Source organism: Lycorma delicatula, chromosome 3 (assembly GCF_047948215.1).
Source record: "Lycorma delicatula isolate Av1 chromosome 3, ASM4794821v1, whole genome shotgun sequence".
NCBI classification, from domain to species: domain Eukaryota; kingdom Metazoa; phylum Arthropoda; class Insecta; order Hemiptera; family Fulgoridae; genus Lycorma; species Lycorma delicatula.
The window spans coordinates 196,880,171-197,456,886 of record NC_134457.1 but is presented as its reverse complement, the minus strand read 5'-3'; the positions used below and the strand labels follow the sequence as shown (position 1 = coordinate 197,456,886).

At 30.2% G+C, this 576,716-nt stretch overlaps 2 protein-coding genes across 5 annotated transcripts; both read left to right on the top strand.

Annotated features, from left to right (window-relative positions):
- The first annotated feature begins 125,595 nt into the window (after positions 1–125,595).
- Positions 125,596–431,542, top strand: LOC142321280 (uncharacterized). Its single transcript, XM_075359277.1, has 17 exons — positions 125,596–125,709; positions 126,294–126,554; positions 146,895–147,025; positions 203,986–204,032; positions 218,589–218,689; positions 312,137–312,259; positions 331,036–331,092; positions 400,269–400,438; positions 407,790–407,996; positions 409,999–410,083; positions 417,689–417,766; positions 419,401–419,542; positions 422,682–422,830; positions 425,077–425,271; positions 425,470–425,620; positions 427,412–427,668; positions 431,309–431,542. The coding sequence occupies exons 1-17, from the start codon at positions 125,596–125,598 to the stop codon at positions 431,540–431,542; spliced, it is 2,502 nt and encodes an 833-aa protein (XP_075215392.1).
- A 50,651-nt stretch (positions 431,543–482,193) lies between these two features.
- Positions 482,194–508,736, top strand: LOC142322343 (uncharacterized). 4 transcript variants are annotated; one of them, XM_075361318.1, is made up of 6 exons: positions 482,194–482,352; positions 485,146–485,292; positions 485,503–485,643; positions 488,173–488,388; positions 505,120–505,233; positions 508,137–508,736. In XM_075361318.1, exons 2-6 carry the CDS (start codon positions 485,149–485,151, stop codon positions 508,161–508,163), a joined length of 642 nt encoding a protein of 213 aa, XP_075217433.1. In that variant the 5' UTR covers positions 482,194–482,352; positions 485,146–485,148; the 3' UTR covers positions 508,164–508,736. The 4 variants fall into 4 exon arrangements, with proteins under 4 accessions (XP_075217433.1, XP_075217432.1, XP_075217430.1 ...); XM_075361317.1 differs by having other exon boundaries at positions 488,173–488,683; XM_075361315.1 differs by lacking the exons at positions 505,120–505,233; positions 508,137–508,736 and having other exon boundaries at positions 482,195–482,352; positions 488,173–490,034.
- Positions 508,737–576,716: the final 67,980 nt, after the last annotated feature.

The following is a 576,716-nucleotide window of genomic DNA, read 5'->3' as shown; positions in this document are numbered from 1 at the left end:
TTTATAATAGCTTTGTTGTTTTTGTAAGTGATGGGCTCAGAGTCGGAAATCATTCAAAAGTAGCACTTATCTTACGTTAAATTGATCAATCCCATTTTCTAGTCTGAATTGGTTTTGGATTATTTAAGGAATGTGTTTTTAGATTTCATTTATTATTTAAAAAAATCAATTTTTAAATTTAATTATTTTTTTATTATTCATTTGATTTCTTAGTAATAATAATTGCTAACTTATTTTGCGGATTGTGTCGTTTTGGGTCTTGCATTTGGAGTTTTTCGGGTCAGACTTAGGTTGAGGCTTAGTATTTTTCAAATACTAAATATAGCTACCATTAATTAGTAAATTATCGCTTGAAGAGGATCCTCTTTTTTTCTGTTTAGCCTCCGGAACCACCGTAAGGTATCACTTCAGAGGATGATATGTATGAATGTAAATGAAGTGTGATCTTGTATAGTTCCAGGTTGACCATTCCTGAGCTGTGTGGTTAATTGAAACCCAACCACCAAAGAACACCGGTATCCACTATCTAGTATTCAAATTCATATAAAAGTAAAGTAAAGTGCTTTTACTAGGATTTGATTAAAAATCCCGCTATGTCATAGCTTGCATTCTTAAAAAATTCTGGAAAAGGTCGGGTTTACATTATGAAGATAAAACTCGGTTTATAAAAATTATCTATTACCGAATCATTTTTTATTTATTTTAAAACATATTATAAGGTTAAATTTACCTTATTCGTTCAATTCAAATGGATTTTTTATTCTTTTATTTTGCTTACCGAACTTTTTCAACTGCTTTTGAAGTGTTCGATAAAACTGTTCTTTATAAGAAGTTTTATCCTTAAGGGTTATTTCTTTGGAGTTATTCATATCTGTAAAACTTTATGCAATAATTTTAACGCCCATTATTAATTTTTTTCTTTCTTTTTTAACTTTTTTCACGCCAAAAATTATGTTGATACTCTTATAATATTTATGTTTGTAACTTTAATCTATTATAATGTTAATGCTTTTAAATTTTTATTTTTAGACTTTTTTGTTGTATAATTTCTGTTCGAGTAAACATTTTTTTGCGTGCAATTTTTGCGTGCAAAATTACGTATTAGCTGGAAATATAAATATCTCATAAATCTGTTAGATGTAGATTTTAATTCAGTTAAAATTATGTAGTCACTTCTAGAAGAAACTGAGCCGAATTTAAAAAATTAATCTTTGAACAATTTTTTTAGGCCAGACTGAGATGCAAATATAATCAGATGAAGTAAAACTCTGATATCAGAGTAGGTATGTTGAAAGTAATTTCTTCTTAACTAAAAGCAAGTTCTTAATAGTTTCATACATTTGCAACCTTTTTCATAATGTTCGTCACTAATGTTATGAATTTACCTTTCGTTGTTTGCTTTCTGTTCATCATGTACATGAGGATTGTTCTGAGAAATATATTTCTTAAATGAATCTTAAAATATTTTGGCGAAAGATTTTTTCTTTTTCTGTTTAGCTTCCGGAACCATCGTAAGGTATTACTTCAGAGGATGAGTGAGGATAATATGTATGAATTTAAATGAAGAAGTGTATTCTTGCACAGTCTCAGGTCGACCATTCCTGATATGTATGGTTAATTGAAATCCTATCACCAAAGAGCATCAGTATCCACGATCTAGTAGTCAAATCCATATAAAAGTAACTGTCTGCTAGGATTTGAACCTTAGAACTCTCGACTTCAAAATCAGCCGATTTGCGATGACGAGTTCACCACTAGACCAACCCGGCGGGTTTGGTGAAAGATCTAGAGACCTTTAAGATTTCGAGTCTTTTGAGATCAAAGTGGTTATAAAAAAATGTTTATTGTATGGCTGCTGTTACATTAGTAGGTAGCGTCATCTTGCTGAAACTAAATTTCTCGTAATTTTTTCCTACTTATTAATTCTTCGCCCAGAAGTGCACTAAACTATTTGATTGTATGAATGTTTAGTGGAATAACCCTAATGGTTGAAAGCGATCTTACATGAGTTACAGACACTCCTAAAAACGACATAACTATTATAAAAAGTATCTAGCCTTCCATGTCCGGCTTATTGGTGAAAATTTGAAGTAAAATGTTTCTCATTGCCTTTTTCACGTAATCGAATGAAAAACCCTTGTATTTCTGCCTAAGCTCTTTGAAAATCTGGTGATATTTAGTATTAAAAGTAGCACACAACATTCACTATTAACAGGGAAGTGTATAGTGAATGTCGTTATTTTCAATCTTCTATGAATATGAAAGATATTGATGATCCCATTATCAATACTAATACCCATTACAAGAAGTACATATAAATATAACTCAAATGAAATATTTTGATAATTTTTATTCGTATAAAGTGGTCATTCATTTTATGACTTACTTGATGGACAGAGTGTAGTAATAATCTATTAATACAAGTATAAACTATACTTTTGTACTGTGTACAGCAAAAAATATTTATAAGTAAGCTAAATATTTTTATGAAATTACTGTCTGAAATTAAACAGAATTATAATAAATTTTAATTGCGGAAAGAATTTTTGCTATTTTTGAAAATATTTAATTGCTGTATTGTAGAATACTCGGTTTCTTAATGAGTTCAATGTTTCGAGAAAAGAGTAATATAATACCCTACACAGCGACTGTTTTACCTCGTGCAAACAAGCTTTTCTATTCATCGTACGTACTGTACGTGTGTTTGAAGCTTAATAACGTTTCACTAGATTAACCTATTTTAATGATATTGGATACATGACTCGTCTATTGAACATTTAGTTGGTAAAAGTGTACGGTCAGTATGTAGAGTAGATTGTCTCTTTGGGGCCAGTTTTATCAAAATGTTGCATACCATAACCCCACTTTATATTAAACTCAGTACATGCGTACATACTTCTGACCTTTAAAAAAAAATTTGCCCCCAAGTTCTCCCCCTTTCCAAAAAACTGAAGTAACCTACATTTTTATTTGTTGCAAATTTCTTAAAAAAATTTAAAAGTCTTTCTAAGCATAGTAGCAGTGCAAGTGGCCCAAAAAAAGTTACTTTGGGGACAACACTGGAAATAGCAGAGCCTATCAAAGTTTAAAAATATCGATTTTTTTAATTATCGGTTTAAAATATATCGATTTTTAAATTTTTTAACCTTTTTACCTATGACGGTGGGGAGACGATATATGCGTTTGGGGTAAGAGGTTGTGAATGTCTGTTACCATTTTTCTCAAAACCTACCGGACTGATTTCGATGAGGTTTCTTGCATTTTATGGTACTATCTCAGAGCAAGTTGTTAGGTTAGTTTTACGGTTATAAGCCGCCAGAGGGCGCTGCAGTAGATATATTTCTTCAAAACGGCTTTTGAATGTTTCTAAGTCTTTCAAACTCCAGCAAGCTACATTATTGTGTGATTATTAAATTATTTGCGCTGGTCAAGTATACTAAATTTTCATCATCAGTCTATAAACGTCCCACTGTTGGTCACAGGCCTACTAATCTTTAAAAAGTAATAAATAAAAATAAAATTAAAAATCTTAAAAACCCTACGACGAGAAAACTTTAAAAACGTGAAATAATTAAACTGTAGTTTAACCTTATAATCCTCTGCGATATTGCTTTTAAAACAATAAAATTTAAGATTTTCATTGACCGTTGTGCGTGACCCATAGACTGCATAGATAAGCTTTAGTTAGGCTAGGTTGCTCTCAAACATTGGATCGCGAGCATCGAAAGAAGGCTGTGTTCTCACGTGATCATTGGAACACTTCTCTACGGCGTTCAGGCGTGGAAGAGGGCCATGGCCGTGGGGCGCAACAGTAAAATCGTAGAGGGGTACAGCGCCGTATGGCCCTCAAGGTGGCATCAGCATATGCCTCGGTGTCGACTGAGGTGGTGCTGGTAATCACGGGAGAGCCACCTCTTCAGCAGCTGGCAGAGGCTCGAGTGTTGGGCCACCGGGAAGTTCCCAAGTGGGACATACATGCGGCCCTGTTCCGAGCTTGGCAAGCTAGGTGGGATGCGTCTACCATGGACATGTGGACGCACTGCCTTATCGCGGATCTAAAGCCGTGGGCCAGTCGGAGGTTCGGTGAGCTGAACTACTGGCTCACGCAATTCCTGACCGGCCAAGGGGTCTTCCGCGCTTACCTGTGTGATAGGAGGAGGGCGGATGACCCGTACTTCCCGTACTGCGGCGACCCGGATACCCCAGAACACGTGTTGTTCTGGTGAACGCAGTGGGATGATTACCGTCTAGCTTGCTCGGCGATTACAGGACCACTCAGCGTGAAGAACATCATCGCCACCATGTTGCGGAGCCCGAAGAGTTTTGATACCATTGCAGGGTTCGTGGCGAGGGTTCTTCAGGAAAAGGATCGGGGCACTCGGGGATGAGGGTCAGCCCTCTGGAGCTACCGTTCGCACGTGCTTGCACGAGCGGGCGGTAGCGATGAGGCACGGGGACTCTCGCATCCCGAAGCGAAAAAGACCGAGTCCCGGCGGAGATGCTCCATTCGGGGTGTCCCCGTTAGAGGCATTGGCATACCGAGTCCCGGCTCCCGGAGAGGGGACCCAGGGACGGCACATCCGGGCCTGGTAGATCCTACTCTGAGGGTTTGAGTGGGCGGAGACGTGGAGGCCCGTTAGAGTAAAGGACACTCCCCTGGATTGTGTAATACTTAACTGCAGGATCCGGCTCGAGGAGAAGAAGAAAATAAAAAAACATAAGCTTTAGTTATCGTCGTACTCACATTCGACGGTTAATCAAAATGTTAAATTTTATTGTCTTAAAAACAATATCACAATGTCGCAGAGGATTATAAGGTAAAAATATAGTTGTTTTATTATATCATGTTTTTTAAGGTTTTTTCGTCGCGGGTTTTTTAAATTTTTTATTTCCTGTACCATTATTTTTTCTGTTTATAACAATAAATAACTAATACCAGTAAAGTATAACAACTTTGTTATCAGATTTTTTTTTTAAATATTCGCTAAAATTTAACTTATTTTGAATCATGTTAACTACTTACTTTGGCCGTTCGGATTGAGTCAGTGGCATTGGTTTCAGTATAATCGGCTTGCAGAAACATAATTGGTTTACTTCCTTTTGTCCATGTTCATTTTCCTCCGTTTTCTGGGATTAACCGAGTGAGATTTAGCGGGAAGTTTACGTCTAAATGCCCTTTCTGTCGTTAATTTACAAGATGGGATGTTGTATGGCAATGGAAGTTGTACCGTGCTAAGTATGACATGTTCAACCGGGAATCGAACCTGCAAGTCGGGATGAATTTCAACTTTGTTTATTAGTAAAATTATATTTCCTTATTTTATTTATATTTGTAATATTTTACTGAGAATTATTAAAATTAGCTAATTTTTTTTTTTTTTTATGAAAGTGAATAGAAATTTATAATTTGGCTCGTCTGATTATTTATTATTGTAATACTGATAAATTTTGTAATGCAATTTATCTTAGTAGATGAATGAATGCAAGAAGTTTAACAGTAGAGGAGATATAACCTGAAATTTACACCGAAGAGGTTTTAGTAATTAGTTTGTGTGTGTCTGTGTGAAGAGACTGAGAAATGATGTACGGTAGATAATTTTGGATTAATGAAAATGGTAAGGTATTAAGACGCAGATTATAGAGGTTGTATGATGTAGCTTACTGATATATTACGCTTGGTTAATTGTTTTATTTCGCCACCCGCTTAATGAGCTTTGTAAAGAAGTAAAATATAATGGATATTATTTTTTTTTTTTTAAAGTATGATTTTTTTTCATATCGTAGTCGAATAAATGACTTTTTCTTTATTTTTATCTTTATTACCGATTTGCCTGTTTTGTACATCTTTATTGTATTTTGTGTCACGAATAAGAAATTATGTAACTAGGATCGGTTTAGCATTTTTACTTTCCTGGTATCATAGTTCTAAACTTACGCTGTAAGAAGGAAAGTAATGTAATCAGTCAAATAATTTGGTATGATTTTCTTTTCATTTCTCGAAGTTTCATGTCCCAGGGACAAGAAAATGGGGATTAATGTTCGTGCGTATGTATACACATGTTTTTGCGTGTTTGAAGCTTCACTAGATTTACCGTTTTTGATGAAATTTTGTACAGTGGCTCGTGTATGTGCAGCAATTTATCGATAAAGTTTTTCGGTCAATATCTTCAGGGAGTGGAATTGATAGCTTCTTTAGGGTAAAGTTTCTCGAAATTTTTTAAACATAAGTCCACTTAAATTATGCTCAGTGCATGCGTACATTGTTTATTTTTCTATGTAAAAAAAAGTTATCCTCAAATTTTCCTCTTTCCTCAAAAATCGAAAAAAGCTATATTTTAATTAATTGCACATTTTTTAACCTTCGTTGTACGAAGTAAAGAAAGTATTGCGATCGCCAAAAATTTCGGTTATCAGATTTCAACGGAAATATCCATTTTGACCATCCCTGAATCCATTTTGACTAGTTTAGGCGTGACGTCTGTACGTACGTATCTCGCATAACTCAAAAACGATAAGGCGTATATTGTTAAAATTTTGGATTTAGGATTGTTGTAACATTTAGTTGGGCACCTCTTCTGTTGAATGGAATGGACTGGACCAAAAGGGTCCAAAAAAGCCCAACATCCAAAAAAATTGGATTTTGGACTTCATCGTAACTGCTGTAATAAGCCCTCATTAAGAGCTTTTCAACGATATAAAACAAGTGGTACTTATTTTCATTCCTTCCAGAGTTATAGCCAGATGAAATTTTAATTAATGAAATATTTGGATCTTGCAAGGGGAAGGCACATCGGTTCGAATCCGACTTCATATAAATATTTTTTTTAACTTTTATTTTTTAAATTTAAATATATTGATTTATTAATAATTATTAACCTCTGACAGTAAAAAAAATGTTTACAGTAAATAATAATTCAATAATAACAATAAAAAATATATATATATTAAAAAAAATCAGAATTTATTAGTGAAATAAAATTTTATATACTTTTCATTTTAGCTCAAAAATTTTTACATCTCTACAAATTTTATAATTATTAATAAATCAATATATTTAAATTAAAAAAAAAAATAAAGTTAAAGAAAAATATATCTACTTGAAGTCGGATTCGAACCGTTGAAACGGAATTGAACGCAAGGGAGCGGAAGTTAATTATCTATCTACCAATCACAGAACATGTCCCTTGCTGCTGTGCCTTGTCTTTCTTTTATCGGTCGGATAATTATTTATTTAATGGCAGTTATAGATTTTTATGTTTCGTTTATGGACGGAGTTGGTTTTTGCGTTCCTGTCTTTTAGACCAATGCGAAATAATTAACCGAAGCTGATCGTGGGACACTAGCCGCATACGAGCCTCGTACTCCCGGCGTAATTCCCCTTTCCGTCCGCTGATGTTCTTTTGGTGCTAGCGCCTTTTGGACTAACAGGAATACGCCTTTCGGGACCCTAGTGTTTGGAGGAAGGAAGCAATGCTCTTCCTTCTCCGGAGGGATTTGCATGTGCTGACTGAAGTAAAATTGTAAGTTAGGAACGGAAGGTGGGTAATTGGTAAGAAGTTAGGGGTCTTCTTCATTCTGGTTGTCATTCGTGCTACACTCGACTGAGCTGGTTCGGCCGAACATCAGTTCGTGGTGCCAGAAGCGATGTGTCCATGGTTACGAATCCGACACGTTCTCACTTACACCGCTTAACTGCTTGAGCGACGTGAAACAAAATTAATATATAAACTGATATAAAATGCTGATACGACACCACAAAAAAAGTGATGCAATGTGGTGTCCACCACAATGCAATTCTGTAACTGTCCACTTTATATTAAAATATTGGAGGATCGTATCTCACTTTTAAATGAAATGCAGCAAAAATGTGTATATTTAATAGGCGTACAAGGAAGTCATGTGGTGTTCACATTAGATTTTTCTTGTTTATGTTTTCCTAAGGATAGTAGTAGTGCAAGTATCCCCAAAAAATACAGTAGGCAACATTGGAAACGGGAAGCTGATCAAATGTCGAATTTTTTTGAAATTATAATTTTTTTTTTTGGTTCATTTTAAGTTTAAATAATAACATAATTATAATAATAATGATGTTACAATAGAATTTCATCATAATTTACGACCCGCCTCGAAAAATAATTTTTTTCATAATTTTCTATTGGTTGTAGATTTTTTGGTGTAGCTTTAATCAGTTTCTTTCATTTAACATACTAATGTAGAACAATCAAATGATTTTCTTAGAATTTTAATTTTTGTGGTGGGATTTTGTGATCTTTGAGGTAAGTTTGAAGTCCATTTTTGTTTTTATCTGAAAGATAACTTTCTAACATTTTTGAATATAATTTCTGGCATATGACCACCACGACCAACTTTGATGAACCGGATTCGATCAGTCCAATTTTAAATCACTTTTTCAAGTAATTGGGTACGTATTTCGTTAATTACCCGAGTTATGTTTACTTCCAAACCGTCAATTGTTGCTGGTTTATCAGCATAAACGAGAGATTTCACATACTACCAAAGAAAATAATCCACTGACGTTAGATCACATGGTCTTGGAAGCCAATTCACTGGACCATTTCGTAAAATAATTTTAACGCTAAATTGTTGTTTTAATAAATCGATTGTTCTGGTTGCAGTATGAGATGTGGCACCATCCTGTTGAAACCAAAACTGTTGCAGGTCAATTTCATGCAAATTTGGAAAGAAATAATCACTGATCATTGATCTGTAACGATCACCATTGACAGTAACATGTGCTCCGGCCTCATTTTTAAAGAAATAAGGAACTCCGATCCTTACAGCATATAATCCACACCATATAGTGCATTCTTCAGGATGCAGTAGAGACTCGTAAATTTCCTGAGGATTGGTATTACTCCGTATACGGTAATTGTGCTTGTTGACATAACCAGTTAACCAGAAATGAGCTTCGTCACTGAACAAAAAGTTTTCGATAAAAAAGCGGGTCGGTTTCCAATTGATTTAGGCACCATTCACCAAACAAACGGCGCTTATTATGGTCTTGAGGCTTCAGTTCTTGCAACAGTTGCATCTTGTATGGGTGTAAATGAAGATCTTTACGTAAAAGTTTGAATGTAGTGGATGGACATAGTCCAAGTTGTTGAGAACGGCGACGAATAGACACTTTCGGATCTTCTTCGACACTATCACTGACAGCACCGATATTTTCGTCTGTATGTACAGATCTTTGTCTTGTTGGTTTTTCATTGAGTAGAGTAAATGTTTTTCGAAATTTATCAATACTTCGGCGAATAAGTTGCTCTGATGGACGATTATGTGCACCATAAAAATTGCGTAGTGTTCTGTACGTTTGGCGAACAGAACATTGATTTTGGAAATATATTTCCACAATTTGTAAACGTTGTTCCGGTGTGAGTATTTCATCATCATTTGCCAATGCTCACTGATCTGAAACGACAAAACAAAATGTCATCAAAACAAGAGACAGCTACTTCTGAAAAGTACTATCACACTAAAAAAAAAACAAAAAAAAAACAAACAATTGTGACAACAATTAAAAGTAACAAAATTGTGACAATTTTACAACTAATATTCATCACAAACAACCCCCCTCACTAAAAACAAAATACGTACCGTTTTTGATGCATCATTAATTTTCCTCTCAAAAGAATATAACCAATGCCTGGAAAGTATTACACATATGTTGTCGGCATTTTTATCTGAATATCGCATTCTACGTATATTTATTGCATCATGTTTCCTAATTTTTGGTTATTTCTTTTATCTCATCTTATGGTTTAAAATATACCAGTATTTGCTATCCTTTTGTAACCAGGTACATTGCATCATGTGTTTTGAGAAAATGTTTCTATTAGTATTTGACGATTTAAGTGTAATCGAATAGAATTTAAAATTTCTGATTGCTAAACTTTTTGTCGCAATATATATTGATGATAAACAGCAAATAACTCATTAGCATTCTTCATCTGTAAATGACCGGGATCTATTGATAACTTTTGACTGGAAACAAGAGAGTAACCTAACCTATTTACTAATGTTTAGAGGTTAAATGTTGGAACGGCAGGTGTTATTTGCTGGTACGTAGTTCATCTCTGTTTTATGGTATTGAATATAAAGTGTGTATCTTGTTACAGGCTAAAAAGTCAATCTCTTCTAATCTGCGTGGCTTAACGTTTAAGAAAAAAAATTATAATCCTACGAAAAAAATATTCACCGTTATGGCCAGTTGGCTAGATTTATCAGGAATGTTTGATGTTCAGAGGTGTTTCCTACGTTACGCTCTTCCCTTCAAGGCTATAGATAAATATTTGTTCACCCAAGAATTTCATACAGATAATTTATTTTTAAATTTTACTGTTAATCAATGCAAACATCTTTTCTGTTGGTTTCATTCTGAAAGACAGACAATGCGGTTCTGTTCTATGAACTGAAGTTCAGCATTGTGTTCTGTGTATTCTGTAAGCCGCTTTTCTTCTTATAATTAGAGAACACAATTCGATTATTATAGTGAGGTTTGTAACGAAATTGTTTACATTTCCTGTAGTGTCTTTTAATTTGTTACTAAGTTAGATTTTACCTTGTTTAGATGTTAATTTAATTGTTACGTCCCTTTACAAAACTAGATGAATTGATTGTTCTACATCTTTTATATCGGATTCAAACGTATGTAATTATATTTGCTTTGCTTTTAGGAATTCGAAGTATGTTAAAAATAAAGAGAAGAAGAAAAAATCTGTAATTGGTTACTAAAGGAATAGTGTTCACGGGTAAATAGCTTTTTCTTATAAAGACTTACTGCTCTTTTCAGTCTTTTGTAAAAGGAAAAAAGTTTACATCAAAGTTTAACTAGAGAAAAACTTAATGAAAATAAAAAATCTGATGTGGAAACCACATGACTTCCTTGTACGCCTATTAAATTATATAAACACATTTTTTTTTGAAATGAAAGTACATAAAATTTTATTTCATTAATAACTTCTCATATTTTTTATTATTATTATAGAATTATTGTTTATTGTAAAAGTTTTTTTTTTACAATCAGTGGTTAATAAGAGGTTAATAATCAATATATTAAAATTAAAAAAATGAGATGAAGTCGGATTTGAACCGATGTGCGATCCAAATATTTTATTAATTAAAATGTTGTTTGACTATAACTGTGGAACCAATAAAAATAAGTACCACTTATGATATATCGTTGAAAAGCTTTCAATGAGGCTTATTACTGCAGTTAAGAAAAAGTCCAAAATCCAGATTTTTTGGACACTTTTGGTTCAGTTGATTGGAATCAAAAGGGGAGGTGCACAACTAGATGTTATAACTGTCCTAAATCCAAAATTTCAATATCCTGCAACTAATGTTTTTGAGTTATGCGAGATACATACATACTTACAGACGTCACGCCAAAACAAGTCAAAATGGGTTCAGGGATTGCCAAAATAGATATTTCCGTAGAAATCTGAAAACCGAAATTTTTCGCGATCACAATACTTCCTTTATTTCGTAAGAGGAAGTAAAAACTAAACTTAAAAAACTTGGTTTTTAAAAAATTTTTTAAATTACTAATGCGTCTCCCTATGAACATTTTAAGCTTAGACTTAATGTACATAATTATTTTTAAGCTTAATGAATGATTGTGTTCTAATTTTACTTATTGTTATATAGAGGTTTAATTTTCATAATAAAATTAAAATCATTAGGTTTTTTTTCAGGGCATTAGTGAGTTTTAATGCTTTATGCCGGTTTTTCGTATTGGTCAATTTAATTCACTATCGAAGCCCCGAGGGTTTCTGCCTGGGAATATTGCATTAATGAATTGAAAATTCGTTTATACTTTTTATACCTAACCGCCGTTCGATATTGCTTCAGAGGATGAGATAAATGGTTTGTAGCGTGTGTGAAAATGCCATGCCTGACCGGAATTCGAACACGGGACCTTACTTTTGGGTTGCTTTTCTTTAAATCATATTTTTCTTTTCATGTTTGTCCACAAATCTTTCATCCTTAATTTAATATACTTCCTGACACTGCCGAACGATGAAATTTTGCACAGTTACTAAGATCGGGTGACAATTTAATATTCCACCATTATTTTAGCAAACATCTCCCCGAACAGGGGTAAATTAAGGGTGTGGGTGTAAAAGATTGCAAAATCTGGAAAACGGCTATGAGTGTTTCAATATTTGATGTAATCTTTTGAAATCCAAATTAATCTACTAATTAAACTCAAGCAATGTGTGATAATAATTTTATTGAAGTATGACCAAAAAGTTTAAAGCAAGTTTTTCCAAATTTTGAAAAAGTTTTGTAATTTCCGTAGAATAATTTAAATTTTTCTGATATTATTCTTAAACCTTTTTTAAATAATATATATCTATATATATATATATTTTAATATAAAAATAGATAATTAAATAGATTTATATCAAAATTGATTTAAATTAAGATTAAATGAAGACATCGTCATCTAGTATAACCTTAATATTGTAAAATGAATTTTAATAGAAAACCTTTCAGAGAAGATGTTGGTGAGTCGAGTTGAAGAACCTTCTCTTTCTGAAGGGTGCATTTATTGGATGGGATATTCGCTTTTTGGGGGTGAAATTCCTCAAGAAGGACAGTAATTTATTTGTAAAGAACCTTCTCTTAATTGAATTCACCGGAGCGGTATACATGCTCAATAAAAGTGCCACTGGGTTTAAAAGACTTTAGTTACTATAAATTCTTTTTTAATGTGGCACACACACACACACACACACTGTGTGTGTGTGTGTGTGTGTGTGTGTGTGTGTGTGTGTGTGTGAATGTATTTTTGAAAGTACTATGTTTGATCTTCACTTACGTCAATAAAAATTACATTTACTGCTTATATATGTATATATATATATTTTTTTCCCCATTTCTATCCTATCTAAAAAAAATATTTTCTCGTGGTTATTCAGTTTTGATAAGGTTAAGGGTCTGCGTTTTATGTCTCAGTGATTACAAATTTAAAACTCAAAAACCGTTAACCGTTTGTTGCCTTTTAACCTTTTATTCCCGACCCCTTCTTCCGTTATTCACTGCGTGTAATTTAAAAAAGAGAAGCTAATTAAAAAATTGCTCTCCTGTACACTATTCATGTATTAAATAAGTTGAGCGTATAACATTTCCAGTCGTTTCTTTTTTACGACCCGGTTTCTCTCTTTACATACATTCGTTTGTACGCGCGCGTGAGTGTAGGAGAAAGGGTAGGTGTTTAAAATTTAGTACGTACAGAATATTTACATTAAACATTACAAAAGTAAAGTAATATACTTTAGTTATATAATTTATCATGTTTTACTGCAATGATAATATATTACAGTCATCTCTACCGGCTTAAAATATGTTTAGTGTTGGTAGCGACCGTGTTATCATCTCTTAAATATTTTGCATAATGACTTGTACGCTTACCTGTAGCTGGAATATTTTGTACCTGATGAAAGTTACCTGTGTATTTTAATTTTTTTTTCACACTCAAAACATAGTTTGTTGCTTACAGCTATGACGTATTTCAATGTAAAAGAGAGAAATGTTTATTTCGTTAACACAAAATATGCTCGTTATAGATGTTTCTGAAATTTATTTTCTTATCGTTTATTTATTTTACTTATAATTGTGCATTTCTCTGAAGAGTAGTCTGATATAAAATATTTAAGCCGTAATAAATACTTAGAACTAGAATTCATAAATAGATTAATTGTAACGTAAGTAAAAAGTCATTTTCAATTTAAGTAAAATTATAATTGGTTGTTCACTTGTTTCCCCTGTTGAGTTCAGGTATGTATAATAATCCATCGATTTACAACAGAAAATAATAAATTAATTTATTGTTTTTATTCAATGGTCGCTTCCAAACTAGCAGCCCGGTTATCAGGTAGTGACACGCGTCATCAATAGGCGTAGCCGGTGCGAATTCATCTCCCCCCCCCCCCCTCCGGTCGTATTACATATAGAATGTCTTATGTAAGATAGACTGAGAGGGTTATGCGTTTGAAGAAAAATTGGAGACCGCATATATCTTGTTAAAATAAAATCAATTCCTACGTCTATGATATCCAAACAAAATGTCTTATGTTATGAAAGTGCCTGCAACATAATTATATAATTAATTCTGGTGCACATATGATGACTTATTGAACGAAAATCTTCCCAAGCTAAAATACGCATCATATTTTCTATAAAAAATTTTTTTTATTATTTTTTTCTTTGGTTTTTTGGGACGCACAATGAAGATTCTTTATTAGCGTCCGGAAGTTTATGTAATTAGTTAAGTGATACAGTTAATGTTATGATAATTCTAATACTAATAACGTACTAATGTATTAAGTGAAAAGCTTATCCATGTCAAAGAACGCAGCCAGTTTGTAATAAAAATAATAATAGAGAAAAGGTTGTATTTCGTATATAAAAATAAACTAAAAAGGTTAATATTTGTACATGTAGCCTTCAAATAAACGAAGTTTGATTAATGTTTGTTCTTAATTTTGGCCTCGGCCCATACTGAGGGACAGTAGCACCAGTCATCGTTACTTTCTTGAGTGTTATAATGATTACTATACGTATTTTAAAGTATACAAAATGAAAATGTGTCTTGTAGGGATGAATATCATCTGTATTTCTCTTGGTTTGGCATATTGTGTATTAATAACTGCGTACTTAGCTTTGTGAAGGAAAAACCGGATGACCAGTTTCTTCACGTCTTTTAGAAAAGTCCACCCTTAGATTCATGTTATTGAGAAGTGTTATGCCACTTTATTAGTGATTTGAGACTTACTCGTATGTCAGATAATCTAGTGGGAACCATTCAAATAAACAGATCGGTTGATAAAAGTATAGTAGTAAAGACAAATTTGTCTCCAACTTGATTAATATATATATATATATATGTGTGTGTGTGTGTGTGTGTGTGTGTGTGAATTTGTTATGTAAATCTAATTTACTTCTTTCTCTCAAGTTACGTGACTACTATCGAATGATTGAGGTAAGAATCAGGTCAGCTGATTCTTCTGATTTAAAAGAAATTCATTTAAAACTAAATCTCTAAATTAAGAATTTTTTTTAAATAAACATTACTTCGAGTAATGTATGGACAAGATTAATGAATATTTGTTTATTTAGTTCATTTTATTTTATTAGAATTTGCAAGTTTACGTACTGAAACTGAATTTGCGGGAAAAGAAAATATTACATTTTATGTTTTATCTCGAGCTATTTGACGGGAAATGTAACCTAAATATCGTGCATTTGTTATTATTAAAAGTGCTTTTTAACATTTAAAACGAATGATTTTTTATTCTATTTGTGTTGTAAAATAGATGGAGATGGAAATTCAAAAACGACTTCACAAAAACAGCTTAGAACAAATTGTAGCAACGTTAGCAATACGTCTAGGCCAAGTGTCGATGTATTATTTAGCCTATGTAATGCAAATTAATTCTACTTCTCTGTTTTTCCTCCCCTTTCATTTCCTGTGTTATATATTCAGAAATCAGAATTTCATTGTTAGAAACATTTCGTACTTGTTGTAAGTTACTTAAAATTCAAAATTTAAATTTTACATTTGTGATAATTTATGTACTATGTTAATTTTTAGATATAGTCATTGTTATTTAAATGATAGTTTTCAAGTAAAAACAATGTCGTTTTAATAATCTTTTATTTGTTTACAGTGATTTATTACTGCAGATTATTTGTTTAAAAAAAAATTGTTGTTTTTACTTTGAAGTATATAAATAAAAATTTCTATGATTTCAATTTAATTTTTTTTTAAGAAGACAACTAAAATATGTTATTTTTTTATTTAATAGTAAAATATATTTTCTGTCTATAAGAGAATAAAATTATTATAATCTTATTTTGATGAAATAATTAAAAATAATGAATAGACTCTACACACACGCATCAGATTTAACTAACCACTGTGACTCGCTGCATAAACGCGTATGAAAAATACTCTATTACAAAGTCAATATAACCTCAAATTAATTAATCACACCTTTTTTTTTCTTGTTTAACCTCCGGTACCACCGTTAGGTATTGCTTCAGACGATGAGATGAATGATTTGTAGCGTGTGTGAAAATGCCATGCCTGACAACCGGGATTCGAACCCGGGACCTCCGGGGAAAGGCCGAGACACGCCATGAAAGCCGGCACCTTGCGATCGGAAACAATACATCAGATTGAGGTGTTTGTTGTCGATCTTAAATTGATTGTAATTCAAGTACGAGTCGACCAAACTTCAGATACACTACTAGAACGTATCTAAATTTCAATAAAATTGATGTAAAAGTTTTGGATATTTTTGACCCAAAAATTCTACACGTAGGCATATATATATATATATATACAACTTACCAAATTGATGCACCGAAATACAGAAATATACATTAAATAAGATGAACTTACCTATTTTCATATTTTAGAAAAACGTTTTCATGAAAACCCACATCTTCAGTTGTGATTATTTTATTTTAAATTGTTCGTATTAAACTACATTCCAGACTTAAATAAATTCAAATTTATCAAAAATATACAATTTTGTTTAAGTATAACAATGGCTAACCAAGTTACATGTTGCTTTTAATCCTACTTCTACATTTATTTAATTTTTACTAAATTTGACCTCATATTTTATATATATAGTTATTAACTTTTAATATTTAGTTTTTAAATATTTAATTTTCTTAAATTATATTTCAGAAAAAAACTTTTAATTTTTAAAAAATTAAAAAAATATATTTTTGTTAAATTTAAACGTATTTATTTATGTATGGAATGTTGTTTGATACGAACAGCTTAAATTAAAATAATCGCAACTTAAGATGAGTGTTTCCACGAACACGTTTTTGTAAGATATGAAATAAGGTAAGTGTCATCTTACTTAATGTTTATTTATGTCCTTAGGTGGATCAATTTGGTTTATAATTTGTATATTAGTACAGAGGAGTATAAGAATTAACTGTAGAAAAATTAGTATATATATATATATATAAATAAATAAAAGGAAATTAATTTAAAGTAAATGGTATTTTCATGCCATTTTCGTACCTCAGTACGTAAAATGAAAATTCGATTTCACCCTCAATCCCACCATACAATCAAAAAATAACTTATAGTTATTAATAATAACCTATAAGTTAGGTTAGGTTATTATTAATAACCTAATAACTAGAGGCAGGCATTAATAGTTAAGATCTAGCCGGCTTATAAAAGGACACCCCCGGATTGTGTTATGCTTCACTGAGGAATCCGATCCGGTGGAGAGGGGGAATAAAATAACCTAATAACTATATATTAGGTTATATGTTATAATATGATATGTTACTGGTCTTGACATTTTGACACTAAGGAACCCAAAAAATCGGATGGAAATTTTCCGGATGTTCATATGTGCACGCGCGCGCGTTTGTGTTCGGTTTCTCAAACCTTATATCTTTAGAACTGTTGGACAAATATTGACCCAACATGGTCAGATTACTTATGTATATGGGGCATTTATGCCATTAAATTTTCAACTTAAAAGATCAAGACGGTGAGGCTCAAGAGTAAGGCCCCTCGCTGTATCTCGATATTTCGCCTAATTAAGGTCTTGTTCTTCTTAAGCATATTTTTTAGCAATTAAAAAATAATGTTTGCAAAAATTTTTTTTTCTAAATCGCATCCTCACCCCTAAAAAATTCTCAAAACTAATGACTACGTGAGTTAAGTGAGTATACGGCATCAATAGTACCTCCTGTCACCCCAAGGAGCGCTGACATACAGCTGTACAAAAAATATTATATTCAAATAAAATGATAAATATTTTTAATTAAGTTGTGTGTATATGTAGGTGTAAGCCGTGCATCAGAAAAATCCGCTGACGGGAAAGTCCTACAACTATGTTTTGTCACCTTTTTTTTTACTCTATCTTAGTTTATAATATATTTTAGTTTATAACACTTTTTGTTTACTTATGTTTTTTTAGAAGATTGAATCATGAGAGTCATAATAATATATGAATCTCATAATAAAATATATAATATTATTCTCATAATAAAATATGAGATACTTTTCTTGTAAAGAAATGCTAAATTAGACTTCAGAACGTTCCGAATGAAAGACGAAGTCGTCACCATATCTAAAGGATGGTGGACTTTCATTAAAAAATAAAATATAAAATTTGATTAAAATTAAAATGAAATCCACATTACTCAAATTAAGTAAAAAGAACCATCACATAAGGTGGAGAATTTTTTTTTTTGTTTAACCTCTGGGCACCACCGTTAGGTATTACTTCAGAGGATGAGATCAATGATTTGTAGCGTGTGTGAAAATGCTATGCCTGAGTGGGATTCAAACCCGGGACCTCCGGATGAAAGGCGGAGACGCTACCACTCGCGCTACGGAGGCCGGAATGGGGAAGAATTTTAAAACGTTATTTCGTAACGCGAAGGATACGCTACTATTTCATATTATATTTGAAATTATCGTAATATATGCATATTAGTTGCTTAAGGATAATCTGCATTTAATTCAGTAAAGTTTTCTCATTAAATTTCTGTTGATATATATAAATTATGTTTAATTCATTTTCATTCAGATTGGTTTGTATAAAGTGTTTTCATGTTTAATGAAAAGCGCTTTGATGAGTATGTTTTATAGTTTGCGGTTTTTGTGTTTATGGTCCCATTTTAGAGTTGTTAAATATTAATTTATTATTAGATTACTTTTTTATCTTTTTTATAAAATTAATAGTGGACGTAATTTACTCGTATTTAAATAACTACAATAAAAAAAGAGAAAAAAGGAGATTCTGAATTGTAGCCTTATGTTTAGTTTAGGTACATTCAAGCCCTACTTTTAATTAATGCCTCGAATTTTTTGATGTTTTTTTATGTATTTTGTTAAGAAAATTACTCTCTGATTCTGTGGTAAGTTTCTAAATGATAAATTAGTGGTTGTTTACTTTAAAAGGATTTAAAAAAAATAAAAGTACATGTTTTACGTATTTGAAGATATTTCACGTATTTGCTAATGTCGATGACATTGCTTAGTATTGGATTATTGTAGTGTAATCATTTACAAGTTGATTTCATCCTGATATTCCGTGATTTTTCAAATGTAAAATTATTGGAAAATTTTCGTTTTAAGTAAATCGTAGATTTAAGATTTTCAAAAAAGCTTATAGCTTTAAGCCATGAAAATTTAAGTATATAAACCTAAGGTAAAGAATAATACACATTATAATAATGTAGAAAGTTTGAATATATTCACGCTCGGTAGTAGACCATTTGTCTGTCTGTTGCATTCCTTATTTTATTTTTATTACTTTTTTTTTGTTATTTTGTTTGTGTTTTTCATACAAAAGAAAGGCATTCTTATATTAAATGAAATTTAATTAAAAATTTTGAAATTAAATGTCCTTTAAAAGGAAAATAGATATTAAAAAAAACCTATTCAATTCTTTAAATTTCCTCTTCTGTTAGTCTAAAACAATACGGCTTTGTGTGATATTGGTTATCGTGTACGAAATTCCGGTTTGCCGTCGACTTCTGCGGTTAAAATTTAAGATTGAAAAAGTGTATTCTTTTATTTTTAATGAGCATTTTAAAATTTAGTGTTGTTTGTAATTATTTGTTTATTTCATCTTAGATTTTATTATTTTTCAACTTTTTTAGTTCCTTGTACGAAGTAAAGATAGTATTGCGATCGCGAAAAATTTAGGTTTTCAGATTTCAACGGAAATATTCATTTTGACGATCCTTGAATCCATTTTGACTAGTTTCGGCGTGACATCTGTACCTACGTATTTATCTCGCATAACTCAAAAGCGATTAGTCGCAGGATGTTAAAATTTTGGATTTAAGACTGTTGTAACATCTAGTTGTGTACCTCCCCTTTTGATTGACTGGACTTTTGATGACTGGACTAAAAGTGTCCAAAAAGCCTCAAAATCCAAATTTTTTGGATTTTGGTATTTTTTCTTAATTGCAGTAATAAGCCCTCATTGAGAGCTTTTCAACGATATATCTATATAGTAGTACGTATTTTCATTGGTTCCAGAGTTATAACGAAATAAAATTTTAAATAATGAACTATTTGGATCTTACAAGGAGAAGGCACATCGGTTCAAATCTGACTTCATTCCCTTTTTTTTTTAACTTTTTTTTAATTTAAATATATTGATTTATTAATAATTATTAACTTCTTGATTATAAAAAAAAATTATAATAAATAATAATTCAATAATAATAAAATATATATATATATATATATATATATATATATATATATATATAAATATCGGAGATTATTAATGAAATAAAATTTTATGTACTTTTCATTTTAAAAAATGTGTATATATAATTTAATGGGCGTACAAGGAAGTTATGTGGTGTCTACATTAGTTTTTTTTTTTGCTGGTGAAAATTGATTTTGTTTTGCCTTATTAATTAATTACTTTTATTTTCACAGCATCATAGTTACAGAGTAAGCTGCAAGAAAGAAATAATATAATCAGTCAAAAAAAAGAATCAGGGCTTTTTGCATTTCTCGATGTTTCATGACCCAAGGACCCAAAGAATAAAAAAAAAAGTGGGGGATAATGTTCTTGCGTACGTACGTACGTACTTACTTTCCTGTGTTGGCGTGTTTGAAGCTTAATAACGTTTGACTGGATAAACCGATTTTGATGAAATTTGGCACAGATACTTGTGTAGATGAGACAGTTTAATGGTTAAAATGTGTAGTCAGAATTTTCTCAAAATTGGAAACATTATTTCATTTTATATTAAGCTTAGTGTATGCGTATATCCTTGTTACCATTTTGTTAAAAATCTCCGAAATTGCTCACAAATTCTGTCTTCCCCAAAAATTGAAGAAACTAACTTTTCATTCATTGTTTATTTTTTAACCTAATTTTTTTTTTCTACCTAATCAAAGTAGTAGTGCAAGTGGTCCAAAAAGTACTTTGCGGACAATATAGGGAAAGGAAAATCTATCAAAGTTTAAAAATTCGATTTTTTGAATTTTTTAAACTGTTTTCAAGTATCATAATTTTTTTCACTTATGTGAATAAATAACCAATAGCAGGAAAGTATAAAAACTTTTTTGTCAGATTTTTTTATTAAAAAAGATTTATACTATATTATTTGTTTAATAAAATATTTTCAATTCTTACCGAAAAACAGTTTTTTTTTTCTTCTAAAAAGCCGTTACTTCTTGATATTAATAACTGCTGATTGTAAAAGATTTATTTGAGTTAGTAATTTATTGAAAAACCATTTTTATGTAAACGTTTTTCTACTTTAGTCGTGATAAATCAAATTCTTATTTTATTTTTCTATTGTAATTATTGTTCATATATGTTAGGTAAAATGTAAATTTATTCATTTTTAACCAAACATCAGTTATTTCTTTTTATATTTGCGTTCAACCGCAGAAATCTTTGCATTTGAATCGGGACGTAGAGTTAACGCAGAGAGTTTTGGTGATGGAGAACGCATTACCATACCGTTGCCTTTCATGTGTCATGGCTCTACATACACACACACACATACACACACACACACACACACCCTTCCTATCGTCCCAAAGACCTTTTGTAAGTTTATTTCGAACTTTGGCTAGCCTCCAGTTAAGTCGTTTTACATTTCCTTTTTTTTCTATCTTATGTATACATAAAATTTTATTTTATTTAATAAAAAAAAAATCTGGGCCTTTTATTAAAATGTTTAATAGTTGTTATCTGCTAATTATTATTATTATTAAAGATAGTTCTGGAAATTGTTTATCGATTGAATTGTTTAGTTAAAATGAATTTTAAATTTCCAGTTGGTCAGTATTTATGCTGAAAATAGATGATATCGTTTTATTATGTTTTATTACATTACCGAGCTTGATAAATCGAGATTTTGTTACGTAAAAAATAATTGAAGAAACCGGTATCAACAGGGCTTAAATTACAATTTGGAAACTTTTTTTCAGCGTGTTAAAATGGGAATTTTTATTTAAATGCCGTGATATTTTATTGAAAATATTTTATATAAAAGATATAAAAATTACAAGATAAAATATTAAGAAATATTTTATTTTTCATGTTGATATGCAGTAGTTATTATTTATATCTGTATATATATATATATATATATATATATATATATTTAAACGACTACCTAAGAAGGAGTGTATTGTATTTAGGGTGTATGTATGTTTGTTTGTTCCACCGTAGAAGCTCAACGGCTGAACCGATTTAGATATATGACCCCGCGTTGGAATCCTTACGTTACCGGGAGTGTCAAAGGATATATGAATATATACATATATGTTTAAATAAATTAAAAAAAATCTGATGTGGACAACCACATGACTTCCTTGTACGCCTATTAAATTAATATACACATTATTTTTTTAAACGAAAATTACGTAACATTTTATTTCATTAATAACTTCTGAAATATTTTCATATATATATATTTTATTGTTATTATTCAATTATTATTTATGGTAATTATTTTTAAAAAAATGCAAAATACAAGGAATTACAAGGAAGTCATGTGATGTCCACATCAGATTTATTAAATTTATTTAAACATATATCAGAGGTTAATAATTATTAATAAATCAATATATTTAAATTAAGAAAAATGTAAAAAAAGAAGATGAAGTCGGATTTAAACCGATGTGCCTTCCCCTTGTAAGATCAAAATATCTCATTAATTAAAATTTTATTTGGCTATAACTCTGGAACCAATGAAAATAAGTATCACTTATATCGTTGAAAAGCTTTCATTGAGACCTTCTTACTGCAGTTAAGAAACATCCAAAATCCAAATTGTTTTGATTTTGGTTTTTTTTGGTTCAGTCGATTGCAATCAAAAGGGGAAATGTATAACTAGATGGTACAACAGTCCTAAATCCAAAATTTCAACATTCTACGGCTAATCGTTTTCGAGTTATGTGAGATACATACGTGCATTCGTACCTACGTACGTACAGACGTCACGCCGAAACTACTGGTAATGGATTCAGGGATGGTCAAAATAGATATTTCCGTTGAACTCCGAAAAACGAAAGTTTTCGCGATCACAATACTTCTTTTATCTCGTACAAGAAAGTAAAAATTGATAATTGTTAATAGTAACATTTCTGCTTCCAACCGAAGATTTTAAATAGGACAAAATAATTCAATCAGGTTTAGATCAGGGTGGTACGGCAGCAGTCTTGGCATGGTGTGCCCGTTTTCTGTCAGCAACTTACCTACCTATTTGAAATTTTTTTGCCTCGGTGATGAAGTTGTACCAATTCATTTTTCAACATGTATTGTGAAAATGGTATTTTCATTTTTGTCTATAATTCTTTCATTACAGCTTTTGTACATGATAAAATAATAGTTTTGTTAATTTCTTTGTTATGATAAGAAGCATTATCCATTACAACACTTTTAGGTGGTAAATTTGGAATTAATTTTTCTTTAAACCACTGTTTATAATTATCAAAATTTATATTATTATGATAATTACCGGTGGTCTGATTTGGTTTATACATTAATGATGCATTTGGAACAAAACTATCTATACTTCCTGCGTGGATTATAATTAGTCTCTGGCCCTTTGATATAGAAGCAGTAAAATCTTCAGGTGAGTTGTGAAGCCAGTTTTTTGGTCGGTATGGTTACTATGAATGTAAATCTCGTCAGTGTAAATAATACGTTTATTTTTCTCGGCGGTGTCGTTGTAAATGAGTTAAGTATTGTATGCGTTTTAATTGTATGTCGTGTGTTTCGATTAAAATTTTACGGTTAGTTTTTGTTTTTACCCAATTAAATGCCAGTTCTTTCAAAATTTTATTAAAACTAGTTTTTCTCTCTGAAAATTAATAGATTCTCCTAAAATCGGTACAGATTTTTAAAAATCTACAATCTTTTGTTCAACGTAAAAATGATGTACTGTACGTCTGACTACGCATTTGTCAAAGTCGTCAATGTCTGTTATTCGTTTTGGTACGTTGTATTTTTTACCTGGAGTACTATAAGATGTATTTATGATTTCACCAATTTCTGTCGAGTCTTTTATTATTCTACTAATGGATCGTTTTAAAATACCAGTGGATTGTGACACGCGTTTACGAACTTTGTTTACATCTAAATCTTCCGACGTCTGCTTCTTTCTTCATAAGCTCATACACATTTACCACTATTTCTTTAGTTTGACTATGAAGAGTTTTATGGAGTATGGTTAATTTTTTAGGGGGCATCTTTACAATTTCATATAAATAGAACGTTTATGTTATAAAATACACTATATAAAATACGCAGTATTAACGCAATATAAATACCCAATATAAACACCATTACTCGGTAATTCGTGTCTCACTTCTTGTGCTGACTGTACAAACACTGACTTTGACAGCATGAATCCAGTTACGGAATGAAATGAGCACGCGCTACTATTGCTAACTCTAACGAACGCCTTAAAATAAACTGTCCATAGTCTCACGCCGAGTATCTGTCTAAAATTAAATTGCCAAAAAGGGAACAGCCGAACTCTATTTATGGTTATGTTCTATTCCTTTAAAAGAATGTATTCACTTGTTAGAAATCCCTTTTTCAAATGCTTTTAATGAGATAATCCTTCAGACTAGTTGAAAAGCAATTGTATTTTTCAATTTGTATCTTACCTTCGAACATTGTATTTTGTTCAAATATCTGTAATTCAAATAATATTCGAATGAACTTTTTTTTTTAATATAAAATGTAAGTTATTATTCTGAAGATTTATGATACAAAAATTTTCGTGGAATGATGCGTAAAGATTTCAAATTAAGCACATTAATTATTAATTACCCTTATGCATGTAGTTCAACATTTATCGTGGAATTTACTTCCTAAATTCCTAACTATGTTTAATAGGGTTGAACATAAATGAATGGCATATTTTCGAATTGACTTAGAGCATTAAAATATCCAAAAAATCTTTTTTTTAGCTGCTTTTACCTTCTTTCAAAATCCACTTCTTTTTACTCAACTAAAATTGGACATGATATTCATGTGTTTATCTGTCCTGAGGTAGAATCCACAACCGTGGTCATTCTTGTTCTCAGTTTCCAGTTAACTTCTCCTATTTTCTTTAAATTGATTGTTTTTTTTCTGTGTTATCATATTCCTATGATATGTCGATATTTAGTCAATTTTTTAATGAGACGTCTAAAGGAGAAATTTTGGATTTATAATAAAATAAGTACATGAAATACAACCCAGTGGTGAACGCGTCTTCCTAAATCAGTTGATTTGGAAGTCGGGAGTTTCAGCGTTCAAGTTCTAGTAAAGGCAGTTATTTTTACATGGATTTGAATACTAGATTGTTGATGCCGGTGTTCTTTGGTGGTCGGGTTTCAATTAACCACTCAACTCACGAATGGTAGAACTGAGAATGTACAAGACTACACTTCATTTACACTCATACATATCATCCTCATTCATCCTATGAAGTATTATCTGAAAGGTAATTACCGGAGGCTAAACAGGAAAAGAAAGGAAAGTACATGGAAGACAGTTAACTAAAACATATAATGTTGGATGTAATAGATTTCTTGAGATTAAACGATTAGATTCGAGCATAAAAGAATAAAGAAATCATTAAACCAGTTACATTACTATAATTTATTATCAGATCACTATTTCCTTTGTACCACGTTTCGTCTCTTCACAGTCTTATACTCCCAAAATAATGTTTATTTATGATATTTTTATATCAGATCGTTATAATTTAATAACAGATTTAAAATTTAATTTAAGATTTATAATCTTTTCAGGCCCTTCATTTTTTGGAACCTTCTAGTACTGTTTTAATAATTTTTTCTTATTTCTTTCATGATATCTCTTTCCAGTTAGCTTATTTATTAAGATTACGCTTCTGTTCTTGTTCATTATTTTTATAACGGCTTCATTTTTCATTTTGTTCATTTAATTTTCTCCGATCTCATCCAAGCCCAAATTTCTAATAATAACTCCTGACTTTTATTTTTCCGTTTTACTTAATCTCCATATTTCATATCTTTTTTTCATTTTAGTTTCATTTTTTCATTTCAAATACAAATGTATTTTTCAAATATAACAAATAACAATACGCTGTATTACAGAATACTATTTAACATCGCTATAAAATAATAACTAATACGCTTCTTCAAGATTACTTTTATCGCATTGCATAATAAATATTTCTTACTAGGCTTATTAAATATTGCATTAATCGTTTTTGTTTTTATTACGTTTTCACTTTTGAATTCTTCTCTTAATTTGATAATTTATTAACTGTATTTTTTTACTTGTACAATTTTTCCTTCTTTTGTTTAGGCATTTTGCCCTCTTTTTTTTTTTATTTTCGTAATTTTTTTTTAACGTATATAATTTTTATAAAATTCCGTATACGAATTTTTTAACGTATTTTTTCGTGTTACATTTTGTATATGTATATTTTATTCCTTCAAATTTCTTCCTTTTATACAACATATTTAATTTTCTTTTATAATTGTCATCCACCACACTAGTATATGGTACAATAAAAATGGAAAAAAATTATAAAAAGGATATTTGGTTAATGAATTATGTTAATTACGATATATATATAAATGTAACACGCCTCCGCGAGCGTATGTTTGTCTACATATAGTAATGCAATTCCCTAACTTGTTCTGAAGTAAGGATTCGGTTTGTTTTTAGCTTTTAAATGTACATAAATTACGGTCGAGTGCTGTGAAAATTAATTTCCTTTGGGACGATACGTATTACTCTACTGTTGTATTGTATTGTATTGGTCGTATGTATATATGTATGTTGTACAGTATTTTACAAGTAGTACTAGTAGTTCTGTTTGCTTTGCAAATTACACAACACATATATTACATAGCTTATACCTGACCTAACCTGATATCTGATACCGCCGATTGTAATACAAGTCTTAGTTACATACATTTCTTCTTGTTTTTCGACGGATCAGCTACATTTATTATTTTGATCTGTTATATAAGTTGTTTTTATATGAATTATTTTCGTTCTTTATTATTCCTATATTTCATGTAATATCTATGTCGTCCAAACCTGTCCTACTTTGTCATTTGTCCACCATCTATATATTCTACTGTTTTTTTTATTTTTTTCTACAAAATTAAATAAGATTTTTATAGCCGTTCTACATCCAAAATAATACACAGTTTTTGTATTAAATCTTACCAGTTGTGTTTGTATTATATAATATTATTATTTTTATTAGCTGTTTAAAATCTTTAAATATTATTATTTATTAAATTCTTAAAATCCTTTAAATTTTCAGAATTTTTACTTCACTATTTTTATATTGGAAAACAGTCTCCATTGAATACATTATTAGGATTAAAACTACAGTTCTTATGAAATTTATTTTTCAAATGACATGTATATTGCATTGGTATTTTTTGAATTAACAAATTTATTTTTTTTTAAATAGTTTTAATCGTATGGAAATCTGAAAAACGTTGAAGATTGTATTTGATTTTAAATAACCATAACAAAGTAAAGTGTGTATAGCAATCTGATAAATTATATTTGAGTTAAGACTCAAATATAATAGACCCACCAGTACTAAGGTACTGGTTGGTCTGAAGTTGAGCAATAAATTAACTAGGTTTTAAATTTAACCTCATTCGATGAAATTAAAAATTATCTGGAAGCCTTGTCCGTAAATTTTGTACTTTCAAGTTAATTTTGCTGGTTTTATAATGTTTTTAAAATCTCTACATATTTTTTTACTTGTACGAAATACAAGGAAGTATTGTAATCGCGAAAAATTTTGGTTTTCTGATTTCAATGGAAATATCCATTTTGACCGTCCCTGAATTCATTTTGACTAGTTTCGGCGTGACGTTGTACGTACGTATATGTATCTCGCATAACTCAAACTCAAAATCGATTAACCGTAGAATGTTGAATTTTTGGATCTAATACTGTTGTGTACCTCCCCTTTTCATTACAATGGACTGGGCCAAAAAGCCTAAAATCCAAAACATTTGGATTTTGGACTTTTTCTTAACTGCAATAATCAGCCCTCATTGAGCGCTTTTCAACGATATGTCAAAAGTTGTACTTATTTTCATTGGTTCCAGAGTTATAGCCAAATAAAATTTTTATTATAAATATCTGTAAACAATAATCACACTATTTCTACATAATTATATAAGTTTTTTTCTTCTAATAAAATAAAACTTAAATTTGAAGAAAAATTACTTGAACATGTGCATGCACGAAAAAATTGGTTTTGCGTTTTTAAGAATACTTAAAGAAATCAATTTCATGATTAATTATTTTTTTTTTTTATAGCATGTTAAAAATAGTAATATTGCACGTATTAGGGTGAATATATTTTAAATCCGTTGGGAAATTGCTGTTGAACCCATTTTATGTAATCAATCCGGAGAAGAGACATAAATAATATTGCACAAAAGAACTAAAGAAACTGTTATTTCTTCCACCTTACAGGCTTACCCGGAGCTCCATTTGTCTATCGGGGATCATTCGTTTGGTCAGAAGAGTAGTTGCGGGGGGGATAGGGAGAGGAATAGAGAGATAGAACGGGTCGAATAAAGAGGGAGAATAACGCGTACGTGACTAGCACAATAAAACTCCGTGATAGACGGGGTGAAAAATTATCCTGCATAAACCCCGGGCAGGCCGGGAAGGCCGGCTTCAGGGATCCTGTCACAGACCGGTGACAAATTTATACACCTTCTCTGACAATATCGACAAATTTCAAACAAATAGACATTTCTTTGCGGCACGCGCCCTATTTCACACAACTGATAAAACTTCCTGGAAATATTTAACGAAGATTCATTTTCTTTTTTTATTTTTGATTGTTGTACCTTTCTGAAGTATTTCTATACTTCCATTATATTATACTGCATACGTAGCATTTTAAGTATTTCACACAATGTGGACAGTTCTTTTTTTTTCTCTTTGAAAAGAAATCTAAGTATCAGAAAAATATCAAATTAATAATCTCTAATATAATAAGCACGTTTACGATATTACCTGAGGACATATTATTTTATTTGTGATATTTTTATGCGAAGAATAATTTTCTTCCGATTTAACCAAAAAAAATTGTTATTTTAAAACGCCTTTTGTTTTGGATGGGTTTGTTATTCAGTTTTCAATGGGTTTCAATGTTTTTTAGAAGTTGAACGTTAAATTTATTTAACTGTTCAAGCAGTTGAGGATTGAGTAATTCAGGTTCACCATTTAGTTTTAAATTAGGTCAAACTAATTGGGGAAGCGTAATTGATAATTTTTTTAAGTTTCCTTTTGAAGAAATATAATTACTATGTAAGTAGTGGTAACAATAAATAAGTAGTACCCTAAATTAGTATTAAATTAAGAAAAGAAATATTATTATTGGACGTTGGTGGGAAATGAAAAACTATGTTTCTAGCGTTTCTAATTTTTTTATAATTCTAATATAGAATAAACTTTTAACTTGTTAAATTTTTCCCTAAGCGATTATTATTTGATTGAAATTGTTTATTGCTTGATACTGATTGAAAATTTTTATTGTATTGTGTTAAAAAATAATTTTTTACATTGTAATAATATTTATGCTGTACTTCAGTTACCATTGCAGGGTTCTTCAGGGAAGGATCGGGTGGTTCGGAGATGATGGACAGCCCTCTGCGGAGCTGCCGTTCGCACGTGCTTGCACGAGTGGGCGGTAGCGATGAGACACGGGGACTCTTGCATTCCCGAGCGAAAAAGACCGAGTCCCGGTGGGGATGCCCCACTCGGGGTGTCCGCGTTAGAGGTATTGGCATAAAGACCGAGTCCCGGCTCCCGGAGTGGGGACCCAGGAACGGCATAGCCGCGCCTGGTGGATTTGGGCTCTGGGGGTTTGCGGCGGGCACAAAGTGAGATCAACCGGCGGGCCGAAACGTGGAGGCCCGTTAGAGTAAAGGATACCCCCTTGGGCTGTGCAATACTTAACTACAGAATCTGGCCCGGTGGAGAAGAAAAATTAAAAAAACAGCTGTACTTCAGTGATAAAGGGTATTAACTACTTCCATTTTGTCATTTATATTTTTGTTAAAAATATATCTGAATGATAAGTTGAAAACTTGAAAAAATTTTAGAATTCCTAATTTATGGGGGTATGTTTTGAGTACAGTCCCTAATTTGATTCATCTCTTAATGCAAAAGAATGGAAAAACAAATTGAGTCTAGTTGAAATGGTCAAAAGTTAAAATGAAAAAAAAATTTTAAACTTTGAGGTATGAAGTATTTTTACGAGTAAATATTTTTCTCAAAACAACCTCTCTAAGTTATTTTTTCTAATTGTATTAATCCTTTTGGCCAATTTCTGGGTTGCTAGTATGTTTTTCTGGTCAGTTGGTCTATTATTCTATTTTATAGTTGTTTCATCTATGATTATTATTTCATTTTTCTCGTTGAAATACATGCAAGAGCATATCCGAAGTCGTAATAATAAAGAAATAAATGTTGATAAATTAAGAAATATACAAGTAAAATTTTTATTAGTGTTAGTGATATAGCACCTCCACCAACCCTCTGCTGAACCATCTGAATTTTTCATTTATCTAATAGAATCAATTCCCTTGATACACAAGCTGTCACGCTAACTTTTATGACTGTAGGTTAAATCATTTCTGAGATATAAAATCACCAAACAAGGAACGGCTTACATACAGACATGTGCCCATATACAGACGCAAATACGTCATAAATATTTAACATTGGGGACCAAGCTGAATCCAACCATTTTTGGATTCAGGAGACTTAAAAATATCGATTAATTTAAAACTCCAGTATGGTTTATATTTTTGTTATTAGCAATGTACTAGCTGTCCTGTTTAAAATGTATAACAGCAGGAAAATATCGTTTTATTGTGTCGATGATTCTTCTAGATCATATTCCAGATAGAAAAGGATATATAAATTAGTTTAAACTTATTAAGTTATATATAGGTTTTATTATCATATAAATTTTAATTTCATTTTTTAGGTATATTTATAGCAAACCACTCATACAGAACTAATCCAAATTATTTATTTACTTTTAACAATAAATTATTTTTGTATTCGTAAAGCATACGACATCATTTTGTAAGGAGATAATTTTTGTTGGAAGCTTCAGCCAGTTTTAGTTTGGCTTTTCTGGAGGAAAAATAAAGTACTCCCATCCTGTTTGTACTACCATACCATACCCCTTTGAAATCCCAAAACAGTGAAGCACAATAAGGAGGAATCTTCATCAATTCTTTTGTGAGGGTTAATTTGTCTCGTCGGTACCTTTTTGAGTTGTAATTTTTTTTTTACTATCTACTATTCACCACTTTCAATTGCTTTAATCTTCTGTTCCCTGAATTTTGTTAAGATTTTGGCTGTTTACCTGCTGCTGAATTCATGCTAAAAATTTCAACTCATATACTGTTTACTTATTCTTATGGTTTGATTCGATCGGCTTAGAGACCATTTTAGAGAATTCTGTATCCTGGTTAGTGTGGTGGTACAAACGTCCAACGTTTGAATTGTGATCTTTATCAGGTAAAACTAGGTTCTTCATCCTTACACCTACTATTTTTCTAACGGAAGTTTTTTTTTCAGATATATATTTATATACAAAGATAGTTTGCACAGATATATTACGTTACTGTTAATTTTTGTTATTTTATCATAAAATACGTTTAAAAATTATTATTTTATAAAAACTTGCTTTACCTTCTATTTAAATCTAAATTAAGAATATTTATATGTTTTTTTTAATTATTAATAAAATATTGTTTTCAATATTTTAAGTTGAAATTCATTTTTTTTTTAAATCATGTAGTGGTACTTACGTTTATTACAAATTATTCCCGGTATGAAATTATTAAAAAAGATAAAATTTCAGTTCTGCACAATTATATTTTATTTTTAGGGGGAAAAAATAAACCTTTTTACGTGGTGTAAATCGTACTCTTTTAAGGGATTATATTATTGATTTTTTTTAAATTTATTTATTATTTTTGCATCATACTGATACACTCGTACGTACCTTTTTAATCCTTTTTTAATTAATTGTTGTATAATAAACAAACAAGTTATGGATAAATAATAGTACAGTAATTCAAGCGTATTTTTGTTTAGAACCAATTTACTGTTAATATATTCCAGAATCAGAATAAAAGTGGATCATTTTACAATATATAAATAATGATATTCCATCTGTTCTGTCATTCCTGCTTTTATTTTATTTTTTTTGTAGGCCACAATATTTTTCACTGTTTTTATCTTTATTTATTTATTATATTACGCTTTTACAAATGTTATATATTATAATATATATTTATTATTATTGTTTCATTAGATTTTTTCTGTATTCGTAATTTTTCGAATTGTAGAATTCGTTTATAATTATTTTTTCAGATTTGATATTTATTCGGTTCAGTTATCTGTTGTTTATTTATTTTATTAATTTAGGGGAATAAACTTTACCAACCCTTTCTTTTGCTGCAGTTTTTTATTATTGACTTTTTGAGCTCAATTAATTCCAAAAAAATATAAATTATTGTTTAAAATATTGTGTATATATGAATGCGTGGGTCTCTTTACACGGCTTATTTTCTCCAGACATTAATAATTTCCAACCGTGAAACTTTATATGTTAACCTAATTAGTGTGTAGAGATTTAATTTTATTAATTTTTTTAAAAAATCATGCGAAATGAGGAAATATAAATGCTGTTAAATCCTAAAGAGGTTTGGGCTTGTAAAATTTGTTAAAAAGTATTCCCCTGCCAAAAAAATTGAATTTTACTTATTTTTTCTGTTATGTCGGTTGAACCACGAATTGATATTTATATTATTGTTTTCTAATTAGATATTTCACTTCTGATTGTAGTCAATATATGCGAGTATTTTTCATTGTTTCTCACAGAAGAGGCTGTATGAACTTGTTACTCTACATTAACTTCTTGGTTTATTCTTATGATTGTGAAGTATATAAAGCATCTGAGGTATTTTTTTTTTTAGATATTTCATGTTCATTATTTAATAGTCAGTATTCTAAAATTTCAGTTGAGGGACTGAAATTCCCGTGGAAATGCGAGGATATGGCATTCTGATATGCAAATTGTTAAATTAGGTATAGAAATAGACAACGGAGTATTATTTTATTCCTCGTATCATTAGCATTGAATTTTATGCTTGTTATTCTTGAGCATAGCTGTTCCGTTTCCAAAGTATTCTATGTCAGTTAACATAGAACTCTGATTGTACCGATATGATGTCTAATATACATACATGATATGTTATCGAGATGGGAATTATTTTCAAACTTTATTATGATGTTAGATGGTAAATTAGTAAATTTTCTTAAAGTATAAACATTTTATGTGAAAATAATATTATTTCACACTTGAGTTTCCAGGTTATTTATTACTTCGAATTTTTTTATTATATTTCTTCGAGTTAGTGTGGTTGTAAGGTTAAAAATTTTTAAATAATGTTAACGTTGTCACTTGGAAGAACCTACTTTATACTCTTTCTTATACTGTGAAAGTTTCAGCTGTTTCTTTGCCAAATGTTTTGTATTTACGATAATAATTATTTTATTTACGTAGTTTTCTGTTTAAAGAGTAATTATTTTTTTGAAATTATATTTCAAAAGATTCTTTTTAACTAGATAATTTTAAATGTTTTTGTTATATTAATTTTTTTATTTATTCAATTCCTTATTTTAAGATTTTTTTAATTTTTAGTCTCTTTATTGATTTCATTATTTCAGTATTGTTGATGAATTTTTTTTGGGCCGTAATTTATTTTTTCTAATGATAGAAAACTTTTATTAATGAATCATCTTCGTTGAACAGGAATTTAAGTTTGTTTTATACATATATATATAAAATAAATGAGCGATTGACGTATTTTGTTGGGTTTTAAAAGTTGTTAAACGTATCAAGCTGTGCTGTGCAGTTATTAAGCCGGTATGAGCAAGTGAGTTCAGAATGAAGAAGATAATTTCAGTGTAAGTTAGGTGGTGGAAAATATAAGGCTAGAGTTGTGCTGCTAGACATAAACTATAAAGTCAGTTATTGCTCTGTAGAGTAGGGAGGATTAGCTTCGGAGAAGACCCAATTAGGGGTGGGAACGTGCGGGGAATACAGGGACTCTTTCAGAGATTACAAATCACCAGGAGGTAGCTGTACCTATAACTCTATCTCTGCAAGACAAAGTCCAAGTTAATTTGCACGTCGCAGGCGTAAGTGAAACACACGGTGATTCGACTCGGGAAAGTTAGGAACACTTTTCACTTGAAAAATGACTAAGGATTAATAAGAAAAGATAAGTTTTCCGATTCAATATGAATCTTTGTTTCGGTCCGGTGCGCGTTATTCCAATTTATCTCAACTTGATGATTCGCTAAAGAAATAGTACCGTTCGTTGTCGCTTATGCACATATCATTTGCATAAATTATGGTGTTCCGTATCCAGTGTTTAAAAGTTTTAATTCGTAAAGTTATAGTGCTTCGTGAATCATCAGAGAAGGAAAATATGCTTGAATATATTACCCGGTAAATATCTCTAATTTTCACATTTATCGTTTGAATTAATAAAAAAGATTACTTTCATTTAAAATGCAAATACAGTCCTTTATAATCTCTTTGTAACTAATTTTATCATAAAATAATGATCTTACGTATAAGTTATACAGTATTTCTAATTATAATAGTGGTAATCATTAACAAAAATCGATAACGGCTTTGTTTGACTTTCTCAGCAAATGAATTACTAAATCTAGAATTACTCTTATCTACTGATTTAGTCTATTTCAGTTGTTTACATTTTTTCTCCGTAATTCAAAATGAAATGGCAATAATGCCGTGTATTATATAAATTCTGTATATTTTACATTGAACGAAAAACAACAAATTTGGGGAAGTTATAGAAAAATCGATTGAAAGCTTTGTTTTTAAATGTGGGAAGAATTTTATAAAACAATTATTTTAAAAGTGAATTAAAAATAAAAAACAATTTTTTTTGTACTCTTGAAAAAAAAATTACGTGTAAAATTTTCATTAAGCCCTCATACGTACGTGGTATGATCCCTTAATACTCTTTACCTCCTCAACACGTTGAATTCCCGAATCCAAACTTTTATACTATCGATACCGTACGCTGACATATATATCAACATACAAAATTTGAAGAATTTTAGATCCATCCAATTTATTAATCCAGATAGACGTTAACCCCATAAAAAAAATAAAGAAAAATAAAAAAATATATTTATTTTTTAACTCCGAGACCACCGTTAGGTATTTGCTTCAGAGGATGAGATGAATGACAATTTTTGTAGCGTGTGAAAATGCCATGTCTGACCGAGATTCGAAGCCGGGATCTCCGGATGAAAACCGAAGGCGCCACAGAGGCCGGCAAAAAAAGTGGCATTCGTGGTGGAAGTAAAGCGTCTCGGCCTTTCATCCAGATGCCTCGGGTTCGAATCCTGGTCACACATGGCATTTTCAAAAAAAAGATGTTTTGGTTGATTGGCCATACAATATATATGGTATTAAAAAAAAGAATTCACTGGTTTTTATTTTCTCAACTACATAATTGGGGAATTAAAATCTTTCCTCAGATTTTCTTATTTTTCGTTATTTTATAAATCCCGATTAAAAAAACCCAAATTCTAATTTTGTTTAAAAAAAATTTTGAATATATGTTTTTTGATTAGATACGTTTTATCTACTATCATGAATTTTAATTTTTTTATTGCAGATTATAATAAAAAACAAATAATATAATATAAAACATTTTAATCATATCAAGATGTGATCTGATCTTGAAGTTAAAAGTTTTGCAATATTATGTTGAATACAATATTCTGTTATGATTCAGAATTAGTTTTTTCATTGATTCAAGTATTTGATTTAACCTAAGTGATGAAATGAAAGGTATAGGCATACATTGTTAGATCATATAATTTAGTTTGTTTCACAGGTTTTGGAACTGTAATAAGTTATTACAATAAATAATGGTTCCTTGGACAACAACTTTAAACATTTTGTAACCCAGAAATTTAGTTGGACTGTAATTTCCTTTAATTATAAACATTGGCATTACTTATAACTTTCAATACCTAAAGAACTATATTTACTTAGTAAGTTATTTTACTCTAAGAAAACTTTTATTTGAATTTTAATTTTTTAGGTATCTATTACTTTTTTTAGGTTAATAATTGTTTTTATTTTGTTTTTTTTTCAGGTAAGCACGTTAAAAATTCAAATGATCTGTGAGTATTTTTATGATTCAATTTATTAGTTCGTTTTCTTAAAAATAAATTTAATACTTTATGCATTAAGTACAATGGACGTCCCATTTTATACGCAACCTGTGTTTATATCTACGTGTTATAATTATTACCTTTAAGTTTCACTCTCTGAATAAAAGGAAGTATACTCTAATTCATTATTTCTTGACAGTAAGGGGTACATTAATTTTATTTGACACAATGTAATTTTTTTACGGTTGTAAGACGTGAAAAAAGATCTGAGATAAAAGTGGGTTAAGTCTGATTGACTTTCTCCGAGTAATAGTGTTTATTATATATGAAATGTTACTTTTAATGATGCATTCATTGAGCTTAATATATTGATTTTCAGTAACAATATATTCGGATAATCGAACAAGGTAACGTAAAAACCTGTTCATTCATCACAATTCTTTATATGCCTGGCATAACATGCTTGTTTTAACCATTTTTATGAAGTGGCTTTTGTATTGCGTCTAGTTACACAAAATCTTTTAATCAATAAAAACAAAATTGAACACAAGATTTATTAGGAAAATTAGATATTAAAAACGGCATAATCTTATGTATATATATGTTAGGTATATGTATTTTGTTTATTTATTTTCAATTATTGGCGTTTGAGTCATTGAAAAATACTCTGGCGTATATCCTTAGTTAAAACCTGAGTTGCCAGTTTCAGTACATTGTTATTAATTCAGTGAAATTTTTAATTTCACTAAAGTTATTGAAGTTTAGTTATTAAATAATTAAAATCTAAATTATAAACATTATCTAAATTATTATGTTTTTAATAAATTTCTGTTAAAATATTTATACACTCATATTTTTATCGAGCTAATAAATTTAAACTTTTTTACTAAATATGTGTCATAATTTAATACGCGGATATAAAATAGTCATAATGCAGAATATGTTATGTAATATTTTCCAGCTTTAATGCATGAGTTCCAGTCTAGCAAATTGTAATCCAATAAACATTTATAAGTCCTACGATATATATGTTTATTGAAATGATTGTATGAACAGTTAATGAACAATATTTTCAAGGAGATATAAGTATGATTTGTATATGTAGTCGAAATGTTACTCACTCTATTTATTCTACAAATAATTATTATATTTTAAACATGAATACGTAATAAAATCTATCAACTTTGCTTCAGGGATATTCAACTTTCCAATAAATTTATATATATATTTTGAATAATATCATAAATAAAAATATTTTATATTTACTAGTAGAGATGAACTTTCATAATATTAAAAATAAATAGTTTATAGTTTTATTATTTATATACATTTATTTTTATTCATAGCTAATTTTTCCTTTACTGCGTATTCCAATCTCGAATGTGCACTAGTGGGGGTACTACCACTATGTACATTAAAGGAAATAAGTCGATGCTAGATCCTAGTCGTGAATTGTATCTAAGATCAGCTTATTTATTGTAACCACCATTCATTACCATAAATTGTTAATTCAGTATTCTGATAATAGTTCTGAATAAATAGTATGAAATACTGTTTACTTATTTGCAATTATTGACGTTAGAGCCGTTGGAAAATTGAATCGCATATATCCGTACGTAAAATCAGAATTGCCAGTTTCACTATAATGTTATTCAATAAAATATAATATATTCATTGTTACACCTGTATTGAATAGTTAAAATCTAAATCTTAATATACGGTATTTTACTCTATATTTTATTCCTTTGAAATGTTTGCACATGCGAAAGATAGTAATACTACTGAGATGCAGTAGTTTGAGACAAATAGGGGGAGATAAATTCATTATAAGATACTGGCGAAGTCTACATTTGTGCTCAGTTGCAAGTTGTTTAAATGCTGCTTCATGAAATTATTAGTATAATACACTGTTGGTCTTTGCTTTTATTTTTACTAGCTGCAGGGCCTGCCTACGGCACGCCTCCGTAACTAGGCCCTCCGGGCGGGTTGCCCTAGCGGATTATTAGGTATCCAAAACTGATTACCTCTTGTATAGAAATATTTTTTTTTTTTGAATGATGAAAATTTATATAACGAAAGTTAAATTAGAAATTTAACTCTAGAAATTGATATTATCGAATCAGGATTTTCCGCTAGTGATCGGTACATTCCGGTACTAAGCTAAGAGAGACGCACACACAGACACACATACAAATTCCGTTTAGTAGGTTAGCATTCGTTCACTTAGTTTTGAGTTACAAACCCACTGAGTTGGTCTAGTGGGTTCCCAAATCAGCTGATTTGGAAGTCGAGAGTTCCGGCGTTCAAGTTCTAGTAAAGTCAGTTATTTTTACACGGATTTGAATACTACATCGTAGATACGGTTGTTCTTTGGTGGTTGGGTTTCAATTAACCACCCATTTCAGGAATGGTCGAACTGAGACTGTACAAGACTACACTTCATTTACAATTATACATATCAGCCTCATTTATCCTCTGAAGTATTATCTGAACGGTAATTACCGGAGGCTAAACAGCAAAAGAAAGTTTTGAGTTATAAAACATAAATAGCCTTAACGAATAAAAATCTGTTTATTTTCACGATTAAATTTTTCTTTTTCGTCTACATGCCGTTTAGAATTCTTTGTTATGAGTTACTTATCACCACTTTTTATATTTAGAAACTTATCAGTGGTAAATTGAAACATTATTCTGTAGATTTAAAGAGTTACATAAAAATATCACCCCAATTTTTATTAATCGTATGTTGTATTCCTTGTCACTAGAGCTATTTTCTTACATTATATTACACTACTTGCATTCATACATCATCCTCATTCATCCTCTAAAGTAATATAGCGGGTGGCGTATAGCTGTGCACATTGCATGCGAGAGAGATAGATAGGTCGGGTGGATAGTCAAACATCTCATATAGCTCCGTATACTTACATAGTATGCAGTACATTGCCAGAGTTTTTCAGGATACTTAATAGCGTGGTAAGCCAGCCGTCAACCCATGTGCACAGCAATACACCAGCCTCTATACCTTACGGTAGTTGCGGAGGCTTAACAGAAAAAGAATAGATATATTCGTTAGCTTTTTTTTCAGTACTTTTGAAATTGAAGTTGTATATCTTTGGTGAACATGTTGATAGCAGTTTAGATCAAAATTTCGTAATGAAATCTATAAAAAGTATTATTTTCTTATAGTTAATCAATCATAAGATAAAACAGATGGTGGGTAATCGTCATACATCAATCGAACTACATCATAATTGAAAAAAATCTTTAAATTTATTTTAATTAGGAGTCAAAATGAAACAGTTATTATTCTATAGATACTTTATATAGAATTAAATTGATTGTAATCATAAGGTAACGTTTAAATGGGTCGAGGGAAAAAATTAAATTTTTACGCAGAATAAACGGTATTTTTTTATCTGCGTGTTGTCGAGGCTTGATCGAAAGTCAAATATTAAACTATTTGTTGCATTGAATTCTATAGATATTGTTGTTGATCTTCGAGGAGGAGTGATAGCGTTTCTACTTTTCATCTGGAGTTACTGGGTTCAAATCCCAGTCACGCATAGCATTTTTCACGCCCTAAAAAATTCATTATTATCAATCAGCAGGTATCAGCATGTTGTTAATGTAAATAAATCGAATTCGTTATTTAGTTATACTTTTTATATACCATAATCAAACTGCTTACACAACCTTGTATAAAACAAATGTCATTCCCGGAAAGGATTTTTTTTTGTAAAATAAAAGTAACCTGTAATCAGGCTAATTAGGGTAAGTTAGAAAGGTTTTTCTTTGGCTTGATTACTAAATCGATTGAATGTGTTGTTAAATATTCCACGCTCAACGAAATTCATATGACATTCTGTTCTGTAGTTGATAGATTCACTTATGTTCATTTCAGGAACTCGCCGTATAATGAATGTCTTTTCTCTCTGTGAAAGCAGTTCTGATTGATACCTTATCTTAACTACTTTACAGGCCATGGGATGAATACTTAAAGCGACAAATTAATGTGAATCAATGGTTGCACTCAGTAGTGGAACAGCGTTATCCTTGTTTCTAAAAAGCATACGATTCTGTTACTGATATACTCGTATTCTTTTAAAATTGCCTAATTATTTAGATTCAAAATTAGTCTTCTTAATTATTAAACTGAATTGACTAGTTTTCTGTGGTAGCATAGTATTTGTGAGAATTTGAACTACTATTTGCTTCATTGTTACGCATTATTTACGTTGAAATTACCGCTTTAATTTCAGGTTTTTAATTATTTTATATCACGATGGAATTTAATCATGTTATATTTTTCTATCCGTTCTTTTATTAATGAGTAGTGAAACCTGTTTTATTATTCTAGGCATTTTAATTTATTGTTCAGATATTATGTTGAAATTCAATAACATTTTCTTGTTTTCTTTTCGAAATTTCTATTTTATTGTATTTTTTCTTTTTTTAATAATTTCGCATTTTGAAATGTTACAATTGTTTTCTTTGTGAAAAAGTTAATTATAATTTGACAATTTTATTCAACTTTTTAGGATTATGTCATCTTCATGTTGTATTTTATGATGTAAAACTCCTCATTGTTTAAATTTAATTCTCTATTATTCTTAATATTATTTAATGTATTTAAAACTTATGGTTTCATTCCACACATTAAGTTATAAAAATATTATTAATAACTTAGTTTTTATATAATCATAAAAAAAAACCGAAGCTTTTTTTCAAGTTTGAAAGGACATAACTAGCTTGAAAGTAACGCCTAAGGGACAGTTTATTCCCGGTTCCAAATGGTACGACATTTTTATTCCCTAAAATCCCACCCTCTAATCTATCTTACCGTACTACCCTTCCTCCCGACTTGCCAAAGCTCTAACGCATTGCTCTATATCACTTGTAACTGGCTGTTTTAAACTGTGACTATGCAGTCCCCTAGGCCGTTAGTCTCACCAAATTGGGAGTTTTATGCCTGAAACCACTGTCTTCACAGGAAGTCCCTTTTATACAATGTTTAGACAAATAGGTTTACCATCAAAGATTTACAACAATGATAAAAAAGTTCTAATGATCATTTTGTTTGTTTTTTATCTTTATATTTTTTTTCAATAAATAAAGTCTACTCATTTTCTGATTCATTGGTTTTTCATAATCAATTTTCTTGTAATTATTATGGTTTTTATGATAACTAACAAATAGCTATGTTTAAATTAAGTTAGGTTTCTGAATTTTTGCTTTGAGGAATATCAATCTAAAATCTTAACGGAGTTTTTAAAAAGTATTGAAGTAGTTTAAAAAATGATTCTGTACCAAAAAAGAAATTTGCTTCAAGAAGTAAATAGTGTTGAATTTATAATAAAAAATTTGTCTATTTCCAAAAATCGTCAAAGGATTAATATATTTTCAAACTAAATTCAAGACAGGTATAATAAATGTTATTCTATATTCTTCTATATTCTTCTGTCGCCGATTTTGACCACTTTGGATCTCGTGAAATAACTTTGCGATTTCTTTTTCTTTTATCTCTTTTTTCACTATACTTTCAATAGAATGTTTTTTTCTTTTTTCTGATTTTGTGTTCTTGGTTTTTTCATTTTTACGTTTTACAAACCCTTAAATTTCTTAATCTTTCCTCTAAAAGCTTTTCTTTCCTTCCTTTTTTTAATGCCCATTTTTTATACTTCTTTTTTAAGTTTCTTTTATCCGTATGTTGACTGTTTTGGGATTAGAGTTGACATCTTCAAATATTTTCTTTGGTGATCTGTTCTCAGCGTCTAAAATATTACTTTTCTTTTTCTAATTATGTTATTCCTATATTATATTTAAATAATTATTAATCATGTTTAAGTTTTGCAAAACAGTTAATAATCTTTTGGAATTTTTAAAAGATTTTTTTTTGTGAAACAGTATTTCAATACCTATTACGAGCGTTTCGGAGTGACCTGAAAGTTGATAAATTTTCTTTCTAATGATTGGATGGTTTATAAATGAATCTATGTGCAGATATATATTACTTTAATTAATTCCTTGTTTCTGTTTCGACTATCATCTATTTACTGCATTCTAATTAAATAATATACCCCGAGTTTAGCAAACGTTTATTGTAACAACTACATGTACAAGTTATCCTTACTGACATGATATGCAACTGTGAATGGTTTCTGAATTAAAACCGTACAGTTGTTTTGAAACCTTTTGGATTATCATGCTACTTATTTTTCATAATTAAAGAATCTTTGGCTGTAATTATTTTCTTATTTCAACATTATATTTTTCGTTTTGGAATAATATTCATGATTTTTTCCATTTTGGAAGGAAAATTTTCACTTTTTTGGAGGAAATTATATCTTAAGATAACCACTTTAATTTGTTAATTTAAATTTGGAATTTTTTTTGGGCAGTAAAATGTAATTAAAAATTATTTTTTAACAAAATTAAATAACTTTTTTAATTTTATTGTTGATCGGTGTACAAAATTTTATTATACTTTTATATACTTAATGTTTTTCTGAAGGTAAAATTTAAATGTTTACTCATATTAAATATTGCCATTTCATATATTTTATGCTGCTTCTAGTTCAAGCACGTAGAGGTGCGTATATTTGAGCACTGTAGTATTGTCCTTCAGTTTCTGTTACTAGCTTATAAATTAAGTAACTTAACTGTAAGTAAGGGTAGATACAGAAAGCTTGTGTGGTAACAGTTTCGCCCTTTCGTAATTAAATAAAGTCTGTATGCTACATCGAAACGGCTCTAGTTCCCGAAACTTTTGAGTCAATCTACCTCTTTGCCCGTGTCTTCGTTCCAACTGCGTCGTTTCCTTACTCTAGTATATTTTAGAGTCTTCATTTAATGAATTCTTGTGAGATTTTTGTACATACTGCATTCCTGTAATAATTTTATTAGTATATATTGTATCGACTTTAACATATTTTACGGCATTCTATGAGTTTATTAGTGATTACCAATTAATGTATAATGAATTAATGTATAAAATTCTGGTGAATAATTTAAATAAGGTAATGAATAGCATTAAGTTATTACTAAATAATTTATTACTTATGGATATGAATTTTTCCAAATCTCTTTCTCGTTTCTTGTAAATTTATCAGTCAAAAATATTTTTAAAATTATACGTTTATGTAAAATTAATTGTGTTTATTTTAATAAATAATTATTTACCTTATGTTAAAGTATTAGTCGTTTTAATTGGGCTTGGTGAATAAAATTCGCTTAGAATGGAAACCTACTACTACCATAAATAAAATTATAAACTATTGATATAAACAAACTCAAAACATATCTGGTAGAAGAAAATGGGAGATAATTCTAGGGAAGATATATCTGTTAAACTTTAACTGAACATTTTTGTTTCAGCTTAAATCTATTAATTATTTACTATTCTATTAATCTATTTACTAAAGTGATCAAGTCAACCCATAAGAAATAATCCTTAAAACCATGGATCATTTAATTTTAAGTGATTTTTATCATTAAAAGAGATAATATCTCAAAAAAAATTAAAACAAGAAACTTTTAACACTTACATAAAACATAATATAAAAATCTAAACTTATTAAATAAATGAATAATCAGACTAGTACTCTTTTTCTGTTTAGTCTCCGGAACCAACGTCAGGTATTACTTCACAGGATAAGTGAGGATGATATATATGAGTGTAAATGAAATGTAATTTTGTATAGCATCAAGTCGACCACTCCTGAAATATGTGGTTAATTGAAATCCAACCACCAAAGAACACCGGTATCCATTATCTAGTATTCAAATCCGTATAAAAGTAACTGCCTTTACCAGGATTTGAAGCTTTTAAAATTTTCGACTTTGAAATCAGCTCATTTGCGATGACGAGTTTAACCACTAAAGTTTAACCACATCCCGGTAAGTCAATCATTAGTTCTGAGTACTATGAAAACAAATTGGATAAGTGTGTTTAAAACGCTAAAAAATATGATCTTGTATTAATGAAGTTATAAATAATAACGCCATTAAAAATAAAGATATTGATATAAATGCCAATAATTTAAATAACCAGTCAAATCTGGAGATCTTGGTGGCCACAAGCCTCGACCGATAACACGATTACCAAAGAATTCCTCAACGAAATCAGAAGTTGAACCTGCGTAGTGCGATGCCGCACCGTCATGTTGTAGCCAGCAGTGTCTGTCTTCCTCTTCCAAGAGTGCGATGAACTGAAATAAAATATCCTAATATCGTTCTGCATTAATAGTGTACTCGAAAAAAATAGGACCGATTATTTTCTTCCGCGATATCGCGCACCACACGCCCAACTTCTGCGGGTGTAATTGTTTTTCGTGATAAACGTGGGGATTTTCAGCGCTCCAAATTCTACTGTTTTGGCTGTTTACGTAGCCATCCAAATGAAACCGTGCTTCATCTGTGAAAAATAACGAATCCATAACAATTTTTTCCCTCACGCAGAAATCGACGGAACCGTTGACAATATTGTATCCGTTTTACTTTGTCGGGCTCAAGAAGTTGATGAACCGTTTGAATGCGATAAGGTCGTAATTGTAATTGTTTGGTCGCCCGATGAACAGTTGATTTAGACAAATTAATTTCAGCAGACAAACGTCTGATCGATTTATTTGACGAGGCGAGTAATCGGTCTTTGATTTCAGTGACTGTATCTGTATTCAACACTGACGCAGATCTTTTGTGTTCCTTGTTATTAACAGAACCGGTCTCTCTAAATTTTGCGGCTAACCTTAATACTGATGTTTTGTTAGGAGCCGGTTTATCTGGGTACTTATGGCGAAACAAATCTTGCACTGCAACCACTGATTTCGTACTGAAGTACGACTCAACAATGAAAACACGTTCATCTAGCGAAAACACCATCTTGTCTCTAGCAATACACTGAACGTTATGATTGCATTGTTGTTACTATCGGTAGTGTTCTACTGCGTCGCCGCGATGTTCAGATGTTGGACGAGTCCATTTCAGTAACGAGTAGGGGAGTAAGCTTGACTTGAAATTTCATGGATGAGTGATTGATGGGTTGCGTTTTATATAGGACACCCTGTACTTAAATATAAAAAAACATATAAAGAGAATTGTTTTTTCTTTCGTTCTGTTACCACATCTGATATAAATGTAGTGATCCACAGATTAAAAAAACGCTAGTCTAGGTATTAAACATTTCACATTAAAAGAAATAATCTCATTTATTATAAAACCATTTTTATCATTAATACATGTTTAGAAAATCATTTAACTCCAGTCGGTTGTTATTAGTAGATAGAGCCCTACGTTTTGGTAAAACTATGTATTTCAAACGTCTGTGTATTTTTGATCCAAACTTACCGAAACAGGCTAAGTTATCTTAATCTTACTAAGAAAATATGCATGTAAATGAGGTTGCATAAATTCAAGGGGAATTTTTTCACTTAACAACTTACGGGCGTCTTAAAAATGTTGCTAAAATGTATGGTGAACTGATTCTTGATTTTGATGTCACAGATTCATATTTACGATTAAGAAATAACTCATTGAATGTTTTTTTTTATGTTTAACACCTTTTTTATTGTAATGAATAATACATTGATAAATATAAATTGTTAGTAATAATCTTATATATAGTATTGCGGCTTATTGATTCAAAAAACTCATAACATTATGTTTACTCTGTGAAATCTGATTTCGAATAAGGCCGGCCTCTGTGGCGCGAGTGGTCTCTGCCTTTCATCCGAAGGTCCCAGGTTCAAATCCCGGGTCAGGCATGGCATTCTCACACACGCTACAAGTGATTCATCTCATCCTCCGAAGTAATATCTAACGGTGGACCTGGAGGTTAAAAAAAAAAAAGTCTCAGCTGGTGACTGAATTGTAACAACTTCATATATTAAAGAGTTAGAAGAACGCAGTTCATTTAATTAATAAAGAAGAAATGATTTAATCTGAACATACTGTGTAAACGTATTGTCATCAGGAGCAACCCTGTATGCAAACTTTCAGAAGCGGAAGTGATTCAAAATTCGACTGAAAGGTTCCGTACCATGAATCTCTCTTACATAGTCCAAGAGCGAGTTAATATAAAGTGAAAAAATACACCCAATTCACCGATATTTAACCAAAATATGTTTTTACTTTTCTGTTGCTTTCTTCAATACCCAAACATAGTCTGCTGTGTCACATCCACTAAAATACAGTGATATTAAACCCTACAAGTTAAACACTCTATTTATCACAGATTAAATGGTTATATAGCCAGATAACTATGTCATATTCGTGTGGCTATATACTAAGCATCATTACTCTTAGAGAAAGGAACTTTGAATGGACCACTTGTTCCTTAGGTGCGTTAAATGCGTCACGTATAAGGACGATTGGGATAGATAATTTAAAACTGCATATTAATTTACAGGTTTTATCAAGAATCAATACATTACATGAGCTTGGACTCAGTAGGAGAGGCAGTCGCTTAAAATTAGTCGTCTCCTACATGATACTACGTATTACGAATTCACTTGTCCGTTAATTCTAATCTCTTCGTACCTTTACTTGCATTTCCTTGTACGATCAAATTATCTAGTTTTATTTTATTTTATCTTTTACCAAGTTCTCTTTTTATAAAATTCTGTCACAAAATCTCATCACAACATATCCTTTTTAACTGGGTATTTAAAAATGTTATTTTCCGATTTTCTAATGGTAATGTTTTGTTGTCATAAAACACTACATTTTTTATTCTAGTGATAACGGATAATTTTTTTTCATTCATACTCTCTTGGTTTATGTTTAGTAGTTTTTCTACCTAATTTAAAATTTCTGTAATTTTTGGTGTATGGATAATACATTGTACCCTCATTGTACATCCTGATTGTTACCCTTTTTCTAACAGGTTATTACCATAAATTTTCTATCGCAACTGCCATCTTATAAAAATTAAATCCCGAAAGAAATTCCTTTTTACGTGCAATACCTCAAGAACGCTTTTGAATTTTTTTAGAAGTCATTTTTTGGGATGGAAATTTACGTTCAAATCTTACCTATCTTTAGTGTTAAAAAGGAAGTCCTGGGAACCTACCAGGATTATAAAAATCAAACCTACACGTGATGGTTACATTTTTATACACCGTAGAGTTAAAATATCACTAACTTATGCTTCTACGTATTCCTACCTTAAAACGTTTCTTTACAAACTAAATCTTGAATTGCGCCCGATTCATGAACTATATTTTCCATGTTACTTGGTATTTTAAGGTGATTTTATTGCGTCTAAATAGTAACCTTTTTTTAAGTTAAATAAGAATAGATTTTAAAAGGTTCAACATGTACACTATACAGGCTGTCCCGGGAGGATTTTTTTGCTAAACTTCATAAGCGTATTTCTTTCATTAAAATAATGAAAATAGTTCATATAAACTTGGGCCCGAAAACGCATCGTTAGGGAGTAACGGCTAGTGAAAAATTTAGCCCCAGTATCTGCTTCTCTGCTGAAATTAAGCCCTACTGAAATTCTGGGAAGGTAAATTAAGGGACAGATTTAGTGATTTCTTAACGTTTTTGACCTGAAAAGTTTTAAGAAATGGCTTTCAGAACTACATTATTTTCTACGGAATAGATTGTAATAAACGCTTCTCGGAGCCCCTGCCGCCCACCCCCAGAAGCTGGCCTCCCTTGATCACCCGTCATCGAACTCCAAGCCTCCATAGATTCGCATCAACTCAGCCTGCCGTCGCCTCTCTTCATTGGCCTGATGCGATCATAGTCGAGACACTCTCCCACTTGCTGCTATTGCTGAATATTACCTCGATTATATTGTTGGCCCCCTCCACACCCTGACCCTCGAGCACTACGCGGAAGTTGCGCCATCTAGGGCAAAAAAATACTACATGTTCTGCTGTATCCAGTCCGCCGCAATCGTGACAGTGACTTGCATGGCATCTGCCCATCCTGTACAGGTAGTCTCGAAAACAATCAAGTCCAGACAGGAACTGGGTGAATTCGTAGCCTGTATTACCATGCTTTCGCTCCACCCAGTTCCTGACGTCTCGTATGAGCTCATAGGTCCACCTTCCTTTGTCCGTGAAGTTTTTTAGCTTTGGCGTAAAATAACTTTGTTAAATTTCAATAAACAAATAAAACTTATTTTCTTAATTCTGAGAAAATTGATGTAAATTATCTACCAACAACATCTCACAACAGCAATTTAGTTGTACTTTCACGTAAAATAACAGAAAAATTACACTAATACGTATTTGGCTGCCTGTAGTATTATTATTTTATTTCTTAATTATTATTGGATTAATTACCCGCTAGGGGCGCTGTAATGGTGTACAATAGTAGTAGTCTATATTTAATCTCCCAGGAAGCAAAGCTCTAAAAAGAAAATTTCCAAACAATGTTGCGGTTATGATTCAGATTCTTGCTTCAGTGTGCTGCATTTGTTATTTAGAAAAATGGCATTTTCTATTAGAAAATAATTGTGATACAGTTCTGAGACCCTTTTTTGGGGTTTTTTTTGTCAAAAACCATAAGAAATCACTAAATTCGCCCCTTAAATTTACCGTCCCAGAATTTCAGTAGAGGAGCACATATCGGGGCGAAATTTTTCACTAATTGTAACTCGCAAAGGAAGTGTTTTCGGATCAGTGTTTAAATGAACTTTATTCATTATTTTAATGAGAGGAATACGGCTTTGAAGTTTAGCAGAATCCTCCTGGGACACTCTGTATATTATATACTATAATTTAATTCATCTAACTACACCCTTTTTAATAATTAAACCAATAATTTAGAAAATTAATATTACTAATATCAAAGTTAAAAAAAAGATATTAATATCAAGTTCGCTGAAAGGGAAATATTATCAGGTTAAGTAAAAAAAAAAAAACTTTCGAACAATAAGTGAGAAATTCTCACTGTGGAAATATCGAGAAGTTATCTTATCTTTTAGGTTATTTTTTGTGTCCGGATATTTTGAGATTTTTTTAATATTTTTATTTAATATTTCATAAGAATTCTCTCCTCTAAAATTCTACAAGTCACCTTTACATATTTTCAATTTTTTTCGTTTTTAATTTTTCTTGATTTTTTTTAAGATTACTTATTATTGTATAATTTCTTTTACAATGGCTCTTATATTATTCAATATAGTTCATAAACTATTTTTTCTCTCCACTGATTAACACTTTGAAATCTGAAATCTATGACTATTGGAACAACAATTTATTTTTATCTTTTTTAATTCTTTCTGTACTTCTGAGTTCCAACATCATTTTTAATCATCCATTACCTATATAACCCTCAAACATTTTTCTTTTTTTCTGCCTAGATGAATTATTTCATTCGAAATGGAAAATTCATGTTTTCCTCGTTAATACCTTATGACATTTTCAAAAAAAAACATAAAGCACGTTTTAAGCTCGACTTCGTCTGTGTGTGCTACCATCAATTTATACAATTATATATTTGTATCTTATTTAAGAATATATTATGAAACTTAATTGTGCAAAAAATATTTATAGTTGCCGAGAAATAGGAAATACAGTGCATCGTTTTACTTTACTGGTATCACATCTCTAGAGCTATGCTGCAAGTATGATAATCATTCCAAAAATTGGTATGGGTTTTTGCATTTCCTGACGTTCCATGACCAAGGACCCACGAAATACAAAAAAAAGTGGGGCTAATGATCGTATATACGTGTGTACATGTGTTACGTGTTTGAAGCTTACAACTTTTGACTGGATAAACAGATTTTGATGAAATTTGGCACAGAGACTCCTGTGTATGGGATAATTTGTTGGTAGTGATCATCTCCAGGGGATAAGGTCCCCATTGGAGATCAATTTTCTCAAAGATTTTGCTTGCATAACCCTACATTATATTAAGTTCAGTAAATGTATACATGCTTATCTAACCATTTTTTTTTTTTAATTTCCCCCAAATTTTTCCCCTTTCCAATAAATCAAAAAAGCTATCTTTTTATTTATTGTATATTTTTAAACGATTTTTTTATGTCTTTCTAAGCGGCAAAATAAATACTTCAGGGGCAATATTTTATTAAACCTTACTGGTTCTGTTTTATGGATGTGGCGATCTTCTGTTTACCTGGAGATGTCTTTCATGAATTCTTCATTTGTATTTGTGTGGTTTTACTAGGGCATACCTGCCTATAAATCTGCCAGTGATGATTCTGTTTCTTAATAGATTTAGCTTTAAAACTACACTTGTAAAAAACGTGTTTTTTTTTTTGTTTTTTTAATAAAAGCTTATTTGGGGCTGATGCTCTTATTGGGAATTTTGATTGCTGAAAGTGGTACTTGAAGAGTGCTTAACAAATATACGTATTTTTTATCTGTTAGTAGAAATCTCAGAATTATTTGTGAAATTTTTCTTTTATATTTTTTTCAACTTTTCACTATTCATGAAAATGAAATGTTTTGATCAGTAAATGTATAAACGTACTAAGGTGTAAAACCAGTGGTTTTTTCTTTTAATTCAACTTATTTCTAGATCCTTTATCGGTCTTTGTGCTGTGAATTTTTCTGCTGGTCCCTTCTACTCTATTTATTTTATAAATCTGTCCTTTACTGAGATGAATTTGTCATATTATGACACATTTAATCGTTTATTGCGCTATAATTTTTAAATGTGTATTTTTACGCGCTATTTTTTTTTAATGATTTCACGTATTTTTTTATTTTATTTTTTTTAACTTGAATAAGTTTGTAAAAAATCATTAAAATAATTTTAGATGTTATTGCAAACGATGCCACCACGGTTTTCCCCAAAGCTCATCGGAGTGAAAATGTAAAAGGACTTCCTTTGAAATACTTTTTCCTTTATTTTTTTCTTTATTACTTTCTCAGTGAATTTCAAGCAGACAGCTCTGTGGTCTTATAATTTTTTAGCTTTTGAAATTATTAAAATAATGATTTAATGGTAAATGAGGTCGTACCAAAGGTGCTTCCTACAGGGTTTTCTTTTATTATTGCTTTCTATGAATCTTGAAAAATTTATTTCTTTTTTTATTTATCATAATTATACTACACCGTTCTACGACTGAAAAATTGTATGTCTTAATGAATAAAGTTTTTTTTTTTTTTAAATTGGAATTTCAGTTTTTTTTTGGTTTATTATTTTTTTTCATTCCACTTAGAATATTAGATTAATTAATTAATGCCCTAGTTTTTAAACTTCTTATCCAGGAAATTAAAAATCAAACTAGTTTTTTTATATTTATATTTCTTACAAAAATTGTATTTATAAATTAAGTTAAATTTCAGTATATAGTTAAAAGTTAAGTAACATCTATTTCTCATTCTTCTTTTAATGATGGATATAAACTCCCTTGAACATGAATCAGATGTTTTGTTTTATGTTGACGTCGACATTTGTTTATTACTTTCTTCTTTTCTATCTGTTTTTTTACTTTCTTGTTATTTTCCACGCTAATTATCATAATGGTTCTTTTCATCGTTATTATTTTTTCATAACAGAAACCAGTACATATTTTTCGTAGTGGTGTCTGTGTTACTTTTTTTTTAATCACTAGCAGATAAATGGAATATTTTTGTTTACTATTTCTTTTTTAAAGATACGAAATGAATTATTTTTTTGGAGTAAAATAAGACTTTTAAATAATGTTATTACCTACCGTAAATAAAAAATAATCAGTATTTATTAATTTTTGATTTTCTTAAGTTAAATTACGTGATTCCTCTCTAACAGATTTTTTATTTATTAACCTCAATAAAAGGAATCAATTTAGTTGTAGGATTTTATTGCTATTTATTTACCTAAATTGATGTATGAATAAAAGTGCGCGAATTAAATACAGTAATTTGCTACATTACAGCAAGTTTTGTTATCAGTTTTTGTCGTAAAATGAACGTAGACAAAGTGGGTGTAATCTAAGTTCACTCCTTTTAACCTTTACAGGAATACCTATTTTCAAGAAAAATCCTTTACAGCCCCAGGTTTACTCAAGAAAGTGAAGAGGGAATGAGTGGTTTCTATTGTGTTTTTCTATCAGATATCGACTCCACCTAGATAAATGTAGGTATTGTCGACCATCATTCACATCAGGAAAAATAAATTTTTGTGAATCTTTTAGGTGCTTTAGATGTGGTGAGCCATTAGATAGACGAATGTGTTGTGTAAAATATAAAACAATTTGCCTCTTTCTCTTGTGAAATAATTTATCATTCACGATGATTATACTCCTTAAGGAAACTCTTAAATCTGTAATTTTTATTAAAATAGTAATTAATTGTGGTAGATTAAAATTACAATGAATGGTAGTAATATTTTTTTTAAATATTAATCAATAATTTAAACCGTCTTCGTAAATAAAAACCGGTACACAACTTCATCCGTATCTATCTTTTTTCGATGCATTTCCACATAAAATTAGTGGAAGATATTTTATGTATATATTTATATATTTTTTCCTTTTTTTTTTAAGAAAAATAGTTACATAGACGATGTGAAAATACTTTACATTTGTTTGTTATCATTTTTGCATAGTACTGGATTGTTATCGAATAATATTTAACTTGAAGTCGGTATATATTCAAAGTATTTTCACGCAATTAATCTTTACTTAGGGGATCATATAATTAAACTAGGAGATGAAATGTTGCCGGCCTCCGTGGCGCGAGTGGTAGCGTCTCGGCCTTGGAGGTCCCGGGTTCGAATTTCCGTCAGGCATGGCATTTTCACACACGCTACAAATCATTCATCTCATCCTCTGAAGTAATACCTAATTGTGGTTCCGGAGGTTAAACAAACTAAAAAAAAGATATGAAATTTAATAGAGTTATATACCGTCAGCTCATGCTCGGTAGTGGTTACTTAGCTGCTTCTGTACTTTTAATTTCTGTTATATTTTTATCAAAACCTGTTAAAAACACAGGTTGTGATTAACTGCTGGTCGCGTTTTTCTTATTTACTATACCGGTAATAGAAATCGAAAAAAAATTGTATTTAAATAGATTTAGATAGATAACTTTGAAAAATTGCGCTAAGAATTAAAAATAATACTGTTTGATTCTTTAAGTTTTTTGATCTTTTAAATCTGTTGCCAGTTTAAGTGTTAGTTTGTTGTGGACAGGTTTATCTTTTTAATTTGGGGCTGACTTCTAAAAGGAGAAAATATAGTATTTTTCCCCTTTTTATTGGATTTTTTATGGCTTTCTTTTTAAGCTTATTTTACTTCTTACTGTTTTTATGACGGAAAATAATAATATAAAAAAATATCCCAATAACATACAGATAAAATACATATACGGTATGTTGGTATAGTATTATACGTATATATATATATATATGTATATATACATATGTATATGTATATGTATACTAGCATCTCCATCGCGGCTTCGCACGCGCTATATAATTATTTGCGTGTACCGTAGCGGTCAATTTTTATTTTATTTTTTTTAGCCAAATAACCGGACCCAGGTGCAGCCAGTCGCGTCGCACATACAGTAACAGTGGGAGTGGCTGTGTTGGTTGAGCCGCCGCGCTGTACAGCGTCGCACTCCTTCAAAAAATCGAAATTAAAAAAACTGCGAAAATAGTTTTTAGGTATTTATCTGAAGAATATTTGCAAGCTTATATTTAGTGAATATCTCATATAGTATACTCGGAAATGGGAAAAATTTGCATTCATTATTCAAAAGTTTTTACCTTTTTTTTTACCCCCTTTCGAGGTCGAATTTCAAAGACCTCTTTCCCCTATAAAGGTAGAAATTAGAAATCTCTGTAGATGTGTTTTTAGATATTTACATGAAGATTAAACACACCAGAAATCAAATTTATATATTCTATTCTTACCGAGGAATTAAAAAAATAGTCGAGTCTCAAAAAATAATCAAAAATCCATTTTAACTCCTTAAACTCGGGATTTCAAAAAATCTGGAAATTGTTTTGTGTATATTCAAATGAAGATTACACTCACCAAAAAAGTTTTTTATCTTCATTTGTTATAGAGAAATTCAAATATAGTAAATTTCATTGTTACTCCATTTTAACCCTTTGAACTCGGAATTTCAAAACTCCTTTGGTGTGCTCTTACACCGTAAGAAGAACGTGGATACAAATTTTCATCAATTTATCTTTAATAGTTTTTGCTGGGGGTTGATTATGCCCAGTGTATGATAACAGTGTGATACAGTGAGTGATATAAGTCACTCACAACATGTTTTTTATATACATACACACACACACACACACACACACACACACACACACACACACACATATATATATATATATATATATATATATATATTCTCGTTGCGGCTTCGCCCACGCTGAATGGTTAGTTGCGTTTCCCGTCGCAGTCAGAGAGGATATTTAGCCGGTCACGTTTCGCTCGCCCTTCCAACTAGCGAGTGGGCTGTGCTCCTTGGCTCTGCTGTGTTCATTAAACTCATGCTTTTGAGAATAATAATTATAAATAAAAGTTAAAGCCTATTCAATTTATAAAATTTATCAGTGTATTGTAATTTCTTCAGAGCAACAATTTGGTCAGTTCTGGACTCGAAACTTTAAGTGATCTAAAAATGTGGGTTTCAAAACACTCGGCCTCCTCGTAAAAATATTAGTTATAAATGGTTACGCGTACCTCGTACGATTATAAATGTATTTTTCCTGGTTCATAGCGTTACCCGACAAAACCATCCTGACCCCGATGCGAATGCCACAAGTGGCATTCCCATCGGTGTACTACTTGCTGTATAATGAACTCAAAACAAAAACACATCTCACAAAGTCTTAAGCAAGACTGAACATACCTAACTAAACAAAGTAATTGAATTACTTACCCATAGAAGGTAAAAGTGAGTTCAACATACAACACGAAACATAAAAATACTATACGGAAAAATAACAACACAGTAATATTGAAACAAAACAAAGCACAATAACAACAAGAAAAACATAATTTTTAAAACAAAACCTCAACAATAACAGAATACAAGAGAAATCCAAGCAGAGCTATAGATCCCCTCAGCAATCATTTCCTTTGCTAAGTACGCTGTAAAACTCTCCGTTATTGCCCATTCGGTCTGGCTCCTCCAGTTTACACGGGATCCAACGCCGACCCAATAAGATCAAGCCGACAGATGGTCTCCGTGCGCATTAACTCGTACTTCAAGCACCCATAAAGGACGTGGTAGGTATCGTCCAATTGTCCACACTGAGGAAACTTCACAGAATCTACCAGGCCGAATTTCTGTAGTCTGTCCTTAAAACCACCATGACCGGAAATAAATTGCATCACATATTTATTAGGGTGTATCCAAGAGGCATCCCGCAAATCAAGAACATTTGGAGAGATATCAGGCGTATATCGCCCATCATCTGTCTCATCCCATCTGGCCTGCCACAAGGCATTGCCATGTTGTTCAACTTCTCGAAATTTATCCTGACAAAGTTACCTGATAAACACCAGTAGGAGGTGACCAAACTTCGTTTTTCTTTTTTTTTTGTAATTTTTGAATTACTCTTTATTTAGTCGAATAATCGGAGGTAGGTACAACCAGTCGCTTCGCATATACAGTAATAATCGCAGTGGATGTGTTGGTTGAGGTGCACGTCGCACCCCTACAATCGAAATTCAAAAAACCCGAAAATGGTTTTTAAATATTTATCTGTAGAGTATTTGCAAGCCCCATTCTAGTGAATATCTCGTTTAGTGTAGTCGAAAATGGAGAAAATTTGCAATCATTGTCAAATTGTTTTTGCCTTTCTTCACCCCTTACAAAACGAATTTCGAAAATTCTAGTAATTGTTTTTTAGATATTCATGTGAATATTATACACATCAAAAATCAAGTTGATATCATTTTTTATCGACAAATTATAAAAATAGTAAATTTCATTGTTACTCAATTTTAACCTTTTAAACCTGGTATTTCAAAAAACTCCTTTCATAGTGCGCACTTGCACCGTTAAGAAGAACTTATATACAAAATTTCATTAATATATCTTCTATAAGTTTTGCTGGGCGTTGTTTATGAATCGCTTATAACATATTGATTTATAAACATACTAGTCTTCCCGTCGCGGCTTTGCTCGCGCTGTATGGTTGGTTACTTGTGTTTCCCGTCGCAAGTAACGAAATAAATTAATTTTCATCAATTTACCTTCAGTAGTTTTTGCTGGGCGTTGATGAATCTGTCAGTCAGTCAGAACAAGTTGCTTTATAGATACAGATATATTGACAGTTACAAAGGAAATCAAGGGAGGAAGTGAAAGAGAATGAATGAGAAAAAAAGGTGTTGCAGATCGCTCAGTTTTTCAGATTTATTTTTTTTATTAAGGTATAATGAGTGGATATATGTCTGTTACATGTAACAATAATTGATAAAAAAATAGACTGAGATTAAATTAAGAGAATAGCTGTTATAAAGAGAAATGTTACTCATACTACTGAAAATTACTTTATAGACGATTTAATATTATGTTTTACCCTTTTCCTATCAAAGTCTCTAAAGTCACGGATTTTATATTTCCGTATAAAATCCTTTTTGTTGAAACAGATAACATAATCCAATGTTGTAGAGTTTTTTTTTTTATTTTGGCAAACGAAAAAGTACATCATTACATTGTACTAAATGTTTTTCTTTTTATCTTTAAATATTTTATTCCTTTTATTTTATAATTATGAAAATTATTTTATGAGTTAAAAGAATTAAACTAAAAAATATGATATGACACCACATAACTTGCTTGTACGTTTATTAAATTACATATACACATTTTTTTAAAATGAAAAGTACATAAAATTCTATTTCATTAATAACTTTTGATATTTTTTCATATTTTTTTTTATTCAAATATTTAAAACAATCTAGTAATATCTAAATATTTCATTCATTAAACTTTTATTTGGCTAAACTGTGGAACCGATGAAAATAAGTACCACTTAACATATATCGTTGAAAATTTTTCAATGAAGGCTTATTACTGCAGTTAAGAAAAAGTGCAAAATCCAAATTTTTTTTGATTTTGGGCTTTTTTGGACACTTTTGGTCACGTCGATTGCAGTCAAAATGGGAGGCGCACAACTAGATGTTATAACAGTCCTAAATGCAAAATTTCAAAACCATACGGCCAATCGTTTTTAAGTTATGCGAGATAAATACGTACGTACAGATGTCACGGCTAAACTAGTCAAAAAATGTATTCAGGGATGGTCAAAATGGATATTTCCGTTGAAATTTGAAAACCGAAATTTTTCGCGATTACGATACTTTCTTTACTTCGTACAAGAAAGTAAAATACATGCAACATTTAAACATTTTCCTTCCTATCTTTTTTCTTTTTCATCATCAGAAACAGTTTTTAAAATTTAATAAAAGTAATTTAAAGATTAAGTAATTTCCTCTTGATGTTACTTAATGAAAATTATGAATAAGTTTTATTTTTATCAATTTTTTTGTAAATTATTTTCATTGTTATTATTTTTTTATCGGCCTGAATTTTTTTCAAAGCATTACCAATTAAAGTTTATTAATAAATAACTTTTTTATCAATTTTATTCGTAGTCTTTTAATTGTTAAGAAACGGAAAGAAGTTAGTACAGGTTCTATTGTTGAGATATTCATTGATGGATGTGTTAATAGTTCTAATCTGTATTTCGAAAATGTAAAAAAGTTCATTTTCTTCCGCGATATTAAATGTTTTTTTTTTTTATTTTATTTATTTTTTTCATGATAGCTAATTATTTGTAAATTTATTGGTTTTTATGTTCAGTGTTGTCCGTTACAATACCGGTCAAAATATTCTTGGTTTAAAATCTCTTTAACTTTATTTAAAAAATTTCAATTAAATTGATGAAGCCTTCTCAGTCAATGAAGTATTAACATGCTTAATTACTTTGCCAGAAATTTTGCTCTAAAGTTTTTTAATTTTTTTAAAATTTAGTTCAAATTCTCTTCATTGTAAACCGATCATTAAAAACTGGTGATTCTGCTAAATCAATCTGGATATCCTCTAATGCATCTTTGGTTTTACACGGAGTAACATAAGTACATCGGAATTATTTTCGTCTTTAATTGCCTGTTTCCCCTACTGAATAGAATCAAATTATTTAAGACATTATATTAATTTATTACATTAAACTATCTTCCCCATTTTTGCTATGAATAACATTTATAAGTTATCTGTAATACAGGTAAACTAATCGAGTTTCTTTGAAAGTAATGCTCTTTCCTTCTAGCCGACCAAATCATGAATAACCTGTAAACTTAACTTTACATTAATTTCCGATAATATTATTTTTTTTTTCTCAAACACATCTTAAAACCTTTTATTAAATTATAAAAATAATTAAAAATTATAAAGATAATGAAAGTACATTCCCAACAGATGTCAGTCTATGATATTTGATGTTTTTGGAAACACAGCCTACGGTATTGCTAATACAGTCGACCATTTTTATCATTGTTAAACCTTTCAGGTTCAAGTGGGATCGGCAATTTTTTTTCGAGGTTTACTGTCCCTATAACTATTAGTTCAATGAATTTGAAATGATTAAATATGGTTATATCAGTTCAAAATACACATTAAAACTATTTTTAAAATACATAATTTCTATGTGTATAAATTCTGATTCAATAAGCTGTTGTTAATAACTATTTTAACGGCCTTCTTGTTGTTAAATTTAATTTATATCAACTTGTATTAATTTTTAAAAACTTAATTCAACTGTTTCTTACTAAGTTTGAAATCTTTTATTCTAAATCTGTTTTGTTTTCTTCAATCATTTTTACAGCTACTGCCGGGTCTTTGTGTGTGGGTGAGCGCGCGCGCGCTCGCAGGCAAATGCTATTACTGTTACCGGCTTGCCGGGGCTGACGTAGCTGCAGATTTAGTGCAATGTTAGTGTATTCTTTAACGTACTCAGGCCGACCATTCCTGAGATGTGTGGTTAATTGAAAACCAACTATCAAAGAACACCGTTCTCCACAGTTTAGCATTCAGTCCATATAAAAGGAACTTCCTTTACAAGGACTGAAACCTAAGAACTCTCCACTGCAGTTAAACATTAGTTAAAAATCTACACCTATTTTTGTTTAGATCTTCATAAATTCAGAATATTAATAATAGTGTAGAGTAATTAATATTTTAAGAACTGTAATAATAATAATAATAATAAAAACGTAATAGATAAGCTGTTATCACGAAATAGCTGCACTTGTTATAAAATATTGTTTACCTTATTAAATACTTTTGATTATATTTATAAAATAATATTTGTGTACAAAATATTCAACATAAAAATGTTAAAGTTAATAATATAGTGGTAATAAATAACAACAGTGAATAATGTGATTTTTTTTTAACTTTGTGTTGCCGCATGAAATATGCACCCTGCAAACAGTTATGATACTCAGTAAATGCTGATCATTCTGTCGAGCAAGAACTGAGCTACTCTCGTGATTCCACAAGAAAAAAATAAATTATACATGAAAAGTAAACGTCTTCATTAAAATATGGATAGATATATGTTTATTTATTTATTATATTCCTGACATCTTTCAATTTGTTAGCATCTGTTCGTAAAATATTCCATTGCCTAAAAAGTGAAAAAAATTGTGAAATTGGCGTAAAAAGTAAACTAAAACTAATATTAAAGTAATATTGAGTTTTTTTTTTTATTTTTAATTGAACTTCTTAGAACTATTTTGCAAATTTGTTGAAGTACTCATAAAATTTAACCTATTTTTTCTGTTTATTTTATATAAATATATATTTTTGTAAGAAGATATTGTAGTCTCATAAATTGTTAAAACTTATTCCGCATCTTTTATAAGTTTTAAACTTTTTTTATTCTTTCAGTTAGGTAGCTATATAAGAACAAAGAAAGTTTCTAAATTTAAATAATGCTTTTATTTTATTGCATTATTAATGAATGCAATATTGGAGTTGTTTTTGTGGTAAGTCGGTCGAAGCCGAGAGTTGGATGCCTCCTAGTGAAAATTCAAGTAGCTTTTTTTTATTCTTTACTTAATCTAATTTTGAAAATATATTTTCTACGAAGTGGCACTGTTGAATATTTTAAAGTATATTTCTACCACTTCAAAAAGATTAACGATCGTTGATTTTATTAATATATTTTTTATTTTATTGCATTTGTTTTTTTTTTTGTATCATCTTGAATTCTTAGTTTTTAACCGTTAATAAAAACAGTAATACTATATATCGATAAAAATATAAATATATGGATTTTATTTATTTCATTTTCATATATTTATCTTTTTCTCGCAAGTTTAATTTAATATTATAAAAAGTTTTTTATAATAATTTTGGTATAAAATTAATTAATTTAATTTTGATTTTTTTTTTAATACAAGAAATAAAACCATTTGTTAGATCTTTAAATGATAAAACCTTTGCCAGTAATATCTTCATTTCATTTATTACTACCAGGAAGTGACGGGCTTATGTAGTTAATTGATTATCTAAAAGGAAAGAAACCGGTTGAATGAACACAGTCTTTATTCACTGTCTCTATCAGCAACTCTTAAGTCTGACAGAAGGTAAACGATCGGTAATGTAGGAAGCATCCCCGACTAATAAAAATTAATATATAGCATTAAACTTTTGAATTGTGTACATTAATTGGCAAAAAAAAAATTAATAAATTTAAAAAAATAGATTATTTCAGACTTTAACGGACATGATCAATTATTTCTATAACGGAATTTTTCATTTTAAAACCAACAATAATCAACTGGCTTACTACAAATGGTCAAGGTTAACCTGAAATTTTGTGTTTAGGTATACAGTTTGCTTGGCTGTTACGTATTGCGTGTAGAATTCAGCGCCCTCTAAATATGACGTAGTAGTGTCGTGAACACCTAGTAACCAGTTACCACTAATTTCAGAATCCTAATTTTATTATTGATGTTGAAATTCGAAATTTAGTCTCGATTAAGAAATATTTTAATATTCCTTGAACAATTTATTGTTTAATGACACATTTTTTCTGTAAAACCGAAATCTTTTCAATTGTTACTGTTATTTTGTTTTTTGTTTTACTTTGTTGTTTTTATTTTTGTAGTACAAGGAAGTATTGTAATCGCGAAAAATTTTGGTTTTCAGATTTCAATAGAAATATCCATTTGACCATCCCTTAATCAATTTTGACTAGTTTCGGCGTGACGTCTGTACGTACGTATGTACGTATGTATCTCGCATAACTTAAAAACGATTAGACGTAGAATGTTGAAAATTTGGATTCGGGACTGCTGTAACATCTAGTTGTGCGCCTCCCTTTTGATTGCAATCGACTGGACCTAAAGTGTCCAAAAAAGACTTTTTCTTAACTGCAGTAATAAGTCCTCATTCAGAGCTTTTCAACGATATTTTATAAGAGGTACTTATTTTCATTGGTTCCAGAGTTATAGCCAAATAAAAGTTTAACTATGAAATATTTGGATCTTACAAGGAGAAGGCACATCGGTTCAAATCCGACTTCATTCCCTTTTTTTTTAACTTTTTTAAAATTTAAATATATTGATTTATTAATAATTATTAACCTGATTGTAAAAAAAAATAAATATAATAATTAATATTCAATAATAAAACTATATGAAAAAAAAGAAGTTATTAATGAAATAAAATTTTATGTACTTTTAAAAATGTGTATATGTGATTTAATAGGCGTACAAGGAAGTCATGGGATGTCCACATCAGATTTTTTTCTATTGTCTTTGTAACGCAACACTTTTTTAAACTAATTAAAATCTGAATTTAATTATAATTTGTTGTTTATTTCTGTAAGAATATGTTAAATTGATTTGTTTTGCAGCTTTCAGTAAGGTTAAAAAATGGATACTGATTCACGCAAAAAAATAAAACTTCACTTCGAAATAATAAATTTCATATATTTATCCTTGGATTCAGTAACACAAGTTTTAGTCAGAATGCAGAGTATTGATGTCGCCTTTGATTACTTTAACTTTATTTTTACAGGGGTAATGAAAAGTCACCAGAGAATAGGACAGCATACTTTCTACATTTGCGCCGTAGATCATCTCCACAATTTTGTGGGAGGTGGAAATACTCAACTAAACTATTACCGTTTATTTTTTCTTTTCATCTTAAATTCAGTTTTAATGAAAAATTAAAAAGAAGAAACTCTTAAATTTTTGTAAAGTAGTATTTTTACCCATGACGGGATGAAGACGGTATATGCATGTTAAGGATAAGAGGTGAGTGTGTGTGTTTGTCTGTTACCATTTTCCTCAAAAACTACTAAACCGATTTCGATGCGGTTTTTTTAATTACATAGGTATCACTTCAGAGCAGGTTCTTACCTATGTTTTACGATCATAAGCCACCAGAAGGCAGCCCACCGTGCTTGTCTAGTTGTTTCCTCTTCATCGCAAATCAACTGATTTCGAAGTAGAGAGTTTTAAGGTTCAAATCCTAGTAAATGCAGTTACTTTTATACGAATTTGAATACTAGATCATGGATACTAGTGTTCTTTGGTGGTTGGGTTTTAATTAACCACACATTTCAGGAATGGTCGACCTGAGATTGTAAACTTCATTTACGTTCATACATATCATCTTCATTCATCCTCTGAGGTAATATCTTACGGTGGTTCCGGAGGCTAAACAGAAAAAGAAAGAAAGGTCACCAGAAGGCCCTGCTGTTTCTCTAAAACGGCTGGACCGATTTTGATGCGGTTTTTTGCATTACATAGGTATTACCTCAGAGCAGGTTCTTAGATTAGTTTTACGGTTATAAACCGCCAGGGGATGCTTCGGTAGATACGTTTCTTCAAAACGGCTTCGTGGGTTTTTTACAATTTTTAATTTTATCACTTTTTACCTCTCAAATCATCAACCTGATCAAACCTTTCTTTCTTAACAAACGCATCCTTAATTAAGAACAATTATTAATTTAAAATGTCAAATGTATCTGACAAGTTAAAAATGTTAAACAGACATAAAAATTTTTGTTTTTTTATACAAACTGTTCAAAACATATATACTTTCTTTTGTACATTTATTTATATAAATATTTTTCCAGGTGCAGTTTAAATAAGTAGTTTAAAATAACTTTGAAACATGGTACATAACACTGAACCAGATCAAACGTTACGAATATTTCTGTCAAGAAGAAAGGTTTCAGGCGAAAGTTATTTAGTTATGATTTTTACCTTATTTTTAGGACAATTTTATCGTTAAGTTTTTTAAATCTCTTAATTTTAACTAAATTTAATAAATGTTACTACTTTTTAATAAGTTATAAACTTATTAATTCATTAATGTAGAATTTATCTCCTCTAAGTTTATTTTTAATAAGCTGTTTTTTTTGGCTTGTTCAAGAAATGTTTATTTATGTATTATAGTTAAACTCCTACTTCATGCAAATTGAGTTGCTTGCTTACGCATACACTCACACATACACACAGATACAAAATGTGTGTGTTAACACTGGCTTATATTCGCGTTCTACTGAATTCGTTCAATTCAAAATTATTTAAAGAAAGCATAATTTTAATAAAATGTATTTGTTAATAAAGGATATTATTCTGTTTGAATATGAAAGTAAAAAAAAAAACTTCTGGTATCCTTGAGATAACATTTTAAAATGTCAAATAAACTAAAAATTATGATTTGTATGAAAAACGTTTTCTAAAGAAAAACAAATATAATTGATAACTGGATAAATTAAAAGAATATAATAATTGGACGGAAAATAATTAATATAATCTCTTGCTTTTGTTGTTAAAAACTCATTACATTATATCCGGTTCACCTGACATGTAAGTTTTTATTAGATAGTACGTTATTGTTTATTTCTTTTTTTTAATATAAGAATTCTGAAAAAAAAACTCACAAGTAAACTTAAGACGTATTGTTTTATATTGTGTAAGTTATCTTGAATAGAATTCCTGTATTTCGTTACATTCTGTAACATTAATTTACTGAACTATTGATTACAGTTAGTATAGGCCATATATAGGACGTAATATAGACTATGTATGTACGCATTACTTTAAGATACGAGCCTTACACCGTTAGATACTATAATCATTTTGTGTTTACGTGTGTGTTTATATACTTATGTTTACAGTGTCGTCCGTGTTCTAATATGGCAAATAGGTTTACTGCCTTTCCACCTAATGGCCTTACCGCCTTCCTTGTATGTAAACAGCACTAATGAAACGTACATTATATATATATATATATAGTTCCTCTATAGGTATGTATATATATATATAACTGTGGAGTATGGTATCCGTGTATTGGGTAGTCGGTTACATTATACCAATCACTAGCGCTGATACCGGACATTATTGTCACTATACAATAATATATACGTTTGAGGGTTATTCCTTCTGTGTTTAGCTTCTGTATATTAATATTGTATATGACTTTAATCCACCTGGTTGATATTCAAATTAGTACACCTTGTTTGAATGTATAGTACTGTTGTTAATATTACACAGTAGATATATATTGTTAATACATGCATATTCTATATCATTGATTGGATCAGGATTGATTACGTTGGTTTTGATTATTTACTCTTTGGTTTATTTACTTACCTTTGAATAGCCGGTCTCATCTTTGTTTGTTTAGTATTTAGTTAAATTAACAAAGATACCAATGTTAAATTAAATCTTAATTTTTTACTATTATTGTTTTAATTAAAAAAAAAAAAAATGTTTATTTATATAATATACCAGTAATTGCTTACGCGAGCGAGACTTTATGTAGATTAAATCAGAAAAATAGGACTGAACCTTTGCTTAAAGTTCAATTAGTTATGCAGGATTCTTAGAATCTGCATAAACAAAAAATATAAACACGAAAATCAGTACAGATTATTGGGTAATAAATTTCTGTACAAAACTTGGAATCCTTAATTGATACTATGAAAAAGAAGCGAATTTCTTTCTGTGCACACTCGTTAAGATTACCACAGGATAGGATTACTAAGAGAATTATCGATCAATTTTGGTCTTTAAAAAATCCGCCATTATGGATCAAAGAAATTAAAGAAGACATGCAAGAATTAAATTTGACTTACGAAGATTTACTTAATAAATCCGAAAAATTAAAATTTGTTATTAAAGATCCGAATACCAACTTTAAAGAAAGAACTTTAATTATACAAAAAGGGTTTATTCAGAAGAGGATCGTAAAACAAGATCATTAAGAATGACTAAATATTGGGAGAAAGTAAAAGCTAAGAACTTAGCCAAAAGATCGGCAAAAAAGACTTGAATTATCTGACTAAAGTGGTTCTTTGCGGCCTTAAAAGTAAAAAAAAAAAAAAAATCTACTTTTACAAGAATTTTTTGGATTTTAAGAAAAATTATAAAATAATTTTTTATCCATTTTATTTTAATTTCGGTCCGTACAAAAAAAAAAAGATTAATTCTATTACAGATCCTTTTCGCGGCGTAACATCTGTGTGGTTTAAGATTCTATGATTGTCATGCTTTATATCCATTTTAAACCAAAGACTTTTTAATACTTCTACAATTACTCAGCAAAGACTCGTTTTTTTTTTATGTATGGTTTAGTTCCTTAGATTATTACTGTGGAATAATATTACTTTTCCCTTCGTTTTTATCTGATATAATTAATACAATTTAAGGTTCCTGGAATTAATAAAGTACCTTTGAATATTATTTCTTGCTTATTTGATTTTTAATAGCTTATGAATTCAGATAATTTAATCCACCTTTCAAAAAAATTTACTTTATTTTTTCTTAATACTTTTTGTTGACGTGATTAGCTTTAATTAAATGTACGAGTAATTCATTATTTTTTCTCTTATTTAAACTTTTTAAATAATAAAAGTTCATAATGATGCCCGCAGGTTAATGAAATTCTCATCTGCTTAAACTTTATTCTTTCTTTTTCCTGTTTAGCCTCCAGGAATTACCGTGCAGGTATTACTTCAGAGTATGAATGAGGATGATATGTACGAATATAAATGAATTGTAGTCTTGTACAGTCTCAGATCGACCATTCCTGAAATGTGAAGTTAATTGAAAGCCAACCACCAAAGAACACCGGTATCCACGATCTAATATTCAAATTCGTATAAAAGTAAGTGCCTTTACTAGGACTTGAACGCTGGAACTCTCGACTTCCAAATCAACCTGTTCGGGAAAACGCGTTCACCACTATAACCCAGTGGGTTATGTGCTTAACTGATATACTTTAAATTAAGTTTTGCGAACTTGGCACCGTTTGGTATAATAACTATTATATATAATATTAAGAGCAACTTACCAAAATTCAAATTCGACTTCCTCGAGCGCTTTCGTCTATTCTGCCATCTTCAGGACGAGTATAATTATGGTTGAAATATATAAAATTATAAAACTTACTTAATTAAATTTTATATATATATATATATATATATATATATATATATAACAATTGATCGTCATTTTGTTAAAGTTAGTCAAAAGTTAAAATTTTAAGTCAAAGTGACTACGTCCGCATTGTAATAGTTTGACAGTTATTAACAAATTTTTATGAATTTCACTAATTCATAACAATTGTGAAACTATTAATATACGCACATAGTCAGTTGACTTAAAATTTTAACTTTAGACGAATTTTAAAATAATGAAGATCATTTGTTTTATATATATATATATAATTTAATTGTGTAAGTTTTATCCTTTTATATTTTTAATCATAATTATACTCCTCTTGAAGATGGCAGCTGAAAGCGCTCGAGAAAGTGAAATTGGAATTGTTGTAAGCTGTTCATAAAATGATATATAATAGTTATTATACCAGACAGTGCCATGTTCGAAAAACTTAATTTAAAGTATATCAGTTAAGCACATCAACCCACTGGGTTTGTCTAGTGGTGAACGCGTCTTGCCGAACAGGTTGATTTGGGAGTCGAGAGTTCCAGCGTTGAAGTTCTAGTAAAGGCACTTACTTTTATACGAATTTGAATATTAGATAGTGGATACCGGTGTTCTTTGGTGGTTGGCTTTCAATTAACCACACATCTCAGAAATGGTCGACCTGAGACTGCACAAGACTACAGTTCATTTATACTCGTACATATCATCCTCGGGAGTAATACCTGAACGGTAATTCCTGGAGGCTAAGCAGGAAAATGAAAGAAGAAAGTTAAAGTACATCCGTTTTTCATTAACCTGCGGGCATTATTATGAACTTTTATTATTCAAAAACTTTAATTTTGTGTAGTTAGCCGTCATTTATAATTTATTTTAAGAATAAATTAGCGTTCAAACGATTCATAGGTGATTATAGTAGTATTACATTCTTTAATAAAGCGTATGAAATTATGTGTTGTAAAAGGTTTTTTATCCGATCTAAACTCTGAATAACATAAAATAAATTTTTGTTATTACAGGATTATCTTTCTCTTCATAAGGTTTTCATAGTTTATTAAATGCATACGAACGAGTTAAAAGTTTCTATGTTCAGTTAATCCAGCCACCTGTTGACAGTGTAACTGTTAAAACTGTTGCGTGGCAATAATGTGCTCTGCTGTAAACAATTCTCATTCTAGAGTACTACCGTCCTTTATGACAACTTTTTAATGCCTTTAACTTTTGTACGTTAAGAAATGAGTGTATGATTATATTACTGTCGTATGTGAGGATTAGGTGTTGTTTTAATTTTAGTATCACGTATTTATTATGTTTTTTACTATCTTGTTTTTTACGAAGAAATAAAAAAAATTGTTATTTTTTTTATTTTAAAATCTAGAATAGTCATATGAAATTTTTAAGATATTTATTATTTTAGAAATTTTATTCTTTATTACTGTTATTTTAAGACTACATATTTGAATCGTATTAATATTTTCAGATGTAAGTTATTTTATTTACAGAGTAAAGTTTTTTCTTTGCCAACAGTTGTAAGAAGAAGAAAGGGGTCTTTTCTGTTTTTTCCTAGCAATGTTTTTTTTTTTTTTACATTACGTTCGTATTATGTTAATCAGTGGGCATTAGGAAGTATTTGAAGAGAGATTATAAATATAATATAACCAAATTTACCCTGCGCTCGCTAACCTTGAGTAACAAGCGTAAGTTATGTTTTGTCAGATTATATTTGTAATTAGAAGCATAATGCTTACATTGGAGCACTCTCATATTCATTTGGAAGACCCGTGTTTGAATCTGATCGACGAGTACAAATAAAAAAGTAGGTAAGCGAACGTAGGTTAACTGTGGTTAGATGATATTTATAATTTCTTTGAAAATACCTTCAAATACCCACTGATTTGGAAGAAAAATATAAAATAATAAGTAACGTAAAAAAAAAATATTATGGGGGAAACAAAAAAGACCCGAAAAGTATAGAAATCATGCCAAAAATACTTATCAGAAGTTTAGCTATTTTAAACTCGTAAGTTCATGAAAAATTGAAATAGAAGAAAAGAGGAGGAAAATGAAGTTCATCCGCGTAAGCGTTGCTTGTATACGTTTTTACTTTTACTTATTTTTATAACGTGGATTTGGCTGTACAAAAATCATTAAATTTGGTATGGTGTATTTTCAACTTTTTTCTTTTACCTCCGGGACCACCGTCGGGTATTGCTTCAGAGGATCAGATGAATGATTTGTAAGTGTGAAAATGCCATGCCTGACCGGGATTAGAACCTGAGACATCCGGATGAAAGGCCGAGACGCCTTCAATTGCCGGCCACGGAAGCCGGCAAACTTCTGTATTTAATCCGATTAAGATTTACAGTCTGCTGTCAAAGAGTGGGGAGATAGAGGTAAGACCAAGAATCATATCTCGGTTGAGACTGGGGACGTAATAAAATTTTCACTCGTATGAATTTTAAACTATTTTTAAAAGATTAGAATTTCATTTTATATAATTTTCTCAAACGATAACCGGATTAAAAGAAAACCATTATGTTTACCAACACCGCTGTTGTATTTTCTACCATGGAATTAATTATAAAATAAGTTTTAGGTATAACTTCAAGCATTTTAACTTAAAGTTATTAAATATAAATACGTTTTACATACTGATCTCATTTTCGTTATTCACTTTTTTCATTAAACCTTCGTCTGAGCATATATATATATATTTTAGTATGATATATATAGTTTTTTATTACTTGAGCTTTTAATGTATATAGAAAGCCAACCTTCTTTTAAAACAAATAAAATCCTGTAACAGTACAGTGGAATGTAATTAAAACCATAAATCTGACGTGATTCAGTGTACAGATATGAGCATTATGTCAGCGGACTAGATTTTTAATTTTCTCTGGTTTGCATATTTTACTCATTTCTAATAGAGGAAACACAGTTTCCCTCCCACACCTTTGAACTTGATTGTTATAATATATCAGTCTGATTAATAGATGCATAAATATTAGTTTTTTAATTTAAATATGCTTAATTTTCTCATTTAAAACATATTTTTAAATTTAAATTATAACTATCTCTTCGCTAACAATTTAACTTAAACGTATAGATTGATCTTTATTAATGCATTTGTTAATTTGGAAGCAAATTATACTAGAAAAATTTCAAGTTTTATTTTTATGCCTACAGTTTATTTTATCGTTAACACGTTACTCATAATAAGTAAAAAAAAAACTTTGTTTCTTTTGTAAGGAAATATTTTAAAATCTATATCGAGGTATTATTTTACAAGACCAGTGGCGGCTTGTAGCTAAAATTAGTGGGGGTTGCTGCTTCAGAAAACTTTTTCTGGGCCTTTTTAAGGCCATGGTTAAAGTTTTCTGTAAAATAAAAGAACCGAAAAAAATTAATCAAATAGAATAGTTGGAAATAAGATGATAATCTAATTCTACACTTTATCACTTTAAAGAATATGGTACACGGTTTTTAAGCACATTGTGCTTAAAACCCGTATTCGGTTTAACCGTATACATAAAATGTCAATACAGATAATATTTTTTAGTATTATTTGATACTAACTTAAAATATCCGCTTAAAAACACTATAGTCCAATTGTGCTGAATTTAAATGTCTATGTACACAGAAACAATTGCATAATTAATTTTTACTGATCACCTTCTCTTTCGCCCTTCCAGCGAGTTTTTGGACAGATTTGGCAACCAAAAATGAGACCTTGCTTTGCGCCATCTTTTGATCACTACAGAAAAAACAATAAACCACTTTCATTTTCTTTCCATCGACTAAACTAGAAAAGGGAACGAACAAGGAACGTTCCATACACACGCGGAGTAAAAAAAAACTACTTTCCACTAGCATGCCAGGGTCGGCACTGCAGGAGCGACAGTGCATTCTATCCTTCGTATGCAGCTTTCTTTGTGCGCACGCGCACAACAGCCAAACACCACGCCACTGGAACTGTGAAGCGCACAGTTTCATACAAAGATTTTTGTATCTTTATCATAAACTGGGGAATGGCTATTGATATTAAGTTTAAGGATTATAAACTTTCTTTCTTCATTCTTTCTTCTTTCTTTATACAAGTATAAAGAAAAAAGGACTCTTTATAATAAATGTTATCGATAATATCAAGTGGAAATAGGGGGTGCTGCAGTTCCACCGTGCCTATACGCGAGCTGCCATTGTACAAGACAATTGTTTACATCATTAATTAACCCTTTAACGGTTCTTTATTTTAGCGATAAATCATACTATTATGCTCTTATGCTCTCATATTATTATCCTCTTCACTAAACCTTTATCATTTTACCCATTTTTTGCGTATTTTTAATCCATGCAATGAAATATGACAAATGAAACTAATCTAAGTACCTATTTATGTACTTGTACATGTAAATCACAATTACTATCTGAATCGATATAAGCTAAATCATTTAAAAGTTCATTTACATCGCTATCATTTACACGTGATGAACAAGCCGTGTTGTACTAATAAATATCACTTGCAATATCGAATTGTCATATCAATATTGTAAAATACTAGTAAGTAATTTAAATAATAACACGAAAGATCTTTTACTCAAATAAAAAATTAAGTTAGATTACATTAAACAATCTGTTATTTCTTATCTACGTTCGGTCACATTCACAGATAAATACAGTTGAAAATAAAAATATGATCGAAAATTCCACGAAAATAATAGTAAAATAATGAAAACAATAAAAGAAAACAATAAGTAACACAAAGAAATAATAAAACTAACATGAACTTAACTTACGGAACGGCCTAAACATCGAAGCCAATTCTTGGAAGCAGTGATTCAGAACGATACGAAACAAGACATATGGAATGGAGAACCGATATCCAACTAGCGCTTTATCGTTAAATTCGAATAAAAATGGAACTAGACTCACACTTGTTGCAGTAACTTGTCAAAAAACAGATTAAAACAGGTCAAATCATAATGACGAATTATTTCTTTTCAATCACTTTTCAGAAGAAAAGTTAACGACGATGTATTACGTCAAGAACAGTTTTTGTAAAGGTAGTTAGGCGACGAATAATTATTCAAAAACCGGTGAGGGGGTAATTTAAAACTGCAATTATACTAGGGCTAAAAACGAATTCAAGTGGTCACCACTATAACTAAAAATTTCAACTGAAAAGTGTATTTATTGCTCGTTTTTTTACGTAAGGAATTTTTGTTATGCTGTTATTATTGTCGTAAGAGGAAATTAATGAATGTTTTTTTTTTTTTTTTTTTTTTTTTTTTTTAAGACTAGGATGTACAAAATGGTGAAGAGAAAAATTTATTTTGACTTTATTCTATTGCGCTTTTGTATTTTTTTACTGATATTTTTCTTTCGTTCTTCAACGAACCATTCATCATTCATACTATTGCGCATCAGCTCGATGAAATGCAGTTGATATTCAACTTATGATTTTTTCATCTTCATGATATTGTCTGTATCTCTCTTGAATTGCCTGTAAATATCATTACTCTTAGAGAAAGCAACTTTGATTGATGCCTCTTATATCTTTAATAGCTGTAGGACGAAAACCAATATATTTTATTTGTTCTCTATTCAGTAGCCGATTTCAAACTATATATTAGCAAATACACTGTGTTTTGAATGCGCTTTACTTTTTATATCTATTGTATATTTTTTTTGTTTTCTTGTATTCATATGATGTTTTATTTGCGGGCGTAATTAACAAATACATTATCTAGATTGAATAAAATACTATATTTCCGTAACAACAGAGGTGGAAACACTTATACGTACAATACTAGCCTCAACAAAAGGGTTCGACTATTTTCTAATAATAAAAAAAAAAAATTAATAAATAAAAAAAAGATTAATTATGTGAGCTTAAAAAAAAATTTATTTTAAAAAGTAATTAAATAATTTATTACTGTAAAAGGTTTCAGTATCTATGGAAATTTTAATTAGGAAATTGAAATTGATGTATAAGTGGCATTACCTTCTTCTTACGTCATTTTCTATTACATATTATTCTATCCTTTCTTTATTATATATGAATTTTCTCGAGTGTACTCTTGCATCTTTTGAAAGTTAATGACCCAAAGTGACTTGACTTCGTTAACTGACTTTTTTTTTATATTCACTGTTATTAATTATTATGTCAAAAGAGGGTTAAAAATACTGCCTACTTGCAATATTTTTACCCTCTTCCCGGTATCATACTTTACCTTTTTGACTTATTTCGAATGTAAGGTTGGGTGTATGAATAATAACGCGCCTCTTACTTTTATTCCATTGTGGTTTATATATTCAATGTATGCATGCATTGTGTGTATGTATGTGTGTTTGTACTTGTGCGTAGTATGTGAAAGTTGAAACTTATACTATACATCACACCTCTTTACTAAAGAAATAAATGCAGATGTGGTTTTCTATTATTTAAATATACATTTTATTTATTAAAACAACAATAAAGTATTTTAATCATTTTCTTTTTAATTTTAACATTAAATTGTTTAATTTAAAAGTATTTAAAGAAAATAATAAGATATTTTAAAAAATTAATATTTTTAAAATAATTTTAAAAAAGTAATAAAGCTTATTAAGCTAATTTCTAAGCTTTTTTCTAAAATTTTTATTAAATGTTTCGAAAATTGTAAGAAATACCATTTAAACATTGGAAACCCTTTCCAATTTAAAAAAGCCAATTTTTAAAGGGATGATCCAATAAAATTTAGAATTACAAACCAATTAGTTTAATTAGCCATATTGTTAAAATAATGGAGAAAATAATAAAAGTCAGATTAATTAAATACTTAAACAGATATCTAATATCTGACTAACCGATTCAAATTTCAGCCTAATAAAAATTTTGATGATATCATAGTTTCATTAACACTGTCGTTAATTATCTAAATAATGGTGATAAGCCTTTGACCGTGTTTTTAGATCTTGCTAAGATGGGTGGTACGGAGCTCCCCGATGATGACATAGGGGGCCCTCGACGTGTACATGGGGGGACGCAGATCTGTGAAGGCCAAGTGAAATGCATGTCTGAATCAGGTATAAAAGGGACGAGAAGGGTAGCTTCCCCGCGGAGAAAAATTCTGATCACCGGTAGAGGTGATTAGTATGTTTTCGAGGAGGCACGAGAGATCCCGATGGGATGTCCGAGTTCGGACGAGCTAGGGAGGGCAGACTGCGCTGCCACGACACCCTGAGGCGACTGTTTATTTTAGCGTGGGCTGGTCGTCTTGGGGGAGATTAAAAAAAAAATGTCTTTGATAAGGTCCCTCACAATATATTACTGGGTAAATTAGGAAAAATAGGTATTACAGGAGTAGCAAATTTCTCTTAAGTGCTTATTCTAATTGAAGTTAGATGTAGAAAAACTTTTTGTGTGAAACCTTCGGTGTTAGAGGAAGGCCGGGGATCGCGCTTCTGCAAATCGGTTAATTTGATAATTGAGGGTCGCAGTTGGTATAGTAGGTGGTCCTGGTTGGAAGCGGGCATACGAAGGCGGTTGTAAGTTGTGTAAATACAGTGATGGAAATGTCTGCTGAAGCATTTGCTACGATGGCATTCTGTCAGAGGTCAAACTGATGACTGTGTTGTGTTACCTAGTTTAGAGGGTCTAAAAGACGACCTCCGGTAAAGCCCATAAGGGCTACGAACGGAGGGGTGATGTGGCGACCGGGATCGTCACAAGGCGGTGTCTTCCCCTGCGGGGTCAGGATGTTGCAAATGTCTTATTTTAAAATTATCTTGATAATAGAATACAAACGTTTATAACAGTTAATAAACCATAACACGCTTATTTAATTAGTTATTGGGAAGTGATAAAACAATACTAATAAAAAATAAACTGTATCTGGCTATTCGTACTTTCAAAAATCAGAATTTATTAACTGTCAAACGGATTTAGTTAAAGTAATTAAATATTTATATAATTAGAAGTCAAAATTAAATTTAGATCCAGGATTAATCAGGTTTTATAAATTTAGAGAAACTGCTAGATCTAGATGTGAGGCTGTCTATTCAAAACTTACCATTTTTTGTATGCAATTGGACTACATAAGTTCCAAATTAATCACGGTCCTTCCGGAAACATTATTCAATGAGATTAATGGAAATTAAATACTAAACATTATGGACGATTTGGGGCAGAGCAAACGTATTTTTTGAGATTTATTTTTTTAAATAGATGTAATATTATCTTACTATTTTTGTCAATTTATACGATTTTTTTGTTTTGATAACGGTGTAACTTGATTACTCTGATTTATTAGAACATTTCTGACTGTGACTAGCTGCCAGCGTTGAAGATTTTCTTCTGCTGGCAGCTTCAATACTATGTTTATTTGCATTAATTAATATTCTAAGCTTAAAATTTGTGTAATAAATCGTATGTATAATTTTAATCGTATAATATAATTTTAAACAAGTTTATACATATTGATAGCATAATTCTGTTTTAATTATTCGCTTAAAAAAATTGTTTTTTATTTTCTTGTACGAAGTAAAGGAAGTACTAGTTTCGATGTGACGTCTGTACATATGTACCTATGTATCTCGCATTACTCAAAAACGATTAGCCGTAGGATCCTGAAATTTTGGATTTAGGAGTGTTGTAACATCTAGTTGTGCACCTCCCCTTTTGATTGCAATCGATTTGACCAAAAAAACCCAAACTCCAAAGAGTTTTTCTTACTGCAGTAATAAGCCCTCATTGAGAGCTTTGCAAACTACATAAGTAGTACTTATTTTCATTGGTTCCAGAGTTATATAGCCAAATAAAATTTTAAGTAATGAAATATTTAGATCTTACAAGGGGAAGGCACATGGTTCGAATCAGACTTCATCTACTTTTTTTTTTTTAATTTAAATATATTTATTTATTAATAATTATTAACCTCTTATTGTAAAAAAGAGTTTTACGATAAATAATAATTCAATAATAATAAAAATAAAAAAAATATTAGAAGTTATTAATGAAATATAATTTTATGTACTTTTGATTTAAAAATAAAAATTGTATATGAATTTAATAGGCGTACAAGGAAGTTATGTGGTGTCGACATCAGAATTTTTATTTTTACTTTTCGGTCTAGCGCTATATCAGTGCTTATAACTTCAGAAAGGTAATTATTGTAATCGGTCCAATTTGGGCGCCTACGGTTTTCAGCGGATCTTTACGATTTGACGTCTAAGCAATCCAAAAAACTGGATAAAATATTTCAGACGTTCGTATGTATGTGTGTTCGGTGTCGCATCCTAAATCACCTTGTACCTTAAGAACTACTCGACCGATTTTGACCAAACTTGGTCACATTACTTCCATATATCGGCCATTGATGCCATTAAAATTTTTAACGTAAAAGATCAAGGGGTGAGACTGTAGGGCAATGTCACCCTCAGTATCTCAATATTTCCCCTAATAAAAGTCATATATTTCTTAGGAACATTTAACAAACAAAAATTCCAATAATTTTTTTTTGCACTATCACATCCCCATCTCAAAAAATATTCTATATAAACTAGTGGCTAAAAGGGTATAGTGCCTCATTAGTATCCCCTCTCACTACAAGGAGCGCTAATGCAGCACTGATGTACAATTGCTGTAGTTTTTTTTTTTTGTAGCCTCCGGAACCAGTGTATAATACATCAGAGAATGAATGAGTATGGTATGTATGAATGTAAATGAAATGTGTTGTACAGTCTCAGGTCGACCGTTTCTGAGATGTGTGGTTAATTGAAACCCGACCACCAAAAAACACCGGTATCCACGATCTAGTATTTAAAACTATGTAAAAATAACTGGCTTTACTAGGATTTGAACCGTAGAACATTCGACTTCGATATCAGCTGTAGTTATCTGCTGTGTTGTGAAGTCACATGTGAGCAATAGAATTAAATAAATAAATAATATTTAGAGTGTAAAAAATCTTATGTGGGCACCACATAACGTCCTTGCACACTTATTAAATAATACACAATTTTTTTTTTTAATGAAAAAGTACATTACATTTTTTGTATTAATAACATTTGATACTTTTTTTTATTATTGAATTATTATTTGAAGTAAAACTTTTTTACTATCATAGGTTAATAATTATTAATAAATCAATATAATTGAATTAAAAAAAAGGAGATAAGTCTGATTCGAACCGATGTGCCATCCTCTATTAATTAACATCCATATATTTCATTAATTAAAATTTCATTAGCTATAACTCTGGAACCAATAAAAATAAGTACAACTTATGACATATTGTTGAAAAGCTCTCAATTGGTTGTTAAGAAAAAGTCCAAAATTCAAATGTTTTTGGATTTTGGGTTTTTTGGACACTTTTGGATCAGTCGATTGCAATTAAAAAGGAAGGTGCACAACTAGATTTACAACAGTCCTAAATCCAAAATTTCAACATGCAGTCAAAATGGATTCAGGGATTATGAAAATTAATATTTCCGCTGAGATCTGAAAACCGAAATGTTTCGCGATCACAATAGTCCTTTACTTCGTGCAAGGAAGTAAAAAGTATTTAAAGTGGCCATTAGTACCACCACACATACCCACGCGAATGAAATACGGTGTGCTTGCGTGCTTTAGTTAGAATATTTGGCTAAAAAAAAATACTATTTTAAATAAAATAATAAATATTTTAAATTAAGTTTTGTGTGTATGTCTGTGTAAGCCGTGTGACGGGAAAATCCTACAATTGGGTTGTCAGCTTTTTTTGTTAAGTAATACGACATTGAAATAAAAACAATTTAATTATCCTAATTAAATAATAAATTTATATATAAATTAGAGTGTTTGTTCCTTGAATTATATTATGTAATGAAATAATCACTGGACCGATATAAGTGATTTTTTTTGCAACTGTATTTATTGAACTTTGAAGAAGGCCTTAGGGGTAAATTTAACAAGTTGGCTTATCTCCTTTATTAGATGAAAAATAGAACTTTTAATAACAGTATCTTATTTTTCAGCGTATTAAATATTTAAAATTAGTAATTCTAGTTTTAAAATTAAAAATAATTTTTAAATAATAGCATTTTATACTTCACGTGATTTACGTTTTTTTTAAATTCAGAAGACATTATTAATTTTCTTCAATTTTTCCGCTAATAAAAATCGTATTACTCGTTCTTTAAGTTATTTAAAATTTAATAAAAGATTGTATTTTTCATTCTTTGTGCAGTTAGGCGCGTGATCTGCTTTTTGTAGCGAACGCTATCTATAAACTGAATCAATAATTCATTTTCTATATGTTAAAAATCCATTCTACCTCTTGTAACTTTTGCGTTAACAATAAATTGAGGCAAAAGCCTGTTATATTAATTTGTGCTCGTTATCTACGTTATTATTTAGCTAATTTTTTCTTCAGGATCTCTTATAAACAAAGAAACTTAGGTAAAATTTGCAGCCGATTAGCCAAACAACATTACGCGATTGAAATCTTAGCAGTAGGAACAATATCTATAGTTAAAAGTATTTGTTAGCCGGTTGATTTCTCTTAATGAAGAATAAATTTTTAGCATAAATTATAAAAAAGGAAAAAGAAAGAAAACTCGCTTCCCTTTAATTAAATCTTGTTTTATTACTTTCCTGGCATCATAGCTGTAGAATTATGCTACAAAAAGAAAAATATGGTAAAATATCGGTTTTTTGCATTTCTCGACGTTTCATGACCCAGGGACCCCAAAAAACAAAAAAATGTGGGAGTACGTACGCGTGTGTTAGTGGTTTTGAGTCTAAATAATGTTTGGCTATCGAATTGATAAAAGTTGGCACACAGACTATTGTATATGGTTCAATTTGTTGGTAAAAGTTGGGGGTCAATTTTCTTAAAATTTTGCGAACACAACCTCACTTTATATCAAGCTCAGTACATGCGTTCATGCTTATCTTACCATTTTAAAACTACTTTTGCCTCCAAATTCTCCCCTTCCCAAAAATTCTAAAGAAGCTATCTTTTAATTTATTACAGGGTGACGCAGGAAATGATCCAACGTTTCGTTTTGTTAAAAAATATTTACTTGAATTGTAATACAGAAAAGTAAAATACAGCGTTTTTACTATGTACCTGGAGATTATGATCTGCTTATCACATTTTCAATATGACCACCACCACCTCTAGCAACTTCTTTAACACGAACTCCTATGTTGTTAATAACTCGGTGACATATCTTCGGTTATCTCGTTTCACGCCTCAAAGATCAGCACTCCCAGTTTCATCACTATTCCAGGATGTTTAGGAAAAATCTTTTCCTTTAGAAATCCCCAAACAAAATAATCACGCGAATTCAAATCAGGACTGTTCGGGGGCCAGTTTTGTCCACACACAAAACGATTAGAAATCGGTTGAAATGACATTTCCGTTAAACGTTTCAGAAAGTCTAAATAATATTAGCTGTGTGTAGTTTAGCTTCATACTGTATGAACCACTCATTTTGTAATTGAAACCCTTTTGCAAAAATCTGAGAAACAAATTATTACCCAGGGTGTTTAGATAATATTCACTGTTTACTCTCTATTCAAAAAAGAATGGCCTATTACCCCATGACTTGAGATAGTGGATCATACCACCGTAATTCTTAGAGCATGATGCACATTTTCATGAAGCAAGTATTGATTTTCGGAAACCAAAAATTCTTATTATGTTTATTAACAACCCCGTCTAGGTGAAAATGTGCCTCATCTGAAAACCAAAGATTCTTCAGCAATACGTCTTGGTTTGCAGTCCATTGAGCGAATGCCATTCTTTCATTTTTATTGTAAACCGTTAATTTAGGCAACATTGTAATGTGTGCGAATAAAAATGCAAATCAGTATTTAAAATTCGCTGCACAGATCGTTTAGAAATCTCAAGTTGTGCTGCTGCTTTTCTTGTTGATTTTTCCGGTCTCCTCAGCAGCGCTGCTCTGACAGCTTCGACATTCTGTGAAGAACAAATATTGCCGTTCGCGCTTACTCTCATACTGTACCTATTAAATTTTTCGTAAAGTCTACGTTTTGTTGTATATTCAACCACCGAATTTGAAAATCTGCACGAAATCAAGTAAGCACTAAACTTTTCTCTTCATTAAAAACAACACAATGTTTACGTGCTGTTCAACATTCAGTTTTCCTCTGCCAGCCATCTTGGAAAGAGACACAAACAGTACACTCGTAAAGAGAAGAAACTTTGATTCACGAAATGCTGTCGCTTCTGCCAACGTAAAACACATTAATATTTTATTAACCTATACAGTTACTGCAAAAACAAATGTTTGATCATTTCATGCGCCACTCTGGATGTATTTTTTTAACCAAGTTATTTATATCTTCCTATTAGTTATAATCTTCGTAATAGTAATGCAAGTGGCCTAAAAAAATGTTTGAGTGCAATATTGCGGATTTGGTAGCTAATCAAAACTTTAAAATATCGATTTTTTTACCTTTTTTCATGTAACTCCGTTATTTAAAAATAAATAACCTAATATCAAGCAAGCACAAAACTTCATTGTCAGCTTTTCTTTTAGTAGGGGTCATTTTAGTCAAATAATGGGAATAAATTTTTAAAGAAACTTCTGTGGAAGTTTCCTGTTTAATTTTAATTGTGAAACCTTTCTTTGATTAAATCATTAAAAATATTTTTTTTTCTTACTGAGAATGCATTATTTTAGCAAATAATTTTTAATTTTGAAAATTAAGCCAAATAGTGTTATAATAACTTTCATTGAAATTTTATAGAAATTTTTAATGGTTGTTCTTATCCCGAAATTGTAGGAATAGCTTTTGTAATGTACTAGCTGAGGGATGTTCTTTAACAACATTTTTCGGGGGGGGATAAGAATTGAAACAAATAAAACGCAAAAAATTTTCGTGTAACCTTTTTTTTTTAAATTATGAAAGTTCCTTTCTTAGCAAAACATAAGAGCTGGTTTCCGGAGAAATAGTTCAGCTTCAGCTTTTATAAAATACTGAAATTATACATGGGCTGTTTTACGTTTGCGTATAGTATAAGTTTTAAATTTATTATTTATACAAAAAAGTGATTAAAAATGTTGTGATAAGCGAAATATATATATATATATATATATATATATATATATATATATATATATATTATTTTGGTTTGAAACTTAATTTCATTTTTGAAGCTTTAATTGTGTTCATTAGATATTACGACAGAGATTTATATAAAAAAAAAAGAATGAAAGCAAGGTAATGAAATATGACGGCAGGGATGATTGTGAATTAATATTAAAGAAAGAAACATTTGAGGAATTGTATAGTGTTCTGTTACTTAGACAGTAAAATTAAGTAGGTTTGAAAGACGTAAAGAAGACAACTAAAGCAGATTAACATAAATCTATAGAAAACAAAACATAAGTTTACCAAATATATATTTAGTTAATTAATTAAAATATATATTTACGAATTAAAAAAAAACGTCTTTTTGAAATGTACTTTTATTTAATTTTATACTTTATAGCAACGAAACAAAGACAATATGAAAACAAAAATATAAAAAGAACTAGTATGAATTTTTTATTTAGTCTTCAGGCTTTTCAAAAATTCGGTTGTTTATTAAAAGAAAGAATTGTAGGGGTTAAAATGTATTTTAAAAAACTAGAAAGATATATTTACAGAGATTTAAAACTATGTAAATGTTATGGCGATAGGCGATAGGAAGTAGTGTAAATACTCTGATGAAAATGTCTTCCGAGGCATTTGCATCGGTGACGTCCTGATAGAGACCAAACTAATCACTGTGATGTGTTAAATAAATTTAGAGCGTCTTAAAGACGACCTCCGATAAAGCCCATCAGGGCTTTGAACGGAGGCTGTGGTATGGCGACCGGGATTGTCACAAGGCGGGTATCTTCCTCTGCGGGAGTCAGGATGTAGTTTTGATGAAGAGGGGTTTATTTTCTACAAAATAAAAAATGAGAATCATCAAAATCAATTATCTAGTAAAATGTTAAACATTTTTAAATCAATGTATTAGTAAATTTGAATTCCATTAATAGAGATTGAATTTATTTTGTGGGTATAATCCATGAAATTAAAAAAAAAAAACTTGATTTTTTTTATAGCTGATGTATGGATGTAATAGATTGATATGGTTAAAGATGTAGGTCTTTTTGAACATGGAATTTTTATATCGTTTCTTTTAAACTTATCTACCTCAAAAAAAAAAACAAAAAAAACAGTACGATACAGAATATCAATAAAATCGTTATATTATTATTTAAGAAAAATATTATATCGAAAATTTTCTCGCTTTAATTTTTTATCTAAGAATAAAATAAATATTTTAGTATGTAAAATAGGATGAGCAACATAAAACCGAACCCATAACGTAACCGCTGCAGAATCGGTAGGTTATGTTGGAATGAAATTTTATGAATGACAGGTAAATTAAATAGGAAAAACGTAAAACGTAATTTAAATGTTACATTTATTATCGTATTGCTACAAAAGATGTTCAAAATGACCCACCCTGGGCATCAATGCACTTTTGTACTCGACTGATCATGTTGAGAGTCGTCTAACGCAAAACGTTGTTGTCAATTGCGTTGATGACTCGTTGAATGTTCACTTTCAGTTCATCAATATTCTGGGGATTAGATGCATAAACTCTCTCCTTTAAGTAGCCCCACAGGATAAAATTGCAAGAAGACAACTCTGGGGAACGTGGAGGCCACCGTCGTCTGCTGACAACTCGTTCATTTGTGAAAGGTGCGTGAACGTGATTAAATGAAACGTTTGATGTGCGACAGGTTACTCCGTCTTGTTGGAAGAATCTATATTCTTTTTCATTATCAGTTAATTGCGCATAGAATTCTTCGAAAATTGTGAGGTAAACTTGTGTATTGACAGTCCGGTCAAAAAATATTGGTCCCACTATACGATTACCGGACACGGCACACCAAACACCAATTTTCTCATCGTGAAGTGAACGCTCGAATATCTCGTGAGGGTTTCTCACCATTCAGTAACTGGTGTTCTGCGAATTAACATAGCCGGATAAATGAAACCATGCCTTGCCTGACATGAAATACGACATCGGGTCATTCTATTCACCAACAATGTTTTCAAGAAGCCGGTTGCTGTAATCAGGTCGTTTCGGTTCATCTGTCTCGTTCAGTTGTTGTACAGTTGTAACGCAGTACGGTTTCAGTTTTAATTCACGAAGAATTTTACGACAAGATTTGTATTTAACACCAGATTGTTGGGATAACTTGCGTAGTGATTTTTTTGGACTGGCAGTAATTCTCGTTTTAATATCGGCAATGGCCTGTGGAGTCCTAACAGAAGGTTGCCTATTTCGTTTTGCATTTGAAACCGAACTTGTTGTACGCCATTTTATAATTAAATCGTAAGTGCTGCTCTTCGCTGGGATGCAGGAATTCTGAATTTTTTCTACGAATACTTGACGTGATTTATCAAACAATCCAGTACGAATTTAGGCCTCAACTGTAACTATTCTTTCCTGGATTGAATAAGGCATTTTATAGAAACATTTCTGCACTCACAATACTGCACTACAACAAAACTTATACGCACGGACACACAAACGGCAGCAACAATCAGTAGTAACATATATGTCCACTAGTCGCGCTAATTGTGTGAGAGTCTTTCATAAATAGTGTTGGGTAGCGGTTTCATTATGAGTTCGGTTTTATGTTACTCACCTGTACATAATAATGTGTTATATAAACCATTTCAGAAATGCGTATGTATGCTATTCTACTGGTAAAACAAGGAATTTTCCCATTACTATTTGCCTGGTTGAAAAAGGGAAACCGTGGGAAAACCTTAATTGTTATCACAAAATGCACAGTTATAATATTAAAAATTGATGTGATTGAAAGTCCATATTAGCTATTTAAAATATAAACGCATGAAATAATATTTAAGTAAATCATGGAGGTACTAAATATATAACATGAAAATAATCAAAATTCGGAAGGCTCTAATGAGAATTATTTGGGGATATATTTGTTTGATGTACATGTTAAGTGAAATGCAGAAAATTTTGTATTTGTTAGTTGTTTAATTAGTATTAATTACAAATTAATTGTCAAAGTAACATTGTTTCTATAATAAAAAATTAGTTATTTTATTCAATTTCATTTAAATTGGTTAAAATTTTTTAGATAGTTCGATAATTAATTAAAAATTATCTATTAGTTGGGGTATAATATACGTACGAAATTTTGTTAGGTAGTTGGAATTTAAACACAGTTTGGCTGAATTTTACAAGTTATTAGCAGAGTTAAATGAGCTTTGAATTTATTATTCTGACAAAAACGATAGCGTGTATTACTAGTTGCTTCAGTCTCTTTTCTATCGAAAAATGAATTGCTTAAACCGTTTATTGCACATAGCTGGTTTATAAGATTTATTTTCGAGTTGAATTCAATAAATGGAATAAGTGTACTTTGTTAAACTGTATCAATTTATTTCCTAACGTAAATAAGTATTTATTGGCTTAAGTAAAAGCTTTCATTTTTTACTCGATTACACTAGAAAGAATGTAATGTAATAGGTTTGGCGATGTTTTTTATCCTACTATAACTCATTAATTTTTCTGAATAGTACTTTTTTTTCAATGAATAATTAGCTTTGTGATATAATGGGTATCATTTTATATCGGTTTAAATTATTCCTTTTGCTATTATTTTAAAGAAGGTTAATTTTAAGACCAAATATGTTGCTTATTTATAAAACTGAATGTAAAGTTTAAAGTTTATTGTCGATAAATATAATATAAATAATAGACTAAACATAACAAAACGTACAATAAAATTTTTTCTATATTTGGGGCCAGTAAGGGTCATTCTGGTTCATTAATTCACTATTTATCTTTTGCTGTGTTTACGTACTAAGTAGCTTAAATACCTTTGTAAAAGTGCCCTTTAATTGTTAAATTGGAATATTCATTCTATATAAATAAATAAACATAAATTTATAACAAATTAAATATAGCATAATTTATTTGATAAATAAGCAAACAATAAAATTAAAATACTTTTAAATAAATTCAATATAATAGCTGCATTTAAAACAAACAATAACCAAATTACCAAAAAACAAAATAAAATCATAAAAAACAAAATAAAGTAAATAACATATACAAAATTAATTACAAGTGATGAAAGTTTATCGGCCGAATAACAAAACCTATTAATATTAGATTTAAAGAACATCTACCCGTTATAACAACAAAAAAACCTTTGAATACCTTTTGACTATTTTATAAGTAAACCTCCAGGATATTTTATAGATTCCATAGCAGGAACTCATGCATACACATAATAAAATACATATTTTAAATCATGTTTATTTTATTTAATATATTGAATGTTCGTTACATATTTATCAGTTGGTATAATTTTTGTATAGGTCCTTTTTTTAACTATCGGTGTGCTGCTTTATTATTACGTGATTAGGAACAGAACGGAACGCAAGGGTAGCGGGAATTTTTTATTGTCTTCCTACTAATCGCAGAACTTGGACAATGTCCCTTGCTGCTGTGTCTTTCTTTTATCGGTCATGTTATTAGTCAGTTAGTGGCGGTTATAGATTTTCATGTTTTATTTATGGACGGATTTGGTTTTAGCGTTCCTGTCCTTTAAGCAAATACGAAATGATTTGCCGGGGCTGTTCGTGGGAGACTAAGCCTATATGAGCCTCCCACGAGCTGAAGGGGAAATACGCCGTACTGCCCCATCAGTCCGTTTGCTGAATCCCTTTCGGTACTAGCGCCTTTTGGGCTAACAGGAATACGCCTACCGGGACCCTAGTTTTTGGAGGAAGCAATACGCTCCCTTCTCCGGAGGAAGTCGCATCTACTGGCTGAAGTAAAATTGTAAGCTAGGAAAGGAAGGTTGGTAGTTCATAAGGAGAAATTAGGGAACTTCTTCTTCATTCTGGCTGCCCTTCGTGCTCCTGCTCTGCTGGGCTCGGTAGGCCGGACTCCAGTCCGTGGCGGTGGGTCGCGTTGTAGTTCTTCGTTCTTCTTTTTCTTCTTCGTCTTCCTCTGTGTTCTTCTTTCTTCTTTGGCTTGCCTTTTCGTATTCCGGTTGCAATTTAATTACAAACCGCTAATCTATATTTCAGGGCCACGGGAATAATATCCCGTGGCCCTGAAAAGGGTAGAACGGGGGAAAGTGCAAGCCTCATCATTCTTTCGGATGGTGGCTGCTAGGCTCGTCGCTTCTGCTCGCTCTTCATCTTGATGAGGTGAAAAGGAAATGAGGAACTTACAATGCGGTTTAGTTTTCCGTTCGCGGGTAGGGAGCGGCAATCGGCCGCTCCCAATTTTTAAGTTCGTCGGTCAAGAAGAAAATTTTTTCTTTCACAAAAAAAAATTATTTCAAAATCTTCCAGACACACATGCGTCCGGGAAGAGGTTGGGGGGACTGCGTGACTGCCGTCAATTGTCTGCGCCAACTGTGAAAACCAGAAACAGACAAAAACAGAAACAAACAGATATTTCCCTAATTTAGAGGGAGGCACCTTATACGTGTAGTAATATCCGACATATAGCATACAAATGATGACAAACCAAAGGTATACTGATATTATTAGACATGATGATGGGGATACTAACTTATAATGGCCTTTTCGGGGCCAAGTTCGATCGAGGTTGCTTTGTCGCGGACGATTTTTCTTCGTAAGACAGCAACCCAAAGTCGGACGCCGACTGCAACTCTGAAAAAAAAACTCGCATCTTTCGCAAACATTTGTGTCCTCGCTCGCGGCTTATGAAACACAGCAAATCCAATATCGATTGATACTGATAATGGCCCTTTTTAGAGCCGGGATGTGGTCCAAGTTCACTCTTAAATCGCTGACCACAATGCGGCCACACACGATTGATACTTATTGATGATGGACTTTTTTCAGTGCCAAACTTGAGTCGAGGTTCATTTCTTAAGTCTACTGGGCAACCCCCGACTGTCGTGATTCTGTACCGCATTACGTGAATAAAGTTATCAAAGACAGGGGATTAGCGAAAACTAAACTTATAAATATAACTGTAGTACAGAAAAACATTTAATCGACGGTAATTGTTTTTTTAGCGAATTGATAAAAGTACTGCAAATCGCCTGTTCAGTTTTTGGTCAAGGTCGCAGACACATCGTTGTTCGAGAAACCACAATTGTGCCGATTTCGCAAGAACGGGCTAGGGTTTGTCGACTAATCAGTGAATGGTGTTACAAACAACATAACCTAAGGTTGTTTATTATTATAATTCTGACTTGTGTGGGAATGCCGATGTCAGCTGTTTGTCAGTCAGTTCTCTGTGTGCGTTGGGTGTGTTAGCTTCGATGCTGTGTGTACATTGTTCTCTTTGTTGTCAATAAATCGTCGCGTCAAGCTCTCTACATGATTTAAGTTATCTAAAGACTTTATTTAATTTTTACTTTCTGCTCACGGCTGTTTCTGTATTGTCGGAAAAGCTAGAATTAGATTATCTTTTAAGTGAAATGTTGTGCTCAGTAAGACTGGTCGTGCTATGTGTTTTCGTACTGTAAGTTAATTATGTGTTTGAATTCCTGTTTTTTTATTTTTTTTTTATTTTGTGAATGTAATGTTTATTCCAATTATTCTCAGTTAAGTCTTCTGTTCTTAATAACACAAATTTTATTTACCATATTGTTTTCCTTTATTACAGTTGATGCAAAAACTCTTCTTGCGTTTCTGGTATAATTGTAAATTAAATAAACTTTAAACAATGTTGATGTGCTGTTTGATTTTTTTTCTCTCTTTCGTAATTCCTACCCAGTCCAGACCATCAGATCCTCTATTTTCTAAAATGACGTCCATAACATTTTCTAAACCACTCTTAGGAACATAATAAGTTGCATAACTACAAATTATTAAAGAAACATTTTCTGTAATATATTTTCTGTGAAAGAATAACGGAAAAGGGTCTATTAGGATACGAAATGAACAAGTTTTAAACGAATTGGGAGAATAGTTTGTGCCAGAATCTTATAAAAAGAAGAATAAGATGAAACATGCAAGTGTGGTATTAATCGACTATACCTACAAAGTGAGTCTATTTCTAGAAATGTAGAAGGAACGTTTGTAATAGTAGACAAAGATTGGAATATATGAAATCGGTAATTGATTTAATATGCATAATTAGTTTAAGAGTTTGGAAGGGAATAGAAAAAATGGAGAATTTCATGATAGCTGCCGAATAAGTATGCTGAATAAGTATAGCTGCCGCAATATCTTGAAGCTTGGACCCTCACGACAGCTAGTACGGTGCCTGTTATCCAATCTAAAAACATTCAGTTTAGTTAGATTTATGTCAAGTATTTTGACATAAAAAGAATTTTTTGGCATATTTTTAAAGTTTATTAAAATAACTTATTCACAACAAGTTTAGTGTTAGTAGAAAAACGCTAAATGATAAATTTATTGAAATTATATTTGTCTGACAGAAATAAACGTAGTTTAAGAGTATAATCTATCGTGATTTTATTTACAGTAAAAATAAAACTCGGGCAAACTAAGTATTATTACTCAGGAAATGAGTAACTTTCTTAGAATCACATCAAGAAACAATATAGCTATATTGTTTGCTAATTGTTTACAATTAATCTTGACATAACATATGTATGTTATATATAATTAAATCAAATTAAATTTAAAAATGTAATAATGTTCAAAATATTTTAAATCATTGTGGTGATTAAAATTTAAAAAATTGTGTTCTGCGATCTAATACTAACACCACAATACATCTTACAAAGTCTTATTCGCGGTTAGGTAATGAAGAAAATGTTATGCTGAAAGAATAGTAGAATAATTCGAATTGCGACTGTCACTGTCATGGCACCAAGCATTAAGATTGGTTGCGCTACCTGTACTAAAGATTAAAAAAAAAATTATTATTACTGCCTGCTGAACAGAAGCCTGAACACTTTGGGATGAGGGCCTTTTTGTTATTTAACTTCTTTTTTTAAATATACATATACAGGGTTATCATAAAATAATGGCGCGGTTTTGAACATGGTTTAAATTAAAACAGAATTACTTACAGTTTATGTTTTTTATTTTTCAAATTTGTCGTCTCAAACATTTTTTTTACATAATTAATAAATTTCAATATGTGCGCCCTTAGTCGCTCGCCAAATTTCCAAACGATACCAACTTCTCTCCAAACATTAGTTAACATTTCTTCGTTAATGGTTGTCATTGCTTCATTAATCCTGTTTTTTAAGCGGTTTAGGTGGCGAATCTTATGTATATAAACAACGCTTTTGATGTACCCCCACAAGAAAAAATCGCAAGGTGTCAGGTCTGGACTCCTTGGAGGCCAAAGTACGGGTCCTTGCCGGTCTATCCATCGATCTCCAAATTTTTCGTTCAAAGCGTCCGTGACCGATGCATTGAAGTGCGGGGGAGCACCATCTTGTTGGAAATGAAGTCGATGAATGTTTTCGAGTTCATCCAGCTGAGAAAGCAATAATCGGTTAACACGTCAAGACACACAACTCCATTAATTGTTTTTTCAGCGAATAAGAAAGGTCCTATTACACGATTTTTCATCACACCACACCAAACATTAACTTTAGGCGAATCGCGTTGTTTCTCAATAATTGCGTGTGGGTTTTCAGAGCTCCATATTCGAGAATTGTGTCTGTTAACACATCCATTCACGTGGAATGTAGCTTCGTCTGTAAAAATTAAATCATCTAAAAACGATTCGTTTTCACTTATTCTGTCTAACATTTCAACAGCGAAATTGTAACGTTTTACACCATCATTGGGTTTCAATTCCTGCAGTATCTGGATTTTATAAGCGTGTAATTTCAGTTATTTATGTAAAAAGTTGTGAAGTGTTGATTTTGGAATACCTAATTCGACGGGGATGGACTTCCCAGGACTTCTAATTGCCGATTGTCTAATTAGTTCAACCGTTTCGTCTGGTACACTTGGTCTGCCGGTTGATTTCTGTTTCTTAACTGATCCAGTTTCTTCGAATCGTTTGAACCAACGTGTTATGTTATTTTTGTGCGGTGGATCTCTTCCGAATTCACGTCGAAACGCACGTTGAACTAAAATTACGGATTTTAATTCAGCCATCAATAAAACACACTTTGCTTTATCTTTATCCGAGAACGTAGTAACTCACTAAACTCACCGCAACAACAATACAAGAACTGACCCGTTGTGGTTACAATTGCTGATAAACAAACTTTTGGGTTGGAGGCTTTCAGGGATACCAATATAACATGTAGAAATTTCCCTACAATCTTCCTATGAATTACTGAAACCGCACCTTTCTTTTATGATAACTCTGTATTTTAAATACACGATTAATATATATATTTGTGTGTGTGTGTGTGTGTATGTATGCGTGCTTGTTTAATTTAATATGTTGAATGTTCGTTCGTTACATTTATATCATCCTTACATTATTATCGATCGGTATAATTTTTGTATATGTTTTTTTTTTGTCTCTGTGTTTTATTATTTCGTGATTAAAGTTATACACTCCGTGTAAATTGTTACATCAATGTCTCTCCTTTTTAATATCCTTCTGTTTCTTATTTTCTATTCACTAGTTGATGCTCATTTGAGAGATGTTTTTATAGTATAGGGTGCATACAAAATATATAATTAAAAGCAAAGGTTTTCCCGGAGCTTGTTTCGTGGCAGCGAGCGGATCGACGCAACATCTCGCTCGCTTCTGTGCCGGTTGAATACATATCCGCCCTCGCTATTCTTATTTCCATAAAATCCCTTCGGGTGAATATTTTTTTAAAGTTCAAAAAGAGTGTCTAGGACCGGCCGAATTAAAAATGCAAACGCTTCTATTGTGATTGAAGTTAGAGATGTTGTCTTGTCTGTAACATTTCACATCATCAACCGACCCTTGAAATAGGTCGAGGGCAATGAACGCGCGGATTACTAGCGAAGTTAACGACCCACTCAGAATTTGGACCCACCTTCCTAATTGGGGCAGCTTAATGAGGACTTCGTGATCTTCTTTGTTAGTAACCACCTCATGACCTATTTCGTTGAGACCCTGTGTCGGATATAACCGAACTTTGCGGTCTGTTGACTCTTTACGACGATGCGTCGTCTCGTTTGTTTCTTAATTTTGGATGCATGACGGTATTATGTAATCCCTTCTTTTTAAAAAAAAAAAAAACTTGTTTCCGAATCGTGTGTGAAATGTATTATATTCTAAAGGATCTCCCTTAACAGTAAATTTACATAGTAATAGCTTATAATAACCCTTCCTTTTCTTAAACGGTATTTATTTCTGAATTCATTTTCATAAAAAGAAAAGAAAATCTTTTTCTCATTTCATTTTTACTGCTGCATATTTTATTTTAGTAAAAATTATTTTTTTTTAATTTCAAATTAAGCTCTGTAAAACTTATAGTAATAGTAATAAAAAAAAAAGAAATAATAATAGTGTAAGGCTGCTCTGAAACAATAATAACATGAATTGCTAAAGTAATAATTTACGGTAAAGACAAAACCAATAGAATTAACTTAATCATTTTACTTATTTCTTAACGCATACAGTTGGCCGATTACAATTTCTGAACTTTTTTCAGATGATAGATGAATAAAAGCAATAACTTCGTGTGTCAAAAAAAAATTTTGTGAAATCTGCTGTAAAAGTTACAAAACGATACTATTTGAATTATTTAAATTTCAGCTTATGAAATCGAAGGGAAATTAAAGAGAACTACGAACAAATTATTAACTCAAATAAATTAACTCAAACAAATTATTAATTTAGCGGTGACTTCAAAAAATTAAAATTTAAAGAAATGAGAAATTCCTTTCTTGTAAGATTTTTTAGTCAGTTTAATTTTACTTTCCCGTCTAGTGCTATTGCATAACTATAGCTGTAAAAGGGAAAGTATAGGTCTAATTTAGATATATGCGGTTTTCACCGGATCTTAACATTTTGATACGTAAGGAACCGAAAAACTGGATGGAAATTTTCCGGATTTTCGTATGTGTGTGGGTTCGGTCTTGCATTCTTTGTATCTCCAGAACTACTGGACCGATTTTGAACAAACTTGTCAGAATACTTGTATATATTGATGCCATTAAATTTTCAAATTAAAAGGTCAAGAGAGTTGAGGCTGTAGAGGAAGGTCAAACTCAGTATCTCGAGATTTCGTCTAATTAAGATCTCGTTTTTCTTAGGAAAATTTGTTAACAATTAAAAAATACTAATATTTCCAAAAAAAATATTTTTTTCAAAATCGCACTTCTATCCCAATAATTGTTCTAAACTAGTGGCTAGCTGGTATACTGCGTCAATAGTACCCCTTGCGCTAGTGTAGTACTGACTTACAGTTGTACAGAAAATATTATATTTAAATAAAAAACATCCAACAGGCCTCTATGGTTGCCTATAAATTTAAATTAAAACTTTCTCAACTCTTTTACCTTGTCTTACCGCATTATCTTGAAGGACGTTTCTGTAAGGTAAGATGTAATGATGAGTTATCGAAATTCTTTGACATTAGGTCGGGTGTCCCTCAGGGCGCTGTACTAGGTCCATTGTTATATTCCATATTCATGGAGGACCTTTCAGCCTTGGAAGATTACATCGTCGCCATGTCACATTCCCCATGCGAAAGAGTGACTGTCCCAGAGTGTACATGGATGGTGTCTTGTTCCCACAAACGGAGAGTGTGCGGTATCTAGGACTTCACCTAGATCGGTGTTTGACCTGGAAATGTCACGTGAGAATGAAAAGAAAACAACCAAACACGAAAAATAGGGAATTGCATTGGCTGCTACGGAGAAACTCACGCCTCAGATTGTCCAATAAAGTTCTGATTTACATGGTTATCCTAAGACCAATCTGGACTTATAGCGTGAAGTTGTGGGGGTACAACAGGTAATAGTAACATAGGTATCATACAACACTTCCAAAACAAAGTAACGAGGGCAATTCCAGAGGTACCATGGTACATACGGAATTATGAAATTCATGAATATCTAGAGCTTCCGACGGTTCGTGAGGTTGTGAGACAGCGAAGTGTTAAATACCAGCAACGACTTGAAAATCACGTCACCAATTTAGCAGTCAATCTGCTTGATAACAGTAGGGACGTCCGAAGGTTGTTGAAACGTCTCCGTGTGCTTAAGTTAGGGGCTACTGCATGACAGTTTGATAAATGACAATGCTAAATCTAGGGATATTATTCTCTTGTTAAGGTTTTTCCTGTATTATAAAACTGTTATTTTTCTTTGGTTTTTTTTGTTTATTAATATTTTGTTTTTATGGACTATGAAGTATTGGCAGAAATATATCTCTAATGGACTTTAAGATTACTGCTTACTGGTAACTATTATTATGGATTGACTTATTATTGGAGTTCCTTAAGAACCTCTTACGAAACGAATTACTTATGGTTCCACTTAAGGAGCCGGTTGTAAATATACTGGTTGTTGAACAAAAAACATTTAAATAAAAAGATAAATATTTTTAATTAAGTCGTGTGTTGTAAGTCGTGCATTGGAAGAAAGCCGCGTGACATGTAAGTCCTACAACTGTGTTGTCAGCTTTTTTTCTTAAATTTATTTACCCTTGTTTTATTTTTATTTAAAATACAGGTAACTCTCCTAATATCGCTTATTGTATGGAAAGAGCCGTTTGTAAGAAACTTTTAAAGTAGAAAATCTTAAAAATAATAAAATAAAATAATCATGTTCGGCCCACCCAACATGAGCCAATTCGATTATTTCGAATCCATAATAAAAGTAATTTTTTTTACGCTAAATTTTTTATTATTTTGCTTGAATTTTTATGATATAGTAATTTAATATCTGAATAAGATCAGGTTAGATATCATAATTACTTTACCAAATTCCTAAAGTGATCCGTAATAACAACAAAAAAATAAATGAAAAGATCTCCCAATTGTTTATTTCTGCATAGTATTATTTTGTAACGTCTTTGCTACATATTTTATGTGGGACAAAGTATGTTGATGGTAAAAAAAATAACTTCCTGTTCAAAAAAAAAAATCATCAAAATCGGTCCTCTCGTGAAGAGAATTGAACATAAAAAAAAGATTGAATTTATATTCTTCGGATTTTTTGGAATCGCTTAGTAATAAAAAGAAAGTGATGATCAGATCAGGATTCATTAGTTGGTCTTTGAAGATTTTCCTTGACTAGTTTCATTAGCAGTTCACTGCAAAGAGTAAAATTCCTGTCAAGAACAAAATTCAGATACAATCTAAAATATTCTTTTCTCCCCCTTTCAAATATATCTAAATAATTTTTTCGGTTAAGATTATCTTTTATGTAGAGCAGCTTATCGAAAATACCAGATTACTAATGTAAATGTAAGTTCTTCATGAATGTAATGCTTTACAGGAATCCAATTCTTTTATAAGTAAACAATAGAAATACTGTTTCATAATATTACTCTCTCTTTATCAGCAAATTTTAATGTGAATTTTAATATGATTACAATTTAATGTATTTAATTTAAATGCTTATTGTTGTAAGGATAAAAAAAGAATCTAATTTCTTTTACTTCAGTTTTATTAATGTACCCATATTATACTAAAATAAAAACCTTTTTAGGTATATTTATGGTAAAATATAATTAAATGGATCATATTACAATAAAATATAATGAAAACTAGAAAATTCGTTAGTGATAAGAAGCACACGATAAGAAAAATGAAGTTTTAAAATTGCTACGCCCGTTGGGAAATGCTACGAAGTTAATTTTCTTCATTGTGTCTCTCTTTCTTTAAATTACTTAAACTACCTTTTATTACCGCAATTTTTCCGTCCAACTTACTCTCAATTCGTTTATTGGACTTCATCTTTAATACATTTTCTATTCTGAATTTAATTAGTTTGTGAAATTTAAATTAAAAAAAATAATAAATAGCCGCTTACTATTTTAATTAAGTTATAGGATTTCGTGTTTATTACATAGCTCTTTTTTTCTTCCTTAGACTTTTTATTTAATTTTTATGTAGTATGTAATAACACATTTTATATTAAATATTTTATTATGAAATATTTTAAGGATTTATTTTTGGCGTGGATCATCAGTCGCTTGATCGGTTTATTACGCCGTGGTTATTATTAGCTTTATATATTGTAACTATTTTCTTCCCTTACGTTACAACTTTCATCCTTTTTTTAAATTATCTTTAGGTCCTTTTTATATGATCTCAATTAATCTAGTTCTTTAATTCTCGTGTGCGTTCCCAGTTAATTTAAAAGTCGGATTAACCTTCTTAAATTTTTAATACTTTTCCAAAATATTGGTTTCAAAAGTTCTTCATTGTTAGCTTTCTTTTTCTCATTTTTCTTCGTTTCTATATAAAAACTCTATATTCAATACAAATATTTAAAAAAATATTTTTTTAAAACAAATGTCTATTCAAACTGTAGGAAATGATTATAGGTTAGTTCTAACTGAAGAATTAGTAAAACGATGTTGTACTTTTTAATCTGTGTAAGGGAAAAATTGAAAGATATTTAAAAGTAAAATAACCAAGGCAAATAATAAATTTTAAGATCCGCCGATGACAATTTTGTTTTGGTGGAAACAAAAAATAAATCAGAAAGAAATTCAATTTATTCGATATGGATTTATTCCTAAGAGAAAGATTTATATTAAAACTAAATAAAATTAAAATAAAAATAATTAAATTTTAAAAAAAAGGAGGATAATGAATAATTGTTTAATGAAAAAGTTAAAATTATTCTACAAATATTTTTTGTATTATTAAATGTTGGTGATAACCCTTTTTTTAAAAAAAAAACTTGTGAAATTTTGGGTAGATTATTTTTGGTATTCAAATCCGTTTGTTACTTTTACACGGATTTGGTCAACCCCTTAAGAAGGGGTTGACCTTCTTAAGGGGGTGGCGGCTCAGGGGTTGTAACTCAAATATTATAAATGGTAACGCCCTTTGTGTGATATAGATGATTTTAAAGGTCCCTTTAAGACAATAAAAATGGTATAAAATAAAAAGCAGTTACAGTGACTGTCCCCAAAATGACGGCGGTGTCCGTGGCGCGAGTGGTAGCGTGTCGGCCTTTCATCCGGAGGTCCCGGGTTAAAATCCCGGTCAGGCATGGCATTTTCCCACGCTACAAAAATTTTCATTCATCTCATCCTTTGAAGTAATACATAACGGTGGTCCCGGAGGTTAAAAAAAAAATGGCGGCGGGATAAAGTTTGGATTTTGAAAATTACTAAATTTAGTAAGTTCAAGTAAAAATAAATTAAACTGAATTAAATTCAAATGTTTGGAACTGTATGTACAAATGTTTGGAAATGTATGCCACGTTTGGAATATGTAAAACAAATTGTTAGGGATATAGGATGTAGGGGGTATACTGAAATGAAACGACTAGCACTAGATAGGGAATCTTGGAGAGCTGCATCAAACCAGTTAAATGACTGAAGACAAAAAAAAAAATTCAAATTTAATCTAACAATTAAAATTTATCTTGAAAAATTTTTTAATGCAAAAGATTATTTTATTCTGATATGAGTAAATAAATATAAATATTGTCACCTAATCATCCTGATTAGCTGATCGTTAATGGTCTCTCATCATAACTGCTATGATTTCATTGTTGTTTGATATTACATTTAGATTGTTTCATTACTACACTGTTAATTTCTTATGAGAATTTATTTTAATCGGTTGGCTAATTGATTTTGTCTATCTTTACCGCATTTGTAAGCCTTTTATGTTATTTATATCTTTTTTTAATTATCTTTTTACTGAAATAATTTTTTCTGTGCTAGTTGTTAACATTGCTGCCATGTCACTTAGAGAAGAGGAGAGGATCACACGTTTAATGATAAGGGGCTTTGGTGATAGATTTAGGTCGTATAATAAAGTTTGTGAATGCATTTAATATTAGTAAAACTTAAAGTTTGAAAACATTTAATATTTAACCCTATTTCTAAAGGCACAGTCTTAAAAAGCCATTAAACGATTTGAAGAGTCAGGGAGCATTAATAATGGGGGAAAACCAGGGTGTCCTAAATCTGCAACAAATAATTACAAATCGTTAGAGATTATGCAAGAATTTATTGAGAACACTCATTCCTCGATTCGAACAGCAGCAGCTCGGGAAAATAATATTAGCCAAAGTTCAGTGATTTGACCATTAAAAAGTGAAAATTTCAAACCCTTCAAAATTCATCTGGTGCAAGAACAGAATAAAAATGACTACGATCGAAACTTGAGTTTTGCGAATTATGATGAAGAGTATTTGTGCAGATCCTAATTTATTAAACAACATAGGTTTTAGCGATGGGCAGTTTAAATCGCTATAATTCGATATTGGACTGATATTAATCAACACTGGTATCGTGAGGCACATTCACAGTATCCAGTAAAAGTAAATGTGCAGGCAGGTATATTTGGTAGACGATTGATAATATTTATTGATGGAAATTTAAACGCAGTGAAATATGAGGCTTTGCTTCTCGACCATATCATTTCAAACATTCTAAGCGTTGTTGACCCCAACTTCCAAAACGTTTGGTTTCCACAACATATTTCCCCGCCTCATTTTGGTTTTCAGATACGTGAAATTTTAAGTGCATTTTTTCTTGAAAGATGGATTGGCCGAAGAGGTCAAATAGTATTGCCAGCGAGATCTCTCTACTTGTCTCCATCTGATAACTTTCTATGGGGCCACTTAAAAAGTTTTTTTTTTTATCTTAATAAGCCCCAAGATTTAAATGGTTTATAAAATAGAATTCGAGAATCGGCACAAAATATCACTAGGGAAACATTGAATAATGCAGTAACATCCTTTTACAACCGACTGGCACACTGTCAGACAACAGAAGGACATTTCGAACATTTATTAAAATGAAATTTAAGTAAATAAGCAAACTTTATGCTTAATAATATTTTTTTTAAATAAACTTTTTCGATGATATTCAATAATCAAATGTTTATAAATTTATTTATTTTCGATAGCAGTTCCTTAAATTATCAGGGTAATTTTTTTTGAAAATCCAAAATTTATCCCGCCGCCATTTTGTGTACAGACATCGTACAAAATATTTATTTATATCATTTTTCCTATCGTAAAAAGATCTTTAAAATGATAAATGAATTTTTAAATGGTCTTTAAAATGACAAAGGTTGTTACTGTTTAAAATATGTGACCCCAAACAAGGGGTTGAAACTCTATTTCTCGTCAAAAGGTAAAGTAATAGACGGATACCTTATCTTGAAAGTTATAGTATTCTATCTGGAACGGTTTTAAGGTTGTTGAGGGGTTACCATAATTTTGACTCGCTCTGTTATTACATTGACTATAAGCTTTGTAATTTTAACTAAATTAATAGTGCGATATGAATAATAATGCATCAACTTTTTGTTACAATTACCTTCGCGCTTGATATAATATATCAGATACTTTTGTTAAGAATTTAAAAAACTAAAACTTGTCGCTGGTGATAACTTTCTATGACTATTAACTAAAGTGTTTATTTATACAGTCTAGTTGCGCACATAGCTTTGTGAATGCTTTCGTTAGTAATAATTAATTCTAACAGTATTTTTTGTAACGCTCTGATACTATGTTAATACATTCATAATACGAGTAAAAACAATTTCATAAATTCTGTTTGCTAACTAGGTTAATATTATTACTTCGACTTTGTTTGATAATTATTGATTTATTTTTATAACTTTAAATTAATAAGGAGGTCTTTACATTATATTTCAGAATATTGTGAAAAGAATTTTTAATAACTTTAATTTATATTTTAAAATAACTTTTGTTGTTTCCAAGAAAAATGTTTTCGTATTACGTACTGTTCATAGCATGAAAATGCTCTGTTATAAATAATAATTTTTTGCTTATTATTGTTATTCCTATTGAAATAGTATTTATAGTATTTGTTTTTCTGTTTAGTTAGCCAAAATGGTTTTATAATTTGCATATTAATAGATTTACTTGGAAATGTATTTTAAAAGTTTTAAAATTTTTTGGGTAAAATATTGCATTGAAACACACAGCGTTGCGTGTTCATATTTTAATTTTCCTGTGGTTGCGTCTTTTTCTCTTATTGTCTTTTAATAGATCTTGTTCTTTTTTTTTTTTAATGTTATTCTTTTATTATTATTTTTCTAGTTTTTGTGTTTTTTCTAGTTTTTTTTTGCGTCATTATTATTAATATCATTATCATTATATTTTATTCCTTTCCTTAATCCATATTGTTCCATAAAAACTTTAGTTTAATCATTTTGTAACAGGTAAAATATATTTTATTTTAAAATAAGTACTTAGTTTCGTAAATAAATGTTTTAAGTTTCATTACATCTAAAAGCGACGTATTGCCAACTTAATGAAATAAAAACGTTTTGAATAGTAATTTTTTACTATTATTTTACTTAACACGTGATACGAATTCAGGATTCATACGTATTAAAGATGATGTGTATGTATCATTTCCTATCTTCAATTTTAGCAAAATTGCGACTGGTATTTTAAGAAATAATAAAATTAAAAATTTTAAAAACCCACGAAGCCGTTTTGAAAGATATCTACTACAGCACCCCCCTAGCGGCTTATAGCCGTAAAACTAATCTAAGAACCTGATCCGAGGTGGTGAGGTGGTACCTATGTAATGAAAAAGAAAGTATCGAAATCGGTTCAGTAATTTTTGGAGAAAATGGTAACAGGAATACACACAAACACACACACACAACATACCTCTTACCCCAAACGCATATATATATACCTTCTCCGTTCCGTCGTAGGTAAAAATAGTTAACATTTTTTTTAAATGAAAGGTACGAAATTTTATTTTATTAACTTCTGTTTTTTCATATTTTTTCTTTATCGCTATTTTTCAATTATTATTTATCGTAAATTTTTTTTTTTCAATTAGAATTTAATACTTATTAATAAATCAATATATTTAAATTAAAGTTAAAAAAGAAAACAAAGGAGATGAAGTCTGATTCGAACCTATGTGCCTTCCCTTGTAAGATCCAAATATTTCATTAATTAAAATTTTGTATGGCTATAAGTCTGGAACCAATGAAAATAAGTACCATTTATGATATATCGTCCAAAAGTTCTCAATGAGGCTTATTACTGAAGTTAAAAAAAGTCCGAAATCCAAATTTTTGAATTTTTTGGACTTTTCTGATTCAGTCGATCGCTATAAAAAGGGGAGGTGCACAATCCACCTACAGCAGTCCTAAATCCAAAATTTCAACATCTTACGGTTAATCGTTTTTGAGTTATGCGAGATACATATGTACGTACGTACATATGTACAGACGTCACGCCGAAACTAATCAAAATGAATTCAGGGATGGTCAAAATGAATATGTCCGTTGAAATCTGAGAACTGAAATTTTTCGCGATCAATTTACTTCCTTTAATTCGTACAAGGAAGTAAAAATGTAACATCTTATCCGGCAATTGGTTAAACCCTAAAATTTAATTCCTCTACTATGGTGAGTGACAAATTTATCATTTGGGGAAATATCATATCGTGTTGTTTAATTATTCTCTTCCTAAATGAAACTAACATAACAACAAACTAACATAATATTTAACATATTCTTATGTTAAAATAGTTAATATTTGAAAAGATTGCACCCTAATCTGTCGTGAAGTATCATAAAATGGGATTAATTAAAATTTATCATCATTATATATTATTTACTCTTAGTCAAGTCCTTTGGACCATATCGTCTATAATTTCTTACTCTTTCCCGGGTTTTCTTTTTGCATCTTTCATTGATATTTCTATCACTGTTCAGTATAATCAGTCCTTTATAATCAGTCAGTTATAATCAGTTTTTTTCCTCTCATGGTATGCCCGAGCCAGGTTTTTCGTATTTTAAATTGTTCGAATTAATTTAATTTTTCTTCTTCACTGTTTTCATTATTTCTTTATTTTTCACTTTGTGTATCCGTTGAATCATTTCCAATTTCCTCCATACCTAAATTTCAAATGCTTCCAGGCATGCTTTTTCTTTTTTTCTTAGTGTTGATGTTCACAACCATTCAGAAAATAACTCCAAACTTAACAATTCACAAGATGCTTGTGAACAAAGGATTTATTGTACCCAACTACATTACATCGGTCACGACACTAAATTTTGTGATTATACCAGTACGTTCATTTGTTCCTGACATATTAAATAGAATAGAGGACAACAAACGCGCGCGCATACACACACATAAAATATTTATACTTAATGAATTGAACTGTAGTTTTATTTTTTTCATTTTTGAACTCGGTGGGCGCAAAAGATTCAGAGAACCGGCTACAAACTATTTGGACTCGTTTCAGTATTTTCTTATATTATATTATTAGTCGACTCTTTCTAAAAAGTAACAAAATAAAAATTAAATGAATTTGATATTTATTTCCATTTTTTTTATAATAAATGATTTAAAAAAGGGATATTTATGATTAATTCTGGGCTCCTTTAGATAACATTCTAAGGTATCTTGTTTCTTAATACCAAAGAGAACAGTTTTCGATGTAAAAAGTAAAATCAGAAAAGATGTGCTGTACCAATTAAAAAGTTATATTTTAACTAAATTGAATAGTTATACTTCTGTATTCCTTTAATAAATTAGTTTTTTGAAGTAAAAGCTAGGTCAAGGATCAATTAATGATTTCATAAAGTAGTTATTGATAACCGATCTCCGTGGTTGAATATTAGTGTCTCAGTCTTTCATCTAGATGATCCCGGGTTCGAATCCAAGTCAGAATTATTATTTTCATACCATTTTCCCTGGTTAAAGTATTGCAATTATAAAGTGAATTAATTATCTAAAAGAACATATTTTAAAACAAATTTTTTACTTCCTTATACGAAGTAAAGGAAGTATTGTGATCACGAAAAATTTCGGTTTCTGATTTCAACGGAAATATCCATTTTGGCCATCCTTAATCAATTTTTACTAGTTTCGGCGTGTCGTCTGTACGTACGTATATATCTCGCATAAATCTAAGACGATTAGACGTAGGATGTTGAAATTTTGGATTTAGGATTGATTTAACATCTAGTTGTGCACCTCCTCTTTTGATTGCAATCGACTGGACCAAAAGTGTCCAAAAAAGCCCGAAATCCAATTTCGGGAATTTTTCTTAACTGCAGTAATAAGCCCTCATTGAGACCTTTTCAACGACATATCATAAGTAGTACTTATAGATATTGGTTCCAGAGTTATAGCCAAATAAAATTTTAATTAATGAAATATTTGTATCTTACATGGGGAAGGCTTAGATCGGGTCGAATCAGACTTCATCTCCTTTTTTTGTTTAACTTTTTTTTAAATTTAAATGCATTGATTTATTAATAATTATTAACCTCTGATTGTAAAAAAAAATGTACAATAAATAATAATTCAATAATAACAATAAAAATAAAAATAAATAAAAAAATATCAGAAATTATTATATTATATAAAAGTTTAGGTACTTTTCATTAAAAAAAAAAAAATGTGATGTGAAATTTAACAGGCGTACAAGGAGTTCATGTAGTGTCCACATCAGATTTTTATAATAATAATTAAAATTAAATTAAACTACAATATTTTAAGATACTCAGGATAGTTGTGGTATTTTCAGAAGTTTTAATGAAAATTGTATATATCGAAACTATTTTCCTTATCTTGAATTAAAATTTGGTAAACTCAGCTTACTCAGGTTTTTTTTTAATTCAGGCGGCTTATTAATCAAAATTAACTTTATTAATACAATTTAAACGTTAAGTTATCAATAACAACTTTAGTAACTTATGAAAAAAGGCCTAATGATTCATAAAATTAACACAGCGTATAGCTGTGTATAATTATTTTAATTTACGTCAACTTTGTTTGTTAGTTTTGGTTTTAATTTTTATGCACATTTTAAAAAAGTAATAAATTTATCGATTAATAATCTTATTATTATTACTTTTAAAAATTATATTAAATTAAAATAAGTTGTTCTATAAAAAAATACGTTTTAAAAAATTGAATACCATAACCTGTTTAACTTTGTCGTAATCCATTCATGTCACATTGTTTACTTTGCCCTTGCAATTTTTTTTTCATGTGGTGGTGGGTATACGAAATTCTATTAATATTAAAATTAGATGCCTGTTATCTTGATTTTAATCGAGTTAAAATGTTTAAGAAACCAAAAGCGGATTAGGGTTTTTAAACTAAGCTCTCTGATCTGATGTGCTTTTGGTTTTTCTGACAGAATATCCCTTCCCTAAATCAGCCTAATAAATTTAATTTATTTTTTTCAGTAGACTGAATTGTTTTCTTTTTTATATAAAAAAAAAGATGGCTTGTAATCCGATGCTAAGTAACCAGTATTTTTAGATGCTTAAAGAAAGTGAAATTATATTGTCATTTCTTTTTCTTTTGTTATATATAATAGTCGTTTAGTTCTTTTTCTTTTTCGTAGTAACAATTATTTACCCATCATTTGTTTTATTCTTTGTTTCTTTTTGTTGTTATTATTTGTTTTTATTTCTTCCTATCCATCTTATGTACGAATCTTTTTTGCTGTTATTATTCTTTAACTCTAGCAATTAAAATTATATTTTTCTTCCTGTATACGATTCATTTTTCATTTAGTTAATGAGTTATTTTTTTTTAGGAAATAAGCGTACTAAAGAACATGTTTGTTACTGAGCTTCATTACAGTCTAGTTCAGATTTATTGGAAATTAGAAGTCCAAAAAAAATTTGTATATGTAATTAAATAGGCGTACAAGGAAGTCATGTGGTGTCCACATCAATTTGTTAGAATTTTGATTTTACGAGATAAATTTATGTTTTATAGATTTTTTGGCCGTTTTTATATTCTTCATTACATCTAATTATTCAAGTAGCTCTAAATAACATTTAAAGGAACCATAATACGGGTATTTCTATTTATTTAGTTCTACTTGATATGCAGGTAATAATGTACAGTAATTACGAGGCATGTTTTTAAGGTAAGTACCGTTTTGAAATTTAAAAAAGTACTCTATTTTTAACAATTTTATTTTTACGTGAAAGTCTGTACTTTATTCTACTTTTCTACATAATTGCTATCATTATTAAGGCACTTGTTATATCGTGCAAGCAGCTTTGAACACAGTCATCATAGAGGTCTGCTGCCTGACTTAATAACCACTGCAACACGGTCGCTTTGACACTATCATCGTCGATAATTTACGCGTTCGGTCACAATTTCATAGACAACACTTCTTGAAACTTGAGGAAACTCTTCATAAATCGTAAAGCGTCTGTTCTCTCTCACTTTTTCGTCAACTTTCTGCACCAAATCTTCAGTAATGACAGAAGGTCGTCCATTCCGTTCCTCATCATGAACATTCTGGCGGTCATATTTAAAAGTTCAGTTTCGTACCATTCCATAGCTCATAATGTTCTCTCTATACTTTTCACTGATCTGACAATGAATTTTAGCCGCTTTCATGTCTTTAGCACTAAGAAAACGAATCACACCACGTATTTCACAGTCGGCAGGATTCTCGATCAGCGGAGGCATTTTAAATACTCACAGAAAAACGTAAACACAGTCGAATATTTCCGTAATGGTATCTGTAGCTTGCCAACAGATGCGGGTACACAGTGCGCATGTGTGGAGTGCCGACCGCAGCGTAGCAGCGGCGGAATTTCAAAACGGTACTTACTTATAAAAATGCCCCGTATTTTAAAATCAGTATCATCACATCTGATTTACTATCTGATAATTTAACCGCAAATTTCAACCGCTGAGATGAGGATGATATGTAGGACATAGAAATGAGGTGTAGTCTTGTACAATCTTGGCCGATTATTCCTGAGACATGTGGTTAATTGAACACCAACTATCAAATCCACTGTCTTGTATCCAAATCTGGCTTGGTATCCTCTGTATTCAAATCCGTATAAAAGTTACCAACTTTTACTAGGATTTTAACCTCAAAAGTATATGTAATTATAATAATAATATAATTTTGTATTTAATTAATATAATATATATAATTATTATAATTATATAGTTGAAAATCATTCATGATTACTTGTTTTATTACTATCTTCATCAATTCCTCTTATTTTTACAAACATGACTTATAAACATGATATTTATCTGAGATACTTTTCAAAATTATGCCTTGATATTCCATCTCGTCTTAAATTTCTTTTTCTGTTTTTTCGTTCATTTTACTTCCGATCGTCATATTATTGTACTTTATAGATTCTGATTGATTTCTTCCATGAAGATTTAGATTTTTAGTTTTTTTTTTATATTTCATAGTATATTAATAATGAATTTTATTTTTTGCAATGGTTTTAAAATTTTATAAAATAGATTTTTTTTTAGGAAATCTTTTGTCTACTTATATATATACAGAATGATTCAGGAAGAAATGAGAATAATTTTGGAAATAATTTTAGACCTTGAAATGAGGAAAAAGGTTTATAAAAACATATGTTTGAAAACGTTTTGTTATCATAAAGTTATGGTTAGCAAAGAATTACGTACGGATATTTGTTCCTCCAGTGAAATGAAAGCATACTGACATCTTTAAGGCGTTATAATATGGTTAACTTGATGGTTTTTTTATGTTTTTTGACCTGAAAAATCGAATAAAACAGGTTCCAGAACTGTACCTTCCATATTTTCCACGATATCCAATGAAAACAGAAACATTCGGTCATGAAAAACACGTTTTTTTTTTGTAAATATAATAATTTTACTGATTAATAAATTCGTAAATTTTGTTATTAAAAATTGTAGAGAAAAAAATTAATTATGAGAAAATTGTTGTAGTAAAGCGTATAAAAAAGAAAAAAATATCAACTTATTTATTAAACATAAAATAGAAAAAACAACAGAAAAGTGTTAAGAATTAAAAAAATTAAAAACAGCTGTTTTTAGTACAATAAATTCAGACCTGTAAAAATTAGGTCAGAAGCACTAACTAGTATGATTCGAAATTAATTTGCATACTACTAATTATCGTCATAAAATTGTGGTAACGTGTTAAAATACGTTAGACGGTATAGTTGTTTTTGTATTTGTTGTACACTTACATTTTTCCAACTGAATCTGAATTAAAAAAAGAGAAATTTCGTTTTGAATTCTCTTATTTGAAAAATTCCGTGTCTCTTCACTCGTGCAGAATATGCTGATATGAATTTTGTGATGGTTGTGCTACTCCAGCTACGGTGAAAGAATACCGATAAAGGTGTGTGGGCCAGTGAGAAGTAGAATTTGTAGAATTTTTAATAATCTTCGTGAGAATGGTACACTTCTCAGCGCTCATGTATCATCTGAACGTCAACCGGTACATAGTAATGAAAGGGAAAAGGTAGTACCGTTTAGTCCTATAACGAGCACGCGAAGAATTTTTACACGACTCAACATTCCAAAAAGTACAGTATAGAGGACAGTACATGCTCGCGGACTGCGTCCTTTTATTTCCTGAGTTCAACACTTCTAGCTTAGTGACCATGCCAGACGATTGCAGTTTTGTTAGTTGTATAACAATAAATACCACTTAATTACGTTCATTCTATTACCGATGTATTTCGGTAATTTTTTACCTGTAGTGGCATAAACATCACACGGAATTCACATCAGAGACCTGAACAAAAATCACATGCCACAGTTGAATCAAATTTCCAGCGACGATTTTCGGTGAACGTTTGGTGTTGCATCATCTACAACCAATTTAAAGGCTCTTTCGTACTAGAACAACATGTAACAAGAAGAAGTAATTTGTAATTTTTAAATGAATTATATCCAGTGCTTAAAATTTTTTATTGACGAAACGAATTGAAATTTAATATCAACTTGAAGGAGCACAAACACATTGCATGAATGAAATAGTACAATTCTTAGATGAAACATTTACTGGTAAATGGATTGAACGTAGGGACGGGTAAATTGGCCACCTAGATCACCGGACCTTACTTCTTTAGATTACTGTTTATGGTGATGGATGAAATGCGAGGTATAGAAACAAAAAGTAGTTCACTTGATCGCACGCATTCTCAATCCTGCTGCCTCGTCAAGAAACTCAAAGATATCGTTAGTTTGGCGTGAGAAAATGTAACGAAAAAGAGTTGAAAAATGCAACTATATCTGTTGTGGAATTTTCGAACATTTATTGTAAATTAATACAGTATAAACCACAGTGAATATTAAAAAAGAAAAAAAAGGATTTTATTCTTTCAAAGGTAAAATTTATTGTACCTAAAAACAGCCTGTTTAATTTTTACAAATTCATTGTGTTTTTCTGTTAAGTTTTGATCTGTTTTGTTTTTAATAAAAAAGTTGATTTTTTTGGTTTTTATAGAATTTATGTCATCAATTTTCAGAAATGAATTCTCCACAAGTTTTAATTATAATATTTACGGATTTATTAGTCACTTAACAAAGTTATGGTACTTAAAACCTAAAAAATATGTTTTTCGTTACCGAATTTCTCTGTTGGATATCATGAAAACTACGGGATACACAATTCTAGGATCTGTTTTATTCGACTTTTCAGGTAAAAAAAAAAACGGATGTGGACACCACATAACTTTCCTTATTAAATTACATATGTACATTTTTTATTTTTTTTTTTTTTAATGAAAAGTGCATAAAATTTTATTTCGCTGATAACTTTCTAATTTTTTTTTAATATTATTGAATTATTTATTATTGATTGTACAATTTTTTTTACAATTAGAGGTTAATAATTATTAATAAATAAATATATTTAGATTAAAAAAAGTTAAAAAAAGGAGGTGAAGCCGGATTTGAACCGTAGTGCTTTCCCCTTGCAAGATGAAATATTTCATTAATTCCAATTTTATTTGGCTATAACTCTGGACTCAATTAAGATAATTACAACTTATGATATATCGTTGTAATGCTGTCAATGAGGACTTGTTACTGCAGTTAAGAAAAAGTCAAAAGTCCAAATTTTTTGAATTTTGGGTCGTTTTAGACACTTTTGGTCCAGTTGATTGCAATCAAGAGGGGAGTTCACAACTAGATGTTACAACAGTCCCAAATCCAAAATTTCAACATCCTACGGTTAATCGTTTTTGAGTTACGCGAGATACATACGTACGTACGTACAGATGTCACCCCGTTACTAGTGAAAATGGATTCAGGAATGGTTAAAATGGATATTTCCGTTGAAATCTGAAAACTGTTATTTTTCGCGATCATAATACTTCCTTTACTTCGTACAAGGAAGTAAAAACACAAGAAGCATAAGAATAATTTCCGTATGACCTGATTTCACAGGGAGAACTGAAATTCGATCGTAAAATTTCTCCAGCCGTAACTTGATAACAAAACCTTTTGGGATGTATTTTATATGAACTTTTTTTCTTATTTAAACTCTGGAATCATTTTCCAAATTATTTCTCCTTCCTCCTGAATCACTGTTTAGATTAGAATATATTTTTTAATTTCTTTAATAAGTAATTTTGTAAAGTATAAACTAACTCAAAGATCAGTTCATAATTTCATAAAGCTATTTTTGATAGCCAATCTCCGTGGCCGAATAGTAGTGTTTTTGTCTTTTATCCGGGAGATCCCGGGTTCGAATCTAGATCAGGCTTATCATTTCATTAAGGAAAATTTCTAAAAATCATCACTTAGAAATATGTATTTTATTAATAATAAAAATGAGTGTAGAAATTTATATATTTATTTATTAAGGTATATTTTGACGAAAAATCAATAACTGCAATTAATGAAAGATAAATTATTTTTGTCCATGCATTTGTTAATCTTTTAAAGGTAAGATAAAATAGTATTGACTTTTTAGTTGTTTTTCCTTTTTTTTCTTTACATTGAATCAAACAGCGATATTTATTTTATCGTTTTTCTTGTCAATAATTCTCTTTTATTGCATATCAGACTTGGCCTTTTTTCGAATCTGATTTGAATCTTTGAAATTTTGTAAAATCAGTATTTCATCTGTCTTTTATCGCGAACTTTTGAAAAAATACTTACTTTAGTCTTGAATTTTCTAAAAAAAAATTAAAGTTTTATTTATAATAACATATATAATGATTAAACCGTACCTTCAGTTTTCTTCAAATTCGAAAATGAGTCGTTAGAAACTATCTGTGGAAATTATATTGAATAAAATTTAAATAATATAAAGATCTTTTTTGCTTAATCAGCTTATTTGTCATAGTATCCGGCTCACTGCTAAACGAATTATTATTTGATTGATGATCCTCGTCTTTAGCAACATGATATAATGATAATAATCTCTTATTAATCCTTAATGTAGATTCTTTCTCGCAGTATTTTTTTCTTAATTTTAAGATTTCTTTTATTAAAGCTATTGTGATTTTGGAACAGTGTTCTTTTTATTTATTTAAATATTTTTTTTTAAATGTATAGATATACTCTAAAAGTAAATCCATTAAATATATATATTTAACTCCTAATTAGTCTGGAGTAAGAATAAAAATCACGATGGACGTACGTTTGTAGCAATGAGACTAGTCTGTGAGTGAATAAATTTCTCCCTATTGTTTTCTCACTTAATATTTTCATTGTTTGTTCTTGTACTGTTGTGATCTGTTATGTACACATACAGTATATTACATTAATCTTATATATAAAGCCGAAAGTTTGTTCTCGCATCACGCGAGAACCAACCGACCGATTACTTTCAAATTTGCTACGTTAGTGTTATTTCGGGGAAGGTTTTAAGCCGTAGATCGAAGTCTCCTTGAAGGTGAAGTTGTAAATTAAAGATATTCATTAAAGAAAAAAAATTAATTTATTATTATATTTATCTCCCCAAGACAACTCAAATAGTTATGGAGTGTTCCTCGTAAAAAGTCTGTGTATTACTATAACATAGTTACTACTATCTTGCCTTTTATAATTTAATTTCTTTTTCAGGTTTTTATAAAGTCTGAATACCTTAATTGTTATTTATCAGTATTATTCTCACAACCATGAGGGTAACAAACAATGCGAAGGGCTAAGGGGTAGAGCCCTTTGACTAGACAGTCGGGCGAGTAAAGCGAGCGTTAAACGTAATTATGACTTCTAGTCATTCTTATACCGGTCTAAATAATGAAAAATTTTTAACTATTCTTTACTAGTGGTTTATTCACTTAACAGTACTGTTGTCGCCTTCTTAACTTAATTTTTGTTCATAGAGGATGCCGTTTTCCAAGATCTTAATAAATTTCTTAATTTTTTGTATTTATATTAACTATTTAACGTAAATAAAAAGTAATATATTTAATTGATAAAAACTCTTATACTTGGTTTTTTTAAGAAAACTGTTAAAAAATTTTTTTATTAAAATTTAAAACGTTGTTAAAACTTATCATATTCATGAAATATAGACTACTACTATACGTCACACGTTTAAAGAAGAGATTAATGTTTGAGTAGGCATTGATACAGAATTGCCAACTCGCCATATAATAGCACAAAACAGACTCAGCATAGAGGGTGAATGAGAAGAAATAAGTCGACAAACGTACAAGGTTTTTATACAAATATATAAACAAAAAAAATAAATATTGCCTTAGAAAGATGTTACATGCTTCGTAGACATTATGAGTGCACATTTATTTCTTCTCTCGTAGTTTCGTAGCAGTATACTTATTGGAGAATCACTATGATAACGAAATTCATATCTACCAGTAGAGGGATGATATCTTTCTACCTCCACTACGTTCAAATAGATAAATGTCAATCATATTTTTGGAATAGATAGAATGTAGACGATGTTTACTCGTATTGAATAATAATGTATGTCTTATTGAACATTTTAATGAAGAGAGAAAAAATGATGCTGTTCTGAATGAAAGATTGTTACTTAATAGTCACTATAAGATTTTATTTTCTCTTAATATTAGAAAATGACTTTCCCCTTGTTTTTTCCAAATTATTTAAATTTATTCCGTTTATAATTAATAATATTTTGTTCTCGTATTTTAGTATGTCGCAAAATTAATTGTTCATTTGTAAAATAATTTTTCTGTTGAATGTGGATATAATATATTGATTCGAATACATAAGTAATATTATATTTTCGAATGCGATTTTTCAATAAAATCTGGTAATTATGTTATATTATATTGTTTGTTAACAATTAACTATAAACAAAAAATAATATTAAATTGTTTTTTCCTTTTTCTCTTCGGTTTTTGTTAGGTGTTTGAATACAGTTATAAGCATCTTCCGTCGCGGCTTGCCTGCACCAGCAACGTTTGTCGAAAATCTCCAGCAAAACAAAAATTATGCCTCCCATCAACTTACTCTTAGGGAGTACGATCAATCGGTTATCATGAATTCGATGGATCGTGGTGTATTCATCCCGCACAAACAGATTTGTATCGTGGAAAAGTTTACCAAGAGGACCATTTTTACGAATAAATCAAAGTAGTTGTTGTTAATTTAACGGAAATTTAAAAGTTGAATGAGCAGTCCTACCACCAGCGAGGAACGTCGCAGCGATGTCTGACGATGCTACACCGGGAACCAAGCTACCTGTCGATCAAACATATACGATAAGTAGTTAATGAGAAAGCTTATCCCAGTACCTCCAGGAGCGTCTAAAGAAAATACTATTTTCTGTCACTGTGGATATCGTGAGCGATGGAATTATGTTTGGCGCCGATCTGGTACTAATCTAGAAAGATTAATAGTTATGTACTCTTGAAGCTCGTCGATATTAAAACGATTTCGGAACATTGTATAATAGGGGGTTTCATTTTCTTGCTTCATTACGAATTCGTAATTGTGTGTGTTGCTTTATATCAGCTATGGAGGATGCACAGATTACAGTTTATTTAAAAGAAGAAATAGTGGTTTTTAAAGGGATGTTTTGATTATAGATTGTCACTAAGTTTCACTCTCCATAAAAAAGGATGATAACTGGGTTTGTTTGTTGTATGTACTTACATTTTTATTTTAGCTGCTATTGGCGCAGTGCGGACCAATGGTGGTGCGCCGGACGGCTGCGCGCAGCACACAAACGATTCATTCGTTCGAGCGATTTATACTTCTTGATACGAACGATTTATCTAAAATGTTTTGGGGATAAAAAAGGAAAACATTGGGTGTTTACGCCGTTTAGCGTAAAGTCGTTTTATTCCAATGAATACAAGGTTATGGTGTTAGCTCATTTCTATCCCGCATTATTTCATTGCTGTTTAATCTTAATGTATATATTAGGCTTAGTGCTTTTGTATTCTCAACCAATTTCAATTCTGATGTCATTTCTTCAACTTGCGTATTCAGAATTATTTTTGTTATGTCTTCGGTCTCGAATTCCAACACGTTCTCTCTAATCGTTCTTATACTAACACGGAAACACTACTCTTGTTGCCAACACACACTCTCTCCTGTTCACTGCCTAGCTGTGGCTTCCCCCTCCTTTCACTCACGCCATCTTTTCGGCAGAGTTGATCAGACATTCACAATGTAAACACGTCTGTAAGTTTCGCTCTCAAGATTTGTGTTAATTTTATAATCACCTCCATACTCGCATGCATGATGCGGTATTCCTGTGTCAAAAATATTTTCTAGTTCTACTCGTCAGTTTTTCGTGATTTCACAGTTTTTCTATGTTCATCCAGCCTCGTTTCTTCGTTAAGTTATTCTTCAAATTCACTATATTACGTTTCTCCTGAAAGTGCTTCAATTACTACAAACTGCCATTTCTATCGACGTCGAATCTTCTCGAATCGCAGATTACATTTACCTCGATCCAGAATCTCCAACCGCGTTGCTACATATCTACTACGTGTTAGTCTAACTCTACACCACGTCTCACCCCTGCGTTCCTGATACACCACGGCGGACTACGCCCAGGAATTACTGTATATATTCATTTACCTTCATTCACGAGTTCGTCGTTTACTAATATTTGTGTGCTACAGGCAAGTTTAATTTTCATTGTTTATTACGTATAAACAGTTATTTTATCAGTAAAAATTTGTGGAACATTCAGTTCATCGTACCTTATGCATTTTCACTTTCAAGTGTAGTTTACAAAACCATTTACTCACTTAAGTACAGTCACGACAGGTTACTTACATAAGGTGGTGTCATTGTTCAGCTGCAACCTATTTCACGTGCTTTATTAATTTCAATTCTGTAGTTATGATAATTAACTCTCTACAATTTAATCTTATATTTTGTTAATCACCGAGATTAATCCATTTCTATTCATGAACTGTGTTCATTACTGCTCTAAAATTAACCTAAAACAATTTGTTTCTGATGTTTTAGGACTTTGTAATTTATATTTTTCAAGAAAGCTTACTAGCAAAGGAACTCTATTTATATGTTTATTAATTATTGTAATTAACTCCTTTTGTACTATAATATTATTGTGGCCTTTTTCTACGTTAAACTAGAATTTAGAGTCAATATTACTCACTCTTATAGTATCCCACAGCTGGATTCCGTAGATCTAAATCGGCTTCAGGATTGTTGTGAACAACTGCTTGTTGGATAATGATAATTGTGATCCCCTGCCCCTCCTAGCAACCAGTATATCCCCTGAGTTTAATGTTGTTTCCAGTTTCTCTCCATGTCAGATCCGGATGCTGCCCCAGGTATTGCAATCTGTTATCTTGCGGGTTGAAAACACCATTCATTCGAACTCGCGGGCAGTTACTCTCTCCTCATCGCAAACGTAAAATATGTGGACAAAGAAATCACATTGATAATACGTAAACACATAAATATTTTTCACCAAGACTTACAACTTGTCTTTAATTTTAATTAAACCTTTATTGAAAATATCTCTATTGAAAAATATCTTTGGAGGGGCTTGCTTAAAGAAAGGAACATGAGAATTTAGCGGCTCGCCAACTAGCGACACAAATGAGAAGTGCAGCACCGTAACGAATTATTTATACGTTATAATAAATAGCGATGGAAGCCTTGGACACTCCGCTCTACATAGTGAAGTTACTGTTAAAATCTTGTAGCGATTAATTTAGCCGTTTTTTGATGTTTGCTTACATAAATACAAACGTTTCCTCTTTATACAGTAGAGAGATTTAGCAGTGACTAAGGCCGATTAATTGTCAATGTTTAAAACTTTAGCGCATGTTGTTTACGTATACGATTGCTTTTTATAAGCTATTTAGTTTGGCAAATTCTCCAAGTAGATTAAATAAAACTTTTTTCTATATTTTGAGTTAATCTAATCATTAACATAAACATTAATTTCAATCATTATTTATCTTAATTTTTTGATAAAAGTATTTACGTATTATTTATAGTAAGTGATAAGTAAGTCTTTATTAACGTTTAATCCATTTACGATTTGTATGAATAGGAAATGTAACGTGTAGTTTTTTTTTAATTTGTTCAGATAATCATGTTATTTGTTTATTTTTACCTAATATAAAAGAAGTATAAATAGGCTTGCATACGTAAAACCGGCGTAGCTTGTTACCGGTATCGTTAATTTATTTAAATTGTACACAACCTTCTGAAGGGAAGATTTTCTATCCTGTTTTTCCTGTACAAAGTTCTTTTTATTTATGCAATACAAACACATGCACCCGTAATACTACTGCTCTACCAGGTGGACATCTTATTATCGTGTGTACATAACGGGGCAAATGTAAACAGCCTCGACGGTTGTGGTGGAATTTAAGAAGCGGCTTCTGAACAAAGAACCATTGTGCTTCATGGAATAGCACACATTGTCTGAACGTAATTGCCGTCGTCTTATTTCAAAGGCCGTAATCTTGGTATCAAAACCATGTGTTGTGTCGCTTTGCTTTTACTTTATCTATCTCTCACTCTCTTTCACTCTGTTTGCTGACGCCTACGGCTCTCAATGACCCATTCGATATTTAGATAAAAGAGATGTTCCTTCCTTTCTGACTTTTTGCTGCAATAATATTTTCTTTTCTCTATTTTATTTTTATAAAAGTGTTTGTGTTTTCATTTTATTCTATGCGCTTGAAAGATTTTTAACTTGTCTCTTGCCTCTAGGTTTATAATACTATCTTTATTGGTTCTAAAATTTAATCACAAATTTCCTTAGGTATTTATTATTATTGTATTATGAATTAATGCACGATATACAATAATATTATTATTGTATATCGTGCATTAATTCATTTTAGCGTAAATTGTACTAATTCATAATTTAAATTATTTGTAGTGCGAATATAGTACTACTCTTATAGTACGAGAATACTTATCTATGAGGAATCAGAGACTTGTCACGATACGATACAATTTGTGTTACAATTAATTCCCTTGCTGAGTGGAGCCACTCCTTTCCCGGATGAATTGCATTTTTTTTTGCTTTATACTATCTCCCAAAGTCATTCTTATAATCGTAAAACATGTATAGCATCTGATATACAAGTGGAATTATTCAGAGTTGTTTCTTTGAGAGAAATTGTAATCATTATGTAGCAAATATTGCGGTGAACACAGTGAATGTTAATTGTACATCAGTGGGCTTGGCATGCTCATATGCAATATGTAGTCGGCTCGGTAAAGAAAGCGATGGGAATCCACTTCATTCCTCATTCTCATTAGTAAGCCTAGATGCTTGTTATTCTAAAGAATGTCTGTGTCATTAAGTTAATTTGTTTTATGACAGGTCGATTATAACCTGGTGTAGTGGTGAACGCGTCTTCCCAATTCAGCTGATTTTGTAGTCGAGAGTTCCAGCGTTCACGTCCTTGTAAAGTCAGTTATTTTTATACGGATTTGAATACTAGATCGTGGATACCGGTGTTCTTTGGTGGTTGGGTTTCAATTAACCACACATCTCAGGTGTGGTCGAACTGAGACTGTACAAGTCTACACATCATTTACACTCATACATATCATACTTATTATTCTCTTAAGTAAAATATGAAAGGTAATTACCGGAGGCTAAAAAAAGCAAAAAGAAAGAAAGGTCGACCATAACCAACCCACCGGGTTGGTTTAGTGGTGAACTCATCGCAGATCAGCTGATTTCGAAGTCGAGAGTTCTAAGGTTCAAATCCTAGTAAAGACAATTATTTTTATACGGATTTGAGTGCTATATCGTGGATACCGGTGTTCTTTGATCGTTGGGAATTCAATTAACCACACATCTTAAGAATGTTCGATCTGTGACTGTGCAACACTACATTTCATATATATTACATTCATATATATCATCCTCTGAAGTAATACCTAACCGTGGTTTGGATCCTAAACAGAAAAAAAAAGAAGGTCGATTATAACCGTCACTGTTATGGGATCAGGAAATTTTAATAATTTAAATTAATAAAAAAAAAAAAAAATAATAAGTTATAAATTAAGTTGTTAACTAGGGTTAGAATTTTCGTAAATTATTCTTTTATATTGCTGTATTTAGTATTAATAGTTTATTGCTTGTTAAAAATATGTATTTTTTTAAAAATTACATTCTAAATTTTTTTTTTCAAATTACCATCGAGTTTAGTTTTACCTATATAATTTTATAATAAAATATCTAATATTAACAAAACAATAAATTTAATAAGTCGTTTTAAAAGTAATTGTATATAAATAAAAAAAAAAAAAAAAAAAAAAACATCTAAAGTAACTTATAAACGTAAGTTTTGAATGAGAAATATTGTTAAATGCAGTAAATACTATAGAGACAATTTAAAAAGGGAAATAAATTGCTGGTCGTTGTGGTAAGTTTTATTCTATTTATTTTCTGTTAATTGATATTGTAATTTAAAGTTTATTTTACTGTTGTAGCTGCTTTACATAGTAACGAATTAATTGGTCTTTTAACAAACACTAATTTGTAATAACTTATTCAAAATAAATTGGATGTTCAAAATTAATATGCATCTTTAATCATATTTTACTTTCAGTTTACAATTTTACATTTATATGTTATATTTTATGAAAATTATTTGTATTTTTAATATTCAGTGATGTAAAAACAATTAATTCGATCATATTTTGTTTATTTACTTGTCAATTATTAGTTTCCCGGCGATTTTACTTAGCTAGAATAGCTGTATTTTAAGGGGAAAGTATGGTGATCATGTCAAAAATGGAGTATCAGGTTTTTTGTTAATCTACATTTTAGAGTCCAAATAATTCATCTAGACGAAAAAAAATAAATGTAAGTAAAGTGTTGCACTGCTTATGGTCTTACATCTAGGATATGCCAAACCGACTTTCTTCAAATTTGACTCAAAAATATTTTTATTTATGGGACATTGATAATATTAATGTTTTTTTTTCTTTTTTTTAGGAGGGGTATCGCGAGAAAACCAATTCAGATTTTTCTCAGAGGCAGCTTAGAGAAAATTTTATGAAAGAAAGTTGTTATCTACAATGCATATATAAACAAACCAAAAAAAACGTTTTTCAAAAAATGTATTCTTTCTTCTTAAAATTGAAATAAGTTTAAATTTATTGAAATTGAAATAAGTGTTTTCTTCATTTGTTTTATCTCCCTTCGGTTTAAATAATTTTCAAAAATGTTTTGAAAATTTATAATTCACATATACAGTTATCAAGAAATCTCTACATTTTTTTAAAATTATAGATACCGAATCTAAAATGTTGAAAACTTTTTTGACAATTTTATTTTTTTATTTTAGCCTTTAGTGAAGGAGGTATTAAATTTTGACAAAACTATATTTAACCAAATTTGTTAAGTCTAACCTCTAAAAATATATATTCCGTGTTTTTGTTTCTTCTCTTAACTCTTAGTAATTTACTAAAGAAATTTCAAATTGTTTAAACCATTATTTATTAGTTTGAAGAATTATTTAATAGTATAATTAGTTTTCGTTGTATCTTATTAATTTTTACCACTGTTATATTAAGTCGCTCTTGGACTATGTATGTGAGATGGACTATATATGGGAGATTCATGGTACGGAACCTTTCAGTCGAATTTTGAAGCAACTTCCGCTTATCCATTCGCTCTGCAATTTTGTATACAAGTTTACTCCTGATGACAACACATTTTAGCAACATTTTCAAGTCGCTCAGATACGTTAATTGTTTGTTTGTTTAACCTCTTGGACCACCGTTAGGTATTACTTCAGAGGATGAGACGAATGATTTGTAGCGTGTGTGTAAATGCCATGCGTGATCGGGATTCGAACCCGGAACCTCCGCTAGCTGATAACACAGTTCATTCAAGAATCGTGTACAAATAATGATAATGTTACTCTTTTGTTAACGGTTTTTGATCATACGCATATTTACATATTTAAATATTTCAGTCTGTGATAGAAATATTTACTTGAAAAATAGTCTTTTTATAATTCTAATAGCCTAACGGTAAAAAATCTGTTATTCTTATATTTACTTGTTTACCTTTGAACAACAATATGGCGCACTCATAACGTTTTTAGATTTCCCAGGTCATAATTTATTTTCTTATTATACAAACTGTTAACGAACATTTTGAAAATGAAAATTTCTTAATAAAATTAAATTACAGTTATAGAAATTTACACTTCACTGTTTTTTTCTTTTCAGATAAAATTTAGGAATGATTTATTACAAGTAGCCTTTTGAAAAAAAAATTATGTTTAATCTCTACTTCGGAATAACTCTACTTTTACGCCTTTGAACGATTTCATTATGTTATAGAAAATTTTACTATTATACTCTTATCTGCGTTATTGGAAATTGGAGGCCTAAAAACTTCGAAAGATCGCTCAAACCTGTGCGCTAGTGCAGCTGAAAAGTATAAAACTTATGAAAACTAAAACGTGGAAAATAAAAATATATTAAATTTTTAAAAAAAAATCATTCTTATATTAAATGCAAAGATTTGTACTTTGACATCAGCATCCCACTCTGAAGAATATTCATTACGCATATAAAAAAACTGGCAAAAACATGAAATTTTTAATTGAAGTTATGACTTTTACATATCACCATCAAAGGTTGTCGTCAAATTCATTCTGAGATACCGTCCAAAAATTTTTTTTGCCTTTTAATGCGTTTAATTTAAGAGTGATGTTTTAACATTTTTTTTACATATTTTTTATTACATTACTTTATTAATGAGATAAAATAAACCTACTTAAGTAATTCTATTGCACTTTTTTAACTTTAAAATGAATGAAATTGTGAATTATTGAATCTAGAATAATAATGAAATAATAAAGAAAAATTTACTACAGTTTTTGTCACAGAAGAAAAAGCTTTTACTTTAAGAGATATATCTTTAGTAACCAGTTACAGTAATGGAGAAAATTTAGTTTTATATCGTATTAGAACCTTTTCTGTTTTTAATAATTTTTTTTATTTGATTTTACTTGTTTTCATTTATCGATTGTTTTCCTCGTATTGCAGTTTCAACGTACTATAACTTCTTCAGATATTGTATAAAAAATTAATGATTTTATAATTACGTTGCTCAGTGTTTTGCATTTAAGACCGGTGAAGAACTTTTTTCCGGTTAGTACTCTATTTATGTACTTTATTATTACATTAAATATAATAGTTTAAGAGAAATTATGAAAAAAATCTTCTCAAAATTTGGGTTAGTAAATTTTAAAAATATGTATAAAACATCTGTTCCGTATGCAAATACTTTCGTAATTTTTTTCTTTTTAATGTGAATATAATTGTTTATTTAAGAAATTAAACGCCCTTCTTTAAAATATAACATCCACTCAAAAGTATAAGTTTAAAAAAAATGAATTGATACTATTTATTCCAAACTATCAAACACTGAATTTATAATTTTTTTATTATAGATTCGTGAGATGTAAAACAAATAAAAACTATCGTGTACACAGATAACATAAATATATTCACGTATAAAATTTTTTAACTATGATTTCAATATTTTTTAAACCCCAAAATGTCTAAATAAATTAGAATCTGTTGGGATAATTTTTCGAGCAGGTAACATATGTTAACTTTCCATGTTATTTAACACATGAAATTTTTTATTAAAGATTCTCTTAGGTATACTAACAGAATACGCGCCGGCCTCCGAGGCGTGAATGATAGCGTCTCTGCCTTTCATCCGGATATCCCGGGTTCGAATCCCGGTCAGATATGGCAATTTTCAATCGCTAGAAAATTGCCATTTCATCTGTTCCTCTTTAAGTAATACGTAACGGTGATTCTGGAGGTTATAAAAAGATGTACTGTATATCATTAAACCAAAATTTAACTTAGCATGACTACGGAACAAATAGTGCGGTAAGCATTGTCCGTGCGAAGCTTGATATAAACCATCTAATATTATGTTTTTAAAAGACATGAAATATTTTACCTTAATTTTGTTTTTCGTTTTATTTGAAATCGTCTACTTGTTTAGTTAAAGCCATTAATTACTTTCAGATAACGGTCATATCTAACGTGTACTCAAGTAAGTAACATGGAAAAAATAAAGAAATACGAAGATTTCTCGGCTTTTTTCCAAGTTTAGGTCGAGTCTTTTTTACTTATTGTTTGTTCTAGTTTTTAAATGTCTTTATCCATTAATTTAACTTTTATTATTATCATCATCATCATCATCATCATTTTTTTCTACATCAATTAAATTTCAGTGCAGCTTAGTATACACAGACATTTAATTAATGTGTTGTGTACTTTTATCAACTAAAACCATTAATGTTCATATCTTAGTTTTATTCCTTTTACAAGAACGAAAATTAATGTTTTATTTTTAACCTACTTCATAAATGGAGGAGGTTGTTAATTTGTTTATGTTGGGTTTTTTCAAGTCTTATTCATTCCTAAATGGATCGATTTTCTTTTTGTCGTGGAATTTCCTGTTGTGGCACTGTTGTAAAATTCTTCCCAAAATCTTTTATGAAAGATTTTTTAAATGGAAAATTACATTGCCTACATATAACATTTGAATTCTTTTTTATCTTTATTCGTCAACATTATTTAGTATTAGCTAAATAACTGTTATATCGTAATTAACACATAGCTTGACATCATGATAATATTCGAAAAAAGATTGTTACGGAAGGAAGGGTAAAAAGAAATATTCATTCCCGCATTCCAGAAAGCCTTTATTCACGAAAATATTTTAATACATTTTTTCTTCAACCTGTCTTCGTTTGTTGTTTTTTACATTCAATTAATCTCTAATAATTCGATACCATTTTCTGAATCCATCACCTTTGCGTGTTTATTCTTACTCAGTTTCAGTATGCTTATCGTTTTTCTTAGTATTTGCTACTTATATTACTTCTCTTATAAAATCTCCTTTCCTGCCTTAATTTTTCCTTTTTACTTCCTTGTCCGAAGTAAAGGAAGTATAGTGATCGCGAAAAACTCCGGTTTTCAAATTTAAATAGAAATATCCATTTTGACCATCCCTGAATCCTTTTTTACTAGTTTCGGCGTGACGTCTGTAGGTACATATCTCGCAAAACTCAAAAATAATTAGCCGTAGGATAGTGAAATTTTAAATTTAGGACTGTTGTACCATCTAGTTGTGCACGTCCCCTTTTGATTGCAATTGACAACCAAAAAAGCCCAAAATTCAAAAGAATTTGGATTTTGGCCTTTTTCTTAACTGGAGTAATAAGCCCTCATCGACAGTTTTTCAAAGATGTATTATTTTCATTGGTTCCAGAATTATAGCCAAATAAAATTTTAATTAATGAAATATTTGGATAGTACAAGGGGTAGGCATATCAGTTCGGATTGACCTCATTTCCTTTTTTAACTTTTTTTAATTTAAATATATTGATTTATTAATAATTATTATTTTCTGACTGTAAAAAAAATGTGTATATGTAATTTAATAGGCGTAAAGGAAGTCACTTGGAGTCCACACCGGATTTTTTTAATGTAATTTATTCGTTTTAAATTCCTCCTGGATAAGTTCTGTAATGTACGAGTATATTTTGGTAGGAAGCGAAGGGACTACTATGGATAGAAGTTTCTTCAATTCATTTCTCTGCATTTTTATTTTTAACTTATTTCAGATTTCTGCCTTTCCAAATCTTACAAACGATATTTCGTTTTATAAAAGTTTTTCTAAAAATTGTATTTATAAACTGAAAAGTAAAAGATTATACTTTGTTTATTCTTCTTTAAATTTTAACATTTAGAAGTCTGCGAATTTATAAAAATATTAATTAATTAATAATTTGATCCCTAATAAAAAAAATAAAATTTTCTTTGAAGACTTCCAAAAATATTTTTTTCAATTTTTCAATGTAGTAAGTCAGTTTTTAAAAATGCTGGCCTCTGTGGCGCGAGTGGCAACGTCACAGCCATTCACCCGGAAGTCCTGGGTCTGAATGTCAGGCATCTCATTTTTCATATGCTACAAATTTCCATTCGGGCTAAATGATCACAGCAGTCGATACTCACACATCTCATTAAAAAAAGAGAAGTTTTAAAAAAATAACTTTATATTTTTTGTATTATCGTTTTTTTTTTTAGCTTTAATTTTTATGGAAATTATTGTTGGTGTAAGTTAGTTGATATTTGACGAAACATTAAATTGACATCAGTTAAAGTTTCAACGCTGTGATACCCCTATCAGTCGCTACTAAGTTAACATTCGATTTTCTCTTTCCACTTTCATGTTTGCTCCAACTTACATTGTTTCATTCTGTAAAGTCTTCTACATACTTCCATTCATTAGCTTTATAAGTTCGATTAAGGTTCATATTCGATGAAAATAGAATTTTGACATCCTAGACCGAAGTTGTTCTACAGCAGTTAAAGTATAGTATATCAAACTACGTACCATCACAGAATATCATCACACTAAAAGCTCTTGTACGAGTACAGTATTAGGTATTAAGATAGGCCGATGGCGGTATCGTCTGTAACTTTATGCTATTAAAGTTGAGGAACTCCAGTTGTTAGCAAAGAACATCTCTTTTGTAGCTGTGGTGCTTTTCCTTCCGCTCGTGTTTGTGTTTCCTTCATACTCCAGCAGACTTGTATAACATTGCACATTTAATATTACTGATCTGTCTGCATACTGATAGTATCTTTGATGAAAATAATTTTAAAATTACCATTTTAAGTCAAACAATCGTATAGAACTTTTTTTTTTAGTTGTATCTTAATTTTATTTTTCTTCTCTTAATCTACGTAAAAGAAAATTGAAAGTTAACTTTCGTTTGCATATATTTATTTTTCACATTTAACGGTATGAAACACTGTTAAGATAAAATCAGATTAAAGATTAAAAAAAAGTTAATGAGTTTTATAGTTAGTTAATCAGTTTGCTGGATTGCAACCACGTACCCAATCTTAAATGAGTAGAATTGCGACAACTTGTCGTTGCACAATGCCGCCATTTAACTTTCCTGTCGCTTAATGAAAGAAACATTTCATTATCCTGTTCGCATAACTAGGATTATGTAAAGTGCCTTTTCACTTAAAAAAACGAATAGCGTGTTATTTATCGGGCACCTCACGGATTAAGTCAATAAAACCCATTTCAGATGAAAATTACGAATAGTGACAAGCACAGAAACCCGCAGTACACGATTTAAATATTTGAACTGCACCGACTAGTTGATATAACTAAGATAAGATGAGATAAGTTGAAACATAATTACTACATTGACAAATGGGATAAATATTAGCAATTTAATATTATATATTATTATTAATCCATAAATAATTTACATAACGATATTATGATTCAGAAAATATTAATTAAAGAATGTGTGTGCGCTTTCGAAGATCTAAAATCGGAATATATTGTTCTGTGAGAATGCATTTAGTCGTTTGAAACATTTCGATTAAATTTATTCTCTGAGTAAACTACCTCATGTTTGTCCAAGAGAATTAGACTAAGTCCATTCCTTCGTTTTGTTTGTTGATAAAATTGTTTGTAAGGATGGGTTACTACCGTTATTATTTTCGTTGTTACTAGTTTAATCATATTACGTCACTTGTCAAATTACATCTCGAGCTTCTACATCTCTCTGTACGATGATCTAAACACACTTGCGTATTCTTACCAGCATAGCAGTAAAATTTTAATTATTGTAAATAAAGTTTGTTTGTAAATTGAAGATTATATTGCATTTAGCCAATTTATTCGGTCGTATAAATTAATTGCGCATACAACAGTGAAAAACAAACAATAAGAGCGATTCTTATATTTCAGTAGTCCTACTTTAACTGAATTAGGCCATTATTACATTTAATTTTAAATAACGAATTTAATCAAATCAGTTAATTTAACTAATTAACGAACCTTGCTGTTCTCGTTTTGTTATCTGAAATTCATCTTTTTAACAGTTTAAAAAATTTTCTGCAAATATTTTAAAAATCGTTGACTTTATTTATGACTTATACAACTTTAACATTTTTTTGTAGTTTCAGAGAATTTTTATATTTTCTCTATATAGCGTTTCTATCAAAATTAGCAGTTTTTCTCCATCTTGTCTTGAGAGACTTGGTTTTATTTTTTAGGAAGCCGTAACGCATGAATAACCTTCTATTCGAGAATTACTTTGTAATCAGATCGATAACAAATTCCGGTTACGTAAGCGATTATTCTTTCAGTGTTAAATGTTAAAGCATTGAATTTTCTTATATTTTCATTTTGTAGAGATTTACAATTTTTTTTTTTTCATTCCTCGATGAACATTTATGCGCTCTTTGTGCGAAACGTTGGTGATGTTTTGAACGTTTTCTTCTGTAGGGCCAGTAGAAGACACAGCCTAATAATCACACGTTATGCGGAACACACGCAAAACCTCATTTAAAAAATTGTCTAAAAACGGGTTATACGAGAAGTTTTCTCTTAAAGACCGTTTCACTGCAAAAAAAATCTATTCTTAAATCTAATTTATTCTCTTCTATTAATCTATTCTGTATTAAGACATTTATCGTAGCGATATGTCGGCTTCAATTTACCCTCGTCGTATTCTTCTACCGCCAATACATTTATCCACTGATTAACAGCATTTTTAAGTTCATCGTCACCCGCGAATTGTCTACCGCTGAAAAATTCTTTCAATTTCACAAACAAATGGTAATCAGAAGGAGCTATGTCCGGATTGTACGGTGGGAGATTGTAAATTCCCCCTCCAAATGTTCTCAGTAAATCACATGTCGGACCTGCAATATGTGGACGTGCATTATTGTTCAGCAGGTCAGCCGCCCACGTCGCCGATTTTGAATGGCTCGCCGTAACTTAGTAACTTAGTAGGCTTCTGCATTTATAATCGTTCTACGCGGTATAAAATCAATCAGCAGTATGCCAAACCGACATCAAAAGACTGTGGCCATCAGTTTGCGTCTAAATGGCTGTGTCTTGACCTTTGTCGGTCTGATCGGTGATTGAGGATGATGCCATACACTGGACTACCGTTTTCTCTCTGGTGTATAATACGAAATCCATGTTTCATCGCCGGTGACAATTGAATTAAGGAACTCATCACCTTTTTCTGTGTAGCGCATCAAAAATTCCAAAGCAGATCCCGTTCGGATTTTTTTTTGTGACGTTCCGTTAAGACGTGCAGCACCCAACGTGCACAAACCTTTCTGAAGCCTAAATGGTCATGAACAATGCAACCGATATCAGCTCTTAAATAATCGGGAAAAAGAAGGGTCAGGTTGGAAATCGTTGAGCGACGATCTTTTCTGATTCAACAATCAGACGCGTTTGACGCATCATCGACGCGTTTCAACAAATCCTCGGTGATTATGGAGGGTCTCCCTGAACGTTCTTCATCATGCACATTAAATCTGTTATTTCTAAACCTTCCATACCATTTTCGGATTTCCTTTCATTCATTACATTATCACCGTACACAGCAACCAACTACTTATGAATTTCAGCCGGCTTAACTTTTGATGATTTAAAAAACGTATGACTACACTTATTTCACAGTCGGCGGCAGTATCGATTTTTCCTATTCATTTTATAAAGTAATAACTCACACGTAATCAGATATTACAACCCGACACCTTACTGACAACAATGCAATATGTACATTACTAGCCGTGGCTATGAACAACAAAGGTTCGCCAAATTCGAGGAGAGAAATTTCCCAGCGATCTTTACTTTAGAGATATCCGTCGTAATATATGAGGAACAGATGGCAAGCTCTATAGGAATATTAATGGGTTGAAATGAAGTTGTCAGTGGTTTTGGTTCAGTAAAATCATAACAAAATACGCTCTGTTTACTTTTACTACGATTACCATTGGTTATAATTATGAAATACTCAATAAGATATACAGTTTGCTTTTTGCAGGGTAGATAAAAAACCATCGCTTTGGAATCGCTTGCTAGAACTCGAAAAACAATCTTCAGAGTTATTATGAAAATGGTTTTTCTTTCGATATTACTAGTGTCCAACCCATTCTAACTATATACATTAAACACAAACAGAACGACTAAATGATTTTTCGGCAGTAAATTAAGTTTTGATAAATTAAATTGGTGAAGAGTTATGATTGAGAAGAAAAATTTTCAGAACATGTGTCTTATTTACTTTAAATGAAGAAAAAATACAAAATTTACAAAACACCGTAGATTTCCGAAAGAACAATAGAAGTTATGTACTCGATATAAATATTTGTTTTCAGATATACTTACGTAATTTTCATTATTTTGTTAATTATATGATTTATTTTAATTTTATGATTATTAATTTTTGGTTCTTATATTTTTCTTTCACAGGAAGGTGAACGTGGATATTTAGAAGGTCTAGCATCACGATACGCTGATTTATATAATACGCATTATAGAGATGTACTTGAACACCTAGAAGAACTTAGAAGACGAGAATGGGCTGAATTATCGCCTAGAATAAGAGTATTGGGTTTAACTCCAACCACACCACCCGGTCCTGCTCCTTCAACCCCTTTAACAAGGGTAGCTCCTTCAACTGGGCTTACCACCTCGCAATCACAACCTATTTACGTCCCCGGAAAATATTCGGTAAGTAATTAATTTTTTCTCCTTAATTTTTGTAATTAATATAAATTAATGAATTAATTTGATTTTTATTTTATCAGTGGCAATCCTTGTTGACAACTTTGTTACTTGTTGTGCTTGTTTTAATACAGTTTTTCCTTTTTTTTCTATCATCAAACATATTTTACCGTTTTCATTATTATTTTAATATCAAAAATGCCAGTAATGCTTCCTTTTCATCCAATCATATTTTTTTCCAGTGCTGTTTTGACACTTAATTATTTTAAATCATCTGGCTAATAAAATCTTTTCTCGCCAACAAATAGCATATTTAAATGCAAATAAATCCCTAATATTTTGATTTGTTCATTCTAACATACTAGATTTCATCCTAAAAAGGTGAAGGGGCATTTTTTTTTTACCTTCGGATCCACTGTTAGACATTTTTCAGAGGATGAGATGAATGATTTTTTTCACTTTGTAACTTAGCAACTAGACGGTAACACAGCGAGTTGAAAATGTTGATAAAGTGTGTTGTCATCAGGAACAACCCTGATGCAAAATTTCTGAGCGAATGGATAAACGGAAGTGCTTAAAAATTCGACTGAAAGGTTCTGTACCATGAATCTCACATACGTAGTCCAAGAGCGAGTTAATAAAAGAGTGGTAATAAAAAAAAAATAATAATAATAAGATGAAAATTGATGTAAATTGTTTATTAAAGTTCCTGTTAGCATGCAAGTATTATTACACCGATCGAAATAACTCATTTAGGGGGGGGGGAATAAGTTACCTGGACTTTTTTATAAGTGGAAATGATAAAGGGAGTCTATAGTAAACGTAAAAAAAATAAATCCGTGAGCGGCGGAGGTGGGGAGTTGAAAAGGGGTGAAAAATGGTATTATTGCGATTTCCGCCGAAAGTTAAACGTCAAAAAAATTTGTGGTTATTTAAGACAGAAAGTTATACTTTCACCAAGTTTCGGCAAAATTTAATTATTTCTGCGGAAATGAAAAAGAAAAAACGAAAAAAAGAAAAGATTTTGGGCATTTATTTCCGGAAATTTTGAGGTTATGTTTTTTAAAAACTTACCTCTAAAAAAGGTGTTGATTTTTCCATGATCTACAACTTTTGTATTGGGAAAATTTTTTTTTCAACCCCCAAATCACCCCTCCGCCACCTCCGCTCATTCCGTTATTTTATTTACGTTTATTATAAGACCCTTTACCATTTCCACTTATAAAAGTGGAGGTAACAATTTTTTTTTTGTAATTGTAATTTGGTTGGATTATATTTATTATTTTTATAAAAAATGATTACTTCTGAAGTTGCTGTTTATTGAACGAACGGTAACTATATTTCGTTTTTGTTTAAAATTTAGAATAATAAAAGCGATATTGGAAATAAAACTATTATTTTCATAGTAAAACTGTACTTTTTTCTCCTTTTTTTTAGCAATTTTAGTGGATTGTGCAACAATTTAACGACGTATTTTTAAAATACATCTATCCATTTATACAAAGGTATAAAATATAGTAAAGCGTAGAAAAGAAATATAATTGTTCCTTTTGATTTTTTCCTTAAGAAAAAGTGTTATGTTGAACGAGGGGATAAAAGGTACAGGAAAGAAAGAGACAGAGAGAGAAAAAGAGCGCGAATAAAGCAGAAGTAAGTGTATTTAACAACTAAATGGTGAATTTTTAGTTTTTTTTTTTTTTTTTTTTTTTGTAAAATGTGCTGTTTAATAGATATGGCTCCATAAAAGGTTTCTTTTTCTCTGCTTTTATCAAAGCTCTTTAAAAAATGAATGACAATGTTCCATTTCATTTTTTTTCTTTCTTTTACTTTTTTTTATATAATTTCATGTAAAATGTTTTATTTTGTTAACATAAATGTTTAAATAAAGTATTATATTGATAATGTATAAATACTGTTTAATGTTATAACTGTTTTTTTTTCTAGTAACACTAAAGAATAGTTCATACATTTATGAAGTACAGTTATGTTATTATTATTTATAAAGCGGTAGTAATGTTATTCGTAAACCAAATCCCCGAATTCCAGGGCCATTGAATTAATAGAAATAATCCGTGTTATTTTACAGAACGCTGGCCTTCTTATGTTCATTCAATATTTATGAAAACCAGTCAATATTTTACTTTCTTAACATCATAGCTCTAGAGCTATGCTGCAAGAAGGAAAGATTTTTTTACCGATTACCGTACGGTAATCGGCAAAAACATTTGGTATTTAATTTTTTTTGCATTTTAGCCGTTTTATGACCCAGTTTGTTCGTAAAGGTTTGGGGATCAATATCCCCAGGGGATGGAGTAGATAGTTGTTGATTTGGGGTCAATTTTCTCAACATTTTCAAACGTAATTCAGATGTATGTTTAGTTTAATACATGCAGTCATGCTTATGTTATCTTTCTTTTTTTTTAAATTTCCCCAAAATTCTTCCCTTCCCCAAAATTCAATTTTTTTTAATCATTATTATTGATTATTAATAATTATTGTTATAGATTTTTTGTTGTTGAATTTTTAAACATTTCGTGTATCATTATTGTTACCACTCTTATATTAACTCGCTCTTGGACTATGTAGTGGGATTCATGGTACGGAACTTTTTAGTTGAATTTTGAAGCGCTTACGCTTATCCATTAGCTCTGAAATTTTGCATACTGATTTGACAACATATTTTAACAACATCTACAAGTCGTTAAGATTCTCCAAGTTACTAAGTGAAACAAATGCCCGTTGAATTCATGCAACCTCGTTTACATGCATATTTTCTAAGTGTAAGATAACTTAGCCTGTTTCGGTAAGTTTGGATCTAAAATTTTCCCACGTTTGAAACATAATTTTACTAAGACGTAAGACTCTACCTACTATAACAACCAACTGGAGCTAAATGATAACACGCTATTAGTTTTATAAATAAGTGAAATTCATATTAGAGTATACAGTTGCTACTACAAATTCTGTACAGTAGCAACCGAAGTGTTGGGAATCGCAAATATCTCGAAAACGGTCGGTCGTAGCTCTCTGAAATTTTTTTTATCTCCTCGACGATACCCATCCGCTCCCATCGGTACCCCGCGGATGATAGTATTTTCAAGTGCCCTCGGGGCGTCGTTCGGAAATGGAGTGACACTGTAATATATCGGCAACCACCCGTCCGATTTTCACGATTCAAACGGCGTATGTATCAGCAAGTCAAGCGGTAATTGTTTAACGCATCGGTTACACGCTTGATCGATCGGATCTTGGTTATCCGGAAATGAAATCGTTTAGCCCTATGCTTTGATTGCATTCACCCACCGTAAAACGTACCTATCCGATCTTTCGCTAATTACGCTTAAACATGTGGGCTAGCGCAGATGTAAATTATAAACTTATGAAGACTAAAAAGTAGAAAATAAAAATATATGTAAAAAATATTTTTAAAACACCACTCTTATTAAATTAAATGCACCAAAAGTAAAAACTAATTTTACGTCGGTATCTGAGAATGGATTTGACAACAAGCTTTGCTGGTGATATATAAGATTATGTGAAAGTCGTAGCTTAACATTAAAAATTTTATGTTTTTGCCAAGTTTTTCCTTCCTATGTGTAATGAACGGCCTAAACAGTGAGTGCTTAAGTTGAAGTACAAATCTTTGCTCCCCACTCTGTGTAGGCCATTCATCATGCATATGAAAAAAATGATAAAACATCAAGTTTTTAATTTGAAGACTTTCACATCATCTTACATATCACCATCAAAGCTTGTTGTCAAATCAATTCTCAGATACCGTCCTAAAACTATTTTTTACCTTTCAATGCATTTAATTTAAGAGTAGTGTTTTAAAGATTTTTTACATATTTCTTATTTTTCTTAAACAATTTTTTATGAATAACCAATACCAGTAAAGTATAAAAATTTTGTCGTCAGCTTTTTTTTTTTTAAATAAGTAACCGTCACTGAATTAGAAAGGTCTAGCAGCAAGGGACATAAGTCAAGGCCCTGCAATACATGGGGATGGGATTAGTGCATTCTCCGATAGAATGCGTTCCGTTCTCTTTCAATTGTATCTTAATATGATTTATTCAATAAATTTAACTTACCTATTTATCAACCGGTAGAATTATACGTTTCTTCCGTAACTCTACTAATCTTTTAGATCAGCAGCAAATACTTCAATTTTCAGTGGGTTTAGTAAATTTGTTTTTACTTTTTCGTTGCTATGAAAGTTGGCTCTACTACGTTATAATTTATTGAGAGACTCAAACAAAACAAAAGTTTTTTCGTATAAGGTCTAGACGACATGGTTAGTTGTATTCGCACCTCTCATCAGTTTTTAAACGGATTTACGAGGTGTGTGAGAAAAGTAATGAGACTGATTTTTTACTTACCAGTGTTTTTATTATTTTCAAACAATATTACTCCCTTCAAAGTAGTTCCCTTGGGCAGCTATACACCGGCGGAGTCGTTGTTCTCACTCCTGGTAGCAGCGCTGGAAAGCTTCAACTGGTAGGGCTTTTAACTGGTCGGTCACAGTCTTTTGAATATGCTCCAGAATTCGAAAATGACGTCCTTTTAAGACATGTTTCAATTTCGAGAAAAGTAAAAAGTCACAAGGACTCAAATCAGGTGAATAAGGGTTGAGGAACCGTAGGAATGCATTTTGAGGTCAAAAATTCCTGATGGAAATGGCCGTGTGACACGGGGCATTGTCATGATGAGGCATCCACTTGTCTGCAGTGTCTGGTCTCACGCGAATCACTCTTTTTCTGAGCCTTTCAAGGACACCTTTGTAAAACTCTTGGTTGACAGTTTGTCCTGGAGGAACAAATTCTTTATTCACGATGTCCGTACTATCAAAAAAAGCAAATCAGCATGGTTTTGATCTTTGATTCGCTCATTCGATATTTTTTCGATCGAGGAGTGACGGAGTGTGTCACTCAGCTTTGCCGGTTTGTTTCAGAATCGTACTCAAATATCCAGGATCATCACCTGTGATCACACGATTGAAAAATTCTTGGTCATTGTCAATCCTCTCAAAAAGATCAACGCACACGTTTCTTCGATTATCCTTCTGTTTCGTTTTGAGGTTTTTTGGCACCAATTTCGTCGCACGTTCAAATCGTCTGTCAAAATTTGATGTGATTTGAAAGTGTTTAAATTTAACTGTTCACTCATCATTATTATTGTTAAACGGCGGTCTGATCTCACAAGAACCTTCACACGCTGAACGTTTTCGTCAGATTTTGAAGTTGAAGGTCTCCCTGAGCGAGGTTGATCTTCAACGTGTTCTCGGCCTTCCAAAAATGATTTGTGCCTGCGGAAAACTTGTGCTCTTGATAAGCAATGTTCCCTGTATGCCTATTTCATCTTTTCAAAGTTCAGATTCGCGGATTCCCTAAGTTTAACACAAAACTTGATTGCACATCGTTGCTCTAAATTCCGATGCTCATTTTCGTAACACACAATAAAAACACAACTTCACTGTTGGCGCTGTCAAAAATAATGTGTTGGCTGAACGGAGTTGAAGCTCGTACTGAGCTTGTGGAAGAGATGAACAAACCGGTCTAGCACAGACCGGTAGACACAGCGTTGCCAGATCGCTCGCAGTATTACCAATCTCATTACGTTTCTCACACACCGTAATTCTGAAAATTACTCCTCTTCTTTGTAATTTTTTCCTTATTTTATACTGCAACACACTTTACTTTATTTTCAAAAAATCTAATTTTGGTACATCTGTAGTACGATTGTACGTATAAAACGGCAAAAAATTTGACGTATAAGATTACTTTAGCGACTAATGTTTGGGTATTGAATGAATCTTCTCTTCACATTAGAAATAATACCTCCAATCTATGTTCTGCCGTTATGATTCCGACTAAAATATAGCGGATTCAGATCTGATCACATGTCAGTATTCCTTCCAGAAATCCGTGTTGTTTAACCAAATATTGTTGTTTGAATTCCTTACAAATACAAATGCGATGTCTCATTATCAACAATCCACCTGGTACAAGTTTTACAGCATGTAATGAATAATTTAGTGAACTCTACCGTTTACATAAGAAATTTCTGCAATTCGTTTCTTCTATAACTGGCTTGGCTTCTTAAACTTTCATCAACGTGAGAAGAGCTAGATTTGAAACTTCAGTTGATCGATTCTCACGTTGATTATTGAAACTTTTTTCAATCCGTTTGTAAAGGTTTTCGTGTGTCATAAAACTATTTTCGTATTGCTTGAACATGTAAAAATATTTTCAAATTATTTCCTTACGATAAAAAAAAATAAAATCAATAATTGATCTATTCCTACTGAATAATAGAAATATATAATTTCAATTAATAAGGCACTACAGATCCAAATTCCCACGTTGGCGTTTGTTTTGTTAACGAACGTTATCTTTGATAAAATATTTTGACATATGACAGATATGATTAAATAAATATTAGTCCTCTAAATCGTGTTGAATTAAATAGAAATTACATGAAATTCAGGCAGATGTACCGTAAATCTAAATAAGTACATTTCAAACATCAATTTCATATGTTCAGTCAGTTTATAAAAATAATATCACGTTTTCCTAAAATATTTCAAGCTTATCAAAATAATTTGATGTTAGAGTAATATATTTCAACATTTTGAATCAGAAATGACGTATGTGATTAAATATATGGTCTACCAATGTATGACAGAACCTATAAATATGGTCATTGATTTAAAATTACATTGTGTAATGAACCATAGTTTTTATAATTATATGTTGTCATTTAAAATCCATTTGATTTTATTATTACGGATGGTTTATTTTAATTTAGTTTATGATTTTACTACGTTGCAGTTTTCCTTATTCATATTCTATCCTCTGATGATAAAATACACAGAGAGCAGCATGATTGAAACAATTGTGTAGTTAAACGTGGTTGAAGTACAATGAAGTGGTGAAAAGCGAAGCACAGCTCTAGAAAGGATTCACTTGATTTTTAGGAGCGTCACGAAGTTGACAAAAGATGACATCGAACAACTTATTGTTTAGGCCTACGACAGAAAATCGATTTGTAACACAAAACATGTAAATTATTACAACTGGAGATGGGCTTTTCCCAATTTATGTTATACGTTCTGATGTCGTTTTTAATTTTCTGTGGTACAAAATAGTACGTGTTCAATCGCATCTTCTTGTATTGAAATTTCCTGTTGGATATCATTTCAGAAGAAGAAAGGTTGTGATATTGTTCGTCTCTCTCTCTCTCTCTCACTCTCTGATCACATACTTCATATATCTACGCGTTTTTTAAATTTATTTACTAATCTGTACATTATGGAAGGAGGACTTATTACAGTAATAACTACCTTCAGTTATTATTATGCTATTATTATTAATAAAAATACCTAATTAATGAAAAAGGTTGAATGTTTGATTCTTTTTTCAAAGATTGGCTTAAAACTGTTTGGTCCAAAAATTTAGGTCTTATTAATACAGCGATCCATTTTAAAATTAGTTGCATTCAGGGATTAGGTTTATTTGGCCGAAAATGTAAAATCGGAAGTAAAAGAAAAAAAAGGAATTTAGTTATAAATAACTGTTGGTAAGACTTCGCAGTTTTGGATGTAGTTGTAAACAAGCATTTTAAAGATAATCTTAAAAAAATTATAATTGTTGGATGCAAATCAACAGTCATCAACTAATTCCTATTGGGAGAATTAAAAAATTCTGCCGTGAGCTTATTATGTGATGGATTCATGAACTTACCCACCGGGTTGGTCTGTTGGTGAACACGTCTTTCCAAATCAGCTGATTTGGAAGTCGAGAGTTTCAGCGTTCAAGTCCTAGTAAAGGCTGTTACTTTTATACGGATTTGAATACTAGATCGTGAATACTGGTTTTCTTTGGTGGTTGGGTTTCAGTTAACCACACATCTCAGGAATGGTCAAACTGAAACTGTACAAGACTATACTTCACTTATACTCATACATTTTATCCTCTTAAGTAATACCTGAATAATTCCCGGAGGCTAAAATGAAAAAGAAAGGATTCATGTAACTCGATAACCGAATAGCATTGGGTAAGGGTTTAAAAGATGTTGCATTAGCAAAATATTAGATGGAACTAAAGATGATATTTTATGGGAGGAATAATAAAATAATGAAACATTTTATTTACATGTAAGTCACAAAAGTGTACATTTGTTGTGAATAAATTTTTAATGCAATTTGTTTTTTATGAAGTGTAGAAAAACAATATAAATGTAAAAATTGGAATCATTTTTTTTTTTGAAAATATTTTTTCTAAAAATCTTGTACACAATTTTACTTTTTTTTCTATTATGATGCTCTTTAGATATAAAATTTAACCACGTATGTGCAATACTATTAAATATTATAATAAAATATTATATAATAGTATAATAAAAATTATACCAGGGATATCTCTAAAGGAAAGACCGCTGGGAAATTTCTCTCCTTAAGGTTGGCAAACTTGTGTCGTTCATGGCCACTCTAGCAATGTACATACTGAATTGTTTTCTGTAAGTTGTCGCGTTGTAGTACCTTTCATTTCTTGTGAGTTATTACGTTATAAAATGAATGGGAAAAACGATGTTGCCGCTGACTGTAAAATACGTGGTCATAAGTCGTCAAAACGTTAAGCCGGCTGAAATTCATAGGCAGTTGGTTACTGTGTACGGTGATAATGTAATTAATGAAAGAAACGTCCGAAAATGGTTTGAAAGGTTTGGAAATAACAGATTTAATGTGCACGATGAAGAAGGTTCGGGGATGCCCTCAATAATCACCGAGGACTTGTTGAAATGCGTCGATGATGAAATCATAAAAGATCTTTGCTCAGCGATTTCCGACCTGGCCCTTCTTTTTCCGGGTGTTTCAAGAGCTGTTGTCGGTCACATTGCTCATGACCATTTAGGCTTCAGAAAGGTTTGTGCACGTCGGGTGTCGCACATCTTAACGGAACGTCACAAAAATTTCCGAACGGGATCTGCTTTGGAATTTTTGATGCGCTACACAGAAAAAGGTGATGAGTTCTTTAATTTAATTGTTACCGGCGATGAAACATGAATTTCGTATTACACACCAGAGAGAAAATGGCAGTCAAGTGTATGGCAGTCATTCTCATTCACCGACCAGACCGTCAAAGGTCAAGCCACAGCCATTTGGATGCAGACTGATGGCCACAGTCTTTTGGGATCGGTTTGGCACTGCTGATCGATTTCATGCCACGTAGAATGACTATAAATGCAGAAGCCTACTGTGAAACTCTACGTAAGTTACGGCGCGCTATTCAAAATCGGCGACGTGGGCGGCTGACCGACGATGTCTTCCTGCTGCACGATAATGCACGTCCACATGTTGCGGGTCCGACACGTGATTTACTGAGAACATTTGAATGGGGAATTTACGATCATATAGTCCGTACTTATCTCCTGATTACAATTTTTTGGGGGAAATTGACAGAATTTTTGAATGGTAGGCAATTCGTGGGTGACGATTAACTTAAAAATACTGTTAATCAATGGCTAAATGTATTGGTGGCAGAAGAATACGACGATGGTATATTTAAGCTGGTGTATCGCTACGATAAATAGCTTAATTCATGTCGCAATTATATAGAGAATTAGTATAAGGTATTTAGTTTAAGAGAAATTAAAAATATTTATAAAGTTTTCAGAATAAATTTTTTTACAATTTAACTGTTTACTTAGAGATAATTTCTTTAGAGATGATTACTTTAGAGATAATTTCTCGTATATCGTATCATGTAATATGTATAATAATTTTCGAAATTTATTTCTTATTAATGGTAAACTTTTATTTGGTGGGAAAATTCTACCAACTTTATTTCTTGGAAATTAATTTCAAAAATGAGGGGTCGGTGTACATTCGAGCAAATACGGTGGTAACTCAGTTTTCGAATTTGACTAGTCGTAAGCTTGTAGAAACGTAACAAGCTAATTTAATTAATTAGCAAAAACCAATTCTGACCATAAATAAAACATGAAAATCTGTAACCATTAAATAAATAAATAATAATGACCCGACCGATAAAAGAAAGACGCAGCAGCAAGGGACATTTGTCCAGGTTTTGCGATTAGTAGGGAGATAAAAATAAAACGCCGTTACCTTGCGTTCCGTTCCGTTCCGTAATTAATTGTTTTCTGCCAGTTAGTTTGACTTTACGTTTATCCTCAGCCGATCAGTTTTAGACCCATTGTCGTTTCTGCATTATTATTTAGGATTATATAGTAATTAATTATACAAAATTATTATTTTTATACATATATATTCATAATATGCATTAAATGATGAAATATTTCTGTGTAATAATAAATTGAATTATTCTTATATCTGAAATGTTATTATTGTTGCGACCGATTGCATAATCTGAGGTAGTGACCGATCTATCAAGCCAGATAATCACTGTTTTGTAATATCAATTATCATAATTGAAGTGTCAATTAATATAATCAGTTAATAAATTAATCTCCCTTTTAAAAAAATCATTGATACCCGTATAAGACATTGAAGGAATATATTGATGTATTAAGGTATTTCAAAGATTAAAAAACCATTCTTTCAATTTATTTTAAATTTAAAAAAACTATGTTTCAAATTTTTTTTCATTATAATCAGTAAGAAATCTTTCATAAAGTAGGTAACTTAAGATAGAATTTTTTTCCGATGAGATTTTACTGAATTTTGAACATTATCTGATAAAACCTATTGAATGTAGGGAAATTTACCAGTTTATGATTTAAGATGATTATAAAATATATCTTACAAGGGAACTTTGTTTTTGTCACAAGTAGGTATGCCAAATAACGTCACTGGAAATTATCCACATTTGAATTTTAAATATGATTATAATTGCCGTAAACCTTTTGCGGGTAAATTAAGATTATATTAAAATTAAATTCTTCCATTTACAGTTATTTTGTGGCGATCCTGGGAACTACTACTTTAATATGTTTGGTTGACATAATAAATGAAAATGGATGCAGACTAACTTAGAGATATAAGTGGACGACCGGAGATTAAAAAAAAAATTTCTCTGAGACTTGAAAGTAATGATCATTAACTGAATATATAGGTACCTCCTAATAAATATTTTAGAGCACCAGCACCGATTTACATGTGTATTTCAAATGTATTAATAAATAAATTTGATAACTATGTGCTATTTATTGCATTATGCAATTTTAAATTCATTTGCTTTGATTTTTATTATTACCATCAATTTGTGATGATTTTTAAAAAATATTTTATTATTTTCCTTTGTTACGATTTTTTTATTTTCATCTTACATTCTAATAGAATACAAGATATAAGAATAAGTGTGACTAGAACCTACATTTCTTAGATAAAATTTATTTCTATATTTCTAAAATTATGTAATATTTATTAAATTTTACTTACACTGATAAATCATACATAAAATGAAAACAACTCAAATAATTCCTGTAAGTGTCAAATGTGAGTACGATTCATCACATGGCACACATCCAGCGGATACGATTGTTCATCACATACTACAGTCAACAAGTCTGGAGTAGTTGATGCGAGACCTGGTTCAAACCTTTGCCTCAAGTCGGGTATGTCAGCCGGTAACGGTGGATCATACACTTGATCCTTTATAAACCCCCCGAAGAAAAAAATCTCACGGAGTCAGATCGGAGGAACATGAAGGCCACGGCAAAGAAGCCCTGTCATCTGGTCCACGGTGACCGATCCAGCGGTCGGGGAGAATTTCATTCAACCATTAACTTACAGCGTTACGCCAGGGAGAAGGGCACCATCATGTTGCCAAATAAAATTCTGTGGTTCTTATTGCAGTCGAGGAAAGAATCATAGTTGTAGCATATCATGATAGTTCGTTCCAGTTACACTTGCTTCCGTGGAAAAGAACGAACTGTAAACTTGCCGTCGGGATACGGCACAAAAAACATTCAGTGTCGGGGAGTCTGGTTCACATTGCAACATTTCGTGAGGATTTTCTGATCCCCAGATACGCACATTATGAGTGTTTCCTTTTCCATTAACATAAAATGTTGATTCGTCACTGAATACTACACAATAAAGAAAGTTCTTATCGTCACGATGCATTATTTCATTTGCGAAGCTAACACGCAAACCATAATCTGTAGGCTTTAGATCTTGTAACAGCTGTAAACGAGCGTTTTTTAGTGGAAGGTACAGGAAATATTTTATGAAATTGCGCCACTGATCTCTGTATAACTTGATAGCGGATTCTTATGGCCTAAAATACAATTAAGATTATATTTGTACACGATTATGTGCACGATTATATTCGTCATGGTAGGGATGTTTATTTTACTCGGATAACCAAAATAAATTGTCATTTATCTCATCCTCTGAAGTAGTACTTAACGGTGGTCCCCGAAGATTTAAAAAAAAAAGAACGGTCTTTTTCTCAACACAAACAGAAATTTACGGACAGTTGTGGAAGATTTATATAGAGATCCCTGTTCAAAATAGAAAATCGGAACACTTCTACTACATCGGTTTAAAACGTGGTTTTATCCCTACTTTTACACTTACCTCTGCGCATGCGTCGTTTCATTTTATTTAGTTCTACCGCTCATTTAGTGGTGCTAGTTTACGCTTCAAATGTTAACAATTCCAATGCATGGGATCTCTCTCCAGTTATATAGAGATATGTGGCTTGCGCACAGCGAAAACTGTTTGAGGTTGCTCTTTCATTTCATATATAATTACGGCATATTATAATAGGTGAAACTTGAGAAATATTACATAGATTTAAAACCCCGATATTCATTTTGAAACATACGGTTTCTGTAATTTAAAGTATTGTATAATAAATGAATTTGACTGCGTCAATTTGATATCATCAATTCTTAATACTTTAACAGACTTTGGTTGTACTCGTTAAAGATACAGAATGTAATCAAAAAAAGCTGTATGATATTTAATGTCCATTATTTACATACTTTACTCATCGTTACTTATTTTTTAGTTTCTGTTTATAACCTCTAAATCTTTTCACTGTTAGTTCTGTAATTGAATTGAATTTTTGTAAATCACAAGTTAGTTGAAAGTTTCTAACCTATTAACAAGCTGGACAGACTGTAAAGAATTTGGTTGAGTTACTATCTAACGTTGGAGGGCATCTTACCTCGAAGAGGAGGCTGTACACGCATGTGGTGAACTCAATTATTATTTATGGTGCGCCAGTGTGGAAGAGAGCTATGGCTATAGGGCGTAACAGAAGACTGTAGAAGAGAGTACAGCGCTGGCTTTTAAGGTGGCGTAGGCATACGCCTCTGTCTGTCTCGACTGAGGCGGTGCTGGTGGTGACTGGTATACCGCCACTACAACAGCTGGTGGCGGCTCGTACGCAAATTTATCATGGTGTGTCTAATAACAATGCCAACATAACTGTCTACCGGGATTGAAAAGCCAGATGGGATGCATCCACGAAAGGGAGGTAGACGCATCGTTTGATCGCGCACATTGAGCCGTGGGCCGAGAGGAAGTTTGGCGAACTGGGATTGTGGCCGACACAATTTCTGACCGGCCATGAGGTATTTCGTTCATACCTGTGTGGACGAAGAAGAGCGAGACCCCTTCTGCCCCTACTGTTGAGAGTTAGACACGCCGGAACACGTGATATTCCAGGGCCCGCGGTGGGACGAGGAACGCCGCGACTGTACTGCCGTAACTGGGCATTTCGAGGTGGGGACCATCGTTGGAACGATGTTACGAACTTCGGTGAACTTCGACAATGTGACGGATTTTGTGTCGAAAATACTGCAACTGAAATAGATGGAAGCGAGGGGGTGAGGGACAGCTTCGTACGAAACTGCCGTTCGCCCGTGCTTACACGGGTGGACTCTTGTGATGAAGTGCGGGGACTCTTGAGCCGCTGAGCTAAAAGACTGAGTCCTGGCGGGGCCTTCCCTCCGGGGGTGTCCCCATTAGAGGCGAAGCACAAGGACCGAGTCCCGGTTGATGGGTGATGGAGCCCGGAAGCAGCATTTCCCTCGTCTGGCGACTAGAGGCAAAGGCATCTCCCGGAATCGTGTTCATGCTTAACTGGGGGTCTGGTTCCGGGAGGTAGGGGTAAAAAAAGAAAAACCTATTAACAAACTCCTAATAATCTGTTTTGTTAGCCTTAATTGAGTTTTTTTTTAATCTAAATTAAAGAAATGTAAGTTCATATAATTCAAGAGTGAATTTATTAGCCACTGCCATTGTATTTTTTTTAATTTAAATTTTTTAACGGTTTCAGTGTGTAAATTCCCCTTTACAGATTATTAACATTTACATTTTACATACGATCCAAATAATTAGTGTTTAACATATTTTTAATGATTATTTTTTTATTAAGAGCTACATTCCGGTTGTGAAAGGGTATTGAATCTTTTTATTAAAGTCGGAATCCGAAATATTTGCTGTTGACAATAACGAAATTTAAGTTTGATATTATTAGTTTTAAAATTGTTAATAAAAAAACTCGCCGCGTATAAGATCAGGCTGGTATTACAATATACCAGCCTGATAATATTATAATATCGTATTTTGGCTAAGAGAATTTCAATGACTTTCGTTATATATAAATAATATTATTGTCTCTATAATATTCTAATAATATATTAAACCTCACATTGTGTGTGTGTGATCGCGCGCGCGTGTGTAAATATCTGTGTGTATATATATATATATATATATATATATATATATATATATATGAGGGTCTCGCTTCTTGTGAACGGATTTTTTCTTAATAACAAAATGATTAAATTTTAAAACTCTTAAGTATAGATGTACTATCTCGGTTACTGAAACCAAAAAATTATTATTTTTTGTTCATATGTTTCATAAAATAATTCCATTTTGAAGAAGCAGATATCTTTGCAAGTGATATTACTCAAATGAAAACCTAAAAAAGGGAAAAGCACTTTAAACTGATATAATCTTTTAATTAATATATATTGCTGCTAAGGTGGAATTAAGTTTACTATATATATTATATTATTAATAAAGATAACATACCACTTAAGTTATTAATAATAAATTAATATATCATTTTTTTCATACTTTTATCATAGTTGAATTTTTTGTTTTAAATACTTATGAGTTGATTTAAGTACGTTTTATTTTAAGTTACTTTCTGTAGTTGCTTTTTAAAAAATTATCAGACTGAAAAAGATTAACTTTTTTATATTTAATCCTTTTTTTATAATAATACAATAGTTTTTCGTATTAGAATTTAGCGTTACAAGTCATTTAAATCATTTTCTTTTTCCCTAACGGGTTTCTTAATCTCTTTAGTAGTATCATATGTCAAAAAATAACACTCATATTTTTAATCTTTTGCGTTCCGTGAATTCAGAAGTCCTAAAATCCTGGGTTAAAACTCTGTATTTAAGTAAGCGAGTGTGTGCGCGCACACGTGTGTAAGTATGTATATGTATGCACCTGAGATAAAGCTTTATTCCTAGGAATTCATTGTTAAACAATCATGAAACTTCTTTTTTTTTACCGTGTAACCTTTGAATTATGCGGCTGGTAGCTGTATCATAATTAGGGTCATTATGAAACTTACCGGTTTGGTCTACTGGTAAATATTAAAGTTAGTAAATAAAATAACTTGTTTATTTAATGATTTACGCATTATTATGCTTGGCAATTTATTTTATTATTATTTTTTTTTTTTGGTATTAGCTTACATTTATCTCCAACCTATAAATTAAAACCAGTCATATTTATAAATTAATAGGTAGATAGACTAATAGGTAAACCTACCAAGTTGGTCTAGTGATTAAATTCGTCATCGCAAATCAGCTGATTTCGAAGTCGAAAGTTCTAATGTTCAAATTCTAGTAAATGCAGTTACTTTTATTCGGATTTGAATATTAGATCGTAGATACCGGTGTTCTTTGGTGGGTGAGTTTTGAGTTTTTTTCACCACATTTCTCAGGAACGGTCGACCTGAGACTGTACAAGACTACACTTCATTTACATTCTTACATATCAACCTCATTCATCCTCTGAAATGATACCTTACGGTGGTTCCGGAGACTAAACAGAAAAAGAAAAGTAAAGGGTCATTATGAAAGATTTTCATTTTGGTGCAGGTGTTCAACCAATCAAAAACCTACTTTTTTCAACCATTGACCAATCAAAAGCGGATATTATTTAAATGTATCAGCTGTTTTCTTACTTTGATTTTAATCCAATTTAGTAGTTAGCAAACAGAGGTTAATTTGAAAGTACACTAATAGGTTACTAAGTTTCTTTATTATACTAGGTTTTTCGAATATTATAGTAGGTATTCTATTATACTAGGTTTTTTTTTAAGACCATAATGGATCACTTTAGTTCATTTTTTTTCGCAAGTTCTTTCTTTTCTTGTTGATTTGTTGTTTTTCAGCTTTTCTTTTTTGCCAGTAATTTCTAAGGGTTTCAGATCTTCTTGCCCTTTCTTGTTCACACTACACCCTGCTTATTGTTTTCTTGGGTTTTGATAGGAAACTTGTTTCTTTATTTTTTAATTTCTCATAGTTTCCGGTTTTCGTTTTTAGGTTTTCATGGGTTGTCTAATTCCTCCATGTCCTTCTGTACTTCGTATAACCAGTTCGGTCTGCTTTTCTTGTTCCGGAAAGGGTCGATTATCCGTCTGATAAGTCTGGTCTCTTCCATTCTGAAAATATGTCCTAGAAAGGAAATTCTCTTCTTTCTAAATTTATTAGTTATCGGAATGATCGTTTTGTAAATCTCTTCGTTTGTAATAATTCTCCAAATCCCGTCTTTTTTAATGTTTTTCCCGATGCATTGTCGTAGATTCTGTGTTTCAATCTTTTCCAGTTTGTCGGTAAACCTTGTCTGGTACGGTCCAAATATGGTTTCGCATCCGTAAAGTATTTTTGGTTGGATAACTGAGTTATAATGTCTTATTTTTGTGTTTATGGACATGCATTTTTTGTTATAGATGTTTTGTGTTTTTATCGTGGCTTTGATGAGTTTATTCTTTCATTCCAGTTTGGATTTTCTTGGAGGTTGTGTGTGATGTTTTCCCCCAGATATTTAAAGTGTTCTACTAGTTCTATGTCATTATTGTTTATTTTTACTTTGCTTATGCATAATAGGTCTCTCACCATAATTTTTCCTGCAATCTCTTCCAGTGTTGACAGTTGGTATCTGGCCTCTTCTATATTTTGGGCTAGTAGGGTTAAATCGTCCGCAAAGCCTAGGCAATTTACTGAGATATCTTTTCTTATTTTAACGTTATCTTTATTTAATTTTTTCCAATCCCGTATTATAAATTCAAGGGCACAGTTGAATAAAAGCGGTGACTGTCCATCTCCTAGTCTCAGTCATGTTTTGATGTCGAATGGATCAGATATTTCTCCCCTGAATTTAACCTTGGATTTGGTATCCGTTAGTGTTAGGTTTAATATACTAAGTTTATTTATTAGTTATGTTGGATTCTGAGGAAGAAATGTCTTTAACACCGATCAGTATTAAAGAAAAGGCAGAACTTACGACTTATTACCACAGATATGTATTGTTTATTGTATTTTCTTAAAAAAAAAAAAAAAAATACTCCATAAAAAAATATATTCTATCATTGATTTAAATCAATCCCAATATTTTCTAAACCGTAGAAAAACTACGACACGTACCTCTCGATGATGGCCATTAATGCGCTCTTGAGAAGTTAACGATCCTCGCCAAAGCTCGTGACGTAACTTACTTTGCATTTCTTCATTAATGGCTATAGTTATTATAACTATAGCCATTAATGAAGAAATTTAATAAAAAAAATTATTTTTAGCTAGCTAAAATTATTTTTTTCTAGCTCCTTGCATAATGCACTTTTATGCAATGATTTATTTTGTCTTCAGTCATTTGACTAGTTTGATTCATCTCTCCAAGATTCCCTATCTAGTTTTAGTAGTTTCATTTCTGTATACCCCCTACATCCTACATCCCTAACAATTTGTTTTACATATTTCAAACGTTGCCTGCTTGCACAATTTTTCCCTTCTACCTGTCCCTCCAATATTAAAGCGACTATTCCAGGAAATCAATGATTAATGGATTAATATTATTGAATTTTAATAAATAGTTAATGAGATCGTTTTATATATGGATGGGTTTGAAATTTATGAATATTTTACTCGTGAATGTTAGCTTACCAGAAATAGTATCTTGGGTTATACTTCGAATATAATACTACAAAACAATATTTAAAAAAACTATCAGAATTCCGACCCTTAAATTACGATTTTTAATTTTTTTTTTTCAACTTAAAGAGTTGATTATATTGAATTTTCCGTTGAAGGGAAGATTTATCAGGGTTGGAACTATTTTTAAACTTTCTTATATAAGATGAGTATATGATTAATTTGTGCTAAATCTTATTACATTTTACGTGTTTTAATACAAGAAATATGGTCTTTTTAAACATATTTCTTTTGATAACAGAATAAGAAGGTCAAGGTCTTAAGCATAATAATAAAAGATTTTAATTAATTTTTTAACTTGGGAAATACTCAGTGTAAATTAGAGAATATTTTGCAAAATCTCTTGCCAGATTTTTCGATACTTTTACGTAAATTTATTAAAATTTAAAACGCAATTTAATAATAATGGTTTTTTAGTTTTTTTTTTTTTTAATTTTAAAATGACATTCTACGTACCAAATTTCGTTTTATATCCGTTTTATCCTTTTAGTCCCTTCGTGTTTTTTTTTCTTTTGTTAATCAAATTAGCTTTGAACATTATTTGATATATGTATAATTTCAGTACCATCTTTATTTGTGAGGTTGAGTTCATTACATTATATGAAGTTTCCTTTAATGGTGAAGCCAAACTCTAGAAAGTGATTCTACTTAACGCACTGTCCATTGAACAAATACAAATATGTCCATTGAACGTATGTCCGAAAACGCATATTTTTCTGTCTGTCCGCCATTTTCTGTTTATCAAGAACGGTTGGAGACAACCCAGTAAAATTTTATATTTATGTGAAACTAACAAACATTTTTTAGTAGGAAAAAATAACGATACTCTTCGTTAACAAATTTCAAAATAGCGGTCGTTTCAATTTTTAAATCTTAAATATTTTAGGAATTATAGATTTATCAATTGTGTTGTATTATAAAAATTGTGAAGCATTTTTTTTTTGTGAACAAAACGACACCTTAGTCGTAAAAATTCAACGACAAACAACAGATTTATCGCAAAAACTTGGCCTAAACCTATATGACGGCCATCTTGTTTTTTTTTATTATCGTGATTTATTACTGTGGTTACTGATTTAAATTGCTAATTTTAGTACCGGAAAAATGAAGAAGAAACAAATTTGATTTAGTTATCAAGTAAGTCACGATAAAAAACAAGATGGCCGCCTTATCGGTTTAGCCCTACTTTCTGCAATAACTCTGTTTTTTGACGTCGGATTTTTACAACTAAGGTATCGGTTGGTATGTTCTCAAAGAAATGCTTCATAATTTTTTGTACACAGTTTGATAAATCTAATAATTCCTGAGATATTTAAGATTGAAAAATTGAATTGATCGCCATTTTGATTGAAATTTGTCAACGAAGAGTATAGCTATTTTTTTCCTATTGAAAAATGTTATTTTAAAATATAGTACAAAATTTTTTGGCGTTATCTTTAACTGTTCTTGAAAAATATTTAAAAAAAAAAAAACATAAATGGCGGACAGACAGAAAATATGCCTTTTCGGACCTATGTTTACTAGACATATTTTCTTCAGTACGTTAAGTAGAATCACTTCGTAGAGTTTGGCCTACATTATATATGATCATGAGAGCGAATTTTATACAAGGCAAAAGCGCTCAGTATCATTTTAATAAAATATACTTGTAATTTATTAATGGATGGGTGGTTTTGAATAAACTAATGTATTTGTACGTTTATGAGAAAAAACTTGTGATTGTCACAAATATTTCATCTTCTGCATACTTTATGGCTTTCTTACAGTCGTAATAGACTACCTTGTATTTGCTCAATTTACTAAATTACAATCTTTATATATCACATCTGTATTCTAATCATTTTTATTTTCTACGTTCTTAAACTAAAATAATTTACGGAACGATTTATCTTCAATTTATTGATAACAACGGTTTATATATCGATCGGTTGGAATATATCCAATTATAATTAATTATTTGATGTTTTGTTCATAATTATTTTCTATTTTCTGTTATGTATACTACTTAACTTTGGATTTGTAATTTTTACTGCTTTATGGAATATGTAAAAAAAAATATTTTTTTCTTTTTTAGACAATAATACAATTTTCTTTCTTTTTTTCATTTTTCAGCCATCGAGTTGTTTAAGTGATAAAGAAGAAGATGAAATCTATGGATTTGCTGGTTACGGTGTGTACGGCAAACAAATGTTACAACGGCACCAAGCTAAACTAGTCATAACACCTAGACACAACTACCAAAAGTAAGTGTTTAGTTTTCTTTTTTGTTGTTAATGTTTTTATTTCTTGTTGTAACTTTTAACTATTTTATTTAAGTACGAGGGTTATTTTTGAAGTAAAAATAGTTTACTCCGCTAAAGTTCATTAGTAGCTATTTGAAATGTATGGAAAAAATACGATGAATCAGACGATTGTATGAAAATGTTGTCGGTTATTTTACAAAGGAAGAAAAATCGCGCATAATGAAGCATGAAAATCTGTCTCGTATTGAAAAATGCTGCTGACATTCGACAAAAGAGAAGAAAATCACAACTGATGATAAGCTTAGTATGTCTGCAAAACTCAAAAAAGGTTACTACTTCTCGTTGTGTCGGACCGTTGGCATGTACTTCTCAATAAAGGAATGAGTCTGTTCAACGATAATTCTTGTCCTATCGCTACTCAAAATATGGCAGAATTGGTTCAAATGTTCGAGATATTGGACTGTCTGCTGTTCAGTATGGTCATCTGACTTTCATCTTTTTCTGAAATAAAAAAAGCAAATGAGCGGAAAATGCATACAGATCGATGATTACGTCCACCGTACGTCACCGACCAGTTCTAAAGAAAATACCAGAATTTTTATATTAGGTGACAATCAATCTTGTCTCCCGATCTCAGACATGTTTCGATTTCCACAGGGAAAAGATGAAAAATCAAAAGATAAATATTAAAAATTAAAAAACACGACTGCCAAAAAAAAGAGCTCTTAATATAGGATAAAGAGCAATGTTTGATTAAAGAGGTGACTATTTTGTATATAATATTTTTATGTAGGACAACTTTTTTCAAACTCTTTAAATTAATTTAAACACACACACACACACACACACACACACACACACACACACACACATACACACACACACACACACACACATATATATATATATATATATATATATATATATATATATATATATATATATATATGAGTATATATATATATATATTCTATAAAATGTCGACATTCTCCAGTTATCAACCATCTGATCATTTATTTGTATCCTTATCGTTCAACCATGCAGTTAATACATTCTTTATATCTTGACTGGTCCTTTCAATTTACAAAATGCTGAAAATTTCATTAAATTTTTTAATAAATGCGTTAAATTTGATTAATCGCCTCCATTGTTGGAGAATAAAATATATAATTTGTACATTTAACGTTAATTAGATGAGATTAGCGAGCGAAGCAAGCGTCGTACGTTTTGTTTGGCTTAAATTTAAATTTCCTTTTTTTTACGTGGGTTTCTCGTAATCTATTTACCTTAGAGATTGATATCGAGCGATATTTTTTTAATTTATAGTTATCGTTTCGACCTTCACCAGAGCTTATCTGTGTTTGTCGACATATACCCGCGAAGATCCGAATGTATAATAATTTATATAATATTTCGGTCTTTCACTGACGTATTTGGTATGTGTCGACATTCTCTAATTTCGGTCTTTCACGGTAACATATACATATTTATATATCGTATATACTCCCGGTGGTAACGTAAGGAATCCAACGCGAGGTTTATACATCTAAATCGGTTCAGCCGTTGAGCTGCAACAGTGTAACATATGTATATTCATACATCCTAAATACATAATACTCCTTTTTGGGCAGTTGTGTAATATTTCTCCCTCTTTTTGTCTGTTTAGCCTCCGGAATCACGTAAGGTACAGAGGATGAATGAGGATGATATGTATGAATGTAAATGAAGTGTAGTCTTGTACAGACTCAGTTTGAATATTCCTGAGATGTGGGGTTAATTGAAACCCAACCACCAAAGAACACCGGTATCCAAGAACTATTATTCAAACCCGTATAAAAGTAACTACCTTTATTAGGATTTGAACCTTAGAACTCTCGACTTGATGCAGCTGATTTACGTAGACCACTAGACCAGCTCGCCGAGCTAGTCTAGTAGACTATCTATCTATCTAGTAGTAGACTATTCACTAGACCAGCCCGGTGGGCTAGTCGTGTATTATTTAAAGATATTTTATTCTACAAAAGAAAATTTTGAAATTACAATAAATAAAGTGTATGTCGAAACGAATTTTACTTTAAATAATGACCCCTGCAATTATAAATTATTTAAAAATCTAAATTGGAATTTTTTGGTGAAATTATTATTATTTATTAATTAATTAATTATTATTTATTAATTATTAATTATTATTTATTATTTATTAATTAATTAATTTTTTTTAGGATTTTAATATGATGTCAAAGCCCTTTTACGTGATTTATTGATCTGCAAAAAAAAAACCTTTCCATTAATAGATATTCTAATCAAGATAATATGATCGAATAAATTCACATTATCCAAGAAAAATTTTATAAAGACAATTTAGTAAGGAAGTTACAATTTTCTTTTTACTATTAAATAGTGATGGATGGATTACTGAAAGTTAAATCATTTAAACTGGCATTCTTAAAGTAAAGTTAAAAACGATGTGTTTTATTTATTTTCAAGAACTTGCAAAAGTTCATTTATCAACAAAAGACAATCAATCCATAACAAAATTTAAAATGATTCCGAGTTACGTACTATTCTTATTGATAATTCAAGTTTAGACTAACTGATTCAAGTTTAAAACTTCTGGAAAAATAAACATTTACTCCTTACACCGTGACCGATAAGGTTGCTGATGCTGCAAAAGGTTTTATCACAGTAATTTTTATTATAACCCATGGTATTTTCTGAAACAATACTAGACTTACATACGTATATTAACATATTTTTTACCTACATTTTTGACGTTGAAATCACAATAAATCTGCATTAAATTTATCTGACGTCACCAAAACGAAAAATAATAATTTTATAGATTGAAGAATTAGATTCATTGTAATTTTAGAATGGTTTGATAATAATTTAGGGTATTTTGTTTGACGAAATGATAGGTATCACAAAATTAATTTCCATTATTATAGTTGAAATTTGGGAAATTGATGTGCCTCCATAAACGTGGGTTTTATTGTATTATTTTATACTGGAAGTATCTACCAAAAATGGGAATTACGTTAGCCGGATAAAAATTAATAATTTTTTGTTTATTTTGTTTTCCTTTACTTCATACAAGGAAGTACTGCGATCGCAAAAAATTTCGGTTTTCAGATTTCTAATAAAAATAAAATTTTATGTACTTTTCATTTTAAAAAAGTGTTGTACCAGGAAGTCTTACGGTATCCACATCAGATTTATTTTTAGTACAATAATCTTTTTAATCGATTCGTACAGTACGTACTTTAAAAAAATAATTATTGTTCTCATACGTTTCTTATGTGTTTAATCTTAAAAAAAAATTTGGTTGTAAGAGTTGATAAAATAACTGCAGTTAAATTGACAATATATCTTTGTAAATTAATATTTTTTTTTTTTAAGAAGAGTGAGAAATCATAAGTTTTGTCAATCACCCTACAGTGTGATTGGCTGAACAGTGTTAATACTTCACACAATATTGGGAAGGAACTCTGAGCCGGTTCTTTACTCTTTACTATCTGTTGTAAAACGGTTTGATGTATCGTATATATGAGAGGTATACGTAAAATCGTTTGTTAAGTAATGCAGTGCAGTGTATGCTTCCATTGTATAATAATAATGATTCCTCTCTAGTCTTCTGAGAAATTGTGGACGGGGTGGATGCCCACTATCTGTTAAGGTCTGAGCTATCCTTTGATATGATTATTTGTTATATGTCGCAGTTCACCAAAGGGTAGTTAGGCTATCTGCTGGATACAAAGGACGCCTTCGTTACCACCATTTACTTCTTTCCTACCCGTCCATTGGTGCTAAAGATTTAAGGAATTTTCTGAGTGCATCCTGAGTTTTGTGTGATCTGAAAAGAGCTGCTTGGCCTGTAGATCTATCCGAGAATTCTTTTGTACTCAAATTAAGAATTAAGTTTGATGTCTTACTTGCGATAATGATTAAATACATTATCGTGGATTGTTTGAATTCATTTCCATTATTTGGTTCTGAATAAATTGTAACTGCAGTTACAAAAATAATTACATAATTTTATTTGGATCAAATTGTTTAATAAATAAAAAAAATATTTTTATTTCTAAATAAATCCTTTGGAAAAAATGTAAACTATTTTCAATATTATATAACGTAAAAAAAGACACCTTGTTTTTACTTCCTTGTACGAAGTAAAGGAAGTATTGTGATCGCGAAAAATGTCGATTTTCATGTTTCAACGGAAATGTCAATTTTGAACATACCTGAATCCATTTTGACTAGTTTCGGAGTGACTTCTGTACGTACGTACATATGTATCTCGCATAACTCAAAAACGATTAGCCATAGGGTGTTGAAATTTTGGATTTAGGACTGTTGTAACATCTAGTTCTGCACCTCCCGTTTTTATCACAATCGACTGGACCAAAAGTGTCCAGAAAAAGCCCGATATCCAAAGAAAAATTGGATTTTGGATTTTTTTTTAAACTGTTATAATAAGCCCTCGTTGAGAGCTTTTCAACGATATATCATAAATGGGACTTACTTTCATTGGTTCCAAGGTTATAGCAAACTAAAATTTTAATTAATGTAATATCTGGATTTTACAAGGGGAAGACATATCGGTTCGAATCCGACTTAATATACATACATATTTTATTTATTTAAATATATTGATTTATTTATAATTATTAACCTCTGATTGTAAAAAAAAAATTAACAATAAATAATATTTATTATTTAACTAATAAGTTATTAGTGAAATAAAAGTTTACGTACTTATCATTTTAATTCAAACATATTTATAATAAGAGGTTAATAATTATTAATAAATCAATATATTTAAATTAAACAAAAACAGTTATGTATATGAAGTCAAATTCGAACCGACGTGTGCATGGTTACGGATCTGGCACGTTCTCACTTACACGACATATCTACTTGTTAATAAAAAGAAATATTTTAGCAATTGTGAATATTTAATAAACATGGACAGTTTATTAAAGAACTGGAGGATCATATCTCACTTTCAAATGAAATAAGTTTAAGTGAAGTGCAGCAATAAATGTGTATGTGTAATTTAATAGGCGTACAAGGAAGTAATGTGGTGTCCACATCAGATTTTTTTTTGTAATTGAATTAACCTTATTTTAATGAGACAATGAGATTTAAACAGTTAAAACTCCTGGCATATAGATTTCTAAATTGTGGAGCTCCCTACATAAATATAGAATACATAAACAAAACCGAACTGGTTTGTAATAATATATTGTTTTAAAAATTGTTAAGGTAATTGTTGATTTTAATTCTGCGAAAATTGGTTATCCGTTAAAGTATAATTAAATATAATTAAAATCTTAATTTTCTAATGATATGATGAATTAAATTAAAACAAAAAAAATTATAACGAGTTTTGTGTCTTTCTAGTCTATAAATCGGATAAGTTTTTAAATTGGAATTATTAATTTTATAAATTTATGGAACTTATTTCTGTACTTTTTTTATTTACCTTATTTACAGTATTATCTGATTAGTTTGTAAGGTGAACAGTTATAAATTTATAAAGTTACATGCGAAACCGATGCATATATGCCACCACAGTAGGTAAGTTTTTCTAAGTTTCACTACACTCAAATAATTTTATCTTTTTATACTTCTTTTCATTGTATTTTTTTGTAGTTAGGGATGTGGAAACGATATAAGCGTGACTTGACAACTCTTCAAAATTTCAAACTTTTTCCTATTGTTATAAGTTCTTTTATAGAATAATCTGCGCTAGTGTGATAAGTATTTTTTATACTTGGAAAAAAAATATTTAAAGGATATTTTTTTAGTAATGTTTTCGTTTTGAGAATAAAACTGTAATATTTCACATTTTCTGTAATAATCTTTATAAATTATTTTATATGTAATTTTTTTTTGCAATGAGTGATTTTTTTTATTGGATTACCATAAATTATTTTAAAAACTTCTTGCGTAATTCTACCCAATAAGATTGACTTACCAGATATTTTTTTTTGTTTACTTTTGAAAAATATCAACTCATTCTAATCTAAAATTTTACAAAAAAACCTTTGATATATAACAAATAGTTACATTACAAAAACGTACTACAATCAAAAATAAATAAAAATAACAATATTGCTAAGAATAGATACCGCAGATAAAGAAACGTAAACGTTCCAACTTGTAGCGTCATAATTAACTACACTTCTAACTGGCCCCGCTCAAATTTTTTCGATCTTAAATAGAGCGTAATTCAAGAACAACTCAATCCATTTTCATCAAGACTCCGGCGGGGATGACCCATTCGAGGTGTTCCCGTTAGAGGCATTGGCGTAAAGACCGAGTCCCGGCTCCCGGAGTAGGGACCCAGGAACGGCATAGCCGGACCTGGTGGATCTGGTCTGGGGGTTTGAGGCGGGCGCAAAGTGAGATCCGATCGGCGGGCCGAGACGTGGAGGCCCGTTAGAGTAAAGGACACTCCCCTGGGGTGTGTAATACGTAACAGCAGGATCCGGTCCGGGGGAGAAGAAGAAAAAGAGAAAAACCAATCTTCATCAAAATTTCACTTGCACAACTTTAGGTACATTACTACGACATATCTAAATTTCAGTGAAATTAACGTAAGAGTTTTGGAAGTTTTCGAGCTTGAAAATTTTATACATAGTCCTATAAATAAATCTATGTATATAAAATAATTTATCGTGTGTCATTCATAATCAACGCCCAGCAAAAAATATTTAAGATAAATCGATGAAAATTTGGGTACACGTTCTTCTTACATTGTAAGTGTACACTAAGCAAAACCTGTTTGAAACTGAAAATGAAAATTCCTTTTGATTACGATCGACTGGACCAAAAGTGTCCAAAAAAACCCAAAATCCATTTTTTTTTTTGGATTTTGGAATATTCTTAACTGCAGTAATAAGCCCTTAATGAGAGATTTTCAACGATACGTCATAAGTTGTATTTATTTTCATTGGTTCCTGAGTTATAGCCAAATAAAATTTAATTACTTAATTATTTTGATCTTACAAGGGAAAGGCACATCGGTTCGAATCCTACTTCATCTCCTTTTTTTTTAACTTTTTTTTTTTAATTTTAATATATTGATTTATTAATAAAGAAAAATTAACCGCTTATTGTAAAAAAATTACGATAAATAATAATTCAATAATAACTATAAAAAAAATCAGAAGTTATTAATGAAATAAATTTTTATTTACTTTTCATTTTAAAAAAAATTTGTGATTTAATAGGCGTACAAGGAAGTCATGTGGTGTTCACCTCAGATTTTTAAGTAAAATTAAAAAAATACACCAAGAATATTACTGAATTTTAAACTCATTTCAAGTGTTGAAACTTACGAATAGTATATTTTTCTTTGTAGAGAAAAAATAATTTTTTACATTTGATCATAAATTTTTACTTTGAAATCGTAAATTTATATTTTTTATAGATTGCAATTGAGAAGATATTATAGGTTAAAATATAATTCCTACAGGATTTTTTATTTTACTCCAAGAAAGGAGTTATATAAGTTCCGTTTAGTCCAAAAAAAAATTCCAAAACTCATAGCCATAATATTCTGTAGATTGCGAGCGTATATTTAGAATGATTCTATTAAACGTTTGAAAAAAAATGAAGGTTAAAAATATTAAGCGGGTTCTAAATCTCAAAGATGATTGGAAAAAATTTTAATTGTGACGCTTTTTTTAGAATCTTAAAAATGACATAATCTGATATATCCTCAGATATAATACCACTGAAAAAAATTAGTAAAAAACATCATAAAAGTACTCCACGCGTAAAATAAATTATAAATTTATACATTTATTTTTTAGATTTCTATATCTTTTGACTTTTTCAGTCTATATCTTTTGGATTCAAATTTTTTGTAATTTATTTATTTCTTAGCTGCTTTTTATCAGAGTGAAAGTATTTATAACCCCTACTGGACGATTTGGCAACATTAGTCTATCCACCTCATCCTTAAAAATAGGAGTTCTATTAATATTTTTACTAATCTACCCAATTAATTTTTTTTATAATTTTCCGTATGTGTGCGTTGCAATTTGTTAAAATAGTGAACAATAAGCAAAACCCCACCCCCGAACCAAATAAGATGAGAATGATATATACGACATGTAAATTATATGTAGTCTTGTACAAACTCAGGCCGACCATTCCTGAGATGTGTCGTTAAAAATGTAACCCCAACCACTAAAATACACCTATATCAACTGTTTAATATTCAAATCCATGTAATAGCAACTAACCTTTTACTACGATTCGAACCTGAGAATCTTCGACTACGAAAATCAACTGTTAAACATTTGCAACTACGAGTTTTACCACTAGACCAGGCCGGTGGGTTGCCCTGTCAATTTTATTGTTTTTTCCCCTATTATTCCTTTAGTTGAGAAGACCAGTTTTATTGGGTAATTTTCTAATTTATCAGCATGTTGGTTAGTTGTAAACCTCATCGGTAAAAAAATAGAGTATGATCATTAAACAATTGTTTTTTTTTTCAATCAATTTAATTAATATTTCTCTTTTTTTGAATTTTTTTTTTTTTGAAAGATAGTATAATAAAAAATAAAATCTTCATTATAAAAGTAGAGAATGAATATTGAAATTTAAAAAAATAATTTTTTTGTTCCAAATATCACGGAGATTATCATTAAGAGTATTTTTAACTGTTTTTTATGCAAGCATAATACAGGATTGTATTTTAGTTTTTAGTAGTTTAATGAAATTTTTTTGTACCTTTTAATAATAATAAAATAAACAGGGATATAATAGTAATAATAATTTTAAATATATCTGAGGGAACTTAAATAATTTTTAACTATTAAAATTATGAATATTAATTATCAACATATTGTGTCCAGTTTCCTAATATTTTTATTAATAATACATGTTTAAAATTTATTTATTAGAATGCAATATTTGAAGGAAATTACCGTAAATTAGAAATTAGGATTGTTTTCAATAGTGTAAAGTATACTTAATTTATTACTTATAGTATTACTTAATTTATAGATTTTTTTTTATTTTTAATTTTTATGGTAATCCCCCCCAACACGGAATATTCTATAAGGGATACCTAATTTCTCATACCAAATTTATTTTTTTGTACAGAATGTTGAAGTAATTTAAGTCTGAGATGTATTTCTAAGATACGGTTTTATGGAAATCAAAATTTGAGAAATAAATTATTATTATTATGATTTAAAAAGAAAAACAAATTAATTTTTTATATTTCCTTTTTAGATTTTCTTTGTTTAACATTTACATATTTCTTCTTATTTTATTCTACCTGAGTTTTTATGTTTTTTAACATGTTATAACTTGAACTTAATCGGCGTAATTTTTTTGTTTTTACAAAACGACGGGGTTTTTTGTGGTAAGTATTAAGAAAACTTATTAAAATATTTGAAAAAAATTATTACTTCTACAATAGGTATTTGGATATCATTTGACAATTACATTAGATACAGAACTTTACAAGCTTACAATTTATTATTATTATTATTATTATTATTATTATTATTATTATTATTGTTATTTTATTTAAATGTTCATTTCATGTTTCTCTTTGTCTGTTAATGCTCTTATAAAATATTGCTATCTTTATTATTCTTATCTACAAATATAATTGATCCATTTTGAATTCAGTGGCATTAACTACCTGTCAATTTAAATACCGATTTGATTGTAATTTGTAAATCTGTAGAGACTTTGATGAATCTGACATTAAATCGGTTATATCTTGCCGCAAATGCTTTTACTGCTAACGGTGGCTCTATAGGCCTCACCTATATAATATGTATCGAGTACATGTATTTACGTTAGTGTGTGTATGTCTATGTAGAGATGTACCTGTGTGTGTATGTTGTTTGTGTGCGCGCGTTGGTCGTGATGCAAAGCTGACAATTAATCAGAGCCAGCTAACTCATCAATACGCTTCTATTATCTCAGTATTAGATGGAAATTGGTATGCGTCCGGTACAGTCGAGGCTGTATTACACGGGTCACTATACATACGCGGCTCTCTCTCTTTCACTCTCTACATATATATAAAACAAGAATATATGTAGTGTTTGTGAGTGCATGTATGTGTGTCAATACATTATAAACAAACCTATTGAAATTATTTTAGCTTATTGTTCCCAGGTATTGTTCTATTGGTTTGTTGTGTTGGGATTAACTTTTATTTATGTATTTATAATTTAAATAAACAGTCCTAGAATGTCGGATATGAAATATAAATCAAATCCTAAATACATAAGTTCTACGCATAACTTCCAAACCGTAGGAATTTATGTGCAGGAAATCCTTGAAAAAAATAGTCTCTAGAAAATGTGCAAAAATAATTCCTAGTATTTAAAAAATCGTTTAAAGATATTTATTTTTATTTTCTCTAAATAATCTTTTTTTTGTGAAACGCTGACTATTTAGAGTGTAAATACAGAAAAAAATTATGAGAAGAGGCTGAGGTCCCAAAAACGTTTCAAGATTTCACTACTAAATTTTTGTGCACGCATGTATTAAATGCTACATCCGTAATATTTGTAGCTGGCATTAAATGCATGACATCATTTCATTCTCGAAAACAGAAATTAATTCTAAATAATAATAATAATAAGCACCTTACTAAACTAACAAAAATATAAAGTGATCTCGCGTTAACTTTTTCACTGATTTTATTATAAACTAGGAAAAATACTCGAAAATGTTACGTGGTTTATGTTTCATTACACATGATTTTGTTAAATGTTTTTATCAACTGTAATTAATAACTTTCATAAATTTAGCGTACTAACAAGAAGAAGTTTTACAACGAAAGCTTCAAAATCCTAAAAATTTAACAGTTCCATGAATTGTGATTTTTTAACACAGCTCTAATCCCAATGATTTCCTTCTTTACCTCCAAAACACAAATATAATTTTAGATAAATCGTTGGAATACCAAATCGTGGATACCGATGTTCTTTGGTGGTAGGGCTTCAATTAACCACACATCTCAGGAATGGTCGACCTTACACTGTACAAGACTACTTTTCATTTACATCCCATACACATCATCTTCATCATCCTCTAAAGTAATACTTTTCGGTGGTTCCGGAGGCTAAAACAGAAAAAAAGAAAAGATAAATTGTTCGTATAAAGGAGTATAAATCGTTCGAACGAATGAATCGTTCGTGAGCTGCGCGTATTTGCTCAGCTGCCCGGCGCGCCATCTTGTCCGTTCTGCGCCAATAGCAGCTAAAATAAACACGTGAGCACATACATCAAACAAACAAACCTACGTACCATGATTTTTTTATAGGAAGTGACACTGCGCACAGAAATATTTTTTACATTTAATATTACTTCCCTTGCTAAGTTGAAACAGCAAACGTATTATTTTATAACAAAACGTAATATTAATATGTTGTGTTACATAATATGTCTGTTTTTTAAGGTCGTTTTGCATGTAAACTAACGTTACGAGAGGCATTATTCAGAGTTTCTTTTTCTGCGAATTATGATGTTAAACTATATAATTTCTGTGGTGAACAGAGAGAGTATGTAGGGCTGAATATCGCTTCCATTTTAGTGCACTTGGCATATTACTATATAACCGTATTACTGTATAACCGTTTTTTGATTCCGCTAAAAAAGCAGTAAGAAACCACTTCAATCCCCACTTAACTAAATAAGCCTGACCTGAAATTGATGTTATTATTAAAGACTAGCATATCATTTTTTGGATTGGCCGAGGACTTATATCAGGTAGCGTACAATTACATAATAACAATAACAACTCAAGAAACAGTTAAAAATATTCAAAATTTTGAAACTTTTCGTTGTAAAAGTTCTTGCTGTTAGTACGCTAAATACATGAACTTTATTTAGTTACATTCGACAAAAACATTTAAGAAAATCATGTGTAATGAAACATAAACCATGTATTATTTTCGCGGTGGGCCTGAGGCCCACCTTTTTTCTAGTATTTATTCATTTCTATTATGTGATTTACTAACAATAAATATCATATATGTATTATTTTCATTTACCTGGTAAATGTAAATACCTTATCGTAGACAGTCGATCGTAATTCAGCTGTAATTTTACTGTTATACTTTATCATAATAATACACAAAAATATATTTATTATTAATACCTTTATTTATATTTTTGTTAACAATTAATTGATTCTATTTTAATTATGTTTAATTTAATAATAATTATATTCCATTAATATTATTTTTTTCCTTTACTTAATTTTTGTAATAATTTTTTTTAAAATTTATATTCAGTCTGTTATATTTTTATGTATAATTTATTAGAGTTTTTTCATAATAATATTTCGATTCATATCCTAGTATTTTACGAATCCTTACAGCTTGCACCATTTGACGGAATACATACGGAAAAATAGATGGTTCAGTTTTTCTTAATGAGATAAGGGTAAAACTTGTGTTTTACTCATCATTGTGCTTTACGTTGTAAAGCCAAAATAAGTTGGCTTACTGTCGGAGAAGAATAAAAATGGCGGATTCTTTTTACGTGAGGAGAAAATTGTAAAATCATGTAAAACGTGACAATTAATGGTTATTTAATAGTGAAAATATCTTTTATATAAAGAAAACTGCAAAACAAAGCGGTATTACCATTTATCATGTTAATATATGTTATTTAGCGAACGAAAAGTCGCGACATTTCATAAGAAGCTTACCGTTACTATGATTAACACCCGTTTATCTTTTTCTTGTTTTTTTCACTCTTGTTTTTGGCGGAAATTCACTTGATTTACAAACGGAAGTCTTGATTTGTACATTTTATTAATTAAAATAAAAGCAAAAACAATTATTTCGCATTGTTTATAATTGTTTTTGGAAAGATAGTATAGTTTTAAATTTAAAAAAAATCGTTTTAATGTAATTGACGTACTATGTAGTAAACACTTAACACCAACATCTCCCTTCTTTTTCCTGATTATTGCGTGTTAGCAAATAAGTAAAGGAACACGCACTTTGTTCCTTCCACTTAACGTGATTGATTTATAAGTTAGAGCCTTTAATTCAAATTCATCGAGTAGTGTAATTTAGATTACTCGATCTGTCATTAAGACGAATAAATTCTGTTATTATGTGTTTCGTGTATACCTTTTATTTACTTATTTTTTTTTTAAAACGTATATTTATACTCAACATATGTTATTTGATGTGAATAAGATTAAAACGAAAGTAAGTAATTTTTCCTACGCTATAGTAGAAGTAATTTCTATTTTAAAATTAATTTGATATGACATATTTTTATACATTCAGATATAATTATTGCCTTAAAAATATGTGTGTATTCTATAAAAGTTACTTAGTATATCTTTTCGCCCGTTCAGCTGTTTTAACAGATAATTCATGAAAGATTCATATGATTATCACGATATTTTTTGTACTGTTTAACTGCAGTATAACATAGAATTTTTCTAACATATTATAAAACACCTGTGTATTTCGAGGGTGTAATGGACTTTTCAGCTACGCAGCCGACCATGGTTAGTAGAACGCCTCACCCACTTACCTAAAAATAGTTTTATTTATAAATTCCTTACAAGTGTAATTTTTTTTTATTGGTAATTAATTTTTTGTGTTACACTTGAATATATATATGTATATGTATATATATATTTAATACTTTTATTTATAGTCGCATCAACAATTAAATTCATTAGCGACTTAGTTTAATTGTACCGGTAAATTTGTAGTGTTGAAAAAACTCAGGTCAACTACTCCTGAGACGTGTGGTTAATTGAAACCCAACCACCAAATAACATCGGTATCCACGATCTAGCATTCAAATCCTACCTTTTTTCGAATTTTAACCTGAGAACTTCGACTTCAAAATCAGCTCATTTACGACGACGAGTACCACTAGACCAACCCGGTGGGTTATGAATATTTTAATTTTACTTTTGATTGTCAAAACGCTTTCGAATTACATATTTATTTATTTATTGTTCTGCCTTTTATTAGGCGATTTGGTTTGCCTGGCATTTCTCCCACCACGACCCCATTCGTTCGCCCTAAAGCGTAAAACTGAATGTCCGTACCACAAACGGCTACTGTTCCTCAAAACGGTTTAGCGACCAATACTCTAATTAGCTCCTAGAGCTTACCTAACTGCGTGAGCGGAATAAGCTTGGTGCCCTACACCACTCGCTTGCGTGTCCCACCGCTCACTAGTCATGTATTACTAAAATTTGTAGACGCACTCCGTCTACATACTAAAATAAATGACCTGTCAATAAATTAAAATTTATTCCGTCAAGGACAGCAATTTGCTGCCACGCCTAGGTCGCTGAATGCCAGCAAGTACCTGTCCACCACATTATAGTGCTTGGAGCTATATTTGACTGATGGCCAGCCATTTCTGGAGGGTAGCTTTCTACGGCTAGCGGCAGGGGTCTTATATCCCTTAAACTACTGATGCCGGTTGAACAAAGCAACGGCATCGAGGAACTCCCACACGGTCCGACAATGCGGTTCATGCCATGTTGTCTTGTCGCTTATGAATGGCCAATTTTTCCTTTGACCTCTAAGTTCCAAGGTGGTTGATTTCTGGCCCCCCCAAGAGCTGGCCAGTCGAACATCATGTGGTCGTTCGACTGGAGCTCCCCGCAGACACACTGCTCATCAGCTGCCAGGTGGAACCGCCTTATTAGACGATGACAAATACGTTCACCACTCTCATGTATTCAGAACTTAGACTGGAATTTGATGAAAGGGAGGACAAACCACTGCTACTTTATTCGCAGTGCCATCAAAATAAGAATATATATATATATATAAATGGATATTAGTTTTCACTTTTTGATACTCTTAGTACAGTTGGATATAATCGAATAATTTTTATTGTATAACTCATTTCGTCACTTTTAAATTCTGTCAAATAAAACAATGTGATATTTCCAAAAATGATTGATTGGTAATATGATAGTTGAAATACATTTAATCTATAATAATCTATATAACGTATACGTTTCTATACCATTCATCCAATTACGATGAAACTTTGGGGAGTTGTTATGCGCATTCTCGCGAAGGTTTCTGAATTAGTTTGGATCCGCTAGGTGGCTCTGGGGTCGAGATATTTCGAAAAAAATTATTTATGATCCGATTTCGCTCATATTCAGAATATATATTAGTTAGGTGAAAATAAATATTTTTGCCAAAAATGGACTCGCTAGGTAACGCTGGAGTTAAAATATTTAGAAAAATTGTATTTATGGGCCGATTTGGCTCATATTTAGAATATATATTAGTTACGTGAAAAGAAACATTTTTTGCAAAAACTATACCCGCTAGGTGTAGCCGGTGTCGAGATATTTACGAAACAAACAAATATATAAATACACTTTCTTCTTCTAAATTATATATATATATATATATATATATATATATATATAAACAATGTTCGTTCGTGTTTGTGTCCCCTATAGCCTAAAAAACTACTGGGCCGATTCACGCGCTGGTTTTTGAAAAATGGTCCGTGTTGTACGGAGAAGGTTTAAAGGTATTGAAATCCTCGATCTGATCAATAGAAAGAAAGTTAGGGTCATTTTGAACCGAATACTGTGTTTAGAGAGTAGATTGAATAAAATCCGATAGGTAGTGCTGTTTTGACAATCGGATTTATTTACATTTTGACTTTTGTAAAGTGAAAGATTAAATTTTGTGCAGTTCCGTAATGTTTTATAAGTTTCTTAATGTTCAGTATTAATTGTGGTGACTTTTCAGCCATATCTCTTTTCGTTAAAAAGTTATTTTCCACCTACTGCTGTGTTTAAAGAGTGGTTTGAATTAAATCCGGTAGGTAGGGCTGTTGTTTTGGCTATTGGATTTATTTACATTCTAACTTTTATAAAGTGAAAGGTTTTTTTTTAACCCGGGACCACCGTTATGTATCGCTTCAGAGGTTGAGATGAATGATTTGTAGCTTGTTTAAAATTACCTGTACGGGATTCGAACCTGGGACCTCCGGATAAAAGACCGTAACTTTACCACTCGCGCCAGGGAGGCCGGCAAAGTGAAGGGTTAAATTTTGAGAAGTTCCGTAATGTTCAGTTTTTTAATTTTTTTATCAAATTTTCAATTGTGTTCATTTAATCTAGATATATATATATATATATATATATATATATATATATATATATATATATATTCAAATCTAGCAATAGCGAAGCATTGCCGGGTCTGCTATTGTTTAATGTGTAAGAGTCCTTCATTTTATTGTGTGTTCTTTTTTTCATTGGACAATTAAAATGAATTTCAATTGTAATTTATGTTATGATATGAATGTTTTTATTGATTAAGAATAAAAAAGGATGACGGATCCATCTAATATTCGTAACGCTTAAAAAACACCGGAGTTTAATTTTTCAAGCTACAACGTAATTTGAACGCATTTTTTTCCTTAAAACTTACGTTAACGTAATTTTTTTTTATTTTGTAATGAAATATAAAAACATCGTATGTAACTGTTTTTTCTTTATTATCGTGTATTTAATTTTAAGATGTAATGTTATATTGAAATGTTTTTATTAAGTATTTTTGATTGTTTATGCAACTGTATATTTTCTTTTAAATTGCTCTCTCACTCTCTCTCTCTCTCTCTCTCTCTCTCTCTCTCTCTCTCTCTCTCTCTCTCTGTGTGTGTGTGTGTGTGTGTGTGTGTGTGTGTGTGTGTGTGTGTGTGTGTGTGTGTGTGTGTGTGTGTGTGCACGCGCGCGCGCGTGGGTGTAGCAGGAAAGAATGTATATGTGTTTGTTTGTTCTCACTCTAGATTCTAAACATAAAATTCTTTTAATTTAGTTAACTAGTGTCTGTTGTATAGTTTTTACTAAATTATGCAGTATCTCTCTTGTAGTATAATACGGTTTAAAATTTTTCTTTTTATATTAGTCTGTGAATTCTTTTATACAAATGAGAATGTACAATTAACTTACCAAGATAATTGAAATAAGTGTGTTTTTTATTAATGCATTAAGTAAATTGAAAAAAAAAAACATTTATGAGTTTTTTCTTTAAATTTAAATTTTGTACTGGTTTTATACAGATTTATCATCTAATTTTTATGTGTTTAGTTAAAAAAAGAAAAATAAACTTTAGCAAAAATTATTATTTTTTTATATCTCAGATGTTTGATTCCTTATAATGAATTCTTGCGTTAATTTTCTAAATTTATTTTCGAGTAAACTAGTTCTTTGAAGATTGTAGAGTAGACCTTTGTGTGTACTCTGTATATTGCAACTCCATTTACGCTTTGATAAGTATTACGTAAAGTAGCCAAAATCATTTTCTTCTTGTTTCTATATTTTGTAAACCGTCCAATGCACCAAATGAATTTTTGTAATTTAAGCGGTTGCTAAAAATATAAGTCGTCAAGTTGTTTTCAACGCAATGATATATATACTCGTTGAACTGAGTTGCATACTTTTTTTTTTAATTTCCTAATCTTCTTAGCCATTATTGTTACCTTTCAATCCTGCCAAATAAAATAATTTGGTATGGAACAACTACGCTACCATTTCCTATCAAGATTGGAAATACATGGTTTATACACCATGTATTTATATATATATATATATATATATATGTACTATTTTTGTCCTAGTTAAACGGGAAGAAAAGTTAATACCAGAATACTAAAATCGGTAGAGTTTCTGTTAACAGGGTTATTTTATTGTATCGGATTAAAAAAAAACCTTTATTTACAAAGTATTATATGTTTGTAGACTCTGTAAGATATAAAGTATGCCGTATTTATTCGTTTAATACGGTTTCCTACGATTAGGTAGCACAAAATAGATAAATATAATTTTTTTAAATAATGAAAGATTTTACATTAATTTATTAATAAAGACAACAGTCATGCATAAAAAAAGACTTAAACTATCTATAATATTTATCAGAGAAATTGAATTTTTTTCGGGAGAGAGGAGACGAGCAGTAGGCTTTACCCGATGGGCATTTTAACCTTAAGGTTTATTGTTCTACTGAATATACCAATACAGAGTTGATCAGGAGCTCTGATGGGATTATCAAAAATCTACTTACTGTTCAGGTCTTGGTACTCTCAGCATGGAGAATTTATAACAAGATATCAGACATGTCTCTACAGAACCACTATTGAGGAAGAAGTTTTCATGACTAAGAAAATTTGATAGAGGATATATGCTACGGGATAGATTTGGGTAAAATTATTTTCTTTCCCAGAATTCAACTGGAAAATATAAAATTAATAATTTGCTTACTAATTATATAATTTTTTATAATTTTAATAAAAGTTTAATTTTAATATACCAACGTTTTACGGTGCTATGCAGGTTATTTGATATGCCGCACTTCATAAAACTGTCAAACAGTTAATTCTATATATATTTCAAGCTAATTTCAACCACAGGAAATTTAAATTGATCAAATGTTTTAGTTTTATATACATTAAAAAAATGTTGTACTGATATATTTCTTCCTCTGAAGTTAAAATTGTTGCACCCGAGTAAGTTCCGGAATCAATCTCGACTTGTTATCTATCTCTTGCTCAGTGGGGTGAAGAGAAGCCTTCACCGTAGGGGATAATCTATTCTCGCCACCCTTTACGATAGTCTACTGGTCGTAACGGAAGTTGTCTTTCTTCCTTAGAAACGTCTTTTTCTTCACATAGGCTATAATAAAATTAATTCACATAGGCTGGTTATAGATAGATTCCTCAGAATGTGACCAGATATATTACTTAAATTCATTGATTAAAATAGGAAGCACCGGAATGGAAAGATTAAGAGCTTCAATGGAATAATCTTCAATCGGTGTTTGTTACAGTATAAACAGAGGAGATACAGCCTGGGCTGCATGAAGTTCCTGAGAATGATTATGAGATTTTTTGATGTTGATGTTTTATCATAGATCGTCTGTAATCGTTAAGGTAATGGCGCCTAACCTACTATGTGGCCGGCCTCTGTGGCGCGGGTGATAGCGCCTCGGCCTTTCATCCGGAGGTCCTGGGTTCGAATCCCGGTCAGGCATGTTATTTTCACACACGCTACTTGTCTTTCATCTCATCCTCTGAAGCAATACCTAACGGTAGACCTGGAGGTTAAAAAAAAACAAAAAAAAAACGTAGGTATGTGGATTTACGCATATATGTGTGTATGTTAACTTTTTCATTATATCTCAGATAATTCATCTGATGAAGTATACTCATATATTTGGATTGATAGATATCGATTTAGATATTGATATAGGTATATTAATTTTAAATCGGTTGACTTAACTTAAAAAAAAAAAAAAAAAAATTGATATGGATACCGCATGACTTCCTTGTACGTTTATTAAATTACATATACAAATTTAAAAAAAAATGGAAAGTACATAAAATTTTATTTCATTAATAACTTCTGATTTTTTCATATTTTTTTTTTTTTATTATTATTGAATTATTATTTATCGTAATTTTTTGTTACAATTAGAGATTATATTATTAAATCAATATATTTAAATTAAAAAAAAAAGGAAAAGAACTCTGATTCGAACCGATGTGCCTTCCCCTTGTAAGATCCAAATATGTCATTAATTAAAATATCGTTTGGCTACAATTCTGAAACCAATGAAAATAAGTACCACTTATGATATATCGTTGAAAAGATCTCAATGAGGGCTTATTACTACAACTGGGCTTACTATTTTTAATATTTTGGGCACTTTTGTTTCAATCGATTGCAATCAAAAGGGAAGGTGCACAACTAGATATTTTACAACAGTCCTAAATCCAAAATTTCAACATTTTATGGCTAATCGTTTTTAGTTATGCGATACATACTTATATAAATTAACAATTTGAAGTTAAGGGTAGCTTCAAATTGTACGTACAATTAAAAAAAAAAGAAGTAAAATCGTACGTACGTACTGACGTCACGCCGAAACTAGTCAAAATGAATTCAAAATGGTCAAAATGGATATTTCCATTGAAATCTGAAAACCGAAATTTTTCGCGATCACTTCCTTTACTTTGTACAAGGAAGTAATAATATATAAAAAAAATCTCTTTTTAAAAATTTAATTTTAACTTGCAATAAAAATTATAGTTTTATTTATTTTTACAGTTTTAAAATATAGAAATGAAATATTTTACTGTTCCTATCAAAGTGAGACCTGTGATGAGAATGTTTTTTTTTCGATTATTAAAAGGCTTTATGTGTATATATATATTTTTTAATAATTTTTCTTATTTTTTTTTTTATTTCATTTACATTTATTTTATTTACATTTTAGGTGTTTCAATTATATCTTATTAGTCCGTAAAATATCTTATTGTTAGTCTGTTAAATATTAATAAGTCTTTAAAATGATTAATCTTTTTGTAAAATGATATAAAACTTTATTTATTATTTTTCTTTTAAATAATAAATCGTAAGGGTGAAAATAGTTTTCAAATTTTATGTTTAGAGAAACGCGTTAAATTTAACTTGTAGTGTTATTGCCGTGATAGTCCAACATCGTTCAGTTTTTTCCGACAACAGTTCTTTCTTTAAATAATAGTTTTTTATCAATGCAATATATTTTTTAAGCAAAAGATAGTAGTCGCTTTTAAATTGTAAAGTAAAACAAGATTTGTTGTATATTCAACGGGTTATGTAACGAAAATTGCAAATCGACTTTCATTCCAGTAATTTACAAAAATAAATTTCAGCTGGTGCAAATAGAAGGACGATTTTGTCTACCATACATAACTTTTATGGTCTGATATTTCACCTAAACTGGGTATAGCACACATTTAACGTGCTGTTGCATATTTAACTCGTTGCACTGGTTGGTTTGGATTAGGGAAATAAAATGAATATTTCCTGTATAAATTTATTTGAATTATTTATCTGTTGTTACAGATTCGGGAAAAAATAACAGATGTATCATTTTTATTGTGGTGTTTCGTGTCGGTAAATAATATTAATTGTCCTTTTTAATTAACTATTCTTATTTTCACAGCAATAGACTAATGCCTGGATATTTTGTTCTACTTGAATAAAATTCGGTTAGTATACTGTTTGACAAAACAAACTGTTTAATCGTTTGTTTGAAGAACTAACCTTGTTTATAATCTGACGTCAAATCTACTCACTATAATGAACTATTGCATATTCTTTTTTTTCTTCTGCGTGATATCTTTCATTATTATTTAGTACAGGGAATTTGTCATCAAAATAGGCTGTATTTGAAAATCCTTACCTACCGATTGATCTTTTGTCCATGCGTTAGGGGTGATGAGTGAAGCTTAACTCCAGATTTTTTAACATCCCCCTCCTATAGATTTTTGAAAAACTCAAAAAGTTTTGAAAGCGTTTTTCTCTGAATCTATGCATTTTAGAGAAAAGTTCTTCAAACAAAAAATGTAGAGGACATTCTCCTCTACAATTAATGTCTTTGAAGTTATGCCTTATAATTTGAAATTGAAATACTAGGTGGCGCTGAAGTTGTAAAAAACGTTTTAAACGAGTAGACCAGTTTCGAAAGCGTGCCCAATTCACACCATATTCACACTTTCACAAGCTACAGCTCCAAAACGGTAAGTCGCACAAGAAAATTGTTTCAATAAAAGTTGTCTGTTTTTTTGAGATTAACAATTTTTCCAAATGCAATACAGACGAAAAACAATTTTTTCCGGTGAAAAAACACGTTTTTTACAACTTCAGCGCCACCTAGTATTTCAATTTCAAATTATACGGCATAACTTCAAAGACATTAATTGTAGAGGAGAATGTCCTCTACATTTTTTGTTTGAAAAACCTTTCTCTAAAATGCATAGATTCAGAGAAAAACGCATTTCAAAAACTTTTTGAGTTTTCCAAAAATCTATTGGAGGGGATGTTAAAAAGCTGGAGTTAAGCTTCACTCATCATCCCTAACATATGGAAAAAACATCAATCGGTAGGTAAGGATTTTCAAATAAAAATACAAATTGGCTGTACTAATTCAGATGTTTTTAATTCAATTACGGATTTATTACCTGCTATTTTTGTTATTTTGGAAACACCACTTATTAAATATATTATGAATAATTTATTTAATTTTTACACGAAGAATGTTACCCTATTTATTCTAGAATCTGTTTGCTATTTATAAAGCATGTACTGTTGTTGTTATGGAATGAATAATTATAATTTGAACAGTTGGGATGTTTAGGGTATTGTCAATAATCTGCTATCCTGTGCACAGCCTGTATATTGCCGATCGCAAAAAAATTGTCTTTCATTTTATAAATTCGAAATTTTTGATGTCAAATCATATTTCTTCCTAATAATTTACACTTTCTATAAATACGTACTATACGTAATAAGTATAAGTACGTGCTTTCTATAAGTACGTACTAAGATAAATTTAATAACTGATAGTCATATATGTTTTAGTAGTTGACGGGGTGCTCCTACCCATTTTAGTGATATTTGATAAGTGGGCGGTGGAATACGCAAGCAAGTGGTACATGGCACCACGCTTTTAGGTTAGCTCTAGGAGCTAGTTAGGACATTAGTTGCTAAACTGTTTCGAGGCTCAGTAGCCGTTCGTGGCACAGACATTCGGCCTTTTGCTTTAGGGCGAACGAATGGGGTGGTGGCGGGAGAAATGCTAAGCAAACCAAGTACGTACTATAAATAGTACTTAAAAGTACTACTTAAATACTTAAAGTACTTTGTATATGTAATTTATACTTCTCTAAGTACGTTTATTTTAGTCCGGTGTATAATTTAACTGCATTATCAAAAAACCTTCCAATTCCCAGGTTAATTTTGTCCGTTCACCTAACCTAGACTGGATTTTACTGTAATTTATATTAATTAAATGCCTACATATTATGTGCATTTTTCTTCATTTCTACTGCCCGATGAGGAATTTTATTTATCAAACGAAAATATTTAATTAAAAAAATAATGTTTCATTATGTCAATAAACCCCCTGACTCTTGTATTACAAAGTTTGGTATATTAAAAATTACACGATTTCTTATTAGAAGTATAATACGTCGGCTTACACATCACCGAATTATGCAGTAAATTCAATTTTTATTAAAATTGTTAGAGATATAAATTGATAATTTTTCGCTGTATTTGATCGATTGAAGATTTTTAATATGTTAGATAAATTGTGAAAAGCGGAAAATATATAATTCACATTATGCCAGATATATTAAGAATTATTGCATGAAAAACATTATCTCTACAAAGCAATTATTAAATTAAAATCGAAACGAGAAAAACGCTTAAGAGAAGTTAAAAAATAAAAATCTACTGCTAATTGTACATTTCGATTTTAAAGAATTATCAACCCCCATTCACTCAAGAACTATAAAGAAAATATTAATAAACAAATGAAAAAGATAAATAAATTAATTATACAGAAGGTTTGTTATCTGAATTTGATAAATAATTACGATAAAAAGGTTACGGAACACGATAGAAAAGTATTTTTAGAGGTATTCGTAAACTAATTTAAATTCTCTACTCGGACTGACAGGTCTGGGTAGTGCTAAAATAACGGAGTCAAAAAAACAAACACTTTATATTAAAAAGCTAAGTGAAATTCTACCTTTTCTTCTTGACCCACCGATCTCTGATTAATTCATGCGAGTGAACTTCTATCTACCGCCTTCCCACCCAGTTACCATCCTTCAGTATTGATAGCGTTGTGAATTCATCAAATGATTACTTATGTAAGAACAGATTATCTGCTTGAATTATGGAGTAAGAGGGAATAAACAGAGAGAGAACGTCTGGATGAGTACCGTTAGTTGTGATGTTACGGAATTTTCTTCTACAAGAACCATCGGTGAGGGTAAACGGTTGTAGCCGTTCAATCTGCTTCTGCGTTGATTCTTTAATATTGCGCACACTAGCTGTTTATTACTCTGGCTCTTCCGATTTGTTGTAAGTCGAGATGGCCAGTACGAATGAATATTAAGTGGTTTGTTTGTACTGTATTTTCACTTTCAGCTTGGATTGTTCGAAGAAATGCGGTTAACATTTGTTTCTATTATCTATATACTAAAAAAAAAATTGGTAAACAAACTAAAAAAGATTAGATTTCCAAAAATTACTCAATAACTAATTTAGTTTTCAGTCTTCTTTGGGGTCTTAAAACACTTATTTCAGACTACACATTAGCATGCACAGACTACGGTCACTCAATTATGTGAGGAGTTTTAAAGGAACAACATAATGAAAGCCTTACCTCAATGGTATTCAAATCGAGATATCTCAGCAGCTAATTAAGATACTGAATTCATGTAAATCTTAAAACATTCACCACATCAAGTCCCATCAAACGAGCCTCGCCGATCACTCAATTCCTAAAGACGTTTGAGGGGACGTTAATTAAATTAACCAATAGCAAAACGCGTGTATAAGCTCTAAGATTGGTATAACGAAGTGAGATAAGACATAGCAGCTGTATCAGTGTTACAATGTATGTACATATGATAATTAGACAATTTCCTATACGGTTAGTAATTTACCTGACCGTCAACAAGGCGCAAAGACAAACTCTGGATCGAGTAAGAATCTACTTGCCTGAACCAGTTTTTAGTCGCGGACAATATTATTTTACGTTGCCCTGTCATGCGCAGAATCTTTTAAAAATGTAGTGGAGATGAAGCCTAAAGGGTCAAATCACAGCCAGTTTTGTCTAAAAGGAAGTCTTTTGAACCACAAAGTAAATTATTTAATACAACTTAATTTGTTTCCTGATGCTGCAGAGCAGCAAGTATCTCCTCTTTATTATTATTATTATTATTATTTTTATTTGTAAACACAGATAAAAATGTTTTTATTAATTTATAATAAGTTTTATGTTTATTTATTATTATTATTTTTATATCGTTTATTTATTTCATTTTTATTTTGTTTAAATTTACTTTTACTATACTTCATTTTTTCTTAGATCTGTTATTGTTAACAAACTGAACTCATGGAGGTAGAGCCAGGTTATATAGAAAATAATTCATTCCCAATAACACATTCTAGTTATTTACTTGCATGTTGTGTATGTTATAGCCATTTGTATAATAAATTTTACGGTGTTAGCTCTAGCCCCGGAATGTAAGTATTAAGTGCAGTTCAGAACATTGCGCATTTTTTTACTCATAGAAAACGTTTTACGTCTTCAGTACGTATACGTCCGGAAAGAACTAAAGATAAATAAGACTTAATTCCTCTGTCACTACGTATGATTAACAAACGAAATGAACGTTTTATCTTTGGGATTTTATTAACAAATATTATTTTAATATTCGTTGTTTCAGTGAATCTGAATTTTAAAGTGTAATACCGTTTAAAGGATTTACAAGGAGCCTTGTTAATTTTGTGAACATTTTTCAGTAAAAGAAACTTATCTCTGTTTTACCTATACTGGTCAAAGTCGTTCTTTTTTTTACATGACTCCAAATTACAAACAGCCATTAGAAAAATAAGATCTTCTTTATTAATCATATATATAATATATATATATATATATATATATATATATATATATATATATATATATATACAAAAAATTCAGTAAGTTACGTGACACGATTAATAATGCAAGTATCATTTATATATATAGGCTTAGTTTGTGTATATGCTATTATATATTTACCACGTATCTCTTTTGTGAGAAATTATTCAGGTAAGTTATTCTATAACTCTTTTAGAATGGTACGGTGAAGATTATAGATGAATGAGTAAAAAGTTATGCTTTTACAGACTTGGAATATTTTATTTTAGTGTTGCTAGAAAGAAATGATACCTGGTTATTTTAATTTAATGTTTTCTTATTCGATAGAAGTGTGGTAAAAATTGTGTTCTGGGACGTTAGATCCTTTTTTTACTGAATTCGTAAGTGAAAAAAAAATATATCAAATGCGAAAAAAAAATTTATATACATATTTTAAAAATAAGTTATACTTTAGTAAATTGAGTGTAATAATTTAAAACAGATAATATTTGTAGCGCTTACTATTTGCTACTCAGTAAAGGTACGTATCATCGTTTTAATTTCAGAATGTTGTACAAACTAAGCTGAAGCAGTCAAAATTTGTTGGGCAGAATGCCAGTTAAGCCTGTATAACTGAAGTTCGATGACATACATCCTCCGATGATATGTGATGCTTTAATTATTCAACAGTGGTGATTTTAATTTAATTTCCATTTTACAGTTATAGATGTCTTTTATAATTTATAATCGTTTAATTGATTTAAAATGATTGTTATTAGAATTATTACTCATCCGGTCTACCTTTTTATTGTAATTAATTTAACACAATCTGACAAGGCGTATTGTTAATTTTTTTTAATCTTTTTTTAATTTTTACGTTTTATTGATAACGTTATAAGTAATATATAATTCTAATTAATTAATTTGTCAAATGTATGGTAAGACGATAACTAAAATTATGTATTTTTTAGTAAAAAATAAAAAAAAAATATTTATACACCAAACGATAAAAATGCTGATCAAGGAGTTAAAATATTATATTTTTAAATATATATATATTTTTACGGAAAAATTTATCTAAAAAAATATAAATAGATAATTGATATGTGTAAGACCTAAAATCTTTTATGCCATTTTAATCGAAGTACAGAATCTAGAGAAAAAAATTTCAAACCTTAATAGTTTTTCCGAAAAAAAGAGTAAAAATAATTTTTTCCCGAAATTGATATCTTCTATAGCCAAGCTGGTGTAACGTACGAGTATTTATTTGTATTTCACAAATTCCAAGTAACGAAGATTGACCAATTTAGTAATGCTATTAGAAATAAGTTAATTTCCACCCTAACGATTGAAAAATTGATCAAATTATTAAAATCAGACGATAAATTTTTTTTCAAATTATAATTTAAATAAATTAATTGAAATAAAAAGTAGAAAAGAAACGAGTATTTATATATAAACTGCGGATTTCGTAATATATTTAATTTTTTGTAAATTTATTTTTCAGTTTCCGTAAATTAATTTTTTACATGTATCTTAAATATATTTAGGAGATAACTTCTTTGGCTATTATAAAATTAAAAAGAAAAAATTTGGTGATTGTCTCAAATATAACAGCCCCAAGATTATATCATATTTTTGAATTCTACAGAGCATGAACGTTAAAATTAAAAAAAAACCAGATGTGGATACACATGACTTCTTTTTACGCCTATTAAATTGCACATACACATTGTTTTTAAATGAAAAATACGTAAAATTTTATTTCATTAATAACTTCTGATATTTTTTTATTTTTTTTTAATTGAATTATTATTCATCGTACATTTTTTCAGAGGTTAATAAATATATATATTTAAATTTTTAAAAAAAGTTAAAAAAAGGAGCTGAAGTCTGATTCGAACCGATGTGCCTTCTCCTTGTAAGATCCAAATATTTCATTATTTAAAATTTTATTTGGCTATAACTCTGGAACAATGAAAGTAAGTACCACTTATGATAAATCGTTGAAAAGATCTCAATGTGGGCTTATTACTGCAGTTAAGACAAAATCAAAAATCAAAATGTTTTGGATTTTGGGCTTTTTTGGACACTTTTGGTCCCGTCGATTGCAATCAAAAGGTGAGGTGCACAACTAGATGTTATAACAGACCTAAATTCAAAATTTCAATATCCTACGGCTAATTTTTCAGTTATGCGAGATATATACGTACTGACGTCACGCCGAAACTAGTGAAAATGGATGCAGGGATAGTCAAAATGGATATTTCCGTTAAAATCCGAAAACCGAAATTTTTCGCAATTGCAATACTTCGTACAAGGAAGTAAAAATAACTAATATGAAATATTTTTTCAATTTCGAAAATATGTTTTCGACATTATGTTTTTGAAAATTAGAGTCCTGTTATCATTGGATTTTTTAATTATTAAAATATTAACTAAAATTAATTTCTTTAAAATATTAAAAAAAAATCAATTTTATTATTAAATTTGGGGGCTTCTCCATTAGTGTAGGGGAATTAAGTTATTTTAGTGACTTTATTAACAAAATACGTTTTGAGCATTACAAATTTGAAATTTAAAATTCTTTATTCATTTTGGGTCTCATACTCGAAAGGAAACATTCGGGTAAAGTTAATCTTTAAGAAAATAATTCCTAAGTGGTAATAATACATTTATTAAAAAAATAAAATCTTTTAAAATTGTTTAAAAAATACATACTTTTATATGTAAATAAAAGTTGTAATTTTCTAGGAAGGGCTAGGCTAGAAATAACTTTTGGCTAGTTTTTTTTCAAAAATACTAAACAGTAAGAACTCTTTTGAAAATTAAGATTTTTACATTTTAAATGCAACGAGTACCTTGCGAGCTCAATTTAAAATAAATTGTGAACAATTTTTTTTATTTACAATTTTTTATTTTACAATTTAAAATAAATTGTGAACAATTTTTTTTAAATTTAACAATTATTTTTTTTACCACATATTATTGGAGTGGATTGGACAAAATAAATTACAGTGCTTTTCCGAAGCAATATATAGCTAAAGAAAAGCCATTTTTTTTTAAAAATAGGTGAATATTAAATAAAAAGTTATTGTAATTTTGATTTTAAAAAAATGTTGATTAAAAAGGTTTTTGTAATTTTGAAAGTAAAATGTTTACTAAAGTGCGCTAATAAAGATAATTGTATTTAAAATTGTATTTAGGTCAAAACCCCCACGTTTTTTGCCAATTTTTACAAAAGATGAATACATTCTTTACCGTCAAAGGTAGTATCTATCTACCAAGTTTGAAGAAATTCGGTCCTCCGGGTTCAGAGTTATAAGACCAAACACAGGCCAATATACATAAGTACGTACTTAGATAAATATATACATATGTATACGCACAAATGTCCGTCTAACAAAAATAAATATTTTGGACTTGGGAGTATTGGAATAAAGTTTATTTTCGCAGATTATTTCCACTTTATTTTAATTTTTTGTAATTGTCTTCTAAAGTCACAAGGCTGAAAAAAACAATTTTTTTTACATTTTTCGACCAATCTACATATTATCCCGTATAGCATATGTCTCTATGACGAGAAATTAAAAATGTAATGAAAAATGTATAGGCTTTGTAGGATTGGACAGATAGTCCACAATTGAATTACCAGATACGAGATTCATCTGTGAAATATATATGATACATATATCTTATCTTACGATCTCTGTGTTGTGTCTATCACACAGCAGACAGCCACATACTATTACTACCGGCAGCATCCGTTGCCCAGCAGGGTTTCCGTACAGAGAGAAGACGAACCCGCCGGCCGCTACAGCTAATGGTGATATACCCAATCAGATGAATTAATATGTCAAGCCCCATCAAATGAGTCCACACGGACTTCGATCATTCAATTGCTAAAGACCTTTGAGGGGACGTTAATTAAATTAACCAGTAACAAAACGCGTGTATATGCTCTAAGACTGGTTTAACGAAGTGAGAAAAAAACATAGCAACTGTATTAATGTTACAATGTATGTACATATGATATAATTAGACAATTTCATCTGATATAAGGCAGCCGCACCGGAAGTTTTAAGGGTAAACGCTGCGTGATCAAACGTTTACACGTAAACCGGACACCACACTACCAGGATACTCGAACAGGGGTTAGCCTGTCTTGCTCGGATAGGTTAGGCTCACTTATCTGCCCACTCATATTGGCGAGGTTTCCCTCGTGGTGCTTGATGAGACCGCCGGGTTTCTCACATAATACCCTACTACACATCAGAAAGGAAACCAACTCTGTTGCTCCAGTCCGACAGGCAGGAAGGAAACTCCCTGAGAAGCTAAACCGATAGTTCCATAGGGAGTACGCCATACCGTGCAGCGTACACCATGATCAAAGCAGGGGTTAGCTTTCGCTCACGTACTGTTTTTTTTTTGTCTCGAACCATCGTAAGATATTAGGATGTTCTGTATGAGTTTAAATAAAGTTTAGTCTTGTACAATCTTAGGTCAACCATTCCTGACCCAACGGGTTGGTCTAGTCGTGAACTCGATATTGCAAATCGCTGATTTCAAAGTCGGGAGTTCTAAGGTTCAAATCCTAGTAAATGCAGTTACTTTTATACGGATCTGAACACTAGATCGTGGATACCGATGTTCTTTGGTGGTTGGGTTTCAATTAACCACACGTATCAGGAACGGTCGACGGGAGACTGAACAAGACTACACTTCATATACATTCATATATATATATATTTATATATATATATATATATATATATATATATATAGATCCTCTGAAGTAATATGTTACGGTGGTTCCGAAGGATAAAAAGAAAAAAGAGAGAGAGGTCGACCATTCCTGAGATGTGTGGTTAATTGAAATCTAACCACCAAAGAACACCGGTACCTACGTTCTATTATTCAAATCTGTATATGAATAAATTGCCTTTTCTAGGATTTGAACCTTAGAACTCTTGACTTCGAAATCAGTTGATTTGCCATGACGAGTCCACCACTACACTAGCCCGGTAGGTTTCGCTCACGTACCTGCTTATTTATATTGGTTCTCACATTAGAATCAAATTTGATTGAAGGTTTAATTATGCTTGTAGTGCTGCTGAGCAACTAAATTACCAAAGATACCCAGAAATCAATTGCTATTTTTCTGGGTCTTTCTAATGATATATAATAGTAAAGACAGTTTTCTTATATTCAGGATTAAATTTACGTTGCAGATAAGCGGTCAAAAGTTGTTCAATCGGTGATTTTCACGAACATGTATCTGGACTTTGTCATACCTGATATTAATAGCTGCTATGTTTAAATTATCCATAATAACCCTTCATAAGAGCACCTCTCTTGACAGAAAGATTAGTATCTCCTATTGGGCGAGTTAATATTTATTTAATACCTAAATACAAAAGAAATCTAGTAATATTGAAAGGATAATTTTATGATTTTCAGTATTATTATTATTATTTGGTAAGACTTATGCTATGTGTAAATTCGAGAAATGTTCACTGTTGCCAACTTTTGTGAGATTGATACAGAAAGAAACTGTTACAAGAATATACATTTTCCTTAATTCAAATGTTATTCATGTTGTTATATACTTTTTCTTTAACGTTTTGATAACATTATCCCTGATGTGTATTCAATTTTTTAAATTTATAAAAAAAGAACAATAAATCTATTTTTATTAAATAAAAAATATATTACTTTTTTAATATATTTATATTTCCGTTGTGTTTATTTCTGTAACGATAAATTTCTGTAATTTTCGGAGAAAATGTAGACGAACATTACTTGGGATTAAATGGATGATATTGAATTTCGTTGTTTTGCTTTGATTAGTTAAATAATGGCTTATATTTTAACCTAGATATGGATTGTTACGAACAATGTATATTGGTTGTAGAATTTTACAAACTGTATTCACAAAGGTTATTAGGAAATTCATTAATGAGAATTCTCTTTATTGTCACATTGATACAAACCCACGTAAGTCTAGTTACTGTACTGTAGATGCCTTTCCCACGTTACTATAGTCTGGTTAATAAAAGAAGATATTTGAGTATATGTTAAAATTTAAAATTTTGTTAACCCTTAAAAATGTTATTCACTATCGAAAAAAATCTAAGCCTGATTTTTTTTTTTAGTATATTATTTTAAGAAACTGTTTAAACAAAAAGAATTGTAAGATTTACCTGTCCATAAAATCCGTGAAACACGGTTTTTGCTCTAAAATATGTAGTAAAATATATTACTTTCATCAGTTTTTATGTAATTTTGCTAAAATGCAGTAGTGATTATGAAAATGGATTTTTTCCTTCTTCGGTGATTAGATAATTTTTTGATAATAGTAAGTCATTTTATAACGAAATTAAAAATTGTGGTCATTCATAAAATTATAATCAATTCATCAAGAAGCTATGAAATAGTAATTCCCTTTAGAATTCAAAGTAAGCATCAGCATTGTAAATACACTTCTGTAAATTATTTGGTACATTATCAAAAGCTTTTAATAAAAATTCGTGGGATAGTGCGTTCGAAAATTCACAAATTCTTTCCTCAAGTTCATCAAGAGTTCCTGGATAAATCTGTAAACTTCTTCTTTGGCCCAACTGACAAAAAAAGTCATAAGGTGTCAGATTAGGGCATCTAACAGGCCACTCTGTTTTTTCGATGTCGGACTAAGGACTCCACCTTCCTGGAAACCGAATATGCAGCCAGTCGTGAACAACAAGAGCAAAGTGTGAAGTTGCACTGTCCTGCATAAATAGGAGCTCTGCAGTATTATCCCGTTGAGTAATATAGACAAGACAGAGTTTATAAGCATATCCAAGTAGCGTTCATCTTTCGTTGTGTTACGTAAAAGATAAGGACCTACCATATTGGTCGATGTCATTCCACAGTACACTGTTACTTTTGAAAGTGACTACATTTTTCCGCAGAAGCACCTGGATCAACCTACTCTATTATTAACATTTATGCCTGTTAACAAACCTCCAACATAAAAATTGCTTAATAAGGTTTTATCAAGAGATTTAGGATTCGTAAATCTTCCTTTCATCCTAACATGATTTCTGAAAACTCCATAGGTGGTCGCAGTCCACGGAAAAGAATTATTGGACGTAATGAGGCTTACAGGGATGGAAATTTAAATCTTTATTTAAAACGGTATAATGGTATAGCGTGTTCCCCCTCTTTCTCTGTACGCCTGATGGTTGGACTTTGTAGGGCTTCTTTCAAACATATCCCGCACGTGGTATTATTTTCTTCAGACCTTAAAGTTGATGGTCGACTAGAACGTGGTAAATCCATTACAGGACTTGTAGTCATTAATGTTCGGTATTAGGTTCTAATGGTTTTTGAATTAAGTGTTGTATTTCTTCCATTATCAGCTCTACATTAATGCTAGGCTTGAATCACCGATTTTCATACTTCGTACCTTGCTGCGATTTTTACTTGTTCTTCTTTGCTAAGAAATGGAACCATTCTTATTACCTCTGACATAAATGGCAAGAATTAAACTTTCTGTATGTTAAATTATCCTTAAAATGACGTTCCAACATTACATATTATCAACTTCAGATTAGCTATTGACTTTGTTTATTATAGATTTATTTACAGGGGTATTTGTATACATTTTGAACAATGGTTTGTTTGATATCGTAATATAAATTAATTATATCATCGTTGTTTATTATTATTATTCATATTTGTTTTTAATATAGAATTGTGTTCTTTAAATTAAGTTAAATTTGTTTTGATTCAACATTATAATTAGTCATCAATCGATGAGTAACTAAACACTGGGTGTTTTTTCAGCGTTGTTGACTTAGTTATTCCATTGATGTGTATATAATTTCCTTATATGAAATAAACATTGTGTTCGGCCAGTTGTATTTGATAAAATATGGATTAGTTTTTTAATTATTTGACAAAACATTAATTATACAACAAAAAATCTTGTAAATATCAATTCAATTTTCATACAAAATTCACTTTAAACTTTATTTACACTCATACATATCATCCCCATTCATCCTGTGAAGTATTACCTGAAAGGTAATTACCAGAGGCTAAACAGGAAAAAGAAAAAGAAAAGAAAGATGGAAAGAGTGCAATAATAACCTATTAATAATACAAATATAAACTATTCGTTTTTGTGTTGTATACTGTAAAAATATTTATATGTACGCTAAATATTTTTAAAGAAATTATTACCTGTAATTACACAAAATGATAATAGATTTTACTTGTGGAAAGATTTTTTGCTGTTTTTCTTTTTGAAAATAAATTAACACGTTGTATTCCAGAATATTCGGTTTCTAAATAAGTCTAATGTTACGAGAAAAGAGTAATAAAAATATAATGCTCTGCACGGGGACTGTCTGCCTAGTACAAGCATGCTTTTATATTCATCGTACACACTGTACCAAAGCAACTGAAAATAAATAAGGCAACATGCTTAATAATCCATTTATCTCTTATTGTTAGCTACTTAACATAGCGTGATATCTATTTTAAATAAAAAATATCAGGCTTATTTAAATAAAAGAATTCAATTATCCAGGTACTGATTAAGAATAAAAAAATAATAATAAAAGAAAAACGATTACATCAAATTACGTATTAACGGACTTAAAAAAAAAAACGTAAAAAAAGACAACAAACTAAAGTTGCATGTAATTACTGTTAAATTTATATTACTCTAACAAGCAGTATAACAATGTGCGATACTAAACTGAAATTAAATAAATATTTCACTTTAACTGTACAGGAAATGACAAATTAAGGCACCTAAATTACAGTATAAAACAGTAATTACTTTCGAAAAAATAAATAATTGTAATAAACAGAACAATTAATTAAGAATAATAATTATTTAATTAAAATTAATATAAAAAAAACAACTATAAATTAAAATATTTCTATTACAGTTAGATAAAATATAAAAAAATAATATTATTTATTACGAAAAATATTAAAATGAACATAAATTAGACGATAAAGAATTAATTTAAACAAGTGATAGAATTAAAAATTTTAAAAACCACAGAGCCGTTTTGAAGAAACATATCAACTGCAGCGCCCCCGGGCGGCTTATAACCGTAAAACAAATTTAAGAACCTGCTCTTAAGAACCGTATCAAAATCGGCCCAGCCGTTTTAGTGAAACACATCTACTGCAGCGCCCCTTGGTGGCCTATAACCGTAAAACATGTCTACGAACCTGCTTTGAAGTGACACTTATGTAATGCAAAAAACTGCATCGAAATCGGTCCAGTAGTTTTTAAGGAAAATTGTAACACGCAAACACACACACAAAAGCTCTTCCCCAAACGCATAAACAGTCTCTGTTCCGTCGTGGGTAACCATATAATAATGATTGAAATCTACACAACTGATACAGCAATAAAAATCTAAGTAGTGTTTACATAGAATAAATGTTACAGTACAAAATTTAATTCCCACTAACATAAAGAATATAACTAATACACAACAGATTGTGATATGATATACGTCACCCTTTCCGATTTCATCTTGAAACCTTTTAATAGATATATCTATAATCTGGATTGTAAAAGAATACACCTGAGTTTGAATTGATATATAATATAGTTATAATTACAAGAAAAAAAAAATCAGATTAAAATAGCAAGAAACTTTGTCGTAGAAAACTGCGGGAAAACATGATTTTTCGCTAATTTTTGAAGTGATATGAACTTCCACATAACAATTCTAAAAAATATGACAAAACAAGGACTATTACCTTCACTACCATTAATTTCATTATCATTATTTTATTATCATTAATCTTTTATTGATCGAAATAATTTTTCGATGGTAATAAACTTTTTTTTACTTACTTTTCTTTAACTCACAATGTTTTTTTTTTCATGTTGTCCTCAAATATTGCATCCTTAATTTAAAATACTTCCTGTTATTGCCGATGGATGAAATTTTGCACAGTTACTAAGGTCGGGGTACAATACAATATTCCATCATTACTTTTGCAAACATCCTTCGGTACTGGGTAAATTAAGGGTGCGGTTGAAAAAAAATGCAAAATCTGAAAAACGGCTATACGGTGTTTTTGGGAACCCAGATGACAAATCCGACAGCCGTTTGACAAAAAAAAAATAACAAAAACTTGGTACGGGAGTTTTCGTGGTTTCGAATTTGTCAAGATTTCGTCATCACACACACACACGCGCGCGCGCGCGCGCACGCACACAAACACACACACACACACATATATATATATATATATATACAGATGGTTTTTGGCGGGCAGTATGTTGAGTCACAGATCCTTAATTAATAATTTAATTAAGTAAATGAAATAAAAACCTCGCTATGCAAAAACGTCACTATTTAGTTACTTTGTATAGTAAATGTTTGATTGAAAATTTGTTTCATATTTTATAAATATATTAGGAATTTCAATATATGAAGATATCTTTTGAAATCCAAATTAACCTGCAAATTAAACTAATGAAATGTATGATAATAATTTGATTAAAGTATGACTAAAAAGTATAAAGCAAGTTTTTAAAGATTTTGAAACATTTTTGTAATTTAATTAATTTAAAACCTCGGTTCCTAAACTGGGATGGGTGATATAAAAGAATGAAATTTGTTTAATAACTTTTAATAATTAATGTTGTGCAACTTAGCCCGTACACATACACTAAGCGCGTGTAAATACACAACTATTTATTCTACAATATCTTTCTTTTTCCTCTTTAGCCTCCGGTAATTACCTTTCAGATAATACTTCAGAGGATGAATGAGAATGATAGGTATGAGGTGTAAATGAAGTGTAGTCTTGTACAATCTCAGTTCGACCATTCCTGAGATGTGTGGTTAATTGAAACCCAACCACCAAAGAACACCGGTATCCACGACCTAGCATTCAAATCTATGTAAAAATAACTGACTTTACAAGGACTTGAGGAATGGAAGCACTATTTCCATCTAGTAAATCATAAAATGAATGACCACTTTATAAGAATAAAGGTTATCAAAATACTTAATTTTCGTTATATTTATATGCGTTTATTGCAATGGGTGGTATTGATAATGCTTATTTAATAAACATGATGGTGATGATGTAAACATTATAATTATGATAAACATAATGATGATGTTTATAGTAATAAATATGATCATTAAATAATGTGCCTATACCCTAAAATATTAATAGTTTAGTCAATTTATCCTAGAATAGCTAAGTAATTTTTTTCGCATTGTTGACTAATATTCAATACCCTTGTTTACTTTTCATTTTTAATAAATTGATTTAGTTCAATTCTTGGCGTGTCCCGGTCCGAATGGTGTAGTTATTCCTTCTGAAATGTATGGTGCGTTAGTTAATATATGATGTGAATTAATGAAATCGTATGTTTTTTGCGTGAATTTTTTTTTTCGCAGTGGCAGAATTTAAATCCATAGTTAATAATAAAAATCTTTGAAACCAAGCTCATGCAGTATTTAATAAAGTATACGATTTTATTAAGAAACGAACTATAAAGTAAGGAAAATTAAATGACAAACATTTAATACACATTCAGAGATGTGAAGAAAGAACCGCTGCAGCTTGTGGAATTTCAAGATCACAAATTCAAAAACTCCAAAAAGATAAGTAAGATCTTAAATCTAAATTGCAAACGGGCTCATCAGCACACCAAAAAAAGTTTAAACAACGTTGAAAATCAGTTAGTGGTTAAGCAGTTCTGATCAAGGCGATGTAAGACGAACAGTTAACGAGTTTCACTCAATTATAATTATTATTAAATCAATTTATTTGTTAAAAAAAAGAAGGGAGATGAAATCTGATTCGAACCGATGTGCCTTCCCCTTAAAATATTTAGTCTAAAGTAAAAAAATCTGATGTGGAAACTACATGACTGTCTTCCTTATACGCCTATTAAATTGTATATACTCATTTTTTGCTGCATTTCATTTAAACTTATTTCATCTGAAAGTGAGATACGATTCTCCAATTATTTAATAAAGTGGAGAGTTACACAAGTGCTAAAATATTAGTTTTTATTAACTTCAAATATTTATACAATTATGAATTCAAAAATCTTACCTGAAGTATTAGTATAGAGTAAAAGTCCCTTTATACTCTTTAAATAAATGTAAGTCTTATATCTATCAAATATTATGTTTTTTTTTAAATTATTATGATGTAACTCTGTACAAAATGAAAACAAAAACAATAATCAGATTTTTCACCAAATTTGATGTGAACACCACACGACTTACTTGTACGCCTATTAAATTACATATACATATTTTTTTAATATGAAAAGTACATAAAATTTTATTTCATTCACGTCTGATATTTTTTCATATCTTTTTAAATTATTATTGTTACTATTGAATTATTATTTATTGTACATTCTTTTTACAATCAGGGGTTAATAATTAATAAATCAATACATTTAAATTAAAAAAAAAAAAAAAAAAAGAAGGGAGATGAAATCTGATTCGAACTGATGTGCCTTCTCCTTGTAAGATTCAAATATTTCATTAATTAAACTTTTATTTGGTTATAACATTTTTCTTTTTTTGGGGGCTGGAGGAACCCCATTTACGGACGCCTAAGCAGTGTCGGACTCGCTAACAGGTTCTGCCAGTTATAACCAAGGGCGTATTTACACCTGCGCACTACCGACTAAACCTCCACCCCTGGCTTCCCACTTCCTGGGACTTCTTAAAAAAACATTTCATCGGAAGAAGGGGGATTCGCCCACACACACACACACACACACACACACACACACACACACACACACACACACACACACACACACACACACACACACACACACACACACACACACACACACACACAGTCATAACAATCCAACAATTTCGCACACCACACAAACTACACTACTGGAAGCAACACATACAGCACGTCAAATACATACACCGACAACGACAACACACAAGAAACTGCTGAAAACAGGACAAGCCACTAACATCCACAACACCCACGCGTTACAAACCCACACAGCCGTCAAGACAGAAATCTTAAATAGTCACACCACTTACCAGTAGCTACCATCAGACGCACGAGCAGAGTGTCTCCGGCCTCATCGCACCCAGGCAACCCCCGCACGTACTGGTGCCCCCTAGGCACACAGCCGAGGACCTGTCCACACCCGTGCCACCGGCGCCATTCTCCTCTGCGGGACTCTTATAATTGGAGTTTCCTCATGACCGTGCTGACAAACCTTTCCACCGTCTACCACTGTGCCTCACCTTGTAATAGGACTCGTAGGGTATCTTCAGGGCGAAACATGTGTTCACGACTCAGGTTGCCGAACATCGCTCTACGCTCTATGGCGAATCGCGGTCACAAAAAGAAAATATGTTGGAAGGTCTCTTCCACCTTGCACCCCGGACAATTTTCAGACTGATCGAGCCCGAATCTGTACAAATAAGACCTGAATCCCCATGCCCCGCCAGGAATTCCGTTAACTCAAAATTCAGCGTGCCATGGGTCCTCCGGGATCAACCCCTGATGTTCCGAATAAGGCGGTGGGTCCACCTACCCTTCGTGGCCCGATCCTACCGCTCCTGCCATGTTTGTGCAATCTTTTCTTGTAGTTCTTCAGCAGAACGCTTCCTTTCCACTGATGGGAATGTTCTCAGTTCCCTAGTTCTCCTACGCCGCATTATCAAATCTACAGGCGGAAATCCAGCAATCACCTCAACCGCCTCCCTGGACGCCGTCCTATAAGCGGCCATTTAGCTATAACTCTGGAATCATTGAAAATAAGTACCACTTATGATATATCGCTGAAAAGCTTTTAATGAGGTCTGATTACTGAAGTTAAGAAAAAGTTCAAAATCCAATTTCTTTTATTTATTTTGGACTTTTTTGGACACTTTTCGTCCAGTCGATTGCAGTCAAATGGTGAGGTGCACAAGTAGATGTTACAACAGTCCTAAATAAAAAATTTCAACATCCTAAGGTTAATCATTTTTGAGTTATGAGATACATACATAAGTACGTCACTCCGAAACTAGTCGAATGGATTCAAGGATGGATATTCGTTGAAATCCGAAAACCGAAATTTTTCGCGATCACAATTCCTCCTTTACTTTGTACAAGGAAGTAACAAAGTAATGTAAATATTCATTTAGTAAAAATCTGTTACATAGATTATATCCTAGATTCATTTATTTATTTTATAATTTGATCTTATTTTACAGTATCTGTTGCTTACAAATTTTCATAACTAATTCATTTGTTATTGTACGTATTCGTGAAATTATTCTCTGCTAATACATCTGTGTTATCGTGATTGACACCTAGCATTAATAATTTGCTGAATAATAAAAAATTATTAATTTGTATTAATAAATAAATCTATGCTGTCATAAATAATAAATAAATAGAAGAAATATTACATTTAATTCGTAATTATTTCCTATTTTAAATTTCTAATCAACGCTGGAATTTTACTGTTTAAAATTGTTATTACATTATAATTTAAAATCACTATTCTTGTTAATAATGTTATTATTTTATTATTAATTTTATTGATATTTATTGTTACCAATTTCTAGACCATTATTATCGTTGTATTAAATCCGGTTAGTTATTCTTGTTTCCTGTTATTATAAGCAATTACGGTACAATTATTATAGAAACGTTATTTCACTGACGGGTTTAAATGTGTTACCTTATTGCAATGGATGCATTAGTTATTATTTATTTTACATTAGAGTTTAATATATTTTCTATTATAATATGTTTTTAATTGATATTATAACTACGCGAGACATTATAATTACAGCGTTATATTTAATTAATGAAATTCATTTGTAAAATAGATTACTTTTGAGCAAGCGAACTTGTGATAATTTCATTATTATCATTAATTGTTGAACTTACTTCTGGAAACACACACATACTACGCAGATCATTTTTGTCCGGCTGACGATTTCAAAAATAGCCTGCGCGTCGTATATAGATTTTATGGTTTCACATTGGTGATGATGATGTCATCAAGAACTACAGCTGGAAGCGTAGTTCCGTAGCGAACTACGTTTCTGTAGCTGGAAGCGTAGTTTCCGATAAGAAATGCCGCTTATAAAAAACAAATGGCTCGGTATGCTGACAATACTTTCGGATGGAAAAAATTACTCCCGAATGTAATTTTTAAAAGAAAATATCTACTGAAAGGTGAAAAATTTCAATCCGATGTTGTCGTACGAGCCCAAGCAAAGAGATTGATGAATAATTGATTAGTACTGGACCGGATTAAATGTTTCTGGGAATTTCGATCAAAGGTTTTATTACGAAAACTTCCCGTACTTGTAATGGATAGTTTTAGCGGTCATGCGACTGATGATGTAAAGAGAAGACTGGTTGCTGGGAAAGATTATTCATTATTCATGGAATAGATGGTGACATCTATTCTTCAACTTCCTACATATCTTTAAACTACCATTTAAAATCACACTCTGTAAACACTGTACGTACTGAATAATCAGTGTGATATACGAGACCACATAATCTAGTAAAATTAAGAAATCGTCTTTGATACAGTTTTTTGAGTGGATTATTGCGGCTTGGTCAGAAATACCGGATGGTTTGATTATAAAATCATTTTAAAAATGTTTTATTTCGAACGATCTCGACGGAAGTGCGGACGATTATTTGTGGTTAAGCGATTATGAAGATAATTGCAATTCTGTGGATGACTGAAGGAGCACTGATAACAGTAATTAAAGTAAATACTTACTGTATTTCTGTGCTTTTACCTAAATATTTACAGTATAGGCTGATTTACCGATATGTAAATAACAAATACTGTTAAAAGTTTAGTCTTCTATTGTGATTTTGTTAATAAAATGCAAAAAAAATCAATATCTATTTAATGTTTCTTAATTTTCCAAACCTGAGTGCGCATGATATTAAACTTCATCGTATATGCTGTAAGAGGAAAGTGGATTTGTATAAACCAGTTTTAAATTCAAAATAATCTTAAAAAACGAAGCTTGCTTTATGATAAATTTTAATTCTTTTTCCCCCTCCCCCTGCTCCTTTTGGTTTATTCTTGATGTATGAGACGTGGAAGCCTTCTCTAAATGTTTTACCAGATGTGCAAGTAGTTAACAATCTTCAACAATCTCTGTGCTAGTATCAGGCTTTTGAATACATCCTCATTGAGAACTTATCTCTCCAAGAAATGGTCGCACGATTTACATTAAAAAGACCTCAATTCTTTTTAATGATATTTTTTATAAAATCAAAGACTCATTATCATTCAGAATTATCGGAAAAGTATACCATTCAATAATTCATTGTAATAATGTGTTATAAACAATGTTATAAACTTAAATTTATAGTTCGGTTGGATAGAATATTTCTCATTTGCACAAAATTCAGATTTGCTTTTTCTATTCGATTCTTTATCTCTTGTGAGCGATATCAATTGTCATATAAATGGTATTCCAAGTACGTAAAACTCGTATTTGTCCAAGAGGAATGTTATTGTTGAAAAGGCCGTAATCACGGTTCCTATATTTTAATTGTATAACCACTCATATTTTTCACTCTCATAGCAATTACAATTTTTGTAAGCTATCAGCCACCTAATATGTTACACGCGTATCTTAAATTATTTATGACATCATCTATTCTTTTTCCCTCTGAAACATAATTCAAAGACGTTTTATAAATCTCTTCCCGATAAATATTGAAAGATATAGGAGATAAAATACAACCCTGTGGAACATCTCTCAAGCGAGCATCATCAAATTTATCACCTTTTATCCGAACATTTTCTTTCTGGTTCCAATATAGATTTGTTATAAAACCAAGATCTTCATTCTCTTTTCGCGTTGTTCATAATGCCAATACTTTATCATTTAACAATCAATAATTGTTACGAAATAGTCACAAAATAGACGTTTGACAATGGAGACACCTCGTTCTGATAACCGTTGCCTCGTCAGTAATGTATGCCTTAATTGTGTTAGTTAACATGAATTTTTAATGTAGCTAAGCTCTGTTATAAATTGTATATATTTTCCCATTTATCTGAAGTTTAAAAAATCATAATAACTTTTTAAATGTCGTGATTTTTTTTGTTACGCAATTATTTTATCTTCGGTACTCAAACTTTTCTATCGAAACTCTGAATGGAGTTAAACAAGTTTCTTAATTTTACTGTATATATATATATTTAATTCTTTTTCTTTTAATTCACTCGACTTAATGGCTATGTTAATCGGACAAAAAAAAGATGCCTTTAACTTTGTAACAGTTAATCTTTTCTTATTATTCTTGCCAATTCGAACATTTTTAATATTAAAGTTACGAAAAGTTTATTAATATATAATAAATGAAGAAATTTTTTTGTTCATTTTGATTATTTGAATAAAAGATTCTATAATAAAATTTTAAAGAAGAGGCTGCTTAAAATTCTTTTCGGAAAAAAACTAGGTACCTCTAATGCTAACTAGCGTTTCGATTGTTAAATAATTATAATCAATTCATACAGGATATTAGCAAATTTAAAATATATATACATTAATATGATATAGTAAATGTAACACCAAACACAGTTACATAAACATTTAATAAACTACTTTCAAGGAGCCACCGGGTTGGTCTAGTGGTGAACGCGTCTTGCCAAATCAGCTGATTTGGAAGTCGAGAGTTCCAGCGTTCAAGTCCTAGTAAAGCCAGCTATTTTTACACGGACTTGAATACTAGATCGTGGATACCGGTATTCTTTGGTGGTTGTGTTTTCAATTAACCACACATCTCAGAAATGGTCGAACTGAGACTGTACAAGACTACACTTCATTTACACCTCATACCCATCATCCTCATTCATCCTCTGAAGTATTATCTGAACGGTAGTGTTACCGGAGGCTAAACAGGAAAAGAAAAAAAACTACTTCCAAGAGTTAACATCCGCGAACAACTCGCATCGTCAGTTGGTGATTAATAATTTATATATTAATATAATACATTAGTATGATTATATCAACACACTGTAAACTATGATAATAAAATATTTAAATTTTAAGGAAATATAGAATTCCACAAAGAAACATGTTCTATTGGTGAAAGTAAGATTCATGTTAACAGTAGGTCTGGAAACGCTTTGTTTTTGAGTTACGGTTAGCGAAAGATTTTGCCCGGATTTCAGCTCTTCTAGTAAAAAGAAGCCCTATTATAATTTCTGGGATTCAAATTAAGGAGCAAATTTGTCGGTTTTTTATACAATTTTAGCTGCAAAATAGGATAAAACAGGTCCAGAACTGTAACATCAGTCATTTTTAAGATATCCGACGTAAAACACAAAATTAGATGTGTGGAAAAAACAAATTTTTTTTAGGTTTGTAGTAAAATATCTTTGTTAAATGACTAATAAATACAGAAGATTTAGTAAAAAAAACTTTTAGAGAATTTAATTCTGAGAAAATTAATGTAAATATAGTTAATAAAAAGTAAATAATTTTTAAAAATCGTTTTTTTCTGAAACAAAGCAGACGAGAAATAGGCAGAAAATCGTATTATTATTTCTATACCCAATAAACATTATTTTTAATGTAGCAAAACCAAAAAATAAAATACATGAAATGATAAATGGTAACAGAATTTCAAACCTCAGTTAAAGTAATTGTTTTAAATTCCCTCCTTCATAATGTACACAGCATTCTGCCCGACGTAAAATATTTCCGTTGGCTTCCGTATCATTTCAGGATCGTTTCTATCTAATGCAATAGCATTTAGTATTTTAATGAGTAACTCTTCTTTAATATTAACGTTTTGTTAGTATACTATCGTTTTTATAAGCCCACAAATGAAGTAATCTAGTGATCGTTAAATCAGGTGGATCGTGGTGCCCAATCTCACGTCCAATCAGTTTAAGAAATTAACATTCAAGTGATTTCTAGCTGATAAAGAAAATTGTGGCGTTGCACCATCGTGCTGGAAAATCACGATTTTCTGTATGTTTTGATTCAATAAAAAACCGTTTTTTAAAAGTTTTTATCTTCTGAATTTACATTAATTTTCTCACAATTAAATTCTTTACAAGTTTTGTTCATAATCTTCTGTATTTATTAGTCGTTTAACAAAGCTGTTATACTACTAACCTAAAAAAAACAATTGTTTTTCGACACCGAATTTTCTGTCGTCCATCAAATATCTTACTTAAAAAAAACCTGGCGTTACAGTTCTGGGACCTGTTTTATCCTATTTACCAGCTCAAATTACATAAGAAACCACCAACTTTATTCCTTAGTTTGGATCCCAAAAATTACAGGAAACTCGTTATTACAAAAGCCCTATTTATTAGAAGAGGCTTCTTTTTATTAAAAGAGCTGAAATCTGTCTATTTCTGTCGTAACTCGAAAACAAACCGTTTCCAGATTATTTGTATATGAACTTTTTTCATTATTTTAATCAATAGAAAATGTCTTGAAAGTTTCTCTATTTCTTTGTGCGATACTCTGTATAAACTGTGACTATAATAGTACAATTTTATTCTAATTTCTACTGATTTATTACTGGGGATGATAATAATAGTTTAACTATTGAAATAAGCATCTGGTATTAAATTTTTTTTATTTTGTAATCGTTTACCGAGTGTTTTCTTTTTACGATTATTTTTTATACCAGTATATCGCAATCCTTTCTTTGAATTAAATGTGTACAGTGTTTAAAAATAATCACCTATTGCTACAGTTACGAAGTAGTATTTGAAATTAAAGACTGCTTTTTTTTTATAGGATCTGTCTATTGCGTTTGCTTGTAGGATATTTAGAAATACTTTAGTATGCATCATTGTATTAGTGTGTAGATTGTATAAATGTAACAGGATGTACTTTGGCAGCGTATTTATAATGTTCTGACTTATAAATTACTGGCATTAATAATGTAGTGCTTACAAACCATTTTAAAAAGTTAAACTGACATTTCTGATAAAACTTACATTACCTTTTAAAAATGTTGTCTCGATTCATTAATTGCACAAATGCAACTGCACAATGAACAGTACTTCCTTTCTGGGTCGGGTGTTCTCCAAAATTTATAAAGTATTGTTTTCAAGAATACTAGTAGAAGAAACAGTGGAAAAAAGAGAACAATATAGATTATACAGAGTGTTTCTAAAATGGTGGGCTGGCTATCCTTTTTTCGGATTCTACTTGTAAAACTAAACAAAAACTATCCTTAGGAAAAATGGCAATTTCTCCTTCGTTCTCCCCTTGTTCGCCATCTTTTCTTTTTATATCAAGTTCAGATGAACGAATCACATTAATATTTAGTTAGCGTCTTGGCAATAAAGTTTTAAAATTCGCAAAAAAATCAGGACTTAAATATCTTCGCTAATTACAAAATGAGGGCCATGTTTATTTTTCAATCCGTTATATCTCTATAAATATTATTTTTATCAAAATTTATGTTATTGATAAAATATTAAGCCATTAATTTTGAACAATAAGACATTTTATTTTTTTAAATCGGTTAACAATTAGCCGAGTTATGGCAGAAAATTGATGTAATTATGGGTCTGTTTTCATATCTACCACTTTACGTTCAATTCGATGACATTAATTGTTTTTATTTATTGTTAATTCTAGTACTGTAAACTAGAATGAAATTAAGTAACAATTTTCTCACAATAGACCTAATAATTAGTACACAAAATTACAACATCAATTTTCTTCCATAATTCGACTATTTCTTAACCGATTTAAAAAAAAAATAAAATGTCATTTTGTTGAAAATAAAAGGCATAATATTTTAGTATATAAATTTTGATAAAACTAATATTTATGGAGATACAACGATTGAAAAATAAACATGGCCGCCATTTTGTAATTTGCGAAGGAATTTAAGGCCTGATTTTTTGCTAATTTTAAAACTTTATTATAAAGACGCTTACCAAATATTAATGTGATTCATCTATCCGAACTTGAGATATAAATTTTTATAAAAAATAACAAAATGGCGGACTGTGGGAGAACGAAGGAGAAATTGTCATTTTTCCTAAGGATATTTTTTGTTTAGTTTTACTAGTAGAATCCGAAAAAGTATAGCCAGCTCACCATTTTAGAAACACTACATAAAACTTACAGCTACCCCCGGCTGATTACACTTACTTGAGTCCATCGACGATTATTTGTTTGATCTTCGGTCTCGCAGCTTTGGATGCTGTTTGAAATTCCAGATTTTTGATTCGAGAAAATTGAGATTGCGAATTTTTTTGTAGCTTATATATTTCTCTATATAAAAGAGAAGAAAATAGAAAAACTGCATCGAACTCTGTGCAGTAGTATTCGCTGAATAAAGAAATTTAAATGTTTTAAAAACTGATAAATTTTTCAAAATTACATCACTTCATGTTTTAAAAAAATTAACGTATGATAATTTTTATCATGGTATGGTATTTTATATAAGCTATATTTTTATTATAAAAAAATTATCGAAATCGGTGCAGTAGTTTTTGCGTGATGGAGTAACAAACAAACTTTCAGATTTATCCAAGGTGTATGAAATGTAATAATGTACTGTTTAAAGATGAAATTCGATTTTTTCTAATTTGAATTATTTTATTCAATTTATCTTACAATATTTAGTGCAGAATTAAATTTTTTACAAGTTTTGTTTAAAATTTGAATGAGTTTATTACTCATTTAACCGTACGTTATTACTCATTTATTGTACATCAAACATAAAACATTCCTTTTGGCACGCCGGAAGGTGGAGGTAGATTTCACCGGTGCTAAGTATGGTATAAAAACGATTTCCACCTTAAAGTTAAGAAAAACTTCACATTAACTCAATACAGCAATGATTGCATATGAAAAAAGTTTCACATGTTTAGCATACGACAAGCCCCATCTTACAATTCCAGCAAAATGTTGGTCATCTCTTGCCATAAGGGTTGGTCATATCAAAAATGTTTTCAGACAAAAGTTTTAGGTAATGTTTAGAGGACTAATGACCACTTTAAACCGATTCGATACTTTGCCTATTAAGGGAGTATGATTTTTTTTTTCTTCAAAACTCCATTTTTTCAACCTTCTGGGCCAATGTTTGATATCAAAAAACTTTACTCAGATAAGTTTTAAGCCCTTATCCAAAAACTAGTAGAAACTTTAAACGAATTATATTTTACGTAATAAGAAAGTTATAGCGATATTTTTTTTTGTTTTGGTCATCCCTTGCCGTAAAGGTTGGTCATATCAAAAATATCTAAGACAGATATCAAAAATAAGTAAGACAAACGTTTTAGATAATGTTTAGAGGACTAATGACCACTTTAAACCGATTTGATACTGCGCCTATTAAGGGAAGTATGATGTTTTTTGTCTTCAAAATCCCACTTTTTTTCCACCCCCTGGGTCAATGGTTGGTGATATCAAAAAACTTTACTGACATAAGTTTTAGGCCTATCCAAGAATAGTAGGAACTGTAAAAGTATTCGATATTTTACTTAATAAGAAAGTTATAGCGGTATTTTGTTTTTTGGAAAAAGCCCCTTCATTTCTAGCCCCGTGACCGATTTTGGCCGTTAACGATTTCGACCGAGATTTTGGGACGAGTTATTTTTAAGGAAAAATTTTAATGTGATTGGCGTAAAATTACGGCAGTTATCGTGTTCACAAGAAAGTGAAATATATAATATAAATAAATGTATATGTAAACTTTTGAGCTGACAGTGATTTTGTGGTCGGAGGGATATGAGATGTAAAGATATGTCGAAATTTGCCGGAAGTCAAATCATGGTACCCATTACAATAGGTAGCTTTCTTATGAAATCTACTTAAAAACAGAGTGTTTTATCCCAATTTATTGGTTTTCACCCCGGATTTCTTAAAAACTACTGCAAATACAGTTCTGGAAAAAAATTACATTTTTCAGCTCCAAAACTATAAGAAATCACTAATTTTGTTTCTTACTTAACGTCCTAAAAATTTCATTACGATCTCATTTCACCGGGGTAGCTGAAATCCCAGCGAAATCCTTCAGTAGTTGTAAACCGCAAACTAAAAATTTTAGGACTTATGTTTATATGAACTTTTTCCATTATTTTCACGAATAGAATATGTTATGAAAGTCCCGGGAGAACTTTGTGATACCCTCTTTATACGTGTTTAATATGATGTAAAGGGAACAAATAAAAAAGGAATTTACTGGGAAAGAGGCTGAATCATTATTTAATTGATTTAATACTATTCTCCATATCTGTCTGTATTGTAATAATTTTATTTTGAATTAAAATAAAAGTATTTGGACTTCATCCTACATCCTTAGTTATCCTTTTTTATGTTTTTGAATTCCTATGTTCCTACAAAATTTGAATTCTTACAAAACCCTACCAGTGAAAAAGTAAACCTGGATATGTTAATGTATGGCCCGAAACCAACCCATTTCTTATTTTTAGAAAATTCCGAATAAATTTTTCTTTTATCAATTTTATTTTAAAACTTCTGTATTTTGTTCTTTGTCAGTTCATATATTCTATAACACTACATGTCACATGAATTCTTCTTCTTTCTGGTTTTTTATTTTATTCACGTGTCGTTCTCAAAACACGCCGTATCATACCAATATTTTTAAAAATTAATGGATCTTTATCTGATTCTATTAAATTTTATTTTTCATTATGAAAATTTTCCTTGTCTGTTCTATATTCTTTCTTTTCCTTCGTCCATTTTTTGTAAGTTTATTCTCTAAAGAACTTCAACTAATTACTTATTATTATGGTGCTATTCTTCCTTATTACGTAGTACCGCTGTTTTATTTTAAGAAAAAATTTATTTCCGATTAATAGATGCATGCCGTTCTGTATTTCTTCCATCACGTCGGTGTCATGTAAAAGAAAAAAGTCATCAGCGAATTTTATTTAACACCTTTATATTTTATTTTCTTGGTTTGTTTCTACGTTCCATTTGGTTATTTTTTAATAATTTGATTACTTATTTTTCATACATATTGAATAGCAATGAAAACAGACTGTATTTTTTATCTTCATCCTCACTGAATAATAGCTTGCTTTTTCATATCCTACTCTTGCTTTAGCTGTAAAATTCATGTTAGAATTAGTAATAAAATTAACGTAAATAGTTAACTATAGTAAGTTTTTCTTTCTGTATATTTAAATTAAGGTTTCCCTTAAAACCGTATTAGGATTTTCAAATGCAGTGCTTGTAGTTTTGCTTTTATTTAGCTTGATATTGTAAACAGTTCTAAGAAGTACTATGATCATTGTACTTATGCTCTTCCTAAAAGTGAACTAGTATTCATGTAGCTAGCGCGCTTTTCACCATACAATCTGTTTTCCTGTAAATATTTGTGCTTTTATTGTACAAATATGAACAAAATTCGAAAAAAGTGTCAATAAAAATTTAGAGAATAGTGGTATCGGATAAAGCCAGGCGACGTGATAACAGCATAAAAAAATTAAATGCAGTTAATTTTTCAACAGGTGAAATCTAATAAAAATAAATATTTTTTAAATATTGTTAAAAATCACGATTGACTGAATTAAGTTGCGTGGTTAGTAACCCATAAAAGAGTTTGAAATAGAAAGGGATAGAGAAGATAAATATAGAGAGCAAGTAACAGCGAGTGAGGGGTAAATCGTTTATTGTACATTTACAAAATTTATCAATGTTAACTTGACTGAGGTATCAAAAAAAAAAAAAAAAATAATAAGAAAAGATATCTGTTACAAAACGTACTCCTTTCAAAAGACAGTTTTCAGAGTGCGACAGTTGAAATCGGTGGAGAGGATACGTAAGGAGGAAGCTGAATAAAACCGAAATAGGATGAGAGAAGATTATAGAGTCTGATAAGACACACAGAGGAGCCAGCTCTCAGCCCCAAAGGATATTTGGGAAGCTCTTGGCAGCGATTCAAGAAACGCCACAGCCTTACAACTACGGATAGAAGTTAGTGGTATGGGTTTTAAATACATAAAAGACGTGTTAAGTTCAAACATACTACGTAATCTGACAACAACGTTCTAAGATACAATTATTAACTCTGTTTACAACTAAAAAAAAAAAAAAAAAAAGATAAAATGGAAAACTTATCTATTACTGTATTATAATAAAAATGTTCTTCTGAAGTTTTAAATACGTTATCAAATTATCAAGAAATGATAAAAATATATTTTTCTTTTTTTGAAAAAGAAAGTTCTCTTTCCTTTAAATTATAAAATAATGGACTGCAAAAAATCTATAAAACGTTCAGTTTATTAATATTATTTAAAGACTGGATCTTCAGTTAATGGTTAACTTGCTCCTGTGTGAATTAACTATTATTATATTTAACCTTTTTTCTTATTATTTTCTTACATTCTGCCTACAGTGACTCATTTAAATTCTATTTAAAACTATTATTGAAAAAGTACAGGTTAATTCTAATTAAAAATAACTGTGGTTAAATACGGTTTTTTTAAAAAAAAATTCGTTACTTAAAACTGATGAACTGAATGTAAAACTAATCTATTTAAATGTACACGTAAGTGTAATTACATTTCTTTTTTTATCGGTGTGCATGTTACTTTTTTTTTAATTTGTCGATTTCGTTTTGTAATCTTATTGACCAAAATTGGTTCTTTAATTTAAAAATTCTTGTTTCTCTGTTTATTAGTTTTTATGCTAATAGCCACTGATCCGATTTAAATCAGATCTTTACATTTGAAAAGATTGATTTTATATATATATATTCAAGCTTTTGTGTGTGTGTGTGTGTGTGTGTGTGTGTGTGTGTGTGTGTGTGTGTGTGTGTATACAGAAAGGAAATGGTGGAACGTGTTAAGGATTTCAAAAATATATGTGAAGAATATTTATTGAAATTTGTAGCTCGATATTTTTCTTGTGATGAAAATTAGTATTTTTTTTCGTATTTCCCATTTTATAAAAAAAACTCTTAAAATCAAAGATTAAAACTATATTTTACAGAATCTTTTATCTGATTTTTTTTTTTAATTTTGAGCATGGTTTTTCCCTTTAGCATTGAAAAATACTTTTTCAATTTTTGTCTGTTGTTTATTTATAATGATAATGCATTTTGTACCGTATGAAAAAATACCGTGCCTGATCAGGACAAGATCCTGAAACCTCCGAGTAAAAGGTGGCCAAGCAATCTGTTCATCACATCCAGTCCAGCAATTTGGGAATGTGTTGTTGTGAGATTCGCGCATTAATAAACCTCAATATGGCAACGCTCCATCTTGTTGGAATATGATTTCGGGTTGTAACTGTTCAAGCTGATGGTAAGCAAATCCTTCCAACATGTCCACATAGATATTCACGTTAACTGCAGTTTTTTCAAAGAAGAAAGGTCGAATCATACACACGATCGTGAAGCAGTCCGCTTCAAACATTAATTTTTGGGATATCTCTAATACAGTCAAATGTAACATGTGGGTTCTGTGATGCCCATATTCGAACCCCCCTATTCTGATTGTTCACCTTTCCAGACACGTGAAATATAGCCTAAGCTGAGAACATAACCTTTTAAGGTAACAATCATTTTCAATTCTTTTAATCATTTCCACAGCAAATTCCTTTCTTTCAATGTGATGATATGGTGTAATGTGCTGCAATATTTGTAATTTATAAACGCAATTTTAATCGTTTCTTCAAAACATTGTGATTGGTAGATCGCGGAAGATTTAACTCGCATGTTGTACTCTGATTTGACTTCCCAGGGCTACGAAAAGGAATGATCTCCATTTTTCATCTTACGTTCTATGCCTACCTGCACCTTTCTTATTTTCAATACTGCCAGTTTCTTTAAATTTATCATACCACGAACACGTACTTGTCCTGGAGGGTGGCTCTAATTTATAAAGAGTTCTAAAATTACGTCTAATTTGTGTGTCTGAGTTTGTTTTAATAAACCACTCTACGCGTTGTACGTTCATCTGTGGATCACGGCGACTGTATGCGGTTACGTTGTAATCACAGCACTATCTAGTACATGCCGAGAGAAACTTTATGAGTTGCCTGTTAAAGAGAGCCCAACCACTCATTAATAGGATTATAACTTTTTTTTTCTAATAAGACATCAAAGTTCAGTTAATTCTCGGAAACCCGGTAAAATGAAGAAAAAAGGATTAATTTTTTTTTTTATGAATATTTTTATTATTTTAATCCCCATTAGAAGTATCGAGATAATTCTAATCGGACATATTGACCGTCCCTCTAAAGTATAAATTTGCAAAGTTTTATTAAAATTTGTTCAGTAGTCTTTTCGTGATGCGCGTATAGGGATTACCCTAGTTAACATTTTATTATACGTATAGATTTATGAAATAAATAGATCTTATAAAAAAATTACAAATTATTTCACAGAAAAAATATGGTTGCTTAGAAATTTCTGATGTGCCAGAATATTTATTAATAACAAACATATAGCCATAAGTAACAAAAATAATTTAGATCTGCTTGAAATAGTGAAAGTAATGTACAAAATTATGTTATATTTAAAAATTTTTAAATTAATGGGTGGCCTGATAGAATCAAAAGTAAAGTGAATAGAAAGAAGTCAATAGTAAATTAGTAGAGAATATTGTAGTTACTGTAAAATATTATTAATATTTAAAATATATATTTTTAATGCTGGTAAATTCTAACGCAATAATTGCGGTAATTTTTATATATTTTTTATTTAAAACGAATGCTGCATTCTCTAATATGCAGGTTTGTACATAAACGAATTCCTCTTAAAAGAGGGGAACATCAGTTTTTTTTTTTTTTTTACCGATGGTTGAATCTATATGTACGAAGAGCTTGAAGAGGTGGGTATTTTACGGTTCTGATCAAAGAGCTTTCGTTTTCATTTTTTCCTTTTTCAAATGTGGTCCATCTGTATTATCTAGACGTATCATTGGAAATTGAAAACTTTTTTTTAATTATTTAGTGAATGCATAGTTATAAAATATTAAAAAAATATTTAGTTACAATAAATAATATGAAATATAATTTTTAGTAATTGTTAAAAATAATATAAATAAAAATAATAAACAAATAAATTAATTATTAAAAATAAAATTTAAATGTCTTTTGCATCTAAATTATATGTTGATTCATAACGATTATTTATTACGATTATTATGTTGATTTGTATTAGCAGTATTGTATATATTTAGCAACGGATCATTAGTTACTATACTCGTATCTTATGAATTCAGCTGCTGAGTTAAAGCAGTATATACAATGCAAGGTTTCACAACAGGAAGGTAACTAACATTAGTTAAATGCTTCAGGATATTTATAGAGGTTGTCTATCCGCTCGTGGTCTCTCGTATTAGTCAATTTATTTTTTCCAATTTTTTGAATGAGAGATGGATTAAATATTACCAGTTAATTAATAGCAGCGAGTGATTTGTAAAAAGTAACCGACGGTACCATGGGTGAGGAGCGACGTGCGGAGAATAGACGTCTAATAGAACAGACCACGAACGGTTAGAGAACTTTTACCGGTCTTTATTATTGCTGTGACATATGTAAAGCACCTCAGGTACTAATCAGAATTTCTTTCTCTGAGTTAACATTGTATATTATATAGACAGCCAATCCTTTCGATGAATAGAGTGAAGGTGTAACACCTGTAGTCCTGAGTGGTACATTCATTCGGTAGGATTGGCATGCTGATATGCAACTCGGTCATTTGGCTCAGTAAAGAAGGGAATCGCGTCAAACATCACTTTCCCTAATAAACCTGTCATGAGATGTTTATTATTCTTGAAAATAGCTATTTTATGTTCAGTGATGGCTTTTGATTTTAGCGCAAGCTATACGGTTCTGATATTTCACAAAATAAATGACAAAAATTTTTACAACTTAAATGTAAGATATTTTGGCTGTCATTACTTTTTAATATTGTTACTAGCTGCAGTAGTAGGCCCTCCGGGCGGATTCCCCTGGCGTACGGCGTCTCGGAATGGGATTATTATTAGGTGTCCAAAGTTGATTACCTCTTGTGTAAAAATATTTTTTTTGAATGATAAATTGATATAACGAAAATTAAATTAGAAATTTAACTCTAGAAATTGATACTAACTAATCGGGATTTTCCGCTAGTGATCGGTACATTCCCGTGTCTATTTTTTGGTTATACTTCATTATTTTATGAAGAAAAACAATCTCGTAAATAAAAAAAGTATATATTATTATTATACATTTCGTATATTTATCGATATATAATAGTATAACAAGTGTACACCTGACACCACGAGACATGTACTAACGAATCGGGATTTTCCGCTAGTGATTGGTACATTCCGGTGCTAAGCTAAGGGGGACGGACACACACACAGACACACATACAAATGTCCTTTAGTAGGGTAGGATATACAGCCTTACGGTGGTTCCGGAAGCTGAACAGAAAAAAGAGACAGCTTTACAGCCTTTATGATAATGCAGTTTAGTAAATTAATACGAGTTTTATCAGAGAGTTTTCATGAACTTCATTACCTGCAATAATTTCCATAATTATTTTTTTTAAGAATTCATCTTGGAACACGTTATTTCTGATATCTCTTCTTCCTTCTTCAGAAAGTTCATCTCTTTTTGTTCTTGGGTTTTGGCGATTCTTGGGACCTTTTATTTTCAAATTTAATATTCTCTTAAAATATCTTCATTTCTTTTAGGTCTTCTTAGACTTGAGTGAACGATTTTCCTTTAGTATTTTTACTTTGAAAGTAAAAATTTCTTTTCTACTGTTATTCATTCTAAATAAATGGGAGTAAAATGCAGTTCGTCTTTTCCTTATCGTGTCTGACAGTTTTTCAATTTTAATGTAAAATTTATTATTTGGAATTAATTTTACCTGATTTTTTAAAATTTAGAACTTGAAAGTTTTATTTTATAATTTTCCTTTCTTTTTTTTCTAGAATTTTCAGTAGATCTTGGTTGCACAGTCCTAGGGTTTCTACCGCATAGAGTCTTTCTGGATTTATCACAGTTTTATAGCGTCAAAATTTTGAGTTCCATGGAGGTCTACTGTTTACTTCTTTTTTGAACCAATTTTACTGATATTTATCAAATGACATTCAACCTTATAGTTTCCAATCTTTATTTTGTTTATTACGGGCGAAAATAACATCAGTATTTTCAAGGAAAGCAATTCTTGACTGATGCCGTTGATTCTTCAGGTGCTTTCTGTGCTTTATTACCATAAAAAAAACTAGAACAATGATGTAAAGTAGTTAATTAATATACCGCCTTTTTACTTTCACCAAGATTTGCCAAATATTTACGAACCCTTGCTCCATTATCTGATAGTAAAACCAGAATTTCCTCATTATAAAAGCGTTTGAAAAAATGCGTAGCATAAAGTTGTACATCTATCTTTATCATTAGTTTCTATATGGGCACCATTTTCAATTAATATAGATGTAATTTCCATTGTAATATTTTCTCACCGTATAATATAGTATACATTATGAAGCTTCATAATGTATATGAATTCAGTATATGAGAAGCGTTTGATAATTTTTTTTAACAAAATATTTTTCGAGGTTCTCCTAAGTTGACCATACACAAGGATCTTTTTAATACCATAAAATCATGATTTGTTAAACCGTTTAAATATGAATTCGTTTCATCGGTTATTATTATTTTTAATACATTTTTCCCGGTAAGCCATTTTTTTTCTTGTTGGGAAACAAAATTATTACGAATAATTATCATATTAATAAAAAAAAACAACAAAATGAACAAAAAAAGGACCTTAATTTTTTTATAGGTTTAAGTATAAGTAGTAATATTAACCGGTTTCTTTCATGTATGCTGCTTATACTTGAAACTAATTTTTATGAAAAGAAAAGAACAAATATGAATAGAATTAGAACAATTACGAATAGCTTTTAACTGATATAATCATACGATATTTTTTGTGCTCTATTTGTTAATTACTTCATCACATCAGTGTGAAATAAAGGTTTGTCTAAAAAAAAAACTTTTTCGAAATCGTAATATTCTGTGCTGGTACTTAGTATATATATATAAAACAGAATGGCATCCAGCATCCAACCCTCAAACTGTTTTTATGCACCACTTCAACCTTCTGTTTCGAGGGCAATTCGTACATTTTTTTTCTGTTGTAACGTTCATAGAGAAAATTCATGATGGTTGGGTGGTCCGTGTAGTAAAGGAAGTCTTTTATGTACTGTAGTAGGAGGTATGATAGTACATTTTGTTTCCTGTTTATCCTGAATCCTCCCCAATCTTTCCCTGAGTAATACAGTCATTTTCATTACATAAATGAGACGGGTAATGTTGTATTTGATTAAAGTGGTTTCTTTTTTTGGGATATTCATGAGATTATTAATTATTGGAGGATATATACATAGAGAAATATTATTTTTATCGGCAACTTTTTTAGGGTAATTTTTTTCATTTGAGCCTGTATAAAATTAATTTATATTGTTTTTTTTTTTTGTTTCAGTTGTCTAAGCCCAAGGTCGGCGTATTTCTACGAATTTCCACCAAATGGTAAGTTAAGACTTTTTTTGTATATAGTCTAAGTATTTTTTTTTTTTTTTTTTTTTTAGTTTTTTCTGTTAACTATAGGATAGAATAAATATATATCATTTATCAACCCATACTATTTCGTAAAAAAAACTTTTGTACATATGTAGCACATGTGGAAAATATGCTACTTATTTACAAATTTAATTTTCCCTTCTAAACATCTAAACACGGACTTACAAAGATTCATAAATATATTTTTACTTAGAAAATAAAACGCCTTACAGTAATACAGTTGTGCAGAAAACAATGCAGATACTAATGGAATTAATTGACTTAGCTTATTACTGGATTAAATATCCCAACGGTTGATAAAAATGTAAGAATTAAATAAATTAATTGTTTCTTCTCATTGACTGTATCGGAGATTTGTTTTTTCTTCATTTGTCTTCCCCTTCTTTATTTTTCCCCCTTTTGCTACTCTTTCTGACGTTTTTGTTATATCATCATTTATCATCCTTGGTGAGGATTCAATCCGTAGCATATATATAGAGCCGGTGTTGGATGGGTGGGATTTCTACGTTAGGATTTTTTACTTCCCTTATTTTGTAAGAAAAATGTATTTTCAATATTTATGTAAATATGAGGTGAAATTTATACGTTCTGTAGAGTGATAATAAATCCTTAAGGACCATCGACTAATAGTAATCGCTTTTATATATTCTTATTAGTTGAATAAGCAAATATTCAAGGATTTTATTTATTAGTATTTGGGATAAAGATTTCGATTGCAAGTTGCATTTTAGCGATAATGTGTTACAAAAATAAAAAAATATTTAAAAATAGGAGACCGCATCTAGTTTTTCGTTATTATTATTTTTTGTTTATTTTGGAGTTCAATCGCAATAATATTTGTGTTTTTATAAAACGTTTTATAATAGTTTCACTATTATGTGAAATAATAGTGTTATTATTATTTAAGGAAGTGTTACTAATAGTTAAGGAAGTATTGTGATCGTGAAAAAGTTTGGTCTTCAGATTTCATCTCTTTTTTAATTTAAACAATTTTTTTGTACTTCCTTGTAAGAAGTAAAGGAACTATTGTGAATGCGAAACATTTCGGTTTTCATATTTCAACGGAAATATCCATTTTGACGGTCCCTGAATCCATTTTGATTAGTTTCGGTGTGATGTCTATACGTACGTACGTATGTATGTAGTATGTTTCTCGCATAACTCAAAAACGATTAGCCATAGGATGTTGAAATTTTGGATTTAGCACTGTTGTAACATCTAGTTGTGCACCTCCCTTTTTGACTGCAAATAAAAATTAAAGTTAAAATTTTAATTAATGAAATATTTGGATCTTAAAGGGAAGGATCATCGGTTCGAATTAAACTTCATCTCCTTTTGTTTTTTTTTAACTTTTTTTATTTATTTTTTTAACTTTTCTTTTTTTTAATTTAAATATATTGATTTAATAATTATTAACCCGTGATTGTAGAAAACGTTTTACAATAAGTAATTCTGTGATAATAAAAAAAATATGAAAAAAAATTTGTGAAATAAAATTAGAAGTAAAATAAAATGAAAATAATAAATTTGGTGAAACATCTTATTATTTAATATTAATTGAAAATTATAATTTAGAATCGTATTATTTTTGGATTTTCTTAGCAGATTCTTATAAAAATTGTATATTTATTTTTTTTAAATAATTTTATTTAATTACTTTACAAAAAAATAAAATACATTTTAGAATTGTATTCAATTTAAAGTGACGGTTGAACATTTTTTTTCACGTGCGTAATATGCGCAAGATTTCTGGTATGTCGTATAAATAAAAGTTAATAATAATTAAACTATTCCGTTTATTGAACTCAGTATACTGGTTACAAATATTAATTTTGACCTTGTGGTGTAGAAAAATCAGTTTTTATCATTAGATTATTTGGTAAACAGTTTCTTTAAAGAGTAATCAAGGGACTTTTACTCTAACCTAATATTTCAGGTAAGATTGTTGAATTAATAATTTTATAAATATTTGATGTTAATAACGAATATTTAACAAATATTTAATGATTATAAATATAATCGTTAAATATATTGACAAATATATATTATGAATATTTTGACATATATTTATTTATCGAATATTTGTTAACTGTGTTACTGTTCACTTTTATTAAAGAATTGGAGGTTGTTATCTCACTTTCAAATGAAATAAGTTTTAATGAAGTGTAATGAAGTATGATCAGTAAAATTAAGTCCTAAGCCAAAAATCGGCGCAGAATGTCAGACAGAATTGATTGAAGCCAGTTCTCGTTCATTCATATTTCAATCATAATTAATAAAGTTACATTTTCTAAAAAAGATTTCAGAAAATTTTGTGTAAATGACTTTACCCATCGGGTAATGACTTTAATAGAGGATCTAGTAGTTAATACTACGTCACAAATTAGTTTAACAGCTGATTTTCGAGTTACAAAATTCTGTGGTTTAAATCCTAGTAAAAGTTAGTTTACTTTTATACGGCTTTTAATACTAGACAATGGATACTGGTATAATTTAGTGGTTGGGGTTCACTTAACCACACAATTCAGAAATGTCGGTCTGAGTGTAGTAGAAGATTACATACACCTCATCTATATGTCATACATATCATCCTCATTCCAAATGTCCTTGTGGGGGGGGGGGGGGTTTGCTTCAGTAACTGAAGCAATTATTCACTAGCTGAACAGATTGCAACGTGTACATTAAGAAAGAATATAAATATAAATGACGTTAACTTTGAAAAACATTCCGTTGTAGGTTTTTATTTTTACTATATTTTTTGGCTTGATAATATCGCCACATAAACTTGAAACTTGTGCGTGGTATATTAAAATTGAATCTTGTAGCCTGTGAAAAATGTCATCATGACCGGGATTCGAACCCGGTTTCTCTAGATGAAAGGCTGAAACGCTACCACTCCGCCTTGGAGAAAGGGGGATTATATTACTTAATTTATTGCAATATCTATGTTTGTATTTAATGGGAGCATTAAATTTCCCATTATTCGTATTACATTTTCACTGTATTAATTATGTATTAATAATAGCTTTTTGCATTCATTAAACGGGCAAATGTACGCTTTAAAGTTGTTTTTAAAATAAATAATATTGTTAATAATATTTTAATTAATTACTTAATTTGAATTATTTTTTATTTTTTTTATATAAGTTTAATTATTTTATTTTAATTAATATTATTTTAATAATAAATACTATTTTGCTTTTTATCTATTTAACTACTTGCAATATTATTATAATTTTTGTGTATAAATTACGCTGTAGTCGTTTGTTTGTCCTTTTTGTTTGTTTTCTCCTTGTATAACTTGAAAATATCTTGTATGAAAATAAATAACAATTATTTTTGTAAAGGATAAAAGGTCGAGAGAATCTTGTTGTAGCATATCCTTATAAAAATGTTTCTCTTTTATTTAGTTACATGATTTCACGGAATCCTGTTGCCGACGTAATCTGTTGTTAGTAACGTTCATACCACACCTTTTGGAATAAATTTGTATTATATATTGTTGTGAGTATAACAACGAAGAATCTTATAATGAACTTTATTTACAAGATAAGAGTATGGAATTCTGTATAATACACTAGTATATATAAATATATTTATACAAACATAATGTGAAACGTAATGTATATTTGTTGCAAAACAAAACGTACGAGTCAGTATTATTATTTTAAATATTACTAATTATATGCATATTTTATCTAATTTCACGTATATGCATGTATTTAGATGCATAGCGCTCGCACAAATACACTCGTACGCAAAAGTTACGATGAAAACTTGATAGTACAGGAAAATAACAGTTCATTATTAATTACGTAGCGCGACTACCTTATGCGTAAAAATCGTTAAAATTCTTACTTGCTTTGTACTTCTATATTTTAGTATTCTTCTTACAGTAAAAGTATAAACTTATGTGCTTCGCAGTGAAGAAAAATCTACAATCCTACCTTTTATAAAATGTGTTTTTTGTTGTTTAATTTTAAAAAAAACAACAAATTAATGTTTACATTGTTTCTTTTCAACTTCACACCGTAAAGACGAAAATAAATACCGTGATAATATTTTCCTATAAAAATGTTTTAATTCATTAAGTAGTATTGTTCATATTATGTATTCGAAAGAAAGAGAGGGTGTAGCCTTAAGTACTCAGCCTAAAAACCTTTTTATTCACTTCTTACCTTCTGAGTTCTTCTAACCCAGTTTTTTACGTTTATTAAGAAATTAAATCTGGCCTATCAAAATCTTTGTCAAGGTGATAATTAAAACAAAATTACGGTCAATCTTTTTTATTAAGCATATCAAGGTTTTTGGATTAAATAACTCATAAATTACAGAATTTATATTTTGTATATTTGCATAAAGAAGGTAAGATAGAAGATAAAATAAAACAGTAAATTTTTTATCGGGTTCTTTAATAAGAACCTTTGAAAACATTTTTAAAGGTCATATTCTCTAAATCTTATTTCCTGTCAAGTTTATTCGGGTTTTTTCTGTTATTCGCATACGAAGGAATTCATTGTACCTTCCAAAAACTAGGGCCCCATCACGCGCATATTCCTACTGGATCGAAAGGCCTTGAGTGGACGGAGTAAACTGCCTCGGGGATAAAGGCGCAGATATCTTCCTAATCACTCAAGGAATAACGTAAGTTAAAAACATTTCAAAACCTGATCTACAAAATACCGGAACGCAGTTGCCAACTCCGTCCTTCTTAAAACAAAAACAAATTTATAACGGCGATTAACATTTAAATACACGTTCGGTAATAAAAATAACCAATAGCAAAGAAATGATGTTCAGATTCTGTGCTTAGTAGGGGAATAAGTATCCCCTGATATCCTTGCGTTCAGTTCCGTTCCGTTATGCGCCCTACAACTCTATTTTTTATACATTATTAATAAATTATTGTTTTCTCTTCCCATAAATCGTGTCACCCATAACAACAGTTTTACAGCGTGCTGTTACACTACAACTAACGAAACATTACCTTACCTTCACAAAGAAACTTACAATAGTAAAATATTAACAAAAAGCAAACTTTTACTTGCCATTTTGTAATTAGGTAATCCAAAAGCAGACTTGCCGTACGGATAAAAGTAATCTATAAAATTATTTTTGAAGACTATGCTACAAACTTAACCCACACATTTAACATATTCTGCACACTTAACTAATTTAAAATAAATATTACTTTGAATAACGTAACATTATTATGCAGGTATATTAATTTTTGCGCACAGAACAAGATATTAACATGGAGTACAAATAGATAATACCATCCGCGATATCTTATCTGTAAGCCGTATAGGCCAACACAGGTAACAATTTTACAAAATTTATTTTTGACGTTATTAGTAACTTAATGTTATGTTTCAAACGATATTATGTCATAATTTTACATAAACCAGCGAAAACTAACAAAAACGTCTGGGGCGAATAACAGAAAAGAGGTTTATTAATATATTAAGGTGTTTTTATTAAAACATTTTCCTCCTTTCAAAGAGGATAACGCACAACACGTGCGTTACTAATAATTCCAGAATTGATAAATTTTTATTCGTAATTTACTAACAAGTAAATATTTTCTACTAACAAGTAATATTTTCTGTTACCTTTTGTAGTTTATTATTTTTTGTATTTTTCCTTGTGACTGTTAAGGAAGATTATTGTTCTTGATAATGACTATAATTCAGGTGTATCACCTGATTATTTCTGGTGTTATATCACTTAATTATTTCTGATATCCTAACCTTAGACTGTCCCTATTAGACAAAAAATAACAGTACGTTATATAATATTATCGTGTTATAATATTAAATAAAAAATTGGTTTGTGTGGAACTACGTTTCGCACGAGATTTGAGCGTGACAACATCTTGCAAAGACCGACAATGTCGCGGGCGCAAAGCGCCCGCGATATTCGTCGACCTTTGATTGTAAAGTCGCAAAAAAAAAAATTGCTATCCTTATGAAGTAAACACATGTTTTTTTAGAAATTGGCGTTGGGCTAGATGAAAATGCCAATTAATTAAATTCATCCATGATTTGGATGTTTTAAAAAATTACTTGTTTAAACAAACAAATTGAATCGAAGTGATTGTTTAATTAGCTAATGAAACACATTAATATTCCATTTTTCATTTCATTTAATAATAATAATAATAATTAATATTAATAATTTTTGCAAGTTTAAATTGAAAAAAAAATTATGAACAATTTGTTATAGAAATAAACTTTAATCAAATCAATGTTGATAAAGTGTCAATTTAAAACGATGAAATTGAAATCATAAATCAAATTCATCGAAATTTTCCTGAAGTCGAATCATAGTACCCATTACAGTAGGTAGCTTTCTTATGAAATCTACCGAAAAAAGATTGTACCGCGGCGGAGTAATTGTATCATTTTTTATTTATTATTTGATTAAAAAGTAGAAAAAATGTATAACGACCTGAAGGAAAATATTCCCAGAAAACTTCGTATGAAATAGCATAAATGTATGCTTTCTTTATGATGAATTTCTTTATGAATTTATGATGTAGTCTAATTGATTTATTAAACCATGATTATTATGCGGTTTATTTATTTTTAGAATAACTTAATTTTCTAGAATTTGGAAAAATTATGTAGAATTGGATATTTGAACCAAATTGAAAAATTTTACACTTGCATAGAATCTTGAGGATTTCCTTATTATAGTTGTTAAGTTTTTCATTTTTTTTTTAATCTTCCAGTAGAAAAGTTTTTAACACTGTCTAGTTTATGGTGAATTATTCCGTTTTCCATTTATTGTACTTCCTTTTTTAAGAGTAATTTACGTTTTTATGGGGTACTAAATAAGTTCATTTACTGTTACACTTGTATGTCTGAAATTTCGCTTCATCGTATTCTCCCCGTTAAAGATAACCATTATCTAAGGTATCGTTTACGTTACTTTTATTTATCTATTATTTAAAATAGTTTATATTAATTTATGTATGATTTAATTGTCTCCATTATACCTGTTTTGTATTTTATATTTTAATTAAAAATAAAAATTCCCGTAATAGGTTTATTTTTAATTATGACACTGTTTCCCTTAATTAAGCAATTAGTTTGCAGAAATTTGAAATTATAATTGATTTCAACTATTATTCTGGTGGAATAATTTTAGTAGTTGATGTTATAGAGTTTTAAAAGGTACATATCTTAATAATAAACTTTCCGTATTCAACCTTCCTAAATTAGTTAGATACCGAAATTTAGTCAAACTTTTATTCAGAGATAATTAAAAATACAACGAAGCCACATTTTTCGTTAATTGCTCTTAAGATTTAAAAAAGCGTTTGACTATACGAATAAGTATATGAAGTAAAATCACTTATTCATCACAGTAACTAGGAATTGAGTATTCTAGAAAATTAGAATTTTTCATTTGAGTTTCATATTGATAAAAAATGCTTTATAATAATTTTTATCGTCTAGTTTAAAAGTCCAACTTCGTTGATCGTTTTCACTACCGACTCATTTGCAAAGCACTTCACAGAGGGAGGCTTAGACTTGTTTCGATCTACGATATCTATTCTTGAATGAATTTTCCTGATAGTCATTTTTGTCATCTTATAGTTGAATAGGCAACTTTCTTTACAATGGGAAAACGAAATAAACACTGTAGGTTTCAGATACAAGTAAAATACTACTTTAAATAAACAACAAATTATCACAATATGAATTGTTCGATGCAGTAGTTATAAATTATGTAAAAGATGCGTGATTATTCGTTTTGTTTGTAGTATTTATTATATGTTTATGTATATACTAGCGGACCCACCGCGGTTTCGCCTGCCTATATGGTTGCCTGCGTTTCTAGTCGCGGTCAGGGGATGTCTAACCAGTGGTCTCTACTCCTTGGACCTCTCTGTGTTCATTAAACTCTTGCTTGTGAGAGTAATAATGATAAATAAAAATTAAATCCTCTTCAATTTATAAAAAATACCAGTGTATTCTGAGCAACAGTTTGAGCCATACAGGACCCAAAATTTTGAGTGATCTAAGAATGTTGGATTCGAAACAGTCGGTCTTCATCTTAAAAATATTAGTTATAATTGGTTACCCGTACTTCGTACGAGTAAAAATGTATTTTTCCCGGTTCATAGTGTTACCCGACAAACATCGTAAGAGATGACCGTACTTCGTTTCTCATTATTTTAAAAGATTTTTTAATTACTTTTACGTTTTTTAGTCAAATAACCGCAAGCAGGTGCAGCCAGCCGCATGTACAGTAATAGTGTTGATTGATTCGCCGTGCCGTAAATTGTCGCACCCCTTAAAAGATCGAAATTCAAAAAATCCAAAAATGGTTTTTAGTTATTTATCTATAGAAAATTTGCAAACCCAATCTTGTGAATATCTCGCTTAGTATAATTGGAAATAAAAAAAATTTGCAATCATAGTTCAAATATTTTTACTTTCTTCACCTTTTTTAAGGTCGAATTAAAAAAAATCCTGAAATTAGTTTTTAAATATTTACATGAAAATTACACACGCCAAAAATCAAGTTGATAACTTCATTTTACCTAGATATTAGAAAAAAAAATTGTAAACTTCATTTTTACTCCATTTTAATCCCTTTCAAACTCGGAATTTCAAAAGATCTTTTCGTAGTGTGCACTTATAACGTAAGAAGATCATGTATACCAATTTTCATCAATTTATCTTCATTAGTTTTTGCTGGGCGTTGATAAATCAATCAGTCAGTCACGACAAGTTGTGTTATAGGTACAGATATATATATATATGAAAAGAATACTTGTACTAAAGATCACGTTTCTTTGTTTACCATTTCAATCTCTAACGGTCAAAAGTTAATTGAATTTTTTTAACAGGTCTTATCCCCAAAAAGCTACCCTTCTTATAACAATAGCCAAGAGCGTCCATCTTTTGTGTGTTCCTTTATAAAAATATTCTAAATTAACCAATTCTAAAATTAGTAAAAAATAAAAAAGGGGAAAAATAACCTACGGGTATTTTTACTTATTTATTTTTTTACTAATATGTACATTATTTTATTACCTACCTGAAATTCTCATCGTTTTTTTTTTCATTATCATTTATTACAGTTAGTAGAAGTTTATAATAACCTGGTAAAAACTCCTAGAAATGTTGGTTTTGGTTTTATATTTTCTTTAACGTAGTCCTTAAAATGTTTATCTAGCAGTGCTAAAAAGGGAAACTAATTTATTAAATTTCTAAAAAAATCACTTAAATAATTAAATTAATATTATTTCTCCGCCAAAATATTTCGCTGAAATGCTTCATCATCTAATAACCACAAAAATACAATTTTACAGAGTGGCAAAAATTTAGTTAGTAAATTTTCCCGGTTAAAAATTCAGAATATATTTACTAGGTGGATTACTTGGCGTTGCTCGGGCCTTGCGAAGAGTACAGTAAAGAAGCTTCATTTAAATATTTCTATTTCTTTTGTTTATATAAGAGGAGAAGGGGATTTAGTAGATGGCATTTCGACAACTGATTTATTTATCCGAAAGCTTTTACTGTATTTCTTGACGGTACACTATGGTTTTTTGTCAATCTGGAGCACAGGAAAATAAATTATTTGGCGTCCCATCTCTTGAGCAAGCTACACATAATTGGCCGTGCAAAAAATATAGACTTTCCGAGTTAATTCCTGCTCCACAAAGTTATTTGCCCTTTGCTTTTTTGATTCTCATAGCGAATGCAAGCCGAATGGGAAACTGCAATCATTTGAACTCAAAAGGCATGTTTATGTTACTGGATATCAAAGAAATGCGAGGGATAAATACGTCTTCTCCTGCGGCATTTCCTGTGATTATCGTGGCTTCTATTACGTCAGGCAACAGATCTTTACGATGAATCTGTTCCGTTGCACAGTTTTGACGAATCGATGTTACGTAATAAATGATAAATACGTAATAGAATAGAATTGGTGCGGGAAGGAATGCGTCGGATACAAAGGTGTCACTAACATTAAGCGATTAAGACCGACAATAAGGTGGAAAACTGGTGATAAGGCAATAGCAAATGATGTGGTGACACACTCACAGTGGGGTAAATCCCGTTGTCTCTGTGCGTCCATATTCACACATGTGTATTTATATAGAACCTTAATATTATTAACAACTTCCAACTTAACAACTTTGGACAGTTTTTTCCACCGTTAGAATTTGTCGCATACAATTAAAAATGATCACATATCAATTTCTGCTGCTGTAGTTTTTTTTTATATGTTTAATGTTTGATTATTAGCGGGATAAATAACAAAAACAGTTATGCACCAATTTTCAACTTTGGTTGTTGATACCTTCGGAACTAAGAAGCCGAGAAAATAGCATTTTATAGCAAATTTGATGAACTTTCTGAAAATCACTTCTTTGGTTGATTTATTCACAGTTTTCGAAATATTCACGAAAAACTGCAAAACTGCGCGTTAAAAATTTGTTTAAGTGGTAGAAAAGGGTGGTATTGGAACTTTTTACAAAACGAAATGTAGTAAAGTTAAATGTTTTTTACAAAATGAAATGTAGATAACAATTTTCCTCAATTTTGGAACTGTTAGTTTGCAAAATTTCGTCACGAACGGAATTAAGCTGTAGATCTATATAAAAGACAAAACGGACACACAAACATTCTTCTTTATATTGTTATTTTATATATGCTGTGCTTCATATCGGCGGGCGCGAAGCTGCGTTCAAGACTGGAAATGCGAATCGCGGACGCGGTTTAGTTGAGAACGCGTTCCAAAATAATTTAGTAACATAATATCATAACAACAAGGATGATGGAAATAAGGTTATGTATTTTCTGTATTTACCATAACTTTTCTTTCTATTACTTTCTGTATTTGTTATAACAATTAGTCATAAACCTATTAGTCGAGCTTTTAGATAACGAGAAGAGACTTAAATTCAACCTGTTTCTGGAACATACACACGAAAGACGTAGAAAAATCGAAGACGATAACGAAGAATACGAAACTAAAGAGACAAACTTTAAAACCGAATTATTAGTAGTCAACACCGATATAGATAAAGTTCTAGATAAGACATTCTATAAAATAATTGAAAAGAGAATTTCTATCTAAAGGAAGCGGGTGGTATTGAACATACGCATTCTATTAGTCCGCATATATAAATACTTTTCCTTACGTGGTTCGACGTACATTGATTTATCTAAGGTAATTAAAGATTAAAAAGCTTCTATTAACGTTCGAAATAATGACAACTACTCTTTCAAATGGGTTACACTATCTAAACATATAATTGGTCGATATCCTCAAGGGTAAATGAGCGTTTTGGAAGATAAATAAGACTTTAGCATGATAAAATGTCCAGCTGTAATCAAATACGTCGTAAAGTTTGAGCAAATTAAGGACAAATCTGTAAATTTATATACATTAAAGAAAAACAGTGAAATCAAGCCACTAAAGGTTTTTGATGTCGAAAAAGCGGATCACTACTATTTCCTGTACATTAAGAATGAAACGACACATCACCGTTACGTATCCGATTTCTCACGTCGGATCCGAACGCAGTTAACGGAAAATGAACACAATATAGAAATATGTAAACGGTGCTTTAAAATATGTAAATCTTCTTCCAAAAAGTCGCTGATTGTGAAAGGAAAATGCAGGCTCACCTCCGATGCTGTACGTTCAATGAAGCGGTTCACTGTATCGTGCCAAAACCCGACAAACATGTCAAGTCGTCGGTGTTAAAGTTCAAAAATCACCAGAACATGGGTTCCAATCGTTGGGTACGTTGATTTCGAGTTCATAGTAGTAAAAGCAGTTACTTTTATACGGATTTGAATACTAGATCGAGGATGCCGGTCTTCTTTGGTGTTTGGGTTTCAGTTAATCACACATCTCAGGAATGGTCGACCTGAGACTGTACAAAACTACACTTCATTTACAATCATACATATCATCCTCATTCATCCTCTGAAATAATACCTTACGGTGGTTCCGGAGGCTAAAACAGAAAAAAAACAGTAAAAAAAAAGAGACTGTATACTAAGTAATCGTATGTCATCTTCCTCAATTAACACAACACCCTGAACAGTATCAGAGCCTAGAGTTATAGTCTGTACTTTGTGTCTCATGACTCTGTTGATAAAGTAGGTATTGCCTGAAACGCCGTTGATGTACAGAGGTGTTATGATGCTGCTCAACACTTTGTATGGCAAATATTCAATATAACGTCAAAAGTGGCAGACAAACTGAAACGTAACAAAAGAATAATATTTACATCTGAAGATGACTCGAGATACAACACAATCAAGAGGTCTGAGATGGTATAAAGAAATTTGGTAATGATCCGATAAATTAAAAATTTACAATGAAAAACAGACCACTGCCACCTCTCCGGAAAGTACAGAGCTGCACTATGTGGCGGTTTCCACCTGTGTAGAAGAAAACAAACCAGTATACCGATATTTATTCATATTATCGCCGGTTACGACCCACACTTCATTGGAACGTGGTTACGACAGTCAAAAGATTATTGTTATTGGAAAGTCAACCGAGAAATTTTTAACAATTAGTTCAACAATCACCGACAACATGAAAGTAAATATATCGAAACGTTCTAGTTTGTGGTGACCGGGATAGATAAACTTGTCTCTGACCTCTCCGAAGACTTTTAAGTATATGGGGAAAACCTTTCGCGAGCACCAATCGCTGGTTACCAGAAAAGGCGTTTTCCCGTATGATTACGTTGACTCATAGGACAAGCTTGATGAAACGACCCTACCGTCTAAAGATAAATTTTGCAGCTAACGTAACTGATAAAGAGAAACTAACTGATATTACTGATAAGTCTGTATGCATGCAATGGCTGTTTGGCAACAGTTTGGCTGCAAAACATTGGATTTCTTGTTGCTAACCGACGTGTCTTCGAAAACTTTTACTTGACAGTAAATCAAGACTTGACAGTCTTGACTTGGCAAACTATGTATTCGTGCCGGTATTGGCATTTGATGCAATACTTTACGAAACGGAGGTCGAGCTAGAACTGCAACGTAATGTCGACTTGTACCATGTTTATTAAGTCAGGCATCAGAGGTGGAATAACTACTTGCGTTCGGAAACACAGAGTGAGTAATTACTCATACCACCCAAAGACCTACGATCCAAATAAGCCACGTAAATACAAGTACATCAATAATGACGCAAACAAATTGTACAGCTGGGACATGAGTCGCCGCCTTCCACAATCCAAACATAAGTGGGTAAATGAAAGGTACCATCTCAAATCCTTAGATGGAAACATCCAGATGATGTGTGTTAATCGGCTACATGAAAGTACTATAGATGCTAAGGAATGAATGCGGTCAGTCAGTTACAGTGTGTTAATATGAAATATATAAATGTCATCATCGGTAAACAATACCACATCACTCTTCATTCGTTATTTTAAGAGATATTCAGCTGCGCAATTATTATCGTCCTGTACGCTACCAGTTGTGAACATCAGTTGGAATCGATCAGAAACTATCAGAAACTGTTGAGGCTCTATCGAAAACGAGTTCGACGTGGTATTACTGTAGAAGACAAATAAAAGTAACACAAATACGGTTTGATCGTGTTGTGTTGTGGCAATTGCAATGATCTTGAATTGCGCGCGAACCGCCATGGGCTTTTTGGGGTTTGTTATTATTACACTGTAGCAGTTGCGTTGAACAGGCCTTTGAAAATTTTTTTCTTTTTTCAGTGGACGTGGCAGTTTCGTTGGAACATGCCTTTGAAAGAAGGTTTTTGTTTTGGGGGAACTTGGCAGTTGCGTTGAACATGCCTTTGTAGTCTCAGTTTCTAGTTCATAATTAAAATTAAAAAAAAAAAAAAAATACTTTGGAAGAAATGTTATTTAAATTACTTATAAATAATTAACGTTTCTTAAAAATCCTTTTTTTGAAATTATCGTCCTTTGCAATTATAATAACTTTTTCGTTAGAAAATAATCATTGATGGTTTCGTTCTGCATGAAGAAGCATTATTTCTTAAAAATATTTAAGCAGTTATTTACTCCAATTGGCTTTCATTATTAGGACTATTATTTAATTATTTACTTTCATATATATATATATATATATATATATATATATATATATATATATGTGTGTGTGTGTGTGTGTGTGTGTGTGTGTATTTTTGTTTTTGTTTTTTTAATGTGTATGTGTTTAATGAGCGAGTAAATTCGAAGGAAAACAGTATTTTATTCGAAGGAGGGTGGCCCCTTGTAGATAGATATTAATATGGTTGTATAAATAAGTAGTAGATAACTACTTCACTTAACATTTTTATTAGAAAGCGTATGCTAAGTTATTTTGATTTGACTTACGTCAGGAGGCCTAAACAGTTATAATTATGGTATTAAAAAAAATAACAATAATCATCCTATCTGTTTAGTTATTTTTCAATATTTGTGAATTTATTTCTTTTTTATTCTTATTATCAAGTATTAAGTTAGTTTTTTGAATGTTACAGAGAGAGCGGGAAAGAAGAGGACAAGTTTTTCACGATTTCTTAGGCATCTTAAAACTCATCGAAAAGATAAATCAAATTCTCCTCGACATCCTTCTTCTAGAGTAAGTACTTTTTTCGTTCATTAATTTATTTATATTGTAAAAAATGGTAATAAAAAATTACTTTTCATTTAAGCTGGAAAACAAGTAAACGCTTATAAACCATTTTAATTAAAATTTAAATCTAGATAGTCATTTCAATTGATGAAAATCGTTAATAGATATTGAAAAAATCGTATATGCGAATGTAAATCAAAAATTTAAATAAATAAACGAAAAAAAAGTAGAAGTAATAATAAATATTAACTGACAAATTAATAATATTTTTTAAAAAAATCAGAAAAGAGTATTTATAACAGTTTTTAAAATAAAGAGTTTTAACACCAATTGGAATTCAAATAATAATACATCAACTCGACCTGTCCACCACCATCTAATAATTGCTCTTATTTTCGGCAAGATAAAAATTTATCATAAGATAGTATGAACGTGAAACTAATCAAATCGATATCCTCCATCGTGAGCAAAATTTAAGATAGAAGATAACCGTAATATACTTATGGAAGAAAAGTTTCAAGAAACACAAAGTTTAAATTAAGTCTATTAGGCATCGGTTCCCTTAATGGTATTATATGAAGTTTAAGCGAAATTATTAAAATTTTGTTGAACATTTTCTGATCTTTATTTATTTTGTATTTTTAAGTAGATTTCATAAGAAAGTTAGCTATTGCTATGGGCACTATGATTTGACTTCTGGAAAATTTCGACATATCTTGCTTTTCACATCCCCCAGACCCCAAAACCACCGTCAGTTCAAAAGTTTATATATATATATATATTTATATCACTTTCTTGTGGACACGATAACTGCCGTAATATTGCGCCAATCACTTTCAAATCGATACATAAAATATAATGACCCAAAATCTCGTTCGAATTCATTAATGGGTAAAATCGGACCATAGGGATGAAAATGGGGGGGGGGGCTTTTTTGAAAAAACAAAATATCGCTATAACTTTCTTATTAAGTAAAATATCGAATTCGTTTAAAGTTCCTACTATTCTTAGAATAAGGGGATAAAACGTATTTAAGTAAGGTTTTTGATATCACCAACCACTGGCCCAGGGGATGGAAAAGTGGGGTTTTGAGGACTTCATACCTCCCTTAATAGACACAATGTCGAATCGGTTTTACGTGGTCGTTAGTCCTCTAAACATTACCTAAAACTTTTGTCTGAAACAAGTTTTGATATGACCAACCCTTACGGCAAGGGATAACCAAAATGTTGCTGGAATTTTATGTTGGGGCATGTCGTATGCTAAACATGTGAAATTTTTTTTCACAATCGACCATCGTCGTATTGAGTATTGAAGTTTTTCTTAACTCTTAGGTGGACATTTTTTTATCCTCTACTTCGGACTAATGAAATCTACCTCCTCCTCCTTCCGGCGCGCCGAAAGAGATTTTTTTTAACTTTCATTTCTGTTTGACTAATTTTGTTACCAATTTTGAGGTCAGATTGAATTTTAGGTTAATTTCTGGGTTTTCTTTACATTTATAGTGAGTTGTGCATCGTTATTACAGTTTAAAATCTTACTTTTTGATTGTTTTCCTCTCTGTACACTAAATTCCATTTATCGTCTTTACTAATAAAATTATATATGCACGCTCTTTTGACAGTTATAATTTTATTTTTAACGTTCCCAAGAGTAGAGACCAATTTTCTAGACGTACCATGGTACATTAGAATTGTGATTTAAAAACAGAATTAGTTTGTTGTTTACGAAGGGGTTTCTTCAGTTTTCAAATTTTCTTGTTTATCAGGTTAATTTGATACTATTTTTATTACATTTGTTCTTTTAGATAATTTTAACGTATTAAAATTATCAAGTATATCAATTAAATTTACACTTACCAACAATTTAAAAAGAGTAAATCCTGGTACTTTCGGAGCTGTTACTTCATCTCAGGGATTTCCAGCGATGTTAATTTAAATTCAAATCAATAATCGTTTTTTAAAATTAACTGTTATGTTTATAATAGTCGGTCGTCAAGAATAAAATTAATTCGTACGTCAATAAGACAGTAACGTCATGTTAACGACTAACTATTATAAACATAACAGTTTAACTTTAAAAACGATTATTGATTTGAATTTAAATTAACATCCCTGGAAATCCCTGAAGATGGAGTAACAGTAAAGCACTTGGATTTGCACTTTTTAAATTGTTGGTAAGTGGAAATTTAATTTATGCAACTGTATTAATATCGACGGTGTCAAATGCTTAGTAAATTAAAATTATCAAAATAATAGTTAAAAATATTTTAATTTCAAATAACTAAATATTTTAATAATTATATAAAAAATAAAATGATAAATATAAATAAAAAAAAATAATAAAAATATTTTAATAACTATATTAAATTATTGCAAATAATCTAACAAAACTATTGCAGTCGCTATTCTTCATCCGATTTTTGCTTAGCTTCCCTTTGTCAACAAGTTTCCACTTGAATCTTTAGCATTCATTTTGAGAGTCATTATTCTAAATGACTAGTAGACGTGTATACCACGATCAGATGGTATTAGGTATAAATTAAAACGTGTAAACCTTAACTAACGGTGAAATTTTTTAAATTCATTAATAATATTGCTGAATCCCTTTGTAAAGCATAATGGAACATACTAACAGGTTTACCCATCTGTAATAAATTATTTTTACAGGACTTTTCCGGAGTCATGTTTAATTACATTAGAATTGAAAATGTAATCAAGCATTTGCATGGTTTTTTTTTAAATTGCATGTGTAAAAGTTTGGTTAGATTTTTTTCTTAATTTGTAATTGTATCTAGTTTATTAGTTTTATATAAAATATAAATTTGAAAATGAATTTGCGTTGTTCGTCTTTTTTTTTTTTGTTAAATTGATTTTTAGTGACTATAAAAAAACCGGAAACAGATCATAATTATCATAACTAAACCTTTAGATAGACACAAAGTACTTAATTAATTAGTTAAAAATTAAAAAGAGTTTTAAATAATAATGAATTGGGAAAAATTATTCTTTTTCACGTTTAACATTTTTATTTTATTTTGCTTAATGCATTGTTTTTTTATTCTTTTTTTTGTGTTATAGTCGTTGTTACAGAAAAGTTGTGACAATTTTATTTGTAAACTTTAATGGAAAGAATAAATTTAAAATCAATAGAATATATCCTTTAGAAAGACTAAAATAAATGTATAAGTTTTTAAAGAAGTAGATTTGAAAAGAATGCTTTGATGCGAAAGAGGGCAGTAGCTTTGATAGCAGCTTGGAAGAATAAACGACGCGAATCTCCCGTTCTCTTCCATTTCTTTTTTAAATAATAACTTTTGAATCTAATATTTATTTTCGATTAGTGTCAGATCTAAAGCAGTAAATGGAAATGATTGCTTTAGCTTAATTGAAATCTTTTTCAATCTGCTTGCCAGTTAGTTATAATTTGTTTTCTTTTATATAATATAAACACCGATTTGATTTCATTTTGTTAATTTTCTTTTTGTATTTTTTCTTCTGTCAAACAAGCTGTTTGTAACATAAATAACTTGAAAATAATAATAATAAAAATAAAAATTATAAAACTACTCTTTATTTTTGTTCATAGAGTTGTTTTTCGAAACATATTTAAGAAAAAAAATTGTACAATAAAATGTTTCCTTTAATATTTATTTCTTCACCGTACGTGTTATTCTAAGTTTTTAACCCTTTTTTTGTTTCTCTTACTGAATGCTAATTATAAATGTTAAAAAAAATCAGCTGTTTTTTAATCCAAACAAACGTCAAAATTTTAACAACTTTTAATTTGGGGTCGATTTTCACTACTTCATATTTTAGGAATAAAAGAGAATTTTTCTTTTGGATAATCGTTTAAAAATGTGATTTTAAGTTGGTTTTTTTTTAGATTTACTATTATTTAAAATATGGGAAACCCTACAAAAAACGATTCTCATATGAAGAAAAATATTCGTTAATGAGAAATGCGCAAAAAGCGAAAAACTTATGTTGATAAAAATACGAAAAGGAATTGAGAAAAGTATTAAAAATGTATAACCGTTCGTGAATCATCCGGAGGTCTCGGGTTCGAATACCGGGGAGGCATGGAATTTTCACACGCTACAAAAATTGTCATTCATTTCATCCTCTGAAGTAATACCAAACGGTGTTCTGGAGGTAAAAAAAAAAAATACCATTCGTGAGTTAAGAAGTTCTTTTACTATAAATTGTTTTTATTAATGTCTTCTGGAATATCAGGCTGTAATCGAGTGTATTATTATCGTATAATTAAACAAATAATAATGACGAAAAAGAAATCAAAATAATTTCAAATGGTTCAGTTATTTTTAATCGTTTTTTCTATTAAGCTTATTTGGAAAAATTTAACGGTACGGTAAGAAAAATTTCCTCTTCTAAGTAAAAAAGAAATGAATTGAATACATGATTGTGAGAATTATACAAAAAGATACGGGCCGATTTGAGAATAAAATAAAAAAAAACCTAAATCTCAAAAAAATAATTTAAAAAAATAAAAATGTGTTGGATGTTTTTATAGCTTTGAGTTTTTGTGTGCTATATTGTTTTTATTTCTGTATATATATTTTTATAAGGTATAGTTACAAATAATGTTTATTAAAACGGTTTTGAAGCTTCATCTCTTAGGATATTAATTTTTATAGCTCAGTTTAAAGAATACATGTGAAGATTTACAGGAAATTAATTAAAATCGAATATCCTTAAAGTTATGTAAACAAATCATTTGAAAGAAATAACTTTTGGCGGAAACGGTTTGTCTAAGATTTTATTATTGACTTACTGTTGTGTTATGAAAATGCAATGGTCGATTAGTTCGATATAATAATTTTTTTTATCACGTACATAGCTTTCTTATTGCTGCAATGATTATACTGATTGATTCACGAAGAATGTACTAAAATTTCAGTACATTTTGTTCTGTTGGTGAAAATAAAGAAAAACATACAACAGATTCTGAAAAGCTTCGTTAGCGATTGTCAGTTACAGAAAGATCTTGCCTTGATTTCTGCACCTTTGGGAAAATTAAGCTAGACTGTAATTCTTGCGATCCAAATTCACCCGAATCTTTTGTTTTTACCCCATATTTCTCGAAGATTACTAAAAATACAGTTCTTATATTTTTTTTTTTCAGTAAAATTTCATATAAAATTACGAAATTACTCTTTAATTTGCAGTCTAGCTTAATTTTACCGAAGACACAGAAATCAAGACGAAATCTTTCTGCAGCCTACAACTAAAGAAGCTTTTCGGAACTATGTTTATATGAACGTTTTCTTTATTTTTACCAGTAGAAAATGCCCTGAAAGTTTGAACATGTTCCTGTTGGTTTTTTTAGAGTGATTCGTAAATCACTCTGTATTTTGAAAAAATAAATTTCCTTCATAATTTTTTTAGACCGAAATTTACAAAACAGTTGCATCTTAACTAGCTTTAACTTTAATAATTAAAATTTAATAGTATTAAAGGAGTTATTAGATTGACGTAATTTCTCCTAAAATTAAGTTTCAAAATTCCTAAAAAAAACCGTAGAAAAAAATGTTATTTTATCAGCATAATTTATAAATGGAATTTAATAGTTTTTAGGTATGAAGATTTCATTCAAAACCTCATTTATCAACTAAAACGTTGGTCCCGGAAACAAGTACTGAAAAAAAAATCCCTGGAAGAGGTTTTGTATCTCGCTTCCTTAACTGTCTTTATGGTTCTCTGTGTTTTTTGAATAAAAATTTGTGACCTTCTTTATTTTTATGTTTAGCCTCCGGAACCACCGTAAGATACTACTTCAGAGGATAAATGAGGATGATATGTATGAATGTAAATTAAGTGTAGTCTTGTACAGTCTCAGGTCGACCGTTCCTGATATGTGTAGTTAATTGAAACCCAAACACCAAAGAAGACCGGTATCCACGATGTAATATTCAAATCCGTATAAAAATAATTGTCTTTACTAGGATTTGAACCTTAGAACTCTCGACTTCGAAATCAACTGATTTGCGATGACGAGTTCACCAGTAGATCTACCCGATTGGTGTCTTTAAACCTGGATTTCTCGAAAATTGCTAAAAATAGAGTTCTGGGACCAATTTTTTTCAATTCGTCAGGTCAGATATATTATAAAAACCACTAAATTTACCTCCTAATTTGGGTCTCAAAAATTACATTCTGGTTTAATTTTAATGGAGGCGCAGAAATCAGAGCGAAATCTTTCGCCTGGCGACACTCGCTAACGAAGCGTTAACACCAACCCAGTGGGTTAAATTTATGACCCATTAATTATTATTAAGATTAAGATATTAACATTTTGGTTTGTTTATTCATTTATTGTTCACTAATTGAACAGATTGCAACTTACACTTAAGTGAAAAAAATTATTTATACATTAAAAAAAAGAATAAGGATTTTACATATAAAAATGCGATTATTTTAATTTTTAAATTGATAAAATCTAGGTAATTATCCTAAAATAATAATTTTTATGTTAAAATATTAATAAACATTTCAAACATTATATTATTGATACCTGGTATACTTAAACATCATTCCAAACAACCGAGTTACAATAAACTAAGTTAACAAGTTAAAAATTAAGATATTTTGTTGGTATTAGTAACGTAAATAAAAATTATTTAAAAGAAGCTTGTGTGTAATCTTTAAGAAAGCATGCATAGGTATTAGCTTCTGTGTATTTTTTTAGTGATAATTTTATTTCAGATTTGTTAATTATTTTAAGTAATTGACTTTTTATTATTATTAATTTTTCTTTAAAAGACACATCTGTAGTGAAAATGATATTGAACAATTGTATTTGACTGAACAAAGTTTATTTAAAAGAAAATTTAAAAAGTTTTTATTTAAAAAAAAAATTGCATTGTAATTCTACTGAAGCTATTCATCTTAATTAATTAGACTAAAACTTTTTGTTTAAACTTTTAAAAATCTTAATTTTGTTAACAAAGATGCTGATGACGATGATAATAATAAACTTGGTTTTCTTGAAACTTTCAAATTATCAACTTTCTTTTTTTTTCATTTTTTTTTAACTGAATTTCGTTTAACTAAATGGCTATTAATTAGTTTAAGAGTTAATTTTTTTTAAAATTATTATTCATTTTGTTGATGTTGATATTGTAACTTAATTATATTGTAAAACTTCGTGGACAAAAAAGTTTTTGAGTATATATATTTTTTTAAATAATATAATAAAATACATGAGAAAAATATTGTTAAAATATAATCTTACCTGTATTTTAATAACTTGGAAAGTAGTTCATAAAGCTCCGCTTTAAAATAGCGAGGTTTATCTTTGTAATTAATTTCGGTTGTCAGTTAGTTGTAGTTTCCACGTAGAATATAGAATAAAACAATATTTTTCCTTACATGGCATTCCAGAAAACGAGTTTGAGAAACCTTTTTCCCAAACAACATAAGAGATAAGTCATCCTAACTCAGCTGAGGATTGCACACACAAATCTAACCCGTGCTCATCTATTCGGCTCTCCTCAGCAGAACTGTGAGGCGTGGAATGTAAAATGGTTCGTAAACCACTTATAGATTGCCTAATGTTCGGGTTTTTTCCTCTTGTTTAGCCTCCGGGAATTACCGTTCAGGTATTACTTTAGAGGATGATATGTATGAGTGTAAATGAAGTGTAGTCTTGTACAGTCTCAGTTTGACCATTCCTGAGATGCATGGTTAATTGAAACCCAGCCAAGGGTATTCTCGATCTAGTATTCAAATCCGTATAAAAGTAACCTTTTATAGTCCTGCCTTTACTAGGACTTGAACGCTGGAACTTTCGACTTCCAAATCAGCTAACAATGTTTCGGGTCTATTCGACAACAATTAAACCTGGGTTTAGATGTGGAGTGCTTACTAAACCAGTAGGGATACATAAAAAGACTTGCGGTTTCTCTCTAATAGTGGGATGAAGAACTTAATTTTAACGGTTTTGCTTATTCTTATTTGGATTTATTATTCTTTTTCTAGTTTGTGTTTGGTATTTACTGTTTAATTATTTAAGATCATGTAGTTTTATTTAAGTCGTTAAGTCGTTAATGACTGTAGTCGGTTGATGCGACTATAAATAAACGGTTAAAATATGTTTACCTTTTTAAAAATAATGTTTTATTATACCAGAGATTTAAAATCTGTAAAATTATTTGAACATGTAAGGATTTAATATAATACTTGATATATAAGATCGAAAATGAGATATAGATTTACTGATATATCTTTCACCTGATTATTTATTTCATAATATTTTGATAATCATGTATAAAAATATTTTTTCAGAGTATGAAAATTTTCTTTCATATTATAAATTCACATTTTTATACTGAATTAATATCCAGAATGAAAGAAACAAATTCTCGTCATCTTTTTGTTGTACGTTTAGTACTTCTATTATATAATATACTAAGGGATTTTTGACGCAAATTTAATTTCCTTTCTCCTCCAAAAATCAATGATCCTTCCTCTCATTTCTGAGAGCTGGTGACCTGATTCATCTCCCACTGACAATTTTTCCGCCATAGCTCACGGTTCTCTGCCATTCGAATTAACGTTTCTCCAGTCGCCTCTTCAGTTTGGTCCAGCCATCTTTTCGATGGTCTTCCAGGGGACCTTCTGTCTCTATTTTTCCCTATATGACTAACTTCTTAAGATTTTCACTGGTCCTACGGACTATGTAGCCGAAAAAGCGGAGGGTCCGCTGGAAGCATATTGCCAACAACCTCCCGTAGTGCGGACAACCTCCTTTGTATACCCAGCTTATTTATAATCGAGTTGTTTGGTCTCTTTTCTATCCGTCTAACGCAGAGCATTCTTCTGTAGGCCCGCATTTGGAATGCACCTTAATGTGATCTATTTTAAGTAAAGAATAAAGAATATATTGATGTAAAACAAAAATTATGTATGTAATTAGATCACTATTTTCTTTTATGATGATTAAACGCCGAAAAAAAAATCTTTATTCCTAAGATTATAAATATATTTTATTTCAAGGAATATTAAATAATTTTAAAAATAGTTTTGTTTAAGCCGTTCAGTGATTAATATGTGATAAAAATACCAACTAAAAAACGAAGAACACCTAATTTCTACACGGCTTAGTTATCATATTTGAACTATATTAATACTTACTTTTAATTGAAGAAAAATGCTTATAACAGAGTTTTTATACTTTCTTGGCATTGGTTATTGCTTCATAGTGGAAAAATAGTGATATATGAAAATTAATCAAAAAAAGTTTAAAAAAATTCCAAAAAAATCTATATTTTTAAACTTTGATCGACTCTCCTACCCACTAAGTATTTCTTTTGATCCACTTGCACTACAACCATGCTCTGGATGACATTTAAAAAAATATGCAATATATAAAAAGATTTTTCCGATTATTGGGGAAGAGAGAGAATTTGGGGGCAATTTTTTTTCAAAATAGTAAGATAAGCATGTACACGTGTACTGATGTAAAGCCTAATATTGCTGAGTTGAACCTTTATATCACATAAGTGAGTTTTTGCTGGATCCTTAGCCTTGTGGGAATCCCAGGTAATGAACGTGCAACCCCACCGGGTTGGTATAGTGGTGAACGCGTCTTCCCAAATCAGCTGATTTAGCAATCGAGAGTTTCAGCGTTCAAGTACTAGTAAAGTCAGTTATTTTTACATGGATCTGTGTACTAGATCGTGGATACCGGTGTTCTTTGATGGTTGGGTTTCAATTAACCACACATCTCAGGAATGGTCGAACTGAGATTGTACAAGACTAAATTTCATTTACACTCATACATATCATCCTCATTCATTCTCTAAAGTATTATCTGAACGGTAATTACCGGAGGCTAAACGGGAAAAAGAAAGAAGGGTAATGAACGTGCGGGTTCCGTTGCTAAAGACACGTGCAGTCAACCGTCTTTTACCACTCGTATTTCTACTACCGATTTTATTAATTCTGTTTAACACACTGTTCGAGGAAAGTGCCAAGGTTACTGGACTGCTATAGTAGATAATAAACTCCTATACATCAAGGATAATGTGCTGCCATGGAGCTTTTCAATCAGGAATAACTGTCGAGGAGGTTGTTCTCTGCCGTTTAAGAATAAGACATACTAATCTTACTCATGGACACCTAATGAATTAGACCGATGCACATGTTTGTGTTCGCTGCGACTGCCAACTAACAATACACCACATCCTTGTGGACTGCTTTTGTTATGCGGCATTGCATTGGAAATTTAGATTAGGAGCAACATCCGAGATATTCCAGGAAACAATATGAGGATGTTATTGAATATCTTGTTTCTTAAAGCCGAACGTCTGTATTCGATTGTTTAATAATTATTGTAATATGTTTTTTGGCATTTTATAATGTGTTTTACTTTTTCTTGTTTTTCCTGAGTTGTTGTGCGGTTTGTTTGTTAATTTTTTTTTTAGTTTTCTGTTATTTGATTTATATATCCGTTATATTTTGCGGATGTTGTTATAGAATTTGTTTATTTATTGTAAAATCATTGCTTCCGGCCGCTAATAACGAACCTTCAATGTGCGCCCCAAAAAAAACAAAATATATATATATATAAAGTGGGGTTAGGTTTGCAAAAATTTGATCAAATTAATCCAAAGAAACTATCTACTCCACCCCGTGGAGATATTGACCCCAAACCTTTACCAACAAATTGACCCATATACACGAGTCTGTACAAAATTTCATCAAAATCAGTTTATTCAGTCAAAAGTTAACACGCCAACACACGTACATTATGTATGCATGTACGTACAAACGAATATTACCCCTACTTTTTTTGTTTTTCTGAGGTCCCTGGATTGTCAAGAAGTGTAAAAAAAACTCATACCCCATTTTTTGACTGATTACCATACTTTCCTTTTGCATGTCAGGAAAATAAAATTTACTTACTATTTATCATATTTTGGTTTTACCTCCTGTGGAAATCCGACTGTACAATATATATATTTCAGTTGAATACTACCTGCGTACAAATACTCGGAATGTTTGTCATGAAAAAGTCTGAGACTGTTCTCAGATAGCTGTTTAGTAGCGAACAAAATCCAAAATATTGTAGCGCAAACTTAAGCCGGTTAATGATCACTAATGTGGTAAGGTACTGCCTTTACCCAGGCCTAATTTGTGACATTCTCATCCACCATCTGGATGGGCTTTGCATAATCCTTTTGGATGGCTACGTTAGTTTAATTTTTACGTTCTCTCTGTGGGTACATTTTGTCTTTCCCACTTACCATCTTTTTCCCTAATTCTTTATTCCTTCTTTCTCGAGGGAACCTATAAATTTTAATTAAATGCCTACTGGGTTTGTGTTAATGTATTAACCTGCAGAATTAGGTTTTGTTGGATCAAGTTTGCTTAAGGAGATGGCTTCCAATCCGGATACTGTAAAAAAGTCCAATCCGGGGGCTTAGATATTTATCGGATAAAGCCGGACCAATCCCGGCGAATACATTTTATATATATATATATATATTCTCTTTTTTTAGTACGAAAACATTTAATAAACAGAGATTTAAGGGGAATGGTGTCAACGATATTTAAACAAAGTTAATTCCATTTTGTGGTTTTATACCCGCATTGAAAATTTCTAATAAAAGGATCATTTAACTGTTTTATTATTTAACTCATATATTTGTTGTGTATAGATGTATACAGTTTTGAAATTCAATGTATTTCAAACCGAATTGAGGAATCGGTTTAGCATACTTTACTAGTTTAATTTGTCGTCTGAAAGCTGTTTGATTGTGTTCAAATATTGAATATACAACATAATGCATGTAGCATCTTCTGTAGTAATTACAGTCGTAGACGATTAATGTATGTATGTTTGCTTGGTAATCTGTGTCGCAAAATTTATAAATCGTACATTTTGATAGTAGATGTTTAATGAAGATGTCAAGCTTAAACGTAACAACTTACTTCTCTCACTCTTTCTGTAGCTCTCTCCCACTCCTTGCGCGAGCGCACGCGCGTGTGTGAAATAGTCTCTCTACTGGACTCCCATTTTCACGCTGTTAATAATAATAGCTTGTTTATCGCTTTACCCTCATTTATAATTTATCATCGACTTGTTTAGATTTTCTTCTTTTGATTATTGTCATCTTTTACGATCGAACACTGCTTATCTTTTTCGTTGATTGTAACGATTTTCTTTTTTTTTTGGTGTGACTTATTTTTTTGTTTGAGACTATTTTAACTAATTACAGGTAAATATATTCGGCTGTAAGTATAATATACTATAATATACATACATACATATGAGTTGTTTAGGCTGAGAAAATAATCCAGTGTATCTCTAGTGACCAAGGAATGCGTTTTTTTCCTTAACACTACTACCGTTCCCAGGATTTTTATATCATTGTAAGGCATCATTGTAAAGAGGTTTTAGTCAGATTTTTTTCTCCTATAGTACTAATTTTCAGTATATGGCAAACAGAATTTCTCTATGTTCAGCGGAATATGTCTCGTAGAGCTGAATATGATTTTAATTTCAGTTGAATCGGAATGGTAATTTGTCCATATCTTTCGGGTTTATAAATAACTAGCAGACCCGGCAATGCTTCGCTATTGCTAGATTTGAGTATATATATGTAAATTAAATGAATACAATTGAAAGTTTGGTTTTTTTTTGTCTTCAGTCATTTGACTGGTGTGATGCAGCTCTCCAAGATTCCCTATCTAGTTTCATTCATTATACCCTCTACATCCTACATCCCTAACAATTTGTTTTACATATTCCAAACATGGCCTGCCTACACAATTTTTTCCTTCTACCTGTCCTTCCAATATCAAAGCGACTATTCCAGGATGCCTTAGTATGTGGCCTATAAGTCTGTCTCTTCTTTTAACTATATTTTTCCAAATGCTTCTTTGTTCATCTATTTGTCGCAATACCTCTTCATTAGTCACTTTATCCACCCATCTGATTTTTAACATTCTCCTATAGCACCACATTTCAAAAGCTTCTGATCTTTTCTTCTCAGATACTCCGATTGTCCAAGTTTCACTTCCATATAAAGCGACACTCCAAACATATACTTTCAAAAATCTTTTCCTGACATTTAAATTAATTTATGATGTAAACAAATTATATTTCTTACTGAAGGCTCTTTTAGCTTGTGCTATTCGGCATTTTATATCGCTCCTGCTTCGTCCATCTTCAGTAATTCTACTTCTCAAATAACAAAATTCTTCTACCTCCATAATCTTTTCTCCTCCTATTTTCACATTCAGTGGTCCATCTTTGTTATTTCTACTACATTTCATTACTTTTGTTTGGTCCATCTTTGTTATTTCTACTACATTTCATTACTTTTGTTTCGTTCTTGTTTATTTTCATGTGATAGTTCTTGCGTAGGACTTCATCTATGCCGTTCATTGTTTCTTCTAAACCCTTTTTACTCTCGGCTAGAATTACTATATCATCAGAATATCGTAGCATCTTTATCTTTTCACCTTGTACTGTTACTCCGAATCTAAATTGTTCTTTAACATCATTAACTGCTAGTTCCATGTAAAGATTAAAAAGTAACGGAGATAGGGAACATCCTTGTCGGACTCCCTTTCTTATTACGGCTTCTTTCTTATGTTCTTCAATTGTTACTGTTGCTGTTTGGTTCCTGTACGTGTTAGCAATTGTTCTTCTATCTCTGTATTTGAACCCTAACTTTTTTAAAATGCTGAACATTTTATTCCAGTCTACGTTATCGAATGCCTTATCTAGGTCTATAAACGCCAAGTATGTTGGTTTGTTTCTCTTTAATCTTCCTTCTACTATTAATCTGAGGCCAAATTGATCTGAGGCCAAATTGCTTCCCTTGTCTCTATACTTTTCCTGAAACCAAATTGATCTTCTCCTAACACTTCTTCCACTCTCCTCTCAATTCTTCTGTATAGAATTCTAGTTAAGATTTTTGATGCATGACTAGTTAAACTAATTGTTCTGTATTCTTCACATTTATCTGCCCCTGCTTTCTTTGGTATCATGACTATAACACTTTTTTTGAAGTCTGACTGAAATGCCCCTTTTTCATAAATATTACACACCAGTTTGTATAATCTATCAATCGCTTCCTCACCTGCACGGCGCAGTAATTCTACAGGTATTCCGTCTATTCCAGGAGCCTTTCTGACATTTAAATCTTTTAATGCTCTCTTAAATTCAGTTCTCAGTATTGTTTCTCCCATTTCATCCTCCTCAACTTCCTCTTCTTCCTCTATAACACCATTTTCTAATTCATTTCCTCCGTATAACTCTTCAATATATTCCACCCATCTATCGACTTTACCTTTCGTATTATATATTGGTGTACCATCTTTGTTTAACACATTATTAGATTTTAATTTATGTACCCCAAAAGTTTCCTTAACTTTCCTGTATGCGCCGTCTATTTTACCGATGCTCATTTCTCTTTCCACTTCTGAACACTGAAAGTTTGGTAAAACATTAAAAAGATTAACATTACGGAACTTCTTAAAATTTAACCTTTCACTTTATCTCTTTTTCCCTATTTCCCTTCTTCCCTTTCAACTTTTTTCTCTTTTTACCTTTTCCCTTATTTCCCTTTTCCCTTCTTCTCTTTACCCTTATTTCCCTTTTCCCTTCTTCTCTTTTTCCCTATTTCCCTTTTCCTTTTTCCCTATTTCCCTTTTCCTTTTTCCCTATTTCCCTTTTCTTTTTTCTTTTCCCCATTTCCCCTCTTTCCTTTTAAATCGGACCAGTAGCGTAAATCGGTCTAGTAGTTTTTTAGTCTATAGCGGACACACATACGAAAATTGCCTTTTATATCTATAGAAGAAGAAAGTCTGTATATTTCTTTCCTTGTTTCGTAAATATCTCGACATTGGCGCCACCTAGCTGGTATAGTTTTTGAAAAAATTTATCTTTTCGCATAACTAATATTTATTCTGAATATGAGCCAGATCGGTCCATAAATAATTTTTCCAAATATCTCAACTCCAGCGCCACCTAGCGGGTTCATTTTTTGTAAAAATATTTATTTTCACGTAACTAATATATATTTTAAATATGACACAAATCCGACCATAAATGCAATTTTCTCCAAATATTTCAACCCCATCGCCATCTAGCGGGTCCATTTTTTTGTAGAGTTATTTCTTTCCATGTAAGTAACACATATTGTGAATATGAGCCAAATCGGGCCATAAATACAATTTTTCAAAATATCTCAACCACAGCGCCACCTAGCGGATCCAAATTAATTCAGAAACCTTTGTGGGCGTGCGCACAACAACTTACAAAGTTTCATCGCAATCGGATGAACGGTTTAGGAAGGCATAAGAGACATACAGACAGACAAACATTCATTTTTATATATGTAGATGTTACAGGAAATTATTTCACACATTTGTTTCTTTAATGATACTTCCAGAGGGTACTTTATATTCATTGCATCCTGAAAATGAAGGTCTTGTTTTCAGGAGGGAAGTATATCTCATATCGGACTACCTACACGGTACGTTTTTGTTATGTAACAGTCGTTTAAAATAAGCTTTAATTTCTTATATTAATGATTTAGTGAGTACTAAAAAAGATTTATAATAATAATAACGAGTTTATTAAAGTAAACGTATAATACATTTATCTCAAAAAAAAAAAAAAACTTATAAAAAGATTTAGTAAAAAAACTGAACGAATAAAAAACATCATAATTCATAACAGTGTTCTTCTGCAGAGTTAGCTTACTTTATAAAACAATATGTCGTAATCACGATGAACGTAATCAAGCTATTTTCTAAAATATTATTCAAAGTAAACATTACTATATTAAATAATTTTTAAATATAATTGTGCATATTTTAACTTTTCTAAATCCGTTTAACCATTACATTGTTCGATAAGCAGCTCAGAAATCGGCCGAGTAATTAGTTTACAGTGAGTGTTTAAAAAATTGTTAGAGAACAAATGGAAATTTCACGTAAAGGTTTTCGTTGGATGATTTTTTGCAATTTTAGTAAGGACCTAACTCAACAACAATGGCTCAAATCGCTTCGTGCAACTTCTGGTAATTAATCACCATCAGAAAAATAGTGATTCATTTGTTTGCCGAACTTCGTCATGCTCGTGCTTCCGTCAGCGAAGAATTTCTTGAAGGTCGACCAAAATCGGTTGTTATTCCAAAAAACATCGATACTCTGCGCCGCCTGATTAAAAAAGATCGGCATATGACTTACTGTGAAATAGACATCTTGTTCCAAGATGAACCGAATCCAACAAAAATGGTTCGATCGCGAAACACTTTCTTCGGTTTTACTGGTCATATAACAACCATTGATTTAAAGGATCGAAAAATACAGTTAATGCTGAAAATAGTATACAACAATTTATGTGCTAGAAGTCATCGATGAAAGCAGAAAAAAAAACAACCGAAAGCTTCGTATAATTCTTCATCATGACAATGTCAGCTCTCACACAGCACCTCGAACAATTGATTATTTCACGAAGAAAAATATTGAATTAATGTCTCATTGCCGGAACTCATCTTATTTATCACCAACGACCTCTTTTTGTTTCCGAATGTCAAAAAATGCGTGAACAGCAATTTTCATCACCTCAAGAAGCTGTTGAATCCTTCCAAAACCATGTTTTTGAGTACCAGATTTGAAAAATTGTTTGGAATATTGGTTCGAACGCATGCAAAAGTGTGTAAATCTTAAAGGAAAATATTTAAGAAACAATAAAACTATTTGTAGTAAAAATGTTTTTTTCTTACATTGTTTTTGTAAAACCCTAAAAGGCGGCCCTTGTGGTTAATAGACCTTTTTTATTATTAACTTTTTTGATTACTTTGTAGTTTATCAGAAATAAATGAACAATTCAATTAAATTTTATGCGTTCGTTGTAACCTATCAGAATTATGTTTATTGATATTAGATTATTAGCTTTATTAATGAAAAACTATATTTTAGTATTAATTTGTCTATAGTTAAAAACGGGTACATTAATATGTTATCCGTTATTGTTTTAGGGAAATTGAACTTTATGGTATTAAATATGAATAATGTAATTAATTAAGATTAATTTTATAGTGTTATCCTTTTATTAATCAATAGCAATTACTATTTAAACATAGTTTCTGCTTTTATGATTGGTATTTACAAATTTCAAAATTAGGTCATTTAACGCTTAGCTGTTTTATTTTATTCAAATGTTAAATAAGTATTGACTGTATATTTACTTCGGCATTAATATTTACGGTTTAATAATCCAAATTGGTTTTTACGTTGTAGAAATATTCATCTCTAATTTTCATCTTTTATTTCGTAGTATTATGTTAATTAATCCGTTTCGGATTATCCCAAAGCATATCCATAATATATGCGTGTAGATTATCCGTAATGTACCTTCTAATAACCTAATTGCATGTTGCATTAACTATTTCAGTTTTTTGTAAACGTTCATGTTAGATGTATACTTTCATATTGTTTACTTTCATATTTTTAAGTATTCTTTAACCCTAGAATCGGCAACTGTGAAAAATTCGGCAGTTTTATTTCTGTTCATGTATCTTTACCTATTCTTTATTATTAGTTTTGTCTCGTGATCGAGGCTCGATCAGGATATTGAGAGATTGACAAATGAAAATGTTTATATAATTACAATTTATTAGTTAAAGACAAGACAAATCAATAATAATGACAATAGTAATAATAATAACACAATAAAAAAAAATCTCAATAATAATTAGAATAATGGCAACATCCCAACAATAATTAGAATAATGGCAACATCCCAACCCCGTAGGAGAAGACACCCTATTGATGTTCCGGTCACCCCCCCGCCCCCGTTCGTTGCCCTGTTGGGCTTTAACGGGAGTCGTCTATCGCCCTCTGACTTTTTACATCTCATAGTAATAAGCTTGGCCTCGTTGGGATGCCACCGATGTAAATGCCTCGGTAGACATTTGCATCGGTGATTTAATAACTCGGCTTATTGCTTTCGTTGTAGGGAATAATGGCAACAGTTAACAGTTGAAGAATTGAATTAATGGCAATAACAGTTGAACATGTGGAGCCTGCTCAGTGCTGATGGGTGTCTGTGGGAAACAGCCCCGCCCAGGCGGGGTGGAAGGCTCCGGCGTCCCACTATCAATGATTGGACGGGAACTCCTTCGCAGCACCTCTGTGGGAGGGAATATAAGACCGTAGTTCCGGTGGGGGATCCCCTTGGGGGTTTCCCATTAGAGGCAGAGCATTAAGATCGGTGAGGGGACCTCTTTGGGGTCCTCTCATTAGAAGCGTGGCATGTATTGCAAGATCGAGTCCTGGCTAGGGGGGACCTTGTGTTCTGCCGAGGTACGAGGTAATTTGAGGAGAAGAACCCCCCCCCCCGGAGCTAGTTATGCGTAGATGCTGTTCCGGCACTGAGGAGTGGGGTAAATGAAGGTGAAAAAAATTCAATAACAAGCAAATAATCATAAATGTCAATAATAATAATAATAAATAGAGATTACATGCAAAACAGAATTTTTAAAGTAATCGTCAGAATTTATTCAGAGCTAGAAAAATAATGAAAACCAGAATTCAGTCCCACTGACAAAATACATAGCATGACCGCTAGTCTTAACAGTTTTAACCAATAGTCTTGTATTAACAATAACATTACAATATATAAGACAAGTATAAAGTTCTTTTACTGCAAATACCTTTGCTGTTCAAAAATAAAACTACCTAACCATTTATGAATGAAATCTAGTACATTATCTCTTTCACTTATATTTATACTCCTACCTTTTTTACCTGCCGAACCGGACCCAACTCGAAGCGTGAGAACGATCATAACCTTGGTCCGGTAACTCTTCTCGTGGAACGAACATCTATTTAGTGTGTCAGTGGGCAGTATTACAAAAGACGCTTGTTAAAGGGACCTTTACTAATAGGGTTCCTTTTAATCCCTTTCTGGATTCCTCCCGTTATTATATTTTCAACTACTTTCATCTTAATTGATAGGAATCCGTTACTCAGGTCCGCTATACCGATTTTTTGCAGAATTAGTAGTCGTGATTGGACACACTATTATCGTTGTTTCTATATTTCTGCTATTGTTTTACTAAGTTATAATAATTAATTTGTTCTTCATTCCGTGTTTAGAAATATCATTGTATTTACGTTTTACTAAATGAGTTTCGTTTATTTTTTCAATTTTTATTTGTAATATGTGTAATCAGTTTTAATTATTAAACAAATATAATTTGCGTTTATATTTCTGAAATTTAGTGGTTGTGAAATTGATAATTAAGATTATTCTTATATTACCGAAGATATAAACATGGAAAATGTCTCGAATTTTGTTTTGAATATTATATCTGATTGGATTTCTCTTGATTTATTGGACAGTAGAAATAGTTTTTCTGTTGATAATATTAAAAATTATGCCGTCATTGATTAAACTTGTATTTAGGTAATGCCATTGGAAAATAAGATTAATTTTGTTTTTAGCACAAAGAGTGTTGGTGTTAGATACACCTTAAGATGTTGGTGTTAGATACATCTTAAGATGCAGCAAACCACCTATTTGCATCCACCTGTTAAATGCACTAGAATTTTTCCTGTAGCGTAAGAAATTTTTTTAACTTTTTACCAAATAATTATAATATTCTCTATTAAATCGCAATTTTTTTGCACTCTGTGATGGAGCTGAGGAGTGGGAGGGTGTAAGCATTGATCTTGCTCCCTAAAGCGGACCGGAGCAGAGAGTAATAAGGTATATTTTCGTTAGAGGCTTATTAAATCTGTGAATCTGTTTATAGATTTTTAAGTAAATCAAGAGGACTTTGAATAAATTGAATTGTAAGACAAAATTGTCGTTGTTGCGATCAACACCTGTTTTGTCGGTATGAGGATAATATTTTTGGTGCTCAAAAGAATTAATCAACTAATGATGTGAGTGCATAGTGTAACTGAAGTTAGATGTAGGAAGAAATTTTGTGTGAAACCTTAGATGTTAGGGGAAGGTGTGGGGGTCGCGCTCGGCGAATCGGTTAATTTAATAGTTGAGGGTTGTTGTAAGTTATGGTAGGTGGTTGTGGTTAAAAAAGGCCACACGATGATGGTAGTTTATGTAAATACACTGATGAAAATGTATGCCAAGGCCTTTTAATCGGTGGGATCCTGACAGAGGCCAAACTGATGACTGTATTGTGTTATGAAATTTAGAAGATCTAAAAGACCACCTCCAGTATAAGTACTTCAGGGCTAAAAACGGATGGGGGGTAGTGTGGTAGTTAGAATCGTCACTAGGCGGGTTCTTCCCTTACGGGAGTCAAAATGTATCGGGTAATCCAAATGTGATATATACTAACTAAATAAAAGCATCTGGATTCTACTCGTATGAAGAAAAAATTGGAGTTTAGTGTGGTAAATGAAGTAAGCGGATCATTTATTCAGTTTTTCTTGATTGTTGTTGCTAATTAAATCCTTTCATCGGTCAATTAAATGTGGAAGAACTTAATAGAGCATACTTCCAGTATGATGGAGGAACGGGGCACACCACTTATGTTTCCCTAAATTTGCTACATTGACGTTTTCGGGAAAGTTTCATTTCAAAGCACATCTGGTCACCGAGATCCTCCCCCTTAAATCTTACACCCATAGGCTTTTATTTACAGAATTTATGGAGCTGGGAAAGAATGTATACACAAGATCGATCTTCATTTGTATCCTCATCTCATGAACTGAAATACAACATAATTGAATTTGTAAATACGATCACTCCTTTAGTGTTTCTGTGTGTATTTTTACACTTATTAAAATGTGTTTATATTTGCCTGGAGGAAATTGGCGGCCATATTGAGCATCTCTTACAATGAAAATTCATTGTAATAAGTATTATTCCTCTTTCTATAATTTTTATCTAAATATAATAAATTATTATCTATCAAAACTATTGGATACTTATTAAACATCGGGTGTTCTAAATTTTCATTTGGGGTTCCTGTTTATTTCACTGTTTTTATTTTTGTAATTATAATTGTTGAATTTTAATATAAAGTCTGACGTTTTGTTTTCGCCTCTTTTCATTTTTTGTATTTTAAATTTCTTAATTTTTATTGGGTCTGATATTATGTTTATATAGTTGTTAGTAAAAAGTCAGCGTCAAAATAATATATTGAATATAATATTACTAACTTATGTTTACAATAAAAGTAACTTATTTTAGTTAAAAAAATACTGAAAAATTAACAAATCTACCTATTATCGTATTTTAATTATATTTAAAAAAATATCTCTATGATAATAATTTAATGATTACTTGGATTTGATGTTAAAAATATCGTCCTGGGACGTTTCATAAGATCAGGTCCGGCGAATTGGTAGTAAATTCAATTTTTTCTCCCTCTTGAAATTCCAATATCTTGTACGGGAAGGAAAAGGTTTGAGGTAACCAAGGCGTTAAAGAAGGAAAGTTGGCGTGCAGACTTCACCCAGCTTTTCAGTGTGCAGTGAAGTACTATTAACTTCTTAAGATCTACTAAACTTGGCATCTCATACTGAGTACTTCAACGTTCGTTGATTTCACTTCGACACCGAGTTGAAATTTATTCATATAGCATAATTTTTTTTTTCATTACCATCCGCATTAAATTATTAAAATATATTCTACTTTATTATATTATTAAATACTTTTTTGTATAAAATTATTATTGTTACTTTAATCACTGGATAACTGAGTGATTTTCAATATAGTAAGTTTTTTATATTTTAAGTAAGATATGAAAAAACCATTGTTACTTTAAAATATTAGATTTTTAATTTCTTGTTTTTTTTACGCCGGAGTAGGCATCTTATTTAATTTCTTTTGTGCAAACTTCCTTATTTAAATATTTTAAATAAACGTAAGTAAATATATTTATTTTTCTCTCTCTCTCTCTGTATATCTGTATTTCCGCTCGCGTTTGTAAATAAATTTCTTTTAAATACACAGAAAAACTTTTAAAACAGGTTCTGTTTTTTAAATAAAGAAAACAGAACGTCTGTAAACTCTTTGTTTTCCTTATTTTTTTGAAAATCTTTTTCTGTATAATTATTAAAAAATATACTTTATTCTTATTTTATATGACAGAAAGTTGTGAGAATATGAATTAAACAAATAAAACTACCGGTTGGACTAAAATTTAGTGTAATTATTAAAAAGAAAACAGTTAAACATCTTCCAAAACGCTTCTTCACTAGAGACATATCTTTTGGATAACATATAAATTTCAATTCTTTAGAGTTTTCTGTAACTTATTCTATATATTTTCAGCATAATGAAAGCCATTCTTATTGCTGTTTTAGGGCTCTTTACTAATAGTCTCCACAAGTTGTTTATATTTTAAAGCGCAAATAATTCTAGTCCTAACTGTCGTGGAGTATTTCCAGTGCCCCAGAATTTTCAAATATTTATTCAGTTTATGCAAATGTTAACGGGTTGTTGATTGAGAAGAATTAAGAAATATAGCAAATGATTCTTCATGGACAGCAATTGTCTTTTTATTCTTTTCCCACAAACCCTGAAGAATAAAAATTTATTCTTGTTTTGTACTTAACAACCATTGAATAGTATTTATGTCAGCTGATTATTACTAAATGTAAAACCAAAATTACTCACTTGTTGCATAATTTAAATATGCTTATAGGGTAGGGGAAACTGACTATTAGTCCATCGTATTGAATTTCTTTTTTTTTTATAAGAATTGTATTATTATAATTTTAACAATCAATTTTTTTTATAAAATAAATATAATGTTTTAATCTCAATAAAAAATCTGATGTGGACACCACATGACTTCTTTGTATGCCTATTAAATTACATATACACTTTTTTTTAAATGAAAAGCACATAAAATTTTGTTTCATTATTAACTTCTGATATTTTTTTCTTTTTCTATAGTTATTTTTGAATTATTATTTGTCGTAAAAAATTCTTTACAATCAGAGGTTAATAATTATTAATAAATCAATATATTTAAATTTAAAAAAAAGTTAAAAAAAGGAAATGAAGCCGGATTCAAACCGACGCGCCTTCCCCCTTGTAAAATCCAAATATTTCATTAATTAAAATTTTATTTGACTATAACTCTGGAACCAATAAAAATAAGTACCACTTATGATAGAAATATCATAAAACGTTCTGGATTAGGGCTTATTACTGCAGTTAAGAAAAAGTCCAAAATCCAATCTTTTTTTGGATTTTGAGCTTTCTTGTACAATTTTGGTCCAGTCGATTGTAATCAACAGGGGAGTTACTCCGATTGATATAAATCTTGTTGCAATCGACGCAGTTGCTTTTTGCGTTGGTACCGTGATGTTAAAAAAATTTTAGACACAAAATCAGTCTGAAAATTGAAAGACGACTTTTTTCGTCGTCCGGCGGGTAGGTAGGAATAATGGGAATCCTGATATTCTGTATTTATGCGTCACGTTGCATGTTGTTATAAGGTCTTCTGCAGGGCAGGTAATGTAAATTTCTGAATAATGTGATTTATGAATAATAATTTAATTCTTGGATTTGATATTAAAAATATCATCCTGGAAAGTTTCATAAGATAAAGTCCGGCGAATTGGTGGTAAATTCAATTTTTTCTCCCTCTTGAAATTCCAATATCTTGTAGGGGAAGGAAAATGTTTGAGGTAACCAAGGCGTTAAAGAAGGAAAGTGCTACCTTGTTCTACGAGATATGTAGTGCCGTTAAAGATCATAAAAAATCGAGATATCTTGTCTTAAACCTTTCAGACCCAAATATAAATATATATATATATATTATCAGCATTGATAGGGACATTGGGAATCTTGTAATTCTATATTCGTGCATCACGTTACGTAGTTTTAATGTCGCGTCGGTTCTAATTTTTTTTTTAAGTAACTGTACCAAAAGTGTTAAAAAAAGCCCGAAATCCAAAGATGTGGATTTTGGATTTTTTCTTAACTGCAGTAGTAAGCCTTCATTGAGAGTTTTTTAATGATATATCATAAGTAGTACTTATTTTCATGGTTCCAGAGTTATAGCCAAATAAATTTTAATTGAAGAAATATTTGGATCTTGCAAGCGGAAGGCACAGCGGTTCGAATCCAACTTCATCTCCTTTTTTTTTGACTTTTTTTTAATTTAAATATTGTTTTATGAATAATTATTAATCTTTGATTGTAAAAAAAGTTTTACAAGAAATAATAATTCAATAACAAAACGAGAAAGTTATTTATGAAAAAAATTTTAAGTACTTTTTTATTTAAAAAAAAATGTGTATATTTAATAGGCGTTCCAGGTAGTCATATGGTGTACACATCAGATTTTTTTTTAATATTATATTATAATAAAATTACAATACTTGGTTTTCGAAATGCCAAAATTCCATATTTTGTTCTATTTTTTAAAAATAAAATTATATTTTTTAATCTTTTATTTATTTTCAGTTGACTCTTTTTATCAATTGTTTTTTATAGAATGAAATTCATGAATAAATTCTTTAAAATTTTATTCTTGACAATTTATTTACAAAATATATACGGAAAATAATGGAGGTAAAGTTTTGGGACGAATTTTTTATTTAATTTTTTTAAGGATAAAGACAAATTGTCCCAATTTTAACTAAATTTGAACTAAATTTTTGTGATGAATCCAAAAGAGTAAAGAAATTGGGCCATCATATTACATTTTCACTGCTAATATTTTGGCCTGTGTATATTTAGATTTCCCCCCCCAAAAAAAAATTGCTTTAAAATTTTGGATCTAAATAGTTCTGCGAATTTGTTTTGCTATTTCGTAAGTATCAATAGGCGTACAAAGAACCCAATGTGCCGTGATTATATTTTAGTGCCACAAATATTTCACTTTTTCACTTCCTTTGAACTGCAAGCTTGGTTCCACGTATTAGTTCAATTAAATGGAACAAAACATCGGGTAGATTTTATTTAATACAAAATATTTTAATTTTTTTTATCTACACGACCAGGGTAAATTTAACCGCGTGAATTAATTAGCGTTTGCTTCCTGCTGTTTCTATACGTGTCTGGTCTACTTCACTAAGACCGGCGTGCGCTTCTTTCAGTCACGTTTCAGTTTGTACTTGATCCGTAATGTGTGTATTGGTTTTTCTCTCTCCCAATAGCGGTAGTCTTATAATCTTATAAATTTAACTAACACGTATAAATAGCTTCAAATTTTCATTTTCCGATCTTTATTCGTATTAATATGATTAAAGTGATGACGTTACCTCGGAGTTATCTTGGAGTACATCTATTGGATGCCCAGAATGATTCAAGAAAAAACAAATTTTTGCAATAAATATATTTGTTTGTATCCTATTACTTTCAAAAAAATCAAATGAAAACTTTCTGAAAATTTATAAGGATTTTATTCTGGTCAACTTTCGTTCTCGAAAAAAGAAACCATAAGATTAATGAATGTTAGAAAAACTATTTTATAAGATTAAATCTTTTTTGCAGTAACTGTTTTACATATACATTTTTTTAATGAATACAGAAGTCATTTCGGTGTATAATTCCATATAATTAAAGATATATTTGAATGATTTACATCACATTAGTAAAAAATTGAAATCAATTAAGTGAGTTCTATTAAAAAAAAATCATAATAATTTTTAAAAAGATTAGTAAAATCTTGCGAGTGGTAACGTAATTAATTAATCAGCAGGTGGTAAGTTATATAACTATTTAGTTTACTAACCTGCAGGGTTACGAAGTGTTAATTATTATTTGTTGCTTTATAGGTCTAAAGTTTTGCATGCGTGATTTAAACTTAGTTACATTAGTGAATCAATCAATCTAGAATAGAGTTAGTTGTTAAAATTTTTTTTACAATGAAATTTACAGTGAGTTTAGTATAATAGTACGTCCTGATTTGTCTCAACGATGAATCTGTGATAAAATATGAAAGGTTCTAGCGAGATTGATGGGAGTGAAAACTGTGATTTGATTGTGATAGGCTAAAGAATTTTAATATCTTAGCGCAATCAGTTTTCTGTCGTGGATTGTGATTTAGCGATGTTTAATTAATTTATTAGCTGAAGGAAAAATTTGCCGTGAAGGCGAACAATATCTGGGGGAATCAGATAATTAAGAAAGTAGGATTTTTCTGGTTCCCGCAATGGGATGATTACCGCCTAGCTTGCTCGACGATTACCTGACCGCTCAGCGCGGAGAACATCATCGCCACAATGTTATGCGGAGCCCCAAGAGCTTTGATACCATTGCAGGGTTCGTGGCGATGGTTCTTCAGGAGAAGGCTCGGGGATGAGCGACAGCCCTCTGCGAATCTACCGCACGTGCTTGCACGCGAGGGCGGTAGCGATGAGGCACTGGAACTCTCGCGCCCCCCACCAAGCGAAAAAGACCGAGTCCCGACGGGGATGCCCCACTCGGGGTATCCCCTTTAAAGGCATTGGCATAAAGACCGAGTCCGGGCTTCCGGAGTGGAGACCCAGGATCGGGATTGGCGGGCCTGGTGCATCCTACTCTGGGCGTTTGAGGCGGACGCAAAGTGAGATCCGACCGGCGGGCCGAGACGTGGACGCTCGTTAGAGTAAAAGACACTCCCCTGGGCTGTGTAATACTTAATTGCAGGATCCGGCCCGGGGGAGAAGAAGAAGAAAAAAATAAAGTAGGATGTATTAAATATAATAAAGTTAACCATTAACGCATCAAACAAAATGGAAGGAGAGAGACATCAAATCACTAATAAGCAGGATGACTTATTAATAACATCATATGATTATCTGCCCTGAGGAAGGTCCTTCTACCATGTGTCTTTGATATCTATTACCAGTTTAATTTTTTACTTCCTGATAGCTCCCACTTCGTGTTAGATCTTATACTTTTTACCCTTTTCCGGCTGCTGTTTTTTTTACCGTCAATGATTCTTCTAATACTGTTTTAATCAATCCTTCTCCTCTGATGATATATCCAGCCAGTTGTTTTTCCGTGTCTGAATTGTTTTTAGTGAGATGCGTTTATAGCTCTCATTTATTCTCTCTGTCTACCCGGGTCATTTTTCCAGTTTCCTCGACATCTACATCTCAAATTACAACTAATCTTTTTTTAATCCTTTTTTTAAGTATCCTTATTCTATATCCAATTAGAAGAAATCTACTCTTTAATTAATTCTTCACTAGATTTTATTTTAAGTTTAACTTTTTAATGTACTTTATATAGTAACAGTCTCTTTCTGTAAAATTTTTCCCTAGACATTATTATTCTATTTTTTATTTCACTTTATCACAGGGCTGATCTAACAGTTAACTCGTCATCGTAAATCGGCTGACATTCGAAGTCAAGAGTTCTAAGGTTCAAATCCTAAAAGTAAAGGAAGTTACTTTTATACGGATTTGAATACTAGATCGTGGAAACCGGTGTTCTTTGGTTTTCAAAATTAACCACACTTCTCAGGAGTGGTCGACCTGAGACTGTACAAGATTACATTTCATTCGCATTCATACATATCATTCTCATTCATCCTTTGAAGTAATACTTTACGGGTGGTTTCGGAGGCTAAACAGAAGAAGAAGAAGAAGAGAAAGAGTGTTTTTCAATGACTTATAGCCCTCAAAAAAAAAAAAAAATTAATGATGGTATATTATGTTTGACAACATCACACTTGCGTACATTTATTTGGTTTACACCCATTTTTATTGCATCTTGTAACAAATTTGGAATATTAATCAAAATTATTTTATTATTATTTTATCGACGTTAGTAATTTATGAAAGCAAGAAAACTCAAAATCCAGAAGGACAAATTAATTAAGCAGACGAAATGTCGATATTCTAAGGTAATATATATATTTTTTTTAAATTTATGTAAATTTCTTTCATGATGAATAGTTTCTTATTTAAAATCATTTAAAAAATACTTAATGTTTTGGAAAATATATTTTTAAATTATCTTTTCGGCTATATAATTTGCTAAAGAAAATGTTAAGCCTGTTACCAAATTTTTATTTAAAAATCCAACGGGATTATTAATAGCTATTCACCACCCCTATCAGAAAAGGAAAAAAATGCAGTTAGGTAAATGGAAAATTGGAAGATTGATTATCTTCATATATCCTGACAACTCAATTTACTTTGTAGAAAGAAATAAAACTTTATTAGAAAACTTATAACCCATCTATAAATTTCATCTTCTGCTCTTCTACTGTTCACAGTATTTATAGTATTTGTGATCTTTCAGAAACGCATAAATCATAAGTTTCTTTTTCATTCTATTTTTCTATTTATATTTTATCACTTTTTCATCAAATGTATATTTTGACAGGAAACAAATGTAACACATTTCTATGACACCTAAAAAAGTATCGTATTCGTTTTATTTTCTTTAATATTTTTATTAGTATTTTTCTTATGAAAATATATTAGTGTCCTAGTGTGTGTGGGGCCAGTAATTTTATAACTATTTCCAGATTTTGTTTTATTTATAAATATTTCTATGTTTATTAACACTCACGCATCAAATGGGCAATAAATTTATGATAAAGAAAGAGGTGAATTTCAATAATATCACATACGTTATTTTTTCTGATGTATTGTTAATAGAAATTATCGTATTATTCGTAATTTTTTACAATAATAATTAATTTTTATTTTTAAAAATATAGAGTTTTTAATTAATGAAAAATATCTAACTGTACAGAAGTAACCGTATTTGTTTATATCTATCAGAATACTATTTATAGAAATTATCAATTTCTAAACAACAAAAAACTTTTTGCCTCAAAATTTGGTTATTTACAATCGGTACCGAGAAACGAATCACAAGTAAATCGTATTATAAGACACACATGATGAGGGCTTTCCAACGAACACCCTTAATAAAACGGACATACCCATAAAGATATAAATAAGGTACTTTTGCATAAGCACTATAACCACTTTCGCACTGAATGAAATCACATATGTACAAGAGTTCATAAAGTTCTAATAAAAGACAAATAGAAATATTTATAACATCATTAAACAGTGGACAAATAAATAGCAATATAACGAGCTCATGGAGATAAATGGAAATAGGCTAGGCTTCGTAACCCACCGGGTTGGTCTAGCGGTTAAACTCGTCATCGCAAATCAGCTGATTTCGAAGTCGAGAGTTATAAGGTTCAAATCCTAGTAAAGGCAAAATTACTTTTGTGCAGATTTGAATACTAAATCGTGGATACCGGTGTTCTTTAGTGGTTGGGTTTCAATTAACAACACATCTCAGAAATGTTCGTCCTGTGATTGCACAAGACTACACTCATACATATCATCCACATTCATCCTCTGAAGTAATCCTGACTGTGATTCCGGAGGCTAAACGGAAAAAGAAAAAAAAGCTAGGCTCCTCATCAAGGCTTGAAAGATCACATACTGTGTATGTGATATTGAACCGGTTTAAGTCACTCAAATTACCCCCAAGTCCAGTACATTTAGTCGCCAAACATCCTCGCTGTTATCTAGGAGATTAACTGCTAGAAAGTTCACATGATTGTTTAACCGCTGTCTACAATTTCAACCGAACCGATTGACCTCTTCGCGAACATAAGGTAATTCTAGGTAGTTGTGAATCTCTTCGTTCCGTGCCAACCATGATGCCTTTGCAATGGATATCGCTATCTTATTCTGGAAATGTTGTTTCATTTCGATTTTACTGAAGCTCGTCGTATCCCATAGCTGTACGTCATACGTCCAAATCGGTTTTAAAATCACCTTTTACATTAAAAGTTTGTTGGACAGCGACAAGTATAAATTTCTGCCTAAAAACCAGTAAAGCTTCTTATATCTCGTGTTTAACTGTTTTATATTTTCTCTTGCATGGTACTTGCTCGTCGAACGACGATTAATGTAGAGCCCATGGACTGCGTACCGTACGCAGTCAGAGTACCCGGGTCCAACTACATAGTAGGACCCGGGGACAGTCCACCTCTTCTCATCGCAAACATTATATGACTCGATTTATTCTGATTCACCTTTATTCCCCATTTTGTTAACCATACGCCGATCAAATTTAATACCGATTATAGCTTCGTTGAGGCCAACTATGGATCTTCATCGACAGCCAGGACAACGAGGCGATGGTGATATGATCCCGAACCGGAAGGATATTTTAAAAGCAGTATTTTCGGACGCTAAGTTACTTTTGATTTGTCCCCAAATTAACTCAATCGGGTTGAGTACATAATGATAGGGAGGTAATAATCGAAGCACGGTTTTTCTACTAGATCTTCCTAACCCATCAGTTTTGTACACAATAAAATTACTTTTCATTGGTGAAACTTTTTGCAATAATTGGACCTTAAGTTCATCCTTTTCAAAAATCATTCCTTTTGAACTAACCGGCATTTTGATATTATTCTTTTTCCAAGTCAAGGCTGAAATGTTTTTCTTTTTACACGAATAATAAAGGGGGCCTCTTAGACAATAACCGAATTATCTTCCAGAGGAGGTAACACATCGCTAAACCATCTCTCAGTAAATAAAATTCGCATCCTTTTTTACGAATCGCGTTTTTAACAAAATCGTCAACTTTTTCTTCATTTGACCTGCGGAGTTTTTTTTTTAAATTGTAATTCGTTAGTAGATTCATACTCGCTAATCACGTTGTACACTGAATTAGCACAACTTCCATTTATGTTACCTTATAATTTATTAACGAAATCCGAAATTAACGCCGTTGGACTACTCTGTAATTCGCTTTTGTAAGCATTTATTAAAATATGTATTTTTCCACACGATCTAAGGGCATTTGTCGCGGCCTTTTTTCGGAGGGGATATCAATTATCGTGTATATTATCAGCTGAATCGGTATCAGACATGATATAAAAATAATGGTATAACTCAAATCGTACAAACTTAAAAAAGTTCTATTATATAACTTTAAATAACATTAGAGTAAATAAATAACAGAAACACAAAAATTGAACACGAGAACAAAAGAGTGATCTTATGAAAAGATCAAGGGTTTTAATACAACTAAAAAGACATTACGTTATAGAAACTTTTGATTTCATTGACTATGACAAATTTATTATACTGTAACGACCAGTGATTATAGTGTTTTATATAAATATGGCCGCATTGTGAATCGTCACTGATACAAGGGACGTTACTCGCAGAATTATGACGAACTCACTCACACAAACGCAACGTTTGTTTATTCTTCACTCTACAAGCTAACTGAATACAATATAGATCAGGAATAATTCATTTTTATATTAGGTAGATTATGGAAAAAAATGTAAGATAATTTAGAGGAAATATATTATTTTATTTATTTCGGTTGTAGAAGGATATTGATCTTTGGTTTTTTAAGCATATGCCGCTGAATACAATTTAATTATATACATAATGATTCAATCGCGCCTATTTCAATCTTTTTATTTGGTAAAGAGTAGTTGCAAGATCTGTCATATAGCTCACTGTACCGTAGAAAACCTGCATTTAATAGAGAAATTATCATGACTCTACAGATAATTTCGAAATTTGATTTAAACATAACATACTGCAATATAAATTTAGCTTAAAGTAATTGTATAATGCGGTGAAATTTGTTAGTTATCGCAAATAATGATCGAATTACAATCTCATGAGGTAGTATTGTCTCTGCTATAGGACTGTCTTGTCAGTTTAGAACTCCCTTCATCGTTGCTCAATTTCATTAATGTTTACAACACCACCAAACCTTGAGAGAGTTGTAATTGGTTTCAGAAAGTTAGAGCTAACTATTATCTCTTTATCATCAGTTATTCTAATTGATCGAAATTTCATTTTATGAGCCGACATTATTAATTGATTATGTACTGCATGACGTCTATAATCCGAACTTGTTTTATCTCGATTAATCATCGTACATTATAGATAAATAAATTAAATTAGTCATGGGATGGGTTTTATTTTTAGAAATTTTCGTTAGGAAATGAACATTACTTAATTTTAGTTAATAATGAGGTTGCAATTTTATTATATTATAATATTGGAACTCCATTAGAGGTGGGTGGTTTATCAATTAATATGAATTATATTCTGATATGAATGTTACCAGATTTTCATTACATAAATTAATTTAAAAAAAAGATAATTTTTTTTTTGTCTAACTTTTATCGATAAAATTAATAATCGGTTAATCTTTCTGGTTTCATTAGTACTGCACCCAATTTGTTTTATTTTTGCTTTTGTTTTCCAAAAATGTCATTTATAGAAACCGGATTATATGCAACATAAAAAGCTTGAAATATGCATGAAAAATGCTTAAAATATGCATGAAAAGTGTCAAAATCAGCATACAATTAGTAAGTAGTTGAATAACAGGTCGATAAATTCGATAATTAACAATTATTTAACTTTTTTTTTAATTTTTGTAAACATAAACAATCAGAGGTACTGTTCCGTGGCTGCAGACTCTAAGAGCCGTGCAGCTAATATGATTGGCTGGTTACAACGTAAGATTTCATTTATTAACAAGGTACCCTAGTGAAAAATATTGTAAATATAGCGAAAATATGCATCATCACTAGATTTTAAGGAAAATATGCAATAACCGGTGAGAATGGTAAGTATTATATGCAAATGCATATAATTCGGTCTCTAGTCATTTATATTTTTACTGTATGTATGCTCTGATTTTGTCTTTGATGGAAATGAAAATGTTGGTGAGATTTCTCTATAATTTATTTGAAACACTTGTGGTTGGTCATTTACACTTTCTTGTAATCAAGATTTCCTAAACTACATTTATCTGTTCCTTTGTGCGTTCGATGCATCTAAGTAAACCTTTTATCGTAGGGTGTTTTAAACGTAGAATCTTATTCTCCCTATTCCGTAAGGAGGTCATTACTGGATTAACAAGGACCAAGGACGCATGCTTCCCTAATTCTCTAGAATCTCTACAATTAAAGAAAATCTATATTTAGCGCCTCTGGATTAATTTAAATTTAAATCTAGAGATAATTAATAAAAATTAAGAACTTTATACAAACCTATATTTGTTCGTGTTGTTTGAATAAAACAGTTTATCCGTTATATTTGAACAGTTTTTTTTTTTATTTTCTAAATCCTAGGGAAAGAAGAGTGATTTGTACTGCAGATGTCCCGAGGGCCTTTTTTAATTAGAAAAGATAAAATTCTATTTGAATGTTGTAATAATTGTTATTTTGTGATAATAAAAATGAAATAACCTGATTAATAATGATGTTTGATTTCTTCAAAAAAGAAAAATATCAATTGTGATAAGCGGTCTGATTCCTCTTTAATTATTCTTTCAGTAAGGGTCATCTGAGTGCCTGCCAATTAACATGGAATAAAAACTAGCAAAATTAATGCATAAAATATTGATTTCTGTCTGCAGTTCTAATAATAATACTGCCTTTATTGAATAGATTGTGTACAATGTTAAATAAAAATTCCTAAAATTTCCAACAACAAAATACATTCTTTTTAAACCGCATACGATATTCACAAAAGAATTAAATATAGTTGTCATCTTGAAATAGGAATCAAAAATTAATCCTTTAAATACTGAATAGCATCCGTCACTTTAACATCGTAGAATTAAAAACAATTTTACTTAGGAATTTAGATAATTTAACAATTAACTTAAGAAGAAGGAAAAGTTAAATTATTTATATACATTTATTAAGAAAATGGACAAACTCTTTTTCGCTTTTCAGACTATCAAACTAATACAAGTGTACTTACAATAAAAGTTTAAAATCTTCTAATTTTTTCCATTTGTGTTCTACTTTTATAAGGGTAGCTTCAAAGTTCTTCTTAGAAAATATCTTTAAATAAGTTCTACTTACACCGAACTTTTTGCAAATAACAGAAGGAAATTATTAATGTTGATTAAAAAGTTATTCCCTCCATATGTGGTTTGGTATTTCTCAATGTTTTGAGATACCCTTAATCCGAAAATATTTACTTGTAATGTAGGTTACAAAATTTTTTTTTTATAATGCTGTGTGCGTGTGCGCGCGCGCTTGTTGTATTAGGCTTTACACCTCAGAAATATATAGGCATAAAAGTTACGTGAAATTTGTAATTTACGTATTAGAGATTGGTCCTATTAAATTTTGAAGAAAAAATCAGATGAAAGGATGGGAAAATATTTAGAAAATTTTATGTATCGAAGGAGGTTAATAATTAATAAACATTTTACTCCTGTTTTTTTTTTTTTTTTTTTTGAATATAATTTAAGATTAATACTCTTATTATTGGAAATTTTTCGTAAAAATTTCATAAAAGCATTTTCACCCTTAAAAATACTTTTTCCCATTTAATTATGTTCTCTAAACGAACCGTAATCAGAATGAAAAATATTCAAGCTTTGTCAAATAGTTAGGGTTTAATGATTCTGACGTACGAATTTCAAGATTATTTACCTCTAAATGAGATACAACCTTTCATAAAATGTGTTCTTTAAGTTGAAGGTTTTTTAAATTTTCTGTCACTTGGTTCAAAAGTAATAAGCCCTCTATTTTTAAAAACAGGGATTGAATACATTTTTTTGGTTTTATTATTTCCAAAAATGACTTGAGGTAAATCGTACTTTTTTTAATGTTAAAAAAAATTATTATTATTAATTTGCGCTATGCGTTGCCGATTAAGCTGTTTCTAACTACGTTTTAAGATACTGTTGCACATGATTTAATTATGATGTCTAAATGGTTTAATAAATTATACAAATAATCTTATAACTATTATTGATATTATATTGTTTTAGCTAAGGTAACATGACAATAAATATATATATATATGTATGTATTTATTGTCATATCTGTATATATATATATATATATATATATATATATATATATATATACAGAGTGATTCCAAATTGCACGGCAATCACGGAAGATAATGCTATAGCCAAAAATAATAAAAACGTTTATATAAACGTAGGTCAGAAAACAGTTCGTTAACGAGTTTCGGCTCGCGAAACATTTAGCCCTGCTTACTGATCCCTCTGTGAAATTAAACTGTACTAAAATTCTTGGGGTTCAAATCGAGGGTAAATTTGGTTCTTCCTTTGGTTTTTAATTTAAAAAATTGAATAAAAATGGTCCCACACGTGTACCTCACTTAGGTTTTAAGAAAAATGGGGTAAAACACGAAAACCTTTTGTCGGAAAATACACTTTTTTTAGTTTGGAATAAAATAATTTTGTTAATTTACCAATTAACAAATAAAAATTTCTAGTTAACTTTGTAGAAATTTTAATTCTAAGAAAATTGATGTAAATAACGTCTATTGACCCCTAGATTTGTATCTCAAGAATTTTAGTCCGGTTTAATCTCAGAAAGAGAGCAGAAAGCAGGACTAAATGTTTCAAGAGCCGAAACTCGCTAACAAACCTTTTTCTGATCTATGTTGATAAAAATATTTTTCATATTTTTGACTGCAGAATATCTCCCGATAAATTACTGTTTATTTTGGTATATTTATATATATTATTATTAAAGAAATACAACTTTCATCCTTTAAAATTGAGGCAAGGAGTGAATTAGATATGTACGAGTAATTGCAGAAAGTTCAACAGTATCGTTCCAGTTTAGTTTTTATAATTTGTATTAATTTAGGCAAAAACTCTTACTCAGATCTTCTCAAAAACACTGATTTTTTGTTATTTTGTTTCCTTTTGTAAAAAAAGTTGCAACTTATTCTAATCTAAAATTATACAAATAAAGAACGACTCAACCAATCTTTATATAATTTTCATATGCACAACTTCAGATGCACTACTATAGCATATCTAATTTTAATGAAATTGATCGTAGTTTTAGAAAATTTCGAGTCACAAAATTGTATGCAATGGTCAATAAATGAATAAATATATAATGTATATATATATAGGAAATCCAATTTAATTGAACTAATTAAAGTGGATTTTCATACTCCTCGTACCTCAGAACGTAAAGAAAATTAATTTTCACCTCTCCCACCATGCGATCGAAAGTAGTACCATAATTTTCTTCGAAAAGTCGGTAAAAAACGCTGTCCATAACATTTATTTTTATTTATGACTGTTCATTTAATCTCTAACTTTCCTGTTCGTATAGTAAAGAATAATAGGCTTATAAAAAAGTATTGTAATGGATCAGAATTTTATATCCGGTGTTTTTGGTTGAATTTATCATCGTCTTATTGTTCCCTTACTTCAAAAATACGTACAAATAAAAGAAGAAGCTATCGTTATGATGTTTAATTATGAAATTACTCGTGTATATGAGATATTAATGAAATTAAAATTTTATGAAAATCGGAGAAGGAGATGGAATATTCTCCCTTAAACTCATCGTATTAGAATTAAATACATCTGGAATCGCAACAAAATTTCCCGCTTTTTTAGAGTAATTAATGAACAGTTTCGTATTGGTATTGTTTGCACCATGTTAAAAGATTCAGTAATTAGTCATTTTTCATTCTTTAATTAAAAAAATTTCAATATTAGTATTATATACAGTGAATACTACCCTAAAAATTAATCTTTTCTGTAGGGGATTCTTATAAAAATAAGTCGTCTTACCAATTTCCCTTTATTTATCTAATTTATTTTATGTATTAGTTTTATTTTTCCTTTTTTTTTATTTGGAATAATTTTATTAGATTAATATAAATAAATTTAGTATTTACTTTTTTTGTTTTAATTTAAGGATTTTTTAACTTATTTTTAGGAAATTACTTATCAGTGTTTTATTGTTATGAGTTTAATCTGTAATAAAGAGAACTATTCTCTGAATTTAAAATAAAAATTTAGTTGTTAAGGATACCGTTTTAAAGTAGAATTGACTTTGTATTTTAGAGATTACATAAAAAAAGATGTATGTAATAATTAAGAGTTTTAACACAAATTAGATGTCTAAAATACACATTTTTAATCTTTTAAATATTTTGTTTTAAAACCATTTGTAGTGTCGTTCAGTTAGAAATTTATTTTTGTATTAACAGTGTGATTTTGTTTTTATTTCAATCCTTTTTTTTAACAGATGGCTGTGTTTACTGTTGCAGCAACTCTGTTGTTCAATGGCAGATTAATCTAATCCACTTTCTGTTATTTTAGTTTTTCTAAGCTTTAAATAAGAGTTGTTTCGTTCTACTAAAAAATAAATAAACTGAGAAAAATCCGTTATCATATGTATTTATATATATATATATGTGTGTATATGTACACACAGAGTGTTTCGAAAGTGGTGGGCTGGCTATACTTTTTCAGATTCTACTTGTAAAAATAACCAAAAAATATCCTTAGGAAAATTGGCAATTTCTCCTTCGTTCTCCCCCTGTCACCTACTTTGTTATTCTTATATAAAAATTTATATTTCAAGTTCGGATAAACAAATCAGATTAATATTTGATTAGCGTCTTAGTAATAAACTTTTCAAGTTATAAAAAAATCAGGACTTAAATATCTTCGCAAATTAAAAATGGCGGACATGTTTATTTTCCAATCCGTTATATCTCCATAAATATTAATTTAATCAAAACTTATGTTATTTTCTAAAATATTAAGCCTTTTATTTTGAACAAAAAAACTTTTATTTTTTAAAATCGGTTAACAAATAGCCGAGTTATGGCAGAAAATTGATGTAATTTTGTGTCTGATTTCATGTCCACTTTACGTTCAATTATTTTTATTATATATGTTTTTAAATTTTATTTATTTTTTTTATTTATTTTAATTATTTTTATTTATTGTTAATTCTAGTACTGTAAATTAGTATCAAATTAAGTAATAAATTTTCTAACAATAATAGACCCAATAATTATGACAAAAGAACTTTGTTACATTAATTTTACATTTTTGGTAATGTAATGAGTTTTAAAACCTCATTTTAAAAAATGTTTATTTTTTTATAAATTGGATAGATATATTATTTTCAACAAAGGATGACATTTATGGTTTTATCTTTTTCAAAATATAACGTTACGGAAAGAAAAATTCAGTTTTGGAATCAGACGAAGTTGATTTTGCGCAATACCGATAAACTAACTTATTGGTTTATTATCCGTGCTGTAATTATAATGAACATTAAAATCCTAAAAACCCTGAAAATTTCTAGCTTCGTGAATGTTTTTTAGAATTTTTACCATTAAAAATATACTATCTGATAAAACCTATCAGAGAAAATTTGTTTTCTAATTATAATCACAAATTTTCTACATATCATTTGACATTAATCCTAAAATTGCGGTTTTTAAAGTGTACGGATCTGTCTATACAAAACTTGAGAATTTTCGTCCACAGTGTACGTAGAACACAGTGTTTTATATAAATATCTTCTTTCTTTTTTTTTCTTATTAGAATTCTAATGTTTATATTACTTGTAGTAATCTAAATGGCAATTCATTTAATGGATATTGCGTATTCGTATATAACTCTTCACACTTCACAAGAATATTCCTTACACTTACAAGATGTATATCTAGCTTCCAATAACTAGATAGTAGTAGACGTACCCAACGTTCGGCAGGTATCTTATTGAATGTTTTTACAAAATTTATTTTATTAATTTAAATTTATTTATTTATACAGCTTTTTCTAAATTTAATTACTTTTACATAGTTCATATGTACTTATTTCTTATTATTCCTAATGTGTACGTTGCAATCTGTTCAACTAGTGAACAGTACCCCTCCCCCTATGACCCAATAAGATAAGGATGATATGTACATGTAAATGATGTGTAGTTTTGTACAGATTCAAGCCGACCATTTCCGAGATGTGTGGTTAATTGAACCCCAACCACTAAAGTACACCGATATCCATTCATGTTTAGCATTCAAATCTGCATAAAAGTGACTTAATTGTACTTTTACTAAGATTTGAACTTTTGAAAAGTTGTCCCAAATTAAAGCCAACTACTACCACCCTAATTTACTACCAAATTAAAAACAAAAAGGAATTTAAAAAACCAATTAGAAATATATTTGTTAATTTTTTATACGGGTTATTCTAAATAAAAATTATATTTTTAAAAATAAATTATTTTATTTTTTATTTGTACGAAGTAAAGGAAGTATTGTGATCGAGAAATATATCGGTTTTCAGATTTCAATGGAAATAACCATTTTGACTAGTTTCGGCGTGACGTCTGTACGTACGTACGTATCACGCATAACTCAAAAACGATTAGTCTTAGGATGTTGAAATTTTGGATTTAGAATTGTTTTAACATCTAGTTGTGCACCTACCTTTTTGATTTCAATCGACTGGACCAAAAGTGTATAAAAAGCCCAACATAGCAATCAAAAATTGGATTTTGGACTTTTTCTTAACTGCAGTAGTAAGCCCTTATTGAGAGCTTTTCAACAACTGGAAATTATTCTCATCGGTTCCAGAGTTACAGCCAAATAAAATTTTAATTAATGAAATATTTGGATCTTACAAGGGGAATAATGAATATCGGTTTGAATCAGACTTCATCTCTTTTTTTTGTAATTTTTTTTTCCTTATTTAAATATATTGCTTTATTAATAATTATTAACCAATTGATGATTGTGAATTGATGAATTAACAATAAATAATAATTCAATAATAAAAAAAAGAAATGAAAAAATATCAGAAGTTATTAATGAAATAAATTTTATGTACTTTTCATTTTAAAAAAATAATGTGTATATGTAATTTAATAGGCGTATAAGGGAGTCACGTGATGTCCACATCAGATTATTTTAAATCTAAAATTTAGATACTTGAACAAAAGAAAAACCTGCCCTTAAAAAAAAACGTTCGTAATTAACGCGAATGCGAAAGACCTGAATAGTGATACAAAAAATAAATAAATGTAAAAAAAGACGATATAAAGGGGCTAACCCAGCTACCGATGAACGGTAAGACTCTTGAGTGCATCATTATGTATTTTTGCCTCCAATTTTTTTTTTTTAACTTAAGTTTGGTTACTAATTTTGTTTGAATTTCAGACTCTTCGACTTCGAAAATCAGCGTTTAAACAAGTGATTTGCGACGAAAAGTTTGCCACTAGATTAGCCCGGTGGCCTATACGTACTTAATAATATAGTTTTCATTATAAATATAATGTAAATACACAATATTTGAATGATAGATCTAGGTTAAACCATGGGGTTGGTCTAATGGTGAACATGTCTTCGCAAATTAGCTGATTTCGAATTCGAGAGTTCTAAAGTTCAAATCCTAGTAAAGGCAGTTAATTTTTTACGGATTTGAATACTAGATCGTGGATGCCGGCATTCTTTGGTGGTTGGGTTTCAATTTACCACACATTTCAGGAATGGTCGATCTGAGACTGTACAAAACTACACTTCATTTACATTCATACATTCATTCTCTGCCGTATCTCTGAATTCTCAAATATGATGTATGAATAATTCTTTTAAGGATTTGTAGAGTTATGTTAAACCGTATTTTAATACAACGTTACATTTCATTATTGGTAATACGGTAATTTACGCTGTAAAAACAGCAAATTCTTGTAAAACCTAGTTGCTTAGTAAACAACCTACTTTTTAAAATTAATTTTTTTTTACCACTCTGGTAGCATTTTACTAAAATATCATTTTAGTCCATGTTGTTTTAAGGATCCAAACGATCCCGTAAAATATTCGTTACGAAATGAAGTTTGCATATTATACGTGTGTTCAACGTATAATAATGACTGTCCATAATGTTGGACGATTTAAAAATTCCTAAATCAAGTTGAAAGTTTCCCGGATCATAAACGATCTTTTGATAAATTAGTGATAAAAGTATTACATTTTTATCTCGACACATTGTGTTTGTTTGCTGTTTTAAAATTGACATTTCCTAAATAAAGTTGACTTTGAAACAAAAGCCCGGGACTTTTTCCTTTAAATGTATAAAATTTTGCGGTTTTTACGAAGAAATTTAGGTAATTTTTTTATAATTTACTAACCATTTTCTTTCAAGCTTGTCTCATCTACCATCTTAAATTACTTTATTATTTTATTAATATTTAGTGATCTTTACTAATCTTTATATTTTATAACATTTTTTTTATATTTTTATATCTTACTTTCGGTAATTATTTTTATATTTCTTAGATGTTATAGTACGTTTTAATATATATATTTTTTTTTTCAAAAATATTTTCTTCTTATTTTTAGTGAAATATATTAAAGCGGTAGATAACAATTATAAATTTTACTACACGTATGATGTTTGCTTTTAATGACTTGTTAAGTAAAACATAATACTAGTATTGCTATAACGTGTAAAGGTCACTTACAGATGTATTATTAAATGGATTCTGCTGTTTCTGACATTGACGTTAAAGTCAAAAGGACTATATTATATAAATATCTGTTAAGTTGTTCCGTTTCACGATGTTGAAAATATATTTAACTCGACTATACGTTGTTAAACTCTGTAAATATTTATTTCAGTTTTACAAAATTGACAGATTTTAATTTCCTGGAATTTATTTTAATTATAGTATTTTAAAAAGTTAAATTTTTACTTTGTAAGTTTAGTAATTTTTTTGTAATTATTTTTGTTATTTAAGTTGTCTTTTTTTTCATTTTAATTCAAGAAATGGAATCTATTATTGTAGGTATTTGATCTTCCTGGAAAGTATACGTGAGACGCGAATCTTGTCTAGGTTTTAGCCAATTATCGAGATCGATTTTTTGATATTATCGATTAAACGCTAGTAACAAGAGTGCATTGTTTATATGGCGTTCAACGTAATAAAAACTATTTTTTTCATTTAGTGAAACTGAGTCCAGTAGTGAACAGAACAAGATTGTCTGTTGTTCTAGTTATAACTAGTTTTGTCATTGTGTTAATGATTGTCTGCTATTTATTGTTATTTTCTTGTAATGGCATAGGCTACTAAGGCCATTATCCATGATGATTCCCTAGTAACCAAGTTTCAATCAGGTAATATTAAGTTGCGGTGATTAGATTTTTTTACAATTTTATAATGATAAAAAATGGAATTTCTTTAAATTAGTTAAGTTTTTAAAGAAATAAAAAAATAATTCTGGGATAATTTGGAAGTTCCTTTTGTTTCTCGGTGGATAGTCCGTAATATATTATTGTTTGTCTTTTCTTGCATCAATTTATTTCAAACGATTTGTTATAAAAATTTGTAAAAACAACACCAAACGAAATCTCAAACAAATAAATAACATTAATTCAAAATCGATCTGGTGTTATACTCGTATACATTTTTTTACGCAATATTTGTGTAATATTTACTTCTTAAGCATAATATATATATATATATATATATATATATATATATAATTGAATAAATAAGCATAATTTAACTTTTTTTGTCCTCAGTCATTTGACTGGTTTGATGCAGCTCTCCAAGATTCCCTATCTAATGCTAGTCGTTTTATTTCCTGCATTTCCCTACATCCTACATCCCTATCAATTTGTTTTCCATATTTCAAACGTTGCCTGCCTGCACAATTTTTCCCATCTACCTGTCCCTTCAATATCAAACCGATTATTTCAGGACGCCGTAAGATGTGGCTTATAAATTAGTCTCTTCTTTTAGTTAGATTTTTCTAAATGCTTCTTTCTTCAACAATTTGCTGCTAACCCTCTTCATTTGTCAATTTATCCATCCATCTGATTATTAACATTCCTTTCTTCTCAGGTACTACGATCGTCCAAGTTTCAGTTCCATATAAAGCTACGCTCCAAACATGTACTTTCAAAAACGTTTTCCTGATGTTTGAATTAATTTTTGATCTAAGCAAATTATATTTTTGATTGAAAGCAAGTTTCGTCTGTGCTGTTCGGAATTTGACATCGCTCCTGCTTCGTCCATTTTTAGTAATTTTACTTCCCAAATAACAAAATCTTTCTACCTCCATAGTCTTTTCTCGTCCTATTTTTATATTCAGATGTCCCTCTACTTCACTTCTACTACATTTCATTACTTTAGTTTAACTTTACAATTATTAAATGTTATACGAGTTACTTTGAAAGTACTGGACCATTTTTTTTCAAGCACCTTTCGAAGCTAAAGTAGATGTACCTTCTCAGTAGAGTTGTGATTGGCATTGTTGTTAATGCCCGTTTTCAAAACGTTAAGAAACCTGTTAAGTATGTAAGCGAACAATATATTCGATTTAAATTCAACTACTTCGTATAATGTGTGGTGATTTATTTTGTCAACGTGTTTATTCTTATAATTTTCATATTTTTCAAGGGGTGTTGAGATTGTTTGTTTTTGGAAAAACCAATGCAAAGAATTTTTACTACGCAGAAAATTTGATACTTACCGACGCTGCTGATTATTTGTTTAAATACCCAATTTATTTCTTTTGAACAATATAGATCTGCTCTTTAAAGATTAAATTTCTCGAACGAAAAGAATAAAATAAGAATAAGTTTCCTTATCATAATGACGTAAATTCAATTTGGTATCTGTATCTAATATATTGCAGCCGTGTACATAGATTTAGTTCTCTGCGTTTATCGTGAAAGAAGAAGTTTAATTTCACTACCGACGTTTAACATGAATGTTTAGAATTTTCCGACTAACGTACACAATGCCATAGAGTTCCTGCAACTCCGTGGAATTCTACCGGAGACCAGGACATGTTGAAAATCAATATGCGTGTCGGTACATGGTTGAAAAATTCGAACCTCAGCTTTGTGAATGTCAAGTTTTCTATATAGTTTGGCGTTCGAAATATGAAGTGTTGCTCGGTGTTACTGTGAATCGGGTGTGGGTCCGAATACAGTAGTTGACTAAAATAATTTCATTAAAGAAGTGCGTTTCGACTATATTGAACTACACAGACAAGATAAAATCGGGGTAAATGGTACGGTCGTCGAAATCTTTAAAACGCAGATCTCCAGGCTAAAAAATCATGCTGTTACCCACAACAGTGAGTTTCCGGCGGCATTTATCGTAAAAAAAGCGAGTGTTTCGTTGTGAGAGTACTGTTAAATTGATTCAAACCCTGCAGAACCCTATCAAAGACAACAATGACGGGAGCATACTGTATTCAAATTCCTGGCCTGCGTACCGACATTACACTGTGAATCATAAATACCACTTTGTTGATCCTTGCAGCGGTGCTCGTACTCAAACCGTTGAACGTTAGTGAGAGCCGTTGAAATGGCGGAATAAAAATTCCTAAGGGAATTCCCGGGCACAACGTGATATCCTACTTCGCCGAATTCATATATGGAGTCCCATGATAGGGAACGAGAACCTGTTCCAGAAAATACTCGATAAAATTAGGGACACCAAGTCACCGAATAGCAGTCAGTAAGTAAATTTTCCGTGATCTTTAAGTTGAAATTGTTTATAGCACGAAAATTAATTATAAATAAAGAAATTTATTCGAAAAAGCCACCGATTTGAAAGCAACAAGTTGTGGCTCCGGTATTTGAAAAAAGCACCGAAAAGTGTTATGTTGCGGTTAATTTGTTCTCTTTCAATGAAGTGATTTGCAAAATTTAATTTTTTGGCCCACAGTGCCGTTTCGTTATCCGTTGAACAATAATACAGCTAGCACAAATTATTAAGTTGAAAAAAAAATCTTAATACTGTTTTACCTGTAAAAGAGTAATACATTGTTTAACAGTTGAATTGTTTTTAATTAAACAGTTTATTGAAACAAAGTAATGATCATTTTAATTTAGGATAAAATTTGGTGTTTAAGGTGTACTTAAAGCTAAAATCAAAGTTAATTAAAATGAATAATTATGCATTCAGTACCTATTAGGTTAAGTTAGGTGTTATTTTTAAACCAAGAAAAAATACTACTACAGAATGCAGAGAAAGGAATCAATTTTCTAATTAAAGCCGTTGTTAGGACAGTATTTTAATGAAGAACTTTTGGATTAAGTTAGGTTAAAATTAAAATAAATTCCAATTTCAAACAGAAATGATTTGTTTATAAAAGAGCTTCTCCAGTTACACGAATAATTAATTGGAACAGAGAGTAATTAAATTATTTACTATTCAGAAAACAGATCGGAATAAAAATTAAAAATGTATATATTTCATTGTTAAAATATAATTCTGTGTTTTTTAATTTACTTTATTAATCATCATTATATTATACTTAAATACTTGTAAGAATACAATTGAATGCAGTTTGTCTTTTATTTTTTACTTCTGCTTAATTTTATTTTTTATATATAAAGTTATCCATTCCTCTTCTTTTTTTTACTATACCAACTCCCCTCCCGAGGTCGGACCCGCTATCAAGCATTCCACAGCCCCGGGATGTCTTTAAGCTTGCCGATAGAATCTTGCTGTTTGACTGGCTGCCTGTAACCCCTCAGGTGGGATTACTAGGTCCGGCTATGTCGTCACTGCTCCCCTATCCCAGGAGCTGAGATTGGGCCTTGATGCCTTTGCCTCTAGCTAAGACATCCAACAGGAGGTGTCCGTAACTGCGGTCTTTTAACGCTCAGGGGTTCGGGAGTCCCGTTACCTCATAGCCACCGCCTACCTGCGCATTCGTAGGCGAGCAGAAGCAGCAGCAGAAAAAGTTCCTTGAGGCAATCCCTCACTTGTTGTTCCGTAAGTGCTGGGAGTCTTCGTCCCAGTCGACCAGCGACTATGTTGTACCCCTTGCTCAGGGATCTGCATCAATGTCTGCACAGAGCTTCCTCCAGCAGTCGTCTTTCGTCTTCCGAATGGTCATTTTGTACTCGCTTCGCGCCCTGGAATACTCCTGATGTGCACGTATCTTCTTGTCCGTGTCTGTTCCTCGATTTTCCCGTTGGTAAACTCGCCGTAACAACAAAACCCTCTTTCTCATTTTGTCCAATTCAGCATCCCACCATTACACGTGGCGTATCCCCGATCCCTGTGCTGTCACCCTCAACAAAGCGCATTCCTCCTTAACAATGTAAAGAAGTTACATTGGTGTGGTCAGATCAGCCACTCGGTTCCGGAGATTATGAGCGAACCGCACAATTAGGCCCACGTCGTGATTAGCCGCGGTTGAGTAGCACGGCTCATCCGCAACTGTTTCTCATAAGCAGTATACAGATGGTCGGACAAAGTTTCCTTGTCGAATATCCTCCAATTAGTGCACCTACTTGCTTATTCTGCCTTCACGAAGGCAACATCCAACACTGAAGTGGATCCTCTACGCTCAAATGTCGCCGCTTGCCCATTCACGCAGATCATCGCTAGGCCATTATTCCGGTCACTGAGGTACTGCCCCCTTATGTCGCTCACCTCTCCGAAAAGACAGGGGACCTGGAGTTGAAGTACGCGATTGGTAGATCTTTGCCACATAACCTGTCGACTTGTTCGCAAAGATCATCCAGGAACGACACAAAGGCGTCCATTCCCGAATTGGGGGAGTGGTGCATAGGAGCATGAGAATATTACCGTTCACCCAAGTCCGCCCACACAAAGCCATCCGCTGTCCGCAACCAGAATCCCTGGTACCTGGTCGGTCATCAACGTCTTTCATATACACGAGAGTCCGCCTAGTGCTCCTAGATGTAACTGAATCCTGCAGATCTGGTGCTCGAACTCACAGGACCGCCGGCAATTCTTCTGCTTTACCAGTTCCTGGAAGGCGCATACATAACTCTTCAGAAGCCCCTTTGCGCATGGATAGTACCTCACCCGCCTCTTCTTGAGTCCCGTTTCTTGACTGCTTTCATGAGATCCTGACTCCCTGCCGCCCGTATCCTGACAACTTCGCTGACACCAACAGCCCAAGTGGCCCTTGAAATGCCTGGTGTCCGCCAGTAGGTTTTGCAAGGGGGATATAGACTCTTACCGGCTCATTTCGACTACGACAGACGAAGGCCAACAAATTTCTATATTCTATACTATGCCACTATGAAGACTGGCGATGGTACCTCCAAGTTTATCGCTCGTATGGCAATCAATACTGTAGTCAGCACAGCTTCCTCACTCCCTACTGACTCATAGCACACAGTGAATTTGCTCCGTCGTGATAAGGAGACATCTCTGCCCATTATAGAGGACTCATCCTTTACAACATCCCCCCACCCTTATTTCCTTAAAGCGTGAGGATGTGTCTGCTGAGCTTCAGTCGCCAGCCGTCGTGAAAGTAAACTGTTTCTCCTGCACTCCGGTAATTTCCCGATGTTGGCCGACTCTCCCGACGGCCTCCGAATGCCATTTCCTGGCCGCTAGCCTCACTAGGTCTACGTCATTCAGAGTTTCCTCAAGTACACGCTTGAGGTCGCGACGAAGTTTATATATATATATATATATACACACAAACGTATAGGCCTATGTATAAAATTTTGTTGCTTGAAAATCTCCAAAACTACTAAATTCATTTCATTGAAATTCAGATATGATGTAACAGTATACCTGAAGTTGTACGTATGAAAATTTGATGAAGATTTGTCGAGTCATTCTTGAGTTACGCTTAATTTAAGGTTGAAAAAATTTTAACGGGACAAGTTTGAAGCTTAGTTAATTATGATGCTGCAAGTTGGAATGTGGAAACAAAATAAAATAATGAAAAGTTTCTCTTCTTCTAAACTGTGCAAGACTTTTTAAAAATTGCATTTAATTTTCAATTGCGTGATCTTAAGTATATTATTTAATTCATTGAATGAATGCAGTAAACAATTTTTCATTGAAAATTTTATTAAGTCATACCGCTTGGTAACATTAGCTTTGAATTATTAGATAGCCTGCTTTTATAATGCAAATTTTCATTTCTTACAATTTTAAATAATTTTAGATGAAATTGCTTGAGTCATGAATGTGAATTTCAAGAATTTAAATAATCTAGACAATTACACCAAAATTATAGACTTTGTTGACTTTTTTATGTGGAGAAATGAAGTTGCAAAAAAATTATATTGCAAATAAAAGGAGGTCATATTCCTGCTTTTCTTTTTATTTTTTAACCCATATAAGTAAAACCACGTATTGGATATTATTAGTTTTTGTATTCTACTTCTCCAGTGCTTTTGAGATAACAGTTTCATTTTACGAATCAATAAAAAAAAATTATATTTTATTTAACGGTAATAGGTATTTGATAGTTTTTCTTTGTAAAAAAAAAAGGTAATTGACTTGACACAGTTTTTAGTAGTTTTTTTCTCGGCATCTGTTACTTTGTGTTTAGTTTATTAAACTGTAATTTTATTAAAAATTGTAGATACTAAACTTATGATTGTTTTGCGATTATTTATCACGTACGTGCGCTGGATTAATTAGTTTTGTTATTTTGTTTTGCCATAAAATAGAAGTATTGTTTAGATATTAAATTTATCATTATTTATATTATTTTATGAAAATATTTCATTTTAAGTACAATTAATTTACAATTTTTTTTTAATGTATTTACCATTTTTCTCAAGTTATTTTGTTATTTTACCATATTATAAGATATGCGGTATAAAAATTTGTATCGTGTAAAAAAAATGCCAAGCCTAACCGGATTCGAACCCCAACTCTTTCATATGGAAGATAGAAACACTACCAATTATCCACGTATTCGGTTAATCTGCGTAACGTATCTTTATTTATATTTAATATCGGTAAAATTTTATTTGTTGGCTGACATTTATGTATTTAACAATTTTGTAATCATTATTAAATTTACTCGGAAACACGTACGAACTTATTGTACACCTTGTAATTTTATCTTAGAGAAAATTAAGAGCTCCGGTCTTATTATCAGATTGGAACATTGCTATTTGGACTTATTGGTTAACTCTGTTAGCAATTAACAAAGTCAATAGGTATATTTACATGGAAATTCTCATCACCAGATTATACGATTTATGTATCGCTTTTACAGGACTCCGCATTTACAGTTCTTGACCTATACTCATAGAAACCAAGTGACAGCAAAGGTATAATGGGAAAGTACAATCAATAAAAAAAAAAATACATACGTGCCAAAATACGAGTGATTAAAAAAGGACTTCACAAATTTAAAAGCATATAAAAATTTACTTAGATAACTTACAGATTCGGTTGAGGTCTCATTTCATAGCAAAATACATCACATTTTGATTCATTTGTTCACTAGTTCCGAATTTGGTCAACGTAGTTGTTAAAAATAGATACATTTACCGGTGGGGAGTGTGCTCGCTGTGTGTTTTGGTTTTAGCGATGAGTCAGGGTTTCACATCTTCGGCAAGATGAATACTCCTCATAACTATTAAATATGGAGTAGCGAAAAACCTCATGAAATTTTGCAGCACGTTCGTGATAACCCTAACATAAATGGTTTTTGTTCCCTAAGCAAACAAAGATTGTACGGGCTTGCCTTTTTCCAAAAGGCAACCGTTTATCTAGACATGCTTCAAAATTTTCTAATCCCTCAGTAAGACAACGATGATAACCAAAATGAACGCCATAACTGGTAGCAAGACGGGGCACCATCTTAATACAGCCTAGAACTCCAAAATTTTCTTGATTCTCGATTCCCAGGTCGGTGGATTGGTCGTGAAGGTACAATTGCATGATCACCGCGCTCCTCAGATTTGACCCCGCTAGATTTTTTCTTGTTAGGTTTCATTAAAGATCGGGTTTATATATCATCTTTGCCTGCTGATCTTGTTGAGGTAATATATCGATTTAATGCCGCAGCTGCAGAGGTAACGCCCGACTTCTAGCTACTAGCTGGAATGAAATCGACTTCAAGTGGGATGTACGTGTATGTCGTATTACAAATGAAAGCCTACTATTGAAATGAAATAAGATATTATGTACTTTTCATTTAAAAAAAAAAAAAAAATGGGTAAATGTAATTTAATAGGCGTATAAGAAATAGGGGGACACCCATAAGGGTGTCCATATCAATTTTTTTTTTTTCAACAAACGTGAATCATAAAAGTTTAAAATGATTGAAAAATGAATTGTATAACTTGTCGGCATAGCCGGGAAAGTTATGCAATGGCTTTTTTTCAGTTTTTCAAAACGTACTGTTTTTTCGCATTTTAAAAATGTATTTCTGAATTAAATAGCTACTACTTGAAAAATAACCATTATCATTGATCAATAAACATTAAAATTAGGCGAAGACAATGGGAGAAGTATTTTTATTAGACAGAATTGGTTATTTTTATATTTTTTTGTGGATTTTAAACCGATGTAAATTCAATTTACGTTAATAAGTAATCATGGGTAAAATTTTTCTTTTAATTTTACTTCTGTTTTTGAAGAGAAATAATTCAATAATAAAATAAACTGCCAAGGTTGACTGATATACGATTGGGAAACTATCGCAAGATCATCTTTTGTACTTTTGTTATAAAGCATCCAACTTGTACGGAAAGATATAACGAAAAGTAATTTTTAATAAACATTTATACAGTTCGTAAAGAAATGGATGAACCTTTTTGTTTTCTTGTATCAAACAAACCAAAAACTCTAGCATTTTTTCAATTTAAAAAAATTTAATTTCTTGCTTATTTAATTTTTAATTTAAGAGAAAACTGTAATCAGTTATGCTGATCTCCGTGGCGGAATGATAGCGTCTCTGCCTTTCATCCGAAGATCTTGGATTTGAATCCCGGTCAGGCTATTTTTCATACGCTACAAAATCTGCATTTTCATACACCCACGTACAAGCTTTGAGCTTATATGTTGAACTAATAATTAATTCATCAAGCAAGAAAGAATTATCTTGGGAAAATAAGAGAACTTGAATGAAGTGTATAAAATATACGGTTGTATCATATATTGTTTGTGGAAAATAATTTACGATTTACTTGTTAAATATTTTATTGTGTAACCTTGCTGTGTGATATATTTAGTTTATCATGTATTTATAAGTTTCCAGTATAACAACGGGACGTAATTTTACCCTTATACTATAAAAACATTTTCAAATAAATGTATGTCAGCAAGTTGTTTATAAGAATTTCTGTCTGCTCGGAAATGGGTCATTCAGTTATATACCGATTTACTGTGATTATGATTTTCTAATAAATAATATTGTAATAAATACAGTATCATATTAAATAAAATATTATTGCTAAATTATATATTTAATTAATTTTGTGTAATCATCAGTCATTCTACTGATATAATATTTCCCACTCGTTTTACTCGTATATTATATACTACTTCCTTATCTATTTTATAGATCTGTTTTTATTTTTTACTCATTCCTATATTTTCATTTAATATTAAAATATGAATTTCTTAATACCCATCAACGTAATTAATTGTTTTATTTATTAACTAGCTCCTCGTCGCAGCTTCGCCCGCGCTATATGGTTACTTGCGTTTCCCGTAGCGGTCAATCGTTTTATTTTTTGTTTATTAGTCTAGTAACCGGAGGCAAGTGCAGCCAGTCACACATACAGTAACAGTGGCAGTGTGGTTCAGCCACATACCTTAAAAAAAACTCGAAAATGCTTTTTAAATATCTATCTGAAGAGTATTTGCAAGCCCAAATCTACTGAGCATCTCGTTTACTATACTCGGAATTGGGAAAATTTAAAATATTGTTCAAAAAATATTTTTACCTTTCTCTATCCATTTCCTTTCAAGTTTGAATTTCAAAAATCTAGAAATTGATTTATTGACATGATGATTACACTCACCAAAAATCTCGTTGATTTTTTCATTTGTTATTTAATTTGAGAAATTAAAAATAACAGTTTCCAAAGAAGAATTCAAAAATCAATTTTAACCCCTGAAATTCGGAATAAGATTAAAAAATCTATAAATTGGTTTTTAGATATTCATTTCAGTCAGTTCAAACCCAGCTCACAAGGTGATAGACACTCACAGTTCACAATTCATTAAAGTTTCTGCTTCAACCGGCAAATTACCACTACTACATTGTATATATATTTATTTATATATATACATATTTTTTAGAGATTTTTCGAGATGAAATATATCCAAAAACCTTCCAATTTTAAATTATACCAATAAACATTTAAAAAAATTAGTAGCGATAGATCGGGGTAGTTTTTACCGAACAAAAAACCCTCTTCCACTTTACAATAATAGTATAGACAGATTATTTTATTTAATGTAAATTTAATTTTATTGTTATGTAATATTATTCATTCGATTGTTTCGAATCATTCAGTTCAAACCCTGTTCACAGTTTATTAATTCAATTCGTTAAAGATTTTGATTCAACCGGCAAACCTTCACTACTACATATATATGTTTTTCGGGGTGGAATGTATCCAAAAACTTTCTCAGTTATCTCAAGAAACATGGGTAAAAATTTACTAGCGATAGATCGGGTAGTTTATTTGTTTATTCCTAACAAAAAAATTCCTGTTTCTCTTTATATAATATTATAAATTAAATAGATGTTTAATAAAATTTGATAATCTAAACAGTAATTTATTTTTTATGTAGCGGTGTGTATGCACATAAAATTATAATTATTAATTTAAAATTTAATTAATGCATTAATAATTGTAATTTATTATTAGTATGTATGTAAATTAATTAAATAAATATTATGATCCTAGCAACTGAAAAAGCAAATTCATTTTTTCTCTTTAAAGAACTCTTATTATTTAATATTTCTATCGATATAGATTAATTTTTTATATAACTCGTGTTTTGCACCTCGAAATTTATTCATTATAGCTTGTATGAATATTAGTATGTAAAAGTGAAAGAATAATAGAGTTATTACTGTATATTTCATATACGTTCTTTTTTGCTTTATTAATGTATACATCAGTACATTTGTATTAGAAATAATCATTTATATTAGAAATTATATCGAAGTGAAAAATACAGAGGATTTGTATCTTTTCATATGTCCTCAAAGGTAACAGAATTGTATAAAAAGCGAGCATTGGTTCTTTTTTAACGTTTGAAGTCAATATTAGTCTTTCATAAGCTTTAAATGAAGTACGTGATATGATACTGAGACCCCTACTGTTGCTTTTCCTATTTTTATTTTCTTTTTTTCACCCTCTTTTTATTTTGATAAAGTACTCATATGTTTCCCGGCTAGCAATTTTTTTTCTTTTATTTTGTTTATATTATTCTGATATTACATTTTTATTTTTAAAAGAAAAAAACTTGTATAATCTCATTTTAATTTTATATCTGAGTAATAGGGGTAATCGATCTGTTTTCTGATATAGGAATAAAAACAAACAATACTTTTACGAGCATATTTTGTACTCGTTTAAATTATATATAAGGTGGACTTATCATATATATATACATCTAAAGGAAGAGAGTCGAGTTTAGTTAGTTTATCAAATCAAGAGTAAGTTAATTGTATTTTACATTAAATCAATTCTTTCGTTATAAGTATGTGTACATAGATAATTCACTATACTTGATTAAATAGTTGTGTGTTTTATAGTATTTATTTCTTTGTCTCCTCTGAGAAGAGCTCAAAGAACTTCTGGAAGAAACTTCTGAACCGATTTTCATTTATAAAAACCTTAAACTATTTTTTTAACGCCTAGAATTGATGTTGAAAAAAAAATGGATTGATGAAACCCATCAATGGGTTGTATTCATGGGTTGTATTAAATAAACGAAATTATACATTATTAGGTGTTTATACATTTTTACATTTCAAATTTAAACTTCCCGTCCTTTAACTTTTATATTTTTCTATATAATGTCTGATAATCTCACGGATGATTCACCAATCCTTGCTTGTAATCCAAAATGTTGTTTGATGTTGGGCATAAATTTCTTTAACTGACAGTAAATTTCAGGAATCTGGATACAAAATCCTTTGTTTTTAAATTACTTAAATTTTTGTTTTATATACAGTTAAAATAAGTTTTTCTACTTGAGAGTTTCTTGATCCGCTAATTTCACAAGCCTGAAAAATTTGGGTTGTGGAATGCTTTTTTAACTTTTGGTAATTGAATCCTATGTATTTTTTAGCGGTGAATCCGAAAACACCCCTAATTTTGTTTCTGTCATATCAGGATTTTTCACAAATCGCAAATTTCAAAATTTGTAAAATGTTGAAAAATTGTGAAAATATGATACTATAAAATAGATATAAACGTATCTTTTTTATAGTTAATTCACTTTTTTGGCTTATACTATGCATTCTTATAGCTAAACAGTTTTGTGGTATGAAGAGGGAGGCGGATGTGGTTGGGTTGAAGATGACGAGACGGTGGGAGAGTTGGCTTTCCATTGCTCAGTGAATCCTTGGAGTCGACAGCTTGGCTGACAGGTTGTGACAAGACTTAACAAGATGTAAGTTGTTTATTGACAGCTATCCGCGCCACTCATCTACCGTGCAGCTACTATCAGTGCTGTTTCAACCATCAGCTTGCATAAATGGAGTATTTTTCCGTCCTCCGTAATCAAACGCGTTTTTGTCCGTGGAAAGTATATTTTCAGGCCATAAAGGAAACTTTTCGTTTTCGAATTGGCTTCAAGAAGCTGCAAAAATTCTACAGATTCTTTTTGTTACATCTAAGGTGAGTTAAGTGGTGGAAAGGAAAAAAGAAATTCAGTATAACAAGTTTCGTTCGACAAGTGTACCTCACGTATTTCGGAGTGAAAAAGGAAATCAAGACAAGACGTGGGGCCCCCCATAAGTTTGCTACACATGTGTTAAAGGACTTAGATGGTGGTCAAAGGATGAACAAGAAGCGTTCAAATTTGGAGTTCCAATGTTTCAATGAGAGCCATGAAATCACACCAATGATTACTTTTGTTCGACTGGTGTTCACGGTTTTAATTTGAGGAGTAAAAAAAGAATCGTCTATCTAAATATGCTATCCGCTTTATGTCCTCATGGTCCAAACATACCAGTGCCATTCCACCAGAAAATTTACCTGAAATAGACGGTTCCACAAGTGATTTAAATCAAGAAAACATCGAGGAGTACGAACCCGAAGATAGCTGTGCACCAGAGCTTTATTCATAGTCTGAACTAAACGATTTGGTTCGAGACTTACATCTGTCAAAGAAAATTCAGAATTGTTCGGTTTGAGGCTTAAAGAGAAGAACCTGCTAGCAGCTGGCATCTCATTTTCCTGGTTCAGATATAGAGAAAAGGATTTACTTCCATATTTTCCGAAGAAGGAGAGTCTTCTGCACTGAAGTACGTGGAATTTTGACTCGATTTAACATTAGAACCGATTGGGGAGACTGTTCATAAATTCGTCCAAAAGAATCCTCAAAGTTGTCCTTCAAAATGGGAATACTTAACCAGCTTTTTTATTTTATCTCGCCGATTATCTATTATTCCACTTATACTGAAACATTTTTTTTTTTTTATAATTTGTCTTATGTTTATTATTTTTGTTCCAGCTGGTTTGAATTAAAATTTATTAAATAAATTATCATTTCGCTCTGTACAATTAAACAATATTGTTAGTAAACAAGAGTTTATTACAACTGAATTAGGTTTATTTATACTATTAATTATTTTTATTAAATTTTTTAATATTAGGATTTATTTTACTGCTAATATACAACGTTTTATGTTTCTTTTTTCCTTTCTATTTATGATAATTTATTTAGTTTTGGATTATCATTTGTTATTTCATAATTATATTATTATTTCTCTTTTTATTGATAACATTATTACATTCAATATATTACTCTTATCTCTTAACAATTTAATTCGAGTAATATAAATTTTATTTGCATAGAAATGACATTTTACGTCGTCGTTTTACTACAATAATGATGCAATAATATCATGTTACTGAGTAATAAAGATTTTATTATTCTTCAAATTGTGTATTCAACGAAATACTAACGTATCTATCCACAGGCAAAGTAGTGTATATATGTATGTATAAATGTGTGTTTGTGTGTGTGTGTGTGTTTGTGTGTGTGTGTATGTGCATTTTTATCGGATTGTTAATACAGATATAGTCAATCTTAGAATAATATTATTGTTTTAGTACTAGAGAATAGACATAATGAGTACATTGAATTATGTTATATTATTTTTTTTACTGAAATCAATTTAATCAACGGTAGTACAAGAGGCACCAGTTTAATTCTGAGGGGCTAATTAAAGTGTTTAATAATGCAGTTTTTTACATTTATCTTATTACATTATTAAAAACTTTATTGATCTATTTGTTACGCATTAAAGGATTAGGTTCAATATATTTTCGAACTGTTATTTTTTTGATATTAATCAACTTAAGAAAAAAACAAAACGTTTAATTAATATCTATTTAAATAAAAACGTAAATGTTTGTTTGTTCAAAATCTTAAATCTCCGGAAGTTCTTCACCTTTGAAATTTTGACACAACGTTGCATTCGAATACGAGCCTGTTATTATATACCTAAGACGTAACACCTGCGACAGGTAAAAACATGCTTTTTTTGCCAAACAGCGCTATCTATTGGACATAAAAGCAACACACGCTGTACTAAATATTTTACGATTCCATTTCAATGTTTCCGATATGTTTGTCCGCTGTAGACTAAAAAACTACTGAACCGATATACGCGCGGGGAAAAAGTAGAAAGGGAAAATCGGAAAAGGTTAAAGGGAAAAAGGGGAAAATGGAAAAAATAAAAAAGGGGAAAACGGGGAAAAGGAAACCCGTGAAAAGGAAGTGGAAAGGGGAAAAAATAAAAGGGAAAGGGGAAATGTAAATAATGGAAAGATAAATGGTGGAAGGACGGGGAAGGGGAAATGGGGAAAGGGAATGTGGTAATAATGGAAAAATGAAAGGAAGAAAGGGGAAAAAGAGAAAGGTTAAATTTTGCCTGAAATGTACTGTTAAATGTACTGAAATCTAGCAAGAGCGAAGCACTGCCGGGTCTGCTAGTTAAAAATAAATTTATTAAATATTTATGGTGAACAATAACCATTCAAATCAGCAAACATATTTAATTGCCAATTTAAATGCTCTTCATAAAAATATACTTTCCGTTACGGCCGTTTGACGTAGCATTAGTTAGGGAATAAGTCTTGTCAAAGTTTCAAAAAAAAAAAATTAACGAGTGCTTTGGTGCGTGGACACATGACGGAAGCGAAGCTTCTTACGCAATATTATTTGAATTATTAATGGTGTAAAATAACGTATACGCATATACACAAATGATACAATTTTTTATTAATAAGAAATATGAACAAATATTCATTATAAAAAATATTTATTCACGTAAAACAATTAAAAATTTAAACATAACACTGAAGTTTAATCATTATTATAAAATGGAGCGCGTGTTTTCTATGCTATATGGTACAGCTGTATTGCTGTGTATCATACGCGGTAGGCATAGTAGAGGAATCAGGTAGCGCGTAACGCTTTTTCGTGGTGCTCGTTTTTTCTCAGTTGTATCCCCAACCCGAAACTTGCGTTAAGTAGCTTCGCTTCAAAAGTTACCTAGTAATATCTGTTTTACAAGCTAAATCTAATCCGGATTGATATAAATGAGAATCATAGCGGGATAAAAATTCTCATAAGCGTTATCCAGAACCGTTTAAATCAAAAGCATAGTCAGGCAGAACAATTTAATAATATGTTTTGCAAAACATATTATTAAATTATACGGCATAAATATGGAGGTGATACATGGTGTTCAACATATCGAGACGGAAAAAAAGATCATCTTTCTTTAGCACAAATGATATGAAGAGGATATGCAGAGAAATACATTTGGTTAAGAATAAAAGGCGGAATTTAAATAATTTATGAAACAAGCACGTATTGTACAGAAGATTATGTTTCTGAATATTAGTAGGATACCTCTTACTTTCTTTCAAAAGATCATTGTTCGAATGGCGATCTACTGGATGATCTAAAACGATGAGTTCATGAATTCAATAATGGCAGTGGGAATGAGGTACTTCTTAAGGGAGAAGTCATATTTTAAGGGCGGAGCACTATCTTCTTTAATCGGAGTAAACCAAGAAAGTAAAAGTAAATTCGTTTGAGATTCTGTAATAAAATTTTACTAGTTAAGTTGAAATAATAAAAATACGTTTTTAAAGAAAAATTGCATGTACTGTATAAAGTTTTTTTTTTATATTTCTTTTGATCACCATAGATCGAATGAAATGAATCTGTGCTAAATAGTTTTATCAAACCAGTCAAATGATTAAAAATTTTTTAAAATTTACTTATTATTATGTACCCAGAAAGCTTTATTATCTATTATTGTACAAGGTAAACTAGATAAATATTGTTGTCGATTTAAATGCGTCTTAAGAAACGTTTCTTCATTTACGGCTATTTGACATAAGGTTTTTGTTGTAATTCAACTCTTTCAACTGTTATCGTGTTGTAACTTCTGGTTGCTGCGGTTCCACGCAACCATCAGTCAGGTTGAACATTTTTCCATAAATCTGGACTAATAATTTCTTAACTGTAAATGGTTTACAGCAGTTTTTCTTGATTGGCACTTGTAAATCACCGTCGTCCTCATATTTTTTAAATTAAAATATGCAGGCTTTATTATATGATATTTATGTTTTCCTTTCTCTAAAATTTCTTGTTTTGGACATTTTATAATTATTATTTCGAATCACTCGGGTCGCGCGGTCGTAAAAGTGACTGTTTTCCTCTTTAGTAGTATATAATAATTTCAATTTTCTCACTCCAAAGTTCTTTGTTTAATAACTTATACTCCGAGATATGAACGAATGAAACTTACGCACGGACTTGAAACGTAAAAATATTAAAATAAAATTAATGAGCAATTTCACAGGAGACTAGATAAATACAACAGGTAAGTCGTTCGACAGTCTCACCTCTTTATATTTCTGTCATCTGAACTTATTAATTTTATAAACTTCTAGCGCTACACTGATCAAGAAGGAAATCAAATGTTGCAGTTATCAAATTGAATCAGTTTTTAATCAAGTTAGAGAAACTTTATCTACAAAATAAAAAGCGACTCGTAGAAATGCATTTTAAGAAGTAATGCTTCACGCATATCTCATTTCTTGGTTTTTATAAACGGGCTAACCACTGATTGTAATATAGAGTTAATTCGTAGTCGGGGGTTTTTTTTAGTAAATTTTTGAATGCTGTCTTTTTGTTGCGTATATATATTTTATTCGGGAATTTTTTAGATTTGTTCAAACAATAATGAAAGTAATTTTGTTTTTGTTACTTTTATTTGGCTTTTAGGTTCATTAATAGTAAATGGTTACTAAAATATTTAGATTAATGAAATGTTGAACTGCTAATAGTTTACTACGTAACATTTATATCGGTCGTTTATAAAAATGTGATCAGTACAGAGAGAGGTCGCACATTCTTCGAACTCTATAAATGTTTGGTACAGATATAACAGAGTCTAGCAACTGTATTGACTAGTAGCAACAGTTCGGTAGCGCTAACGGTAGACGTAGTACGGTGGATAGTGGAGTGTAGTGCTTGTTAACGATTTATTGCCGGGTCGCGCGGTTTATGTGTTCTTCCTGCTACTTTCCCAAGGGAGCAGTGACAACGCTTTCTATACCGATTTAAATCGAAGTAACAAATCAGTAGGAAAAGGATCAGTGGGAATTAAAGGAAAAGTTCTATCACTATCCTTTTTTTTATTAAAGTAATTTTTTCAAATATCCAAAACTTTTTTCCTGTACTTCATATACTTCTCGTAATACCGTAATAACGAAAATTGATGCTTTGTATAGAGTTAAACATTTATCAGGATATATTCCTTTACTGGACAAAAGTCATTTGATCATTAATAATTTCCGCTCTTATTGCTCTGCTGACCGTATATTTAATTTACTATTATTATTATTATTTTTTTTTTATAATTCTTTTGTTTAGTATCTATTTTTTTCTTTTTTATTGTAGACTAATGGTGTTTTTTTCTGATTTTATTCTACACAAAAATATTTTCTATCAGATAAATAAAGTTATTTTCTATATTTTTGTGTTACGATATTGTATCTGTGCTTCTTTAATCAATCTCTTAATAGGTTTTGCTGTTTTACAATTGTGAGATAAGTTTGTGATAGTTTTTTGCACAATTTATAGGCACCGTGCTAAAATCTTTAGTTACATAAACATTTGAAGGAAATTTATTATAAAATTAAAACATATTCTGTCATACTTAAACTTTCATTCGATCATTTTCCTTCTGCATAGTTATATTTTTATTTCAACTTAAGACATTTTTTTCTACATACGATTCTATGCCTAAACTTATTTATGTTGTGCTCATGTTTTTTGCAAACCTTTTATATATTAGATCTCAACGAAAGAGATGTGATGAACAAAATGTATCGCAACTTACTTTTTAAATATTATTTTTTAATAGTCTTTCCTAATTTACTGAATTCAACCTGGTAGAATTCGTTGTAGGATAAAAACAATATGTATCGTATTAAAATAGGATCTCTATCAAAAAACAGGGAACTTTGACTTTTGGTGTTTTCGATTGAAAATAAATTGAGTAACAATGTGGGTTACTTGGTCGATTTTTTTTTCTATAGAGATCCCATTTTAATAAAAGACATATTGTTTTTATCCTGCAACGAATTCTACAAGGTTGAATTCAGCAAGTTAGGAAAGACTTTTAAATATTAATATTCAAAAAGTAAGTTGCGATACATTTTGTCATCACATTTCTTTCGTTGAGATCTAATATATAAATGGTTTGAAAAAAATCGGGTGGGGCTGTGTCGGGGCGCTCGGCTGTTGGTTTAACGTGAAACGTTACAGATCTTGGATGAAATTCCTCCGTGCTACAGACCGACCACCTTATCTGTATGGGAGAACCACCATCGTATTTTTTTGAACAAAACTGAGTCTCCAATGGAAGATTTTTAGTTCCTTCATTTGGCCAACTCTATAGATAAATTGGTCGGTCTGTATGTCAGCGAGTCACTTTTAGTATATTGGATTGAAATAAAAACGAGACATTGACTGCGTACTAAATTTAATTTTAACATAAAACAGACACTAAATGGTACATGATATTTATTTCGACTAATATTTGACGACAATTTTGTTCAACATTGGTCTGTGATATGAGAAGTAACGGCATAAGGCATAATAAGCAGCAATAGAGGTTCTCACGCCGTCGACGTCGTTCACTGAGCCGTGCCAGCTTTGCGACATTCCCGAAACAGTGTCGTTCGCTCGGCACCGGACATTGGGGTATCTATGCGTGGCCCATAACCTCCACTTTCCAACGATAGGCGTAATTTATATTTCCGGCTGGCTTTTGCGCGGACTGAGGCTGACGTATTGAATTTTTATACTTTTTTGCATGTTTACTTTAATTTTTTACACAAAAATATTGCCCAAAATACACTTATTATTACTTAAATCGATCTATATCGACAAACTCTAAACATAAACACACGAATCACCGCGCTATCACGTTTAAGTCGTGATCTACACTGAGTAGAAATGCGCGAGAGCGCCAGTTTTGGCCGATTTGCGCTGTGAAATTTGCTTTGATGAAATTTTGTGTGTGTGTTCAAGGGGATTCGAGAATTATTTAGATTCACAATTTGGTCCACTGCATAATGTTTTTTTAATTAATTTTTTATTTATAAGTAGTTGTTGATTTTGGAATGTTTTACATTGGATCCGGCAGACTGCACTACCATCGCAGTATCAAATATTCAATAATATTCTATTTTAATTTTAGTTTGTCCCGACAGTTGGTGCTGCGATCAAATTGAGAAAAATATTTCGTAATTTTGTGTTATTATTGTGTAACAAAAATCGCGAGAAAACAGTTTTTTAATAAATAAGAGGCTAATAAATCAGATGGAAATGTAAACAAAGGAAAACCAATCAGATCAATGCAAGATGGCCGCTGTCAAACACAACGACCAATCACAAAGAGCCCGTATGGCCGTTGCCAATGTAAACAAAATCACAACTGATTAAGTAACAAGTAGGCAGCACTGCGATCGCGTTTAAAATTGTGCGCGTATTGAGAAATATTATATTATTATTTATTGAAATAACGTTTTAAAGTGTAATTAAAAAATATACATTGTGCAAATTTGTAAGGTACAGTATTGAAGTGAAAATGTTTTTTTAATTTATTTATGTGTTGTTGATCTTCGGATGGTTAAGGTTCACAATTGGGTCCGGTAGTCAGCGTGTGGGTCCGGTAGGCAGAGCTGCGATCGCGTTTTAGAAGTTTTTTTTTAATTTTTGGTTTCATCAGTCAAACCCGGTAGTTGTTGCTGCGATCGGATTCTAGGAATTTTTTTTATTTTGTTGCTTTTTCGCATATCAGTTACTTGCGTCGTAGCTTAGTGTTGTTCTTACATTAAAACTCGTATTTAGAGAATAGTTTGAATTAAATCCGATAGGGAGTGCTGTTCTGACAATTGGATTTATTTACATTATGAATTGTATAAAGTTAAAGGTGAAATTTTATAAGGTTCCGAAATGTTTTGTAAGTTTCTTAATGTTCAGTATTAATTGTAATGATTTTGCAGCCACAACACTTTTCGTTAAAAAATTATTTTCCACCAAATACTGTGATTAGAGAGTGGTGTGAATTAAATCCGATAGGTAGTGCTGTTGTTTGCCGTTTGGAATTATTTACATTCTGACTTTTATAAAGTGAAAGGTTAAATTTTGTTAAATTGCTAATGTTCAGTTTTTTAAGGTTTTATGAAACTTTCAATTGTTGTCATTTAATCTGTATGTATAGTCAGATCTAGCAATAGCGAAGCATTGCCGAGTTTGCTAGAATTGCGCGCTTATTGAGAATATTATATTATATTATTATTTATTGAAATAACGTTTTAAAGTTTAATTTAAAAAATGTACATTGTGCAAATTTGTAAGGTGCAGTATTGAAGTGAGTATTTTACATGATTTTACATGATTTTTCATGAATTTTAATGATGTGTACACGTGCATTCAATAACAATCAACTTAACCTACAAATTTAAATTGTCAGTTCTCATTTGATTCTATGCAACTTATGAAGTATTGAACGGCTCTTTGAAAATAAAAATATAAGTTTGTAAAATAAATTATAACATTTATAAAATGGAATTTATAATGTTTTAGCTGATTAATTTTATAAAAGGTTTTCTAAAATTATTTTTAATTTACAATTATCTAAAATTTGGTAAAATAGATGTTAAAATAAAGAATGAGAAAAATGATAAAAATTTCTACTAAAATTTTAACTACGTTGCTTTTTTATAGTGCTTTAATTTTTTATTAATTGATTAATTAAGCTGTTACATGGTTATAAAACATCCAAATTATTAAATTTAAAAAAAAAAATATGTAGGAGGTACTTTTTTAGAATGATGTTAAGTGAAATTAGTAGTAATGTGAATGAAAATTTATTAATTACACTAATTATTAATTTTACGACGTTTCAAGTTTTTAATTCAATTTTCATCGGACATCTCAATATTTAGTGAAAATAAATATTAACCATACTTACATAACACATAATTAATCAATAAACCCATTACAATAATACAACAATCACAAACTGATAATATCATACTAATAGTCATTTTAATGAAATTTAGAACACATTCCTGCTAATTTTAACTTAAGTTACTTATATTTATGTAATGAAATGTATTAGAAATAACAAAGATGGACCTATGAATGTGAAAATAGGAGGAGAAAATATTATGGAGGTAGAAGAATTTTGTTATTTGGGAAGTAGAATTACTAAAGATGGACGAAGCAGGAGCGATATAAAATTCCGAATAGCACAAGCGAAACGAGCCTTCAGTCAGAAATATAATTTGTTTACATCAAAAATTAATTTAAATGTCAGGAAAAAATTTTTGAAAGTATATGTTTGGAGTGCCGCTTTATATGGAAGTGAAGCTTGGACGATCGGAGTATCTGAGAAGAAAAGATTAGAAGCTTTTGAAATGTGGTGCTATAGGAGAATGTTAAAAATCAGATGGGTGGATAAAGTGACAAATGAAGAGGTATTGCGGCAAATAGATGAAGAAAGAAGCATTTGGAAAAATATAGTTAAAAGAAGAGACAGACTTATAGGCCACATACTAAGGCATCCTGGAATAGTCGCTTTAATATTGGAAGGAGAGGTAGAAGGAAAAAATTGTGAAGGCAGGCCACGTTTGGAATATGTAAAACAAATTGTTAGGGATGTAGGATGTAGGGGGTATACTGAAATGAAACGACTAGCACTAGATAGGGAATCTTGGAGAGCTGCATCAAACCAGTCAAATGACTGAAGACAAAAAAAAAAAATATTTATGTGTGCATATATTACAGAATAATGCCGCGTCAGGACAACGTCTGTCGGGTCCGCTAGTATATATATATATATATTTATATATATGCTTATGTATAAATTTTGAAGCTCAGAAATCTTCAAACTACTACTTTGTTTCATTGAAATTTAGATATGAGTGTTAAAATAGGATTTGATGTAAATTGATTGAGTCGTTCTTGACCGATCAGAATTAGCTGATCTCGGTCGGACCACTTCTGAAGTCGGAATATTTTTATAGTAGTTACTGTGGGCTTTAATTGCGCTCCAATAAAAAAACAGAAATTGTAATCGAGAAACTTTTTTGCGCTTAAGATTAAATTTTTATTCAAAATTCTTAAACACAATCATTCTTAAATACATCGTTCTTATTTATTCAATAAAATGAATTTGACGGTAAAGAAGGTGTCGAAAAACCCTGTTTTAATAATTTGATAGAGGCCGCCTCTCTGTTAAGTTGTCATACATATTTCCGAGAGGAAGCGCTAGCGACGCTCCTCGTTATGAAATTTGTTACTCAATAAACATAATTCAGATCTACTTATTTACTTTTTGAAGTACTCTTTCATTTTTCCGATAAACAAATATAATTTTTAAGAATTCTTTATATATATATATACATATAAGTATATTTGTGAAATCAATTTGAAGTTCCACCTTGAATATTTGATGTGAAAAAATAAATGAATAAGTGTCTGATACCATCCCACGGGTTGGTCTAGTGGTTAACTCGTCATCACAGATCAGCTGATTTCGAAGTCGAGAGTTCTAAGATTGAAATCATAAAAAAGGTAGTATTTAATTTTAAACGGATTTTGAATACTAGATCGTGGATACCGGTGTTCTTTGGTAGTTGGGTTTCAATTAACTACACATCTTAGGAATAGTCAACCTGAGACTGTACAAGACTACACATAATTTACATTCATACATATCATCCTCTGAACTAATACCTTACGGTGGTTCCAGAGGCTAAACAGAAAAAAAAAGAATTTGATACCGTATTAAAGTTTTGTCCTTAACGTGATTTTAATGTTTGGAGTACTTATAAAATATAAACTGAAAATTTAGATCTCCTTTTTTCAGATACACTCCCACTAATTTCAATTGAAAACAAAACCAAAAAATGAATTTCTTAAAATTCGGTTTTTAAGAACTGCCCAAATTTTTGGTCATTTGTAACATGTTACAAATATATTTAGGAACTCAGGAAACTGTAATTATTTTATATCGCCTCTTTTAGAGGGGGGGAGGAGGGTTATGAGAGAAATCCTAATTTATCTTAAGAAATGATAGATTTACTTTTACAAATAAATTCTAGAATCTACCACTGTCATTATATTGCGAAAATATACTACGGGTATTATGAAAATCATCCTTAATCCAGTTTCATGGAAAGTTTAAAGAGAAAACTCAAGATGTGTTTCCATAACATGTTTACGTAATCATTTGTGCTGAATTTATACTTTATCACAAAAGATTTAGAAGATAAACGGGAAGATTATGGAAAATAACTTTATTTCCGTTTAAACCTTCTAGACGTGAACTAAAATTCCTAGACAAAGTAAATATTACTTTGAATATGTTGTTGATGTAAAATTCCTTACAGATTTCAATGTTGAATTTTCACTGAAATTTAATTTTCTCGTTTTAAAATATCGACTTGTACTGTTTTTCATCCTCTTAGATGTCAATAAAGAAAAACCTCTTTCCTAGTGGTAGGTTGCAATCTTACTGTTAGGAATATCCCTGCCAAAGTTAAAGGTTTTCAGCTCTTCCTGTTAATCTAAATCATTAAAGATTTTTAATCAAAATTATTATTACTTATTTCGTAAAAAGTTCATTAAGAATATTTTGCTAAATTCCAGTTACCTAATTATTACGAAAAGTTTGAAAATTAATAATGAGTGAATCAGTTCAGGTTTTCCCAGTTTGTACGAGTACGTAAAGATTTTTATTTCTTTTTAATGGAAATTTCACATTTATTTTTATAGGATTTATCGTCATATAATGTTCATGTATTTAAAATTTTAACTCGTTTATAAAAATAAAATATCTTTAATTGCTTTTATTGTAGCTTTTATAATGTAGGTTATGGATTGTACGACGTGTTTTTATCGATTTAATAGCCATAAAAACTATAAAGTAAACATCTTTAATTTCCTGATATCTCATAAATGAGATTAGTCATTTATTTATTTATTATTTTTATAACTCTTATTATTTACTTTATACGGACTTGTATTTTCTTTGTATTAAAAATATTTATTTTATGGCTTTTATAGAATTGATACTTCGTTATCAGAATCTCTTACTTAGTTTAATATTTCTCTATTAACCGTTAACCGATTAACCGCCAATCGTGCGTAAACAAACCTTTTCATAAACATTTTTTGTTATTAATCTCTAAAATTTTTCTCACGTTGTACAATTTTTCTTTATTTTTCTTAGGTGCTGTAATCACAAAAAAAATTATGTATTATACGTTTTTAATTAGCGAGTTTATTTACATAGAACTTACTGTATTTTGCGAGATCGCGTAATACATTCGTTTTCAAAGTGGGCAGTGGAGGCCTTCAGGGAAGGCCGACATAAAATTGAGGGCGTTCAGGTGGTCTAGGAAGGCGATGGCTGATTGAAAAAATAGGCAAAAATTATGTTTTCCTGATATTTCAAACTAAAATTAAATACCTCCTACTATAGTACAAAAAATTAAAGGGATACGTATATTTTATAATAAAAAAATGATTAGTTAGAAAAACAATTTATAGAACTGACAACCATCGAAAAAATAAAAATAAAATTCAAAAATGACTACAAAGAGTTTTGGCTGTAAAAGCCAGTCTCGCAACTGTACCGTAGACTATGGTCGATTGTTCAACGATTTCTGATAGCATTCCCATCTCATATTTGTCTGAACGTGGATTTATTACTGTAGCAACGTTGCGAACCAGAAAGATAAATCAGCTGCATGTTACCGAATGCGAATGCCACGAATGACATTCCCATCGGTGTACTACTATTTAAAGAACTCAAAACAAAACACATCTTACCGAGTCTTAAGTAAGACTAAAAACACCTAACTAAACAAAGGAATTGAACTACCTACCCGTAGTAGGTAAAAGTGATTTCATACACAACACGAAACACAAAAATCAATGGCATATATGCATTTTTAAATATGAAAAGACACAGCCGGAAAGAAAAAGACACCGTGATTGCTCAGCCATTAATGATAGCAGAATATACTAAAAGTATGGGTGGCGTTGATTCCTATGACAGCGGTATTGGAAATTAGAATTCAAGTGCGTAGAGAATGGTAGTGGCTATTTCATATAAATACTATCGATTTTATTAAAATACATTCACGGAAAAGATACAGACTTGCAAATAACGGTAAAATCAGTCAAATTGATTTTAAGTCTTCTCATTAATTATCACTGATAAAAGAGTGAAGAAATTGGAAGGGAAAAATTGTGTAGGCAGGCCACGTTTGGAATATGTAAAACAAATTGTTGGGGATGTAGAATGTAGAGGGTATACTAAAATGAAACGACTAGCACTAGATAGGGAATCTTGGAGAGCTGCATCAAACCAGTCAAATGACTGAAGACAAAAAAATAAAATAGGTGCATTGCCCATTCCTCTTGACAATTCGCAAAAGACATTACCATTGCCTGTCCACAGCTGCTTATTCAGAATATCTCTCTATTTGCAACTAACTACATGTATGGTGACCGTTTCCCTATTCATAATCTTGTTTTTGCTCTTTTTCATTGTTGAAAGTATTGTATTTGTCATTATACGGAGTTTCAACAACCATCATAGGTACAAGAAGTCCGAGTGAGAGGGACAAGTCATAGTCGCTTTTTTTAGAGACAAGTAATTCTGAATGTATATTCTGTCCCTGTGGTGGAATAATTAAGATGTTCCTTGTAGGATTGAGTATTATCTGGATTTCAGTGAGCTAAGCAAGTAACTATATATATATATATATATATATATATATATATATATATATATATATATATATATATATATATATATATAATTTTATTAAGTACACTACGAATACTATTCATATTTATTGTTATTTTTTATAATTAATTTTATAATTTTTGTTTATCCATAAGTGTCATCTTTGAATGATTATTTAATGAATAGAAGATTTAATATATATTTTATAGATTTATCCAATATATATATATCAGAAAATTATTAATTTTTTTTTATGAAGGTTTGTCCCTAGTATAATAAGATATGTGCTATAAGCTTCGATCGACCTAGCACAGTTACAATAAAGCCCGCATACCAGGCGTTCTATCGTAAAAGCCAGTTTCATCAGCTTCGCTTTCTTAATTACAGTCTACCCACATCCAGCCAAAATTAAATTTGTCTCAATATTTTTTTTTCTTTTTTTTTTCTTGTATAGACCTTTCCAGATGAGTAGAACTGAGCAGATCGCTGATGAACAAACAAGCAACCTAATTAAAGCTGACTCTTCCCTTCTTCATATAATTTGGAATATCGTACGGTGTATTTCTTTCATTATTTCGATCTATATCTGTTTTTCTTTTAGAATTTAATTTATAGGAAATTTATTTATAGTTTTTTTTATATTATTTACTTAAAAGTAATATACGTGTTAGTTAAACAACAGTTGACATAATAATAATAATTATCATTGTGTTTATTCGTAACTTATATAAGCGTCCTTATATTAGAATTAATATTTCTTTGTTCTTTTATATTCAAAAGCATTCAAGCGAATAAATTTAACAAAATAATATACGAATGAATTTCCCTTGATTTAGTGTGGTTAAAGGTGAAATCTTTTTTCAGTTCAAATATTCGTTCTTTGTTTGTTTTTTTTTGTTTTATATTTAGATTATTTTAGCTCTTACTTTGCTTGATCTCTGAAAAACATAAAATCGTGTTTGATAACAAAAAAGAAAAAAGAAAGAACAAGAAAGTAACTGAGTAGAAACTCTTTGTTTTTGTTATATAATACAGGCCTTAAAATTTTTTTCAACATCTGTTACTGATATAAGATGGAAATTTCTTATTGATTTTTCCAATATTACTGTAGGTTTACGATTATTTTAATTCTAGAGTATCTAGTTTAACTAGATATCTTGAATGATTTAGTCAAATAATTTAAATTATTTGTTATATATTTAGATATAAACAACATATATGCATAAACATATTATATATATATATATATATATATATATATATATATATATATATATGTGTGTGTGTGTGTGTGTGTGTGTGTGTGTGTGTGTGTGTGTGTGTGTGTGTGTGTGTGTGTGTGTGTGTGTGTGTGTGTGTGTGTGTGTGTGTGTGTGTGTGTGTGTGTGTGTATTTGTTTGTACTCCTGCAAAAATGATTTTATGATTCACTTATGGGTCATTTAAATCAAATCTAGATTATATTACTGGAAATTCTGTTGGGAATAGGTCTTAAATGGATTATAAAAACAAAAAAATAGATAAAAAAAGGCCACTTGTTAAAAATTAAATATTTTTAAGCATAATTTTAATATTTGTTTTTATAATACTCCTCGTACATTCTCTATATGCTACAAGTATCAGGTATTTCTGAAACTTATAGCATATATAGTATACTGAACTTACCTGTTTCAAAAAGACACTGAAATGTTTTTAATGTCCGTAAAACCGTTAAACAACTTCTTTCAGAATGTTTTCGTCAGTTACCATTTTATGCTCTTTATTCTCTTCAGTTTTTATAATAAATATTTTTACTTCATCTTCGATTTATATATATGTGTTGTCTATTTTTATTTTAAGATCAGTTATAAGATTGAAACTAGGAAAATTATTTCGTAGTTTCATTTTTTATATATTATTTATTAATAAAAATATATACGGCATTACACTGAACTAAGCTCGAGTCATCTTGTACCAAAAAGAGGTGAAGTTAAAGTAAAAAGGTTTTGTAATGAAGCTTAATCTTCTTTAATAAACAACGTAAAATGAAGTACGTAATATCTTAAGTTTCGAAGCTTGGAATTAATTATTAAAAGGTAACTTATCTTGATGAAAACAATTATAAGTGAAATTACTTAGGCTTTTCAATTACAGTTTCCAAAGAATATTATATCATGATGTTTTTTGTATTCTTTGTGTTATTTTCAGGTATTAGAACCTCTAGACGTAGTTAACAAATTATTAGATTCATATAAATAGAATAAATCTAAATATTTTTCACAACAAAAGTCATTCAACATTTATTAGAATTTAATATTGTTAATGCGTTATTCAACATTTCATTTCAATACTGTAAGAAAATTGGAAAAAAAAAACATAGTTTCTTGTGGCGATCTAAATTTATTTTAAACACCTTCCCAATAATGAAAAGTCGTCCTTAAGTATGACAAGTATCCCATGCCAGTATTAGTAAGTAATGTGAAAAGTGAAATCGTTTCCAATTGTCTTCATAACTCTGCCAAATGTGTGGTTCCGTATCAGCATTTCACACCTACTGAAACGCAAGGGATACATAGCCCTAAAAGAGTTATCATTCTGTTTACCTATTGTCCGACTGTATTAACTTCCTTACCAACAGAGAAAACAATCCTTAACCGATGCCTCTTGTATTTTAGATGTTTTACATGAGTTATTGCCGTAAGAAAGATTGCAACAAACAGTTTAAAGGAACAGATTAATATACTTTTTTTTCTGCAGTGTAACAATTAGTTATATAGACTGCTTCAACTCAGCAGAGGGTTGGTTTTTTAAATACAGAATCAAAATCGGATTGTTAATTTTGTTAAAAATGTACAAGGCATTCAAGAGTTGTAAGTTACAACATACATATTTAGAACCAGGCAAACAATCATTAATGTGTTATAGATAATCATGTATAAATTTTGTAGCTTGTTCTCCGTTGGATTTATATAGTAAATTATATATTGAGAAATATAAGAGTGCGCGCGCGCGCGTGTCTGTGTGTGTGTGTGTTGCATATAATATATTTTTATATGTTAGCATTATTTTTTAATGTTTCTTATAGTTATTATCAACCATGCATTAAAACGTTAACGTTTCGCTTACAATCTTAAGTTTTCAGGTATAGGGAGAAAGAGTTGTGTAGTTTATCTGACATGAGTTTAATGCAATCCAGATATGAGTTCATTATTTTGTACGATTACTTGCTACTCGTATTTACAACTAATCGATAAGAGTTGATGTTTTTAACATTTAATTTAATAAATTTTACATATATATTTGTATGCATACTCCCAACCATTATTGTGTGTGTGTGTGTGTGTGTGTGTGTGTGTGTGTGTGTGTGTGTGTGTGTGTGTTTGTTTGTGCGTGCGTGCGCGCGCGTGCGCGCGCACGCACGCATGTTTAATAAAGCACGCACGCGAATATGTTTAATAAAGCAACTTGAAATCCACTAAAAACAGCTCTTAAATTAAAATATGGTTTAAAAATTAAAATTCATTGTTTTTATATATATATATATTTTTATATAAAATGCTTTTAAAAAATTTTTATTAAACTTTTCCATCATCTCAACTTAACTTTTCTCAGTTATTAATTTTTTCCCTACTTCCAAAATATATATATACGTAAAAATATCTTGTGTGTAATACAAGAAAAATGAAGCTTTTGACTCTACTTGTTAAAACGGGATTACTGTTTTTTTTTAAATAAGTATTAATCTATTTTCAAATATAATATATATATATATATATATGCATTTCCTTCCTAACAGCTTCTTATTTTATTTTTAAAAATTATTCATTTAAATCGTAATTTGTTTCCAATATTTTTATGAATGTTTTCATTCAACGTTCTTTTTTAGTTAATGCTTTGTGTTTATACATGTATGCGAGTGTAAATTCGATTGATGATCAACAACGTATTTGAAAAATTTATATCATTTTTTTGCCTCTTGAGTCTTATTTTTTTCAAGTATACTCATAGCTTCGAATATATATATACAAAATACGATATTTACACTTAATTTACAGTATGAGAATATATATACAAAATCAATGGTATTTTTTCATATTCAGTTAAATAATGCATTGTTAAAATAAAATATATATATATTTTTTTTATTAAATTCAAAAATAAATTTTAATCTACTTTTAAACACTTACGGCTTTTTTCTTTTAAATAACATATTGATATAGTAAATTTCAACCAGTATTTTACTGATTTAGAAAAAAATTTTCAACGTTGTTGTGAATTCGTTTTATTATTTTAATGTCCTGAAGCTCTTTAATCAGAATTTTTAGAATACAACAAAAATATGGCTTATTGGTTGAGTTGTTGCTAATGGATTAATATTTCTTTTGAATTTCATAAATTAAAAGAAATTATTCAATTTATTAATAAAATTGTTCAGTGTATGTATGATTTTTTCTATTTATGAAGTGTATAATGTAATTAGTGAACAGAGATGTTTTGGCTGAAATCTGCAAAACAAATTTAGCTTTACATTTTCGGCTTTATAATGTAGAATACGTAAGGGAAACAGTTTGAATGGGTAAAAAGGTTAGCATCCGACTTTTTTGTGCATTTCTCTTTATTTTCCCTTGGTTTGAAAATGAATAAAACCGATGTGGACACCACATAACTTCCTTGTACGCATATTAAATTACATATACATATTTGTAAAAGTACATAAAATTTTATTTCATTAATAACTTCTGATATATTTCATATATTTGGTTATTATTGAAATATTTTTTTTTGTAAACGTATTTTACAATCAGAGGTTGATAATTATTAATAAATCAATATATTTAAATTAAAAAAAAAGGAGATGAAATCTGATTTGAACCGATGTGCCTTTCCCTTGTAAGATTCATATATTGCATTAATTAACATATTATTTGGCTACAACTCTGGAACCAATGAAAATAAGTACCGCTTATCATATATCGTTGAAAAGCTCTCAATGAGGGTTTGTTACTGCAGTTAATATAAAGTCCAAAATCCAAATGCTCCAGTCGATTGCAATCAAAAGGGGAGGTGCACAACTAGATGTTGTAAATCCAAACCTTCAGCATCCTACGTTTTTGTGTTATGCGAGCTACATACGTATGTACAGACATTACAACGAAACTAGTGAAAATGGATTCAGGGATGGTCAAAATGGATATTTCCGTTAAAATCTGAAAACCGAAATTCTTTTGCGATCACAATACTACCTTTACTTCGTACAAGAAACTAAAAAACAATCTAAGGTGTTGTTTTATTCGTGTGGATGATTGTACAAGCGTTTATTTTGCATTGTATTTCTGAAATTATTTATGTAAGATCATGAAAATTTGTGTAGAGATTCTTGTATGTCGAACAGTAAGTAATTTTTATGAAAATTCGATGGGAGAGTTTCTTTTGACTGTTACCTCGAGATTTAGAGAGAAATCTAAGGGGGAAATTTTGAAGTTCGGGAACGTTTAACGTTTAGTGTAAAAAGCTTTTTTAATCTCATTAAAAAAATAAAATATACAAATTCCAAATGTTAAGTTTTTGTTATATTAAAGCTTTTCTTATAAAAAGAATTGTTAAACTTCTTTATTGTGATAAAACTTTTTATACGTGTAAGGATTTGACTTCTCCTGTATAAAATTCATCTTAGAAATTGTATGAAGATAAAGAGTTCCTTTTGTCATTAGTCAAGTGATTGTTTAATACTTCTTTTGACTATTTTCTGTTATGAGATCATCTTTTAATATCAAAATATTTTTACTTACTAGATCCTTTCTTTCTTTTTCCTGTTTAGCCCGGTAACTACCGTTTAGATAATACTTCAGAGGATGAATGAGGATGATATGTATGAGTGTGAATGAAGTGTAGTCTCGTACATTCTTAGTTCGAGCATACCTGAGATGTGTGATTAATTGAAACCCAACCACCAAATAACACCGGTATCCACGATCTAGTATTCAAGTCCGTGTAAAAATAGCTGGCTTTACTAGGACTTGAACGCTGGAACTCTCGACTTCCAAATCAGCTGATTTGGGAAGAGGCGTTCACCACTAGACCAACCCGGTGGGTTTACTTACTAGATCCTAAATTATCTGAATGAAATATTCTCATGTTTATTTTCTGTTACGTTTCTTTTTCTCAAAAACTCAATCATTGTTTCGTTCGTACGTTACCAGTAAACGTATCATGGTTTTTTTTTTTTTTACATAACTACGTGAATCTCCTTAATATCCAATTTCCTTTTATTCTTTTTCAAAGATTTTATTGCTAAGTTCTTTATTCTTATTAAATTTGAAACTGAAATTTTCTCCGAACAATGAATCCATTCAATATAGTATTACTTTTAATTTCATTTGTTTTCGTTAGAAGAAAAAAAAATTGTTCCCAGGTTAAGTTCAATCAGAAATTATCTGGGTTCTTTGACACGAAGTCGGGAGTTCCTCAGGGCTCTGTTCTGGAGTCGATTTTCACATCAGATCTTACTGCTCCGGATTACGTCACTGTTGCATCATTTGTAGAGACACGAAATCATAGCTGATGTTGAAGATCCGAATAGAGCCTCTGCTAAACTACGATCAGAGTTAGACGAGGTGCATGGCTGACGAAATGGAAAAGTACTGTGAATCAGAAAAAATCGAGCCATATGGTGAGAAGGGGTGATTGTCCACGGGTCCATCTGAATGGCGTTTACATTCTTCACACGTATCGGTTACGATACATTGGTCTACAATTGGATCGTCGCCCTACGTGGAAGGGCCACGTGGTAGAAAAGAGGAAAAAGCTTAACATCAAGTACAGGGAACTAAACTTGTTGCTGGGCAAAAACTCACAGTTATTGTTATCTAATAATTTGTTGATCGACAGAGTTATCCTTAAACCTATCGGGACGTATAGGATCCAGCTCTGGGGTACAACAAATAACAGCAATATGAAATAATTCAAAGATTCCAAAATAAATTGGAGAGGACCATAGCAGAGGCACCGTGGTTTTTTAGTGATAGAGAAATTATCCAGGATTACCGGATAATCCGTTTTGAGATCCAAAAATTTAGCTCACGGTACAAACATAGGTTTGATAAACATGTACGTTATTTGGCAGTAAATCTATTGGACAACAGCGATTACATCAGGCGACTAAAACGTTGCCATGTGATGGTCCTGGGAGATGTAACCAGAGGATTGACCGGGAGAAGGAACCTAGGGATGGGAACGCAGGATGAGTATGTCACTATAGTGAACGTCACATTGATAGTCTACAAATTAACAGCTATTTCTGTTATCGACAAATATTTGTTTTATTTATAGTATTGCTTTCATGTATTTGATATTGATGACATTGTTATTTTTATTCTTTTCGACCTGTGATTTATTTCTAGTATTATGTTAATATTGAACTTTACTTGCACCACGTATAAAAATGCTTTTTCTTTTATATGAGGTGTTGAACTTAGTATGCTATAATGAGGGGTTTCGTCGGGACCTTTTCTTCACGTGATTGTCATTAATCAAATTTATTTATGGTACCCTGTGAGATACTGATTGTAAATACTAACAGATATTCAAAGAATGAAAATAATTTTTTTTTTATGACTTATTACTCTATTTTCTCAAATAGTTCCCCACAATTCAATCATTTTTTCTTTAAGTTAAAAGTTAAATAATTCACGTTCTTCTTTTATTAAACATTTAGTGTATATTTTTACTTCCTTATACGAAGTAAATTATCGCGAAAAATTTCGGTTTTCAGATTTCAACTGAATATCGATTTTAATCATCCCTGAATCCATTTTGACTAGTTCGGCGAGATGTCTGTACATACGTATGTGCGTATGTATCTCGCATAACTTAAAAACGATTAGCCTCAGGCTGTTGAAATTTTGGATTTAGGACTGTTGTAACTTCTAGTTGTGCACCTCTCCTTTTGATTGCAATCGATTGGACCAAAAGTGTCCAAAAAAAACCCAGAAACCAAAAATTTGGATTTTGGACTTTTTCTTAACTGCAATAAGTTATTGAGAGCTTTTCAATGATATATCATAAGTGGTACTTATTTTCATCGGTTCTACAGTTATAGCCAAATAAAATTTTAATTGATGAAATATTTGCTTCTTACAAGCGGAAGGCATATCGGTTTAAATCCGACTTCATCTCCTGTTTTTTAACTTTTTTTTATTTAAATATATTGATTTATTAATAATTATTAACCTCTGATTGTAAAAAAAGTGTTACAGTAATTAATAATTCAATTATAAAAATAAAAAAATAAAAAAATATCAGAACTGATTAATGAAACAAAATTTTATGTATTTTTCATTTTAAAGAAATGTGTGTATGTAATTTAATAGGCATTCAAGGAAGTCATGTGGTTTCCACATCAGATTTTTTAAATCTGAATTTTCTTAAATTTATTTAATTTTAGTCCACATTCCATATTTTAAATGCTTTATATAAATCTATGACTTACATGAGGATAACATTATTCATACTATTTTTTGAGATTACTAAAGTATCTTAGGTGTTTAGTATAAAATAAAAATAAAATTTCGTGAAGAACAAATGGTTACTATCTTCTTTTTTTATAATTTCCTTCTTCTGTTAAAAGGAAGATGTATTCTTGTATTTTTTTTCTTGTTTTTGTGTGAGTTACTTTATGCACGCGCGCTCGCGTGAAGAAAACGTGGTCAAGTTTTTATCGTTTGTTGAATGAAAATTTCAACTATCGATCATGCAGCACAATTTCAATATTTTACTAGGGTATTATTTGTACCTAATATATATCAATTTAACTTAGACGTGAGTTAAAAATTCAACAACAAAAAAACCGAAGAATTGTAATAAATTAGTGATATGGCTTTTAACATTATTTTTTATTATAATTCTTTTATTATAATTTATCAAATTAATTTTTTTCAGTTATTTACAAAGTTAATGAAAAAGAATCGTAATATTTTTAAATATGTATTGTATTTTACGATAACATACAATTTAAATTAAAACAGTTGGTTAACATCGCCAGAAATGTAAATATGTTATATTATTTTGAAATATTATTTATCTCTTGACGTAATTTATAATACTGAAAATTCAATCCCATTCACCAGTACACTACTGAATTTGTACCATTTGTTCAAGGATTATATGTATGTTTATATATATATATATATATATATATATATATATATATATATATATGTATTAAAATGATTCAGCATCGTTAATGAAATGTAAACATGATTACAACTTAATCGGGTAAGTCTTTCATCATGTCTTCTGTACAGATGGGGGTAGCTATTTTGAATGCTTTTTTCTTTTTAATAATTACCAATTACTTATTGTTTATACCAATTAGTATTTTATTAATAATACATATTTATTACATAAATGTACGACAACGTTTAATAAATTAAAATTAACTAAAGACTTCAAATAAAATATTGTAATAAATACTGAAATAGAATTTTATTAAAAATACAGTACTGTAAATTTTACCTTTATATTTTGATTAGTTAGAAAAAATGAATATCTATACTAGTAAAATAGTGCTTTCAATACAATTAATTTTTTTTTTAAATCTGATGTGGACACTACATGACTTCGTTGTACCTATTAAATACATATACGCATTTTTTTTTTTTTTTTTTTTTAATGAAAGTTATTTCATTATTAACTTCTGATATCTTTTCATATTTTTTTTTTGTACTGTTATTGAATTATTATTTATCGAAATCTTTTTTACAATAATAGGTTAATAATTATTAATAAATCAATATATTTAAATAAAAAAGTAGATGTCTGATTTGAACCGATGTACCTTCCCTTTATAGATCCAAATATTTCATTAATTGGAATTTTATTTAGCTATAACTCTAGAACCAATGAAAATAAATACCATTTATGATATATCGTTAACAAGCTCTCAATGAGGGCTTATTATTTCAGTTAAGAAAGTCCAAAATCCAATTTTTTTTTATTTTGGGATTTTCTGGACCCTTTTGGTCCAGTCGATTGCAATCAAAAGGCAGTAGATTGTAAATCAAAAGTGTACAACTAGATGTTACAACAGTCCTAAATCCAAAATTTCAACGTCCTGCGGCAAATGGTTTTTGAGTTATGCGAGTTATATATACGTTCGTACAGACGTCACGCCGAAACTAGTCAAAATGTATTCAGGGATTGTCAAATGGATATTTCAGTTGAAATCTGAAAACCGAAATTTTTCGCAATCACAATACTTCCTTTACGTCGTATAAGTAAGTAAAAATATTCAGGCATCAAAATAATGGTGGTCATATATAATTAAAAAGAATTTTACTTAAGTTTGCTGTAAGTATAATAAAACCTACTCTAATAATTATTGAAATAAGATACTAAAATGAGTCGGTCAATAATTGTTTATAAAATGTAAAGTTTATTACTAGACCATATTTGATTGTTAACAAATTACGTTTTTATTTTCTATTTATATATTAATTTCCTGGAATTATAGCTCTATAGGTATGCTGCAAGAAGAAAAGTATGGTCAGTCAAAAAATGCGGTATGGGTTTTATCTGCATTTCTCTTCGTTTCATTACCAAGGATCCCAAAAAAAGAAAAAAAAGTGGGGGTAATAATCATACTTACGTATGTAAGTATGAAAAGTATAAAAGTATGAAGTATAAAAGTGTATTGGCTTGTGTGAAGCTTAACATTTGATTGGATAAACCAATTTTTTATGACATTTGGTACAGAGACCCATGAATATGGGGTAATTTGTTGGTAAACGTTTACGATCAATATCTCCAGGAAGTGGGGTGAACAGTATTGTTTGGGGTCGATTTTCTCATAATTTCTCAAACATAACTCTACTTTATATTAAGATCAGTGCATGTCTATCTTACTGTTAAAAAAAAATTTCCCTCAAATTTTCCCCTTCCCAAGAATCGAAAAAAACTATCTTTTTTAAATTTATTGCATATTTTTAACAGATTTAAAAAAAAAATAATATCATCCCAATTTATAATAGTGGTGCAAATGGTTCAAAGAAAATACTTTAGGGCAATATTGGGGGTGGGAAAGCCAACATAGCATTATTTTTTCCAAGATATAATAATAAATAACCAATATCAGGAAAGTATAACAATTATGTTGTCAACAATTTTTTTAAAATTAATTTCTTAATATTTGCTGATGATGAATATTTCACAATCGAAATGTGCTTCTATACATATAGAGAATTATTTTTTTTAAACGGTACTTGAACTTATGTTATTTTAATATTAAAAAAATAGCTATACTTTTTTTACACTTCCAATTATTTAAATACAGTTACATTTTGTGCTAAAATAAGTTAAGTTGAAGAGAGAAAGTAAATTCTAAGGAAAAAATCTTAATATTAATTTATTTGAAATATAATAGAATTATTAGAATAATAATATTTTGTTTTTTTCTATGATTATGATTAAAGTTACATATACGCAAAATTATTACACCCAATTAAAATAAAATGTTTTACTTAATTTTTAAAATAAACCTTAATTTAAAAAATCTTTTCCATCTTTTGTATCTTTTACACAAGTTGTTGGTTTTTTTTTATTCTTTAAATGTAGACTTCTGTACAGGACGGCCTTTTGTTTATTGAAATAATCAACCTTATGTTATATTTTCCATGCATTTCGCACGTGCGGGTCTTGAACTTGGCTGGTTTTACATAAGTTTCTTTTCTCTTTTTTTTTAGGGAGTATTAAGATTTCTTATTGTGCGTATTATTATTATTCTAACAGCTTTTTTGTTTTCAAATTTTTTTTCATAGTACTAATGGAGGAATACCTGCATTTATCTAAACAATAGGACATGTAACTTTGAAAAAGATTATTATTGTAGTAAATCGTGGGTAAAAATCATTCATTTTTTTGGCAAATATTGAACAGAAAATGCTTGTTTAATTTTCTTTGAGGAAGATATGGATATATTGGACTCAGTGAAATAAATAAATAAAATTATATGTATAGGAAAGCGGTTAGAAATTATTACAACTTATAAATATTTTGCTTGTGTGTGTGTGTGTGTGTGTGTGTGTGTGTGCGGGTGGGTGTGTGGTTCAGAATATAATTTATGAATGTTTGAAGCATTTGAAAAACATCGTAGCTGTGCGGATTTCGAACGTAGAATCTTCTGAATAAAAGATAGATGAATTTTTTATTTATTTTTTAAACATTATTTTTCATTAATTTATCACATCGAAATTATTTCATTCTTATATGTGATTTATAACGTCATCACTGGATGTCTGGAGGAAAGAAAATTCTACTCGGCAGCATTCTTAGATGTTCAACAGGCCTTTGACAAGGTACGGTTGCCTGGCTTTCTTTTAAATTAAACTTCAATCGTACTACCTTGTCTTATGGAGTTATCTTGAGGGATGTTTCTCTCAGGTAAGATGAAATGATGAGTTATCATCTTCCGGCCGGGACTCGGTCGTTTATTGTCATGCCATGCCTCTAATGGGGAGCCCCCAGAGGGTCTCTCACCGGGACTACAGTCTTACCTTCCCCCTCCAAAAATGCTGCAAGGGAGTCCCATCCGATCGTTGATGGTGGACGCCGGAGCCCGGAGTTTATCGAAAGAAAAGTTTTTTGATATCACCAACCATTGGCCCAGGGGTGGAAAGAATGAGGTTTCGAAACAAAAAAATCATACCTCCCATAATTGGCACACTATCAATCGGTTTAAAGTGGTCGTTGATCTTCTTAATATTACCTAAAACTTCTGTCTGAAACAATTTTTAATATGACCAACCCTTACGGCAAGGGATGACCAAAATGTTGTTGGAATTGTAAGAAGATGGAGCTTGTCGTATATAAACATCTGAAACTTTTTTCACATGCTATCATTGTCGTACTGAGTAAATTTAAAGTTTTTCTTAACTTTAAGGTGGAAATCTTTTTTATCCCCCTACTTAGCACCAGTGAAATCCACTTCCGCCTTCCGGTGTACTGAAAGGGATATGTTTTTTTTGAAACATCTTTTATTATAATGACGTGGTTATTTTTTGTGTTTTCCTTTCCGTATCTTAAAAAAAATTAATAGTAAAATATTAACAAAAATATTAAATAATAATTTTATTGTTTAATTTTTTATTTTTTGAAGTCGGCGTCGTACTAAGAGTAAGTAGTGGGTTATTAATTTTTTTTTATATATATGTATATAAAAGAGCTAGCTCTTTTATATACAACAGCTGTGATCATTAGCCCGATGGAAATTTGTAGTGTATGAAAAGATAGCCTAACCGTGAGATTCGAACCTGGGATATCCCCACGAAATGCCTAGATGCTTACTACTCAACCGTTCCTTTTTAATTTAACGCAGACCTCAAAAAATTGAAATTTAAAAAAAATGAATAGAATTTTGTTACTTTTTGGTGCATTTAAAAAAAATTTCGTTTAATTTTTTATAATTATTTGATTGAAAGGTGAAATTTAGTGTATTTTATTAGATTTATAATATTATTCTTCACTAATCTTTAATTTAATATAGCTGTTAGAAATAATTGCTTAAATTTTTTTATAATATTTCAACTTATCACCAATTAAATTATAGTTAATTTAATTTTGCTATTTTCTGTTCAGTGAATACTAATTTTAATTTCTGTAATCGGTATCGCTTTATATATTTTTATATTATTTACGAGGTTATATTCAATGATCTAGTCGTGGTCGAATTTCATCGTGCTTAATAAATTCTTTTGTCACTTGAGATTTTGCTTTTAAACGTAACTCCTGAGTGTTGAGAGTACTTAAATGTAGGTGGAGTATTACGAGCAGTTTTTTAAAACCTTTCATTGATTCATTGAGTTTTTTTTTATTATTTTTAACCGAATGATTCTGTTGATATTATATTAAAGTATAATAAACTTCTGTTACAAAGTAGACTAAATTTTTTGTTCACTTTTTTATATATACAGGTGAAATACTTTCAGTAGAATTATTTATAAATTTTTAAAACAGATATAATATTTTAGAATATTCATTGTAAGGTTTTACGTTAATGACATGCACCTTTTTTTCCAGACATCTCTTAGTTCCAAAAATTAAAAACGCGGCCCACTTTCACCTCTTTTTACAAGGTTGTTCACCTTTTAAGAGCTTTTCATGCTTTGTCTGCAGTCTGGCTTTCTCTTCGCTTCAGCAGTCTCCCTTACCACTTCATTTCTTTCACGCTTCACTGAAATTATATCAATTAAATGTAATAAATTCACAGATTATGCAAATTATAAAAATCATTTTCCTCATTAATATTAGTCGAGGGTTTTTTAAAATTCTATTCTTATTAAGGTATCGTTATTATACCATTCAAATAATGTTGCTAGGTGCTCTAAGATTTTTAAAAACCGTATTTAAGCTTTTCGTACTTTTCAGATGACTCGCTTCAGGTGTTGATTAAAATGTAAATTCACGGTATGAGGTTGGAGAGAATGAATCATCTACCTCTCTCTACTGACTGACGGGTATTTTTTTTTCTTTTTTTATAATAAAATATTATTCAAAAAAAGAAGAAAACCATTCAGGACGGAGTTTCTTTCTTCATTTTTATTATTTATAAAAATGTTTTCAGTTCTGTCATTTCGAAATTAAAAATATTTTTTGTGTGTCTGTGCGTGGGAGTGTTTGTTATTTGTTTCTATGTGTATATTTTTTTACAGAAATAAATATGAAATCTAGAATTTTTCATTATTTTAGAGTTTTTTGAATCTATTCCATTTACATAATCATTCTTTTGTGAATTAAAAATTAGTTATTTTTATACTAAAGTATGAATACGGTTTCTCAAACCTGTCACATGAGAATTGATGCTATTTGCATTCGTATGTTATATTCCAATAATTGTTAAAACTGTTTTATCGCTCGCATTTACAAAAATATCTGTGAGTTTCGTTCAGTTTAATTCTAAAAAAAAACTTCTTTATTATGTAATAAAAAATAACTGATGAATATTTCTTAAAATCGATAAAGATGAAAACTAGTATTAGTTTTTGTTAATACTCAAGGCTTACGAACAGGATCACAGCGTTCGTTAGGCGTTATTATTTTTTATTCTGTATTTTACTTATGTATTTGTTTATTTTGTTTTTAATTTGAAACAACTAGCCAGTTAGTTTAATACTTAATCTGATAGCTTTTAAACCTGTTGTATTCGGGTTCAGTACCTGGCAAGGATCTGAAATTTTTTTCCGTTTATCATGTAACATGCTTATCTTATATTAAAATACGTAAAATATATTCCAGGTGTAAATAATAAAAAAATAATATTACAAGAATGTGTATAATTGATACCCGGTGATTCAAAAAGGACTTCACAATTTTAAAGCTTATAAATTTTATTTAGATAACTTACAGATTCGGTTGAGTTCTCAATTCAAAGAAAAACACATCAAGTTTTGACTGATGTAATTCATTAGTATTGAATTCGGCCACCAGTGCTGTCACCAGTTTTTTTCACTTCTATTTACCACAACCCCAGAGCCGGACCCACAATGAAGCATAACTACAGCTCTGGGGGTGCCATCGCCTCAAACTACCTCGGCAGAATTCAAGGTCTCACCCAGGTATCTGGAACCAGGTCTTTTGATTATTCGCCATGCCTCAATTGAGGGGACCCCAAAGGGTCCCCCCCCATCGGGACAACGGTCTTACATTCTCCCCACCTTGCCTAATAGGGAAACCCCGAAGATATCCCCCACTGAGACTACGGTTTGATTCGCCTGAGATGTTTCATCAATGTCCCCAGGATCTGTTACCAGTGTAGAAGAATAAAATGTCTTTTTCAGCCAACTCCATTGAACCAGTCGAAAAAGAGCCTCATCAAAGACCTTTTTCTCAAGGACCTGATCACGTCCTTGAGTCCAAGGATCACGTCAAGAAGTCCCCCTGATCACGTCCTCCATCAGGCATCTGAGTCAGATCTCCACCCGGGTCTGAGTGGCCACTTCTTGAAGCAGCACAGCTCGATCAGATGTTACACGCGCCAGCGTAGCTTCCTCCTTAATTTCCGGTTAAGTGGGCTGCTTTGCTTGAAGCTCTGTACCAATCTCATCTAAAACGTCCTTCACATCTCAATCATTCGAGCGAGCCCGTCAATGTTTAGGGAACACTCTTTGATCTCCGTTTTTGTGTTCACATTCTGTCTAATAAACGAACTCATCTCCCTCACATATTTAAGTAGAAATTTCTTATTGAAAGCTAGACACCTTGCCCGCCATTGAAAGCTTCTATCCTCGCTATTGGTTCCTCTCTCTTCTTCTGACTTCCCCTCTTCCATTTTGGACGCTACCTATGATAACCCGCGTCTCTCTTGATCAGAAACGTCTTTCCTGTTGGACAAGAAGCCTCTACAACTAGCCTTCGGCTTCTTCCCTTCAGCACAAGAGAGGGGAAAACCGCAGCCTCCGCTTCCCCGATGGCTTCGAAGCCGGCCGCTCACCTCCAATTTCATCATATGATCTCGTTGGTAGAGGCGGGAAATTCTCCTCGAATTCTCCACCACGCCCAACTTCTGTAGTAGTCGGAATTGGCTAACTTACACCCATCTGCTGTCGCCGAGCGTCTCCTTCATCTTCCTCTCCTTACCTCTGGGCTAGAAATGGGACGCCTCCAAACGTCGATATTCTTCAGCTTTGGTCTCTGTAGCGCTATCAGTCCCGCTACTATCATGGAGAGCCTCCTGCACTACCAGAGTCTTCGTCTTGCGATATTCTCATCCCCGCGGATGAACGAAATCCGGATGGAAAACCATCACGAGAGGCGGGCTCGCACCCTTTGACTCTCCCCCCAAGATGTGACATGACGAGAAAAAATACAAAATATTTCCTTAGTCCAAGCACCAAAAAATTCTAAGTCGATATAACAAGTCAGATACGTTAACGTAATGTTTGTTACCAGCAAAATAAAGTTTCCGATACTGAAAAACAAGAACAAAAAAATAAAAATCTCCAAAACCGAAAGAAAATGGGATTAAAAAACAGTAAAAATACCACAAAAATGTTTTAAAACTTTGTAAATAAATGCAGAGTAGTAAAGAAACCGATATGTAGCAACGGCGTAAACTCTGTAACAGCGGTGAGTTACTGTTAAAAAAATTGTAGGCATACAATTATTCTTGGCACTAAATCATCGTTGAGATAAGTTGTTCTATTAAATATCCAAAACCACCAGGACGCCCACGCGTCCCTGAAACTGCTGTAGAACAACTCAGAGAAAGCTTTGCAAGTAGTCCGAAGAAATCAACTCGACGTGCATCACGTGGGACTGGCATTTCACAAACGACTATTTCGTGCGTATTACGTAAACTATTGCACTTTAAGCCATACAAACTAACCGTTGTTCAACATATTACAGATGACGACAAATAGATAAATTATGTTAGCTTAAAAAAATTCTTATAGTGGTTAATTCATAAAATAGAGTGCAATGTATCGAAATTTATATTATAATATATATGAGAGTACTGTATGTGTTTTTTTAATTCGACTACACTTCGTTATATATATATATATATATATATATATATATATATATATATATATATATCAATGATTCCATCCAAGCAGTATAATACAAAGAAAGATATTTATACATATATTAGTACATTCCGTAATTTTTTTTCATGAATAACGCGTTTTGTAGATACCACCATTATCAGTTCTTTTCTTAAATAACGCTAAATTTTTTAAATTATATTTATACTTGATATTAAAAACTAATGCGTAAAACAGCTATATTAAATAATAAAACTTCCATCTTATTTTATTATACCTATCTTTATCTATTATAAACAACAAAACCGTTCTATTATGGTTTACTATTTATCGCATAAGTATCTAAAAAAAATATTATATACCTAGTGTAAAACTACAAGGGCAGAATCAACTAACGTATACAAAATGCATCATTCATATTTAAATGTATTTGGCTAAAATAAATGTTAAAGTGTTAAAAAAAATAAATATAAATAATAAAAAAATCGGTAATAACTGATTTATTTTTTTAATTTTCCGATAATAAATAAAAAAATATACATTATAAGTATTTTTATTATAAATATCATACGCTATGTATTATTTAGTAATCACGTTATTCTTTCTACAGAAAACAGATAAGCTAAAAAAGGTGAAAATGGTAGAAATTGATTGGAGTGGGAAGTCAATGCAGAAAACTTATTTAATTAAAGAACGAGATTTAATTTTTTTAAGAAGATACAGGAAAGTATTGTCCGTTACCAATTCAAGTTACTTTTTAATAAAATTGGCGACAAAACTTTTATACGTTTTGACATAAAAGTTAAGTTTTCTGGGTAGTTGAATGACTAAAAAAAAGATACCAATTCGATATCTTTAACAGTTAAGGAATTTCGTAGGTTTTTTGAGATAACAATACTTGAAGAATTTCTAAAAAGTATATTCAAGGAAAGGTTTTTGTGTTACAAATATCGTTAAAATCGACCTAGTAGAATTCTAGAAATAACCATGTTTTTATATAAATCTTAACCTATTATATAATAAAATATAGAGGAAAAGTATGTTGATTAACTTAAATTTGACTCTGAAAATAATTACAATTTTGGATTCAGAGGTGCACAAAGTGCGTGTGCATGCGCGCGCGCATTAATTTTGTTTAGTGCTCCGAATAAACTACCAGTTTTTCATGAAGATTAATTTTTATTTTCATAAGATCGATTCATATACGAGTACACGGAGGTATTTATGTTATCAAATTAAATTTAATGAAATAGTTGCTTGAATGACTAGGAAGTTATTGAGAGAAAAGCGAAATGAACTTAACAAAATTTCACTAATACTTGTTTTTTTTTTTTGCTTATCAGAAAAAGAATGTTATCAAAAATGTTTCCTCAGGAATTAATAAAATGTTTAAATAATTGTTTGTTGTATTCTTACAGCATCCTTATGTCCAAAAATTTGATTATATAAATTTAACTTCTGATTCTATTTCAATTTTCATTTACTTAATGCATTATTAAGGCAGGAAAATTTTTCAACCATTGTCAGAGAGGGTTATGAGATTATACATCTACACCAGTAAAAAATAGCAGTTTTATTAACTTTTTAATGTCCATCCTACTGACTTGAGGGATTTTTCCCAAATGAGCTGTTATCTGTGTTGAACAGTTTTTTCATACTTTCAGAGGGTTATGGATGATAGTACCTCTGAAAAAAAAGAGTTGTTTGAATTATTAAGACTGTTTACTGTGTCAGACTATTATTTGAATTTTTTATATTTTCTAAATGAAACGTTATCTGGTTGGAGATAGTTTTCAATATTTATTGCTTTAGTAAAGGGTGAATTTTTAAATGATTTTTAAAAATCAATATTTTGTATAACTGGTTTAAACGCTGGGGTTTTACTTAGTTAAGTTTGTATTATTTAAAACAAAGTACAACAGTACATTACTATTGTTATTTTTAATTTGTATGTACCATTTTTTATAATTTTTACGGTTTTAACAAACCGTTTTAACATTTTTTAAGATTATTTTTTAGTTACATAAATAAATTAGAAAATATATGATGTTATAAATTTTATCACTAGAGAATAGTTAAATTTTAATCTGTGTGAAATTCTGGGTGAAAAACTGCATCGTAGCCAATTAATGGATATTCTACTTCCTAAAAAAAAATTGTTTTTTTAAGTTTTGTTCGTTTCCAAATATTTGTTTTCATTATTTGTACATTAATAACAGGTGTTTAAAGCTTGGTTTTTATTACTGGATTTCTTTCTGAATTCGAAATATTTCTTTGTACTCCGTATTAGGTAGCTAATGCCGGTAAAACACCCACGATTGTGTATAAATATATACATAGCACATATATATATATATATATATATATTTTTTTTTTAACAGTTCATCCCCTGTGTAGTTCCTCCCTTTTATTCCACCTTCACTTATATTCTTTATCAACCCTTCATGTCTCTAGACGTGTCCAATTAGTATTTCTCCCCTCATTGTCTGGTTCCTTCAAAAACCTTTTCTTTGCTTAGCTTTCTTGTAAGCCCTTCGTTTGTTCGCCCATCTTATTTTAAAAATGTTATAGTTTTCCACTGAAGGTTTCCAGGTTTTCTTGTTTATATTTACTAATATATATATATATATATATATATATATATATATATATATTTTCTTTTTTGAATTGAAGATCTTATTTTAAAGTTTTATTCTGCAGAGTCTACTTCCTTTCCCGCCCGCCCTTCCTTTCAGCTCTACTTCTTGTTTTCTTCGTTTCACATTCTGTAAAATAACGAATTTTTCGTTTCGCTTCTTTTATTTAATATTTGTTATATTCTTTTATTGAAATAAATTACTCCTTTTACAAATTTATTAACAATCGAGATAATAAATTCTGTTATATTTTTATATTTTTGAAATATTTTATTAAAATTCATCCGTAGCATATAAATCAGAAAAACTGTTACCACAAATTCCTGTTTAAAATTTCAAAAAAGTAGTTGTGGAAGTTATATATAATTCTATTTTTTGTGATCCTCATCAATTTTGTTATTAAATTATACTGAGAATATTTATTAAAATATTGTTTACAAAAAAGGGAACTATTTAATTTTATTTTCCAAGCAGTGTAGCTCTAGAGGTATGCTTGTGTATCTGGGGCAATTTGTTGGTAAAATGTTGGGGGTCATCTCCAGGGGATAGATCGTTTTTTGGGGATCAATTTTCCCTAAAATGTATCAAATATAATTCCACTTTTATTGAGCTCAGTACATACGTTCATGCATACCTTACAATTTTAAAAAAAACATTTTGCTCCAAAATTTCTCTTTCCTCAAAAATCGAAAAACATTTTTTTATCTATTGCATATTTTTTAACTGAATTTTTTAAATGTCTTCCTAGGCATGGTACTAATCCAAGGAACACAAAAAATACTTTGGGAACAATATTGGGGCGGGGAGCCGATCAAAGCTTAAAAATATTCATTTTTATAAATTTTTTAAACTTTCGTTATTACCCACGCATCACCAGGCAGTAGGCCTACGCTTGCGCACCGTAATGCAGGCTGATCATTTTTGCCTATTTTTATTTACTCCACTAAATGTAATAAAAATTATTAATATTATATTAATAAAAATAAATTATTAATAATAAAAAGTATCACCTTGCATTATGGTGCGCAAGCGTAAAAAAAAATAAATTGTGAAAAATAAATTGTTGCGTGTTAAAAATTAAATTGGGTTAATTGTTTCCAATAACTCAATTTTTGTCAACAAATTTTTGCAAATGAGGTACCATTTTGTTCAAAATAAAATTCTTAATAAATTTTGTCAAAGTAAAAATTTGATCAAACAAATAATTACAAGAACATTGAAGATCAAAAAATTAAGATGGCAGCTATTTTGCAATTTTTGGAGGTGACGTTTTCAAAATTTTTTATTTTGTAGAAGATATTAGTCCTAGATTGGCCAAATTTAATTAAAGTAGGTTTACTTGTTGCTGATAATTAATTTTTTTGTTGAAAATCACAAAATCGCGTCCACAAGGAAAGCAAAGCAAAATATGCACGTATACATACATAAGCAAAAAAAAAGCCAAAATCCCAAAAAGCAAAAAAAGAAAAAAAATACTACATATATATGTATTTTAAGTTAAACCTGCAAATTTTGAATGAATTAAAAATCATCTTCTAATTTCGTCAAAATATAAGTCGAAAAAATAATATTTCGGATTTTCGTTTTATATTTCGGTTTTATTTTTGATAACAATAACATAAATATTGATCTGAAGAAGATTCAAAAAGATCTGGTAAATACACAAGAATTATTTGCCGGCCTCTGTGGCGCGAGTGGTAGCGTCTCGGCCTTTCATCCGGAGGTCCTGGATTCGAATCCCGGTCAACCACGACATATTTCATACGCTACATTTCCATATCCCCACAAGCTTCAAGCTTATGGGGCGAACAAACAAACAAACAAAATAAAAATTATTTAAATAGTGTATTTCGTATTTGAATCTAACAAAAAACAGGGCCAAAACGTACGTATGTACTACATTTTCCTAAAATTCCTATGGAATTTTTTATACATTTTTGGACTCAGGGTTCGTAAAACGTCGACATTTTCAAAACCACGATATTGAAATTTTATATTTATTGCTGTACTTTCACGTTAGAGTATAGATGAAAAACAGCTTCTACGATTTTTTTAGTTTTTATAGCTGCTGTATATCAGCTATAGGGAATGCCGGGAAATTCAAAAAAATTAACCTTTTATATTCTGTATAGACTATATAACAGATCTTTCAATTGTTTATCCCTATAATTATATTTTTTCAGTTTATCATATTTCAAATATATTTACTTAACTAGAAGTTTGTAATTGTTTAGAGGTCGAATAATTTCTTAATTTAAAAGTTGTACATTGTTAGTTAAAAGAAATCGTTTTTAACGGATAAAAAATATGCACTTTTAATTGTATTTATAATTAATTTTTTAATAAAAAAAATTGGTTATTTTAATTAAATTTAGTAGACAGAAAACTTAAATATTTAGTTCGTGAATGGAAGATTTTAATTTGGTATGTTAGGTTTTTTATACAAATAAAAGAGTTAACAGTAGATTTAACTTAAAGTAATATGACAGAGATCTGTTCGTGGATTTAGTTCATTTTACTGGTGAACATAAAGAAGCGCAGTTATTTATCTATTACTAACGCTTCTACCGGCGTGCCCTAGGCACGCCCTCCGGGCGGGTTGCCCTGGAGGCCGGCGTCTCGGAATGGGATTATTAGGTGTCCAAAATTGATTACCTCTTCATCCCAAGAACTAAAATACACTTTACTGGTTCTTATTGCCCAGTGTGGAGAATTTATATCATCGATTTTTGGTTACTGGTCGTTTTTCAAGCTACTGCTTCTTCTGGTTAATATCGGAGATAATAATTAGTATTTATGATTTCATACACTTAGTAAAAAAACGTTTTGTAAAAAAAAAAAAAAAAAAAAAAAAAATATTACTTCTTAAAGAAAATATGATATTTATAAGAAATATGATATTTATAATAAGAATTCCCTTACAAGAAAAACTACACATAATTCAGTCAGAGTACTCTGTAACGGGTTCTAAATAGAACTATAAAAATTTATTTTAAATTAATAAAAATTCGATATTAAATAATAATAGAATACACGAATTCATAAAATGAATTAAAATATTAGTATTAATAATTTTAAAAAGTGTTAACAGTCCTTTTTTTAAATTAAAATGAATATTCGATGAATAATGAATATGAAAACTAAATGAAATCAGAAAAGGATGATGAAGAATGATTAGCAGAAACAGTTTTCCAGTTGTATCACGGTTAATTTTAGTAATTATTTTTTGTTTATAGTTCATTATTTTACGAAGAAAAACACATAAATTAAAGAATATATTATTAATATATCTTATATAACATATATATCGATTAAAGAAAAAAATATATGTTAGTATAAATAATAAAAAGTACAAGTAATAAACATATAATATAACAAGTATACACCAGACCACCAAGAGACATGTACTAACGAATCGGGATTTTCCGCCAGTGATCGGAACATTCCGGTGTCTGTTATATGAGCACATTGGTTGTACAGATGATATCACTCGGACTACTGGTGTTTTATGTGTTCAGCTAAGGAGGACGGACACCCACACACACAGACAGAGACACACATACAGATGCCCTTTAGTAGGTAGGATTTTATTTTACATTGTTATAATCTAAACTTACAGTTTTATAATTTGTAGACTGAAAATAGATTTGTTGAGTGCTTGTTAATGTAATGAATGTATCAGTTGTATGTAATTGTGTAATTAACTAAATAAGTCCGTATATTGTTTCTATCTTTTAAATGTATCATTATTGACAGGATCGTGTGTAGTTTCTTGATTTTTGTATACAGTGTTGAATGTTTAATTTCTTCATAAATTGTAAGTTTATTGACATCTATCTTGATACGTATCTGAATGAGTATTTTCGAAGTATTTTTTTTCGAAGTATTTTTCTCCGGAAATCTCTGAAGCATTTCAATATTTTCGTACTTAGTACCTTGAGTTTTATACTGTATATTCAAACCTGTTTTTGAATTACTTGCTTGTTAATAGTTTGTGGTAATTTTCTTATTTTTTTATTGAGCATGTAATAAAATGTTGGATACTTTCATTTTAAGATTATTAGTTTGTTTTTTATTGCATGTTTCTTCTAGGTAAGCCGACGATATAAATGAAAACCAAGATACTTAGCTGCATCAAATTTTACAAATTTTAACTCACCGGGTAGGGCTAGTGGCAAACTTGTCGTCGTAAATCAGCTGCTTTCGGATTCAAAGTTCTCAGGTTCAAATTCTAATAAGGGTAGTTACTTTTATTCCAATTTGAATACTAGATTGTGGATATCGGTGTTCTTTGGTGGTTGAGTTTCAATTAACCGCACGTCTCAGTAGTCGATCTGAGTTTGTTCAAGACTACAAATTTACCGGTACAGAACATTACACTGATAACTACGCTAATAACTTTAATTTTTGATGCGGGTATAAATAAAAGTATTAGAAAGAAATTACAAATTGTGCATTTTTTGCACTTATTAGACAGTACGTAAATATATAAAATTTTTATAATTACGATATATGGTGTTTCATAATTTTTTTATTCCAGTGTTACAAATAAAAGTTCAGATACTGCGTTTTGAATTTTTTATTATTACTGAAATAGTAGGACATGATGTCAGTCAAATAAATTATTTTTCACACTGTAAAGTTCAGAGTTGAAATATCGTCCTAGAAGTAATAGAATATTCTGTTGAACCTGTAAAAAAATCTACATTTACAGAAAACCTATAAAAAGTCACCTTCTTTTACATCTAAAAAGAAAAGTGTCGGCATTATCTTTGTCTATCGAGAGTAAGTTGTAAAAAACTTGAAAATCCACTATGAATTTTAATAACTAGGCTATTCGTCCACCGAAATTTTCAGTATGTTGTCAAAGGAATTGAAAAAATTGTTCCTCTTGTAACGAAGTCTTCCATTATAAGTTTTTTGGAAATGTATGCTTATAACAATAACATGACTATTTATCACTTTCAAGTTTTAAAATTATTGTCACAAGTTTATTTAATTTAGCCTACTTCTTTAAATATGCTTATCCCTATAATATTTTTTTTTTTTTACCGTTTGTAACATGATCTTATATGTTCCTTTTTATAAATTTTTAATTTTATTAAAGAAAATCTCTCTCACATGCGTTATTTCTCTATTACAAAAATAAATACATCTTTAAATAATTTCCCAATCGCCTTTAACACATTTATTAATTTTATTATTATTTGTTTTTTAATTCCGATATTTATAAATTATTTAATTTTCACAGGTTGGTACACCTGAGGCTCTTGATCCACCACCAACAGTACTGCCTCCAATGGATTATGATAGACTGAGATTTTTACAAAAAGCACCCGGATGTGGTGCCAACTTTGAAGAAACCATCCATAGGGTAATTATATATTTTTTACGTACTACTTTCATTCATGTTTTGTGGGAAAATTTAACACATTAATAGAATTCATTCATGAACTCATCCTTGTTATTTCAATAGTCATGTTGCGTTATTTCTCTCATTAAAAAATAAGATATTCCTTTTTTCATCGATTACCTTTTTCCTTTTAAGAAAAAAATAATTTTCTGATATCTCGTCTTGATTAAGCTGCATTTTATTTTTATTTTCCCGGCTTTTGTAATATAGAATAGGGTAATTACGGTATTAAACGGTTCAAAATTTTAGGGATCCATTTTATGATATTTTTAAGTTCCATAGAATAAAAGTACAGTCAAAATCTAGGGCACGTATCTGAAAGTATGGACATGCTCGTTTCGGCACCTATTTTATTTCGTATAATCGTGAAATTAGGTGTGATTAGACGTACCGGACATTGATATTATTAATTTGCTTTTTAGAAAATCGAACAATAAGATAAAATAATTTTCTTTTAATTCTAGTAAGGTTAAAAACAACTGATAGGTTTTTGAATTACCGGGAAAGATGTCACAACGTTTGAATGATGCAACACTTAATTGTATTTTTTAAATTTATTTCCCAACATGTTTTTTTAACCAAAATTTTAGTTTTTCTTAAATGCCTTGTAACTTTCTTATAATTACATTTTCCTTTTGAGTTTTCATCTAATATTCAATACTTGGATGTTTATAACATAACAAATACTTCCTTCATCTTACAATAATTAGTCAGGCAACCGCCTATAGAGACTACATGCGACTCCATCCGCGAAGGGAATGTGGTTGGATCCTCCACGAAACTAGGGCCTTCATCAGGTGGATTCCTGTTAGAACGAAAGACGCTAGCACCGAGAGACCTTCAGACGGATTGAAGGGGAATCGCGTCGGGAGGAAGACGCAAGTCTTCCAAGGAATAACCCGAGTAAAAATAATTTTCAAATCACGATCTTCGAAGGATCGGAACGCAGTACCAAGCTAAGCTCCGTCTATCTTAAAACCAAATCAAAAATAAATACCATATATAATAGTTATTAAAAATGGAATATCCACCAGATAAATTGAAAGACCTAAGCAACAAGGGATGATGTCCAGAATCTACAGTAAATACGGGGATAAAACATTCCCGACATCCTTGTGTTTCGTTCCGTTTTCACATAACTTCTTAGCCGTCTGTTTATAAAAGTTTATTATTTTTAAAAAAGAAATAATAAAATAAGGTAGAATTAAAAGAAAGAATATATATATTAACTCTTGATCTGTCATCCTTATTAATTTCTTCTCTTACAGCTAATGCAAATGGTCCTACTTTACGAGCGTTCTTCTTTGTTATATATCAGAATTAGTAAAGCACTTAAACAAGGTTTTTTCCAACTTCTTAATTTATGATGAAGAGTAGTAGTAGTAGTATTCATTATTTATATTTTATATTTTAGGTTACAATTTTTATTTGTATTTTCAACTGCAAAAATCGCCTATATCTTAAACAATATATAAATAATAATTTTTTTTTTATTTGTAATTTTCGTTTCTCACAGTTCTACATGATATTTATGTTTTCACATTTCTGTTTTAACAAGACAGAAATAATGGAAAAATGACGAGCAGCTTTCTGATCCTACGTATAAATTAAAATGAAAGCTATTGTTACTTATTAAAAGAATGTGAACTTTTACTTCTCCGTCTAGATAGCGCTGTAGCTCTAGAAGGGAAAGTATTGTAATCGATCCAATTTAGGCATATGCGGTTTTCTTCGGATCTTGACGTTTTGACTCCTAAGGAACCCAAAAAAACGGATGGAAATTTTCCGGATATTAATGTTTGTATTTACATATGTGTGCGTGTTCGTTGTTGACCTTTAAATCACCTTATATCTCCGGAATTTCTGAACCGATTTTGATCAAACATGGTCAGGTTACTTCTATATATGGGGCATTAATATCATTAAATTTTCAACTTAAAAGGTTATGGGGATGAGGTTGTAGAGCAAGGTCACCCTCAGTATCTCGAGATTTCCTCTAATTAAGGTCTTATTTTACTTAGGCGTATTTGTTAACAATTAAAAGACAACAATATGTGAAAAAAAATTTGCAAAACCGCATCACACCCCAAAAAATGCTGTTGTAGTCGTCCACTTTGTTGTGACGTCACAGGTGAGCGGTAAAATTAAATTAATGAATAATATTTAAAGTGTAAAAAAGTATCTCGGTCTGGCTGGGTGTCGAATTCGATCACCTGGTTGTCTCGGTACCTGTTGCGTTAAGCCCCCCTGCTAAACTAGTCTGTCGATCGTACAAGCGAAATTTGTTCTATGTAAGTTGTGAAATTACATTAACTTAGGTAGTACCGACCCACCGGGTTGGTCTAATGGTGAACGCGTCTTCGCAAATCAGCTGATTACGAAGTCAAGAATTCTATAGTTCAGATCCTAGTAAAGGCAGTTAATTTTATATGGATTTGAATACTAGATCGTGGATATCGATGTTCTTTGGTTATTAGGTTTCAATTAACCACATATCTCAGAAACGGTTGACCTGAGACTGTACAAGACTTCACTTCATTTACACTCATACATATCCTCATTCATATTCTGAAGTAATACCTGACGGAGCCTAAACAGAAAAAAAGGTAGTACCGACCGTCCCCGCTTGTACCGCCACACCCGCTCAAATTAAATACGGTATGCGCCTGCACTTTAGTTACAATCATTGAATTATATTAACGAAAAAATATTATATTAAATATTATAAAATGATAAATATTTAAAATTATTGTGTGTATGTGTGTGTAAGCCATGCATCAGAAACAACCCACAGTTTTACGACTTTTCCGGAACGCGACTCTAGCCGCGGGACGGAAATTTTCTGCAGCTGCGTTTGTCAGCTTTGTTTTATGATTTATTGAGCTTTTTTCGAGGTTTTGGAACATGTGTAATGTGCTTTTTATTTTATTACTTAATATACAACTGTTTTTTCAGTTATTGGTTTAAATTTCCTAGGATTGTAATCCTATTCGTAACACGCACTGTATGAATTACTGCACTTTTGGTGTTACATATTTCTGATTTGTTTGTATATAGTTCGGTTATGGTATTCGAGTTGAAAATATTTTTCTTTGATTGATGACGCAGATCTGAAAATTAAGTATTTTCACGTAGTGCTATCCTGTATCGATACTATTGTACCCAAAAGGACGCTTTACTTTTCCAAAAAAGCTAAAATTTGTGGAACCGTTACGTCCCCTCGGGTACAATTGCTCTTTTCCTTAACGGAAGTCTTGATCTTCCTGTATTATTGTATCTGTCAGTGACTGTACAGTGGTTGGTTTTTTCCTTTTCTTGTTATACTGTTATATCGTATATTGCCTATTTTGCATTAAATTCGTTTCTTTATAAAGCGAAACAGTTTTGGCATTTACAGCCTATTAATTATATATATATCGGCCGCTACATCTTGAATCTGTGCAAATGAATTTAATTTAATTTTGTTTGCCTTTTTTTTTTTTTAATTTAAATTATATTTTTACACCTATCGTAAAAAAATTAATCGTTTTTTATTTCTTTACTTTGCCTTTAAAAAAGAAAAATCTTATTAAATCACGTTCAACTTGGTAGAATTAAAGAAAATAATTTTTCTCCCCATTTCCTACACTGTTGAAGTTAAATAATTGCATTATTAATAAAACTGTGGGATTACAGCTCGGATTACTTTTGTAATTATTAAAAAAGTAAACTCTCTTATTTTCTTTCATCTTTTTTTTTTAATAATTAACACAAAAAAATTAGAATATATGTACAAAAATTATCAAACTTTTTTAATAATTATCTTTATCTGTTGTATATGAAAAATAATAATTACATTTCTTTACTGAACTAAAAGTTACATAAAAATCCCATTAAATTTCAGAGTTTTTGCTTTATATATATATATATATTTTTTTTTTTTCTTATCTTTTAAGAATTTTATCATTATTACTTATTTTATTTAGATTATCTAAAGAAAATGAATATAATTATTTACCAGAAGAGGCTTTAAATATTAAATGGTAATATTTATTTTCTTTTTGTAATACACCCGATTTTACGTTTGAAATAATTACTTTATTGCTAATTTTATTGAATAGGTTTGTTATCTGGATGTAAGCTATATTAAATTAAATATTTATTTAAATAGCTTTATTTAATAAGGAAATTTATTTATTTTTTTTTTTTTTTATTATTAGCCGTAGAAAACAGTTCGGCTTCTAGAACATTTTCCTAATTTTTAAGAGTACACATCATTTGGGTTCAGCATTAAAATAATGGAATTTACATTGTTCTTTAAAAGTAATTTTGCAATTTTTTTTTTTACTGAAATTTAATAAAATTTTGTAATCTATGAAATCTCTTTTGATTGGTATGGATATTCATTCTATGATAAAACGCTTGGTTTACGAAAATCCTACTTGAGGAAATCCTTTTTCATATGTTTGACAACTTCGATTTATCTTTGAACTTGATCGAAATATTGAAATGATAATGCTGTGTCTAAAATGTAACTTTGTACTTACATTTGTGTTCATACTTTAATTGTAGAGTTTTAATTAACGATTCTGACAGAAATGAACAGTCTGAAATAGGAATTTGTTTTTGATATTGTTAGAACATAATTGTTGGTATTATTACTATTAAATTGGTTTATTTAGTATGCTATAATTTCTTAGTAATATTATGTACGATGTTATCTTTAAATTCCATCTATTATTTTTTTATGGAAAGCTCGGTTTATTAGAGTAGTTGTCTAGTTGTGGTATTTCTTTACTGATAATTTTCAAGTTCATCAAATCGATTTAAGGTAAAACGTAATTGAAAAAAGTATCAATTTTTAAAAATTGTCTTGGCTTTTTACGATTTTAACAAAAAAACGGCATAGATTTCCAAAAAAACTGATGGAAAAAAAATACCCGGGCCATATTTTACCGTTATCAAGAAGCGAAAATTTTCAAAATTATTGCCAAAGCAATATACGAACTATTATTGGTATTTTATTTTTACAATAATGTTATGTAAAAACTAATTGTTATCTTACCCTACTAAAGGGCATTTGTATGTGTGTCTGTCTGTGTTTGCGTGTGTGCGTCCCCACTTACATGGTTGAACATACTGCCCGTCAAAAATTCATAAGATTTTTCTTAAATGTTTATAAACAATAAATAACAACAGTAATAATAATTAATTTTACTACCGTAATAGTACTTTTCAAGAAAATGCCCGCAGCCGACCTGAAATTAGTTAGTTGTTAGATGGCGCCACTGAAAGGAGAAAGTAAATAAATTAAAATTATAATCTAACTTTATATAATAAATAAATATAATCTAACCAAACTTAACGCTCGCCAAACTTGACTAGCGAGCGTAGGTTAAGTTTGATAGGATTATATTTATACTTTTAGACTTATTTGTTATATAAATTTATATATATTTAGTTATTTATATAAATTTATTATGCAATGCAACTTAAATTTATGCGGAAAATTTACGTTACGGAAAATTTCCGCGAATTTTCTTGTTAAGTAATTCAGTAAATGCTATACGTAAATTACTGTACTCTATAAATACTGTACTTTATTTTAATATTATATTATTACAGTATCTTTGTATATTTTAATGATGTTACACTACAATGTATGTATTTAAAAAGAAAAAATATGTAGTATTTTTTTTTCTCCTTTCAATGGCGCCATCTAACAACTAACTACATCAACAACTAACTGCAGTTCGGCTGCGGACCTCTTGAAAATTTCCCCGAAATTTATTCATTCAATATCAAAGGAGATCTTAAAACACACCTATTTTCGATACAAATAAATCTATACTGAAAATACTATCGATTATCCATTTAGAATCGTATGATTTTTTACTTCATTGTACCAAGTAAAGGAAGTATTGTAATGGCGAAAAATTTCAGTTTCCACATTTCAATGGAAATATTCATTTTGACCATCCTTGAATCCATTTTGACTAGTTTCGGCGTGACGTCTGTACGTACGTATGTATCTCGCATAACGCAAAAACGATTAGCCGTAGGATGTTGACATTTTGGATTTAGGACTGTTATAATTGTCTAGTTGTTCACCTCCCCCTTTGATTGCAATTGAATGGACCGAAAGTGTCCATAAAGGCCCAAAATCCAAACATATTTTGATTTTGGACTGTTTCTTAACTGCAGTAATGGGCCCTCACTGAGAGCTTTTCAACGATATATCATAAGTGGTACTTATTTTCATTGGTTCCAGAGTTATAGCCAAATCAAATTTTAATTAATGAAATATTTGGATCTTACAAGTGGAAGGCACATCGGTTCGAATCCGACTTCATCTCTTTATTAGCTATTTCTTTAATTTAAATATATTGATTTATTAATAATTACTGATTGTAAAAAATGTTTTACAATAAATGATAATTCAATAATAACAATAAAAAAATATGAAAGAAATATCTGAAGTTATGAATGAAATAAAATTTTACGTACTTTTCATTTAAAAAAAAATAAGTGTGTATGTAATTTAATAGGCGTACATGGAAGTCATGTGGTGTACACATCAGATTTTTTTTTTACCTTTTAGTTAACAATTAATCATACATGTAGTCAAAACACGTGGGTCAATTAAATGTTAAACATTAAACACCCACATTAGAAGAATTTTGAAGTCTATATATCCTCCTTAGCGATTTATTGATTTTGAAACCGACTTTTAGATTTAATTTTCTAAAATAGTTATAAACATCTTTCAGATAAAAAGTCTAATTGACGTACAAAATTTGTATTTCTTGACAGCCGACTATTATGAACGTAACAATTTTTAATTTAAATATAATTATACATTTGAATTGGCTCTGAAAGTACTTGGAAATGTATTTTGATAATTGTGGATTAAATAGAACTTTAATTTATACAACTTCTCTTTTGTTATTGTGTCAAGGAAAGTTAGTTTCTTACGATAATTTGTTTCGTAAATTGATTATAATATATAAATAATTTAATTTATATTTAATCTTCCAGCTCTCGTATTGAATGAATTTGCATATGGATATTATGGATCTTGATGAGAGTGACAATCTTTAAAAGATGTCTAAACTGATCTAAACCAAATTTAATAGGGAAGATTTGCTGATATTTTTTCGCTTTTATCTCTTGTGTAAAAAAAAAAAAACATTTTTACACAAGAGATAATAAATTTTGTACACCTAATAATCCCATTCCGAGACGCCACCCACCCGGAGGGCCTAGCTGCGGAAGTGTGCCTTAGGCACACCCTGCAACTTGTATTTTAAATAAATTAGTACGTAAAAATATGACCAGGAATTAAGCAAATGGTTTATGAAATGTGTAATTATCAATATTAACTGTTTTTTTATTAGAAAAAATATTTGTACCGGTCGAGTTCAGCTTTTGTAGTTTTATTTTATAATGATTAATGAATTTTTCATCAGTTAAACAGTTGTTGAAACTCCAGTGTATGCAATAATAATATATAAAAGGAAAGAAAATTCAAAGGAAAATTAATAAGTTTTCCTTTCAATTTTCTTTAGGGAGTAAAGTACGAAGTTCATTTTACATACGATTAAATATTGTTAATATTTCCTGAAAGTTTAGGAATCCAGTGAGATTTAATGATGAATAATGTTTCATCTTATGTCTTGATAGAATGCCTTCTACTGCACGCTTGTGTGTGTGTGTGTGTGTGTGTGTGTGTGTGTGTGTGTGTGTGTTATATATATATTTACACGTACGTTTCGGTTGGCTGCTAGCTAGGGATGTATTTACTATTAAGGAAGAAGGGAAAAATTAGGGAAATGATTTATATCTACCGGTACCATAATGGTGTCATAAAGTATTATTTTAATGAATTGTTCATTTTTCTGTCTCTCTTTATATTAACTGTTACTGTTTATATCAAGATGAATTGTAGGATTAACGTTTGCGTCCTGTATCATAGAATTATTGTTTTCCCCCTTATTCCCCTTATTCTCGTCTTCCTGCTAAATCTTATTTTAGTTTTTTCGTACTATCATTCGATTAGAGAAATATCACTAATATCAGTTTACTGAAACGTTTTCTTAACCGTATCAGCTATAAACGTTTTTTTAAAGTATCAGCTGTCCAGTTTTCGTTTCTTCATATATCGTACATTTTCTGCGTATTTTCTTTTCCATTCTCCTTCACAACCATGTTATACCTACCCACCGTCCTTTGAGGCGAAGATAAAATAGCAACTTCGCTAAAAAAAAAAAAAATAACTAAATAAATCACTAACTAAAATAAATACTTCATATTTCGTTGGCCATAGTGTCAAATTTACTTCCGTATACATATTTGGTGAACTACGTAATAATTTTCTAATCTTTTATTTCTTTCAGCACTATATTAACGCTCATTACGATAAAAATCATTATTTTTACCTGATGTATATTAACATTTGTTTCGTACAGTACCAGCTTGGAATTTCGCATTAGAAAAAATTATTTCTCTTTAAATACTCCTCCTTTAAGGTGAAAAAACCGAATTTTTTACATACCACTAGAGGAACTTATATATAATCAAATGGAATCCACTTACTGAAACGATACAATGAGTCGTCGTGAGGGAAGTTTGGAGAAATTTCAGGTGACGTTGCTGTTTTATCTTCCCCTCAAAGGACGGCGGGTAGGAAGAGCGAAGAGCTAAAGTGAATGATCGTCATCCTTCGTACACTTTCGTGTTTTGTCGGGTGTACCTCTTCTAGTCAATCTTTTGGTAGATAATGTAACATGTACTTGTCCAAGATATTCTACATCCGATCCTCTACTCTTCTTCTCGGTTTCCTTTTTAGAACTTTGTTATACCGTCTTAACGAAGTGATATTTCTGCTCGTTCACGTTTGTCAATCTCAATCTTTGATTTAATACTAATAGCATATGCTACGTAAATGTACATAAATATATATATCACTAATTAAACGTTACGAAATTTATTTTTTCGTTATTCCCTACATCCACGCTGCTTGCCAGGAAATTAATCTAGCTTTATTTTGTTCTCTTATTCTGAGATTTGATTTTTCATGTTCGAAAAATCTTCTAGATAAAACTTAGGTCGCATTAAAGAGATATAATTAACCAATAGTGATCGGGTTTTCAAATCTTAAAAGTTATACATTAAACTATACATCAATCAATATTTAATTTAAAAAAATTAATTACTCCTAAAATCTAATAGCTGCACTTGCACAGCTAAGTAGTGACGGTATACGGCTAGCCTAACGAAAAAATCTGATCGGTGTTAATGAACTTAGCAGAGATGGAGAGGATGTTTGTTTCAATTGGTTGAACAGTAAATTGTACTATGGTGATGAATGACAGTTACCACTGACAACCAATATCACAAACTCTGCACATTATTTCAATATTTTCGGGTGTACAACTTTATTACTGTAATGAAATATGAAAAAAAGATAGAAGAAATTCTGATTGGTCATAGACTGGTTTATTTTTTTTTTTTTAAGAAAAAATATAATTTTTTCTCGCTACTTTTTCTTCTTTCTTTCTCAGACTTCAACCACTTGAATTATTAGATTTTAATCATTTTAATTAATCATAATATTTAATTGCAAATTGATAATTTAAGTAAAAAAGTAAGGAATGCACATATTTGCGAACAGGCAGAAAAAAACAGTGCAAGTGAATGAACCGGCTACATAATTGAATCTAATTATAACGTTTTCAAACAATTAATTGCCGCCGTCTTTCTTTGTTCATTATAAGCTTAAATGTTCTTACACATGTTCATTTGTAAAAAAAAACTAACAGGAAGTAAAATTAAAAAAGAATAATAATAAATGAATAAATTAGTAAATAAAAATGAAGGATATGGCAGTTTACTGATAATAAAGGACGGACACAGAATAGAAAAGAATAAATATGTCAAATCAAGTAAACAAATAACTTTTTTTTTTATAAATTGTACCTTGTTTCCCACGTATGTGGTTTTTAATTTCTTGTGCAAAGTAAAGGAAGTATTGTACTCGCGAAAAATTTCGATTTTCAGATTTCAACGGAAATATCCATTATGACTAGTTTCGGCTTGATGTCTGTACGTACGTATGTATTCCGCATAACTCAGAAAAGATTAGCCGTAGGATGTTGAAATTTTGGATTTAGGACTGTTGTAACAGCTAGTTGTTCACCTCTCCTTTTGATTGCAATCGACTGAACCAAAAGTATCTAAAAAAAGTCCAAAATCCAAACAAATTTTGATTTTGGACTGTTTCTTAACTGCAGTAATAAGCCCTCATTGAGAGCTTTTCAACGATTTATCATAAGTGGTACTTATTTTCATTGTTCCAGAGTTATAGCCAAATCAAATTTTAATTAATGAAATATTTGGATCTTAGAAGGGGAAGGAAGATCGATGCGAATCAGACTTCATCTCCTTTTTTTAAGTTTTTTTTCTTTAATTTAAATATATTGATTTATTAATAATTATTAACCTCCGATTGTACAATTTTTTTTTACAATAAATAATAATTCAATAACAATTAAAAAAATGAATACCGGAAGTTACTAATGAAATAAAATTTTATGTAATTTTATAGGCGTACAAGGAAGTCATGTGGTGTCCACATCATTTTTTTTTTCATTGTTATTGATTCTTTGATACAAATATTATGTAAGAAATGTTTCAATTATAAGTCTGAAAACATTTTGTATAATTATTATACATGAATATTTATTTTGTAAATGAGACAAATACTATTTTATGGACGAAGTATTAAAAACAAGCGAAAGCAAACAAACCCGGAATTTAAATTTGCGTAATTTCATTACATTGGTAACCGTAAAGTTTTATAATGTCGTTTTACACTTGACCAGATTGGAACGATTGAGACGAGGATTCAAGGGTCAGAGGACAAACGACCGACCGACCGGTTTGATTCCCTGGGGTTGTGTAAATTGACCTTTTCTCCACTAACCATTGTAAATGCCATTGTGATTCTAGGTTAAGTGATGAACTCTATGACCCTGATCTGGGCATATTAAGGGTCATTCGATCCTTCCCTTTATTCTTACATATTAATTATTGTTTTAGTATTCTGCATCGTACTTTTGTAAAGTTTTCATTTATATAAAATGTAACATTTTTTAACTTTTGTAAATAGGGATTTTTTCTTTTTTTAATTGAGTTTTTATGATTATCCTAATTATATTTATACTAATGTATAAACTTCTTAGACCCATTTAAAAATAAAAAAAATTCCAGAAATAACAAAAACTTTCTTGTTTTTAGAAACTTTTTCATCCTCAGACTTTTAATAGCTTTCATGCATTCCTTTATTATTTTCCGATCTTAACTATTTCAGAACATTTGTCGCTTCCTGCCTCGGCAACTTTAATATTTTTCCTCTAATCATTCTAACCCTTGGATCACCATAAACGTTTTATTGTTTACACTTCCTTTTATTTTTGTATTAACTAGCACCGACTGCATTATTTTATATGGGTTACTTGATTGTTAAGTGGTACAATAGTTGATGTAGCAGTATTATAAAAAAAGAAAATTAAATATCACTCGTGTCCCACATAATAACAATTACATTGAATCAGTAAACATAATTTTATTCAGATAAAAATATTTTTATACTTTTCAATTATATTTTATTATATAACAAATTATAAATCCGCTTACCAACAAATATTTGCATAAATTTACATCCTAGCGCTTTCGGAAAATTATTTCCATCTTCAGGGACGTGTCGTAACTAATTATACATATAATAATAATACTTCACATATTAAATGAGTTAGATAAAAAAAAAAAAAATATTTGTATAAATATAACAATTGATCGTCAATTACTAAAATCATGTCATACGTAATGCGTCTTGTCAGTGTGGTAGTCAGAGTTGTTTTGTTTATTATAAGGAAATCAGTTTGGCTAACACAAGGATTAATAATTATCGTTTAAAGTCGTTTAATTGCCGATCAGTTGTTACATTTATACAAGTTTTTTTTTTTTATCCACCTCATTTAATATGTGAAGAACTGTTATATGTATAATTAGTTACGATCCGTCCCTGAAGATGGAAATAATTTTCTGAAAGAGCTAGAATGTAAATTAATAGAAATGTACGTTGGTAAGTGGATTGAGATTGATAATTTTTTTATAAAAATATGTACCGATATATTAATAAAATTAATATATTACTTTATTCATTTCTTACTGTACTATTCAGTTTACAAAATGGTGATACAATTTTTTTTTTTTTATTGTTGAGATTACATCCCACGAGCTGAAAATGTACGGTATTTAGGTATTCACCTAGATCGTCGTCTAACATGGAAGATTCACATTAAGAAAAAAAGGAAGCAACTTGATATCAAATTTAAGGAGCTATACTGGTTATTAGGCTGGAAATCACTTTGTACTTTTGTACAAAGTGATTCTAAAACCGGTTTAGATATAACGGAATCCAACCCTACGTACGGTGACTGCCAGGAAAATAAAAATTATTCGGCGTTTCCAGAATAAATTTCCGAGACGCATTATACATATACCATGGTTCTTATGGAACAACGAAGTTCACGAATACTTAGAGTTACCGTGTGTTCGAGAGGAAGTCGATCTATTTTCAACTAAGTACAATAGAAGACTTAGCGACGACGTAAACTATCTAGCTGTTAACATCTTAGATAATAGGGAAGATGTAATAAGGCGGTTAAAGAGGGTTCATGTACTGGATCCTGGAACCTAATAGTGATACTGAAGACGAGGCTTCTCCTCTTAAGTTATGCGTCATCAAAGTGTTTAGGTTATATTTTTGATCGTTTATGTTTCTCTGAAACCAATGAAATTAAGTACCACTTATGATATATCGATGCTTTTTTGGACACTTTTGGTTCAGTCGATTACAATCAAAAGGGGAGGTGCACAACAAGATGTTACAACAGTCCTAAATCCAAAATTTCAACATCCTACGGCTAATCGTTTTTGAGTTATGCGAGATACGTACATACATACAGACGTCACGCCGAAACCAGTCAAAATGGATTCAGGGATGGCGTTTGAAATCTGAAAACCGAAATATTTCGCTGTCACAATACTTTACTTCGTACAAGAAAGTAAAAATGACAAAGCGATGCAAGAAAAACTCAAGACCACAGAGTTACTAGAAAAAGATTTGGGAGCCAGAATGCCAGTCATTATAACATCTGGACAGAAATATATATTACGAACGAAAGGATGTTTTATTTAAAAGTTTGATGTAGAATATTGTAATATTTGTTTTTAAAACGGTCTCAATTTTTGTATGTTTTAGATTTTTTTTTTGTAGTACGTTTTATTGAAAACGTCATTAAGAATCATGTTTCCGATAACTTTATAAATAAATAATTGTGTATTATTATTGTTACTTTTATTTATTTTAACCGAGTTTTTTTATTTTCTATTCCTAATGTGAAAGTTGCAATCTGTTCAACTAGTGAATAATAATAAACCCCCAGGGTCCAAAATAATGGGGACGATACATATGGAACGTAAATAAGTATAATTTTTTACAGATTCAAACCTATTTCCTGAGATATGTGGTTAATTGAGCCCCAACTTCCACAAAGTACATTGGTATCCAATATCTAGTACTCAAATCCGTATAAAAGTAACTTACTTTAACTAGGATTTGAACCTCAGAACCTTCGATTTCGAAAATGAGATGTTAAACAGCTGATTTTTGACGACGATTTCCACTAGATCAACTCGGTGGATAAATTAAAAATAATTTTTAAAATTAGTAATAATAGAACAGGAAAATTTCATTAAAATATTTCAATCCATTCTCAAGATATAAATATTGAAATAAACACAAAATGGGGGACAAAGGGAAAATTAAGGGAGATGAGGTGTAGTCTTGTTCATGTCAACCATTCCTGGTGTGATTAATTGAACCCCAACTATCGAAATACACCGGTATCCACTGTCTAGTATTGTTCAAATCTGTATAAAAGTTATTTATTTTATTAGGATTTGAACCTCAGAACTTTCGACAATCAGTTGTTAAAGATTTTATTTGCGACGACGAATTTATCACTTGACCGACCGCATGGGTTTTAATGAAAGTAGTATTTTCTAATCGACTGTTCATAAAGTATTATTACACTACTGCCCAAAAAGAAGTGTAATTTATTTAGGGAGTATGTATGTATGTATGTTTGTTGCACCATAGCAGCTCAACGGCTGAACCGATTTAGATGTATGACCTCGCGTTGCAATCCTTACGTTATCGGGAGTGTCATAAATATGGATATGTATTTATATAGATTTATATGTAGTAGTGGAGATTGCCGGTTAAAGCAGAAACTTTGCTGAATTGATTAATTAATGAACTGTGAGTCTCTAGCACTGTGTGAGCTGGGTTTGAACTGAATGATTTGAATCAGTCAAATCAATAATATTACAAAAATAATAGAATTCAATTTACGTTAAAAAAAATACTAATATTAAATGAATTTAAAGAAATTCTGTTTAATAAAAATTTCTATTTAATAATAATAATAGACTTCCCATGAGGGATTGAGTGTCAGTCTAGAGTTGTGAGATGATGCAAACACCTCGTGGGAGGTTAAACCAATCATCACCATCAATTGGAAATAAACGGGATGCTCCGGGGGCGATGTTATGGGAGGTGCAATTGTGTGCTGTTGTAATATCTGAAAACAATCATCCGATTTTCAAAATTCAAACGGGGTACTTGCTAGTATACAGAATCATGATAGAACCAAACCAGAATAAAAAGAGCAGTTTTTGTCAGCAATACTTCTTTTCGACAGACGTATTTTTTATTTTTAATATTTATCTCTTGTTTTTGATGAGTTTTTTATTTTATTTTTTATGTTGATTCGGGAGATCCCGTTTTTTTAATAAGGTATTTTCAGATAAATGCAACGGTTTTTATTAAAGTATTACATATTTTATATAGAATATTTGAAAATATTCCATTTTTTGTTATCACCATTGATTAATAGCGTAATGGTATAAACTGTAATTTCATTCAGAGATTCAAAGATTTTTGCGTAAAAAAATTCAAGAAAATTAGTTGCAAAATGTAGGGTTAAAAATAAATACATACTTTTACATTTCAGATAGCTTTAACTCATTCTTGGTTGTAATTCCTTTACGTCGTTTCTTTACATTACTTTTCTATATTTTCTAAAGACGGAGGTCTCTTACCTTTTATTCTCTTATAAGCAGCTCTGTTTTTATACAAGCAACGTTTTTATAGATCTATTTAAATCTTAAATTCAAATAAATTAAAGAATGTATATATATAAAATTTTAAACAAATTGTGAAACTAAATTATAATACTAGTTAATATTCCTTTTTATATTTTCATTTTTTGAAAATATAAAAAGGTAAACAAATTAAGTGTTAGACGTTTATTTTTCTTTATTTTAATGCCAATTTTTATATTGGAAATTTAATGAATTGAATAGTATTATTTTTAAGTTCTTAATACAGTTTTAATGTTGATTTTTATTTATTATGCTTTAATAAGTTGACCAACGATTAAACCTTTTAAGGAAACATGATGGAAATGGGACTTGAGACATCTATAATAATATATTCCGGCTCTAAAATGGAGTGGTTACGTCTATCCCTTTCATCCGGAAGGTTCTGGGTTCAAATCCCATTAAAGCTTGCAATTTTTCACAAGTTAAAAACTACATTACTTATTAAAAATAGGCGTAAGGGAGTTACAAACGGGATCAGGCCTGCGGTTACCAAGTATATAATAAATTCAAAACGCATTAAAATAATGTACAGTTACTGATATAATTATATAATTAAAGATTATAAATAGAAAATAATATTTATTCTAGAAAATTAATTGTCTTTTGTGAATGGAGGCATTGCATATAAAACATTGTTTCCCGAAAAAAGATTTTCATTAATTTATTGCTACATACGTTATAGTCATATTGCTAGTCTGTCACAAGCTTATGCCTATCAAGCATGTAATAGCATGTTAAGCACATAAGGTAAAAATGGGATTAATTTTCAGAGCTTTCTCTTGAATAACTATTTTGACGATAACCAGTTCCTGTATCGAACAGAATGAAGCTGTTACATTATAGGGGTGAATAACACTTTCATTTCGTTGGGTTGGCTCAGTACATTAGGCTAGATGAGGAATGAAACAAGAAACCACTTTTTCTAGTAACACTTACGTGGGGTGTTTATTATTTCTGGATATGGTTTTGCCATTTTTTCGATTTGTTTCTCGTGTCTCCTAAAACCGTTACGGTTATGACAAATAACATTAAAAAAATATTTTAGATTTCCTTTTTTTAATTTTATATTTTAGGAGCTTCTGTTCTTAGATGATTTTTTTTTGCCAATTATTATTGTTAAATATTTTTTCTTTGTAAATGTTTTATATAATTAAATTTAATCATACAAAACTTATTAGATGGCGTTTTTAAAATTAAAATTTAAAATAACATAGAATTTAAAATTATCTGGTGTAACTACCTTTATCAGAATTATATATATATATATATATATATATAGAGAGAGATTAAGATTAGGTTTATTTTCATTATTACTATTTATTATAAGGATTTAATGGTAAAATTGACATTTTGTTTGCTCGTTGTTAATTTCTTTATTGTTACTTTTAGGTAGATTTAATAAGAAAGCTACCTATTGTAATGGGTCCCATGATTCGACTTCTAGAAAATTTCGATATATCTTCGCGTTTTACATCCCCCAGACCCCAAAGCTACCGTCAGTTCAAATATATATATATATATTTTTTTTTTACTTTCTTGTGAACACGATTACTGCCATAATTTTGCGCCAATCACTTTCGAATTGATACATAAAATATAACGACCCAAAATCTCAGTCGAGTTCGTTAATGGGCTAAAACGGACTATCGGGTGGTAATGGGGGGCACTTTTTCGAAAAAACAAAATATCGCTATAATTTTCTTATTAATTCGATTAAGTTCTTACTATTCTTTGGATAAGGGCCTAAAACTTAACACAACTAAAGTGTTTTGATATCCCCAACCATTGGCCCAGGGGGTGGAAAAATTGAGGTTTCGAAGAAAAAAAATTACTTCCTTTAATAGGCACAGTATTGAATTGGTTTAAAGTGGTCGTTAGTCCTCTAAACATTGCAAAAAAACTTTTGATTGAAACAATTTTTGATACGACTAACCCTTACGGCAAGGAATGATCAAAATGTTCCTGGAATTGTAAGAAGATGGGGCTTGTCGTATGCTAAACATGTAAAACATTTTTCACATGCAACCACGTATTGAGTAAATTTATTTAAGTTAAGTTGTATTTAAGTTTTTTTCTTAACTTTAAGGAGGAAATCTTTTTTATTCCCTACTACTCTGGAACCAATGAAAATAAGTACCACTTATGATAAATCATTGAAAAGCTCTCAATGAGGGCTTATTACTGCAGTTAAGAAAAAGTCCAGAATCCAAATTTCTTTGGATTTTGGGCTTTTTTGGTTACTTTTGATTAAGTCGATTGCAATGACAAGGGGAAGTGGACAACTAGATGTTACAACAGTCCTAAATCCAAAATTTCAACATTCTACAGCTAATCGTCTTTGAGTTATGCGAGATACATACGTACGTACAGACGTCACGCCGAAACTAATCAAAATAGATTCAGGAATGGTCAAAATTGATATTTCCGTTGAAATCTGGAAACCGAAATTTTTCGCGACCAGAATACTTACTTTACTTCGTACATGGAAATGGGAAAGAAAAAGAAAAGAAAATTCTCATTATATTCAACGACAGCTTCATACAAGAAATTAAAGATTCAAAAAATCGAGGACGGTCGTTTAAATTACAGGTTTCTCTAAAAAGATTTAAATACCATCAGATCGATTAAATTTCAATTAATAAAATATGCTACCTTAGAGAAATAAACTTGATTTTGAATAACAGGGTATCTAATCCTGGCCTAAATCCAAATTTACTTAGAATAAGAATTTAAAAGATAAATATTAACTTGAAATTGATTTATAACCGCAAAAAATCATAAGATAAAAAACAATTCCAATTAAATAAAAAGGGCCAGAAGAAACAAAAACCAAAAATCAACAAAAAAAAACTCTTTTATCTGAGGTTGTGGTGTTTCTTTAATGAGATTACGGGCCCAATTGGTATGGTCATTAGCCCAATGGAAATTTGTAGCATATGAAAAATGCCTTGCCTAACCGGGATTCGAACCTGGGACCTCCGGATGTAAGGATGAAAAGCTACCATTCTGCCACGGACATCGGTAACTCACGTGTTTCCATTTGACAGAGTTTTTTCAAACAATCTCAAATAGCGTATCACACTGTTATTTTTCTGTTTAGCCTCCGAAACCACCGTATTACTTCAGAGGATGAATGAGAGTGATATGCATGAATGTAAATGAAGTGTAGTCTTGTACAGTCTCAGGTCGACCATTCTTGAGATGTGTGGTTTAATTGAACCAACAAAGAACACCGGTATTCACAATCTGGTGTTCAAATCCATATAAAAGTAATTGCCTTTACTAGGACTTGAACCTAGTAGTGTATCAATGTACGTTATATATTTAATCTATTTTACTAATATTTTATTGATCAATAAATACGGTTGTAATATTAATGTTTTTTAATATATATTTATATATAAATGTTGGATTACTTTTTATCCATATTTTCGTATTTTAATTTAAAACTATTTCTGTTACAGTTAAAAGTTCAAGAAGCTTTGAAGAAAAAGGAAAAATTTGATAGAGATCATGAAGAGGTAAGTGCATATAATTTGTCTGTATGTAGTTTTAAATATGTAATTGAACAGTGATAATTCACAATTTTATATCATTCATTAGCTATTAGGCGTTGTGCATCTTCTCTCATGATCTATTAGAATTTTTTACTTTTATATTACATAAAATATTAATTTTCTCTGCTTTTGTTTGTTGCTCAAAAATTGATTTGATAGCGTTGTATTTAAAAACGTGTTATAGAATTACATAAAAATATTAAAAGGTAAAAAATACTAGGCATCTATTACATGTACATTTACTACATTATTACATTACTTGAACGTGTCTTAAAACTCCGCGAGTTGTAACTAAATATTACAAAAAAACATTGTAGAAAAAGTTATACAATTTTGCTGTAATCGGTTTTGTTACCTCAGGGATTATAATGTAAATACGCCTTCATACTTTAAACAGTGGATCATTTCCTATTGAAAAGCAGCTGAAGGATGGTGGAAAATGAAATTGAGAATTTATTAGTTAAAGTAAATCTTGTAAAGTTTAATTTCAACTATCTGTGATTTAAACTAACGTATAGAAAATTGTGAAAAATATTTTTTTTTCGAAATAATATATCAAAGGAAAACAATACTCAAATTAAAAGAAGTTGATATATTAGGTACTGAAAGTGTATTCGCTCTTATTCGAGACATATTAAACTGTTCTGTTTTTGTTATCGAACACATCTTTTAAAGTCTTCTGATTAAGCAAAACAAATGGAGGTGATTGCTTTCACTTCTTTGATGATCTTTGGTTGCATTTATACACAACTACTTTTGCTGCTCCTCAGAAAATCATCTGAAAGGTATTGATTGAGTCAAGGTATTGTCGCGTGTTCACGGCTCGATCAGGATATTGAGAGTTTGACAATTGAAAATGTTTATGTAATTACAATTTATTAGTTTAAGAACATAAATAAAATAAGACAAATGTATGATAACAATGACAATAAGAATAATAAACGACAATAAAAACAATTCACAATAATAATCAGAATAATAACAATAACAGACACTAATAGTAATAATAAATGTCAATAATAAACAAATAATAATCGTGATAATCACAACCATAACAATAATAATAATAACAGACAGTTATTACATACAAAACAGGATTTATTGGCAGGTACTTAAATATTGAAAACCAGAATTTAGTCCCATTGACAAAAGACATTAGCATGACCGCTAGTCTTGTATTAACAACAGTGCAATAGGTAAGACAAGTATGATTTCAACTGATCTTTCCCGGAGTATTTATACTCCTGTCCTCTTTACCTGCAGAACCAGACCTTAGTTGAGCGTGAGAACCATCGACTGAGCCCTTTCATTCCCATTCATTCCTTACCTGGATCCGGTAACTCTTCTCACGGAACAACATCTGTTTAGGTGTGTCAGTGGGCAGTATTACAAAGGACCATTGTTAAACGGATCTGTTACCTTTACTAAAAGAGTCTCTTTTAGCCCCTTTTTGAATTCCTCCCATTATTATATTTTCTACTTCTTTCTTTTTTAATTGGCAGGAATCCGTTACTCAGGTCCGTTTTACCGGTTTGTTGCAGTATCATAGAAGCCGAATTCCTTTTGAAATTAAACGATCGCCGAAGACAATTTTCATCTAACGTTGATAGAAGTTGGTTTTCGTGGTAGCGATTTCTTGTTGAATATAACCAACCTACAGTTCATTCATTTTGATTTTTACTTCGAACTGGTGCAAAATTTATGAGCTTTTTTTTTTGTTCCCCCGATTCCTGGTTCTCAAGTTTCTTGAAGAGGTTGCTCGTGAGTGTCGTACAGATTTTTTATGTTTGACAAAAAAGAATATTGTGTAGCTATACAAACAGATGAATCGAAGTCCTCGGAAAAAGATTTTATTCAATCCAATCGCAAATTTGTTGAATTAAATTTGTAAAATATTCAACATATCGAACATTCTTAGCGTGCTAAGAATGTTCTCTCGTGATCTGTTTGCTCTAATTGTTAAATAATTGACATCTTGTAGCGTAAATAATTAAGTTTGCTTAATTAAGTATACAGTCGTATAAGCTGTTTCTAAACTATTTCTTGTGACAATTTTATCACCGATTTGGAAATACTTATAAACGATTTAACGGAAATTTCGTGTCGTTTGTCCTTGTAAAAAAATGTTTTAAGTCGACCGTTGATCGCGTTTCAGCTGTGACAGCTGCGATGCTTCGAGATTTATGAATTTAATGTTTCATAGTATTACTATGTAGTAAGTCACAGAATCTTTTATATCGCTAAATTAAAAAAAAAAAAAATTCTACGGTAATGACGTATGTATTTTCGAGGATTCAAGCAGTAAAATTTTCCTACTTCACAAATGTAACAAATAACTAATAGAACACGAAGTAGAACACAAGAGAATAGCGATATAGTTTGCTTATATAGTTTGTTTTGGTTGAATGTAGGTTTGAATAGGGATAGTGCCCCCATCACTCCGGAATGACGTTTATAAAGCTGTTATGTTATATTTTTTGAAAATGTAATGCTAATGGATCTTTTTACCTGTATAAGTTTGAAAACCTATTAGTAGTAGTTAGAATACTTCTATATCATATTATAGGATAAGAGTAATATGTCATATTTATAAGAGTAAACGTTTTGTATTTGTGAATAGTTTGAAGAAAATAACCTGTTATGTTAATGATAGTTTACGTTGTTTTTAAAGTAATCTATCTGATCATCTAATAATTTGTATTTGGAGTCTAGGATTCGCTTACAACTTTCTGTCCTGTTCCGTGTTAACGGGTATAATATAGAACATATTTATGTAAGGTGAGATTATACATAAGACTCGACATGACCGTCACATCCCAATTTTGTATCAGCTTGAACCTAACAACTAATCCGTTGTTTAGAAAAATGTACTCAGCCTATGGTAGGCCTTATTGTTGATGTGATAACTGTTTCAAAAATAGATAATCTTCTTATGCTTTCTTTTTTTTTTTTGGTTATTCAAAGTATTCCAGTATTTTAAATGTTTAAAATAATAGAAAATTTGTTTATTATCAATCATTTTATTATTCATCTCTCTTAAATGCTTTTATAACTAGAGCGAGCAATTTTTCGCAAAGAATCACAAAAAATTGTGAGTCGGTTCTAAGCACGTGAATTAAGGATCTTTTTCGTTACTCCCCCATCTACCGGCAATTAGACTTTTTAGTTCATTGCCTTAGATCACAATTACACAAGCTCCAAACTATCGTTGGCAGTAAGCAATAAGCAATAAATTGAAGGGCCGTAAATATAAAGGAGATGAGAGCAATTGCACCTGGTGTGACACAATTTAGATGGCTACACGAGCTTCATTTTGTCGCCTGCATTTAGCATTAAACTAAAATTAACTAATTCATCACTTTTCAGTAATAAATTTTAACAAAGTGTTTCAGTATTGTTATACCCATTTCTACTTTAATAAGTATTGTACATGTACAACAATAATATACATATCCAATAATATTTTCCAACACTTTTCTCTTGTAAAAGTAGCAATTAATATTAGGTTTTTAATTAAAACCGAGTTCGATGAGGTTTGTATATTAAATGAGTCATAAAAGTAAACATGAAGATTTCTGATCAACTATCAATTACGATATAATCGAAATCAAGGTATTTCTTTTTTTGATAATTTGTAATCTTCAGTATGCATCTCTAATACTGAAATATTATACATTTTTGTCTGAAGAAAAGAAAGTTTTTTATAACAGTCTATAAATTCGATTGTTTCAGGACCAATAAATATTTGCGTAAAATATTTTAATTGATTTGTTATTTTATAAAAATCTTAATTAATTTAAATATGAAAACCAATGTCTACATTATTTTGGGGATACAATGAAAATAAATAAAAAAATCCCTTTCGGCACGCCAGCAGGTGGGGATAGATTTCACCGGTGCTAAATAGGAGATAAAAAAGATTTCCACCTTAAAGTTAAGGAAAACTTCAAATTTAATCAATACAACAATGGTTTCATGTGACAAAAGTTTAGCATACGACAAGCCCCATCTTACAATTCCAGAAACATTTTGGTCATCCCTTGTAATAAGGGTTGGTCATATCAAATATTGTTTCAGACAAACGATTTATGTAATGTTTAGAAGACTAACGACCACTTTAAACCAACTCGATACTGTTTCTATTAAGGGAGGTATGATTTTTTTATCTTCAAAACCCCATTTTTTCCACTCCTTGGGCCAATGGTTGGTGATACAAAAAAACTTTTCTTATATAAGTTTTTGCCCTTAATCAAATAATAATAGGAACTTTAAACGAATTCGATATTTTACTTAAGAGGAAAGCTATAGCGATATTTTGTTTTTTTCAAAAAATCCCTCCCATTTTCACCCCCATTTCCCAATTTTGCCAATTATCGAACTGGACCGAGATTTTGGATCGTTGTATTTTATAAATTTGAGAGTGATTGGCAGAAAATTACGGCAGTTATCGTGTCAACAAGAGAGTGATATATATATATATATATATATATATATATATATATATAAATGTATATATAAACTTTTGAACTGACGGTGGTTTTGGGCTTTGGGGGATGTGAAACACGAAGATATATTGAAATTTTCTGGAAGTCGAATCATGGTACTCATTACAATGTGTATAACAGGAAATCTTCCTTTGCAACTAAATGTATTGTAGGGCTAATAGTATGCGAAAAGTTGCTTAGAACTTTCAGTAAGCCTTCTTAATCGTAAAATTATTGAACTAATTTTTACTTACCAAATTTCCGTATTTTCTCTTGCTTAAATTTATCCAAATGTTCCCGACGAGGAATTTTCTAATATTTGTTCAAACTTCACTTCTGGTATTACGGTTTTTTTTTGAGGTCTACATCCTGTGGGTCATAGAGAGAATCATTTCCTTACAATTTCAGTGGTAAAAGTTCGCAATCAGTTATCTCCATACGATTCCGTAGAAAAGAGATCTTATTACAAGTATACTAGGAGTCTATCGATGCTACGATTTTGACGCTTTTCTCGCTTGGAGAAAAGCTTGAGTTGCTGCTCAACTTATTCATTCATATTCAGTACTCTCCAATTTACTGCTTACTACCTGTGACAATTTTAAATCGTGCTCTCATATCCTTAGTTCAGTGTTTTAGGTATCGTGAATATTATTCGGTCGTAAGTATCCGCATTCGGGAGTATTTGTCGGGCTACGAAGAAGTACTTCTTGTAAGCGATGCGCGACCAATTGCGTAAATGATGTGTAATGAATTATCTATATTCTGGAAGCACCATCAGATCTGAGGGTATCTTACAATATTTCCTAACCGGCTTCAAATATATTCATCAGATCCTGTACCATTTTTTAAAATTTTACTGACCTTAACACAGAAGCCCTTACGAATTGTAACGAGTGATTGTGATCAGGAGTAAAGAAATGCAAAATAATGGGCATGTAGGTCATACCACAAAATACTCAATGTGTCGCAAAAGACATGCTGGAAAAAATATTTTTGAGCGCATGTTTATTATAGTATAATATAGTTTATTTAGTGTAACCTCCAGAATAGGTATTCGCATCATTCAGTTTCGATTTTTGTTTCTAGTGTGTGGTATGAAATAGTGGAGTGTACATGTTATCAAAGTTTATAAGGGTGTGTATTTAGTCTACAAAGAAGAATATTTATGATTTCCTTTGATTTTCCCAGATGGTAAAGATATAACAGATCTTCAATTTCATTTCTATCATTTTATTAAAATCATATATATCATATCTGATATTTCCCGATCGAGTGGTCTTGTATTAAGAAGAGCTTCGTTATAAAAAGCAAAGACAAGTTTTCTTATTTTTCCATTTATTTCACTTGACGCGTTCGATTTATGGGTCAGACTATCATTATCTATTATAACATGTCTCGTAAAAACACACTAACGGAACATAATAATCAGAAACAACTTGCAAAAAGATAAAATGAATATCCCATACGTACAGATACACTAATAAAAATAATCAAAATAGAACAACGTAAAATAAACGTGCTAGTTATGATCCGACTAATTCAAATATTATTAGTTTATAAAATATTATTATTAACCTTGCTTTATTTCTCTCTATCTCTCTTTATATATATATACATATATATATATATATATATATATATATATATATAATTACTATGTGCGTTTACCACACCATTCAATAAAATTCAATTACTTAGATTTATAGCTTTAATAAATTTTGTATTGTTCATATACATTTATCCCATTTCATAGTTTAATATTGGCAAATTTGTTCATGGAAGTTTGAATGTGAATTCATGAATTATATATTAACTTAAACCTTTTTGAAAAGCTGAATTTTAAATTTTAACCTATATACTGATTATTCTTTCTCAAATTCGTTTAAATATTACGTATGATCGATCTTGGGGTAAAATATAAATATCTTGGAAATGGTTTGACAAATTTTCATGATGTATACAAAGTATACCGGGACGTATTCGCCGAACTTCGGGAACTGATTAAGGACACCAAAATGAGCAAATAAGTTCATATCGACATAAGTCCTATTTTGCTTTGTTTTCCTTCTGGACTCTATTTTGTGATTTTCAACAAAAAAAATTATTTCTCATGAACGGGTAAACCTACTTTAATTAAATTTGGCAAATCTACTAACACTAGTCTTATTTTAAAAAAATTTGAAAAAACTTTTCAAAAATGATTCAGAAATTTCAAAATGGCGGCCATCTTAATTTCGTAATTTTTAATATCTTTGTAATTATTTGTTCGATAAAATTTTTACTTTCACAAAATTTATTAAGCATTTTATTTTGAACAAAATGAGACCTTATTTGTAAAAATCCGTTGACAAACAATCGAGTTGTTGCAGACAATTAACCCGGCAGTACGCTTGCGCACCATAACGCAAGCTGATTATTTTTTTGTCTGTTTTTATTTCCTCCACTAAATATAATGAAAATTATTGATAATAAATAATAGTAGAAAAATAAATTAATAGTAATAAAAATTATCACCTTACAGTACGGTGCGGAAGCATACTACCGGGTTAATTGTCTGCAATAACTCGACTCTTTGTCGGATTTTAAAAAATTATGACATTTTGTCCAAAATAAAATGCTTTATAAATTTTTTAATAAGTAAAAATTTGATCAACAAATAATTATAAACGTATTGGATATTAAAAAATTAAGTTAGTCGCCATTTAAAATTTTTGAAGGAAACGTTTTAAAAATTTTTTATTTTGTAGAACAAGTAGTCTTAGATTTGCAAATTTAATTAACGTAGGTTTTATCCGTTCCTGAGAAATAATCTTTTTGTTGAAAATCACAAAATGGCCTCCAGAAATAAAACAAAGCAAAATAGAACTTATGTCGATATGAACTTTCTTTCTCATTTTGGTGTCCTGAATCAGTTCCTGAAGTTTGGCGACTACCTCCCGGTACACTCTCTATATCATAATTCATGATATTCAGTTTTGCCGATTCCTTTAAATATTTTTAACACTTTTTATGTGTAAGGTTTTACCATTAAATCTGAAAAAGGTTGTTTTTAGTTTTTTTTTTCCGAAATCCTTACTTTGCCTGATCTTTACTTACGAAATTCATAAATAATTCTTTTCATATCTGAAACACCATACTACATAGTGTTTTTAAATAGATCTCACTACTCTGAAATAATATCCTCGGTTACAATTCGTAGAAATTTTAATATTGTATTTTGACTTGCTTAAAAATTCAGTGTTATTAAAATTGGCTATGATGACAAGATTTTTAATTAATAATTTATTTATTTATCCTTTAAAGTGGAAGTAATGGGGAACGTGCTCAACATTACGAAATTCCCAACTTTTATAATTGTAATTCGTTTACTTTTCTATTCGAAAAGAATCTGGCAACAATATGATCCCTTTCAAGTCACCATATCTTGTTCTTTGTGTAACAATAAATAAAAATAAAATTGTTATAAAAAAATCTGTTGATTATATTTCGCTTTACTTGTAATATGCAATATTGTCTACGTCTTAAAAACCACTTAAAAAACGAAGTCTGATCTATGTAATATTTTGTACTTTGACTAAATGTGACTTGATGACTAATAGTTCAGGTGGTATTTGTTTTGGGTTGGACTTTTTCTATATGATCGCTAATTTTTGCTTCAATGCCTCCGGAAGATCGTCAGAAATAATTATTTCGTTATTGCACCAGTTAAAAAAAGATGTGCTTACATTTTTTTAAACAAAATGTAAAAAATATCGCAAAAATATCCATTTTTTTTCTTTAGATAACTCGATTACTGTTCATTTTAGGGAAAAAAGTTGAGATCAAAAAGTTTTCTTATTAAATTTTACACACTATATCATCGGTTGCAAATCAAAAAATACGTATTATTGATGCAAAAATTATAATAACTGTTAAAAAATTGAAAAAAAAGAAGATTTTTTGGGAATTTTTTTTTATCAGTAATATTAAACGTAGAACCTTCAGATTTTCCCTCAAAGAACTTTTGATATGATGAAGCAACACGCCAAATTTCAAAAAAATAGGTCTGACAGTTTTTGAATAAGCACAATAATTCTGCAATCCAGATTTAAAAAACAAATTGCGATTTTTCCAAATTGTGCAGAGCCTGAAATAAAGTCTCTAGATACTTGAAAATTTAATCGCATATAAAAGAGCACTCAACTTTCAAATGCACTTTAAAAAATTTAAGTTGGTTAATTAGGAGAGCGTAGGGAATTTTTCAAACGTACTTGCAATTTGTTGCTTTTAAACAAATTATATTATATCTTCACAAAATTTTATCTAGATTAATTTTAAAAAGCACAGCTTAAAAGTACTCGGGAAAGGTGCTTCTTTAAAAAAAAGTTTCGATTTGTTAATTATCTCTGGAGATATAATCACCATTGTGTAAATTTTGGAATAAATTATCGATAAATTAATAGACCGATATTTAGTAGTAATTCGTTTGCTAATATGATTTGTGAACTGTTAAGGTTACAAGACATCGATTTAAACAATAAAAAAACAATAATTTAAAATTGCAAGTATGTTTGTGTACAATGTATTCGTAAAAGGGAGATATTAAGATTACCTAGTTTTTGGAAATAATAGATTAATGAATTACCTTTAAACGACAGGTTAGGTTATAAAATAACTTTATAAATATAAGGTTTTAGAATCTGTTTGAATAATATGAGATTAATGTAAAATTTTTACCGACATAAAATATTAGCAATTCCTTTGGTTTACGGAATAAAGTTTTGTATTTTAAGAGAGCATTACAAATCATATATATTATGATTTTGATTTTTTTTTTAAGTCTAATTCAAAGTTAAAATACTACTTAAGTCAAAGTTTTTTTTTCATGTTTTTTTTTTTTGTAATGGATCAGTAATGCTTTTTGAATTTTTGAATGATATTTTTTTACAAGTTTATTTTTATTGAAGTGAAATTTTAAAAGTGCTACTTTAACTGCTGCTAATTCCTTTATGAACTAGCTTCTGATGTTATAAACGTTTGTCTTTTTAATCTCTTTAAAGTTAATTTCTCTTCACAATATATACTTTATAACTTAATTATATTGAAGCGTAATTTAAAGTTGAAAATATAAAAACATTTAAAAGCACATTAATTGGTATTCTAATTAATATTATAAAATCTCGTAAATTTTCTCATCGAAAAATAATTGGATCCTTAAACAAAAGAGAATAAGGAAACTAATTAAAGTAGCAGAAACATCAGTGCATTACACCTAAGTTAGATATCGCCCCTTTGAACTATTAGATAAAGAGACTATCCGCACTTCTGTTGATATTTTATTGTAGTCTCTCGCTCTTCTACTTATTGCATTATTGTATTACACATTTTACTATTAGGTAGTATAATAAATTGTACTCGTTTTTATTTTCTTTCTCGTTTTTAATCTTTTATAATACTCTTTTACTGATCTATCTAGTCTGACGGCAAAATCGAAGTATTGTTTCTCTCTGAACGGTTAACTTAGAAAATAAAGTCCTGTTTAGAATTAAGTTTTATTGATTTTCAAAACCTTTTACTGTTTTTATTTTGAGTATTTATTTAATTAATTGGAATAACAAAGTATAATATTATGTAAATTATAATTACAAAAATATATTTTCAAATATATATGATAATAAAAAATCTGATTTGGTGCCACATGACCTTCTTGCACGCCTATTATAAATTACACGTACACATTTTTTTTTTTAACATGAAAAGTACATAAAATTTTATTTCATTAATAACTTATGATATTTTTTCATTTCTTTTTATTGTTATTATTAAATCATTATTTATCGTAAAACTTTTTTTACAATCAGAGATTAATAATTAATAAATCAATATATTTAAATTTAAAAAAAAAAAGGAGATGAAGTCTGATTCGAACCGATGTGCTTCGAACCTTCTAAGATTCAAGTATTTCATTAATTAAAATTTCATTTGGCTATAACTCTGAAACCGATGAAAATAAGTACCACTTATGAAATATCGTTGAAAAGCTCTCAATGAGGGCTTATTACTGCAGTTAAGAAAAAGTCAAAAATCTAAATTCTTTTGATTTTGGGCTTTTTTGGACACTTTTGGTTCAGTCGATTGCAATCAAAAAGGGAGGTAAACGACTAGATGTTGCAACAGTCCTAAATCCAAAATTTCAACATCCTACGGCTAATCGTTTTTGAGTCAAGCGAGATACATACGTATGTACAGACGTCACACCGAAACTAGTCAAAATAGATTCAGGGGTGGTCAAAATGGATATTTCCGTTGCAATCTGAAAACCGAATTTTTTTGCGATCACAGTACTTACTTTATTTTGTACAAGGAAGTAAAAATGATTTACGAGTATCTCTTCAGTAAAGATTCATAAAAAACTAATACATCGCTTAAATATTTTTTATTAGTTTAATAGTGTTTATTTTTAATTAATATATTTAATGCAACACTAAAAGTAACTTGTAAGGAAAGAAAGAAGCCAACTTTTATGTTAGTTTTCTCTTTGAGAAAATTGCACTGATACAATAACTAATCTTTTTATGAGAATGTATTATTAACTACCGAAAATTTAAAAACTAGTAGTAATGTATAATAATTTTTAAACAAAACGTTGTGTCGGCTAAGGCAGACATTGAACCCTATCATCCCATTCCAGTGTCTTACTTTTATATGTCCATTCCTACTGCAACTTTCTACCAACCAAATTCTTTTCATTTTTCCGCAATTTGAATCTCAAAATCATCTTATGAAATGTTACATTTAATGTTTTTTAAACTTAATTTGCTTTTTTCTGAATTACATTCTTAATAAAATATATTCATGAAATAATAAATTATGAATAGATTAATAACAAATATCAATGGCTTTATGTGTTTTCATTTCCTTGTACGAAGTCAAAGAAGTATTGCGATCGCGAAAAATTTAGGTTTTCAGATTTCAATGGAAGTTTCCATTTTGACTAGTTTCGGCGTGACGTCTGTACGTATCTCACATAACTCAAAAACGATTAGCCGTAGGATGTTGAAATTTTGGATATAGGACTGTTGTAACGTATAGTTATGCAAGTTCCCTTTTGATTGCAATCGACTAAACTAAAAGTGTCCAAAAAAAGCCCAAAATACAAAAAAAAAGTTGATTTTAGATTTTTTCTTAACTGTAATAATAAGCCCTCATTGAGAGCTTCATTGATTTTCAACGAAATATCATAAGTGGTACTTATTTTCATTTGTCCCAGAGTTATAGTCAAAAAAATTTTAATAATAAAATATTTGGATCTTACAAGGGGACAAGTCTGATTCGGTTCGAATCAGACTTTATCTCTTCTTTTTAACATTTTTTTTTTTAATTTCAATAAATTGATTTTTTAATAATTATTAACCTCTGAACGTAAAAAAAAAGATAAATAATAATTCAGTAACAACAATAAAAAATAAAAAAATATATATCAGAAGTTATTAATGGAATAAAATTTAATGTACTAATTATTTTTTAAAAATGTGTATATTTAATTTAATAGGCGTACAAGGAAGTCATGTGGTATCCTGATCAGATTTTTTGTGTCAAAATGGATTGATAGTTTTTCAAAACACTTAAAATTTCTACTGTGTAACTTACTTTGTTACCTACGTGAAACCAACTGAAATCGGTCTTTAACTTGAATGATTTAGTAACCGATATGAATATATATAAGCTTTAATATATCAATTTAAAGTTGATTTCGGATGCAAATTTAATTTTACGTTTATATTTAAATTTTTAAAATCTACAAATATATCTTTTTTCCAATTATATTCCCGTATCATTTCAAAAAAAAAAAAACTATAAGGATAAATGTACCAACGTACATATAAAAGAAGCTTCTTCACGACGCCCTATGAATTTCTATGTCTGTGACGTTTACTTGAAATTATACCAACGATTTAACGAGAAATTACTCCCAAATTATCTAGTAATTATTACCTATTATTGTTAATTTAAAGACAAATTATCACCCCAGTCTACTAGTTATTCGTTTGTTCCAATGATACTTCCTGATATCGTGTAAAATGATATTGTTTGTGTCTATGAGTTATTCATTACAAATCACTAAATGGGAAAAAAATAGCTTTCTTTATTTTTTAATTATTATAATTCTTCTTTTTTACCTTGTTATGAACGGCAGTTTTGTACAAAAAATGATATTTTATAAGAATTACGAAAAATTACGCATGAAGTGTTTTTTTAAACTGTTTTATAATAATGCACCTTCTTTAACTTATTCGTTAAATCATATTTTTAAATTTTCGTGTTAATAAATAGTTTAGAAACTCCATTCTGACAGGAGAATATAATAATTTATTAAAATTATATTTTTTCTTGCAATTCTTTGGGTTATTTTCTATTATTTTCGAAGAGATCATAGTTTCGCAAAATTTAATTGAAAACATAATTTTAAATATTAAAATGATAGATGTATATCATCTCATCATTGAGAATATAAAATGAACTGTTCTCTGTTCTATAATTTGAATGTATTTTTAATTATAAATTTTAATAATTCATATTAAATGTATTATTTTGCTGATCCAGTCATCATGTTTAAATGTTTCTTCTTCCTTAATTATATTTTCAACGCTGTTTTTTTTTAATACGTTCTTTCTCAAGTAAAGGAGATTTAAATTTGTTTCTATTCGTTTCTATTATTAAAATATTTTCTATTCTTGAAAATATATGTTTATTTTTCATAATGTTATCAGCGTAACTAAATTTGTATTTATATCCTTTTAGATATTCCTGAAAGCTTCTGTTTTTCTGCAAATTTTACAAAACTGTCTAACGAAGGAAAGATCTCTAGGGAAGAAGTAAATAAAGGATAATAAACAAACGCAATAAATGAAATGCATAATTTTAATATTATTACTTAAAATCGTCTTACAAAAACATTGGGGAATATTTTAACATTTTCTATCCCATTGTTTTTTTTAAATTATTAAATTATTACCGTATGGAAAAAAATGTGGTTAAAATATGTCAAAATCTTTTTTATGATTATTAACAGTAAAGATAGAATTTTGTGAGAATTGTTTTTTCTTCCTTGTACGAAGTAAACGAAGTACTGTAATAGCGAAAAATGTCGGTTTTCAGATTTCAACGGAAATATCCATTTTGACCGTCCTTGAATCCATTTTGACTAGTTTCGGCGTGACGTTTTTATGTATGTATGAACGTACGTATCTCGCATAAATCAAAAAAGATTAGCCGTAGATTGTTGAAATTTTGGATCTAGGACTGTTGTAATATCTAGTTGTACACCTTCGCTTTTGATTACAATCGACTGGACCAAACAAAAGTATCCAAAATCCAAAAAAAAATTGGATTTTGGAATTTTTCTTAACTGCAGTAATAATCCCTCATTGAGAGCTTTTCAACGATATATCATAAATGGTACTTAATTTCATTGGTTCCAGAGTTATAGCCATATAAAATTTTAATTAATGAAATATTTGGATCTTATAATGGGAAGACACATCGGTTCGAATGCGACTTCATTTCCTTTTTTTTACTTTTTTCTTTTTTAATTTAAATATATTGATTTATTAATAATTATTAACCTCTGATTGTAAAAAAAAACTTACAATAAATAATAACAATAAAAAAAATCAGAAGTTATTTGTGAAATAAAATTTTATGTACTTTTAAAAATGTGTATATGTAATTTAATAGACGTACAAGTCATATGATGTCCACATCAGATTTTTATAGTTTATTATATAAAAGTACTTATTTGTGGAAAGGGCGGTTAAAACAAAATCACTATTTATTTAGTGAATTGCAATAATAATTATTATTACTTAAGCGAAATAATTTTGCTAACAAGTTTCTTCATTCCTTTGAATTATAGTTGCAGTTATGCTGTAATGCTTGTTAAAAAACAAAGTTAATTCCTTCTGTGACTTATATATTTATCTTACTAGTTATATGAAATAATATAAAAATTGTAAAAGTATATAATATGCAGTTTTTTCTGGTAATTTAAAGTCAATAAACTCTATGAAAGGGTAAAAGTTAACTATTTTCTTTCGTATCGTATTAGATTTTCTGAATTTACTATATATATACTGCAGTGAAGAAAAATTTATATATTTTATGATTACTTCGAAAATAAATTTTACTCGTAAATTATGTTGGACGTTTTTAAGGAAGCTTTAACTGTACTATTATTGTTTAGTGTAATATAAAACAGTTTTAAAAAGATATGCACTCTTTATTATTATTCCATTTTATTTTTAAAAGTCCGTTTCCGTTAAATCTCTAGTGATTTAAATGACGCTTATAGTTAATTAAAAATTAAATCTTGATCAAGAATTTCTTAACAAAAGTAGTATAATCCTTTAAAGAAAAGAATTTGTTGGAAAATGAACAACAAAGAAAAAGTTAAATTAATTGAATTGGTTTTTTTACGTTTCTCCCCTGTTTTGTTTTTATCTTCTTTTTTATTGTTTAATTACAGTTAATTTCAGGTTATTATTAAGAAGTACAAGATAATCCTGATACAAATTGCTGCTTTGTGTTTTGTTATAGTTAATACTACCTGTACTGTTGCAATTTATAGAATTAATAAATACGGAACGGATTTTCGTTATTAAAAAAAATATGTTTAACTCTTAAAAAAATTAAAAAATATTCTTTGAATATTTTTTTTATTTTTTGCTGCATTAATAAAAACTAAACCCAATTTCCAGGATTTTTTTTGTTAGAAATCTGCAAATTATTATACTTGTTATACTTAGTTACTGAGCTAATCATTTAGTAAACGAATATTTTGTAGAATTTACTTATTATCTTCTTTTACCTATACTTTTTCTTTCTTATTTTCCGTACGTGACACCGAAAAATGAAAAAAATTAGCATATTTTTTTTTGTACAAAAAAGTTAAAAGATATATGCTTAAAAAATTGATTTTAAAATCAATTGATTTTATAATAAGCAATAAGTAAATTGTTCAAAGGATGTAATCGCATTTAAAAAAAAAAAAAGCTGTTAAAGTTAAAATACTTTCCTGGGTATTAGTTATTTATACGTATATAGTGGAAATAATTATAAATTATAAGTTACCTATGATTTCTTTTTTGGGGTGGAGTTATCATTACATGTTTAAATAAATCCCATAATTTTTAAAAATTCAGAAAATTGGTCTATTTAATTTTTTCTGCTCTCCCACCTCTAAAATCGCCTTCAAAGAAATTTTTCTACGTTTATTTTGTTAAAAAAGAAGCTAAAAAAATTCCAAAGAAAATGTGTACAAGAAATAAAAGGTTATCTAAGATTCTTTTTTTGGAGGTGGGGGTAAATTGAGATGAAATTTTATTAGAATATTATTACTAAAATTTTATTAAACTTCTAATATTAAAAGTTTATATAAAACAGGAAAAGTTTAAAAAATTCCAAAAATCTATATTTTTAATCTTTGATCGGCTCCTAATATTGCCCCCAAAGTATTATTATTGTTTTTTTTTTTTTTTTTTTTTTTTTTTTGATGGCATGCTCTACTACTACGCCTAGAAGATATTAAAAAAAATCTGTTAAAAAATATGCAATAAATAAAAAGATAGTTTTTTCGATTTTTGGTGAAGGGGGAATTTTGCGGCAATTTTTTTTTAAATTGTGAGATAAGCTATGATGCCAGGAACACATTAAATAATGTGTTTACACTATAGACAGTTAACTTATACCAAAAATACTTTTTTTTATAAGATAATTTTACGATTGACCAAGCAAAGGATGAAGCCGGTAGTTTTACTTTACTATATTTTTATTTCTTCTTGGTTTTAAACGCACACGCACGCGCAAATGAGGGGAAGTGTGTGTGTGTGTGTGTGTGTGTGTGTGTGTGTGTGTTTTTTTCGGTATCTCAACAGCAGAAGGGTAAATCAGATCTGACTTAAATGAAATTTTGTTGGAGAATCCTTTGATCCTAACCGGAAAAACGTACGTGTAAGTTTTTTTTTATATTACCTCTATAGCTGCAAAAATGAGGGAACGTAAGAATTTTAGAAGTTACCTTTATTGTGTTTTTTCTCAAAATTCATAATAATGAAATATTTACGAAAATACAGAACTTTCTTACATATATATATATATATAAATATAACTCGTATATATAAATATTTATTTACAATTATTCATTGTTCCGACTTTTTTTTTTTAGCTCCCAAGTTGATAGACATATTTGATGTTATTTTATACTCCTTTCTCTTCTCTGTTAATTTTTTAACCTCATCCTACGTTTTCAGTTGTTTATTTTATAGATTCTAATCTTTGTTTCGCTGTTCTGGTTTTAACTTCTACATGTCTCTTGGCAAATTAAATAAACTAATATCCTTACATAGCCCACCAACCTAGTTCGTCATATCACAAGATTTTACCACCAATATATTTTCTCTCCTTTTCGTTTTAACACCTTTTTATTTTGAATTTTATTTATTACCGTAATTTTATACAAACTCCTGTAACACCGCATCGGTTTCTTTAACATTACACTCCAATGAAATATTGTGTTCGACATAAATAACTCCCAGATTTCTCACCGCTGCGGGTGGAGCGCTAATTGTGCGGGGCGTGGTGTCAACACGCCATCTTGTAGCGGATGTCTTGCCATTTCAGTTACAACCACAGGGTTGAGTGATGAGCATCGCGTTCTCGTAATCGAAACCTATTTTATAAATGGTGATTCTGTTTTCAATACGCAGCTATTATTTCGTTCACACTTTCGGCTAGGTCGACATGCTGCGGTACCCGATAAGAAGATAATTCAGTTATGGGCGTCAAATTTTAGAGCTACCGGTTCAGCTTTGAAGAAGAAACTCACTGGTAATTCACCAAGCGTTCGAACTTCCTAAAATATTAAAGCAGTGAGACAAGCACTTACACAATCTCCACATCGTTCAGCTCTTAAACACGCTGCTACGTTACAAATTTTTGATTGGACTGTAAGGAGAATTTTACGCGCCAACTTACAGTTTCATCCTTACAAAATGATGGTCGTGCAGCAGCTAAATGAACGTGACTGGATCAGCGGTGTGGCTTCTTGCCTAGCTATTCTGGAAAATGTTCCATTGAACTCGATTGTGCTGTCAAGTAACGAAGCCCGTTTTCATTTATCGAGTTGTATTAAAAAAACAAAACTTTTGCTACTGGACCGTAAATAATCCCGTACAATTTCATGAGCGCCCTCTGCACTCTGAGTGTATTACAGTTTGGTGCGTGATTGCTGAATTTGGAATAATAGGACCATACCTTTTTGAGGAAGAAAAGCAATCAGTGACAGTAACTTCCGAACACTATGTAAAAATGTACGCGACTTCTTGCTAGCAACACTTAATGAACTCGGAAATCAAGCCGAAAATTTATGGTTTCAACAAGATGGGACCACTGCTCACACGGCAAAACAATCAATGAACGTCTTATTTCACAACGAGGAGACATTCCATGGCCTGCAAGATCACCCGATCTTGCAACATGTGATTTTTTTTTCTGGGAACATCTAAAGGCTAAAAATCTTTAAACAGAAGCCAAGAGCCCTCGATTATTTAAACAACAAATCATTGTAATACCGTTTGGAAATGACCAGAAAAGTAATGCCGAATTTCAGGGAGAGGTTAAAGCTCTGCATAGATAGTGAAGTTCGGTTTATGAACGACATAATTTTTAAAAATTAATAAAAGGTATGTGAAAATAAATGGCAAACACTTTTTTCAGAATTTATTTAATCTTTTTATAATTTTTTGTAATGACTATCTTATTTACATTTCATATCGGGAAGTTATTTCTGCCGGAACCTTTATTTATAAGAATTTCTTCCTAACAATTTGTTCTATCTGATCATAACAGATTTCTTTTTTACATAAAATCACTCCTTAATTTTTCCAGTTTGCTTTTGTTATCTCCATTACGTCGGCCATCTTTTCCAATTTTATTTCCTAAATAAAAAACGTCTTGTTATTCTAGCTTATCCTTTATTAATATTTTATTTCTCATTATACTCCTTTTGTCATTCTCTGTTACCTTTGTTTTAGCAATCTGTACTCTTACGGATCTTTAGTTTCGGCTAAAGAACGTGCTTTCAACGTACTTTAACATCTTTATTTTTTCTTCTTAGATAATTACTTCAGTTTTCAAATTGTTCCTTCATTTCGTGTATTGAATCGTCTTATTTACAAGTGAAAAGCAACAAGATACGTAGGTCGTCTTATACATTTCTGTATTAGAGGTCGCTTTTCTTTATTTTTACTTTTTCATTTTCTTTCTTCATTTTATAACAAATATCTGATTTTTGTACATATTATAAATAACTTTTCTCTTGTATTTAAGTACAAATTTTCATAGAAATCTTAATTATTTTATTTCATTCTACTTTGTCAAATCCATTTCTCTAGACCTACTCTTTTTCAGAACTTTAATTCTCCAGTATCATGAATGCTTTATAAAAATCCGTAAAGCTTATTCAGCCTTACCGCTCCCTAACTGTGGAGTAATTCAGTTGGTATTTCATAATTCATGCTGCTTTATTTTTGGTTTGGCAAATCAAGGTTCTATTACATTTCAGATCGTAATATAGTGTCTCCTTTGAAATTATCATCAATTTCTTTTTCCTTCTGTAGTATTATTTTCTTCAACGCAGTCCTGTGTGTTTCTGTCCCATGCTAGCTCATTGTCCAAAAAATTGTCTTTTTTTTCTACATGTTACATTTCATTTTTTCGCTCTACCTAATTACATGTCTTCTTCAGCGGTTTTCCTTTGCTACAATAACTTCCTATTTATCTTATTTCTTTTGCGTCGAAACAACTGTCTGCCTTCATCATTTTTTTATACTTTCTGCGTTTGTCCATTTTTTATTTATTTCTCGTTATCGATGGTTTTCGACGTAATGTTTCTTCTCCTTTGTCCTATTTCTATCCTACTTTTTTTATTTCTTAACTTAAGCCTACCCTGTATTGTTTATAAATTTTGATTAAATTATAATTATATACAAATTTCATTTATATGTATTACATATCACATTTAAAGAAATAATACAATTCTTATCATTATTCGTTGTTTAGTAAATGAAATCTGGCCGGTAAGTGTTTTGTAACAACTTTTTCTACTTTTTGTTTATTATGTGGAACGCTTAAACATTGTTTATTATCTATTACTGTATATCTATTGTCTGTTACATATATTTTAACATGTATTTTTTTTTAAACAAAATTCAAAATTAATAACAGATTTTATAACAGAAATGTAGTGTCTTAAATTTTTTATATTAGTATTATTTTGTTAAAAACCGTTTTATTTATAATACAGAAATTTTTGCTTTTTGAGGAGAAAAAATGATATTTACGAGACTCTTACCGTACGGTTTACAATTTCATTGTAATTTTTTTGGATAAGAGGTTTAGACTTTGAATCTGTCTACATTCCTTCGGTCTGCTGCTTGTAATAACATACGCTTTGTCCTATATTCTTATTTCTTTATTATTCTTACTCCTGCATTTCCATTGTTTGTTTGTGTCTTAATTTTCTTCTAACCCGCGGACAAAAAAAAATGTTGCTCAAGTTTCAATTTTATCTCGCTCACTAATTCTTATTGTACCTTCTATTAATTTATACAATTTCTCTTTTAAATTGTTTATCCTACTACTATAACTTCTGCTCCCACTCTCTTTTTCTCTTTCTCTTTTTCAGTTTAGCCTCCGGAACCACCGTAAGGTATTACATCAGAGGATGAATGAGATGATCTGTATGAATCTAAACGAAGTGTAGTCTTGTACAGTCTCAGGTCGATACCATACCTGAGATGTATAGTTAGGTGAAACCCAACCACCAAAGAACACCGGTATCCACTACCCAGTATTCAAATCCGTATAAAAGTAATTGCTTTTACTAGGATTTGAACCTTAGAATTATCGACTTTGAAATCAGCTGATTTGCGATGACACGGCTAGACCACTTGGTGGGTCCTTTCTTATACTTATCTCTTCTTCTTGAATATTCCACTTCTGAAGAACTACTTCACTTCTGGAATATTTTATTAGAGAAGCCATCACAAGGAATTATTAAAACAGAAAAAGAGTGAGGAAAAACATTTCTTCTCAACATGTAGGTGTAGTGTTCCATTGCCCACACAGTACTCAACGCGTAAAATAGATAAACTTTTAAGTTGTTTCTCCAGGTCATATCAACCTAAATTAGTTGTCCTCAGATACTTAAAAGTACTTGATTCTCTTTTTTCAGAAATTATTCTTTGCATGACCATTCCACTTACACCCGCTCTTTATTGGAAAAATCTGTGGTATTTTGCGTTTAAAAGGAATCTTCTGCGTGAGGAATACATTGGTTTATTTACAAGCGGCCGTTATTCATCTGTGACACATTATTAGCGCTTTTGCAGAATTAGGTGTACTGTCCGTGACAGTAGTACCACACTACAATTCGGATGCTGCCATAGCCTACCCCGAAATACTTAATCGATTTGCTTATTATTCAAGGATAACTTATCAAACTAATTGCCTTTCCTCTATCTGTAACTCGGCTCTATTGCCTGCAGTTATACTCCCGATCCAGATGGCTGGGAATCCAAATGACTAATCTATCGGGTATTTATGTATACTGACGTAATTTACAAATTATATTCTTATTATTTTGGTTTTGTTTGTGCAAACATAACTTGTTGACAATCGACTGATATTTAAAAATAATTTTCGAGTAGAATATATTAAATTACTAAACAGAACGGTCTGAGTAAACGTTCTTGTTCTACCAAACTTTAATATGGGATTCACTTATGTTATTGATTTAAATGTATTTTGTGCTAATGACGTTTGGGGTCGATGCCCAATGATAATAATAATATTAATAAAAATTACTGAATCAATAAAGATCGAGATATAATATTTATTGGTTAAAAAAACAATTTCGATTTATCTTTCGTTAAAATCGTTATGAGGAACGAAATTTCATTTACTATTGGAATTGTATTCCATATAAAATTGCAAAATCTTTGAATTGTTCTTTATTTTTACCATTTTTGGTGGTGTTGTTATTGCAAGTTTTACTTCTTTTTAATTTTACTTCTGTTTGTTTATTGAAAGTAGACAGTAAAAATAAACAAATAGATCACGTGTTAAAATAAAATGGTTACCGTAGCAACATATTTTTTTGTTTAATTAAGTGTATCAATACGCCAGCGCAAAGAAAAGTACACATATACTTTACTGTTTAAAGCTCCCAGTACTTTAAAGCTCGCAGTACGCGCAATAAGTTACTTGAAATAGTAATGGCGTCTGTAGAAATAAATTTCTGTAGGGATTTGTATATCTTCAACTGTTTACCGTTGGTTAAATTAGTTAATTGTAGATTAAACTTCAAGATGGAAAATTTAACAGTCATTCTTATCTAGCCTGTTGAAGATAGGAATAACAACATTGGATTTTTTATTTTGTGTGCATTTTTGTAGTTATGTTTTCTATTTATAATCTGTTTTCTATAATTATTTCTATTTATACTCGTACATTTATTTATTAATCTGTTATCGTTCTTTTTGTCCACATTTCGAACAATATAATGCAAAAGCGGTTATCATAATATTTCGAAATCTATTCTCGATTCACTTTTGTTGCTCGGTTGGTTCATTTGCTTATTGCCTTAAAGAAATATAATTTTTAAATCTTCCTAAATAAATACTATCTCATTTTATTTATGAGTATCCCACGGATTTATTCTCAAATTTATCCATTGTCATTTTATATACAATTCAGGAATAAATAATCTCATGAAGAAAATTGTACGTTTAAAGTATTGACGAGACTATCTCATTTTGTTAACCCAGAAATTGTATGCAGTTAGTATTGAGTTGCTGTTAATTAAGAAAAATATATATTTGTCAGCTTTAAAAATACTTCTTCGGTTTCATTATTATTATCGTATCAGAAGAATGTAAAAATTACTATTAACATGAGCAGTAGTATTAAATAAGGATATTAAAAACATATTGCATTACTTAAAACTAAATCAAAAATAAATTTTTAAAAGCATTATATCAAACATTTCATAAGGTTTAAATCAAACAAAAGTGTAGTACAGATATATAGACATCTCAGTTCATAGGCCACTTAAACAATAGTTCGTCAAAAATTATGGACGTCTAGTGTGCTCTTTGACGCCTCAAACAATTTCTTCTGTGTACATTTGGCTGGGAGAAGATGGTACTGAAGCAAATGAACTGTAGTCTGTGTAACGCCACAGTCGTACGCAATAGAGTCCGCAGTGCAACCTCACTTCTATAAATTGTCCTGAATCTTGTAACACCTGAGAGCAGCCTTTTCAGAGATTTCCAATTTGTCCAGTCCTCTTTGTAACCAGGGAGAAGTTTTCCACTCTGAGATGTGCAACAAAGGGTCGTTGCATCCCTTGCTCGCCACAAGGTAACTCTCGCTTACTTGGATGTTCCTGTAAGTTCCTGAGTGGTCATCAGGAAACTCTCTGTTGAGCTAAGCTATGGCTATGCTGGTTTATAGCCATAAAAAAGAAAGCACGGGATGTTAAAGCCCTGAACTTCTCCTTACGAGGTGCTACTTTGCGTCGGATATCAGGTGGTGAAATTCCTGACAAACAATACAGCTTCTCAAGAGATGTAAATCATAAGCAGCCGGTGATGATGCTGCATGTTTTGTTCAATGCCCTGTCTACTTTTGTACGGCATACTAGACTGGATTCTTTTTTACCGACAGGCATACTCTTCTTCCGAGTGGCATAGCGTGAGGGCTGACATTCTCACTGTATCTAATCTTATTGGAAATTCATAATGCCACTGAAAGATTTAATAAAAGCATTGCAATCCTAAAATCTTCAGCTTTATATATATATATATATATATATATATATATATATATATATATAAAGCTGAAGATACTTTATATATATATATATATATATATAATATAAAATACTTAAAACTAAATAAAGTATAAAAACTTTAAAATAATGTATATTTATTATATATATATATATATATATATATATATATATATATATATATATATATATATATATATAATTGAATTAAATAAACGAAAAAATATTATATATAAATAAAATAATAAATATTTTAAATTAAATTGTTTGTGTATGTGTTTGTAATCCGTGCATCAGAAACAACCCACAATTGTAGGACATTCCCGAAACGCGGCTTTGATACACAGCACATGTAGATACATAGTATTCAGATCGAGATATGCTCAGTTACAATACCCAATTACTTTCTTTTATTTTTTTGGATGATATGAATATTTTAGCGTGTGAAAAATTGCCAAGATAAGGGGATTTGAACTCGAATATTAAATTTTACCTTTAAATAACCTTTCGGATATTAAATTTTAAATAATTTTATAAATCCATATTATTGGAATTAATTAATTTTAATGATATGAATATTTTAGAGTGTTATTAACACGCTTTCTTTTAGGTTATTAACAGAAGGTAATATTACAGTCAGAAACTTACTGATTTTCAGAGTATAACACACTACATACGTTCGATTAACGATAGATCCTGCACACAAACATCAAGTTTACACTCGCTCACCATTGTGACTTATTGCATAAACGCGTATGAAAAATACACCAGTACAAAGTCTATAAAGCCTCAAACTGAGGTTATGTTGTCTGTTGTCGACCTTAAATTCGGCGTAAATAAAGAACGATTCTACCATATTCATCAAAGTTTAACTTATTATCATATATTCTTATTATAAAACAATTTTGTTGGAAAAAAAAATCATTATAGAATTTTAGGATGTTCTCTCAATTAAAATGTGTTCCCTGTTCAGATTAAAGGAGTTCGGATTAACAGAAGATTATTACACAATAATTAAATTTTTAAATATCCCATCAGAACATATGTCTATAAATGTTATTACTCTTTTATTGAATAAATGCTGATCTACTCTATTTTACACGAACATATAAATCTGTGTAACAGTATTTAATGAGATTATAGATTTTATCTGATATAGTTAGGTAATCTTATTTAGTATTGTTATTTTTATCTTATATGAATATTATTTATGAAATCATTTGATTTTAGTTGTCTATGGCACATTTAATGAGGATTTGATTTAAATTACGATGCTTGCATTTCGTTTGTTGTTTTGTTCTGTTCGAAATAAAAATTCTTGCGGTTTAGTTTAGGGAGTTATACTAGTAGTAATAAAAGGAATGGAGTTGAATGGAGAAAGTAATTTCATTAAGGGAGTTCAGTAGTACGGTCGGTGCGCTCAAATCCCTACATAAAGCACCGGTACATTTTGTTCTTGAAAAGTAGCTCTCAGGAGCAAGCCTGCTCTAAAGAAAAGAAGGAAGCTCTCAAAAGTACGTCGGCTACCTATTATTTTTATATTGCATATTGCCAACGCACGCCACAATTTGGATTGGCTGCTTCATTGTTTATTTCCCTTCATTCTAACTCTGAAGCCCTTTTCTTATCCTCTTTTCTCTCAGTTCTATCACAATCCTTATTGTCCGTCTAGAATAAAATTCTCACAGTTTCACCTCGGAGCGGTTGTAAAAATCGATGTTTAATGGAATCCATCTCGATTGCAAGGAAAGAAAAAAAACAAAAATAAGATAAGGAAGATTGTATCTTAATAAACAGTCTACCTATATCCATAGGGAATTCAATTTCTTTAGTTTTATATTTTCTTTAAAAGAATTCTATAAACCTATACACTCTATCGTAATTTTAATATTCATATTTAATCCATATATCTTTAATATTTTCCTAAACATTTATTCATTTATTAATAATTTTGTAATTAATTATTTAATAATTTAATTACTTCTTTATCGACTTAAAAATTGGTAGTTCCAATTCGATCGATGTGTATGCTTTGTATTGTATTGTTTTATATTAGAGTTACGGATTTCTTTCTTTTTATCTTACAGAACATACTTTGATGATTCCGTTGTAAGATTTTTACAAATAACTTCAGTAAACGATTTTTTTAACAAAAAATTCAATTCTTTACATTTAATTTGAATATATTTCAATTATTTTGTATTTTGCCATCATTCATCGCCTATTGTCGGGTTGTTATAGCGTAAAAATATGCACCCAGATGTCATTACGATGTTTAAATATTTTTGCGTAAAATTTCACAAAATTATTAGGAATAATTAAAATAAAAATATAAAAAACAACTCTTACGCAATTTGACCGCAATCAAAATTGTGTTTTTGACTATTTCGCAGTCAGAAACGCACTGATTTTTAAAGTACAACGCACTATATATGAGTATGTTCGATTTATGGGTCATAAATATTTTAGCTCATTATATTAGTGTATATGAAAAATACAAAATCGACAAAACCTCAAATTGAGGTTATGTTATTTGTTGTGGACCTTAAATTGAACATAACTGAAGAATGACTCGACCAATCTTCATCAAATTTTCGCACGCATAACTTCAGATACACTACTACAGCATATCTAAATTTCAATGAAATTGATCCAGTAGTTTTGAAGATTTACGAGCCACAAAATGTTATACATGAATGTTATTTTTGTAATCCTCATACCCCAAAACGTAAAGAAAATTTATTCTCACTCCTAGTCCCACAATGCAAACGAAAATATGCCTCATATTGAGGTTATATTGTCTGTTAACTTTAAATTGAGCGTAACTCAGTAAGGACTTTACCAGTCTTCATCAAATTTTCACATGCACAACTTCAGTTACTTTACTACAACAAATCTAAATTTCAATAAAATTGAAGTGGTAGTTTTGGGAAGTTCGACCAGAGATTTTATACATAGGCCTATATATATATATATAATCAAAAATATTGTTTTGTAGATTTTCATAAAATCCCGACATTTAATAAAAAAAAATTTTTTTAATTTTATTTATTTATTTTTTGTAGTGCTAGCGTGAATAATAAGCTGCTGCGTGAACTTACTCGAACAAGCTACATAAAATTGTCCGTGAGAGAAACAGTCCTCTCTTAAATCAATTTTTGCCAGCTGTAACAATTGTTCTTCACTTATTAATTGTCATTTTTAGCATTCCCATCTCAGCTTCGCCCGCGCTATATGGTTACTTGCGTTTCCCGTCGCGGTTAGGAGATAATTAACCGGTCGTGGCTCCTTCTCGTCTAGCCAGACAGCTATGCCCCTTGGACCCCGCTATGTTAATTAAACTCATTCTTGTGAGAATAATAATGATAAATAAAAATTAAAGCCCGTTCAATTTATAAAAAAATATCAGTGTATTTTAATTTTTTCAGAGCAACAGTTTGGTCAGTACAGGACCCGAAACTTTGAGTTATCTAAGAATGTGGGTGTCAAAAAGTTGGCTTCCATGTTAAAAATATTATTTATAACTTTCGTACGGGTAAAAATGTATTTTGCCAAAAATCAAGTTAATGTCTTCATTTGTTACAGAGAATCTTAAAAAAAATAGCCGGGTTTCAAAAAAGATCAGATTCCATTTTAACCTCTAAAGTCAGAATTTCACAAAATCTAGAAATTATTTTTAAATATTATCTAGAAGATTACACACACCAAAAATCAAGTTTGTATCTTCATTTGTTACCGAGAAATTAAAAAATTAGTAATTTCACTGTTGTTACTCCATTTTAACCTTTAAACTCGGAATTTCAAAGAATCCTTTCTTATTGTTCACTTACACCGTAAGAACGTATATACAAATTTGCTTCAATTTATCTTCAGTAGTTTTTTCTGGACGTTGAAGAACCAGTCAGTCAGGGTTCTTAATACAAATAACATTTTAAGTCAGAAAATAAGGAAATAACATTTTAAGTAAATTGTATTTTCGTACTCCTCATACCCCAAAACACAAAGATAGTTCAATTTCATCCCCCATCCTACCGTGCCGGGAATCCCAAGATCTGGCCAGGAGTCGATCCCGGAGCCTTCTATATCACGCGATTAATCTAGTTCTACCGATGAACTATCAAAACGACTTAAATTATTGGTATATTTTTATTTAATCGTAATAGATTCAGAACGTTTACTTTCTACGCGAATAAAGACAAATAGAAAGTTTGAATTAAAAACGAAAATTAATAAGATAAAAACTTTTCTAGTAAAGTTCATAAAAAAGTAAAACTGAGCCTTCTTTGATGAGAAGAGTTTTCTTTTTTCAAACACCTGTTTGGTAATTTATTATTTGTAATTATTATGAAAAACGTAATCTTCAGCGATATGATGTATGGAATATGTATTTTTAGATTATGAAAAATGTCATGGTTGATAACCTCCATAGCGTTTCCTTTTTTGTTGTTGAAACCATACGTCGTTAAACATTAACATAAGTAAGCTGGCGGCATTTTGTGCTATGGTGAAAAATGGCATATTTTAAATGGTCTCGGGATCACGAAGCGGAGAAAGATACAAACCTTTCCTTAAATGGCATCATATTTTTCGGCGTAAAACATTATTCGCGATGTTCAAGCCTGAAAAATTAAATATAAATAATTGAACAATAATCCAGAGGTACGTAGAGGAGTAGAAGATAAATTCCTCTGTTCGAATCCCAAAAATAGTAGTCGTAATTTTAAAATCGGTAATTTTTGCAGTTGAACTAATAATTTATTTTTCTTTTTATCAATCAAAATTACGAAAAAAATCGGAGAAAGAGTACAAAGAAAATTACGATAAAAATAAAACATTCATTTATAAAATTTTGTGGCACGAAAATCTTTTCCAAGAAGAGACATACGCTTTTGATGTAGTATCAGCCGACCATTCCTCCGCCGATTCTATTGAAACTTTATAAACCTTTTGACGAAGATTTTAAAAATTTTCTGTAAAAATTTCAACCTTCTAGGATTTATAAAAACAAGATGTAGGCTTTCAAATAAAACATCAGTTTCAGATATACCACAAGGTTTATTCATCACAGAATAGCTGGTAAAAATGATTGAAAACAGATAATGTATGTTAAACAGCTGTTCAAATTTAATAAACCAAGGTAATAATTAGTCATAGCCATGACTATTTATCTAACTGTTTTTTTATTATTCTAGTTCTAATTATCATTTGTTTATAATTGTTTTACCAGCTATTTTGTAACAAATAAAAATGTTATTTATCTGAAATTTGGTTTTTATTTGAAAGCCATTTTGTTTCTATAAATCCTAGAAGGTTGAAATTTACAAAGAACATTTTTAGAACCTTCATTAAAAGGTCTGTTAAGTTTCAATAGAATCGATGGAGGAATAGGCGAGTGATACTAAATGAAAAGCGTATACCTCTTCGTGGAATACTCGATATATATACAGAAGAGTAGACCACCGTACACCGTATTTCTCTCGTAATTCACATACCTGAATTTCTAAATAATATTTTTTTTTAAATATTCAAAAATAAAATATTCAGTCAAATAAATATCATTTTCTCACAAATTATCATTTTTTAGTTTCATTACAAAACATAAGAAGCCGTTATGAGAAAATTAGATCTCACTTCTCTCGGATAGGTATTGTTTCTAGTCGAATGTACATCTTAGGTGTGGATCGCCTTGCACCTTCCTGCATGGCGGTCTTAGACTGACGCTAGAAAATATGTTGCATAGTCAATATCTGCAGGGGTATCGAGCGGAAATTGGTCAGTCAGTTTCTCTCGATCCAGTCCTGATAAGAAATTGGCAGCGATTCAGAGATCCAGAAGACAGAACACTTCTTAATAGGGCCGCACGGAGGCTGACGAGGTTGTTGAAGACTATCAGAGACGAAACATTCAAGGAATACATCGGAAATCTCTCTAACCTGAAGAAAGATGGATGCACCTTTTGGAAGGCTACGAAGGGACTACAACGTTCCACAAATACACTTCCCGTCCTTCAGGAAGGTACTGGATAGTGGGTGAGGAATGACAAAGAGAAAGCTGATTTATTTGCTTCACGCTTAGACGAAACATTCCAACCGCACGATGAAGAGGGTCTTAGTAACGAGGATTTTAAAGACTTCTTAGAGAGCCCAGTGCCAGTCAGCTTTCCGATCTCAGCAAGGGAGTTAGTTACTGAAGTTAATCAACCAGGGAAGGCGACTAAAGAAAGCCCCAGGTTTTGACTTAGTGACGCACAAAATGCTTATCATGCTACCCGTTATAGGCATCACGTGCATTAAGGATCTCTTTAACGCTGTCCTGCGGACACTCACGGGTGGTAATGTTATTGAAATCAGGAAAGCCTGCACAGGAGGTTTCTTCTTATAGGCCAGTTAGTCTCTTACCGGTTATATCTAAATTGTTTGAAAAGCTGTTACTTCGTAGGCTTAGGCCAGTTTTGGAGGGTGAGGGGATAATTCCGGACTACCAATTTGGGTTCAGGTACGGCCACTCTACCATCGAACAATCCCATAGGTTCGTCAAGGTCAAGTGAATGACTGGAGGAAAGAAAATTCTGCTCGGCGGCTTTCTTAGACATCCAACAGGCCTTTGATAAGGTATGATTGCCTGGCTTGCGCTATAGATTAAAATTAAAACTTCCTCAACCCTACTACCTTCTCTTACTGAATTATCTTGAGGGAAGTTTCTCTCAGGTAAGATGTAATGATGGGTTATCGAAATTCTTTGACATTAGGTCGGATGTCCTACAAGCTCTGTACTAGGTCCTGCGTTATATTCCATATTCACAGCGGATCTTCCAGCCCTGGAAGATTGCTTCATCACCACATTTGTCGATGACACTGCTATCCTTTCCGTTAACGAAAACCCTGACCTAGCCTCGCAGGAGCTGCAAATGGCATTAGACGTTGTCTGCGCATGGTAGAAAAAATGGAAGATTGAAGTTAATCAGGATAAATCAAATCATGTCACATTCCCCATGCGAAAGGGTGACTGTTCCAGTGTGTACATGGTTGGTGTCTTGATCCCACAAACAGAGAGTGTGGGGTACGTAGGACTTCACCTAGATCGGCTTTTGACCGGGAAGTTTCACGTGAGGATGAAAAGAAAACAACTAAACGCGAAGTATAGGGAACTGCATTGGCTGCTACGGAGAAACTCATGCCTCACGTTGTTCAATAAAGTACTGATTTACAAAGTTATCCTACTACCAATCAGGACTTACGGCCTGGAGTTGTGGGGAACAGTAAGTAATCGTAACATAGATTTAATACAACGCTTCCAAAACAAAGTAACGAAAACGATTGCAGAGGCGTGGTTCACATGGAATGATGAAATTCATGAATAACTAGAGCTTCCGATGATTCGTGAGATTGTGAGAGAGCACAGTGTTAAATACTTGAAAATCACGTCAACCACTTAGCAGTCAATCTGCTTAATAACAGCAAGGACGTCCGTAGGATGAAACGTCTCATTGTGCTTGACTTAGGAGCTACTGAATGACAATTTGATAAATGACAACGCCAAATCTAGTGATATTATTCTTGTTTACTCTATTTCTTTGTTTTTCTTTGGGTTGACTATTTATTTGTTTATTGGTGTTTTATTTATTTGTAATATCTTGCTTTATAAAGTGTTGGCAGAAATATTTTTTCTGAACTTTAAGATTACTGATAATTATTATTATGATTCACTTATAAGAGTTCCTTAAGAACCCGTTATCATATGCTTCTTATTAAATGATTTACTTATGGTTCCACTTGAGAAGACGATTGTAAATATACTGGTTGTTGAACAAAAAAGAAAAAAAAATTACAATACATATTTAAACTCGTTTCCTCGCATAAATCACGTACCTACTTTTAAATAAAAGAATATTGATATAGAAACTGCGTGAATTACGTGCGTAAATACGGTATACATACGAGGTGTGATAAAAAAATACGGTGAATGAATTTTTATAGCGGCAACTGCCGACGCTACATCCATATGCTGTAATTTGTTCAATAGCGTGATCAACTGAGACAGGCAGGGACAAGTTGTAACACGTTCGAGCTTGCCAGTCAGCTGCCAGAGCCGCTAGAGTTAGTTTGTGTTTATCGTGTCTGTCGCGCAACATGGATTTTGAACAACGCATTAACATTAAGTTTTGTTGTAAGTTGCAAAAGAGTGCCAAAGAAGCTCACGAAACGTTAGAATCGGTGTACGGCGATAATGTGGTAACTTTGAAGACTGTGTACAAGTGGTATGACCGATTTAAAAACGGAAATGAGTCTTTTGAAGACGAGCAGCGTGCGGGACGTCCAGTAACCTCAAAAACAATTGAAAATGTGCAAAAAGTGGAAACAATGGTTCGTTCAAACAGGCAAATGACTATTCGAGAGCTATCGGAAGACCTTAACATCTCGTACGGATCCGTTCAAAGTGAAACGACCTACGAAGAAAGCGACCAGAAAAATGGACCAATGGCTTCCTTCTTCACCACGACAACGCGCCGTGTCACACCTCGCTTCTCTTTCGCGAGTTTTTGGCCGAATAAAGTGTTCCTGTCTGTCCACATTCGCCATACTCACCGGATTTAACACCATGCGACATTTGGCTCTTCCCAAAAATTAAAACTGTGCTTAAAGGAAAACGTTTTGACACCATTGCTGACATTGAGAGGGCCACGACCAAGCAGCTGAAAGCCCTTCCGAAAGACGCCTTCCAGAAATGCCTCCAGTCATGTAGTCAACGTTGGGATAAGTGCATTGTTAGCCAAGGACAGTACTTTGAAGGAGATTAAATCGAATTCTATGTAACCTTATTTTTCTTTTTTAATAAAAAATTATTCACCGTATTTTTTTATCACACCTCGTACATAGTAAGAAAAACGCTTTAAATATGGCATCATCAATAAACGGAATTTTCTTTAAAATAAAAAAGGAGTAATTTTGAGTGATTCAAAAACTTCCTAGGTACGTTTTTTAAAAAGGATCTGAATGTACCTTACAGAGAAGAAGTTCTTACAGAGATTTTGATTTTTTTTTAAATGTTGTAGTAAGAAATTGACGTTATATGAAGTATGTTCAAACATATTTAAAACTGTACCGTTTAAAAATTATACTTTAAACTCAAAAAGTTTTTTCAGTTAATAATTTTATGAAATTTTTCAAAAAGAATGTGCAAAAGTCGAATTTTTTGAAGAAAAGTTAATAGGTAAAATTTTTTATTACCCTGAATGAATCGTTTTTAAAAAATTATAATTTCCACTTATAAAAATCCTTTTTTACTTGGATTATGCTGATTACTATGGTATTATTTATATATACCTATATAAAAACTAGAAATACTTATAAATTAGATGTATATAAATCACAATCGCACGCGCGTACACTCACACACACAACACTTTCTCTCTCTCTCTATCTCTTTTTCTGTCTGTTTATACAAATTACTTTATTGTTAGCAATGTTACGTTTATTAATTAATTAATAAATATATTATTTATTTATTATAAAAAAAGCATTTATAGAGATATGATAACGCATACTAAATTTCAAAATACTTATCGAAGAAAAAAAAGATAAATGATGAGAAAAACGCAGCAAAGTGTAATGCTGGCTTGATAGGTGAGGGAGTTTAACAGTTAAAGACTTGACTGGAGCGGACGTTACTCTAGAAACATTTCTTTTCTTTTGTTTTGACATTTTTCTTAATGCTCTTGGTAACACCATACCCAAGCCAATATATACAGAAGGAAAAAAATAATGAGAAAACGGAATTATTTTATAAGAAACGTCGTAATTTTTTTCTTTCTTTATCCTGAAGTTCGCAAAAAAAAAATATATATATATATATAAATAAATGATAAACTGCTGAAACGTATAACCCCTGTTATCTTAGAAATGCATTCATATAAATCTATATTATTTGTAAATAAAAAAAAAATCTGATTGGACACCACATGACTTCCTTGTACGCCTATTAAATTACATACATACATTTTTTTTTTTTAAATGAAAAGTACATAAAATTTTATTTCATTAATAACTTCTGATATTTTTTTTTTATTATTGAATTATAATTTATCGTAAAATTTTTTTTACAATGAGAGGTTAAACAATCAATATATTTAAATTAAAAAAAAAAAGAGATGAGTCTGATTGGAACCGATGTGCCTTCCCCTCTTAAGATCCAAATATTTCATTAATTAAAATTTCGTTTGACTATAACTCTGAAACCAATGAAAATAAGTACCATTTATGATATATCGTTGAAAAGCTCTCAATGAGGGCTTATTACTGCAGTTTTGATCCAATCGATTACAATCAAAAGGGGAGGTGCGCAACATTCCTACATCCAAAATTTCAACATCCTACGGCTAATCGTTTTTGAGTTATACGAGATACATACTACCTAAGTAAGTACGTACGCACATATATACGTACGTACAGACGTCACGCCAAAACTAGTCAAATGGATTAAGGGATGGTCAAAATGGATATTTCCGTTGAAATCTGAAAACCGTAATTTTTCGCGATCACAATACTTCCTTTACTTCATGCAAGGAAGTAAAATAATAATAATAAATATTATTAATAATGAAAACAATTTAACGAATTTGTCCACCTAATGAAAGGTTTTTTTTTTGGGACGGTAAGAAAAAGAAAACAGGAAAATTAAAAATTTTATTGTTTAACACTTTTGTAAATTGCTACTAAATTTTAAAAAATAATTCAAAAACAAATTTTCTAAAATTTCTGGTTTGATGATGTAGAAAATATTCCTATTTTCTACATTACATAATAATTAAAGATATATCATAAAATAATAAATTTCTTTTTTTTTTGTTCAGGTAGCAGAAAAAGTTTAAATAACTGTGAGCCTGATAAATTTTTAATTATGTTTAATTGCTGTATTTTTCCTATTTCCATTTGAATACCAAATCTAAAAACAAAACAGTTAAGCAAATTGTATTCGAGCAGCTGAGTAAAATATTGTACTAAAATTAATTAAAATATTGTTTCACTCACTACTTTTTTACGATCTCCGTTGAATACTTTCGTTTATCTTTATTTCTTCCGAACGGAATTTTTATAATAAAAAATTAATTAAAAACATAATTAACATTTTTAAAGACAGATGTTTATTATCTCACTCGTGAAATAAAGTTAATTAGTACTCTGACATTAAAATCTTATGCTAAAACTATTACTGTTTTCATATTTAGATATAGAGTATGAATTGTAGAATAATTTTTAGATTAAATTTCCTAAGCCAGTCATCATGTTCAAATTTTACTTAATTATTCATTATATTTTTATTGCTTAATCTGTTATTTTATTTTCCTAATGTGTAAGTTGCAATCTGTTCAACCGGTGAACAACAAATAACTTCCTCCATGTCACAGTGAGATGAGAATGATATGTACGACGTAAATGAGGTATAGTCTTGTACATTCATGCCGTTCATTCCTGAGACGTGTGGTTGTTAATTGAACCCCAACCACGAAAATACTTCGAAAATTTTATTGAGTTATCAACTGAGTCATGATAATAAAAAAACAAAATGGCCACCATGTCGTTTTAGGCTTACTTTTTGCAATAACTCTGTTGTTTGTCGTCGGATTTTTTACGACTCGGAATTGAAACGACCGCTATTTTGAAATTTGTTAACGAAGAGCTGCGTTATTTCTTTCCTATTAAAAAATGTCCGTTTAAAATAAAGTACAAAATTTTATTGCGTTATCTCCAACCGTTCTTGAAAACTAATTTTTTTCTTAATATGGTTAATTGAACCCAAACCACGAAAGTACTTCGGTATCCACTGTCTGGTATTCAAATCCTTAAAAGAGAACTTCATAACCTTCGACTTCGAACAGCTGTTAAACAACTGATTTGGTTAACGACGAGTTAACCACTAGACCAGTCCGATGGGTAAATTTGTTGTGTGTTCTTTCAAGATTGCAGGATTTACATTTATTACTACTGATTTCTAAAAGTGGTATGGTTTCTAGACTATAAAATATTTGTTCATTTTTCCTTTATACGATCACACAACAATATAAGTGAAAATTATTTTAATTAATTTGAACAAGGTAAAAAGTTCGCAATTTGTTTGTTGATAAAATAAAAATAATAATAATAAAGTAAACAAATACGTTTATCATATTAAATAAAATCTGATGTGGACGCTGATGACTTCCTTGTACGCCTGTTAAATTACGTATATTTTTTATTACATATTTTTGTATTATCATTATTGAATTATTTTTTATTGTAAGTCTTTTTTACAATCAGAGGTTAATAATTATTAATAAATCGATATATTAAAATTAAAAAAAGAAATGAATTCGGATTCGAACCGATGTGCCTTCCCCTTGTGAGATCCAAATATTTCATTAATTAAAATTTTATTGAGTTATAATTCAGGAACCAGTGAAAATAACCTTATGATATATAAGTGGTACTTATCCAAAATCCAAATTCTTTTGAATTTTAGTTTTGTTGTACACTTTTGGTTCAGTCGATTGCAATCAAATGGGGAGGTGCACAGCTAGATGTTACAACAGTCCTAAATCCAAATTTTCAACATTCTACGGCTAATCGTTTTTAGTTATATGAGATACATGCGTACGTAGAGACGTTACGCCAAAACTAGTCAAAATGGATTCAGGGATGGTCAAAATGGATATTTCCATTGAAATCTGAAAACCGAGATTTTTCGCGATCACAGTAATTCCTTTACTTCGTACAAGGAAGTAAAAGTATTGGAAAAGACATTTTTATTCTTGTTATTAATTTTTTTTTTTCTATAAATAGTATAAAAGGATGAATCTCTATTATGACTATGCTAATGCGCAAAAAAAAATCGCTTTGCAGTACGTTGAGAACAGTAGCTCTAAGTTTGATGAATCGAAAACCCAAATGAAATTCCATCTAAGTTAATTATTAAATTTATTTTTATCTGTGAACATTAAACAACAGTGTTGTAGAGAAGACATAATTTCATTACAAACTGCAGTAGTTTCCTCCAAGTTGTTTTTTTAACAATTGAATATGTAATATCGAGATAATATATAAATTCGAGAAACCAAAATTTAAAACAATAATAAAAAACTCTTGCGCAGTTCTGCGCAAGAAGACCGAATTTTCGTTTCCGAACATAAAAATGTGATTCGTCGAGAAAAACATAATATTTTCCCAGCTTCTTTGGTCCAGTTAGCATTTGCTTTAGCTCACTAGAGCCTCTGTTTGCTGTTATTGTTTTGAGCTTATTTTTGGTATTAAAAGCTGCTTTTTAGCTGGTCGAAGAGCTTTCGGTCCAGCTACAAGAAGTTGGCGTTTAACAGTTTCCACGTATAAATCTGTTCTATTGGCTACTAATTCTCTATTTAAATCCACAGCAGATAATTTTGGATCAAGTTTTACTTTTTCTCACTAATAACCGATCTTGTGTTGAAGAAGTTTTTCTTTTACGACCACATTTGCTTCCTTTGAGATGAAAAGGAATCAGTTTCTTTAAATTGTTATAAAATAGCATTCACTATCCGTAGTCCAATACCACAGTCAAAAGTCATCTGTAGTTGTATCATACTGGCATGCTCAGAAACATAAACAATTTTTAACGTTTTTTTTTGCAGTTATGTCCATATTGAAAATATACAGAACAAAAAATACGAAAATATATTTTTTTAATAAAACATTGCTAAATAACCAAAAAACAATAACCTCGTGTTAAACAGACAACTTAAAGGATGAGTGTGGCATGCAACAACAAGTCACAACATAGAAATAAAAACTTTCCTTTGTTCGGAATAATTTTAACGCTATTTTACTATACGTTAATTAAACTTTTTATAAAGTATTAATTGTTCCATGTAACGTCAGTACAGTAGAGTATTTAATTAAATAACAAAAAATAAAATCAATAGTGTGTTACTTCCTGGTCTAAAAATAAACATTACAGATATTATTATTTACTTTAAAAAACGATTTTGTTTAATCTTAATGGTTTATGAAATAGAATTTAAAAAAGAAAATTAGAATAAAAACCAAAGAAAACTAAAAACGATTAAAATTTTATATTTAAACAATCATTATCATTTGATACAAGGAAAAGTAAATAAACATCAAAACAAAAACGAAATAAATATTTAACATTTGTCTTGCACCTATATAATTAATAATTATTTAACAATGAGTGCGAATTGACTTATCATTTTTTTCTAAACGGTTTTTTCTTTTGATTTTATTATTATTATTATTATTATTCAAATATTAAACATAAGCTGAACTGCTTTTACGTCTAATTCTCTTTTTCTACCGAAAGAATATTCTTATTTTTTTAATTCTCATTTTATTTATATTTTTTTTTATTTATTAGTTTATGTTAATTATACTTCAGTTATTTGTAATTTTAATTTTTTGTTTACTGTTAATCTCTGAAATATTCTACGAAGCGTGTAAATTACTAAAAAATAGTCCTAGCAAGATGGGGGAAAGAACATTTAAATTTCTTGTGAAATTTGTATATTTTATTAAACAGTTAAATTATTTCTGAATATTAAAAATTTGTGGCATTCTTTTTCAAAAAGTTTTCTTGAACGTCTAAATTACAAAATTATTTATCAAAGGGGGAGCGAATTAAGATTTAGCAAAAGAAGATAAGTTTAATATTTGTCGTATTACATTTTTTTTAAATATTTCTTTAATGAATAAATTTACAAAATTTATTTTTTATCATGTGGGCAGCCGAATTGTAAATATTAAAAGTTAAAAAGTAGCAGATGCACATGAAACTTAGATTTCAGTTATTTAAATTATGCCTTAATAGAATAAGTTAATTTTTTAAAATTTCATAAAACATTTTGTCATTCATATGCAGTTCAGTGAATATTGTACACGAATAGAAAGAAAATTTTATTTGAATAAATTCAATTAAAAACACTGAAGAAAAGGTCTTTAGTTTTTTTTTATGAGGACACTAATTACAAGAAAATAAAATGTATCTCATCAATTAACAAATTTAACTGAATTTACAGATTAATATCTGTATTTACAAATTTAAATGCATTTACAGATCTAACTGTAATCTTATTTAAAGTATATAGTTCGTACTCTACGAACTATCTATATATATATATATATATATATCACTAATTATATCACTTGTCTACGTAACGAAAATCATGGTACAATAAAATATTAAGTAGCTGAAATCTCGAAAATATTCTGCAGATTTTGATAAATGAAATACAGAATTAAATTTTAGACTTTTTTCTAAATTTCATTTGTGGGGAACCATGTTCTTTTATAGAATATGTTTTAGTCAAAGATTTAAATTATTACTTCGCAAAATGTTATTTTGTTATTCAATTCGCAATTTGTTATTTTTTGACACGCTCTCTAAATCTTATTTACTAGTTATCTACATAAGTTTATCGTTAAATTTCAGTAAACATCGCTAAAAGAATAATTTATATTTGCCCAGCGCTTCTTCAGTTTTAAGCCAGTATCATTTCAAAAAAACCATTAATATATATTCAAATATAACGGGCATTCTCTCTATTTTTATTTTTTTTGTTTAGCCTCCGGAACCACCTTTAAGCATTACTTCAAAGGAAGAATGAGGATAATATGCATTACGAAATAAAGTGTTTTGTACAGTCTCAGGTCGACCATTCCTGAGATGTATGGTTAATTGAAACCCAACACCAAAGAACACCGGTATCCACAGTCTAGCATTATGTATGGACAGTCGTATAAAGATTATTTCTTATTATGATTATGGAATTAATAGTTTGCGTACTACATAAATATTAAGAAATATCTTCTCAGTGTAAAAGTTGCAGCCTATCTATAAGATTACAGATGAACGTAAGATCAGAAATTAATTAATGTTAAATTAATTACGGATAAGAATTAAAAAAATAATAGTAAATAACATTTATTCAATAGCCGAATTATAGAAATACTTTTTTAAATGTTTCTCTTTTTATTTCCTTGTACGAATTAAAGGAAGTATTGTGATTGCGAAAAATGTCGGTTTTCAGATTTCAAAGGAAATATCCATTTTACCATCTCTGAATCCATTTTGACTACTTTCGCCCGTGACGTCTGTATGTACGTATGTATCTCGCATAACTCAAAAACGATTAGCCGTAGGATGTTGAGATTTTGGATTTAGGACTGTTGTAACATCTAGTTGTGCACCACCCATTTTGATAGCAATCGACTGAACCAAAAGTGTCCAAAAAAAGCCCAAAATCCCAAAATATTTGAATTTGGAATATTTCTTAACTGCAGTAATAAGCCGTTATTAAGAGCTTTTCAACGACATATCATAAGTGGTACTTATTTTCATTGGTTTCAGAGTTATAGCAAAATAAAATTTTAATTAATTAAATATTTGGATCTTATCCTAAATATTTGGATGTAAATATTTTGATTTTTTTATTATTATTATTCAAATATTATACATAAGCTGAACTGCTTTTACTTATAATTCCCTTTTTCTACAGGAAGAATAATCTTATTTTTTTAATTCTCATTTTATTTATCTTTTTTTTTATTTATTACTTTGTGTTAATTATACTTCAGTTATTTGTATTTTTAATTTTTTGTTTACTGTTAATCTCTGAAATATTCTACGTTCGAATCAGACTTCATCTCCTTTTTTTAATTTAAATGTAATTATTTATTAATAATTATTAACCTCTCATTGTAAAAATAATTTACGATGAATAATAATAATTCAACAAAAAAAAAGAAAATTAAAAAATATCAGAAGGTTTTAATGAAATAAAATTTTATGTACTGTTCATTAAAAAAAAAAAAAAGAAAAAAAAAGAAGTCATGTGTTGTCCACATCAGATTTTTTGATAAGTTTTAAAGTATTTGTCCACTTGCCCATCAAGTAATTTATATAATAGATGTTATTTTCTAAAATAAGTGTTGTATCTCGTATTCTACTGAGATTCAGTATTGTCGCTGTTAGACTTCCCCAGAGGAGCAGTAAAAAAATGTTTATTTTCACAAGAGTTGTATTTCTTCATTTTTAAAATAAAAATGAAAATTGTTTCGAATTCATTTGGTAGAAAAAATATCGAGAAAAAACAGAATGAAAAAACAATAGACCAAGTTAATTGATCATGGTTTTAAGGCAGGAAACAACGAATTCTGTTTAAGGAATAAAAATAAAAAATTTGTATTATTTTTTTTTTAAGAAAAAATTACCAAGTAATTCTTCTATATAGTTTGTTTTCAAATTACTATATCCTACAGAAAATATCAGAGAAATCTGATTTAGGTAAGATAATGTAATTAATTATTATTTTATATCAGCGAGTTGTTAAATGTGTAAGTTGTTTCATAAAACGTTTTGAGTGTAATAGAAAAATCAAATTTTACTCAAAAATGCGTGAGTGAGATTCTACACATTCCGATGTTATAGATATGATTTATATTTGAGAAATAGATTATGAAAAACTGATGTTAATGATATTAAAGAATAAACTTCATTTCGTTAAAACCTCTAAAACATTTCATATTTGAAAATTGATTTTTTCAAAAATTGTTTCTTTTTTTTAATCCCTTTATTTATAGTCGCATCAACAATTAAAGTCATTAATCAGTGTAATGCAACTATACCGGTAAATTTGTAGTCTTGAATCTTCAGGTCAACTACTCCTGAGACCTGTCGTTAATTGAAACCCAACCACTAAAGAACACCGGTACCAACCATGTAATATTCATATCGGAATAAAAGTAATTAATTACCTTTATTAGGATTTGAACCCGATAAAAATCTTAATTAGTAATATTTGCAAGAAAATATGAAATAAAGAATTTTACTAAAAGATAAATGAAAACCTCGCTAAAATTTAATTTACTTTAATAATCTTTCTTGAGAGTTTTTGATATTATTCAAAATAAGCTTGGACATTGCTGATATTTTTCATATTGTAGTAACAATAACTTGGATAGGAGTTTAAACGGTTTTTAAAGAAAAATAGTTTGAGTTTTTCTGTCTTCCCATAAAATTTCTTTTAACAAAGAAATACGAAATGAGAAAATAATAGAAAACTACTCTTTAACAGAAGATGGTTGGAATCCTGGTTTAGTTTTGAAATACATTTGTTGGAAAAATATTATTTTTTTGATTTTAATAATATAACGAAGCTATATTGCTCGATGTTATACGTTACTGAATTTTTTTAGGGGTAATATTATTTTTAACTTTCATGTTATTAACAGAAAGTATTTTCGGTCATAAACTAATCCTCCACCCTAGATTTTTGTATTTATTGATACTATATTTTTGTTTATTAAATTCTGTTGTATGAAAATGCTGGCGTTTATTATGTACGTAGCTGAGGAACGATTTAAAATAAAATCTTGAAGATATTATGGAGATGAAATTTATTAAATTGTAAAAAATTGAATCGATAGATAGGGGAGATATTTTTCAGCTTTTGAATCTCGAAAGAGTTTGGCTTGATTTTATGAAAATTTTATTTTTTCAAATAAAAAACTACTTTTTATGAGAAGAAGGTCGGAATCCTGGTTTAGTTTTGAAATACATTTGTAGGAAAAATATTATTTTTACTTCCTTTTACGAAGTAAAGGAAGTATTGTGATCGCGAATAATTTCGGTTTTCAGATTTCAACGGAAATATCCATTTTGACTAGTTTCGGAATGACGTCTGTACGTACGCATGTAACTCGCATAATTCAAAAACGATTAACCGTAGAATGTTGAAATTTTAGATTTAGGACTGTTGTAACATCTAGTTGTCTACCTTCCCCTTTGATTGCAATCGACTGGACCAAAAATGTCCAAAAAAAAAAGGTTTTCTTAACTGCAGTAATCAGCCCTCATTGAGAGCTTTTCAACGATATATCATAAGCGGTACTTATTTTCTTTTTTCCAGAGTTACAGCCAAATAAAATTTTAATTAATGAGATATTTGGATTGTACAAGGGGAACGCACATCGGTTCGAATCAGACTCATTTTTTTAAATTTTTTTTAATTTAAATATATTAATTTATTAATAATTATTAACCTCTGATTGTAAAAAGAATGTGTATATGTGATTTAATAGGCTTACAAGGAAGTCATGTGGTGTCCACATCAGATTTTTTAGATTTTCATAATATAAAGACGCTGTATTGTTCGATGCTGTTAAGGCGATACAATTGGAATTCCATTTAAAAGTTATTGAAAAAAATTTCTAAAGGCATTTCATCCTGAAAATTGAAATTTTAATTTTTCTTTTGCCTATCTCAACCTACCAACGTGAAAGTTTCCTTTTTTAATGTGAATTTAACAGGTTATGACGAATAATTTATAACCTGCATCACAGTCTAATAGAGTTAAATTTTGTATTCTTACTCCAAGTAGCTCAAAATAAATGTATTTCAGGTGTTTTCGGTTAATTTTTACGATTTCTCAGAGACGAGTTCGTAAACACATGTTTAAAATTGTGCTAATTTCTACGACTTTTGCTAATTTAAAATAAATCAGTTTAGATTATTTAAAAAAAAAAAAAAACAATTTGTTCATTAGAAATTAAATAAGAAAAGAGTTGATTTAAATTATATATCTATAGCGGAGGGGTTAAAGTTAGAACTCTATGTAAATACCGTTACATAGTTGCCAAAATTGTTTATTTTATATTAAACAATTTGGTAACAATAACTGTAAACCCAATTATAATTCAGCAGTTAGATCATTCAAGTCTCAATCTTTTTATTCTGAAATAGAACACGTAATTGAAATTAAAAATCTAATGTGAACATCGCATGACTTCCTTGTACGCTTATTAAATTACATGTACACAATTTTTTTAAATGAAAAGTACATAAAATTTTATTTCACTGATAACTTCAGATTTTTTTTCATATATTTTTTTATTGTTATTATCATTGGAAACAGTTTTTCTTTTTGGTAAAAAAAAACGTTTTTTACCATCAGAAGTTAATAAATCAATATATTTAAATTAAAAAAAAAAAAAAGTTAAAAAAGAAAGGAAAGGTAAGATTCGAACTGACGTGCCTTCTCTTTGTTAGATCCAAATATTTCATTAATTAAACTTTTATTTGGCTATAGCTCTGGAACCAATGAAAATAAGTGAAACTTAAGATATATCGTTGAAAATCTCTCAATAACGACTTATTACTGCAGTTAAGAAGAAGTCCAAAATCTAAGTTTTTTTGGATTTTGGGCTTTTTTGGACACTTTAAGACCAGTCATATGCAATGAAAAGAGGATATGCTCAGCTAGATGCTATAACAGTCCTAAATAAAAAATTTCAACGTTACACGTCAAATTATTTTTGAGTTATGTGAGATACGTACGTACATATAGACGTCACGCCGAAACTAACAAAATGAATTCAAGGTTGATCAAAGTGGATATATCCGTTGAAATCTGAAAACCGAAATTTTTCGCGATCATAATACTTCCTTGTACTAAAATATTAAATACAAAACTGTCAAACCACACGTATTATGTTCTTGTTAAAAAAAAGAGTATTTTTAATGTGTATTTGTACTTTTTTAACTTGCTGTATTTAATGATGATCAGCTAAAAACATCTGTTTTTCAATCAGCGAGTTAAAATTTGCCATTTAGAGGAGAAAATAATGTAAGAGAATTGTTTTTTCTTCAGAGAAATAGTTTGAACAGATAACCTAGTCAAAATTTTGTAAAACATATATAAATATGTATATATATGTATTTTTTTTAAGCAAAAATTATTGAAATTTTATGGGGTTACGGTTTTATAACCACTTTCACGAATTCTTGCTTTATTAGTGCTCATTAAGAGAGAAAATAAAAAAATAGTGCGTATGTAGGCTCAAAATTTTCAAATTTTATCATTACTTATTAGATAAATAAATAAAGAGCTTTAGCGATCGATATAGTATATAATATTTTCTTAAATTGTAAAATTTGCCTGACGGGTGTCAATCTCCAGAACCTTTTTTATATAGGATTGAGCTATTCAACTGCTGCCATTTCTTCTTATTACGCTGAATCAGTTACTCAGAAAAAATGGAGTTTTCTTATAAATACGAGTAAATTTTATACCAATTTTTAATATTATAACCATCTTGGAAAAATGCTGAATGTATTAAAGAATACGGCATTGAAATAAGGCCTTTGGTATCGAATTCTATCTTTTCAGGAACTAACGTTATACTCGTATAAGTTACATTATAGTTTATACGTGCATGCATAAAAGAAAATGCTTTATTTAATAATTTCAGTAAAAAATGTAACCTTTCTTTTATCATAAAGTCTTTCATTTATTATGTATAATATGATTTTAATGTAGTTTATTAGATTTTAATTTAATAAAAGAGATGCAGATTATTTTCTACACACGATGTATGGTATTATAAAAAAAACTGGAAATACTTATCATTCAAAGATGTTTAATAAAATTATTTCCGTGAATACAAATGGCTAAGGAAGGAATCGTTGAATAAAAAGATTATTATTTTTCTGCATGATTGAAAAGAGAGATGTTGTACATTAGATTTAAGTTTGTTTTAAGGAATTCAAAAGAATGGGTATTGCTAAAATAAGATGTGTTGTATACTATAAGAACGTTAACAAATCGGCTCGTTTTCTACTTTTTTCTCGTTTCTGTCGATTGTTCTTTTTTTTCAACCGTCGTTTTGTCGGCTTCAGGAGATTTTCTTATTCCTGTTTAACATATCCTTCTTGGATTTCTTGTTAAGTTACATTTTCGACATATCCCTCAACGATTTGCTACTTTTCTTAAACGATCCTCGCGGCTATTCTCTTTATTTTAGATATCTCGTTTACGTATTTTTTAAATTGATATTATAAAAAATAATATACAATAAAATCTAATATTATCCATTTGAATAAATGAATTTTAGCCGTAATAAAAATTGAGCTCGTATGAATCGATAGCCATAATAAACATTTACTGTTATGCTTCACGAGTAAATGAATATTTTATTCAGATCAATATAATTTCAATTATATTCATAATTAATTATAAATCACTTCACCCACCTGCTCGTTGAAGTAGTGTAGGAGTGCTCTGGGTTCAAATCCCGGTCAGACATGTAATTTTTCATACGCTAAAAAATATTTATTCAGTACTACCATGTAAAGCTCCAAGCCTACTTGGTGTAATAATTATAAAATACATATACAGATTTATTTATGTATATAAATAGATCATTGATCAAATATTCTATTTTTCTGGTAACAAATAAAAAGTGTTTGAGCATTTGCGTTAGACGATCAAGCGAAAGATTGGAAAAATCTGGACGAGATTAGTATTGCAAAGAACAAAATTAATAAATAAAAAATTGAAGTGTTTATAATCCGTATTAATTCATAAAAATAATAATTATTTAAAAATAATAAATGTATGGTTGGTAGGACATAGATCTCGGCTTTCAGCAGAATGTAAATTATTTATTTATAAATCCGTTTTGAAGCCTGTTTGGATTTACGGGCTTGAATTGTAGGGTATAGCGTGCAACTCGATATTGACATACTTGAACGGTTCCAAACAAAAACACTGCGGAAAATGCTCAACATACCCTAGTAAATAAGTAATAGCCTCATATATAATGAACTTAAGTTGCCAACCGTTCCGCAGGAAATCTCTCTGGTCAGCTACGGTATCAAAATCGTTTGGATCGGCTCCCGAATTATATGGCGGTCAATTTGTTAGATAATACGATCAGTGATTTTTCAAGATTGCTGTGGAACAATATTCTTGGTTTGCCTTATCGCTTCAATTAGGTGACTTTATGATCTGGCCGTACGGAGTGCTCATCTATTCCATTATTGACACAAGTAACCGCTGGGTCTGTGGCAACTCAATACAAATACATGTTATTTACTTATTATTTTATGAACAGATTGTAAAGTCGCTGTGTCGTTATAATAAAAATAAATAAAATAATAAATGAATTCATTAAAATATAAAACAATTTTAAAGCATTAATTCTTGTATACAAAACAGAGTGTGTTGGTAAATTAGTTTTGTTTAATGAGTAATTTTGCAACGGTAAAAAAATATCTAATTATTTCATTTCACTTTCTATAAAAAAGGATGGTGCGTGGGTTTGTTTGTTTGATGTATGTTTTCACATTTTTATTTAGCTGCTATTGGCTTAGATCAGAACACGTTGTGCGCTGGGCAGCGGCGCGCAACGTACGAACGATTTATACTTCTTTATACGAATAATTTATTTAAAACTATATATGTGTTTTGGGGATACAAAAGGGAAACGTTGGGGGTTAGAGTTGTGTTAAAAAATTACAACTCGTGAAACACCTAAAGCTATTCGTTGTTAAAGTTTTTGTTGTTATTGTGCTAAATTCTTGAACGTTATTTAGGTACAATTGGGTAATGAAACATTTTCGCGGCGGGCCCACCTTTTTTTCTAGTTAAATAAATTAGTGTAAAACTTTTTTTATTGTTAGGCATATTTTTTTCTTAATTTAGAAACTTAAGCGTAATTTCTTTTTTCTGGAATTTAAAAATTACGTTGTTTAATACGAAAATATTTACGTTATCTAATTTAATATTAGTGGAGATTGTTAATTTTTTTTTTACGAATAAATAATTATTTTTTAATTTACTAAAAGTTAATCTACGTGTAATAGATCTTACTAGATAATTTTTTATCCTGAAAACTCGTTCTGAATTCCTAAATACAGTAGCTACAAGTTATACAAAATTTATATGAGATTAAAATTAATAAAAATGTGTATTAATTGCATAATAAATATATATTAATGATGCCAAGCTTAGCGATTAATTAAAACTCTTCGAACGGAAACAATTAGATTTTATTCCGCTGCAAAGGAAATAAATTTGGTCATCTCACAAAAATTTATTATCTAATACATCTAAAATCTTACACTATTAGCAACAGAAGTGCTATTTATATTTCTACTTTCATGTTAAAATTATTTACAACATTTTTATCCATATTTTTAAATTAGGTAATTATAATACATCCTTTAAATAATTATTTTCAATTCCAACGCAGAATTTTCTACTTCGTTTAATAAGTAATCTTACTATTTGATAAATTGGCTATAAACACAGTGTCCTTTAAAGCTGATGCCAAACTCTAGGAAGTGATTCTATTTAACATACTGAAGAAAAAATGTCCAGTGAACGTAGGTCCGAAAACGCATATCTTTCTGTCTGTCCACCATTTATGTTTTAAAAAAAAAAAATATTTTTCAAGAACGGTTGGAGATAACGCAATAAAATTTTATATTTTATTTTAAACTAACATTTTCTAATAGGAAAAAAAATAACGATACTCTTCGTTGACAAATTTCAAAATGGCGGTCGTTTCAATTTTTCAATCTTAAATATCTTATGAATTATTAGATTTATCAAATTGTGTTGTATTATAAAAATTATGAAGCATTTTTTGTGAACAAAACGACACCTTAGTTGTAGAAATCTGATGACAAACAACAGTTATTGCAAAACGTAGGCCTAAACCGATATGGCGGCCAGCTTGTGTTTTTATTATCGTGGAAAATTTGATTTAGTTATCAAGTGAGTCACGATAATAAAAAAAAACAAAATGCCCAGCATATCGGTTTAGACCTACTTTTTGCAATAACTCTATTGTTTGTCGTCGATTTTTACGACAAAGATGTCGTTTTGTTCACAAAAAAATGCTTCATAATTTTTATAATACAACACAATTTGATAAATCTAGTAATTCATAAGATATTTAAGATTGAAACGAACACAATTTTGAAATTTGTCAACGAAGAGTATAGCTATTTTTTTTTTTTTTTTAAGAAGTGTTAGTTTAAAATAAGTACAAAAGTTGATTGCGTTATCTCCAACCGTTCCTGAGAAATAATCTTTTTCTTAAAAAACAAAATGGCGGATTGACAGAAAAATATGCGTTTTCGGACCTATGTTCACTGGACATTTTTCGTTCAGTATGTTACATAGAATCACTTTCTAGAGTTTGGCCACACCTTTAAAGGACACCCTATTTTGGTAATATATTTAAAATATTAAGTCATATCGAACGTTTTATATTTTTTATTAAATTTCTATATTGTTTTATTTAAACATAAAATATAAAATTTTTAAGTGTAAAAATGTCTTGTAGAAAAAAAATGTTTTGTTTACCATAATCAGAGTATATTATGAATTAATTTATCATTATGTATTTATGGACATAAAAGTACATTTTATTTATTCAATAAAAATTGAATAAGTTTATGCATTATGTACGAGAGTAAGTCAATTATTATCCGCAATGTAGTTATAAATTTTATTACAATATAAATAGGAAACTTTTATGTACATCATTTTTCAACATAATCTGCTTGCATTTCAACGCACTTGGTCCATCGTTGCACAAGCTTCCTGATGCCCTCATTCAAAGAAAGTTCTTTCACTGTTTCGTCCGAGGTAAATCGACGGCCCCGTAATGCCTCTTTGAGTGGACCAAACAAGTGGTAGTCAGAAGGGACAAGATCAGGACTATACGGAGGACGAGCCAATACTTTAAAGTTGATTTTGTGGAAATTGAGTTTCACCAGTGTGAGTAGCAGTATGTGGACGGGCATTGTGCAACAACACAACACCTTTCGACAGCAGTCCTCGGCGTTTGTTTCGAATTGCAGGCTTCAGCTTGGCATTAAGCATCTCACTGTAACGCGCAATGTTTATTGTCGTACCCCTTTCCTCATAATGTTCCAGTACTGGGTCTTGTGAGTCCCAAAAAATCGTAAGTATCAGTTTTCCTGCGGACGGTTGGGTTTTGAACTTTTTTTTGCAGGCCGAATTTGGATGTTTCCATTCCATACTCTGCCGTTTACTTTCCGGCTCGTAATGATGGATCCATGTTTCGTCACCGGTGATGATTCTGTCTAAGAAGATGTTCGTTACCGTAGCGATCCAAATGTTTTTGGCAGATGTCCAAGCGCGTTTGTTTATGCAACTGTGTGAGTTGTTTTGGGCCCGTCTTGCACAGACTTTATGAAACCCAAGTCTGTTGTGGATGATTTCGTAGGCAGAACCGTGACTAATTTGCAGATGATGTGCCAAGAAAACCATGTCACCTGCATGCCCAATGTTTTCCTCATTTGTGGCGGTAAACGGTCTTCCGGCCCCTTCGTCGTGCGTAACACTTGTGCGACCGTTTTTGAATTTTTCAATCCATTCGTAGACACTCCGTTGCGGCAACACACTTTTCCCGTACTGTACAGAAAGTCTTCGATTAATTTCGGCCCCTGATACACTTTCAGACCACAAAAAACGGATCACTGAACGTTACTCTTCTTTGGTGCAAACAGAAAGCGGAGCAGCCATGGTTAACGGCAGGGCAGCGATAATGTAAATAACCTAGCAGCATCAAACCTGCACAGACATAATAAAAATTAAACCACGCATGCGTCATCTACGCAAGACGACAGTACTACTAACGTAAATAGAAATATAACCAAATTAAAGATAATAATTGACTTACTCTCGTATTTATAGATATATGCATAAATTTATTCAATTTTTATTCGCCTCAGTCTGCAGTAATTTGGTTTTTATTAAAGAACATCAAATAAGTAACCTATATTTGCTGAAAAATTTCATAGTTAAATATATTAATGCATAGTCTAAAAATAAATAAATAAATAGGTATGATTTATGTTTAGATTCTGTAATTACTTAAAACGCAATGAAAGTGAATCTCTCTACCTTATTGTAATTTTTGTTTTTTTTAAATATTTTCTAGTTGTTTTAGTTATATAAAGAATTATGAAGATTATTTTTATTTTTAGATACATTTAAGTGTATTGTGGAACGGATTTGTTATTATATTCTTTGTACGTGCTTGTGGGTGTTTGTGAAATTTTTGTGGTACGAGTATATCTTTGTATACCGAACAATAACTTTTTTAAAAAAACATTATGAGGTGTTAAGATGTATCATTAATTTCAAATTTGTAAATCAAAATTGGGGAATAGTTCACTAATTTTGACTTATTGGCCGTTGGCATTTTACTTTAGTTCACATCCTTCATTTTCCAGAAATATGTATAAAGGAATATATATATATATATACATTCCTTCATTTTCCGGAATTCATATTCTCGGAGTCCTATGTGTATATATATATAGTTATACTTTTTTGTCCTTATCATCTACAATTCAGGTTACCTGATATGACAAAGCATTCACTCCAAAAAGCAGCATACTATTTCCAGGAATAAAAATTAATTTCAAGCATACTAAGAAACGTGAGGAATAAAGTGGTTTCTTTTTGTATCATTTATTGAGCCGCATATAATACTGTATAAAATATGTCAAATATTTGTTGTTATATAAATATGAGAATGAAATACGGTATGCGCGCGCTTTAGTTAGAATCATTGAATTAAATAAACAAAAAATATTATATTTAAATAAAATTATAAATATTTTAAATTAAGTTATACCAGTATTTTTGTATAAGCCGTGCATCAGGAAAAAAGCCAAGTGATGGGAATGTCCTACAAACTGTGTTGTCAGCTTTTATGTATACATATGCATTACTGGACTAAACTACTTACCACTACTTAAATTTTATGTCATAGTTTATTTTCTGGTTAATTCCAATACTTTTCAAATTAATATTTTAATTGAAAAGTCATTAGCCGATTGTGGAGGATTTTTGCTTAGTAAATCTTACAAGTAGCTGCCCAATCTACCTACGTATAACATGCCTTCGACATGTTATACGTACGTAGATTGGAAATAACCCACCGGGTTGGTCTAATGGTGAACTCGTCAGCCGATTTCGAAGTCGAGAGTTCTACGGTTCAAATCCTAGTATAGCCAGTTACTTTTATACGGATTTGAATACTGCATCGTGGATAACGGTGTTCTTTGGTGGTTGAGTTACAATTAACCACACATCTCAGGAATGGAATGGTCGATCTGAGACTGTACAAGACACTTCATTTACATTCATCCTCTGAAGTAATACCTTAAGGTGGTTCCGGAGGATAAACAGAAAAAGAAAGAAAGAAAGTTTGGAAATAAAGAATTTAGAATTAGCAAAATATTGTTAACGATTTTTAATTCACTAGGTATCGATGGATTTCTTTTATAATAATGTATTATATTAATTTCTTAGTGGAGAAATTTTATTAAATTACTTTAATGACTTAATTATTAAAATTATTATTTTTATTTTTTAATAGTAAATTCGTCTAGTATTGTTGCAGTTATTTACTGCGTGAAATAATTTAAGCAAAAAAAAAATGTTTCAACTTCATTTTCGTACGTTGATTTCTTTAAACCTTTTCTTTTAATAAATTCACGAATTATACTTTTTATTTATAGAAAGAAAGTATTTACATAGGCGTGTATTATTAATACCCGCATGTATTGTAAAAGATATATACTAAAGTAGAATTTTCTAGTAATTTACAGTTACAGCTTTATATATTTATATATATGTATATATATATATATATATATATATATATTAAACTTCTTCGTTGACTCGCCAAACCAAACATGACTCCGAGTAACAACGCCCAAGAGCGACATTACTCATTAAAAATGGAAAGAGAATTTATCCTGAGACAATGAACTGCCCCCGCCAGAGTACCCTAGGCCTATTCACTATTCATGAAACAACTCGTTGATAAGGCATTCCATTCGCCCTTTTAAATTATATTATTTCTCTAAAACGTAAATGTGGATATATTTTATATTCATGGATATATCTAACTATTATATTAAAATTTAAATTCCATTTTTAATTTAAATTATTTTGTATTAAGTTCTGTAATTATATTTGTTAATTACCGTATCATTTTATCGCTACATTATTTCATGCACTTTCTGTTTAACTTACGTAATCGTTATTTATATGTTACATAAAATTTTCTTTTGTTAATCTTTTTTTTTTGATTTTTTATTTTATTTTTACCTTTTCTTTTGTTTTTAATGAAGCACGTTTTCTCTTTTATAGGCATTGCTGAATCAACGTTTTTCCTATGTACATGGTCATTTGTGAAATATGTCGATTGTTAACGCTGTATGGTTGTAAAACAGTTTAGCCGATTGTTTAGTAGTTGTTTTACCGAGTTAATTTTTTTTTAATGTTTTATTATTTTTTTCCTATTGTTATAAATTAATTGTGTCACTACCATTCACAAATTTTTTAATAATAACATTCCACGGCCTTCTATTCAACAATGAACACATCAGAATTTTATTATTGAAAATAATTTGAAAAAAAAACTGTTTTTAAAAAATATTAAATAAAAGAACATACCATCAAAGCCTTAATAACTGTGCTTTAACTTTTAAATGCCTTTTCCGAAAATTGATTTATCATTTTTTGCTTAAGTTTGTTCCGTACAGCCCTAAAAAACTTGAATAATATTTTTGTTATCAGATTATTCAATTAGCATCCATCTTCATCCGATGTCTTTCCTCCTCTTTACCAATATAACAGTTGCGAAGTATATAGTAATAAATGAAATGTTCCTTCATTCTGTGTTTTGTGGTCAGAGTATTACAGTTATTTGCATTTATTATGTCTATTTCTTTGTTTATATTTTTTAAAACCTTAATGAGATGATAAAACGACAGTCCTTAAGTACTCTTATCAACGAAATTAGTTAATGTAAAATTATTATAGTTAAAAAACAAACTTTTTAATAAATTGGCTAAAATTTAAAAAACTATTTTCCCTAAACTGTATTCACGATAATGTTGATTAACAATTGTAATATTAATTTCTGTTTACGTTCAAAGTTTGAACCTTCTTAAGACGGATTCGTTTCAGTAATTTTATTTTTTTTTACTTTGATTTTCCCGTTGTAAATTTCTTCCGCGTAACTTAAGTAGAAAAGTTTTTAAATAAAATGTTTTCATAAACAGTTGGAGATATTTCACTTTTTTATTGATATTATTCCGTTTATACTGCGTAATATTACAGCCTAATATTCGAAATATATTTTCCAGGAAGTAAAAAAAAATATAATTAAAAAGTAATACATATATTTACGCATTCCAGATGGTCTTAGGTCACGCTCACTAATAGTCTCTTTACGTCGTTTCTTTGCAAATGCATTTTCTTCTTTTTATAAATATGCAGATTTCTCGTTTTTAATTTTCTAGCGAACTACTTTTTTTATTAGTTGCAGTTTTTTTTTTTTTATATAGCGATATTCATCATATTTTGAATAAATTAAAAAAAATTTAAGTAATTTTTAAAAATGAAGCCGAAAAAAAACTCACGTATATATATATATATATATATATATACATAATATTTTTTTGTTTTTTAATTTTAAATCTTGAAGATGGAACCAAGGTAAATATTAATAAGTAAGCTGCTTGTAGTTTCTTTTTAATTTGCTGCTAACCTAAGAAAAATATAAAAAGGAAAATTAAGTATGTTTTTGAAAAAAATTTTTGTTTTTTATTGAATATTTTAAATAAATTTATTGTTGTGTTCAAATTTTTAATTTATTCTAATTGTTCGTTCAAATCGTTGGTGAAATAATTTTTATTTAAAATATTATATTTAATTTAAATTAATAAAATTCATTGGTTATCTGTAATTAAAATTAGAATTTTTGCAATTTTAATTTTATTTGTTTAATTAATTAATTTTCTAGTATTTTTTTATTTTTTATTTAACATTTGTTTATTTTTTCTATCGCCTTTCACGATGTTATATTCGTATTTAATTACTGAATGTCATTAATTAAATTAGTGTTTTGTTTTTATTTATGTGCTTATACAGCCTTGTAAACTTTTATTTATTATTTTATTTTTTGTTGATTTAATTACGCACTTTATAAATAAATACAAATGTTATACGTTTTATTCTTTTTTTTTTTTAATTTTGCGAAGCATAGTCACGTTTTGCAACATGAATTCTATTTCAGTACGTTGCATTTGTACGTCAATAGCTATCGAACTAATTAACAGATATGCTGAATTGGTTTTATTGAATGTGGATTAAATTATCTTCGCTGGAGGAAAAAATTGATCCAGGACTTAATCCGGGTATAGAAATGTTTAGGTTCATTTCTTTCAGCGGTTCTAGTAGTGTCTTATATTCGGTAAAATTTTTTTTATACCAAATTATTAATTGAAGAATAAAAAAAATATGAATTCAAAAAAGTTTTATTATTTTAATTTACTTAGGAAATTAAAATTAAAAAAATCTGACTTGGACACCATATGACTTCCTTGTATGCCGATTAAATTACATATACACATTTTTGGTGCAGTTCATTTAAACTTATTTCATTTGAAAGTGGGATACGATACTCCTGTTCTTTAATAAAGTGGACAGTTACACAATTGCTGAAATATTAGTTTTTATTAACATCAAATATTTATACAATTATTAATCCAACGATGTTACATGAAATATTAGGATAGAGTAGAATTTTTATTACTCCTATTACTAAATCATTATTATTCATATCTTTGTGAGTTGGTGATTAACAGTTTCAGATTTTAGGTATGTCGAATAAACAAAAGTTAATAATGATTATACTATTCCGTTTATTGAACTTCTGTATACTGGTTAAAAATTTTAATTTCCTAACGGTTTAAAATATTCACTTTTTATTATTGGATTATTTGGAGAATAATAAAAAATTAAAAAGATACAATCATACAGGAAAAAGAAAGATAACATGAAGAAATATATTTCAAAAAACAAGAAGATGAATTTGAAGTGGAAGAAAATGTTAAGAACAAGGGAAGAATAAAAGAATTAAGAGGAGATGATAAATATAAAGAGGAAGAAAACGTTAAGGCCAAGGAAAGAATAAAAAGATTAAAAGTGAATGATGAATATAAAGATAGAGAAAATTTGAAAACTAGAGAATGTTTAGCAGAAAGTTGTTCTACCTAGATAAATCGTCAGGCCCCTCAACTCGATGTATACGAAGGCTGCCTTTTAAGTTTTACAAAAACAATGAAACAAAAAAAAATTCCTTACAGCGATTGACACGAGCCTGTTTTTGAACTTCGGTCAAATTGTGCGGAATGGATCGGGAACAGTTCTTTTACGCAGCTAAGTGTTCACGCAAAATCTAATTTACTGTAATCTTCGATATGCCTAAGATGCCTCTATCTCACGGTAAGTTACATGCTGATCCTGTTTAATCATGTTGCGCACAGCATCGTTGTTTTTTCAACAACAATCGATTTTGGTCAACCTTCACGAAGTTTATCGTCGACGGAAGCACGGTCACGACGAAATTCTGCAACTGATTGTAAATAGTCTTTTCTGATGGTGATTCATTTCCAAAAGTTCAACGAAGCGATTCGAGGCATTATTGTTGAGTTAGACCCTTACTAAAATAGTAAAAAATCATTCAAGAAAACCTTCATGTGAAATTTCCATTTTTTTCACAAAATTTGTGAAGATTTTGTGAAACGCTCACTGTAAACAAACTGCTTGGCCAATTTCTGAGCTGCCGCTGTTGTAATGATACAAAAAGTCAGATTTTACAACAGTAGTGTCACATCTCAATAGCGACATCTAGAGTCGTTTGTAAAAACTTTAAAAGGGGACCTTTCGTGTATACGAGTATACACAACCAAAAAAATTACAATGAAATTGTAAACCGTACGGTAAGACTCTCGCAGATATTTCTTCCGCTCAAAAAACAAAAATTGTTATAATGTAAAAAAAACTGTTTTTAACAAAACGATACTGATATTAAAAAAGGAAATAAATTTTAGGGGGAGTTACCATCATCGCGCTTTCTAAAACAAAATAACATCAAAACAAAACGTCCGCTTGCAGTTTTAAATTCTTCTCTTCAGTAGACAAAAATCACTGTTCCACATATCAATCTAGATTGATTCCCAAAGTGGTCCAGGTGGACCCCCAGGGGTCCACGGGAGACTCGACGGGGGTCTACGTTGGCGTGACAAAAAAATGGGGGTTCACAGTTCGTAAGCGGGGGTCCACGAAAATTCATCTGGTTTCGATAGTGAAGAACTAAAATGTTGGCTTGATTTTGCGTATCAATCTAGGCAGATAATGTTTTGAGAGGCTCAGCGACTGTTACTTGTAAAAACTTGCATATTCCATATTCAGTACAACGAACGTGTCTAGACTTGCAAAGCGCCGCCGCCGCCGTTCGCAACGCCTGTTTGATAGCGTTTCCCTCGTCATATCTTGTCGAAAAAAGTTTCAGCGTCGTTACAAACCTTTTTTAAAAAAAAAGGAGCAGATTCAATATCACAATTTGCGCAATCTCCCCGCGCAATTTGCGCGAGGAGATTTGCGCTTATTCCTTACAAAACTGAAGCCAAATATTGATAATTTGCTGTCAATCCATCAAGTACATCCCTTCCATTAAAATTGTAACTATTTTGTGATTGTCATTGTAGAAGTTACATTACGTTATTAATGTTTAATTTTAATTATATTACGACAATTTTATTATATTACATTGCAATATGATAACAATAATAATTAATAGTGTAATGATTACATATTTGAATAAATGCAACACAAAAATAAATGCAACTATATTTCTTTTGCTTTTTACCACTCTGAATGGGACGTTTTCTAAATAAAATAAGTGAGAATTGATTGCTTTCTTTTGCTGTGAGTAGATGTCAAAAATGTAAAGTTGGATGGAAGTTTTTTTTTGATCGGCCAACTTTACTTTTTAGACATCCACTCACAGCACAGTCAATCAAAAATTAACCAATCAGTTCTCACTTTTTTTCGGAAGCTGTTAGTTCGTGGAACTCAGCCGTAACGCAAATTTCCATAGTTAGATCTAATCTTCACATTTTCCGTCGTCTGGAAATATGGTAGAAATGTAGCTGCAGGGGGTCCACCGGAACCAGCAAAATTTTGAAAGTGGTCTATGAAAAAAATAAGTTTGGGAACCTCTGATCTAGACCATCCAAAATTTGGTAATTGTGAGCCTGAACTTTCTCAAGTTAAATGTCTCTTATTTTGGAATATGATGGACAATCGAACTAGTACAAAACCGAAAAACATATAGTAGTCGTCGGAAGTAGTCTTCATCTGTGCAGACTTCATAGCTGATAAAGCGTTCAAAGGTCGTTTGCTGCGATATTATTGTAGTGCGCTGAGATATGGCTAGCTGTTCGGAAGTACCGTGGCGTGTTTGCAATAACTGTGAATTAACCATAATTACCGACATTGAACTTTCGCAATCGTTTGATTGATAATGTTCGTAAATTTTTCTATGATTGTGGGGCATTACTTAAAACTAAGAAATGTCCTGTGAGCAACACCAACATGTGGTTATATAATGAAAATCACATTTTTGGATGTAAAAAATGTGTTGAAACAATAGACAAACATAAGAAAAAAATTAAAAAGCAGTGTGATACGTCTGTTTCCAGTATAGCGGTACATGGTTTGAGAAAGAAAAACTTCCTTTACAAACAATTCTTCGCTTTTCTCTATTTTGGTGTTTATTAAAACCACCGCGTCAAGAGTTGTGTAATGAATTAAACATAAGTTCCTATGCAGTTGTCGACTAGTCTAACTATTTCCTTTAAGTTTTTTTTTGCAATTGTTTTGTTCAAATCCGTACTAAGAACTTAACAAAATCGTCGAAATCGACGAAGCTAAATTAGGAAAGAGAAAATATAACAGAGGAAGAACTATTAATGGTTGGGTTGCATTGAACGAAAAACAAAAGCAGTATTATTGGTTCCTGTTGCAGCACGTGGACACGCCACCTTATTGCCTATCATACAAAAGAATATTCTTCCCGGTACAATAATTGTTAGCGATTGCTGGAAGACATATAATTGTTTGGAACACGAGAGCTACCAACATTTTAAGTTGAACCACAAGTATAATTTCACACATCTGGACACGGAGCTCATGCACAGGCAATCGAGCGTACGTGGCGAGAAGTGCGTTCAAACGTTCCTCGGTACGGAAATTGTAAGCACCACTTGCACGGGCATCTCGCAGAGTTCTTTTTCAAAAGAAAGTACAGTGACTAAAAGACCCGAGTTGAAAAGTAAATCAGCTATTCTACAAAACTGAATTAATGATAATGATAACTAAATTAACTGATTTTAAACTAAAATTATATTTTTCTGTTTCGCCTTGCTTTTAATTATTGTACAGAATACAAATTTGATTTACTGTTCAATATTTACAATTAATTAAAATTAATGTCTTTTATTTACTTTTTCAGAACAATATTTCATTTTTATAGGCTATTATAAAATAGCTAAGAAAAAGAAACTAACAATAATTATAATTCTTGTACGTAAATGGGAACAGTTTACTGTCGGAAATAGGACATTTTACTTATTTTTTATCAGCAAACTTGTAAGCTGTTTCATTTTTATTAATATTTTATGAATATGAAGGTGTGTTATTTCCCCTTGTTTCCGGAACCGGCTATATAATTTTTAAAGTAGTCTAATTTAGTTTGTCTTCTTCCTTTCTTACCCCCTCTCATCTTTCTCATACTTTTTCTTTCTCCCTGGATTCTACTCCCTTTCACTAAATTCAAGACAATTTACATAAGGTTAGTAATGAAGAAAATGCTTTAGGGGACATAGGGAAGGAAAGAGCTGTAAATATATCTTTATTTTTTTTTTTTACTGTTTGATGGAACCGCTTTATGGTCCCTCAGAGATGAGTTCTTTGCTTACCTCAACTCAAAAATTAACTTTTATCTTCAATCCAGGCTGACCTATCATAAAAATCCAAATTTCTCCATAAATTTTTTACATAAATAAAAATGGACTTAATTTGCACTTAAAATTTAATTTGCATGTTTTATTTCATATATTTATTTAATTCTGTTATATATATGTATGTATATGCCGAGTATGTATTACATAGAAGCCTGTTGATGTTATCATTTATTATGTTGCAAAGCTGAGAGATTAGCAAAAAGAGATTATTAAAGAGAGAGTGAGAAAAGAAATTGAATTGATTGTTTTATTTTTTACTGTACTGACAAACGATGATACTAATGGTCGGTCCTCATTTCCAGTCCATCATTTACACACAGTTATTATAACTTACTTTAATAGAAAAAATATGGCCGGCTTCCGTGGCGTGAGTAGTAGTCTCGGCCTTTCATCTGGAGGTCTCGGGTTTGAATCCCGGTCAGGCATGGCATTTTCACACACGCTATCATCTCATCCTCTGCACCAATACCTAATGGTGGTCCCAAAGGTTAAATAAAAAAAAAACAAACTAAAATTTGTTTAAATTAGCAAACTAACAAACAAACAAAAAATAACACACGATGTATATTCAATTTGAAACTAAAAATGTTTTCTTGAAACTAATTTACCGAAATGAAAAACGAGGAACAAATTCGTATAATGAAATAATTAATTTACTGCTTCATTAGATCTGATAAATCAAAAATGTTAAGAAAGAGAACGCTTGAGAGAAAGGGAAAGAGAGAATCTTTTAAAAGCGGTGTAGTCGCTTTAGTACATGAATAGGGTTTCGTTCCTTAATCGTTTTATATATACTAGAAAAAAAGGTGGGTCTATGGCGAAACTGTTACTTGGTTTATGTTTCATTACATATGATTTTTTTAAATGTTTTTGCCAACTGTAACTAAATAACGTTCACACAATAACAAATATTTTTACAACGGAAAGCTTCAAAATCCTGAACATTTTTGGCTGTGGTTTTTTAACACGGCTCTAACCCCAATGTTTTCCTTTTTTTTACCCCAAAACACAAATATAATTTTAGATAAATCGTTCGTATGAAGAAGCATAAATCGTTCGAACGAATGAATCTTTCGAGAAGTATAAATCATTCAAACGAATGAATCGGTCGTGAGCTTCTCGCAGCTACCCGGCGCACACGTAATCCGCCCTGTGCCAGTAGCAGCTAAAATAAAAATGTGAGTACAAACATCAGACAGACAAACCCACGCACCAGCTTATTTTTAGAGAGTATATATATATATATAATGTCTAATGCCTTTGATATCTTTCCGTAAAAAAGGATGGTCCTTGTTTAAAAATATAAATATTGTTAACAATACAAATTTTCTTCTTGTCAACCAGTGCTATACCAGTATAAATTCGTCTCTATAGTGTTAACTATGTCGTTTTGCAAGGACGAACGTGTGTTTATTGTTGAGACTTATTGCGCGTATAAATCTTACAAAGTACTGAAAAACAAGTTCGAATAAAATTTCTCAATTCTTCAGTTTCTAATATGTCGACAATGTCGCGTTTGCTTAGTAAATTTCGTGAGATTGGGAGCGTACATGACCGGAAAAGCACAGGTCGACCATCACTGTTAACAGTAGAAGTTCTGTAGGGTGTGAAAGAACGTTTGACTCGCTCACCCTGAAAATCGCTCAGAAATTTATATTCACAGGCCAGCCTCTCACTATCTACAGCTTTCAGGGCTACTTAAAAATTTCAATGCTTATCACATCGATATCGTTCAAGAACTGAAAAAAATAGACCACAGAAAACGTTTACAGTATTGTCGTCGGTTTCGTTCTCTTGTTGATGACAACGGTATTGAAATTTTGAATTGTTTTTATTTCAGCGACAAGGTTTGGTTTCATTTGGATGGCTCGATTAACAGCCAAAACTGCCAAATGTGGAGCACCGATTTCATAAACGACCATTACACGCATGGAAAATTGGCATTTGGTGTGTGATCTCCCGGCATCGTGTAATAGGGCTTTTTTTTACAGATCTGTAGATGGTGTGGTTTATCGCAACTTAATCAAACAATTTATTGCCATGTTAGATTTACATGAGCAAGAATCTTGGTTCGAGCAGGATAACGCAAAGTGTCATACTCCTAATAAAATGCCGGATGTATTACAGGATATTTGGCCATCGTTAGATATCAAAAGGGTTGTGGCCTCCAAGATCCTCAGATTTTACACAAGCAGACTTTTTCGTTTGGGGGTATTTAAAAAGTATAGTTTTTAAAAACATTCCTCTTACACTTGAAAATTGAACGCTAACATTGAAAGTTTCAAACATTACTGAGTAAACACTGCAAAAAGTAGCTGTAAATGTTATGAAGCGTGTATAAAACTCCATTGCGATCACAGGAAATCATTTTAAACATTTATTGTAAAGTTATTAAAGGTAATTTGAATATTATTGTGTAAGTATTTTATTAACAGTAATATTTTTGTAATAAATTCACATCGTCAAACAAAGGGGCTGTATCCTTTTTGAAACACCTGTTAGAAGTGGTTCAAAAAGCTTTAAAAAGTTTTTTTAAGTTTGTGGATGTTGTATTATCATTTTTATAATATTGACTTTTAAATAATTTTGTACCTTCAAGGTATTTGTGCTCTGTGTGTGTGTTTTTTTTATATTATATTTTTTACTTTTATTATAACTTATTGTAAGAACTTGAAATATTATCAGTGTACAATCTCTCTGCTCAATAATTTAAAAATGATAATCAAAGTAGTAAAGCTTTTTTAAAGTGAAAATTGATTTAAATGTATTCCAAAATTTACTATTCAGCAATATAAAATACATATTCAAATTTTTCACTGCCGTTTGATGTTTTTGAAAAATTAGACGCTTAGGATTTACATTAAAAATATAATTTTTAATTATATTTTTATTTATTTGTTAGTAAATAATTTAAACAATTGTTAGTAAATATTTATTTCTCAGAGTTTCAGGAATTTATTTGAAGGTGTATAAAAATATGAAAAGTATGGGATTGTTTTACAAATCAATAACGCATTAACATTTTTTCAAAATTGTTGGAACTATTTTTGAGAAATTAATTTTTTAATTTTATAAAACAATGGTTCAAATATTGTAGTGGCTGTTTTATTCAGCTTATAATGGGTTTGTATTTTATTTAAATATAATAATTAGAATATTATTGTAGTCCTAAGTGGTTTTATTTATTTTTAAAGCAGTTAAAGAAAAATTATATTTTTCTGCATTTATTAAATTTTTTTGGTTGAGCATTGTTGGTGAAACTTTTTGTAACAGAGGACATTATTTTGATTCATAAGATTTTTATATAAATAACATGGTTGTGTTTTTCCCTTCTTGAAGTAGTGTATATACTGTGTTGCTTTATGATGCTGAATAAAGTACACAACCAAGGAGAATCTGATGTACCTTTGTATATGGTAGTTATCTATGGGACATATTAGAGCACCTCCAGATGACATTAGAAATCCATGTAACAAACAGCAGGTGGGACATGAATAATAACAATTAAGCCTATAATTTTATAAAAATTAAAGCCTTCTGTAATTATAGTCTCCCCTAATGAATGGAGGCAATATATATAATTCATTGCTTCTTATCATAAGTTACTACAATACATTAATTTCCTTTGCAATCTCTACCCTTCTTTCTTATTGCTATGATACATATAAAACATCAGAGGTACAAGAGGCACCCCTCAGTGCCACTGTTTATTTCTTCTCTGAGATTAATGATGTTCACAATATTGCCATTCCCTTTGGTGAGCAGATTATTTTTAGGGTTGAATTTCATCTGTGTTTTCATTCTGTTGGGCATTCTATTGTGCATCAGTATGCATGACGACTCTCTTTGTGACTTCAGTCACAAAGACAATTGGAAATTACTTCTCTTCTCATTTTCTTGTAAATTGCCTGGTATGGATGCTTGTTATTCTTGAAAATGGCTCTTCTATGTTCGTGAATCCCTTGTGAATATTAGATCACCTTCAAACACTATGGTTATGGCATGCCTTTCTATAAGGTAGTTGTAACAACTACCTTAATAACTACTCTTATTTTTTTTTAATTGTCCAGTTATTAATTCTTTTATTGATATTATTTGTAATTAGTATTTCATTTTTTAAATTATTATTGATTGGTTAAAAATACTTTTATATTCTTTTTACACTGTAACGGGTCTATGTAAAATAATTGAAATTTACTCATGAATTGATTAGTTCTTGTTTGTGTCAACAGGGTGAGTCGATGGGCATGATGAAATGTAAATGGTGGAAGAGTTGATTTAAGTTCTAGTTGGGATTCCAAGTGTATAAGCTTGTTAGAGAAATCTAAGAGGAAAAACATTGTTTGTTCGTTCGTTTAGTAAAATATACACATTATTATAAGATTCTTCTCTATAAACAATGAAAATTTTATTATTTTAATACATAACTTACTTTAATATTTATATTGTTAGTTTATATAATATATCTGGTTTGTTATTTTCATAACTTTGATTGTATTTTGTACTAAATAATTAATTTATGAATTCTCATTCAATTTGTGTAAGTTACTTTTAAAATTATTTTCTTATTTTTGACTCAAGCTAATATATTCATTTCTTTTAAAATGAAAATTAAATTTTCAAAAAACATAACTGACTAGAATAATACTTTGAAAACCTAACAAAAAAAAAGTTTCAATTATTGTTCAAATGTATATTTTTTTTAAAGATAGCACAAATTATAACAAGTATAATCAATTAAAGCAGTATAATCGGTAGCATCTCACCATTTCATGTGGAGGTCCCAGGTTTGAATCCCGGTTAGGCATGGCATCTTTTCATACGCTACCAATTTCCACCAGGCTAATGACCATCTAATGATGTCTTTGCTCATTCAAAAAAAAAAAAATTTATATTTATAACTACTGGTCTGTCTAACCAGAACCTGGACCCTCAGGACCCAAGTCAGCCTAGGTGAACCCTGAACCAACTCAGGGGCTCCTTGGGGCCTCCTGAGGCCATGAAGCCTACCCCAGTGCTGTAGAATTCACTCACCATTACCATCTACCCAGAGGGCTCCATCCCCTGGATCCCCACACTGTTCGTTATCCTCATGATTGTGAGAATAATGCTTCAATAACAGTTGAAGTATTCAGGCTTTACAGAAACCTGAAAAAGAAACTAAATTATAAAAGACAGAATAGTAGTTGGTAACTATGTTAACTTAAGTACACACAACTTTGATGACAAAAAAATTCATAACTTATTTCTTTCCCACAGAGGCAGAACTATAATAATGAAGTAAAAGTATTAATATTTTTTTCTTTAATTAATATCTTTAATCTAAAACTTACCCTCCTTGAGGATGAAGAAATAATGAATATTTTTAATATTTCACCCTTCTAGGGAACTAGGGGCTTGGTCAGTGGCTTAAAACCATCCATGGTATAATATGAATGTATCCTGAAAATTCAAAAGCAATTTATTGGTTGATTCTTTGAGATTTATAGTGATGAAATGTATTTAAAAACCTTCTCAATTATGCCAACAAATATGGGTAATAATTTGGTTGCGATTGAGCAAGTAGTTTGTTGTTTTTCCCAAACAAACAAAAACCCTCTTCTTTATATAATATTATAAATATAGATTTTATTAACATTGATTTAATTGTATTATTTTTGTAATATTATTATTCATTCGATTGATTTGAATAATTCATTTCAAACCCAGGCCATACAGTGATAGAGATTCACAGTTCACAATTCATTAAAGGTTGTGCTTCAACCAGCAAACCTGCACTACTACATCTATATATATATATATATATATATAGTTTTTCTTTCTTTCTTTTTTTGAGATGAAATATATCCAAAAACCTTTTCAGTTATGCCAAGAAACATAGGTAAACATTTGGTTGGGATTAATTAAGTAGTTTTTTTTTGTTTATCCCAAAATACAAAAACCCTCTTCATCTTCATATAATAGTGTAGATTACACTATACAAATGTAATAATTAGCAATTATGATTACAAACAAATGAAAAAATCTTCCACTTAAATTACCTGGATAAAACTTACAATAGTATCACAAAAAGAAATTTCCTCTACAAAATTTAAAAAAAATAAATCATACAAGGTGGTCTATTTAGTGAATCATAAGGCTTGAGCATATATAAAAAAAAGAAAAATATGTCAATGTACATAATCGTATTTTTTTTTTAGTCTGTTAATATGTTTGCAATTGAAAATTAATTTGTAAATAACTATTGGATCATTAAGTAAAATATAATAAATATTCAAAATTAAAATGTTGTAATTATGTCATTTATTACTTTATTTTTATTTATTTTTTAATATTCTATCCTTTAGAAACATCAAAATTTTATTGTTAAAAAGAAAGGTATGAATGTTATTACAGAAGAATTAATTCATGGATAGAAAATTCCATATCAATTCCGTACTGCAACGCTAAGTGCATTAATAAATTTATTCATAACTAAAATTTACTATGAATTATAATGAAGATGATATTAGTAGGTCATAAATTCTTCACTTTACTGAAATGAAATCATAAAATTCCTCACGGTAAAATACAATGAAATTAAGTAGTATAAATGAAATTTTTAAAATTTACATGTATGTAAAGTAAAATTTATAATTAGTTTCAGTGCTACTTTGACTTACCTGGTCACCCTCTAAAAACTAGAACCCTCAAACACAGAATTGCATAGATGAGATAAAACATTTTGAATTAAATTATTCTTGTCTTTCCGGTATAAAAGGAAAAGAGTAAAATATTTATCTATCCCTCTAGTAGTAAAAATTTATGAGTAAAGCATTTACTACTTCCATCAGACAAAACTGTTACAGTAATTTATAATATTATTTTCATAAATTAATATTAACACAAATTAATTCTTGTAAGACAAAACAAAAACATGATTTGTTTATAAAAGTTTAATGTGATATTAAAATTATATAAGCCATGGAATGAGCTGTTTTAGTGGAATGGTCGAGTAGTCTGCCTACCATCCAGAAGGTTCTGGATTCAAATTTCAAACAAAGTTTGATATTTCTTTCACAAAAAAAATTCATTTATCATTAAGGAATATCATTTGTTATTGACATGTTTCTTTTTTCAGAAAATAAATAAATAATAAAAATCATAATTAAACAAAAGATGTAATTAAATGTAATAATAAATTTATTAAAATAAGGTAAGATTTATTAACTTAAAATATTATTATTTTATGTTAAATTTTTTGATGACTTTTTTTCTATATCATCTGATGACGATGTGAAAGCTGACAGCTCACTAAAATTACGCTTAAAATTTTGTTGGTAAAAGGCATTAGCCTTTTAAATTGTTACTTTTTCATAAATTAAAAGTAACAATTCACTGCACATGTAAATATATATAGTGGGTTATTAATTGAAATTTATTTACGACTTCTTTTCTTTTGATCATTAATAATTTAATTTTAATATTTCAGGTACCTTATTAAACAGTTTTTTTATGTTTTATTTGAGAGTGGTGCTCAATTCTCAATAGAAAAATTACTTTTTTTTCATGTTTTATAATTAAGTATATAACATGTAAACATAATTTTTTTATTTGGAATTGAAATAATATGAATTTAAAAATCATTATGATTTCTTACATATAAGATATTGAAAAATTCATAACTAGATTAAAAATATATTAAATTTTTTTTCATTCTTCATAATACCAAAATAAAAATTAGTTTAAAAATTTTAATTTAGTGTTTAAAAAATCATGATCTTTTGATGGTTTATTAAGAATCCCATTTATAAAGGTAGAATTAATGCCTAAAAGGCATTTAAAAAGGAAAATTTTCTCAAATTTATGTTCACTAAAATTCTTTTACTTTTTATTTTACCGGCTATTGCAATATATGCTGCTATACAAGCTGTAGCTATAATAGGAAGTATACAGATTGGTAAAAAAATTCTAAAAAATTGGTATTTTTAAGATTTGTGCCTTAAGGAGACATTAAAAAATTATAAAAAAATAGATTTAAATAAATTGTAAATAATCTGCAAAAAATATTTTTATCCTGTGCTTCCAAGCCAAAAAAGTTAATTTTTTTTCAGACGAACTTTTGTTGTACGTATGTTTGTATGTTGGCCTGTCTTTGATCTTTTAACTGGATGCTGTTGACCGGTTCTCTTAAAATTTTATAGACAGGTGCTACCTTCGAGGGAAAGAATGAACTAAGTTTTATAAAAAACTAGAAAAAGGGGTGGGAGTGTTTTTTTAAAATAAAATTTCAAATTTTTACCGGGACACTTTTTCTTACAAAAGTTGAAGTTTTTTTATCAGGATCTAAAATGACCAAAAATCTCTATAATTTTCACTCCCCTCCCAAAAAAATTATTTTATATATATATTTTTTTGAACTATATATTGCTCCAGAATAGGAGTTAATGGCAGTCAGGGAGTTTTTTGCCCCTATATTTTCTATTTCAATAGGACTTATGGCTAAATAAAAATGGAATGGGTAAATAAAAATTATTTACTGATTCCATTCCAGTGGTCTGTGGTCTGTGGTCTGTTATGGGTAACAAAAAGTATATTTTTAACTTTTAAAGATTTATTTTAAATTTAAATCCATTCAGAAGTTACCCATTGCTTTTAAAATGTGAAAATTTTAATTTTTTGATAGCCTTACCCTTATATTTCTTGAAAAATAAATTAGCTAAAAATGTTCACTTCCTTCATACAAAATTACATCTTTGTTTAGAATTATGATTGTCTCATAGTATTTTTTAAACAATATTAAGAAGGTCTTTTTTAAATTTATCACTACTTAGGGATTATTTTCATAAAATATGATTTTACCTGAAGGGTTCCCTTTGAATATAAGAGTTCCTAAAGTGAAAAAAAACTTGTTTTGCAATTTCAGACTTTTAATTCTCAAAACATATTTTGTTAAACAATAAAGTCACTAAAATTACTTAATACTTCTTCTCTGATGGGAAGCTTCAAAATTAAAAAAAAATGAAAAAAGCTATTTTAATTTATTTAAAATCAATTTTACTGAATATTTTAATTATAAAAAACACACTGCTGCAAGTGTCCCCAAATCTTCAGATAGTTGAAAATTATTTTTCAAAATTGTGTTGCTAATATATTAATATTAAAAATTTTGGTTTTTACCTTATTTCATTGAGCATCTTGGTTTCAAAAACTAAAATTAAAATATTTAAATGTAATCAAACAAGCGATTTTATGTTTAATAAAAAATAAATAAGTCAATAACATTAAAATTTATTATGATTAATATTTTTTTCTTTTTTTTTAATATTAATGAAGAAATAACTGAAACTATTGAACAGTTTTGGTTGATATTTTAAATGTATTCATAAGATGTAACAAGAATAAATAAATTTGGTTAATGTTTTTCAATAAAAAGGGATTATTTTATAATAAAGATACAAATTGACCTTAAATGAATAATGATTATTCAAAAATGAATTTCATAACTTGATTTCAATAGCCAGGAAAGTTATGCAATTTATTTCCATTTTTTTATTTTTTTATTTTAATCTTGTCTGTGATAACTTCAATAATAGTGTTTTTTTCTGTAAAACAAAAATAAGATTTGTTATCAATATTTTCCTACTATTGTCATTTCACACTTATAACATTATTTCATTTTTTATTGTATAATTTTGAACTAAATTGGTAAACTTATGGTCTTAAATGTAAGTTGTTAATTACAAAGTATAATGTAAAGTTTTACTATACAGTATCTTCATTGTATTTCCACAGAGTGTGATCTTGATTTAATTAAACTGTAAAGGAAAACTTATGATTGTAAAAGTTTAGAAGCATGTATTATAATTTAACTGAAGAGAAAATGTTATAGTTGTGTAATTTTCATTAATATTAATATTTATTATTTAAAATAAATTTTTTGTCTTGGTTTCTATATTGCTTCATTTGCAGTTAATTGTTGTTTTTTTTTTAATTTACATACACTTATGTCTGTTTTTATGATTATAATGTTTACTGTTGTTTTGTTACAGATTTTAAGAGACATTAGGCAAGGTCTTCTTCAACTAGGTCGTGGTGTTGGTGATGATACATATATGTATGATGATGAAATGCAGCGACTAGGACAGCACTGGTATGATGAACCACCTTATGAAAGCGATCCTGAAGATTTTCTTATGGCAGATACTGCAAATAATAGCAGGTATTGGATTATTAATTATACTTTTAATTATTTTCTTACATTTATGTTTTTCTTTATAAGAAGAAAAACCTCCTCCACTGTATTTATGGACATTTTTATTCTTTGATTTTTAGTGATTTACTCATTTTTAGCGTCCTTGAACAGCAGCAAATCAATTTTTCAGCTTTCAACTACCCTTAAAGCCAACACTATATGTTGAATTTGTACCCAGAAGTTTTCACTTTGTAAAAAATATTTTCACCCATTGTCATTTTATAGTTGCTTCATATATTTCAATTTTTGAAAAACTGTACTCTTAAGGTTAAATTTTGTAAAATATCTGATTGCAAGTAAAAATGTTTATCATTTTAACTAGAAATCCTAACCTCTGATCTAATGGAATATGATATTTTACTTAAAATTGAAATTTTGAGATCATACTTAACGCACATAAATGGTTTTTTTTTGTTGGTGTGTATAAAAATATGAAAACAGAAAGAAGAAGTCAACTCCTAAAAAATAAGTACTGCCTACAGTAAATAAAATTGACTTTATATGTCTGTACACCTGAATTTGTTTCACAATTGTCATGTGTGTGTATGTATATATATACATATATATATATATATATATATATATATATATATACATATATATATATATATATATATATATATATATATATATATATATATATGTGTGTGTGTGTGTGTGTTTGTGTGTGTGTGTGTGTGTTTATATCTAAATATTTATTTGACAACAAAGGTCAAAAATTCAAACAATTAGAAGGAAATTTGTAGTATACAGTATTTTTTCAAGGTTTGAGTTAGATTTCGAAGAAAAAATTATGTAATATATTGCATTTAATCTGTTTTTTTAATTTTTATTATTATTGTTGCTAAGTTGTCAGAAAGTTAAATGGTAATATAATCAGATTTTGGATCATTTTTATCTGTCTTTCAGTAATCAAATCAAATCAGAACATAAATGTTAGATTAAATCAAACAATGAAATCATTAAAAAAATACAAAATGGGTTTGGAAAAAATATTGATGTTGATGAAATGATTTGACATGATAGTTTAATTCAAAAGTAAAACATGTCAGTATGGTTAAAATCTTCAACGGATGTGTTCAGTAGGCAACTGAGAACAGTGTTTCATCTGAGAACAATGTTTCAGATACTGTTACTGGTTCAGCACAAAAAATAAAATTAAAAAAAAATAATAATGAATTATAATTTAAAATCATAACCAAGTTCAAGAATTCAAATTAAATTGATTTCGGTACGATTTTCTTTATAAAATTATTCACAAATGTAGTTTAATAATTAAACATATTTATTTGTATCTGTTAAATTTTTTTTAAATGTTTATATTTTTATATTATTTTATTTTGTTCAGAATTAATAAAAAAGGTCTAACAGTTTGGCATCTTTAAGTTAATAAGCAATTGTTACTAAATTTTTAGAAACAAGAGTTTAGTTCTTTATAAGAACTGTGATTCTTGATGTTTGAATCTTACATTATAGTCTGCCTGTAATAAAAAATTGCACTTATATAAATAGTTGTGATTTTAATTACCACAGAATTTCTAATCAAGAAGTAGTGATATTGTTAGAATAATAAATAAATAAGTACAGCAAAGAATAAGATATAAGAGTAATTAGACATTTATGTATCAATATATATTTAATAATGCTATAATATATTTTTAATAATTGTTGATAAAAAATGTGAGTTAATGAAAACATTACAAAATAAAAATAAATAAGATTATGAGGTTTGTTCAGAAAATAACTGAATATTTTTAATTACGCACCAATAGAGATATTTAGTAACATGTGGTTGGCAACTTTGTGTTGCACATATCCAACCACATGTTCTTGGATTGCTGATATCTCGTTTAGTTTTCATTTTATTGTTATTTGAGTGCATGTGTTTAAGTATTAATAGCGATTTTTGTAATGTGCGATTTTCGAGAACAAAGATACAACATAAAATTTTGCATGAAACTGGAGAAAACTTTCACAAAACATTTCAGCTTTTGAAACAAACTTATGGAGATGATACTGTGCATCATACGCAATGTTGCGAATGGTTTCCATGATTTAAAAGTGGTCGTCAGTCAATCTAAGATGACATTCGACCAGGAAGGCCTTCCACCCCAATTGATGACATCAACATTCAGAAAGTCAACGATCTGGTACATTCAAATCATTGATTGACTTTCAGAGAATTTGCAGAAGAGGTCAGTATCTCAGTTGGATCATGCTATGACATTTTGACTGAAAAAATGAACACGTATTCAGTTGCAGCAAAGTTTGTTCCTCGTTTGATGACTGAACAGCAGAAAGAACATGTAGTGGACATTTGTCTACAACTTCTTGAACAAGCTGATGATGATGAAACATTCATGCAAAGGATGATAATGGGAGAAAAAAGCTGGGTTTACAGCTAAGACATTGAGACAAAAGTTCAGTCATCTCAATAGATTGGCAAAGGATCTCCACGCCACTAGAAAGCACACCAGTCTCGATCCAATGTCAAAGTGATGCTGTTTTTTTCAATTTTAATGGAATTGTGCATTTTGAATTGTGTTTTCTATCAAGGCATTTTACAACTGTTGCGCGAAAAAATCTGCAAAAAGAGACCACGATTGTGGCAAGACAGCTCATGGTTCCTTCATCATGACAATGGTTCGGCTTTGTCAATTCATCAGTTTTGAGCCAAAAATCTGATGACTATCCTCCCTCAGCCTCCCTACTTGTCAGACCTGTCTCCTTGTGATTTTTTCTTATTTCCAAAAATAAAATCAGTGATGAAAGGATGCTGTTTTTAGACTATTGATGACATTAAAGCAAATTCGTTATGGACATTAAAGGCCATTTCAATTGAAGCTATCCAGCAGTGCTTCGTGAAGTGGAAATAATGCAGGGAAAAGTGTGTGAATAGCAGAACTTCTACTTTGAAGGGGACAAGGACCCCTTGTAAAATTAATAATAAAGATTAAAAAAATAAAGTTCAATTAATTTCTGAACAGATGTTGTGCAATTTCAGTTATTAGAGTTTGTCAATTTTTGCATTATATAATAAACATATAATTGTATTGTGGTATAAATAAAATAAAATACGTTATAATAGTAAGATAACATACAAGAAAAAATAATATTGTTTTATATTCTGAATTTAAAAAAAAAACAATAAATAATAAAATGTATATAAATGAAAATAAAACTTTAGATATTAAGAAACAATGAATTGTCAATTCATTGCACTTCAAAACAGATTTTTTGAAGTGGTTACTTACAAAATATTTATTTAAAACTTAATAATTGTGTTATGTATATCAGACTTTTTAATCATCTTATTTAAAAAACGCAATAAAAAATAAAATATAACAAAAAAAAATTATAAAGAAATAATAAATTCCACATCTTTACCATAAAAATTAAGAAGTATGTTACATTAACATGTATATAATTTTACATAAAAATACAAATTATACATAAAGTTTGTGATTTATCAGTGAGTTTTATTCATTAAACCATTGATCATGATTTTCCACTCAAGTTTGTCTTCAGTAAATTCATCTACAGGTTTAAAATGCAATTTTGGACCAACAAATTCTTAAATTTGTTTCTCAGGGCACAAAGTCTTACATTTGTAGGTTTCTTTCTTAGTTTGTTTTGGATCTCCTAGTGAACACCAGAAGATTGTATTTTTAAAGTGAAAATGATTATCTTATATATGTGTAGCAGGGGAACGATCAAGATTTCCAATTTTCTACTTGGGAGCAAGAAGATTCTGATTTACATTGCACGTGTTTCTTTTTGTTATTTATTCTGCTTCAAACTGCAGTGAAGTCAACTAGTATTGCTATCATCCTCTATTAAATATCATCAAAATGCAATAATATCTTTCCATTATCCAACCAATTTTCTTCTGGTGTAAAATTAATATTTTACAATCAATTTTAGTGATCTGTTGAAACTAGTTTATTAAATCTAATCTTGTTTATCTTTGAATTATTATTTTATATATATTTATTAAAATTATTTTAAATAAATTTAAATCCACATTATTAAATGTGGATATAGTAGGAATTAGTGAGGTTCGGTGGGAAGAGGAAGGCGACTTTTGGACAGGGGATTTTAGAGTAATTAACTCAGCGTCAAATAATGGGCGGGCAGGAGTAGGTTTCGTGATGAACAAGAAGATAGGGAAGAGAGTGGAGTATTTCAAGACACATAGCGATAGAATCATTGTATTAAGGATAAAATCAAAACCTAAACCGACAACGATTGTTAACGTCTATATGCCTACAAGCACCCATGATGATGATGATGAGGTAGAGTGTGTATACAAAGAGATTGATGAAGCAATTAAACACGTAAAAGGAGATGAAAATTTAATAATAGTTGGAGATTGGAATGCAAGCATTGGAAAAGGCAAGGAAGGAAATATAGTGAGTGAATACGGGCTGGGCAAAAGGAATGAAAGAGGGGACCGACTTATAGAGTTTTGCACGAAGTATAATTTAGTAATTGCCAACACCCAATTTAAAAATCATAATAGAAGAATATACACTTGGAAAAAGCCAGGCGATACTGCAAGGTATCAGATAGATTATATCATGGTTAAGCAAAGATTTAGAAATCAACTCGTTGACTGCAAAACTGACCCTGGAGCAGACATTGATAGCAACCATAATTTGGGGATAATGAAATGTAGATTGGGGTTTAAAAACCTGAAGAAAAGGTGTCAGATAAATCGGTGGAATTTAGAGAAGCTTGAGGAAGAGGAGATAAAGAAGATTGTTGAGGAGGACATCGCAAGAGGTCTGAGTAAAAAAGTTAAGATAGAAAATGTAGAAGAAGAATGGGAGAATGTTAAAAATTCTTAAATCAGCAGAAGCAAATTTAGGCAGAATAAAGAGAACTGGTAGAAAACCTTGGGTTTCAGACAATATATTGCAGCTGATGGATGAATGTAGAAAATATAAGAATGCTAGTGATGAAGAAAGTAAAAGGAACTATCGGCAATTAAGAAATGCTATAAACAGGAGGTGCAAACTGGCGAAAGAAGAGTGGATTAAAGAAAAGTGTTCAGAAGTGGAAAGAGAAATGAACATTGGTAAAATAGATGGAGCATACAGGAAAGTTAAGGAAAATTTTGGGGTACATAAATTAAAGTCTAATAATATGTTAAACAAAGATGGTACACCAATATATTATACGAAAGGTAAAGTCGATAGATGGGTGGAATATATTGAAGAGTTATACGGAGGAAATGAATTAGAAAATGGTGTTATAGAGGAAGTTGAGGAGGATGAAATGGGAGAAACAATACTGAGATCTGAATTTAAGAGAGCATTAAAAGATTTAATTGGCAGAAAGGCTCCTGGAATAGACGGTATTCCTGTAGAATTACTGCGCAGTGCAGGTGAGGAAACGATTGATAGATTATACAAACTGGTGTGTAATATTTATGAAAAAGGGGAATTTCCGTCAGACTTCAAAAAAAGTGTTATAGTCATGATACCAAAGAAAGCAGGGGCAGATAAATGTGAAGAATACAGAACAATTAGTTTAACTAGTCATGCATCAAAAATCTTAGCTAGAATTCTATACAGAAGAATTGAGAGGAGAGTGGAAGAAGTGTTAGGAGAAGACCAATTTGGTTTCAGGAAAAGTATAGGGACAAGGGAAGCAATTTTAGGCCTCAGATTAATAGTAGAAGGAAGATTAAAGAAAAACAAACCAACATACTTGGCGTTTATAGACCTAGAAAAGGCATTCGATAACTTAGACTGGAATAAAATGTTCAGCATTTAAAAAAAATTAGGGTTCAAATACAGAGATAGAAGAACAATTGCTAACATGTACAGGAACCAAACAGCAACAGTAACAATTGAAGAACATAAGAAAGAAGCCGTAATAAGAAAGGGAGTCCGACAAGGATGTTCCCTATCTCCGTTACTTTTTAATCTTTACATGGAACTAGCAGTTAATGATGTTAAAGAACAATTTAGATTCGGAGTAACAGTACAAGGTGAAAAGATAAAGATGCTACGATTTGCTGATGATATAGTAATTCTAGCCGAGAGTAAAAAGAATTTAGAAGAAACAATGAACGGCATAGATGAAGTCCTACGCAAGAACTATCGCATGAAAATAAACAAGAACATAACAAAAGTAATGAAATGTAGTAGAAATAACAAAGATGGACCACTGAATGTGAAAATAAGAGGAGAAAAGATTATGGAGGTAGAAGAATTTTGTTATTTGGGAAGTAGAATTACTAAAGATGGACGAAGCAGGAGCGATATAAAATGCCGAATAGCACAAGCGAAACGAGCCTTCAGTAAGAAATATAATTTGTTTACATCAAAAATTAATTTAAATGTCCGGAAAAGATTTTTGAAAGTGTATGTTTGGAGTGTCGCTTTATATGGAAGTGAAACTTGGTCAATCAGAGTATCTGAGAAGAAAAGATTAGAAGATTTTGAAATGTGGTGCTATAGGAGAATGTTAAAAATCAGATGGGTGGATAAAGTGACAAATGAAGAAGTATTGCGGCAAATAGATGAAGAAAGAAGCATTTGGAAATATAGTTAAAGAAGAGACAGACTTATAGGCCACATACTAAGGCATCCTGGAATAGTCGCTTTAATATTGGAAGGACAGGTAGAAGGGAAAAATTGTGTAGGCAGGCCACGTTTAGAATATGTAAAACAAATTGTTAGGGATGTAGGATGTAGAGGGTATACTGAAATGAAACGACTAGCACTAGATAGGAAATCTTGGAGAGCTGCATCAAACCAGTCAAATGACTGAAGACAAAAAAAAAAAATACATTTATTGTAAATTTTAAGTGGCATTAATTGCTACAGTCATAATGTAATAATAAATGTCAGTAGTACACAGGAAACCTTGTTAAACATTTTTTTTAACTATTGTTATCTACAGAAACTTTGTTAATCATGAATCAGGCATTGACATTTTATCTGATTCCACACATTCCAATTTCTGCGAGCTACTCCGCAAGATATTATAAATATTATGGAAGGGGCTTGAAGTTGTACCCTTACAACTTCAAGACCTTAAGACTGTAAAAATATCCCTTGTATTTACAGTCTTATTCAAGACCCATCTTGTACTCTTATTTCCTTGTATAGTCTAATTACTATTTGATAATTCTATGACTATTGAATTCAGATATGATATAGTCAGAAAATTTTGAAAAATGTTGAAATAAATAAATAAATCTTTATTTCAAATTCAAATAAATTTTCAATAAATCTTTAATCATTTATGTGATCTTTTACAATTTTATTGTACTGAAAGCTGTTTTTTATTTATTTTTTTATAGAGTGTGTTTCACATTAAATGTTAGAGCAGAAGGTCGTGCTGGAGAAAGTGGAGTAATATCTTTACGTAGTGCTGGTGATATTTCTTTACCTCACCATCAAAGAGGACTTCTGTTACCACATCCACCTAATGTCTTACCTCTTATTAATTCTCATGCCCGAAATCGTGAGAGTGGTGATTATGCAGCTTCTGATGTTCAAAGTGTTTGGTATGTTACATTAAAAATATTATAATTACACTTTATCATTTATCGTAATACACATAGTCAGTACGTAGTCCGTTACTTTATTGATTTTTGTCTGAATCTCTCCTATATCTTTTTAATATAGCATGAAGTGACATTGTTTGCATTTTGTTTAGTGAGCAACAAATATTCTTACATTCACATCTAAAACAGTTTTGTAGTTTTTAAGGTGTTTTTTTGGTTTATGCTATTCTTTAATTATAGTAACAGTTATTAGTAGTTATTACTTGACCAAATTATAAAGAGGGTCATGCCTATTTCGATGTGGCTTAGACTTCTTATTTTTTTATCAAGTTGTTGGCCTGTTGTTGAGTCTTTTTCAAGAGGATACTCTTCAGATAGTTCAACTGTTATAAGGAAGTTGTTAGAGGATTTTTGTCTCTATTTTGATTCAGAGGCATCTTGTTGGAGACAAGTTTTAAACCTATGTGTAATGACAAAAATAATTTTAACTTAAAAATATTGTGCTATAGTAGGCCTCTGAAGTCACATAATTATTTATATTTAGCTGTAATTTTACTCAGTTCTTAATGTATTATTTGTTAGTTAAGATAGTGTTAGTAATAACTCTAATTTAATTCTACTGTTTCTTTATTTGTAAATCAATAAAAAAAATTAATTTAACTTTAACAAGTAATACATTATATTGACAATATATTCAATTATTTATTGTAAACATATTAGAAGTGCTTGTCAGAAAAGGAAGAAACCAGTGAAGTGATTTATGACTCTTTTTCCAAGATACTATGAGGAAAAATATCAAAATATTTTTAATGAAATAAAGTATTAATAGTTTATTTACTAAAAACTTTTGTGTTATCTGGATGAATTTAATAACCTGGACTACCTGATGAAACATTGGTTATTTTCATTAATCGATATGTCTAACAAAATACAGAAAAATCCTGATTTAGTTATTCATAATTTGTAATTAGCATTATCTTTAATTAGCCTATGCTTAATTTATTAACGAATAATTAGGCAGTTTTTTAAACTGTCCAGTAGAAAGTGAGGTAGAATAGTTTACTTTAAATTCAGTGACTAGATACTTTTATTATATAACACTAAAGAAAAATAATATTTTAAACATTCAGATGTGTAGCATTTTTAAATTGAGTTTTTATCTAACCTTCTGCTAATACAACAGTACTGTTGAAACTGGATTGATTGATATTCAGTAGATGATTCGATTTATGCAGGTCAAGAGGACATGTTCATTAATTTTTTATTCTGCTTTTAATTATTTAACAAAATTTTGTTCGATCGTAGTGAACAAAGGTAGTGTATATACTGCATAATCCTAATTTAATATCTTGTTAAGAAAATTTACCTTAATTTGCTACTTTACATTATATTTCCTAAGTTTTCATTGATACATGTAAAGTATATGAGATGCCAGAGACATTTAAATTTTTGTGAAAAGTGAAACTTAAGATAAATGAAAACAACAAAAAATTGCTTTCGCTAAGTGTAATGATGTACATAATATCAGTCTATCTGTATAATGAATAGAATAACTGGACTACTTGAGTGACAGAATATCATTTGGTTATTATGCTTATGCGCAACATAAGAATAGTGTAGTATGCTTATTGATGTCTAATCTATTTTTGAGAGTGACTTATTTCTTATGTGGGTTGCTTCAATTGTTACGATTGCAGTAAGAATAAAATGTTTTATTCCATAAAATAATTTTTATAAATAGTTTTATTTTTTAAGAAAATTAATAGAATTAAATATTCATACCTTCATTTCGGTAATCATTTAGAAACCAAAACTCTAAAAAAAAAAATATATATTTCTCTTTATATAATATTCTTTCTGTGTGCAAATTTCTTCATTTTCAAAAGTCAAAAGAAATTGATGTGGACACCACATGACATCCTTGTATGCCTACTAAATTACAAGTACACATTTCTACTCTTTTTTGTTTGTTAAAGATTTATTTTATTTAATGTTGTTGCAGTTCTCGTTTATCATCTTTATCAATGGAAACCAGCAGATCTGAACAGATAGATCCTGAAATGTACCACAGATTACGTAACTATAATGTAAGTTTACAGAGCATTTTTTTACTCATTTATTTTCATCCATACAATTTCTTAAATTTATCATAATTTTGTCTGTATGAAGATATTTCTTTACATTCCTCTCAGCCCTATTTTATGATACCTTTGTATTTCATATAAAATTGAACCCATTTTTTCCATTTCCATCTGTTCTTTCATTACATAAAATAACAACAATACCAATATAATAAATTTTAGCATCAGTTATTGAATTGAGATTTAACATGACTTAATCATATATGTAATGTATTATTGATTTGAAGGGGGTTATTCTCATTTTATAATGAAATAGTTATGTTTGATATTTATTCTTTTACTAAAAAAAAATATAATTTTATTATAATTATAATACAATTATATTATAATTTTACTAAAAATAGGGACTAAACACGGTTACTAAGAACTGTCTGATCAAATTAAAGTGGATAGTTTATTACCTGAATAGTAATGGACTACCTTAACCAGGAGAAATAAAGAAGTAATTTTGCTTTTCTAATAATAAGCCTATCCCTTTCTTCCTTAAGTTTTTATGTTCACTTTTGTAAGTAATGTATTACTACAATCATCTAACAAATGAAGATATCTGAGTTCTGATACCTATTGTAATTTTTTAAACAACTGTTATAAAAATAGATAATGTAAACATGATTAAAAACAGTTTCTGTTTTACACTATTTTATTAAGAACTGATTTAAACAGCAAAAGATATTTAAAATTTCAGAAAACTGTAGGAAGATGTAGTTCTTCACTCTTTTTTGTTTCCTCAAGTTTTTTAATTTTAACTAAGCAGTTTTATATTTAACTTAAGTATGTAACATTTAAATATATATAGTTTATTTATAGTAAAATATGGAGTTTGATTTTTTTACTGTAATTAAATTTCAGGCTTTTTGGTTAGGGTTTATTATTTTTGAGTTGAAACTTACATTTTATTTTACATTTTAATTTGAAATACTTTTTTTTAATCAGCCATTGACTTCCTAGACCACCTGAACACCCACAATTTTCTGTGGGTTTTCCACCATCCCCCCCCCCCTGAAGGCCACCAGTGCCCACAAGGTAGTGTTATCACCCACTTTGAGAACGAATGGTCTAAATTAATAATCTGCTATAATTTGAAATGATAAATATTTTGCTTTTATAAACATATAGTAAAATGTTTCATTCAGTAACTTGTAGATGTATAAAGATCATATTTCACTTACAGTAATAATATATGCTGTGTAGTATTTAGAACTGAAACAAATATTTATGTTAAATGTATTTTTAGTATTATTAAAAGTTATATTTTATACAATGGCTTCTACATTTTATCACAGAAATAATTTTTTTATAATTAAAAAAAAAAAATTGCTTGCAGACACCAACAGTTATTAATGGAACTACTAACTTAAATTCACTGGAACTACCATCTTACCCGTGTTTAGTGAACGTGCTCAGTGTACAATGTTCAATGAACAATTTTAAATGAATAATTTAAGTTTATAAATGATGAAATTTTTTAATTTCTGTTATAGAATTATTCACTTTTGATAAAAAAAAGAAAAAAATTACTAGGTAACTTTTTTCATGGCTCACTTTTATAAATTAATTTAAATTTGACGAGAGTAAACATAAAATCTAATTATTTAACATATGTTAACTTATTTTGTAGAATTATTTTTGCTAAGTTATAAAGCTTGAATGAAAAAAATCAAAAAAAGCTGTTTTCTTAGAATACTATGAATTCTTGCTATATAGGAAATGACATAAAACATCTTTAACTTGTTTCATACACATTTTTCTTTTCATCTGTTGGTTATAAAATTTCTTCAGACTCAGGTGTCTTCTTTCATTGGGCTACAGTCATATATTAGGCTCTGTCCTGTTTATACTGCATCTGCTAAGAAAAATAATATGTATATTGTTTAAAGCTTAATAGCACCTAATAAATTTGATAGACAAAGCAATGTAAAGTAAAAATTTTCTTGTCTCTGTTATATAAATGTAGAACTAAGTATGGAACTAACTATACAAGTAATACAAATGTGAAATATTGGACAAAGTAATTTAGCTCTTTTTGACCCGGTGACTAAAATATTATATAGAATGTACTTTTGTTTCCATAGAGGTACAGATGTTTAGATTTAAGAACACATTATTGGATATATTTAACAAATTTTTGATTATATTTCTATTCTCGTATCTCATAATGCATCAAATATACTGTATTGTAAGCTGACTTAAAAATAAGTACAAAAAAGTTAGCTTTTTTCTAAAAATTAATTATTAATTTTAATTCTTTTCTTGATGAAGAGAAGAAACTGGTACTGGTGCTCCAGTATCATTATTTTTAAAATTTTGCATAGTTTCTTAGAATCAGAATCAACATTAAATCACTCTGTATGCTTCATAAAAACAAATTATGTCTGCAGGAGTGAAATTTTAGACTACAGAGATTGATTTTTATCCAATTCTATCCAGATTATGAATTATTCTTTTATTAATTTGTTTAAGTTTATGTCTAGTGTCTAAAATTTACTCACTATCTATAATTGACTATTCAGTTGCAAATTTTATATGATATATTTCATTCATGTAAATATGTTTCCATCTCGTAGTATTAGGATTTTTACTGCTGGCTGCTCTAATGGGATTTTTTTCTCAACTCCCAATATAAGTGTTAATTTTCTGAATGAAAAAATCATCCAAATTAGAACTGACTACAATCAATTATCCTATGGTGAATTCATCATCGCAAATCAGCTGATTTCAAAGTCAAGAGTTCTAAGGTTCAAATCCTAGTAAAGATAGTTTACTTTTACACGGATTTGAATACTAGATCATGGATACCGGTGTTCTTTGGTAGTTTGGTTTCAATTAACCACACATCTCAAGAACGGTCAACCTGAGACTGTATAAGACTACATTTCATTTATATTCATATATATCATCCTCATTCAACCTCTGAAGTAATACATTACGGTGGTTCCAGAGGCTAAAGAGAAAAGAATCTATTATCCTATAGAAGTAGATTTTAGATAGTAAATAAATTTTAGATACTAAACTAAATTCTAAATAAAACTGGAATTTAAGTATTACCTGAAATTAATGTCTTTTGAATATCAAGTGAGCAAGTGAAAGGAATTAAAAAATAAAAAAGATTTCTTATTTAATTTATGTGTAGTTACAATTATCAAAAGATACATTCATTACTAATTTTATCAAAATACATTCTACCTATAAAATAAATGAATGAATAACTTTAATTATCTTTATATTGTTTTATTTTTCTAAGTACTTTTCTGTTTATACAACATTATCTGACATCAGTTAATATATTTTTGTTGAAATATTAAATTAAAAGAGAAATATTAAGCTCTGTCATAATTTCTCTCAACTGATAAATGTATTATCTGTACAATCTTATCAAATTTAGTTTAATTATTAAGAAAAAGAAAAAAATATATAGTGAAGAGAAACAATAATATTCAAATTGTTAATAATGTTCTTATTTTATACTTCATTTTAATCACATTATAATTATCTTTTACAAACGTTGATGGAACATCTTGATGATCTTACTATGAATATATATTAGTATTTTAGTTATCTTGTTCAGAGTTTTAGGTTGTTCAGAGTTTTAGGCTTATGTGAATAAATATATATTTTTCACATAATATTTATTCACATAAGCCACCTAGCATTTTTCATAATTTCAATTTAAAATTTCTGATCTGGGTCTTCTTTGAATCATTATAATGATTGAATGATTATTATTGCATGAACAATTTATTATAATTGATTATTATTTTACAAGCCAATGTCAAATATGACAAAAATAAAGTTTATTATAATACCTGCCTCTGCCACTAGAAGTAGAGTACGAGGGTTAGTATTATCATGTCTCTGTTATTAGTTACTTATTCTGTTACAAAATACGTAGAATGAAATGAGTTTCTGGATGTACGGTACATTCCAGTTTTTAGTTTTATTCATTTCAAGTGAACTTCCTTCATATATTTCATTTATCTTTCAATACTCAGTTGATTTCAAACTTGTATACACGTCATGTTCGTCACATAACTCTTCATTTTTAAAACATACCTTTTGATTAAAAGTTATCTTTTCAAGCAAAAAAAAAACTTTGTTCATTTACCATTGCCAAAAAATTAAAAGTTGTTCAGAAGCTGAAATTATCAGAAACCAAGCAACTGGAAAAAATATATGACATCGATAAGTCTATTTGAGATAGGTGAAAGAAAAATGATTTATTGCTTGGCATTTCTTCTAAAAGACTTATTCATTTTGTGAACTGAAATCCAGAAAATTCCCCGAATTAGAACAAGAGCTATCTTTGTTTATTAAAGAAAAAACATAAAATGTTTGCAGTTTCTAAAGAGATATCCAATTTAAAGGTGAAACAAATAACAGAAAACAACTTTAGCAGGTAATATTTAGAATTTTACAGCTAGCAGTTGTTGGTTTCAACTAATTTTAGTATATGAAGATAAATCACTGTTTGTCAAAGATTGCCAGATGCATACAAAGAAAAAATTATAGAATTTCAGTGATATGTTATTGGCTTGTGCAAAAAATTCAATTTTGACTATTACAAATAGCAATAAACACGTGTACCATGAAATGCCACAGAATTCAACTATAAGTTTGATTAGTGAAAGAAGTGTTCCTATTGAAATCCGTGGTTGCGAAAAACAAATGTGTACAGATTTGCTCACCATTTTAGCAGATGGAACAAAACTTCCACCTTTTGCTAATTTCAAGCAAAAAAACTTTGTCAAAAGAAATTTTCCCAAAGGGGATAATTTTTAAGTGTAATGAAAATGGATGGATACTTCTTGAATGGTTGAAATTGATGTGTTTTCATAAATTCAAAAGCTTGCAAAAGATAAAATCTAAGCTCATCTTTGATAGCTTTTGAAGACATTTAACCGAAAATGTGAAAAATACGTTATTGAAAAATAATTTTGAATTAGTAATTATTCAAGGATTAACTTCTCTCCTTCAACCTCTAAATGTATGAATTAATAATCCTTTTTAAAGACAGACTGAAAGAATCTTCTTCTTGGATGGCAAACAATGATCAATCATTTACATTCACTGGACAAATTAAAATACCATCTTTTTCTCTTTGTTTGTGAATTGACTGCATGGGAAAGTATATCTTCAGAGCTAGTGATTAAAAGCTTTAAAAAATGTTCAACTTCAAATAATATGGTTGGGATAATGATATCCTCTGTGAAAACGAAGAGGATGAATTCCCTGATTCTGGATCTGAAAATAGATAAATGCAAGTGAAGAAGAAGGTGACTAACTAGAATGCTTACCAATTGTAAGTAGTTATTTATCCATTTATAATAACATTAATAAATAAATGTGTGAATGTGGGTGTTGTTTATTTTTTACTAATACCAAATCTTCCAATTGAAGTATTTAAGTGAAAATAAGTGCATAATTTTTCCTTTCTCATTAATTTTAAAAGTAGCCTGCAGATCTTATGCGGTGGCGAGGCTTATGTAGATAAATAAAAAAGATTTTTTATAATTTAACGAAAAAGGTAGCAAAAAAATTATGTAGAATTTAAATTCTCTTGTTGTGTATATTAACTTGTAACTAAAAATGAAAGCAGTAAATCTTGATAACGTGTGAAACTTTAGTTTCACCTATGATACCAGTAAGTGATAACTATTAATTTTTTAGTCAAAAACAGGTGGGTAATATGAGTTACAGTTCTAAAGTAAATGAAGAAAGGAATTCTACAAACTTTATTACCCTTTTACTTTCTACCTTCACACCTCTGTTCTGCACAAGCTAATAAAATGATTCTATTATTTGTTCCATTCTAATTGATGAACTTACTTGAAAAAAGCAATGTTTTCAGTCAAACATGGCTAACTTATTATACTAAAGATAATGAAATACATGTGCAATTATTACTGTTTTAAAATTGTAATATCTAATATATTATCATAACATATCATTCATATGTGTATAATATTGTTATTAAACTGTAGAAGCCTATTAACAGAAAAAAAAACCTAAAACTAGATCAGTGTAATAAAAATATTAAATAGAAAAAAATAAATTATACCAGCATTAAAGGAAAATAACATTGCTAGCTGTAACATTCTCTGATCAACTGATAAGAAATTCTTTATCTAACTACTCCAAAATAAAACCAATAACCAGCAAAAAAAATATTTTCAAAATTTCTGAAGTTAAAATATGACAAACACTCTTAATATCTCAATAATTCCCCAAATTATCATCCACCCTTGTGCAAACATCATTGATTGTTAATTATTGATTCACTTCTTCAAAAAATAAATAAATTTATTGTACACTATACAGTACAGTACAATATAAAAAAAATCAACATAGTCAATTTTAGTCAACTAATTCACAGAAAAAGTCACACACTATGTTAACAGCAACATAGATATTATTTATTCAGAAATAGATCATATCTCAACACATTTTGAACACATAATGATCATTATAAAATATATAAATATATAACACCGATGTATTAAATGAGCTGAAAAGTAATGTATACTTTTATACACAAATACACTTTTATCACATGCCCTAGATATGTTTCTTCTTAACTTAAAAAGTTAGAAAATGTGTAACTTCATATTAGATATATTCAGATAACAAATAGTTGTCTTCTTGAGCAGAACTGCACAAGTTTTTTTTTTATAATGTTTTCCACCAATTGTTAATTTTTTTTTTAATTTAAAGTTGTAAAGGAGTTATCATTGGTGTAAGAGAATGACAAAGGATTTCTTGTGATGATGATTACCTCTTGATGATTATAGTATCATTTATCTGTAATATAATATTTATTTTGAATATTATCTTGTTTTTCTTTTAAGTGGCATTATCTTTTTCCAGAACTAATAGTGTCTTTTATGGTGACAATTATAGGTTCCAGCATCATGCAGTGAAACTTCTAAACCTAACAGTTTAATTATTTATGGGAACAAATTCATTAGTTAAATATAATGTACCTTTGGCTGTTAAAATTTTAATTTAGGTCCTTGATCTTCCAGGTTTCTACTTCCTGAAATGTTCCATTTTAGCAAAAACATTATCTTGAGAAAAATGCAGTTTATTAACTTATTCAGGACCTTACTATTATTTCTTAAAAAGAGAAGATTGTAAATTTAAATTATATAAATATTAGATTTTCCATAAAAATAAACAAAAGATTGATTTTGCTTTTTTTGTTTTTACTATGGAAAATTTTATTTCTGTAAAGGTTTATTAGCTTTAAATTAGTACTTTGTATTACTAGGATTTATTAAATTGTTACCTTTATAAATAAACATAATTTTAAATTAACCTTGTTATTCTCATTCTGTGAGATAAAAATGGATATTCATATTTAATGTTTCATTTACATTGTGTTCTAAGGTGAATAATAATTATGTATGCATCTTAAAATTGTGAGGTTTTTTTTGGTTACATGTTTTTCATTAATTAACAATTATGTCATAGAAAAACTGTTATGTGTATTTGTATGTAAGAGACAGAACTTGTTGAGTGTCATATTTTAAATAAATTTGGTTTCATTTTGTTTAGGGCGGTGAACCAGCAATTTCTCCTGGCCATAGTTCAGACTATGCTGAACAAGACGAGCTTGTAACATTGCATTCTTCGGTAAATATTACATATGCACTTATCTCATGACTGTTAAGAACAAATGCTTATAGTATTCATTTATTAAACATTTTAAACCTTGTTATTTACTAATTTTACAACCATTCACTTTATTTTTTAATTTTAATATATTTTATGTACTTGATAATCAATCAATTTATGAATTTTTTGGATATTAGATGAGAGATCTTTATCAAATGGATGAGAGCTTTATTTATTGAAGCAAGTGAAATTATTTGATTAGTAGCTGTAGTTTACATAACAACAATCATCTAATGTCACAGATAATATATTGAATTATTGAAATTTTGCTTACTAGGTTGTTGCAGTTAATTATATTGTTAAATTGCAAAATATGAATAATTAACATGCAATTCAAATGAATCAAAATAGATAACCTTATAACTCCATTCAAATACTATTAAAGTTATTTGAAACAATCAAAATAACTCCAGTATTGTCATAAAAAGGCAATTTTCATTTTTAATATTATCTTGTCATCATCATCATGGTTATGATTGTCTACCCTGAAGCAGATGCCTCACACCATTTCTAAATCCATTCTTTATTCTCAGCTGAACATCTTAGTTCTTGATAGCTCCCACTTTTTGAATTGTGTGTAATCTTTACTCTTTTCTTGCAGCTCATTTTATACCTTCTACTGATCCTTATAGCAGCTATCCTAATCAACCCTTCTTCTCATTTATCTCAGTTAGTTACCTTTACTATTCTGAATTGTTCTGATTAAGCTTCTATTCTTGTTTTTCCATTTTTTTCTCTATTACTTCTTCAATTGTTCATTCTGTCAGATCATTTAATCATCTCTAGTCTCTTTCAGGACCACATTTCAATGCCTTTATTATTTACAGTCGTAGTATCTATATTTTATATCCATACTGAAATTTCTTCCAAACAGCATTTTACAAAACACTTCCTTGAATCTGTCTCCATTTTACTACATAATAAATGTTTTATTCGACTAAATGCTTTCCTAGCCTTTGCTATTCTTATTCTGTTGTTTAATTGTTAATAACTGGCAATTGCAATTTGATTCAAAATGAGAAGTGGAAAATATCTGAGTACATAAAATTGACATGAGATTGTAAGATATGTTCTAAATCAACATTGTAGGCTTTATATAAAATTATTGAACGTACATATATATTTGTATCTGTACAAATTATCTAAATAATTTGTACAAATAAAGATTTTTTTATTATTATTATTGTATGATATAATATTAATATTATTTTAAATCTTACATGCATTCTTTGTAACTGTGTTAACAAAGTGTACATATTAGAAATCTAATGCTTGGTTGCTGTTAAAAATTATAAACTAGCACGGAACTATTTAATAAAAAGAGTGTATATTTATTTAAGTTTTAGAATTAGTAAACTGCAACAAATGTAGTATAAGTTGTTATTAGTATATAATTGAATTTGACAGACACAGTTTTGTGATAATCAGTTAAAATCAAATTAGATTGCAGAAGGATTGAACAAAGAGAGTTGAGATGAGACCAGGTTCATAAAAAATTAAGTATTGTACAAAGCTAGTAAAATGACAAAAAATACTGTTTGTGTAATAAACCAGGTATATGAATTATTTTTTTAATTTCTTTATCTTTTTAGTGCGGTACTTCATCTTTAGCTCATAGAGTAAGAGGATTAAAAGGAGACAATAGTCAGGCTGTGAAAGTAGTACCTCAAACAAATGTCCATTGTGTCTCAAATCCACATCACAGTTCGGCAGAAAGCATTCCCAGTGGTTCAAGTTGGTATTCAATTTTTTTAATAAAGTTATTACTGATAAATTGATATAATTTGTATTTTACTGATCATCAATAAATAATAACAATCGACAGTGTAATTTGGTAGAACTATGAATTACCAAACTTACTACACTCAGTACAGTATAAAACAATTAAAAGTAGAAAACTACTTTTAATTGTACTTTTAACTATAATATACAGTAGAAAAGTACTGCAACACTTGGATAAACTTTTTTTTAGTAACTTATGGCATTAATAAATAATAAACTGTAAATTCTTTTGGTAGTTTTGATAGTCCATAAAAAAATTAAAACTTCTTAGAAATTAATTGTGTTACATTTTTTTTTATATCAGTTGCATTTAAGAAGCCATAAAATTTATATTGTTAGCCTGAGAAATTCTCTTACTTGGTTTTTTAAGTAGCTGATATTTTTTCTAGTACCCAAAGAGGAATAATTTTTTTTTTTAATTTGCTGTCCAATCTCTCCTCCACCAATCTGATTGCAGATTGAAAAAAAAAAATTATTTTTTTCCATCATACTGAAAACAAAAAATGATGATTTGAACTGATCACACAAATATTCAATGATTTTTATCTTATTCTGTCAGTGATCTGAAAATATTAAAAGTAATTTGAAGAAGGTATCTGCAAATGATAGTCATTTCCAGGTAATTTAAGAATTGCAAAATTTTCTACAAATATGGTGTGACTGGAGCGGTGTCTGTGCGTATCTTATTCACTATTGGTTACAATCATAACATTTTGAATGATTATGTAAAAAACTGAATTTTTTAGTGCTACTATAAATTAAAACTTGAATTGAATTTAAGTAAATTTTCTTTAGTATTAAGTCTTGAGTAAAAACTTTCCTTGTTTTACTACAGACTTCAAACGCTTTTAGAAAGAACATTTGATGAAAACTATATTGCCTGTAATCTAATCTATTGGTTTACAATAATATTGGTTAAAATTATCATTAAAACTTTACACATTATTTTACCAGTTTATTTATTTTCTGATTTTGGTTAATGTAGAAAAATGTTCTTCCTTTTAAAGTCTCAGAACCATATGTTTTGATCAAATAAAAATTACTTTAGTTTACTTTTATCTGTTAACATTTAAAAAATGGATAAAACAAAAGACTTTTCAGCTAAGAAAAACTAAATATTTTTTAAAAAGTTTTACATAAAATTTTGAATTCAGAATCCAGCAGCTAGCTGAAAACAAACAATACCAGCAATATGCTGACATTTAATTGTTGCCAGTTCCAAAAAAATAAAATTAAGAATAATTAAAAAAGTATTTTTAGGTTTTTAATACAGTTTTTTTAAAAGTTTAATTGTTAATATACATTTATAATTTTTAGCTTTATTTAAAATTTGGATTGGTCAAAAAACCACTACCTGTAAGAAATACAAAGATTAGAACCTTGTGCCCTGATAAAAATGTAAAATGTAGTGCCAAAAACAGTGTAAAGGGATTGCTAAGAAGTGTAGCTTCTTGACTACTTACTAACTTAGACTGTCTTGAATGCAGAATATATATTATTCTTTCACTATAAGTATTATAACTAATTTTCTAGAATTCTCACAAAAAAAATATTTTGATTATGAGAATGAAATTATACCATTTATCATGCATCATAATAATCCAAATACAAAGCAATGATGATGATAAATAAAGAAGAAAAATATTGTGTAATCATCTCTTTATAAATTGGTAATTTTTTGTTTAAAACATGTTTCATTTACAAGTTACCAGGAAAAATACATTTAGTACGCTCACCAGAGAGAGGAATTTTTTCTATGACATAAATAAAATCACTGAAGTCAGTTTGTTTGGTGATATAAAAAATATGGGTTGAATTGTTAACCTTCTTTGATTTTTAAAGTTGTTTAAAGATGTTTGTCTAATTTTCACTTTTTTCAGTAATTGCTTGTAAAGCCAGAATTTTGAAGTTTAAGTACAAAAACTTCAAAAGTTTAAGATTAAAATCATTTAGAGAATGAAGAGAAAATCATCATTTTACCTTGAAAAATTTAATCTCTTTATTTCTTTTTTTCCTAAGTGTTGATGTTGCACTAAGTTTTTTAAATTTAATTCTGTACTGTTATTAATTATTTACACTAATTAATAAAAGTTTTATATTTGAAACTATTTATATTTCTTATGTATAAATTCATATTTACTTATGAATGATATATTTGCTAAGAAAATAAAAAATTTCACTAAGTACAGTTAAGTAAATGATGACATTAATAAGTAAATTAATAATTTATACTCATTTTTATTCGTTTATGTACATAGGAATGGTAATATGTTTTATTGTTTTATCTGTTTGTTTCCTTCTGTAACTTTACAGATCCACCAGTTACAACCAACACTTTTGATAGTAACAGGTCTTTAGTCTGGAAGTAATATAGGCTACTTTAAATTGTTTTATCTATAAGGGGCTGGCATTATAGTGAGAGACAAATTTTTAAAATTATGCTATTTACAAATTTTAATAATGGTATTCAATAAAATGATAAAAAAGAAATGCTTTTGGCCTCTTGTACTTTTTTTGAGAATTCATTGTTTTAGCGATATAAGTGAAAAAAGTGCTTATCAAAAGGAAGCAGGAATGCATTATGTTTAGCACATACATGCGTTACACGTGTGTACATTACCATTCATTTACATTTAAATTTATATTTAAATACCACAAGTTTTTAAAAATAAAAGAAACAACTTATGCCATTATTGATCTAGACAATTAGTATACTGAATGGTAAAGTTATGGAAACAATAAAAAAGTGCTAATAAAATAATCAGTAAAAAAAAAAAAAACAGCTACTAATTGTAGATATCTATCGAGAATTATTATGAAAAATGAACAAAAAATAGTTAAAAAAGTTTCTTTTTCTTTTCTTACAGGCATTTTTTCAGGATATAGTAAGTTAGTGATGTGAAATTTATTATTACTTCTACGTTTTGTGTTGTAGCCAGGTGCCTATGTACGCTACATGAGATGGTGACGTTAATGGACTCTATTAAGAATAAAAATCTAATATTAGGTTATTATAGATAGAGGATTTTTTTATTATTACTAGTAATATTTACATATTGTTTATTTATCTTACTATTAAATATTTTGTCAGGTATGCAGGCACTTGTTCCACCTTCATCAAATCATAGTTCAGAAGAGTGTACAACACCATTAGAAGGTGGAAGGCCTGTACTTGCAAGAGCCAGAGCACTTGTTGATTATACTCCTAGTCCATATGATGAAGATGCCCTTAAGTTTAAAGTAAGTTTTTTGTTATAATTATACGATTTTTCTACATACAATGTCTGTTCAAAAAGGTTTCCAACCAAGTTGATGAAAAGAAAATAACTTACCAGTAGTTCTTTCCAGGTCTAGTCTCATCAAAATAATCTTCTTGTAAGCAATCCTTACTTTGTTGGAAAGATTATTTGAAGTTTTCTTTGGGACTGGCTACCAGCTGTGCTGTCATATTCATTATTACAGCCTTCTGGCTGCCAAATTGGATCCATTTCAAGAGATCTTCAGCTTTGGGAACTCAAAAGAACTATATCTAGTAGGAAAGGGGCCTAGTAACCCTGAGGAATTCTGTTCTTGACAAGAAATCGTGAATTAAATATGATAAATGATGCATTATAATGATACAACTTCCATTTGCATGATTAATGAAAAATCTGTATGCCCAAATTACCGATTAAAATTATGTTACAAAACAGTTGCTAATCCCAATATCATTTGTATCTTCCTGAGTCGACAGCCAATGATTTTCCATTATCAAACTGTGCACATTGTTAATGATATGTGGATTTCAGTTTGTTAATGACGTACTGTTACTTTCAGCATAAGTTTGATCATTTTGAAAATACTTATGCCACTTTATAATTTGTGCAATCTTCATAATCCTAGAATATTATGACTGTTATAATATTATAAAATATTTAAAGTGTGTTGTATTCAATGTGCAAGTTTTCTCTTTTATTGTTTAAATGTTTTATATACCTACACTCTGAGTTTATTGTGTATGATTAAAAAGTACTGAAACTGACTTTATTGTGAACTAACTGAGTATGAAAGTGGGTGTATTATGGAAATTGACCATGATGATGTTGGGTTGTTGGATAAATTACAACACTGAGCTAGCTTGTCTCAGTTTGTTATTACATGCACTTGATTGAAGTGTGTTTTACATTCTGACTTAATTCACTGAGTGAAAATATGGATTTATGTGTGTGCCATCAGATTCTGCCAAAAATATGGGAGCAACATCACAAAAACTTACTGTATGTTACTAGTGGCTTACCAAAGTGAGACAATGTATATTTTTGAGTGTTTTAAAGATTTAAAGAGGATAGAATGACTGTTGAAAGCAATGAACATGAAGGATTTCCTTCAACAAGTTGCACTGATGAAATGATTAGAAAAATTCTTACAACCATTTGAGATGATCGCTGTCTGACAATTAGGGTACTGTGTAACGAGTTCATCATCTGATTTGGATTTTAACTGATTTGGGCATGACTGAGAGTGGCAGTCGAAGTTTGTTCCAAAATTTTTTGTAGAGAAGCAAAAGGAACATCAGTAACAGATCACCATTGATTTGTGGAATGGGTTGCATTAAGAAAAATCTTTTTAAATCAACAATTACTGGTAGTGAAACCTGGATCTATGCCTATGATTTGAAGGCCCAGTCTTCAGAGTGAAGGATAGCTGAATCTCCACAATCAAGTAAAGCTCAACAAGTTCAGAGCCAAGTGAAGACAATGCTGACTATGTATTTTATTACAAGAGCATTGTCCATCATGACTTTGCTCAAGTGGAAAATAAGGACATTCCTTAATGAAGGAATTGTTGTGTACTCATTCACTGGAGTTCTTTGTCATTTCTGAATATTGTGTGCTTCTGCATACAATATTCAGAACATTAAACTAACTATTAACTATTTTGTTGTATATAAACATTAGTATTAATCCTGGGTCTTTTTCTGAAGACCGAGGCAACTGGAAACTGCATCATGATAATTTTTCAATGCACTCAGTCTGTATTGTGCAATAGTTTTTGGACAAACAAAGCATCTTAGTAGTCCAAAAACCTACAAAAACCATGCTCCATGCATTTTTTCCTATTATTCAAGATAAAAATGGTCCTTACATATAAATGTATTTATTTAATCAGTCTCAATACTTTTTGATGATACAGTGTATATAATTTTTTGGTTTTGTATTTACTGTGTGCTGTTATGATACATTTAATTCTGATATCCGCACTGAAAAACAGCAATTTCTGCTTTTGAAAACCTTCTTTTTATAAAATAATGTGATTTTAACCATTGAAGAAATCTAAAACAACTCAAGAATTCGCAAATTATCCTACTAATAGAATTATGTTAATTTGTTTGTACTACAATATATTGTATAAACTAGTTTTGTTTGAATTACATAAAAAACTATTAAAATTATAAACCTACACTGATTTAAGAAACACAAAAATTATTTATTGATTATCTCTTACAGAAAGGAGATATTGTAGAAGTGTTATCTATGAGCACCAGTGGTCTTTGGCGAGGTAGAATTAAAGTAAGAGATGGACGGTGGCGTGAAGGACAATTCAAATTTATAAATGTGGAGCTGATGCCAGAGCCAGCAAGACATAAACACCGGCATCGACCTCATACTCTTGAACAAATGCTTCGTACAATTCACATGGAGGTAAAAGTTTCTTTTATAATTATTGAAAAATAAATGTTGCAATTTAATCATTTAAGATGTAGTATTAATCCATTTATTTCATTGTAACTTTTGCTTTATTGCCTGTTAATGTATTATTACTTAAGTTAGTACATTTTTTAAGTATTAAATTACTTCACTTCATTAAATAGTAATGAAATGGTGCTTTATTATTTGCAGGATCATATGTCTTTGTTTGTACTGAATGGTTATGAGGATTTAGAAGCATTCTGTGAAATTAGAGAAAAAGATTTAGATTATCTTGGTATTACAGATCCTCAAAATCGTGCCAAAATACTTGCAGCTGTTCAAGTGCTCAACGAATATGAATGTAAGCTGTTAATTATTCTTTTTGAATAATTTTTACAATTTTGAATTTATATTACAATTTATAAAAATATTAATTTCTACTAAAATACATGTATCCTTAGTAAGTGTCCTTACTGAAAGGTGTTTGATTAGAAGCACTGACTTAAGATATAACTTAAAGACAACAGGAAAACTTGAAGAGGAAGGAGCCTCTTTAAATTTTGCATTCGTCTTTAAGGTTTCATGCACTTATTGCTGTTGTATTTCTTGGTTTGTTCTATTTCTTCTTCAATTTTACTGCTGTATTTCTTGGGAAATTTAAAGTACGAAAACCCTGAAAGAATACTATTAATTCAGGAAAATTTCACACTACAAAATCCCTCTAAATGATTGATTTAACTAAAAGAAAAGGACTGAAGTTATTTGATTCTTTTTCTTTTAAGCTTTAAATATACTCTTTTTTTTTTTTGTTTAAACTTAAAGAATCTGATAGAAAGTAATATATTGGTAGATGGGATGAACATCACTGATGTTTAGAGGGCTGATATCAGATTTTTTGTGATATCCAGATAATCAGCTGGAGAGTAGTTATAATTAAACATTTTCTAATAGTTGTAGAATATCATAACAGTATTAATTTTTTTATTTGAAGTTCTTTGTTTTCTAAAGTATTGTTTTTTTCCAAAAGAAGGCTGAAAAGAAATCAGTTATTAGGTTAAGATTCAAGAATAAGATATTCAAACAAATTAACACTCAAAACTTTGAGCAAGTTTAAATAAGTAAGTAAGTTAAGTAAGTAAATGAGTTAAGTTGGTTAAAAAAGGAAGGAGAATTCATAGTCCTTCCTTTTTTAACCATTAAGGATGAATTCTATTCCTAATACATTATAAGGCATTTTTTTCATGAATCAGTTGATTGGGTCAAATCCCAACTACTGAATTATTTATATGATTTGACTTAATATAAATTAATTATGCAGAAGTATAAGTTTGTAATAGCAAATTTATTGTTATTGCACAACTTTTATCATATGTTACACTTCTGTATTTACAAAACATTAGTGAACTTCAGTTAGAGAGGTAACTTTTCAAAATTATTATTATTATTAGAATATTGTCCCTTATAAATACGAAAATTGCTAAAATAGTTGCAAACTTTCACTTTAAACAGATTGTAGGAAAGAACATTCTTAGCTCATGACTGCAATTCAGTACTACTGTTTGTAATAACTCTCATCGATTCATTTGACTTAGATTATGAGTCTTCCTTCAGTGCCTAATTTGACCTCCATGGCTGATAATTTTTTTATAACTTCATTGTTTTATTTGATTAAATTGCTGATTTAGTCACATTGTTTTTATTCTTACCATGCATAAAGTGGTGCTTACATTTTTGTTTTTAATATAAAAAATGAGGAGTTTTCCTGTTTTAAATGTAGTAAATACATATTTTAAAAAATTATTAATTAAATTTCTATATGCGGAAAATTTGTATTATTTTTATTGGCTTTTATTTGTTTTCATTTGAATTGTACTAATTTTTATAACAATTTTTTGTTTCCTTTCTAATGATTAATTGTGTACTTTTATATATTTGGTATATTTAGTATAATCTTTTTATTGTAACAATTGTAAATATAACAAACATAAAAACCAGTAAACATTTATATAAAAGTTCACAAAATGTTTTTTCCTAGTTATATTATGTACTGATATAAATGATTACTTCAATGAGAAATCACTTGTAAAGAATTAATATTTGTATTTCTTTTATCTTGATTTTGATTATAATTTGAATTTTTGTGTTCTTTTAGCTCCTGATGAAGGGAGAAGCAGCCCAGAAGTTGAAGGTCCATCAAGACTTCAAGAAGGAGCTGCTGTAGCAAATAATCTTGGTGGAGAACCAAGAACCACAACGCCAACTACAGTATCAACAGTCAGTTATACTGCGGCAAATACAGCTGTTGATAGTTTCCTGCCAAATATCCCACCGACACACAACCGTGCCAAAACAAGTATTGAAATGAATGTCTTTAGTGAAAAGACGACTTCGGAACCCATCACTGAGAAGGTCTCTTAATGCAAAATGCAGACTTAAGGTCCTGCATTTTTAATTAACTGGAATCTTTTTTAAAACTTTATGTGTCATTTTTATTTATTTAATAATATCTTGGTTGTTATTAGTTTGTTTCATGTATACTTTTTTAACCGAAAGAATTCAAACTAGATAAATTTTGTTACAAAAATTGTTTTCAGATTTGTGAAACAAAGTAGTTAAGTAAAAAATATCAGAATATTTTAATCTGAATTTAGTAAAATAGTATTTATTTAGAATTACACTATTTAGTTAGCAGTTTAATATGAAAGAAGTTGGTTTGCCAAAAACTTAAAAAAAACCTTGTGCAATTCTGTACAAAAAGACAGACTTTTTTTCCAACAACCTCACTATTTCACAGTCAGAAACGCACCAGTTTTCTACTACAGCATAAATTTCAATGAAATTGATATAGCAGTTTTGAATATTTTCAAGCCACAAAATTTTATAAATAGACCTATAAATATATAAGGAAAGCTCATTTTAAGTGAATTGTGTTTTCATACACCTCCTATATCAAAATGTAAAATTCATTTTCACCCCCCTACACCATTCACACTATACAGCTGAAAATAATACATACTTTTCTTTGAAAATTCGGCAAAAAAAATTATAGTAATTATAATAATAATTGGATTTTGTTATTGGACTTTAAGTTTTCTGTAATTTGAATTGTGGCATTATAGATAGTAATTAAAAATGCTTTTTCTTCCCTGTTTAGTAATTACCTTTCAGATAATACTTCAGAGGATGAATGAGGATGATATGTTTGAGTATAAATGAAGTCTAGTCTTGTACAGTCTCAGTTCGACCATTTCTGAGATGTGTGGTTAATTGAAACCCAACCACCAAAGAACACCATTATCCACGATGTAGTATTCAAATCTGTGTAAAAATAACTATCTTTACTAGGACTTGAATGCTGGAACTCTCGACTTCCAAGTCAGCTGATTTGGGAAGATGCATTCACCACTAGACCAACCCGGTGGGTCAATTAAAAATGCTGGCTAGAGATTTCTTAACAATAATACTGGATATTAATACATTGAGTATATCATGACTGTAATAAAGAAGAGTTCTTACTCTTCTTTATTATGAAACCAATAAATGATGTAATAAGGCATTTCTCCAAATTAACAGATAAGTTTTCTGACTCATCATATTGGGTAAATTTAATATTTATTTGAACCCTTCCCTTGAACAATTGACCAAAAGATTAGCGTACCATACTCTTGGCTTGTTAGTTCTTCAATTATAGTTCTTGATTGACGTTCCATATATTTTACAACAAAAAATTGAAAAATTATCACATTTTGATTCATTCAACTCGCTAGATTAATTAATTAAGACTATCTAACGTTAAAAATGGATAAACACATAAGGATAATATGGAGATGTGCATAAAACTTAAAATATGGATTAACTTTAAATATGGGTAAAAGTGATATGCTTTTCAATTGTACTTAGAGTCATGATTGTTGATTACATGGGTAATAGTAGTAGTATTATTATAAGTGATTATGTAGTATTTCTTTTACCATAGTTAAGTCATATATAGTTTACCATAGTTAAGCTTTTGTTTGTGCAAAATGGCTTACCATATTATTGTTTGGTACTCTTAAGTATGAATTATGTAAACAGATATTTAGTAAATTAAGACATTTTTATGCATTTACATTTATATGTGCTACATTTGGTATAAGATAGGCAGTTATTTTAAAAAAATAACAATAGCCATTTCCATCAAACCAGACAACAGAAATACAGGTGGCACAGAGAAACGGGAAAATTTTAAATAATTAGAAAAAAGTTACTAAAGTTACTTTATTTAATGTTGAAAATATGTTTTACAAGAGTGGAATTTCAGTATACATTACTTTTTAAAAATCACTTCACTTAAGTGCTATACATTTTTGTGTACACATTCAGTAAGTCGATTCTGAATATTTTGCATAGAACAGCGCAGTATGTTCTCTGGGATGTTGAAGATTTCCTCTTCCATTTGTGTTTTGAGCTGAGCAAGTTTCTTGGTCTAGTCTGGTAACACTCTTAGTCTAGTCACTCAGAGTCTAGTCACTCTGGTGACTACTCTGGTAGTCTGGTGACACTCTTGCGGACTCTATGTCCGCATAAAAAGAAATTGCAGACTGAAACATTTTGAGACTGGACGGCCAAGCAATATTAGCAGTCCTTGATATTATGTGATCACCAAACAAACTTCTCACTGCTGCCATAGACTATTGAGCACTGTGTGAGTTGGGTCCATCCTGTTGAAACCAGGTTTGTTGAAGGTTAAGATTTGGAAGAGAATGAAGCCTAGGAGCAAAAAATGTCTCTAGCATGTCAACATAACGTTGAAACATCACAGTGACAGCAGAACCCCCTTCATCTTCAAAGAAGTAAGAGCCTTACACCTCACAACATGAAACTGCACACCATACAGTAAGTTTAGCACTGTGTAATGGACACTGTTGAAGCTGAGCAGGGTTTGTTTGTACCTAGTATTAGAAGTTCTGCTTATTCACGTATCCACCTGACTGAAAATGGGGCTTCATCTGACATCCAAAGATTTTCCATAAAGTTAGCATTCTCATTGATTTTAGACAACATTTTTTCACAAAATTGCAGATGCAATTTACAATTGTTAAGTTTCAGTTCTTGGATAATTTGAATCTTGTAAGGATGAAGTTTTGGGTTATGGAGTAACATGTTTCTGATGTCACTTTTAGAAATTTATCTACTCATTTAAAAGATTTTCTACCAATTTGTTCAGAATTAAATTGAAAATTTTTATTTTACAAAACAATATTACTATAATTGTAATATACTTTAAAATTTAACTTAATGCCTTCCAGATTATTATTTTATTTTGTAAAGGTTTTATTTATTTACGTTCTTTATTTTATTATTTATCTTGTTATTATTTCTTATATTTACTTAATATAGATTTTAACCATTTTTAATTTCTTTATCTTGTATGCTGCTCTATTCATGGTCTCTTTTAATCCTTCCAGACATATGCTGGGGCAATTTCTATTTTTGAAAATGAAGTAGTGCACCTACCTGTTCCTGATATAATATATGTTATATATTGCATAGTTATAACCTGAGCTTAATATTGATTTATTTTCTTCAGCACAGGTTATAAAATTTATCATTCATTGGTTGATAGATTTTAGAATAATGAGAAACTAAAATTGTATCAGCTACTATAACTAGTATTTATTGCAGTTGGACACAAGATTTACTTCTCATAAAGCTAATTTATTTCAAGTACTGTGTATGTAAAAGGTTTGTTTTTAATTATGTGGGGACACATTTCTGTATTTTGACTGAAAGTCTGGTATAACTGATATTGTTTAGTTTACTAGATCTAAGCTGGATGAAGCTGATTGAACATAAGTGAAATGATTTTCATCTACTCTTAAGTGAAATTTTATTTTATTGAAACCATGGTTTCTTCTATAATTAATGTACGGCTCAATTATTCATTTTACTAAAAAAATTAAACAAATTTTCTATTAGTTTTTTCTTTGTAATTTCTGAATTTATATTATATCTTAAGATGTGATTATATATGAAATGAGTGCTATTTTTTTTTTCTTTATCATTTCAGGTTGGAGTTGTGAAATACATAGCAACTGAACTGAACTGTGATGCTGGTAATCCAGGTCAGTCTAGGAATTGTTCGACCCTTAGTGAAAAATCAAGTGACTCTGGTGTCAGTTCTAGTTCAATGTCCTCAACAAATCATATTATTCGCAGTAAGCACCAACGTAGAAGCACAAATAAAGCAACTCTCATGGAAAGTCCAACTCGATGTTATTTTGTTAACGAAAGAAAAGATTGATGTTCTTGTTTATCAGGATTAGCTTATTCTTATTTCCCTCTTCCAATTAATAGGTTAATAGAGGTTCAAATTAATAATTATTATCACAGATCAACATATGTTTGAAATTACTTTAGTGAAATTTTTATTCATCATTATTTAATTGAGTATCAGTTAATCTACATGTTATTCCTCACTATGTAACATTATGTGCAATCAGTGATCCCCCACCCCCATTAATCATATGTTTATATTTTGTATTTTATCTTAACCACAACTAGATTGTGATATGGATAGTGATATGAGTGAAATGATGATTTCTTTTACATATTAAAGAGAAAAATGACTATGAATATTTACACCAAGATTGACCTCAAATAAGTTACAGATTAACCCTTCCACTGTATTTTAGTGTTTTGTATTTTTGCATTTAAAAAATATTTTTAGTAACTGTTAACTTATTTTAAATTCCTTCCTCAAAAAATACATTCAGTTTGTCACATTAGTGACGCAAATTATTTTTCCACTATAAGAATAGATTGTAAAAGTCTTAAGTAAAAATATGCATGTAAAATTTAGACTTCATTGCCAAAGGCACTAAAATATATACTTAATCACCTTGTAGGTTTTGAAGGTGATTGCATTTTTAACCAATTATATGCAATTTAACTGTTTTGGGAAAAAATAAAGACGTAAAAAATTAAAAATGAGCGTTACAAATATCAGAAGCTAATTAATACTCAGTAAAGTCAATATAATTGTGAAAATGAAATGAATATCATTGTTGGTTATTAAAGTCTATAGTGTATAAGGTGATCTAACATCAAGTCCTACATGAAAACCATCTGATATATTATATAAAATAAAATAATAATAAAAATAATGACTTACGCTTATTTTCTATGGTTATTCAGTATATGCTTAACTGTATTTTAATTATAAGAAGGTTCCGTATTGGTTAAATTTCAATTACTTTTACAAAGATGCAGTGGGTTACAACACATAATAATTACAATTTATTTAAAGAGGAAAAACAAACAGAACCTAATTATAATATAAATATAATTAATAATAAGAATAAAGTAAGCTTTTCTGACAATGATGACTACATAAAAGGTTAAAGCAATAATCATCTAAAATGATAAAATTCCAAATATAAATTCTTTATATTATTGAACAATTTTTAATGTGTAAAAATATAGTAAATTAAATATAGTCTTTGTTCAAAAAAGTTATGAACTTTGAAACTGTGATACATAAACTACAACTTGGTGTGACAGTGGAAAAACTGGTTGATTGTAGAATTTTATATGAGCTATTAGGTTATATTTTGATGAGTTCTTCATATAATAAAACATTTTATTAGAAAATTATTATATTTTATTTGTTGGGTCTTTGCATGTGAATACTGTAACTTTAATGGCTACAGTATTTAACATAGATTAGTTGGGTAGCTTGATATGTTTATAGAATTGTTTTTAACCTAATTATATTACTTTTTTGCATGCATCAAGTTTTTTTATCACTAATTCATATTTCTGGTTAATATAATGTGAAACTTTTGTTAATGTAATACTTTAATTATTTTATTAACATTTTAATTACAATATTGATTAGATAATTATTACAAGGTTAATTTTTTTATCATCAACGTAAGAACTTATGTGAACTACATCACTGACATAGTAATCTGATTCTGAAATTTTTATCAATATACTGTTATTTATTTTTTACCAGAGAAGAATTTATCAGTCATAATTTTGGTTAATTAAAACAAAACTGCCGACTCAAACAGTGCAGTGGTTAGTTGCAATCTTTTCTTCATAAAAAGTCAACAGATCAAGATGTAGCTGTAAACTGTTTTGGTTAAATTAAACTACACGTCCTAACATGTCAAACCCAAGTCAATATTCATTATCAGTAAGTAAATAAGAGATGTAAATAATTACCTGCGTGTTCCAATTAGTAAATGTTAACTATGTATCAGAGACTTTGATTGTTGTGAATTTCACTCGTATAAAGATTTTTTAATTTATTTTATCTAACAAAAAATGTTTTAAATATTCATAAATATTATTAAATTTATAAAATTATAAAAGAGAGAATGCTCCAAAATTGTTTACAAGGAAATACAAATCTAAAACTACATAAATATTTTTATTGTTTAATAAATGACAATAGATAACAGGAGTATTAGCAAAAGTAAATATAAATATTAAAAAAAAAAACTTAAAAATAAATTAGTATTAAAGAAATGTTAATATTTGCATCCTTTTGTAGTCAGAAACTGAATTTATTTGTTTTATTTAGTTTTGTAAATAGAACTAATAGTTTCTGTAATGTTTCAGATGTATTGTTTTTTTATTTATTAATTTATCATTATTTTGTTATTATTAACATTTCATATTTATTAAAGTTTGTTAGGTTTGTATTCAATTCTGTAAATCTTCCTGTAATCAACGATGATGATAGTTTGATATTCAGAATACAAATTTAGTTTTAGATTTCTTATTCTTGTAAATAGTTAGTTGTTGGACATTATTTACAGTTTTCATTTTTTGTAGCTCACTATTTTTTATTTCAGGTTTAGGTAAAAAAAAATAAAAATTTATGTTATACTCTGTTATTTTTAAATCCTTTGTGGTTTTTTTTTAACTTTGAAACTAATAGTAATAAGATTTTTTTTTAATTTTTCAGTTTCATAATAGTGGTAAATTTATGTTTTAAATAAGGTGAATATATTTGCAATTAATAATCCGTACTGAATATGTATTATGTAGTTTGTTTTGACATTTTGAATGCTGCCATTAATAGTTATGTGAAACTATTTATTATTTTTTCTAATGGATTTAATATGTTTATAAAATATTGCTGGCTTTTCTATTTTTTGTTAATTATTGTGACAAAATGTTGTTGTAAACAACATATATTATATACTCATAAAATATATAACATATCAGTATAATATTTGTATAGAGATAATTTTTTTTTCTTACATTTTATTATAAATATTATGAATATTAAAAATATTAAATTAATATAATAGATAGTTTATTAAAGGTAAATAATGAATAAAACTAACTGGAATCTTTTTCTGTTTTGATTTTTTCTTTTTGTTTGAATTTTTTCATTACTATAAAATATTTACTGAAATATATTTAATGCCATACATATTGTATATTTTTATAACATATAGTTTTATAAGGACATTTATTTTTTTTAAAACAGTAAAATATCACTAACATACTTATAAGAATGAAAAAGACTTCTCCCATTGAAAGTAATTTACAGTTAGACTCTTACAGTATGAATTGTAAAAAAAATCTTGTCTTAAAAGTTATATCTTGCGAGCCACTTGGTTCAGATGTTGAGTTTTTAGTATAATGAACCTTGTAAGAATGATAAAACATTGCATATATAGAAATAATACCCCTCTCATCATCTTTTCCTGGTCATGCCACTTCATTAAGCATATTAAAAAGATTTTTTTCTATTTTAGTCCGAAAAGTATCTTCAACAATATTGAAGATACTTATTGAAGATTCAAGATAATATTGAAGATTCAATATTGTGGTTAAATGATGTTTTGGCTCTTACTAAAAGTAAGGAATATTTTTAAATTATGATTATGTATTTTAATGATTATGTTATGCTACATAATAGTTAAATTTAAAAGTGTTATGAAGCAAAAAAAATTTCCATTAAAATTGATGAGTATATTTACTATTAAAAAAGCATTTAGCTATTTCACAATATTAGAGTGCAAAACAGTTGTATTTAAAAGTAGGATGCCTGTACTCATCTTAGTTGATTTTTATTATTTTCTAATAGGAAATAAAATTCCCACGGTTTTAAAGGAAAATCCTCATTTTTCACAACCCTTATTCCATCCAATTTTTAATTAAAATTATGAAAAAAAAATATATATCTACATAAATAACAGTAGTTTTAAATTCATGGGTCAGTATAAAAAAAAAAAGATTGCCTATCTTTACTTAGATCAGAGGTATCAGTTTAAATATTTACCACACACAGAAAGTGTCCATTGAATTTTTTGTAATACATAAACAACAGATAAAAATCTATTCTTAAATATAAACACTTATAATTATTTTTGATAAAATTGCATTATCAGGAAAAGAGGTGAAGAACAAGAAAATGTTGCATAATTGCTGTAGGTTTTCTTTAAATTAATTGAAATTTACAATTATATAGAAAATAATAATTATATATAAAATAATAATAATAATAAGACTCGACTTTTTTCAACCAAGTGGTTCATAAAATGTAATTAAGACAAACTTTTTTTTTCTTTTGCAATGGATATTATAGTGATCAAGTGATAGTTTTTTATAATTTATGTTGCTGAGTGAAAAATAATGCTACAAATTACTGCCAATTGAATTAAATGTTTGTATGCTGAGACAGTTATTATGAAAATTAAAATAATATAATAACAATATTAATATTACTTGTAAAAACTTTCTTTATTAAAAAGAAAAAATTAATTCATTGATATTCTGTAACTGTTTGTAAGATGATTTGATGTATGAAACTTAAAAACAATAGTATGAAAGATTATTAGTTAAAATTTATTTCGTTTACTTTATTTAAATCATTTTCACTCTGAATCTTTATTAAAAGAAACCAAAAGCATCTTTATCTTCTTTCCTTGTATTAATAATCTACTCTCAGATTTTTTCTTCATTGTTTTTTTCTATTTACAAGTTGAAAAACAATAGTAACAGACTGCATTCAACTTTATCACAGCTTCTTTTTTTATTTTTTGGCACTACAGCCCATTGTGAACTTTGGCCTCCTCCACAACAATCCTCCAGGTTTCTGTTATCATCAATAAATCTTTTTATTCCTGAATCCTATCAACACTAGATCCCCACCCTTCACTTGCTCTGCTTTCACCTTGATCTGTCTCTTTTTTTTATTCACATTAATCCTCTCTTTTAATAATACCTTTTTGGCATTTTTGTATTGTCTGTTTTATATACATACTGCATCTATGTAATTCTTTGAGGTTTTATAAATTTCACTGTGTCTTCCCATTAATTAAAGTCTTGAAGTTTAGCATTAGTTCATAGTTATCACTCTTGACCATTCTTCATTGGCCTAAAAATTATTTGCAGGACTTTCTCTCAAATCTCCTCACGTTTTATTTACCTGACATGGTATGTCTCTATTTCTTAATCATATGTTACAACTGGACTCGCCAAACTTTTTTAAATTTCCATTTTTCTGCTCTAAATACATGCCTGTTTTTTAAAATCTTTATGTTAGTATAAAATGTTCTATTTCTGCTTGTAATTTATTCCTTGTTAATGTTTTCTTCTTTTATTTCTACAGTTTAATTTAAACCTGAGATAGCTAATTTTTTTTTTATTTCCTGAAGTTTATTTAGACCAATTAAAAGTCATTGTAGAACTCTTCATGACTGAGCATTTTTTACCTTAATGTACTTTGTTTTTCTTTTAGTGACAGATGATAAACAAACTCTTCTTCCTGTACATTGAAATCTAGTTTTTTTTTTTTTTAATACTGTAATACCACTCCACATAATTAATTGCCTTCTCTAGATGTACCTGTGTTGTAAATGGTTTTGTTCTTCATAACCCTGATTTCTAAGAACTAAATGGTCTCCTTATATCCATACTCTTTCTAAAACCAAATTGGGTTTACTTTAGTGTACATGTCATGTCATGTCACACATAATTATCCCATTGTCTATTCATATGAGGCAAAATTAATAATGTGAAAATTATCTGCGTTGCTTTCTTCTTTACAACCTCAAACTCATAAGTACACATTTATGCAGTGTATTCACTTGTGCATTTCTTAATCAAGGTAATAATTCTGAAAGACTATCATCTACTCTACTACATTCTTTTTGTTTAAATCTTATAGATCTCTGTCAAATTTTGATTTCAAAACAGTTCCCCATGAGATCATCATGAATTTATTTTTCCTATTAAAAACCTAATATGATAAATTTTAACTTTTAGTGTATTCCTGCCATTACTTTGACCTTTCTTCTTTACCTAATGACTTTTTTCTTCTGTTTCTGTGATACCTTTAATTAAATACTAATTTATCATTCTTTGTTTTTGTTTGAAAGATTTCATCATTAGCTTTTAGACAATGAAAAAATAATATTTTAAAATACTAATACATTTTTGATTCTTTCCCATAAAGTTTCTCTTTTTGTGTACATTACCTTTCCAATAAACTTCTCTATTTGGTAAACTCTCTTTAAACAAATTGTCCTTTGCTACTTAATATGCTTTGTATTAATTTAGTTCTAAGGAGCTCATACAGTTTCACACCTAAATATTACATAAAAAAGGAGAAAGCCTATAGTCTGTGTTTCTGATTCAGAAGATGACAAACTAAATCTTTGCTTTAAACATTTAGAATTCTAAGAAAATAAAAATACTCGTGGCAGCTATTAAAAAAAAAATGTTACTTTACAAGACATGCTGTAATAAAAGTAAATTATGAAGAACAGAACCCAAAAATCGAGGAAATTATAAAAAAAATTAAAAATGTATTTCTTATTGAATCAAATGTTTCTAAAAATAAATAAGTCTCAAATAAAAATTAAGCAGAGATGAAATAACACTTTACAATCAATTTTTCACTCATATGTAATTCTGATTACACAACCCAAAGAATATAGTCTGTGTTTCTGATTCAGAAGATGACAAACTAAATCTTTGCTTTAAACATTTAGAATTCTAAGAAAATAAAAATACTCGTGGCAGCTATTAAAAAAAAAATGTTACTTTACAAGACATGCTGTAATAAAAGTAAATTATGAAGAACAGAACCCAAAAATCGAGGAAATTATAAAAAAAATTAAAAATGTATTTCTTATTGAATCAAATGTTTCTAAAAATAAATAAGTCTCAAATAAAAATTAAGCAGAGATGAAATAACACTTTACAATCAATTTTTCACTCATATGTAATTCTGATTACACAACCCAAAGAAAAATTGAAATTTTTTCTCATTTAGTTACATTATAATACAATTTCATAGGATGTAAATCTGTAGTTGCTGTTTATTAAGTCAATACAGATGTATAATCAGCTGCATAATTTCAACTTCAGATTCTTTAAATTAGTGAGATTTTACTGTTGTAATTGTTTTAACAGATAATAAAAACGCATTTTGTATTCTTTTTATTTAATCATTAATACTTTTATTTTTATATGTAGTAAAGCAACTCTTGATACGCATTTATTATTTACTTATGTACCACTAGGTGAAACTGATACTGCCTTTATGACAACTAATAGAACTGGAATGTTTTAATTTGTGATATTATGTAAGGATAGTTTGTATCAAGATATTATAGATCTAAGAATTTTGAAGTAGGTAGCTTGGTTGTGTACTTAAATTTTATAAGTTTCCAATATGAACATGTAAAACAAACATATTACTTTGAAAATATGTTTTATTACTGCTGAGAAAATAAGTTGTATATTTTTAAAAGCATGAATGTTCTTCAACTTTAAATAGGCTGGGAACTAAAAGAATTATTTACTTAACATTTTTATGTTGTTTTATGAATTTTTCCATTTTTTAATTAGTAATGACTAATTTTATATTATATATCTTTTAATTGACAGTAGTAAATGATTAAAAGTAAATTATCGTTTGTTTTATTATTATTTTTTTTTTTGTTCTACTGTAATTAAATCTAGAAATACATTCTAGATTTTTTTTTGTCTCAACTACTACGCTCATTAGCCAAAAAAATATATTTTAAGTCTTTTCATTTTATATAATATTAATTGTAAAATATGGAATAATAAAGTACGTTTTATTATACAAAACGTATTAATTGTTGAAATGCTTTTGAGTACCCTCATCATCAGCTGTATATGTACTTTTTAAAATACATATAAAATCTATTTGATATTGCCTACAATGGGATAGACAAGATATTATTAACAGCAAGAAAATTTAAATGTCTTTCCAAAAATACAATAATATTTACCTCAAAATATTTACCTCAATCCTGTTTTTATATAAATAAGTATTTGGTGTGTAGTTATTCATATGCAGAATTAATACATACACTACTGTTTTCTTTTTTTTTTAATTGGATTGTTTACTATTAACAGTTTTTTATTCTGTAAAATGATCAAAAGAAAACTACTTATCACTGAACAGAAGATCAGACTATTTTCTGTCTAAAAAGAGAAAATATTTGATAAAATAAAGAAATCCTTGATGAAATTAAAACAAATGACTCAATTTTAAATTCAGTTTTCAAAGATCAAGATTAAAAAAAGTTTTAGATATTTCTTACCATCAGGATTTGAAGGCAGTTGATTAAAACTTTTGTTTTCATCAACTGTATATATTTCAAAAGATTCTCTTAAGTGCTCTAATTTACACTTCAAAGCAAATTGTTCAAATATTAAATAAGCTAGTGTGTTTTACAATTAGTGTCTTTACTTTAGAATTCATCCTACCAATGATTTAAGTAGACTTAGTGTAAAAATTAATTTCTTTATGTTTAAGAACTTGTTTCCATTGAATGAGAACAAAAAATATCCTCTTACTATATTTATCATATTGTAAGAGGAATGTATATATATATTATTATTATTATATATTATTGCTCATTAATTCAGTAACATTTTGACTGCTATTCTAATAAAATTTAATATTATATAAAATACACACCAATGAGCACATTAATTAGATTAGTTAAACTTACCTTATTAATTTTCAACTAGTTTTTGGGGTACCCGCATCTTCAGTTGGTATTAAATTCTATTTTTATAGCATTAAAAGTTATTATTAAAAGTTACTTGTGCAGTCAAGTACTATAACAATCTAATCTTTAAAATGTAACTTTTTGCTCTTAATTACTGTATGTATATGGAAATATAAAGAATAGTAATTCTTTATCTTATAAAGAATAGCAAATCCTTTATTTTCCCCCTTAAAAAACTTAACTATAACTGATATTGACCCTGTATATTATTGTCATTATTTGATATATATTAAAATTATTAAGGGTAATTCCTTTCATATTAATCAGAATAGTAGAGGTTCAAATATCTTTTTCAGGTAGTTTTTACCAACACTTGCCAACTTAAGAAGGTAAATCTTTATAATTGTTATAAATTTTATTAAAATAAATTCATTATTATTACAAACTCCTATTTATTATTAAATTATTTTTATAATTTGTAATTTTGTACTTATTATATTTTTTAGATAAATGTAATAAATATTCGGTCCAACTGAAATATTTGTTGCAGTTCTGGCTAATGTAGCTAAAAAAAGGTATTAACAATTTGACATGTATGTACATTTATTATGGTATACAATGTTATTTACATTTTTCAATTGTTTAAAAAATATACTTAGCTGATGATGATGATTACAATATGTCAAAAGCATTCTAGTATTAAATAAAATATTTGTAATAAAATCTTTTTTATTAGTTTATAATTCTTTTTTATTATTGTTTGTGTTTGGTGAAAAATATTATTGTTAATAAATTAGTTACAAACAGAGATTCAAAAATATTAAAACACTTTTTATTGTTACAGAAAATGTGCATTTAGTTATAATCAATTCATAAAATAACAAAAGTAATAATGTATATAAAACATATTTACGTATATATATTTTTTTTTTTCTAATTATCCCTTACTTTTCTTAGATTTCTTTTCAGACTTATTCATTTTTTTCTCTGCAGGGACTTTTTTTTTAATGGGATTGCCGAAAAGATTCATGTTACTTTTAGTAACTGAATTGCATTCCCAATGAATTGATATGCAGCTAAGAATTTTCTTCCAGTTAAATTGAATCAAGATGCCAGCCATTTGAATCTAGGTGCTTTAGTGAACTATCTTCTCAGACCTCAGATTGAAAATATCCTGCCAGTTTTGAGGTGCTCTCCTTAGTGTAGCTTTGGTTTTAACTAGAGTTTAAGTTCTTATCAACAACTGTAGTATTAAATATTTTAGAATCTAAACCTGTTTATTCATCACCTTTTATAACCTGGTATCCTATCAGGATTTTCATAATTCTATTACTGTGTGGCTGATAAGAGTAATTATTCTTTTATAACACTGACTGTTTAGATGTTAATGAAGCATCCCTTATTCCAAGAAATGCATTCCAAGTCTTAATTTTGTAATAGCCTATATTTTTCTATGCTATAATTGAATTTTTTTAAATATAGTTTTTTTTTGTTCTTTCAAAGTTTTTTATGATTTAGATTTTCTTTTACTGCATTGTGTGTTGATTGAATTATAGATGTAACAAATTAATTTATTTAGTTTCATTATTCATCTCAATCTAGTTAAAAATCTTATTTGGCGCATTACCTGTAAGAAGCAGCAAAAAAAATCACTTTATCATGTTGTATTATTATTTTTTTAAATTCATCATTAAACAATTATTTTTATATTTGTATTGTACTGATTTATTTTTTTTATGTGGTTTAAACATGATTATAATTTTTTTTAAATTTATTATTTGAAGCATATTTTTAATATGTTTTAATGTTAATACAAAATAATTAATTTTTTTCTTTTCAATCCCATTCCACCAACATTCCAATTTTTAATTTAATATATACATCATTTTTACCTAATGGTTTTTTTTTTTTAATTTCTGACATTTATTTTCAAATGGTGAATAGATCAAAAACTCCAAAACCAGTATGGGATGCTGAATATTTATTCAATATTTTTACAATTCCTTAATCCCACTAATTATTGTTAGTGCCCTAAGTAATTGTGTTTTTTTTTTTTGGATTGCACTAATTATAAATTTTTAGAGTAGTTTGGAAAATTAAAAAAAGTGAGTTTGAATATAATTTTTTTTATAGAACTGCTGGGAAAAATAACATTTTTGAGTAGATTACATAGATCTATAAGAAAAACCTCAATGAGACCAACCAAATTTTTATCAGCACTTATTTTAGCACTTTATTAGTGCTCCATACTTGCTGCATTGAAGTTAAAGACTTCTATGTTCAATTTGTTTTAATTGGTTCAATTGTTCTATGTTACCAGTCAAGATTTTAATTCTTATGCCATATTCAATATGTGATACATATTAAAGGGTGGCAAGTTAGTCTTAGTCTTATTAAACAACCAATCTTAAACCAACATTCTCACTTCACAACATTTAACACGTACAAAAAAATTTACCAACAAGATTAGTTTTAGTAGTCTAAATTGATGAATGAGAGATTAATAATCTCAAATCATTAAAAATGATTAGAGATTATTTTTATGAAAAGAAGTAATTTAAAAATATTATTTACATCCATTTGTAGGAATATATATAGTGCAAACCCCTCAATGGAGAACACTCCAATCATTAACTAAAAATAGATATTTATTTTAAGGGTATTTTTAATTTTTTTTAGATTTGGAGTTACCAGCATTTCATTGGTTTTGGTAAGTTTTTGAATCATTTTAAAAAATAATATTTTTTGTAGTCTGTCTTTCTAATGTTTTTATTTTTTTATAAAATTATTTACATCAAATATTATTTAATATAATTATTAATTTGCATAAAGTGCTGTAGATTTTTGTGATTGATATTTAAACATTTTTTATTAATGTGATTTGTCAATTTTCAGATAAAGTTTATAATGGTTATTTTTATTTTATATACTAGACCCTATATTAGTAACCTATTTGGTTCCAGGAAGTGGTCATTAATTGATCCCTTAGCATTGTAGATTCATATCTTACTGATATGGTAACTTTCTTCAATCAACTTTGTAATGATAATTACAAAGTTGATTGAAGAAAGTTACTTCTTCAGTGAATTATTTTAGATAAAATTAAAATACTGTATTTTAATTGAACAATTAAACTCATATTGTATTAAAAAAACATTGTGGATTGCCACTGTGGAGATGTTTCTAGCAGAGACCAGTTTCATTGGCATTGAATAATAAAAAAGCTGAGTTCTTGTTTTTCTCTATTTTTTTAAACTTATACATTAGGATTATTTGCAGTGGATGACATAACTGCATGTATAGGTTTATCTGGAATTTTAATGTATATTCTGATCCTTTTTTTAAATCAGTCAAATTACCCTTTGTCTGATGAATGCTTTTTAGTATCACCCCTCTATTGGTGTAAAGTTTGAAATATTGAGAGTGTCTGAGCAAAAGATGTTTCTAAACCAGTGCCTGGTTGGGAAACATATAAACAATCAGTTTATATGTAATAAATACAATGTATTAGTTAATCCACTTCATTAATTCTTTCTACTTCTGATCTGAGAGTTCTATAAATCCTTATTTTTTTATAGCATAATACCTTTCAAATTCTTTTACAGTTTTTTTATAATTTTTCTTATACGTGAAGATGTTAATTTACATTTTCTTCTGTCATCTTACCTGGTTCTCTTAGGTACAAAATTCTATAATTTACTTTTTAAAGTATTCGTCAGATTTTTTTGTAGAGCTGATAAGATTTTTTTTCTTCTATCATTATTATATTATGAAAAACATATATAAATAGAAAGATTATTACTCCCAGTCATTTATTCAATGAAAGTTAATAATTACAGTAAATTTATATAAAATCTAAAAGAATTTCACAGAGATTTAAACTATGTGAAACCATGTTTAAACCATAAATCACAACTAAAATATTGAGATAATTTATTATAAAACAAGGTTCACTATGCAAATCTGTAAACTAGAATGGATTGTTAAAAATATTGTTGTATTTGAGTCTAGGAGAGAAAAAGTTAAATAAGCAAAGCAATTTTGGATTACAAGAGCATTCAGTCAGAAGGAAAAGGGAAATTAAATAAAAATAAAGGAATTTAATAAAGGCATCCATCCCTTGTTCTCAGCAAAACAATAATATTATTTTTTACAGGACATATTGATTGATATCACTTTTTTATATGAAATATCAGGCTTTTACATTTAATATATTGTTGATCATTTTAATTTCGTCCGTAAATTGAATAGCTGTAATTAAGGAGTCTAGTATATTTTAATTTATTTTTCTAACTCCTGAAGATGGGCAATTTATTATATTGTATATCATTTCATTCATAACAAATATTTTATTTACTCTATTTAAGTATGATGTTATAATTTAATAAAGACAGACCATATTTATGACTTTTCTGTAGCTTTTTTTATGTATTTTTAATATCTTACTAGTTCAGATTGACTTTTTTGAATACTTTAATAATATATTGCCTACAGTGTTTTAAGATGTCTCATTCCATTGTTAATAATTGTACTATACAACTGTAGTCTTTAAATTAAATTTTTTATTTTAGTAAAAATTTATCACTTTTTATCTTTTATTTTCAGGACTAGTAAAATATTGATGATATTAATTTAGAAAACTTTTCTATTGATGATTTTTATGTTACTTAATTATTTATTTTCTCTAAAATAATTATTAATGAATAGTATTTGAAAATACATTGTTTTTTATGGTTTCATATATTTTAAGTACTATGATAATTATTTAATGTTATCACTTATTTAATATTAAAGGTAATTAGTGTTTTTTTGTTTTGTTCTTTTTTTATTTATTTCATTGTGTTCATTGCTGATAGATAACATACAGTAGTGTTGCTTTTGTGCTTTGAGATGTTATCAATACTGTATGTTAGCTCTTAGTAACCAGAAATAACAATCCACAATTTTCTTTTGTATATGATTAAATGAATTTATGAGAACAGCCGCCCATTTCCTAATGTGTTTTCAACTTGCTTTTTGACTTGGTGTATTAATTTGTTTATGTATCAGTGCTGGTAATTTGATACTTCATACAGCATTATTTGTAGTATATATTTAAATATTTGTTTATTGTTGGTGAGGTATTACTTTCATTTTTTTCTGAACTGAATGTACAATTTATTCAGGCAATTGTTTATTTGTTAATATTTAGTATTATTAATAATATTTTTTAATAAAAATTGAAAAAACTCTGTAACTGTATTGTGTGTGAAATTTTTCCAGTAGTTATAAATATTTTTATCTTATTACCATGAGAATTTTATTTTGATTAGGATTATCATTAACTACTATAAAAACTATAATCTACAGTATCAATTAATAAGCATGAACACAAATTTTATTATATTCACTGAGACTTCTCACCATGTAGAAAACTTTTCTCATAAAAATTGTATTTAATTAAATAAACTACTTAACATGTTGCATTATACTTAAATTAAATGTTGTGTTAAGTGTTTGTATATTGTTTAAAAATAAAATTTATAATTATAAGTAAAAAAATAAAAATAGAATGTATAAATTCCAACCATGCATTGCTACCAATATTTTACAGAGCCATATAAATAGTAATTTCTATTCTATAAATGCATATTTCAGATGCATACTTTATTTTGTGTTTTGATGCTTAAAGATGCTTTGATGCTTTTGCTTTTGATGCTTCAAGGGAACAGCTGATGTTACATAAAGTAGATCAACTTTGCTGCAGGTTTACAGAAATTATTCACTCAATTTACATGAGAATGAGGAAGTAAATGCCTCTTTAGCTGTATTCATCCAAAAATTCTAAAAGATTTTTAATGTGTTTAAAATGATTTCTAAAATTTGAGCAAAAAAAATCAAAGCATATACTACCTTTTAGGCCAAAATTTTGGAATGGATTTTTTTACTAATATTATATACTTACCATACATCCTATTAATGTAAACTTTTTCTTATAATTTATTTTTAATAGTTTAAAATACAGCTATATAGAGAGTATTTCGATGAAACATTTAATATAATTCGAATAAAATTCTGTTGAATATTAGCCAAGTTATAATAAACTGAAATCTGTATAATGTATATGGTTGAATTGTTGCTTATCTATATTTATGAAGTAGTCTACTTGATCTTAATTTACTGCATTATTATTTTTAGTAATAAAATGTGAAATATATATTAAAATTATCATTAGCAATAAAAAAATATGTACGAATGTTAAGTGAATATAATTGGTTTTCATATTGTAGTTTTTTTTGTAATTATATCGTTGCAAGAAAAAACTATTTTGTAGCTATAAAACTGTGTTGTCAGTTTTTTCAACATTAAATCACAATAATAAGTATTATTATATCCCTGTCAAGACTCTTTGCTTGACAAAATGATATGTAATTAAAAACTGCTAAAAGAAATAAATATGGTTTGGAAAAAATCTTTGACCATGGACAACATACTTTTAAATATTATCATAAAAAACAAAAAAAAACAGCACATTTCAATAATTGTTATAACAAAAATGGGGTTAGTTGATTTTAAGAGTATGATAGATGCTGAGACATCTGTGTTCTATGGACAAAGCACAAGAGTAGCTCTGACCTTACCCTGCTGACTGAGCTCCATTTAGTACCATAATTGTTTGCAGGCTGAGAACTCTTCTTCTTTTTCCTGTTTTAGCCTCCAGTAACTACTGTTCAGATAATACTTCAGAGGATGAATGAGGATGTTATGTATGAATATAAATGAAGTGTAGTCTTGTACAGTCTCAGTTCGACCATTCCTGAGATGTGTGATTAATTGAAACCCAACCACCAAAGAACACCGGTATCCAAGATCTAGTATTCAAATCCATGTAAAAATAACTAACTTTACTAGGACTTGAATGCTGGAACTCTCGTTCCAAATCAGCTGATTTGGGAAGACGCTTTCACCACTAGACCAACCTGGTGGGTTGCAGGCTGAGAACTGCATGTTTCATACATGCTGTAGAAATTTAATAAAAACAAATTATGTCATAATAAAATTATCACGTCATCCATTATTGTTATTACTGTTGTATTATTAATTTAAACATTATTATACTGAAAATTCTGTATACAACATTGTTTTATAAACATAATCACAAGTATTTAATATAATAAATAATATTAAAAAAAACAACTGTCCCTTATTTTATGATAACAATCATCTATTACTATTATTATTTTATTAATTAATCTATATTATTACTACTACTATTCTATTAGATAGGAGGGTTTAAATAAAAATTGTGATGTGTATGTAAATCAAGGAATAGACATTTTTTAAATTAATATTTTAAAAGTGTAATATAAAAAGTGTCAATGATAACCAAAGTACTTAAATTAAACTTTTTAAAATTAATACTTCCTGACATAAATTATATTTTTCAACAAAAAGTTTTTAAAATCATTGCAACATAAAATTGTGGATGACAATAGATAACTTATATCAAGTTTGTATAGACAGGAATCATAATTTTCTTATAATTTTAATATAAACTATAAACTGGATTTAGCATATTGAATTATTTATACAGGGGAAATAATAGTAAAAATAAGTACATAAGGAGGACATAAATAAGATACCTGATTAGAGATGAAATTTACACTTTTAATAGCTTATTAAAAATTTATTTTCTAAGAGTTGAGATGATTATTTACATGAATATATAAAAGAATTCTTTAAGTTTTTATTTATAAATTTTCACTGTGTGCACTGTTTGTAAGATGGCAGATATCAATACGGTAACTGAATTCGTCCTAAACATGTGTAAGCATATGCCGGTCAACGGTAGCAACAGCATTTGTGATGTGTTGTTTTAAGTCATCAATAAGAACAGGAAGGAGTGGTACAAAAATTTTGTCTCTTACCTTGTACAAAAACAAAGTTGTACAAGATATCTTCCTTGAGTTGCAGCATTAGCTATTCACTTAACACATCCAGATAAATTACTCCAGTTACTGTCAGTTCGTGAAAAAAGAATGGCCTGTACACCCTTTCATGAGATGCAGCGCAAAACATGTTTACTTTAGGGAAATCACGTATATGTTGTAAACTTTCTCTTGGGTTTTATGTACCTCATATTCTTACATTATGTCTATTAACTTTTCTACAAATGTGAAAAGTACATTCATCACCAAAAATTAGGTGATGAAGAAAGCCATCGTCATTTTCAACACATTCCTGCAACTCCACACAAGTCTTATGTTTACAAAATCCCTTATTGTCGACATCTAAACCTTGTACTAAATATAATTTATAAGGCATCATTTTCAAATGTTTCTGCAGAATTTTCCACACAGTCGGTTGACAAATTTTCAATTTATTGCAAATTCTTGTTAATTTAGTCGATTTGCCTGGGCTATGTTGATACACATCACAAACACAATTGATTTGTTCTTCTGAAAGAAGGAGGTCTTCCAGAAGTTTTTTTTTTAGACAGACACCCTGTGTTTTGAAACTATTCATTCCAGTCGTAGATTGATTTTCTTATTGGTGATGATTTACCATATTTTGTTAGAAATGTCACTGCATGATAATAACTGAGTTCGTTTTGGCTAATTCAAGCACACAAAAAGCTTTCTGTACTACAGTAGCGGTCATCTAGCCAGACTAGTAACATAATATATCAATCAATCAGTGACATTAGCAGCAGAGCTGATATACCAACATAAACTTAAAAAAATTCCCTGTAAAACCACATCATTTACTATATTCACATACACCAGTTTAATGTTTTATAAGCTATCAAAAGTGTATATTTCATTTGTAAACACTCTGTATTACAGCACTTTTAGATTAGTGAAAGTAATTAATAATATTGTCTGTAAAAGTAAGGATAGACTAAGGAAAATTTCCATTCCTCACGGACAGTTTGAAAGTGTTATTTAGAAGGGTTACATTTTACAAGTATATAAGAACAAATGTTGATAACCATCAGCTTCATTATACTTATTAATCTTGCACATTACTTAAATTATTATTTCAATGAAAATATGTAACTGGATAATGAAAAACCAAACAAAAATCATTTTAAATGAAGAATTTTATGACTAAAATTTATAAAATAAAAAAAGCTACCCTTTTTTTTGTTCTTGTAAATTAAGAAGGTAAAAAGAGAATGGTTTGATTATGATAGATTGCTGAACAATTTATTTTATATTCAATAAAAATATGAGTATCAAAACCTACCCACATATGCTAATCTAAGAATATAACTTAAATGTTTTTCATTAATTTTTCATCAGTATTTTGTATAACTTTTAGCAATTATAGAATGACTGCCATCAGTTAATTTATAGCATTTTAAATATCAAAGCATCTTTAGTAGAGAAAATGAAGTAGAAATTTACTTCATATGTTTGTCTGTAAGTATATGAATTGTGTGTTAATACTACGCACCAAAAATGTGTGTTATTATAAAGGTATTATAATCTATAAATAACCTTTAATATTTATGTTTCATACCATAATATTTCACATTGATGTTTATTATTGTAACTGCAAAATAAGTATATACCTCATTCAATTGCATTTTTATTTTTTTATTATTATTACTATGTAACAGTATTGTCACGTAAGAGGCCTAAGTACATAATTATATTTAATACTTGATAATATTTGTATAGCATTCTTCTTTTAAATTTTTATTTATGTATTTTTACAATTATTATACTTTTTTGTACTCAAGCAATATATTAATGATGGATGGTTGATGACAATGAGTACTGTTATAATTTTATATTTATTGTTTAAAATAGACTTGTATATACATACACTTAAAGGTTGTTCAGATGAAAATTAAGATTAGATGCAGAAAGATTTTTAAAACTACCCTGTGTGTTTACTTATTCAATAGTTTTTCTAACTTGTAGTTAATTACAACTGAGATTAATAACTGTTGATTGTTTAACGGTTCTTAGTTTAGTGATATGAATAAATTAATGGTATTTTGTAATAATTTGTAGAATTTTTTTGTCATGGCTTGATTATCTCACAACTTGTTTTTTTTAATACTATTTTACTTCTTGAATAAAAGTTGCTAAAACTATATGAGAAAGTAATTAGTTAATTATTAAAATACAGTATCACATGCTATCATTAAATAACTCTTTAGCACAATCAGGTTTGTGTCTAAAAAATTGCATTTAAAGCAGCAAGAAGAGTATTAGTCTTCATTTTGATTCCATTTTCTGTATAGTATTACCTGGTATTATACTTTCTGATATCTAAAAAAGTATAATACTGTGAAACTGTAAGTAACTGTGAAACTTTATCACCAACTGTGATAAAGTTGTCAGTAAATTTTTATCTGTAACAACTCTTTCTCTTAATATACATGAACATTTATAATTAAAAGAAAGTACATACTTGAAAGTTTGTTTTGAATATTATGTCTTCGAGATGTCAATCAGTATTTTGCACTACTGCTATATTCTAGTCTGAAAATTCTTCTTGGCTTATTCCAACATTCTTTAGGGATTCCTTATCCCTTTGTTTTAGTTTAGCAGTGTTCCTGTGATTTGTAGCAAATAATTTACTCTTCCAATAATTTCAGAGAAAGTAGTCGCATCTTGCTAAATACAGAGAATGAATAGATAATGGAAAATTCCTGATGTTGGGGCACATTGTGACCTGATCAATACCAAATATACAGGCGTTGTATTATATGAATAATGGGCTGCTTCTGCTGAAACCATTGTATATTAATTTAATTTTAACAGAATTAATGCTTGTTTTAGAGAAGGGTGCATTTTTATATAACACTGCTATAACCATAACTGCAATGCTTTCATAATCTTCAAATTACTAATTCAATAAAAATTTCATATGATTGCCTGTTGCTTAAGATTCCATAAAAAAATACCACATAAAATTGTTACCTTCTTATAGCAGTATCTATATAGCAATAGTTCATGAATGAATTTAAGATTCTCTTCAGTCTAGTAATGAAGACCTTGTTTGTTAATGCTAGATGACAATTCAAAATGCACTTCACGTCATGAGCATGCATTTTTATGGTTAATCTTTAAAAGAAATTATTCTAAAAAATGAACATTAACTATATGTTCCCCAGCACTCAACTCTTATATAACTACCATTTTGTATAGAGTGAAATCTTTCTCGATGTTATATCCTACAAATAGTCATTCTTTAAATACTAAGAGAAGATGCCTGTTTTTCATTGAATGCTGTAAATTTTGTTCAACTGCTGCCCTAATTACTTTAATATTTTCTTCAGTTATATTGAACAGTTATGACAAAGAAATTTTATCTTCAGTGTAGTAGTACGTGAAGGAAGTTGAGACACAAAAATGTTTTGGGTTTTGTCTGGAAATGGATCCAAATTGAAATCTAGATTATATATATTAAGCACCTGCTACTTATATTTTTTTTATAAAGCAAAAGAGGCTTTATAATATCTCTAAAAGCTATCATAACTGTAAATTTTCTGCTTTAAAATCTGTGTAGATTTACCAATTTAAACTATTGGTTAGGTGAATAGATACATTTATCACTGATCAACTATTCCTTGGTGCTGCTCATATCTCATGACTATTTATTCACTCTGTTCTGTCCTGAAATTTAGATATCACCTTTGGTAGAAAAACCTGATTATTTTTATGAAAATAAAGTACACTAAGACATAAAGTTACACTAGACATTTTTAAATAAATAGCTGTTTAGGAAATATTATTCCATATTTTATTTTGAACCCTATTTTAAAAGCAAGTTTTTTGTTACACATTTAGGTTAAGTAGTCCAGGTGAAATAAAATTTTCCTCTTTAAAAATTACAGTAGGTATGACCTAATGTCTAACTCATAAACATGTGTTGAATAGAATTACAACTTGTAGTATGTGAAATGACTTCTGTCAGTATACAGTTAAAATATTCATTAGCTTTTTTTTCAGTGTTTAAACCACATAATTAATGAAAATAAAAAAGGGTAAATGAATATTTTAACTATTATTCATTCACTTTTATAAGATATATATATATATTTATATGTGCAAGTGTGTTGTGTGGACATGCAAATATAAGACAGTTTCTTGCTACTTCAATGCTTTTTTATAATTTTAGAAAATGCCTATGCATAAGTCTTACATTACAGTTGCTCTGCTAATTTTCATAGTAGAAGTAGTGTTTCTGCCTTTTTCAGTTTGAATTCTCATTTGACTTTCTGTACATAGTCTGACTATGAACAATCTGAAATCACACCTACACATATACTCATATGTACTTAGTATTTCAGATATAATCATTAGGTTGTAAGGACTGCAGTTTACTGTCTTGCTCAGGACCAAAGTATGAATTCCTGTACATGTAGAATGAATACTTTTGTTACTACTCATTTAATATACAGTATATCTTTTATAACTAATACTTAATCAGTATTTGAGTAATCTCATATTTTATAATATTATTTCATTTTGTTACTTCGATAAAAAAGGTTTCTTCAATGTATTTTCCTATGCAGGACAATAAGCATACAATTTTTTTTTATGGAGTGCAACAAAATATCTATTACAACGTACTGAATTTCTACAAACAGCATTCGCTTTTGGTTCTTAATTTAAGACTAAGCTTTTTTTTTTTAATAAAACCAGCAGGCTGTAAGTTAAAAGATTGTTATTGATTTATAATATTAATAATAATAATCAGTGGTGTAATATAATGTCTTAACTTGTACTCTTAACTGTGTATATACATATACATGCAATTTAGCCACTCATATAAAGTTTAGTTTTATAATTCTTTTCTTTTATGGAATTTATTACATTTTTAATGTTGTAGTCTATTTAGTTTTTTACTAATTTTGCCAAAGATATTTGTATGTGAAACGTAATCTGTGTATTAACTTCAAATACATATATATATATATATACAAATGAATTTATTTTGAGTTTAAAATGAAACAATAATCAGTATAAATAAAACTCATATTTCTTTTTTATATTTAAAAAAATGAACAGAATATCAATGAAAACTATGCAGATGACTGAATTTTAATCATTCTTTGTAGAGTTATTTATTTTTATTCTTAAATTTTGTACTTTCTGGAAAATATATTCCAGTTTGTTGCATATCTGAGGAAATAATGATCTAAATATAAATAATTATATTATAAATTAATTAGAATATTATTAATATTTTATACTGTATTTTTAAGAAAATATTAAATGTACTTATTTAAATTTGTAGGTTATTTTTAAACATCAAGATGCGTACAGTGATAAATTATTATTTTTTATTGTGCTATATTATATTAAGAATGTATAGGATTTTGTTAATCAAGAGCAATGATAACTTGGTTATAGCAATTAATTAATGTGTTAAAAATATATATATATATATATATATATATATATATATATATATATATATATATATATATATTTAAATATTTATCATATCCATGTAGAGAATTTGTAAATGAGGAATGTTTTGTAAATGAATAGTTGTAAATAATAAAAATTTAATACACATGTTATATCTTTATATAAATATATACATATAGAAATCTTGATAGTAGTCTTTTTTCTCCCCCAGAATTTATGTATTACCTTGACTTAGAATAAGTAATTGCTACAGTTAAAAGAAAAAAAATTTTACAGAAAGAGAAGTGTATTACGTAAAAGATATATTTAAACCGGAATATACAGAGCTGTTTAAAATTGAAGAGATTTCATAACAAAAAAGGTGTCTTGAAATTTAATTTTTTTTAAAAAGATAATAAATTTAGAGATTGTTTTTAAATAAAACTAAAACCATTTCTAAAATTTAAAACAGACAGTTCTTTTTCAAAAAAATAGGGCACAACCAGTTCCATTATGTACAATTTCATTATGATCCTTTGGGAAAGAAAGGATTCAGAGGAACAGAGAACTCAAGAAGCAGCAACTTTATATAAAATGGTTGAATTGCAAGAAAATTTAAAAATAACTAGTCAGTCAGTGAAAGAAGCCCCCTGGACCCTCACTTTGTTCCATATCCTCATGGTTGTGAGAATAATATTGATGAATAACAAATTATAAACTTTACAAATACCTGAAAAAGAAATTAAATTACAAAAGACAGAGTAGTAATAAAGTTCCCAGAATTTTGATGAGGAAAAAGTCACAACTTTACCTGCAAGGGGGTTAGGGCCTTAATCCATTACTTAAAACCTTCCTTTGGTTATCACGAATATATCTTGAAAATTTTAAGACAGTTGGTTTTCATGTGATGCTGTTGCTTACGGACAGACAGACAGAACCCATCACAAACTTTTACATTTATGTATTAGATTATGTATTCTAGATCTGAAATTTTAGGATTCTATATAATTTTTAAAAAAGAAATCTAGAAGAAAAATGTTTTCAAAACTGAAAACATTTCATCAAAAAAAATAATAAAATCAAACTTAAATCTTAAGATAAAAATTGTAAGGATAAAAGTAAAAAATCTTCAAAATTTTATATAACTTTACAAAATTTATTCTATAACCAAAATTTTCTAAATCAATATTATGAACTTAGAGCATAAATTTAAGCATGCATATTTCATAAGCAAATGTTGCTAAATGTGATGTGCTAGATGAAGATAATTCATTATCTTTGCATACTGTGTGTCATAACAAGAATGATGCAAGTTGCTAAATAAAGTTTTATTGCAGTTATCTGTTTATAAAAATTTAATATATAAAAAAATTTATCTTGATAATTTTTTTTTTTAAACTTATAGGAGTTATATTTTTTTTAAATTGTCACAATAAAAGTACTTTAAAAGAAATATATCATTTTTTCTGATTAATGATTAATTTACTCTTTGTAAGAGATTGGTACTGTAATGTTATATTCTATGATAGAATGTGACAACTGATTTCATATTGCATACAGACTAGTTTTTTCTTGTTTATGTACAAATAAATTTCTGGTATTTGTACGTAAACAAGAAAAACAGTTTGTACTTATCTTGCAAACTGATCTTACTAGCTGGTTCTGTTTAACTAGTTCCCTAATTAAACACTAAACTAACAGTTAAAGAGATATTTATACAGTTGTAACAGTTAGACAGTTTTTGCACAATATTTTTGCGTTGTCAGACATTGATGAAAAATATAAAGCACACAATACATTTTACTTCTAAATTTCGTATTCTACCCGAGTACTAAGGATATTGCTGTTACTTTTAAAAGTACATAAAAATTAAACAGCTAATTCATTAATTTATCACCTGTAAGAAACCATGTTTCTTGTTTGCACCTATTAAAAAGTACTAAATCCATAGAAATGGATTAAGTTTACATAGTTTCATATATTAAATTGATAAGAATAGTTAGATTTCAATTTAATATGAAATTTCATTTATAAATTTTAATAGAATAATACATCAATTTATTTCAGTTTATGGCTATCAGAATATTATGGCTATTCACGGGAACCGGATGTTTTTGATGTGGGTTGTACTCGGGCGTTCGTGGTGGGAGGGGCACGTGGCTGGTGTCTGACGTTTCCTTTGTTCATAGCATTTACATTTTAGTCGTTGAGATGGAGCCGTGGACGCTAGACCAACGCCTGTACGCGTATGACAGTTTAGTGGGAAATTACGAATCCGTAACTGCTGTTCAGCGAGATTTCCGCCGTTAGTTTAATATCCATCGTAATGCAAGTGTCCCTTCTCGTAACACAATATTGCGACGGGTAAACAACCTTCGAACAAGCGATTCAATATTGAAGAAAAAACCACCGGGTCCCCGACGAACTGCTTGCACTCCGGAGAACATCGAACGAGTAAGGGAAGCCGTTGTCAGAAGCCCACGCCGCTCTATTCAGAAGCATTCAGCAGCGCTTCAAATGAGCATAAGTACGGTAAGACAAATTCTGCATACAGACCTGCATTTCCATCCTTACAAGATAGCCGTCGAGCAGCAATTAAACGAGCAAAATTTCACGCAGCGATTACAATTTTGTCGACAAATGCTTACCGTTTTTGAAGAAAATGAAAATTTGTTATTGTTAATAAGTGACGAAGCCCATTTTCATCTGAATGGCTTCGTCAACAAACAGAATTGCCGGTATTGGGCAGAAAGAATCCCAAATCGGCTACACGAGAGACCACTTCGTAGCCCAAAGGTGACTGTCTGGTGTGCAACAGGAAATGGTGTTATTGGACCATATTTTTTTGAAGAAAATGACGCTGCCGTAACTGTAACAGCTGATCGTTACATTGCGATGGTGAATACGTTTTTCATCCCTGAGTTACGAATCCGGGGAATCGATTTTCAAAATGTGTTATTCCAGCAGGACGGAGCTACAGCGCACACAGCGAGGGCAACGATGGCTGTTCTCCGTAACTTGTTTCCGGGACGGATCGTTTCCAGATTCGGCGACATTCCTTGGCCCCCTCGGTACCCCGATTTGAGTAGTTGTGATTTTTTTCTGTGGGGATTTCTGAAATTGCGTGTGTACGGCAATAAACCGCGTGTACATTGGAGGACCTAAAGATCGCAATTCGTCATCACGTCACCCAGATTGATGTAGACATGCTGCAAAGAATTGAGGCCAGTTACCGTGAAAGGCTACAACAATGTATTGCCCAAAATGGACATCACTTGCCGGACATAATTTTTCGTTCACGAGTAAGTAATAAATGCTTTGATTTAACAAGTGTTTCAATACCAATAAAACTTTTTTAAAGTAAATATTTTTTATGATTATTTTAAAAACATCCGATTCCCGTGAATGACCCTGTACCAACCAATTTGACAATGCGTTTGTTTAAATATAAAAACCAAAACCTTTGCAATTTATTATTAAATAGAAATTTATTTGGTTATTTTTCTGTTGTTACAAAATTATGCATGGGCGTTAATTAATTAAACATTAATATTCATCCTTATTAATAAATAAATAAAATTAACAGAATAAAAATTATAATTTCTCTTCATCATCATTATCTGAGGATAATGATGAGAAATTATAATTTTTATAATTTTTTTTCGTTGCCATTAATATTACACATTCTTCTAGTCATTTCATGTTTTAACGGCATCTCTATGTCTTCGATTTTTTACATATCTTCGGGTTATTCGATACTCTTTTCATTATCATAATAATACAAATTTTTCTTGTCTTTCTCTCATTAGGTATATTATTATAAGTAATGAAATCAATCAGGTCTATTTCCCATTTACTTACTTCGAGCCGAAGGGAGAAAAAACTCCGCCGTACTAAACAACGACATCTTTCCCGATAAACAAAATATTACTTTTCCAGAAGAAACTAAGCACAAGTGACCGCAATTAAACGAATACAGTTTCTATTTGCGATCGTAATTGTAGAATATATTAAGTGGTAGCTGGTCGGAAGTTTTAAAATACCTTACCAGTTCCGTCGGGGGACTTCAGTTTCCGATACCGTCAAAGTATTCAATTAAAATTAAACTAAATTAAATTTTAGTTAAGGTTTTACGGTAACAAACCCTGCGGGTTCCGGAATTTATTTTGCTGTCCAAGTGAACAAATTTATTTTTTGCGGTAACGCGTCACTCATAAACATGCCTCTGAAATAATCGATGCCTGACTTCAACACAAATTTTCGCAAATCCATATCCGATAGAGAGGTCTTCGGGGAAGATATTTTAACAATGACATATTCATCGCTGTCTTCGTTATCGGCCTCCTTTGATGGTTTTTTCGTCTTAATTCTACAGCCAGTAAGACATGAGGAGTATGGTTTATGGTAGAGGTCCTAAATACCACGTTTACATGTACTGCGTTTATGAATTCTTTCACCGAATTTGCTCTTTGCTTTTATGATTTTTTGTTACCGCCCACGTCGCGGCCTTTTCAGCAGCACTAGCCTCAGATGGTTTTATCCTTTCCCAAGCTCTTTCTGGTTATATTCTGTCCGCTTCAGTCCTGTTCTCTTTGTAAACAAAATAAGCGATATCGTATTGTTTGGAAGCGGCATCTGATGGATCTATTCCCGGATCGCCTCTATTCAACCGTTCTTGTAGTTAATTCCTCGTCCATGTTACTGATAGCCTGGCATCTGTTGACTTGCAATAAATCAACGGCTTTCGTATTATATTATAGTACCAACTACTTCTTTGCAAAGTGATCAACAACTCTTTTGGCTTGATCTCTTATCAAACCACGGCCTCGCTTACTGTTGTTACCCTATCGGTAAACGAAGACATTTTATACATCCTTCTTAAGAAGCAACATTTGCTGCGATTCAATTATTTTCTTTTATTTTGTTGATTTCGGCTTTCATTTCTTCCCCGGTGTACTCGTGAAATTATTTTCCCATTCGGCATAATTTTTCAAAGCTTTCTCTCCTATTATCTGACAGTAGAAATAATAGAGACAATTCATCATCTCACCTTTGCTTATTGCGTCACCTTTGATATGACCGTCACCGATGTATATAATTTTATAGTTGATAAGATCATAAATATGCTGCTGAGATTTACGATGGTTAAGATTTATATATGCTGGATTTACTTCGTTCGAGGCAAAGTACTTTTTTCTCGGACATATATTTTTTCAAAATCGTACACTACGTTCATCTATCAATTTTTTACAACCTTCCAGATTAACGGCGTCATCGTTGTCTTAGCACTGCCTGAATTACAGATGCGTCACTTTTAAAATCAATATCACCCTCTAAGGTTTTGTCAAAGGGCATCCATCTGTAATGGAGCATATGATGACCCGCTTTGTTCAAAGGCATTGTAAAAAATAAATCGTAAGATGAAGCATATCTGCTTTCCTGATTCTCGCAGTTCTTCCACAATCGAATTTATTTCATTCTGATGATCTGTATGAACGAGATCTTTTGAACCTATCAACAATTTCAACCTCTCACACAGTTCTTTTGGGTCATCAAAATAAACGTAATCAGTTTTCGCGGTCTCATCAAAACCATTAGCGTCTTTATCCCTCTACCAGTTTTTTCTGTGCTGGAAACAACTTCTAAATTATTTTCATGTATTTCGGTCCAACATTCGATTTTATACTGCCGCATCTTAAATTCTGTATTCAATGTGAGCATAAGAATTTCTTTGTATTCTCTGAGTTCTTCGTCGGCATACATGTATGAGCTCAGTTCTTTTTTAAAGAGAAACTCGTGTAATTCGCGTAAGCCTTGGAATCTTATGTCTTGAAAAAAATTCCATCGTCTTGATCGAAATTAACCAAATTGTCTCCAATTTTCAAATCATCACCATCAAAAAGTTAATTCCAAAAACATTAGCGGTTTTATTTTTTACATCGCTTACGGCATCAAGCATATACTCGCTAGACAGTTAGCCTTCGAATTTATTCTTAACCCATGCCACGCCCTGCAGCTTTCCTGTCGATGTTGCAAACGTCTCTTCAACGCAACATGTGAACTATAATACTCTAAAGGTGATGATAGAATTCTTTCAGGCTAAGTACAACCTTCCTGAGCTCCGGCATCTCCACCAAATCGTCAGTTGAAATAAACTCTGGTGGAAAAGTCCCTTCAGTTTGCATCCCTTCGTTCAACTCGGACTGCGCGTTTACTTGGAACCTCCTCGACGGTTCAATCGTTTGTTTTCTTTTTCTCTTGTCATTCTAGCTCGATGATCATCTATGCGTACCCCATCATCGTGTGGCTTTTTTTATCTTTCATCGCGTGATGCGGATGATCTATTGAAATTGCAGATCGACTTCATCTTTAGGTTTGCTCTCTTCGGTTATTTCACTAATTTGGTTATCAGTTCGGTAATATTTTTGAATTTTTTCGCGTACATCTGTTTCTTTTCACTCAAACCGTGCTGCATGGAGGAGTATTTTCTTTTTTGCTCTTTCTGATCTCTCTGCGATCTCCTCGACGAGCCATTCGTGATCCAACATCGTCGACACATGAAACTTAATGATATACATTTATAAGCATAATTCACTCACATATATATGCGGTAAAATCAGTGGGTCTATTAACACAAACACGCTGTCAGTAACGGACTTGCTACCACACCCGTTAATGGTTAGGCTTTAAAATCCGTATTACTCCGTACCAAATTCTATAACAAAAAGTCGAAGTTAAATTGGTAGCGGCCCTTTGTCTTCGCGCTTTCTTTATCAATGACAAAGAAGCCGTTATTGTTGCGATTTCTCGCACAATCACATAAATGATTAAATTCATCAAACTTCATATCCGGTGCTACATGATCGCGGTATATGTGTCTTAGATTTCTTTTGTCTTGATGAAATATCAACAGAAAATTCGCTTTGTCCCTTACTAGTTGTTTAGGAATTTTACTATATGTTTGACATTCAAACACGATTTTAAAAACACATAAACGTTGATGAAACGCAAACCATTAGGATCGAAAAACAAGTTAAAAATGGCGTTCGTCTTCCGCAATTAGAAGGGCCTACGATCAAACACGTAATATTACTCGGAAATATCTGCTGTTTCTTCGTTTCATTTTGACCTGGACAATAAGATTATCGAAATTTAAAACAGTCTGTGCTCCTTAAAATTCATTTTAAAAAATGATAAATTTGTACCGTCCCACCTACTTTAACACATCTTCTTTATCTACCCACGATCGTGACACTTATTACACTTTTCCAACGAACAAACACTTTGTTTACTTTACGCTTTAATAATTTTTCAATCAAAAACACATCACGGAATTTCGTTTTGCTCAATACAATGGCGCAGAATGTTCCTTTTATAATTTCACCTTTCCCATCCACTAAAACAAGTGACCGGAACAGTATCTTTCACTGTATGAATTGAAAACGTTTCATTAGGAAGTTCGGTAAATACCCTTTAGCAAACACGGTTTTATATTTACTTATCCTCACTTTATCACCAACTGTAAATCGTTTCTTCTTTTTCTTCGTATACTTGCCCCGATTTCATAAAGAAAGCGTTATGTTCTACATTACCTCTCCCTTATTTTTCGTCGCATTCTTAGGTTTAAAGCCGACAGTTCGATGATATTTACTGTTATATTCCTTGATCAATTCATTTAGAATATCGTTCTTTTTCTGTTTAGCCTCCGGAACCACCATAAGGTATTATTTCGGAGGATGATATGTATGAATATAAATGAAGTGTAGGCTTGTACAGTCTCAGGTCGACCATTCCTGATATGTGTGAGTAAATATAATATGGCGGATGGAGTTGCGTTTGATATTGGGTATCGGCTCGGATAGGATGCAAGAGCGGGTGTCTGTCGCTATCGCGGGTCGAGTTGAGCAACATTACACTTCTACTGGCTGTTAGCAGGTATAGAGTCGATAGCGGTCGTCATGCGGTATCGGCTCGGTGCTGGCTAGCAAGGGGCATCCTACCGTAATACAAAAACAATACCGTTTACGCGGCGGCATCATTAGCAAGCAAGTGTAGGACGACAGCAGTTGATCATTCATCATGTCATCCTTTAAGAAAGTGCAGTTACTGAACGATAGCGAATCAACCCTATCGAAACAGGCCAGACTAGATCTCTGCAAATCAAATGTATTCAATCTCTGGACTACAGCCGCCCAAAATTTAACCTGGAATTATATCAGTACAAAAACCTTTCTAACGATAAAGAAAACTATATCGAATTTCTAACCAACATTGGCAAAGATAGAGAGTCTGTCACAAGTTCAATTAAAAAGATGGGTTTTATTACATTCAGCCTCATTCTTGAATGTGAAGGTTTTGTACGGAAGACGAATGTTATATGTATAAAGACGATATAGAAATCTCCAGTGGTGATATTAGGGTAAGCGATATAGGTGAAATAGAAAAGGCGATCGATACATTTCGCAAACTTACCCAAGGCTGACAACAACCGACATCTGGTTAGCGTTAGCGGCTTGTTACTCCGTATAACCATAAACTGTAAAAAAGTGCAGTTATTGGACGAAAAGGACAAATTAGGAACAGGTCTTGATAACGGTCCTTCTCACGAATCGAAAACAAAATGTGCTAGGTTAGAATTGTGCGAACGTCACTACTATTCAACATAATCGAAAGAGCATTCAATAATGACTTGGTTACATACTAGTATAGCAATAAAAGAATTGGCGAAAAAGATATATACAGATTCCTACTCAGCAAAAAACAAAAATGTTATAAATCTACTCACAGAGTTGATTAATGAATGTGAAAAAACCATAAAATTCCTAGAATGTACACATAAAAAGATGTAGAAAAATAAAGATGCAGACTGTAACAAAAATACGAAACAAAAGACACAAACTTCAAAACAGAATTGATATTAGTCAATAACAAAACTGATGCAGGCAAAGGCCTTTGATGAAATAATAAACAAAGATGGAATTTCTAACTAAAGGAAGTGGGTGCTCTTTGCTGAGAGCATAGACGGTCTACTAGTACACATAAACAAATACTTTCCTTTGCGCAGTTCGACATACATCGATCTCCCTAAAGAAATTAAAGATAAGAAATCTGTAATCAATGTTTAAAATGAAGATAAGTACTACTTCAAATGGGCTATACTATCTAAAAATGTAACTGGACGGTTTGTACAACGACTAGACAAGCAATACTGTTTTGGAAGATGAACATGACTTTTCCATGGTTAAATTTCAGTCTAAAATCAAAGACATAGTAAAGTATTCACATGTGAACGTATTCACACTAAAGAAAAAAATCTGATGTGGACACCACATGACTTCCTTGTACGCCTATTAAATTACATATACACATTTGTTGCTGCACTTCATTTAAACTTATTTTATTTGAAAGTGAGATACGATCCTCCAATTCTTTAATAAAGTGGACAGTTACACAATTGCTGAAATATTAGTTTTTATTAACATCAAATATTTATACAATTATTAATTCAACAATCATATATGAAATATTAGGATACAGTAAAAGTCCCTTTATTACTCGTATTACTAGATCAGTATTATTTGTATCTTCGTAAGTTGCTGATTAACAAAAGTTTCAGATTTTTGATGTGTCGTATAAATAAAAGTTACTAATAATTAAACTATTCCGTTTAGTGAACTCCTGTATACTGGTTACAAATGTTAATTGCGATCTAACAGTGTAAAATATTCAGTTTTTATTATTGGATTATTTAGTGAATAATCAAAAATTAAAAAGAAACAGTCATACAGGAAAAAGAAAGATAACATGAAAAATATACAACAAGATGTATATGAAGAGGAAGAAAATATTAAGACCAAGGAAAGAATAAAAAGATTATGAGAGAATGATGAATATAAAGAAAGAAAATTTGAAAACTAGAGAACTGTACACAAATTGAGATCAGAAGAATTACATCACACCAAAAATTGATTAAATGATTGGCAACAAATAAATTAAATTGTCAACTACGACTTAGGAAGAATATTGTCAGACAATGATAGATGTCACCATGGAATCCGATATATCTACAAGTCAATCAAAAGACAATAGGTGAAATAGTCATACAACTGATCAGTTAGGATTATATATTGCTGAATCTTCATGGTGAAAGAGTCAGCCTTTGTTTGGAATTGAGACGAACAGCAAATGTGTCTTAATAATGTATTTAATTTTTTATTTACATATACATACAATAGCAAGATGTTGATTTTCGATAATAACAACGCGAAGAGAAAAGGTATCGTTAATGCTAAGGTATGTACTTGCAATTGTTTGTTGTTAAAAGTGAAAAAAGGAGGAGGTGGTGAAGAAGCGATAACCATAGCTGACGACAAGATAGACTATTGCAGTAAACAGATAGGTTTGTTATATAGATGGAATGATGGATCTGCTTTTGGTTGATGATAAATTTGAAACAAATCGATAGTGTACAAGCAGGATCATACACATTCCACGTATGCTTCTGCCATTTTGAATCTTGGAGATGAGATCAGAATCCCTATGAATTAACTTGATGTATGCACATTACCTGAAAGTTGTCTGCATGTTGAATGTTGCGGACAACAGAAAAGCCACTAAAGCTAAGTTGGCGAACAACATGGTCGCTTTCTCTTCAATGAGATACATTATGAATTGAATGGGACAGAAATAATGAGGGTTAAGAATTTAGGTGTGACCAGCACCATAAGAATAGGCTATCATTGAGAGAAAACGAAAATTTCAGTCTATATACCGCTGCAGATGTTCATGGGTTTCACTGGAGATTTCAAGTGCATAACTAGTGTGAAATAGTTTTTGGTGCTGATAAGAGCCAATAATGATGCAAATGCGGTAGTCTGTACCAAAGCAAACCATGGAGCCGAATTTTTGATCACAAGTCTCATGGGGAATTCCTTACTTGAGACCAGGACTAAGAGAGGTTGTTGTCTTGGACAAGCTACTGGAGTCGAACAAGAAACTGATGATCGGTTTCTACACTTGGGATACATACAAGTAGTCGGGTGTTACACAAAGCGATACCAATATGTAAACAGTGCAAACCACATCACAAAAGAAGAAACCGAGATATGTGATACTAGCTTTCCAAGCAGGTAGGAAAAACAAAATGACCAAAGACATGTCGAAATTCGACTCTTGCAAGTTAAAGAATTTGAATCTAGCTCAATTCATATTATTAAATGCACAATGACTTGAAAGGTGATAGCAATAAGATATACAGAATGTTCATAGCTTTCCAGAGATTGTATTACAGTTGAGAAGAAAGCAACCCGGCATATACTTATGCGGAGTTCAGAAAAGATGTACCTCTGTACATAGTCAATTGCTCTCACCAGAATGAATCACTGAAAAAAGTTCCTATCAATTTAAAGGTGACCTCTGAGACTTATGGCGCTGTATCTGAAAATACTACAGCTTACTATGCATTGCTTTACGAAATGGTCATGAAGTACGTGGCTTTGACTGGTGAGGTGCAGCCTACAAAAGACACATGTCAACGTGCTGGTATACCCTCCCATACTATACCCGATGTAATATAATTTGTATACTATATATGTATAATTGATACACATCAGATAATGTAGACACACAGTAACTTAAACGATCATGGCGGATCAACGTGAGGGACTTATTGTTTATTTTTTGTTCGAAGTGAAGCACTTGTTAAGCGCTGAAAGTTCGTTCGTTTAATTTTGTTAAACAAGTTGTACACTCTTGTATAAGTATTTTAAAGTTTTGGTTGTTTGTTTCTGAGTCAAGTTATTTTTTGTATTAATGTGATTTGTTTTGAAATATTATCATTGTCTTGTTAGTAAAAGTTCGTATGAACTTTTCAGATATCCAAAAGTGGATATCTGAAAGTGGATCTCATTTTACAGCTAGACCAGATAAATAAATATGAAATTAGGTGGATTTTGGCGTAAATGAAATTGCAGTTAAAAGTATTAAGTAGTTAAAGGTTAATTTCAGTTTACAGTTTGGTTTAATGTAGTCTGCATGCGTAGAGTTAATGACAGTAAGCTGGTTAGTGACAAAGTTTGTAGTCAATCTTAGATTGCTAGATTGAAGTTTAAAGTTCATTGAAGTGAATTAGGTGTAAATTACCTGAATTCTATGGTAGGTTATGATTTTTCATTATTCATTAAGAAGATAAGTTCAATTGTAGTTCAAAAGTTTTGTTTACTAAATAAGGTAATGTTTGTGAGCAAGAAACAAACAAAGGTGTGGAGCGGGATAGTATCCCCGAGCTAATCTCGCAAAAATGGCCAGAGGAATTTTTTCAACATGTCGAGACCAAGATGGGTACTCCCGAATTGGATAAAGGCAGTGAAGTTATAATGGTCCTGGATTTAAACGGTAATAAGAAGGGTGCATTTGCTAGAAAAGTCTGCGATTTTGCCCCGAGAGTGTGCAGAATGCTCAACGAGGGATCGGTAGTACCGGGTAGTGTACTTCATGATGCACCGATGGCGGAGGTGGTATTGGGGGCCTCTGCTGCCGAACAAGTGTCGGTAGGTACTTATGTGTTATTTATAGACACAAAATTAGAAGAATCAGCTGTTAATAGCCATCTAGTAGAAGGAATTACGAGGATTGAGAGTGTAACACAGTCTACCCTGCCTGTAGGTGTTGTTCTTGGCAGAACTTCACACAAGCTTAGGCGTATACTAGAATACAATTCAAGGAGGGACGGTGTCAACCGAGTCCTCTACCAACTGATGGAAGAAAAGACACCTAGGAGCAGGTCCAAGTCAACAGAACCTATAAAAACAGTAGTTATTAAGAAGGAAGGGCTAAGTTATGCCCAACTCCTACGCGAAGTAAAGGCAGGAACTGGAGAGACAGCATCTGGTGTGGTTATTGCAGCTAGGAAAGGCAGAGGCGAGGCACTTGAACTTCGCCTTCGAGATGGTGCTGGGAATGCCAAGGCTGTTGTGGACAAGGTGCAGCAGAATGTAGAAGGTGCACAGATCACTACTGGAGGTAGATCAGCTAGGCCTGTAGTAGTTCATATCAGAGGAATGGATGAAGAAACTAAGGAGGCAGACATACTGAAGGCGGTTCAAGAGGCACTTCCAGATGAGGAGAGACACGATATTCGTATCTCCTCTGTTAGACCGGCCAATGGACAGACACAGAACGCTACTGTCATACTGCCAAAGAAAGCTGCGGACACCCTGGTAGCTAAGGACAGGATTAATATAGGATGGCTATCTTGTAAGGTCGTCCTTAGGGAAGATGTCCCTCGTTGTTTTAGATGTTGGGAACAGGAGCACCTTGCTGGAAGTTGCAGGGACCTGATAGGAGGAACTCCTGTTATAATTGCGGGATGGCTGGGCATTTTAGTCGCAACTGCCGTGAGGCATCCAAATGCGTTAAATGTGGGCAGGATGGGCATAGATTCGGGAGTCCTACTTGTAGGCAAGGTAAGGAACGTCCTAGAGAATGAAGATTCAATATATAAATGCAAACAGTAGTGTTCATGATCTCAAACTTGTTCATGATCTCCTGTGGGAGTCTTCTTCAGCAGGGGGCGTGGATTATGTTCTCATCATGGAGCCTAGCAGATCTAGGGTTACAGCTGAACATTGGTGGACCGATCTCAGGAGAGACGTTGCTATTAGAGATCTATCTGACAGATTTGCCCATACAGACCTGAAGAGAGGTGAGGGGTATGTCCGTATTAAAGTCGGAGGACGGATCCTATGTTGCTGTTATATCTCCCCCAACTGTATCTGGGAGGATTATATAGAGTTTCTAGACGGACTGGGTGAAGATGTCAGGCGGTCCAATTGCCCAGTGATAATTTTTGGTGACTTTAACGCTAATATTGCGGAGGTTGGTGGTGAAGTAACTGATCGCCGAGGCGTAGCTTTGGCTGAAATGACGGCCTCATTACGACTTATTAGCCTAAACGATGGGACACCAACTTTCTGGCGGGGTGACAGGGGATCTGTTATAGATCATGTATATATTTCCGACTCATCGATTATGCCGACTGAATTTGAGGTTTTGGGCGATGAACTTTGTAGTGATCATCGAGGACTAAGGGTGGCGCTGGAAGGATTTAGACCCTTGGAGAGACCGGTGCGATTGAGAGTTAACCAGAATAGTATGAGGCAGTTTAAAGAAAGGTTATTCTGCAGGTTCAACCAGCTATGTCCTAGGAATGCAGAGGGCTTAGCGTTAGCTATTAATAGAATGTGTCAGGACACGTTGAGAGTGGATAGACAACCTAAGAGGCCTGTATACTGGTGGACTACAGAGATAGGCAATAAAAGGGTTGAAGTACTGAGGTTGAATCGCCAATTACAGCGGCGGCATGCCAGAGGTAGAGATGGGATGGAAGAGCTCAGTGATAGACTCAAAGTAGCAAAGTCTGATTTGAAAAAGGCTATCAAACGGGAGAAGAAGGAAGCCTGGAATAGATTGTTGACGGAGTTGCAGGATGATCCTTGGGGTCAAGCCTTTAAGATTGTTAACAAGCGGTTAGGCAGGCGACTCCCGGTCATTCCATCAGATAGAATTTCCGGTATTGTAGATCATTTGTTTCCAGGTCAGCCAGATTTCGAGTGGCAGATAGAACCAGTACTGGATGTCAGGGCTATTACGTTGACTGAGCTCTGGGGAGCCGTTGCACGTTTAAACATGAAGAAGAGCCCGGGTCCGGATGAGGTTCCGGGCGAGATTGTACGGCTTGTTGTCCAGACATTTCCGTGGACTGTCTTGGAATGCTTCAATGATGCATTTACGAGGGGTGTTTTTCCAAGATGCTGGAAGGTGGCTAAGTTGGTCTTATTACCGAAACCTGGTAAGAATATTGAAGATCCTGGGTCATACAGACCATTAAGTTTGTTGAATACGATGGCCAAAATTTATGAACGCGTAATTGAGCGTAGACTAGAGGAGCAGATCAACAGTCTAGGAGGTCTTTCACCCCAGCAGTACGGGTTTAGGAAGGGCAAATCGGCAATGCATGCAGCTCTCAGGGTGATTAATTTTGCAGATAGTGCAGCAATGGGGACGCGGCGGACTAGTAAGATTCCAGTACTTGTAAGCTTGGATGTCAGGAATGCCTTCAGTAGTCTCCCGTGGCGAGTTGTCGCGGAGGCGTTTGGTGTTGATCCACAATTAAGGAGCATTGTGAGGGACTATTTCAGCGACCGGTATGTTAAAGCGTTTACGGAGATCGAAGAGTTTGTTTTCCGTATGAGAGCGGGGGTTCCTCAGGGCTCTGTCCAGGGTCCCCTTCTCTGGAATATTGCCTATGACGGTATTTTTTGCCCGCGGTTTCCGGAGGGTGTAGAGGTAGTTGGCTTTGCTGATGACCTAGCATTATTAATCAAAGGGGTTGATGAAGAGCAGATTGAAGAAAAAGGTAATGAAGCTCTGGCTACGGTTTGGGAGTGGATGTCTGCCCGTGGTTTGTCCGTGGCTCCTGAAAAGTCTGCAGTTCTGGTTTTTTCGGGTAGGAGACCTCTTCATCAAGTTAAGCTCGAATATGATCTTTCTCCAATTCCTCTTGTGGATAGAATTAAATACTTGGGTGTATGGATGGATAAGAACCGGAGTTTTGGTCCACATATAGAGGAAGCTTGCAATAAGGCTGAGAAGATACTATCAGCAGTTTCTCGGCTGATGTGCAACACGTTGGGTCCTAAGGAGCGAAAGAGGAAGGCAATTGCAGCAACGGTAGCTTCGGTGCTATTGTATGGCACCGGTGTGGAAAAGAGAATTGGATATCCAAAGGTACAACAGTAAGATGGCATCGTTACATAGGAGACTGCTCCTGCGTGTATCATGCGCATATAGGACAGTCTCCTATGATGCTGTGTGTGTCATAGCCGGCCCACCGCCTATCGATCTGTTGGCGGAAGAGAGGGTATTGAGATTCAAGGGGACACCTAAAATAGAGGCGAGGGCGAAAATAATGAACAACTGGCAGGAAAGGTGGGCAGCGACTTTAAAAGGCGGTTGGACGAGGAGACTTATCCCAGATATAGGATGCTGGGTGGGACGGCGCCATGGCGAGATTAGTTATAGTCTCACTCAGTTCATGGGACATGGTGATTTCGGTGAGTACTTACATTGGTTTAAGCTCCGAAGATCTGCTGTTTGCAGGGATTGCCAAGAGACCGATAGTGTTAAACACACTGTGTTTAGATGCCATAAGTGGGATGATATAAGAGACAGGTATACAGCAACAACACCAGAGACTGTAATCAATAGCATGTTGACGAATGAAGATATGTGGATGGAAGTAGCAAATATGGTTGGTGAGATTTTGAAGGAAAAATTTGAACAGGGAACCCCTTAAAAAAAAGGGGTTACGAATTATGGCGATGTCTAGGGACAGGGAGGCAGCTCCCATGACTAGGATGCCTGGGCATGCTCACCCACAAGAATGGGCATGTCTGTGCACTTACGATGATGTCAAGGGAGACCCTCAAGGTATGAGCGGGAGGGCGCGCTGTGAAGGCCATATGGAATATATGTCCGGAACATCAGGATGGCAGCTTCTACATTGAGGGGTATCTGGGCTTTCCCGAATGGGAGGTTCGGTTATCTCGGAGATATGTTGGAGACCCCGATGGGTGAGTCCCACAGTGGACGAAGACAGGATGGGTAGGGAAGACAGGATGGGATCCGCCATTACATACAGGGCCGACTAACGAGATGCCTAACGGCGATTCCTGGTTGCCCCTGTATGTTAAAAGATAGAAAAAAAAGAAAAAAAGTGCTACAGCCTCAAAATTATATAGACACACAGTAAAGATGGAAAATTAAATACACACGAGTGGTCGGGTGTTACTCAAAGCAACATCAATACGTGGACAGTGCAGACCATGACACAAAAAAAGAAACAGAGATATGTGACAGCACATTATAAAACCCACTGTCATGAGAGTACAATGACCAATCTAAACCGAGATTTCTGTAGTCATTTTGATGATATCAGTAAGGCAAACAAGGAAAACACATGTTTACCGATGAAAAACCCTGGTAAAATGGTTTCTGGTAAACCATATTTAATCTTAGAAATGAAAACTGTAAAAACTCGATATGGATGTTCACTGTTAGCCACTGTAAATGGTGACACTGAGGGGCAGTTTAACATACTCCTTCCAGTTTGATACGCTAATGTCTTCACCAATGAGGAATTACTGAAGTTTAAAACCTTAGAAATGAGGTTGATCTACTTAGGTACGATTAACAGATTGTATGAAATCACAATAACAAAATAATACTGAATTGGATATTGGTTTATAACTTTTTATAATGTGAATACAATAAATGAATAACATCATCAGTTTTGTTTATAGAGTCAACATATTATTGGTTTTACAAAGTTTGATAAGGGGTTGTAAAACTGAAGAATATAACAGTTTTGTGGTCAATTACCTGGTCACGGTTAGCTATTTAGAGAACAATAATAATAAAATGAAAAACCAAAATGCTATCAAAGAAATTGTAATGCTGTTTCAAGAGACACATAGATTACAAATACATGGTGAACTAAACAAGACCGAGCAATTAATGAAAACACCTCGTTGTGGCAAGCAGGATTTTTCAAACTACAAGATCCGTTCTATAATATGGAGAAGAGTTAAGACTATCATGGCATTATGCACTGGAAAAACAAAATCTTTTAGATATCGCTGAGAAACCGTTTGAGATGTGGTCCATTCACTCAGGATTGTCGTTTTACCATAATAGAAATAATCCGATATACTAATATTGAATAAACAAGGCAGTGAAAAGAATGAATAAAAGAAAGATGCCATCACTGTGTCTAATATAAAGGTTTAATATTAGCTCGTGCATCTTATCCTGACTGAAACAATACCTTAATCGAAATCCACATGGTCTCTGTAGAACAGTGGGATTACAGTTTAAACATGGAGCATGATAAAATTAGTCTATTCGGTTCTGATCCATGAATTAGGGCATGCGGTAGGTCTTGAAGATTCATACTGTATTACTCTACAAAACTGGAACTGGACAATGACATTAAAGCTATACAAAACCTATAGGAAACAGCTGCTGCTATGAGTACAGCGATTACACCAGTGACTGGAAGGGACGCTGAAGATGGTACAGATACATGCAGTTTTGAAACTTCAACTAAAGTAAAATTCATACTCATCAATCAAGTGCTTTCTGTCATATATGAAAATGTGGTACAGATGATGTAGCTAAACAACGATTTCAACAATTACAAGAAAGTGTACATATTGACTGACTGGCTGGTGTTTTTACAGACGAATTATAAAACAATAAAAGGTGTCCACCAACGACCTTCAGATGAAGTAGTTTAATTGTTGACAGCGTGATTTACATTCAGTTATTTTTACACGGATTTGAATACTAGATCGTGGATACCGGTGTTCTTAGGTGGTTGGGTTTCAAATTAACCACACATCTCAGGAATGGTTGAACTGAGACTGTACAAAACTACACTTCATTTACACTCATACATATCATCCTCTGAAGTATTATCTGAATGGTAATTACCGGAGGCTAAACAGGAAAAGAAAGAAAGCATGATTTACATGTTCGATATCAATATGAGGTGTTTGGTGCCTAAACATATGTACCACTTTAATATACCACCAAAGGTAGACATACAAGGGATTGTAAATACGTACATGGGTCAAATGTACTTATTCCACAATGACTATTACACTGAAACAGATGAATGTTCGTTCACCACTAAAATAATGGGTATAGTATCAGAATTGTTCCCTGGTGTGGCAACAGAAATCAGTGGAGTGTTCCGATATATAAATGAACTGTTGTACTTTCTCAAAGATGGTTACTATCATGTTTCAACCAGTTTACCATACAAGTCATGGAAACTAAGAAAATAAATCTTAATAACTTCTGGGCAAAGTGCTATAGTAATTCTCTAATGAATTAGATAAAAGATCTTCTTTCAAGTTACATAATATCACCCAAAGCACAGACAAGTGCATATAAGTAGTATTAGTCCTCTGAGACTATATTAGTAGTATTAGTACCTCTGGTGCGTCCACAGTTTGCTGTGGTTTTTGAGTTGAACCTCCAATATTTCTGTTTAGGTTGGTGACTCCATGTCAGACATGGGACAGTATAAGATCATATGATTTTTCTCTAAAATATGGCTCACAAAATGGTTTCTGTGTGTATATATATATCAAAACTAATCCATCTACTGGACGAGTATCACAGGAATGGTGAATGTCATACGCTACTTTTTCATGGTTATTAAGTACGGCTTCACAAACATGATTCAATATCTATAATCATGTTACTGATTTGTCCTAAATAAGTTTGTTTCCTGATGCCACTTATCCCTTAATTTCTCCATCATGTTTGACCTCAATATGAATTTCTAATATCTTTAATATGTTTTTTCTTTGGACATCTGACAAATAATCATTCAGGTTGATAAGATATTCATGAAATCTGTTTTGCAAATACTGAGTAGATTTGAAGAATGTTTCCTTAGATAATCTGTTTTGCACACATTAGGTTGGGTCTAAGAAAGCCATTATTTCCTTAGATATTGGGCTTAATCTGAGGAAATATTTTTCCTTTTCATTGCAACATCCATTAAACAGGTTCGTAGGATAACTGTTTCAGATCCACGTCTACTAGAACAAACTGTCATCGACCTGCATTTGCTTGCTAATGTTGCCATCGTGTAAATGGTATTGCGTTTGTATTACAGCAGAATACCCCTTGCCTGCCAGCACCAAGCCAATGCATGGCTACAGTACCAACTTGATACCTGCTAACAGCTAGTACCAGACTAATGTTGCGCAATTCGACCGGCTATAGCAACAGACATTCACTCTTGATACTTTCTGACAGCTAATACCAAGAGTAACTCAACTTGCTATACCAACTTTGATGACGTTACAATTTAATAGCGTCTATTTGTTTTGATAGATTGTATAGTCTACCACTAGATAAAGGCTACAAACTGTCCAGATACCACCTCTGACACTGCTACAGATCCAACACTAAAACCTGGAAGTTCTGTAGAAGTCATATAAATATTAACCATCTTAGTTCTTAATGTTTATTATATTATTTACCCACACACACACACACACACACACACACAAACTAAACATGTGTATTATTTAATATATGATACAATATCACCGAAATGAGTTGGTGTGAAACCCACAGTTACTGTAAAATATGTTTACTTAGGGTACTGGTATTCCCATATAAAATCTTTTTTGTGTGCAGCTAATATCAAAATCTGGCATTAGAAGTAAAATTACAAAAAAAAAAAAAAAAAGGATTTTTATAAATCTGTTCTATTTACTTTAATTCCAAAAAAACATCTTTCTGTGAGTGACAAAACTGTCTTATCAATCAATTATGATATGTCTTGACAAGATTACTTTATTTATTGCTAGTGCCTTGCTATGAGTGTTAGTGATATCATCTTCAATCATTGGATAATTCTGTTCTTCCCTGGTGAAAAAATTGAGATAATATTTTATGTTTATTTAATTCAATGATTCTAACTACAGCGCGCGCGCGCGCATACCGTATTTCATTTGCGCGAGTGGGGCGAATGTAACTAACGGCCATCAGCCAAACATTTAAATACATTGTTGGTTGTTTATCCATGGGGTGAAACAGATTCACTGGATTTGAATACTGTAAGACTATGTTTAACATATACTCCATTTAATTTTTTATAAGATTCATTGCATGAATACAGTGAATAACTAATGTTCAATCTTGAATAGTGACCAGCTTTGATTAAAGCAATAACTGAAAAAAAACCCAAGACAATTCAATAAAGAAGAATGTTCACCGTTGTTATTCACACCACATGATTATCAATAAGTACTTACACAAATAGCACAGTATTTGTGTAAATTTTAGTTAAAGTAAAAGTTTTATGTATGTCTTTTTTTATCCTAATATACAAACCTTTTAAAATTAGTTTATTATTCATTTATGATGACAGTGATAGAAGGTACTGCCTGTGACCTTCCCAAGCAAGCTAGATGGAATTATTGAACATGAAATGTAGAGCTCAAGGATGATTTATACCAGGCTGATTTAGTGGAGTGATTTTACCGTACTCTAATATCAATAAAGGATATAAATATATAATGATGATTATTAATTTTTTTACAAAATTTACACACACAAAACCATTAAAAATTAAAAAGGCCAAAGAAGTTGTCAATTCTTGAGCCTATAGTGTAAACAAATAAGATGAAAAACTTTCAAACCAATGATGGTAAGGTGTGGTTTAATTTTAGGATACGATCACTGATGAAAAAACACAGCATCAATCACTATCAACTTTGTCATGGGTCATGGAAAAGCATCTGTAGTTGAACATTTTAACAAAACATTGAAGAACAAGATGTGGCATAATTTTACTGAAAGAGGTAATTACAGGTGAATAGATATTCTATATGAACCCAGTACTGGGTTGGTCTAGTGGTGAACTCGTCATTTCAAGTCAGCTAATTTTTAAATCGAGAGTTCTGCCGCTCGATTTCCCGGATCTTTTCGGAAGTCAACTAACCCAACTTCCTAGCAGCATAACGTGCCTGCTTTCTACTGCAAGAATATCGATTGGTTTCACTTCCGCAATCACCAAGATCACCTCTCATGAAATAGTTCGGTAACTGTCCCGTTACCGTCGTAACATAAGTCGTTGGGCCCTCAGTAAAATATTCCGGTAACTTTGAAATCTTAGCCTCCCCGCTCAAACAGTCGCTGCATACAGCATAATAGCCTCACATATGGATTTGTACAGCATGTTCATGGTCTTAAAATTCAGACCCCCAATCAAGATTGACCACACGTCGAATTTCGAAGAAGGCACTACAAACCTTCTCCGTGACGTATTGAAAATGGTTTTTGAATTGCAACTTCTCATCCAGAAACACCCGAAAGTACTTCTAAGCCTAAACATATTTAATACGTTGAGGAACATCATAGTGGTCTTATCCGGGCCGAACGTTATCTTGTATTGATGACTCCGCAGCTCCAATATTCTCCATGGACGAGTGGCCCTGAGCTCAATCTCCCTCCGCGAGCATCCTTCGATCAACAGAAGCCTGTTGTCGGCATAAGCCACCATGCAACACCCACTGGACAATCTCAGCCGTAGAAGAGAATCAAACTCGACCACCCACAACACAGGACCCAACATACTGCCTTGGAGACAACTCTTAGACAATGTCTTACCAACCGCATGATTACCCTCGCCGAGCAACACATCGCTATAACTGAAATAGTATTGCAGTAACAGTAATTCGCTTTCAATACAATCAATTGCTGAACAGTTGGTAAATAGGTGAAGGCCACCGCAGATTATTAAAAGCACCGGAAATGTCCAGAAAAATTCCCAAGACATATTCTGCCGCGGTCATCGATAGCACACTCATCATATGGAGTGTGCCTCCCTCGATATCTTTTCCGGGACGAGACCCATATTGGTTTTCCATCAATAACCCACGCGCTGTCAGTCTCTCATTTATACGAAGATAAAAGAACTTCTCAAAGAATTTACCAATAACCGGCAGCAGCGCCAGGGGCCTGTAAGACGAACTAACAGTGGGATCCTTGTCGCTTCCTTTAAACAACAATTTAACAATCTCTTTCCTCCAACATACAGGGAAGCACCCGCCAAACAACAATTTATTAAACACCCGTGCGATAGTTCTCACATTTACACCTACCGAGCGAACAAGGAGCTCTGCCGTTATCGTCAAAGCTCCGGGCCTTACCTCTGCCTAAACTACAAATAGCCTGACGTACTTCTTCCTCAGCAATTCAAAGGCAATATACCAAGCGAAATAAAGCGACCTCACGCCTCACTCGCAGATGGTATGTGGTCTCCCCACTACGTTGTCGTCAGGCACAAATCGTGTAATAGTCTGCGTAATATTTCTGATACATCTGATATTACGCCATGCAGAGTCGAAAGAGCAAACAGAAGAACATCCTTTCTACGTTTGTGTCCTAAAACCCTATACACTCTATATACCCCTATACCCAGGGATCCTTTTTCCCCTGTTCACTAACAAAGGAACGCCAGGAATTCCTCTTCGCCGCACAGACCTTAAGAAAATAATGAGATCTTCGATCTCTGTACTCTGCAACCAGGACTGCCCGCCTTTCTGGATCATTCTCACGCTGAGACGCTCTCCGTAAACAACAGACAGCCTGTTCCAGACTTGTTAATCCTTTATTCCACCATAGAGCAGTCCTCTCTCAACCTAAACTCCTGCGAATCGAATATTCAGCAGCATCAATGAAAGCTGCTGACAACCTAAGTGCCAAGTCCTTCTCCAGACTCCGATCAAGAACACGAAGCCTGGCCGACAAGAAACCAACAAACCTCTTCTAGTCAGGGTGTTTTCTGCATGTATGTAGAGAAACGACTCTGCTGAACCAGAACGTTACATTGGTAACCATAACTCGAACCACCAGCAATCTCATAAACAATCGCTAGATGATCACTTGAGCAATCATCAACCACTTTCCAGTCAGTAACATTGGCAGGAATAAACCTACCAATGATGACATAGATGTTCATTCCACCAAACAACCGATGTCCATCTACCATACCAAAGTAAGTGGACAACTCTCCAGGCATATTAAACACCTATAAGTCATGATGGGTTAAAAAGCCCTCAAATAATTCACCGTTCATAAATGAATCCGTTATGCCACAACAGTGACTTAGCGTTAACATCCGGTCCAAGAAGGATTGAACTATGACCAGAGAATCTAAGAATTTAATCTCAGACTTCAAGATGACGATCAGCAGGATTCCTGAACTGAAAATTTGAACTTGCCACATACAGATGCAAAATCTGAACATCTACGCGAACAACAACATGATGATTATCTGAGATCTTTCGCAAGAAGACACAATCTATCTCCTTTCTGCACACAACAGCGAACATACTAGCAGAACCACAGTAGAATCGTTTCCAATAATGAGAAAACCTGGCAGACACAAGATGTGGATGCTGAAGAACAACATCCAAACCCCTACGAAGAGCAATCTCACCTAGCTCTATCTGTGCAACGTAAGCACGCTGTGCATTTAACTGACCGAATTTAACCATGTAACGCCAAAAACGTCATATACATATCGTGTCCTCAGATAAAAACCACTACCCTTATTACACACAGCGTGCTTTGAGTCCTTATTTGCGCGCTTACAGTTTGCACGCGCAGAACCCTCTAATGTTTTGGTACATTCAACACGCTTGTGTTCCTCCTCTCCGCAATGAGCGCACACTGCTGCCAGTTGCTTACAGTGTTCATACTGGCAGCATTTAAAGCAATACTAGACATCTAAATAGTCCTTGACCTTGCAAGAAGAGAAGTCGACAAACAGCCTATCTTCAGCAACAAAGCGTTTCCAGAATTCAGGACAACTCAAACACGCCGTGGTAGTGCTCGTCCTCGTGCCTACCCATTTTAAACAGTAATCGGCAGTTGAATTTCATCATTTCTGTCATCGGAGTATTTTGTTTACGTATTAGAATCATCAACTCATCCCCAGATAAACGCCTGTGTATGTCATAAACAAAGACCTCCTCCGTTTTGGGTCGACTTTCATGTCGGTTTTCCTGACTTTGAAGGATTCTGAAATAACTTTAATTGTCTGCTTATCTTCTGCTACGACGACTAACCCCTTTTTAGTTTCACGAATGTTTTGAATTTTCAGGCTTGACTTCTTTTCTCGAAGGACGACCTGAAATTCGTCCTTTATATTCTTGTTTGACTTACCAGAAACCCCCTCTTTTAAATTTACGAAAACTACCTCCGGTTGCTTTCGGTTCAAACTGACCTCCCGCTTTTCTCATAATACCTAAGCATAAGGCTTACGCTGAGGCACAACAACGGGAACTGAACTTTACTATGACCTATCACTTCAGCAGACCTTGCAGCTAATGTCTTATACCCCTCAACTAGAGCCACGAAAAATGATTTAAAATCACTTAACTCAGAGGAAACCAGTTTTCGTGAACCCAATGGCTCCACTTTTAGAACTGTCCAAAGATTGCATGAGCGTATCATACCGTTCATTAAACTCACGCAGAAGTGGAGCAGAACTCTTGACAGCCAAGAACCTTACGAAATTCACCAATAAGTTCAACCAATCGAGTCGAAACATCGGACACTCCAGCCTTCGGTTCCTCCTCTCCTGAGGACGAATCATCAACTCGCACTTCAGTTAATAACTCACCGACAGGAATAGGCTGATTGCCCGCTTGGGCCTAACCCGTTTCTCTTTTCCTGACATAACACACACTAATTACGTTAAAAATAAATTATAAACGATAAATAGCCAACTTAATAACGTAGTAGTTGTTTACAACGAATGAACAAGCATCCAATCAGAGCAAACGTAAACAGTAAAACGAGACAGGACAAGGCAATAAGTCGGCGCGAAAACACAGTTACTGATCACAATACAACAAGATGGCAACCTTTACTTTGTGTTTTTTTTTCTGTTCAGCCTCCGGAACCACCGTGTAAGGTATTACTTCAGAGAATGAATGAGGATGATATGTAAAACTGTACGTAACTGAAGCGTAGTCTTGTATAGTCTTAGTTCGACCATTCCTGAGATGTGCGGTTAATTGAAACCGATTCACCAACGAACCTAGCATTCAAATCCATATAAAAGTATGTGCCTTTACTAGGAATTGAACCTTAGACTTCTTGACTTCGAGAGATCTACGGCCGTTACTATGGTAAACAAACTATGCACTGAATTAACAAAACTATTAGGAATTATAATAATTTCCAAGAAATCACAAATAAACAACACGCTTAAACACTTAATAAAACACAACACTGATAAAAACTTACCAAAATGAGGTGGAATTTAATAAAAAATAACACCTGATAACCTATGTTCCAGATAGCCTAAGATACCCAAGCTAAAATAAATAAAAATAATTAATTTTACCAAAATAAATTCCTAGTTATTAACAAAACAACTTACAAAACCTTTCCTAATTGGAGGAAAATAAAACTAACTAATGAATGAATTAATTCCAAACTAAATACTAGTATGGCTGGAGCAGTAAAACACGTCCTAACTCGACCAATTCATGTATCGGACTTGAGTACGTGTATTTTCTGGCCTATGGGGTTGACCAGGAAACTTTAAACCTTAATAAACTCAATCTTACAGACACAATCTCTAAATTTAAATTTATGCGAAAAATAAGCGAGTCTTTTCTAGCCATCTGGTTTTTTGGGTTCCTTAGGTACCAAAACATCAAGATATGTTGAAAACCGCATATGCAGAAATTGAACTAATTACAATACTTTTCTTTCTATAGCGCTATCTAAAGGGAAAGGAAAAGGTACTGTTATGTTAGTAACTGCTTCAGAAAACCAGAAGTCTGTAAGAAGCTAGTGCTACCTGAAACAACAGAAACAGCTACAGCCTTATGATGACTTTTAAGAATTTGGAAGTCATTTTAACTCCTTTTTAATTCTTCTATTATCATCTCAAGAGTAGTTATTGAGGATTTAAGCCTTCAAAAAACTTAATTTATGTAATAACTTAGTTTTTAAACATTTATTTAAATTTTCCATTATTTTTTTTGTAGTTATATTTTCAGAGTTCCGCTAATACAGTTTTAATTAAAATCTTAATCTATAATTCAGATAATAATAATCAAGGTGACTTGATTTATTATTAACTAAACTGACTAACTATTATTAACTAAAATAGTTATTATAAATAACTAATTATTTTCAAAAGTTAGACTATTGTAATCAACAATCTAAAAGTATGTATATTGAAATTACTGTATTTAATAAAATAAATTGATTAATTAGCATTCAGAATCACAAACATAAATGTTTATTTCATTAGCTTAAATTTTGTTTTACATTGAACCAAGTTGTTTTTGTTATTTTTAAATTGCATTTGATTTTAGATAGAATGGCAAACAGGTAGTGTGTTCTTTACACACATCAAGACTGAAGAATATCCTTGTCAGTGATCCTTGGCTCATAATTGATACCATGCCGTATTTCTCAATTGTTCTGAGCATAGTTTGATGCTTTTAGACGTGGGGAGGCCTTTGAGCATGTGTGATAAAGGCGTTTGACCTGATATAAAATCATTTGAACTAGCAATTTGTATGCAATGTCATGGAGATGGGAAATTGAGAAAATTTATACATCTAAATCTAAAACGTTTTGGCATCTTAAGAGTAGTCTATTAATAACATATTACTAATTTTTCACTGGCAGTAAGTATAGAGCTACATTAAGTTTTGTTCGTGTGCAAACACTTTTTGTATCGCAGGTATAACTGCAATAAATAATAAGGTAATCATCAGTTTAACCCTTATGTAATAGACTGCTTGTTGAAAGGATCTTCTCCATTATCTCTCACCACTGAATTTAATCATGCACATAACTAAGTTTTCATTAAAATTAGAACTCCATTTTAAGTATACATCGAATATTAAGCAAATTATTTAAAAATTTATCATATAATAAATATTATTTTTAAAATAATATTAACAAAAAACGTAAAATAATTAGCTTAATATTTATCTTAGAAAAAGCTTTGGTAAAATGTACTTCCAATAAAACTGTATGTATTGTGATCTAACGTACTGATGTATTCTTAAATGGAGAATAGATTTCATGAAAGCATTATTAGTTCAAGTGCATGATTTAATTCGGTAATGACAAATAACGGAGAATCGGTCGGCCCGAAATTGACAGTAAAATTCTAAATGCAGGATTGCACTGAGAACTTGCGGTGCTATTCAGTTATTCTGATATGATTAATGTTGCTTGAATATCTGTTGTTAATATGTTAAACTGATAAAAGAGTAATTTAAATATAAAAAAATTAAAGCAATTTTGGAGTCTCTTCATTACAGTACAGCAGCTATAACGGAGCTTGTTCAATCAGTATAGAAAGATTTGGATAACGTTGCAAGAAGAAAGGTCAAACGCGCTGACCAAACCGTTAGAAGCAAAGTACGTACTAAAATTTATGTCGTACTCGTCATGACCGAGATACTAGACGTAATTCTAACGAAATGTTAATACACGGATAGTCAGTCATTATTATAAAGACTCGCTATATTCCTCCTAACTTCTAAGAGGCATGAGGAACAGATTATTGATAATCTTTACCAGTTCATGTCGACAGCCAAAAGTAATTCTCAGACTATTAAAGGAATTCAGATGTAAAAAAATATTTTTATTCAGAAATCCCATTAAGCGTAAATTAGTTAAAAAATGGATATACTGGTTTTACTCTACATGGATAATCTTCTACTTTACTTTGTACATGGAGAAGAAAGAAAAATTATTTTTCTGAAAAGTAAAAGTACAACTTAAATACAGGGCAAGTTACAGAAATTTTAATCATTGTCTGTGCTGAATTTTATTCTGTGTATTAAAATTTACTGTCGTCGATTTTTTAAACACTACGTCATGGATTTCAAATTATTGTTAACTGGTGTTTGTTTTAATTTGCATTGAGGTATATTGGCATCACTGATAGTGTTTTCATTACTGTGACAGTTCATGTTTAAGTAGATCGTTATGTGTTTATTTTCAACTGGTTTTTTTGTACAACGAGTGCATTGTCATTAATTTGTAATTTTTTATTTGTGGGTTATCCTTTAACTTATTAGATTACGTTTGTAAGTATTTATGTTATAAAATTTTTGTATTGATGATATCAACCAAACAAGGTATGAACTACCTATTTGTCATGAGATAAGTCAGGCCCGTTAGAATAACCGTGCTATGTCAGTCTTATTTATATACAGGTATTAATTTAACCCAGAAATGTAGGAGATAGCAAGTCCAAGGATAGCAGATTATTCTCTTCTTCCTCTTAAAATAAGTGTATTACTAAAACATTAAAAAATAAGTTAGCGAATGTAAAAATTGTAGATTTTTTAATTGAAATTTGGCAATCCCTATAACAGGATGTATATATACATCACAAAAATTTTTTAAAGATATTGGAGTAATTAGTGCGAGGAATTCATTATGGATTAGAATAGAATTACTGTCAACCACGTTTTGATTTTATGACGTTTAGAAAAGAAGAACTTTCAATTTTTTGCTTTTCATTGTAATTTTTATGCCAGTTTGTAACTTTGTATTAATAAAATAAATTGTCGAGTTACTTATACTCTTTTTTAATTGCGATGGTGTTATTGATTACACATTATTTTGGTACATACATCTTCAAAATGCATCAATCATCTTTTTATTACAGATTCCATAAAAAAATTAAAGCAACTATAAGTTTAATGAATTTGCTAATTAAAACCAATTTACCATTGATAAAGTTATTTATATATTTTTTAGATTTATTATTTGTACTATTTATTTCAGTAGGCAGTATATGTTAGTAAGTCTGTATGCATCAACAGGTAATTTTGTAAAATTTTTAGCTATTAGTTTTTTTTTTTTATTTTGATATTAATCCCACTTTTAATATCCATCCATATAGTCTTCCAATTCAAAACTTCTCATTTACAGATTCTTTGATTTGTAAAAATTAAGATAAACATTTTTTATACATCATTACATTTAAGTTTTAATGAAAATAAAAATCAGTTTAATACATTGTGCAATATTTTCTTGTTTTGTAAATGAAACAACTTCAGTAGTGCTTTGTTTTCTTTTTTTTACAATTTTATCATTTCTAGGAACATAAAAATACAAAAATAAATAAAATCTCATTAAATATTATATGTAATATATTATTTAACATTCTTCCTAGAAATATTCTAGGATTCTGTTTGAATAAATAAAAATATTTGTTGATGTATAAATAGACTGTAACCATTTTATTTACTTGAATTATAAAATATAATACTGCGTGATGATAGAATTAGTGTGTGAAATTACTTATGAATATACGCTGATGTGATTGTATTAAGATATAAAAGATGTTCACCTTACGAGTTAGTAACAACGAATGAAAATTATTGCATGCTACAATAATGTGAAAAGAATAATCAACTCAACTGATGGCTAAAGCCAGCTGGTCAAACGATCATGAAGGCCCTAGTGAGTAATAAGAACATTAACGCTACGATCGTACAGTTTTAAACTGATTAATAGTTTTTAATACATACTGTATTATATTATGTAAGTATATAAATAACTTTTTAACGATATAGTGTCGTATATGATCAGTCAGCACTTTGTTGAATTATTGTAGTTTATTGTGTAGTACACAAGGGTACTTACGTATTAACGCCACCGCAGCTACAGCTTTATTTAAAAAGAAAGTAATCAATCGGATTTCGGTGGAAAATGAACAGTCTCTTTATTAATTATAATAAATGGTTTTATTTATTTTATAAATATAATTTAACCAAACTTAATTTATGCTCGCTAACCTTGACTAATTAACACCGTAATTTTTGGAGTATTTATTCAGTTATTATTGCAATTATTTATTATTTAAATAATCAAAACACTCCTGTTAATTAGTCAAGGGTTAGCGAGCGTAGGTTAAGTTTGATTAAATTATATTTATAAATGGTTATAAATAACCATTTATTAAAATTAATAAAGAGACTGTTTTGAATCTATGTTAAACTCTATATCGGCCCATTTTCCACCGAAATCCGATTGCCTACTTGTCAATCAGATATTAAATAAAACTGTAGCTGCGGTGGCATTAATACGTAAGTATCTATACAAGTCAACTGTAAAACCTAAACCAATGCAGAAGTTTTATTTATTTATGTCTATTCATTAAAAAAAATTTATGTATATGTGGTAGAATTCCTGTTCTTTTTAAATTTGTATTCCGTTGTAACTATATTTATTAATTAACATTAAGTATTATTTATTTTGTTAAATGAAAGAGAAAAATTATTAATACTGATCAATTGTTTGAATTATGTTTAATAATTTAGTTAGGTATTGATTTTTTTTTATGCTGCTACATAATTTTCACATGTTCTCTCATACTTATGCTCAAGTTAACATCTGTCATCTTAGTAAATTGCTTTGTATATGAAATATGTAGCCATTTTAAATTGGACTGATGATTTTTAAATTACTCGAAAGATTAAACCAATTTATGTTATTAGGATAGACCATATATTTTTTATATTAGCAATCCTAATGTTAAAGGAAGCAAACAAAACTACCAAATAGATTTACATTTTACATTTAGTTATGGACTATTGTATATAGCCATTTAAATGTGATGAATTATATATTATTGTTATCTTTTTTGTGGTTTTTGTTTCTTCATTTTATTAGAAAAATACAATTTTATGGAGTCCATCATACCTTTTAAAAGTAAAATAATTAAGGTAAAAAAGAAGGCTACTGTGTTAAAAGCTCAAAACCTGTGGAAAAGTTGTATTCAGCGTAGCTATTGTTTGTATTTTTCATGTTTAAGTGAATAAAAATTTGGTTGTTATTTTATTTTATTATTTTTTCATTTTTTACAGAAAATGAATGCATCCATTAATAATACATTTTTTGATGAAGTTCCATTAAACACTTCTATTGATGTTAAAACAGAATTAGAAGAAAGCATACCTGATGAAACAGAATGTTTATTTTCACAATATAATGAAGACGTGGAGTATGATTGTGTAAGTAAAAGAAATATAATTAAAATTTCACTGGGGGAGGGAAAAATGTAGTTTTTGGTTAGTCATTTGTAGCTGATGTAAAAGACACTTAGTTATTGACTAATTTCTATTCTTATTGTATAATTTAGCCCAACAGGTTGGTCTAGCGGTTAACTCAGAACAGAAACTTATTTTAATATTACTGTAGTGTATGAAATCTTTCTGTTGCAGGGAATAGATCATAATAAATTATACACAGTGTTTCCTATAAAAGAAGAAAATGATCCTTTAAGTTTAGATAAAAACTGTAACTGTGAAGATTTGATGTTTATAAAAAAGGAAGAACAATATCAAATTAAACAGGAAGAATTGGTAAAGTTGTTTATTTAAAAATATAATGTGTTCAATCGTTTTTAATTTAACTTATTGGTGTTATAATTTGGATTGTTTGCTTAATTCTTACTCTTAATTACACATGTTTTTTTAATCTAAACATTTCCAGGTTATCAACCTCTGGTAATACAGAGTGATTAGAATTGAAATATACACTTTTGGTAGCTTATAAAAATTAAACTGGTGTATCTGAATACAGAAAATGATATGGTTTTACAGGGAATTTTTTTAAAGTTTATGTTTGTATATCTGCTCAGCTGCTAATGTCACTGATTGATGTGTCATGTTACTAGACTGGCAAGGTGGCCACTACTGCAGTAGAGTAAGTTTTTTGTGTGTTTGAATTAGCCAAAACATACTCTGTTACTGCTGTGTAATGGCATTTCAGAACAAAATTTGGTAAATCACCATACGGTAAAAGTGTTGGCCACCAAGTAGTCCAGACTTGACACCTTGCAACTACTTTTTATGGGGTTATGTAAAAGACAAAGTTTTTGTACCGCCCCTTCCTGTTGATATCGGCGACTTAATATAACGTATTAGAAATGCTGTTGCTACCATTGACCAATATATGCTTCCACGTGTTTGGAATGAATTCAACAACCATGTTGATATCTGTCGTGTACACCATTTGTAACATTTATAAATATGAACTTAAAGTAATCATCTCATCTCTTAAAAATAAGTTTTTAATAAATCTGTTGAAAGTGTATATTTTATTTGTAATCACCTGTATATAAAATAATGCATGACAATTAGAAATATTTCTGTATTTATTTTGATAAAATAGTGGCAGAAACTCGCACAATGTTAGTGCAGATACTCAGTTATGATGCTTTTGGCCAAACACAGATCTACGATTGATTTTTAAAAATGGTCAAGTATGTGCTGATGATGATGAATGTTCAGGATGACCATCTATCAGTATTACACCAAATATAAAAAATTTATAATAAAAGAGATGAAACAGAATTTAATCTAAAACTCCTGTTTCTTTTACTTAAAATATTATTTACCTAGTTAAAATGTTTTAGCAGAAATATTTTTTTAAACATGATTTCAAAAGTAGAGTTGTGCAAGCCAGGAACGTATGAAAAAAATTAATTTTATAATAACTGAAAAATTATACTTAAAAATCTGATGTGGAGTACAATGCTGCACTCCTATAAATATGAAGTGCTGAAAATTATGTGGATTGATGTAAAATTTTTAATATAAATTTGAGAAGAGAGTAGTAAGTTGGCAAGAGTGGTGGGTTTTGTCTATATTTAGGAATGTTGTTGGCCATTGAAGATTAACAAATTGAATTGATTTTTCCTCCCCAACCTTGTATCGAACAAAAATAATACAAGCATAATTTATTGGAAAATCTTATGTTTTGTATTACTTTGTGGAATTATAAGTTAATTAAGCATTGTTATTTAAGTTTTTGTGCATAACAGATAAATTTAATATTTTAAGAAATATAATTTAATTTTTTTGTTCTCATAATGTGTGTGTATTATATATATATGTACACGTTTAAGTTATTTTACATTTTCCATTAAAAACTGTGTAATTTAAATTTATCATATCTACTTAAATACTCCTAATTTAAGGACACTAGCACTACCAAACACCACAAGTAACAGTGTAAGACATCCTTCATGTACTGACTACATGTATTGTATTCAATCTAAGCAGATATGTTTATTATTGATAGGCAGTTTTGTTTGCTTGTGATTGTGCTTTGAGAAAACTATCTGTAATCTTTAAATTCAATTATGATGCATTTAGCCTGATACAGACGTATAATTGGTTTAAATGTTTTAAAAAATGGCTCAACATGCATTGTTGTTGATGAATGTTTGGTGTGACCATTAGCCAGCATTATACCAAAAAAATGTCATTGCAGTTAGGATTTTGATTTTGGAAAATCTTAGACACACCATCAACAGCATATATAACATTATGAAATTATTGTACAGCACATGTCAGTAGCTTTTGTTAAGAATTAGAATCTTACAAAGGTTACTGCAAAGGTTTTGCCATGACTACTATTTGATGAACAAAAATAACATTTAAATTGCAAACATAAATGTTTGCAGTGAACTGAAAGAATTTGTGCAAACCGACTGAGATTTCCTTTCTGGTGACAAAAATTTGCTTTATAGATATGACCCTGAATCAAGCAGTAATCAACACAGTGAAACGGCCCATTTCACTTCAGCCAAAGAAAGTCTCAAGTCAAGAGCAACATTTAGATTCTCATTGATCTGTTTTTTTTTTTTTTATACCGATGGGATTATCTGCAAGGAGTTTGTATCTCCTTTTTAGATGATTAATGGAGAATTTTATCATCTTAACAGTCTTTTTGGTACTGTGTATAAAAGTTTTTGATGTCCTTTTTCTGTTTATTTTTGGTGTTTACAGTAAGTTTAATTTAGATTGATTCATCTTATTCTGTGTTATTCATTGCTTATTTTTCCTTTTTTTTCTCTTGAATATAATATATATCTTTTATTTTAGGATCTTGCTGATAAGACAATTGACGATTCAGTTCTAGAAAATGTTGAGGATAATATTCAGAATACGAAATATATGACTCTCAGGAAGTGTAAAGATAACGTTTTACGTAATCGCCTACGTAAAATATTCAATAAAATCGACAGCGTTAGTAGTGATGGATTTAATAATGATAAAACATTAGAATTTGAACACGATATAAGAATTATTAATAATGATGTAAGCGATAGATTAGTGGAGTGTAATAAACAAAATATTAATGACGCTAAGAAATATACGTGTAATCATTGTGAAAAAACATTCAAATCAAAATATAATATGATGCATCACAATAATATTCATATCGGGAAAAAAAGTTACCATTGTACATTATGTCAAAAGTCATTTTATCGAAGCGGTGATTTAAACAGACATTTTTCTATTCATATCGGTGAAAAAAGATTTAAATGTAACACTTGTGAAAAATCTTTTAATAATAATGGTAATTTAAAGAAACACCTTATAATTCATACAGGTGAGAAGAAATTTACGTGTAATATTTGTTTAAAGACCTTTAATAATAGTAGTAATTTGAAGAAACACCTTACAGTTCATACTGGAGAGAAAAAATTTATATGTAATATTTGTTTAAAATCTTTTAATAACAGTAGCAATTTGACAAAACATCTTATAATTCATACTGGGGAGAAAAAATTTACATGTAATATTTGTTTAAAGTCGTTTAATCAGAGTCGTGTTTTAAAGGCACATCTTTCCATTCATACCGGTGAGAAAAAATTCTTGTGTAATTTTTGTCAATTGTCTTTTAACCAGAGTTGTCATCTGAAGTCACATCTTTCTATTCATACTGGACAGAAGAAATTTACATGTGATTTTTGTCAAAAGTCTTTTAATAGAAAAGATAGATTAGAAAAACATGTTATTGTTCATAAAGAAGAAATTTCTGTAAAATTTTCTTCATAATAGTTTATACTTATATAACTTATAAGATTTACTAATGGTACGCAGTATAAAATTTAGAAGAAGTGTTTGTATTGGTTTTTAAATGTTTGTATGAAGTTGGTGTATTATTTGATGTACAGTATTATTAAATTTTGTTTTTAAGAATTACTTATTTAGTTTTGTTCTACTTGTTAGTAAGTAACCTGTACTCGTTACTTATGTACTTGTAAGTACATACGTACTTACAAGTACTATAAGTAAGTACTTATTTAAGTACTTGTACATAAGTACTTAAGTAACAAATTCAGTTGTTCTGTAATAATTCTGATAGTTAATCGCCGGTCATACCGTATCAAGTCTCTGATTCGCTTAACATTGTCATCACTTTTTGACATTAATGGTCTTGCAGAGCATCTATTGTCCGCAACTGATTCCTAGCCATCTGAAAATACTTTAAACCACCTAAAAACTTGGGCTCCTAACGAAGCGTCATCTCCATACGTCCTTTTCAATTTTGAAAAAGTTTCAGTAGCATTCTCACAGAGTTTAACACAAAACTTGATTGCACAACGTTGCTCATAATTAGTGTCAATCATTTTTGTAACACACAGCAAAACCTTGTTTCACAAAAAGTTTGTTTACATCTTCATGTGGCAACAATAAACCAAAAATAAATCAGCTGTTAATATAACCATTTGTTTAATGACACTTGGTGATAACACTTTACAGTGTTATTGCTTTGGCTGCAAAAAAAAAAAATAGTCTCATTACTTTATTTACAGACCTCATTTATGTTTAATAAGTGTAAATGACATTATTTCCCGATCAATAACTTTCTTAGAAAAGAACAAAATTAATTAAAAAGTAAGTTTCAAATGTAAATTTTGTTACACATGCTTGTTTAAATCAGTTGTAAAAATAGTGAATCATTAATTCATAAAAAGATACTCCATATTTCAAGTGTAATTTTATGATTGCAAGTGTGAAATATCATTTAAATGAATATCACATGAAAAAATCACAGTTTTAAAAATTAAATATATTCTGTTGAACATTTATGCAAACATCTAAACAATATTACAACCTTTTATTGACTTTTCTTTTTTTAGAAATTTGAATTCTAACATAATTCAAAGTCATATGTGAATACCAGCTGTTAACATCAATTTTAAAATAATATGAAAATTTTTTGAACTTTCTTAATAAAAATATTTCCCAGCTTAATTTCATAACTTTCCTAGCTACATTAGTCAATTCATTTTTCAATTCGATTATTTTAAGCTCTATTTTTTATACTTTTACAATAAATTATTTTTTTTATTGATAAACATAACCAGAATTATGAATTTTTTTTTCATATGTTTATATAAAAGAATTTTTTATAATTTTTTATAGTTAAATACAAAAAACTGATTGCTTATACATGTGAAAAGTTTAACGTTGAGACTGTTTTATGTTTTTGTTCTTTTTCAAGAGCTATAAAAGTTATTGTAAGAAATTTTAATGTTATTGGTTTTTTTTAAAAATAAATCTTTATTAAATTAAAATTACTTGTTTGATTATTCTTAAATCATTTAAATTTTAAAGCCAAGATGCTCAACAAAAGCAAGGAATAACCAAACAAAGTTTTTAATTTTAGTACAGGATTATTACAAATGATATTTCCGATAACAAACTTGAATTATTTACATTTAATAACACTCGACACATGAAAGTAGCATCAATGGAAAGGAAAAGTCAAAAATGTCCAGTGGTTGGTACAGTTGTAGTGTAGTTATCAATTTCATTACTAGGATGATAAGAAAGAAAATAGCTGCCAATGAATACAGGAAGATTGTGTACTGGATTTTCACATCTGCTAGTCTGTTATCACTCTGCAACAATTTTAGAAGGAAGTTTGGTGAAGATGCATCCAGTGAGCTGCGTATCCGTAAGAGTGGTATTCTATCTTTAAAGCAAGGGGATACATCTATAAGTGAAAGTCAACCAGCCATTTACCAATAAGTGAAAAGTGTAGAGTGTGTGCAAAATTTTTGTACAAGTCCACAGAAATCCATCATCTGGAACAGGATACACGAGGTTTAATTTTTCAGCAGGATGGGCCGCCACCCTACTTACAATTGAATATCAGAAGTGAACTGAATGGGTTCTTTTATGACTAACTCTCCTTCCTCTTATATAAAGCTAAGGCAGTGAGAACATTTCTCTTGCGTTTCATTTGACAAACGTTTGTGTTAAACTGACATGATAAGCACAATTTTCTAGATTTTAATTTCATAAGAATCGACTGTTGTACGTTCTCATTTGTGAGAATCTACATTTTTGTTGTTGAGAAGTTTGTGCGGAAATATTCACGGCATTTCTTTCTCTATTTTTCCTTAAACTATCATTCCTTCTTGGCAACTTTTGTTTAAACGTCGTCTCATTTGAGTAGCATATTTAGTAGGCTTACCCTTATTTTAATTATATATATATAAAAACATAATGTGTGTGTGTAATATAAAGTACTAGATGTCACTAAAACATATTGTAACTTAAATATATTAAATAAAATATATAACTAAAGTAAAAGTATTTGCAACAAATATTTATTTTTGAAGTCTGTGCCAGTCAACACAATTTAAACAAAAAAAAAAAAACTAGAAATTCTGGAATTAAAAAATCAGGAATTAATCAAGAAAAATTATAAATTTCTTTAAGAAGTTTTCTATGAAGAAGAAAACAAAATAGAAGTAGTAACAGAATAATTAAAGGAAAAGACCAGTTAAAAACTTAAACAGGAAAAAGAAAGAGTATAGGGCATTAGAAAAAGTGTTAAATGTCATTCCGTAGTAAGCTGAAACAAAATAAAAAAGTCAGGATTAAAAAAAATCTGAAATTGCCAAGACATTTTTTCTTTTTGGGGCCACCATACTCAACATAATTTTTAAGATAATACCTAAATGATGATAATAAATTAAGAAAAGGTTTCTATACAAAGATACAACCATAATTTTAAATAAAGTGTTGATAAATTTTGACTAATAAAATTTTGAATTTTAAATGCAGTGTGTAACATGCAAGATAATTTTTTTTTAAATTTATTTAAAATTTAAATCCATCGACCACTAGAGATGGGTTGAGAAAAAATGTTTTATAGTGGTTTGAAGGATTACGATATGATAGATGCAAAAAACGTTTTTCTGAAATATGATTTATCTAGTCATTTATTTTTTTTTTTTGGAAAACAATATTTTTGGAAAACAATAAACATTTTGGTCAAAACACCAATCCCCACCCCCACCTCTTTTCCCAATTTTTGTAAAAATTTAATATTTGCCTCCAGGGGATAAGACCTGTTTACAAATTATAAAGAAAATCTGTCAACACGGCTTCAGAGTTAAAAGATATATGTTACAGGCCAACATACATACATACCATACATCCGTCTGACAAAAATTATTTTTTGGATTTTAGAGCATTGATTTTTGGTTGCTCTTTTCACAGATTTACAATTTTTTTTTTTTTTTTTTTTTTTTTTTTTTGCTGCCAGAAGGACCAATTAGTCATTTATGTTTAGTCTTTCTTATCTTCCAATACTCTTCATTTTCCTGGAAAAATCCCTTTTCCATTCCTCTGTCCAAACCGTCCCCGTTCTCTTTTTAGGCTTTTCTGCAAATTTTAACACCGGGCAAGTTGTTATAATTTCCAGATCCTGTTCTGAGATCTTGCAGTGCAATGCATGCTTCTTTGATGTCTTGAAGCACCTCAGTGAGCCACACTGGTTGTGTTTTTAGCTTTAGCAATCTTTCCAAGAGTTGTTTACTTTTCTTTGATTCCTCCAAATGCAAGAGGTGGCTAAAGAATTTTTTTCTCTTCTTTCTTATTTCTTCTGTAATTGGTGTAACGACCTCATAGATTTTATGGTTTGGGAGTAATCTCCACTTTCCTTCCACCAAGTTTACCCCGCCAATACAGGACCTTACAATCCTTCTTTCTATTTTGGCTAATTTTTCAGTTCTCGATGCTATCTTGATTTGACCCAGTGTTTCACTTCCATACATTACTACCGGTTTGATCACCGTATTATAGTGTCTTATCTTGGCTTGTTTGGAGATGCATTTCTTGTTATAGGTGTTTCATGTGACCACTTGTGCCATTACTAGTCTGCGTGCTCTTTCTTGCCTTTCTTTATTTTCTCGTTTAGATTCCATGTGATGGATTCATCTAAGTATTTAAATTTTCATATTATTTTAATTCTGCGACCATTGATTTCCAAATGTTTCTGCTGTGTCTTTCTAGTGAACATTGCTTCTGTCTTCTTGTACGAGATCTGAAGTCCAATTTTCGCTGCGATAGAGGCCAATGATTCTATCTGGTGTTCAGCCTCTTCCTCTGTATTTACAATTTATTTAAATTATTTTTTATTTTTTTGTTTTGAGAAACATCAGGAAAGTATTCTTTTATTCATTCCCCAGCAGGGAGACTCTTTTATAAATACCTAAAAGGAATAACTTAATTTTATTACGCAATATAAAAGGTGATCTTTGTTATATTATAAATAAAAACTAAGTTTATTTTTTTAATGTCTTATTTAATGCATCATTTTTTTTTTTGAAAAAACAATTATAATGAAAACATAGCAAAAAACAGAAACAAATTTAATAGGAAAGAAACACAACAAAAAATTAAGATGAAAATAAAATAAGAAAACAAAATGAAATTATTTACAATAATTAATACATGACGAATGGTGAGCCTGGATCAGAATTATTATGTTCTTTGAAGTTAGGTGTGCTTGCATCAAAATGAATATCTTCTTCGAAGCCTGAATCAGAAGATTTATCTTCTTCAAAGGTAAATGAATCTGTAACAGTATTTTTAACTTTTTTGAGGTCAGGATAGCCTGGATGGAAAACCTGATCATGCAGCTGAAAGCTTAACTCTAAATCTTCTTGTATTTTGAACTTATTCATGATTTCATTTCCATTATAGTTAAGTCTTCTTAAATTGAAAAAGAACTTTTCACTGGTAGCAATCTCTTTATGTGAATTATTAATATAATTCTTTATAATTCCATTTTCCTGGTTTAGAATTATATGACCTTCAGTCTTAGTGGTCTGATTACTTGTCTCCGCTTTCTCTTCACACAGTCTTTGTAAGTCTTCATATATTTCTTTAACTTCCCTTTCATGGGCTTTGATTGCAGTTTGACTCCCCTTGCCAGTCATGTGTCTCAGTTGTGTGATTGCATTACCTAATTTGTAGGTAATTTCCTTAAGAGTAGGAGGGGTTTCTTCCTCCTCCGAAGAACCCGCTCTAGGTCTTTTGACTACTCTGCCCTCGGTTTCCCTCCATTTATTCTTTTCCTGGGTGCTCACCATAGTATCCATACCTTCAGTGTCCACTGTGCCACTCTCTCTCCTTCCAGTTGCTCCCTTCGAGGGTCCAGCCCCTTGTGAGGCTGTATCCCCAGATGGGAGGGAGCTACGACTTCGCATGTCTCGAAATTGTACTTAGGGGACAATTCCGCATCCGTTGATACCCCCAAAAAAAAAAAAAAAACAATATATATATATATATATAAATGATAGCTTGATAAACTAAGCTACAGCAATCTATCTTATCAAGAGATAACAACAACCGAAATTAATTAAATTAATTCCAATATCAAAAGTTTATCACTTGAAGAATAATAAACAATATTATCAGTCGATGCCAGTTACAATTGTCTATGCCATCCACTACAGATAAGCTACACCCGAATTGAAAACAACTCAAGGTACACCACTACTAACTCACACTAACCACTGCGACCAGCAGTCAACTATGAACCTTATTGCCAATAGCAATAAGGCTACTCAGATAAAAAATTCAATAAAATGGTCAGTCCGCAACCAAAAATCATCAAATCATATTAAAACACTTCCGAAAATTTTCCACCGTCGATTCCCAATTCCAAAAATCAGATAAAAAACCGTTGATCCGAAAAAAAAACAGTATAAGACAGAGCGCACAACAATACGTCCGACCGCAACACAAGCTTCCACTCGACTGTCTACTTGTAGACAGTCTACTGTCTACTTGTAGACAAGTAGTTCTACTTGTCTGGCAATTTAATAATGGTAACTGTCATATCCAAGACTCGCCAACTGTAAGGGTGATTTTTTGGATTTCAGAAACAAAATGAAGTTGTGACAGATTTAGTCTGTACAAAAAAGGATTACAATAGTATAAAATTTGTTGCGAATATGCTAACGATGAAAACTTTTACACTATTATGCAGAAATAAATATTTAGCCGGCTTTCCTCATTTTTTTCATTTTGATTGTAAAGCTCAGTACCATTTTATTGTTATGATTTAACTATTTTCTTAGCTTCTTGTGATGACACCAACGATTTTCATTAAATTGTTCCCGTCACATTTATAGCTCATGATTTTCATGTTCATGATAAATCAGAACCTCTCAACATTATGCTTTCCCCTTAGATTTACAATTAAGTGATGAATCCAAAATTTATCCCCAGAACCATCTTTAACGTAAAGTTTTTTAAAACCGTAAAGATTTGCAAAATAAGTTGTTGCATAACCGTAGCTAAGTTCAGTGTCATTTTTTTATTGTTTCGTTACCGTTTTCAGGACTTACTGAGCACTGAGCTCAATAAATCAGATTGATTTTGCGTGAATTATTATGCCTAAAATGATTGATGCTTAGTAGTACACGACTTGTAAATCTTTCATTCTGTCATATTGGTGTATCATAGTGGAATAAGGGTGAAAATTTATAGTTGGCTAAAAGATAAATATTATTAAATAGCTGAACAGCCAGCCTAAATGTTATATTGATTTTCTTACTTACTCTTTTTAAATATACAAGAGGTTATCTCTAAAGTAAAGACGGTTTCATTGTAAAAAAACTATTCTGAAAACTTAATAAATTTTTTTTTCTGTTAAACTTCATATCTTATACTACTTCTCTATATAATCGCCTCATGAATTAAGAGATTTATCGTAGCGATACACCGGCTTCAAAATACCCTCGTTGTATTCTTCTTAGCCACTGACTAAGAGCATTTTTAAGTTCGTAACCCGCAAATCTCTTACCGCTCATAAATTCTTCCAATTTCCCAAACAAATGGTAATCAGAAGGAGCTAAGTCCAGATTATACGGTGGGTGATTGTAAATTTCCTATCCAAATGTTCTCAGTAAATCACGTGTCAGACCCGCAAAATGTGGACGTGCATTATTGTGCAAAAGGACGACGCTGTCGGTCAGCCGCCCATGTCGCCGATTCTGATGGCATGCCATAACTTACGCACAGTTTCACAGTGGGCTTCTGCATTTATAGTTGTCCCACACAGTATGAAATCAATCAACAGTATACCAAACTGATCCCCAAAAGACTGTGGCCATCATTTTGCATCCACACGGCTGGCTTTACCTTTGTAGGTATGGTTGGTGATTGAGGATGACGTCATTCACTATACTGCCGTTTTCTCTTGAATATAACACAAAACTGTTTCATTGCCAGTAACATTTGAATAAGGAACTTATAACCTATTTCTGTGTAGCGCATCAAAAATTCAAAAGCAGATCCCATTCGGATTTTTTTGTGGCATTCTGTTAAGACCCGACATGCACAAACCTTTCTGAAGACTAATTGGTCATGAACAATGCGACCGATAACATCTCCTGAAACATCAGGAAAAGAAGGACCGGGTTAGAAATCGTTGAGTAACAATCTTTTCTGATTTCATCATCGATGCAGTTTAACAAGTCCTTGGTGATTATGAAGGCCTCCTCAAACGTTCTTCATCGTGCACATTAATTCTGTTATTTCTAAACCTTTCACACCATTTTCTGACGTTTCTTTCATTCATTACATTGTCACCGTATACAGCAACCAACTGCCTATGAATTTCAGCCGGCTTAACGTTTTGATAGTTTAAAAACTTTATGACTGCACGTATTTCACAGTAGATGGCAACATCTATTTTCCTATTCATTGTATAACGTAATGATTCTCATATAATAAATGGATAGGTGACTTCAGAGTAATTAACTCAGCTTCAAATAATGGGCAGGCAGGAGTAGGTTTCATAATGAACAAGAAGATAGGGAAGAGAGTAGAGTATTTCAAAATGCATAGCGATAGAATCATTGTAATAAGGATAAAATCAAAACCTAAACCGACAACGATTGTTAATGTCTACAATGCCTACAAGCGCCCATGATGATGATGAGGTAGAGTGTGTATACGAAGAGATTGATGAAGCAATTAAACACGTAAAAGGAGATGAAAATTTAATAATAGTTGGAGATTGGAATGCAAGCATTGGAAAAGGCAAGGAAGGAAATATAGTGGGTGAATATGGGCCGGGCAAAAGGAATGAAAGAGGGGACCGACCTATAGAGTTTTGCACGAAGTATAATTTAGTAATTGCCAACACCCAATTTAAAAATCATAATAGAAGAATATACACTTGGAAAACGCCAGGCGATACTGCAAGGTATCAGATAGATTATATCATGGTTAAGCAAAGATTTAGAAATCAACTCGTTGACTGCAAAACGTACCCTGCAGCAGAGATTGATAGCGACCATAATTTGGTGATAATGAAATGTAGATTGGGGTTTAAAAACCTGAAGAAAAGGTGTCAGATGAATCGGTGGAATTTAGAGAAGCTTGAGGAAGAGGAGGTAAAGAAGATTTTTGAGGAGGACATCGCAAGAGGTCTGAGTAAAAAAGATAAGGTAGAAAATGTAGAAGAAGAATGGGAGAATGTTAAAAAGGAAATTCTTAAATCAGCAGAAGCAAACTTAGGCGGAATAAAGAGAACTGGTAGAAAACCTTGGGTTTCAGACGATATATTGCAGCTGATGGATGAACGTAGAAAATATAAGAATTCTAGTGATGAAGAAAGTAAAAGGAACTATCGGAAATTAAGAAATGCTATAAACAGGAAGTGCAAACTGGTGAAAGAAGAGTGGATTAAAGAAAAGTGTTCAGAAGTGGAAAGAGAAATGAACATTGGTAAAATAGACGGAGCATACAGGAAAGTTAAGGAAAATTTTGGGGTACATAAATTAAAATCTTATGATGTGTTAAACAAAGATGGTACACAAATGTATAATACGAAAGGTAAAGTCGATAGATGGGTGGAATATATTGAAGAGTTATACGGAGGAAATGAATTAGAAAATGGTGTTATAGAGGAAGAAGAGGAAGTTGAGGAGGATGAAATGGGAGAAACAATACTGAGATCTGAATTTAAGAGAGCATTAAAAGATTTAAATGGCAGAAAAGCTCCTGGAATAGACAGAATACCTGTAGAATTACTGCGCAGTGCAGGTGAGGAAGCGATTGATAGATTATACAAACTGGTGGTTAATATTTATGAAAAGGGGGAATTTCCGTTAGACTTCAAAAAAAGTGTTATAGTAATGATACCAAAGAAAGCAGGGGCAGATAAATGTGAAGAATACAGAACAATTAGTTTAACTAGTCATGCATCAAAAATCTTAACTAGAATTCTATACAGAAGAATTGAGAGGAGAGTGGAGGAAGTGTTAGGAGAAGACCAAGTTGGTTTTCAGGAAAATTATAGGGACAAGGGAAGCAATTTTAGGCCTCAGATTAATAGTAGAAGGAAGATTAAAGAAAAACAAACCAACATACTTGGCGTTTATAGACCTAGAAAAGGCATTTGATTACATAGACTGGAATAAAATGTTCAGCATTTTAAAAAAATTAGGGTTCAAATACAGAGATAGAAGAACAATTGCTAACATTTACAGGAACCAAACAGCAATAGTAACAATTGAAGAACATAAGAAAGAAGCCGTAATAAGAAAGGGAGTTCGACAATGATGTTCCCTATCTCCGTTACTTTTTAATCTTTACATGGAACTAGCAGTTAATGATGTTAAAGAACAATTTAAATTCGGAGTAACAGTACAAGGTGAAAAGATAAAGATGTTACGATTTGCCGATGATATAGTAATTCTAGCCGAGAGTAAAAAGGATTTAGAAGAAACAATGAACGACATAGGACATGAAGTCCTATGCAAGAACTATCGCATGAAAATAAACAAGAACAAAACAAAAGTAATGAAATGTAGTAGAAATAACAAAGATGGACCGCTGAATGTGAAAATAGGAGGAGAAAAGATTATGGAGGTAGAAGAATTTTGTTATTTGGGAAGTAGAATTACTAAAGATGGACGAAGCAGGAGCGATATAAAATGCCGAATTGCACAAGCTAAACGAGCCTTCAGTAAGAAATATAATTTGTTTACATCAAAAATTAATTTAAATGTCAGGAAAAGATTTTTGAAAGTGTATATTTGGAGTGTCGCTTTATATGGAAGTGAAACTTGGACGATCGGAGTATCCGAGAAGAAAAGATTAGAAGCTTTTGAAATGTGGTGCTATAGGAGAATGTTAAAAATCAGATGGGTGGATAAAGTGACAAACGAAGAGGTATTGGATGAAGAAGCGGCAAATAGATGAAGAAAGAAGCATTTGGAAAAATATAGTTATAAGAAGAGACAGACTTATAGGCCACATACTAAGGCATCCTGGAATAGTCGCTTTAATATTGGAAGGACAGGTAGAAGGGAAAAATTGTGTAGGCAGGCCACGTTTGGAATATGTAAAACAAAGTGTAGGGATGTAGGTTGTAGAGGGTATACTGAAATGAAACGACTAGCACTAGATAGATAGGGAATCTTGGAGAGCTGCATCAAACCAGTCAAATGACTGAAGACAAAAAAAAAAAAATAATAAATGTTACTACAATGCGACAACTTACAGACAATACAATGTGTATATTACTAGTGTTGCCGTGAACGAAAGGTTCACCAACCCTAAGGAGAGAAATTTCCCAACGGTCTTTACTTTAACGATATCCCTCGTAATTGAGAAATACTGCTAAACACACACAGATCATAAACAACAAAACTGTAATACTGAACAGATCAACATTGAGCAAAGCAGATGTTCTTAGAGTGGTTCTGAAAACGTGTTAAGCGATAAAAGAATGAAGCTAAGAAAGGTAAGCAGTACTCAACATAGAAACTAAACAAACAGGATTTAGTAGTAAGAATAAGTGTAAGAAGAATATTAAACGTAAAGAATTACAGATATTTGGGTACTATGGTGTCAGAGGACTGAAAGAATGCAATGAAAATATAAGGAAGTATAGCAATGGCAAAGTAAGGCCTCGGTAAGAAGAGGGTATTACTATGTAGTAAACGCCTGGACTTAGAGTTAAGGAAGAGGTTAGCCAAATGCTACATATGGAATGTCTTATTGTATGGGAGTGAAGCATGGACGATAAGGAAGAGGGACTGGATTGAAGCTTTTGAGATGTCATGGAGAAAATAAAATGGGTTGGATAAAGTAAGGAATGAACAGAATTAAAGAAGAAAGAACACGTATGCAGAAAAAAGTAAACTCATTAGGACGTGTGGTTAAAGAAAGTGTAATCTTGACAATTGCATGAGAAGGATCAATAGAAGGAAAAAGGATGAGACAAGAAGAAAAACAAAGTTAATCGTTGAGGTGAAGATTGGAAATTACAATGGGATGAAGCAGAAGGCAGAAATGGAAAGAAAAAGAAGTGGTGTAATGGACCTACCACCAGGAAGAATACTAGATGATAATGATGAGCAGAAGGAAGTGTCCTAAAAAATGAGAAAGAAAAGTTTGGATTCTTTGCATTTTGTGCACAGGCACATCAATCCATGCTTATGATTTTTTTCTGTTTAGCCTCCGGGAATCACTGTATGGTATTGCTTCAGAAGATGAATGAGGATGATTTGTATGAGTGTAGTCTTGTACAGTCTCAGGTTGACCATTTCTGAGATGTGTGGTTAATTGAAACCCAACCACCAAAAAACACTGGTATCCACGATCTAGTATTCATATCTGTATAAAAGTAACGGCCTTTACTAGGATTTGAACGTTGGAACTTTCGATTTTGAAATCAGCTGATTTGTGAAGACACGTTCACCGCTAGACCAACCCGGTAGTTATTGTCAAGAGTACCCTTTTTTTCTTTTTTTTTGTTCTCTCTCCCCTGGGTCGGACCGACTGTGTGGTATTACGCCACCCAGGGGAGTGTCTGTTTTACTCTAATGAGCCTCCCCACCTACCGGCTGTAAATCCGGCATGGTAGGTCAGCTCACCGGTCAGCTCTTTTGAGAGAAATTGCCCAATTTAGTCATCCACTCCATACCTGGATAGCTGTGGAGTGGAGACGGGTCTTTTGTTGTTGTTTACAGGATGCTGTTACCCTTCTGGAGTCCCCAGTGGATCACTGGAACCGACATACCTAAGCATGCCGGCCCTCCACTGGGGCTGTCCACCCTTCCCTACTGTTAGTACCCAAGTCTTCTTTCCTCAGCCTCCTTACTAGATATTACTTCCCTTACATATTGTCTGACCTTCTTCCAATTTGATTCACTCTGTAACGTATGTTCCGTTATTTCGGCAGGCGATTTACCGATTATTCCGCAGTTGATGCGAAGCGATCTCCATTTCTCACACAAATAGAAAGTGTGCTCCGCCGTATCTATCCCAGGACATTACATACACGTTGGCTCCTGTCTTCTGTTCAAATTGTATAGGTAATGGCAGAAACTTCCATGCCCAGTGAAGTATTGCGACAAATAATAGTCTACTTCACCAAAGCCTCTATTGAACCATTTTTTCAGGTTAGGTATCGATTGTTTGGTGCGTTTTGCAACCCCTACTTCATTCCACCTAACCTGCCAGCGTTCTAGAAGTCTGTCTTGCCCCTCCTTGATACCTATTTCTTGTGACCTCTCTGTACGGTTTAGAGCCATCAAATCTATCGGTGGATTTTTTGATAAGACACACAACGCCTCATAGGAGACTGTTCTGTAGGCCGATACTACCCCCAGCAATAGTATCCTTTGGACACGAACTAGCCTTTCAAGATTTCTCCTTATTTCTAGAGCAGGTGACCAAACCGGTACCGCATACAACATAGATGAAACCACCGTCGAAGCGATTAAATTTCTTTTGGAGGATTTTGGCACCTTCTTCGTTGAAACTATAGCATTAAAACTTTTTGTCATTGATTCTGCCTTGTTGCAGACATTAATTATATGCTGTGTGAATTTACAGCTTTTTTCTAAGGTAACAACTAAGTATTTTAGGCTGTTCACCTCTGATATCTTTAAACCATCTACCATAATATCGGATGAGTCTAACTCTCTTTTTCCGGTGAACATTATAAACTTACACTTCTCTACCGATAATTTAAGACCTCCGGTAGTTAACCAATCTTTTATCATATAGATAGCTCTATTAGTTTTCTCCTGTACCTCTAAAATTGTTCTACCTTGCACCAAGACAGTGAGGTCATTAGCGTATGCAATTGTCAGCGTATGTCAAGAGTACCTGGCACGACATAATATAACATCTCTGGAGCATCCACCATACTCTCTCGTTTTAGCGACAACTGATATTACTTGTTTCCTCATTTGAAAAATACTCTCCTTAAAAAAAGAAGAAAAGATAAAAAGAATGCTGCTGATAAGGGCAAAATAATGAAATAGCTGAGGGTGATATCTCAAAATGGTTCCAGGAATATTTCTAACAACTTTATAGATGTTGACAAGGGTATAGCTACCGAAAAAGACTACTTTGAAGAACATATACTCTAAATTTTTTATGTAAATAGTTTTAAAAAAATAATTAATTCTAGGAGCATTTTTATCCTACCTTGTATACTGGCATTAATACTAAAGAAGATTAAACTAATAATATTACGTTTAGTTTTGTAAGTATGTAAACTTTGTTTTCATATTTATTTTTACTAATGACTGAATACAAGGTGTGATTGGAAAGTTTTAAGACAGGTGCTGCCATTGCTGAATAGGAGGGGGTAGGTTTGCCCATGGTGTGGAAACGAAAGAATGTTCGTGCTTAAAATATCCTGAAAATATCACTGCGATTTCTTCATCGATTAGAAAATTGCATTCTGATGACTGATGATCTGTTTTTGGTTCTTGGCAGATTATTGATTTCACAAAAATGATAAAAACACAATGAGTTTGTCAAATTTTGCTTGTAAACCAGAAATCAGCTTCAAAGACTTATGAACTCTCAAAAACAGCTTTCAGTGATAAATGTCTGCTGATGAAATGTTTTTATCTGGTTCAAAAGATTCAAAGATGGCCATCAATCAATTGAAGATGACCCCTAGTCCAGCTGGGCTTCCACTTTAAAAAGTAACAAAAACATTCTGATTGTAGACTTGTTAAATAGAATAATTACAGGTGATGAATCACAGGTTTATGGGTATAACCTAGAAACAAAGGCACAGTCATTGCAGAGGAAGGGTCCCAAGTTCAATATTATAAAAAAAAAAAACTAAGACAAATGTGATGATTGTGAAGACAATATTGGTGATTTTCTTCAATTCTACGGGTATTGTGCATCATGAGTTTGCCCCTAGGGAGCAGACAATCGACCAGGAATACTATAAAAGTGTCCTTCAGTGATTAAGTGATAGAAAAGGCCTGCACAATACAAGACTGCAAGACAAGGCCTGCACAAATCTTGGCGAGACAAAAAGCGGGTCCTCCACCGCAACAACACATTGGCTCATCGTACATTCTCGATCGCAGAAATTTTAGCCAAATTCCTGTGCTTCTAGAACCCCACTATTCCCCTGAGTTTTCCCTGCCAACTTCTACGTGTTTCCCAAATTGAAATCTTCACCGGAAAGGAAAATGATTTGACTCGAAGAGATCCGCAAATGCAGAGAGGGTTAACCCCCTTAAGAAATAAAATTTTCAGGAATATTTCCAAAAGTGGAAACATCATTGAAGTAATTGTATTCAGTCAGAAGAAACTGCTTTGAAGAATCTCCATCATGATAGTCTGTAATTACTGCCATTTTGAAATTAGAAGCCCAGTCTTAAAACTTTCCTGTCACACCTTGTACTCCTGGCCATCATTTTTATTGTTAGGTATTGTCTGTTTAGATTCTTCATAGAAAATGATGTGTAAAATTTAAAGAGATTCTAGATATTGCACATTTTCTATAATCACATCTAATCTACGTGTCACAATATAATCATACAACTTATAAATAAGCCCTCTTAATTTTTTGTTGTTTTTATGTGCATACAAGTATATATATGTTTTTTTTTAATTTAGTAAAATAAATTATTTGTTTAGCCATATGCTTCTCTGTACTAATTAATTCCAAAAGCATAAACAAAATTCAACACAATCCACCAAAGTACAGAATCAATAAGAGCTCTTACCTTACTTTATTATTTATTTTTTATTTTTATTTTCTATATGTCAAAAGCGCTTTCAAGGCATCTCCTCATCATCAGTTGATTAAAATTAAAAACACATTAATAAAACGCTAATATAATTTTATTACATATATGACCTATGTAGTCAATTAATTAAAATAATTTAAAAAATTTTAATTATATCGCCAGCCACCATATTTAGTGGGTGGCCACAAACATGTTTATAAAAAAAAATTTTAATATTTTTGAAGTTAAAGATTTTTAATTATTTTAATTAATTATTTGACTATATATTATGTCATATATGTAATAATATCATATTATTGTTTTATTAATGTTTTAATGTGTAATTAATTTTTAATTTTAATCAACTGATCTGAAAATTTTCAATTTTTCATATCTATAATGATTATTATTAAAAAATATCTGGAGTTGACAAACATAGTGTTAGGTGAAAATTATATTTTTACTGGATTGGAGCAGTACAAATCTGTGAGGAAATGAAACATAACCGATCATTACAAGAGTTGAAAACTTCCTTTTTGTAATCAGTTAGCGGTTTAATGTGATAAAGCAAAAAATATCCGTGTAAGAAGTTAATCTTAACATTGTTATTTTAGTACTTGTACTTTAATGTAAATTGCTCATTGTTATTTATTTTTTTGATTATGTACTATAGATTAAACGGTATAATGAATTATTGTTTGATTTTTATTTTTAGGTATTTCTGCATCATCTTACTCCTCTTCAAACACTGTCAATGTTTACTGCACTCTGGCTGACAATACTTGATTTTATGGATAAATATATGCTTGCTGATAAAAGTGATCGTTTGGTAAGTGAAAAATGAAACCGACTATCGGTGATATGTATGCAAGTCAGGAACATCTTACTTAACCATTTGTTCGCTCTAAATCTCATTTCTCATTTTGCTATGGTTTTTGAAACCGAGTGGATAAGTTTATCATTAGTGACTTTCTACAGAACTGTTTTTCTGATCGCTGTTAGGAATTCTCATAATTTGTTGTTACGGATGTAAAATTTTTATTTTAACATTAGGTTTTTTATCATCTTTATATTTTTTATTTAATATACAGCATTTTACATATCTTTAATTTGTATATATATTTTCTACTGTTTGTTACGTTAATCAAACCGATGTTATTTGATGTGTATCGTATTCTGTTATAGTTAACGATCAGAAACATAGGTTAAATAGTTTTCTGAATCTTGTTTTACGGTCTGATGTGTATACTGTATAATGTTTGTTTGTATAGTACGAGGCCATACCCGAGTCGCTGTAGAACATGTTGCTGGTTATGGATTCAGCCAAAGTCTTTTCTAATGGTGAGGAGTATTCCACCTCTTTGGACAGTCACACAGGACAAAATTAATACATTTCTTCCTACTCTTAAGGATGAATTATTCAAAGCTCAAGCTCAACCACGTAATGTTATTGATTTTTAATTAAATATTGAGCACAATATTTACTTAAGTAATCTGTACACAGTTTTTTACCGACTGATCTTAAAAAATAACTCTTATATTTCTCAGATGTTAAGGATGTAAAAATTAACTTCGTTCAGATTAATGTACTAGGCTATGAAAAACAAAAAAAGATGAAAAAAATTACTCCAAATTTATATTTAGAAGAAAGACTACCTTAAAAATTAAGCTTTTCTACATAGATTTGTAATATGTACAAAGAAGAAGAGCGCATTAAAATAATTAATCAATTTCTTGTTATGCGCTACCTGTACCAGTTTTTTTTTTGGTTGTGGTAAATGTAGAACATTGATGTCAAAAGGAACCAGTCACCATTGCTTTCTCTAAAAGTATTAATTTTTACTGCTCTGCTGATCTGTGGTTCGTGAGCAGAGTGAAAAAATGATTTTATGGCTCATACTGTATTTGAATGTCATGCTGAAATGTAGTTTTGCTCAGTGAAGGCGCTGAGAATCCTATTTTCACTCCCCAATTTATCTAGTAAGCCTGTCGTTGTAGCTTAATATTCATGAAAATGTTATGTAATCTTCAGCAGTGACTGATATCTCGTATTAAATTGTATGCAACCGTTACGGTTTTGTCATCTAATATACCTATACGCATATGGGTTGGCCAGATAGGGTTTTCTGGAGTCGGTAAAGTATTGTGGAATCGGGGAATGAGGAAACGGTTTGGAAAAATTAAATATTCTAATTGTGAAAAACTTAGGTCATGCGATCAAAGATATTTATAGAAGATTGAGATTGGCTGCTAAAGTACGATCAACTTGTTATTCCTATGGATGTGATATCAGTAGGTTATTGGTCAGTCGATGGATGTAAACTCACTATTCAAAAGTAAAAAATTTTTATATGAAGTAGATTGTGGAAAAATGTACATGAAACCAAACTTGAAGTAAATTTGGTATTCTATTCTTTAATTTTTTAATGGATTAATGAAATGTAAAACCACAGGGTGAAATTCCGTATTTAATAAATACTTTAATTGAATTTCCAGAAAATTGTTCGCTTAAAAAATGAGTAAAAGAAATTGAAAACTATTTTTTTATAACTGAGGGACTGATATTGAGTTTAAAATACTCAGTCAGCATACTCTGGGATAACTTATTAAAATAAAGACCATCTAAATACTCAATTAACCATCTATAAATTTCATCGCGTCAGATTGCTTTCAAATAGTATATTTACTTAGGTGATTAGTTATAAGAAAAACAGACAATAAGCGTGTAGTATTATTACAGAATTTCTGCAATAAAGATACTTCTTTATAAGGTGAAGTGATTTACATTGATGGATTTAACCAGAGCAGTTACATTAGATGTTCCTTTATGGCCTATTTTCTCGGATACAGATTTTATGTATTTGTCTTACCGGTGCAAGCATGCAATAATTGGAGACATGTCATCTTCTATCTTTCAAAAAGATATATATACTATAGTTTGAAATAAGCTCTACTTGAGAACATTGATACAAACGTATATCTAAAAAACATTTTGTTATTGAGTTACAGCTAGTGAAAGATTTTTCCTGTATTTCAGTTTTCCTGGTGAAATGAGTTCATACTGAAACTTTCTGGCGTTAAACCGGATGGTTTTGTATGACTTTTAACCTCAAAAATCAAATAAAATTGATCACAGAACTGCATCTCCTGCAGTTTTCATAATATCCAACATAAAACAGAAAAAATAGCTCTATATACATGCATGTATCTTCTTAGAGCCATCTCTTAACCTAAGTTGACCGTCGTAAATTATTCTTAATTTTAGGCGGCTGCTGTAAATAAATAAATGAAGAACTTAAATCTTCTGTCGTTAACACTTTTCTGAAATATATTGACGGAGAAAAATATGTTGCTGTTAAAATATCTTAACAAATTTTAATATAACTTTTCAAGAAATTTGAAGGAAACTTATTGGAAAACATTTATTTACTTTAGTTCTAGAAGTACCGTTATTCAAATATCAGTTTGATAAACATAATTGGTTTGTTATAAATTTTATGTGTGTGTGTGTGTGTGTGTGTGTGTGTGCGTGTGTGTGTGTGTGTGTGTGTGTGTGTGTGTGTATGATTGTGTGTTGTTTCTTACACAATTATTTATTTTTTAGTATAATTTAGTACAATTCAGTATAATTATTTATTTTATTTACTTATACATCTATTATTCTGCATCTACTTTTATTATAACTTATGTTGTGTTCATGAATTAGCTTTAACTCAACGGTTTTATTTACAGGAATATCAAGCATGCCATTATTGTTAACCGCTAATCTGCTGAAGAATTCAACTTTACCTACAGTACCTGTATTAGCACCACCAAACAGTCAATAATTATAAATATTTTTAATGAAACTTAGTTGTTCAAAGGTTTTTATTGTAAATTCGAATAATGCATTTAGTGACAGAAAGTGTAAAACAATTTTGAATGTAATTATACATGATGGTATCTGAGTACAATTATATAATTTTTTAAATGATTTTGCTGTGTTTATATATATATATATATATATAAAACACACACACACTTACTTTTCTTGTATATTTTAAACATTTAATATTTTTAAGTAGAAGTGTTTCTGTCAGAAAAGAATATGTATAAAATTTATCTTAAATTAAAATTTATTTTTCATATCATGATAAAGACAGATTACTTGTGTTAATAATTCATATTTATTTTAAACTATTTCAGTGACATATTGTAGAGGTTATGATAATGATAAAGTTATTAAACGGTAAATGTTATCTACGTACGATTTATTTTCTTCTATGGAGATTTACATAATGCTTGTAATGTATATATCGCATGTATGTTGTATAATAAATTATGCTCGCTTAATCTTTATTATAATTATTGAAACTAACCTGATAAAAATATTTTTAAAGTTATATTTGTTCGACGCAAGAACTAGGACCGTTGCCTGCACTTTTACTTTACTTAGAAAGCTGTACAAAAATTTTCAAGATATTTCTCAATTAAATATATTGTGTTACAACAGAAAATTAAGGCGGGACTATATACCAATACCTTTGTGTACTGATAGATACAAAGAATAGATTTTTTAGCGGTCCTGATTTCAGGGCTTAAAAACTGATCAATTTCATTTGTGCGATTCATCTGGAAAGGGTCATTATCAGGTATTATTATTTTCTCATCAGATTACCTACCAAAATGTGAAAGTTTTTTAGGGTTATTTACCAGTCAGTGGCTTTGTTCTCTTTTGACTTACATCTGATTCTGCATTACTGAATCTTTATAGACAAGAAAAAAACCATTCCTACTGCACCTTTTGTTTAATACCTCTATGTGGACAAGGATGTCCTGGACACCTGCAGCAGTAGGAGATGAACAACAAAAAAATTATTTATTTAATTTTTTGTTGGCAATCCACTTTTGCATAAAACTTCAGATACTTCAGGCTTATGGATATTCTCCAAAGGAAGGAGATTTGGCTAGAAATATATATATTTAACTTTGGAGTAAAAAACACTTTGGTGCAATGCAATTTTTTTTCTAAGATCACTCTTGCAGAAATATGATGTTTTGGAGTCTACTAAGCACTCTGATAAAGTTCGATAAAATTTTATCAGATTTACTAAAAATCTTAAGGTCCAAAAGAATTTCTATGACTTTCATGCTAAGAGCTTTTGCAAATTCGAAATATCAAAGTTTTTGCCCCATCATCATGGGTTACTGTCGATATATTTGGAATTGTTTTATGGCTTTTGGGTATTATAAGAAAATCTTTGAATTTAAGAAATGAAAACTGTTTTAGAATTGCACGCTTTTTGTACAGGAAAAATTGTTAAAAATTTTAGCTTTGCTTATCTAGCTTTTGCTCTATATTAAGCTAATTCAGAGACTGCCACTGGATTGTTCCAGCTCTGCTTCTAGACAAGGCACTAGTGCTCGAATTAGGTTTTAAAAGATCTTTGCTTAATTAAATGAACACAATTAAAATCACGCATGCTGTTCTTACTTGTTGTAAATAAATATTACCTTTCAAAACCTGATTTGAACACCTACATTGCAAACCAGTGGTAGCAACACAACATTCAGAAGTCCCAGCATCAATCTGTAAAGAAACAGAGTTCCACCCCTCAGTCATAACTTGAATCTATTAAATTCTGCAATGTTTCTGCTAAAGTTTAACTCGCTGTATAATTTTTGCAGTCGGTTCTTCATTTGTGCAAACAGTTAGGTGGCTGCAAACTATCTAGATTACAACTGATCTGGCCAACAATTTTGAGAGTTTTAAGGTAGGTCTCGCAGAAAGTTTTGTACTAGTTCTCTCTCTACTACCTCCCGCATTCAGATACTGTTTGGGAGGATTAGGTAGTAGAGGACTCAAAGCTTGAATTATAGAATTTATTAAATACCACACATTACAACCGCATAATTTAAACACGTGTATAATCATAGGGAGCAATAAAATTATTTTTTTTCATTGCTAATCCTGTTAAATTTGTGTATATTATATTCCAACATTTAAAAAAATGTTTGGAACTATATCAGTCAATTTTTTGATTTTTTTTTTCTTTCGTTTACTTTTGCGTATAACAAAAGGTTTTTAGTTTTTGTGATTGGTTTCTGTTTTTATAAAACAATTACAAGAAACTGAGCTGTCTTTCTTTTTCCTGTTTAGCCTCCGGTAACTACCGTTTAGATAATTCTTCAGAGGATGATATGTATGAGTGTAAATGAAGTGTTAGTTTTGTACATTCTCAGTTCGACCATTCCTGAGATGTGTGGTTAATTGAAACCCAACCACGAAAGAACACCGGTATCCACGATCTAGAATTCAAATCCATGTAAAAACTGAGCTGTCTGAGTATTCTCATCATAACCATAATTTTCTATTTTCTTTTTACCCAAAGAGTGCTACGCTGTCATATAACTGTGCTATGCTGTCATTTATGGTCAAATCTTTATATAATGAAATCGAGAATCCCAGGAAAAATTTGTTAAATAGAGGTTTTCATTAGAGGTAATAAGAATTCAATCTAATTTTTTTTATGAATGTTTTATCCCGTTTTATAATGAATTAAAATTGAATAGTTATTTTTCTTAATAGTACTATAGAAAAAAATGTAAGTGTAGTTTTTATGTCATGCATTACATATTAATTATACATTCTGTATAAAATGCATGTATCTCAGGTAAGAACTTACCTCGTACTTAGAATGTTTGTAGGCTATACTTAAAAGCTTCTTATACTCTGTTGTAGGTTGCCTTGCAACCACCATGACCGATGAAAGCATTGCAAAAATCCACAATGCGGATTTAAAAGATTGATGGTTGAAGATACAAGAGTTTGCAAAAAATCAGTAGACCGTATTCGCATCTTACACCAGCATTTGGATATAGATAGCTATCGGCACAATGGGTGCTGTGTTTTTAACGGTTGATCAGAAACGCAGACAAATGAACATTTCTCAGCAGTGTTTGGACATGTTCAACCGTAACTCGACTGAATTTTTGCAATGTTTCATTACTGCTGATGAAAAGCGGATTCATTATTACTGCCCTGAGACAAAGCAACAGTGGGTCGAAACCGATGGAAGGCTCCAAAGAAGGCAAAAGGTATTGGACCTGCGGGAAAGTCGTGGCCACTGTTTTTTTGGGATGTTCATGGTGTAATGTCATTGACTACTTGGAAAAAAAAAAACAATCACTGGAGAATATTATTCATCATTGTTGAAGCGATTGAAGGAGGCCATTAAAAGACCAAACGTTCACATTTAGGAGAGAAAAAAGTGCTTTTTTACCTTGACAATGAACCTGCGCACACATTTTCTGTTGTTGCTGCTAAAATTCACAAACTGCGCTTCAAATTGCTTCCACATTTAGCTCAGAGTGATTATTTCCCGTTCCTGAATCTGAAGAAATGGCTTGGTGGGCGAAGATTTGCCTCAAATTACAAAGTCATAGCCGAGACAGATGCCTTAGTTTGCAGAGCTTGAGAAATTGTATTTTAATGAAGGAATAAATAAGCTGGAAAAACGATGGACTAAGTTTATTACTTTAAAAGGTGACGACTATGTTGAAAAATAAAAAAAATTTGGTAAGAAATTTTGTTATTTTCCTTCGGTTGCAAACATTCTGAACCGCTCTCATATGTATACACTGAACAATAGAGGGATTATGCGGTAAATGTTTTCTAAGTATTTTTTTTGTTATGTCTATGTAATGTAGACAAATGTCTCGTTTAGATAAACGAATAAAGGTTTGCACAATAATGTTAGTGCTCTGCATTAGTTAATGGATTTCAGGAAATTCCGGTACTTTAATAATTAGTAGGCAGACAGTAATTGCAGAACACATGTTTAAATTTTTTGTTACGATTTTATTGTTAATGGCTTACAAGAGAATCTTGGAAATTTTTGCTTTACCATTTCAGTAAAAATAACTTATCATTCTTGACTATTGTCAAGAATACTTTGTGTTTGTATACATTTATAATTTCAGTGCAGAAATTAAAAGAATAACTATCTTAAACTCACAGAGATGTCCAAAATATTAAATTTAAAAAACATTTCATAAAAGTTACTGATGTTACTACATACTGTATCATGTTAATATGCAGTATGACACCATTTTGTTAAATAAAGGTAAATTTATACTTAGTCTTATTAAAATGTCACAGTGGAAAAGCAATTTGTAATATCAAAGTTCGTTATATATAGAGGTTCAAAAATGTATTTCAAATTTTATCCTTAGGTGGTAAATCAGTTTTGGTGGGCTCCCCCTACCCCCAAATTAACACAGCTTGATAAGGTAATCAGGTTCAAGAATGCCAAGACATGTATGCCTAGAAGTTTTTGGTTTTTCATTTCTAAAAAAAAAAAAAACTTGAGTTGCCAGTACCGCCTGATAATGTCATATCCCTAATTTGTAATTCCTTTTAGTTTCAAGCGGTGTTAAACAAAACAGATTCGTATGTTATTTATTTTCCAAGGCCTCCTTTATTAAGTTTGATATATTTTGTATCTTAAAAAATAATTAGGGTATTAGGCCTCCAACTAACCAGTGATTTGATTCTAAGTTGGTTATTTTGTTCTCATTTTACCTTATATCTCAAATGATCAATTCCTATAATTTTTTACAATACAGTACTGTAACTGTTGTCCACAACAACAATGTATTTTTTCTATTAATATCTTCTCTACCTACAGAAAATTTACTAGGTTTTCCAGAAGGTTGGTACATCAGGAGAACTTCCTCCGCAAAATAAAAAAATTATCATTGAACTGGTGTATTTGGAAAAGAGTAAGGCTTGAACATGCATAAAAAAAGAAAACCATAATAATTCGTGTAGTACAATTTTATAAAATCATGTATATAGAAAGTAAAAATTGCCTCAACTTAATTCATCACTTCTTATATTCCTATTAATTATGTAATAATGCTGATGGTCATGCTATAAGATTAAATATTTAAGCAAGCAGTAGAAAATTCACACTTACAGGATTTTAATGTGTTTCAAATTTACCATTAACTACAGGCTGCTAGTGTAAATGAATTTATGTAAGTAATATAAATTTTCCAATATAAATGTAATACCGCAATCCTATATAACAGGGTTAACAAATTCTATGGAATTAAACAATTTATTTCTTTTAATTAAAACTTAAATTTTTCTTCCAATTTTAAATTAACTGAGTAACTGTGATTTTGTTCTGGTTTGCTATCTGAAATATTAATCACATATCAATCTAGCCAATAGTCACTCTCAACAAAAATTATGAGATATTATGTACAGCAACATTATAATGCAAAGTTAAGTAGATCAAGTAGAATACATTTACCATTTTGTTACATAATATGTATTATGCATTATACATATATGCATTATCAGTAAAAATAACTTATCATTCTTGACTATTGTCAAGAATACTTTGTGTTTGTATACATTTATAATTTCAGTGCAGAAATTAAAAGAATAACTATCTTAAACTCACAGAGATGTCCAAAATATTAAATTTAAAAAACATTTCATAAAAGTTACTGATGTTACTACATACTGTATCATGTTAATATGCAGTATGTCACCATTTTGTTAAATAGAGGTAAATTTATACTTAGTCTTATTAAAATGTCACAGTGGAAAAGCAATTTGTAATATCACAGTTCGTTATATATAGAGGTTCAAAAATGTAATTCAAATTTTATCCTTAGGTGGTAAATCAGTTTTGGTGGGCTCCCCCTACCCCCAAATTAATACAGCTTGATAAGGTAATCAGGTTCAAGAATGCCAAGACATGTATGCCTAGAAGTTTTTGGTTTTTCATTTCTAAAAAAAAAAAAAACTTGAGTTGCCAGTACCGCCTGATAATGTCATATCCCTAATTTGTAATTCCTTTTAGTTTCAAGCGGTGTTAAACAAAACAGATTCGTATGTTATTTATTTTCCAAGGCCTCCTTTATTATGTTTGATATATTTTGTATCTTAAAAAATAATTAGGGTATTAGGCCTCCAACTAACCAGTGATTTGATTCTAAGTCGGTTATTTTGTTCTCATTTTACCTTATATCTTAAATGATCAATTCCTATAATTTTTTTTTTACTAGATTCACTTCGTTGATGCAAAAACAGTTTTGGAGTAGTGCAACCTCAAGATAAGAGTGCAATTCAGGTTAGCTATGGTTCTATGAATTTTGAGACGAGTGAACTGAAAAGGTATGCTTTTTCACAAATATGATTTCCACTAAGTACCAAACAAATATTTGCATGGACTATGCTCCTTGCAGAAATCATACCACCCTAATTTCTAATCGGTTTTGATCATGGTGAACAAGAACAATGTAATTTAATTTAATGACAATTTAATCTTTTCCATTATGCATCTATTTTTAAACATAAGTATTGCAGGGGGCTGCACCGCCTAATAATTATGAAGTAATTGAGATTTTCATCTTTTCCTTTCATGCAGTGGATTGAGTGATGTATTAAGATTATTTTTCAAGGTTCTTTTATGTTTAATAATAATTTTGTAGAGCAAAATTCCAACGTGACCAGTGGTTCCAAGAATTCTTGGATAAATCCAACAAAAGTCTTCCAATTTTTCATTCTTCAAAGTTTCCTTCTATGTTCATAAGAAACCCTTACTCAATGAATTTATGTTCGGTGAGTATTTATGTTTGACACCTTTTCTTATTTTATAGATTTATCCTGATGCTTAATAACAAATTGGACAGTGAAAATTATTTGATGTTTTTTTTGTAGCATCTTCATATTATTTTTTAAAACCATTTTAATTTATGGCATTATTGTTTGTTTAAACTGCAGTAGAACATTGCTCAGTCAAGTTTATATAAACGGACCATACCTTGGAACTAAACGCTCAGTAATACAGTTTGGCCCCATTAATTCTGGTTTAAAAATAAATCTATGCTTAACATTTCCACAACTTATACTTATATTTTAAAATATTCTATTAGGCCAATAAAATAGCATTTTTAAGAAAATCATATATGTATATAGTTAATAGAGTATGACATTTAAAGTGAATATTTAAAAGTAAAAGTAAAAATTACTCTAAATAAAAGTAACAAAAATTTATTATTTTACATTAAATAACTTTATAAATCATTTTAAACGTTGAAAGAAGTCCTTTACGACCTTGTTCTGCCATTATTCCATGCTTCTGCAACATTACGTAGCCACCATAGTGTCAATGAAGAATCTTACTCCTTTTAATGGCTTTTTCAGTTGACCCTCAGTAGTTCGTAGATTACTGCAAGCCATAAAAGAGGTTTGATGACTTTCTGACTCGCTCAGTTTCTTGTTGATGTTGAGCTAAAGTATTATCCCGACTTTAAACTGTCATCATCGGTTTTGACAGCTTCCCAAAATTCTGGCAGTTATTAAAGTATATCTTTTACATTAAAAACATTGAAAAGAGCATGAATATTCCCACTAACCGACTTAATTTTATCTGACAAAATTATCCATCATGAATGATTTATATAGCAGATTATCTCACACATTCAAAAAAAAAGATCTTCATAAAACCATTTTGTAAATCCATCTGTACACTTTTTTTTTAGTATACTTCATGGGGAGTTAATGTTTTTAAAAGCTCTCGGGTGTTAGGCTTCATCAATGAGAACAAACTTACTAAATATGTGTATTATTATATGAATAACTAAATATGTGTATTATTTAATATGTGATACAATATCACCGAAATAAGTTGGTGTGAAACCCACAGTTACTGTAAAATATGTTTACTTAGGGTACTGGTATTCCCATATAAAATCTTTTTTGTGTGCAGCTAATATCAAAATCTGGTATTAGAAGTAAAATTACAAAAAAAAAAAAAAATGGATTTTTATAAATCTGTTCTATTTACTTTAATTCCAAAAAAACATCTTTCTGTGAGTGACAAAACTGTCTTATCAATTATGATATGTCTTGACAAGTTCACTTTATTTATTGCTAGTGCCTTGCCATGAGTGTTAGTGATATCATCTTCAATCATTGGATAATTCTGTTCTTCCCTGGTGAAAAAATTACATCAGCCAAACATTTAAATACATTGTTGATTGTTTATCCATGGAGTGAAACAGATTCACTGGATTTGAATACTGTAAGACTATGTTTAACATATACTCCATTTAATTTTTTATAAGATTCATTGCATGAATACAGTGAATAATTAATGTTCAATCTTGAATAGTGACCAGCTTTGATTAAAGCAATAACTGAAAAAAAACCCAAGACAATTCAATGAAGAAGAATGTTCACCGCTGTTATTCACACCACATGATTATCAATAAGTACTTACACAAATAGCACAGTATTTGTGTAAATTTTAGTTAAAGTAAAAGTTTTATGTATGTCTTTTTTTATCCTAATATACAAACCTTTTAAAATTAGTTTATTATTCATTTATGATGACAGTGATAGAAGGTACTGCCTGCGACCTTCCCAAGCAAGCTAGATGGAATTATTGAACATGAAATGTAGAGCTCAAGGATGATTTATACCAGGCTGATTTAGTGGAGTGATTTTACTGTACTATAATATCAATAGAGGATATAAATATATAATGATGATTATTAATTTTTTTTTACAAAATTTACACACACAAAACCATTAAAAATTAAAATGGCCAAAGAAGTTGTCAATTCTAGAGCCTATAGTGTAAACAAATAAGATGAAAAACTTTCAAACAAATGATGGTAAGGTATGGTTTAATTTTAGGATACGATCACTGATGAAAAAACACAGCATCAATCACTATCAACTTTGTCATGGGTCATGGAAAAGCATCTATAGTTGAACATTTTAACAAAACATTGAAGAACAAGATGTGGCATAAGTTTACTGAAAGAGGTAATTACAGGTGAATAGATATTCTATATGAACCCACTACTGGGTTGGTCTAGTGGTGAACTCGTCATTTCAAGTCAGCTAATTTTTAAATCGAGAGTTCTAAGGTTCAAATTCTAGTAAAAGCACTTTACTAGAAGGCACTTTACTTTAATATAGATTTGCCGATTAATAGATATTTCAAAAAGGACGCAACCCCTTTGTTTGGTGACATGAATTTACTACAAAAATATTAATATTAATAAAATATTTATAAAACAATGTTTAAATTACCTTTATTAACTTTACAATAAATATTCAAAATGATTTCCTATGATACCATTGCAGGTTCATAACATTTGCAGCCACTTTTCGTAATGTTTGCAATCTCACTTTCTGTGTTAGCCTTCAATTTGTCAAATGTATGAGGATTGCTTTTAAAAGCTACTCTTTTTAAATACCCCTACAGGAAAAAGCCTGCTGGTGTAAGATCGGTGGTGATCTTGGATGCCACAACCCTTTTGACATCAAATGATGGCCAAAAAATTCCCGTAACATATCCAGTGTTTCATTAGCAGTATGACACATTTAGCTTGAATTCTGTGTGGGTGTTAGTATTCATTGAAATAGCTACAAAGTTTGGTCCTGCGCAAGATAATGAGATACCTCAATCTCCTGTAGGTTTGGTGTCCTTTTTCTTTGGTTATTCTTAATTCCTTTTTTTTTAGATAAATATCAGATGAATTAGTTCTTTTTCAAGGCTGTGGAAACTGTATTTTCTTGATCAACTTCCTGGTGCCAAGATCCTGGAAATCAATTTTCTATTCAGGGATTGTAGAAAAAAGTTAACTAGTGACTGACGTAAAGTTGGCCCAAAACTCCTCAATAATAACAATAATCTAATAAATACTCCTAATAAGCTAATTAAATTCAATGTGCATAAAAAAATCACTCATGATTATTATTTAGAAGCATACAGTTAATATGATTTAACATATATCATATGTTGCACAGCTTCTGGGGTAAAATTTAAGAACTACTTAATTTTAAAATGCTGGAATTGTGCTTTCAGACTTTTAAGTTATAATTCAATTCAATCATCAGTAATGTTAGAGGTGGTATTCACTTGAAGGGGCTAGGAAACCCTTTTAGTATTTGAACAAATAGTATATTTGACATTTTCCTAAGGTAATATGTTTTGGCAAGATTTTAAGTATTAGTAAAATTTTATTGTCAAGGATTCTGAGACTTATGCTACAAGTGTTATGTGTAATATCTGTATGTTGTAGTTAATATCTTTATGTGTCCAATGTTTCAGAAGGTATTTCAAATTTCTGATTCTGATGTGTGTATGGTTGGTTGTATGTGTTCTTTGTTGTAGATGAATACAAATGATGCATCCATCCAAGTGTCTAACTAGTGAGTGCAGTTTGTAGTACAGTCATTGGTTTAATTTAGCAACAAATAATTTTCAAATTACTAGAATGCTGTTTTTATAGTGTGTTCTTTTTAGTTTATAAAATGAATATGCATTTTTTGTAATTTTGAAAGAGAAGTATAACTTCAAACTTAAAAGTTTTGTATGAACGTTGGCTGGCATAAGTTAGTATTATGTCATATACTACGTTTTTATTTTCTTCTGAGCTCTATCAAATATGTTATTTATTAAAAAAGAGGAAGTATTTATCAAGTTTTTTATGATAAAAATATTATGTAGAGGAAAAGTTACAGGTACATTTTTGGTAGTATTAATTTACCAAACTAAAATGTAGAGATAGGTTTTATATTTTATTTCAGTAAAAAAAATATTAAGAATTAAATTAAATAAAATTTAAAAAATGAAAAAATATACAAAATAACAAACTGATTGTATTCACATAACTGAGAAAAAAGTTGTTGTTCAAACTATCACTAAACTTCTTTCAGCTGTAGATATATACAATACAATAATTATTTTCATCTATCATTTATAAAATTAAATTACAGCTTTTTGGTTGTAGTATTATGAAATATAAAAGAAATATTATTTTCAGCTCCATCTAGAGCCATTTCCTGGAACAAAAAAAAAAATATTTCTTAAAACTGATAAAAATATGAATGTACAGTAATAGCACATGCATAAAAAACTAATTTAAAAACATCACCTATGCTCCTCCACTCTTCTTTTTCTTTTAATGTTAGTCATGCATTGATGCAGGATCTAACCAAACTCCTTCATGCCAGTAGTTCTAATATGTACTGTCCTCAGAAAGACATGCATCATTCATATCAGTAATAAGCCTGTCCCATCATCTTAAGATCATAGTCCAGTGACCTCTAATTTATTACCTACCTCTTGCAACATTAGAATACAGCCTTCTGGTTTACCATAACCAACTGAAATGTACTTCTGACATCTCAGATGACTGGCGAAGTTTTATACAAAAAATCCTGATAAAATGACAGTTGTTTTAATTAAAATGAAGGAACTTAAATTTTAATTTCAGGAAAAGCACAATTAATGATTCACCAATTTGTATTCTTCTTGCAGCTACTGATTTAGTTCTAAAAGATCCTATAAATCTGGTCATGAATTGCCAAGTAATATATACAGTTGGTTCCTGGGATCAAAAAATTATCTTTTTGTATTGTGGTATACTCATGCTATCCTCTCTCCTTGTGGAAAACCGCAAAGCTGCATATTAAAATTTTGCTTACGGGAATGGAAGTAATTTTCTCAAAATGAAATTTAGATAAAAATTTTTCCCTTTTTGGAAATGTTAGGGTACAAAATTTCATCACGATTGAAATAAAACTGTAGATCTGTTTAAAAAAACAAACACACATACAAACACTCTTCTTTATATTTAGAGAAAAAGGAGATAGATGGTAATAATTTGCATGCAACTCTTTTTCTGTGGGCACAGTCCCAATAATAAAATATTGATAAATAAAGATTGAAATTCTTAGCCAAAATTTCACCAACCCACTGGGTTGGTCTAGTGGTGGACTCTTCATCGCAAATCAGCTGATTTTGAAGTCGAGAATTCTATGGTTGAAATCCTAGTAAAGACAGTTATTTTTAAATGGATTTGAATCACGGATAACGGTGCTCTTTGGTGGTTGGGTCTCAATTAACCACACATCTCAGGAATGGTCGACTTGAGACTGTGCAAGACTACTACACTTCATTTACATTCATACATATCAGCCTCATTCATCCTTCTTTCTTTTTCCTATTTAGCCACCAGGAATCACAGTCAGGTATTACTTCAAAGGATGAATAAGGATGATATGTATGACTGTAGTCGTATACATTCTCAGGTCAACCATTTCTGAATAGTGTGGTTAATTGAAACCCAAACACCAGTGGTATCATCATTCATCCACTGAAGTAATAGCTTACAGTGGTTCCAGAGGCTAAACAGAAAAAAGAGAGCAAAAATTTCATCAACATCTTCAAAAAAATGTCTTTTTGTCTTAACATCAAATGTTAAAATTATTACATTACAGTCATATTTTAAAAGTATATAAAGTCTAACAAATAATTAATTAATTTATTATAACCTTTTAAGCTCCTAAATTTGTCTATCAAGTCAAGCACAACAGACAAGAATGATGACATAATTAGTTCCTTCGTTTATATGAATAAAAAAGTATAGCTTGCCTAAACATGTTTGTTTACAGATTTTACGATAATGATATTTTTTTTTTAAATAATAAAACTGAGTTAAAAGTAAAAAATAATGCTTTTCAGTTCTTTAAATTTTCACTTCACTTTCTTAAAGTCAATTTTGACTTTTCTAAAGTCAGCTCAAAATTAAAAACAAACTACTACCATCATCTCAGCATCATTTGATCTGGACTGACTTCAAAATATTTGAAATTTTAAATAGTAAAAGTGGTAATTTTAAGGATAGCTTTCTTTGAAGTCAATTTTAGTTTCTCAAGTTTATTATACAATCTTTAGTTTTATTTAAAATCTGGATAGGCTAATAATAAACACTGCTTATGTGAAAAAAACCACCTGTAAAAAAATATGAAATAATCACTAAATAATAAGTATACAAAAATACAAAAAATAATTAAATAAACAAGCTGAAAAACTTGCATCTTGTTAAAAAAAAAAAGCAATTCAGGAAAATGACAAAAAGGCAAGGAATGGTTGTATGGAAATAAGTATTATTTTCAAATTAAGTTTCTTGAATTTTTTTATGAAAATATTTTGAATATTAGAATGACATCAGAATACATATCTATATTATTATAGAAAGGGGAAAAGGGATTTTTTTGGGGGATAAACGAAAAACTACTTGATCTTTCACAGCTAAATTTTTACCCATATTTCTTGGCATAAACGAGAAGGTTTTTGGATATATTTCATCTTGAAAAATGTCTAAAATATATATAATGTAATAGTGGAGATTTGCCAGTTGAAGTACAAACTTTAATGAATTATGAACTGTGAGTGTCTATCACTGTGTGAGCTAGATTTAAACTTATTGATTATGAATATCTAAAAATTGATTTCTAGATTTTTTCAGTTTCATTCCAAGTTTCAAGGGGGTTAAATTGATTTTTGAATTTTTTTGAAACCCTGTTATTTTTCTAATTTTTCAGTAACAAATGAAGAAATCAGTTTGATTTTTGTTGAGTGTAATCTTCATGTCAACATACCAATTTTTAGATTTTTGGAATTCCACCTTTAAAGGGGATGAAGTTAACCATATTTTGAACAATGATTGTAAATTTTCTAATCCCAACTATAGTAAACCAGATAATCAGTAGATTTGGGCTTGCAACTACTCTTTAGATAAATATTTAAAAACCATTTTCAAGTTTTTTTTAATTCCAATTTTTTGCTGTTGCTCAACAACCACAGCCACTGCCACCATTAATATATGTGTGACTGGCTGCACCTGCCGCCGTTTACATGACTAATAAACATAAAATAAAAAAACTGACCGCTACGAGAAATGCAAGTAATCATATGGTGTGGGTGAAGCTTTGACGGGGAGCTAGTTATACTATAAAAGTCTAATAATAAGCAATGATGATCACAAAATATATCTTAAAAGGAAACATAGATTTTAATTATAATTTTATGTATTAATCTTGTCCCATACGATGGAAAGGAAATTATAAAAAAAAAGAATGTACATTCCCACGATTTGAAAATGATAAATCCGGTAGACGATTATTATTACAATACAGTACTGTAACTGTTGTCCACAACAACAATGTATTTTTTCTATTAATAACTTCTCTACCTACAGAAAATTTACTAGGTTTTCCAGAAGGTTGGTACATCAGGAGAACTTCCTCCGCAAAATAAAAAAATTATCATTGAACTGGTGTATTTGGAAAAGAGTAAGGCTTGAACATGCATAAAAAAAGAAAACCATAATAATTCGTGTAGTACAATTTTATAAAATCATGTATATAGAAAGTAAAAATTGCCTCAACTTAATTCATCACTTCTTATATTCCTATTAATTATGTAATAATGCTGATGGTCATGCTATAAGATTAAATATTTAAGCAAGCAGTAGAAAATTCACACTTACAGGATTTTAATGTGTTTCAAATTTACCATTAACTACAGGCTGCTAGTGTAAATGAATTTATGTAAGTAATATAAATTTTCCAATATAAATGTAATACCGCAATCCTATATAACAGGGTTAACAAATTCTATGGAATTAAACAATTTATTTCTTTTAATTAAAACTTAAATTTTTCTTCCAATTTTAAATTAACTGAGTAACTGTGATTTTGTTCTGGTTTGCTATCTGAAATATTAATCACATATCAATCTAGCCAATAGTCACTCTCAACAAAAATTATGAGATATTATGTACAGCAACATTATAATGCAAAGTTAAGTAGATCAAGTAGAATACATTTACCATTTTGTTACATAATATGTATTATGCATTATACATATATGCATTATCAGTAAAAATAACTTATCATTCTTGACTATTGTCAAGAATACTTTGTGTTTGTATACATTTATAATTTCAGTGCAGAAATTAAAAGAATAACTATCTTAAACTCACAGAGATGTCCAAAATATTAAATTTAAAAAACATTTCATAAAAGTTACTGATGTTACTACATACTGTATCATGTTAATATGCAGTATGTCACCATTTTGTTAAATAGAGGTAAATTTATACTTAGTCTTATTAAAATGTCACAGTGGAAAAGCAATTTGTAATATCACAGTTCGTTATATATAGAGGTTCAAAAATGTAATTCAAATTTTATCCTTAGGTGGTAAATCAGTTTTGGTGGGCTCCCCCTACCCCCAAATTAATACAGCTTGATAAGGTAATCAGGTTCAAGAATGCCAAGACATGTATGCCTAGAAGTTTTTGGTTTTTCATTTCTAAAAAAAAAAAAAACTTGAGTTGCCAGTACCGCCTGATAATGTCATATCCCTAATTTGTAATTCCTTTTAGTTTCAAGCGGTGTTAAACAAAACAGATTCGTATGTTATTTATTTTCCAAGGCCTCCTTTATTATGTTTGATATATTTTGTATCTTAAAAAATAATTAGGGTATTAGGCCTCCAACTAACCAGTGATTTGATTCTAAGTCGGTTATTTTGTTCTCATTTTACCTTATATCTTAAATGATCAATTCCTATAATTTTTTTTTTACTAGATTCACTTCGTTGATGCAAAAACAGTTTTGGAGTAGTGCAACCTCAAGATAAGAGTGCAATTCAGGTTAGCTATGGTTCTATGAATTTTGAGACGAGTGAACTGAAAAGGTATGCTTTTTCACAAATATGATTTCCACTAAGTACCAAACAAATATTTGCATGGACTATGCTCCTTGCAGAAATCATACCACCCTAATTTCTAATCGGTTTTGATCATGGTGAACAAGAACAATGTAATTTAATTTAATGACAATTTAATCTTTTCCATTATGCATCTATTTTTAAACATAAGTATTGCAGGGGGCTGCACCGCCTAATAATTATGAAGTAATTGAGATTTTCATCTTTTCCTTTCATGCAGTGGATTGAGTGATGTATTAAGATTATTTTTCAAGGTTCTTTTATGTTTAATAATAATTTTGTAGAGCAAAATTCCAACGTGACCAGTGGTTCCAAGAATTCTTGGATAAATCCAACAAAAGTCTTCCAATTTTTCATTCTTCAAAGTTTCCTTCTATGTTCATAAGAAACCCTTACTCAATGAATTTATGTTCGGTGAGTATTTATGTTTGACACCTTTTCTTATTTTATAGATTTATCCTGATGCTTAATAACAAATTGGACAGTGAAAATTATTTGATGTTTTTTTTGTAGCATCTTCATATTATTTTTTAAAACCATTTTAATTTATGGCATTATTGTTTGTTTAAACTGCAGTAGAACATTGCTCAGTCAAGTTTATATAAACGGACCATACCTTGGAACTAAACGCTCAGTAATACAGTTTGGCCCCATTAATTCTGGTTTAAAAATAAATCTATGCTTAACATTTCCACAACTTATACTTATATTTTAAAATATTCTATTAGGCCAATAAAATAGCATTTTTAAGAAAATCATATATGTATATAGTTAATAGAGTATGACATTTAAAGTGAATATTTAAAAGTAAAAGTAAAAATTACTCTAAATAAAAGTAACAAAAATTTATTATTTTACATTAAATAACTTTATAAATCATTTTAAACGTTGAAAGAAGTCCTTTACGACCTTGTTCTGCCATTATTCCATGCTTCTGCAACATTACGTAGCCACCATAGTGTCAATGAAGAATCTTACTCCTTTTAATGGCTTTTTCAGTTGACCCTCAGTAGTTCGTAGATTACTGCAAGCCATAAAAGAGGTTTGATGACTTTCTGACTCGCTCAGTTTCTTGTTGATGTTGAGCTAAAGTATTATCCCGACTTTAAACTGTCATCATCGGTTTTGACAGCTTCCCAAAATTCTGGCAGTTATTAAAGTATATCTTTTACATTAAAAACATTGAAAAGAGCATGAATATTCCCACTAACCGACTTAATTTTATCTGACAAAATTATCCATCATGAATGATTTATATAGCAGATTATCTCACACATTCAAAAAAAAAGATCTTCATAAAACCATTTTGTAAATCCATCTGTACACTTTTTTTTTAGTATACTTCATGGGGAGTTAATGTTTTTAAAAGCTCTCGGGTGTTAGGCTTCATCAATGAGAACAAACTTACTAAATATGTGTATTATTATATGAATAACTAAATATGTGTATTATTTAATATGTGATACAATATCACCGAAATGAGTTGGTGTGAAACCCACAGTTACTGTAAAATATGTTTACTTAGGGTACTGGTATTCCCATATAAAATCTTTTTTGTGTGCAGCTAATATCAAAATCTGGTATTAGAAGTAAAATTACAAAAAAAAAAAAAAATGGATTTTTATAAATCTGTTCTATTTACTTTAATTCCAAAAAAACATCTTTCTGTGAGTGACAAAACTGTCTTATCAATTATGATATGTCTTGACAAGTTCACTTTATTTATTGCTAGTGCCTTGCCATGAGTGTTAGTGATATCATCTTCAATCATTGGATAATTCTGTTCTTCCCTGGTGAAAAAATTACATCAGCCAAACATTTAAATACATTGTTGATTGTTTATCCATGGAGTGAAACAGATTCACTGGATTTGAATACTGTAAGACTATGTTTAACATATACTCCATTTAATTTTTTATAAGATTCATTGCATGAATACAGTGAATAATTAATGTTCAATCTTGAATAGTGACCAGCTTTGATTAAAGCAATAACTGAAAAAAAACCCAAGACAATTCAATGAAGAAGAATGTTCACCGCTGTTATTCACACCACATGATTATCAATAAGTACTTACACAAATAGCACAGTATTTGTGTAAATTTTAGTTAAAGTAAAAGTTTTATGTATGTCTTTTTTTATCCTAATATACAAACCTTTTAAAATTAGTTTATTATTCATTTATGATGACAGTGATAGAAGGTACTGCCTGCGACCTTCCCAAGCAAGCTAGATGGAATTATTGAACATGAAATGTAGAGCTCAAGGATGATTTATACCAGGCTGATTTAGTGGAGTGATTTTACTGTACTATAATATCAATAGAGGATATAAATATATAATGATGATTATTAATTTTTTTTTACAAAATTTACACACACAAAACCATTAAAAATTAAAATGGCCAAAGAAGTTGTCAATTCTAGAGCCTATAGTGTAAACAAATAAGATGAAAAACTTTCAAACAAATGATGGTAAGGTATGGTTTAATTTTAGGATACGATCACTGATGAAAAAACACAGCATCAATCACTATCAACTTTGTCATGGGTCATGGAAAAGCATCTATAGTTGAACATTTTAACAAAACATTGAAGAACAAGATGTGGCATAAGTTTACTGAAAGAGGTAATTACAGGTGAATAGATATTCTATATGAACCCACTACTGGGTTGGTCTAGTGGTGAACTCGTCATTTCAAGTCAGCTAATTTTTAAATCGAGAGTTCTAAGGTTCAAATTCTAGTAAAAGCACTTTACTAGAAGGCACTTTACTTTAATATAGATTTGCCGATTAATAGATATTTCAAAAAGGACGCAACCCCTTTGTTTGGTGACATGAATTTACTACAAAAATATTAATATTAATAAAATATTTATAAAACAATGTTTAAATTACCTTTATTAACTTTACAATAAATATTCAAAATGATTTCCTATGATACCATTGCAGGTTCATAACATTTGCAGCCACTTTTCGTAATGTTTGCAATCTCACTTTCTGTGTTAGCCTTCAATTTGTCAAATGTATGAGGATTGCTTTTAAAAGCTACTCTTTTTAAATACCCCTACAGGAAAAAGCCTGCTGGTGTAAGATCGGTGGTGATCTTGGATGCCACAACCCTTTTGACATCAAATGATGGCCAAAAAATTCCCGTAACATATCCAGTGTTTCATTAGCAGTATGACACATTTAGCTTGAATTCTGTGTGGGTGTTAGTATTCATTGAAATAGCTACAAAGTTTGGTCCTGCGCAAGATAATGAGATACCTCAATCTCCTGTAGGTTTGGTGTCCTTTTTCTTTGGTTATTCTTAATTCCTTTTTTTTTAGATAAATATCAGATGAATTAGTTCTTTTTCAAGGCTGTGGAAACTGTATTTTCTTGATCAACTTCCTGGTGCCAAGATCCTGGAAATCAATTTTCTATTCAGGGATTGTAGAAAAAAGTTAACTAGTGACTGACGTAAAGTTGGCCCAAAACTCCTCAATAATAACAATAATCTAATAAATACTCCTAATAAGCTAATTAAATTCAATGTGCATAAAAAAATCACTCATGATTATTATTTAGAAGAATACAGTTAATATGATTTAACATATATCATATGTTGCACAGCTTCTGGGGTAAAATTTAAGAACTACTTAATTTTAAAATGCTGGAATTGTGCTTTCAGACTTTTAAGTTATAATTCAATTCAATCATCAGTAATGTTAGAGGTGGTATTCACTTGAAGGGGCTAGGAAACCCTTTTAGTATTTGAACAAATAGTATATTTGACATTTTCCTAAGGTAATATGTTTTGGCAAGATTTTAAGTATTAGTAAAATTTTATTGTCAAGGATTCTGAGACTTATGCTACAAGTGTTATGTGTAATATCTGTATGTTGTAGTTAATATCTTTATGTGTCCAATGTTTCAGAAGGTATTTCAAATTTCTGATTCTGATGTGTGTATGGTTGGTTGTATGTGTTCTTTGTTGTAGATGAATACAAATGATGCATCCATCCAAGTGTCTAACTAGTGAGTGCAGTTTGTAGTACAGTCATTGGTTTAATTTAGCAACAAATAATTTTCAAATTACTAGAATGCTGTTTTTATAGTGTGTTCTTTTTAGTTTATAAAATGAATATGCATTTTTTGTAATTTTGAAAGAGAAGTATAACTTCAAACTTAAAAGTTTTGTATGAACGTTGGCTGGCATAAGTTAGTATTATGTCATATACTACGTTTTTGTTTTCTTCTGAGCTCTATCAAATATGTTATTTATTAAAAAAGAGGAAGTATTTATCAAGTTTTTTATGATAAAAATATTATGTAGAGGAAAAGTTACAGGTACATTTTTGGTAGTATTAATTTACCAAACTAAAATGTAGAGATAGGTTTTATATTTTATTTCAGTAAAAAAAATATTAAGAATTAAATTAAATAAAATTTAAAAAATGAAAAAATATACAAAATAACAAACTGATTGTATTCACATAACTGAGAAAAAAGTTGTTGTTCAAACTATCACTAAACTTCTTTCAGCTGTAGATATATACAATACAATAATTATTTTCATCTATCATTTATAAAATTAAATTACAGCTTTTTGGTTGTAGTATTATGAAATATAAAAGAAATATTATTTTCAGCTCCATCTAGAGCCATTTCCTGGAACAAAAAAAAAAATATTTCTTAAAACTGATAAAAATATGAATGTACAGTAATAGCACATGCATAAAAAACTAATTTAAAAACATCACCTATGCTCCTCCACTCTTCTTTTTCTTTTAATGTTAGTCATGCATTGATGCAGGATCTAACCAAACTCCTTCATGCCAGTAGTTCTAATATGTACTGTCCTCAGAAAGACATGCATCATTCATATCAGTAATAAGCCTGTCCCATCATCTTAAGATCATAGTCCAGTGACCTCTAATTTATTACCTACCTCTTGCAACATTAGAATACAGCCTTCTGGTTTACCATAACCAACTGAAATGTACTTCTGACATCTCAGATGACTGGCGAAGTTTTATACAAAAAATCCTGATAAAATGACAGTTGTTTTAATTAAAATGAAGGAACTTAAATTTTAATTTCAGGAAAAGCACAATTAATGATTCACCAATTTGTATTCTTCTTGCAGCTACTGATTTAGTTCTAAAAGATCCTATAAATCTGGTCATGAATTGCCAAGTAATATATACAGTTGGTTCCTGGGATCAAAAAATTATCTTTTTGTATTGTGGTATACTCATGCTATCCTCTCTCCTTGTGGAAAACCGCAAAGCTGCATATTAAAATTTTGCTTACGGGAATGAAAGTAATTTTCTCAAAATGAAATTTAGATAAAAATTTTTCCCTTTTTGGAAATGTTAGGGTACAAAATTTCATCACGATTGAAATAAAACTGTAGATCTGTTTAAAAAAACAAACACACATACAAACACTCTTCTTTATATTTAGAGAAAAAGGAGATAGATGGTAATAATTTGCATGCAACTCTTTTTCTGTGGGCAGAGTCCCAATAATAAAATATTGATAAATAAAGATTGAAATTCTTAGCCAAAATTTCACCAACCCACTGGGTTGGTCTAGTGGTGGACTCTTCATCGCAAATCAGCTGATTTTGAAGTCGAGAATTCTATGGTTGAAATCCTAGTAAAGACAGTTATTTTTAAATGGATTTGAATCACGGATAACGGTGCTCTTTGGTGGTTGGGTCTCAATTAACCACACATCTCAGGAATGGTCGACTTGAGACTGTGCAAGACTACTACACTTCATTTACATTCATACATATCAGCCTCATTCATCCTTCTTTCTTTTTCCTATTTAGCCACCAGGAATCACAGTCATGTATTACTTCAAAGGATGAATAAGGATGATATGTATGACTGTAGTCGTATACATTCTCAGGTCAACCATTTCTGAATAGTGTGGTTAATTGAAACCCAAACACCAGTGGTATCATCATTCATCCACTGAAGTAATAGCTTACAGTGGTTCCAGAGGCTAAACAGAAAAAAGAGAGCAAAAATTTCATCAACATCTTCAAAAAAATGTCTTTTTGTCTTAACATCAAATGTTAAAATTATTACATTACAGTCATATTTTAAAAGTATATAAAGTCTAACAAATAATTAGTTAATTTATTATAACCTTTTAAGCTCCTAAATTTGTCTATCAAGTCAAGCACAACAGACAAGAATGATGACATAATTAGTTCCTTCGTTTATATGAATAAAAAAGTATAGCTTGCCTAAACATGTTTGTTTACAGATTTTACGATAATGATATTTTTTTTTTAAATAATAAAACTGAGTTAAAAGTAAAAAATAATGCTTTTCAGTTCTTTAAATTTTCACTTCACTTTCTTAAAGTCAATTTTGACTTTTCTAAAGTCAGCTCAAAATTAAAAACAAACTACTACCATCATCTCAGCATCATTTGATCTGGACTGACTTCAAAATATTTGAAATTTTAAATAGTAAAAGTGGTAATTTTAAGGATAGCTTTCCAAAGAAAGCTATCCTTAAAATTACCACTTAAACTACCACCAGAAAAAACCACTTAAAATTACCACCAGAAACTAAAATTGACTTCAAAAAGTCAATTTTAGTTTCTCAAGTTTATTATACAATCTTTAGTTTTATTTAAAATCTGGATAGGCTAATAATAAACACTGCTTATGTGAAAAAAACCACCTGTAAAAAAATATGAAATAATCACTAAATAATAAGTATACAAAAATACAAAAAATAATTAAATAAACAAGCTGAAAAACTTGCATCTTGTTAAAAAAAAAAAGCAATTCAGGAAAATGACAAAAAGGCAAGGAATGGTTGTATGGAAATAAGTATTATTTTCAAATTAAGTTTCTTGAATTTTTTTATGAAAATATTTTGAATATTAGAATGACATCAGAATACATATCTATATTATTATAGAAAGGGGAAAAGGGATTTTTTTGGGGGATAAACGAAAAACTACTTGATCTTTCACAGCTAAATTTTTACCCATATTTCTTGGCATAAACGAGAAGGTTTTTGGATATATTTCATCTTGAAAAATGTCTAAAATATATATAATGTAATAGTGGAGATTTGCCAGTTGAAGTACAAACTTTAATGAATTATGAACTGTGAGTGTCTATCACTGTGTGAGCTAGATTTAAACTTATTGATTATGAATATCTAAAAATTGATTTCTAGATTTTTTCAGTTTCATTCCAAGTTTCAAGGGGGTTAAATTGATTTTTGAATTTTTTTGAAACCCTGTTATTTTTCTAATTTTTCAGTAACAAATGAAGAAATCAGTTTGATTTTTGTTGAGTGTAATCTTCATGTCAACATACCAATTTTTAGATTTTTGGAATTCGACCTTTAAAGGGGATGAAGTTAACCATATTTTGAACAATGATTGTAAATTTTCTAATCCCAACTATAGTAAACCAGATAATCAGTAGATTTGGGCTTGCAACTACTCTTTAGATAAATATTTAAAAACCATTTTCAAGTTTTTTTTAATTCCAATTTTTTGCTGTTGCTCAACAACCACAGCCACTGCCACCATTAATATATGTGTGACTGGCTGCACCTGCCGCCGTTTACATGACTAATAAACATAAAATAAAAAAACTGACCGCTACGAGAAATGCAAGTAATCATATGGTGTGGGTGAAGCTTTGACGGGGAGCTAGTTATACTATAAAAGTCTAATAATAAGCAATGATGATCACAAAATATATCTTAAAAGGAAACATAGATTTTAATTATAATTTTATGTATTAATCTTGTCCCATACGATGGAAAGGAAATTATAAAAAAAAAGAATGTACATTCCCACGATTTGAAAATGATAAATCCGGTAGACGATTATTATTACAATACAGTACTGTAACTGTTGTCCACAACAACAATGTATTTTTTCTATTAATATCTTCTCTACCTACAGAAAATTTACTAGGTTTTCCAGAAGGTTGGTACATCAGGAGAACTTCCTCCGCAAAATAAAAAAATTATCATTGAACTGGTGTATTTGGAAAAGAGTAAGGCTTGAACATGCATAAAAAAAGAAAACCATAATAATTCGTGTAGTACAATTTTATAAAATCGTGTATATAGAAAGTAAAAATTGCCTCAACTTAATTCATCACTTCTTATATTCCTATTAATTATGTAATAATGCTGATGGTCATGCTATAAGATTAAATATTTAAGCATGCAGTAGAAAATTCACACTTACAGGATTTTAATGTGTTTCAAATTTACCATTAACTACAGGCTGCTAGTGTAAATGAATTTATGTAAGTAAATAAATTTTCCAATATAAATGTAATACCGCAATCCTATATAACAGGGTTAACAAATTATATGGAATTAAACAATTTATTTCTTTTAATTAAAACTTAAATTTTTCTTCCAATTTTAAATTAACTGAGTAACTGTGATTTTGTTCTGGTTTGCTATCTGAAATATTAATCACATATCAATCTAGCCAATAGTCACTCTCAACAAAAATTATGGGATATTATGTACAGCAACATTATAATGCAAAGTTAAGTAGATCAAGTAGAATACATTTACCATTTTGTTACATAATATGTATTATGCATTATACATATATGCATTATCAGTAAAAATAACTTATCATTCTTGACTATTGTCAAGAATACTTTGTGTTTGTATACATTTATAATTTCAGTGCAGAAATTAAAAGAATAACTATCTTAAACTCACAGAGATGTCCAAAATATTAAATTTAAAAAACATTTCATAAAAGTTACTGATGTTACTACATACTGTATCATGTTAATATGCAGTATGTCACCATTTTGTTAAATAGAGGTAAATTTATACTTAGTCTTATTAAAATGTCACAGTGGAAAAGCAATTTGTAATATCACAGTTCGTTATATATAGAGGTTCAAAAATGTAATTCAAATTTTATCCTTAGGTGGTAAATCAGTTTTGGTGGGCTCCCCCTACCCCCAAATTAATACAGCTTGATAAGGTAATCAGGTTCAAGAATGCCAAGACATGTATGCCTAGAAGTTTTTGGTTTTTCATTTCTAAAAAAAAAAAAAACTTGAGTTGCCAGTACCGCCTGATAATGTCATATCCCTAATTTGTAATTCCTTTTAGTTTCAAGCGGTGTTAAACAAAACAGATTCGTATGTTATTTATTTTCCAAGGCCTCCTTTATTATGTTTGATATATTTTGTATCTTAAAAAATAATTAGGGTATTAGGCCTCCAACTAACCAGTGATTTGATTCTAAGTCGGTTATTTTGTTCTCATTTTACCTTATATCTTAAATGATCAATTCCTATAATTTTTTTTTTACTAGATTCACTTCGTTGATGCAAAAACAGTTTTGGAGTAGTGCAACCTCAAGATAAGAGTGCAATTCAGGTTAGCTATGGTTCTATAAATTTTGAGACGAGTGAACTGAAAAGGTATGCTTTTTCACAAATATGATTTCCACTAAGTACCAAACAAATATTTGCATGGACTATGCTCCTTGCAGAAATCATACCACCCTAATTTCTAATCGGTTTTGATCATGGTGAACAAGAACAATGTAATTTAATTTAATGACAATTTAATCTTTTCCATTATGCATCTATTTTTAAACATAAGTATTGCAGGGGGCTGCACCGCCTAATAATTATGAAGTAATTGAGATTTTCATCTTTTCCTTTCATGCAGTGGATTGAGTGATGTATTAAGATTATTTTTCAAGGTTCTTTTATGTTTAATAATAATTTTGTAGAGCAAAATTCCAACGTGACCAGTGGTTCCAAGAATTCTTGGATAAATCCAACAAAAGTCTTCCAATTTTTCATTCTTCAAAGTTTCCTTCTATGTTCATAAGAAACCCTTACTCAATGAATTTATGTTCGGTGAGTATTTATGTTTGACACCTTTTCTTATTTTATAGATTTATCCTGATGCTTAATAACAAATTGGACAGTGAAAATTATTTGATGTTTTTTTTGTAGCATCTTCATATTATTTTTTAAAACCATTTTAATTTATGGCATTATTGTTTGTTTAAACTGCAGTAGAACATTGCTCAGTCAAGTTTATATAAACGGACCATACCTTGGAACTAAACGCTCAGTAATACAGTTTGGCCCCATTAATTCTGGTTTAAAAATAAATCTATGCTTAACATTTCCACAACTTATACTTATATTTTAAAATATTCTATTAGGCCAATAAAATAGCATTTTTAAGAAAATCATATATGTATATAGTTAATAGAGTATGACATTTAAAGTGAATATTTAAAAGTAAAAGTAAAAATTACTCTAAATAAAAGTAACAAAAATTTATTATTTTACATTAAATAACTTCATAAATCATTTTAAACGTTGAAAGAAGTCCTTTACGACCTTGTTCTGCCATTATTCCATGCTTCTGCAACATTACGTAGCCACCATAGTGTCAATGAAGAATCTTACTCCTTTTAATGGCTTTTTCAGTTGACCCTCAGTAGTTCGTAGATTACTGCAAGCCATAAAAGAGGTTTGATGACTTTCTGACTCGCTCAGTTTCTTGTTGATGTTGAGCTAAAGTATTATCCCGACTTTAAACTGTCATCATCGGTTTTGACAGCTTCCCAAAATTCTGGCAGTTATTAAAGTATATCTTTTACATTAAAAACATTGAAAAGAGCATGAATATTCCCACTAACCGACTTAATTTTATCTGACAAAATTATCCATCATGAATGATTTATATAGCAGATTATCTCACACATTCAAAAAAAAAGATCTTCATAAAACCATTTTGTAAATCCAACTGTACACTTTTTTTTTAGTATACTTCATGGGGAGTTAATGTTTTTAAAAGCTCTCGGGTGTTAGGCTTCATCAATGAGAACAAACTTACTAAATATGTGTATTATTATATGAATAACTAAATATGTGTATTATTTAATATGTGATACAATATCACCGAAATGAGTTGGTGTGAAACCCACAGTTACTGTAAAATATGTTTACTTAGGGTACTGGTATTCCCATATAAAATCTTTTTTGTGTGCAGCTAATATCAAAATCTGGTATTAGAAGTAAAATTACAAAAAAAAAAAAAAATGGATTTTTATAAATCTGTTCTATTTACTTTAATTCCAAAAAAACATGTTTCTGTGAGTGACAAAACTGTCTTATCAATTATGATATGTCTTGACAAGTTCACTTTATTTATTGCTAGTGCCTTGCCATGAGTGTTAGTGATATCATCTTCAATCATTGGATAATTCTGTTCTTCCCTGGTGAAAAAATTACATCAGCCAAACATTTAAATACATTGTTGATTGTTTATCCATGGAGTGAAACAGATTCACTGGATTTGAATACTGTAAGACTATGTTTAACATATACTCCATTTAATTTTTTATAAGATTCATTGCATGAATACAGTGAATAATTAATGTTCAATCTTGAATAGTGACCAGCTTTGATTAAAGCAATAACTGAAAAAAAACCCAAGACAATTCAATAAAGAAGAATGTTCACCGCTGTTATTCACACCACATGATTATCAATAAGTACTTACACAAATAGCACAGTATTTGTGTAAATTTTAGTTAAAGTAAAAGTTTTATGTATGTCTTTTTTTATCCTAATATACAAACCTTTTAAAATTAGTTTATTATTCATTTATGATGACAGTGATAGAAGGTACTGCCTGCGACCTTCCCAAGCAAGCTAGATGGAATTATTGAACATGAAATGTAGAGCTCAAGGATGATTTATACCAGGCTGATTTAGTGGAGTGATTTTACTGTACTATAATATCAATAGAGGATATAAATATATAATGATGATTATTAATTTTTTTTTACAAAATTTACACACACAAAACCATTAAAAATTAAAATGGCCAAAGAAGTTGTCAATTCTAGAGCCTATAGTGTAAACAAATAAGATGAAAAACTTTCAAACAAATGATGGTAAGGTATGGTTTAATTTTAGGATACGATCACTGATGAAAAAACACAGCATCAATCACTATCAACTTTGTCATGGGTCATGGAAAAGCATCTATAGTTGAACATTTTAACAAAACATTGAAGAACAAGATGTGGCATAAGTTTACTGAAAGAGGTAATTACAGGTGAATAGATATTCTATATGAACCCACTACTGGGTTGGTCTAGTGGTGAACTCGTCATTTCAAGTCAGCTAATTTTTAAATCGAGAGTTCTAAGGTTCAAATTCTAGTAAAAGCACTTTACTAGAAGGCACTTTACTTTAATATAGATTTGCCGATTAATAGATATTTCAAAAAGGACGCAACCCCTTTGTTTGGTGACATGAATTTACTACAAAAATATTAATATTAATAAAATATTTATAAAACAATGTTTAAATTACCTTTATTAACTTTACAATAAATATTCAAAATGATTTCCTATGATACCATTGCAGGTTCATAACATTTGCAGCCACTTTTCGTAATGTTTGCAATCTCACTTTCTGTGTTAGCCTTCAATTTGTCAAATGTATGAGGATTGCTTTTAAAAGCTACTCTTTTTAAATACCCCTACAGGAAAAAGCCTGCTGGTGTAAGATCGGTGGTGATCTTGGATGCCACAACCCTTTTGACATCAAATGATGGCCAAAAAATTCCCGTAACATATCCAGTGTTTCATTAGCAGTATGACACATTTAGCTTGAATTCTGTGTGGGTGTTAGTATTCATTGAAATAGCTACAAAGTTTGGTCCTGCGCAAGATAATGAGATACCTCAATCTCCTGTAGGTTTGGTGTCCTTTTTCTTTGGTTATTCTTAATTCCTTTTTTTTTAGATAAATATCAGATGAATTAGTTCTTTTTCAAGGCTGTGGAAACTGTATTTTCTTGATCAACTTCCTGGTGCCAAGATCCTGGAAATCAATTTTCTATTCAGGGATTGTAGAAAAAAGTTAACTAGTGACTGACGTAAAGTTGGCCCAAAACTCCTCAATAATAACAATAATCTAATAAATACTCCTAATAAGCTAATTAAATTCAATGTGCATAAAAAAATCACTCATGATTATTATTTAGAAGAATACAGTTAATATGATTTAACATATATCATATGTTGCACAGCTTCTGGGGTAAAATTTAAGAACTACTTAATTTTAAAATGCTGGAATTGTGCTTTCAGACTTTTAAGTTATAATTCAATTCAATCATCAGTAATGTTAGAGGTGGTATTCACTTGAAGGGGCTAGGAAACCCTTTTAGTATTTGAACAAATAGTATATTTGACATTTTCCTAAGGTAATATGTTTTGGCAAGATTTTAAGTATTAGTAAAATTTTATTGTCAAGGATTCTGAGACTTATGCTACAAGTGTTATGTGTAATATCTGTATGTTGTAGTTAATATCTTTATGTGTCCAATGTTTCAGAAGGTATTTCAAATTTCTGATTCTGATGTGTGTATGGTTGGTTGTATGTGTTCTTTGTTGTAGATGAATACAAATGATGCATCCATCCAAGTGTCTAACTAGTGAGTGCAGTTTGTAGTACAGTCATTGGTTTAATTTAGCAACAAATAATTTTCAAATTACTAGAATGCTGTTTTTATAGTGTGTTCTTTTTAGTTTATAAAATGAATATGCATTTTTTGTAATTTTGAAAGAGAAGTATAACTTCAAACTTAAAAGTTTTGTATGAACGTTGGCTGGCATAAGTTAGTATTATGTCATATACTACGTTTTTATTTTCTTCTGAGCTCTATCAAATATGTTATTTATTAAAAAAGAGGAAGTATTTATCAAGTTTTTTATGATAAAAATATTATGTAGAGGAAAAGTTACAGGTACATTTTTGGTAGTATTAATTTACCAAACTAAAATGTAGAGATAGGTTTTATATTTTATTTCAGTAAAAAAAATATTAAGAATTAAATTAAATAAAATTTAAAAAATGAAAAAATATACAAAATAACAAACTGATTGTATTCACATAACTGAGAAAAAAGTTGTTGTTCAAACTATCACTAAACTTCTTTCAGCTGTAGATATATACAATACAATAATTATTTTCATCTATCATTTATAAAATTAAATTACAGCTTTTTGGTTGTAGTATTATGAAATATAAAAGAAATATTATTTTCAGCTCCATCTAGAGCCATTTCCTGGAACAAAAAAAAAAATATTTCTTAAAACTGATAAAAATATGAATGTACAGTAATAGCACATGCATAAAAACTAATTTAAAAACATCACCTATGCTCCTCCACTCTTCTTTTTCTTTTAATGTTAGTCATGCATTGATGCAGGATCTAACCAAACTCCTTCATGCCAGTAGTTCTAATATGTACTGTCCTCAGAAAGACATGCATCATTCATATCAGTAATAAGCCTGTCCCATCATCTTAAGATCATAGTCCAGTGACCTCTAATTTATTACCTACCTCTTGCAACATTAGAATACAGCCTTCTGGTTTACCATAACCAACTGAAATGTACTTCTGACATCTCAGATGACTGGCGAAGTTTTATACAAAAAATCCTGATAAAATGACAGTTGTTTTAATTAAAATGAAGGAACTTAAATTTTAATTTCAGGAAAAGCACAATTAATGATTCACCAATTTGTATTCTTCTTGCAGCTACTGATTTAGTTCTAAAAGATCCTATAAATCTGGTCATGAATTGCCAAGTAATATATACAGTTGGTTCCTGGGATCAAAAAATTATCTTTTTGTATTGTGGTATACTCATGCTATCCTCTCTCCTTGTGGAAAACCGCAAAGCTGCATATTAAAATTTTGCTTACGGGAATGAAAGTAATTTTCTCAAAATGAAATTTAGATAAAAATTTTTCCCTTTTTGGAAATGTTAGGGTACAAAATTTCATCACGATTGAAATAAAACTGTAGATCTGTTTAAAAAAACAAACACACATACAAACACTCTTCTTTATATTTAGAGAAAAAGGAGATAGATGGTAATAATTTGCATGCAACTCTTTTTCTGTGGGCAGAGTCCCAATAATAAAATATTGATAAATAAAGATTGAAATTCTTAGCCAAAATTTCACCAACCCACTGGGTTGGTCTAGTGGTGGACTCTTCATCGCAAATCAGCTGATTTTGAAGTCGAGAATTCTATGGTTGAAATCCTAGTAAAGACAGTTATTTTTAAATGGATTTGAATCACGGATAACGGTGCTCTTTGGTGGTTGGGTCTCAATTAACCACACATCTCAGGAATGGTCGACTTGAGACTGTGCAAGACTACTACACTTCATTTACATTCATACATATCAGCCTCATTCATCCTTCTTTCTTTTTCCTATTTAGCCACCAGGAATCACAGTCATGTATTACTTCAAAGGATGAATAAGGATGATATGTATGACTGTAGTCGTATACATTCTCAGGTCAACCATTTCTGAATAGTGTGGTTAATTGAAACCCAAACACCAGTGGTATCATCATTCATCCACTGAAGTAATAGCTTACAGTGGTTCCAGAGGCTAAACAGAAAAAAGAGAGCAAAAATTTCATCAACATCTTCAAAAAAATGTCTTTTTGTCTTAACATCAAATGTTAAAATTATTACATTACAGTCATATTTTAAAAGTATATAAAGTCTAACAAATAATTAGTTAATTTATTATAACCTTTTAAGCTCCTAAATTTGTCTATCAAGTCAAGCACAACAGACAAGAATGATGACATAATTAGTTCCTTCGTTTATATGAATAAAAAAGTATAGCTTGCCTAAACATGTTTGTTTACAGATTTTACGATAATGATATTTTTTTTTTAAATAATAAAACTGAGTTAAAAGTAAAAAATAATGCTTTTCAGTTCTTTAAATTTTCACTTCACTTTCTTAAAGTCAATTTTGACTTTTCTAAAGTCAGCTCAAAATTAAAAACAAACTACTACCATCATCTCAGCATCATTTGATCTGGACTGACTTCAAAATATTTGAAATTTTAAATAGTAAAAGTGGTAATTTTAAGGATAGCTTTCTTTGAAGTCAATTTTAGTTTCTCAAGTTTATTATACAATCTTTAGTTTTATTTAAAATCTGGATAGGCTAATAATAAACACTGCTTATGTGAAAAAAACCACCTGTAAAAAAATATGAAATAATCACTAAATAATAAGTATACAAAAATACAAAAAATAATTAAATAAACAAGCTGAAAAACTTGCATCTTGTTAAAAAAAAAAAGCAATTCAGGAAAATGACAAAAAGGCAAGGAATGGTTGTATGGAAATAAGTATTATTTTCAAATTAAGTTTCTTGAATTTTTTTATGAAAATATTTTGAATATTAGAATGACATCAGAATACATATCTATATTATTATAGAAAGGGGAAAAGGGATTTTTTTGGGGGATAAACGAAAAACTACTTGATCTTTCACAGCTAAATTTTTACCCATATTTCTTGGCATAAACGAGAAGGTTTTTGGATATATTTCATCTTGAAAAATGTCTAAAATATATATAATGTAATAGTGGAGATTTGCCAGTTGAAGTACAAACTTTAATGAATTATGAACTGTGAGTGTCTATCACTGTGTGAGCTAGATTTAAACTTATTGATTATGAATATCTAAAAATTGATTTCTAGATTTTTTCAGTTTCATTCCAAGTTTCAAGGGGGTTAAATTGATTTTTGAATTTTTTTGAAACCCTGTTATTTTTCTAATTTTTCAGTAACAAATTAAGAAATCAGTTTGATTTTTGTTGAGTGTAATCTTCATGTCAACATACCAATTTTTAGATTTTTGGAATTCGACCTTTAAAGGGGATGAAGTTAACCATATTTTGAACAATGATTGTAAATTTTCTAATCCCAACTATAGTAAACCAGATAATCAGTAGATTTGGGCTTGCAACTACTCTTTAGATAAATATTTAAAAACCATTTTCAAGTTTTTTTTAATTCCAATTTTTTGCTGTTGCTCAACAACCACAGCCACTGCCACCATTAATATATGTGTGACTGGCTGCACCTGCCGCCGTTTACATGACTAATAAACATAAAATAAAAAAACTGACCGCTACGAGAAATGCAAGTAATCATATGGTGTGGGTGAAGCTTTGACGGGGAGCTAGTTATACTATAAAAGTCTAATAATAAGCAATGATGATCACAAAATATATCTTAAAAGGAAACATAGATTTTAATTATAATTTTATGTATTAATCTTGTCCCATACGATGGAAAGGAAATTATAAAAAAAAAGAATGTACATTCCCACGATTTGAAAATGATAAATCCGGTAGACGATTATTATTACAATACAGTACTGTAACTGTTGTCCACAACAACAATGTATTTTTTCTATTAATATCTTCTCTACCTACAGAAAATTTACTAGGTTTTCCAGAAGGTTGGTACATCAGGAGAACTTCCTCCGCAAAATAAAAAAATTATCATTGAACTGGTGTATTTGGAAAAGAGTAAGGCTTGAACATGCATAAAAAAAGAAAACCATAATAATTCGTGTAGTACAATTTTATAAAATCGTGTATATAGAAAGTAAAAATTGCCTCAACTTAATTCATCACTTCTTATATTCCTATTAATTATGTAATAATGCTGATGGTCATGCTATAAGATTAAATATTTAAGCATGCAGTAGAAAATTCACACTTACAGGATTTTAATGTGTTTCAAATTTACCATTAACTACAGGCTGCTAGTGTAAATGAATTTATGTAAGTAAATAAATTTTCCAATATAAATGTAATACCGCAATCCTATATAACAGGGTTAACAAATTATATGGAATTAAACAATTTATTTCTTTTAATTAAAACTTAAATTTTTCTTCCAATTTTAAATTAACTGAGTAACTGTGATTTTGTTCTGGTTTGCTATCTGAAATATTAATCACATATCAATCTAGCCAATAGTCACTCTCAACAAAAATTATGGGATATTATGTACAGCAACATTATAATGCAAAGTTAAGTAGATCAAGTAGAATACATTTACCATTTTGTTACATAATATGTATTATGCATTATACATATATGCATTATCAGTAAAAATAACTTATCATTCTTGACTATTGTCAAGAATACTTTGTGTTTGTATACATTTATAATTTCAGTGCAGAAATTAAAAGAATAACTATCTTAAACTCACAGAGATGTCCAAAATATTAAATTTAAAAAACATTTCATAAAAGTTACTGATGTTACTACATACTGTATCATGTTAATATGCAGTATGTCACCATTTTGTTAAATAGAGGTAAATTTATACTTAGTCTTATTAAAATGTCACAGTGGAAAAGCAATTTGTAATATCACAGTTCGTTATATATAGAGGTTCAAAAATGTAATTCAAATTTTATCCTTAGGTGGTAAATCAGTTTTGGTGGGCTCCCCCTACCCCCAAATTAATACAGCTTGATAAGGTAATCAGGTTCAAGAATGCCAAGACATGTATGCCTAGAAGTTTTTGGTTTTTCATTTCTAAAAAAAAAAAAAACTTGAGTTGCCAGTACCGCCTGATAATGTCATATCCCTAATTTGTAATTCCTTTTAGTTTCAAGCGGTGTTAAACAAAACAGATTCGTATGTTATTTATTTTCCAAGGCCTCCTTTATTATGTTTGATATATTTTGTATCTTAAAAAATAATTAGGGTATTAGGCCTCCAACTAACCAGTGATTTGATTCTAAGTCGGTTATTTTGTTCTCATTTTACCTTATATCTTAAATGATCAATTCCTATAATTTTTTTTTTACTAGATTCACTTCGTTGATGCAAAAACAGTTTTGGAGTAGTGCAACCTCAAGATAAGAGTGCAATTCAGGTTAGCTATGGTTCTATAAATTTTGAGACGAGTGAACTGAAAAGGTATGCTTTTTCACAAATATGATTTCCACTAAGTACCAAACAAATATTTGCATGGACTATGCTCCTTGCAGAAATCATACCACCCTAATTTCTAATCGGTTTTGATCATGGTGAACAAGAACAATGTAATTTAATTTAATGACAATTTAATCTTTTCCATTATGCATCTATTTTTAAACATAAGTATTGCAGGGGGCTGCACCGCCTAATAATTATGAAGTAATTGAGATTTTCATCTTTTCCTTTCATGCAGTGGATTGAGTGATGTATTAAGATTATTTTTCAAGGTTCTTTTATGTTTAATAATAATTTTGTAGAGCAAAATTCCAACGTGACCAGTGGTTCCAAGAATTCTTGGATAAATCCAACAAAAGTCTTCCAATTTTTCATTCTTCAAAGTTTCCTTCTATGTTCATAAGAAACCCTTACTCAATGAATTTATGTTCGGTGAGTATTTATGTTTGACACCTTTTCTTATTTTATAGATTTATCCTGATGCTTAATAACAAATTGGACAGTGAAAATTATTTGATGTTTTTTTTGTAGCATCTTCATATTATTTTTTAAAACCATTTTAATTTATGGCATTATTGTTTGTTTAAACTGCAGTAGAACATTGCTCAGTCAAGTTTATATAAACGGACCATACCTTGGAACTAAACGCTCAGTAATACAGTTTGGCCCCATTAATTCTGGTTTAAAAATAAATCTATGCTTAACATTTCCACAACTTATACTTATATTTTAAAATATTCTATTAGGCCAATAAAATAGCATTTTTAAGAAAATCATATATGTATATAGTTAATAGAGTATGACATTTAAAGTGAATATTTAAAAGTAAAAGTAAAAATTACTCTAAATAAAAGTAACAAAAATTTATTATTTTACATTAAATAACTTCATAAATCATTTTAAACGTTGAAAGAAGTCCTTTACGACCTTGTTCTGCCATTATTCCATGCTTCTGCAACATTACGTAGCCACCATAGTGTCAATGAAGAATCTTACTCCTTTTAATGGCTTTTTCAGTTGACCCTCAGTAGTTCGTAGATTACTGCAAGCCATAAAAGAGGTTTGATGACTTTCTGACTCGCTCAGTTTCTTGTTGATGTTGAGCTAAAGTATTATCCCGACTTTAAACTGTCATCATCGGTTTTGACAGCTTCCCAAAATTCTGGCAGTTATTAAAGTATATCTTTTACATTAAAAACATTGAAAAGAGCATGAATATTCCCACTAACCGACTTAATTTTATCTGACAAAATTATCCATCATGAATGATTTATATAGCAGATTATCTCACACATTCAAAAAAAAAGATCTTCATAAAACCATTTTGTAAATCCAACTGTACACTTTTTTTTTAGTATACTTCATGGGGAGTTAATGTTTTTAAAAGCTCTCGGGTGTTAGGCTTCATCAATGAGAACAAACTTACTAAATATGTGTATTATTATATGAATAACTAAATATGTGTATTATTTAATATGTGATACAATATCACCGAAATGAGTTGGTGTGAAACCCACAGTTACTGTAAAATATGTTTACTTAGGGTACTGGTATTCCCATATAAAATCTTTTTTGTGTGCAGCTAATATCAAAATCTGGTATTAGAAGTAAAATTACAAAAAAAAAAAAAAATGGATTTTTATAAATCTGTTCTATTTACTTTAATTCCAAAAAAACATGTTTCTGTGAGTGACAAAACTGTCTTATCAATTATGATATGTCTTGACAAGTTCACTTTATTTATTGCTAGTGCCTTGCCATGAGTGTTAGTGATATCATCTTCAATCATTGGATAATTCTGTTCTTCCCTGGTGAAAAAATTACATCAGCCAAACATTTAAATACATTGTTGATTGTTTATCCATGGAGTGAAACAGATTCACTGGATTTGAATACTGTAAGACTATGTTTAACATATACTCCATTTAATTTTTTATAAGATTCATTGCATGAATACAGTGAATAATTAATGTTCAATCTTGAATAGTGACCAGCTTTGATTAAAGCAATAACTGAAAAAAAACCCAAGACAATTCAATAAAGAAGAATGTTCACCGCTGTTATTCACACCACATGATTATCAATAAGTACTTACACAAATAGCACAGTATTTGTGTAAATTTTAGTTAAAGTAAAAGTTTTATGTATGTCTTTTTTTATCCTAATATACAAACCTTTTAAAATTAGTTTATTATTCATTTATGATGACAGTGATAGAAGGTACTGCCTGCGACCTTCCCAAGCAAGCTAGATGGAATTATTGAACATGAAATGTAGAGCTCAAGGATGATTTATACCAGGCTGATTTAGTGGAGTGATTTTACTGTACTATAATATCAATAGAGGATATAAATATATAATGATGATTATTAATTTTTTTTTACAAAATTTACACACACAAAACCATTAAAAATTAAAATGGCCAAAGAAGTTGTCAATTCTAGAGCCTATAGTGTAAACAAATAAGATGAAAAACTTTCAAACAAATGATGGTAAGGTATGGTTTAATTTTAGGATACGATCACTGATGAAAAAACACAGCATCAATCACTATCAACTTTGTCATGGGTCATGGAAAAGCATCTATAGTTGAACATTTTAACAAAACATTGAAGAACAAGATGTGGCATAAGTTTACTGAAAGAGGTAATTACAGGTGAATAGATATTCTATATGAACCCACTACTGGGTTGGTCTAGTGGTGAACTCGTCATTTCAAGTCAGCTAATTTTTAAATCGAGAGTTCTAAGGTTCAAATTCTAGTAAAAGCACTTTACTAGAAGGCACTTTACTTTAATATAGATTTGCCGATTAATAGATATTTCAAAAAGGACGCAACCCCTTTGTTTGGTGACATGAATTTACTACAAAAATATTAATATTAATAAAATATTTATAAAACAATGTTTAAATTACCTTTATTAACTTTACAATAAATATTCAAAATGATTTCCTATGATACCATTGCAGGTTCATAACATTTGCAGCCACTTTTCGTAATGTTTGCAATCTCACTTTCTGTGTTAGCCTTCAATTTGTCAAATGTATGAGGATTGCTTTTAAAAGCTACTCTTTTTAAATACCCCTACAGGAAAAAGCCTGCTGGTGTAAGATCGGTGGTGATCTTGGATGCCACAACCCTTTTGACATCAAATGATGGCCAAAAAATTCCCGTAACATATCCAGTGTTTCATTAGCAGTATGACACATTTAGCTTGAATTCTGTGTGGGTGTTAGTATTCATTGAAATAGCTACAAAGTTTGGTCCTGCGCAAGATAATGAGATACCTCAATCTCCTGTAGGTTTGGTGTCCTTTTTCTTTGGTTATTCTTAATTCCTTTTTTTTTAGATAAATATCAGATGAATTAGTTCTTTTTCAAGGCTGTGGAAACTGTATTTTCTTGATCAACTTCCTGGTGCCAAGATCCTGGAAATCAATTTTCTATTCAGGGATTGTAGAAAAAAGTTAACTAGTGACTGACGTAAAGTTGGCCCAAAACTCCTCAATAATAACAATAATCTAATAAATACTCCTAATAAGCTAATTAAATTCAATGTGCATAAAAAAATCACTCATGATTATTATTTAGAAGAATACAGTTAATATGATTTAACATATATCATATGTTGCACAGCTTCTGGGGTAAAATTTAAGAACTACTTAATTTTAAAATGCTGGAATTGTGCTTTCAGACTTTTAAGTTATAATTCAATTCAATCATCAGTAATGTTAGAGGTGGTATTCACTTGAAGGGGCTAGGAAACCCTTTTAGTATTTGAACAAATAGTATATTTGACATTTTCCTAAGGTAATATGTTTTGGCAAGATTTTAAGTATTAGTAAAATTTTATTGTCAAGGATTCTGAGACTTATGCTACAAGTGTTATGTGTAATATCTGTATGTTGTAGTTAATATCTTTATGTGTCCAATGTTTCAGAAGGTATTTCAAATTTCTGATTCTGATGTGTGTATGGTTGGTTGTATGTGTTCTTTGTTGTAGATGAATACAAATGATGCATCCATCCAAGTGTCTAACTAGTGAGTGCAGTTTGTAGTACAGTCATTGGTTTAATTTAGCAACAAATAATTTTCAAATTACTAGAATGCTGTTTTTATAGTGTGTTCTTTTTAGTTTATAAAATGAATATGCATTTTTTGTAATTTTGAAAGAGAAGTATAACTTCAAACTTAAAAGTTTTGTATGAACGTTGGCTGGCATAAGTTAGTATTATGTCATATACTACGTTTTTATTTTCTTCTGAGCTCTATCAAATATGTTATTTATTAAAAAAGAGGAAGTATTTATCAAGTTTTTTATGATAAAAATATTATGTAGAGGAAAAGTTACAGGTACATTTTTGGTAGTATTAATTTACCAAACTAAAATGTAGAGATAGGTTTTATATTTTATTTCAGTAAAAAAAATATTAAGAATTAAATTAAATAAAATTTAAAAAATGAAAAAATATACAAAATAACAAACTGATTGTATTCACATAACTGAGAAAAAAGTTGTTGTTCAAACTATCACTAAACTTCTTTCAGCTGTAGATATATACAATACAATAATTATTTTCATCTATCATTTATAAAATTAAATTACAGCTTTTTGGTTGTAGTATTATGAAATATAAAAGAAATATTATTTTCAGCTCCATCTAGAGCCATTTCCTGGAACAAAAAAAAAAATATTTCTTAAAACTGATAAAAATATGAATGTACAGTAATAGCACATGCATAAAAACTAATTTAAAAACATCACCTATGCTCCTCCACTCTTCTTTTTCTTTTAATGTTAGTCATGCATTGATGCAGGATCTAACCAAACTCCTTCATGCCAGTAGTTCTAATATGTACTGTCCTCAGAAAGACATGCATCATTCATATCAGTAATAAGCCTGTCCCATCATCTTAAGATCATAGTCCAGTGACCTCTAATTTATTACCTACCTCTTGCAACATTAGAATACAGCCTTCTGGTTTACCATAACCAACTGAAATGTACTTCTGACATCTCAGATGACTGGCGAAGTTTTATACAAAAAATCCTGATAAAATGACAGTTGTTTTAATTAAAATGAAGGAACTTAAATTTTAATTTCAGGAAAAGCACAATTAATGATTCACCAATTTGTATTCTTCTTGCAGCTACTGATTTAGTTCTAAAAGATCCTATAAATCTGGTCATGAATTGCCAAGTAATATATACAGTTGGTTCCTGGGATCAAAAAATTATCTTTTTGTATTGTGGTATACTCATGCTATCCTCTCTCCTTGTGGAAAACCGCAAAGCTGCATATTAAAATTTTGCTTACGGGAATGAAAGTAATTTTCTCAAAATGAAATTTAGATAAAAATTTTTCCCTTTTTGGAAATGTTAGGGTACAAAATTTCATCACGATTGAAATAAAACTGTAGATCTGTTTAAAAAAACAAACACACATACAAACACTCTTCTTTATATTTAGAGAAAAAGGAGATAGATGGTAATAATTTGCATGCAACTCTTTTTCTGTGGGCAGAGTCCCAATAATAAAATATTGATAAATAAAGATTGAAATTCTTAGCCAAAATTTCACCAACCCACTGGGTTGGTCTAGTGGTGGACTCTTCATCGCAAATCAGCTGATTTTGAAGTCGAGAATTCTATGGTTGAAATCCTAGTAAAGACAGTTATTTTTAAATGGATTTGAATCACGGATAACGGTGCTCTTTGGTGGTTGGGTCTCAATTAACCACACATCTCAGGAATGGTCGACTTGAGACTGTGCAAGACTACTACACTTCATTTACATTCATACATATCAGCCTCATTCATCCTTCTTTCTTTTTCCTATTTAGCCACCAGGAATCACAGTCATGTATTACTTCAAAGGATGAATAAGGATGATATGTATGACTGTAGTCGTATACATTCTCAGGTCAACCATTTCTGAATAGTGTGGTTAATTGAAACCCAAACACCAGTGGTATCATCATTCATCCACTGAAGTAATAGCTTACAGTGGTTCCAGAGGCTAAACAGAAAAAAGAGAGCAAAAATTTCATCAACATCTTCAAAAAAATGTCTTTTTGTCTTAACATCAAATGTTAAAATTATTACATTACAGTCATATTTTAAAAGTATATAAAGTCTAACAAATAATTAGTTAATTTATTATAACCTTTTAAGCTCCTAAATTTGTCTATCAAGTCAAGCACAACAGACAAGAATGATGACATAATTAGTTCCTTCGTTTATATGAATAAAAAAGTATAGCTTGCCTAAACATGTTTGTTTACAGATTTTACGATAATGATATTTTTTTTTTAAATAATAAAACTGAGTTAAAAGTAAAAAATAATGCTTTTCAGTTCTTTAAATTTTCACTTCACTTTCTTAAAGTCAATTTTGACTTTTCTAAAGTCAGCTCAAAATTAAAAACAAACTACTACCATCATCTCAGCATCATTTGATCTGGACTGACTTCAAAATATTTGAAATTTTAAATAGTAAAAGTGGTAATTTTAAGGATAGCTTTCTTTGAAGTCAATTTTAGTTTCTCAAGTTTATTATACAATCTTTAGTTTTATTTAAAATCTGGATAGGCTAATAATAAACACTGCTTATGTGAAAAAAACCACCTGTAAAAAAATATGAAATAATCACTAAATAATAAGTATACAAAAATACAAAAAATAATTAAATAAACAAGCTGAAAAACTTGCATCTTGTTAAAAAAAAAAAGCAATTCAGGAAAATGACAAAAAGGCAAGGAATGGTTGTATGGAAATAAGTATTATTTTCAAATTAAGTTTCTTGAATTTTTTTATGAAAATATTTTGAATATTAGAATGACATCAGAATACATATCTATATTATTATAGAAAGGGGAAAAGGGATTTTTTTGGGGGATAAACGAAAAACTACTTGATCTTTCACAGCTAAATTTTTACCCATATTTCTTGGCATAAACGAGAAGGTTTTTGGATATATTTCATCTTGAAAAATGTCTAAAATATATATAATGTAATAGTGGAGATTTGCCAGTTGAAGTACAAACTTTAATGAATTATGAACTGTGAGTGTCTATCACTGTGTGAGCTAGATTTAAACTTATTGATTATGAATATCTAAAAATTGATTTCTAGATTTTTTCAGTTTCATTCCAAGTTTCAAGGGGGTTAAATTGATTTTTGAATTTTTTTGAAACCCTGTTATTTTTCTAATTTTTCAGTAACAAATTAAGAAATCAGTTTGATTTTTGTTGAGTGTAATCTTCATGTCAACATACCAATTTTTAGATTTTTGGAATTCGACCTTTAAAGGGGATGAAGTTAACCATATTTTGAACAATGATTGTAAATTTTCTAATCCCAACTATAGTAAACCAGATAATCAGTAGATTTGGGCTTGCAACTACTCTTTAGATAAATATTTAAAAACCATTTTCAAGTTTTTTTTAATTCCAATTTTTTGCTGTTGCTCAACAACCACAGCCACTGCCACCATTAATATATGTGTGACTGGCTGCACCTGCCGCCGTTTACATGACTAATAAACATAAAATAAAAAAACTGACCGCTACGAGAAATGCAAGTAATCATATGGTGTGGGTGAAGCTTTGACGGGGAGCTAGTTATACTATAAAAGTCTAATAATAAGCAATGATGATCACAAAATATATCTTAAAAGGAAACATAGATTTTAATTATAATTTTATGTATTAATCTTGTCCCATACGATGGAAAGGAAATTATAAAAAAAAAGAATGTACATTCCCACGATTTGAAAATGATAAATCCGGTAGACGATTATTATTACAATACAGTACTGTAACTGTTGTCCACAACAACAATGTATTTTTTCTATTAATATCTTCTCTACCTACAGAAAATTTACTAGGTTTTCCAGAAGGTTGGTACATCAGGAGAACTTCCTCCGCAAAATAAAAAAATTATCATTGAACTGGTGTATTTGGAAAAGAGTAAGGCTTGAACATGCATAAAAAAAGAAAACCATAATAATTCGTGTAGTACAATTTTATAAAATCGTGTATATAGAAAGTAAAAATTGCCTCAACTTAATTCATCACTTCTTATATTCCTATTAATTATGTAATAATGCTGATGGTCATGCTATAAGATTAAATATTTAAGCATGCAGTAGAAAATTCACACTTACAGGATTTTAATGTGTTTCAAATTTACCATTAACTACAGGCTGCTAGTGTAAATGAATTTATGTAAGTAAATAAATTTTCCAATATAAATGTAATACCGCAATCCTATATAACAGGGTTAACAAATTATATGGAATTAAACAATTTATTTCTTTTAATTAAAACTTAAATTTTTCTTCCAATTTTAAATTAACTGAGTAACTGTGATTTTGTTCTGGTTTGCTATCTGAAATATTAATCACATATCAATCTAGCCAATAGTCACTCTCAACAAAAATTATGGGATATTATGTACAGCAACATTATAATGCAAAGTTAAGTAGATCAAGTAGAATACATTTACCATTTTGTTACATAATATGTATTATGCATTATACATATATGCATTATCAGTAAAAATAACTTATCATTCTTGACTATTGTCAAGAATACTTTGTGTTTGTATACATTTATAATTTCAGTGCAGAAATTAAAAGAATAACTATCTTAAACTCACAGAGATGTCCAAAATATTAAATTTAAAAAACATTTCATAAAAGTTACTGATGTTACTACATACTGTATCATGTTAATATGCAGTATGTCACCATTTTGTTAAATAGAGGTAAATTTATACTTAGTCTTATTAAAATGTCACAGTGGAAAAGCAATTTGTAATATCACAGTTCGTTATATATAGAGGTTCAAAAATGTAATTCAAATTTTATCCTTAGGTGGTAAATCAGTTTTGGTGGGCTCCCCCTACCCCCAAATTAATACAGCTTGATAAGGTAATCAGGTTCAAGAATGCCAAGACATGTATGCCTAGAAGTTTTTGGTTTTTCATTTCTAAAAAAAAAAAAAACTTGAGTTGCCAGTACCGCCTGATAATGTCATATCCCTAATTTGTAATTCCTTTTAGTTTCAAGCGGTGTTAAACAAAACAGATTCGTATGTTATTTATTTTCCAAGGCCTCCTTTATTATGTTTGATATATTTTGTATCTTAAAAAATAATTAGGGTATTAGGCCTCCAACTAACCAGTGATTTGATTCTAAGTCGGTTATTTTGTTCTCATTTTACCTTATATCTTAAATGATCAATTCCTATAATTTTTTTTTTACTAGATTCACTTCGTTGATGCAAAAACAGTTTTGGAGTAGTGCAACCTCAAGATAAGAGTGCAATTCAGGTTAGCTATGGTTCTATAAATTTTGAGACGAGTGAACTGAAAAGGTATGCTTTTTCACAAATATGATTTCCACTAAGTACCAAACAAATATTTGCATGGACTATGCTCCTTGCAGAAATCATACCACCCTAATTTCTAATCGGTTTTGATCATGGTGAACAAGAACAATGTAATTTAATTTAATGACAATTTAATCTTTTCCATTATGCATCTATTTTTAAACATAAGTATTGCAGGGGGCTGCACCGCCTAATAATTATGAAGTAATTGAGATTTTCATCTTTTCCTTTCATGCAGTGGATTGAGTGATGTATTAAGATTATTTTTCAAGGTTCTTTTATGTTTAATAATAATTTTGTAGAGCAAAATTCCAACGTGACCAGTGGTTCCAAGAATTCTTGGATAAATCCAACAAAAGTCTTCCAATTTTTCATTCTTCAAAGTTTCCTTCTATGTTCATAAGAAACCCTTACTCAATGAATTTATGTTCGGTGAGTATTTATGTTTGACACCTTTTCTTATTTTATAGATTTATCCTGATGCTTAATAACAAATTGGACAGTGAAAATTATTTGATGTTTTTTTTGTAGCATCTTCATATTATTTTTTAAAACCATTTTAATTTATGGCATTATTGTTTGTTTAAACTGCAGTAGAACATTGCTCAGTCAAGTTTATATAAACGGACCATACCTTGGAACTAAACGCTCAGTAATACAGTTTGGCCCCATTAATTCTGGTTTAAAAATAAATCTATGCTTAACATTTCCACAACTTATACTTATATTTTAAAATATTCTATTAGGCCAATAAAATAGCATTTTTAAGAAAATCATATATGTATATAGTTAATAGAGTATGACATTTAAAGTGAATATTTAAAAGTAAAAGTAAAAATTACTCTAAATAAAAGTAACAAAAATTTATTATTTTACATTAAATAACTTCATAAATCATTTTAAACGTTGAAAGAAGTCCTTTACGACCTTGTTCTGCCATTATTCCATGCTTCTGCAACATTACGTAGCCACCATAGTGTCAATGAAGAATCTTACTCCTTTTAATGGCTTTTTCAGTTGACCCTCAGTAGTTCGTAGATTACTGCAAGCCATAAAAGAGGTTTGATGACTTTCTGACTCGCTCAGTTTCTTGTTGATGTTGAGCTAAAGTATTATCCCGACTTTAAACTGTCATCATCGGTTTTGACAGCTTCCCAAAATTCTGGCAGTTATTAAAGTATATCTTTTACATTAAAAACATTGAAAAGAGCATGAATATTCCCACTAACCGACTTAATTTTATCTGACAAAATTATCCATCATGAATGATTTATATAGCAGATTATCTCACACATTCAAAAAAAAAGATCTTCATAAAACCATTTTGTAAATCCAACTGTACACTTTTTTTTTAGTATACTTCATGGGGAGTTAATGTTTTTAAAAGCTCTCGGGTGTTAGGCTTCATCAATGAGAACAAACTTACTAAATATGTGTATTATTATATGAATAACTAAATATGTGTATTATTTAATATGTGATACAATATCACCGAAATGAGTTGGTGTGAAACCCACAGTTACTGTAAAATATGTTTACTTAGGGTACTGGTATTCCCATATAAAATCTTTTTTGTGTGCAGCTAATATCAAAATCTGGTATTAGAAGTAAAATTACAAAAAAAAAAAAAAATGGATTTTTATAAATCTGTTCTATTTACTTTAATTCCAAAAAAACATGTTTCTGTGAGTGACAAAACTGTCTTATCAATTATGATATGTCTTGACAAGTTCACTTTATTTATTGCTAGTGCCTTGCCATGAGTGTTAGTGATATCATCTTCAATCATTGGATAATTCTGTTCTTCCCTGGTGAAAAAATTACATCAGCCAAACATTTAAATACATTGTTGATTGTTTATCCATGGAGTGAAACAGATTCACTGGATTTGAATACTGTAAGACTATGTTTAACATATACTCCATTTAATTTTTTATAAGATTCATTGCATGAATACAGTGAATAATTAATGTTCAATCTTGAATAGTGACCAGCTTTGATTAAAGCAATAACTGAAAAAAAACCCAAGACAATTCAATAAAGAAGAATGTTCACCGCTGTTATTCACACCACATGATTATCAATAAGTACTTACACAAATAGCACAGTATTTGTGTAAATTTTAGTTAAAGTAAAAGTTTTATGTATGTCTTTTTTTATCCTAATATACAAACCTTTTAAAATTAGTTTATTATTCATTTATGATGACAGTGATAGAAGGTACTGCCTGCGACCTTCCCAAGCAAGCTAGATGGAATTATTGAACATGAAATGTAGAGCTCAAGGATGATTTATACCAGGCTGATTTAGTGGAGTGATTTTACTGTACTATAATATCAATAGAGGATATAAATATATAATGATGATTATTAATTTTTTTTTACAAAATTTACACACACAAAACCATTAAAAATTAAAATGGCCAAAGAAGTTGTCAATTCTAGAGCCTATAGTGTAAACAAATAAGATGAAAAACTTTCAAACAAATGATGGTAAGGTATGGTTTAATTTTAGGATACGATCACTGATGAAAAAACACAGCATCAATCACTATCAACTTTGTCATGGGTCATGGAAAAGCATCTATAGTTGAACATTTTAACAAAACATTGAAGAACAAGATGTGGCATAAGTTTACTGAAAGAGGTAATTACAGGTGAATAGATATTCTATATGAACCCACTACTGGGTTGGTCTAGTGGTGAACTCGTCATTTCAAGTCAGCTAATTTTTAAATCGAGAGTTCTAAGGTTCAAATTCTAGTAAAAGCACTTTACTAGAAGGCACTTTACTTTAATATAGATTTGCCGATTAATAGATATTTCAAAAAGGACGCAACCCCTTTGTTTGGTGACATGAATTTACTACAAAAATATTAATATTAATAAAATATTTATAAAACAATGTTTAAATTACCTTTATTAACTTTACAATAAATATTCAAAATGATTTCCTATGATACCATTGCAGGTTCATAACATTTGCAGCCACTTTTCGTAATGTTTGCAATCTCACTTTCTGTGTTAGCCTTCAATTTGTCAAATGTATGAGGATTGCTTTTAAAAGCTACTCTTTTTAAATACCCCTACAGGAAAAAGCCTGCTGGTGTAAGATCGGTGGTGATCTTGGATGCCACAACCCTTTTGACATCAAATGATGGCCAAAAAATTCCCGTAACATATCCAGTGTTTCATTAGCAGTATGACACATTTAGCTTGAATTCTGTGTGGGTGTTAGTATTCATTGAAATAGCTACAAAGTTTGGTCCTGCGCAAGATAATGAGATACCTCAATCTCCTGTAGGTTTGGTGTCCTTTTTCTTTGGTTATTCTTAATTCCTTTTTTTTTAGATAAATATCAGATGAATTAGTTCTTTTTCAAGGCTGTGGAAACTGTATTTTCTTGATCAACTTCCTGGTGCCAAGATCCTGGAAATCAATTTTCTATTCAGGGATTGTAGAAAAAAGTTAACTAGTGACTGACGTAAAGTTGGCCCAAAACTCCTCAATAATAACAATAATCTAATAAATACTCCTAATAAGCTAATTAAATTCAATGTGCATAAAAAAATCACTCATGATTATTATTTAGAAGAATACAGTTAATATGATTTAACATATATCATATGTTGCACAGCTTCTGGGGTAAAATTTAAGAACTACTTAATTTTAAAATGCTGGAATTGTGCTTTCAGACTTTTAAGTTATAATTCAATTCAATCATCAGTAATGTTAGAGGTGGTATTCACTTGAAGGGGCTAGGAAACCCTTTTAGTATTTGAACAAATAGTATATTTGACATTTTCCTAAGGTAATATGTTTTGGCAAGATTTTAAGTATTAGTAAAATTTTATTGTCAAGGATTCTGAGACTTATGCTACAAGTGTTATGTGTAATATCTGTATGTTGTAGTTAATATCTTTATGTGTCCAATGTTTCAGAAGGTATTTCAAATTTCTGATTCTGATGTGTGTATGGTTGGTTGTATGTGTTCTTTGTTGTAGATGAATACAAATGATGCATCCATCCAAGTGTCTAACTAGTGAGTGCAGTTTGTAGTACAGTCATTGGTTTAATTTAGCAACAAATAATTTTCAAATTACTAGAATGCTGTTTTTATAGTGTGTTCTTTTTAGTTTATAAAATGAATATGCATTTTTTGTAATTTTGAAAGAGAAGTATAACTTCAAACTTAAAAGTTTTGTATGAACGTTGGCTGGCATAAGTTAGTATTATGTCATATACTACGTTTTTATTTTCTTCTGAGCTCTATCAAATATGTTATTTATTAAAAAAGAGGAAGTATTTATCAAGTTTTTTATGATAAAAATATTATGTAGAGGAAAAGTTACAGGTACATTTTTGGTAGTATTAATTTACCAAACTAAAATGTAGAGATAGGTTTTATATTTTATTTCAGTAAAAAAAATATTAAGAATTAAATTAAATAAAATTTAAAAAATGAAAAAATATACAAAATAACAAACTGATTGTATTCACATAACTGAGAAAAAAGTTGTTGTTCAAACTATCACTAAACTTCTTTCAGCTGTAGATATATACAATACAATAATTATTTTCATCTATCATTTATAAAATTAAATTACAGCTTTTTGGTTGTAGTATTATGAAATATAAAAGAAATATTATTTTCAGCTCCATCTAGAGCCATTTCCTGGAACAAAAAAAAAAATATTTCTTAAAACTGATAAAAATATGAATGTACAGTAATAGCACATGCATAAAAACTAATTTAAAAACATCACCTATGCTCCTCCACTCTTCTTTTTCTTTTAATGTTAGTCATGCATTGATGCAGGATCTAACCAAACTCCTTCATGCCAGTAGTTCTAATATGTACTGTCCTCAGAAAGACATGCATCATTCATATCAGTAATAAGCCTGTCCCATCATCTTAAGATCATAGTCCAGTGACCTCTAATTTATTACCTACCTCTTGCAACATTAGAATACAGCCTTCTGGTTTACCATAACCAACTGAAATGTACTTCTGACATCTCAGATGACTGGCGAAGTTTTATACAAAAAATCCTGATAAAATGACAGTTGTTTTAATTAAAATGAAGGAACTTAAATTTTAATTTCAGGAAAAGCACAATTAATGATTCACCAATTTGTATTCTTCTTGCAGCTACTGATTTAGTTCTAAAAGATCCTATAAATCTGGTCATGAATTGCCAAGTAATATATACAGTTGGTTCCTGGGATCAAAAAATTATCTTTTTGTATTGTGGTATACTCATGCTATCCTCTCTCCTTGTGGAAAACCGCAAAGCTGCATATTAAAATTTTGCTTACGGGAATGAAAGTAATTTTCTCAAAATGAAATTTAGATAAAAATTTTTCCCTTTTTGGAAATGTTAGGGTACAAAATTTCATCACGATTGAAATAAAACTGTAGATCTGTTTAAAAAAACAAACACACATACAAACACTCTTCTTTATATTTAGAGAAAAAGGAGATAGATGGTAATAATTTGCATGCAACTCTTTTTCTGTGGGCAGAGTCCCAATAATAAAATATTGATAAATAAAGATTGAAATTCTTAGCCAAAATTTCACCAACCCACTGGGTTGGTCTAGTGGTGGACTCTTCATCGCAAATCAGCTGATTTTGAAGTCGAGAATTCTATGGTTGAAATCCTAGTAAAGACAGTTATTTTTAAATGGATTTGAATCACGGATAACGGTGCTCTTTGGTGGTTGGGTCTCAATTAACCACACATCTCAGGAATGGTCGACTTGAGACTGTGCAAGACTACTACACTTCATTTACATTCATACATATCAGCCTCATTCATCCTTCTTTCTTTTTCCTATTTAGCCACCAGGAATCACAGTCATGTATTACTTCAAAGGATGAATAAGGATGATATGTATGACTGTAGTCGTATACATTCTCAGGTCAACCATTTCTGAATAGTGTGGTTAATTGAAACCCAAACACCAGTGGTATCATCATTCATCCACTGAAGTAATAGCTTACAGTGGTTCCAGAGGCTAAACAGAAAAAAGAGAGCAAAAATTTCATCAACATCTTCAAAAAAATGTCTTTTTGTCTTAACATCAAATGTTAAAATTATTACATTACAGTCATATTTTAAAAGTATATAAAGTCTAACAAATAATTAGTTAATTTATTATAACCTTTTAAGCTCCTAAATTTGTCTATCAAGTCAAGCACAACAGACAAGAATGATGACATAATTAGTTCCTTCGTTTATATGAATAAAAAAGTATAGCTTGCCTAAACATGTTTGTTTACAGATTTTACGATAATGATATTTTTTTTTTAAATAATAAAACTGAGTTAAAAGTAAAAAATAATGCTTTTCAGTTCTTTAAATTTTCACTTCACTTTCTTAAAGTCAATTTTGACTTTTCTAAAGTCAGCTCAAAATTAAAAACAAACTACTACCATCATCTCAGCATCATTTGATCTGGACTGACTTCAAAATATTTGAAATTTTAAATAGTAAAAGTGGTAATTTTAAGGATAGCTTTCTTTGAAGTCAATTTTAGTTTCTCAAGTTTATTATACAATCTTTAGTTTTATTTAAAATCTGGATAGGCTAATAATAAACACTGCTTATGTGAAAAAAACCACCTGTAAAAAAATATGAAATAATCACTAAATAATAAGTATACAAAAATACAAAAAATAATTAAATAAACAAGCTGAAAAACTTGCATCTTGTTAAAAAAAAAAGCAATTCAGGAAAATGACAAAAAGGCAAGGAATGGTTGTATGGAAATAAGTATTATTTTCAAATTAAGTTTCTTGAATTTTTTTATGAAAATATTTTGAATATTAGAATGACATCAGAATACATATCTATATTATTATAGAAAGGGGAAAAGGGATTTTTTTGGGGGATAAACGAAAAACTACTTGATCTTTCACAGCTAAATTTTTACCCATATTTCTTGGCATAAACGAGAAGGTTTTTGGATATATTTCATCTTGAAAAATGTCTAAAATATATATAATGTAATAGTGGAGATTTGCCAGTTGAAGTACAAACTTTAATGAATTATGAACTGTGAGTGTCTATCACTGTGTGAGCTAGATTTAAACTTATTGATTATGAATATCTAAAAATTGATTTCTAGATTTTTTCAGTTTCATTCCAAGTTTCAAGGGGGTTAAATTGATTTTTGAATTTTTTTGAAACCCTGTTATTTTTCTAATTTTTCAGTAACAAATGAAGAAATCAGTTTGATTTTTGTTGAGTGTAATCTTCATGTCAACATACCAATTTTTAGATTTTTGGAATTCGACCTTTAAAGGGGATGAAGTTAACCATATTTTGAACAATGATTGTAAATTTTCTAATCCCAACTATAGTAAACCAGATAATCAGTAGATTTGGGCTTGCAACTACTCTTTAGATAAATATTTAAAAACCATTTTCAAGTTTTTTTTAATTCCAATTTTTTGCTGTTGCTCAACAACCACAGCCACTGCCACCATTAATATATGTGTGACTGGCTGCACCTGCCGCCGTTTACATGACTAATAAACATAAAATAAAAAAACTGACCGCTACGAGAAATGCAAGTAATCATATGGTGTGGGTGAAGCTTTGACGGGGAGCTAGTTATACTATAAAAGTCTAATAATAAGCAATGATGATCACAAAATATATCTTAAAAGGAAACATAGATTTTAATTATAATTTTATGTATTAATCTTGTCCCATACGATGGAAAGGAAATTATAAAAAAAAAGAATGTACATTCCCACGATTTGAAAATGATAAATCCGGTAGACGATTATTATTACAATACAGTACTGTAACTGTTGTCCACAACAACAATGTATTTTTTCTATTAATATCTTCTCTACCTACAGAAAATTTACTAGGTTTTCCAGAAGGTTGGTACATCAGGAGAACTTCCTCCGCAAAATAAAAAAATTATCATTGAACTGGTGTATTTGGAAAAGAGTAAGGCTTGAACATGCATAAAAAAAGAAAACCATAATAATTCGTGTAGTACAATTTTATAAAATCGTGTATATAGAAAGTAAAAATTGCCTCAACTTAATTCATCACTTCTTATATTCCTATTAATTATGTAATAATGCTGATGGTCATGCTATAAGATTAAATATTTAAGCATGCAGTAGAAAATTCACACTTACAGGATTTTAATGTGTTTCAAATTTACCATTAACTACAGGCTGCTAGTGTAAATGAATTTATGTAAGTAAATAAATTTTCCAATATAAATGTAATACCGCAATCCTATATAACAGGGTTAACAAATTATATGGAATTAAACAATTTATTTCTTTTAATTAAAACTTAAATTTTTCTTCCAATTTTAAATTAACTGAGTAACTGTGATTTTGTTCTGGTTTGCTATCTGAAATATTAATCACATATCAATCTAGCCAATAGTCACTCTCAACAAAAATTATGGGATATTATGTACAGCAACATTATAATGCAAAGTTAAGTAGATCAAGTAGAATACATTTACCATTTTGTTCATAATATGTATTATGCATTATACATATATGCATTATCAGTAAAAATAACTTATCATTCTTGACTATTGTCAAGAATACTTTGTGTTTGTATACATTTATAATTTCAGTGCAGAAATTAAAAGAATAACTATCTTAAACTCACAGAGATGTCCAAAATATTAAATTTAAAAAACATTTCATAAAAGTTACTGATGTTACTACATACTGTATCATGTTAATATGCAGTATGTCACCATTTTGTTAAATAGAGGTAAATTTATACTTAGTCTTATTAAAATGTCACAGTGGAAAAGCAATTTGTAATATCACAGTTCGTTATATATAGAGGTTCAAAAATGTAATTCAAATTTTATCCTTAGGTGGTAAATCAGTTTTGGTGGGCTCCCCCTACCCCCAAATTAATACAGCTTGATAAGGTAATCAGGTTCAAGAATGCCAAGACATGTATGCCTAGAAGTTTTTGGTTTTTCATTTCTAAAAAAAAAAAAAACTTGAGTTGCCAGTACCGCCTGATAATGTCATATCCCTAATTTGTAATTCCTTTTAGTTTCAAGCGGTGTTAAACAAAACAGATTCGTATGTTATTTATTTTCCAAGGCCTCCTTTATTATGTTTGATATATTTTGTATCTTAAAAAATAATTAGGGTATTAGGCCTCCAACTAACCAGTGATTTGATTCTAAGTCGGTTATTTTGTTCTCATTTTACCTTATATCTTAAATGATCAATTCCTATAATTTTTTTTTTACTAGATTCACTTCGTTGATGCAAAAACAGTTTTGGAGTAGTGCAACCTCAAGATAAGAGTGCAATTCAGGTTAGCTATGGTTCTATAAATTTTGAGACGAGTGAACTGAAAAGGTATGCTTTTTCACAAATATGATTTCCACTAAGTACCAAACAAATATTTGCATGGACTATGCTCCTTGCAGAAATCATACCACCCTAATTTCTAATCGGTTTTGATCATGGTGAACAAGAACAATGTAATTTAATTTAATGACAATTTAATCTTTTCCATTATGCATCTATTTTTAAACATAAGTATTGCAGGGGGCTGCACCGCCTAATAATTATGAAGTAATTGAGATTTTCATCTTTTCCTTTCATGCAGTGGATTGAGTGATGTATTAAGATTATTTTTCAAGGTTCTTTTATGTTTAATAATAATTTTGTAGAGCAAAATTCCAACGTGACCAGTGGTTCCAAGAATTCTTGGATAAATCCAACAAAAGTCTTCCAATTTTTCATTCTTCAAAGTTTCCTTCTATGTTCATAAGAAACCCTTACTCAATGAATTTATGTTCGGTGAGTATTTATGTTTGACACCTTTTCTTATTTTATAGATTTATCCTGATGCTTAATAACAAATTGGACAGTGAAAATTATTTGATGTTTTTTTTGTAGCATCTTCATATTATTTTTTAAAACCATTTTAATTTATGGCATTATTGTTTGTTTAAACTGCAGTAGAACATTGCTCAGTCAAGTTTATATAAACGGACCATACCTTGGAACTAAACGCTCAGTAATACAGTTTGGCCCCATTAATTCTGGTTTAAAAATAAATCTATGCTTAACATTTCCACAACTTATACTTATATTTTAAAATATTCTATTAGGCCAATAAAATAGCATTTTTAAGAAAATCATATATGTATATAGTTAATAGAGTATGACATTTAAAGTGAATATTTAAAAGTAAAAGTAAAAATTACTCTAAATAAAAGTAACAAAAATTTATTATTTTACATTAAATAACTTTATAAATCATTTTAAACGTTGAAAGAAGTCCTTTACGACCTTGTTCTGCCATTATTCCATGCTTCTGCAACATTACGTAGCCACCATAGTGTCAATGAAGAATCTTACTCCTTTTAATGGCTTTTTCAGTTGACCCTCAGTAGTTCGTAGATTACTGCAAGCCATAAAAGAGGTTTGATGACTTTCTGACTCGCTCAGTTTCTTGTTGATGTTGAGCTAAAGTATTATCCCGACTTTAAACTGTCATCATCGGTTTTGACAGCTTCCCAAAATTCTGGCAGTTATTAAAGTATATCTTTTACATTAAAAACATTGAAAAGAGCATGAATATTCCCACTAACCGACTTAATTTTATCTGACAAAATTATCCATCATGAATGATTTATATAGCAGATTATCTCACACATTCAAAAAAAAAGATCTTCATAAAACCATTTTGTAAATCCATCTGTACACTTTTTTTTTAGTATACTTCATGGGGAGTTAATGTTTTTAAAAGCTCTCGGGTGTTAGGCTTCATCAATGAGAACAAACTTACTAAATATGTGTATTATTATATGAATAACTAAATATGTGTATTATTTAATATGTGATACAATATCACCGAAATGAGTTGGTGTGAAACCCACAGTTACTGTAAAATATGTTTACTTAGGGTACTGGTATTCCCATATAAAATCTTTTTTGTGTGCAGCTAATATCAAAATCTGGTATTAGAAGTAAAATTACAAAAAAAAAAAAATGGATTTTTATAAATCTGTTCTATTTACTTTAATTCCAAAAAAACATGTTTCTGTGAGTGACAAAACTGTCTTATCAATTATGATATGTCTTGACAAGTTCACTTTATTTATTGCTAGTGCCTTGCCATGAGTGTTAGTGATATCATCTTCAATCATTGGATAATTCTGTTCTTCCCTGGTGAAAAAATTACATCAGCCAAACATTTAAATACATTGTTGATTGTTTATCCATGGAGTGAAACAGATTCACTGGATTTGAATACTGTAAGACTATGTTTAACATATACTCCATTTAATTTTTTATAAGATTCATTGCATGAATACAGTGAATAATTAATGTTCAATCTTGAATAGTGACCAGCTTTGATTAAAGCAATAACTGAAAAAAAACCCAAGACAATTCAATGAAGAAGAATGTTCACCGCTGTTATTCACACCACATGATTATCAATAAGTACTTACACAAATAGCACAGTATTTGTGTAAATTTTAGTTAAAGTAAAAGTTTTATGTATGTCTTTTTTTATCCTAATATACAAACCTTTTAAAATTAGTTTATTATTCATTTATGATGACAGTGATAGAAGGTACTGCCTGCGACCTTCCCAAGCAAGCTAGATGGAATTATTGAACATGAAATGTAGAGCTCAAGGATGATTTATACCAGGCTGATTTAGTGGAGTGATTTTACTGTACTATAATATCAATAGAGGATATAAATATATAATGATGATTATTAATTTTTTTTTACAAAATTTACACACACAAAACCATTAAAAATTAAAATGGCCAAAGAAGTTGTCAATTCTAGAGCCTATAGTGTAAACAAATAAGATGAAAAACTTTCAAACAAATGATGGTAAGGTATGGTTTAATTTTAGGATACGATCACTGATGAAAAAACACAGCATCAATCACTATCAACTTTGTCATGGGTCATGGAAAAGCATCTATAGTTGAACATTTTAACAAAACATTGAAGAACAAGATGTGGCATAAGTTTACTGAAAGAGGTAATTACAGGTGAATAGATATTCTATATGAACCCACTACTGGGTTGGTCTAGTGGTGAACTCGTCATTTCAAGTCAGCTAATTTTTAAATCGAGAGTTCTAAGGTTCAAATTCTAGTAAAAGCACTTTACTAGAAGGCACTTTACTTTAATATAGATTTGCCGATTAATAGATATTTCAAAAAGGACGCAACCCCTTTGTTTGGTGACATGAATTTACTACAAAAATATTAATATTAATAAAATATTTATAAAACAATGTTTAAATTACCTTTATTAACTTTACAATAAATATTCAAAATGATTTCCTATGATACCATTGCAGGTTCATAACATTTGCAGCCACTTTTCGTAATGTTTGCAATCTCACTTTCTGTGTTAGCCTTCAATTTGTCAAATGTATGAGGATTGCTTTTAAAAGCTACTCTTTTTAAATACCCCTACAGGAAAAAGCCTGCTGGTGTAAGATCGGTGGTGATCTTGGATGCCACAACCCTTTTGACATCAAATGATGGCCAAAAAATTCCCGTAACATATCCAGTGTTTCATTAGCAGTATGACACATTTAGCTTGAATTCTGTGTGGGTGTTAGTATTCATTGAAATAGCTACAAAGTTTGGTCCTGCGCAAGATAATGAGATACCTCAATCTCCTGTAGGTTTGGTGTCCTTTTTCTTTGGTTATTCTTAATTCCTTTTTTTTTTAGATAAATATCAGATGAATTAGTTCTTTTTCAAGGCTGTGGAAACTGTATTTTCTTGATCAACTTCCTGGTGCCAAGATCCTGGAAATCAATTTTCTATTCAGGGATTGTAGAAAAAAGTTAACTAGTGACTGACGTAAAGTTGGCCCAAAACTCCTCAATAATAACAATAATCTAATAAATACTCCTAATAAGCTAATTAAATTCAATGTGCATAAAAAAATCACTCATGATTATTATTTAGAAGAATACAGTTAATATGATTTAACATATATCATATGTTGCACAGCTTCTGGGGTAAAATTTAAGAACTACTTAATTTTAAAATGCTGGAATTGTGCTTTCAGACTTTTAAGTTATAATTCAATTCAATCATCAGTAATGTTAGAGGTGGTATTCACTTGAAGGGGCTAGGAAACCCTTTTAGTATTTGAACAAATAGTATATTTGACATTTTCCTAAGGTAATATGTTTTGGCAAGATTTTAAGTATTAGTAAAATTTTATTGTCAAGGATTCTGAGACTTATGCTACAAGTGTTATGTGTAATATCTGTATGTTGTAGTTAATATCTTTATGTGTCCAATGTTTCAGAAGGTATTTCAAATTTCTGATTCTGATGTGTGTATGGTTGGTTGTATGTGTTCTTTGTTGTAGATGAATACAAATGATGCATCCATCCAAGTGTCTAACTAGTGAGTGCAGTTTGTAGTACAGTCATTGGTTTAATTTAGCAACAAATAATTTTCAAATTACTAGAATGCTGTTTTTATAGTGTGTTCTTTTTAGTTTATAAAATGAATATGCATTTTTTGTAATTTTGAAAGAGAAGTATAACTTCAAACTTAAAAGTTTTGTATGAACGTTGGCTGGCATAAGTTAGTATTATGTCATATACTACGTTTTTATTTTCTTCTGAGCTCTATCAAATATGTTATTTATTAAAAAAGAGGAAGTATTTATCAAGTTTTTTATGATAAAAATATTATGTATAGGAAAAGATACAGGTACATTTTTGTTGTATTAATTTACCAAACTAAAATGTAGAGATAGGTTTTATATTTTATTTCAGTAAAAAAAATATTAAGAATTAAATTAAATAAAATTTAAAAAATGAAAAAATATACAAAATAACAAACTGATTGTATTCACATAACTGAGAAAAAAGTTGTTGTTCAAACTATCACTAAACTTCTTTCAGCTGTAGATATATACAATACAATAATTATTTTCATCTATCATTTATAAAATTAAATTACAGCTTTTTGGTTGTAGTATTATGAAATATAAAAGAAATATTATTTTCAGCTCCATCTAGAGCCATTTCCTGGAACAAAAAAAAAAATATTTCTTAAAACTGATAAAAATATGAATGTACAGTAATAGCACATGCATAAAAACTAATTTAAAAACATCACCTATGCTCCTCCACTCTTCTTTTTCTTTTAATGTTAGTCATGCATTGATGCAGGATCTAACCAAACTCCTTCATGCCAGTAGTTCTAATATGTACTGTCCTCAGAAAGACATGCATCATTCATATCAGTAATAAGCCTGTCCCATCATCTTAAGATCATAGTCCAGTGACCTCTAATTTATTACCTACCTCTTGCAACATTAGAATACAGCCTTCTGGTTTACCATAACCAACTGAAATGTACTTCTGACATCTCAGATGACTGGCGAAGTTTTATACAAAAAATCCTGATAAAATGACAGTTGTTTTAATTAAAATGAAGGAACTTAAATTTTAATTTCAGGAAAAGCACAATTAATGATTCACCAATTTGTATTCTTCTTGCAGCTACTGATTTAGTTCTAAAAGATCCTATAAATCTGGTCATGAATTGCCAAGTAATATATACAGTTGGTTCCTGGGATCAAAAAATTATCTTTTTGTATTGTGGTATACTCATGCTATCCTCTCTCCTTGTGGAAAACCGCAAAGCTGCATATTAAAATTTTGCTTACGGGAATGAAAGTAATTTTCTCAAAATGAAATTTAGATAAAAATTTTTCCCTTTTTGGAAATGTTAGGGTACAAAATTTCATCACGATTGAAATAAAACTGTAGATCTGTTTAAAAAAACAAACACACATACAAACACTCTTCTTTATATTTAGAGAAAAAGGAGATAGATGGTAATAATTTGCATGCAACTCTTTTTCTGTGGGCAGAGTCCCAATAATAAAATATTGATAAATAAAGATTGAAATTCTTAGCCAAAATTTCACCAACCCACTGGGTTGGTCTAGTGGTGGACTCTTCATCGCAAATCAGCTGATTTTGAAGTCGAGAATTCTATGGTTGAAATCCTAGTAAAGACAGTTATTTTTAAATGGATTTGAATCACGGATAACGGTGCTCTTTGGTGGTTGGGTCTCAATTAACCACACATCTCAGGAATGGTCGACTTGAGACTGTGCAAGACTACTACACTTCATTTACATTCATACATATCAGCCTCATTCATCCTTCTTTCTTTTTCCTATTTAGCCACCAGGAATCACAGTCATGTATTACTTCAAAGGATGAATAAGGATGATATGTATGACTGTAGTCGTATACATTCTCAGGTCAACCATTTCTGAATAGTGTGGTTAATTGAAACCCAAACACCAGTGGTATCATCATTCATCCACTGAAGTAATAGCTTACAGTGGTTCCAGAGGCTAAACAGAAAAAAGAGAGCAAAAATTTCATCAACATCTTCAAAAAAATGTCTTTTTGTCTTAACATCAAATGTTAAAATTATTACATTACAGTCATATTTTAAAAGTATATAAAGTCTAACAAATAATTAGTTAATTTATTATAACCTTTTAAGCTCCTAAATTTGTCTATCAAGTCAAGCACAACAGACAAGAATGATGACATAATTAGTTCCTTCGTTTATATGAATAAAAAAGTATAGCTTGCCTAAACATGTTTGTTTACAGATTTTACGATAATGATATTTTTTTTTTAAATAATAAAACTGAGTTAAAAGTAAAAAATAATGCTTTTCAGTTCTTTAAATTTTCACTTCACTTTCTTAAAGTCAATTTTGACTTTTCTAAAGTCAGCTCAAAATTAAAAACAAACTACTACCATCATCTCAGCATCATTTGATCTGGACTGACTTCAAAATATTTGAAATTTTAAATAGTAAAAGTGGTAATTTTAAGGATAGCTTTCTTTGAAGTCAATTTTAGTTTCTCAAGTTTATTATACAATCTTTAGTTTTATTTAAAATCTGGATAGGCTAATAATAAACACTGCTTATGTGAAAAAAACCACCTGTAAAAAAATATGAAATAATCACTAAATAATAAGTATACAAAAATACAAAAAATAATTAAATAAACAAGCTGAAAAACTTGCATCTTGTTAAAAAAAAAAAGCAATTCAGGAAAATGACAAAAAGGCAAGGAATGGTTGTATGGAAATAAGTATTATTTTCAAATTAAGTTTCTTGAATTTTTTTATGAAAATATTTTGAATATTAGAATGACATCAGAATACATATCTATATTATTATAGAAAGGGGAAAAGGGATTTTTTTGGGGGATAAACGAAAAACTACTTGATCTTTCACAGCTAAATTTTTACCCATATTTCTTGGCATAAACGAGAAGGTTTTTGGATATATTTCATCTTGAAAAATGTCTAAAATATATATAATGTAATAGTGGAGATTTGCCAGTTGAAGTACAAACTTTAATGAATTATGAACTGTGAGTGTCTATCACTGTGTGAGCTAGATTTAAACTTATTGATTATGAATATCTAAAAATTGATTTCTAGATTTTTTCAGTTTCATTCCAAGTTTCAAGGGGGTTAAATTGATTTTTGAATTTTTTTGAAACCCTGTTATTTTTCTAATTTTTCAGTAACAAATGAAGAAATCAGTTTGATTTTTGTTGAGTGTAATCTTCATGTCAACATACCAATTTTTAGATTTTTGGAATTCGACCTTTAAAGGGGATGAAGTTAACCATATTTTGAACAATGATTGTAAATTTTCTAATCCCAACTATAGTAAACCAGATAATCAGTAGATTTGGGCTTGCAACTACTCTTTAGATAAATATTTAAAAACCATTTTCAAGTTTTTTTTAATTCCAATTTTTTGCTGTTGCTCAACAACCACAGCCACTGCCACCATTAATATATGTGTGACTGGCTGCACCTGCCGCCGTTTACATGACTAATAAACATAAAATAAAAAAACTGACCGCTACGAGAAATGCAAGTAATCATATGGTGTGGGTGAAGCTTTGACGGGGAGCTAGTTATACTATAAAAGTCTAATAATAAGCAATGATGATCACAAAATATATCTTAAAAGGAAACATAGATTTTAATTATAATTTTATGTATTAATCTTGTCCCATACGATGGAAAGGAAATTATAAAAAAAAAGAATGTACATTCCCACGATTTGAAAATGATAAATCCGGTAGACGATTATTATTACAATACAGTACTGTAACTGTTGTCCACAACAACAATGTATTTTTTCTATTAATATCTTCTCTACCTACAGAAAATTTACTAGGTTTTCCAGAAGGTTGGTACATCAGGAGAACTTCCTCCGCAAAATAAAAAAATTATCATTGAACTGGTGTATTTGGAAAAGAGTAAGGCTTGAACATGCATAAAAAAAGAAAACCATAATAATTCGTGTAGTACAATTTTATAAAATCGTGTATATAGAAAGTAAAAATTGCCTCAACTTAATTCATCACTTCTTATATTCCTATTAATTATGTAATAATGCTGATGGTCATGCTATAAGATTAAATATTTAAGCATGCAGTAGAAAATTCACACTTACAGGATTTTAATGTGTTTCAAATTTACCATTAACTACAGGCTGCTAGTGTAAATGAATTTATGTAAGTAAATAAATTTTCCAATATAAATGTAATACCGCAATCCTATATAACAGGGTTAACAAATTATATGGAATTAAACAATTTATTACTTTTAATTAAAACTTAAATTTTTCTTCCAATTTTAAATTAACTGAGTAACTGTGATTTGTTCTGGTTTGCTATCTGAAATATTAATCACATATCAATCTAGCCAATAGTCACTCTCAACAAAAATTATGGGATATTATGTACAGCAACATTATAATGCAAAGTTAAGTAGATCAAGTAGAATACATTTACCATTTTGTTACATAATATGTATTATGCATTATACATATATGCATTATCAGTAAAAATAACTTATCATTCTTGACTATTGTCAAGAATACTTTGTGTTTGTATACATTTATAATTTCAGTGCAGAAATTAAAAGAATAACTATCTTAAACTCACAGAGATGTCCAAAATATTAAATTTAAAAAACATTTCATAAAAGTTACTGATGTTACTACATACTGTATCATGTTAATATGCAGTATGTCACCATTTTGTTAAATAGAGGTAAATTTATACTTAGTCTTATTAAAATGTCACAGTGGAAAAGCAATTTGTAATATCACAGTTCGTTATATATAGAGGTTCAAAAATGTAATTCAAATTTTATCCTTAGGTGGTAAATCAGTTTTGGTGGGCTCCCCCTACCCCCAAATTAATACAGCTTGATAAGGTAATCAGGTTCAAGAATGCCAAGACATGTATGCCTAGAAGTTTTTGGTTTTTCATTTCTAAAAAAAAAAAAAACTTGAGTTGCCAGTACCGCCTGATAATGTCATATCCCTAATTTGTAATTCCTTTTAGTTTCAAGCGGTGTTAAACAAAACAGATTCGTATGTTATTTATTTTCCAAGGCCTCCTTTATTATGTTTGATATATTTTGTATCTTAAAAAATAATTAGGGTATTAGGCCTCCAACTAACCAGTGATTTGATTCTAAGTCGGTTATTTTGTTCTCATTTTACCTTATATCTTAAATGATCAATTCCTATAATTTTTTTTTTACTAGATTCACTTCGTTGATGCAAAAACAGTTTTGGAGTAGTGCAACCTCAAGATAAGAGTGCAATTCAGGTTAGCTATGGTTCTATAAATTTTGAGACGAGTGAACTGAAAAGGTATGCTTTTTCACAAATATGATTTCCACTAAGTACCAAACAAATATTTGCATGGACTATGCTCCTTGCAGAAATCATACCACCCTAATTTCTAATCGGTTTTGATCATGGTGAACAAGAACAATGTAATTTAATTTAATGACAATTTAATCTTTTCCATTATGCATCTATTTTTAAACATAAGTATTGCAGGGGGCTGCACCGCCTAATAATTATGAAGTAATTGAGATTTTCATCTTTTCCTTTCATGCAGTGGATTGAGTGATGTATTAAGATTATTTTTCAAGGTTCTTTTATGTTTAATAATAATTTTGTAGAGCAAAATTCCAACGTGACCAGTGGTTCCAAGAATTCTTGGATAAATCCAACAAAAGTCTTCCAATTTTTCATTCTTCAAAGTTTCCTTCTATGTTCATAAGAAACCCTTACTCAATGAATTTATGTTCGGTGAGTATTTATGTTTGACACCTTTTCTTATTTTATAGATTTATCCTGATGCTTAATAACAAATTGGACAGTGAAAATTATTTGATGTTTTTTTTGTAGCATCTTCATATTATTTTTTAAAACCATTTTAATTTATGGCATTATTGTTTGTTTAAACTGCAGTAGAACATTGCTCAGTCAAGTTTATATAAACGGACCATACCTTGGAACTAAACGCTCAGTAATACAGTTTGGCCCCATTAATTCTGGTTTAAAAATAAATCTATGCTTAACATTTCCACAACTTATACTTATATTTTAAAATATTCTATTAGGCCAATAAAATAGCATTTTTAAGAAAATCATATATGTATATAGTTAATAGAGTATGACATTTAAAGTGAATATTTAAAAGTAAAAGTAAAAATTACTCTAAATAAAAGTAACAAAAATTTATTATTTTACATTAAATAACTTCATAAATCATTTTAAACGTTGAAAGAAGTCCTTTACGACCTTGTTCTGCCATTATTCCATGCTTCTGCAACATTACGTAGCCACCATAGTGTCAATGAAGAATCTTACTCCTTTTAATGGCTTTTTCAGTTGACCCTCAGTAGTTCGTAGATTACTGCAAGCCATAAAAGAGGTTTGATGACTTTCTGACTCGCTCAGTTTCTTGTTGATGTTGAGCTAAAGTATTATCCCGACTTTAAACTGTCATCATCGGTTTTGACAGCTTCCCAAAATTCTGGCAGTTATTAAAGTATATCTTTTACATTAAAAACATTGAAAAGAGCATGAATATTCCCACTAACCGACTTAATTTTATCTGACAAAATTATCCATCATGAATGATTTATATAGCAGATTATCTCACACATTCAAAAAAAAAGATCTTCATAAAACCATTTTGTAAATCCAACTGTACACTTTTTTTTTAGTATACTTCATGGGGAGTTAATGTTTTTAAAAGCTCTCGGGTGTTAGGCTTCATCAATGAGAACAAACTTACTAAATATGTGTATTATTATATGAATAACTAAATATGTGTATTATTTAATATGTGATACAATATCACCGAAATGAGTTGGTGTGAAACCCACAGTTACTGTAAAATATGTTTACTTAGGGTACTGGTATTCCCATATAAAATCTTTTTTGTGTGCAGCTAATATCAAAATCTGGTATTAGAAGTAAAATTACAAAAAAAAAAAAAAATGGATTTTTATAAATCTGTTCTATTTACTTTAATTCCAAAAAAACATGTTTCTGTGAGTGACAAAACTGTCTTATCAATTATGATATGTCTTGACAAGTTCACTTTATTTATTGCTAGTGCCTTGCCATGAGTGTTAGTGATATCATCTTCAATCATTGGATAATTCTGTTCTTCCCTGGTGAAAAAATTACATCAGCCAAACATTTAAATACATTGTTGATTGTTTATCCATGGAGTGAAACAGATTCACTGGATTTGAATACTGTAAGACTATGTTTAACATATACTCCATTTAATTTTTTATAAGATTCATTGCATGAATACAGTGAATAATTAATGTTCAATCTTGAATAGTGACCAGCTTTGATTAAAGCAATAACTGAAAAAAAACCCAAGACAATTCAATAAAGAAGAATGTTCACCGCTGTTATTCACACCACATGATTATCAATAAGTACTTACACAAATAGCACAGTATTTGTGTAAATTTTAGTTAAAGTAAAAGTTTTATGTATGTCTTTTTTTATCCTAATATACAAACCTTTTAAAATTAGTTTATTATTCATTTATGATGACAGTGATAGAAGGTACTGCCTGCGACCTTCCCAAGCAAGCTAGATGGAATTATTGAACATGAAATGTAGAGCTCAAGGATGATTTATACCAGGCTGATTTAGTGGAGTGATTTTACTGTACTATAATATCAATAGAGGATATAAATATATAATGATGATTATTAATTTTTTTTTACAAAATTTACACACACAAAACCATTAAAAATTAAAATGGCCAAAGAAGTTGTCAATTCTAGAGCCTATAGTGTAAACAAATAAGATGAAAAACTTTCAAACAAATGATGGTAAGGTATGGTTTAATTTTAGGATACGATCACTGATGAAAAAACACAGCATCAATCACTATCAACTTTGTCATGGGTCATGGAAAAGCATCTATAGTTGAACATTTTAACAAAACATTGAAGAACAAGATGTGGCATAAGTTTACTGAAAGAGGTAATTACAGGTGAATAGATATTCTATATGAACCCACTACTGGGTTGGTCTAGTGGTGAACTCGTCATTTCAAGTCAGCTAATTTTTAAATCGAGAGTTCTAAGGTTCAAATTCTAGTAAAAGCACTTTACTAGAAGGCACTTTACTTTAATATAGATTTGCCGATTAATAGATATTTCAAAAAGGACGCAACCCCTTTGTTTGGTGACATGAATTTACTACAAAAATATTAATATTAATAAAATATTTATAAAACAATGTTTAAATTACCTTTATTAACTTTACAATAAATATTCAAAATGATTTCCTATGATACCATTGCAGGTTCATAACATTTGCAGCCACTTTTCGTAATGTTTGCAATCTCACTTTCTGTGTTAGCCTTCAATTTGTCAAATGTATGAGGATTGCTTTTAAAAGCTACTCTTTTTAAATACCCCTACAGGAAAAAGCCTGCTGGTGTAAGATCGGTGGTGATCTTGGATGCCACAACCCTTTTGACATCAAATGATGGCCAAAAAATTCCCGTAACATATCCAGTGTTTCATTAGCAGTATGACACATTTAGCTTGAATTCTGTGTGGGTGTTAGTATTCATTGAAATAGCTACAAAGTTTGGTCCTGCGCAAGATAATGAGATACCTCAATCTCCTGTAGGTTTGGTGTCCTTTTTCTTTGGTTATTCTTAATTCCTTTTTTTTTAGATAAATATCAGATGAATTAGTTCTTTTTCAAGGCTGTGGAAACTGTATTTTCTTGATCAACTTCCTGGTGCCAAGATCCTGGAAATCAATTTTCTATTCAGGGATTGTAGAAAAAAGTTAACTAGTGACTGACGTAAAGTTGGCCCAAAACTCCTCAATAATAACAATAATCTAATAAATACTCCTAATAAGCTAATTAAATTCAATGTGCATAAAAAAATCACTCATGATTATTATTTAGAAGAATACAGTTAATATGATTTAACATATATCATATGTTGCACAGCTTCTGGGGTAAAATTTAAGAACTACTTAATTTTAAAATGCTGGAATTGTGCTTTCAGACTTTTAAGTTATAATTCAATTCAATCATCAGTAATGTTAGAGGTGGTATTCACTTGAAGGGGCTAGGAAACCCTTTTAGTATTTGAACAAATAGTATATTTGACATTTTCCTAAGGTAATATGTTTTGGCAAGATTTTAAGTATTAGTAAAATTTTATTGTCAAGGATTCTGAGACTTATGCTACAAGTGTTATGTGTAATATCTGTATGTTGTAGTTAATATCTTTATGTGTCCAATGTTTCAGAAGGTATTTCAAATTTCTGATTCTGATGTGTGTATGGTTGGTTGTATGTGTTCTTTGTTGTAGATGAATACAAATGATGCATCCATCCAAGTGTCTAACTAGTGAGTGCAGTTTGTAGTACAGTCATTGGTTTAATTTAGCAACAAATAATTTTCAAATTACTAGAATGCTGTTTTTATAGTGTGTTCTTTTTAGTTTATAAAATGAATATGCATTTTTTGTAATTTTGAAAGAGAAGTATAACTTCAAACTTAAAAGTTTTGTATGAACGTTGGCTGGCATAAGTTAGTATTATGTCATATACTACGTTTTTATTTTCTTCTGAGCTCTATCAAATATGTTATTTATTAAAAAAGAGGAAGTATTTATCAAGTTTTTTATGATAAAAATATTATGTAGAGGAAAAGTTACAGGTACATTTTTGGTAGTATTAATTTACCAAACTAAAATGTAGAGATAGGTTTTATATTTTATTTCAGTAAAAAAAATATTAAGAATTAAATTAAATAAAATTTAAAAAATGAAAAAATATACAAAATAACAAACTGATTGTATTCACATAACTGAGAAAAAAGTTGTTGTTCAAACTATCACTAAACTTCTTTCAGCTGTAGATATATACAATACAATAATTATTTTCATCTATCATTTATAAAATTAAATTACAGCTTTTTGGTTGTAGTATTATGAAATATAAAAGAAATATTATTTTCAGCTCCATCTAGAGCCATTTCCTGGAACAAAAAAAAAAATATTTCTTAAAACTGATAAAAATATGAATGTACAGTAATAGCACATGCATAAAAAACTAATTTAAAAACATCACCTATGCTCCTCCACTCTTCTTTTTCTTTTAATGTTAGTCATGCATTGATGCAGGATCTAACCAAACTCCTTCATGCCAGTAGTTCTAATATGTACTGTCCTCAGAAAGACATGCATCATTCATATCAGTAATAAGCCTGTCCCATCATCTTAAGATCATAGTCCAGTGACCTCTAATTTATTACCTACCTCTTGCAACATTAGAATACAGCCTTCTGGTTTACCATAACCAACTGAAATGTACTTCTGACATCTCAGATGACTGGCGAAGTTTTATACAAAAAATCCTGATAAAATGACAGTTGTTTTAATTAAAATGAAGGAACTTAAATTTTAATTTCAGGAAAAGCACAATTAATGATTCACCAATTTGTATTCTTCTTGCAGCTACTGATTTAGTTCTAAAAGATCCTATAAATCTGGTCATGAATTGCCAAGTAATATATACAGTTGGTTCCTGGGATCAAAAAATTATCTTTTTGTATTGTGGTATACTCATGCTATCCTCTCTCCTTGTGGAAAACCGCAAAGCTGCATATTAAAATTTTGCTTACGGGAATGAAAGTAATTTTCTCAAAATGAAATTTAGATAAAAATTTTTCCCTTTTTGGAAATGTTAGGGTACAAAATTTCATCACGATTGAAATAAAACTGTAGATCTGTTTAAAAAAACAAACACACATACAAACACTCTTCTTTATATTTAGAGAAAAAGGAGATAGATGGTAATAATTTGCATGCAACTCTTTTTCTGTGGGCAGAGTCCCAATAATAAAATATTGATAAATAAAGATTGAAATTCTTAGCCAAAATTTCACCAACCCACTGGGTTGGTCTAGTGGTGGACTCTTCATCGCAAATCAGCTGATTTTGAAGTCGAGAATTCTATGGTTGAAATCCTAGTA

What these genes read in the sequence shown, in the direction of transcription:
- LOC142321280 (XM_075359277.1), top strand. Translation starts at nt 125,596, where the DNA reads ATGTACATTACTAGCCGTGGCTATGAACAACAAAGGTTCGCCAAATTC. An exon ending in ACGTCCCCGGAAAATATTCG is followed by an intron (nt 126,555 to 146,894) that starts GTAAGTAATTAA and finishes TTCATTTTTCAG; the next exon opens with CCATCGAGTTGTTTAAGTGA. An exon ending in CTCGACATCCTTCTTCTAGA is followed by an intron (nt 218,690 to 312,136) that starts GTAAGTACTTTT and finishes TAATTTTCACAG; the next exon opens with GTTGGTACACCTGAGGCTCT.
- LOC142322343 (XM_075361316.1), top strand. Translation starts at nt 485,149, where the DNA reads ATGAATGCATCCATTAATAATACATTTTTTGATGAAGTTCCATTAAAC. An exon ending in AAGACGTGGAGTATGATTGT is followed by an intron (nt 485,293 to 485,502) that starts GTAAGTAAAAGA and finishes TTTCTGTTGCAG; the next exon opens with GGAATAGATCATAATAAATT. An exon ending in AAATTAAACAGGAAGAATTG is followed by an intron (nt 485,644 to 488,172) that starts GTAAAGTTGTTT and finishes CTTTTATTTTAG; the next exon opens with GATCTTGCTGATAAGACAAT.